Source organism: Rhinolophus sinicus, chromosome 15 (genome assembly GCF_057876585.1).
Source record: "Rhinolophus sinicus isolate RSI-liver-muscle chromosome 15, RSI-T2T, whole genome shotgun sequence".
Classification (NCBI taxonomy): domain Eukaryota; kingdom Metazoa; phylum Chordata; class Mammalia; order Chiroptera; family Rhinolophidae; genus Rhinolophus; species Rhinolophus sinicus.
Genome location: NC_142515.1, coordinates 97,891,615 through 98,385,380, shown reverse-complemented (window position 1 = coordinate 98,385,380; position 493,766 = coordinate 97,891,615). Strand labels below are relative to the sequence as shown.

At 38.8% G+C, this 493,766-nt stretch overlaps 2 protein-coding genes, 1 long non-coding RNA gene and 1 pseudogene across 9 annotated transcripts; 2 read left to right on the top strand and 2 right to left on the bottom strand.

Annotated features, from left to right (window-relative positions):
• The first annotated feature begins 64,496 nt into the window (after positions 1-64,496).
• CBR4 (carbonyl reductase 4) lies at positions 64,497-81,075 on the top strand. The gene is made up of 5 exons (XM_019731475.3): positions 64,497-64,800; positions 66,873-66,993; positions 67,696-67,832; positions 69,172-69,306; positions 78,687-81,075. The coding sequence occupies exons 1-5, from the start codon at positions 64,659-64,661 to the stop codon at positions 78,863-78,865; spliced, it is 714 nt and encodes a 237-aa protein (XP_019587034.2). The 5' UTR covers positions 64,497-64,658; the 3' UTR covers positions 78,866-81,075.
• A 30,032-nt stretch (positions 81,076-111,107) lies between these two features.
• PALLD (palladin, cytoskeletal associated protein) lies at positions 111,108-483,131 on the bottom strand. Of its 7 annotated transcripts, none has more exons than XM_074338296.2 (23): positions 482,980-483,098; positions 468,756-468,874; positions 466,592-467,560; positions 327,280-327,458; positions 316,951-317,017; positions 315,629-315,734; positions 313,847-313,921; positions 309,520-309,661; positions 308,981-309,004; positions 296,884-297,003; positions 294,523-294,865; positions 152,849-153,514; positions 142,011-142,146; positions 138,784-138,882; positions 137,979-138,029; positions 136,598-136,819; positions 132,214-132,363; positions 122,385-122,479; positions 120,548-120,680; positions 118,199-118,406; positions 115,070-115,235; positions 114,403-114,536; positions 111,108-113,261 (listed from the first exon to the last, which is right to left on the bottom strand). In XM_074338296.2, exons 3-23 carry the CDS (start codon positions 467,482-467,484, stop codon positions 113,089-113,091), a joined length of 4,182 nt encoding a protein of 1,393 aa, XP_074194397.1. In that variant the 5' UTR covers positions 467,485-467,560; positions 468,756-468,874; positions 482,980-483,098; the 3' UTR covers positions 111,108-113,088. The 7 variants fall into 7 exon arrangements, with proteins under 7 accessions (XP_074194397.1, XP_019587006.2, XP_019587007.2 ...); XM_019731450.3 differs by lacking the exon at positions 468,756-468,874 and adding an exon at positions 114,196-114,244 and having other exon boundaries at positions 113,123-113,261; positions 482,980-483,131; XM_019731447.3 differs by lacking the exon at positions 468,756-468,874 and having other exon boundaries at positions 482,980-483,130.
• On the top strand, positions 112,993-117,553 carry LOC109447271 (uncharacterized). The gene is made up of 3 exons (XR_002137340.3): positions 112,993-113,130; positions 115,441-115,623; positions 117,273-117,553. It is a non-coding gene; the product is annotated as an uncharacterized LOC109447271 (long non-coding RNA).
• LOC109447241 (iron-sulfur cluster assembly 1 homolog, mitochondrial pseudogene) lies at positions 472,909-473,292 on the bottom strand (annotated as a pseudogene).
• Positions 483,132-493,766: the final 10,635 nt, after the last annotated feature.

The window sequence follows — 493,766 nt, the reverse complement described above, 5'->3', positions numbered from 1 at the left end:
GGGAGCATAATCTTTAGACTCACTAGGATTTTAATCACCCATGGAATGCCAAAAAGTTTTAAGTTTAAAAGGACTATGTATGTCGTTAAAAAATTTTTCTTTCCTACTTTAACGTTTAGCTACTGTGAAATTACTTATCAGAATGAAAATTCAGGACTTCTAGGTTGTATCATAGTTTTGCCAAGAAACTCTCTTTGTAACCACCTGGACGAGTCCATTATTACTTAGTTTCCTCCTCTTGCTGCTCTGTTGCCTCCCTGGTGAGGGTGAGGAGCAAAGGGACACAATGTCACTGTTTTGAAAAGTGTTCTTTTGATACGTGGTATTGTTTTCCTCTCTGGCTTCAAATATGTCGTCTCACTCCTTTGGAATATATACATAGAATGCCTTTATTGGTTTTAATTGGATTTAGAAGGAACAAATTATGGTGATGTTTCCAATGGCAGTGCATTCAGTTTTCTCGTCATAATGATAATAAGGCAATGTTTTTCATCCCTCCACAAGTTCAGATGAATATTTCAATCCAGAACTCTAATCATGAGAATTCAAGTTTGGAACATGCTTTGAATAGACATTAGACGACATTGTACAGCTCCTTGTGTGTGTGTGTGTGTGTGTGTGTGTGTGTGTGTGTGTGTATGTGTCCACGTGAAATTTTTAGAAGTGTGTTACGAACCAATTAAGCTGAGTCCTTATGAAGGTAGCATCCTATTGAAATTACTCCTTTACTAGAAAAAGACTTTGCCAAGATACCACAGGAACCGAGAAGATAGTTACAGAAAAGATCAGCCAGGACCAGGCTTAGCAAGCGCTTACCCCTCCCTCACCCCTGTGACCTCCAAGCTGGAATGGGGTGTGCTGGGAGACTGGTCCTGGTTGTAACCATCACCAGAGACAGGGCAGAGTTATTGGAGTGGGCACCAGCCAGTGCGAACCATGACAGTTTTAAAACCCCCTCTCTCTGGCTTACAAATGAATGCTGCTTTTGCGTTTCCTATTGATAATTTTCTGACTTGGCTATTTCCATTTCAGAAACATCACCTTGCTCTCACTCTGTGCAAATTCTTATTGTACTGCAATGACCCAGATTCCCAGGAGCCAGGCTGAAGGGACCTGCAGTTGGCATGAATCTTTGAGCCACCATTCAATACTATTAATCCTTTCTAGAGCAGAAAGCGTGTGAGCAAGTAAGACATAAAATTCACAGAGTCTTGGCTGGCACCATGGCTACAGGCTTTCTCCAGTTCTTTCTTCAGATTCTTGAGTTTACCTTTCAAGGAATTCAGTTATTTTGAAGGTGGAGTCTCTGAAAGTCCCACTGTTGGAAATCAGTCTGCTATACTCAGCTGGCCATTAAGTCAGATCTTTTTTTTTTTTTTTTTTTTTTTTTAAATTTTATTAAATTTATTGGGGTGACAATTGTTAGTAAAATTACATAGATTTCAGGTGTACAATTCTGTATTACATCATCTATAAATCCCATTGTGTGTTCATCACCCAGAGTCAGTTCTCCTTCCATCACCATATATTTGATCCCCCTTACCCTCATCTCCCACCCCCCACCCCCTTACTCTCTGGTAACCACTAAACTATTGTCTGTGTCTATGAGTTTCTGTTTCTCATTTGTTTGTCTTGTTCTTTTGTTGTTTTTGGTTTATATACCACATATCAGTAAAATCACATGGTTCTCTGCTTTTTCTGTCTGACTTATTTCGCTCAGCATTACACTCAAGATCCATCCATGTTGTCACAAATGTTCCAATAAGAAAAGTCAGAAGATTTAATTGATAGTTCATATAGTCTAACAGGTGTGAAATTACATTTGAATTGCTATTTAAATGTTTGGGCATTCTGAATATATACTGGGGGTGCCAAAAAAATGTATACACATTTTGAGAGATGTTAACACTTTGGTTGACGTTGCTCAAGCAATAGTTTGCTGTAATCAGAAGTGTCTATACATAGATGTATAATATCCATGTATATATAAAAATGTACATATTTACATTGCACTAATTTATTATATGCAACCTCATCATTTATTACTGTGAATTTTCAGGAGTTTAAAAAACAATGTTATAATTTATGAATGCACGATTTGGGATATTTAAGATGCCATTGGATCTATCTCAAGTTGGCATTTGCTTTATACTTATTATAATTATATACAGTTGTTATAATGTGAGAGAGAAAAAAGAAGTGTCTGGACCCTGGTGGTAACCACTTTGAGCACCTCTTTTAATTGCAGAAGTCACACGTGACTTGTATTCATCTTTTTTTGTTGGTACATATTGAGTATTACATTGAATACAGTTTTTTCCTTTCTTAAAATGTGTGTACATTTTTGTGGCACCCTCTGTATATGTGCGAGCAAAGGAGAGACATCGGCTTAGCAGCACCTGTTTTCTAGAACAGCGCTGTCCAATAGAACTCCTGCTGTAGAAAGTGATGGAAATGTTTATATGTGCTGTCCATTACGGTAGCCACCGGCCACAGGTCGCTTCTGACCTCCTGGAATGTGGCTACTGTGACTGAGGAACTGAATCTCTAATTTGATTTAACTAATTAAAATTGAACTATAAATAGCTCTGTGCGGCTAGTGGCTACAGTATTCCTGCAGTTTTAGAGAATAAAAATATCTTTTTCAATGATCATCCAAAAAAGGGAGAAACAACAAGGTGGCATCGCTCTACTGTATCCAGCCTCTCTTTTGGAGGCAACAACTTACACGTTCCTGATCACAGAACTTGATTGTGTTAGAAACCCTCCCAAGATAGGTGGAAACATCTTAATGGTGAGCAGTTAGAGAGTATTTAATTTTGAACAGTTTCTTCCTTTAGGGCAGGTCTCTAAAAAAAATAGGTGAAGCAAGCGATTAGATTCAAGCAGAGAGTCGGGGGATTCTGCCGAAGCCTTTTGGTGTGGCTGAGTGGACCAGTGCCTCCTGTGCAAGCGGAGATCCTGTAATTCCCTCAAAGGTCAGGTCTTATCTCTTCTACGTGTGTCTTGGTTGTAACAGTCGCCATGATCTTGAGTCCACTAAGGATCACCACATGAAACACATGACTCCCAAAGCTGTTAAGATAATGGTCTGCCTACTGCAAACTGAAGGAACATTTTCTGAGCAGATTGAGGAGAGGAAAGAAAAAAGGAATCCTAGCCCTCTAATTAAACATGAAATGACACCTCTAGCACAAAGGCCATGCTTCTTATTCGCCACCCCGGGAGCAAGGTCAGTTCAAGGGAAGGCCGGCACCTTATCTTTCCACTCACATCTAGTTCATTTCTTTTGCCAGCGAAAATGGAAAGCTTAATGGAATTACCTTTCCCTCCTTTTTAAGCACTTAAGGGTGCTACAAGACATAAAGCAAAAAAGTCCTTTTGAGTAAAACCAATTTCCTTATAAATTATATCACAAAAGCACATTCAATAAACTCCCTAAAGGCAGAAACAAAGTAAAGACTGATGCTTGGCTGCCAGCTCACTCTTTAATACAAGCTAATTCAATCATTGCCTAAGCTCTCAATTCGTAGCCCCCCCACCCCTTTCGTTTTTCCTTTTCGACTGAGGTTTAGTAAGAAGGTCTGTTAAGAACAGATTCTGACTGAGAATCCTGATTTTGCAGGAGGGAGGATTCTGTGGGTAAAAATCCTTTTTGTGCTTTAGAAGATACCGGATGACAGCACTATCAAATCTTGGTCCTTTGTGGGAAACAACTGATGGCTTTAAACCGCTCCGTATCAAATGAGACCGCCTTGGTTGTTGAAATCCTCTGTGTGCAGATAAATAAAGATGGACACAGGCAATGATTTAAGAGACATAGTGCTTCCAAGTGGCTTATATATTATATTGCCCCATGATGCTCAAGCAGCCAAGTCCATGCAAAATAACCACCAGCGAGGACACAAGTTTCAGGTAAGAAGTGAGGAATTGTTCCTCCATCCCTGTCTGGAAAGAAGAGAAATCTGGGCTCTCCCAGATGTGAGGACATACGGTACGCTGCCTGCTCCCTCTCTTCCTCCAGCCACTATGGCAGTAGGACAGTCTCCGTGTATATATATATATATAGCCCACATGGCTTGTCTGGGGTAGCAATTGTGGATTCCTATGATGTGGTGATGGTTGCAGAAATCAAAGCTGGGCTGGGATTTCTACCCTTTAAGCTGAACTGTTCTTTCCTGTGATTTATTTACCCACTGAGACAGACGTGTGGGATTGGCATATTATCAGTCAGCCCCTATAATAAAACTGAAGTGACTGACGCTTTCAAGAAGAGGCTATCACAAAAAAAATGCTTCACAAAAGGAAAGCTGTAATAATCTCTCCCACCATCTAAATTCACCCAGTGGCTTAGGCATGAAGAAAGCAGACTCCGAACTTGTAAAATCAGAGTCTTAGCCTTGATGCTGAACTATTCCTTATGCTAGAGAATGTGTTTTTTTTCCTTTGCTTAAAAAAATACAAAAAACTGTGTTTTGGACTATTTCTCTCTTATCTCACTGTCTCTCTGTCTCCATCTCTGCCTGCTCTACGCTTCCCCCAACTCCCAGCCCCTCCAGTGTAGGTGTTGAGCAATGGAGCTTGGTGTCTGGTGGAATATTTCATGAACAAGTTTCCTCATCTAGAAATGGTCTACCAACTTCCCTTTAACTGCCATCTGAAGAGCCATTGGGGTGTTTTGTTATTGTTTGTTCTTATCCTTTTTCTCTCATTTTAATTGTATCACATCATTATCAGGGTACTGGGATATAAAAACAGATAGCACAGCTGAGTCACAGGAGAAAATGACTTCAGTGATTCCCTTTAGATTCAGATTCTTAAAGAGCTGAACTATATTTTTTAGTTGTCTGAAATTAATACACATATACCTACTATATTTCAAAACCAAGTATATATTTATTGGGGGTCTTTCACAAACCACTGTGTGTTTAGCTAGCAAGGTAAATGATTGGTATTGTGAAAGATACAGAAGAAATGCTTTTTTATCCTGCAAATGTGTGCAGATAGCTTACAAGAACATATACAGTAAAAATGGTAGAATTAAACACAGATAAAATGTTGGGTCATAGAAAACAAACAGGATACCAAGAGGAGAGGATAATTAGAAGAAAGGAATAAAAGACATTGCTCTGTCCTCAGGGAGATTACAGCCTGGTTGGGGAGAAAATACCAACTGAAAATTTAAAGAAATATGAGAGGACAATGCATCATTATAATAACTTTGAGGGAGAGCTTACAAATACAATACGATCTCAGAGGCGAGGGAAAGGCAGGAGTAAGTTTTAGATAAAAGTGATAAGAACTGGACAAGGAAGAATGGAGAAATTTGGAGTGGGTATCAGAGAAAGCGAGGCACATGCTGGGGACAGAACCACAAGCACAATGGCTTAGCAGCAGACAGCAGGCACATGTGGGGACATGGAAAACCCATGGCTCATGCAGAAAATGTGTTTATTATTATTATTATTTTGTAGCTGGCTTAGGGCCAGATACTAGCGAGTCATGAAAGCCACACTAGTATTGACCTTGATGCTGCTGGTGGTTTCCTAATGCAGAAGTGAAGTGGAGAAAAGGGTAGACTGGCAATGGTGTCTAAGATTAGGGTTATGGAGAAGAATGGGTGTCAGAGTCAGGAACAGCGGGATGCGCTGTACTATGTGGTGGCGGGGGGGGGTTGGAGTGCAGAGGGAATGATGAGGAAAATAAAGCTAGAAGGGACATCTCTGAAAAAACAGAGCCAATAGGGACTGATGGCTGCATGAATATAGGAAATGGAGGAGATCAAACAAGTATACACCTGAGATCTATATCCGGACGACTGTGACAATGGTGGAAACTTTGGAAGGGATGCAGAAGTCGGATGGCAAGAGTATTTCCAGATAAAAATACGTTCTATTTTGGAAATGTGGAGTTTGAAATGATGGCAGGAGTTTAAAACTGTACATGTCTATAGGTAGCTGAAAATAGGAAATTTAACGTCAAGTGGGTGGCAGTGAGAAAAACCTCAGTGGGATGACTTTACACTCCTAGGAAAAGGGGCTTGTGGAGATGGACGAGCCCAGAGCCAGAGGCTGCAGTTGGTACAGCTTCCCAGTCAGGGGGCTGCATGAAGAGGAACATCGTACAGCATTTCCTTCTGATAAGAAGGGCAGGACAAGAGGGTTGGGACAAGTCACACAACCGAAAAGCCAGGAGAGCAGTTCCAGAAGTAGAGGTCAACAGGCTCTATCGCAGCAGAGAGAGGAACCCAGAAAGAAGGTGATATTTCCCAGTCTCTTTTCACATCGCCTACAATCCAACTGAATCCCCAAATGGGATATTACATTTGACATTCTGAGAGATTCTACTCAGAATGCTTTGGAACCAAACCAAGAAGTTCTTGGCGGCCATCCTAACCCTCCCTTTTCCCTCCTCTGTTGAAGAAAGAAGGGGTGGGGGTGGGGGGAGGTGGGGGGGGGAGAGAGAGAGAGAGAGAGTGAGAGAGAGAGAGAGAGAGAAGAAAAGAAAAGAGAAAAGGAAAAGAAAAAGAAAAGAAAAAAAAAGCTTTTCCTCTTCTGGAAAAGAATTAAAAGATCTTGTAGACCCAATCAGAGTTGAAATAAAATTTCTGTGTTCTTGCTGTAATGTAATTGTGCGATGACATGTAAATCCTGCTGGCATAGTACATGGAGACTGACGTATAAAAAGGATGTCTTTAAAATCATACAAAAATTTCATTGAACACAGCACGGTATTTGCTATATAAATATGACAATGTTCTTGCATTGATTTTTTTCTTGTGCGAAACAAGAACAAATCGTTTATGAGAACAGTCACATATCCGCCTCGCCTCCTGTGCAGAGAACCCACGTCCCTGGTGTGAAGCTGCTGTGGACACTTATGAGCATTCCCCTTTGCTATGTGGATTCATATCTTGGCCAGTCATTCCCTTTATACAATTCCCCCTGCCCCCCATCTCTAATCATTTTCTCTGCTTCTCATATTACATCGCTCACTCTGGGCATGTGGCCACAAAAAGGGAGGAAACACACATTGGTGTTGATTCTGCAGGGCTTGTGATGTCTATTAACTCTGCTGGTGATTTCTCAAGATCAAGAACATAGGGTGACTTTAAAAAAATGTTTCCTTCCTGACAGGACAAAATGAGAAGTACCCAGAATTGTTTGTGTTTCTCCCATGCAGAAAGGAAACATCCTGGGAGCCAGACAATTCTTTGCCAGTCCTCCAAAGACAGAATCCCCGATTGCCAAGCCTGTTCCCTTTGCACAGGCTGGGGCACCAAAGCTGTCCTCTCGGAGCTGGCTTAGCACAGGCTGGGAGACCTGGGGGAGGTGTCATCTGATGTGACTAATGATGATCCTGACCTGGGTTGATAGGATATCACACACAACTGTGAAATATAAAGGGCTATCAGGTGTCCCAGGTTACCAATCTACACAGTGCTAGGTAGTATGGAGGATCTTGTTGCAAACTCAAGCCCTCCCAGGCTCAGCTCTGCACCTGTTTGCTGCAGGTAACTGCCAGACGTCTGCAGAAAGCTTCTGAGGGAAGCTGTGGTGTTGTGATTTATAATAAGGAATACTAATTGGGTCTTCGTCCTCATAGCTGGCACAGAGCTCCTGTGGGGACAGAGCCCCAGAAAGCAGTTTCCAGGCTCTCGGCCTCACATAGAAAGGTGCTGGCTAGGTAGTAAATGACCATCAACTGTGGCTAGTTGGCCGTCAGCTGTAACCAGTGAGCCATTGGCCACTAATATAACTGCTGTGGCTATGCTAGCAAGAAAAATGGGGGGCTAGCAAGAAGATGGCGGCTGAGCTGACAAGAGCGGATTGCAGAGAGGCGGATGCGGCCAGCGAGAATATAGTGATATGACTCCCCTACTTATGGCTCCGTGGGTGTTCCTTCTTGGCCTCACCATATCCTGCGTTCTTTTGTGCGGGGAGTGGGACTAGAGACCCCGCCTGTCACCCTGCACGACAGCTCCTAAAACTTATGAAATTTCCTGATACGAGCAACAAAGATGTCTCTTGTTATGCTAATGAGGTGACTTTTGAAGGCATTTAAGGATGGGGCTGGCTGCCCATACCTGTGATTAGAGGGTTGGAACTTGCACTTCCCAGAGGGGAGAGGGGTAGAGCCAGACTCAAATCACCGGTGGCCAATGATTTAATCAACCGTGCCTAGGTAATGAGGCCTCCATAAAAACCCTAAAGGCGGGGGTTTGTAACGCTTTGGGTTGGCTGACAGGTGGGCCTGCGGGGAGAGTGACGTACCTGGAGAGGACGTGGACGCTCGTGCCCTTTCCCCATATCTCGCCCTATGAATGTCTTCCACTTGGCTGTTCCTTTTATACGAAACCAGTGATCTAGTAAGTAAAATGTTTCTCTGAGCCACTTTTGCAAATGAATGGAACCCAAGGAGGAGGGTGTGGGAACCTCCAGTTTGTAGCCTGTGGGTCAGGAAGCACCCCTGGGCTTGCACTGGGGCCTGAGGTGGGGAGGACACAGTCTTGTAGGACAGAGCCCTTAACCTGTGCACTCTGACACGGCCTCCCCGCACATAGTGTCAGAATTGAGTTGAATTCTGGGACACCCTGTTGCTCTCAGAATTGCTTGCTGTTGTGTGGGAATTGCCTCCCCTCACCCCCCACACACACATTGGAATTGCCTCCGGGAACCTAGTTTAGAAGCCCACCTGGAAATTCTCTTTTGTAGTTATTCATTAAGAATAGACTTAAACATTCTCTAAGCTTTTCTCCTGTTTCTTGCAGTATTCTTTGCAAGGGGCCAGTTACTCTGCTATCTCGGGGTGGTCTCCTCTGCACTGTTCAATCTTTTCATAGGTACGATGATTTTTTGTCTGTTGTGATTTTGCTTATCCTTAAAGAGGGGAATCTGTGTATCCTGTAATGGGAATTGAGATGTTGTGGGAACAGTCCCAGAGAGCAGTTTCCAGGCTCTCGGCCTCACGTGGAAAGGTGCTGGCTCGGTTATTAGTTGGCCATCAGCTGTAACCAGTTAGCCATTAGCCACTAGTATAACTGCCGTAGCTACACTAGGATTGCAGCTAGCAAGTGGGGTGGGTTGGTTGGCAGAGAAGCAGACAGTGGATTGCAGATTGTGTGGAGCCTGCTTCCTGTGTCTCCAACCCAGCCGCCAGCAAGACTATAGTGGTATGAACCCCCATCCGTGGCTCCGTTGGTGTTCCATTTTGGGCTCGCCTTATCCTGTGTTCTTGTGCGGGGAACAGGAGCTGAGACTCTGCATGACAGATGTGTTCTTTTAGAATAGTGTACATACTCCCAAACCTTGCGGAGTAGGAAATGTTTAGATTTGCTGTAGCTTTTTTTGACATCTTACAGATAAGGATGAGAATAGGTGGAGGGTGGTTGGTACCAAAGTCCATATCTTTTAGGCCTGACGATTTCTTGGAGAAGAACATGACTCATTCCATCCCCAGAGAGCAAGTGCTTGAGAGCTCCCTTCCCGTAATGGTAGGGAATCCAGACGTCAGTCTTCCTGAAATGCTCCATCCCTTCCTTTGTATCTGTCCATGAGTTTCCTAGTAGAAACATTTGGAGGTGTGTCCAGGTGGGGTCCTTGATCCCATGTCAGTAAGTGATTAAGGTGGACAGGAGCTGCTGACTGAACAGGGCCTGGTGTTGGCAAGTTACGTCCAGAGCCCAGAGCTGGACAAAGCCCTGAACTCACCTTGTGGCCACGGGTATTTAGGACAGAGGCAGCATGTCCTGCAGAAATTGACCTCAGAGTTTGTCCTCCATCTATTTTAGTTGTGGGGACAGAGCCAGGAAAGCAGTTTCCAGGCTCTCGGCTTCACATGGAGGGATGCTGGCTCGGGTAGTAAATGGACATCAGCTGTAACCAGTTAGCCATTAGCCGCTGATATAACTGCCATGGCTTAGCTAGCAAGCTCGGATTGCAGAGAGGCAGGGATTGCAATTAGAAAGTGGGATTAGTTGACAGAGAAGTGGACAGCAGGTTAAGGATCGTGTGGCTCCTGCTTCCTGTGTCTCCAACCCAGCCGCCAGCGAGAATATAGTGGTATGACTCCCCTATCTATGGCTCCATGGATGTTCCTTTTTGGCCTCACCATATCCTGCATCCTTTTGTGGGGAGCGGGAGCTGAGACCCCGCCTGACATCCTGCATGACACCAGTCTTACTGGCCAGGGACCATCAGGTTAAAGATGTTGCACTTTACCTCCATCTCAGTGAAGGAGGCTCCAAGCCAAACTGGCCCAGGGACTTTAAGTCGAACCCCTTCAATTCCTTGTCACCTCGCGGGTACAGGGTGGCAGAGGGTAGTGGTGAGCATGGGCAGCTAAGGAGTTGGGAGAGGCTGGGTCTTCTCAGTAGAAGAGGATGAAGTTGGGATTGAAGATGTCCCTGCATTTTGCGTCTCTGCTCCTGCTGCTCCATCTAGGTTAGAGCAAAGCCCTTTTCTGGGAGCTCTGGAAGCAGTGACTCCCTGGAACCAGGCTTGGTTTTGGGGACCTCCCTCCCTATTAGGCCCAAGCAGAGTGTTGCAGCTCTTAGTGACCAAGTCTTTCATCATAAGCACATTAGCCCCAGCGCCATACACCTGCCCCAGCTTTGCACAATCGCAGAGCGCCATCCCTTCCATCCCTTTGTCTGTGTGAGTGTCGACTCGCGTATCAGTGCTGCCAGGAGCTCACCACTGTGTGGACCAAGACCACCACCTACTCTCCTGCTCTTTGGGGACCTCCTTACCAAGGGCCTGGGCAGGTGTCCTTTGAAACCCTCAAAGCACATAGTGTCTTGTGAGTTTACCCCTTTCTCCAGGCAATATGGGTTCGGACCCATCAATCCCTCCTCTAACAGAGGGTCTTCTCTTTCACTCACCGAATTGGAGAAATAACTCAGCTAATTTCTTGCAGGACACCACCTTAAAAACACACCCCACCCCACATACGTCTCACAGCCATCTGAAGTTATCCAGGGTGGTGGCCTTGCTCTAACTACACAGCTGTCCTTATAGGAGCCAGAGTGGAAAGGGACCTCACTCATCACCCCATCTGTGCTAAATAATAAGCTCCAAGCACCACAGCCAGGTGTTCCCAGCGTGAGATCCAGCATCGGGTAACTTCTAAGAAGCGTCAGTGGGGCAAGGTGGCCAGGTTCCAACTGCCCAGTGGCCTCATCTCAAGCCTCAGCCTGCCCCCACCCACACCAGAAGGTTGGCGGGTTCCCATTGGCAGTAGCTTCTCTTCTCTCAGAAAGGACTTGCCCTCTGAGGCAATGGATGTGGCCTGGTTTATACTCCTTTTTCTCTGGTCTTGACCACAATCCACGTTAAAGAACTTCCTGTAAGTTTTTGGCTATGGGGATGGCGCTATCCCCTACCTACTAGGAGGTGAATAGATGTTAAAGGCATTGTTTGCTTCAGGTCATTTCAATAAGACTTGAGAAGAAAAAGGGGCATTCTGGGCATGATGTATTGAGAGTTCTTTTGGAGTGCTTTATGCAACCTACTTCAACTGTAGAAGAAACATCTCAGTTCTGTCAAGGAGCCCTGGTCCCTCCCTAGTGTCTTGAATTCCTTAAAATAGCCTAATTGCCCACATCTCTGAATCACTTACCCCTTCTACAACACTAGGCACAGTTTAATGATTTAACTCATAGAAACCTCTTAAGTGAGGGTTCTGCTGGTTTGAACTGAAAAGGAGGCAGATTCAGAAAAAGTGCCTCAGAGAAGCTGGTTTGAGTAAATAGAAAAATGAAACATTCAGTTCAAGCCATTGAGTGAGTTATGAATTGTTTACATGTTTTAAAACTAAAATAGAACAATGTCTTCTTTAGGGTGATTTTGTATAATCTCTGAAGAATCATAAAAAATAACGGTGCCAGTGGGAGGTCAGCAGATGAGTAGGGAATGGTGTGCTTCTGTCTCCTCTCTGTTCTCTTTCTTCTCTTCCTTCCTCTCTCTTTCCCTCCCCCCAACCCTCTACTAATACTCTCTCTACTTCCTTTCTTCCTCCCCTCTGTGCGCTTTGTTCTTTAGGAATTAAATAAAAGTTGGGAAATTTTGAGTTCAAATTGCTAGTTTGCATTGTAAACAGTTTTGCAGGCATTATGGAGGATACAAAAAAATCAGAGGCATATGGAGTATTTAATGATTACTCTGAATATAATCATTCTCCCTGGAAAATTACCCCCCTCTCTCCTCTTGTTTTCTCACCTTCCTCATTCTCCTCTCCCTTTCTTGGACATTTTCTTTCTCTCTCACCTCCAACCCCATTTCTAATGGTCTTGAATATTTTATTAACTGCATGGTGGATATTTGTGTACAAATTAATTGCACTTAATATAATGACTTGAAGATCAATGACTCTAAGAAACAATTTGAAATCTTGTAGTGCTTTTGTTGGCCAAAGATATGTCAGCTATATTAAGTGAGACTGAAAGGTGATGTTTAATGAAGTTAAATAAGGCCTGGATGATATAAACTACCCTTTGCAAGGTTGTTCATATTTTTCCATGGTAGAATCTAAGTACTCAGTGAAGTTCAAATAGTCAGGAAGGATGCATGGGAAAGGTTGTAGTTGTTAGCTTTATTCCACCCACATTAATAAGGCACTTACTATGTAAAAGAGTGCTGTGTTTAAGCTTGAGGGCATGAGGTTTTGTTCAGACATTTCACATTAAAGACAGATGGGCTATGCCTTGCCTTGGTCTTCGGGGCTGTGGACAGGCTTTGAGGAGCTTGTGTAATGTAAACTGATGGTGTGGTGTTCAAAAGTAGCAGAGGGCATGGAATTCCTCAATTCTTGCTTTACGTCGGTCTTCTCAAAGAAGAATGCTCCTCAAGCTAAACACTACAAATCAAACATATGAGAGGATTGGATGAGTATTTTCCTAGTAAGGAAAATTAGATCTCAGGATATTGAGAGAATTTGCAGAAGTGATTGAGAAATCTTTTGGATTCTTTGAGGAATCATGAAAAATAATAGAGCCACAAGAAATGGGGACGTTTTCATTGTCATTTTCAAAAGGAGAAAGAAGGCTGATTCTATAAACTATAGATGAGTGAGCTTAATTATTGATCCTCAGGAAGAGTCTTGAAGAGAATACTAGAAGGTGGTTTCTGAGCTCTTAGAAAGGGAAGCCGTGATTATGAAGAGTCAGCACAAAGTCACTAAAAAGAAATTGTGTCAGACTGTTTTCATCTCCTTTTCTGACAGGATTATTGGACTGACAAACTTGTAAATGAGATTGATAGGATGTGTCTACATCCCAGGAAGAAATCTGACATAGTCACTCTAGTACCATGGGGATAAGGTAGAGAAGCAAGGTATTACTCCGTTTAGGTCACAAACAATAGAAATACATGACAGGTAATTTAAGCAGAAAAGGGATTTTATTCAAGGATATAGGGCAGGTTACAGACTCTCCAGAAGGCTTGGACATCACAAATCAGGACCATGTCCCCAAATCAGAACTGTTCTTGTAAGGACATGACAGCTTTTCAACACTGGCATGAACACCGTTTGCACTGCTGACACCACTGAAACATGTGTCCCAGAAAAGATACAAAGCTGTCCCTTCCCTTGGCCAGCATGGAATCCTTAAAGTCCCAACTTCTTTGCATCTCTCGCTCCTGGGTCAGTCCAGCATGATGCCTCTTATTGGTGGAGCCAAGATCACATAGGAATACCCTAGCTGCAAAGGAAGCTGGGAAAGCCAGTAGCTGACATTTTTCACTTTTCATACTAGGAAGTGGTCTCTGCCTTCTAAACGACTCCTAAGATATGTAATTGCCCCAGATAGAAAAGGAGTTCAAATGATGGCTGCCATAAAGAATGGCTCATGTTCTCCTCATAGGGGTAATTGGGTAGGTTTATAAATGGTTAAAGGATTATAGCTAAGGCTGTTCATTAATCAAACCTTTCTAATCTAAACGATTTTTATTGGCATAGCACAGGACTCTGCATTTTTGCGCTACACACTTTTTTTTTTTTTTTTTTTAAATCGGTGCTTGGCTACAGAGAGAAAATACGCTGCTTTTTTTTTTTTTTTTTCCTCCAGGTAAAAATTCCAGCTAGAGTGGAATGCTAGTACATCCAAGGGCAAAATCAGAATTGCAAAAGATCTGTAAAAGTCTGAACCAATCAGCCCATATTATAAGATCAAGTCTATCAGTAGTAAATGGCTCTGTTTTGGGGGTTTTAAAAATCCAGCTACTCAAATATGTAGTTGCTGCTAAGAAACAAGCCATAGTTTAATGTGGTTGCCAAGAAATCGAATAAAACCTTAGGTTGTGTGAATAGACAGATGCATGGTATTTAGAACGCGACCTGCGTCATTCTGAACTAAACAGACCACACCGAGCACCACATTTTGCAAGGGACCTGACAAGTTAGAAGGTGTTGAGAGAGGAGCACCGAGATGGTAAGCCGTCTCAGAACCCCCTATAGGAAGAATGGTGACAGAAGCTGAAGGAGCTTGGCCTGGGAAGAGAGGCCTTGCAGGGAAGGATAAGATACAGGCATATCTCAGTCCATTGTGCCTCACAGATGTGTATTTTACAAATTGAAAGCAAACCCTCCACCATCAAAATGATTACAACTTGATTTATTAAGATTCTGACGTGATTGTGACGGTTTGGAACCAAACGCGCGATATCTCCCAAGTATGTCAGTAGTGGTCACCAATTACCCAAAGAATTACACATAGAAGAAGGGTAAGATTTATCCCACAGGGCGATAAGGGGTGAACCCGAGGCCAATGGTGCAAATTAGAGGGAGTCTTCAATGCAAGGAAGACTTTATCTAGCAATGCAAAGCTGGAAGAGCCTTGCAGAGAGGTGGTAAGTTACCTGTCCTGAAGAGGTTCAGATAAGAGATTGGCAGCCAGCATTTAGAGATGCTGTGGAGGGGCCTCGAGCTATGCTTAGATTAGATGAACTTTTAACTTCTTGCTTCAGTTTTAATATTTTTATTATAAACATTTTATTGAGATCTAAAGAGTCGTTTCTGGTGTGCAATATACTGATACGGTATTTGTATATATTGGGAAATGATCACCACAATAAGTTTACTTACCATTGGTCACCATACATTGTCACAAACATTTTTTTCTTGCGAGGAAAACTTTTAAGATCAACTCTCTTCGCAGTTTTCCAATATACACTACAGTATTGTTAACTACAGTCATCATAATGTACATCCCCATGACTTACTTATTTTGTAAGTAGAAGTTCATAACTTTTGATCCCTTTTGCTCATTTTGTCTACCTCACCCCCACCTCTGGAAACCGGTGATCTGTTCGCTGTATCTATAAGCTCGTTTTTTTAAATTAAGACCCCACATATAAGTGGGACCATTAGTATTTGTCTTTCTCTGTCAGGCTTATTTCCCTTAGCATAATGCCCTCAAGGTCTGTCAATGTTGTCACAAATGGTAGGATTTCCTATTTTATTCCATTGAATACATGTACGAGAATGCTACATCTTTATCCATTCATCTGTCAGTGGACACTTGTGTTGTTTCCAAGTCTTGGCTATTGCAGATAATGCTGCAGTGAACATGGGGTGCAGATATCTTTTTGAGTTAGTGTTTTGTTTTCTTCTGATAAATACCCAAAGGTGGAATTGCTGCATTATATGGTAGTTCAATTTTTGAGTTTGTGAGGAACCTCCCTACTGTTTTTCATAGTGGCTACATCATTGATATTCCCACCAGTAGCGCACGAGGATTCCCTTTTCTCCACATCCTCACCAACACTTGTTATTTTCTCTCTTTTTGGTAATAACCATTGGAACAAGTTTGAGGTGCTATCTCATTGTGGTTTTAATTTGAATTTCACTAATGGTTAGCGATGTTGAGCATCTTCTCATGTACCTGTTGGCCATCGGTGTGTCCTCTTTGGAAAAATATCTATTCAGATCTGCCCATTTTATATTGAATTATTTAGATTTTGCTATTCAGTTGTATGAGTTCTTTACATATTTTGGATAGAACCCCTTAATCAGATATGAGTTGCAAGTATTTTCTCCCATTCATTACGCTGCCTTTTCATTTTGTTGATAGTTTCCTTTGCTGTTCATAAGCTTTCTAGATTGATGTAGTCCCACTTGTTTCTTTTTGCTTAGACCTTTCAACTTTAACATTCTCTTTTTTATGAAAATATAAGGCATTATAAAGGTAATATAACTAGCTCTAATATAAGTGTGAGCATTTTAACAGATAGTTTAATATAAAAAATACATAAAAGTATTTTGTGGATGACCTGAGGCTTACAAAGATTGCTTAGGACTGTATATCGGAAGCTCCAAAGGCAGAATAGAAATGCTGTGGGGTGGGGTGCATGACCAAGGCAATGACCTTCCTGGGCCTGTTTGGTTTCGGTTCCATGTGGTCCCATAATAATGAAAAATAGATGGGCAAGAATTCAGTTCCTCTCTTAAAGAAGGACTCAGAACTGAGCTAAGGCTGCAGGTCTGGGGAGCTCCATGTTTTCTGCCCCCACCCCTACAAGCCGACAAGCTATTCCCCCGAGGGCAACCAAAGCAGACAACCAGTAATCTCTAATTTAGTCTCCACTGAATACCTGGGCTACACCCAATTTATAATGGAACTTAAAGAACATCCTCATTTTACCTACATGATTTGTAATGCTTTTATCTCAGTTACTCATGAATCATTACAGTCACGTAGGTCTCTGAGCTGTAGCCTGTCTGTATGGAGGGGAGACGTAACAAAAGAAATTACTCCAGAGAAAGCCAACCAGGACGTTTAGCTCCCGGGCACTTGGTGAACCACAGTCTGATTCTCTCACCCACATACCAGCAGAAAAATAATTGAGAGGCCTAACCAAGGGAAGCACGGTGGTCATACTGGTTAAACACCTGGCAGACGGCACCTGGCTAGACAGGGCTACCGCCTGGGAGGAATTCCGAATCATTGTGGGCGTCATTCAGAGAGGATACTGGAGCAAATGCTTACATTATAATTTGCTGCTTCCAAGATATCAGTCAGATTAAAGCGGGAACAAATGAGGAAAAAGGTAGACACTGTAGTATGTATCATATGGTCTTAGATGAGGACATCGTGATGGTTATTAGGATAATTATTAGGATGACATTGAGGCTATCGAGTTCCATATCGGTGTTCAATGTTCGTGTCACCTCTATCAGAAACTAATTGTTCCTCCCGCCTGAATACGTCCCCAAATTGGATTTCTCTGGAAGTTCGAAGTAGTACTTTGATAGTGGTAGATGTCTAAAGGTCAAAGTGTTTCTGTATGACTCGTCCAGGTCCTGTTAATCTTACCCTGAAAATGTAGGCACATTCTCAGCATACAAGGCTGCCTTTGTGACTGGAAAGGTTGGGAGCATAGAGAGGGAGGGCAGGGCTGTCAAATGTGTATAGTGGGTTTTAAATTCATAGTGACATCTCAGATGTGCAAAGTAGAGCTTTATTTCTGTAGAACTGCACTCAGTTTGCTTATGAGGTAGTGGAAAACTCAATCTCGGCACTTTAGGATAATTGACTCCCTTCTGACTTTAAGCCTTCAGAATTTTAACTCCATCAGGGCTGTTTTCTCCCATCTTCGCCTCCAGGATGAGTCCTGGGTCTCAGTCACATGCTTTCTGTTCTCTGGCCCAAATGGCCTCTTTGGAGATGTCACCTTGGTCATAGGTGTGTCAGACTGGGTCCCTCTTGCCTTCATCACTGACCCACCTTGTCATCTCTCAGGTAGCATGGAAGGGCTGCTGGCTGCTGCCCAGGCCCCACCTCCACAGTAGCTGGTGCTGCTCTCACCAACTCTTCATTCGCTGATGGCTTCCTCCCAAGGAGCTGGGGGCTCTTTTCTTCATTTCCCCACAAAGAAAGGAAGTGAGGGAGACTCAAGGCAGAGTGGTCTCTTGAAATCCTCTATCAATCCAGGTCTGCACTGCTGAACTTTCTACTCAGCTTTCCTCCCCATGTTCTTGCAGGGCAGGTGGTAAGAGTTTTAGAGGGAAACAAGGCCTGAGTCTCTCGGCCCTCATTCCCTTACCCTCCACCCGCAGCCAGCAGAATTTCCGCTCAGCAGGCAGGCAGGGCACAGCCTCCCGCCCCCTGCCCAATATGCGATCCTATGTAACCGGTTCTCTCCTCTCCCTATCTGTCTAGACTCCACCCCCACCCGTGTCCTGTGTCAGGAAATATTTTTATTGCTTTCATTTTTTTGTGGAGAAATTACCTTGTACCATGACCTATATCCTTTAGAGGTTAATACCTATACACTCTATGCTCTGGTTCTCCAAGCTTTTATTATCATCTTAAAGCTAAGCTTTTCTGGAATTCAAAATAGATCTCTCTCTCTCTCTCTCTCTCTCTCTCTCTCTCTGTCTCTGTCTCTGTCTCTATCTCTCCCCCTACCTCTCTCCCTTTCTTCCTTTTCTCTTTCTCTCTCCCAGTCCCCCTCCTCCCTCCCTCCCTCCCTCCCTTCTCTCTCTCTCTCTCTCTCTCTCTCTCTCTCTCTCTCTCTCTCTCTCTCTCTCTGTCTCTGTCTCTGTCTCTGTCTCATGACTAGCTCTTTCAAGTCTCTTCAACCTCAGAGGTTGTGAATTATGAGTCCATTCAGCATCTCCATTTGATTGCTTTCTTCTGGCTAGTTCTACTTAAATAATGAATGCCATTGAACCAATGGGTGGAGAGTCAATAACTTTGAGAAGGAAAAGAAACTCCATTTACAATGTTTAAATATTATTTTAATTTTTATAACCCATATGCCTCCACTTGAAATAAATGAAGAGCAAACTATGTGAATAAAAGACAAGATGACATCAATCCAGTTTTTGCCAGTCCTGGTGTAGCTTGAATAAGGAAAAGCAGGTGTCCCTGGTAATAGCTCAAAGCAACTCACCACATTTGTGAATATTTCTCTGATTTAAACTATGCCACAAAGAAAACCACATGTAGGCTGTACTGTCTCCACCCATAACTAGTGGATGCGTATACCACCTGCATTCCTGTTTTCAGCTACAAAGATCTGGGTGATTTTCAAGTGAGTACAGTGGTCATGAGGTGTTCTGTAGCTTATTGTCATAAAGGCTTTATCTTTTAGAGGGAAGCTAGGTTTTTGTTCTTCAGATCGGCCTTGGACCAGTTTTACATTGTCTCTGATGCATTTTTTTGTAAATTTCTGTTGTAGAAATGATGGTGCAGTTCACAGTCAACACCACTGGTTACTGGGATGGCTGTTATACCCCGTCCGGGCCTTCCATTGAAGTGTTGCTGCCCGTCCCGGCATCACCAGAGATCTCCTCACTCCTAGAGACCATCTCCTCCTCTTCTTCCTCTACCTCCTCCTCCTCCTCTTCCTCCTCCTCTGAGAGCTCAATCCATCCCAACTCCTGGATCACGTAAGTGTTGGCAGGCATCTCAGCCGGCATCTCAGCTCATCATCTCAGCTGATGAGCTTTGGGTGGCTCATCCTGATGGTTGGTGGAAAAAGTGTCCAAAGGCAGACAACTATAAGGGACCCGGAGAAATGGGTGAGCTTGACACGGTGGACGCTGGGCTTGTGTGTGTGTGTGTGTGTGTGTGTGTGTGTGTGTGAGTGTGTGTGAGAGAGACAGAGAGAGAGAGAATCAGAGGAGAGGATTTTCAGTGCGGAAGAGGGAGCAGCGTTTAATTCGGTGACCATTTCAGTATTTTACCCAGCACTGTTCTACATGCTGGGGGCGGGGTGGGGGGCAGAGGCAGATCTTGGTTTTATGGAGCCTGACATTTACATAATTTGGGGGGGTAGGGGGCTCTTGAAAAACAAGAATACAAAATTATGTGTACAAAATTTGTCATGACATAATGAGAAAAGAAATCAGCAACAAATTACATATTTTAAAAAGCTAATAATACAAAATCCCAAAATCCCAAAAGAGAAAACAATACTGTTATTAATTAACCGCCTGCTATACTTTGCACTACTTTTCCTTCTTATATTCTTTGGCTGTATATACATTGGTCATCCTTTAAAAAACACACAATTTTATAGTTTTATTTTCTCTAGAGAATAGAATGAGTCTTTCCTCTGGCATGGGTGACTGAAATGTGTTTATGGAGAGTTTGAAAGGATTGCTATTGGTAATGTCATTTACCATTCGCGTTGTTAAATTTGGGATAACCTTTATCAAGTTCTCTTTGTATATAAGCCGTAAAATCGGGAAGAATGTTTTCCCCAGATTGGCTTCTGGCTCCATGTGTTTCAAACTATGTTTTAAGTTGACAGTCCACACACTTGTGGGTGCCAGAAGCTACAGTACAATCGATACTATGATGTAAACCCTGGCCCTGCACCCCTTGTCAGGATGCCGGGTGAGTTGGCACAACGGGTGGCAGGTTTCCTGGAATCCATTCTGACATCGAATGACTAGCAGTAACTGAAACGGTACACAGCTGTGTCTGCGAACCAGATGAATATATTCCCCCAAGGCCAACTGCATGTGTCCTTAACTCAACTTTCCCTTAGCTGGGTCCCCAAAATGCTCTTGACCACGTACTTCTATGCCATCCTATTCAAGGGGGCATAGAGTGGAATGCAAACGGTCTTAACCATCTCAAGTTAAAATATCTTCTGTATGTATATTGAATTAAAAAACAACAACAGACGGATGCATTGCTAGGGGTCGTCCTAGGGCCTTGAGGGGAGCCTATGCAGATGAGGGGTTCTGAAGGTTCAATTCCATTGGCTTCACTGTGGAGAATACTGAGCAAGGGCAGAAATCAGGTTCTTGCCGAGACCAGCACAAGGACCACAATATCGAAGGTCCAGTTCAGTGACTTGCTGACTATGTCCTTTTGAAGGAGAGGTGAAATGTGAGGGCCCATAAGGCATCAAGTGGCAACTCAGAGACGGGGGGCTTTTCTGCAGGCTCTTGAGCATTTGCTTACCCCAGTGCCCACCAGCACAGTCAAACCAACCTCCTGACCTGGCATAGCCTCCTCATGATGAGTTTCAGGAGAGACTTAAGCAAGGTCTCTGCTACCTTAACTTTCAGGACGTTCCAGTGAAGTGATTTTTGTTATCACTATTTTTCTTCTGTGCTGTGTCACTCCTGCCAATGGCTGGTAATATTGGTGTTCGTTCGGTGACACATACCTGCTAACAAAGGGCGTGCGCCTTGATACTTGGAAACTGCGGTGCCTCTGCCATGCTGGTGAGCTGGAGTTTGGTGGGGGAGTGCATTGAGTTAGAGGCCACAAAGGCAGCATTTAGCTGAGGAATTACAGTTGTTACTCATTAGGGTATATTTTCTTCTGCCTAGAAAAGTTAATGTGTTTCACGGTTGCTACCAGGGAAGGACACGGGCCCTGGGAGATCTTGGCTCAACAATGGCTGTCTTATGTAACAGTCATTTGCTTTATGACCACCTTAGGAGCCACTAAGGAACATAATAAGAAATACCCAGAATTGGTTGTGGGGCTGCCCTTTCTCCCTTCAATTCAGATGGGAAAAGATAAAGCCACATGCCTCCGGGGACCTCTTGCTTAAGAAATGTCTGTGTTTAATCATTAGGGCTTGAATGATGACCAAAAAAAAAAAGTCAGTATGGAACAGTGACTACGTGTGGTTCTTAACCAATGCTCGTCCTAGCACCGCCTGGCTATCTGGTGTGATCAGCTATTTTCTAAACTCCCTTCCTATTCAGTGCCGTCAGAATTTTAGTAGTGATGCTTCAGTAATTATCTTTTTTTCTCCCCTCTCCCTGTTTTCTCTTTCCTCTGAATCACTGCCAAAGCAACTAGAGCCATATAATTTTAGGGCTGGGAGCTCAGGGGGGAAGAGGTTTTGGCTCTTGATGAGCCAGGCACAAGAGAAACTTGAAAAAACTTGAACAGCCCTCACTTGTTGATCCTCCACATTTACTTAATATTAGCTGGTGTTGGCAGAGGTTTATATTGGAAAGACTGGGACTTTCTGTGCCCCACATAAGCAAGCTAAAACGCGGGGAAAGGAGTATTGGTTTAATTTAGAAAGGTTCTGGTTTTTATTTGATACTAAACAAATCATGCAGTTTACAAGTCCTGTGACACTCAAAGATTTAACCAGCATTTTTTAATATGCTGTAGAGGGTCTATGAAAGACAGATGCCAAGAAGGGGAACTTTGAAAACATGAAACGTCTGTAAGTAATAACCTTTGGGTATGTCACCTGTGGTTGCTTCTTTTCTTTGTATTATTTTGTTCTAATATTAATTTTGCTCTGGCATCCTTTCTGGCCCTCCAATGCTATTTGCCAAAACATATACCGGGAGGTTCCAAAAAAATGTATACAAATGGACACTTTGGACAACGTTGCTCAAGCCGTAGTTCACCATCACCAGAAGTGTCTGGATGCTGATGGTAACCACTTTGAGCACCTCTTGTAACTGCAGAAGTCAAATGTAACTTGTATTCATCTTTTGTTATCGGTATATATTGAGTAGTAGACTTTTAATAGCTTTCCTTCCTTAAAATGTGTACACATTTTTTTGGCACCCTCTGTATTTTTGGAACAAGAGGCAAATTGGATGGTCAAGCTAAATGATGTTATTCCCCAATCTGTCACTTTTTGCTTTTAGCTCTAACATTTGTATATATGGATTTATAAACCTCATCCAGTACAAGTAATGAATGTACGTGATGAATTCAGTATTTTTCAAACGAAGGCCCAGGATTTCAAATGCTTTGGTTTAGCAAGTAGAACGCATCTCTCGAATTTTCTCTGTGCTCTGCAAACTGGGTGCTGTAGGAGGTACATTCACGCTCCCTTTACCCAGGAAAACTATTTGGAGTTTCTCAGAGGAAACTCATTTCCTCTTCTGCTAAGTGTATAGCCACGCCTGACTTGAGCTCTGTTCCTAAACCCTGACCTCCAAAATAGGAAACAACAACCCCTCTGAGAAGATGATTTCTGTTATTGTAACAATCAGGATAGATGTGTAGAGTTGATTGTGTTCCAACACGCTCCAATCACAACAGTGATGAGCGTGCAGGCCACTATGCTTGCTACGTTGTGCACAATCTCGGCTACAGGGAAGAAGAGAAGCCATGCTTTCCTGAAGTTGTCTATGAAGTCTGACAATTAAGTTCACAAACTTGTTGCAATGATGTTACTAATCTTTTTTGATATCAGAGGGATTATTTGTTATGAATTTATACCAATTTGAGACACAGTTAACGAAGTTTACTATTTAGAAGTGTGGGAAATGTTGCATGAAAAAGTTAGATGATCTGAACTTTTCGCCAACAATTCATGGCTCTTGCATCACAACAATGGACCAGCTCACAGGGCACTGTGTGTGAGGGAGTTTTTAGCCAGTAAACAAATAACTGTATTGGAACACCCTCCCTACTCATCTGATCTGGCCCCCAATGACTTCTTTCTTTACTCTAAGATAAAGGAAATATTAAAAGGAAGGCATTTTGATGACATTCAGGACATCAAGGGTAATACAATGACAGCTCTGATGGCCATTCCAGAAAACGAGTTTCAAAATTGGTTTGAAGGGTAGACTAGGTGCTGCTGTCGGTGCATAGCTTCCCAAGGGGAGTACTTCAAATGTGACCGCAGTGATATTCAGCAATGAGGTATGTAGCGCTTTATCTAAGGTGAGTTCACAAACGTTATTGTCAGACTTCGTATGAAGAAAAATACAGGGAAAGACTGGTTGGTATATGTGCCACTAGAAGAATGGAGGTGTGTTGGTGACTAGGGTTCCTCAGTTGGACACAGAACTCAGTGGTGTTAACCTTCGAAACCTGAGACCCCAGGAGGCATTGTGACTCCAGTGGTCTCGTGAGCTGGAAATGAGGGAGACAGTATGACTTTAAAATCTCTCAACTCATCTCCCGCGGTGAAATTTGGGACGCATCATATTTTGCTGGAAAGGAAGCAGACTTCAGAAGGTCTGGTTTCGGGGGTGCTCCAAGAGCTAAATGTTAAATTTTATTTGTTCCAGAAAGTCCTGGCCACTAGGTACAGCAAATTTGATAAGCGCCATACGCCCAACCTGTGTCAGAAACGGCGCTTTGCGTGTGATGAGGACGGCAAAGCAGCATGTGTTGCTGGGGGAAGTGACAGGCACAGGAAGGAGAGGCTGGGAACACTGAAACCGTTCCTAATTGTGCGGTGAGAAAGGGGGGGCTGCTGCTGGCAGAAGGGCATGTTGGCTGGAAGAGGGGAGTGATCAGCCGGGCTGGCAGGAAGAGCGTAGACTTGTGCGAGCTGACACAAGAGGCAGCAAGCTGGAGGAACCTCAGGTCACAAAACCCGGAGAGACTGGGATTTCATTGCTCCCCACCAGGAACCTGGGTAGGAGGCCCACAGGGGCCTTTCATGGGAACTACGGAAAGGGCTCCTCTGTTCCAGAGGGATGAGCTGTGAACGAGGTGCTGTTTTCAAAGACTCAAAAGTCAGAGGCAGGTTTGCTTCAGTTTGGTGAAAGACACTTTATTGGTAGGATTTCCACTTAGGTTCTGGCTTGACAGAAATATCCGCCCTTTCTCTGCTATCAAGATACCTTCTTCGTAGCGAAGCCTAAAGTTCCCAGGTTGTCCCTTGGGACATATTTCTCTTGAGTGGGGTTACCGGTGTGTTTGGCCTGAAAAGCTGATTTACTAGAACATTGCTGTCACCACATTGGGCCTACCATGTGGTCGGTGTGGCTGATGTTTATCAGACAGTGGTGTTTCTCATAGGCCGGATTGAAAGGAGAGAGACACTAAGGTCAAAGGGAATATTTGTCAGCTTTGGGAAATGCTGAATTTTCCAAAGCCTAAGCCTTAGCCTGTTGTAAGCCTTCCGAAAGAGGCTTTCACTGTCTTGTCCAAAGGAAGGTAATCCTTTGGAGGTCTTGGAGGAATTGTCACCAGGGAGCTCTTTTCCGACCTTCCCCAGGTCACATAGGCCCACATACAGCCCTGGACGGAGAATAATGGTCCCTAAGACTCACAGCATGCTTGGGGGTGTTTGCTCAGAAAGGTACCACAGCATTAAGGTGACATAGTGACCCTGTCCTTGGAACCAAGCCTGAGCTCAGCGGCACAGTATGGGGGTGGCCTTACAGGAAGTTCCTGTCGCTGTGCTTGGATGACAAGTACTTGTCCACATGGGAGCATGTTGACCTCTGACCGTCAGTTGTAGATCTGTGAACTTCCAAGCTGGTGGCTGACCCAAGAGGACTATTGTAGACGTGGGACCCATAGCCTGAGAAAAGAATCACTACCTCCCTTTCTATCCCATGATCCCTGACAGTCTGGTCAACATGATGGCCTTTTGTTCTTGGAGACGAGAGGGACTCTGGAAAATGCGGTCACTCCCTTGCTTCTGTAGGTCATCTTCCCAGACTTGCCTAAGCCTCAGAATCTGTCTTCAGCTCTGTTTTGCATATATGTGTTTTTGAAAGCTTTTTTATTTTAAATTATGAACTACTGCATTTCAACCATACGGAGAGTGCAGAAAATAATATAATGGCTATCTAAGTGTTGACCATCCAGATTTAACAATACTAACATATTACCCCCTGTGTATCAGATACGTTAAAAAATTGCAGATAGACTTAAAACCCATGCATATCTATTTTTAGTAGCTAGAAAAGCATAAACAAGTTGAATTCCTAGTAAGTTGTTGGCTATACACAGCAGCTGCCTTTGAGTCTTCAAATAATGGAAACTTTGTGGATTTGTGCACAGCACTGATGATCCAGCAATTTGTCGCAACCAGAAAGATGGCCAATAGTGTTTGTCTCAATACTGGAACAAATTTTCTTAGATATATATTATGTATCTGTCTCCACCACTTTTCCAACTGTCTACAGGGTTAATACCCATCCTACGAAATGCCAAAAACCCCTCTGACTCTAAAAGTTTATAGGTATGAAAAAGTACACTCTACCTACTCAGAGTCTTGCCTCATTGAATAAACTAGAATTACTAGGTTTGGAAAATTAACCCTGTAAATGACGTTCAAAACTTTTCAATGTCCACATCAGCAAAACTCTTGGAAAGCTAAGTGTTAATTCACCTACTGGGATAGAGGCTAGAGTATTTAAGGCTTTAGAGAGAAACACCTCTCTTGAATTTTAGTCCTAAATTTCCAATTCAATTCATTTCTACCAGAATGCCCTGCGAATGGTTCAAACTTGAAATGCCTGAAGCTAAACTCATTCTCTTTCTATCTGATTATGTCCTCTTTCCAATTTCTTTATTTTTCCATTAAAGGGAACGCTCGTCTTCCATACTGATTCAAAGCCTTGGCGTCAGCTTCAATTGTCTTGTCTCCTTTGTCTTCAACACCCAGGGACTGACTAAGTCCTGTGGAATCTTTCCTCAAAATGTTTCTCACATCTGTTTACTCCGTTTCTATCCCACTGCTGCCATTCAAGTTGTTATTTCTCACCTTTGTTTGGCTATTGCAGCCGATTCTGCCTTTCCCCGGTCTCCTTTCAATCTGTTATCAATATCAGGTTGATATCAATATCACTCTGATAGCATATCAGTATCTGAAAACATTTTATGCCATTCTGTTCAAAGTAATTCAGTGGTTCCTATAGCTTACCAAAGACTTATTTCCCCCAGAACCTTCGTCGTTTTTCATAATATTTTCTATCCCCTATTTTTCTACATGTCCCCACATTATTACCCCACTGAAGCCTCTGCCCTAGGCACACAGCACTACTTGCCTTTTGTGATTCTCTGAGTCCTGTTCAGTGATTTCCTCTGCCTGAATCTTCCTTCCCCTCCACTAAACTAACCAACCTTCCTTGGGAACCTAATATGAATCAGATCATGTGGTAGGTTCAAAGTACAACAGTGAACAAGATAGAAACAACCCCTGCTTATATTGACCTTACAACCTAGTGGAGAAAACAGAATAAATAGGTGACTGGCATTCTGGGCTGTGCAGGAAGTACTGTGACAAGGAAAGACAAGAACCCCAGACCCAGGAGTGGAGATTCAGAGCCAACTTTCCAGAGGAAGGAATACCTAAATTAGGATTCATTCTTTATGATGGTTAGCTAGGAGAAGGGAAAGACCTGTGCAGCAGAGGGAATCATCCTGCTCAACTCCTACACAAGCTTTAATACCCAGCTCAAATGCTGTCTTGACTAGACCAGTGCTATACTGTGAGAGCACAGGTTGAAAGTTGCATCGACCCAAATTATAACCCTGCCTTTGCTACACACTAGTAGTATAAGTGACCATGATTAATTTGCATATTTTATTAAAAGTCAATCTCTTAATCTGTAAAAATACAAACGCTTATATCGAGTTTGTATTTTCACTAAATAGTAAGTGTAAGAGCCAGATACAGTTCTTGGTGATAAAGATACAACTGTGAACACGATAGAAAGAAAGTGATGAGGAAAACCATGGGAACAAATGAATGGAGAAGATACCAAGAGCAGCAAGTGGGAAAGCGCCAAAGTAGGACCGTGCTGGTGTGGGTGGGAGAAATGATTGAGGTGGAGAGAGAGGTAAGGAGCATGAGACAGGTCAGGCTCTCGTGGGTGATTGTGAGGACTCTGGCCTTCATTTGGAGTGACGTGGATAGCCAGTTTTGTAGCAGACAAGGGATTGATCAGACTCACATTTTAACAGGCTCACTCTGGCAGCTATGTCCACCATAGTGTGAAGGGGGATAGGGCAGACCTGGGAGAGCAGTTGGGAAATTACCGCAATAACTGAGGCAAGGTATAATGGTGCCTTGGAGCGGGGGGGGGGGGGGGGGGACGGAGCAATGCAGATGAGGAGAATCGGTGGGATTCTGAATACATTTTAAAGGCAGGACCAACAGGACTTGTGATGGAACAAGTATGGGGTACAGTATAAATAATGAGGCTCCAGGTTTGGCTTGAGCAACTGGAAGAACGGAATTATTCTTTACTGAAATGGGGGGAGACGCTGGAAGGTGCAGGTTGGGGCAAATATTAGGAGTTTGGCTTTTGACAGGTTGAGTTTGATTTACAGTGATCCAGTAAGGTTTCACTGAAAAGGAGACAGATCAATAAAAACTTGAAGAGAATGAGGAGGCAAAACTTGGGAAGACTAAGAGGATGTACGAGAGAGCACCTACACGGTGCAGTGCCAGACAAGCTCAGGCCCAGTGAATTCCATGCCGTTCTTCCATAAAGATCTGCTTATGCTCCGGGGTCAGCAGGTGAAGCTTGTTCACCATCACATCCACTCTTTAGTGGGAGACCCTACCTTGTCCTCTGTAGTTGCTAAGCAATATCCTCTGAATGCATGAGAGAAAGGGATAAGCTGGCATCAGTAAAGGAGACTGTCCCCACTGCCTTCCTTCCAAGGACAAGATTCTGGCCAAGATGCTTTGCATTTGGAGGAGGGGAACGGGGGGCGGGGGGCCTATATCCTCTATCTTCTGGGTAACACAGTGTGGGGGGTTCTCCAAGTATGGTACCACCTACCGCAGAATCAGCTGGGACTGGGCTCAAATACAAATTCCTGGACTCTTTCCCAGACCTTCTCAATCTGAATTGCTAGGGGGAAAAGGTGAGATCCCTGTTACAGACCCATCAAGCGATTTTTTTCAGAAACTAAAATTTAAGAACTACTGACACTAAAGAAGATGACCGCTCACTGACATTTTTCCTTGGGGGGAGATATTTTCTAGCTGTGATGTGGTAAATTACAGCTGCTCTGCAATTTTATGATAATGTGTGCTCATCACCTAATCAAACCCCTCCAGTTGAGTTCAAACCTGGCTGGCTCAGTCCCCACTCACGTTGTCAGGTGATTGCTTTAGCAAAGGAGGCCTTCTGCCAAGTACTTCTCAGTTGAACTTTGCAGCTTGAGGAGCGAAGTATGAGGGAACCCATAAATGCCAAATCTCTTATTATTCTAGGAGTTTTCAAAGAATCGATATGATTCTCAAGAACTAAGGCAGCACACCTATTTCATTTACTCTTCACTATAATATGAGCAAGCAACAAAGTCAGTTTCTTCCCATTGTCAGTGAGTCCATGCCACAGGCAGAACTGAAACTTCCATGGTGACCTTTGGCACCATGTATAGAAAGGGACAAATTAAAGGACAAACCAAAGATTAAGCTGCTCAAGGAGCAACTAAAAGGAGGTGGAAAAGAGGTGGACGAAAGAGACAAGGCCGATTGGACAAAGAGACCCTGCATGTTGAAAGCACCACGGGCAAAGTTGTACGTGGCCCCAGAGTTCTGAAGGCGAACGTACAGATGGAAAGCCTCAGAGCCCTGAAGATGACAGTGGCAAGGATGACAGGGAGAGGGGATGGGATGGTGAACAAGATCAACAGCACTACAGGAAGGAGAGAGACTGCAGCCGCAGGAAGTATGCCAGAAGCAGGAGTGCCAGGAGAAAGAGAAGGCTTTTAAAAGAAACGAAGAAAAAATGGAAAAAGAGCAGCACTTTGGGATAAAGGAAAGAAGACTGAAAGTACAGAATCACTAGTCAGCTCAGAAAAAAACCTGAAGAGAAGGAGGAAGTGGCTAAGAGAAATCGCATAAGAAACAAGAATCGCCCAACAATGCAGCTTTACCAGCCGTAAGCTCGGAGCCCATACGGACTCTGTCCACCTGATGACAGCACCAAGTCCAGAGATTCAGCCACAGAAAAACAGCAGGTCACATGACGTGAGTGCATCCCCTCTGCAGGGCATGTGAGTGTTTTCATTGCTCTCTACCCAGTGCCTGGCACACAGTAGTCACTCAATAAATACCTGTGGATGGATGAATAAATCCAATTCACTTCCTGAAGTGAAGAGCCAAACTGACACACGTGTCCATCTGTGGAATATCACTGTTTCCTGTAGTTTACTTCCACATACCTCGCCCCACCGGTTAACTAGCCCCTATATAAATCTCTGCAGTTTTCACTTAAGATATAACTTTCTGGTGACCCCATAAAAAATTGGCAGAAATTCTCGGAAAGGATGAGATTGTAATTGGTCTTGTGGGGGATCCACGCAGGGATAAATTTCACATTATTCATGTTTCCAGATGGGCTTTAGTCCCCTGGGCAGTCATTCCAGAACTTTTTCTCAGTCTTAAGTTTACTCCAAGAAATATAAATAGTGATTTAGGACTTGATTGCTCCCACAAAAGGCTCCCCTGTTTTTGGTGCAGAGTGGGAAGTGGGGCAGAGGAGAAGGCAGCGGGGAGGTTACTCTGACATTCTGGTCTGCAGTGTCTCTCTGGAGGATATAGAACTTGGAAGGCAGAGGCGATGGGCTAGTGGTAGAATCGTCTGCCTGGTCAGGCAGTTCAGGGAGCTTTGAGCAGCCTAAGCCTGGGCTGCTGGCCCGCCAAGTCTGGAGTAGCTGTGGGTCCTTTGCACCCTGCCACAGCAACAGTCTGAATGCCAAATCTGGTGCCCAAGGCTACTTAGCTCACTTGGTAGGAGTAGGGTATAACTAAGGTTTGACTCTAGGCTTTCTTGAGCTTTTACAAGGTGAATGGACGAACTCCAGCCAATATTTGTGTGTCAGCCTCTGTGCCGTGTGCTAGGGATACAGCCACGGATAAGGAGAGGAGGAACGTTTGCTGGCTCTCGTCAGATGTTTCTCACATGTCTGTTGTTTCCAGAGGGATATATGCAGAGGAGGTAGATCAGAGTAAATTCTTCAGGAATTCTAAACTGCGGGTCAGGGGAACCCCATGTTCGAAGGACATAATGTAATGAATTGAAAATAATCCAGTCGGACATACACTAAACATTCAATTCATGTGAGGCTCAACCAGAATTCCAGTGTGAGCCTGAAAAGACCGACTGTTCATTTGTGAAGAAGGGTATTACAGCGTGCCTCGACTGCTGCCAAGACTCCTAAGTGGGTATCCTTGCTTTCACCCTGGCTGTGCAGCCTATTTTCCACCCAGTGGCCAAAGTATTTTATCAGGATTTGGCTGAAAACCCTCCAATGGCTCCTTGTTGCAATTAGAATAAAATGCCATCTCCTTACCAGGATCTACACAGCCTTAAGATCTGGCTCCTGCTTACGTCGCTGACTTCTCTAGAAGCTTATTCTGGCCTCAGAGTTGACCTGAAACTTCCCCACCTTATTTTTGCTTGTGCTCCTCATCGTTCAGGGCTCAGTTCAAATACCTTCTCAGAGAGGCTCTCCCTAACCACCCGTCTTAAATAGCTCCATCCTTTCCCCCACCGTTTCTTTATCCATTAGTCTATTTCCTATTCTTTGTAGCGGGAACTGCAAGAGGTTCCTCTTATTTATTTGTCTGAGTGCATGTCATTACCCATCTCCCCCTACTAGAATGTAAGTTCTTTGAGAGCAGGAGAGTAGGTGGCACTCAATAAATATTTGTTAAGTGAATTATTAGCTCTCACATTTCCTAAACACGCAAAGGGTTTCTGGGGATGTCTGCGACTGAAACCAGATTGCCAGTGGTTTGATAGCACGTTAGAAATCATATTGGAAAACTTGGTACATGACACAGCCCCAGCACCTGATGTTATTAACCTAATGCTTAATATTTTCTGTTAAATTGGCTTGAACTAAATTAGCACCAGACCAGTGACTGGAAATATCACGTGACCCAAGAATCCCATTTACTTCTTTAGTGACTCAGTAGCCCGGGAAGATGAATTCATAATTGTTACTTGTTAAAAACTGACGTCATGTTGCATTTCCTTTACTGGAAATGCAGGGCTATGACAGAGCCCAGGGATCATGACGCTAGCCCCTGCCCCCCCCCCCCCCCCCCCCCGCTTAAAATAACCCATAACTGGGCCAGGGCAGGTTGAAACGTGATGGAAGGGTAACGGTGCAGTGTTGTGGCACTTGATGTCATATTGAAACTGGATGTTGGTAGGATGGTGCCTTCTGTAATATATTTAGTAGTTGCACTTGGTGAATTGATGATCTCTGTGTTTAAAACTGACAAGGGGAAAATTAAGGTTTCCCTTGTTTTTTTTTGTGTGTATGATACATAAATAACCAGTTGCTTGGCAGCTAGTTAAAATTCATATTTCCTTGTCAGCGTTTTAGCAACTGTGAAGATCAGGTTAATATAAGTCTCCCCTACCTTTGCCCTCTTGGCTAACTAGTTAGCTATGTTTGCATTTCTTTGTATATAAATCTTTTTTTCTTCTGTCCCTTTGACAGCATAGTGTCAGAAATGGCATATTATCTTCACAGATGTTCCATGTTAGTAAGTGTTTGCTTTTATAATAAACATAGAGACATAAAGAGACACAGTACATGTATGTATTCAATCCTTTTAATGACTTAAGGTCAAAGATTGCTTTTTTCCTCAGTGGAATGACCATCAACAAAAAGGATATGTCAACTAGTAGGAATTTGAAAGTTTTCTAATCCTGCTGGAACAGGAAGTTCTAAACATTTGCAAAATTGACTTTCCCATCCATATAGGTTCATTTACAGACCCTAAACCATACAATTGTGTCACTGACTCATGGAAAAGAAGACTCATTTCAACTTTAGGATGTTTTTCACAACTGTGAAACACCTGGGATAGTATCCTTCTATTCCTTTCTATTCTCAGTAAAATGATCAAATCTCAGAACTGCAGAAAACAGACAAGCTTTGCTCTAACCCTCTCTCCATGTCTCTTCTTGACCCACAACTTACATAGAATTGCAGCTGAGAATCACTCACTGGCAGCTGTGGCCACAGATCTTCTCTCCATCTCGGAGAAATAACTGAGTAGGGAATTAAGAGTTGTCTCGAGGTTTCACAAACAATGCCTCAGGAACATGGCTGATCATGACCCGGTACAAGGGACAAGAACCAGAGAGCAGGATATGAATTTTTCTCACCCCAAAGAAACCCAGGAGAGATACTCTCCTAAGGCTGATAGGAAATTTGTTTCTGACCCAAGGGTCACAGAATAGCTCACTATGAATTTTAACTGGCTGCCAAGTCATTGCTAATTCATCTCTGACTTTGGCAGAAAAAATTAAGTGTTACAGAAAGGAATTTAGCGGGAAGAATTTTTTTTTTTTTTTTTTTTTTTTTTTTTTTTTTTTAACATGAGCATGATCTTACAGCTGCTGAAAGTCTAACAGAGGGGATGGTAAATAAACATATGGAGTGAGGGTGCATTCACTTTCAGAACTTTCTGCTTGAAGAGGAGTCTGGAAAACTGGAGGATTTCTTTTGGATTATAAATCTTTTATTCTGACAAGAGAGTTCTGCTACTGCCCAAAGCAGGCCAAACCAATTTTATGATGCTGTGAGAGAAGACTCAGGGACAGGGCAGACGAGGTCTTGTTACACTGTACGTGTTAAATGAAACCAACACCAACTTAACCTTGGTTTCAGAAACGGAATTCCCAGGTCTCTGACATCGCTTACTGCCCTTGAAGTCTTCAGAGGCTCCGTCTTTGACCCCACCTCTTCCTCTCAGTTCTTCCTTCCCCATTTTTTTCCTGACCTTTCTCTCCTTGAACTCACATTTTCTTTTTCATACTTGTATCTGTTACATATACGAAGGGTGCCAAAAAAAGTATGCACAGTTTAAGAAAGGAAAAAATTATTAAAATTGTAACACTCAATATATACCAATAACAAAAGGTGAATACAAGTCACGTTTGACTTCTGCAGTTACAAGAGGTGCTCAAAGTGGTTACCATCAGTGTCCATAATCAGTGTACTTCTGATTATGGTGAATTACTGCTTGAGCAACGTTGACAAAAGTGTCCACTTGTATATATATATTTTTGGCACCACCCCGTATTTATTACAATATGTTTTAAAAATTCACAGTTGAATCATCAAACATCCTAGTATCTGTGATGAAATTGATCAGCCTTTCCTGGAATTTACGCTGCTTGACAGATAATGTCAATCTGTTCATTCAACATGCATTCCTGGCCACCTTATTGTAGAAGCTAGAAAGAAAAATTCTCAACTTCCCAGCTTCTCTTGCAGCTAGATGGTGCCTGAGTCATCTGGTTCCTGGTTAGAAACCTATGCGGGATTTTTCAGGCCTGACCACAGGCAATTCCAAATGCTTTACGTGGCACAACTCCAGGGAGAAAGCTGCCTGCCTGACACAAGACTCGTGCACAAAGACTTGCATTGAAGTCTTTAAGGGATGTTGCAGTCAAGGACTCAGGGACCCCTGACCTGCCATGCTCTTATGTGTAGTTGCGTTCCTAGCCCAGGTGCCTCTGTTTGGAGATCTCCTCATTGGGGAAACTGTGAAGACATTTTTCCCCCCACTCTGGCTCAGTACTTTTCCACTCCTAGCCCCTCTAATTCATACTCCCCCCACGTCCATAAAACTGTAGTTATCTTTTGCTTGGGGCTCCCTCAAGTGCCAGACAACCCAGGTCTGTCCTGGTCCATCCCTACCCTCCAGTGGTGTGGCTGTGCCTGTCCATGGGGGAAAGTGAAGCTGGGGAAGTAGGTGCTGTCTCCATTTAGCTTCTTGCTTATACTGATGCACTAAGTGATTTAAGACTCCACTGTTGCTTTCATTTTGGTCCGTTTTTGTTTTAATTGGCTGCTCTAACACCTGACAGCTCAGCTGTCTCTCCCAGCTCACCTGAGCTCCAAACAGAGCTATATGACACAACTTTGGGCAATAAATCAAAGAGGAAGTCAGCTGGATGGTTTATAAGAAAGCTTTTACTTTCCTGCTCAGGCAAGTAAGGGAGTGGAGGTTGGGAAACAAATGGCGTTCTGCCTTCATCCTGTCTCCAACACAGATTTGATGCCTGGAGATGCAGTGGCCACTATATGAACATAACATAAGCCAAGTTCTCACAGATTGAAAGAAAGGTTGAAAGAGCCTGGGTTCTTGATAACACTGTTGAGCCATTGCAATAGCCTTGGGTTGTATGTCTTTGTACTTCTTCTTGTGCAGGAAATATAAACTTCTTATAGTAATTGTGAACTATATCCACAAATTCTTTAACCCTCTTCCCATCAAAAGGAAAAGTTTATTTCCCTTCCCCTCTCCTCAGTTATGGGGTCAGTTTTGCTTCTAACAAACAGAATACACCAAACAGGATGCTGAGGCCAGGTCATAAAAGGTGACATGGCTTTGTTCATTCTCTCTCTCTCTCTCTCTCTCAACACGTGCCTTGGGAGCCTTTAGTTGACAGATAATATGTCCAGCTCTACTCAAGCTGCCATGCTAGAGCAACCACATTTTATTTTATGTTTTTACTTGAGTATGATCCTGCAGCTGCTGAAAGTCTAACAGAGCGGGTGGTAAATAAACATACACGCCAGGGATAGTTAACTGGAATGTTGAGCCCTGGGATTTGGATTACTTAGGATTTAGCAAGAATCATTCTTGGGGGACCAAGGGAGAGTAATTAATGCTACTAATTAGCATGTAAGTATTCTCTGTAACTAGAGGATATTTAGTTGCAGCTAGAAAGCTGAGGTAATTATCTCTTTATTATGTATGAATCTATTTACGTAATCCACATGGGCATTTATGACTGGTTAGCTCAGATAAATGGATGACCAGGAAAATGACAACATCATGGATTCATGCCCTGTAGCTTCCTTCTGTTCTAGGGTTGTAGGCTCCATCCCTTGTAGTACAAGGTGGCCACTGAGTCTGGATTCAGAAATAATATTATTTTACCAGTATCATGTAATATTAATATTTTCGTGGCTACCCTGAAGACACTTTGGGGGGACGTATCTTTACATTCCAGCTCTCAACCCATTCCACCTTCTCTAAGAAATGCCCCTGGTCCACACAAGTGGGCTCCTAGGGACTCTGCCTATGTTATATGACTCACCTTGCTGGCCTCAGATGATTGGACAAGAGGTGAACATTTGAATCAAGCCAGACCAATCAAATTCTCTCCCAGGAGTAGGACTGGAGAGCCAGCCAGTCAGGCCCTGCTAATGACTGGAACAGTCGCAGATAAATTCATTAGCTATGGTTCAGCCATGTTCGGCCTTATGGAAAGGGAAGCAGAAAAAGCTGGACCGTAGTGTTAGAGAATGAAGCAGAGATGCAGGGAAAAACAGGATCAGTGGTCCAGGAGTATCTCCTGAGAATGTGGCTGCTTCTCATTTCTTAATGCCAGCCCTTCCTGGGTCTGGCTGCACTCACGCCCTGAGTTCCTTGGCACACTTCTGTGTCCTTCGGCCAAAGTCACCCTTTGTGCCTAAGGCAAGTTCACGTGGTTTTTGTGACTTGCCACCAGTCTAGCTAATAGAACTTCAGACAGTAGGAGAGGAAAGGTAATTTTCCCTCTCCTCTTCTGAGTTCCTGGCTGAGACTCTTGGAATAAAAGACAGATTAACACGAGAAAAACAAACAGAAGTTCATGAACATGTATACAGGGAAGATGCCCAGGGAAAGATGAGTCACTCCCAGAGATGGCTTAGAAATTCAGGTTTAAATGCCATCTGACTAGGGAAAGGGGAGGAGGGAAGGAGGGAGGCCTCTTAAGGGAGAGGAAATCATTTTTAGGAAAGAAGCGTGTGATCTTCGAAGAGTAGATGGGAGATCTGATAGTTTGTGACAAAGTTTGTCTGGGTATGGTGTCAACGTTTACTCTCCTCTCCTGTGACAAGCGTGAAATCTACCCTGGCTAACGAAACTCCCGGGAGAGGATTTATGACAAAAGAGTTTCTTTTGGAGGATCTGTCTGTAAGTAGGTAAGGGGAGTTCAGAGGCAACCTTTCCCGGCGTCTTCAAATGCCTGCAGCCCAAAATAATCACTACCGCGGCATATTTGGGGTGGCATATTCTTCTACCCTTCAAAACTTTGCGCACTATCTCCCCAGGGAATCCCATTGGCCAGGAGGGTCAGGAAGGAATGTGTAGATAAGTATGAATCCATTGTCACCAAAGTGGAAACAATTTAAGCGCATCCGCTTGTAGACTGGCCTGAACAGCATCTGTTTAAACACAAGGGGCGGCTGCACCTGTCTTGCAGAGCATGGAGAGCGCCTCTTTCTATTTCCAAATTGATTTCTTTTTTTCCCCCCTCATACAAGAGAGTGACCCTGAGGTACTAACAGAGAATCTGCTCTTTGCAAAGCAATTCCAAATCCTCACACTCCAGCAGGTTGTCCGTAAAATGAAAACTTGTCCTCAGACAGCCACGGCTGAAGAGTCCTCATGAGTCACTTGCACTGTCCTTCACTAAAACTATCTCCAGAGGGTGTCACCAAGCAGAACTGCTTTCCCAAGCTTGGTTCTATGTACAATGCCGCCACAGTTCTCTTAATTTGGTGTTGTTTCTGGTGCTTTTAATGGTTAGCAAAAAGAGGCAAAAAAACGAGGCTTCTTATTTCAGTATAATGTCCCTTCTAGTTTAGAGTTGGTAACTTTATAAGGCTGGGCAAAACCTAGGGGGAACGTGACAAAAGACTAAATGTGAATGTGAAAGGCAAGAATGAAGGGAAGAGAAGGGCTAACAACCAAAATAGCATAAAGAAGCAGTGGGTGGGGAGCAGGTCAGTGAGTGAGTTCCTTAAGGGAACCACTTTGTCCCAGAGCCAAGCACTTCTCCTGGAATAGAACAGGAAATGAATCAATGTTTGTTGGGTTAACTGATTCAATGAACAAATGATTGAAAGGATTGATAAAATGAAGGCCAGAAAACTAGATTTCCCACTGCTAAGAGGACACGCATTTGTTTCTGTCGAATTGCAACTATTAAATCTTCCTGAATTTGTCCACTCCAATTAGAATCTGATGTAGCCTCTGGCTATAAAAAATGAAATTCCAAAAGCTTGTCAGACTCCCACAATTAATGCTGTTTTGAATGTAGGTATCAGTCAGAACACTGAACTCCCCACTGTTAGCTGGGGGTTCCTTCAGTAAATCCTCCCTGCGTGACCACCTCAATATTCTAATGTCTGCTCTGTTTGGGCCACCAACTCCACAAAGGACAAGCGGTGTCTCCAGTCTGATGCCAGCCCTGTCATGGAGCCCAGGGAACCAGTGCCACCCATTTTAATTACAGTCTCTGGAAGAAAAGGCCAGACCCCCTCTGATTTGTAGCAAGACTGGTGTGTTCATATTACTAACAATAACATATCCCGGCGCTCCAATAATTACAGACCTATTCCTGAAGCAATCAAATTGCTTATTTGCAACAAAGACTGTTCGCTTTCCCTAATGAATGTGAACAGATCCCCAGAGCCCAAAGGTGATGTGTATGAATACCCCACTGCAACAATGAAAAGCAATTATAAATAAATGACAGAGAGCTGCTCTGTTCTTAAAAATCGCTGCATGATCGATGTGAGAGACATACATAGAAATGGGACTCAGGAGGTTTTGTTTTAATTATTCTGCACAAAGGAAAATGATACTTAGTTCTTTGCTGGCACCATTTGCACATTGACGCTTAAAGAGACTTTGAAAATACGATTCTTTTCATCCTTGTCAAACCACTGGCAGATAAGAGTTGCCCTCATTTTGGAAGGGGGAAACTGAGCTCCAGATAGATAAGTGTTTCTGTTCTTAGGAGGATCTTGAAAAGTTCATATCCAACAGATTTTTAGGTCTCTCCCCTACTCAGCTGCTCTGATAATTGTATGTATTTGAAAATTCACTAAAAAGGGGAGAAGTTAACAGAAGGCAAGGAAGAGGAAGGTGCCAACTTCTTAAAAATAATTTAAAATGAGAGGCGTGTGTGTGTGTGTGTGTGTGTGTGTGTGTGTGTGTGTACACACACATGTATGAATGCAGCTTGGTTTTGGGGTCAGGAAATAGTAAGGACAGAAAGATGGGAGGAGGTGAGGACCTTCAATTTCAGCCATTGACACTGGAGCAACTGCTGTTACCTGAAAGTTGTAACCTGTGAGGTAAAGGGCGTGCGACAGCCAGAGATTGGAGTTAGAGGGGGATTGATGAAAAAGCATCTAAATTACAGTTCTTTTGGAATAAAGAATAATACCCTTGGAATAAAATATTTTAGAATATAAAGAAGAAACCTTGTTACTTGTTGGTACAGGACCCCCACCTGAGTCCAACTGCTGCCCAAAATGGCACTTTATACATAAATTTTCCTTTGGGGTCATCTTCAGACCATCAAGAAAGCTCTCAGAGGCCGTATTGAGAAACCAACTTGGTACCCTTCGCCGTTTCTAAAATATGAAAATTGAATCCATTTGAAATTCATAGATGTGAGTCTATAGAATTCTCAACAAGAGAAACTAAAACTTGATTCCTCAGAATCCCAGATATTTGTGTTTCCAGAGATTCTTTCCTGTAGTATTAAGTTATCAGTGCTTCTCTCATGAGTTTCTTGGTTCTGGATGACATGTGCCACTGCTTTGCATTTCTGCACAACTTCTAGCCATCTGACATTCATCAGGAGTTGGCAGAATCCCTCCCCCAACCACCAGATTCAAAGGAGCCTTATTTCTGCTAACTTTTAAAGGATGAGAACACAGAAATTAGAATTGTTTGTGAAATTTGGCTATAGATATGGTTTGATAGTTTTAAGGGAATCAACTCATCACTTGACCAAATCACTAGGTAGTTCAGTAAATCAATCAGCTTAACTCAGTGGTTAACAATCAAATCAATTAATTGCTTTTGTTTGAGTTTTTTTGGGTTTTTTTTTATTTGTTTGTTTTTGTATAGTGTAGGCACAGCTCAAGTTAAGCAAACCAGTCTTGTCAATGCTTATGAAGTAGATGTGGACAAGATGTTTATAAATATGAGAGTTCACATGGAAAACAAAGCCTCATTAAAGAATTAGATGGCATTAAGTGAGTTAAGCTCACCATAAAAAGAAAATTAAAGGAAAAGGCTATTCTTGCCAGGGAATGAAGTCTCTGCAGAAATTGATTATACGGAGGGTCCCTGTGGACCTTGGAACAATTAGCTCTCCGAGAATTAGAGGACAGCCCTTGTGCTTCTGGGGATTCAAATGTAACAGGTGTCCCCTGCCCCTGAGGAAACTGTTCACTCCTTCCAGCCTCTCCTTTTTTGGACGCTTGCCCCTGCAGGGTAAACCCAAACCCTTGAGAGTTAGATTTAGAATCAGAGAAAGTCTGAATAATTGGATTCTTGGAAGACATTGCTTTCGCAAGATTCTGCCACAGATGTACTTCCTGGGGTGTTTTCTGTCCAAAAAAAAAAGTCCCTTCTCCCACTGAGAAAGGGCAAGAACGAAGATGCTGTATTTCCTGAAGTAGGTGATGGAGAAGAGACTTTTTTTTCCTGTTGCTTCATTAACGTTATGCTTTGGACAAAGTGAGGGGAGAAGGTGACTCGGCCTTTCTCTTCTTGATGCCTGAGAAGGATGACAATGTGGATTCAGAGTGAGTGGAGGCAGTGTCATTAGGGACTTAGGGAAAGCATGGGAAGCACAGAGGATGTGGGAAAAGAGAGCAAGTTTCTCATTTTACCTGCTGAGAACGTTTAGCTGTATTTATGCCAGGGTGGGTGAGATTAAGCTGAGCAAGGACAATCTGACAGGGAATTCGTGAAGGATCTTGTGTGTAAGGAGCCAGAGAAATGGACATCTCCTCTCCCGTGTGGAGGAGGGAAGTGTGGGAAAGGTGAATCAGAACAGGAGGGTGAATACTTTTCCTGCAAGGAGGAGTCAGCACATTCTTTCTTCAGGGTAAAAGACTTGACGCATTTTGGAACGAGGTTGAGCATCCTGTCTCTTTTCAGCCGCTGATGTGAAACTGCCTCCTAGGTGAGACGCGTCTTAGGGGAAATTGCCTCTACCAGCCCTGGGAGGAGCTGTGGCTCCCGGGTTGGACTAGGCGAAGGCCCAGCTTGCAACAGCCAGAGTCAGGTAGCTTTTGTCTAATAGAGGATGGGGCCTGAGAGCCAGAGGAAGAGGAGATAGAGAAGGTCCTCAGACGGGCTTCAGAACAGACTGAAAGTGACGAAATGTTTAGTGGGAATGCATTGTGTTTGTTTGTTTGGAAAGCAATGAACGTGATCACCTAGGAGTAGAACAAAGATAGAACGTGTGGATGTAGGATCTGGAAGCAGAGGGGCCTTTGAAACTGTACGTCCATTCGTTGTAGGGGCAGAGGAACCACAGCAGGCCCGACCTGATGTCTGAGTTGCAGAATAAAGCAAAGTCGGAATTTGAGAGGGGGTGTTGTATTTTAATATGTGGCTGTGGAGATCAACACACACCACATGCAGCTTCCACCCAAAGAAGAGAGACCTACTTTGCAATATAGGATCTACTTCCAGTGGTGATCTTATTTCAGTAGATACATTGACACATTTTTTTTTTGGGGGGGGGGAGTTTGGCAGTATCTAGCAAAACTTAAAACGAGCACACCTTCCAATTCAATAATTACACTAAAAGGAATCTGCCCTATAGAAAAACATGTGTACAAATATGTAAGTTCCAGGAGGTTTTATTGAAGTATGAGTTGTAATGGCAAAAACTTGGGAACAACCGATTGTCCATACATAAGGGAATGGTTACATTGGTTAATATATAATTATATAGGAAGATGTCCAAGATACTGAGAATTGATGTATTTTAATTGATGTAAAGTGCACATAACATAAGATTAACCATAAATCATTTTAAAGTGTACAATTCCGTGGCATTTAGGACAGTTGTGGTGTCGTGCAGCCATCACCTCTGTCTAGCTCTAGGACATTTTCATCACTCCAAAAGGAAACCCATACCTATTAAGCAGTCACTCCCCATTCCTCCCTAGAAATGAGTTTTAAATGTCAGAATAGTGTGTACAGTATAATCCCATTTATGTTTTCAAAAATCTCTGCACTCTGTCCTGACTACCCACATACCTTTAGAGGCAGTGTAGAGGTGTGGTTATACTTGGGAGCCTGCCTGTTTCGAATCCTGGCTCTAACAGAGAGCAGCCTAGCCTCTTAGGGCCTCCATGTCCACAGGTGTAAGTTGGGGATAATAATAGTACCTATAGAGCGTCATGAAGAATAAATTAGTGAGGACAAATCTGACACAGTCACTGCTTCGTCTGTCTACTCCTATGTTTGCATTTTTTTTTTTTAGCCCAATCACGAGTGAACAAACCTATTTTCAGCTTGGGGAGCAGGTGTGCAGAGCACATATCCCCAAAGTAAATCCCTTTCTGCAGAGGGTAGCTTCACCACCGTGAATGTCTCTCGCTTAAAGCAAAGGCTGCAGGGACATGTATATATTAGTGCAGGCAACAGAGCCGCCAGTCCTTTAAACTGTTAACAGCACAGCAGAAATGCGGACTTTAAATATTCAATATAATTCTCACTCAAAAATCCATGTGAAGTTCCTATTTTTGAATATCTCTAAATCAAGGGCCAGCAAGCAATTTGGACAGGAAGGGGAAGGGTCTAGATGAAGCTGAGATACCTAAAGGGAAGGAAGGAGAACAAGGGACGGAGGGAGGGAGAGAAGAAAGGGGAAGGAAAGAAGGGAGGGAGGAAGGGAGGGAAAAAAGGAAAGGAAGGAAGAAGAAAGGGAGGAAGGGTGGAAATAAGAAAAGGAAAAAAGAGGACAAGAATAGGTTAGGATAAAAGGAAAGAAGAAAAGGAAATGGTGAGAAAGTGCAGAGAAACAGGCATGCATGAGAGACCTACCTGGCCCTGGGGTGATTGCAGCCTCAACTATAAATGGTTCAATTTAAAACAGAGCACATGTAAAGCACTTCACTGAAAACTTAAAAGAGAGAGAGAACTAAGAGAAGCATTTGCGGTTTTCATTAAAAAAAAAAAAAGTCCTAACCCACATTGGAGTCAACAATACAGAAATAAAAAGCTGCTATGCCACACCACCATACTATTGCATTATATGGTTCTTTCTATGTTTCCGCTCCAGGGTGCATACGATCACCCCATGCCCCAGAGCCTACAGAAACCGCTGTACTGACAATCCCCTGAGAAGCCTTTAACTTTGTTTCTGAATCTGAATACATCTCCACACAGATTCTGGGATGCTGGGCCATCAAGGGCTTAGGAATATAATATTAATGATGTTTGGAGATAGCAAACAGAAAACTCAGATTGAGTCAATTTTCTTAGCAGAAGACTGTGGAAATGCAAGCATGGGATGTGCCAAGTCTTGCAGAATGAAAAAAGCGGCTTCCAACTACTGTCTTTTCAAAGAGAATATTTTAAATCTCAAATGCTACAGAACTAATCTCAAATGCTACAGAAATGAAGTACATAGACAGCATTTTCCTAGCATGCACTTAAACAATTTTAAAAGAATGTTTTGTCTGCTTCTGTTGATTTCGTGAAGTGGGTCGAAAGGGTTAGGCAGGGTTTGGCATCTTCAAAATGGCGATTTTGCTTCTGATAGCTTTCCAGAAAAATTAAATGGGTTGTGAAGGATAAATTACAGTTTGATTCGAGTTGTCTTGTTGAAATGACATTCCTCTTCCCCAGCAACCCACTTCCCGTCTCATTAAGCCAGTTGACTGGATATATCTAGACAATTATGGAGGTGATTTACTACCTTACTGCTCAGTTGCTGCTGGGAGCTGAAGGGGGTGGGGGAAGGGAAGTAACGTTCCCATCTTCTGTGTCTCATGGAGGGATGATCAGGTCCTCAGCTGCAGCATTAAACACAGCACTAGAAAGCAGAGACACAGTAAAGCATTTTCACTGCTGTTGGGAGCTGAGATATAAAATGAGATTTATTTGCAACAATCTGATAGAGAAAATTGAGTCCTGGGGAATTGATGTCCCAGAAAGCCTTTCAAGTCAGCCAGGAGTTACTACAGGATGTGAGTCACAGCAAAATGTGAGTCAGAAGAGGGGGGGGCCAAAAAATTGAGCTTTGACATTTTCTGCAGCCACTGTTCCAGATAAAGGAATTGACCAGTTTGTACAATATGAATTATGGCCACAATTACAGTCTTTCCCTGATCCAGTCTGTCCTAACAGTTGGATACCTTAGGCTCTTAAATTGGTGCCATAATTCAGCGTTTTGCTTTTTTAAAATGCTGCTCTTCTGCAGATGGCATGCCAAATAAACAAAACCCACAAATGGCACTCCCCCTTCCCCAAAAGGTTTAATCCTAATAAATACTTTCAAATAATGATGATGGTTCGTCTAGCGTTTCACATTTAATTTCTTAAATTTTCTGAAAATTGCCAGTGAAATGTAAATGTGATGATATAGCAATCCCCAGCTGATATTTGAAAATGAGAGTGGAATTACAAGTTTATTTTAAATTTCATTTACTTGGGTATTCATTCAGCAGCCAATATTTGTCACGATTTTAATGGGTGTCTGACGTTGCTGGGCTCTGTTCAGAGAGAAGAATATATGACTTTTCAGTTGGTGTAATTTACTTTCAGAAGATTTTCCAAATCTATACAAGTTTGCAAACACCAGAGGTCACAGGTAAAACTAGGAAAATAGCAAGGGTTCATAAATACGTGAAATCTTGCCCTAATCAGGGATGGCCTCCTTCCCTGTAAGGTTAACGTCAGTTCTTCTTAATAAGCAAGGGTTCTGAAACTCAGGACCCCAGGCGACTGAAACCAGTGCTTCTGCTAGATCTTCTATGTTCTACCCTAAATAATGCTACACAACGTTCATATACTACCCACACCCTCTTCGCATGCCTGGGAGAGTAATTTTTCCAAAAGTTACAGCAATATGGACTCCCCCTTTTGTTTGATTTGGGGATTTTTGTCCCTAATCCACAGCTGTATCTATGAATGACCAGACGACCACTTCCAAAAGGGAGGTCTGTCTGACACCTTTATTATCCCCTCTAAACAGAAATGAGAAGCGTGGTAACATTTAAGGGTGACTGGCACATTCCATCATAACTCACTACCTCACTTGAGGCAGGCAGGGTCGGCCCTATGGATGCTTCTCTCTTATTCTTCTCAAAGAGAGTGTATGTAAGAACTTTGCAAGCATTTCTGTTCTGCTTGTGGTGAATATGTGCAATTTCTCTTTCTGGGGAAAACGTGCATCCAGCTTTTGTGGAACCTATTTAATAGTCACAATTTGTTCATCTTTTCTTTTCCAAGAGAGATGGGGAAAAAAAAAAAAGATGAATTGTGTGGTGGGTGACAGTCTTTCTTTCGCTCATAAACGGTAATTGAATCAAGAGTATCCCAAAACAATGTCATTGACTTAAAAATTCCCATCTGCATTGTATTGATATTTACCCTATTTTTTGATCCATTGTTCGTGTTTGAATAAGACTCTTAATTTCAGTTCTCTAAGAATTTGAAAATATTCTCACTGTTTCATTCCCCTTCATCTCTAAGTCTAAAGGACAAGTATTACTCCCGGCTTTATTCCTCCTTACCCCAAACTTTTTTTTCTCTCTTCCTATAATTATGTCATATTAACTTTAGTAAGGCAAAATATCTGTCAAGCTTAAAACTAGATGATAAATTTTAAAGAAAATGATTACAGATTCCATTCAGAAAAGGTGCTCTGGATAGCAGTGATCTCTTGTATGATTATTAAGACTGACTTCGAAAAACTTTTTATTTTGAAATAGTTACAGACTCACAGAAAGTTGCAAAAATGAAAACAAACAGTTCCATGGACTCTTCATCATCTTCTCCCGATGGTGGCATCTCACATAACTGTAGTACAATACCAAAACCAGCAACCTGTTAACTAGACTCTAAACCTTACTCAGTTTGCTGCCAATTTGTGTGTGTGTGTGTGTGTGTGTGTGTGTGTGTGTGTGTTTATAGTTCTATGCAATTTCATCTTATATAACCACCACCACAATTAAGATAGAGAATTATTGTCACAACAAAGGAACTCACTAATTTTACTCATTTGTATTCCCATCGTCCCTCCCTCTCTTTCTCCTCCCCCTGTCCCTAACCCCTGGCAATGACTCATTTGTTTTCTATCTCTATACCTTTGTCATTTCCTGGGCATTCTATAATGGGAATCACATAGTATGTAACCTTTTGAGATTGACTTTTCTCACTATACTAATGCCCTTGAGGTGCATCCAAGGTTGCATGTATCAATAGTTCATTCTTTTTTATTGCTGAGTAGGTTTCCGTTGTATGGCTATCCTAGGTAAAATCCCTGTATATGCACATCAGAACATTTTTAGAAGTCACACAAAGACTGTATACAAATGGAGCATGGTGTATGGAAAGAGGTGCTTGGCTTATATATGAGCCTTAGGCAACTTGTTCAGGAGGGCTGACAACAACATTTGTTGTGATATAAAATTCCCCAGGCCTTATCAACCTGTAGCCACATATCAAGTAGCAATGGCTGCAAAGTGAGAGGAAGTCCATCTGTAGTCGGTTAAGCACACAGCGCTGTTCTCACATAACAAGAAGTCTAGAAATCACAAGTTGCAGAGGCTCAAAGATGATGGCAGCTGCTACTGCAGGAATCATGGTGACATTCCTTTGGGGAAAAGAGAGTAGGAGAAAGGGCAGTGTTTGTGCCAGGAAGGAAAATGTTTTCCCAGGAACATCACTATCGTCTTCTGTTTTTGTCACATTACACTGTCCTGAGTCCCGTGTGGCTGGAATATTGTAGGGAGCAGGGCCTGGGGATGCTGGTTGGGTCAGGCATTCACCCTTGTGGGGACTGTCACTGTTAATGGTCACCTCGGCCTCATCTTGTCACAGTATCCCTCATTCTCATGCATTTCTGAGTGTCACCGTGGGGGTACCTCATTTGTGCTTCTAAGCAAAGTGTGTTCCGCTCAGCATTCTGGCAGGTCTGTGAGCTACAACGATATTCCCCGAGGCCCTGCCCTCCTGAGCCTCTGCTGGGGTCCTCTTGCTGTCACTATTGAACTAGGACTCTCACAGCAGTTGTGGCTGCATTTCCTGCCCAAGTGGGGAGAGTGCTCCTCCTCCCTGCTCTGTGCACCCCTTAGCCATGCTCAGTGCCTTGTGTTTCATGACGCCCCTCCTGAACCCAGGGCTTCATGTGGGCCTGCCACCAACTTGCACTCTCCTTTGGTTCTGACCTGGTCCATGAGTCTGGGCAGGTGACCAGACGCTGGCTGTCCTGTCCACTGATATGTCTGTGTCATTCTTGACGCTCATGCATCTCATAGGACATCTTAGCACGCCCTTTCAATGGCAAAACGTCTCATGCAGAGAGACAACTTTCAAGGGGATTCTGCCAGCCTCACCTGCCCAGACACGAATCTCAGTTTGAGCCTGAAAGGACCACCCATATAGGCCATCTTCTTGTTGAATCACTTGTGTTAATTCATCTGGTCTAACTGGCTAGATCACTCGCCTCATCTTCCCTCACTACTCAAGGTTTGTTTCCCTGGTAGTCCTGTCGGAGCCAAAGGGAACTATTTTCTAATCAAGAATGGAGACCCAGTTAGAGCCTGCCTTAAATTCCAGTGGGGCAAAGAAAGCTCCTGCTCTCTGAACTGCTGCCTTCTTAACTTAGTATGTGCAACAGTAGTTGGGATTGGCATTAGTTAAGATGCAAATGCTTATTGCTGTAACAAAGACTCCAATGTAACTGGCTTAAGGAAGAAAGACGTTTATTTTTCTCTCTGGGCTCAGAGCTGATACGGCACCTGTGCTGTATCAAACATCCAGTTGTCTTTTATCCTATTGCTTTGCCACCCTCAACAGGCAGCTTCAATCCCTGTGCCTTACCTGACTAGCTGTCACCATCATGCTCACGCTTACCTGACAAGAAGGGGGAAAGTAAAAGGGGGGAGGGAGGAATACTCCTCTCCTTTTGTGGGCATGACAAGAAAGTTACCTACATAATTTTTGCTTAAAGCCTATTAACCTAACCTTTGTGTAATTGCCCGATTTAGCTGCTAGGGAGGTGGGAGAGTATGGTCTTTATTCTAGACCTCCATGAGATTAGCTAGAGCTTCTATTATTAGAACAGGGCTACAGATATTGGGGAGTGACTAACGGAGTCGGGTGTAATGCCCTCTAGATTTGGATCCAGGGAAGAATGCTATAATTTAGTGTAGTGGTTCTCAACCAGGGACAGTTTTGCCCCCCAGGAGACATTTGGCAATATCCGGAGATGTCATTGATTGTCTTAACTGTGGGTGTGTGTGCTGCAGACATCTAGAATAAATGCTGCTAAACATTGTACAATGTACAGGACAGCGCCTCACAGCAACAACAAAAAATTATCCAGCCTAAAATGTCAGTAGAGCCGAGGTTGAGCAAACCTACCTTAGGGATGTAGCTTTACAAAGCCTCAGCCTACCACATGTTAATCCCCCGAGCTTTCATTTTATACTTTTCTAAGAAAATTTTAAGAGCACTGTCCTCTTAGGTGAACTATGGGTGATGTTAGTATGCTTCCAATAAATTAGAATTGGAATTTGGTACGATCTGAATGTTTGTTTCCCTTCCCCCAAATCTTATACGTATTGCAATCCTAACGCTTGATATGATGGTGTGAGGAGGTGGTGCCTTTGGGTGCTGCTTAGGTGCTGGGGATGGAGCCCTCAGGAATAGGATTAATGCTCTTATAAAAGAGACCCCCCCCCCCCCCGCAGAGTTCTCTTGCCCCTCTTTCCCTGTGAGGACACAGTGAAAAGTTGCCGGCTGTGAATCTGTAAGAGGGTCCTCACCCAACCTTGCTGGCACCTTGATCTTGAACTTCTAGCCTCCAGAACTGTGAGAAATAAATTTGTTTTGTTTATAAGATACCCAGCCTGAACAGACTGGGTATCTTATAAACAAAACTGTGAGACAGCTTGCCATAGGTCATTATAATGAAGGAATGAAACATGTTGACTCTCGTCTATAGTTTCATAGTAGCCATTACCAGGCCCGTTTTCGTCCAAGAGGAAGATTGCCTTTTTTGGGTTTCCCCCAGTATTTAATAATATATAATACACCACTAATCCAAAGGAAAGAAGGAAATCTATTTAATTAAAGACAAGTGTAATTTTCTACAATTGATCATAATCTTCTTAAAGGAAATAAAAATAATTTGTTTTTAGTAAGAAGGAACATATCATTATGTGTGAGAGAGGAAAACCCACTCATTAATATATCATGTTTACTTTGAATGCGGTGACATAGACTGCAGTTTTTACTGTTAGTCTTCATCACGAAAACCTAGGTGTTAAATCTTGTCGTTTCTGGTTCTGATAATCGGCTTTGATGACAGATTAAAAATGCAGTTTGGCATTTCAGAACAGAAATCTCAAATAATCAACCTGAGTGAATGGCACCAAACCCTCCAGAGAGAGACAGATCGCTAACATGAGATAGTGGCACCTTTTAATAAACTCAGGATCAGTGATGTGACTTGTCACTGGTTTAGCCAGCAGAAGCAGGAAAATGTCACCGTTGCTACAGTGACCACTCAGAAGTTGTGTTTTATAAATCTGGAAAATCCACTTTCGGAAATTCGCCCCTGGGATGAAGATATACTGTGTGCCAGCCATGCATTACGAAAACCTTTATTATTTTGGATTCTTATTGAGGTATCATACCCTTTTCTTGTGGACAGAAACAAGTATAGTTGTCCTCATTTCCTATTTCCTTGGATCTGAGAGACCTTCCAGGTCCTTCATAAAACTTTAGAGTCACCTCTTTTAAAACAGCCATTTCACAGTGAATCACATACGGATTTTGCATTTTGCTTCCATTTCTCTTATTTTACTTTTCATATCTTTATTTTTGTTTTTTTCCAATTAGACAGTAAATATCTTAAGGAAAAACTTCACTTCTTGTGTTTTGTTGTCCCCAGGACGTCTGGTACAGTTTCTTCCAGACACAACACATCTTTGTTGATTTTTGTGTTTTAGCTTTGCCTAATGCCATGGCCAGTAAGCATACTCTTGGAGTCAAAATTATACTTATTGCCATTATGAGACAGGATGAAATGAAATTGTTCTTAATTATGGAATACAAAAGAGTTTGGAACATAACAGAACAGAAAATACAATATCTGGATTTTATGTGATTATGAGATATTTTAAATAGGGAAATAAATACACATCCCGGGGGTGGCAAAAAAAATGTATACATGTGACTTGTATTCATCTTTTGTTATTGGTATATGTTGAGTATTACAATTTTCATACAGTTTTTTCCTTTCTTAAAATGTGTATACATTTTTTGACACCCTCTGTATGTACATTAAAATAATATACTCTACTTTGTGGTCTCTGCTGGTATCAGTAAAGACCATTGAAAGCAGAATGTGTCTGAAATGTTAAGCTTATGTGGCAACAAAGGAAAACCTTTTAATATCCCTTGTTCATTTGCCAGCGGGAAGGAGCATAGCCTTTGGCATCCAAGACAGAAACAAAGACCTGAGCCCTTTGTCACGCTTCACCAGTTCAAACTAGCTGTGTGTCTATGGGCAAGTTACATTAACCTCCATGAGTCTCCTTGAGCATAAAACAGGGATTCTGATACCTTCCTTTCAAGGCAGTTGGGAGTATAAAATGAAAAGAATTCACATACAAAGCACCTAGCATTCTGTCTGGCAGTGTCAGCGTTCTTGGATCACAAGCAGCTGAAACCAACACTGTCAAACGTAAGTGAGAAAAGCACTTATATTAGAATGGTACTGGACACTCACTGAATTAAGGAAGGGGTAAATGAACAAGGTTTGGAACGGGGGGATTCTGGATTTCCATGAATGCGTGGATTCATCCCCAACCACTGCCAGTTCTTCTCAAGATTTAAATTCGTAGGAGACAGATGCTTGTTACTCTAGATGATGTCGCCTGATTTTACAAAGGCTGGGGAATTGGGTTAAGTCATTGGCGGCTTCACTAGAACCATCGGAAAATGGGAATGACATCCTCTGTAGGAAATGGGAGATATTGTTATCAAAAGAAGAAAGAGAAGGTATGCTTCGCTGACAAAACATAGATATTCACTACACTAGTACATAGTAAGTGCTTGGTAAATGTTAATTTCCTTTTGGTCACCCATTTTAACTCTGTTTGTTTTATACCTTAGTGTAAAACTTGCAGTGTGTGTGTGTGTGTGTGTGTGTGTGTGTGTGTGTGTTTAAAATTAGGTTTCTATGCAATTTTTAACATTTGGTACACTAAGTCTCTTATCCCTCTTTTTCCCTCCCCATGATTGTCTTCTGTGTCTTTGATACTTTCCATCGTTCAGTGGTGACTTTAGTATCTTGCTCATTGTGTCTCTTTCCACTCTAAACCCTGTCATCAGCTTGGTTGACTCAATATCCATATGGTCGCCCCACTTCTCCAATACTAGCTTCTCACTCCTTTAACTCTTCATTGCTAATGACCTTATCCTCCATCTATACATAAGTCATCTGTTTCCATAATTATCTAGAAAATCACCAATACATACCTCATTTCTCTGATTACAACTGACTTCCAAGCCTTCAAGCTTGCTTTCTCAACTCCTTCCAGGACACATTTTACCTCATATTATCTCTTCCCACTTTATCACCTGACTTACACAGTTTGGATTCCATGGTCCATCATTCCAGTCACTCTCTTGCCCATCACTGAATTTCCTAAGTTGTCCATTTTCCACACTTGCCTGGAAAAATCCATATCTTTGGGTGAACCCAGTAATACCTGGACTGCAGAGTACTTTTGGGGAAAATGACACTCATTAGTCTCAAAGGGACCTTCAATATTGTCTGGCAATCCCGCATGTTTCTCTGATCAGTTCCTACTCCCATTTTCTGTATTGACATATTTCATTAACATAAATTTTTAAAATTCTACGTTCTGTTGATTTTGCTGTGAAGTATCTCTTAAATCCATTGACTTTTCTCCATCCTCACTGTGGCCTCCCCAGTCTAACCTACCATCATAATTTCAGGGTTGCTGCAATAGCCTCTATCTGGTTTCCATACATCATCCCTTATTCCCTCCCAATTCATTTTCTTTAGTGTATCCAAGATCATCATTTAAACCTCCTCTATGACTTTTTACCTCCTTCAGACAAATGTTGAAACCTGCGTTGGATCCCATGAGAGCAAGCATGAGCTGGCCCATGTTTATCCTTTTTTCTCGTCTTGTTTTGCCATCCACCCCTCTCTCTCAAGCTTCAGGGACATTGGCCCACTGTTCAGTTTCTAGAACAGTTTTTATCTCAGATCATTACAGAGCCAGACGCCTACGACTCTATTCTCCACACTTAATTCCCAGTCCACTGCCTTCTTCACCTGATTAACTCTTTCACACTCATCAAAATGCAATTGGAATGTTACTTCCTTAGGGATTCTCTCTTGATTGCCCAGGCTAGGTTAGTTACCCCAATTTACACGTTCCTCTGGCCCCTCCACCTGAACTTTTCTTTCATAACATTTGTCACAATAGAAATACTTGTTCAATGTCTACTCCACTAGACTATAAGCTTTATGAGAGGGGTAGCTATTGTTCACTACTATTTTCTCCAGGTCCTCACATAGTGAAGGGAACATATAAATGAATATCTTCTTACTGTGTGTCTGTGGGCCTCTAATGAACCCCACTAAGGAATTCCACTGCTGTCCCGGAAAAATGGAGGTCTTTTCCTAATGCTCAGAAAATAGTATGTAAATCAATACATTTTTCTCAATTAAAAATTTTTTTTCTCCAATTATTATTTTGAAATTCTGCTTTGGGTCCTCACAAATACCTAGATGATTCCCTAAATTAACAAAGAAGTATCAATCAAATATTAATAGAAAACTTGAAAATTGCCGATTGTATAGCTTTAGAGTTAGCCTTCCCCTCATTGATGGTATTTGTGATATATGTTTTAAAATATTAAATAGGTATAACATGCATGTTTTCTGCTACTCAGGTTATACTTAGATCATATAATGAAATTAAATAGATCACTATTTTGTGGTATTACACACACCCACACACACACGCACACACGCACACAATCCATGTCTTTCAGGTGCTATTAATATTTATGCTATTGCTGTGAAGCTGGTTTGTATGAACATTTCTTCTTTACAGACAAGATGAGGATGAAACATTCCTGCAGTGATTCCGTGTCCCGTGCACACTGCTTTAAGTATTTATCTAGTTCTGTTTGATTCACCACTTTATCGATAGCTTTGAAACAGCTCCCAGAGTTTCATATAAGTCCAGACTTAATGTTAAAAAGGAAAAGGAGGATGTGATAGATGCTAATAGAGAAATACAGTTTTTCAAGTATTTCAGTATCATTCTGAGGACTGGAACTTTAGAAATATGTTTGTGGATAATTCTTTCCAGATAAAGAAATTTGTCTGAGTTGAGCCCTCAGGTAACAAATACATATTTTTTAATTCACTGATTTCAAAGGAATGAAAGGGGTGCAAGTTGGAAACCAGAAATTTTATTAATGTATTTTGTCTGACATACAAGAACTAGCAGACAGGAAAAGGAAAAAAAAGAAAAAAGAAAAAGAAAAAGAAGCACAAACTGAGGAAAAGAATGCTTTTTAAATAAGAAACCAGAAGAATGATGTAAGACTAAGTTCTCAATAGTGATTACTAAACCCTACTTCTCAGAGCATATGCCCACAGTTCCCATTAAAAAACAGTGCTACTAATTATTAATAATTATGAAGTGAGAACATTGTGGTAAGTGCTTTATGTAGGATCAACTCATGCTTCTGAATAACCTGATAGGAATGTTATTTTTCCCATTTTTCTGATGAAGAAATTTTAACCCAGAGAGTTTAATAACTTATTCAAGATCTCATAGTTTATCGTACAGCCAGGATCAAACTCAGTTTAGCTCTAGTTAAACACCATACTCTATTGCCAATCTCATATTTATTTATAGAATCTTGCCTAAAATAGCAGACTAAATCTTTGTTTTGACTGAAAAGTATTCATGTTTTACTTTGTCACCTTCTAAGCAAATTGTTTTCAACTGATTTATTCTCTCTCTATTCAGCAGGGGGGAAAAAGGATACTTTCCATAATTTTGGTTAAGGATTATCCACTTTATACTCATTTATTTTAAATTACTATGCTCTGGAGGTTAGCCTAATAAATTAGCCGAATAAACTAATATGTCATTTGTTTTAAAAATAAGAAGATGAATTCCCCATGTTTTTCTACTCATAGCTTACGTAGGAACCCATAAATATTTGCTCCTTAACTCCCTAACTTTAGCTAATTATGATACCACTTCCCAGAAGGGACCAATTCTTACTCCTCATAGTATTGGCGCCTGTTTCACTTTTAAAAAAAATCATACACCTCTCAGGTATCATCACCTCCTTTCCCACTTCTCTACATGTTATATGTTACATGCTCTACTGGGTCCCATTACTTCTTACTTGGAACAAAACATTTACTGGTATGTAGGGGCCATGACCTCAGCTACTTTTAAAAGAAAATAATGCAGTACAGTAGTCTGTTACGGAGACTAAATGATGTACATTTTGCACTTAAAACAAATGCTTATTTTTAGCAATGATCACCTAGGAGGAGGGTGCTTATCTGGGTTGGTGTGACCTGTTGTGGAGAACCTGCCCAGCCCATGTCTCTCCCATTAATGGGGCCTCCCTCTCTGAGCCCCTGCAGCAGGGGTGTTTCACTGTGGTTGCACCTTAGCCTTTGAGCTCCCAACTCACACAGCGTCCTTCCCCCAGCACCACTGTTAATCCATCAAATTCTCTGTTTTGTACCGAGAGACAGAGTTGAGCCACTTGAACTATAAAGGCCTATGGGGCCTGAGTGGCCATTTTGAACTATGTGCATGTTGATGAGCAAATAGAGAAAGTGTCTCTTGGCTGGAAGAAGGAGGAATTTAGAACAGAGGAGAGCAGAGAAGGGGGATCTGGTAGCCTCAGAGCAAGGAGGAAGCAGAGAGATGTGCTACTGCGGATCCTGAGGCTTCCCAATGACCTCTTCCGGTTCCCATGGGGCCCAGCTTGCTTCCTGTTGGTTGCCATCCTATTCAGTGATCCCTGGATATTTGAATTGCTTTTGTGGGCTTCTTTTCCTAGCAACCAGAAAGATCTCGCCTACAATTACAACTCCCTAAGGACTGTCTCCAGACCTGGCTTTGTGTGCTTGGGGTACACTTGCAGGTCGCCTGCAGGATTAGAGAGAGACTCTAATATAGTGGCTAGGAGGGCAGGCTCTGTAGTTAGATTGCTCGGGTGGAAATCCAAGTTCTGCCACTTACTGGTTGCATGATCTCGGATAGTTTAATTTTTCTGTGCTTTGGTTTCCTTGTTTGCAAATGCGAGGATAATAATACTTTTCTACATCATAGTTTGTTGTGAGAATTAAATGCATGGAAGTAGTAGACTTGGCATGTAGTATTTAGGCATCCAATGAGCATTAGCTGTTGTCTCAGTAAAGCCTTGCTTTTACCCCCCCACCACACACATGCATATATACGTACATATGCAGAGGGTGCCCCCAAAAATGTATGCACATTTTAAGAAAGGAAAAAACTGTATTAAAATTGTAATACTCAATATATACCGATAGCAAAAGATGAATACAAGTCATGTGTATACATTTTTTTGGCATCCCCAGTATACATACTTATAATGTACACATGCCTATAATATAATAAACATACCTATAGTACAAGACTACATATTTTGTGTGTGTGTGTGTGTATTCACATATATGGATGCGCACACACACACACACTCACACACTCACATGCAGTCATTACCTGACCCGAGTCTCAAGCCCTGTGCTCCTATAGCACTTTGTTCACATTTATATTATAGTCTTCATCACACTGCATTATAAGCTACTTATGTGTTGCTTCTCTCACTACATGTGAGCCCCGGAATTCAGGTCATTGTTTTCTTTGTTCTCTAATCCCCAGAGCTTTGTGTCTGGTACCAGTGATATTCCCGAGCTCACAATAGATTTATGTTTTTGGATGGGTAGATGCTAGGTGATACTTCACTATCAGATTGGCGTCCCCTTAACTTAATACTTGGCTGCTTTGGCAAGAGGATGGGAGAGAGGCCTTAGGAGTCTGGATGTCTGTGAGTGACGGCCAAGTGAAGGGGGTGAGATTCATGATCTTCATACTTCTGTTCAGGAACAGTTCTCATGTAACGTTTCTCTTCCCAACTCAGGTCACATGATCAGCAGTGGTACATGACATTGTCTAGCAGTGCTTTGCAGCTTGGTTGTAGTAGAGAAGAAAGCAGAGGGTCACATTGTGTTAGTCTGCTGGGGCTGCCACAATAAAACCCCACAGACTGGGTGGCTTAAATAGCAGACATTTATTTTCTCATAGTTCCAGAGGCTGGAAAGTCCAAGATCAGGATGCCATCATGGTTTGTTTCTGGGGAGTTCTCTCCTTCTGGCTTGCAGATGGCTGCTTTCTCACTGTGTCCTCACATGGCCTTTTCCTCTGTGTGCACATAGAGGGAGAGAGGAGGGAGGGAGCGAGAAGGGAGGAAGGTGGGGGGGGGGAGAGAGAGAGAGAGAGAGAGAGAGAGAGAGAAAGAGAGAGAAAGAGAGAGAGCGCGCTCTGGTGTCTCTTCCTCTTCTTATAAGCACACCAGTCCTACGGGATCAGGACCTCACCCTTACTATAAACTGAATGTGTCTCCCCACCATTCACATGTTGAAATCCTGTCTTAATGTGATGCTATTAGGAGGTGAGGCCTTTAGGAGGTGATTAGGGCATGATGATAGAGCCCTTATGAATGGGATTTGTGCTCTTATCAAAGACACCTCAGAGAGCTCCTTTGCCCCTTCTGCTGTGAGAGGTTACAGTGAGAAGATGGCTGTTTATGAACCAGGAAGAGCGTGCTCACCACACACTGAATCTGCCAATAACTTGATCTTGAACTTCCCAGCTTTCAGAACTGTGAGAAATAAATGTATTTGTTAATACGCCATTCAGTCTATGGTATTTTGTCATAGAAGCCCAAATGGACTACGACAGCTCTTATGACCTCATGTAACTTAATTACTTTCTGAAAGGCCCTATTCCAAATACAGTCACTTTGGGGGTTACAGCTTCAACAGGTGAATCTCGGGGGGACACAGTTCAGTCCATAATACACATTAAGCCCAACTGGAGACCTAGCTTAAGGAAAAGTTTGTGTGTGTGCCTGTTAGGCCCAAGTTTTCTACTCTGCATAACTTTGTAACCAAGATGCAGGATGAAGGATAGGTCTCTGGAGCCTACAGAGAAGGAACAAAAAGCAGCGACCCTGAGGATGAGACCCTCACGGCCGCGTAGGTGTGATCTAGACATGCAGAAGCCCTTACACTTCAGGTCAGTCTCACCTGGCTTTCCCAGGTGAACTTGGAAGAGCCAGAATGTGCAGAGTCCCGGTGCAGTGGGGGCTGCCAGCCGGAGTGTGTGGAGGAGGTGGGATACCCCAGAGCCGTTCCAGGGCCTGTGATACACTTGTCAGTCTGCGGAGTGGTGGGCCCAGGATGAGAAAGGCTCAAGTCTGGGAGGTGAGCTGAGAGCCAAGTTAGACTCTCCAGCCAGAAGGGCAGAACAAGGAAGGTGCTGAAGAAACCAAGAGGTGGAGATGGAATGATAGGAGGGTGGGGTGAGAGGCCAGCTTCAGAACTAATTCTGGGAACATTGAGTTCTCTTGCATGTGGCTTGGCAGACATAGTGCACTGGGGGCTTCATGCTAAGTATCCAGAGCTGGACTTATACCATTAGAGAAATGTTGGCAGGTCACAAAAAGGAGTCTCATGAAATTTCAGGCATAATGTTTTTCCCCAGTACTTTCTGATGAAACGTCCAAGCTATGACCTCCTCTAGGAGTAATACTAACCCTACTTTGACTAATGATCTCCTTCATCATTAAAGGGGAATTTTTAAATTAGCATTTTTTCTTTAGGTCTAAATTATGCTATCTCCTAGTTAACTTGTAGTCTATGCATGGGTAGTAACTGTAGTTATTCTTTGTAATATTTCATAGTTATTCTTCATTTTCTTGATGAATGTTAACAGCCTCAAAGAAGGCTTCTCTGACTTCAGACCACATTGGATCAAAGCCCCCAGTTATCCCCTCTCCTAGCAGCCTATACTTCTCTTTTATAGGCTTTCTCACTATCGCAATTAAATAGTAATTGCATGATTAATTGTTTAATGTCTGTCTTCCTTGCCAGATTATTTCCCGAGTGAAAACAGGAACCAGGTCTATTTTAATAATAGCTGTATCCAGCACTGGTTCTTGCCCATAGCAATAAATTCTTTTTAAATGAGTTATTTCATTCACTCATGTATTCATCCATTAGCTAACATATTTAGGGTTCACCAGTCCTGGGAAATGTGCTACAGACAGGGAAGCAAAAATTAATGTGTCTGCATTTGAAGAGTTCACCATTTAGTACAGAAAGTTCTCAACCATTGTGGGTGAAAGTTCCCCATGAGAACCCTATGAAAGAAGTGGTTCCTCTCCCCAGAAACGACTCATTTAAAATGGATGCAGGATTTTGTATTTAACTTGCTATGTTCACAGATCCCTGGAAGTCTATTCACTGTCTTCCTAAATTGCCATGAATTCTGAAGCCAGGATCCCTCCATGAGAGAGAGACTTAAAAACACGTACATGGTAAGGGGAGGGATACAGGAGGGCATCTGCAGGTCGTGCTATGGGTCAGGAAGGGCTTCCATTGGAAGAAATGTGGTTTCACCAGGAGAGAAAGTGAGAGCATTAGAGGTTGAGGAGATAGTGTGATCGTGTTGAGAAAACATGGAGGTGCAAAACAATGTGGTTCTTCAGGGACTTGCAACTACCTCGTATAGATGAGAATGTGTGACTGGGAAGAAGTTGGGTGGGGGAAGGGTTGGGAGAGGTTGTCAGGAAAGGATACTGGAAAGGTCACTAGATCAGGGAGGACTTTGCTCTATCCTGGGCCTGATGAGGAGTTACTGCAGGGTTTCATTCAGGGAGAGAGAAGAACAGATTAGAAGGAGCCCTCTGGTGGTGGTGTGGAAGGCCGATTGGAGTTCCCCATCCTGGAGGATGGCTGACCAGCTGCACTAGTCATTCAGGCCCCAGGGCCTGAACAAAGGATGGGCAATGGCGTCCAAGGACAGGAATAGGCTGGAGTGGTATTTAGGATGGAGAATCAGCAGATCTTTGTGGAGTGGATGTGGAGTGTGTGAGAGAAGGTCGAAATACCTGCCATGATTTTGCCTTACGTGATTGAGTGCAGGAGGGTGGTAGGTCTCCTTGGGCAGCCTCTTTAGCATGCATGCCAACTCAAAAGAAAAGTGCCCATGGGACACTTTTTATTCATTCAAAATGAAATGAGCTTTTGTAAATGGTAAAAAGTACATTCCTTACAAGTTAGATTACCCAGTAGATTGGAATAAAGAATGTAGCAAAAACCAACACTGCTTTTTAATCTCAGAAGTTGTATCTGTGTAGTCACACTGAGGCGGCATTCTAATCTTTTTTTTTATTGAAATGAGAGCGTGGGCTGTCCTGAGGTCGGCCACACACCGTCTGGGTACTGCGGGGTACTCATCACTGCCGAAGGAATCCTGGGAGGAGCAGTGACAGTCCTATCGTGGCCTGTTAAGTTGGAGGCACTTAGCATGATTTGTTGTGCAAAGAGGATTTCCAGTAAATATTAAATCACAAATTTGAATTCCTTGTACATAAATTTTCCTATAGATTAGGATTCTCGGATATTATAAATCTGAATTTATGATACAAAATATCCGTGAAAGGTACAACCCACTTACAATTAACTGTAGTTTCAAACTTTATATACTAGAGCAGTTGGCTTTCACTTAATTTTTTTTTTTAACTTTATTTTAAGTATGTTTTTCCAGGACCCATCAGCTCCAAGTCAAGCAGTTGTTTCAATCTAGTTGTGGAGGGTGCAGCTCACAGTGGCCCGTGTGGGGATCGAACCGGCAACTCTGGTGTTATGAGCATCATGCTCTAACCAACTGAGCTAACCGGCCACCCCTCACTTAATTTTTTAATAGCAGCTTTGTTGAGATATAATACACATTCCATGTAATCCACTCATTTAAAGTGTACAATGCTTTGAATTAATTTTTATTTATATTTAAAAACATTGTTTTCTCTAAAATTCTTTTTGCGATTAAATGGTATTCCTTTTTAACAGGAAAAAATAATACAAGTATGTATAGTTAAAAATTTGGCTAAAGAGTCATTATATATAAGGAATTTTCTCAGATGTCTCTGGTTATTGGAGTCAAGCGAATATACTCTCCTGTGGGTTTAAATTAAAGTGCAAAATGTGGTCAAAATATTATCCCAGAAGTGACATGTGCAGTGAGAAGAAAAGACTGAAAGTGGACTGTCCCAAGAGCTCTCCTCGGGACCTTGCTGGGGAGAGGAGACCCAGTTTAATTTACAGCCTCTCAGTTCACTATCCAGGGGTTACGGAGAAAGAACCGTCTCCTGCCGGTAACGCTCCTGTCTAGGGGTGGATATGTTGTGATGAGTGTATTCGCAAGCAGGATAGCAGTGGTATTGTATTAACAGGGAAAAAGAAAATAGCCTTGGGGTTTAAACTGAAGTATGGGTTGAAAAAAAAGCTCAACCTAACCATTAGTGTGGATACACAGAAAAACTGGAAGATTTTGAGGTTGGTTTTTTTTTTTTTTTTTAAGAGTAGTGTTTTGTTGACTTTGAGAATTTTGAATGTCACCTCACATCGTATGGTAATGATCTTTGTGGCCGATGGACTAGATCTGAAAACCATGCTTTTTGCTCAGGTGACAATTGTAGAAAAAATATAACACTTTTCCTATTGAAATCAACAGAACTGTGTACAAAGATTGAACCTCTCTGGTTTGTCCTGTGATACTGGACATCAGGATGTGATCCTGGCATTTAGGCCGACCCACGTATTGGTAATTTGTCAAAAACAGATTTTTCTTTCCAAGTTTACATGTGAGTGTATAGTAGGAGAGGGGCTTAGATAAATTTGGTCCAACCCATCCTGCTATCACTGCTGGACGATTTCTTCTTGAATGTAGCTTTTGTCTTGTGACTTCGGGGGTTAAAGTGCCTCCCTATTTAATGCTTGTGTCTGGCTTTAAAGCCTGCTGTAACCGCACTATCCCAACTTTCCTGTAATCAGTTATTTCCTTATTGTTTCAGATGCACAAAGACTCATTCTTGTGTCTGAATATTTGCTTATATTGTTTAACTTCCTGTTGTGTTCACTTTCAGTGAAGTCCGCTTGGGTGTGTTGTCCGTGGCTTACAACAAAAATAGCCTTATATTGTTTTTCATGATCCACAAATTCCACTGTAGAGCTTAGTGTGCCTCTTGTGAGGATCTTTGAGGAGGAAATTTCACTGAGACCGCTCTGCTGCACAGTGTATTTTTGATAGAAATCACTGCATATAACTAATCACGCTTCCTTAGTTGCCTTGGCCGCTAGGAGACTTAGAATCACATACGTATGCCTCTCTTCTTTAAGAGTGAATAGATTCCTATAGCATGACTTTATTTGTATAACTTTTCCACTGACCTCATGTTATTGCTCTGGCCTTTGGAAGTGAGGGTGGTCTTCTGCCTATTACAGTCATCACTCATGGTTTTTTTTTATTTTTGAAGACGACACACATTTATTAATCTAACACTTTCCATGGGTCAGGAGTCTGGGCACCACGTATGTAGCTAAATCCTCTGCTCATATCTCATAGACTTGAAGTCAAGGTGTTGCTGATGCTGCAATTCTCACCTGATGTTTGGGGTCCTCTTCCCAGCTCATTGATTATTGGCAGAATTCATTCTGTTGCACCTGTAGGACTGAGATCTTTATTTCCTTGCTGGTTTTCTGGTTTATAGCTAGGGCTTGCTCTCAGCCTCTAAGACACAGCGCTGTCCCTGTCAGTTAACAGTTCACAGCATAGTGGTTTGCTTTCTTACTGGAGGCCAACAGGAACACTTCCTATGCCCTAAGTCCCCCTTAGGCTTCAAATGTCTTTGGCTTTCTCCTTCTGCCACCAGCCAGAGAAAATGTTCTGCTTTTAAGGGTTTCACCTGATTAGACTAAGCCCACCCAGGTAATTTACATATTTTAAGTTTAATTAAATTGGGATTTAATTATATATTTAAATTCCTTTCACAGTTGTTGCTAGATTAATGTTTGAATAGCTGGGGTGTGAGAGGGAGGACCTTTGGGAGGGTCATCTTTAGGATTCTGCCAATCACAATCTCCATAATGTAGAACTGTACAGCTGTGAAAAGGAACAGAAGGATCTCAATACACTGAGATCGCGATGGAGCAGCCTCCAAGAATTATTATCCTAAAAAAAGCCAGGTGTAGAATATTTACAGTATACAACCTTTTCTATATGAAACCGGGTGAAACAGGTAAGACATACACATTTTCTAATATTTTCAAAAAGAAATAATGGAAGGGTAAATAAATTTAACAAAATTGGCTATTTATAGGGGTAGGAAGAAAACAGGACATGAGGGCAAGAGTGAAAGCTGTATTTTCTGAAGGTACCTGTTTTGTGCTTTATACTTAATAACCATCTAAATATTTTATGTAATTAAAAGACAAAATTAAATAAAAAGAAGGCAATTTCTAAAAATTGAAAACAACCTGGTATCAATTTTGTGGCATAACTTCTCAGAAAGTAAATATTGAAAGTGCTTTTAAATAACAGTGCTTTGACAGTATTGCTATATACTCGTATATACTTTAGAGACAAAAACATAACCCATTAAGTAACAAATTGTATTCAGTGTGTTGTTGAGGGTTCTCCCTCCAATTTTTAAAATTGTGGTAAAATATATATAACAGTAAATTTATTATCTTAGACGTTTTTAAGTGTACAGTTCAGTAGTGTCAAGTACATCCATGTTGGTGTGCAATCATCACCACCATCCCTGCCCAGAACTATTTTTATCTTGCAAAACTGAAATATACCCTTTAAACAATAACTCTCCATTCCTCTCCCCCCTCTCTCCCACCTCTGGTAATCACCATTCTCCTCTCTCTCTATGATTTTGACTACTCTAAGCACCTCCATACATGGAATCATATAGTATTCATCTTTTTTGTGACTGGCTTATTTTGTTTAGCCTAGTGTCCTCAAGGTTCATCCATATTGTATCATATTGCAGAATTCCATTACTTTTTAAGGCTGAATAATATTTGTGTGTGTGTGTGTGCGCGCGCGCGCGTGACATTTTGCTGTTACCCATCATCCCTTGATGGTTACTAGGGTTGCTTCCATGATTTAGCTATTATGAATAAGGCTGCTATGAACATGCGTGTACAAATATCACTTCAAGACCTTGCTTTTAATTGTTTTGACTGTATACCCGGAAATGGTATTGCTGGATTATGTGGTAGCTCTATTTTTAATTGTTTGAGGCACTACCATACTGTTTTCCAAAGTGACTGCACCAGTTTACATTCCCACCAACAGTACACAAGAGTTCCAATTGCTCCACATCCTCACCAACACTTATTTTATTTTTAATAGTAGCTGTCCAAATGGGCACGAGATTTTACTCATGTATTTTTGCAAGTCATTTCAAATCTCTTTTGGATCTAGGTGGAATAAAAACAGTGTTTAAGAAAGAATGCTTAATTTGCTTAACTTTTTGTTCTTCCCCTCCTCCTATTCTGTATCAAGCCCTCAAATCCAGCTTTTCCACACATTCCTTCATTCTTCTCACTTTTCTCGGATTTCTTGTGTTAATATAATTTTGTACTCTATGATTTAGTGTTTCATGTGTATTTAGTCCTGTTGTCCCACGTTGTGTATTTTTTAGTAGTAAGGGCTATGGTTTATACTTTTCTGAATCATCTAATGCAATGTTACTGTATCAAGAAATGCTTCCTTCTTACAGTATAATTGTAGCAAATGCTCAATTTTTAGTTTAACTATCAGAGCACTCAGCACATCTTTAGAATTGCAGGAACCTGTTTTTGTTTGCAGCAGCTGATGCTTGTGTTATCTATCCTGCAAGAGTATTCAGTCATTCAATTGACGTTTCTTGAACTATTATATGGTGTTTTTGACAGAGCATCCGCCTCTGCGACACCCTGAGATGAATGGTAACGTCCAGCTAGGGTGAAGCCCATTTCTATGGCAACTTGGGGAAGGGATAGGTAGGGTATGTTTTGGTATGAGTCTCATACCTGGGGACCGCTTCTGCAACAGGTAGGGCATCTAGTTTCTAGCCAAAGACAAACCCTGGGTGAAAGGCAGACACTGAAACTCTGATTAGTGCTTAGTTGACATCTGAACAACGCTGGGGTTAGGGATTCCGACAGTCATCCCCCACTCCCACTTCCACCCCCACCGCTGCCAGTTGAAAATCGGCGTATAACTGCGTATATTCTGCGTATAACTACGGTGATCGACTTGTCTGGGTTTGATGGGGACCGTCCTGATTTTTAACACGGAAAGTCCAGCGTCTTAACAACCCCCTTACTCCCAGGCACACTGCAATGGTTGGTCACTCGAGCTGTAATTCTGACTCCCACGTCCCAGGGGCTATGAAGATGCCCCTCATTGCCATGAGCACCTTTACCATTGAGCTACGCGCTCACGCTTCCGCCCCTCCTGCGTCAAGACTACAAGTCCCAGAGTGCAGCGCGGCCCCTGCTTGGCCAGTCCGTGAACAACCTGGCTCTTTCACAGCAGCGTCCTATTAGGGAGCGACTCCTGGAAGCCCGTGCGCGCTGACGTCAACACGCTAACACTATACTTTAGTGCCTCCCCCTCCTCCAGAGTCCGGTGGCCGGAGGCGTAGGGCTCTATCTTTGTTCGTGGCAGTTTGGCTTTTTTTTTTTTTTTTTTTTGGAGCCGCGGTGGTATAAAAGCCTGAATCTGGAAAGGGACTGCCACTCCTAGCCCTCTTTCCTCCAAGTTTGCGACTCCCCGGTCCAAGATGGACAAAGTCTGTGCTGTGTTTGGAGGCTCCCGGGGCATTGGCAGGGCAGTGGCCCAGTTAATGGCCCAGAAAGGCTACCGACTGGCCATCATCGCCAGAAATCTGGAAGTGGCCAAAGCCGCCGCCGGTGACCTCGGCGGTAGGTACCGAACTGGAGTCCAGTTGTGTGGTTGCAGCCCAAGAGACTTAAGCCTCCTCATTTGTAAAATCAGCGGGTTTGACCTTCACGACTCTGCGATCTGGCAGTTCAGCCGCCTGCAGGCGAGAGCACGCTGTCTCGAGTGTAGACTGCAGCTCGGGCCGACTTCCTACCGCCGTGTTTCCCCCAGAGTGCCTCCTGCCACGCTGCCCACCTCCCAACACGTGGGGATTTTCTTTGCGACTTAACAGTCTTGTGAGGATGTATTAACTAGCACCCACCTCCCCCGAGGCTAGTGCTAGCAGTGAGGAGCTGCTTTGTTTTGGCGTCTGGAAGGAGAGAACCACACAACAGTTAACTTTTTATGTAGGGCAAAGGGCTCACCCTTGAGGCGAGATCCCGGGCCCCCAGGAGGCAGGGCTGGGCAGAGAGGAGTTCAGGCAGGAAAGGTGGGCGTGTCACGCTTAAAAGCCTCGCTTCAGTTTTGCTGAGGGCTGTTCCGGCCCGAGTGTGGATCCACAAAACTGTTTCACAGAGGAACTTTTGAGTCCCAGCCAGTTTTAAGATGTACCTGGTTGGCTTTAATACCACCATAAGCACTTAATAAGTTACTAAATTGGTGACTTTTACAAATGGGCAATTGAGATTCGTTCTGCCAAATTATTTTTATGGCATGTACACCACAAACTTTTTTTTTTTTTTTTTAGTAATAGATTAGTAACTTTTGCATTGTTTTGCGAATTTAAGTCTCTTGATACTAGGGAGAAATCGGATGTTTGAAAGCTATTAAGATACTGCTATTTGTATAATTACTGGGATGGACAGACGCATCTCACTATCATGGAGTCATTGGGGGAAAATAGAGGCCTAGGGATGCATCTGGTGGCTGTAACCTTTAAAATAACATTACTTATTGGTTCACCGTAATTGGTTACGTGGGCTGAGAGGATATTAGACTTTCTAAAAGAAAAACAACAACACAAAAGTTATAGACCAGGGAGAATTTCAGTGAATGCTTCTTGCTGCTCCTATCTTCTGCCATTGTGTTACTTTGACAAAGGGGTGAAAACAGTGGTGGTCCTTACGGGGTTACCCCAAAGCTATCAGTGTTTGCTAGACTACATTAAAACTGTTGGTTGAGCTTTTGAGAGTTGACCCAACAACTCTAGAGATGAAAGCCAAGTGTGAGACACAGGATGTTATTGGGCCTTTGATTTCCTTGAATTGTGTCCCATGAGTGATTGGTTTTCACTCAAAAAGTGTGACTTCCCAAAGACTTATTGTTTCCAAAGAACAAAGGCTTGAGGGAGTAATTTTAGTGTTAAGTATTAGTCAAGGTCAGCTAGAAAATAAGCAGTTTTTATAAAAAAGCTGCATTTTAGAGTGTTAAAATGGCATATTATTAAATAATGCTTTCTTTGAAGTGTAATTTTTTTGGTGCTTCAATTTTTGAAAAAAATGAACATTAAAAAAGATAAGTAACAGTTGTTTTAGGAAAAAGTTGGTTTTTTTTCATGGTTTATAGTCCTAGCATTTTTTTACAGCTTCCTGCTTTGTCTCATCTCTCCTAATAATCAGGCTTGAATAATAGTCACCATCATCATCATAATAATATATGTGTCATAGTAAAAAATAAAAAGGAGCTGTAGAGTTTATGCCCAGGGCAGGGCCAGGAAACCAATCTGACAAAAACCTAACAGAATTAGACATAAATTTTAAAACAGGAATATAAAACCCAGAAAACTTGAGTAGGTGAAATCAGTGACAAAGCTATAAGTATTATTAGATGAATTTTACAAAGCATTATGAACACAAAAAGGCCCTCTCCCCCACTTTTTGTTGATTAAAAACAAGTTTTACGTTCTGTCATATTTATTTCTCCTTGTTCCCCACCTGCCCCATCCCATTTTTATTAGAACTGCATGAGAGCAGGAACCCACGGCATAATCACCTTTTCTCTCTAGGTTCAAGATTAGCACAGGCCTCGCTCATGGTAGATGCTTAACAAATGTGTATTGAATAATTTTTAAAACCATGGTACAATTTAAGTAATTCTAATCTTTGTTGTGTAGGTGGTCATTTGGCATTTAGTTGTGATGTTGCCAAAGAGCATGATGTTCAAAATACATTTGAAGAGATGGAGAAAAAATTAGGTCCCGTTAATTTCTTGGTAAATGCAGCTGGAATTAACAGGTTGGTCACAAATTTAAGTACATTTCTAATATGTCATTTTTTTCTCTAATATGTCTTTGATTAGTGTGTTAATATGTTAATTAACTTATTTTATTTCTAATTGGAATAAAAATCCTATTTTAAAATGTTATCAATCCATACATTCTTGTATATTGCGATATACAATAACGGTATAGTTTGATAAATTTTAGCATTATAATCAACACCCATATTGAGTGGTAGAACTTTTCCAGCACTCTAGAAGGCTCTTTCAGTTTCTTCCCAATTAATAGTTTCTTATAGGTAACCACTATTCTGACTTCTGTCACCATATATGAATTTTGTCAGTTCATGAACTTAACAATAATGGAATAAGAGTGGGTATTTTTTTTTTTTTTTGATGATGAATTTGGGACAGAATATTTAGAATAATCATTAATTTTCTTGCTAAACAAGGCTGACCATGGCAGTTGCTCATTTAATTCAAGCTATTATGACTATAAGGGCACTGCTTTTCACAGTTAGGAATACTTGTCACTCTACCTGAGACGGGGTGGGAATGTGGCTTCCAAGTGGATCCTTTCTGGCTTATCAGTTATTATTTTAGTGCCTCAAACCAAGTTTAAAACGGGACTTTCCAGGTATTCTAGCTCAAGTATGAAGCACTTCTTATACTCGCCTTTCAGTAAAAATGTTGTGTATTCCTTCATGTTTTTTTTTTAGGGATAGCCTTTTAGTAAGAACAAAACCTGAGGATATGATATCTCAGCTTCATACTAACCTTTTGGGTTCCATGCTGACCTGTAAAGCGGCCATGAAAACTATGATTCAACAACAAAGAGGGTCTATTGTTAATATAGGTAAGTCTTCACTTTTGTGAATTTATAATTATCTGATAGTACCATAAAAATATTTAATTGACTAAATTGGAATTTATTTTTGTTTGAAACTTGGGTGAAATGTATCATTTTATTAAATGTGGAAAAAGGATTTGATTAACTGATTAAAGGGTAAAACGGGAATAAAATTCATATCGTTAGAGTAGTCAAATAGGTGTTAAATGAGTTGAAACCGCCAGGTATTGAAAAATGACAGCATAAGCCACTCGATAAATGATAAAAGATGCCCAGCTTTGTTGTCCAGAGGCCATTTGGAATGGCAGGTGCAACCACTGTTCAGATCTAGCAGATTGTTGCTAGACACAAATGTAGTCCCAGTTTTGCCAGCTATTTTGATTTTTTAAGAGAAATTGGACACCCTGATGTATGTGAAACCCAGGGTGTAACATGAACCAAAGCTTCTAAAGCTTCCGTTTTGGCCTCTCTTCCATGCCTGTACTTTTCTCTGTCCTTCTGCATTGCCTCTGTTAGCTCTTCTCTCTCAGTGTGTTTCACAGTTCTCTTCCTTTGTCATTAATTGCATATAATACATTATAATGTAGATAAACGTTTTAATATTGGACTTGATTATAATATAAAAGGGGTTTAGAATGTTTTCTCAAATAAAATTACTTTTTCAAAAATTTTGTGAGGTTCTTGATTAATTTTTATAACTACAGGTCACTGGTGCAGAAAATTACTTCCCCATTTCTGTTTTGCATGAATTTATTTACATACAGTTGATATTTGAATTATATTTTTTCGTATTCATATAGATGAGGCCACTCAAGAATCTTTGGTAGGTGTTATAAGTTATAATACATCACTAAAATTTCAGTTTTACAAAAAAATTTGTAATTGAAACTTTGCTTATTTATATTCACAGTAGTTAAAATTTAGTGAGATTTATCTTCAGATGAAGTATTTTTTTAGGTGCAAATGAAATCATCTTTATGTCTGTTGTAGAATCATGGAATTAATCAGCCATTTTTTGACTTTTTTTGGTTTTAATCTTTTCCTACTGGAAACCTTTGTAGGTTCTTACTGGAACCTATAGAATTTTCATCATATCTGACCTACTTAGAAATGAGAGAGGATTCCTTTCACTTAATGGATCAATTCTCAAGCCCCACCTGGCATTCGAGGTTTTACATCAGCTTTCAGATCCTGTTTTCAAATGACAATGTTTAGAACTCCTAATTTTAGCAGAGGACAGTGTAAAATGGTTTGTACCTTGTTTGTTTGTTTACTATAAATTATCTGAATAGTTAAATAACTCCATTAATTGGTTTGAATTTGCTTTCATTTTTTTCCCCCCTAGGAAGTATTATTGGTTTAAAAGGCAATGCTGGCCAATCTGTGTATAGTGCTGGTAAAGGCGGATTAGTTGGATTTTCACGTGCTCTCGCTAAAGAGGTAGCAAGGAAGAAAATTAGAGTGAATGTGGTTGCACCAGGTCAGTGAAAACTTTTTTCTCTTTAAACATAATTAATGTATATTTCTGGCTTCATACAATAATAGCCAAAGTTGTTCTTGTGTCTGTAAGTACATTGGCACCATCAGGCACTTCCCGGAGAGGATCGGAACACAAACATGGCATCTGCACCGTTACTAAACTAGTGAGTAGTGAATTGTGGGAGGGCATGACTGTGTCCTGTCAGCACTTACGAGGCCACACCTGGTGTGACAGGCTGTGCGCCACCCTCAAAGAGGAGGGCAAGAGTAAGGCCCAGGCTGTTTGGTTGGCAATAAACCACAGGGCATTTTTACAGAAGGATTACTCCCAAACCAAAATCAGAAGGAAACATCTCACTTAAAAATCAGTTATAAATTAAAAACGTAAGAATTTCAAAGAGGTGTGTATGTGTGCGTATGTGTGTGGGATATTGGTAACACATACCCAGTAGTTGAACAAGAACAAATTGTATACCTTTGGAGAGCTGTTTCCATTTTACCTGTTCTTCTCTTGGCTGTTCCATAGATGTACTGCTCATAATATTTGCTAATTAATGTAGATTTTATCAGTTTGTCAAAGTAGAACTTTCCAAATAATGTGTCTATTACCTAAATATAGTCCATATTAGGGAAGCCATACATCTTTGTATTTAAAATATCTGAATAGCTTTATAATACGATATGCTTTTAATAGTACAAACCATAGGAAATAAACACGTCTGCCTAGGTGATGTCCTTTGCACATCTCACAAAGCGATCATGTCTGATAACTGATACACTAATTACTCCAGAAAGTCAGTATTTGTATAGAAAAAGAATGGCCAGAGGTCACATAATGCGTCTTTTCAATCTAAACAAGGTGCCTTTCACTGGACTGCACTGTACCCAGAGAGCGACCCTGGGTTCATGTTAGAATTTCAACACAAAGAGAAATTGGAAGGAAAAAATCGACAGAAACTCAGGAGGAAGTAACATCTTTTTATAAGTCACTCTATGAAGTTAATAAGAATTTAATAGTGGTTTTAAGGGTAGTTCCTCTTTAATGAACAGGCGGAGGGGGGGGGGGGCTCTGAGGGATCCCTATGTAACTGTATCAGAGGAGGAAAGTGGTAACAAATGAGAACACCAGTATTCTGGAACCAGCAATCCTTTGTATATGCAGGAGTCACCAGGTAGAGGAATGAAGGCTTCTAACACCAGATGTACTTGGGAGTGGCCAGCATTGAAGATGGTTAGAGAGGTGACTGTTTAATGAATGATCAAAATAGTGGACATCTCAGTGGGAAGCTTACAATAAAGCTGCCCTCCTCTAGGGAACCCATCAAGGGCACGTGTGTTCTTGTTAAACATGTAGGAAAAACTGAACCAGCAGAGATGCAGTTCACCTATAAGACAAAGCCAGTGTGATTTGGGCTAAGTACATAGAAATCGGAGCCTTTTCTAGAAGGCAAAGGGACAGTTTTGTGCACCTGTTCCTTTTATTATGCTGACTTTGGATATTCTACATTACTTGAAAATATTGATAGATTGAATGGGACACAAACCCAATTAACTTGGTCTGTTAGTAACCGGTAATTGGAAAATATTAAAACATAATTTATGATCAGAATTATAGTTTAGGTTGCTGAAGACTAAAGAAATTCTTCAGTTCTTTTTTTGATTTAGAGAGAAGGGAACCATTAATTGGCTTGTTAATTGGTACACATGGCTTGACACCTGGATAGAATAGTTCTAAAATGATTGTGAAAAGAATTAAGTAATGAACTGGTGACTAGAAAAAAATTCCTTGTTATGAAATCCTTAAATTTTGCACTAATTATGGAATAATGTGAGGTGGAAAGGATTTTAGATCATTTATTCCAGTGATTTTTACAGTTTAGAAACTGGGACCTAGGAGACAGAGTGAACTGACGAAGGTTAAACAGCTAATTATGGCAGGACTGTTACTAAAAGCTTTATCTTTTGATTTCCAGCTGAGGTAAGCTTAAAAATAATGGCCCCTTAGATTTCTTTTATATCATTACAAGCTTTTAGGTCTTTTTGCCCTTTTGCTAATAAGGTCTGTCTAAACTATCTGGAATCTTTCAGTTTTATAACTTTTACCTTTATTTGGCTTTTGCCAAGTTCCCACTTGATAAAATTGCCTGGAGTAGTTAAGAGGATAATAAAAAGGTGCTAAAACTTAAATCTACCATTATCACTCATTACTTGGCGTGATAGAACTTTTGGTTAGGTATTTACTTCACTTCTGAACAAAATGAGTGTTTTAATATACCTCTGCCAATTAGGCCTGGAATCTTTGTCCTAGCTTACTATAGGTATTTAAGAACTGATTACCTATATAAGAAAAGACTTTTTATTTTGGTTCATTGGTTGTTTGTAAGAAAGTGTGGGCTGAAGTAGACCTTTGTCTGCCACCTTGTCATTTCAAGTCTCTAATGGCTCCAGGTTGGACCCTAGAGTTGGCATTTTATTTGGCACTGACGTTGACCCAGCAGGGATCCGGGAATTGTCAAACTGTTCTGATAGCCATTTTGCTCTGTAATGTGCCTTCATCCCCATCCATTGTTCAGTCACTGAGAGTAGCTACATTCTCGCATAAGAAGCCATGGGCATTTAATAAATGACTGTGGTTTAGATATAGCACATCCATTTTAAAAGAAAGGTAATCCAAAAGCTTCACGATCACCTTGGCAATGCTTTCTGTAGGTGTATGCTTCATGCAACCTGATTGATTTTAGTGTTAGACTAGTTTATATGGAAAATAGATTATTTGTGGTTCGGGACTACATGTATTTGCTTCCTTCTCTTTTAGGGATTCCAATGGTGAGTAATGAAGAGTTAATTCTAGTTCATTTTGATATAAAAGCTGGATGGTGTAAGGGTAAAGCAGGTGTTCTTAACTCATAATAAATCATTCAGCAGACTTGCTGGAGTGCATCCTATATGCAAGGGCTGTGCTAGGTTCCAAAATTGCAAAAATGAGTAAGATACTTCTGCTACAAGTCACTACGTACAGTGGGAAAGACAGAGGTATAAACAGATAAGTACAATGCCATGTGCTGAATGTAGAGATGTTTATATGATCTATGGAAGCACTGAAGAATGAATTCTTAATTTTATCAGAGTGAATTAGTTGTCAAGGCAACAGGCTAAATAGTGGGAATCCAGTTTGTGTACAAAGGGAAGTTTTATGAGTGTTTTGGAAGTGTGTTTGTATGTATAACCTTTCCTAAGGTCTTTCCAGTGCAATTTATACTACAGAAATAAACCTGGTGCTAAAAACGTGGCCATTCAGTAGGGAGACCTTTATTATATTTTAGTGACTATTGTATTTAGCAGGTTTCGATATGTTTCATTGGTCAGAAGCAAAGTACAAGTTGATATAGTAGAATTAAATGGATTCTATGAATTACTTATTATCTTTATTTTAGATAGTAATTATAATCAGATTCCTCACCAGATCTTTTAATAAGCCTGACAAACGTCAGAATTAACAAATATGTTTCTCTTTATGTCAATTTTCCTGGTCACCTTCAAATGGAGTTTCCAGTTAATGAAAACAGTTTAAAAGCAACTCATAACAGGGAAAGCAAGGAACAAGGAAAATAACAAATTAGACTGTCATTTGCTGTCTAGTATTGATTTTTTTTTAAAGATCGGTTAGTTGCTAAGCTTTGGTATTACTTTAAATATAAAATACATTACTCATCATGGATAAATCTTACTGATTGGAAAATTTTGAATATAAGAAACAAAATATTTGATAAATTGAAACTATAATGGGTACACTGCTTTGAAAAATATATTTCAATAGAGAATACAAACATGGTATAAAATTCAAAAGTACGAAAAGGCATAGAGGGGACAGTGAGTCTTCTCTGCTCATTCACTTCCTTCCCTCTTTATGGGTGTACCGTGATTTGTTTAACCTGTTGTCTCTTGATGGACATTTAGGTTGTTTCTGATCTTCTGCTGTTACAACTAATAATGCAGTGACAATACTTGTATGTCATTTATTTTGACATGTGCGAGTATATGAGCTTAAGTCTGGGAATGAAACTGCCAAGGCTCACAAAGGTGTACACATTTTAAATTTTGACAAATAATATAGTATTGCATTTATTCCTATGGGGTACTTTAAGTGTTTTGCTCCTCCCCCCTTTTTTGAAGAGCTTTTATGTTTACTACTTGGAGAAAATCATGTTGACAAATCATGTTGCACAACCTTGGCAGCTACTCAAAACAGATATTACTCTAGGTGTTCTTATAGGTTGTTTGGTATGGAGTTGATTTTGGCACACTGCTTCCCTATACATTTTTACAAACATAATGTTAAGACACACAGATTTGTTCTGGTTAAAATCTTGGTCTAGTTTTTGTCAATAGCCATCTTTCTTCTGCCTTAAAAAAAAGTTTTGGGGATTATTTTAATTCTTTCTAGGTCCTAAAGATGTATACCAGAGGATGGAAATCTGAGCTGGTAGATATATCAAGTCGTACATATCCCACAATTGTTAATACTGGTGATAGGCTAATATCCTTGTGTCTTATTTAAACTTAAAGTCTCTGCTGTATACACAAGTGTTCAAAACTAAATTAGTGACCAAATAGTATGAGCAGGAATTACCCTGTTCCTAAAGAGTTCATATTTTAAAAATAGTAATACTGTTTGTATCGTCACATATACTGAACTAAAGTAGAAATATCCTTTATCTAAGTCAAGTGCCTGTCGTTTTATTTATCTATTTATTGGTTTAAGGAATGAGAGCTTTGTAGTCAGCTGGAAACCTCTACTTGTGCAACAAGTGATCAGTAACAATGTCATTTGTTGGATAGTGGCACCTACTGGAAGTTTGTAGTTTTTATATCCCAGCTTGGAAGGCATGATAAGTAATTGTGTAGTAAAATGAGGAGTACAGTCAGTTTTTAGAACGTTACAAGTAAAGCGAGAGAATGATACAGAAGAGAGTCCTGTGGAACTAAAGAGAGAATACAATACAAACAATACAAGCACAAAAATGGGTGTGTGGAATGTTTAAGAGCTACTGGTACCTCTGCTCAGGTCTTACGATATATGATATAGAATCCGGACTGTTTATATACAGTGCCCTGGGTTGTGAATATGTTTATGGATGAAGATTATGTGGCTCATGAACTAGAGCATAAAATGACATTGAAATTTGGTAGAGCTGAAGTAATTATCATTAGAGACTCGCTTCACAGTTTTTGATTTCTGATAAATTGGAGGAAAATATATATGAGTTTTAAAAAGCTGCAGGTACATTTTTAGGGCAGTAACACTATTCTGTATAAAACGGTAATGGCGGATGCATACCATTATGTATTTGCCAAAACTGTACAATCCAAAGACTGAGTTCTAATGTAAACTATGGAGCCGACTTGATAATAATGTACCAGTATTGGTTCATCAGATGTACCATACTTAGGCAAGATGTTGGGGAAAACGGGGACCTCGCGGCAGTGTGATAAGGGGGTATATGGGAATTCTTTCTACTTTCTGCCCAAGTTTAGTATAAAATGAAAGCAACTCTAAAAAACGTAGGTCTGTTTTTTAAAAAGTTGCAGTTAATGATGAGAGAGAGAAAGGTCTTGGGTCTTTGGACACATGCTTGTTCTCCGTATCAAACATCGTATCAAAGAGCAAAAACCGGTATTTGAATTTGTCCGTTTCCTTTCAACGTGGCCTCTGACGCCTACTTAATTTTATGCTTTTAGTGTAGAGTTCAGTGACGGCTCGCTGCTTGTCCCGTGAGGTTTGTCATTCCAACTACAGGTCTGGGGTGAGGTTGTGGCAGACTTGCCCTAGTGAGATAAGGCCATCTTCCCAGCTTGCGCAGTGGAGGGGGGATGTCCATGTGAGGCCGGTGCCTGAACATCGTAATCCTCGTTCTGGACTTCCTGTCATCATTGCTGGACTCAGAGGGCACCTCTCTCCCTCTGCAAATCCCAGACCATAGCCGAGCAGAATCCAGGCTGTACTGCTGAACAACACCTTGTTCAAAGCTGTGAGATGTTAGCCTTTATCTGGTGCATGTATCTGGCTTTCTTGGTGGTTTTTGGAGGACCACCGTCTGTCCTAACAGCCACATCATGTCTATGTGGTAGAGGCCTTTCCATCTCACTGAGATCGTCCTTGAACTTGTCTCACAGCCTTATCTCCCTCCCTGTGTAAGGTTTGCCTTCCAGTACCTCATACCCTGTTCCAGAGCTGCCTTTTTGTCAAGGTGAACACACCTTCCAGTGGCCTCTCATAGGTCACGTGGCCTTACTTGCCCTTTGTCTCCAAAAGGACCAACACATTAGAACTAACATCTCCTCAGAAGCAGAGCAAATCAGTTTCTTTCAACACAACATGGATAAAAACCCAGATTAGCATCTCCAATTGGAACATTCTAACCTCCACACAGCTACCATGTAAGAACTGAGGGTCCTTTTAGGGGAGCTCACTTTCCTGAACTTCAAGTACAGAAGTCATGAAGATGGCTTAACGAGGCACATTTTTTATCTTTGAATCATAATTTTGTACAGCTGAAAGAAATCTCAGAGACCTGTTATTATTTTTAATCTACTTCACTCATTTTATGATACAGAAACATACAGTTTTAGATAGTACATGACTTTCCCCCGGTCATAACTTCGATAAGTATTAGCAGACTAGGGGACAGAATTTAGTTTAATGTGTCCTGATCTAGCAGTCTTTTTTATCACCAGAGCCAGTTAGAAGTGGAACTTAGAATTTGCTAATCGTAGTTACAAAGTCTCTTTGCAAAAATATTTTTACCGTAGTTTATTGAGTTTTTTCCCCCTTAAGATTAAAACAGACAACTGATTTTTTTTTTTTTCCCCTGAGAGTTTGAGAGTTAGTGGGGAAACATGTTATGCCAGTTTTGGTAGAATTCAAAGTGACCTTAGAATAAAGGATAATTGTATCATGAACTGTTTGAGAAGAAACAAGCTTTTAGTGTTACATTCATAATTTTAATTCATTCAACTTTTTTAACATCTGAAGTGAATTTTCTTCCTAATACATGCTTTGAGGCATCTTAGAAAATAAGTGTGTCCAAAGACATAAAACTGCTTAAAATGATTGGGTTGCCTATTGATTCTAACTCATCACTGTACATTAAGTTTCATTTACAGGTCACTTGAAATTCTGCAGAGGCTGGTTATCCAGTTTTATCATTATATGATCAGCTACTGCTTTTATCCTTGCATTCCTTCTGGCCATCTCATTGTTCTTAAAGATAAGAGGAAATGAAGGAAATGTTGCTGACTCTTAAAATAAATGTAAAATTTTATAGTAGAGTAGACTGTATTTCATAATGTAATCTCACAATGAAACACACAAAGAATACAAAATTGTTTTGTTATTCCAGGCCCTCATTGCAGACAATCTGAAGTTAGTACTTTGCATCTTCTTTCAATAACTTTTAGTCTAAATACAAAAAATAATATATATCTGTTGAGAAGTTAGGAAAGTACAAATACAAAGAAGAGAATAATAATCAACTTTAATTTTAGTATCCAGTGATAATTACTGTTAATACTTGGTATGTATTTTTCAGTCAGTAGTATGTATTTCTTTTCTTTTAAAAAATTTCTTAAGTATTGAGGTATTATTGACATATAACATTATATTAGTTTCAGGTGTACAACATAATGATTCCATATTTGTAAATATTACGAAATGATCACTACAATAAGTCTAGTTAACATTCGTCCCCATACACAATTTTTTTCTTGTGATAAGAACTTTTAATATCTACTCTGTAGCTACTTTCAAATACACTGTGAAGTATTAACTGTAGTCACCATGCTGTACATTACATCCCATGACTATTTTATAACTGGAGGTTTGTACCTTTTGATAGTAGGATAACTACTTTTGTAACCTACTTTTTAACACGTTGTGTAAGGCGGGGTTTAAATCACTCGCGAAGATTCTCATGATCCGTACGCAACGTGTTAAATATACAAACAGTATTTTCTCTTATTTTAAATACCTTTCCATGGCATCATTTTGAGGCCTGAATGTTGTTCTGTTGTATGGATGTATCATAATTTATTTAACCAGTTCCTTTATTGACATTCAAGTTGTTTCCCATTTTTCTCTAATGAAGGTGCCATTATCATAGTCTTCATGATAAAAAATCTATGATTATTTCTCACAAGACTGTTAAGAAAATATTTAGATATTTCTAAGTGAAAACCTGAGGCAAAGACAAATAATTGTATAGTAGTGCATAATAAATTTGTGGATTAATGCTAATTCTTAATCCGGTGCTTAGTTCACATTTAACCTTATATTGTAAATGAAAGTATATTTAGCTTGGTTTATAGTTTGAGTTATAAATGATTTAATTTTAAAAAGCCCATTTAGAAATTATTTTTGAGAGAATTTTGCACATTAAACTTTCACATGTCATGTCTAACTTTTAATCCATCTATTTTTCATGACTGCAAAAACTTAAAAATTTTTCTAATTATTGTTCATTCCATGAGGAATAATTATTTGCTTTCTTTTTTAAAGCTTAAATGATTGACTCATGTATAGAATATTGATTATTATATAAGTATTTTATTGGTAATATGTGTTTGTATGTCTCCAGCTAATCACAAGATTATAAATCATTGAGGATTAATTGCTTAGTATATTATGTAGTACTTTATATTATAGAACTTTATACTTTACAACATGTTCTCTGCAAGCTTTATTGCATATACCAAGGTCATGTTACATTTTTCATTTTCTGTGTACGTTTGTATCAGATTTGGATATGACTATAAGATTTTTTTCTTATCTGAATATTGGAAATACTCATCTTTCTAATCATCAGCTGTCTTAGTTATAGCAAATAGGATTTTTGTCAGAACTTCCAAATCAGTTCATGTGACCATCTTTGTGATGTCTTCCCTCTACCCTACCTCCTACCCCTCTACCTGACTCAAGTGAAAATGGATCAATTCTGCTGTACTTTGTGTGCACTTCTATAAGGATATTCACTGTGCTTCTTTGTGTTATAATTTGTGGTGCAAGTGACTATGTCCACCATAAAGTATCAGCTCCCCAAGGAATAGAATTTTGATTCATGTTTGTGTCTGCCTAACTTACATTGTGCAACAAGTTGGGCCAAATATTTGGGGATCAGATATTTTATTGTTCAGTAAGTGTTCATTGAGTTAAATTGAATAAAAGTATAGACTTGGTTACTTGATTGCTAGCAAAACTGAGTATTTCCTAAAGAGGGTTTATTAATAACCTCAAAGTTTCAGGAGCAAATTTATTTTTATTTGAAATTCAGCCAATGTCTTAGTGTCTACCCTTTTCTACTAAGTAAACAAACATTTCTCTTTTAGGATTTGTTCATACAGATATGACGAAAGACTTGAAAGAAGAACATTTAAAGAAAAATATCCCTCTTGGGAGGTTTGGAGAACCTATTGATGTGGCACATGCGGTTGTGTTTCTTTTAGAATCACCGTATATCACGGGACATGTTCTAGTAGTCGATGGGGGATTACAACTCACAATATAATTGACAGATTATTTAGTTAGAATCAAGGGCGCACTTTGGCTGTTGATTAAACAATCATGCCTACATCGGTGACATTTGCTAATCAAACCTATTCATGCTATAAATGTGGATCTTTATATATCTGAAATGAACAATGTGACCAATTTGTGGTATGTACCTTCTAGACTGTAGCAATTTTATTTAGTATATAGACATTTTTCAAGTGATATCAGCAGGTATTATCTTAATTTATATATTTTGTCTCAAAAGTGGAAAAAATTATAGAGTTTAATTTTTATGAGTTGTTTCATTGTATCAGGCTGAATTCTCTAGAAGTTACCCTTGTGGGCCATTGCCCAAATAAGAATATTTATAGGGTATTGGTTAGTTGTCAGTAAGTACTTCAAGAATCCTGCTAATGTTAAACATTGTGTTACTTTTTCATATTCCTTGGATGATCAGCTTTTATACAGGTTGAAAAAAGCAGTAGCAGTTTGATACAGACGTGAATTTAGAGTCTGGTTTCTTTGAGAGGCATTAGTGATGATTGAGCAGCGGGGAAAATAGTCTACAAACATAAGTCTGGTACAGTTGATCCATTCTATGGAAATTCTCAGATGGGGCGGACCAAACCTTAAGGTTTTCCTATCTGTTAAGTTGATGTCATCAGTTTAGAAAGGGCAAGTGTTTCCCCCCTCCCCACACAAAACATTCAGTATAGCAAGCTACTTAAAAATACTATAAGAAATAATGACATTTTAAAAATTAAGAGTATTTTTGCATTGATGAATATAACAATTCTTACCCTAAAATTTTAGAAAGACAGTAAATACTTAATTACTTTTGAACAATCTAACTTAAATATGCAGTAACAGTAGATTAAATGTCTTTACGAGGAACAAAAGCTTTAGTCTTAAAATATTTGCCTGAGAATAAAGATACAAACTGAATGTAAAATATCAGTAAACATCTCTTTTGCACTGAACTCTTTTGTGAGAAATAGTGTGATGTTTTAAATATCACACTGGATTCATGTTGGTTTTTATTTTAAAATGTTTTAAATATTCACTGCATTTAAAAAAGTAATCTTTTTACAGTTTCATTGGAGCTGAACATTGTTTTATATAAACAGATTTAATTTTGGAAATCAGTGCAAAAATATGAATAGGATATACTAAATAAAAGCAAAATAATAAAAAAAGAAAAAGTAATAAAGTCAAATCTATGTTTTAAATTGAGATAGATGATTCCTTAAAAATTACTTTAGAATTTATCTTTGAAAGTCTTCTTTGCTTACAGAAGTCTATTTAGAATGTGAGAAAATCAGTTAAGAGTGAATAAAATTAGTATTAATCAAATTGTTTACTAAATGCAAGCATGGTAGTTTACAGAATTTATCAGGCATTAACAATTCCAGGCACACACATAGGAGATGTAGCAGCTTTCAAGATGGGGTCGAATGTGGTAGCTGATGCTTCTCAGCTAGGAGAGTTTATGCAGACAGAACAGGCCATTTTTCTAATCCCGCAGGCCTTTGGCTGCATGCACTTCTTCATCATGACATCCTCGCAGGCTCGAGTTCCCTTCTCTGCTCTGAAATCATCAGTGAGGCTGATTTGACTGGTGATTAGGAAGAAAGCAATGTATTTCATGGAACTTAAGATGTAGGTTACAGACAGGTGTAACCTTTAAGTATATATATTTACACATTAAGAAATAGAACCTTTTTAACTATTCCATTTTCTCCCCCGGCCCATATCAAACTGCTGGTAGAATATGGGGAGAGATCTTGAAATTGGTAAAATCTTCACTGTTCCACTCCTGGTGAATATTCCACCTGGTAGAATTTGTAGCAGTACTTGCATCCTATTGCTGAAATAACTTGCCTTCTGTTGCTTATGTTCAGAGGTTCAAGAACTTTAATGAATGCTTAACAAGAAGACTCATCTGTAGCTGTTACAGGACTCTTACCGAGCCCATAATCCAGCCTGTGTTTAGCACTTAAAAAAAAAGTTTGTTGTTAAAGACAGTGTATTAAAATTTTTGCATGAAGTATTTTAAAACGTGTCCTTCTTTTCATACTTTCATTCATATTCAGTTTATGGTAGGATTTTAAACTTTCTAGAGATAAAATTATGTTATAAATTACTTTGGGGGGCAATTATTTGTGCAGAGATTATGTAATTTATATGCTTTTGTTATGTACAATAAAGGGAGAGGACTGTTCTGGATATTCAAGAGTTTTGCTGTACGTTGCTGAAACATTTTCCAAGCTTTCAAAATGGAAATATGTGCACGTTGAGAAATCATACTACTACCTTAACTTGAAAAATAATAAAAGTATTTAATAATTTTTAAGTTTCTTTTATATTAATATCATCTTTTAACTACATTATAAGCTCTTCAGACTAAATACCTCTGCATTTATTAAGGTGATTTTTAAGCAAGTTTTTATAGTTTTCAGCATGCACATCTTTCACATATTTATTAATTCTATCCCTAATTATTTTGTGTTTTTTATAGAGATATAGTGACATATGTAACATATTGGTTTCAGGTGTTCAACATAATACTGGATATGTATATATGGGGAAAATGATCACAGTAAATCTATTTAACATCCATCACCACATGTAGTTACAAAACATGTTTTTTCTTGTGACAAGAATAGTTAAGAGCAACTCTTTTAGCAATTTTCAGATATAGAATATATTGTTGTTAACTCTAGTTACTGGGCTGTACATTGCATCCCCAGGAATTATTTATTTTCTAACTGGGAAGTTTGTACCATTGGACCCCTTTACCCATTTCTCCTACCACCCACTCCCTGCCTCTGGCAAATTCTAATCTGTTCTCTGTATCTGTAAGCCCAGGTTTTTTGGTTTTTTGTTCTTTACAGATTTCACATATGAGTGAGAGCTTACAGTATTTGTCATTCTATGTCTTACTTATTTCACTTGGGATAATGCCCTCAAGGTCCATCCATGTTGTGGCAAATGGCAACATTTCCTTATTTTTTATGGCTTAATAATAATCCTGTCTGTGTTTGTGTGTATACACACCATATTTTCTTTATCCATTCATTTGTCAATAGACACTTAAGTTGTTTCCATGTCTTGTCTATTGTAAATAATGCTTCAGTGATTGTGGAGGTGTATATATCTTGTTGAGTTACTGTTTTCGTTTTCTTTTAAATTCCCAGAAGTGGAATTTCTGAGTTATGTGGTAGTTCTATTTTTAATTTTTTGAGGACCATCGATACTGTTTTCCATAGTGGTTGCACCAATTTACATTCCCCCAACAATACACAAAGGAGAAAAAATACACACACACACACACACACTATATATATATATATATATATATATATATATATATATATATATATATATGGGCCCTGTGAGCAAGGCAAGAGTATAAATCACTTTTATTTTTGAAATTATTTTGTTTTTAGTACAGCAAGTAGAAATCTGGAGGGAAACAAAATTAGAATATACCAAAAAAATCTCCTAAAATTACATCTTTTGGGGAACTTAATATTAAATCTGGGATCACTGCATCTATGACACTTTAATTAATAAACTCAGCACATACACCCCTGGTGACGCTGTTGTCCAAGGGACCAAGGAGGCATTTGTCGGCCTCAAAAATATACTAGGGCTAGTGATTCAATTCTCCTTAAAGACGAATTTTTTTCTTCTTGACATTCTTATCAACACTCGTTATTTCTTGTCTTTTTGATAATAGTCATTCAGGTAGGTGTGAGATGATACCTCATTGTAGTTTTTAATTTGCATTTCCCTGATGGTTAGTAATGTTGAGCACCTTTTTCATGTACCTATTGGCCATATGTATATTTTCTTTGGAAAAATGTCTATTCAGATCCTGTGCTCATTTTAATTTGTATACACACACACACACACACATACACATACACACATACACCCACCCACCCACCCACCCCAGGTGTGCCAAAATAAAGAATACAAGTGAACACTTTGGTTAACATTGCTCAAGCAGTAGTTCGCTGTAATCAAAAATGTCTGGATGCTGATGGTAACCACTTTGAGCACCTCTTGTAATTGCAGAAGTCAAATGTGACTTGTATTCATCTTTTGTTATTGGTATATATTGAGTATTACAATATATACACAGGGTGCCAAAAAAATGTATACACATTTTAAGAAAGGAAAAGTGTCTCTGTGTATGTATAATTTATGTAAAACTATATATACGGTTATATGTACAGTATATATGCTGTATATAGTTATACACACACACACACACTGCCAAAAAACATGTATACATATTTTCAAAAAGAAAAAACTGTATTAAAATTGTAATACATACCAATAACAAAAGATGAATATAAGTCATGTGTATACATTTTTTGGCACCCCCAATATGTGTGTGTGTGTGTGTGTGTGTGTGTGTGTGTGTGTGTGTGTATATATATGTATATGTATATATTTGCTATTGAGTTATATGAGTTCTTAATTTTGGATATTGACCCCTTATCAGATACATGATTTACAGATGTTTTCTTCCATTTGGTAGATTGGCTTTTCATTTTGTTGATTGTTTCCTTTGCTGTGCAGAAACTTTTTACTTTGATGTAGTCCCACTTGTTTATTTTTGCTTTTGCTGCTTTTCCTTTGGTGTCAAATTCAAAAAAATCATCACCAAGACTGACTAAAGGAGCTTACTGTGTCTTTTCTTCTAGGAATTTTATGGTGTTAGGTCTTACATTCAAGTCTTTTACCCATTTTGAGTTAATTTTTGTGTATTGTGTAAGATAGTAGTCTAGTTTCATTCTGTTGGCTGTGACTGTCCAGTTTTCCCAGCACCATTTATTGAAGAGACTGTCCTTTGCCTGGTGTATGTTTTTGGCTCCTTTGCTCTAAAATTAATTGACTATATATACATGGGTTTATTTCTGGGCTCTTTATTCTGTTTCATTGATGTATATGTCTGTTTTTCTAACAATACCATACTGTTTTGATTACTGTAGCTCTGTTCTATAGTTTGAAATCAGGGAGTGTGATGCCTCCAGCTTTGGTATTCTTTCTCAAGTACAGTTTGGCTTTTTGGGGTCTTTTTTGGTTCCATACAAGTTGTAGGAGTTTTTGTTTTATTTCTGTGAAAAAAAACTGTTGGGTTTTTGATAGGGATTGCATTGAATCTGTAGATTGCTTTAGGTGATACAGACATTTTAAAAATGTTAATTCTTCCAATTTACGAGTATGAAGTATATTTCCATTTCTTTGTGTCTTCCTCAGTTTCTTTCAGTGATCTTATAGTTTTCATTGTACAGGTGTTTCACCTCCTTTCTAAAGTTTATTCATTCCTAGGTAGTTTATTCTTTTTTAATTGTAAACGGGATTGCTTCATTTTTTTGTTGTCAGTATATAGAAACAACAATTATGTGTATATTGATTTTTCTATCCTGCAACTTGACTGGATTTGTTTTTATTTCTAAAAGTGTTTTGGTCAGTCTCATAAATGTGTTTTGGTGGGGGCCATTAGGGTTTTCTATATATAAAATTTTATTATTGGCAAATAGTGACAGTTTTACTTCTTTCTTTTCAATATGGATTTTTAAATTTCTTTTTCTTGCCTAATTGTTCTGGCTAGGCCTTCCTGTACTATGTTGAATAAAAATGGTGAGATTGTGCGTCTTTGTCTTGTTCCTGATCTTAGAGGAAAAGCTTTTAATTTTTACCTGTTAAGTATGATGTTAACTTTGGTTTTCTCATGCCTGGCCTTTATTATGTTTAGGTACTTTTATACCCATTTTATCAATAGTTTTTATCATTCATTCATATTGTATCTTGTCAAATGCCTTTTCTACATCTGTTGAGATAATCATGGTAATCATGATTATCCTTCATTTTGCAGGTGTTACATTGATTTGCAGATGTTGGACTATCCTTGCATCCCTGGAATTAATCCCACTTGATCATGGTGTGGAATCCTTTTAATGTATTATTATATTTAAATCACTAATATTTTGTTGAGGATTTTTCATGTATGTTCTTCCGAGATATTGGCTTGCAATTTTTCTTTTGTATGTGTTGTCCTTGCCTGGTTTTGGTATCTGGGAAATTTGTCTTTGTAGTATTAGTTAGGAAGCATACCTTTCTCTGTACTTTTTTCGAGGAGTTTGTGAAGGATAGGTATTTAATCTTTGGATATTTGGTAGAATTCACCCTTGAAGCTATCTGGTGCTGGACTTTTGTTTTCTGCATGGTTACTGTTTCAGTTTCCTTACTAGTGATCTGTTTATTCAGATTTTCTGTTTCATGTTTCAGTCTAGGAGAGGTGTATGATTCTAAGAATTTATCTGTTTATTTGTTTCTTCTAGGTTGTCCAATTTGATGGTATAAAGCCTTTCATAGTATTCTTTTATGATCCTTTGTATTTCTGTTATATCAGTTATTGTAACTTCTTTTTTATTTCTGATTTTATTTGAGTTTCTCTCTCTCTCTCTCGTCACTCTAGCTATTTCATTTATTTCCTCTGATCTTTGTTACTTCCTCTTTCAACTAACTTTGTGCTTCCTTTGTCCTTTTTCTAGTTCCTTGAAGTGTAAAGTTAAGTTGTTTGAGTTTTTTTTGTTTTTTTTGATATAGGCATTTATCACTATTAACTTCTCTCTTAGAACTGCTTTTGCTGCATCCTGCAAGTTTTGGTGTATTGTATTTCCATTTTCATTTCTCTCTAGGTATTTTTTTATTTCTCTTTTGATTTCTTCTCTGACACATTCAATGTTCAGTACAATGTTGTTTAATATCCATATATTGTGAATTTTCCAGTTTTCTTGTAATTGGTTTCTACTTTCATATTATTGTCAGAAAAGATGCTTGATAAGATTTCAATCTTCTGAAATTTATGAAGACTTGTTTTGCTGTTTAACATATGATCTATGAAGGAAAATGTTCTATGTGTGCTTGAGAAAAACGTATACTTTGTTGCAGTTGGATGGAATGTTCTTTATATTTTTGTTAAATCCATCTGGTTTAACATGGAGTTTAAAGACAGTGTTTCCTTATTGATTTTCTGTGTGGATGATCTATCCATTGATGTAAGTAGGGTATCAAAGTTCACTGCTGTTATTTATACTATCAGTTCTTCTCTCTATGCCAGTTAATATTTGCCTTATATATGTAGGTGCTCCTATGTTGGGTGTGTAAGTATTTACAAATGTTACATCCTCTGGTTGGATTGATTCCTTTATCATTATATAGTGACCTTCTTTGTTTCTTTTTAGATTTTTTTGTCTTAAAGTCTATTTTGTCTGATATAAGTAGAGCTACACCAGCTAATTTTTGGTTTCTATTTGCATGGAATATTTTTCCATCCCTTCACTCTAAGTCTTTGTGTGTCCTTACATCTGAAGTGAGTAGGAAGCATATAGGTGAGTCTTGGTTTTTTGTTTTTTCTTTTGCTTTTTAAAAAAAATCCATTGAGCTAGTTTATGTCTTTTGGAGAATTTTGCCCACTGATATTTAAAGTAATTATTCATTGGTATGTACTTATTGCCATTTTGTTCATTGATCTGGCTGTTTTGTAATTTCTTTCTTCCTTTCTTCTTCTTGTGCTCTCTTCCATTATGATTTGATGATGTTCTGTAGTGCTGTCCTTAGGTTGCTTTATCTTTATCTTTTGTGTATCTGCTGTAGGTTTTTACTTCGTGGTTCCATGAAGCTACATAAAAAAATTTGTATTATAATAGTTTATTTTAACTTGATAACAACTTAAGTTTGATGTATTTTAAAGCTCTACATTCTTAATTGTCCACGACATATTTTATAATAAGTTTTTCATGTCACAGTTTACATCATTTTATCTTGTATATCCCTGAAAAAAATACTGTAGTTATTTTTACTTTTTCTATCTTTTAATCTTCATACTAGCTTTGTAAGTAATTGATTAATATAGTCTGTTTGATTATTCTGAGTTACATATTTTTACCAGTAAGATTTATTCTTTTGTATGTTTTCCTGTTATAATTAGCATCTTTTCCTTTCAATCAAAGAAGTTTCTTTACAATGTCTGGTAAGGTCTATTTAGTGGTGGTGAAGTCCTTTAGCTTTCGCTTGTCTGGAAAACAATCCTTTAATTTTTAAGGACAGCTTTGCCCAGGAGAGTATTCTTTGTTTGTTTGTTTTCTTTCAGCCCTTTGAATATATCATGTCACTCCCTTCTGGTCTCAAAATTTCTGTGGAAAAATCGGCTGATTGTCTTATGGGGGATTCTCTTACATGGAAAAATGTTATTTTCCTCTTGCTGCTTTTAAGATTCTCTCATTTTCTTTAAATTTTGGGACTTTAATTATAATATGTCTTGGTGTGATACTCTTTGGATTCATCTTCTTTGGAAATTTTTGGGCTCCTAGATCTGGATGTCTGTTTCCTCCCCCAGGTTAGGGAAGTTTACATCCATTATTCCTTCAAATAAATCTTCGGGTTTTTTTCTCTCTCCTCTCCCAGGACCCCTGATACACAAATACTGCTTTGATTGACATTGTCCCTCCAGCTATTTTCACTTTTTTTCATTCATTCTTTTATTTTTTTTGCTGCTCTGATTGGGTGATTTCCACTGTCCTGTTGTCCAGTTCACAGATAACCTCTTCTGCTTCATTTGGTCTGTCATTGAACCCCCTCTGCTGTATTATTCAGTTCAGTTATTGTAGTCTTCAGCTCCGTGACTTCTTTTTGGGGCTTCCTTATATTTTCTGTCTCTATTGAAATTATCAGTTTCTTCATGCAACCTCCCTCCCCTTCTCCCAAGCTCAGTGACCGTCTTTATGAGTGTTACTTTGAACTGTTTATCCGGTAAATCACTTATCTCCATCTCATTAAGGTAATTTTCTGAATTTTTATCTTGCTTTGACTGGAATGTATTCCTTTGTTTCTTTATTTTCCATGACACTGTGTGTTGCTTGCTGTGCACTAGATAAAACAGCCAACTCTCCCAGATTTAAAAGAATGGCCTCATATGGGAGATGAACCTTATCATTCAACCCTGCCATAGCTCTTGGTTGCCTCCCAAAGTGTGATTTTCTAAGCAGATGTTCTATTCTGAGTGGCCCCAGTAGTTGAGGGTGTGGCAAGACCTGGCAATGTCTCAAAGAGGAAGATCTCAGTCAGCACGGAGATTCAGGCTGATTGGAAGCCAGACCCTCAGGCAACAGCTTTTAAGATAAGCAAATAAGCCTCCTTCGTAGAAAGTCTGGTTGCTTTGCAGTCTGCTGCCTCTTTGCTGGACTCTGGGGTAGGTGAGCCTTTGTGTGTGAACCCTTTCAGAACTGTTTCAAAGTTTGCTGTAGCCTTGTGCATTCGTAGGCACTGAAAGCTAGGCGTTTCAGGGGCTCGTCTTTCAGGTGCAGGTTTTTAAGGTTGGAGTGCTTGATGTGGGGTTCAAACTCTTTGCTCCTCAGGGAGAAAGAAGATTGGCTTCCCTACTGATTGTGAGTTGCTGCACTGGGCTTGGGGTTTATAGCAAGATTGCGTCTCAGCCCCTCTTACCTGTTCGAAGTGGGGCTTTTTCTCGTTCGCCCAATATATAGGAGTTGCTCAGCTAGTTTTGAATTTTTTTTTTCTTTGAGGCAATTGTTCTATGTGTAGGTATAGATTTGGTATGTCTGTGGGGGGAGGTGAGTTAAGTATTGTCCTGTGTCACCATCGTCTGGTAAAACTTCTTAAATAAACCACTTATACATGAATTTTTAGCCAAGAAAGTCAAATGGAAGCTAAAACATTGAGTGACCTGGCTTAATATAGTTCATACAGGAGAGCAGATGCTAAGGTTGAGATTCTGGAGTTGGATCACTTGCTGGAGAGAACAGCAGCAGAGACTACACAAGTGGAGTGGTGGCAATTCCTGCTTGTTATAGCCCTGCATTGCTGAGAATTCACCTGTGGTGGATTAGAATGGCGGATAGGTAAAAGGGAATGTATTGGTTAGCACAGCATCTCAAAATTTCATGACCTATGGGGCAAATGATGATTATGGGGGCTGTGGAATGCTTGCTTGTTACTAAATACCACTGATATGCTTTAAAAAAAGAAACGACAAATTCAGGTCAGCCAGTTACCCACTTCGGACACAGTGTGACAGTCAGTGGACACTATTTAAAAACATCCTCATCTTTGTGCATTGAAACCGCAGACTAGACTGAAGCTCAGGACTTGATAGTGAGAGGATAAGAGCTACAATGAAAGCCGAAGTCTTAGCCTTGTCAGGTCTTCTATGCTAAAGGGCCCTGGTAGGGAAGGAGTGGGACCTGAGACCCGGGCTGGGGCACTTGGACAGATGCGCTCAAGAACACTGAGCCCTAGAGTTTTCCTGCATCCCCTGGGCCAGTGGGCATGGCCCATTTCCTTGTTGGAGGATAGGGATCTCTCCTTTCTTGGGGATCATGCAGAACCTTCAGCTGAGACAGATCCCTTGCAAGCTGGTACTTACCCACCTCAAGATCTACTTCCACCTTCTTTTCTGAGTGTAAGACCAAACCCTAGAGTCAAGTTTCATTATAATTGGAACCTGAGGAAGTAATGCTTCTTCTAAGGAAGGAGAGGCATCCATTGAAGGAGCAACAGAACCTGAAAATATGAACTAACAGGAATGTGGTCTAGGAAGACCTTGAAGATGCTGGATGTTGGAGAGAGAGTCGGAATAGAATGTAAGTTTGAATAAGGGAGAGTTTGTCAATATGTGGGCTCTCCTGTAATTCGGGATTTAACATCCCGATAAGGGTACCTGGAGCTACTACGATGGCTCCAGGAAGCTTGGAAAAAATGAAGGCCCCCATTAAATGAGGTGCATATGCCAGAACTGTCTTAGCAGAGTGTTAAAATGATCAAAAGTCAGAGAGAGACACGTAAAAACAGATCTCTATGTGGCTGTGTTGTGTAAGACCCAAGAATCCTCCAAATGAATATTTCCTTGGGAAGGAACAGAACTCTGTCTCCTTTGTGAGACAATAAAGGAATGCACGAGTGAGAGGGGCGCAGACATCACTGAGACGTTGGGTGGTGGCCGTCCTCTGAAGTTTAAGGTAGGGGATGTTTTTGTTTGTTTGTTTTTGATTTGTGTGTGTGTGTGGAAATAAGTTCCCAGGTATCAGTGGAGATGGTAAAGTTCTGGCCATTTCCTTAACTGTCTGTAGGAGGTTGGACAGATGGACCATAATGGGCAGCAAGTCCAGAAAGACAACAGGGGCCCTGACTTGAAAGGATCTATGTTGATGGTTAATAGGTTTTCCCAAAGTAAAATAGATGAGTAGAGAACAGGGGTATTACTTAATATATACAGCTGACCCTTGCACCCTGGGGGGGTTAGAGGCACTGACCCTTGCACAGTCGAAAATCTGCATATAACTTTTGACTCACAGAAAACTTGACTACAGTCCCTCGATATCCATGGGGGATTGGTTCCAGGGACTCAAAAAACCACAATGGCACCTGGAGGCTGGGTGATAAATGGTTTCCTGGCCCAAGTCGCTCACACATCTGGGACCACTGCATCCCCAGATCCACTTTGTGGTAATTTTCTAAGTTCCTGAATGCATAATCAGCATGGATATATTTAGTAATTGATAGAATCATCACATTGGGTCTTTGACCTATGGAGAAAGAGCCATCATGGTAGAGAAAGACAAGTGTAAATTACTGAAAGTTCTGCACAGATAATAAATCAGAAGCAATACCATATCCTGGTAGAATGATAGATTACCGTCAGTCTCAAAGACCTAATACGTAGTTGAGGGGTGGTGATTCCTCTGATATCCCCATTTAATGGAGATTGCCCTTGCAAAGGACTGATAGACTATTGTAGGTGATGGTGAACCGTTATACATTCAACCAAGCAATTTCCTGACCACGGCTGCTGTTTCAGATACATCTTTACTAGATCACATCAGCACAGTTTATGGCACTCACGTGCAGCTGTAGACATGGAGAATGCCTTCTGTCAGTACCTGTCGGGAAGGAGGGTCAGAAACAGTTCATATTTACTTGGACTGGACAAAAGTACACCTTTATGCTCATGCCCTAGGGCTGTTATAAACTCTCCCGCCCTCTGTCACAATATAGTTCAAAGGGATCTTGATTGTCTGGACCTTTGGCAAAACATAATCCACCATATTAATGATACCACGTTATTAGGTTGGTGCAAAAGTAATTGTGGTTTTTGCAATTTTTTTAACCTTTTAAACCGCAATTACTTTTGCACCAACCTAATAATACTCTTTGACAACATCCTACCCCTTTGTGTTTCACATCTGTCTGGCGCAAAACCATAAATCTACATGATCAAGTTTTTACTTTCTCTGTGTTTGCACCAGAAAAGGCAAAGGCTGTGTTAGACAGTCGTATAGAAGGGCAGATTGGTTTTATGCTAAATTCATGACTACCAGCCTCAAATGGTGACTTTTAGTTTTTCTCTGTAGAGTCTGAGGAATTATATTCTAGGGGAGGGGCGTTGGGATTTGAGAGTAGAGGAGGTTTGAATTTGTCTTTATGGAGAGCGAGTGAGTCACTGGAGGAAGGATAATCAGATACTGTTGAGGGCCATCTTTGAAAACTAGCTACAACGGTTGAGTCATGGTGTATTCAGTAATTATGTTTTCTCCCATTCTCATTTTTGGAGTTTTTTTTGGAGTTAATAATTGTTTTGTTTTCTATTTGTTTAGTTTAAAATATATCCATCAAGATTCTGCCCCTAACTCTCCAGCAGAACTGTAAAAGTCTCAATACCATGGTCTGTCAGTTTTTGTTTGTTTCAGATACCGTTCCTGGTGCCCCCCACCCCACCGACTTCAGTCTGCACTGAGTGCTTTTTAGTGTGCAGCACAGTTTTCAAAGTTGGGCTTTCTTTTACCACCATCCTAGAAATTTATTTGGGCTTATTTTTGTCCTGGATAATCTATTTCTGAGGTAGCAGAGATTGATGGTTGTTCTCCAAAGTGTAGTTCCTTCTTTCATAATAATAGAAACCTCTATTTTCAGTTTGACACATGGATTTACATAATAAAAACTACGTTTCCCAAACTGCCCTGCAGCTAGGTGAGGTCATGTGGCTAAGTTCTGACCAATGAAATATAAGTTTAAGTGTCTGGTTCACTGTCACTCTAGTGCTTAACACAGTGATTGGCCCAGATGCACAATAAATATTTATTGACTTACTAAACCAATGTGTTTACTCAGCTTTGGAGCTCCACCATCTCTTGACAAGAAAGTTTTTCCTGCTTCTTGAAATCTTTCTCTTCAAGGCTACTCGTCATATTCTACAATAAATTTTCCTTGTCCCCACCCCCCATTAGAATTATTTCTTATATTAATGTTTATACCTCAGTTTACTAGGAGCTATAGCTGATACCTACTTTCTTGATAATAGGGTCTCAATGTGATTGCTATGGTGGCTGGGTTATATGAAGAGTATTGGGTACTTTTCTATGACGTTTTTAGCACTGCTTACAACAGTGAGCTGACGTAAGAAAGAAGGTCCTCTGGTTTGCAGCAAGAAAAATACCTTGTGTTAGTTTAGTCTTTACCTATCTCCATTGAATTGTGTTTACATTAAGTGTCTTCTTTTTTATTTCCATTGCCTGGTCCTATGTCTGGCATCAAGACATAGGAAATTGATTGATTTTGACAAAACAGGATTCTATGAAAAAGGTCTCAAGTGAATGGTGCTGATGTACTGTTCAGAATATATCCTGAAGGGGCAATTTCTTCCTGAAAGTGATGGTAATCTGTGCCTGATCTTTGAATTATTTTAGCTGATTAACTTATTTATCTAAGTATATGTGAGTGTATTTGAAATTAATACCTATTGTACTTGCCAGGAATATGTGTATCTTACTGAAATTTTGACTGACCTCTTATACTAACTTCTCATCTACTGAACAATGATTATGTCACTAATTTTTAGTGCCCTTTCACAAACTTTCAAGCCCAGGTCCCAATAAAGGGTTTCATCACACCGTTTTTTACAGTGAGGTTAGTGGAAAGGTACGACTTTTGGAGCCAGAAAAATCCTGGTTTCAAGTTGCAACTCTGTAACTAATTGACTGTGATTTTGGCTTATTACATCCCTCCTTTGAGCCTGTTTTCTCACCTGTTAAAGAGACTAATACGTAATTCCTAGCATTGTAAGGAATAAATAAAATAGCTTTAGTGTACTACTGTAATGTCTGGCACATAGTAGGGGCTTAGAACAGAAATGTTATTTCTGTTCCTGATAAAAATGCTTCTGGTACATTGTATCTGGAGTCGTCCTAGTGCTGGAAGCATTATGGGTTGTACTCTAGTATTTCCCACTTTTATTGATGTACTTTCTGAGCCTTATTTTTCAAGTCCTATTTTCAAATTTATTCATCTCGATCTAAAACATGAGTTACGAGCAGTATGCTTTCTGGTATGATTTCAGAATTATTCACAAAATGTTAACCCTCATCTATCTCTGAGCATATTTGGGAGAGTGAAAGCTTGTTCTAAAAGCAGCACTACTGTATAGATTGCATTATTTACATCAGACACTTTACTCTCCTTAGTTAAGGGGTCAGTTAGAAGTAAATATTTGTGCCCTTAGGCAATTATGGAACTGGCAAGCCACCATTGCTACTTTCCCATGGCTTCGCGATCTGACTCATTTTAATCGTCCCTTTCCCTGTGTTCTGTTGCACTGAACTCAGTTTAATTCTTGTGGCCATTGCTGTTCCATAGCTGGCAGCTTTTATGCTCTTGGACCAGGCTCCGTGGCCTGCCTTGACCATTATCTTGACATATATACATGTCATTTCTAAGGCTGGTTGGCCCAGCCACTAACCTTTGATCCATAGTGAGGGTGGGCAGGACCTGGGGATATATTCCCACAGAATACTTTGGAGTGCTACCTTCCACAGTGGCTCTGCTGTGCTTTTTAATTTTCCACAACTGGGAAAGAGCGTATCAGTCTTGTGAGGGAGAAATGTGACCTACGCTGTAGCAGGAAAGCAATTGAAGAGAAAACCATAATAGCATAAAATATATTCTGCCATCTTTGAAAGAGTATCTGCCATTCACAGCTCTAGCCGTATCATTTTTATAGTTTAGTATTTAAATTTAGTTTGTGTATCACTTACACGTTAACATAATTTGGACAGTCATTTCCTGTCCCCGAGGGAATCACTTTAACTTCTGATTCATTTGGTATTAATCTCCTTATTTTTAATTAAAATATTTTATGATTTTTCAGAATTAGTCATTACATATCAACTTCCCACTAAGGAAAAGGAAGGTTTACTTTTCCTCGCCCAGCACCCCGACCACTGCTACTTGCAAGCACACTTCTCATTCTGTCATCCCCCAATGTAGCTATATCATGATCAGCGATTGTATTATTCTAATTATAAGCAGTCGTAGTTGAGTGGTGTAGTATTTGATGGTTACTTTTCTTTTTCTGCACAATATTTTGTTTTCCCTGGAATTGATAATCACATTATTTGTTCATTTTTTTAGTTTTCTGTGTTCTCAACATCCCTAATCCCAAACCCTTCCCAGTTGTGTAAATTTCCTGTTAGTATATGCAGAAATACTTGATAATTCATCAGTTTCATGTCTTCAGTAAATCTTTCCGGTTCCCTGATCTGTTGCAATCGTGACCGGTTGTGCTGGCGACCCACTGCATAGCTGGGATCGGACTCTTCCCTCAACATCGTCTTGTAGATTCACTTTGTCTCTCCTGTCAGTTGGCTCCCCTGCTGCATGGATCGCATGTCTTCCTTTTCTTTATTGATGACCTCAATTAGTAAAGCACATCTTCCAGTCACTTCCTGAGAAAAGGTACGCAGGAGGTAAAATTTTTGAGACCTTCATTGTTTGAAAATGTCTTTAATTCTTATTTCCTAAATTGACTGAGTATAGAATACTAGGTTAGAAATCATTTTCCATCAGAAATTTGGAGGAATTGCTCCATTGTGTGAAGTCTTGCCGTGTTGCTCTTAAGAAGTTAATAAAACCTGTTTTTCTGTGTGTGTATTTCCCTCTGGAAATGCTCAGGACATTCTCTTTGCCCTCAGTGTTACAGAATTTTATTATGCAGTACTTTTTGGTGGGTCTTTTTTCATCCATTGGTGGACCTACTAGATCTAAATCTCCCTGTTTCTCTCTCAATCCCCTCCCCGCTTCTCTCTCAGTCTTACTTTCTGGAAGAGTTCCACAATTTTACCTTCAAACTACATTTGAGTTTTTACTTTTACCTACTTATTTTTAATTTCCAAGAGTACCTTTTCATTTTCTGAGTAGTCCTTATTCATAGCATCCTGTACTTGTTTCCTGGATACAGTGTTTTCTTCTATTTCTCTGAGCTGATTAATGATAGAAGTTCCCTTCTCTATCTACTCTGTTTCTCCAGGTTGCTGTATTGTGAATCCTTATCATAGGGATGCTGTTCTCAAATCTTTCGTGATCCGTGGCTGTCTTTTTATACTTAAAAGTGGGGCGTTAAAAACCAGAGTGGATCGAATTCAAGCCTGATAAGTCTCTGGATTCACCTCTAGATCCAGTTGCTAATTTACAAGAAACACTGAGGCCAGAGGAACATGTTGAACTATGAGCAGGAATTAGCAGAATCCAGACTGTAAGACATTCTACAGGCTCAGCTGCGCGGTTTCCTCGACAAATAAATTGTACGAAAAAGAAAGGGATGGAGGGGGACCTGTAGATTGAAAGAAATTTTAAAAACATACTAAGGGGCAAACTGGTATTTTAGCCATCACTTAAAAAATGGCTAAAATAGTAAATGTTATGTTGCATATATTTTACCACAATAATTAAAATAAACAAAAATGGGGGCAACGCTAAACTACAGGACCCATGGGACATGTGGAGGGGCTTCCAGTTAATAGTAAGTGGCAAAGTTCTATTTCTTGACCTAGATGGCGCTGTCAGAAGTGATGGCCTCAATTCACTAAGCTATGCATTTGTTTTATGTGGGGGTATTTTGTATCTTTATTTTAAAGTAAAAATTTTAAGCAAATTGAAAACTCTGTGTACATAAGTGGGGATTGTTGGCTGTGGTCTGCACTGTGGGATGATGTGGACAGATGTTTTCACTGCAGAACCCCCAGTGTCAGTTTGTTTTTTAGCTCATTAGTTCTCAAATGTTTTGGTCTGAGGACCCTTTTATATGATAAAAGTGATTAAGGACCCCAAAGCGCTTTTGTTTATGTGGGTTACAGCTGTCTGTATTTACTGTGATAGAGTTTAAAACTGAATTTAAAAAACACTAATTTATTTAAAAAATAACAAAGGAAACACTACATTTTAATATAAATAATATATTTTTATGAAAAGTGTTAATTTTTCAAAACCAAAAAATGGGACGTGACATTATTTTTACATTTTTATAAATCTTTTAAATATCCAGCTTAATAGAATACAGCTGGACCCTCATTTGTTTCTGCTTTCAAAACCTTACAATATGTAAACTTCACTGGACACGTCTGAGAGAATGAGAGTGAAAACAGCAAATACTATTTGTTTGTATTATTTTAAAAACAAATTAGACCTTACTCACCCTCTGAGAGGTTCTAGGGAATCTGAGAGGTTCCTGGACCCCATTTTGAGAACCCACGTTTTAGTTGGTTTTTTCCTGAGCTGGTCACAGATTCTCCAGAGAAGAACCTCTTTTCTAGAATACTGGCTGTCAGCATCGTGGAACCCAGAGTGGGGAAGAAAGCCATAAACTGTCATTTTATTCCTCGTTAATTAGTATGGTATTCTGTCATCACCAGTGCCTGAAGCTCTGAGACCAATCCATGAACCTTGTAGTTTTCCATCCACTCTGTTGTGCAAAATGTAGGAGTTTTAAAACATTTTCAATCAGTCCTGCTGCTTTGAAAGTCCTGCTGTCACCTCGACTTCCAAAAGTTCCAAATATTCTTAATTCTAGAGTCTTTCTGGGGGTCTGCTGTGGAAATTGGTTGTTTTTCAGTTTTCTCCATTAGGGCCAAATTCAGCTTTTTTGGATCTGCTGTAAGTTAGTGCCCAACTTCCATCTGTTTTTTAGCTATCAAATCTTCTTGCATCTGTCTCCTCTCCTTTCTCTTTGTCCTTTTGGATTTATGCCTAAAAGAAGAAAAAACCTTGAAGGTTTTATTTTATGTTTTTATTGGTGTTTGGGGACATAGTGGAGCTAAGTAAAAATGTGTGTGTGTTCAAGGTACCGTCTTTTATTGGAAATGTCAGCAGTGCCATTTACATGGATGTTTCTCTATCACTGATTTACATTTTGTGATAGTACATTTTTTTTTTTTTAATATGGTGAATGCACTTTCTTGGAGAGGGCTTACCTCCCTGATCAGATAATCCACTTTCTTATGTTCTGGTGATATTATCCAGCATTCTAGAGAGCCTAACAGATTATGTGAGGTTGTCTCTGCTGAAGCAGTAACCACCAATTCAGTAAATTAAGACAGAGTCTCTGAGGCCTCTTGAAGACAGACTCACTGGCAGAGAACAGACTACATCAGGCTGTTGTTCTCATTAGGTTCTATAAAGAACCATGTGCAAATACCACTGTCTTCCGGTGAAAGAGTATGTATTTACTAACCTTACTAACAAATGTTTTGTATTTACTGACATATACTTTGTATTTACTAACAATATATATATAATACATAATATAAGACCGGGTCTTATATTAATTTTCACTCTAAAAGACACAGTAGAGCTGATTGTCTAGCTAGGTCTTATTTTTGGGGAAACACGGTAGGAATATGAATGAATACACAAATTTCCTTTAGAGATACAGTGACATTAAACATCATCTTGTCTAGTGTTTTTTTTTTTTATTTTGTAAACATCAAAACAATTATCTCTAACACTTTTTTTCCTATTAAATTCTTCAGTGTGCTTTTTTAATTTAATAATTACAACTTGTGAAAACGTGTATATAGTCCAGATTCATAATTAAATCCTCTCTTACGGTTGAGGAACTTAAAAATCGTGCAGGAAAAATAAAGTTGAGAGAGGAAGACTGAGAGTGAACCTTTGAAAATCCTAAAATATTTTTATATTTACTAAAGATTAAAATATTTTTCAGAGGGGAATATCAAAATTGTAATTTAGTGTTGCATTCAGAGGCTTTTATAGTTGTTTAGTCCTCTCTGCATATTCAGCTTCTCTCTGGTGTTATGACTCGATGTTCACTCTAAGCAGACTTTGACACTTATGATAAAAAAAAAAAAAAAAGTGATGCGTTTAAGGCTCTGTTCAACTTACCAATGGCCAAGCCGTGTTTTCTCAAGCCCCTCCCCCCCCACCCACCCAGCAGTGTACAGGATTGTGTGCAGCTTGAGCTCTACCTCAGGTAGCTGCATGCAAGAAAAGCCCGTCAGAAAGAGCACTGACACCTGGCAACCACTTCCCATCTTCTTCCCTCCTATGGATCCAAGGTTTAACCCCACTTCTCTCAAGTTTCCTTTATTTTTCACAAAGTTGCTTTGCCTAAGTGTCTGTTTCTACGCAGGCTTTCATTTTACACCCCATTTTCTAATTATCCTTTACAGGAGTGATTTAGCATCTCACATACTAAAGATCAAATTCTCATGGTTTAGGAAAGGATGATGGGTGTTAACTGAGTATAACATTTTCATGCAACAAAAACTCATGGGTGGGGAGGTCTTACTACATATATAGAACATTTTCCTCCAGTCAGTTTTTATTTACACATCAAAGGCAAGAATACATAGTCAGCCAAATACATAGTCAACTAATTTATTGACTTTGCAAAATTGTCCCTATTCCGTCAAGGAGGAGAGTTTGTTCTGAATTAGACTATAGTTAATTTACTTGTGTGACTGCTTTAGTGTTTTTATATATGCTATTACTCTTTCCCCGCAAATTCTGCTTTATTATATACAACCTGTGTGGAATTATGTTTTCATAATTGACTTACATGTGTAGCGAGCCACTTTTACTGCTATAGTCGGTAATCAAAGCATTATCTCACTTAAATTTTTATCTGAAGATCTCAAAAAGCTTTGGCCATGATTATACCTCCTTGTAAAAATAATTGTTAGCCTGCTTTTGATTAAGGTGGAGAGATCAAGAAATTATCCATAGACCTTCTCACTGGCTCAGGGATAGATCAATAGCTGTAACACTCCCTATCACCTAGGACCTTAAGCCTTGACATTCCTGTAACAAAAAAGCATTCCCCACGCTTTAGGCCCCAGATCTCTATTTCTTAAGTACTTTCAGTCTCAAAAGAGCTTACTTTTACAGTTTGGTTTGTCCCATTTAGTATATGATATCCTAATATTATAGCTTTTACACCCTTGAGGAAACAACTGTAAAGATACCTGGAAGCTTCCTCACATTCAGTGAATTGCGCTTTCGTTCGGCAAAGCACTAATTTGAATCATTAAATGTTCAAGGCAGGTGTGGTAGCCCCTTAAGTAATTGTGATTCCAGCAACCCAGCCATTGCCCATATAGCACTACAGCTTTTTTATTCCTGTCATGTATATAGTATCTTTCCTCAAGTTATAGAAACACTCTTGTGAAACATCAGTTGATGGAACTTGTGATGGAATGAAGAAATCTGAGAAAAATGATCATTCCTAGCCTGAAAATTAGAAGTTTTGTCAGGAAAATTGTTCTGTGTGATAGCTCTTCCACAAGCTTGTTGTCCCGGGTGTTACTGGTTTTATGGGGACTGAAAAAAGAAGGCTAAATGCCTTCTTGAAAAACACATCCTGTGGCTGGCCAAAAACGTAGGACACACTAGATCAATTTCTTTCTTGTTTGTTGTTTTTTGATCAACCAGTTTCTTTATTGCAAGATTTATAACAATGTTTACTGTATTGATCTGTATATTTGGTTTTTTAAATCTTATTTATTGAAATATAATTGACATTTTAGTTTAAGGTATATAACATAATGATTTGATATGTGTATATTTTGTAAAATGATCACCATAAGTCTAGTTAACACACATCACCACACGTAGTTACAACTTTTTCCTTGTGACAAGTACTTTTAAGATCTACTCTCTTGGCAATATTCAAATATGCAATAACTGTTAATTAAATCCCAGGACTTACTTGTTTTATAACTGGCAGTTTGTAACTTTTGACCACCTTCACCCATTTTTCCTACTGTGCCATTCCACGACTCTGGCAACCACCAATCTCTGTTTTCCGCATCTAATATGAGTTTTGCCCTTTTTTTTTTTAGATTCTGCATATAAGTGAGGTCATATGGTATTTGCCTTTCTCTGTCTTATTTCGTGTAGTGACTTCACGGTCCATCCATGTTACCACAAATGGCAGGATTTCCTTCTTTTTATAGCTAAATAAATATTCCATTGTGTGTGTACGTGTGTGTTTACACACGTACACACACACACACACACACATTTTCTTTATCCATTCATCCATCGGTGAACACTAAAGTTGCTTTCATGTCTTGGCTATTGTAAATAATGCGGCAATGAATATGGGCATGCATATGTCAAGTTAGTGTTTTCATTTTCTTTGGATAAATAACCAGAAGTGCAATTGCTGGATCATATGGTAGTTCTATTTTTAATTGTTTGAGGAACTTCTATACTATTTTCTGTAGTAACTGCACCAGTTTACATTCCTACTAACAGTGCGTAGGGTTTTTTTTCTTCATATCCTGGCCAACACTGGTTATCTCTTTTTGGTAAAAAGTCATTCTAACAGGTGTGAGACATCTCATTGTGGTTTGATTTGCATTTCTCTGATGATTAGTGATGCTGAATACACTTTCAGGTACTCATTGCTCATCTGTGTGTCTTCTTTGGAAGTCTATTCAGATCTTCAGCCCATGTTTCAATCAGATTTTTTTGTTTTGTTTTTTTGCTATTGAAGTAAATGAGATCTTTATATAGTTTGGATATTAACCTCTTATTGCGTTTTCATTTTGTGGATGGTTTCGTTTGTGCCAAAGCTTTTCAGTTTTATGGAGTCACACTTATTTATTTTTGTTTTTGTTGCTTTTGCTTTTAGTGTCAGATTCAAAAAAGTCATCGCCAAGACCTATGTCAAGGAGCTTACTGCATATATATTCTTGTAGGAATTTTATGGTTTCAGGTCTTATGTTTATGTCTTTAATCCAGTTTGAGTTAATGTTTCTGGATGGTGTAAACTAGTGGTTTAGTTTCATTCTTTTGCATTTAGCTGTCCAGTTTTCCCAGTACCATTAAAGAAACTGTCATTCCTTCAATGTATACTCTTAGCACTTTTTTATAAATCAATTACCCACATATGTGTGGGTTTTTCCTGGGTTCTCTATTCTGTTCCATTGACCTATGTGTCTATTTTTAATGCCAGTACCATACTGTTCTGATTTACTGTAGTTTTGTACTTAGTTTGAAACCAGGAAGCATACTTTCTGCTTTGTACTTCTTTTTCAAGATTGCTTTGGCTATCAAGGGTCTTGTGATTTTATTCAAATTTTATGATTATTCTGTTTCTGGTGAAAGTGCCATCCGAATTTTGAAAGGGATTGCACTGAATCTGTAGATTCCTCTGAGTAGTGGGGACATTTTAACAATGTTAATTCTTCCAATCAATGAACATGGAATGTCTTTTCATTTATTTGTGTCTTCTTCAGTTTCTTTCATCAGTGTCTTACAGTTCTCAGTGTTCAGGTCTTGCACCTCTTCAGTTAAATTTAGTTTTAGGTATTTTATTCTTTTTGATGCAATTGTAAATGGGATTGTTTTCTTAATTTCTCTTTCTGATTGTTATTAGTGTATAGAAACATAACTGCTTTTTGTATATTTATTTTGCATCTTGAAACTTCACTGAATTTATTAGTTCTGATAGTGCTGTGGTGGAGTCTTTATGATTTTGTATGTACAGTATCACATTATCTGCAAATAGTGAGTTTTACTTCTTTCTAATGTGGATGCGTTTTATTTCTTGTCCGATTGTTCTGACCAAGACTTCCAGTACTATGGTCAGAATAAAAGCGGTGGGGAGTAGGTATCTTTGTCTTGTTCTTGGTTGTAGAGGAAAAACTTTCAGCTTTTCACTTTTGAGTATGATGTTAGCTGTGGCTTGTCATATATGGTCTTTATTATGTTGAGGTAGTATGTTTCCTCTATGCCCCCATTGTTGAGAGTTTTCTTATCATAAATGGATGTTGAAGTTTGTCCAAAGCCTTTTCTGTATCTGTTGAGATGATTGTATGATTTTTATCCTTCATTTTGTTAACATAGTATATCCCATTGATTGATTTGCAGATGTTGAACCATCCTTTGAATTCCTGGAATAAATCCCCGTTTATCATAGTGTATGGTCCTTTAAATGTACTGTTGAATTTTGTTTGCTAATATTTTGTTGAGGATTTTTGCATCTGTGTTCATCAGGGATATTGGCTTGTGACTTTCTTTTCTTGTGCTGTCCTTGTCTGCTCTGCTCTGGGTATTAGGATAATGCTGGCTTGTGAAATGAGTTAGTGTTCCCTCCTGTCCTATTTTTTGAAAGTGTTTGAGAAAAATAGCTATTAATTCTTTTTTAAGCGTTTGGTAGAATTCACCTGTGAAGCCATCTGATCCTGGCCTTTGTTGAGAGGGTTTTGAGTGTTAGGTGAGGTTGTTTGAGATTTGTTTTGTTTCTCGATATAGTCATTTATCATTATCACCATCCCTCTTACAAGTGCTTTTGCTGCGTCCCATTCATTTTGGTGTGTTGTATTTCCATTTTCATTTGTCTCAAGGTATTTTAATTTATTATTTATTTATTTCTTCTTAGACACATTGCTCGTTTAGTAGCATGTTGTTTAATCTTTACATATTGTGAATTTTCCAGTTTTCTTATAATTGATTTCTACTTTCATTATTGTCAGAAAAGATGCTTGATAAGGTTTCCAACTTTTTAAATTTATGAAGACTTGTTTAACATATGATCTATGCAGGAGAGTGTTCTATGTGTGCTTGAGAAGAATGTATATTCTGTTGTTTTGGGATGGAAATTCTTTATATTTTTGTTTACTCCATCTGGTCTAACGTGTAGTTTGAGGACAATGTTTTCTTATAGATTTTCTGTCAGGATGATCTATTGCTGAAAGTGGAGTATTAAAGTTCCCTACTATTACTATATTTGCTGTGTATTTCTGCCTTTAGGTCTGTCATTGTTTGCTTTATATACAGAGGGTGCCAAAACAATGTACACACATTTTAAGAAAGGAAAAAACTATTAAAATTATAATACAATGAATGACGCTAGCGTTCATTTGATTAACGCCATCTTTTTAGTGAATGTTATACTACATACCGCTACCATAATTCAACTTCGAAAAGTAATACATAGATAACATCTCTTAAAATGTGTACATTTTTTGGCACCCCCAATATTTATAAGCATAAATATTTATAAATGTTATATTTTCTTGTTGGATTGACCCCTTTATCGGCTTATAATGACCTTCTTTTTCTCTTATTACAGTCTTTGTCTTAAAGTTTATTTTGTCTGACATAAGTATAGCTATCCTAGCCTTCATTTGGTTTCTATTTGCATGGAATATTTTTTCCATCCCTTCACTTTGTTTTGTCTTTGTGTGTCCTTACATCTGAAGTGAGTCACTTGTACACAGCATACAGATGGTCTTTTTAATTTTTTTCTTAAATTCCATTCAACCTTTTTGTGTCTTTTATTTGGAGAATTTAGTCCATTTACCTTTAAAGTAATTATTGATAGATTGATAGATATGTGCTTACTGCTATTTTGTTAATTGTTTTCTGCCTGTTTTATAATTCCTTTGTTTGTCTCTTGTTTTCTGCCTTTGTGATTTGATGGTTTTCTGTTGTGGTGGTGTGGTTTGCTTAGATTTCTTTCTTTTTTATCTTTTGTGTATCTACTATAGGTTTTTGTTTTTTTAATTCTTTTTTTTCAGTTATAGTTATTCAGTGTTATTTTATATTAGTGTCCAGTGTACAGCATCATGGTTAAACAATTATATACTTTATGCAGTGATTTCCCCTGATTAGTCTAGTACCCACCTGGCATTATACATAGTTATGGCAATATTAACTATATTCTCTATGCTGTACTTTTACATCTTCGTTACTATTTTATAACTAACAATTTCTATTTCTTAATCCCTTCACTTTTTTCACCCAGCTCCCCAACACTCCTCTTATCTGGCAACCATCAGTGTATTCTCTGTACCTATGAGTCTTATTTCTGTTTTGTTCATTTATTTTGTTCTTTAGATTCCACATATAAGTGAGATCATGTGGTGTTTGTCTTTGTTTATCTGACTTATTTCACTTACCGTAATATCCTCTGGGCCCAACCATGTTATCATAAATGGTGAGATTTCATTTTTTACGGCTGAGTAATATTCCATTGTATATTTGTACCACATCTTCTTTATCTAGTCATCCACTGATGGCCCTTACGTTGCTTCCATATCTTGGCTATTGTAAATAGTTCTGCAATGAATATAGGGGTGCATATATCTTTTTGAATTAGTGTTTTGCATTTCTTTGGATAAATTTCCAGAAGTGGAATTAGTGGGTCATATGGTAGATCTATTTTTAATTTTTTGAGGAACCTTCTATACTGTTTTCTATAGTGGCCACACCAGTTTGCAATCCCACCAACAGTGTATGATGGTTCTCTTTTTCTCTGCATCCTCACCAACACTTGTTTGTTGATTTATTGATGATAGCCATTCTGACAGGTGTGAGGTGGTATCTCATTGTGGTTTTAATTTGCATTTTTCTGATGATTAGTGACATCAAACATCTTTTCATATGTCTATTTTGGAGAAGTATCTGTATGTTTTCTTTGGAGAAGTCTGTTCGGGTACTCTGTCCATTTTTTAAATTGGATTGTTTGTTTTTTGGTGTTGAGTTTATGAGTTCTTCCTAAATTTTGGATGCCAACTTCTTATCAGATATATCATTGGCAAATGTCTTCTCCCATTCAGGAGGCTGCCTTTTCGTTTTGTTGGTGGTTTTCTTTGTTGTGCAAAAACCTTTTTTAGTTTGATGTAGTCCCAATTGTTTATTTTTTCTTAGTTGTGTCTCTTGCCCAGAAAAAAATATTACTAAGAGCAATGTCAGAGTTTACTTCTTACGTTTACTTCTGGGAGTTTCATGGTTTCGTGTCTTATATTTAAGTTTTAATACATTTTGAGTTTATTCTTGTATATGGTTTAAGAAGGTGGTCCAGTTTCATTTTTTTGCATGTATCTATCTAGTTTTCTGAACACAATTTATTGAAGAGACTGTCTTTACCCCATTGTGTATTCTTGCCCCCTTTGTCATAGGTTGAATGATCATATAGGTGTGGGTTTATTTCTGAGCTCTCTGTTTTGTTCCACTCATCTATGTGTCTGTTTTTATGCCAATACCATGCTGTTTTGATTACTATAGCCTTGCATTGTAGTTTGATATCAGGTAGCGTGATACCTCCAACTGGTTTTTGTCAAGATGGCTTTGCCTTTTCAGGGTCTTTTGTAATTCCATGTAAATTTTATTTTTTTTCATATAAATTTTAGGATTATTTGTTCTAATTTTGTGGACATGCCATTGGTATTTTGATCGGGATTGCATTGAATCTCTAGATTGCTTTGGATGGTATGGGCATTTTAATGATATTAATTCTTCCTATTGATGAGCATGGGGTATCCTTTCATTATTTTTGTCTTCAATTTCTTTCTTCAGTGTCTTACAGTTTTATGAGTACAGGTCTTTCACCTCCTGGGTTAAATTTATTCCTAGTATTTTATTCTTTTTTGTTTGTTTGTTTTTAAATTATAGTTTATTGGGGTGACAATTGTTAGTAAAGTTACATAGATTTCAGGTGTACAATTCTGTAATACATTATCTATATTTCACATTGTGTGTTCACCACCCAGAGTCAATGGTCTTGCCATCACCATATATTAGACCCCGTTTACCCTCTTCTAGAACCCCCCGCCCCCTTTACCCTCTGGTAACCCCTAAACTATTGTCTGTGTCTATGAGTTTTTGTCCCTTCATTTGTTTGTCTTGTTCTTTTGTTATTTTCAGTTTTATATACCACATATCAGTGAAATCATATGGTTCTCTACTTTTTCTGTCTGACATTTTGCTGAGCATTACAATCTCAAGATCCATCTATGTTGTCACAAATGGTATTATTTCATCTTTTCTTACCGCCAAGTAGTATTCCACTGTGTATACATACCACAACTTCTTTATCCATTCATCTATCGAGGGACATTTTGGTTATTTCCATGTCTTGGCTACTGTCAATAAAGCTGCAATGAACATTGGAGCACATGTGTCTTTATGGATAAATGTTTTCAGATTTTTTGGGTAGACACCCAGGAGAGGGATTGCTGGATCATGTAGTAATTCTATTCTTAATTTTTTGAGGAACCTCCACACTGCCTTCCATAGCGGCTGCACCAATCTGCATTCCCACCAACAGTGTATGAGGGTTCCCTTTTCTCCACAGCCTCTCCAACGCCTGTTACTCTTTGTCTTGTTGATGATAGCCATTTTAACTGGGTGAGGTGATATTGTGGTTTTTATTTGCATTTCTCTGATGATTAGTGATATTGAGCATTTTTGTGTACGTCTATTTGCCATTTGTATGTCCTCTTTGGAGAAATGTCTCTTCAGGTCCTCTGCCCATTTTTCACTTGGGTTTTTTTTTTGTTGTTGAGTTGTATGAGTTCCCTGTATATTTTGGATATTTGGATGTATCGGAGGCGCTGTTTGCAAAAATCTTCTCCCATTAAGTTGGTTGCCTCTTTATTTTGTCGATGGTTTCTTTTGCTTTGCAGAAGTCTTTAAGTTTGATATAGTCCCATTCATTTTTTTTTAGCTTTTACTTCCGTTGCCTTTGGAGTCAAATTCATAAAATGCTCTTTGAACCCAAGGTCCATAAGTTTATTATCTATGTTTTCTTCTATGCAGTTTATTGTTTCAGGTCTTAAGCTTAGGTCTTTGATTCATTCTGAATTAATTTTGGTACATGGTGACAGCAGTCCAGTTTCATTCTTTTGCACGTGGCTTTCCAATTCTCCCAGCACCATTTATTGAAGAGACTGTCTTTTCTCCATTGCATATTTTTTGCATCTTTGACAAAAATTAATCCATATTTATGTGGGTTTATTTCTGGGTTCTCAATTCTATTCCATTGGTCTACATGTCTGTTTTTCTGCCAATACCATGCTGTTTTGATTATTGTTGTCCTATAGTACAAGCTTAAGTCAGGGAGTGTGATACCTCCAGCATTTTCTTTTTTCGTAGGATTGCTTTGGCTATTCGGGGTCTTTTGTGGTTCCATAAAAATCTGATGATTTTTTTATTCTATTTCTTTAAAAAATGCCATTGCGATTTTGATGGGGATTGCATTAAATCTGTATATTGCTTAGGGTAATACGGCCATTTTAACTATGTTGATTCTTCCAATCCATGAGCATGGAATATCTTTCCATTTCTTCATGTCTTCTTTCTTTTAAAAATGTCTTATAATTTTCAGCATATAGGTCTTTCACATCCTTGGTTAAGTTTATTCCTAGGTACTTTATTGTTTTTCTTGCAATTGCAAAAGGAACCGTTTTTTCTTATTTCTTTTTTTTGAGATTTCATTGTTAGTATATAGGAATGCAATGGACTTTTGTGCAGTGATTTTGTAGCCGGCAACTTTACTGTATTTGTTGATTGTTTCTAACAGCTTTTTGGTGGAGTCTGTAGGGTTTTCTATATATAGCATCATGTCATCTGCAAAGAGTGACAATTTAACTACTTCATTCCCAATTTGGATGCCTTTTATTTCTTTCTCTGGCCTGATTGCTCTGGTGAGGACTTCCAACACTGTGTTGAAAAGCAGAGGTGATAGGGGACAGCCCTGCCGTGTTCCTGAACGTAGAGCAAAGGGCTTCAGTTTTTCACTGTTAATTATGATATGAGCTGAGGGTTTGTCATATATATGGGCTTTATTATGTTCAGGAATTTTCCTTCTATACCTGTTTTATTAAGTGTTTTAATCATAAATGAATGTTGTATCTTGTCAAATGCTTTGCTGTATCAATTGACATAATCATATGATTTTTGTCCTTTATTTTGTTTATGTGATGTATCACATTGATGGATTTGCGAATGTTGAACCATCCTTGTACCCCTGGGATGAGCCCCACTTGGTCGTGATGAATAATCTTTTTAATGTATTGTTGCATTCGATTTGCTAGAATTTTGTTTCGGATTTTTGCATCTGTGTATTTTATTCTTTTTGGTGCAATTGTAAATGGGATTGTTTTCTTAATATCTCTTTCTGATAATTTGTTATTGGTGTATAAACATGCAGCTGATTTCTGAACTTTGATTTTGTATCCTGCTACTTCACTGAATTATTTGATCATTTCTGACAGATTTTTGGTGGAATCTTTAGGGTTCTATGTGGGTGCTGTGTATTCTGCTTCATCACGCCACTGAAGCCTTCTGTTGTATTTTTCAGTTCACTTGCTGTATTCTTCAGCTCTGTGACTTCTGTTTGGTACTGTCTGTTGGAATTCTCACATTGTTTATGCATTTTCCCCGGAGCTCCATGAGCATCTTTATGATCATTATTTTGAACTCTTTATTGGGTAAATCACTTATCTCCATTTGATAAAGGTCTATTTTCTTAGTTTTTATTTTCTTTCATTTGGAATTGATGCCTTTGTTTCTCATTTCCCTTGACACTCTGTATTGGTTTCTATGCGTTAGGTAAAACAGTCACTTCTCCCAGTCTTGAAAGACTGGCCTTGTGTACCGTGTTTTCCCGAAAATAAGACCCAGCCGGACCATCAGCTCTAATGCATCTTTTGAAGCAAAAATTAATTTAAGACCTTGGTCTTATATTATATTATATAGGTCCCAGTCTTATACGTTAGTAAAATAAGACCGGGTCTTATATTAATTTTAGCTCCAAAAGACACATTAGAGCTGATGGTCCGGCTGGGTCTTATTTTAGGGGAAACATGGCAGGAGATGAATCTTACTGTTCAGGCTATTGTCTTTCAAACCTTTGTGATTGTCCACGTTACCTACTTTATTCTTAGTGGCTCCCCGTAGTTGAGGGTGTTTCAAAACCTGTTAATGTCCCAAAGGATAAAATCTCAGTCAGCACCTGGATTCAGGCTAATTGGAAGCCGGACTCTGAAGCAGCAGCTTTTAAAGCACGGGAATATTCTTTCAGGAAATACTGGGAGAAGGGCGTTTGTCTTCTCCCTTCAGACTGAGCCTTGGGGTTATAGCCAGTTAAGAGTGGTTTCTTTGTTTGGTGTCGTATAGTTGTACCTGAACATAAGCCCACTGGCCACCAGGCCAGTCTGTCAAGGGATTTGTCCTCTGGACAAGAGCCACAAAAACGAGGGTGCCAGATGTGTGCACAAGCTCCTTTCTTGGAGACACTGGTACCCCGGGGCTGGGCATCAAGAGTGCCTGCTGGCCTGTCTCTGGAGCGTACGGGAGTCAGCCCCTAGATGTGTGCAGAATTAGAAGCCTACCTGTTGGCCACAGCTGTGAAGAAAATCTCATTGTCTTCTTTCAGAGACACATTGCCTGTGTGTGTTTCAGTCTGCTGGCTGTATGCTGGTCCCTTGGTGGTACATGTGTGGTGGTAGTTGGTTAAGAACTGGTTCTTTTACAGTCCTGTGAGACCCACACATGTAAGCACCACTGGCCACCAAAACCAGGTGACCAAGGGTTTTCTTCTGGATGGCAGCTGCAAATGTGTCAGAAGCTCTTTTCTGGGAGATAGCAGCAACCTGGAGCGAGGCAGAGGGAGTGTGAAGATGGTAGCACTAGCCCTCAGGTCTCTGGAGAGGATTGCAGTCAGCTTTTAGATGTGTTTCATTAGAAGCCTGCCCCTCAGGCCGCACCTATAGCTAGGCCCCTGGATGTGTGTTAAATTAGATGCCTACCCTTCCGGCTGACCCTTTAAGATGAGCAAATAGGGGTCTTTCACAGAAAGATTGGGCACTTTTAGTCAGCTGTCTCTGGGCTGGGCCGTTGGGTAGGTGAGTCCGTGCCTGCCAGCCGTTTAAGAACTGTCCTCAGGTTGCTGTTGCCTTGTGGGTCTCATGGATGCAAGCCCCATTGGCTTGAGAAGTGAGATGTTTTGGGGACTCATCTTTCATTCGCAGGTCTTAAAAGTTAAGGTGACCCCTGTGGGTTTCAATCCCCTTCAGTCCTCAGTGAGAAGCTCAGGGTTGTGAGTTCCTTCCCAATTGTGGGTGGCTCTGCTGGGGGTGGGGTTTTTGGCAAGGTTGTGTCTCGACCTCTCCTACCCATTTCTCCTTTGCCCAATGTGTATGAGTCACTCTGCTAGTTTTTGGGTTTCTTTCAGAGGAAATTGTTCTGTAGGTAGTTGTGTATTTGGTGTGTCCATGGGAGGAAGTGAGTTCAGGATCCTCTTGTGTTGCCATTGTGAACCAGAATTCTCTATATTTAATTTCTTAGAGAGGGGATGTGGTGTGTGGTCACAGAATACTTTTTCCTGGGGCACACAAGCCAGGGCACACGTATTATTTGCGTGCATACAGAAAATAAACTGAAGGGGGTTGAACCCCACATGGGTCACCTTAACTTTTAAGACCTGTGAATGAAAGATGAGCCCCAAAACATCTGACTTCGCAAGCCAATGGGGCTTGCATCCATGAGACGCACAAGGCAACAGCAACCTGAGAATTCTAAGCTGACTCCCATTACCTCACCTCCTGGTGTACACGCACCTTCTCTCAGTTATGCAATCAAACACAAATTGCTGTGAAGCAATTTTGCAGATGTAATCAGGTCCTAAATCCAGTGATTTTAAGAGCGATTACCTGAGTGGGTTTGATCTGATCAGGTGATCCTTTAAAAGGGATCAGGCCACTCTACAACAGATCCAAAGCGTGAGAGGGGTTTGTCACAGGGAGCGTCTCATTGCTGGAATTGAAAATGGCAAAGAATGTGGGTGGCCCCTCGCGGACAGACCGAGACTTCTGTCTGACAACTGCGAGGAACTGAATTCTCTCATAAGAACTTAAGCTTGGAACAGGACCTTGAGCTCTACGTGAGAATACAACTCAGCAGACGCATTGATTTTTCGCCTTGTGAGGCCCTGCACAGAGAAGCAGCCCTATCATGCCTGAACTTCTGACCTACACAGCTAAGACGTGAGTACTGTTTTATGCCTCTACGTTTGTACTAGTTCATTACAGCAGCACTAGGAAACTAAAACAATGGAATACTTTGCTTCACAAAATTGCAACTATTTGTTAAATATTTATTGATGTTAAATCCACATTACACCAGCACAACAATCCAAAAAGTAGTATAATACTATTTTTTTTTTTTTTATAAATACAACATAAAAGGTGGCAAAATAATGCTACTTAATCCCAAACCCAGCAAATTAGCAAAAAAGTCACATTCAGAAAAATTTGGCAAGTAAGATATGACATAAGTCAATACTAGAACATAGGTAAGTCCATGAGGGACTTTGTATGGTATCTTAAATTCCATATTAGTAATGCATAGCAGTGTGATCAAAGAAACTTGTACCACTGCAGAGAATATCTGCCACCCAGTGCTCAAGCCCATTAACCATTTAAAACTTGGTTGGTGTTCTTACAAAGAAGTAGAAAGCTGTACATGTGAAGCAGTAATATGAAATATATAGGGTGGTACACAAATATAAAATTATTTTAAAAAATACTATGTATTGAATTGAGTAACTGAGCTAAGAGAGTTCAACATTTTTATTATAAATAATGAGAGATACGTGTTTTGCATAAGGAATACAGTGTTTTCTTTTCATAGCAAAGTACCATTAAAGCCTCATGTTACAATAGTAGGCCAAATTGTTTTTTTTCTCCTTTTTAAAGTTTATTGGTTCCGACTTAAAACGATCAAGTCTGGTCAGAATCAACTCAATTTAGCTGATGCAGAATTGTGTGCATTTAAAAATTAGTCTCTGCTGAGATGCCTTTACAAACTACTCAGAATTCAGCATTCTTAAGGCAAGGTTTCACAACAGCAGGGAAGTGAGCTACTATTTTCCATTCACCATATCTTGGTGCCATTGGAAAAAAACAAAACAAAAACACTATGGCACAAACCTGTTCTTGTCTCTATTAAGTCTCCATTTCCCTCAAGTAGACTAGATGCTACAGGCAATTTTTCATTTATGCCAATCTTGCAGTCTCAGTCCATTTTCAACTTGCTCTAAACATCTAAAATCTTCTACACAAACGTCAGACACGCTAAAATTCCCATAGCACATATGCTCCAAACTTGCAGCTGACCCTGGATTCCCTGACTGGTGAGTGGCAGTGTTTTTCACCTACATGTTAGATTAATTGTCAAGAAAACCAAAGAAAAGCCTGTCCTTTAACATGTTGCCTGCCCCTTCTTTTATCTGAATGAATATAATGTAGTAAGTACGCGTGTAGCATTTTCCTTCATTCTTCTCCCTACTCTTTCCAAACCCCTCTTTCCTCCAAATTCTATGAGCCTTGGTCATTTGGGTGGTTTGGATGCCTTTCTTGGAATGGACTGTAATATATTTCGGCTTTATTCAGAATACTTTATATTATTTATATTTAAATTAGCCTTTCAATACGGTTTGTAAATAAGCTTTCTACCAAGGTAGCATGAAAAGAAAATACAATACAAAGAAATAAAGGTTATGAAGTAAGGTATTAACCTTCTTAGAAAACTCTGGATATTATTAAAATTTAAGGCAAGTAATTCCTTATGGTTTAATATAAAACAGTTTGCAAAGACAAGGCATTTACTTGGATTTCTTTGCATTTCCTCTTTCATCCTCATATATTGCACTTGATTCACTGTAGCTGTCTGAATACACTGCCATTTTAGAATCATTTTAGTAGTAGTTGTGGTACAATTGCCTCATGTTAAAAGCATTCCACACTATCATGCTATGTAGCACCTAAAGCTAGTGTTTTAAAGGCACTTCTGATAATACAAATTGTGGTTACCTTTGAACAATTGGTTTCCCTTCAGCATTTCAGACCACTTTAAAGTTTTAAATTGGATGATGAATGTGAATTTTCTGTGCAATGTGTACATTTCTATTAGCATCGCTTACTTAAACTCTAAGAAAAATATTTTTTTTTAATTTCTTATAGTCAAAGGTATGTTTTTGCCTTTTACATACTGTGACAAAGGAATATGCTGGTCAAGGCAAGGCTGTTTCAGTGTTTCAGTTTCAACAAGAATGTTGGATTACAGGTCCTCACTTTCTACCAAGCCGGGATTCAGTGTCAGGTGAGATGGACTGGCTTCAGGCTGGAACGCTGCTTTGATGTCTAGTCCCTGGTCTGAAAGTGCTGCATAGCGGCTGGCTGAGGGGCGCACCTTTTTTGGCTTGGTGCTCTGTGGCTGCTGATGCCACTGGGCTACAAAAAAAGAAAATTAGGATGTTTTAATCAAGAAATAACTGGAAAGCCCTTAGATGTTTCAAATAAATACAGAATGTCTTTTGATATATACCAGGTACATGTTCTTTATGAAAAACTGAATGCATCTATGGTAGAAATCCTAAAGTTTAAGGATAGTTTTGCATTTTACCCATGTTGCAGATGTACTGTGTGTACAGGGTAGTGGGACTATAACAGATAATAAAGACAAAGTATAGTTTATTTTAAAGTAAGTACTTGCCGCGGCACAGGGAGTCCTTTGAGATAGTCTCTAAGTTTCCTAATTCACCTCTCCCCTCTTAAAAAAAATACAACTTCTGAGATCAAAATGAATAAATGCCACAATAATGAGTAGTTTGGTGTTGGGGATGGATGTTTAATCCATTGAAAGGAACTGGGCAGTAGGGAAGGCTGAGCTCATTCCTTTCCTGAAGAACCTCACAGAGCTTTTTCTTATTCAAGAAGAGGTAAGCGCTTCGTTTTTTCTAGTGCTTTTGTGTAACTAGATCCCATAATGCTATTGTACTAGTTTGTAAATTCAATAGCAGTGATTTTCGTTAAATTTAGGATGCATGTAGACAAATATACATACACAAACACTCACAAACCTATTATTGCTCAGCTGCTTAAGATAAATTAATGAGAAAAGCACTAAGCCACAAAAGTATGCATTCCAGGATCGATGTACCCCCGTTTAGAGTGCATTAAGACACTGTGCTAGGATTATAATACAGGAAGAAATGTTAAAAAGGCAGTCATTTGCAGAACACGGTAATAAGGTGAAAAACGTGTGGTTATGCTTTTGCCTACTGTTAATGCCTAAGGATGCTTGAGTAAGGAAGCCACAGTTGACTAGCCTACATAAGAGAAATCAGCATGCATATTTTGCTAATGCAAAGTTCCTGAAAGATACTTGGGTATTTGTTCTCCTGGTGTAGTTCACTATTAATGTTGTTGAGAAACTATAAACAGAAAGAGAAAGAGCAATATGAAATTTTTAGCCAAAAATACCACTACCATTGTAAGATTACATAAAAATAGTGTGAGTTGCTGTTCGGATGTCTATTTTTTTCAGCGTTTAATGACTAAATGCAAGGAGATGAGATGAGGCAGCACTCACTGTAAACATCCAGCCTGGCAGTACAGGACACAATCCCTGCTTCATTCTTGGCCGACACCGTATACCAGCCGGCATCTTCTTTCGTGGCTCCCTGAATGAGCAGGCAGATGTAGCCGTGGGTGTCCTGGTGCATGCTGGGGAAAAGGATACAGTCATCAGGGCTCTACATGTTAAGAAGTGGCTGTGGACAGGAAGCATCGTTTCTAATTAGCTCATTAGAAACAGAATTGCGCGAGTAGAGAATAATAGGGTCATACTTATTCTGGAGAGGCTGCTGGCCCCATTAAAAGGTAATGGGAGAAAAGAGCAGACGTCGCGAGCCTGAACACATCTCTTCACTTAATTTCTAGTTAAGGATCTGCCTTTACAAAACCACTGAATAGATTCTCTGTCACCACTGAAGCAAATGAATGCATCTGTTCTTTTAGATAGAAAGATAAACACACAAAAAACCCACCATTAGATTAAGTTAGAATGTGTTTCGTCGTCATATTCCATTCTCCGTCTTTCTGAAAGCTTAATCATACATTAGGGTAAAGAGTGTTTTTTGTCTTTGTGATCGTCAGTGGCGTGACTCTTACCCAGATTTACACGCCATATAAAGTATCTGTTTATATATCGTTAGGACCAAGAAGTTATGAATCAGGTTAAGTCACTGTGTCCTCACCTCACTCGGTCAGTACTGTGAGTGAGGGATTCATTTTCTTTCTTCCAAAATATCTGAGGTGGTGGCGCTCCCGAAACACGGCACTCCAGTCGCACTGGGTACCCGTCAGCAACTCCTGTGTTTTGTAGCTTCTCGATAAACACAGGGGGTTTGTGCGCTTCTTTAGCTGAGAAAACATGAGATGAATGATCTATCAGTGATAGACAAAAGGCGCAATACAAATAATTCAGATGTTCTTTGCAATATTGCTTACATAGATCTTTTCACTTCCGGTGGTACAATGCTGGTCCTCTCTCTAAATTATTCTTTTTTTTTAAAGATCCTGTGCTTCATCCACTCATTTATTTCCTTGATTCATTCACTTCTGACAGGACCACACAGTCTGCTGGCCATCTGCCCCACAGAATGACTGACAGGCTGCAGGAGACGATGGCTTCACTACTGATTGTTACGGTGCAGTCACAGCCGTTACCAACCACTGCCCCCTAGTGGTCCTGAGGACAAGTGTTGCTAAGAATCGGATCCACTTCGAGTCCTTCCCTGCTACCTGAAAGGTTTGCTATGAAAATTCTTAAGATTTGTAAGTCCTGGCTTAAGTGAAACATACCATGGGATTTAAAAGGGGGGGAAGTACAGGAGAAGCATCTTCATCTAAATTTGGTAGCTTTAAATAGTTACCTATAAACTAGGAATGTACATCCTATTAACTACAGATTCCAATTTGTATTCTTTGAGGGCTATAAAAAAAGAAAGCTTTATTTATGATTACCTTGAAGGAAGGACGCCATAAAAAAGGATAACTTCATTAGTCTGAAAAAATCAGAACTGATAGTTAATACTCTAAATATCCCCATCCAGTGGGAAGTGATTTTCTTGGATGTGAGTGAAAACAATTTCAGAGGAACAATAAGATTTAATTATTTTCTTCTGAGCTACCAGCAATGAATAGAAGGATGCATGTCTTTCTCCACCACTCCTCATCCTGTGGAATGACAGATGTATCGGGGCAGCCAGCGAGAGGCAGGTGAAGAGGATAAAAATTCTTCCTGAAATGTTCAAATACCCCAGACTATCTAAGACTTTGAACTATGTAGAGGTTGTATTTTTCTTCGACTTTACATGGTTACCTGACTGAGGCTATTTAGGGGGAAGTGGGAACAGACCTCAGTATATAAAATGAGGCTTAATGTCGTAGCAGCTCGCCAGTAAGAATAATCTCTGCCGTTGTGGAGCATGGCCGTGCAGGGTCCTGGTGCTGCAGAGTGTCCTAGATTTAATCCTTATAAAAACTCGCTGAGGCATTACATTCTGATTTTACATACGGGGAAACGGAGTTGCAGAGATGTTAGGTATTTGCCAAAGGACACAGCTAGTAAGCGACAGCTAGGACTGAGACTTGATGTCAGAGACCTTGTTTCAAGTCCCATGCACTGCCGTCTTCTAACGGAAGTGCTCCCTGGGGCAGATGGGGACGGCAGTCCTGCAAGACAGACAGCACATTGCGCAGGAGAAAAACAGTTGGTTTTTGTCTGATGAGGGGCAGTTAGTTACAGGGCTGACAGAGGTCAGTCCAAGTGTGTAGTACTACTGACGACATAAAGTGCGACAGCATGGCTACCAGCACCACAGTCTACACATTTATCGTGTTTTCTGTGTGGAAAAACGTCTTTGTGCTATTAGCAGAATCATTATCAAGGATTTTAGACAGGACCTCCTGGGCTTTATTCTCATTGCTACTCTATTTTTAGTAGTGTCGGGTATACAAAGCAACATAATAATTAGACATTTATACCCCTCACAAAGTGATAACCCCCTTCCCCCAATCTGCTACCTCCCTGATGATCGTATATAGCTGCTATGCTACCAATGACTCTATTCCCTATTCTGTACTTTATATCCCGTGACTATATATACAGAGGGTGCCAAAAAAAATTATACATATTTTAAGAAAGGAAAAAAAACGATTAAAATTGTAATACTCACTGTATACTGATTACAAACGTTGAATACAAGTGAGGTTTGACTTCTGCAATTACAAGAGGTGCTCAAAGTGGTTACCATCAGTGTCCAGACATTTCTGATTACGGCCAACTACTGCTTGAGCAACGCTGACCAAAGTGTCCACTTGTAGACATTTTTAGCACCCCCGGTACGTGTGTGTGTGTATGAAAATTAGTTGACATGCAATATTATTTAACTTCAGCTTCAGGTGTACAGCACAGTGATCAGGCATCTACACCGTCCATGAAGTGGACCCCTCCTGAAGGCCGCTACTCTATTTCTTGAACGAGCTCAGTGGCTCACAGTGCGTGGAAGAGGACCAGGAATCAACAGACTGAGTCTATCCCTCAGCTGACTGATGGGACTGTGCGCAACTCACTTAAGTCTAATTTCCACATCTGTCAAATGAGGAAGAAAATTTGCTCTGATTCCCTCTGAGGCTGTTATGAAGACCAACTGAGATAATTTATATGAGGCACTTTACAAACAGAGGTATGAAAAATAAACATGTTTTTTTTAAAAGAGAACAGATATCAGAATCTTTACTTATGCTCAACTCTTAAGGATGGTATAAACCTTTCCATAAATATATTGTCCTTACCTAAGGGTAAGACTTCACATAACAATACTTTAACGAAGTTTATCTCACAGTGTAATCAACTAAAAAGCAAATGTGTGGGGTAATGAAATGTTAAACATTTTTCACTTTTGACATCAGTGCGTGTTACATTGATTTAAAAACCAGGTATATATGTAGAACTTGATGCATAAATCAATTCTTATACATCAAGTTTGGTTCTCAGAGCCTGTGCTGCTGTTGAGCTTTCCTTATGTAACACCAAGCGCGACACACACACGAGACATAGAGTGATCCAGAGAAACCCAAATCCTTTTCTCTCTTGGCCAGGCTAGTGGGAGAAAGGAGGGATTGATAATAACTACAGTGAAGAAAAATTAATATTTCTGATTTGCTAAGCCTCATAACATGTCTCAATTGGCTACTTTGATGAAACAATCTGTCTGCAGAGGTCCGATTTCTTTTCCCTACTGGTTACTAATGCAGGATTAGCTTACATTTCTAAATCTCATGTTCATGCTGGGAGAGAAAGAATTCACAGACAAGCCTACCTGCAACCACAAGCTCCAGGCTGAACGCGTTCTGTCCCGCTCGGTTAGTGGCCGTACATGTGTAGATGCCGGCGTCCCGCGAGGTGACGGGCTCTATGATCAGTGAGTGCACCCCGTTCTCACGCACGAGCATCTTGTGGGCACTGTCAGGGCGGATTGGCTTCCCATCTAGTTGCCAGCTGAGGTCTGGGGTTGGTAACCCACTGACCTAAACCAGAAAGAAAATGCATGAACTTCTCTAATATGAAAACAATGAAATCAATAGCTGAGAAACCAGCATAAATTCTCCCTTTGGTAGTAAAAGAGATGGCTTTTAGCATCAGCTCATGTTACTGTTTTGATTAAACCCTTTCAGTGGCTTCCTAAGCACTCATGGGCTCACTTCTAAACATTTCTTACAGAGCAACCTAGAAATGAAATGGGGATCAAAACAAGGTCTGTCACCATCTTACCTCACCAAGGGTTATAAAGATTACTGGGATGATGGCAGCACAGGGCCCTGAGCTCTTTGGAAACAAGTCTAATCGTAATAACAACAACATACTCAGCTGGCACTTACACACAGTAAGGCTTCTCATCATAGAATTGCCACAGCTGTGGAGATATTAGTTAATGCATCCATCAGCAGCAGGGCTATTAGTTTATAATCCTTGAAACTAAGTAACAAGAACAATACAAAATTAGCCAGAAAGCCATATCAACAAATTAGCATCACAATGGAAACATAAAATCTTGAGACCGAGACAGTTGTTGACCAGACATCAGACAAAAGCGGATTTAATTGCTAATAAATAACAAGTTGTGCTGTGAAAGGGTAGGGATGGTTGCCATCTGTCAACTCTTTATGGCTTTGCCCTTGATTTTGAATGGGGAGAGAAGCACCACTAAGGAAGGCCTTTTTACCCCATCCCAAATTTACTAGTGGGAAATTGCATACAAAAAGATGTCCGCTGGACTGGAAAACAATTCTTTTGAAGGCCCAGCTCTGCCAAAATCAGCCAGGGAATTCATAAATTCCAGTCCTGCTACATGGTAATTCATTTATACTACTTAAACGATGCCCCATCCCCCAGATATCACAAAGGTCTAGAGATTTTTAAAGGAAAAAATTTAAATTATTGGTCAAAAGGATGAAGAGATTTTGGAAGCAATCGTTACGCAGCTTGGCTTCTGAGAGGCTCAGGCTCGTATGTTCTCTCATCTGTACACCTGCTATCCCCCAGCTCGCTACATACACTCATTTACCTGTCTGGAGGAACACGGAGTGGACACTTGGGGTCAGGTTCCAGGCCTTTCCCACGTTTAGAAAGAAAGCAGCACTACTTGTTCCCGCTTCACTAGGTGAGAACCTACACAAACAGGGCTGTATACTGACTGAAGCCACAGCCCGTTAGCAGGAGATGCATAAAGCACTGCAGTCTCAGCCTGCCCACTTCCCAGTGGACAGTTACTCACGTTAAGGCGAAGGGAAAATGCCTGATTCCTTTGCCCTTTGTCTAACCCCAGCCTTCTTGGTTGTGTAAGTAAACAAAGCTGGTATCACGAATTTAAGGTCATTATAATCAGGTCATACTTTGAACAGATCCTTTTATTCTTTTCATAGACAAGCCCAGATTTACTTTCGAAAAAACAAATGATGCCCAAATCCTCTGAACTCCCTTTGTGTTCTGCAATCCCAAAGAGAACCAGCAGAGGGAGCCCAAATTTTAAAAAACCTTACCTATCTTTTAAGAGCTAAATTTTGAACTTCAAGTCAGTAAATAATGGGGCAAAGAAAAAGAAAAAATGTCAGAGTAATAGTTCTTAAACATTTTTGGCCTCAAGTTCGTTTGAGAAATTGATAAAAGTTATATTACACACAATTTTGTATACAATTTCAGAGTTCACACATACAATGCGTACCCTGAATTAAGAGGCCCTGCTGTAAAATGGGTGAAAGAAGGATGTCGCTCTAACGTCTCTTAGAAATAGAAAATGGGAGGAGCAAAAGTCAGAGTAGACATATGGATACAAAATGTGTGTGAATAAAGAGTGAAGATCAACTAATTATTGATCAGGACATATGCCAGATTCAATACATGTATTCCTTTAACCAAATGGGAAACTTAAAGGGATAAAACCTCCCAGCGGCTTTCTGGAGTATGGTATAGGATTCTAAGTAACGAATATATTTAATAAACATTTAAGAGTAAAGGAAAAGGGTGATTTAAAGCAGTGTGTAAACATCCCGTATATTTCACTTAAGCTGGAAAACATTTTAAACGTGTATACTTTACATAATTTCCAAAAGAAACTGAAGAGAAATGGCAAAGGGGTAAGATAGATGTATAGGCAATAACAGACTCTTACTTTGCAGTCCATTCTGCAGAGTTTTCCTTCTTGAACAGTCAGATCTCCAGGAGCCTGCAAGAAGTGAGGCCTGAAGAACCGCTCTTGAATTGGTTCGTTTTCATCTCCGCTGTCCCTTGATCTAGAACGGGGCCTTAGAACAAGACAGATAATAGATATAAGGGGGATCAAATATATGGTGATGGAAGGAGAACTGACTCTGGGTGGTGAACACACAATGGGATTTATAGATGATGTAATACAGAATTGTACACCTGAAATCTATGTAATTTTACCAACAATTGTCACCCCAATAAATTTAATAAAATAAAATAAAATAAAATAGATGGAAGGATAGATACTACATAAATAGCGTTATGTTCAGGCTCTTAGTCATGGCTTTTTTGTAATATATGGGGTAATAATATAATAACCTTACCTGATTTCTACCCCTAAGATTTACACTTTAAAAAGTCAGCAAGGCAAAATCTTGTTTCATTTGGAAGTTTATTATACATAGTCTAATTGCAGATCTTAAACAGTTCTGCTCTCCTAATCCTTAAAGCCACTATAAATCATAAAAGGGGAAATAGGAAAAAGTGGGGTAATCGATACTAACCTATTTTTTTCCTAAATATTTTTAAAGCTGTATGAGAAATAGCAGCAGCTGTTGCTCATTTATTTATTACCAAACCTTTTTCAACAGAAACTACGAACTTTCTACTGTGAATTTAACCTTATAGGAAATCAAAAGTTCTTAGCATGTTATAAAAAACAAATTACATTTTTCGGCAGGTTTTCTTTTTTATCGGTTACCCATGTGCCTAAATACACTTTTTTTTTTCCTTTCTTGGTTTAAAATAAAACTGTGCACATCTCCCAGAGTTTGTGTCTTTCTTGCTTTTAAGGGTGTTTCCAGGGGCACCTTCAAGAGTGATACAACTTAAAATAATTGCAGGGAAGACGTAAGAGCAAGATGTTGAATACAAATGGTCAGTAATCACAAGATAAGTTTAAAAACACTTAACTAGAAAAAATAAGATGGACCAAAAAAGTGAAAGATTAGTAAAAGAGGCTAATAATTATCAGTTTTTATATAGGTTATTCTTTTCCAAGTACAGATCGGATTTTTGAACAGACTGCTTATCTGGGAGACACTGACACCTGGAGAAGCTTAGCTATATTGAAGACCACGGGAAAAGCAAAGGAACAGAATGTAAGGCGGTGGATATGCTACTAAATGTTACGTTCACAGCCACAGGCTTAGCATCCTGCTGCTTCCGCCAGCATCCCTGTGTAATAAGCTCAGGGACCCTAGGGATGCAAAGCACACTCTATTGTTAGCAGATACTTGCTGAGCATTTAAAATATCGTACCTACAAGATTAGGGTCTAAAATAAACGGTTGTGAACTAAGTAACTGTACAATGAACATTAGCAGACAAGTTGATTTTAAGAAATGTAGCAGCCATCGTTTATAACACAGCTCTTGGTTAGAGGAGTTTGGTTTTGAATGATTTGTGTACCACTGACTAGCATTTTCATTAAGACACCTGCCATTTAAAGTTGCTGAGTCTTGATGTCTTCCTATATAAATTGGGCCCTTTTTAACAAACTAGCGATGGCATTACCTGAGTTGGCTTAGCACACATTATTGTTTGCTCCCTTCCCCTTTCTGAATTGCAACGGACCATAGTGATCCAGGAGCCATACACTGGATACCGTTTAAGATCGAATTCACATTCTGTCTTCAGACTCATGTGTTCACTTTTACGGTCATCCTATGATTGTAATAGTGTTGAATTTACCGTAATAAACGAAATCATAGTAACACCTATGGGAAGGAACATCTGAAATACCTTCTGCCATGAGGATGGCCGGAGGGAGAGCGGGGACTGCGACCTCTTTGGTTGACAGCCTGTACCATTAGCCGTCCAGTACAACTGACGCGGCCCTGTCAGAGACAACAGGAAAAGACATCATTTGCTATGCAACACCGCTAACTGCTAAGCACTGTTTTTTCTGTGCTCCATAAGACATTATGAACAAATCAGTGTGCCATGTTAGTAATGACACCAACCCCTCACAGAAATGTACTTTCTTTGAGTTAAATAAGCTTTACTGTTTTATCTAGGATGGCGTTCACAGTGACAATCCTCATGGAATTCATTGTAATCTGCTAATAAGGACTCCCAAACATGTGAAGTTGAGTTGTGAAATACAGTGTCAGGACGCGACTGGCTTGTGATTCCATTGTCATGGTCACATAGCTACTGCATGTAGCTAAGTCTGAACTCAAACTAGACGACTTCAGTTTTCTGTCGGTTTACTTTTCAGTAAACGTATTTATGAAACGTTAGTGGTAGCTCTTCCAAACACCCCATATTAGAAGAGATGCAGCAGATAAAATGAGCATTAGAGAAGTACGTACAGGGACTATAAGGAGAGAATCACGAGTACAGGACACCATGTTCCCATCAACATATTGGAGATTTCAAAACCAGAAGCAGTTAAATACCTAAAATATGTTGATCATTTAAAGCAGGGGTGTCCAAACTGCGGCCCGCGGGCCAACTGCGGCTCGCAATCCATTGTTAATTGGCCCGCAGCAAATTCCAAAAATATATTTAGTCTACTTAAATAAACCAGGTGAGGCAATACATACTTCACCTCGAGTGAGTGGCCCGGCTGTTTGTGTATTTTACCGCATATGACGCTTGGTGAAAACCGTTGAAAAAAGTTTGGACACCCCTGATCTAAAGGCCTATCTAATAAAAAGCCTTATTTTCTCTCTTAAATTTGCCAATTGAAAATATGATACATGCTGTCGTATGGATAGACAAAAGTAATAGCCGGCCCCGATGACATGAATAAATCACTCATTGTTACTTTCTGTCTTCTCCCTTCCCCCTCATTTTCCCCCCTCACTATTATAAGCAGAGTAGCAAAAATAGATTTTCTCCTCCACTTTCTCCTCTCGTCTCCCAGGAGAACTCGCCGATGTATTTATAAATTCTGACAATGGCCAAAAGGGAACCACAGTAAGAAAGGAAAAATGAGAAGCAAATGTATTGATTAGACTCAGGGAAGTCTAGCTCAAGGTTGAAAAGCGGCCCGCACGTGCACTTAACAGCCAAAATGAAATTCACTCCCATTTTCATTCCAAGTTGCCCATCGAGACAGGTAACAGAAGCAAGAGGGGTTCTGTCGTTTTGATGCACTGCTTTCTGAGTTCCAAGTGAGAGGAGGCTGGGATGAGGAGAGGACACACTGTGGGGGGGACACGGAGGGGAAAACCCCACTGCAGGATTCAGTGAGGGGCTGGGATTCCCTCAGTGCGACTCTCCAGATCCTCTCCAAGCCTGCACTTCTGAGGGCCGGAACCACCCAGAAAAGGCAAAGACACACGGGGGTGTAATACAGACAGAAGAATTAGGAATTACCAGATAGAAAGATGTGGTCATCAGGAAACACCCTCAAGTCCTGTACCATTAGATCTGTAAATTCCCCTAGCATTCACAGTATTTGCTATTGAGGTCATCCTTAAAATACGGCCTTTCCTGAAAATTTCCAAGGAGATGTGAAGTATGACATTATGATGGGAAATTATTTCTGACTGAGATTAACTGTATGTGAAGTTCAGTCCGCCTGATACAAAGGCTGTTATGCTGAACGCTGCTTGGCAAACACTTGTGATTCCCTTAAGCTAACTTGAAATCTGAAAATTAATGTCATCTAACCCTTCCAAATCTGTACCTGCTTTAGAAAATCTAGATGTGATTTCCTTAGAAGACACCATTATAAATTACCCAACAGATGCATTCTAGCAGATACTTGAACACATCAACATGTAAGACTCGTGATTCTTTTTGAGCTTGAGGCCAAGACAGTGTGTTTTGTTTTACACAAATACCTTCAACTATACTGATATATGGGATATGGTTTCCTTACTATTTGCTTTGCTGCTTCAACTAATAATTTTAATTTGGATAGATTTTTCCTTGTGGTATAAAACCCAGAGGATCCACAAGGGAAATTAATATTAACTAACCACTTATGTGGTTAGAAAAAGACATGTTACATTAAACCTTTAACCTTGAATTTGGGGAAGCAGATACTGGTTGCTTAAAAAAAAACACAAAACTCCTCTAACCTGGATTTGAGTTTTGACTTTTCCTAAAACTTTGGGCAAATCACTGAATTTGTTCAATCCTTTGTTTTTAATTTGGTAAAAACTTTCTTCTCACGAGAAGCTTGTAAATATTAAATGATAAAACCTGATGATATAAATATCAAATTGTACAGCAGCCCCCCCCCCCCCATCTGCGAGAGAGAGGTTCCAAGACCCCCAGTGGATGTCTGAAACCTCGGATAGTACCAAACATACATAACTATGATAAAGTAAGAGATAAACAACAATAACTAATAACAAAAACAAACACTTATACTGTAATTACAGTTACATGAATGTGTTCTCTCAAAATACCTGACTGTACTGTGTGAATATACTGGACAAAGGGATGAGTCATGTCTCAGGCGGGACAAAGCAGGCAGCATGAGGTTTCAATCTTCTACCAGCGCACAACTTAAAACTTAGGAATTGTTTACTTCTAGAATTTTCCATTTAATATTTTTGGGCCACAGTTGACCACAGGTAACTAAAATTGCAGAAAGTGAAATTGCAGATACGGGGGACTTCTCTACTTGATGTCACAGATCATTATGAAATTCACCACTGCTGGTATCATGTTACGATACTATGGGTCTGAGATTTTATGGACGCATGGACATGCTTCGAGGTGATTTTTAGCGGCCCCAGCAGCTTGGCTGACGGCAATAAAATTTTCCAAGTGGATATATTTTGCTTGAGGGATGCTCTTACCTCCTTTTTAGACTCTTTCAAATACCTCTTAACCAACGCCCCCCTTGCCCTCTCAGTGCTCTCAATGCTGGGGGGAACCCCAGACACCTTTGTATGACACGCACTAGCTCTGGTGTCAGTCTGGGTTTGTAAACCAGTTCTGTCCTTTATAGGTGAGTGACTTCAGGCAGGTAACTTAAGCACCTCAGTGAGTTTCCTTATCAGTAAAATACAACCATATAGTTAATCCCGCATGGGTTCTTGGGAGGATTAAATGAGTTCATCGGTGTAAAATATTTGATAATTGTATTTTTTCTACACAGTAAATGCTCGAACTGCTAAATTATTATAGCACTTAGTAGGGGTAGAATTATAATAATTAGATGAATAAGAAGTATCCCTTAGAAGTGCTTCATTGAACAGTTTTTTCCCCACATGTAATGGAGTTTGTTTTCTTTCTTTTTCCCCACCTTCCCGTTTTTTTTTTTTTCTTCTTTTTTTTTGTATTAGGATGTAATTGACTCCGAAGGAAAACAAAATACTCTTAGCAAAGAAGGCAGAATACATGGAGAGTAAATCAACCTTTTAAACTCACGCTAGTGCTTGAAAGGTGCGGAGCACACAGGTATATTCGAGGTGCCAAGTGACGGCTGATTTGAGGTATCAGATGAAGGATACCCTACTATGCTTAGTGGCAGCCCGGTCTCCTCTTCTCTCTCCAAAAAAATAGGGTCAACAGGTTGGCATACTACTCGGCAAAGATTACACATTTCTACAGTGTTTGCAAGATATTCACTTCTACTGCTCAGCACCACATACACAGATATTGCCGCAGATATTTCCTTAACTTCCCAAATTTAAGAAAAAGGAATATGTTGCCATTCCTCACCTTTTACTCCTACATCATCCTTCACTTCTGAACATAAAGGGGAAAGGTATGGTCTTCGGGAGGCGGGATTATTAGTTTGATAATATAATGTTACTGGCTAAATATATTACTAATCAGTAAATGACCAGGAGCATTTAAAAAGCATCCAAACTAACGAGTTGTATAATTTTAATTAAAGTTGTAATTTTTAATTTAGTGGTATAATTTAATTTTCATTAAAAAAAAAATCCAGAAGTCATTGAAGCATTTTTGAAAAGATGCCTCAAATGTGTGCAATTGAAAGTTCAGGTTTTCAAGTCTGAATGTCTTATTTGTGAGGAAGATCATACAAAATTAAAATTAATTTTAATCATACTAATGTGCCAACTATCCCTAGTAATTTATCATAATTAGCAGGCTCTGGGACACATGAATGCGACCGTGTTTGCTGTTAACTTTCTCATTTCTTTCTGCTTTATTATTAACACATGAAGTAATAATGTTTAAAGTGAAGCTTGAAATGAGCCAGGCAACCTTACAATGCTAAGGCAAAACAATCAACAAACTAACTTTTTAAATCTAACTCAGCTGTGCGTAACTTTTCTATTCCAAACAAAGCCACAGTTTAAAGCTATAGTACAAGTAATAAGTTTGAATTCTCGAAGTGATTCTGTATTAAACATCCAGCTTGTAAAGATTATTTGATGCCTCATGCAAGGCCAATTATTTATATAGTATGGAAATAACATTTATGTTTCCCAGTTTATGAAATTTAACTTGTGGCACACAGATCTTTATAAAAGTTTGCCACTTGTATACATAATGCAATCTGAGGAAACATCAAACTGCAAAACAGCCATTCCAAAATCCAAGTGCACTACAGGGGAACTTAGCAACACACCAAAACAAAGTAAAACATTCGTGTTTAGATTTAGTCGTATCTTAAAGACTGGATTACAGTCTAAAATAAATTGTATTTGTGATCCTCATTTTGGCATCATGTTTGGCGTAACACTACACAATCACTCATTATTTCACTAAACTATGCAATTACTCTGGTCTCTTATGAATTGCCTGAGCTGCACACGGCGAGCACGATACAGTCTAGCATACGCTTAGAGCTGTGTGTTCTATCTCAAGTAGAATTTGGATGCAGTCAACAATAACTAACGTGTTTCTTATTCCCCAAAGGTTAAGCCAGGTGGAAAAATATTCTATAAAATATTCTGCTGAACTGTAGTATTTTCCTCTTCCTTTGGTTCTCAGCCTTTCTCTTGGCCGCTTTGTGTGATGATTTTCCACCGCTCAGGAAAGCTCTGCTGTGTTTCATTACTGAACCAATTTTTCCACTCCAACTTTTTCCTCTTTCCCTTGGTTATTTCACATCATGTAGGCTATAGTGTACCAGAAAAAAAAAGGGTGTAGTTGTCTCCCTTTCAAAACCAAATACTTTTAAAAATGTGAAAAAATTTTAAGGAAACCAAAGGGCATCAAGGCAGTAGGGCGTCACCTTCAGTTTACTGTTGACTACGTGTTATGCTTTGGGAATAATACATCTTGAGGAATTTAGCTTTCACTTTGGAAAATTTTTTTCAGTGCCTACTTATGTCATGCTTCTTCTAAATGATGTTTTAATTCAGAAATTACAAGAATGGGAAAATACTTTAGAGTATAATAACAGATGTTATAAAGTTGAGCTTATGACACTGTTAAACATTTCAATTACAGTATTCCCATGGCAACAAATGATAACTTATGCCAAAGGTTAGGTAGAAAAATGGTCTGCCACTTGTCTTGGTTTAAAATACCACTTTGTTGTTCTAATGGGTAGTGAAGTTCAATCCCATTTCTAGGGGACAACTCACAAAACCTACATCTGGTATACTTGGACATACCTGTTACTTACTGAAGACCCCAAGGTAGAAAAGGAGTTTTGCTCTTGAAATTAAAGTCAACCAGGCAACAGGCTCAGAAACTTGGAACAGCAACTACTACCAAGTGCCGTAAATACAAACATTCTCTCACAACAATTTCAATCCGAGGCCTAAATGCCTACTTTTAGGATTTCCTCCGATTCTTTTCCTGGGTTTTCCCGCCTCTGTGTGCCTTTGGCCATTTAGGTAGAAAAGGAGACTGTAGAATGAATATTGGGTGGATCAACTCACCTTGAGAGACAGTTGGAATTCTAGACAGCAGGCACTGCTCTGGTTACTGTGACCTCTGGGGTTCTTTGAATCTTTTGCTCCCTGAGGGCAATCATATTACTGTTTGCTCAATCACAGGTGGGAGATTCTCTTAGCAGTGTTGGGCTATGGCTACCTGACGTGAACTGGCCCACTTCTTATTTCTTTGTCTGTTCTTTAAAGGGCAGAGTCAAAGAACCAGACAGGCTTAGGCCTGGGGCTTATCCTGCGATTTGGTAAAGCGGCAGAATCCACTGGGACCTGGGGTGAGGGCAGTGACAGCTCTCCTCTGGGCCTTCCCTTGGCCCTGAGTGTGTTGGAGCCAAGAGCAGCTCCCAGCTGCATGTGTGGCAGCCGTCAGCTGTGCTGTGGGTGGGGCCAGTCCTCTCGCTCACAAGCCCGCAGCTGTGGCAGCCATGGCACAGCCACATCTGCTGCCTAACTCCTTTCCCAGGGGGGTGGGAAAAAGCAAAAGCCAGGAGGTCGCCAGACCACACACCAGCAACATGTTTGGTAGAAATCCCATCCTAACTGACGTGCTCACTCTCTAACAGCACGGTGGGGAGCGGAATATCTAGAAACGTAACTGATCTTTACATCCTGATCCCACAGGCTTCTGCCAACTCGTGGGGCTGCTTCTCTAAGACAGGGTTGTTAGTGTCTTTGATTTAAAATAATGATGATAACTAGCATTTGTTGAAAGTATGTTATGTCCCAGGTAAACTGAGTGCTTTACATGTATGATTTAAATTGATATTATTCTCTTTGCACAGAAGAGGAAACAGGAAGAGAACGGATAAGTGCCTGGCTAAAGGTCACATAGGTGGGGAGTGGCAGAGCTAGAATTCCAACTCAGAGCTGCCTGAAGCCCAAGTTCATGCTTTTAACCCCTGAACTACACCTTCTAGACTTTTCAGTATCAACATAGCTCTACAATTCTGGTCTTTGTTGTGCAATTTCTTTCTTTTGCTTTCTGCCCCTTCCTCCTTTTCTATGTTGACAAGGAGGCTCTTCAGCAGCCCTCCTTTATCTCGTGACTACATCATGGTTTGTAGGAAGTGAAATGCACCGTGGCCACTGACGCTGAGGCTGGCCTGCTGTCTTCACCCCTGCACCCCGCCCCTGGCCCTGAGCAGTCGGGCTTTGCCACACGCAAACACACATCAGTGTAATTTGAAGAAGGCTGCATGCAGACTCATAATCACCCTTTTACGTTTTTCTTCTTTTGTTCTATAAAATTGCTTACTCAGTAACAGTTTAAAACATTTGCCAGGGGAAAATGCTCCGAAATCCATAGCAGGATCCCAGTACTGGCAAGTGTTTAAGGAACACAGTTAGTTCTGTCCCAGCAAATACAGGGGAAAGAGGAATAAAGAACCCAATATGAAGGAACATTGTGGATTTTGTTGCATTCTCCACTGTTTTTTTTAATAGGCAGAAAACTGAAAATTGAAATTTGTGAATAATAGTCAAGGAAACATACTGAAGATACGGTAAGAAAAAAAAAAAGCAAATTCCACTTTTGTTCCCTCAAAAACACCAAACATGAGCACAAATCAGCGTTAAAATGTAACTTTTTAGTAAAGGTTGTGATTTTGACTATTTGTCAAGGTGATGGTCATGTATTCATTGCGTGAAAAATAGACTCTCAAGAAGGTGCATTAACATGAAAACTGTTCGCTGATGGTGATGGTTTGCTATGCTCTATCACGACCTGATTGGTGGATAATTTGAGTTTCATCCAAATCTTAATATCATTGCAGAGATATATCTTTATATAACAATGTAATATTAGGATAGGGATGAACATTGTACAAACTTTCAGAAGTTTGTAAGCGTTGCTAAAATTATTTGTATAATTTTCTAATACTTAATATTTCCTCCAAAAGAAATAATGAAATATGGAATTATATAAGTAGATCAGAGATTTTAAAAGATGACTTCAGGACAATCTTCACTAGTTATATAATAAAATCATTCGTTTTAGCTTCCTTAAAAAAAAAAGTTTTATTCATACGACTTTTGCAGACTTCGTAAAATTATCCTGCGACACACTGAGCTCTTAAGGTACAAAGTCACTTGTCATTTTTGTGTCCCCTGCAACCAGCATAGTACCTAAAAGATGCAAGATACTAATCTGTAGTCTTGCAATGGGAACATGATACCCAGGTAGCCGCCTATTAAATTCTAAGTAGTCAGTTGCTTTTTTTGACTCTACATCTAATGGGGAAAACAAGAGAAAACATTTGGATGGAAACAAACAAAAAATCCTGAATGCTATACAGAAGTCCCCCTCTACCTTATCTGCGGGGGACCCCCAGTGGATGCCTGAAACCGTGGATAATACCAAACATTATGTATACTATGTGTTTTCCTATACATGCATACCTATGAGAAAGTTTAATTTATAAATTAGGCAGAGTAAGAGATTAACAACACTAACTAATAATAACATAGAACAATTATAACTATACTGTAATAGAAGTTATGTGAATGTGGCCTCTCTCTCAAAGCATCTTATTGTGCTGTACGTACAGCTTGTATATGCCAGACAAAGAGAAGAGTCACATCCCGGGCAGGACAGCACAAGATTTCATCATGCTACTCATGGTGGCACGCAATTTGAAACAATTTAAAATTTATAAATTGCTTATTTCTGGACCACAGCTGACGACTGGTAACTGAAACCATGTAAAGCAAAGCTACAGATAAGAGGGGACTTCTACATATGGATGCTATCAAAATTATAATTTGTCTACACTTACACATACTTAAATTCCACTGAATTATGTATTTCTTTTAAATATTTTACTTTTTAGTATTTTCTACTACAGCATATGCACTTTCTCCCTTTTTTCTTTGTAGATTTACCCCTATCTGAAATGATACTTATTTTTATGTAGTTTGTTTATGGCCTTATTTTGTCTCAGGACTTGTCCTCTCCATCACTGCATCCCCATCACCTACATAATAGGTGTACATATTAAGTCCTCAATAATAAAAATTTTTGGAAAGAATCCACATCTGCACCAGAATTATTAATCTAGAAAAACACCTGATAGGGGCGGCTGGTTAGCTCAGTTGGTTAGAGCACAGGCTCTAAACAACAAGGTTGCCAGTTCGATCCCCCATGGGCCACTGTGAGCTACACCCTCCACAACTAGATTGAAACAACTACTTGATTTGGAGCTGATGGGTCCTGGAAAAACACACTTAAAATAAATAAAAGTTTAAAAACAAACAAACGAAAAAACACCTGATGGAATAAACACTCATGAAACAAATTTTTTCTATCCTTCAAAAACAAGATGGATGTAGAAATTGGGGAAATAGTTTCAAGTCAAAGAGGTCTGATTCCACCTTTTTTTAGTTTTAGGTGTGATTCCACCTTTTAATTAAACAGTTCCTTTGTCCAATTAAATGCCTGTAAGACTATACAGTTGACCCTTGAACAACACAAGTGTCAGGAATGCTGACCCTTTCCCACGCATCTGAAAATCTGTATATAACTTTTCACTCCCCCCAAACTACTACTAGTTCAGAAGCCTTACCGATAACATACACAGTCAGTTTACACATATTTCGTAGGTTATGTGTGCTATAAACTGTATTCTTACAATAAAGCAGGCTAGAGAGAAGAAAATGTTAAGAAAATCATTAGGATACAGTATTAATTGAAAAACAAACCATGGATAAGTGGACCCATGCAATTCAAATCTGTGCTGCTCAAGGGTCAACTGGACACAGAAATGAAGCAAGACCACACTGTTCTTTACCTGAGGGTTTGCTGCCATAATTGTGTAATTCCCATCATCATCTAGGGTGGAGGCCGAGGCATGGAGAGAGCAGGTCCCGTCAAGATCTCTCTGAATGGTATAATGATCATTCTTTGGAGAGATCTGCTTTCCATCTTTAAACCAATAGATCTGTGAAAGGAAACAAAGATTATAAATTAAGGATGTGTGTAGTACTACTCTGGGGGACGGATAAATAAGAATTGTGTGATCTGCAGAGCTCATCTGAGTTTTCATGTTAAAATGTTAAACAGAACACCTGAATAGGAAAAAAAAAGTAGGTAACAAACAAGTGTAATTCTATTTTAGTTTTTAAAAATTATATATCCTCTTTGTTACTTTTTAAAATCCATATGTAAGCAGGTATTTAAATTCATATATTATTTATATGGAGGATCTAAATCGACTGTTGACAGTGATTATTTCTGAGGTGGCATGGTAGGTATTTTTCTTTTTGCTTCTATTTTCAAATGTACTGAGTTAAATATACTGAATTAAAATGTGTTACTTGTAAAGTGAAGGTCAAAAGTTTATTTTAGAGAACAAAAACAGATCCCCAAACTCTAATCATTGCACTGAATTGTGTTAAAACTGGGTGTTGAGGAGGGAGGCAACAGTTATGGGTTGGTGGCAGGTAGGACTCTAGTGCTTTCGTTCTGGGTCAAGGAGCATATGATCAAAGGTTGAAAGTTTGTCAGCTCTTCCCGTTATGTTTAAGAAAACACAACAGTATTTAAATGTATAATAATTTTCAAATAATATTTTAACTTGGTTTGACAGAAAATTAAACGTGAAAAGTAATTAAAGTAAAAAGGAATCTTAACCAAATTAAAAAAAAAAATGATAAAACTACCACTTCTGTTTAAGTCTTCCATCCTCCCTCCCTTCACCTTTAAACAAAATCACTGGACCATGGATCTTTCATGATTTATTCTATTTGACTTAGTTTACAAACTACACAGTTGAAACATAGGGGCACCACGATGAATCAGTGCCAGCAGCCCTAATATGATTGAGATGTTGAATTAATGCCTGCATCCAACCACTTCCAGACTTAACGTTAGGGAAGAAAATTAATCACCCGTTTTTAAGCCACGATGATTTTTTTGTTGTCAGTTTTGTTCCTTGCAACCAGAAGCATTCCTAACTGACTCCCAGCAGAAGAAACCTACTTTAGAGCCTTCAGATTTTAAAATGAACTTTTTCCTTAATATAAATCAATATGCAAATCAAAACCCCAACTGACATTCAAATTCAACTCCCTGTCAAAGCCTCTGAATCTGAAAAGTCTTTCTGAAATGTCCATTTTTAAGGTAGGGAAAGGCCTGAAATATACAGCACTAAATCAGGAGCTGACTGCTGCAACTATGCCAACCCCTATTTCTCAATTAGCTCCAAATACAGAAACTGTATTATTAATCTCCATACACTAAAAATCAACTAGACTAATAACGTTTAGTTCTAAAAAATTGAATTATATAAAGCATATTTCATAATTATCACTCTTAGTTGTTGGATGATTTCTGATGGAATAAAGAAGCTCTGATTTGTATACAATTTGTTCCTTTTGCATTGTTACTATGCCAGTCTTCAGAATTGTTTCTTTCCTTTAATCATATGTTTTACCTCCATTATACTTGGAATAAAACTTTCAAGTGAGAATTAAACAGTTCCAAAATTTTACCAAGACTACTAATGAAGAGGGAAGGGGAGGGTGCAAGCAATGAAATTCATTACAATCTTCTCATGTTTCAATTAGAACATGTCAAGGGCAGAACAAATTAAAAAAAAAACACCTGAAAAGGGATGTATTTTAAAAAAACATAATGGCTATTCCATACATTAGTCATCTTAATATAATTTGTATAACATGCAGAGGAAACGATTCTTCAATAAACCAAGGAGGGAAGAAAAAGAATGGTAATGAGGAAAGGGGGGGAAGAAGGGGAAGAGGAAGGAAGGATGAAGAAGAAAATTTAACGATAAAAATTTCTAAAAAAAAAAGTTAATTCTCTGAAAGCTGTGAAACATTTAAATTTGTACTAGAAAAAACACAGGTACGTTAAGAACAACAGCCCATCTTCAAGTGAACATAATGTCCTTTAAGAACAGGAATCAGTAATCATAGAATTTCATCAGTGACCTTAAGCCTTGAGTAAGGTTTAAAAATAACATGGGATCCTTTTGTGAATATTTTGGAAGTTCAAGATGTACTTTCTTGTTGAGTTTTATGCATAAGTTGCTTGCTTGCTTATTTATTTATTTATTTACTTACTTATTTATTTACTTGTTTATTTATTTATTTATTATGCTTATTTAATGTCTCTCACTAGTTTTCTTGTAAGCCCAAAGAGAACAGGGACATTTCTTTCTTTCTTTCTTTTTTTTTTTTTTTTTAACTTTTTATTTATTTAAATATGTTTTTCCTGGACCCAAGTCGAGCAGTTTCAATCTAGTTGTGGAGGGCGCAGCTCATGGTGGCCCATGCGGGGATCAAACCAATAACCTTGTTAAGAGATCCGGGCTTTAAACAACTGAACTAACTGGCCACCCGCAGAGTTTTTGTTTGTTTGTTTGTTTGTTTTTTGTTAATTGGGGAAGGAGAACAGGACTTTATTGGGGAACAGTGTGTACTTCCAGGACTTTTTTCCAAGTCAAGCTGTTGTCCTTTCAGTCTTAGTTGTGTAGGGTGTAACTCAGCTCCAGGTCCAGATGCCGTTGTTAGTTGCAGGGGGCACAGCCCACCATCCCTTGTGGGAGTTGAACCAGCAGCCTTGTGGTTGAAAGCCCACTGGCGCATGTGGGAATTGAACCAGCAGCCTTCGGAGTCAGGAGCACAGAGCTCCAACTGCCTGAGCCACTGGGCCAACCCCGCAAATTTATTTTTAATACATGCATTTGGTATCATGTTTGTGACTACACAGCAATTATCCAAATTATGCCAAAAACACAATGAAGATTTTTCCAAACAGTTTAAGTCTCATTTTATTAGGAGGTAGATATGGGTTTGAAAATTTAAGGCTATTCTCTTTGCCCTATGTTTCTCTGACTATGGCGCTGCAATTGGTTTTAGGGAAAGAATGTGATGGTAAAACTTACCTTACTGAGAAAACAAAACAGCACATGGGCGTTGCAGGTACTGTCATACTCCTTTCCCTCCTTCCATTTCACTGATTCTCAAATTAAGCTTTTAATTTCAGTGAGTATATTTTTTATTTCTATATTCTTATTTTACAAGTTTGCCTCGTCTTTGGTACTGTTCTGTTCTTTCATTAAAGTTTCTATTCCTTTAAAAATTGTTTCAATCATTTTGAACATAGGTATTTTATTCTCAGGATTGTCCAATATTTGCAATACCTGGGCTTTGATTTTCCTGTCTTGTGCTATCGACTTTCCCCATTGTTTATTTCCTCATACGGTTTCTAACTTTTCACTGGGAACTCATTTTTCCTCCCTCTTACCCTGTTGAAGTCTGATATTCCTCAAATTGTGAAAGTGTCCTCTGGGCCAATTTTTGCTTGCGTCTACCAGAAACCTAAATATTTTAATCATCCTGGACTAAATTTCCTATTAATTTCTCAGTTTTTGGCTCCGTATCCTGTGATAGTGCAAATCTGAAGTTTCAACTTTCTCATGGGTGTTTTTTTTACTCTTTTTCCTCAAATTCTAGGGAAAAGTGTAATGCTGTTATTGCTTTGCTGCAATAGTGAGCAGTTATTCTAGTCTCCCTTTAAAGCTAGGGCCACTCTTTGTCAGCATTTCTGTATGTCTGCCGGGAGAGGGCTTCCAGCTTAGGTCAGCCTCCTCTGTCAGGTAGTCCTCTGATTACTCTTTCTGAACAATATTCCCACCCTTATCCCCCTTTGTAAATACTGATTTTGTAGATTAAAGATCTGAAGTTTTTCTAATCAGTGGTAAGCCTACTTTTCTGTATGGTACAGAGCACGGGATTCATGTTTAAGCTTTGGCCACTCACCAGCTCTCTGACCTTGGGAAAGTTAATTAACCTCACTGAGCTCAGTTTAGTCATTTGCAATTTGGGAGTAACAATGATGACATCACATGAGTAAATGATGTAGGTGTATGGAAAGGGCCTCGTCAGTTATTTAATTATCTATTCTATTCTATTCTATTCTATTCTATTCTATTCTATTCTATTCTATTCTACTCTACTCTTCAAACCCAAACTCTGCCCTTATTGGTTTCTGATGCCTCCTAAAGATGGCCCTGCACTTACAGTACTTCATTTTACATCATGAGTATTGAAAAAGATAGTCTGTATCTCTTCCTGCCATACACGCTGTATTTTAGAAGCTAAATCTTCCTCAGAAAACATGACTTCTAAAAAGCCATGTTTTCAGCTTACCTTTGGCTTTGGATTCCCAGTGACTCTGCAAGTGAAAGTTACAGGCATTCCTTCAAATATCTTGTAATGTTTCAGCTTCATCTCAAAGAACGGCGCCACTCCATTTTCCATAGGCATGTCCCCATACTGAGCTTCGTCCCCCGATTCATCCACCGGAGACCTTTCTAGCCTGTACTCGATTTCACTGATGAGTCTCTGTTCACAGCTGGAGACTCTGTATTCCTGCACCAAACAGCAAAGTGACATTAACAACCCCAGTCCCTGTGGCACATGTGTCATGAGTCCCCTTTCCAATCAGGCACTCAGAAGACAGTGATAGTTTTACCACAGAGCTCAAAAACAAGTCTGAGCCCAGTTCAATTCCATATGAAACAAAAAACACATCTGGAAGTGCGTATATATGATATATCAAATTGTCTTCATCCAAAAAACAAAACCCCCCCAAATCTAAGAAGATGAATTCCTTTCTCTTCTCTTGGTGGGGCATGGGAAGGAGGGTGGGGAGAAAAAAGCAACAGCTATCTCTTCCTAAACTTCATAAAAATGAAGCATGATAGAACCCTGATTTCCTCCTGTAGGGCAAAAGCTGGCACAGGGTGGTGCATTTCTCCAGAAGCGTAATAACAGTGCATGTGGCAAGCAGCTGCAATGTTACATAGCATTTTACCAAACAACGGGAAAAATGGCAGCGTGTTCTTTTTCACTCCAAACAATCCTCAGCCACATAACCTCTAGTGTCCTTCTCAGCTCTGCAGCTCTGAGGACCTCTTTTAAAAAAATGGGATTGGCAGTCCAGTCAAAATGTTAGTTAAAAAACAAAAGCAAAGACCCCATCGTCACCCGATGGTGAGTAAGGTGGGTCCTACAGGTACGACAAAGCAGCCAGTGATAAAGTATTTTCTACTTAATATTATATAAAAGATTGTTTTAACTAGGTTTTCACTTAAAGAAGTTACTCAACCTTTAAAAAAGTTTGTTGGCTTGAGGAAAAAAATACACTATGAATAAAACTGCAAAACAAAAATGCGCAAGTTGTTTTGTTTTGTCTAATTACTATGAAATTAATTAGTCTAAGAAGTGGCACTTTTTCCCTAGAAAGGTATACTGAGAAATTTTTCACAATTTAAAGTTCAGAGCATCTAATGACAAATTCAAGTTTGTAACTAATAACAAGAAAAATCACATTGCAGTAATTTTGTTCATCTGATACTAAATAAAAATAGACATTGTCACAGTATAAAATTCATTATGTTCATATAATATATTCATATTATAAAATCCATATATGGCAGTAAAGATAGATACACAGGTTAATAAGGAAGAACATAAGAAAATAGATACAGTGAAAGAGTGGAAGGAGAAGAAAGGTGAAAAGCTTGACCTTTTGACCATCCAGAGGACTCCCTACAGAAGCATGAGGAGACCCAATTTCCTGTAATGGCAGAAAAAAAGAAGTGAAGACTAATAATAGAAATAAAAATCTAGCAAGATTTCTCATTTTCTGTGAGATTTTTGTGGTAGCCATATTTAACACAGAAAAACTTTCAGGTATTGAAGGCAAACCCATTTCTCAATAAACACAAGAGTTTACTTGATCCTTTAAACTTGTTTTAAAAAGCTTACTTTAATATGGAGACTGTATCTGGCAACTCGAAACAGAAGCAATGGAAATTAAAAAACAGCTTACATGAAATCCATGAAGTGAGTTTTTTTGGTGGTCACAACAGAAACAGCATTTTAGGTTTTCTGCTAATTAGTGATTTATAACTATACAAGCAAAAGAAAATAAAGACCATCTTTTCTGTACATAGATATTTTATTCTGACTAGATGTTAAGAATATAACTGGAAATATTCACTAGGTATTTCAAACAATTTCAGGGAAAATATGTTTCTCCACTCAAAACTGCTTTTCATTAAAGCATAGGACAGGAAAAACAGAAAGATACTTGGAAGGGAATAAACTGAACAATAGGAAGATAAAAAGAATAGATGTTATCCCCAGCTGAAATAATTCTATCAATCACTTAATACAATGTCTGGCACAAAGTACGTGCTCAATAAATATAAATAAAATAATGCTTTTCTTTGACCTGCCCTCTACTTTCCACAGAATTGATCCCAAGAAGGGTGTCCATAAAGACCTCGTAATTGTCATTTTCTAAGAAGTCCAGAGGAACACAGTACCTGATTAGCTGTTTCCTCTTCTGGCTCCTGAATATTAAAGACAGTTGCACTGTCAGCACCTAGTAATCGACGAGCCATTCTTTCTTCATATGTTAGCCTCTAAATGAAGGAAGTCACAAAAAAAAAAAACAGAGGTAGAAAAATCACAATTATATACTGCCCCATGAAAAGGAATTTACAAAACCAATCAAGCAAGTTTTAATGTTATCTGTAAATATTCTTTCCCCACCTTGAGATACCTGTATGTAAAAGGAATCTGATTCTTTCTCTTGCTTCAGTTGTCCTGCCTTTTACCTCCCCTCCTGGTCCAATGGCCTAATCCAGTGTTGGGAGATGGAGTAACTAATTTTTGAGAGCCACCAACTGATATAGCACAAATTTAAGGGGAGTAAAATAAGCACCAAGGCAGAAACCACATACAAAATATATGTCATGTCCTTCATGACTAACATTTAGTCCGGATGGTCTCTGCTTTGAGGGTCTCACCTTGGAGGGCATTTTCCTAGGCTGCTGTGTAACATAAGCAAATCCACAAAACACAAGAATCCACAGAGAATGATTACATATGGCTGAGTTAGCAAAATGACTAGGAAAGATACTTGCCGATGCTAATAGCCACAATTCATGATTCTACTTAGAGGCAAACGGCTTGCCCATCAGGCAAAGGGGTAACGTTTTTCATCTAGCAACCAACAATTTGGATTTGGCCAAAACCATTATTTGCTAGGCCATTCTTACACAAAAGAAATGCCAACATTTTTGTTCTGTCTATTGGGCTGATTCCTGCTCTTGAGTGTTGGTTCCAAAATGCCGCAGAATTCTAGTCGGGGAGGAAATTTCAGGGACCATTAGGGGCACAACAAGTATTTGAAAAGAGAGAATACTTAGTAAGGCAGAATCTAAAAAAAAGAGTACAGAAGTTATTTCAGATACATTTCCAATAGAATACAAATTCTATTGGAAACTCTCTAATCAGAAAAATATGTTGGGTAAATTTACAATTTCCAGTAATTGCTGGTTCCAGTCCCAGCTGAGACCGGGAAGTGAAACAAGTCAAGTGCCAAATGACAAATAGTCCTGAAGTTCAAATTATTTCATTTCATAAAGAAGGAGCAGAGGACACGAAGAGGTGGAGGTAGGTGTTTGTTGCACGGAGTGTCTCACTCCACTATGTTATTATTTAAATTAATTTTACCACGTCTGTTTTAAAAAAAAAATGAGTTCAGTTTTCAAAGCGAGTTTTAAATACCTGCTCCCTTAAAAGCCTTCCAAATGTTTTCGTGGAGAACTGTATTAACATTAAAGGGAGGACTAGAGTAATTTCCACCCTGTTCTTCATAAGCAGAAGAATACAATTTGAAAGCCAGCCCTTCACCAGAATGCATCTGCTACCATTAGAAGCCAAATTTACTTCATAGTTCCGTTTCTAAGCACTATTCCATGTATACACAAGCTCTATACACAGAAGCCAAAAATAAGTAACAGGATAATATGTAACATTAGGAAAAAGTTGTTCCAAGGTCCCATTTTCTAAAAAAGGAAATCTTTCTGGTTCTTTTAAACTCTGAAAGGTAGAAATCTATGGAACTTATTGTGAATGTCATTCACTGCTAAACAAATAAACATACAAAAAATATATATTTATATATAACAGATGTATATATCACATAAATATATACACTGTATACATATAATATACATAGTATGTTGCCATAGCTGATAAAAGTCTTACTTTAGAGAATCTTACTCCATAGGAATAGGTATTTAAACAACAAAAAAGTAAAAAAAAAAAAAAATGGTGAGATGCCTTTCTTTACCTGGTTTGAAAAAGTTCCCATAAGTACTTGTTTTCATCTTTCAGAAGCTTTAGTTTATTTGACAGAACCAGGGAAAACTTCCAGAGTATGTACATGTACATATACAATGACTTATTTCAGGGAGAAAATGTTTTCGCTTTGTGAAAATCTTCTATTCTCAGTGAAATGAATAACTAACACAAAATCTCAGTAGAATTTTAATCTTCCTGAACTCAGATTAGGATGTCCTAATTATTAAAATCATCGTTCAACACCCCTCCTCTATTCCCCACTTTTCCAATCAAACAGGGTGTGTTCTCACTTTTTTATTTATCAACACTTGATAATTAAAATTCCTAGGAAACAATTAGCATAGAGAGCTTTGTACCCTGAAAAAGGTGTCTGAGAGGGAGACTTTATAGAAAGAGGCCTTTTTCCTCTGTACTTAAGAGCCAAGCAAATTTTTCTGGTACTAATTCTATAATAAAGCTACAAAAGGCTCCTTTCCTTTAGTTGGGAAATTTATTTGCAGACTTGCTTTTCCTGTCCCCTTAAAGTATTCTGATGTGATAAGAAAAGGTCAGTAAAAAGCAAAGAAAAACAACTGATTTCGAGGAAATGTTTAAATCTAATGGAGAAAACACCTTTTATTTATATATATATATATATATATATATATATATATATATATATATATATACATATATATATATATATATATATATATACACATATACATATATATATATATATATAAACACACACACACATTTTAAAAACCATATCTATATATCTATAATTCTGCAGCCTTAAAACATGATTTTTTTCTTGAGTTTAGCTGTCTTACCCTGACAAACAAGAACAAGATTAGACTGTGAAACAGGCCTTACTCTGTCAGATTACTGAGTCAGTATCTAGTAATCGTCTAGTAGAATAGAACTAGACGTCAGCAATAGTTTCTTTAGTAAAGATCTTTTTTGTGTCTAGGCAGTATGTCATCGAATCCCAGTTCGCTGCTTTGGGGTAGATACAAATCATTCCACTACACCTCCTCCCTCCCTCCCCACCCCGCCCCCTAACCCGTCCCTCCCAGGGATTTGTTCTTACTAAGTATTACATCACCCCTGCTCCTTTGTTCTACCCAGACCTTGACATCAGCCCTTCCCCCTTCCTTTATCTCCACTGTGTTATCTTCACTCCAAGAATGGCTGCGTGACTAGGAGGAAACAGTGAAGACCTAGCAGAAGTTATCTGGTTCACTTTTCCCCCTTTTCCCATATTCAAGCCGTAATACTAAGGGGAATGCTGATTCAGGGGTAATAAAATCAATTTTGCGGACAAATGTTTGGAGCCTAAACCTTAGTGAAGCGAGGGAAGCGCTCTCTGATGTGGGGTGCTAACATCCCCAGTTCGGGCCCCAAATCTCAGTACCGGCTGGCCGTTGTTCAGGAGGTCCTCCTTGAAGCGAAGTTTACGTTCCAGGTCTTGAATGACGGCATCTTTCGTGCCTTGAATCTCTTCATCAGAGGCGATTCTAGCAGTCCTGTTGGCTTTCTTTGGAAATCCCCTGCAGGACAAAAGAACAAGGCTGTGTAGTCACTCGTCAGGCATATAAATCCAAGTCAAACATTCAAGTCCAACAAAGAGCACCGTGTGTCAACCTGTCTGTCTCGTCCCACTTTTCTTTTCTTTTTTTTTTAATGCTACATCTATTCCAACTAATTATGGAAAGAACCATGAAAGCTGGTTTCAGTGTTCAGGCAACACTAATTTGAACCAGTTCTCAGAGGACATTCAAGAACAATAGGGGAGGGTGCCTCACTGGTTAGACAGATGCCAAGGAGAGGGAGGCAGCCATGTTGAGGGAAAACACAATGTGGTTTGTAATCAGACCTAGGCTTCAAATCCGGCTCTGCCTTGTGCTAGGTTTGTGACTTTGGGCAAGCTTAACATTTCTTCCAAACAGGTATGAAACCATATACCACGTAACTGTTGAGAGGATTTGAAAGAGAACATACTTCTCTCATACTTTCATAAATTCAATCCTTCTGATCCTTCGTAATCAGTGTATTCAACAACAGTGCTTAGCCCATTCTAAGCAGATATTAAGTGTGTTACCTTCCCTTCTCTCCTAACTTGATTAGGGCAGGCCGATATTATAGGATAAAGTCCGTTTTACACTGGAGGACTCTGGAGGGTCTGTGGGTCCTGCTATGCCGGGTCCACCCCAAGCCCCCTAAACCTGCTGCAGAGCCTAGGGCTCTTAGGATAGGGGACACGCCACGACCTTTCTTTCCAGGGGCAGCCACCATGCCCTGAGCCACCTGAGTAGGGGGCATTGGTGCTGGATGCTTGAGGGGTGCGGCGGAATCAACTTTTATCTGTGCCCCATGTAATTTGCTTCCTAGTTCTCCTCCTTTTCCCTCACAAGACTGTGGGTCAGGATTAGTAAGACATGGAACCACCAGACCATGGAGAACATGAACGCCCCCCACCTACCCATATCACCAAAGATGAATTTAAAAAACAATGTCAGGTTAAAAAAAAAAGCAAATCATGGAGAACACATACAGTGTGCTTCCATGTGCACACAGGCCCCATCTGAGCAGTGTGCCCGACGCCAGGGCAGTGGGGCTCAGAGGCTGGCGCTGCACCACCAGCAGCACCGCTGTCACCCGGGAGCTTAGAAATCCAGAGCTCTGGCCTCACTGCAGACTTACTGAATCTCTGTGTTAGGGCCCAGCTCTCTAGGTGCTTCACGTACATACGAAAGTTAGAGAAACACACTTAAGGAACCACACATATGTATGCAAACTATAAAGAGAAGTAAGAGAGTGACTGATTAACTGAGAAATTCAGGGCGGTGGTCACCCCCATGCCACGGGGGCGGGTCCCATCGGGAGTTTCAAGGGGATAGAAACAGGTAAGACTTTCATGTTATTACTCTTTCTACATACACATTGTACATACTTCCTTATTTTTTATCATATATTGTATCAGGAGGCATATTTGAGTTAAAAAAGCAGGCCTATTGTAAACGTGTCCCGGCTTCGTGTGCCTGCCTGATGTCACTTGGTTGATATGGGAGAAGGAGCAGGTGCAGCATTTCACCCAGCAGGGCCGGGAAGGGACCATCACTAAGGCAGCAGCAGCATCTGAGCATCCACTGACAGCTCCGACCCAACCCTCAGCAATGACACAGCTTCCCCCCTCATCCAGAAGTAGAGCTAGTGCGTTCCCGTGAAACCTTTCGAAAGCTGAAATGGCATAAAGCAAAGTAGCAGTTGCCCTTAATTTATATGGAAACATTTTTGTGCCTTCCCATACCCCCAAAATAACCTGTCGATGCATACCAAACACACTTAACTACATCCAGTCTGACACGAAAGTAACACCCTTACAAGCTCTCTTGGGCTTTTCTGATACCTAAGGACCAATCTTGCTCACAGATGCACAAAATAAACGGAGATAAAGCACAGATGCTCAGACACAGTTCGAAGCTACGTGGTTCCCGGGGAAGGAGCTTGGTGGGGCCACTCTCACTGCGGGGCTGCTGCTGCCTCTACAATGGCTCGTGCAAAACAATGCTGAACGCTGCTTTCACTTTTTGCATATTTTCGTAAGTGAAAATCCTCTTCAGATTTCTTTCAGTTAGCCAAAACAGGTACTGATGTAGGTCTTTTGGAAATGCGAAGTGACCTGATGTAGACTTTGGAAAAGCGGGGGATGCCTGTACCATGGACTCCGTGGTCCTGCTCCTGGCCTTCCCAACAGCCATTCTTTCCTCCTGTCCACTCCCCTTTGTTTCCTTGCTGAACTTCCCCTGCTTCTGTTGGGTGTTCACCCTTCAATGTACTTAGAAAAGGTGACCTCCACCGCTCACCGAACTCCGGGGCGATGGATCTAAGTCAGTCTGCGTGGTCCCAATCCCCTGGACAGTGATGAGCCTAGTGAGACACCTGCGGTGGAGCCCTGGTCGCTGAGACTGGGGGAATGGGGGTGGGAGTGAAAGTGTATGGTGTTCTAGTTAGAAATTTCCCACCTTTAAAAAGAAGCACAGAGGAAGAAGTGCCCCTCATCTTTCACTGGTTACCATTTTATCAAAAGTGTAATATCAAAAACTGCGGCATCCACTCTGTGATAATGAGGGGGGAACCCACAACCTGCCAATGACGACAGCTTAGAAAGAAGACCCTGGGTCCCTGATTGTTTTGGGGACACCGCATTAACACACCATGGAGCTGCCTGACCCCACACTTGTTATGTGAATCAATCAACCCCATGCATTTAATGTGCTCATGGTTGAGTCTTCTGTTACCTACAGTGGAAAAACTCCGATCGCTTTTCCAGGTCTTTCCTTTCTAGTCATTTGTCCCTGAAGTTCAAATAGGATGATGTTAAGACACTGGTTTTAAAGAAAGAACTGTTAAAGAAATAAAATATTGTGATATCCTATGTTTGTAATAGCAAAATGGCTAGTCAAACTTTAAGTTGTATCCTACTCCCTGGAAACTGATCTTGACTTTTAAGGAGCTGGAAAATAAGCCTGAGACATATCAATAGCAAGAGCCATAGGAATTACGATTTACAACCTTAATTTTCAGTACCATGCAATCCTTTAACAAAAATGCGCACAGTTTGCCAGTTTTCCTGAGCCTGCGAGCCTCTCCCCCTTCCTCCCTTTCTTCAGGCCGTATCATCAGCCTTCAGGCTTCAGTTTAACGTCTCCTCAGAATGGAGGACCCTCAGTCTACCCCATTACGTACTGGAACATGTTTGCTTTCTTCACAGCACTTCTCGCATGCTATCACTCTATGTTCTGTTAGGTTGTCTTTCCCTTACCACACCTCTTTCGTTCCTCACAGTGCTTGTCAAACAGCAGCCCCCCAAATAACATTCATGGAATGAGTGAATGAATGTACTCCACTTCTGTCTCCACTTCTGACCTCTCTCTGCCTTGCCTCCTCAGGCAAGAGAGTTTGTGCCAGAGCTATCTGAATCAAACCACATGTAAAAAGTCAGGCTCAGAACAGAAAAAATTACACAAGTTTGGAAATGAAGTTCTGCTTTGAGAACTTCATCTGAGAACTAGAAGTGCTGGGCCCCGAAGTCACCTGAAAAGGTAATAGTAACGACAGCTAGCTAGCTCTCGGCGACATCAGGTATTATTGGGAATGCACGGGTTCCTACTGCCATAAACCAGACAACACACACCAGTTGCACAACCATGGGAGGATGAGCAGCCTCTGACGACAGAAGGCTTCCCTGTGTTTCTCCGGGCAAACGACACTGAGGGCTATGTTCCCGGCACAAATGAGAAAGGAAGGGGGTGAAAGCGCAGAACAGATCACCTAAACGAGAGGCAGAGAACTGTGTTTTTAAAAGACAGCCTCAAGTGCTCTTGAACAAGTAAACACCTACTATCTATCTACCACCGAGTAAGTCCTGTTGCTTAAGAAGCATTTCTCAGCACACACGACTCTTAGGGGACCTCAGAACAACAGCTCTGGGACATTTCATACAGGAGACATTCACCTGGGTTTGGGTTTCTGCCATCCAGGTATTTTATCATTTCAGAGTACAAATAAAATTACTCTTTGTTCCAAAGGAAAACCCTGATCGCTCTGTATTTCTTTTAACAAGCCAATTCCCTAAGCGTGTGAAGACCACCACCAATAGAAGAACATGTACTTCAGCCAGCCCCATTTCCCCCTATTTTTAACACCGTATTTTCCTTTACTTACAGAATTTAAGGTACACATATTTTCTTGGTGCTGCGCCATTAACACTGAAATGAAAATCAATCAATTGAAAGATGTGTAAATGTCGAACAGTCGTCACCCAAATATTTACGGAGCATCTAACTTCATCACTTCAGTCTCAACACCATTCTGTGTGACACAGTGAAGACAGCCAACTCGTAAAGGGTGATCTTTGATCACAAGAGGTTAATAATCGGGTTGGAGGATAAGGGACGTACTATGATAGCAATTGCAGGGACAGTGGGAGTGAAAAAGGAGGAAACAATGCTGGCTGGAATGACTGCAGAAGATTCCACGAAAGAGGAAGCACCTGAGATCTTGACTGCAGACGACGATGTGGACAATTGGAGGGGGGAGCAGTCCCACCAGCACCACCACAGGCACCGGAGTCAGAATCTTTGGTTTTTTTACCTTAAATGCTGTGTGGCTGAGGCTAGTTACCTAACGGCTGTGTGCCTCAGTTTCCTTCTCTGTAAAATATAAGATGTGGGTATTAGTAGCATGGGTCTCATAAGGTTACTGGGGAAACGACATGAGCTAACATATTAGGTTGGGGCAAAAGTAATTGCGGTTTTTGCAATTATTTTTACCTAATTTTTACCGGTGTAAACCGCAACTACTTTTGCACCAACCTAATATAAACCACTTAGATCAGTGCCTGGCATGGCAAGAGGAGCTTCAGAGAGGCCAACAGAGACGACCCAGCACGGAAATGAATCCCGGAAACAAGACTGGCCGAGGACAACAGAATGAAAGAGGGAAAGGCATTTAAAAAGATGCCAAGAATTCTTGGCCAGCGTTTCCAAGAATGTGGAAATAAGCTTTAGCGATCAGCGTTTTAGTCCTCAACTCTCTTCTATGTGCTAGGGACACATGGGGAACAAAACTGAGTCACTGTACTCACAAAACTTATATCCCATGGTGGGGATGGCGGGGAGAGAGAGTAAAAAGGGAGGACATATCTGGAGGTGGGAAGTGCTATGAGGTGACAGGCGTGTGAGTAGATGGCTATATTATAGCCAATCACAGGTCTGAGGAGCCGACACTACAGCTGTGGCCCAAGTGACAGGAAGGTGCCAGCTGTGTCCTCACACAAGGAGAGCCAGGCAGTGCAGAGGTCCTACGGCCAGAATGAGCCTGGCAGGGTCAACGGGGCACTGCAAACCTTGAGGAAAGAGGTATAAGTTACAGTATTTCTCATACTTGTTTTAATGTGGAACTTTTAAGAGTCTCTCCTTTGAACTAACATAATTCAGCAAATACTTGTGTTAAAAATGGGGTTAGTATGTGACTCTGGGTGGTGAACACACAATGTGATATATAGAGGATGTATTACAGAATTGTACACCTGAAATCTATGTAACTTTACTAACAATTGTCACCCCAATAAACTTTAATTTTAAAAATAAATGCGGTGAGTACGTAAGGTTAGGGTTAGAAACCAAAATGGAGTATCTGGAAAGGGACTGTACCAGGAAAGAAACGTAGTTTTAAGTTTCTGAGGCAAAGTTTTGGCAACTGGGTTTGTTTCCCTAATTCTGCGATGGAGTTTAATGTAAAATGGCTGTGGTTTGCTCCCCCAAATGGCACCTAGTTTGGTAAATGAAGAGCAACAACGCATTAGGAAATAAGAAGAGTACCTGGTGATAAAGAGATGATTTGTACAATTGAAAAATAAAATGCTTATTCCAAGTAAACTGTTATCCAAACCAGCCGTCTTCACAAAAACCCATACTCAGAAACAAACCTCAGCCAGTAAACAATTCATACAAGCCTCCCACACGAGATACTTCAGTGTATACACACTCAGCTCAACTGTGCCGAAAACATTACCGATCTGTTTACTCTAGCTTCAACAGTAAGTCACTTACCATTTAAAAATAATACTCATGTGGTCGGGGGTGAAAACATCTCCAACATATACACAGCATCTGGAAGGTAAATCTTCCAGATTCAACCACCAAATCCCAGAAGGTTTTCTTTCTCTTGGCTACTGAATAATTTGGAAGCATCCATCCCTTGATATACTGTTGTAGGTCACTCCTGCCAGTGTATTTCAGAAAGTCAAATCTCTAGAGTACAACACTGATTTAAGAGGTCACGCTCCTGTCTAGCAACCGGAGACATTTTTTTTTTAACTACGAGAAGTCCTCTTATATTCTCCTCTTCTCATATTCAGTGATATCCAATGGCAACAAAATTCCAGAGGAAGCAAAAGCAACAACATGCTGGCATTCAGTTATCCCTCATATTGAAGAATGTAATATATAAATTAACACATAAAAGAATCCAAGATACGCAAGCTGGGTTTTTAATATAGCAAAAGCCAACGCTGTTCAGAGTACAAGTGGGTACCTTAAGCTGATACTTAAAGGAAAACAGGCAACTGTATACAAATACGAGTTCTCTTCACATCACCTTTTGAGGTCTGTAAAGAATAAACTCACACACGTGCATGTGCTACGCCTCCTCGTTCACCATCCAAGACTGAGCAGGTCTCATTCTGAGCTCCTCCTGGGGCAGACATCGCCACAGAATCGTCCCTGGTCACAACAGGCCCTGAGCCCTCTCCAGCTAATCTGCTGGGAAACACTTCTGCAGGATTGCATACAACTTTGTGCAGAATCCTCTAAGATACAGGACCCTCATGGAGCCCGATAACAAGACCCTGGGACAGCCCCCGACCCCTTCAGGCCTCTGACTCTAACGGGGAGTGACAAGGCCCCCACCTACCTGTTTCCTGCAGGACAGGAGAACGATGACATAATGTCTGCAAAGCCCAATGCAGCTTTTGTCTTTTCTATCTAACCACTGTCTTGACTTGAAAACTGTCTAACGCACATCTCAATCTGTTTACAGACTTTTCCTGAAGACTCAAGGATTTTTGTTTCGTTGCTCTGCAGCAGTTTTAATTAAGAAATATCAGACATCAGATTTATTTGCGATAAACCTGGGCAGGACACCTTAGGCTAAGTCATTAGATCTAATGAATACCCTCCCTGCTTAAGCTTATTCCAGAACCCTGGGAAATCCCTTCACCGCTTGGGGCCTCTCCCCTTGAATGTTGAATGATGACAGTGTCCCCACCTACCTGTTTCTTATAAATCAGGGAGAAAGAGTGGGACAATGAGATAATGTCTACAAAGAGCTGAGTGCCTGTGGAATAAAAGCTCTCATTGGTACATCTGTATAAAAGCTCTCATTGACACATGCTTTTACTTTTCACAAACAGGGGTAACACTTTAAACCAAAGCTCTACTTGTATAAGAGAGGCAATGGAGAGTATAAAACATTCTAGCCCTATGGCTATGCAGCACCCCCTTATGAGAACAGAATGTGAACGTGAGCAAAAACTACAGTGCCAGCCTGGCCCTCGAGGATAGATCTGATCTGATTCACCTTGAGCTTGGTACCACCGCTCAGAGACCAGCAGCGAGAACTGCTCCACTACCCCAGGTGGCATTCCCACAAGCCTCTGGATTCCCACCATCTCTCCGGGCTGATTTACTGTGTAGAAGGACAGGGATACAGCAGTGGATGCTGTAAAACTACCTACCAGCAATTGTGAGGTGAGTAGAATACATTAATTTTATGAGCGCAAACAGATTTCGTTCTAAGGCATGTTCTCGCTGCCTCCATCTGAAAGATTTCGTCAACTTAACATTTGTGTCTGTCAGCAGCTTTGAGGAGGGCGATCTTTTCTCTGCTAGTGACCCCAGTAACCTTGGGGAGGAATGTAGCAGTCTGAAGAAAGAAAGGCACTAGAGGAACTGGATGTGGAGAAGTTCCCCAAACCGCAGTGCGAGGCTGGGAGAGACCCAATCATTTGTCTGGACTTCGTGGTTTATCACTGGCATCCATGGCCTTTGTTCCCTACCTTGACCTCTGCTACCCAGAAACTTGAGAAACAGAATCTTATCTACACAGACTATTTAGAAACTTAGTGTATCTAACCAACCTATTCTTCAGTAAGGACAATGCTAAACACACAAACAGCCTAAAACAGCTAGTATGCAGTTGACAATTAAGAAAACTGAGATATCTGAAATTTATATTTCAGATTTTGGTAAAAAAAAGGCAGGCCCCCCCCCAAAAAAAAATCTCATGTATTTCTACTACACTGAGTCATGTGTAATCAATCTATTTACCGGAACTTGACCTATGGCAAAACCGTCTAATCAGAGAAATAATACATGTTAAGTAAAACTGAATTTGCTGTCATAATGACCACAAGTTACCAATGAAATATAAATGAAAGTAATTTAAAAGATTCATTTGACAAGAGTTTGGCAGTTCCTACAAGTTCAAGGATACCAATTAGTCATGGCAGCCCTGAAAGGGACACTCAGTCTCTGGCAAATTATGTGGATGATTATGATGGATAAATAGCTACCTTGTTGTTTTTGATTCAGAATGCAAGGGAGGGATCCCACAATAAGCCGGAGGGAAAAATGTTTCGAAAGCTCCATGTATCAAAACAACACAATGAATTCTTCAAGTGTGTGATTTAGCACAGGAAAATTCCTTGAAGACAAAGGGTAACCATATCACGATGTCTTCTTAGGCTGACACAGAGCTAAAAATCTACAGCCTTGTGTTGCCACTTATCTTTGGTGTCACAGCACCTCACCATCTTTAGGGGACAGTTTTCTATAGCCACAAAATAAGCATGACTTCATTAATTTTTAAGAAATGGCAGAAGCTACTGGATGGATTCTTTTATGGTAACAATGATAAAATATTTTCACTCTATAAAATGAGTAACTGACAGATGCTGATAAGAAGCAAGTGCTTCTATTATTTGAAATAAGCTCTTAAAACTGTTTATCTTAAGAGAATTTCACAGTCAAAGAATAAACCACTGTTTCTACGTAGGATGATACAAGGGAAGACCACCCAATGCCTCAATAAATTAATCTTTGATCAAATTCTATATGAGGAATATTAGACAGATTATTTATACAGGACTCATCTTCCTGCGAAGCAAGATTTGGTACCATTTCATAGTAAGAGAGGACAAAAAGTGTCACGAAACAAACCTCCACTCTTTGAATCTAACAGCTTCTTTGTAGCAAGATAATGCTTCATTTCCTAGCAGCCAAATAAAAGCTCAAACAGAAAAGTAGGGGAGAAAGAGAAAGGATTTCTCAGGCAATCTGACTGCCTCAACTTTCAGTAGAAGCCCATTATCACATCATTAATATAAAGACTCCCCCCTTTTGTGCAACTTATTTATGTATTCATTTGACTGAACTTTTTCCAAAGAAGATTGGAGAAGAAGCCAGATTTCAAACTCAGATTCATGCAATCAACATTTAGAAAGTGTCTAACGAAACAAGACATTGCTAACTGAATCTTCTTGACACACCTTATCAAACATAGCAAAACACGGTGGTTTTAGTGCATCCTAGAAAGGAAAACTTCTTCGTATGAATGAAATAACCTGAACTCTAAGGTCTTCTCATTTTTCTTCCTTTGTAGGGTTTCCTTCTTTTCTCTCTGAACAATATTGGGATTCTGGCAAACTCTGAAGTAGGATTTCAACAGGAAGAGTTGAGATATGGGAACTGGCTTGACCTCTGCTAGCACGTACTTACTTCTGAACTCTTTAGTAAAATGAGTGTGTACTAGCTTTCACTCACTTTACTCGTCAACAAGGTGTTCCAAACCCCTGCACCGAGGTTTCTTTTGCAGGCTTTACTGTACTTTTGTAGATGTCATCTTATTTATCCTTACAGATTTTCTATGTAAAGATTTCAGAGGGCTGCACAGCTTCATTGTGACAGAAGGAAAGACAGCTATTAGGTAATATGCAAATAGAGAAATAGAGGCTCCACTGTCATCTCCCTAGAGATCACAGTTGGCTGGGGACATAAATGGCACCATCATTTCTTCACTAGATTGCACACGTCCTCACTTATTTGCATCAACTACATAAATGTAAAGGCTTCTTAACCCTGTTAATATTTCAAAAACGTTAAGTGTATACTTCATAACCAAGCCCCTTCACGTCTATTGTAATACTGACCTGAAATACTAAGATACATAGTTTGGTGGTAGGAACATGGATTTGGAGTCGATATGGATTCAAATCTCAGTTTGGCGGCTCTGGGACAAATTTGTGTGAACACCGGAATCCTGAGATGCAGGCGAGGCAATCGTACCTCTTACAAATGTATCAAATGAGAGAACATACATGAATTGCTTAGCACGATGCTCATTAAACGGCAGCTAAGGCCACTATCATTAAAATTATTAAGGGCACTGCCTAGACTTTGGGTAGTTCCTAAGGAGACTTGTATTGTTTAACACGGAAGAAAAAGCGTTGACCTTGGTAATGGTAAGGCAGCTATGCAAGAACAGCTTAGTAAAATTGCTGTGATAAGAATTTAAAAATTGGATAGAGGGAAGTATGTGAAACAGAACAACGGTACCCCTGGGCTCCAGGTTAATGGGCGCATTTCGCGGGTGTGTGTGGAGGTGGGGGGGGGTGCTGCTGTCACTCACGCGGGGGTGACACCCTTGGGTAGGCCCAGGGCGTTGACAGCAACGGGCTGCGGCTGCGAGGGCAGCAGGGCGCTGAGGAAGGCGGCGGGCGTCTGGCTGTGGCCGAAGCGGGCGGCGGGCGAGGCCAGGGCCGCGCTGGGGAGCGGAGGCGGCGGTGGCGGCAGCGGGAACACGTCGGGCACCGGGAAGGCCGTGGTGGGGCTGAAGACCGGGGGCGGCGGGGGCGGGGGTGACGGCGAGGACGGGGACCACGGAGCCTCTGCCTCGGCGCCGAAGGGCTGCGCGAAGGACGGCGCGGACGTGCGGCCGAACTGCTTCATCGTCGGGGACATGGGCGACGGGAGGCTGGACGAGCTGGTGCTGGAGGCCGGCGTGCCGTGGCCGGACGCGGGGCCCAGGTTCTGCGCTGCGATGAACTGCTTGGGGCGCGCGTAGTTGAAGGAGCCGGAGGACTGCATGGCGGGGGCGGCGCGGGAGGCGAGCGCGCTCATGGGCTCCGGGGCGGCGGGCGACGCGCAGGCCGCGAGCTCGGGGAAGGCGGGCGGCGGCGGGAAGGGCGGCGAGGGGGGCGCGCTGCGCGGGGCGCCGGCCGGCGGGGCGAGCCGCGCGCTGGCCTCCTGCTCCAGGCGGATTTGGTGCTGCAGCTGCTGGATTTTCAGAGGGTCCCTGGGGGAGAGAGAGAAGAGCGACACCTTCAGAGAGGGAACCAGACAACGTTCGTCGGGGCAGTGAGGTTACGCTGTGAACATCCCTTCCCAGGTCTGCCAGCTGCACGCGACACCGGGCGATGGAGGCCCCGTTCCTACCCCCGAAGTGTGTCGCCTGTAAACTCCTCCTGGACAAAGCGCTAAGTCAGTTGAGTATGGCCTGGCAGCAACATGTCTCACTGAAGTTTTGCCTAAGATGATTCAAACCAGTTTACAAATTGTGATGGAAAGTTTGTCCGACTTCCAGGAGCCATATTTCATTTTCGTAGAACCAGAAGTATTAAAAGAAAAACTATTGACATAAGTCTCAGTCCTCTCACTTGTTGCCAATTTTTAGAAAAAGAATTCTAACGGAATGAGAAAGTTTAAAACACACACATACACATACACACACAAACTTGATGTAAGTTATTTTTGGCAGATTTAGGTTAGTCCAGTTTGGCAACTTCAAGGCTGTCAACTTTGCCTTCAGTAAATACCACAGGCTGATTTGGGGGGGAAGATCCACTTTAATTTCTGCGTTTGTTCCCTAAAAAATATGCAAAATTTACTATACTAGAAGCTTTAATAATAAACCCTGAAATACCAATTATTTATACAAACCTTAATAGATACTGATACCGATATTTGTGCCATATCTAAAACATGCAAATGGCATCCACCTTTAACATGTAGGTGTTTAATAAGCAATAACAAATTATTAATTTTATAATAATGCAGCTTTAATTCCCCAAATATTTTCCATCGAGAAGAGACTGAATTTAAATTTTTTGAAAAAAGTGTAAGCAGATGGCAATTAGCTAAAATCTTACTGTATTTTACTCATAAGCTTTCCTGCTTAACTGAATTTTACATCCTAGGTGTTTTCCTTTATTCCCGGCAGACAGTGACCAATGGCTGTCAAAACAAACCTCAACAGGAGATGGCCCTACAACAAGCAGATAAAAGAGGAACAATTCCATGAATAGGCAAAGCTATGCTCTTAACTTCAAATCTTTTAAACCTAAAAAACAAAACCCCCAAATCCTCCTTATCCGTAGGTATTTAATTTTCAAAATCAAGCTTTCATGAATTCAAAGCAATAAAAAGAATTGAAGCTGCTGATAAAAGATGAAAAAAAACAGAATTGAGATCTGTTATCAAGTATCATGAGCTGTTGAGAACATCCGCCATGAAGTTCTAAATTTTTTCCTCTTTTCTTTGCGCTTCTGTAATTATCCAGTAAAATGATTACACTTAAATCCGTGAAAAGACAGCAAGAAACACCTTTGGGGGGAACTGGAAAGTATGAAGAGATGGTTCTATATGCTTAACCTGTGCACAGCATCAAAGATTCCAACACCATAGAACGCTGTGGGGTCCTGCAGAACTCACTGAGCATTTTTACAAGCAGCCGCGCCACTGCTGGGATTCCACGCCACCAGGACACGGAAGTTCCAGATGTCTCTGTGGTTTGGGTAGACTGTCCAGCACATGTGCTCCTGAGCTCATGTATTTAGAACGAGCCTAGGAATAGAACTCATAAAAACCACCCAGCAGCTCTAAAACCCATCATCCTGCACGCACATTCTGAATCCCCAAACACTCCTTTCTGATGGCCCTGCCTTTACCATCTCCTACTTATTTCCTAACTACGACAAAATGCATCCTATTCCCGGAGGGGTTTACCATCAACATTCAACTGACCTGTACACCTGGATTGCTAGTGATCTATATGGCCATCCCCAAAGCAACGTGCCCCTACGCTGGGCCAGCCCGGGCTCCCAAAGGCTGTGCTTTAAGGTATTTTAAGCTTGACCTGGCATCAGCAAACAGCTGTGTAAGGGCTCTGGTGAGGCTGCTGCAAACATCATATCATGCCTTGGATGTGGTGTGAGGATTCTTCTGCCCAGGGTTAGGGAGTGGTTCCCGAGAAGCTAGTCTTCAAAGAAGCCAGGGCAGGAAAGCCCTGGCCACCACTATGCTGGTTCTAATGTTCTGCCTGGGGTCAAGCCTACCATGTGGGTATTAAAAAGAACCACTAGGTTTGCTAACCTAAGTGAGCTCAAAGCTGCTGAGATGCTGCATTTACTACTAAGTGACAGTTCAAGAAATTACCAACGTAGCATTTCACGAGACATGAACAGGCATTCTGCTGTTTTGGTTACTGGTATATACCGCAATGATAAACTCTGCTAGTGGTTCCCTCCATTTCCTTCTCCCCCATTTTGAACTGGGTGAGAAATACAACCTGCAGGGACCTGGAGGGTGGGGGGAGGGAGAGCAAAGCAGGTATTTTGAATCTTTAAGTGTCTGACTTGATTTCTGTGCAAATCATCATTTAAAATATACTGGAGTTAAATACTCTGACACCTGGATTCTGAGATGATGTGATACACAATTCCAAGTTGCTTCCTCAGTCCTCACTACGATTTTTTTTTTTTTTTTTTTTAAATTAAAGCTGATTTTCACTGAGATAAAAAGGCAAAGTGACTGAAAGGTACCAGAAGGGCAAGACTGCTTGGGGCCTTTGGAAATCACTTCCAAGTTATAAAAATTCATCACTTTTCTGGTTTCCCCATTTTTGTCTGCTGCTCTTCCTGTGAAAATGAAATAAAATGGAAACTGAACTGAACCTCTTGGAAGTACTGTGCAAAGGATGAAAAGTTGGGTTGAGAGTTCTAAACTGCCCTAGTCACAAGTACAACACTTTGAGAGTCATATTGTTAACGTCTTCAGTTTTGCACAACTCATCCCTCCCATCACTCCCAGCTTCCTTCCCCCCGCTCCATCACACCCCCAATTCAAAACAACTAAGCAATTCCCCACTCCTACCCCTCCTTCAATTCTAAAGGTTTCAATACTGAAAGAAATGAGACCTCTAGAGTTTTTCACCATGCACTTGTCACAGTCCATTTACAAATGGGAAAGGAGTTTTCAGTACCTTACTCAAATCACAGAGCAAGTTACCTGCAGAGTCAGGTTATACCTGTGTCTGTCCCTGGCTCTTTTTGCTACACCAGGCAGGTCAACAGAAAAGAACCCTGATCTCATACTAGACTTGGGTGTGGGTCGTTTTGTAAGGTATGTATGTCTAACCACTATGCTGTACACCTGAAACTAATATAATATTGAACGTCAACTGTAATTGAGCTGTTTTTAATTTTTAAAAAGTAGTGAAAAAAGAACACTGACCTTCAGTATGATTTAAGAAAAGAAAAAAAATCTGTGGTCATCTTTCCCTCCTAAGCATTTAACCCTTATGCCTCTTTGCAGCCACAGCATCCAAAGCCTTCAGAGTCTGAGGTTATCAGTCAAGATTTTCTTAATTATTTACATATTTAAGAATATATGGAAGAAAATCTGACTTCACACTGATTCTTTTTAGGGTGAAATGGTGCAAAGATGAGAAGATAGTGGCAACTCAGGAACAACTCGATGGATTGCCTTCCTTCATTACAGAAACCCAACAGCCTCCTAACCTACCAAAATGGTGTGGGCACAGCTTTTAACAAGAAATTGTACAGATAGTCGGATGGGGCAAAGATTCAGATTTGATAGATGTAGAACCCAACTTAGTTTCCAATTTAGTAATCTCTCCTACCACTAGATTAAAGCAGAAAGTAACCAGGTGAGCAGCAGTGTGGTACAGGAGGAAAAGGCGACACTCCCAGTTGGACGGCACTGGCTTGGAATGCAACTCCACGAGCTACTAACTGTGGGGTCACTGTGAGGGTGAAATGAGCACAGTGCCTGGTGCATAGTAGGAGCTCAAGAAAGGTTCCGCAGCAGAAGAAAACAACCCCATCGATCCCGGTTACTTTACAAAATGGGCCTTTGAAAAATGGAGATAATGTTCTACTTACTGCAGGGGATTTTCCTGTTCATCTGTCCCCCTGCAGGTAGCTGGCAAGGGGGAACAGCAGTGGCATGTGGGGTCATGGGGAACTGGAGATGGAGGCTGAGCCGCCAGACTGGCTAAGATAGCTGGGCTCCACAGCTGCTCCTCACCCTAGTAGGGGTGGAAGATGAGGGATAGCACTTATCGTGTATCTGGCACTGGACTGACTCATTTACAACAACCCTGGGGGGTTAGTGTTATTATCCCCATTTTTTAAATTCCCCATAGGTTAGTAAGGTCAGGAATCTGTCTAAGGGCAGAACCTGGCGGTGAAGGGCTGGTTGGCTCGAAAGCTTGGCTTTACCGTTCTCTCCCAAGTGCTCGGCTTTACCGTTCTCTCTCAAGTGCTCAGTAAACAAAAAAGATTAATTAAAATGTTAGTCATTGTTACTGAGTATCACTTTTTCTCTGGGGAACGGCAGCCCAAGCTCAAAATAAAGGATGTGAAAGTGAACTTCTGGAAAACAACTTTTATGTAAATTGGAAATTCCCAGTATACCTCTGGAGCAATGTCTGGATTGCAAGAAGGAATTTATCCCCTGTTCATTCTAATAAAGATGGAGTATTTATAACTGTCTGCAGAAACTCTTGGGATCATGAAGCTAGAAAACATTTGTGCTTTCAGAATAAATATGCTGTCGCTTTATATATTTTCTTTCATTTTTTTTTTTTTTTTTTTTACTGTGTGATACAGAAGCCATTGATTGGGTGATGAAGAGTTGCAATACTGCTCCCTCTGAACCGTGAGCCTTCTGGTCCTGCCATTTATAAGCACTTGGAAGGCAGGGACTGTGACGTTAGTGTCCCCACAGCACTGACCTAGCACCCTCACAATACCCAATCCAACACTCAGTATGGCAGACACATGACTGTCAGTGTCAACAACAGTGTTGATTTCTGGTGGCAATTTCTATACCCAGCTGGGTTAATCAGGCACCGTCAGAAGGGCCGTCCTACAACAGACAGCCCTGTATGAGCTGGGAAGTTCTAAGACTTTTCAAATGAAGGTAGTTAAGTTAGAATTAGGGGACAGAGTGCTGAGTATTCCCACAACATACTGAGATATGCCTCTCTGGCTGGGAGTAGCTCAGGATCCTATGTATGAGAGCGCTCAGTACATTAATTCTAGGAACTTACAGAACATGAAACTCCCACAGGGCTTCAGTTCAAGGAGTACTCAGTAAGTTCCATCTACGACTATTACATTCGTGCTTCAATTGTCCTGTTCTTACTCTATTACTCATGCTTCCATTCATGCCCTCATATCATAGAAACTGCGTCCACTTGCTGAGGGTTAGTATCAACAACTTTGTTTAGCACTAACTTACTATTGTCCCTCAGTAAAAGGTATATAAATCACATTCTTAAGAACAATAATTTATACAGTAAAAGTAAGATACTGTGTTTCCCCGAAAATAAGACCTAGCTGGACCATCAGCTCTAATGCGTCTTTTGGAGCAAAAATTAATATAAGACCTGGTCTTATTTTACTAAAATATAAGACTGGGTATAATATAATATAATATAATATAATATAATATAATATAATATAATATAATATAATATAATATAATACTGGGTCTTATATTAATTTTTGCTCCAAAAGATGCATGAGAGCTGACGGTCCGGCTAGATCTTATTTTCGGGGAAACACGGTACTATACGCCAAATGAGAATGTATTACATTGGGTTGAGGGGAGGTTCTATGTTAAGTACAAAAATAACAGAAGTTAAATACATTCCCTATACAATTGAGGGAGAGGGCAGTGATAGATGTGGATTTTCTACAAAGTACCATAAACATGAGAATATTAAAATCAAATTAAAATCGACCACTCCTTGAGAATGCATGTTTAACATGTATTGCAAAATGACGTGAGTTTCTCTACAAAAGCCCCATTCTTTGATCTGTAATTCATTCTGAGCCTTTTGCAAATCATGCTGACTCGAGACGAAGCCAGGACTGAGAGCAATTGATTACATAGGAGGGTTCAAGGAAGAAGTGACCTGAGTGAAGAAATCCGCACACGACTTGGGTGTCTTTTAGAAAGATTCGTCTTTTCCACTTAGAATAAGAACGGCATTTGGCTGTGCTACAGAAAAACAGTAGTGCTTTATGTCTGAATACATAAAGCTGATCTCTACTTGAAGTCATTCCATGTACCATGAGAAAGAGAGGGAGTGATTGCTGACCAATTCATAATCCTCCTGGGAACGTCTCCAGAGCATCAAAGGATGGCTGTGTCTCTCATACAGCACGAGGGATAAAGACTGGGAGGTGGGGCACCAGGGTACCAACAAGGGTCAATACCAACATGAGCTGAACCCTGCAGCCGACTTCCCAGATGCAGACGATTCTCCTTCCGGAGGTCTGTGGAGATCCAACTCTCCGTGGGGGTAAACAGTCATTTGCCCTTGTGAGGGCTACAGGATGTGGGCTAGAGCAGTTACAGTCCCACCAAAAGAAAACGATGTGTATCCCAACATAAATTGTATGTGCTAAGGGACAGGCTTTGATGGTGTTTACCATCGTGATAAGCCTGATAAAGCTGAATGACGTGGACCTCTGGCATTTCAGCCGTAGCCTTTTTTGGGGGAGGAATGTGAGGTCAGGTTTAAAGGCCTGAGCGCCACATCACACTGAAATGCCTTAAATGATTTTCAAGTCTATTGCTGCATAGGCCAGTGAAAACAACAGGAAGGTATTAGCTGTTGATTCTTCTAAAAACCATGCTCAAAGTACCTTTCTTTTAAAGAAAAATCTATTTTCTAACCTTTTCAGTCACGGCTTGAGGCAAAAATCAGTGATCTCATTTCTAACGGAAACCTCAAAGAAAAGCTGCCTGAGAGGTACATGTTGGGGAACTTTAAGGTCTGAAGCATAACTTTTCTCTGAGATTGTAAACAACTGGGGACAAAAAGATGGACAGACTTTAGGTCCTACAATGAAATAATTTGGCGTATTTTAAGGTTTCATATAGATCACGTTTCCTTAAATTTCCATCCCTTCTGTGTCATTTCTACTTTATGTTCGTTGACCTGAATATATCTAAAACAGTTGTGTAGTTTGTAAGAATGAATTATTCCTAAGGGCAAAAAAAGTGTCCTATCTTTCAAAAAATATAACCTTTACTTACTCACCAAATGCCTTTTTTCTGTATCTATCTAATCACCAAATGGCTTTATTCTACTGAAAAAAACCAAAGAACAATTGTCTCACTTCTCTACCCCTTCCAAACATTTTATCGTCAACATCTTCTCCAATCACATGTAAGAGGCTCAGTAAATATTTCTGGAGTTTAATGAAAATCTCCAGGTTTCTCTAGAATACAAAATTAACTGTTCCATCAAGCCACATGACATTCAGAAAGACAGTGATGCACTTTTCTCAGGGAATACAGGTATCGTGCAAATAAAGCCACACACACACAGGTTATTTACAAGTAAGAACACAGATGTTCAAACAGCTCAACTCTAGTTTGGCCATGAGCTATTGCTGACTTTGGATAATCCATTTATCCTCTCTGGGTCCACGTTTCCCAACTCTAAAATGGAAATGTACAATGTAATATATCTGTAGGGTCCTAATAAACTTTCAGATTTTATGATCCTTACGCTTTAGCCCCGTAACATTTAAACATTATAAAGAAACTTATGTTAAAGGAAATTGTAAAGAACTAACCAAATCCCAGTATGGTGTTTATTCCTATACATGCCTTATGCATATGCTGTTCTCACATTTGTTTCAACTGTTTTTGAAAAATGAATATATATCATTTTTAGTAAAAACAAATAGATTTTAAAGACTTAGGGAGGCAAACTAAAATAATTTCACAGTAAATCTTATAAAAAGGATACGTTTTTGAGGGGAGGATACTTTTTAAAAAATTTGTCATTAAATTTCTTGGGGTGACATCGGTTAGTAAAATTATATACTCTTCAAGTGTACAATTCTGTAATGCACCATCTGTGTATTGCATTGTGTTCACCACCCAGAGTCAGTTCTCCTTCCATCACCCTATATGTGACCTCCTTTTCCTCTTCTACACCCCCTCCCTCTTATCCTCTGGTAACCACTAAACTGTGTTTATGGGTTTTTGTTTGTTTGACTTGTTTGTTGCTTTCATTTTTAAACTATGACTAATCATCATCTAATTGGTTAACGTTAGTTGCTGTTTTTTCTTAAGATGGATAGATATACCTGTTGATAAATTCTGTCCAAAAATAAAGAAAAACAGCTTTTGGGTTTTGTGTGTCTCAAAACAGTTCCTGTGGGAATTGGGTTGGATGTGGTTCTGCTATGTTTTCCCTGCAAGAAACATGTGAACTATTTCAGTGGCTCAGTAGCCACTGTTCTGTGAATAAACCTTTCCTCTCTTTCCATCCTAAAACTTTTTTTGTCCTTGGGCCCGATTTTTATAAACCTTCTAAAAATTATATTAGGGCATTTTGTTCAACATAAAGATAGGGTTGTTTTGTGCTCACACCTGTAATCCAGCAGTCTCAGTCCTTTTTATTTGCTTTCTCTGCGGCCTCTGACAGGGTAAGCCCCCACCCGTTCTTGAAGCCCTCTTCTCTCTGACATCCCAAATACCTTGACATTGTGCCCCGTTTCCCTCACTGGTCTTTTTCCAGCTCTCTAACTATGGACGCCCATCAAGATCTAAATTTTCTCTCCCTTTCCTTGGTACAAGACATCAACAGCATCACCCTCACTCCCTAACCTCTCTCTGTAACCCACACCTCAGTCCTGAATTCTGTATTAACTCCAACATGCTACGACACTTCAAACTTAGCATGTGTAAGACAGCGTCCCTCTCACCCCAACCTAATTTCTCCCCTTAATAATATCTGATATCCAAAGAGTCCCAATATTTGGACCAAGAGAACCCTAACATTCTTATCTCCAGCCACCGCTCTACCTCCACTTTTTCATTCTTCCAAATTAGTCTAATTGTTCCCCAAACTCACCTTGGGGTTTCCTTCCTCTTGGTCTTTTCTCCCGTACTCTCTTTTGGCAAGCCCACCCCACCCATGTCTCTCCATCCCCTGAAGTTGTCTTGATCCTTTTGTGCCCCTTCCGATGTTTATCTCTTCTTGAAGGCCTTCCTAATAACATCTAGCAATTCTTTCTCCCTCCAAACGGCTCCAGTCTACGAGGCTGGTATGGCACTGCCAGGGTTCGGCAGGGACATTATCATCTCACACCCGCAGCCCGATCTCCCAGAGCCAGGCGTGTGTTCCTTGTGTTCTGTTGGTGATTACCACAATGCTTTGCACATAGATGCCACTAAATACTCGTGAAGAGATGGCCAGGCATCCTTTTATGCGAAATGTGGGAAAGGGAAACAAGCAGAGCTCTTGTAATAATGAGAGTACTTATATTTCTGGCTTTTTAGTATCCGAAATATGGAACTCCCATGCTCCAAGCGAGAATATTTGTGAACCTGGTAGCACAGTTCCTAATTTGGCATCTGGGAGGCACACCATCTTGTTCCCGGCAGCTGAACCCTGTACTAGTGCCCATTTTCCATTTTATTTGGTTATCAGTCAAAAAATGCCCCAGGTTTATGTTTACCTTGAGGGAAAGTGCCTCAGGGATATTTTCAGTGCTTGGTGAGAACTTTAGTCATCTCCAGGCAATTCTTTGCTTTCGTAGGGCCCATTCTTCCCATCTAGGCAATGTTCTACAGCCACGTTTTCAAAGCATAGACTGTATCCTGAGATAACATAGTTGGTCCCTGTACAGAAAGAGGAAATGGTTCCCTTGTGTGTCCATTGTGTAGCAAGTCATAAAAACCCAATAGAGTGTTGCTAACAAGGCAGCGTTGAATGTCTGTGTTGGGGCTGGAATCTGAAGCATTGATGTCTGCCTGGAACTTCACACTGATGTCTGGACTTGTTGTTCAAGGGTTGCGAAAATACTGCCACGAGTTCTTAATGGCTGATATGAAGTTAAAGAATGTGTAGGTGGAGGTCATGCTTTATTTCTGGAAGGAGAACGAGGCCACGGGTTGGTGATACGCAATAAGCATTCATAAAAGCAAGTAATGACTCAGTAGTAAGTGGAGAATTGAATGAGTTCCTTCTTAAAATTGCAGTTTCCTGAGACTCCAAGCAGAGTAGACATCTGTTTTTATTATCTACCATTCTTTCCCTCATCTGGTAAAAGCATTCCTCCCTTTCTTTCCAGATCTGCTTCTACCCTATTCCTTGTGGGTTTGCCAATCAAAATCCCCCAACCCTTCCTCACAGGGTGAGCACATGACCCAGGACTAGCCAATCATTGCATGGCTTCTGCAAATCATTCAAGGGTAAATATATGGTCTAGGTCAGTCCAGGCCAATCAGGATTTTTCCTACTCTCTTTGTCCTTTGACAGCTAAATACAAGGATAAATCCCCCCGAGTTGCTGGCTGCCTACAAAAAGGAAGCCAATACATAAAAACTGAATCCATGTGGAAAGATAAAACACAAGATGAGAGAGACAGTTAAACTTGAGATGCTGTCATAGCACCTGGATCCAGATAACCCTCAGACCAGTTTTATCTCTGAATTCCATGTACAAAATAGATAGTTATTCTCTCCCCTCCTCGCTCCTGCCTTTTTTGTTATTGTTCAAATGCTCTCCACCACTTTCAAGAAAGTGGCCATAGAGACCAGCCTGTCCAGTTTCCTTATTTTACAGGTATGGAAATGGAAACAAAGAGATTAAGTAACTGCACAAAATTATCAGCTTGTTAAGTGCCAAAGGCCTGATAAGAACATCTTGCTGGTAAGAATAATATTAAAAATTAATCTCATAGTACTATCTGAAGTTGATGAATCACTGAATGAATGAATACACGGCCTATTCATAAAGTTGTGAAAGAAATCATCAGAAGTACTAAACACAAATGATTCAAAGTGTTTTATCTCTGGAGAGTGAGACTAGAATGAGGTGGAGGGAGGAAGTCTTATCTCTTCGCATTTCAGTGTTCTATCCTAGTCCTTTGAATAGTTTTTAACCTTGTGCACATAAAAAAATTCATGGTGAAAGTACATAAAATTCTTAAAAACATGTAGATTATAAACATATAATTTTTAAAACATAAATTTCCAGAAGCTAATATTTTATATAAGTTCACATCATAAAGAAAGACATAGTACTGTTATCTTAGACAGCAATTATAACAGATATCCTGGAAGCCTGAAAACATCCATTTCCTGTTTTTGAACTCACCAGGACAGGCCCTCCTCCAAAGAATGTAATCAATCATGACTATTACTATTACCGTGTTTCCCTGAAAATAAGACCTGCCCTGAATATAAGCCCCAGTGAAGATCGTCAGCCAGACGGATACATTTAGTACATTATGATGATGTTCCAGAAGATGACATGACTGTTTTTGAATAAACGTAGATTGTTGGACATGAAAAAATAAGACAACCTCTGAAAATACGCCCTAATGGAGCAAAAATTAATATAAGATCCGGTCTTATGTTCAGGGAAACGCAGTACTACCAACACCAACAGCATCACTATTGCTACTCATGGTAACAGCTAAGTATCACTGAGCGCTCCCCTATGTACCAAACACCGTTATACATGCTTCATGTCTATGAACTCATTTAATTTTCACAAAAACCCTAGGAGATAGGCCTCTTTTATTACCTCCATTTTACAGAGGAGGACACAGAGGCTCAAAGATATATTAAGGAAGTTGCTCAAGGTTACAAGCTGGAAGCAGTGAGGATGGGATTTCAGTTGAGGAGGTCAGCGTCATGACTATTACGTTACGGTGTCTCTAATCCAGGCAGCAGGATGTATCTAGTCCTTCCATAAAACAGTGATTTCTTCAGCCACAGAGGACCTTTCTAATGCACGTCCCACCGAAGACTGGCTCCAACTCTGTCACTCCTATCCTCTGTATTTTGTTACTGGGATATAGACATTGCAGTAGAGCTCAAAACAGCTACATACAGAGACAACCTGGCCCTGAAGACATTCTATAGATATAATTGTAGCTAGGTAAACGTTTATGTCCCATATGCTAGGCTTTACAAACTTTCATTAATTGGAGAAACTACCGTGTTTCCCCCAAAATAAGACCTAACTGGAAAATAAGCGCTAGCATGTTTTTCAGGATGACATCTCCTGAACATAAGCTCTAATGCACCTTTTGGAGCAAACCTTAATATAAGACCCGGTCTTATTTTCGGGGAAACACGGTATAAATATATACAAAGCAACTGTTAGGAGTTGGTTTCAAAACTAAGAAAGCAAAATTTGCTCCCAGAATTTCTTATTTCAGTGTTGGCATTATCCACCAGCATACATGACACTGAGAGACTATTAAATGCTCGGTCTCTGTAACCAAACATCATGCACTTACAGCTATCTACAGTTAGTCTGAAAATGCAGTATAGGGACAGAAAGATGAGCTTGGTAGAGTCTCAGTGTATATTTTATAAGTTAAAAGTGAATACAAATTTCTGAGAAGATTCAAGAGACATGTCAAAGAATAGTAATAATAGTAATAAATGCTGCCATGCAGTTCCTTGGTACAGAATTCCTACATGCTCACAGCTCTGTCCTTCACGCTCCTCTTTGAAGAATATACTTGTAGAAAAAAATAAAGAAATAGGAGAAGAACATCATCCTAAACAACTGGAATTGAACTCTTAAAAACGGCTTTTTTTCCTGAAATCACAGACAGACCTTTTTAGCATCTCCTGCCACTGGGCTGCTTGGGGCTGTCCCTGGCCTTAGTGATTGTGCCACCAAATATTTGCATGGCCTGGACTAAGAGGTCCAAGTTTCTTCATATCTGTGAAACAGAAAGTTGGACTATTAAAATATGTTTTAAAGTTCCGCCAAGCTATAAAATCCACTCTCTAGTCTTTCAGTATTAGACATCTGAAAATTATTAATTTGCTATGTTACTCCATCTCTTGAGAGACTGCAGCACTTAAATATATTGGACTTAAAAAAAAAGTGTATCTTTCACATGCTGATGAGCAATACTAAATTTATAACGATGACTTTTTAGATTTCTATTAACATCAGCCTATCACTAAAGAACGAAACAATTCTGAATAAATACAAAGCTGCCAATAACATTTTCTACATATTTCAATCTCACAAGGGTAAATAATGAAAGGAATGCACACTTGGACCTGGGCACTCAGAGTAATTTATTTTCTCTTTAAAGTCGACCATTGCTAGTTTAATGTTAATGGCCAAGATATACAGCCCAGGGTTTCAGAGTGTGAATGCAGGCCTTGCCTGACCACCAGGCTCCAAATCTAACCTCTCATGTAAAGAGGGAAAAAGTTCTTGAAAAAAAACTTAAAAATGCATTTTGGCGAGTTCAAGAGATGTAGCTTCGCAGGATGAATTAAGACACGTGTGACCGTGGAAAAGAACTGTAAATTGTAAATGGCTTTGACTCTTCTTAGCTTTTGACCAACTGACCTCGACATTCCTTCAAAGCCAAAGGATGAGATGCAGTAATGACGGTGCTGAGTAACCTTTCCCCTCAGGAGGAAGATCCAACCCTTCCAGCAGTAAATGAAGTCTATCCAAATGTGTCTCGGGAAGAATGTAATACATGAGGTTCCCTCCCTGAGAAATGACTAAAACCACTAAAATAATTCTGAGATAAAACAACCCAATTATTTAACGTAATTACTCAGAAAAAAAAAAAAGAGAGAACTTTATCATAGCTCCATGAAGTTTCCAACATTATATATGACTGTATTGTCAAGAGTCATTTATCTGGCACGCTCTCAAATGGAGTTTTCTATACTATGGTATTCAGGACTGTCTCCAGGAGGACCAAAACCCTGTAACATCTTGAAACGCCTTTTGAAAGAAAAATACTTTCTAGTATGTAAAGATGTAGCATTGAACTTACGTTACTACACTCTATTAATTTTTTGAAATGTAAATAATAAAGTTTGTTGCACACCACGTGGGGTTTTAAATGATTATTCTGTAAGAGTTTGTACATTGAGTAGTCCTTCATTTAGGGAAGTAGTATATATACACCTGGATATGCTCTTTCAAAAAAACAATCATTTCTAACAAGAAGATAAATATTCCAAAGAACAAAGGCGAGTATGTTCCAAATCAGTCAGGTTCCAAGAAGGGCTACTTCTTCCTGCAGAGTGAGGAGTGAGCCTTTTCTTGGAGTAATATAGAGCTGACTGTCCAGCAGCTTTATATGCCAACAACACAGTCCCGTCGTGCGTTTGTGTGGCTGTGCGCACATATCCATCTGTACAGGTGACTCGATATAGTAATGTCAGTATAGTGCAATTTTCAAGGTTAAATATAAAATTATTCTCGAAGGACTATGGTCCTGAGTAAAAATAGTACAGAGTATATTTAATTGCAGGTGAATTCCTAACTTGACCTTTGAAGTATGATCTTCTATCTTAACTGTGGCCACGGGAAAGAAAAGCACATCTGTAGTCTCTGAAGCACAAGCAATTCATACCACGGAACTGAGATTAATAAGTATTTTGTTGTCAATGCCTTCTGAACAGGAAAGGACGAATGTAATAGTTACAAGTATAGACATATAAAAGTTATGAATTTACTACAGTAGTGGTTTGTTTTTGCTGTGGATGCTTGTTGATTTCTAAAATATATCATAAGAATAAAGTAAATATCCACAGAAAATACAAAAAATGTCAAAATGAGCCAGAAGACATTATGTCAAAATAATTATGTCAAAATAATGTCTTTTGGCTCATTTTGACATTTTTTGTATTTTCGGTGGATCTTTACTTTAAGAAGACATTAAAGACTTAATATACTAAACTTTTTTTTTTTTTAATTTCCTTTTAAGAGCATCATGCTACCATCTTTTAAAAATGACTACTGTGTAGTATCAGTAGGACATTAGCCACTGAAGGAGTGAGGCACTCCATTCTTCACTGCATTTCACATGGAGGGACTTCTGGAAGAACACTCCTGGCCTGTATCCTCCCCGTTTAGTGAGCTTGGGAGGTAGCTCTGGGCATGCTCAGATCAGCCCCTCCCTTCGTTTTCCTGCTTTGGATCTGCTGCTTGCAGGGAAAGGGCTTTCTCCTTCCCTCTGTGGAGGTAGGGTCTGCCCCGGTGGAGCTATACAGTACTGTCTGTGAATGGGTAGGTTAGCCACTTAACTCAGGGGCGACTTATCAGCAAGGACACTTTGTCCAGTGACACATCTTTCTTGTCCAGTTCTTCTCAGTACAAATCTGAGGCTTGATCTCTCTCTTTCTTTTGCTTTAGTTTATCAACCAAATGGTCCCACACATGAGTACAAAGAAGGGATAGCCCACCTCAAATATACATCATTCATGCATTGTAATGGTCTGAAAGAAATCTTAGATAGTAGTGCATCTTCAAGCCAAGCGTCATTTGTTCAGCACGTGTATGGAGAGGCTAGCCCCAACTCTAGTAAAGGGCAGAGGTGTGTGTTGCCTGAGGTTGACTCAATGCTACAAAACAAAAGCATATAAATAGATCCACTTCCCCTTGTAAGGCAATTTGAGGACCACCTATTGATGATAGCTGATATGTACCTTTGGTGGCAGGGATTCACTCTTTACTGAGGGATATGGGAGATTTCCTCTCCATCATGCTCCCCCTGAGGAATTCTGGTAAATGCAAATTTATCCATATCCCTTCAATTCCAGTATCCCCATCCTCTCCTGAAGATAAAAAAATTATCTTTACAATCCCTTTTAATTCAGCTGATCTAAATACTTAGTTCAAATTTACCCTGACAAACGGCTTATAACATTTTTAGTTTCTTAATCATAAGAAAATACTGCCGTCAAGTTTTGATTAGGAAACTGGTTGAAAAAACAAGATATCAACGTAATCTTTTTGACCAACAGAATTTTACTTTTTTGGCTTAGAGGATTAAAGCCTAGTAATAGTTCCTAAAAATCAGTATAGTAGTCATAACAAAACTTTTTTCTTTAACACTGAACTCATAATTATAACCAATAATTGCAGATATTTCTACACAATATTTTTATCTTTTCAAATTAAAATTTATTTCTTAAAGTACACATGATAAAAAATGCTAAATCAAAATCCTATTGGATTTTCATATGCCAAAAATTAATCCTTACCCACAACTCACACCTTATATAAAAATTCACTCATATAAATCTCCCACTTAAATATGGACCTGAAACTAAAATTCCAAGAAAAAAAAATAGGAAACTATTTGTGACCATAAGTGAGGCAAAGATTTCTTAGGTAAGAATGATCCATAAAAGAAAAATAACTTGATAAATTGGATTTCATTAAAATTAAAAACTTCTGCCCTTCAGAAATCATGAGATACAAAAAGGACACCTTGTAAAGTTTACATTCATCTCCTACTTTTTTCCTACTGATCCCTTTCCCCTCCCCAGCATCAACTGAACACTATTACCATTTCTTGTGTTTCCCCTAAGACAGCTCACACAGAATAAGCAAATAGATACATACTATATGGCAATTCTATTGAATATTTCATATTGAATACATTTTTTAGATTGTTCAGTATTGTACCACACTCTTGACAGCATTCCCTGGTCATGCACATAGTTGAGACCAAATTCTTTGGAAGTAATTAGTTTTGAAGTTTATTTAAGCAAATATGCAAAAAAAATACGGATTAAAAAAAATCTAATTTATTTGCCTCAGTTAAAACAAGCACACACACACACATAAAAGTCTTTCCAAAATGATCAGTCTCACAGTATATTATTTAGGCCATACTTCCTATTTTAGCTATGTTGGCTCTTGTATCCGGGGGAGAGAAGTTGTCATCTGGGGCCTGGTACCAAAATATTATTAGAAGTACATAGAAACCAGTTTTGTCAGTTGCTTCCATTTCTTTGGGTTTGGGTGTTTTTAAATAATGAAATTCTCTTTTAAAGAAAACTGAGGATCTCTTTAGTCACTTGGATCATTAGAAGTATTTGTCTAAGGCAGAACTGAAACCATTTTCGATCTACACAGCCCGATTCACTTCCTAAATAACTCATTTAATACCTAAGTGAGCAGGAAGAATGCTGCTCCTCCTACTCATTATCCCATTTTCTTTCTTCACAGCATTGGCCACTGAAACTATTGCATTTATGTATCTCTTTAGGTTCTGCCCCAATGCCCAGCCCTCCACCCCACCCAACCCCACGAGGGCTCTCGAAGGCCAGTGCCTTAAGGGAGGGTACATTTTCTGCCTAGTAGTGCGTGGCTATGGAACCCCATTTCTGCTACTGGATTTGGCTCTTATTCCTGTTATATGGTTTGTAAATCCAGCAGCAGTTTCCAGATGTCAAAAGATGGAGATGACCACTTAGAATATTTAACAGCATTTCTGCTACATTGGTTTGGTGCGCAACGGCTCAGGTGTACCTAATTTTATAACCTCTAGATCTGTCCAAATATGCTCGCCACCAGGGAAATGTGGCTACTGAGCCCTCAAAACGTGGCTTGTCCTAATTCAGATGTGCTGCAAGTGTAAAATACACACTGGGTTTTGAAGATTTAGCTAAAAAAGAGAATAAATTATCTCATTAATAATGTTTATATTACATGTTGAAACTATTTTTAAAATATTGGGTTAAATAAAATACATTATTAAAATCCATTTCACTTATTTTTTGTTTTGGTTTTAATATGACTACCCGTAAATTAAAACTGTATATGTGGCCGGTATTTTTGGTTCACATTATATTTCAACTAGACAATACTCCTAAAGGCCTGGCTGGTTCTAAAAGTTCCCTCACTTCTCCTCACAAGGTTTACTGTCTTTTTATCCTAATCTACTCGGGGCTCCACTGAATATGTAGGAATCATACCGCTGAGCCCTAGAATCGAAGGAGTTGGTCTCAGGGATCGTGGTGATGGATTTGCCCATGATAGGGGCAAAAAGCTGTCCTCCAAAATCTTACTCTTCTGACTTCATTGCTGACTTCCTGGTAAGTAATATCAGAGTAAGTATTATTCTATGATTTTGTTTCTCAAACTTACACTCTCCTAAGGTAGGCCTATTTGGGGACCCTCAGTGCTACACATTGTGATGGATCAGGGACCTTCACCATCTCTGCCAGAGCACTCTCCCCTGCGCAGTAAGAGGAGACCCCATTTCCTTAGAAAGCCTTAACTGGTTAATAGCACCCTATAAGGTCGTGGTTATATAGGAACGTTAACCCTGGCAGCTGCAGTGATCACGGTTATCAATCAATCATGGGGAAGAGGCTGTGAGGTAAAAGGCAAAAGAAACAGGCTCTGGGTGGAGATGAATTTGAATTTTCATTCATATGAAATACACTGTAAGCTCCAGACCATGTAATAGAGCAAAACAAAAATGATGTAACATATCAAGAAAAGAGGGAACAACCAAGTTACAAAGCCGAGGCTTTTACCTTTAAGGAAGGGTACCAATTTGATTTTTTTCCCCTCCAGTTTATAAAAGTGATTTTAAAAAGTCTTAATGAAAAAGCACAAAAATCAACAGCCTGTCTTTCTTAAGACCCAAAGACTATTACTATACGTAGCTTAAGTTGAGGGGGAGGGGAGAGAATCTAGATTGAATCGTGCCAGACAGACAGAACATGCATGGCTATTTAACATGTATTTTCTTATTTATAAAAGGCTACAGTCATTCACTACTGCCTCCTAGGTAAAGTCCTTCTGAAAAGTTAATACAATCTTCCCAACCATGGTAGTATCATTAAGTATCTTTTGACCCCAAAATCATTATCTCAGAGAAAACCTGTTAAAACAAGTTAAAGAGAGACTGCAACACTTTCTCCATCCTCAAAATAAAAGGTACAATGTTAATGAAAGTATTACTTACGCTTGCTCAAACTTCATAAAAACAAGATGCCTAGAAAAACATCTTACAGTACACTGGTGAGTGCATAACTTAAAAAAAAAAAAAAAAGCCTCCTGTATTACTAATTTAGTTTGGCTAAATATAGTTGGCAGCCCACATGCTTCGTAGCACATTTTCCCCTGGAATCCAGCTAATATAAATAAAACAAACGGAGGGAACCTGGCCCTCCTCCATGAACATTACATCATTCTTCCTTATTAGGAAAACTTCTTTAAACCTGACGTTTTGCTCTAAACAATCAGTTTAATTCTCAAAGAGCACCTCTAGATTGGGAGCTGCTCTAATCTGAAGGGTTGCTATATGTCAGGATAAATGTGGGTGACATATATAGTCTCCTTTTAACAATGATATTTTAATTCCCTAAACAGTAGCATCATTATGGAAAGCATTAAGAAGGTACATTTAACGTTTCCCACTAATGGTACATTTAAGAAAGCACACTTAATGTTCTTCAAATTTTTGCTTTCTATACATGTTTTGATATATGCATGTGTTATGGTAAACAGAGGAGCAATGAGGAATTCTTAGATTCCTGATTTATTACAATTGCAGTATTGGTTAAGGCCAAAGATTTTTGTATCTAATTGATCTTAAGATGATGTGGAAGTTAATAAGCTAAGAAAGACTCCCCTTTCTCTCCTCTGAAACAGTCCTCAATATGACATTTAATTTGTTAGACAACTTTGGGTTATGTTTTTTGCTCTGAGATATCACCATATTAATATATTAACCTGGCAACAAAAGAAAAAATAAACAAGTGGAACTACATCAAGCTAAAAGCTTCTCACAGCAAAGGAAACCATCAAAAAATGAAAAAGCAACTTACTGAATGGGAGAAGATATTTGCAAATCATACATCTGATAAGGAGTTAGTAACCAAAATATATAAAGAACTCATACAACTGAATTAGAAAAAAAAAGTGATTTTAGAAAATGGGCAGAGGATCTAAACAGATATTTTTTTCCAAAGAGGACATATAGATGGTTAATAAGCATATGCTTAATATCACTAATCATCAGGAAAATGCAAATCAAAACCAGAATGAGATACCATCTCATACCTATTAGAATGGCTATTATCAAAAAAAAGAAAGAAATAACAAGTGTTAATGAGGAGGTGGAGAAAAAGGAACCCTTGTGCACTGTTGGTAGGAATGTAAATTGGTGCAACCACTATGGAAAACAATATGAAGAGTCCCCCCAAAATTAAATAGAGAACTACCATGTGATCCATCAGTTCTACCTCTGGGTATTCATACAAAGAAAATGAAAACACTAACTGGGAAAGATATATGAACCTCCATGTTTGTTGCAGCGTTATTTAAAATAACCAAGACATGAAAACCTAAGTGTCCATCAAAGGATGAATAGAGAAAATGTATACATACATACACACACACACACACACACACACACACACACACACACACGATGGAATATTATTCAGCCACAAAAATGAAATGAATCCTGCCATTTGCAACAACATGGATGACCTCTGAGGACACAACGCTAAGTGAAATTAAGTCAAAAAGAGAAAGACAAATATACATGAAAAAACGAAAAACAGATTGGTGGTTGTCAGAGGTGGGGATGGGAGAGTAGGAGAAATGGGTGAAGGTGGTTAAAAGCTACAAGACGTCCTAGGGGTGTAATGTACAGCATGGTGACTATAGTTAACAATACTGTATTATATATTTGACAGTTGCTAAGATACTAAATCTGAAAACTTCTCACCATAAGAAAAAACAATTGTAACTATATAAGATGATGGATATTAACTAAACTTATTGTATATACATATATAATCATTATGTTATACATCTTAAACTAATACAATGTTATGTCAATTATAACTCGATGACACTGGGAAAAAAGTCATATTTTAAAATGTTGCACAATAAACTTGCTTGCAAAACAAACCCATCAGCTGATCTACACTTCTGAGTATGAAAGGTAAGATTTATGAAGATAAAATGTATGTGTAAAATAAAAATCAATCAAAGCAAACCTCTTCTTTAAACAATGACTTTTCCATGAATATAAATAGGGATAGTCACCAGTTTGCTGATTCTACCTAGTATTGTACCTTTCATTGTATTAGTAATGTATCTTGACATTAAGACTATTTTCATGAAAAACAAGAGTTGGAAAAAAATGATCTAAATCTAAAGTCCATTATAGTAAAATGGTATTGACAGAGCTACGACTACACTCGAAAATGATGAATTTATAAGTCAAGACTCCTAAGCTGCAGTGAGTTAGTTGTGAGGGTTACGTGCTAATACAAAGATGGAGCCTTCTTATAGAGTGTGCTTCTTTTGGCGGACAGTAAATGAGAAGCTGCTGACTTATTTCTCCTTTTCCACTTTGGTTCACTAACAAAATCAGATTAATTGCTTGTTCATGAAAATGTGGGGGGTGAGGAACAGCTATCAGAGAAGGACTGTGGAGAGAAGGATGACTGGCCTGGAAAATAAGGGAGAGTGGTTCTAACAGTTCTGAGTTTATACCTCACAATCTAGCCTATTAGTGAATTTTTTCTTCCAACTTTTGTTTTTTCAAAGGAAAGAAAAACAAATACACCTGGATCTCCTGTACTCAGGACAATTTACATTGTCCTCATTGTTTCCATAAAGGGCCCAGCGCTGGCAAATTGGAAAAGCAATTCCATTTACGAGCCCAAAGAGCTTTCCAGTCTAATAGGCCCTTCCGTCTTCTGGGAGTTTTTATCCACATGCTTGTTACTGATTTAGGAATGAAAGATCTTGGTGTACTTTACAGGACTGTAGACTCAAGTTAGATTGCCTGTGTTTAAATTACAGACTGAATGTCCTCGATCACTTAGCCTTTCTGAGCCTGTCTCCTCATCCTTAAATGGGGGTTATAATAGCACTTGCCTCCTTGGCTGTGAAGATGAAATGAGTTATTACCCATGAAGTATTTAGAGCAAGGCTTGAGTAAACCTTCAATAAGTGTTAGCAACTAATATTCAGGACAACCATAATTTAGTGTCCAAATGTTAACCATTTTGTTCAGGACATATGTTGAGCTGAATAGAACTCTCAGCCGACAGGTAAACCGACAGTCCTGGGAAAAATGGGACATATAGTCATCTCATGAGTATAATACAATGTCAAGGTCACATAATATAGAGAGAAACTGGTTTACAAAACTAACAAAATGTATACCTTATTGGGCACTAGAAAGTATGAGATTAGATGAAATAAGAAGGACCTAATTAAAAAAATCACTAACTATAATTTAAAGTGTTGATCTTAAAATAGATCTACAGTTATGTTAATCACCCATTTTGTTGAACTTAGAACATTCCTTTCCAACATTATCCCAAATATATTGCAAAGTTTAGTTTAAATCATTTTAGCAATGTTTTCATTCTTCCTCAGAGCCCCTTTTCCACAGATATCAGGGAACTGGGAGGAGAGTAACATTACATAAAAAGGTAGTTGTGCTCAGCACAGACGGACACACCTGCAGTTCTATACGTAACTAACTGGCCTGCTTCCCTCCTGACCTGGGGAACTGTCCCTACGTAACACTGTCATTATAGAAACAGAGAAAACACATCTGCTAAAAATGAGCTTTAGTGGAAAAAATTCAGCTGGCATTCTCTTTTCCTCTCCGTCGTCTTTTTTTTTTAAAAATAGCATTCTTATGTAAGTTCTTTACTATATATAGTATAGAACAGAGAGCTGATGCAACCTGATCAGAGGCCATCAGACTGGGGCCATTTCCTACCAGCTTGTGCCCCAGGGCCACTTGCTGTACCCGAGAGACAGCAGGAACAGCCAGCTCCCAGAAACCCAACCTCCCTCAGATTCTGACACCGCTGTGCTGCGGTCTCCTCTTTGTGGATCTTCAGCCCCCCCCCCCCCCCCCCCATAAACTTGGCACACCAACTGTTTCTGACCTAACTCATTGGGGGTGCCTGTGGAACCTCAGGGAACATCTGGGAAACATTTTTTTTGGCTTAGTCAACAATGTGTATTTTTCCCCCCTGCATGTCCATCCAATATTTATGCAAGAGTTAGAATGCTAACATTTCAGTCTAAGGGGTCCTTGACCATCCTCCCACCCCTGACCAGCCTGCCCAAGCAAGGTAACTGTTTGCTTATGATCTGTGTCTTCCACCAGGCTGCAATATCTAGACGGGCAGGGTCCACATCTGTTTTATTCCCCAACATATACTTAGCTTAGCACACAGCCCACGAACGAATTGATAAATCAGAAGAGGCAGTAGCAGCTATCATTTAGTGAATACTTAGTAAGTGCCAGACACTGTTCCTGCTTTATATATGCTTCCTCACTCTCTCGTACAGGTATGTATATATATAACTACTTACCAGCTGTGTGATCTCTGACAATCTTTGTGTACCTCAGTTTTGTTATCTGTGTAATGGAATCATAGAACCTACGTAACAGGTCTGTTACAAAGATTAAATGAGAAGAGTGCTTGGCACTGAGGGGTGCTCTGTTATTTGTCGTTATCATCTTCTCTTCCTCCTTAGTAAAAGGCACCTTCACCAATACAGTTTCACAGGTCAGAGCCTCAGGTGTCACCCGTGCCTGTTCCTCACCTGCCCTGTCTAAACTGCCACCAAGTCCCGTCTTTCTCTCTCCTAGATATCTCCCACAGTGTTCCGGCAGATTGTTTCAAATTGCACATCTCATCTCCGTGACTCTCCCCTTTACTGGCTCCCAAGAGCTTCTGCTTGCTCCTGGGATAAATTCCAAATTCCTTAACCTGGCCTACCAGGCCTGGTCGACTGGCCATAGTCTCACTGCCATCCTCCTACCCCTAACCCCCATTCTCAGCGTTTCAGCCCTACCTTTCCATGTGTGATCCCTCCTGACTTAACACCATCGCCGCCCCCCCATTCATCCTTCAGGTGTCAGTTCAAACATCACTTTCTGGAGAAAGGTCCCTTCCTCCTGCCTCCAAACGGGATGCGGTCCTTCAGTTACCTGCCCTCAGAAGTCTTGACACACTTTCTTTTTAAAAACACATTTGCTGCAACAGCACTCTCTGATGGTTCCAGCTACCCAGACCCTTAGGGGTCCCTTCTAGCTTTGGCAAAATAAGGAGGAGGCGGCAACGTGATAACAGCAAGAGAAACGATCACAGGCTGGTTGGCTACACATCTGGAACTTGGTGTGGGCTTCTCCCAGAGTGGCCCTTTCTGGATTTCATTCCAGTCCACATCATAAAATAACCTGTACCAGACTTTTAAGGCCAGAATTTCTATTGTGGAAAAAAAAAAATCTCTGCACGCGCTAGCAATTATGCTGCATAAAAGAAAAAATGACTACGCGAGCTACTCACACAGTTCTCTTAGATGCTGCTATCTCACCTCTCATTTTCCTGCCATTGGCTGGCTCTGACTTTTCTCCCTTCACATAGCAATGCAATCTTTTCTGTTTCTCCCCACAAGGCTAGAGTTATGAAAACTGATTTTATTAATCCTGAAAAGCAAACGAGATTTTTTCCCCTGCAAAGTTTAACAGTCAATGGACAATTATTATTACCCAAAACAACCTAGGCAGAAAAAAAGGCACGTCCAGCTCCAAGTCTTATTATTCACTCATGAGTCAAACATAAATATTCTAAATACAGTATGTAGATTTCCTGATATCTACACCTAGAAAGGATTGCAGGGAATTAGGAGAAATGGCAGCCACTTAATTCTTCTAAAAGTCCACAAAGCAGAATAAATCTAATCATCATGGCTCCAGGCAAAATGTAATGCCCTTGCAAAATAATGAAAAAAAAAAAAAAAATTCAACATAAAGAGCAACTAACAAACTCTTAACATTGGAGATGGTCTTTTTTTTTCTTTTTTTTTTTTCATTTTGTCTTCTTGCCCATAAGCAGGGTACTGGGCTTGGTGCTTGGAATCTAGGAATGAACAAAGAGGATATAGCACTTGCCTTCATCAAATCCCAGAAAGCCAGCAAGTAGTATGTGGCCTGAAACAGAAGTAGGAGTATTTAACTGCATTAAAGCAATGGAGTTCATATCAGTCTCTATTTCTCCACGATACAATTTAATGCATTTAGCTTTCAATTTGTACAGCTTTGTATGTCTGATGTAAAGACTTTTGGGATTCCTAGTCCGAGGGCATGAGGGAGAAACACCATGTCTCTGGGCCCTCCATTTCTTCAGGCTCGTTGGGCAGCTTCTATATATCTAAGTCATGTAGGAGAGCAGGTGATTTCCAAATCAATTCCATCGTCAGCAAGAGCTAAACTCTGGTGGCAAAGCCGGCATAAGTGTCACAGGCCCTCGCTTACAGGACTACCTTTCTCTGCCTTCACCAGCAAGCTGTTGCCTCCATGTTCCAGGAGACCTTAACCCATTTCTGGGATACATGAAATGTGGTGGATTGGCTTAACAGTGATTATTTTGCTAGAATCGGCGACTATTTAGGGTTTCCATTAATGTCACCTATGTGCTTATCCAGTGGGGATAAAGGAGTCACAGTTTTGTCTTGTTTTTAACTTCTATCATTCATGGTTTTTGATCAATTACTTACTAAAGGGCTAAGGTATACGTCTTTCAATAGAACCAGGTTTGAAATGAACTGGAAAAATCCAAGAGATTGGACAATTGTTCTATTAACCTGCCAAATAAACTTATATCCTGCCTCTTTTGTCCGTCTTACATATATAGGTCACTTCTAATGTATGGCGGTAGGAGGGAACGACATTCTGGTTATGCAGAAAGGTCAGCAGTCTCTAAAGAAGAGAATGAATGGTGGTGCAATTGGCAGGCTTGAGATACCCAGGGAGGAAGGGAAAAAGGGTATTAACAACTGAGACAAAGACGGAAAAAGACTATAGACACCGGGGCACATGCTCGCCTGGCAGACTGTGGTCCCATTGGCCTCTGCCTCTCAGTGATGCTGGGCCCAGATTCATTCATTGAGCAAGTTTTTCTTGCCTGATCACAGTATATACCCAGCACTGTGATGGGATCTGGGGACAGTCATACCAAGCAGGAGTCAGAAGAGTATATTTCGTACATCACTTGGCTACTTCTGAGCTCGACCCAGGAAAGCATATTACCAATGACAGAATAAGAGATTATATCATTAGAAATTACATAAGGGGCAAAAGGAGACTGACTTTCCCAACTGTGGATTAGGTTTCCCAGGCTTTTCAAGTAGGTTTGGAATGTGAAGAATTGTCATCTTTTAGAGGTCTTTTGTGAGGGAGTTTAATAGTGTACGCCTAGATACACCAAATGAAAAACAAACCATTTTATACTCAGGGAAATGTTTTCCTCTTTCTTTTGAATTCTTGGTGGTAGTGGGGGGAAGGGGAGACTGAAGGGAGAGCATTTGTTCCCTCCAGGAGCCAGGCTCTTCTCATTTAGGCCTCCCAAGTTACCCGTCCCCCTCAGGTTCTGGCAGATTGCTTATGTTTCAGGAACTAGGCGAATTAAGTTGCTGGGCTTGATTCTCAGAGCAAACTTTTTCTTTGTAGTCACATCCTTCATTTCTCAGTATTCTTTAAGTATGAGGGAGGAGTAATGGGGTTCATTGCATTTTTATGATTAAACAAACATATCGAACAACTGGTTAGGAGTTTATTCATTGTATTTTATGACACTAAATTTTACCTATCTCATTCATAAGTGTACATAATAAAAGAGAATAAATATACTTCAGGATCTATTTTCCCCACCCCCCAGTGGGGATGTGTGAGGTCAGAAAAGGGAGTGGGGCTGGGGTTCCTTTTGCATTCTTATCTTACTATGTGCAGTGTGATATGGTCAGCACATGTGGTCTGAATCTCAATACTGCCAGTTATTTAATCTCTCCAAGCTTCAGTGCTCACTTCTTTAAAAATGGGCAAAATAATCCCTACTAATGAGATTTCTAAAGTTTAAGTGAGGCCATGAATATAAAAGTATAATGTTGAGCTTGGCTTTCAAGAACTTTGTTTCCTTTCACTTTCCTTCAATCTTGATCAACTATGAGTGTTAAGTGTGGTTTGTGCAGAAATCCTTTCTAAAGTCTCAGAATCTTGCAGGGAATTCAATTCAGGCTTTTAAAAGCAGACATCAAGTTCCCTACAGGTTTCTCAATGAATTCATTGTTACTAGACAAATTGGGCCAACGCATACAGCCTCTTCCTTTCTCCTTTCCCTTACACAAGGAAGTCTGCCAGAACATTACAGAGATCACCTTAAAAATGTATACCTCTTCTCCCACCGGAGTTTATACAATGAAGAACGTCTGATCTGGCTTCCTGAACAGCAAACAACAACATGGCCTCCCAAGCACTTAACATAACCCTGAGTCTTCAAAAGAAAGACTTGCACAACGGGCATGTGGACGTCTGGAACCCATTACGGCTCAGTTCTCCAGGGGCAGCTTATCTCCTCCTCAGATGCTATCAGTTGCCAAGGAAAGATAAAGACAAAAGTCAACTGCTGTACCCAGTCGGAATGCAAACATGTTCAAGGACGGTGCAAAATGCGAGGGCTGATTTATGTCTAGATGTGAGTGGCTCTCATGGTGAGTATAGGATCAGTCTATTCTGCTTTCAGGAAAAATCCTCACGCTCTGCAGGAAGAGTTGCAAAATAACCTCCTCATCCCTACTGAGTGTAATTAGTACTCCTAAGGTTGCATTTTAGGGGAGAGTTCATTTGTGTCTGCAGTAAACTTAGAATTAATCACACGGCAAAACAGTGTGAAGAATGAAACGTCTTGAAATTTTTTTTCCCCTGAATTAAGAGCTCCAATTATAGCTTCTAACATTGGTAAAGTTCAAAAATGAAATATATTCATAAAGTCAAATCTTCTATGACTTAGCAAAAGACTATGATTTAGAATACTTATTCAGTGTGAGTGAACCTAAGCCTTTCCTTGAAACTCTATGGCATAGAATGAAAATATATCCTACACTGAAGGGTGAACGCTACCCATTTTCCATCTCGGAACTCAGAATACTTCTAAGTTTGACAACTATCCTGACTTGCTTTCAGTATCGTCACCTTTCTTATACTGAGTGTACTCACATTTTCTTCAAATTATTTTTATCATCAGTGATAATGTGAGAAAACTGAAAGAGAGAGAGAGAGAGAGAGAGAGAGAGAGAGAGAGAGAGAGAGAGAAATTTTCAAGTAGAACTGTGCCCAAATTTTATGGCCTACTTGCTGGGTTGAAACTTTGGTTTCCAGTCACAGACCACAAAGATTAGTACATTCAATCTCTTAAATTACACAAATTTACACTTTATTAGTCATAGAACCCATCAAGGACAGGCCCTAAGACAAAACAAAGTGGTGGCAGGCTCATATTTGCATAAGTGACCTTGGATTGAAAGCATGAAACCTCCTTTCAGCTTTATTCACTTTCAATTTGCCCAGGCTGAGGCGTCAAAAGGCTTCTACCTACTGTGTGCCCCCCAAAATAAGACCTAGCTGATAATCAGCTCTAATGCGTCTTTTGGAGCAAAAATTAATATAAGACCCAGTCTTATTTTGCTATAATATAAGACTGGGTCTTATCTAACATAATATAAGACAGGGTCTTATATTAATTTTTGCTCCAAAAGATGCATTAAATCTGAGTGTCCAGCTAGGTCTCAGGTAGGACTCCCTCTGTCACAATCTGAGGGGGCCACCTCAGTCACTTAGACCCTCTGGACTCAGTTTCCTCACAAGAGAAATAATTAGATGAGATTAAATTCTAGCTCTAAAATTCTGAGTAACTCTATTACAGGGAAGTGAAAAATAATCTTGAATAACACTGACTAGGAAATAGGAGATCAGGGAACCAGAGTTAGCTCTACTGCTAATTAGTTGTCTTGTAATATTCCTGGGACTGTTTCTTCCTAAGTTTCCCCCCCCCCCAAAAGGGATACATATTCATTAAGAAAATTCAATTATATGAAAAAGTACTAGGATAATAAAGTAAAACTGAAAATTCTTCCCTATTAATGACCCATCCTCATACAATCCCACTCCCCAAGAAAACCACTGTTAATATATCAGAGCTATCTTTCTAGAACCTTGAACTAAATGCATATAGCACACACGTTTACAGTTTGGGTTTTTGATCACAAAAATTGGATCAAACATATGCATTTTCCCTCTGTGATTTTTTTTTCCCAAATCTTCCAGCGCATATCATGGTAATCCTTCCACGTCAGTACAGCTCAACTTCATGCTTTTTAATGGCCTCAGAGCATTCCATAGTACAGATATACCGCTTTTTATTAATGATAGACATGTCCTCGTTAAGTATTCATTAGTGCAAATGGTACGGCAATGAGATCCTCGGTACAATTTTCATACTTGTTTTGAGTTTTCTGTGGGAAAAAGTTCTAGAAATTGTTGGGTCAAAGGGCATGTGACTTTTACATTTTAACGACAGCCTAATTGCCCTCAAAAAGATCTCATGACTTTATTTGAAAATGGAGGAAAGAACAGATGATCTATTTCCTATCATTTTCCAACTAAACTTTGAATTTAATTCACTTAGAAGCTTTTAAAAGTGGAATGGAAGATGGGGGTAGCTTTGAAATCCAGTTCCCTTTTGGCAAGTCCACTAATTTCAAGCCTTTTCTTCATTAGCAAGTATTAAAACTCTCTGTTTTGCTTTGGTCTTAGGTGTTGAATTAACTTTTTGTTTTTCTTGGTAATATTGCTAGCTATAAAGGGCAGTACAGTTGAGCCTTGAACAACACTTGAATTATGCGAGTCCACTTAGGTACAGGTTTTTTTCCTATCAATACAATGTATTTTCCTTATGATTTTCTTAATGACATTTTATTTTTTCTAGCTTACTTTATTGTAAGAATACAGTATATATTATATACAACATACAAACTCTGGGTTAATCAATTGTTTATGTTATCAGTAAGGCTTCTGGTCAACAGTGGGCTATTAGCAGTAGTTAAATTTTGGGGGAGTTGAAACTTATGTATGAAATTTTGACCACATAGGGGGTTGGTGCTCCTCACCCCCAGATTGTTCAAGGGTCAACTCTACTGCTTGTATCTAGAAGTGGGGAAGCAGTGGATGTTCTGGCATTGGTATACCACTACATTCAACTCTCACTTATTGAAGGGACAACATATTCCTTTACAGCAGTGGTTCTCATACCTTATTGGGCCTCAGAATTACCTAGAGAGCCCGAAAGAGCACAGATTGCTGAGTTCTACCCTCAGGATTTCTGATTCAATAGGTATGGGATAGAGCCCCAAAATTTTAATTTCTAACAATATCCCAGGGGATACTGACACTAACTGGTGTGGGGACCATGCTTTTAGAACCACTGCTTTTCAGAATGCTCTTTAATTATTGGGCATAAATTTGTAATTAGAGGACCATTATCTTACTCTGGGTAGACTGTGATTTACATGACTTTGAATGATAATCAGTAATCCTTAAGTACTGTAATATATCTTCTTTATTTTACACTTCCCTACCATAACATAAAGGCTCACATAATTGGTGTTTAAAATTCATATAAGACAATTTCAGAATAATTCCATCTCTCTCTCAACTTATAAAGGAAACTCTTTGTTGATCAGATGTTACTGGTATTGACACTGATAGCTTATACTTAAGGCGTTAAGTTTATGATAATCACCAGGTACCCATAGCTGCTTAAATTACACACATCGCACAGATAAATTTAGCTCTGTTATCCAACTTATAAAAGCAAACATGAGAAAATCAATGACGTAAACTTGAACTTTCACTATGACTGTATGTGGTGGACCTACAGAGTATTTCCAATATATTTTTTTATTCTAGATTTTATATCTAAGAATAGAAATAGGGAAGTGTGCAGTGGATATGAATTAAACAAACATACAAGTTAATATTTACATATACATGATAAGATAGTAAATTTTCTTGGCAAGGAAGAAAGTAGGTTACAGAACTGTTGTTTCAAGAGGAGATAGCCAAATTTGTCAGGATGCCCTTCTAGAGAATTCTTCACCAGTCCCTTGTGATATACGTAGTTCATGGTGTGTTTTAAGAGTTGAAGTCACAGCATTAGTAGTGAAAAGACAATTTAGTAATGAAATGGCCAAAAGCAGTAACTAAGGGAAAAAGTAAGATGAGCAAAAACAATGATCCTGGAACAACTATTTGCTCTCAAACTACAGGAACAGGAAAATTCATTCAGACCACATCAATCCGAAATTTGTGTTACCTCTGAGATTTTTTCTCTAACAATTAAGACGGGGTCTTGTTAAATAAAACAATGGTATAAAGATCAGCAGTACTGTTTAATACAGGCTACTCTCAAGTCCTTTGGAAGCATACATTACATTAATATTTAAAACTGGCTCTACTTCCCACCAACACTTTCTTTGTCTTGACTATTCAAGTTCTTGGTATGAATCAATCTTTCTTTTTAAAGAAGTTTTATGATTTGGGAGTCTTTTAAACAGCTAACAACCATCTAATAGGTAATCCAAATCAGATGATGTTATTGAAAAAAGAGCAAAGGTGTTAGTAAGAAGTGATCAATGGGTCCTAAAACTCCCTTTTAAAGCACCCAGAAAGATTTCGCACAATACAGATTGAACCTATGGATAAGGCATACGCTTTACCCATCAAACAGACTGATTTTAAAATAGAGAAATCAAAAGACTTTTTATGCAGATAGGAAATATTCTGATCAATTTATGAATGTATCCCTTCATTGAAAACGTTATTTGCGTGTTTTCCGTGACACTTAGGATGAGACAAGTGAGGCCTTTCACAGTCTGGTAACGCCCTCCTCACCTCCCTCCATGCGGGCTTCTCTCCAGTCACGCAAGCTGCCCACCATCCTCTAGACACACACATTCTCCACCTCTGGGCTTTGGACTCGCAGCTGAGCTGTCTTCCCCACCCAGCTTCAAATTCTATGAAGCTTCTCTCCTGTCCGGCCTCAGTTCTCTCCTGAAGCTTCCCTGCTCCCCACCCACCAAAAGAGCTGGTCATCCCCTCTTTGTGTCTACTTCCACTGCAGGCCTAATCAATCCTTTCTGCTGTGGGGCTCTCCCCTCCCCCAGACTGGACAGGGGCCTGGTCAACCTCTTCTTACTCAGGGGAATGCTGAGCAAAGAACACACTGCATGCGTGTTTGTCGGGTAAATGAATGAGACCGGATTTGTTAGCTTTTTAAAGCATATGGAAAGATTTTCAAGTATGTCATACTCCAACAGTAACTTTTTAATACTTGGAATTCATCCTTTATTTATGAGGAAGTTGGCAGGGAAGATATGCTGTGGGATGTTATAGTCCAATTTCCTGTTGCACAACTTTTTTTCACCTCATACATTCTAATAAATCTTCGATAAAATTAGAATTCCATGGATTAAAGAATACCACAGAAATCACAGTCTTGTACACTGAGGGCGTATGGTTTTCAGGGGCGACTGGAACTTAGAAAAGCTCAAAGTGAACTCTGGCCTCTCTGAGAAACACTTGAACCTCTCTGCCTCACTTTCCTTCTGTAAAACGGATACACATAATTTTTTAAAGGATAAACAATGATCTCATATGACCGCTGCAAGAATTACTATAGAATGTATATAAAAACACTCTGAAAATTAACAGTATCATTAAATATTTACTGAATAAATGAATAAAGCAATTCATTTGGATTGGGCATAGAGATTCATCAAGAGCCATCTTTACTTCCAGACATAGTCAATCATAATTGTTAATTTTTAAAGGTGAGCTAGGAATTGTTTTCTGGAGGAATTGTGGCCTAAAACAAAACAAAACCAGAGCTCTTTTGTCAAAGCTCTTTGACCTGCACAGCCAGATACACTCCTTTCCTCATGAATAATTCACAGCAAATGCACACTTATAAGCCCCATTTTTAATGGGTAGAGGAAGCACACAAATACAAGCATTACTGATTCCTTCTTCACTTTTGCTAAGTTCTTGGTACATGTGCAATAAAGCTATAATTATTCTTGAGGCAATATGAGAGGTACCTATATTTTGGCAAGGTGTGGTAAATTTGGCAGGTAAGTTTAATTTCCGTAACATTGTTTCCAGCTCAGGAAATGCCACAGGTGGCTTGGTATGGGTAAGCGGCTGCCAGTTTTTCGGGCATGGGCTTGCTACCCTTGGATGACATCATTTGACTGAATTCTTTAATCTGCTTGCCCCACAGAAGCCTCTGCATTCAATTAGTTTCCATTTTTCTCAAATACCTCATGTGGTCCCAGCATGGCTCTGTCTCCAAAACCTAATATGGAAGGTTTTGAATTCATGTGATGAAGTTCCTTGGCTATTAAAATAGCAAAAGCATTTACTAATGCACACTTTGAAACCACTATACAATGAGAAGGCTTTCTGGTTATAGCATCATTCTTACCTGGAATAATGGGCTATAACTGTGACAACAGCCTTATGTGAACAGAACTCGTACAGCACATAAGCACTATATCTACCGGTAAATGTGTTTATACCGAGGTCTAAGAACTAAGATCAATGAAAATCAAAAGCAAACTGAAAATGACCTTTTTACACTATGTAAACTTTTCTCTAACTTGAGCTAAACAGGGAAGATAAACTCCTGACCAGGTAGAACTTGTGATTTTTTGCAAGCTAAACTTTCCCGTTACCCTACCTTAAGGGTTACACCAACTCATTAATTATCCCATGTTTCCCAAATTACAGTATGTCCAAAAAATATTACCTCCTGAAATACAAATTAGCATAAAAAATTCCAAAAGATTTGCAGGGAAATCTTTTATTTATGCTACATAAATAAATGGTTTACTAATGGTAAACCTTACTGTATTTAGAATTCCTCTCTAGCAAAGCCATGGAAGTCACTCTTAGAAGCTAGAATTGGGTTAGATGACACTATATATTTCCCTGGTCTTTGTATACTGTGATATGTACACAACTACACAGTTGTTTAACCACCTCTATCATCCTTTTTGGGGTGTATTGGGCACTTGGGATTTTTGCGAAGCTTTTGTTTTGAATATAGTTTTACCAATTATGCATAGGCTTGTAATTTGAACTAGGATGTGGCACTTACTGATGTCTGAGATACATCTTTCTACTTCTTCAAGACTAGGGAATCATATCCCATAAAGTCATTAACTTCTTAAGTGTTTTAACCAAACATTCCATGAGAACATGAAAAGGAGATGAAGAGGAAGGAAGTACCATTTCCCCAAAAATAAGACCTAGCCGGACAATCAGCTCTAATACGTCTTTTGGAGCAAAAATTAATATAAGACCCAGTATTATATTATATTATATTATATTATATTATATTATATTATATTATATTATATTATATTAAAGACTGGGTCTTATATTATAGTAAAGTAAGACCGGGTCTTATATTAATTTTTGTTCTAAAAGACGCATTAGAGCTGATTGTCCACCTAGGTCTTATTTTCGGGGAAACATGGTCGATGGAATTGGATGGGAATGTCTTTTATTTCCCTTCTTACATGGCACTGGGATATTAACGTTGAAAAGGTTATTTAAGCTCATTTCATCTAGTCTCTTTCTTTTATGAGAAGCCAACAGAGATCCAGGGACAGTATGGGTTGCCTGGGAGAAGACAGTTGTCTGTGGAGAGCCTGAGCTAGAACTAGCAGCCCATCAGAAAACAGACTTGGGGTGAAAGCCCTTTCTTCAGCTAGTTCAGAAAGTAAAAGAAGGCAGCAGAAAGCATGGATGCCTTTCTAAACTTTACTACATCATTAACTTAAGGTATCTACACCAAGGAAAACACCAGGTCTATGTTAACCTTGCCAGAAGATGACCCATAGGTTTAGTCAGATCCTGTGGTTTCATAATACTTTACCCTTTAATCTGACTGCTAAGAGCTAGGATGCCGTCCGTATTTTCCTGATTCATAATTTTAGTTGAATGCCTACTGCCAATAAAAGTGATTTCTTAATAAATGGAAGTTGAAGAAGGGATATTGTATTTGAAACCAGACCTAAAGCACAGTGATGAAAAGATGAGCTGATTATCTCAAAGTCAGAAGAGAATCCAAAAGCCATTATGTGAAAGATCATACCCAAGATTTAGAGCAGAACCACCTATACAACCAAATTTTGTCTCAAGATATTCAGTCTTCATCATATTCTTTGCAAACTATTCAAATGACTGGATATTAATAACATAGGTGTATTACTCTGTGAATGCTACATAATTATTTTCTTTATTTAAACCAGTAACTGTGTGGTACATATATACAATGGAAGATTACTCAGCCATAAGATGAAGTACTGCTATTTGCAACAACATGGATGGATCTTGAAATTATGCTAAGCGAAATGAATCAGACAGAGAAAGTCGAGAACCATATGATTTCACTCATATGTGGGATATAAAACTGAAAGCAACAATCGAAGAAGATGAACAAAAACTCATAGAGGGTATGGCGGGGGACCGGGGTGGTAGAAGAAGATAAAGGGGGTCAAACATATGGTGATGGAAGAAGAACTGACTCTGGGTGGTGAGCACAAGTGAAACATAGATGATGTGTTATAGAATTGTACACTTGAAATCTTGGTAATTTGACTAACCAATGTGACCCCAATAAATTAATTAAAATGAAATAAACCAGTAATTGTTTTACTACATAGGCTATAAAATCATATATTCTAATTGAAATATATCCTAATTATAGATGTAAGTAGAACACGACAGTAAAATGAAACAACTGGAGCCACAATAATACTGAGCACACATTTCAGAGGCCTGTTTGATGATCCTCCTGTTTCATTTTCAGATTTGTATTTGGCTCAATAAGTAGACAAAAATCAAAATGACAGGATTGGAAGAAAATAAACATGTAGCAAGACTGAGCTCCTGCTAGAGCTGTAGAAGCCACCCTGGGCCTGCCTGGGACCTACGGACATTATCGATACACACACAGGTGGAACAGACACACAGCAGCCAGAGTGCCAGCAACAGTGACCGCCACTCAACTGAGTTGCCGACTCAACACCATTGCTGCATTTTCTCCTCAGCTGCTAACCCAGGGCACGTGGACACGTGGCAGAAAGTACCACTGTCTAGTTCCCTGAGTAACCCAACCTGATTGTTCCATGGGGATTACTTTCCCAAGTAAACTGGTCTTTAGGAGTTTAAATATTCAGCATTTACTCTTAAAAACCTTCCTCTTGAACTTATAATTGGGGTTCTCAATTTGTCTGACCTATCTGCCATCTGTACTTAAGCTTTCAGAACATTCTGCAGGTGCCCTTGGTGAACATTTTCAAGCCGTACTATCACCCTGCATCTCTGGGAAGATGCTTGGTTTGCTGAAAAGAAAAACACAGTTGGAGCCAGGAGATCCAAGTCCTATGATAACTGCACATTTGCAAAGTCACAACCACTCTACACTAGGTGTTTTTGAAAAACCTACCCAGCTCCCCTACTGGGATGTAGCAAAAGTCCTGGTATTTTTAACTGAATGAGAACTTGGCCTTCATCAATAGCATTGGATTTTACATGTCTCAGCCTTGATATGCTTCTGATGGGCCTAGACTCGAGCTTTTCTAAATCTCTAAATATAAAATAATTCCAAGTAACTTTTTCAAGGGAGTTGTCAGATTCTATCATTTATTTGTACCCAAAAACAAGGAAGTCAACCTGAGTAGAGAAAAACTCTGGCAGCTTCACACATCTGGTGGTTTCACTGAACATCTATCACCCTGTTGAATAGTTCTGGAAAAGTAGAAGATGAACTGATATTAAATGGAATAATTTTGTATGTTTGCAAACTGACAACTCGTGCTGGTTGTGTATGAAGAAGGGCCAAGGAATGCTTGGACTTGGACAACTGCCGTCTGATCCCTAGAGGATTTTTCCGCCTTTCAAAGAGATTTGCAAATTCTTCTGTACCACTCTCTCTGACAAAAACAAGCTTTCCTTAGCAGAGGCAGGGCCCAATTCCTTATCTACTGTCCCTTGGTATCGTGTAGTCACTTGCCTGGATGGATTTATAGTTGCTGGTGTGGATAGTATGCGCTGAAACAGTTGGTTACATAACAGAATGGTGTGATATGTGAGAAAGTATGGAGTACATTTGGATGTATTTTGCCTCTTAAGAAGCGCCCAAAATAGGTCTTTTTAAAAAACCCACATGTCACTTTTCATGTAAATACATCCATTTCAAGTTATGAAGACACACAGAAAATGAGGCTCTACCAAGAAAAACCACAAATCTTTCCAATTCTAGTCCTGAATTAGTTCATTTGTAGTCTTACTGGGATATGCTTTACTTCAGTATTCTGTCACTAGGCAGGCTTGGTGAGACTACAGCTTAGTCTAATGACAGGATCTTTACACCACCTTCAAATACTGAGCGTCACATTTTCTCATTTTCCGCTCTCTTCTGGTGCAAAGTCATCTTCTCCCAAAGCTTTAATTACCACCTGCAGGGATAATTCCCAAATCATTTGTCTCTCACTCTGGTATCTGCTACGTACATCTGACTTAGGTACCTAATGGTCTCCTGGACACCTCCACTTGGTACATGCAAACCCAACTTGCCTTTTCCTCAGGGCTCCTGTACCTCCTGACCCGACCTCTCTAAATGGCAGTCCTACCCACCCCGCCTGACAGGAGCCTGGGAGTAATTCTTGATGCGTCTCCCTCCCTATGCTCACATGCCATCAACACCAAGAGCAGACAGTTCCACTCCCCGATTCCAACCACTTCATTTAGTTCCTTGGCCACTCACTTGGTTAATACTGCTAATATCTACTTCCCACATTATTCTAACCACCCCGTTGGTTTTCCTGCTTCCCAGCTGACCTATGACAGTGCGCCCCAGGGCACACCAGTGTGATAACACACCAGGCATAATGAAGGAGAAGCAGAAGACGTTGTTGTTGCCTTCAACAAAGCCATAATCTGGTAGGAATGAGGTGGGATTCAGGTAGCCATTGGGGAATAACAGAAAGGAGCATAAAGTTAGAGTTCTTTCATCGTCTAAAACTCAATCTTAATACTGGAGAGATGAGATTAACTCAGTGAAATAACAAGCAACAGAATAAATTGGTATTCAAGGGCTGTTTCAGGGACTATAAGTGCTCGAGCACTTCAGAGTATGGAGGTGATACGTGATGATTAGGACTGAAAATTTTAAATGAAATTTCTGGACATATGTGTATGAGGTTGATTACAGTAGTCACTCGACGAACACTAACCACACAACTATTAAGTGCAGGGCTCTGCGCCATATAAGTGACAGATAAAGAAAGAATAGTAAGAAAGTCCCTCTCCTCAAGAAGTGAATGAGATTCTAGGATTCTAGAGTCCCATATACCGTGTTTCCCCAAAAATAAGACCTAGCTGGACAATCAGCTCTAATGCATCTTGTGGAGCAAAAATTAATATAAGACCCGGTTATATTATATTATATATTATTATTATATTATTATATTGCTCCAAAAGACGCATTAGAGCTTATTGTCTGGCTAGATCTTATTTTCAGGGAAACACAGTACTATGGATGTTGAGTTAGAATTGGACCATAGGCAGATCCGGAGTGAACATTTCTCTTGCTAAATTCAGCCTTCTCCTCTCCCAGGTGACGGTTTCACACCTTCTTCTCTCTCCTCAAACTTCCCTCAAACAGTCCCTTCCTGACCTTTACTCTCAACTGATGACCACACTTCCTATTTCACTGACAAAACAGAAGCAAGCAGTAGAGAATTTCCTCATGCTCCCACTGCCACTTCTATGTACTCCTTGCATCTTGGCCTCCAGACCCTGCCTTCTTTCCAGGACTACAGAAGAACTACCTCTGTTTCCTTGGCAATGGCCGGGCACTCTGCTTGTGCACCAGATCCCAGCCTTCGCAAGGACGTCCCTCCAGCAACTGTTCCCACCTTTCCTGACCTTGGGACAGATGAGGTCAAACCCTTCATCTGCTGTTCCTGGATAGCTCCCCACTCTCCTGTTGGTGTTTATTTACCGTGACTGATGACGATGGTACATACTTGAACATTTGGTGTTACAAAATAAAATGGTTTGCTGTGAGAAACGATAGTGTAAATACTCCTGGACTCATTCTGTCAACTCATGGCCACTCTTCAGCCTGCTTTTCTACTTCACTGAATTGCATCCCCAGCCTGACATTCCTTATCCTCCTCCCTAGTTTTATTTTCCCCCACAGCATATAACTCCATCTGAAGCATTGGATGTTGAGTGTATTTTGTTTACAGTTTGTTTACCACTAGAATATAAACTCCAGGAAGGCAAGGATTTTTGAATATTTGTCTATTTACATCACTACTTTATTGCGAGAGTCTAGCCAGTGCCCAGGGCACAGGACTTGCTCAACAATATTTGCTGAATTAATGAGGCCCCAACCCTGTCATTTCTGAACTGTGTGACTCTGGGCAAATTACTTCCCTTCTCAGAATCTCACTTTCCTCATTCCTCCAGCACCTCAATGGGGGTGCTGACAGTACTTATTAAGTGAGATTGTAGCGAGGAATAACTGACAAAGTGTGTTCAACATTTTGGTACATTTTCTGGTATGAAGGAAATGTTTAACAAGTGGTATTTATTTTCTGGTCTGAAGTAAATATTCAACAAATGGTATTTATTATATGGTTATTTAGAATATTATAATTATATATCAGCATCCAGGTTTACCTTAAGTCTCGCCAGTCCCAAATAGGTATTTGTTTGGGAATTTTGTGAACTGGCATCAAAAAAAATAAAATGCATGTAAATTTGCTTTCCTTCTATCATTAAAGATTCAATTTAAAACCTAACCCTGATTTAAACAAAAAAATAATAATGAACATACAACAAGTAGTGCTGATGACTAGGTCTGGGTTCCATAGTAAAGATTATGTTTAGTAAGGAAATAATATCAACCAACAGGCAGCTCACGTGGACTGGCCACCTAAAATAAGTCCCATAACTGACTGACAACTGGGCCTCACTTCTGCCCTATTTCCCACGTCCTTTCCCCTGCTTCTCTTTCCCTCTGTTGCTGCGAAGCCAGCTACTGCCAGGATCTCTCCTCCCTATAGCTGTGTAGTACCAGGGTGGGGTCTCTGTTAACATAAGGGGAGTATGAAGGAAATGTACCGCTATGTACCTTTATTTTCCCTTCAGGGTTTAAATGGAAAAAGAGAAGGCGGGGTCCTTTTTGCCATTGTTACTGGAATTAAAAACCTTAAAAAAAAAAGAAAGTCAAGTTGTAGCTTTCAGTGCATTTTCCCATGAAAAAAAAACACCACACAAAAAACATGTATATATATATAGTGGCTCAATTTTAAGCACTATTAATAAAGCAGAATACTTCAGCTATGATTTCTGGGCTGTGATGGGAACCTAACCACCGAAGTGTGCCATAGTTTCGATGAAAAAGTATGTTCAGATTTTCCAGCAACCAATTTACAAATCCACGTTCAGAATCCAACCCATCTGAAAGCTGAGGGCTGTTAATTCTCAGTAAGTTTGACAATTTCAAAAAGGCAACACAAATGGCATGGAGAGTGGGACCAAGCTTCAGAGTCCAGTGGTACTTCATTTCTATGTGGATGGGGTAGCTGATTCCAGGTCTATAATACCTGGAAATGTGATGGGCCTAACTCAGAGCATTTTGTAAGAACTCAATGTGGTAAAGAATGTGACTGGCAGTAGAGCCTGGTGAGTGATAGCCATTTTACAAAGTTTAGTTCTTCTCTCCCCTCCCATTGGTGAAACCTCAGTGTCAATTCTTTTTACTTGGTTGTGTGTGTCTTCCTATGTATCTATTTTTAACACTTCTATATGGAAAAAGAAAAATTGCAAAGTTTTACCAATAGAAACCAGAAAATGGTTATTTGCTCATTTCTTCTGGCTGACACACCTTGTCTGCAAATGGTAGCTTTTCCCTTAGGAGGAAATCTTTTCCATCAAATAAGCCTTTATGCCTTCCAAAAAGTCCATGCCAAACTGAAAAATCACTATCCTAGATTACCGTAGTGGTGGGGCTTTGGCAGCTGGGCCAACGCACATTCAGTGGGAGACTCAGAACTGACATTAACTAACCAATCCCACATTTTCAGTTTGTTTCTTTGCAGTCATTATCCAAAATAAATGAGTAAGAGAGGCTCACCTAACTGGAATGGCTTATGTTACCAATTACGGTTAACCCTAAAGCACATAACCAATAAGGCAGCTAAGGTTTCCTGCTCAGGAAGAGATCTGTGCCTTCAACAGTGGATGGGGTTGGGCAGAGAGCTACACATGCCACTAGTTTTAGAATGGTTTGTCTCCTTCCCTGCCACCTTGGGCTTTCCTTACTTCCATTTTATCTCCATGACTTTCCTACAAGAATGAGCTACTGCTTTCCATTCATAACATCTCCTTGGATGAAATCTTTCGCATCTACCATCTCTAATTCTTTATCCTTTGACTAAGTCTCATACAGAGCATCCCTGTAAAATAAATAAAACAAAAACCCTGAGTTAGTATAAACTCAGAGATTTTCTAGAGCCAAAAACGTGGGCTACAGAACTAGGCAGGACTGAAGGCCTCAGTTTTATCTCTGCATGATGCTGGACAAAATCCTTATGTTCTTTCTCTACACCTTTAAAATTCCATTTCTTGTTCTGTGTCTCAAAAGCATACTATTAGAATGAGCTAATACATATAATGAGCTAATACGTACTGGGAACACTTTCAAAGAAGAGTTTAGTGCTCTTTAAACATGCTTATTTTTTAAAGTGCATATTTAGCATCTACCCCCCTCCCCATTTACTTGAAGAATATAATTATTTTGCAAAATATTAAATAGTGGGCAATTTTAGAAGTATAGTGAACTTTGATAACCCAATGCTTATCTGGATCTTCTGAAATAAATGCTGAAAGAGCACAATACCTTTTGATACGAAATTTTTTATGTGGAAATATAAAAACAAAAGGAAAAACAATGTCTAATACATGTTTTTACAGTTCCCAGTGATTGTGAAAGTAATCTAGAAAGTGAGGCCAGGGGTGGGGGTGGAAATTAACAATTGTTTGGACAATTAATAATTGTTTGAACAAATGAATAACTTCCTCTTGAAATAATGACTTTAGCACCTTGAGCAGTGTGGACCCCTTGATAATTTCCAGGAAATGCGTTATAATTCAGTAATATATAGTTGTCTCAAATACAGTAGAATATAAGATTTACTATAGTCTAGGAAAAATATTTTTGGGGAAGAAAGCAACTATCCTCTAAAGTAGCACAAATACGTAACACTTCTACAGAGAAGACACTAAAGTTTTAAAAGTTCACCCACAATGCAATGTGGCAGCATTCAATTTTCAGTCTACCTTAAAAAGTTTTAAAAGTCAACTAAAAACTAGACCCCACAAGGATATACTGAAGCATACTAGGGCTACTATAACCAGGGCAGCTATCTATTTTCCACTGGATCTACCTGGGACAGACTGGGCATGAAGTTGTCACAGCATTTAAAGTGGGTGAGCTACTGTACCATACCAACCGTCAGACTTGTATGATTCATGGATTTCAACAGATATAAAAAATGAAGCTACGTAATTTTCAATCACCTACCCATGTTCTTCACTCAGAGCATTAAGTTTTCATGCAGCCAAAGAAATAGTTAGGGTGTCGGCATGTTTTGTTATTCACTGTACATGACTATTTTCCTATTAATGGATGTGGTGTGGGCATTGAGCAACCCATTTCACTCCTCATTCCAAAGTTAAAAGAAAAAGTAGGATAAATATCAAATAAATCTTATTTTATATAAAATCAATAAAGTATAGAAAATAATGGAAAAATCTGTTGATTATATAGTTCTTGCCTATTCATCAAACATTGCTCAAGAATGTACTAACCACTTAACTTCCTCCGTTTTAAGGTGTCACTCTTACCATTACTGTAAGGCACTGGGGTACAGATATTTTGTACTATTCCTAAATTAATCAATGCAAACATACTGGGGGGGGGGGGTTCCCTCAAACCTCTTATCACTACATCAAAGTTTGCTGGGTCTTGAGGAAAATAATATCTTCTTTCCTTACCAAGGATGATGCCTTGGTATTATGAGCTCCAGAAGCAACCAAACCAAATCGCTGGAAAATCAGCTGGCTAATGTTTCCTTAGAGGCAGTTATTAAGACAGTTCTAACAGGAACTTTATAACAAAAACCAAGAAAATGTCCTTAAAGGCAAAACTTAGCAGTTTCCAAGGGTGGTAAGATCTTTACTTAAACTGGAGAGTGGGGTTGGAGCAGGAATGGGGGTAGTGAGGGTTACTCAGGAACATACTAATCCATGCCTCAGAAACTTGGGCCTGTGTATGTCTGCCTTTCTCATGCTAGTTCTCTGTGACTGCAGATCAAAATGTAGATCCAGCTAACACAGGGCTCCTAAATGGGTCTAATGAATGCACACCGGTCCTGGGGTTTCCTCTGCAAACCAGCAACAAGGCTTGGCTAGTCCAGGCTTGCTACTAGCAAGACCTGGCTCACAGAGTCTGAAGATGCAAGCACCCAGGGAGATCCGCTGCCTCCCCACCATGCCTTCTTAAGTTCCCTGCAAATGCAAAAGTCTCAAGCCTCACTCTGGGCTCAAGCGACCAAACTCTCCATTCTGGGGTCTGGACCACTCACCATTTGGGACAGAGCCGCCCCCAAATGTTAAATAAGGCATATGTGCCAGAAGCTCCCAGCTTCGGGTCGGGGTCGGGTGGCTTCCTCCAGGGGCCAGCCCCCAGCTCAGCTCTGCACTCCAGGTTTGGGAACACACAGCATCCTACAGAGGGCCAGCCTGACTGTTCACAGAATCCTTTCCGTTGGTGCTAACGCAGCAGCCACGTCCCAGGCCCGCGGCTAACAAAGCAGCAGCCACAACGCGAGACTGCAGAGGCGGAGCTGCGGGAGCACCGCACCAACAAGCCTAGCACAGGAGCCTGCTGTGGGCCTGCCCCCGCGCCCAAGCCGGGACAATCTCCCAAGTTATGAGCAAACTTTCTTTCAATGGCCAAGGTGGGGTGAACTCTCCTAAAGAAAGGAGGATGGGGTTGGGAAGAGGCGAGGGTGAGGCGCCCAGGCTTGGCTTGGGATGGATGGACCCCTCTTCCCCCCGCCAGCCGCCAGGGAGTGAGATCATCCCCACCCCCACCCCCATCTCTGCAGCCTCTTTTTCTCTGCCCTCCCAGGCCAGGTTTGACCCCTCTACGAGAGGAGCCACGATTAAGTGAGAAATGGACTCAGAAGAGTGAGAAGAGAGGGAGGGATCAGTCGTGGCTGCAAAGCATCCCTAGTCTCGACCCTGTTACGATGCAAAATTCCCATCTGGAGCTCAGCTTTCAGTGGGGTGTGCTCAGTAAGGCAAGGAGAGGGAGGGGGCCATCAGCGGGGTGGAAACTCTGCCTTTACAAGTTGCTCTGCCTCCCCCGCATCCCCAGGTCCCCTTCTAAAACTCTCCCACCCTCTGCTCTTGGGCCACCTCGCACCCTCCACTCCCTTTAATTCATCCTTTTCTACCAGCCAAGGAGCTGACTCCCCAAGCCTACCTCTGGTCTCAGGGCCACGCCCTGCTGCTGTCTAATCCCCACGTCCTGTCTGGGTCCGGTGCAGGCTCCTAGGAGAGCAGCCGCGCCGGGCAGGTACCCGCTCTATATACCGCGCTGTGACTCAGTTGAGTCTCTCAAAAGCTTTTGCCGGCCGTCCTTCAAAATAAGAGTCCTGGCTGCCGGCCTATGAAGTCCGCGGGAGCCGGAGAAAAGGAGGCGTGGCTCGGCTGCGGGAAGCGGCCCCCAGGTTAGCGCAGACTTCCCGCCCTCTCCTCCGAAGCAAGCTCCTCCCTCTGCATCTTTCTGGTCGCAAACCCCTTCCTGGGCAACCAAATGATGAACTGGGCTTTCCCAGAACTTTCAAGAATTGGTAACAGTAAAGAATTAAAATTTTAACTCCCGCCTCCCCCAGGCCAATAGAGATGTTGGCTGCATGTTAGGGTGATTTGTGATTGTTTTTTGTTTTTCCTCTATAGGCTAAAAAAGCAGTGTCCAATAAATCTGACTCTAGGGCAAGAAATGAAAGCTTTCGGTGGAATGGAAGCAGCTCCGAAGGAATGACATTGCGTGTGGGCGGAGGGGAGGGGGAGTGGTGGGGGGAGGATGAGGTGGGGGAGGTGGGGCTCCTGTGGGCTGCTCACCTTTAACTTGGGCCCTGAGGATTTACAGGTATCATCCAGAACGACTGTGCAGCATTTAAATGGAAAAGCACAAATAATCACGTGGTACACTCCTTTCTTTTTTTAAGAAAGAGGATAATTTCTAGATTTCCATTAATTAATTTACTCTGATCTGTATACAAATGAGTAACTACATTCAAGAGCCCTTAGGGTAAGAAGGTGAATGCATTCTGATTTAGCAACCTCTTAGGAACGCGGTCCTTATCGCCTGTCTGTGTTGTTCTGTCCTTACTGGAGGCTGAGTCACTTGTTTTGATCTACTACATGGGGATTTCTGTAGAAGTATTTCAAGGAAGAAATGCACTCATTGATTATAAAATTAGTTTCCTATGTAAAAATTGTGAATTATGTGGCTTAATCCTAAATCCAGATTAGCAACTTTTTTCTTTCCCAACTCATTTAAGGACACTCCTTTCTCTGTGCGTAATCCTCTCATAGTTGGGTTAGCACAGTGTATCATAATTATTTTTGTCCTGTTTCTCTTAACAGAGTGTGTGCTTCTTGACCATTGGGGCCAAACCTGTTTTACACACAATAAACTGTTAATAAAATGAAAGACTGAATGCTAATACCTAGCATTTATTGAACACCTACTGTTTTGCCCATCCCTTTTTGTACAATGGTCACCAAGTAAATGCCAATAAATGTCAACTAGATTTGAATAGCCAGTTGACCACAGGTTTCAATGGTCTAGTACCGTGTTTCCCCCAAAATAAGACCTAGCTGGACAATCAGCTCTTATGCATCTTTTGGAGCAAAAATTAATAGAAGACCTGGTCTTATTTTGCTATAATACAAGACCAGGTCTTTATAATATAATATAACATAACATAACATAATATAATACCGGGTCTTATATTAATTTTTGCTCCAAAAGACACATTAGAGCTGATTGTCCAGCTAGGTCTTATTTTTGGGGAAACACAGTAGTTTTATCCTTACCTTCATCATTAATATCAAATAACTAGGATTTCTAGGTTCACAGCCTGAGCAGATACTCTACTTCCCTCTCTTTCTGAAATAGCTTTATTGATTTTTAGCTTAAAAATTGTCTGTAAATAGTCAAACAATAATCCCAAAGTCTCTCTGTAATTCTACCCTCAGAGACAAACCCTGTTAACAGCCTACAGTCCATTCTTCCAGACTTTTGTATGTGTATATAAACACATATTTAAAACATAGATTAGATCATTGTTTATATAAGATTCTGTAACCTATTTTTTTTTAACCTACAATGTACAGTAGCCATTTTCCCAGGCATAATACAAGGCATTATCATCTTTTCAACTTTTGAGCCGGTCATAGGTAAAAAGTTCAGTGCTTCACTGTTTAACTGCCTATCTTTGAATTGTCAGTTGGCTCATTTCCATGTCAAGTGACCCTTAGGGCAGCAGAAAGACATCACTTGGTGCATCACCGGGTTTGCTCCCAGGCTGCCAAGTCACACTGAAGAAAGCGTTCTAAAATGAAAGTTAGGACTTAGTGGTCTGTGCCACTCACTGTGGAACTTGGGAGTTTTCTTATTTCTACAACAATGGGATTAACTTGATGAATTTTAAAGTTACAGTTCTTGAATTTTGGGATTTTGGGATTTAGGAGTCCATTCTCAACATAAGTGCAGAAAGAATAAAATAGATCAACATAAGTTACTACTACCTAAAGCGTTTACACACCATGGGAGTATGTGGAGAATGGAATAGACTGGGAGAGTGGATTAACTGCCTGAAAACATACCCAGTTCCTTTCCTCTCAAGAGGCAGCAAAAAGAGGATAACCCATTAGATCCGACATCTCTGCCTTATTCCTAGTAAAGCAGCACAGAAAGCATTCTTGTGGACCAGTTTTCATTCCTCAGAGCTCACATCCAGGAGGACTTAAGGAACTGGCACAAAACACTAAATATTTTAATGCTTTCAACTCTTAAAGTTTTTATACATGAAGTATGGGAGGCATACACACATCTTAGCTATCACTTTAGCAAGTTCCAGAATTGTGAAAACTATTATCACTAGAAGCACTGACAGGAATTTCTGCCAAGCTTGAAAAAGAACACACCATCCTCTTGTGCACATGGCAGATCAACAACCTTCTCTTTAGATTGCCCTTTCTTCATTCGCTTCTAGCTAAAACTTAGAGTTCTGTAGTTTTAAGGTAAGATGAAAGGGGTAGCGAACAAATACGCAATCAACTTTTCCTTCACCAGGGGCTTCACACATGGGACTTCCTCTGGCCTCACTGCAAGTGGTTGGCAGAAGGTCTGCTTTAGGACTTCCGCCTCTAGCTTCACCTTTAGTATGCTTGCTCACGTCCCTATGGCTTCAAAAGTGCAAATTCAATTTGAGATGAAGTCATTTGTTCAATTTTCTAGTTGTTTGGGAAGGAGCGTGCAGTGGGTAAAAGTAATCCTTCAAATCATTCCTTTATTCTCCTTTTCATATTCTCTTTCACAAATGGAAAGAGTGAAACATGGGTGATTGAAAACTAAAACAACAACAAAGATAACTAAAAACAAATGGTATTCACTGAACAAATATAGATATAGATATACAGCTATATAGACATAACTGCTGGTAGGTACTACCCAGCACCTATTTCGAAGATACCATACATAATGCTATTTTATAAAGTGGACAGTATTAGCAAATCAAACACATGTCTTCTCACCAAGTGTCCGTCAGGAAGCTACCACCACAAGTATAGATGGCCCAACCATGCTTTTCTGACATATAAAGCCAAAGTCTATATTTTTACTTTTACTTACATGTAGCAGTAAAAGACATTTTGCTTAATATTTTAATAAAAATTACCAAAAATTTGAGATTTTTCTTAGGAGGTTTCTGCTAATAAAGAATGATCACCCTCAGAACAATCTCTGGAGTATACAATGTGTTTTGATATCAATTCAGCATATGGGTCTATTTCCATTCACTTCTGGTGCTTTGACATTATTTTTTAAAAACTTGTTGATTTAGCTCTTGCTGTATTTTTAAAAGGTACAAGAACCTTGGTTGAATGGCCTAGATATTAGTCCCAACCACACTCAGCAAATAAGAACAAGACTAGAAACATAGTAATTGCAGATTTTTCCTGATATGAGATCCAACTAATATTATTTGGGGGAAAATGTTTCTGAGAGTAGAATGCTTAAGATCCACTTTTATTCTATTCTTTTTTTTTTTTTTAATGAGCACCTTTAAAAAAATGTGGACCACTGTGAATTTGACTCTTAGTAATTAATTGCAGCATGTTATACGAACCATTTGTTTCTATAGCAACAACTACCAAATGATTATAACAAAAATGAGAAACCTTCAAAAGTAAAAATGTGGGTCTTCTCAAGAGGTCAAGCCCTGTGCATTATTTGATCATGAATACAGACTAATAAAGGAGGAAGGGCAGGGCAAACCTCCAAGGACAATTTATACGTTCAACATAAAAACAAATTAATATATTCCACTGGTCAAGACAACTCTCTGTCCCTTTAGTTTGTAGATAACTTTTAATAAGAGAAGGGAGAAAGAATAAGGGGGGGAAATGGGACTGTTTGTACTTTTGTAAATGTGACTAGAACCCAGAGGACGTAAAATACTATGGAGAGGGAATATGACAACCAGAAGGTCTGCAGTGGTGGAATGTAAAGAAAGGTCATAAAATTGTAAACAAAAGAACAGACTGAGTTTGTGAGAGCAAAGTCAGCCCTGCACCTCCAAAACAACTCCAGAGGACTCACAGAATCAGAGCTAGCAGAGGTCTGAAGAGATGATCTCGAGGAAGGGTGCCCTGTGAAGGGCCTGGGCTTTGGAGCCAGACAGACTGGGGTCAATCAAAAGCTGTTTCCATAACCTTAAACTAACAGAACTTTTGTTTTGTCATCTGTAAAACAGAGGTAAAGGTGTTTACCTTGGACTGCTGTTGAGAAGATAAAGCGAGAGGCTGCCGGTGCAGTGCCTAACAGTGTTTGGTATGTAGCAGGTAGGGGTTGTTTTCTGCCCCTTTTAATGTGTACATGTATATACTTACAGTATCTCAGGAATTTTTTTTAAACAAAATACAGTATTTAATTAGGAACAGATTAAAAAATAATCACCCGAACTTTACTCTGTACTGACACTATGCCAATCACTTCACATACATTCTCCCATTTTATCTGACTCTGCAATCCATGAGAAGAATGGTTGTTACCATCGGCACGTGCCCCCTTCATGGAAGAAGACAGTGAGCACAGGGAGGTTAGGTAAGTCCCTCAAGGATACAGAGCTGGTAAGTGGAGGGGCAGTAACATAAATTGTTAACTCCAGAACCCAAACTCCAGGGATTATAAATTTGGAGTGAAAAGTACATATTTATGGAAAGTCCATTAACAATTTCAGGATACTATGATCTCCCTGAGTAAATCAGTGATTAATTATTGCGAAGTTTTAGTGTGCCCAAAAATATCTGTTTGACCTGAAATAGTTAAGGCAGCTTCTAAACACAAAAGAATCTGACTCATTATTGAATATCCTTTTCCAAATCAAATGAGTTATGCTGGCTCTGATGGAATCATCCACAGATTCCACGTGGATTACTGAAAAGATGCAGTTACAAGCAGGAATTTGCCTTTTTATGTGACTCTCCTGAGTAAATGGTGAAATACTATTCTCAGCTAACTGGTTAGTTTACATTTATCCTGCATTTATCCTGAAACACGTTAAGCTGTATCTTATAAATATAGTGACCAATAAATATATTAAATATGACATAATTAGTTTAGGATTACACATCTTTACATTTTATATTAATCCCAATGGCAATTTACAGAGTTATGGGCACGATGACACATAACTTCCTCGGCTGATTGTCTTAATACTATTACCTCTGGTGAAACCATAACAAAGAATCTTGTGTTGTGCTTCAAAGAGATTCATTTGGATGCTTCAAAACAAACAGATCAGCCATCATTCTATTGTTGCTCCCATAACTATAGGAAGTAAAACTACCTCAGTAACATATCTGTTATGGGTGTTGCAGTGCCTTTCTCAGACTGACGATTTCAGTGCAAAGGAAACCCTGGACTCCAAGAAGATACAGAGAGGGTACGATGATGACAGGAAGGAGAAAATCAGGCCTGTTTTCCCTATCCCTCTACCAAACCTTCCCTTTACCAAATCCTTCACATTCTAAACTCAAGCATCCATTCCCATGAATTAATAAACAAATCCTCCAGTTCAAATGAATGAGGTTATGTTACCTGAAGTACTTAGTTTTTCTCATTAGGGAAACACACAGAGATTTGCCTGGGTGCTGCAATTAAAGGTTTTCTGGCAAAGATTCTGACGACTAAGTTTTCCAACTACTATGAGAACTGTTAAGGTTATTGTACAGTAGCTATCGCTCACATGATAAAATATGCAAATCTAGACTCTGGTATGGAAAGGGAATGAGAAGAGAGAGAAAATAAGGGGAAGTCAAATATTCCGATTACATTTTCCTTAAAAACAGATATTTAATGACTGCATTTTACATTGAAAAGTTCCCTGAATGTAGAGCCTAAGACCCATAAGAGAAAATATTTGGTAACAGTAGAGGAATTAATTTATCTGATATGTAGTTCATGTGATTGATAAGTAAAACAACTGACTTAGTAATATTGATACTACCTGTTATGGGCCCATTAAATGAGTTACACTATGTTGCCAATGGTCAATGAAGTACCAGATTTCAAGAGAAAAAAAATGGAGATGTTTACCTAAGATTCCATTAGATGTAAAAAATATTCCCTTTGTTCCAAAGACTTGAGAGTATTTTTAGATCAGTATATCATATTTGTCTCTTTGTTTGTAGTAAACTTAGAAAGAGTTTACTAAACTCTTTCACTTTATGGGATAGCAACAGACTCTTCAAATTAAACTTTGGTTTAATCTGTTATATTCAAAGAAACTAGCGGCCTATAAAGGTTTTCCAATGGCCATGTCTTTTATAATATGTAATGAATTTTAATGAACTGTGGCACGTGAATAGAGTTCAAAGAGAGACGACTCAATTGAGGGGAATTGGAGTTTCCAGCACCCGTTTTAAAAGCATAATTTCTGTGCAAAGTTGACAAAGAAAGATTCAGAAATGAAAGTTTTCAATGCAAGCAAAGAGAAAGACAGCAACCATGTAAAGACTAAATTCAGCTCTGCCTTCTGAAAACCAAGTCCTCTGCAAATCATTGTACCAATGTTTTTAGAAAGCCCCATTACAGATTAATTTATCAGTAATGGGTATATACACGTTTCAGCCCATCGTTGCACTGAATTCATTAGCTTATAGGCAGTAATATTATTGTTCCATCTTCATTTGTGGGCAGCATGAGTAGAAGCCGGACATAATTTTGATGTCATTGTTCCCTTGTTTGTTTGCCCACAGTATGACACTTAACAAAAACCTTGTGTCCCAGCAATGGATAAACTGGTCTGACAAAAATCATCCTCTCCAAAGGGCTCCATTGTAGAGAACAAAGGCATCATCTTTCGGTATGACCAAGGAATTAATTTTGGATTTGGTCCCCTTCCTTGTGGTCATCCTGCTATGGTCAAAAGACCCGACTACATGAGCAGTCCCACAGAGCACCAGTTTTTAAAATGTAGTTTCTGAGCAAAGTGGAAAAAGTAAGATTTGGAGAGTGAAGTTTTCAACCCGACAGAGCGTGCTGGCTTGGGACACCCACTGGCTTTTTAAAGCCAAGTAGTGTCACTTCAGGAAGAAATGGATTATCTATCTTTGAGCCACCTGTTGCCCAGAGAGGCATCAAGAAAAACAGAAGAAAGAAGTGAAAGGGGGCTAGCAATGTTCTTGATGACAATGAGGGTAAAAAGAGTTGAGGCCAGTTGTAGTTTATGAAGTGTCCTTGCCCATCATCTTAGGCTAATTTATCCATCAAGCACAGTGGTTACTGCCCCAAACACTTTGGGCGGCCCACAGAAAATTTTCATTTTAAATCTTTTTAAGCTCAGAGGTAGAAAAATGAATATAAATGAATATTACAATGATAACTGTATAAGAATGAAGCCAGCCTGGATTTTATTCATCTTTATATCAATGTAATTAGAAAATATAATTTAATTTTTTTTAATGGAGAAAGGGACCCACAAAGAAAGGGGCCCATGGAAGTCAGAACAGCCCTAATCTTGGATAGCTGATGTTTGCCTGCACCCTTGACACTTTTCTTTCATTAGATATAAAGACAAGCTCTACCATGTAATTTCTAGTCACAGTTGTTTTCCGTGTGAACTGAAATCTGTAGGTGTCACAAGTTTTAAAGGAAGAAAACACGGTCTTGTATTCTCAAGCTCTTTATAATCTAAGTGAGAAGACAAAGCCAGCTGTTCACAACAGGTGCTTTGCAGTTGTTCATTCATTTGGACAGTCCCTTTATGAGTTAATTACTCATGATTCCTTTGTGAACAAACTGCACATCTGGGACAATAAAACTGCCTACTGAAACTGAATTACTGAAGCGTAGGTGAAACACAATACTTCATTCATGCGGATGCCCTTAAAAGGCTTCACGAAAACCCCTGCAGCACTTAGAAGGTGGGCTTCTTCATATCTGAAGAATGAGTTAGCACCGGGTTGAAGGCTGCGATGTAGGAATATGCGATTCCAATTCAGCATGCAGCTCCTGACACGTCCCTGGGTCACCCACTCTCTCATTTAGACAGTCACCTCTCCCTGAGCTTCTCTTGATGCTGGTGTCAGTCAACTTTATCTGCAAAATGCTTATTTTTCCTGTTTAAATTCCTAAAGGGCTCTTTTTCAATTTCAACTTGTTCTCAGGGGGAAGAGAACACTTGTTACCAAATAAACAAAAAACCCACACCTCTATTTGGTAAAACAATTCCTGAGTTTTGTTCATTGTTATCACATACCTATTTTCATACTGAATTTTTCCAGATTTATTAAGTATGACTGACAAATAAAATTTGCATATATTTAAGGTGTTCAATGTGGTGTTTTGATGTAAGTATACCTTGTGTAATTATCACCACAATCAAGCTAATTAATATACTCATCACCTCATATAGTTACCATTTATATGTGTGTGTGTATGTGTGTGTGTGTTTGTGTGTGTGTGTGTGTGTGTGTGTGTGTGTATGGTGAGAACACTGAAGATATATTCTCTTAGCAAAGTTCAAGTACACCAGGCTTCAAATATGTATATAAAAAGATCTCATCAGATCCAGAGCCCTCTTGGAAATGGTCTTTAGGCAAAAGTCCCTTAACCTCATGATCTCCTCTGTTCAGTGGACGGGTTGGATGGCATGATCAGTAAGGTGCTCTGCAGCTGTATGGTTCTGGGATCAGACCGAAGGTCATCCCCCCAACCTGGGTGTAGGACTTTCATAGCAGCTCTTCAAATGGGTGTCGGGCTATTACACAGAGCAACGGTCTTCAGTGATAATCCACTGAGAAGTGAGAAAAAAATACTAAAACCTCTCTTTATATTTTATCTCATCCTTTACATTTTTCTATTTTTGTGTATATTCTATAATACATAATATATGTATGTATTTTATATATACATACATGTATACACACACACACACACACACACACACAGACGCACACACACAGTATTTTACCAAAGGAGATACATGACCAAAAAAACTTAGTATTCCACGGTTTTAAGGTACAAACAAATACATAATCAACTCAATTCACCAGATGAAGTTTGACCAAAGATCTACTTTAGGACTTCCGTCTCTAGCTTCCCTTTAGCACTATTTGGCTCATAGACATACAGCTTCAAATATGCAAATGGAATTTGAGATAAAGCAAGTGGTCCATTTTCCACTAGTTTGGGGAAGGGGGTGGAATGAAGGAAGGTAATTTCTTCGAATTATTCCTTTACATGGAGAGTCAACTTAATACTCCAGACAGTTGAAGACTTGAGAAAGTCACTGCACAGGCAGAGAGCTTGCCCCGCCTGGACGCCAACCCCCATCCTATAAGTTACAGAGGCGATTCCTATGGGTATAACTCTATATCTGCTATGTTTGCAACTCAGATGTTGTGGATAAGCAGAGCATGTGACCTGCCAAATCTTTTTTCCTACTGATACGGCAGAATCCATAATCAAAGAAAATACAGAGATATTCATTCCTCGACAATTTTAACTGAGACCCTCACAATCCATAAGAATAATATCATTAATTTCCTTCATCGTTATCGGATATAATATTTCAAAATGTATATGTTTGCCCCCAATTTTTATTTATTCAAATAATTTTTGGAGCTGTCTTTATAATTATTCTCATGTTCCAATTGACAAATGACTACATGGATACCTGGCTTGGATATCTTGAAGCCCATTAGTTTTGTTTTGTTTTTGTTTTTTTGCCCCCCTCAGTTAAAGTGGAAGTTCTCTCTTTTACCTTGGGACATTTTCAAGAGAATTGTCATCTACTTGTGATACTTTAAGGTATCCTCAATAGCTTTCACTGCACATCTATGAAGTAATTCAATTTCATATTTAAGAGGTCTTGTTTTGGGTCTGAATCCCAATTTTGTCATTTGCAGGGTGTATATCTTTGGGCAACTTATTTATCCTCTCTGTGCCTCACTTTTGTCCTGTATAAAATGGCAACCATAATACTGCACATCTCATAAGGCTGCTGTGAGGATTAAATGAGCTATAAATGATTTGGCAGTGTACTTGGTTTCTATTGTTATTACTGATAAACATGGCATGCGGTGCCATCAGGGAGTTTATATTCTAAATAAGTAACTAGATGAAGCAAACTATTAAGGTATCACCTGGACTATTATAAATTAATAATATGGATAAAGATCTTTAAACTCTTAGTCTATCAAAACAAGACAGACAGAAGTGCTATTTAAGTTCATCACAGGAGGAGAGTGAGCAGGGAAGGGTAATGAGTAGATACTTGATAGAAAAACATCCACTAGGGACTTAAATAGTACATTCAAAAACGGAGTTGGCTCCACGTTTAACTTACTGTTAGATCTTGCACAATTCACTGTGAGTCCTGTGTCTTAACTTTCAAATCTGAACAACAGGGTGTTGGATGAGATTACATCTAACATCTATAATTATTAAATAGTTATTATTAATCATTATTGACAATTCTATAAAGATATATTTATTTCTCTGCTTCTCTGCTTTTTGACACCGGGGTATGTAAATAATTTGTGCATTGCCCTAAGTCTCAATTAAATTTTCCCTGTAAATAGAATAATTCAAACCAGCAGATTGATGCCAAGTGTCTTCTAAGTATTTGGAAGTCTTTAGAATTAATTTCAGTAGCAAAGGGATCATCAAAACTGAAGCATTGAAAGGTGAAATGAACTGCTCTTGCTGAGGGGAGAGGTTGGAATTCTGAACTCTAGACAGCAAGGTCTGTGGCCAGGTGCTGTTTGGCACTTGCAGGAGAGCCTTGGCGAGTATGTTGTATCTTCTCTTTAAATCAGGGAACTGCTGGCGAGGCTTCTGAATCCTGGACGGACTGTGCTAACCTCTGCTTTCCTCACATTAATCAGAACTGTACTGGAGAGATCACACAGAACTAGGCCGGCAGCCTCTGCAGTTACATTCTGTTTTTCTCTCAGAGAACTACAGCTAGCTTGGCTATTATGCAAATAATTGACAAAGCAAATCATTAAAGCAATAAAGCAGCTCTCTAACTGACAAAGCCTACTACAATATCATTAACTAGGCAAACAGAACTTTGAACTCTAAAAGCCTCAGTTCTTTCTTATGCTAAAAACTGCCTCTGAGTGTTATCATGTCTTTTCAAAAAGGTGTTTATTATAAAAACACACAAATAACAATGGCAACAAAAATGTTTCCATATTCATAATACACTAACACTATTATTTGCACCGTGTTCTTCTCCAGTCTTCAAAACATAGCTATGCAAATAGTACATAATTGTATAAGCTAACTTTTCCGCATCGTTATATTATTTATAATTTATGCTTTTGCCTTCATCGTCTTAATCACTACTAGGATTAGTGATTGCATAATATTCCATTAATTGAGACAAGAGAATTAACATTTTTGTGTTCTTTGGCTCCCAGGTGTCTTCCTTTTGAAGGTGTACAAAATGCTACAGTGAACATTTTCAGGTTTATACATTTTTTCCTCTTTTGAATTATTCCCTTGGGCAAATACTGTCGGTATAACTCTCGACAGTTATTGCTTTCTTAAAAAAGTGCTACATTGCTTTCTTAAAAAAAAACACTTCAATTCTTTGTTAGTGATGACACACATTTTCTCATAAGGTTGACATCTTTATGAAGACGGTGATAAAGGTGGCTTATTAAAAAGGGTTTATATCTAATTTTATGTGGGTGGTTATTTTTGAAACCAGAATGTACTGCAGTGTTCAATCTTTGTGTGCAGGGGTATTCTGTCGTCCCCCCAACCCCAAGTCAGCTCTGTACTCAAACTCTTTTATTTACCATTAGGCAGTATTCTGGTAGTTTCTGATTCAAGTGTGGGCTGTCCAATTGTGTATTTGGGGTGGGAGCAGAAGGGTAGATCCATTGAATTGTCTACCTTAAAGTTGTCAACAATGTAAAGTAATTGAGGATTTAAAAAATTTTGATCCAGGATGAATGTCACATCTATTCCTAGCTTCAAACATAAATCAATCGATTTCCTGGTTAACAGCAATAATGTCTGTATGTTGGTTTTGTGGCACAAAAAGCTGTTTCGAACTATGTTTAGGAGTGTTCTGAAATTCTTCTTTTAAACCTCTGTTCTTCCCCACCTACACTACAAAAAATTGTCAAAATAAAATCTATTATTCATATTATTAGTAACAAATACTAGTTGCCACTTTGGAGAGTTTGGGAGATGAGACTGAGAAGATTAAAATAAGCACTGATTAGTTACTCTGCATAATTTGCCACGTTCGCCATCTTCAGTAACTATCAACATATTTAAATTAGACAATATATCTAAAGGACATTTAACTAATTTGTTAAGAGATAAGCTTTTCCTCAAAGGTTCCAATTATAACTGTGTTCAGGGCATGTCTGAAAATGGGATTCACAGTATTTTTGTGACTTCTTAGAAACTCTCATCAACTTTGCTAAAAGGTTCATAAATTATACATAAAAGGAAAGCTGCGGTGCTTCTAATGTACAACTTGCGTTTTTCCATGTTTAACAAGAGAATGCTTATTATTTCAGCTGCTCAAAGAGTTTCTAAACATCTCTTCAGACACGTCTACAAAAAGCCAACAGAAAGGGAGAGGGACAATTTGTATTTCTCACCCCTGCTTAAAGCCCCAAGATACTATTTTCCCTATATATTTTGTGTAAACAAGTGAAACAAAAATCCTTTGACATTTTTCTTTGCTTATTTTTACTCTCCCAGATGGCCTCGAATCTCTGACACACTTCTATTCTGAAATCCTTCAGCACTGACTTCCTTTTTTGGTTGCTGGAACTGCTCTTTGTCTTGTTCAAACATTCTGCTAAGCTTGCAGCCTCCCTTAACCCCCACCCCTTGCCCACTGCTCCTTGTTACACACACACACACACACACACACACACACACACACACACACACACACGCTGGCTCCAGCCGGTCACACTGACTCAGCCTTCTGTTGTTCACTCGCCAATCACCCATCAGTTATGCCCATTTAAGGAGTACCTTTTGGAAATCCTAAGGGAGCAGAGAGCTTTCAGCTGTTTGGAAAGACCGCTCTGTCGCATACATCCTCAGTCACCGCAGAGCAAGTATTTCACACAACTGCCTTCCTCATATGGCAGGGTATGTATTTAAAAAGAAAGAAACAAACAAAAACCCCAAAAAACTCCAGGCTGCCTCATTTGTGGTTACACTATTCCTTAGTGTTCTGGCACTTAAATTCGGCTAGCAGAATGGTTTGATTTTGTTTCCAACGTTCCCCAATCTATGGTACATGCCAAATATTCCAATCCAATATTTTAAGAAACACGTAACGCAGGCCCAAATGGATACGCTGATTACACAACAAAAAGTTCTGGGTTCGTGACGAACATAGTCCTTTCAATAATTGCTGTTCACTTTGCTCTCTGAAGTTGAAACCTGCTTCATGCATTTGGAGTGTAGAAGGGTTTTTTTCTGGTTTCTCTGCTCAGATGTGTGTGGAGAAAGCATAGCTCTCTGCATTCCCTATTTAAGAAAGAAACCGTGATGGTCCCATCCAATAAAACAAGCAGTGTTTCCTTACATATAAACAACTGAGAAATTCCTTGGGCAAGCACATAGCCTTTTGGTTCCTGGAACAAAGCAGATGGTGGTATTTATTATGTCCAATAAACACATCATCCACACTCCAAAGGGAAACCTGAAACAATAGGCTGAACAAAGCATTTTTCAAGGTTTTGCAATTAGCTCTTGTCTAACTTGACTGACAAATTAAGAATGAGCTGTTTTCCCAGAAGAACTACCCTTAATGACTAAATAGCCACAGTTTGTTCCCCAACACTTGCTCTGAAACAGAATCAGAGCTTGTTTCCAAAGGTAAGTAATATAAACATACAGGATATCCTGTCACTTAATATTATTTCTCATTATCCACTGAAAATAGTCTTTACATCCCTTTGTCAATTGTGCTAATGACTGAAGCATTGCTGTTTATCAGGCATTGTTGGACTTGATGCTGCAACCAACCTTGATAGCCACCACTCTGATAATTACACGGAACACATCAAATTCTGCAGAAAGCACATTTTCTCCCTTCCTTGTTACCATGTCAGTCAATTTTGCTTATTTGTGTTCACCATAGTGACCAGTGAGGAAATAGCATTCAGCTTACAGAATTCCCGAAGTGTACTGCCCGCTTTTATTTAGTACAGTTTCAGACTGGCTTAGATGAATTCTTGTTGGTAGAAGCCCTAAATCCTTCTTGGACATAGGCAGGCTATAAGTTATAAATATACTTTTAATCATTTCCATTGGTTGCCACCTCTAGAAATATGGATGTGCCTTCTAACACGGCTTGTGAGTTCAAACTTGTTCAGGTTTCAGAGCCCAAGAAGTCGTGACACTGTTGTATTTATATCCACCATAGGAACACCAAGCAATTCTGCTAAAAGAAAAGGAGAGGGGATGCCTGCAATACTGAAGCACAGTCGCAAGCATGGGCCCATGAAAAAGAAATCTGTGAAAGCCTGTTTCCGAGTGTTTCAAATTAATGTTTGCATTTGCACATGCATCTTGTAATTGAGAAGAAAAGTGGTAGTGGTCACTAAAAGATGAAAGAATTCATGTTTTACGGGAGAAAAATTTAGAAGTGAGAAAATTCTACCATGACTCGGGAAAGACATCCCTGTTAACTTGTAGCCCAGCGTTCTGGGAAGCATCATGAAGAGACATGGGCATCAAGAAACCAGCCAAAGAATGGCTTAGAGACCTCCGTTCTCTTGCCAGTTTTGCTGCAAAGCAGCTGTGTCACTTTTGAGTAAGCTATTCCATCCTTGTGAATCTTACTTTCCACATCTCTAAAATGCGGACATCATTTTAAATCAGAATTCCCAAAGTGGATAAGGTTCAACATTCCTAAAAAAGCCAAGCAGAAACAGTATATTGGCGGAAGAGGGACCATCTCTCCTATTGCCCTTGCTTTGCTGGTAGACAAATTTGGCACATAAGCTGAGGGATCTGAAATCTGAGTTCTTAGTGAAAAAAAAAAAAAGAAAAAGAAAAATCAGGAATGATTAAATTAAAATAATTGCAAATAATTTCCCTGAATCTAAACTCTTAAACTCTTACAAGGAGAAACATTATTGGTTCTTAGGTTTTTGGTTTGTGGTCTTCACACTGGTGATCCCCAAATTCAGCTAAAAATTTAGGCTGACAGACCCAACCTTTCTCTCAGTGTTCTTGGGATCATGTTCTTCCTGAGACTGGTTTGGAACGCCTCAGAAATGCTCGCGAAACCTTACTGACAGACTCTAAATACATTTTTTGTTGTTGCTTCATCCCACACTTTCCCTGTTGAAGTCCGAGTTGACTTTAGGTGGGTTTTTTCTAGGCCCCATCCCTGCGTTTCCCCAACCTCTCATCTCACCCCCAGGCTCAGGGATGCCAGGAGGGATGGAATTTGGGAGGTTCCACAATGAGGTCGGGCTCAGAGATGGGGGAGGAGGTTTCCGATACACACGTTATTTGATCACAACAGTAGCTTTTAAAAATTGCAAGAATTGCACTTTGTTTTGTTTTGCTTTTTTGTATAGGGAAACCCAAATATGATACATATCAAATTTACCATTTGAAATATGAGCAGATCTGATCATGCTAGTCATTTTTTAATTCTAAGTGCATTTAACTTCCTTGCTCTGAAGCAGGGAAGGATTCTCACAACAGTCCTCTTATCTCCCCTGTGTACCTAGCAAAGAGTTGGTAGCATGATGTAGTAAGGCTGGGCCTACCCTGGAAGGGAGAAGACCATCAAATTCTATAATTCTAGTAAAATCAAGAATATTTTCATCACATTATTCTCTCTGTAACGTCCACAGGCTTGAATCATTATTTGGAGTTATAATTATTTTGAGGAAAAAAAGGCATCATTCAGATCTTCAAACATGAGGCAGCAAAGAGATTCCATTCCCCCCCACCCCAAATGCTTCTTTTTTTCAAAAGAAAGGAAATCCACACTGAAAGGGCTCCAGGGACGATGAGTGTTTCTGTGCTAAGTAGTAGTCCAACCATCTATCTGCCTTTGAGGAGGTCCCTCACTGCGAGCCCAGCATCCCTTCACAGAGCCTGGCATTCATTCTGGCAAGTGTATGTGGGGGTTGGGAATCAGTGCAGTTTTCAGGCCTTGGTCTAATTTCCACACCCATATTTCTACTCCAGGTTTTGATGGGGAAAAAAGGAAAATGGTTGCCATATGCTTCCCCACATTTGTTTCAAATGCAAAAGAAAATCCATACATACTCTTCATTATACAACTTTAAGCAAATGAGTATAATTGAAAGCTGATTCCTCAGATTTGACTCTGAACCGAACTACTCATCAAGGAGGCCTAATTGTGAATATAACATGCTTATAACATAATGTCTTCATATTAAACTACTATTAGGAAGAGCTGCAGAAATCTCCCCTGAAATGGAAAATCTTTGCAAACTAACAGGCAGGAGTGAGACTGTAACATAAATTATTACCAGCAGTGTGGTGGAAATGTATTTTCCCTGACATCTGGCCATGACTCAGATTGCCATCCTGGATGCTTCCTTGCTGAAATTTCTGCCAAACTCTCAGTTCCACAGATGCTGACTTCCTTGTCTGTCCATACAGATCAGCTCTCTATTTGACAGATTCTGTGATTAACCATAAGAGGCCCAAGAGAGATATTTTTTATGTACACAGTGCACTGACAAACGAACTTAAGTGAACCACCTTCGTGAAATGGCAAACAGAGAGCAGGGATTTTTAGCAAGGCATGGGAACCCCTTACTAATGGTCTGTACTGACATATTTCTAGGGAGATGAGATTTGGATCAAGAGAGTCAGGAGAAATCCTTGCTGGGCTCTTAATTGGCTTCTGGCCATAGTTTGAGGTTAGTTTTCTCTGAACAGAAGTCTAGCCTTTGTCTTACCAATCTAATAGAACAAGAAGAGTTTTATATAAAGTAATTTATTGACATGTATCTCATTTGTCATCATAACCACTCTTCTCTCATGCTCTTCCTTTTCCTTTACTGAAAGACACTTTTACACTCTTTGATGCCCTACTTCCCACCTTTGGCCTTTTCCACATTGTTTAATCAACATCCTTAAACAGCTGTACTGCAACCAGCTTTCTTTTCACATTCAACAGATCTTCAGCAAGCAGATTAGGGTAGACTGTCACCTTCAGGCAATAGTTCTATTTGGTTTTCATACTTCCATTTCACACCCCCAACACTCAAAGCTGAATATAGCTTTGCCCCTTGAAGCCTTCTTAATATTCTAAATATCCTTTCCCCCTTCAATTCAATAAACATTTAAAAATACCTATTAAAAATACTTCCCTATCTACCGATGACAAAAGTGGATCAAGATATTTACCTTCCCTTCCAAGTACACACATATGTAATTCCACTCTACACCAGACAAGTGCTACTACTGAAGAGAAGGGAACGTGTTGAACCCAACATACGTACTACGGGAGTACTGGGAAAAGATCAAGCAAGAAGATATGAAAGGCATCTGGAGAATATGTTTGAGATGTCACATTACTTTTCATATTAGCTGAATCACAAATCCAGGCAATTCGGTCTCTTGGTTGCTCACAATCTTTCTTTCTTTCTTTCTTTCTTTCTTTCTTTCTTTCTTTCTTTCTTTCTTTCTTTCTTTCTTTCTTTCTTTCTTCCTTCCTTCCTTCCTTCCTTCCTTCCTTCCTTCCTTCCTCCTTCCTTCCTTTCTCCTTCCTTCCTTTCTCCTTCCTTCCTTCCTTCCTTCCTTCCTTCCTTCCTTCCTTCCTTCCTTCCTTTTGTACAAAGTTGCTTCCTTAAGAGATTCACTGTAATAAATGTTGCTCTCCTCTCCCATTCCTCTCAAGCCACCAAATCTCTTTCTATCTCTCAACACCTACTCTATCTAGGAGATCTCCATCATCTGACCTGTGATCACCTAAGTTTTCTGTCTTCAACCTTTAACTGTGGAGGGGAAGTGTCTTTATTCCCTTGAAATACTATCCAAGCCCCATACCTCCCAGTCTCCTCTGGGGCCTACATCCAATGGTCATACTTGAATTTTCTTGAATTTCCAATCTTTAAATCTCTTCCTCTGGTCCATGGGCTCCTTACAAATTTCTCTCACCCTAAGACCATCCTCCAATGAGCTTTCTTGATCATTGAGGCACCATTTTTCCCCCTCTTTCCTTTCATCACCAAATATTTTAAAAGCATAGGCTCTCTACTCACCATCTTCACATGTTCCTTTTCTGTTTTCTTCTCAACCTCTTACAATCTTGCTTCTTCCTTTGCATTGCACTCCAACTGGCCCGAAGAGGTCCTCAGTGGTCACTGGACACAAAATCCAACAGCCTCTTCCTAGCGCTGCCCTGTTTGCTCTTCAGCCACCTTAAGAACAGACCCTGCCTTTCTCAGAGGCTGACCTCTATTGTTTGCTACGACACTCTGCTCTTTCAGTCCTCTTTTTCTACTTCTTGACCACTGCTTATTAGTTTTGCTCACAGACTTCACTTTTTTCCATGTCTGAACCTTAAATGTAGGCATTTCTCATGTGCCTGCCTTTACCCCTCCTCTCTTCTGCTCTACAAACTCTCACAGGGGTATTCCTCCCACTCCAGGGCTTTAATAATACTATCTAGGTGCACAACTAAAATATGTCTTTAGTTTCAACCTCTCGTCTAAGTTTCAGAAACATCTTTCCAACCATATATTAGATACGTCCGCCACGATGCCCACAAGCACCTTGAACACAAGTCTAAACTGACCTTATCATTCCCTTGATTCTACTCTAAGTGCCTTGTCATTTGTACTGTTCTAATCACCTCCTAACTTTTCTCTTCAATACATCCTCTACATAGTTTCCTAAAATGCAATCTCTATTTTAGAACTTCTGTTTCACATTATAGGGCTGATTAGGTATCCTGACCCTTGACTAAAAACAATAAAAAAGCATGATCAACTATAATTTTCTTCAAGCACTGTCGAGAAGTTAAGACTTTATAAGGGGAAATTTAAATAAAGGTGGGAACAGAGTGGTAAGCAGAGTACTTAAAGCTGTTTTACCCTGAGGGAATTTTCCAGAAGTTCGAGGCCAGTTTCATGGCCTCATGACATCAAGAGATAGAAGAACAAACCCAAGGATGGCTGAAGGTGAGGAATCTAATAATCATAGAACTTTCCCCATAAAGTTGAGACGCCCTCATCAAAAGGCCCTCATGTAAGGGTGAATCAGAAGTTAAAACTGTTTAGCCACCCATCTTTGACCAGGGCCTTACGAAGGAAATTACCCTGGTATTCAGAAGAACAGAGAGAGCAAAACAGTCCGAAGAACCTGAAACTACAAGCGATCCTTTCTGCAGATTTACAACCCAGATTGCCATTATCAGGATGACTTTAAAAAAAGAAACAAGCCAACCCTCGGGCCTGCATTTAGTTTTAAACAGTTGCAGACCGGTGATTAGTTCAGATACCTGCCCGGCAGAACACATTCTCTCTGGAAGAAGGCACCTTCATCACAGGGCTCCAGGAACACTCACAGTTTGCCAAGGGACACCAGTAGCTTACAGTAATAAATAAATAAGTAAACACATAAAATTACTAACAACACATGGAAATAAGGTACCATGAGCAAGAACCAGCAGAAATAATAGAAGAAACAGACCTACAAACATGTCCAACATTGGATTTACTAGATATAGGGCATATTAAAATAATACTATGTTTAAAGAAATGAGACGCATCTTTTTTTTTTCCTTCTTTTTAAATTTCCTCATTCTAAAGTCCTTAGTTGCTCCCCATTGCAAACACTTAATCCTCAACCTGTTTAAACTTATCTGCATGTGCTTCCTCTCATGTATCTGCTCAACTTTCAACATATAGCTCAAAATCCCACCTCTTTCATGAAATCATCTCAGATCTTCTCCAAAGGAATTAATAAGTTTTCCCTTATTTTCCCATGTGCTTATTGTAGTATATAGTAGCCATATTGTACTCATATTACAACTATATTGTTTTTCTCACTGGACTGTAAGCTCTTAAAAATCTTAAGTTTTTCTTTAAAAAAAAAATCTCTGAATGTGTCACAATATCTTGCACAGTACTTTCGATACAATCGGAAATCAGTAAGTATTTTTTTGAATTAGATTCAATTAAATATCACTCACCTTGCTAAACAGTCTCTCATGGCTCTCAAGTCCTTGCAGCACAAAGTAAAATTTTGGTATTTACTGCTTTTAATCGGCCCCCAAATTTCTCTCTAAAACCTTCAGTCTTGTTAGTCTCTTCACTGTCCCTTATAAATTCCATGCTCATTTTTTAACTGCTAACGTTTATTTGCCTTATTTTCCCCTCTTGTTAAGTTCCTCCCCTCCCCTCTGCTTACTGAAGCGCTATCTTATTTATTTTGTTTCTGGATTACATCATGCATGGTATCCAGGTGTTGACGTTAAGCACCAAGGCGTATGCACCTTGATCTCCCGTGCGGGGCACAGCTCCAGGCACATGGTTAGCACTCAATATGCATTTACTGAAAGCACAAGCAAAGCTGTATTTATGCATGTATGTATGTATGTATATGTGTGTGTGTGCCTGCATGCACTTGCAGGCACACACGCGCGCGCACACACACACATACATACACACACATACACATCTTGTCAACTCACATAAGTTGTAAGCTCCAGGAAAATAAAAACAAACATCTTACCTTTTTTTTTTGTCAAATCTAACTGCTGCTTGATTAAAATCAGCCACATTAAATGACAAGTTCTCCCCGTTTGAGGGAGACCATCTACATTAAATTTTTACTCAACTAGGAACAAACAATAATAAGTAAGCCTGATTCTGTATGTAATAGGTGATTGGATCTCAAAGGACTACACTAACATTTATTATCTATTAGTTGGTTGGACACTGGGCCAGATGGGAGAGACACAAACATAACAAATGAAATAAAATCCCCGCATTCAAGGATGTCACAATCTAACAGAAAAACAGAGAAACTATGACCTAGAATTATAAGGTGCTAAATGCTATAGCTTACGAGGAGGGCAAACAGGTAAGGCCAAAGCAATGGCCCATGTAACAGAGGAAGCAGGGGAGGCCTCCTAGCGCACAAAGGTCTCTTTTGAGCTATCCCAAAAACATGAGTAAATTGAAGGTTAAGGGGGTGGGATGGGGGCAAGAGCAATCCAATTTCAGCAAAAACTATGTACAGAGGCATGTAGTTAAGCAAGAGCCTTGCATGCTTAGAACAGTGAAAATCAGTTGGAACATAACCCTAAAGGAAATCTAGACAAGTTTAAGCATTGGATTGGTCTGAGTAAAGGAGTGCTTCAGGCCTAAAATGGGAGAAAAGAAATTCCCTAAGTATTTTTCTTTTCCCTGCTCTCATTTTTGTGTTTCCTCCCAAATAGTATCCATGCTCAAGTCTCTTCCTCACTTAACACAAAGCTTTCCTCAAATCTCACCTGCCTTTCAAAGGAAGGCTCCTTACTACACACTCCATTAGAGACTCAGCCTACATACTGGGACAGGCTTGTTGACCTACAGAACACTAACCCTTGGAACGCACAGCGGAGGGAATGTAGGTTCCCACCTCAAACTGTTGTTGGCTCATTGTTCTCACTTTGGAAACTCTTAAGATCAAATGAACAACTCCTGGTCTTTTTCCTTCACAGGAAAAATACCAGGGGTGCCAAAAAAAATGTATACACATGACTTGTATTCATTTTTTATTATCGGTATATATGGAGTGTTATAATTTTAATACAGTTTTTTTTTTCCTTTCTTAAAATGTGTATACATTCTTTTGGCACCCGCTGTACACATCTATCTACCCATACTTATCCTGAATATGTAAATCGTGCGACGAAAAGAACAATGCCTTTTAGGACAAGGACAAAGATTTGATGTTGTGGACCCCACATATAATATTTGTCTAATTACAACCAATAGCAAAACTAGTTTATATGCTTATTTAATAATAGGGCAGGTGTGGGTACATGTCTCTGAAAACAGGTATTTGTGACAGTTTAACCATTGCTGCCCACGACTGCTGTCTCGATAAAGTGGGGGCATTTGGGTACATGGCTCTGCATCCACATTTGTCATCACCATAAACCAGAAGTATCGCATGTGACCAGAATCATAAAATTTTACAATGAGAAGGGACTTTAATTACTACTGCAGAATTTGTTTAAGCTACTACATACTAAAAGATAAAGGTCTTGAAACTCTGAAGATTGTCCTGAAAAACACCTACGTATAGATCCTCAGGCTAGAATATGGATATTACCAAGTACGTGATAAGCCAACTGGTTTCTGGTTTATACCAACTCTCAGACAAATATCTGGAGAAATATCCGAGGGGCTTTATTACTGAGTTGTAAAGGATCATATGTTAGTTTTGAGTTAATCTGTTTCCAGTTTGCTTTACAAAGAAGGGGCATACTTGCTTTCTCACTTTTATCAGAAAAATAAAATCTGCAAGGATAAGTTTACTCCCCGGTACTGTTACAGGCAACACTCTCAAGAGAACTATGTATGTGATTAACATATATTGTTCCCACACCCAGTGAGTAATAATCTGAAAAGCCGAGCCTGTTTACAACTGTAAAAGCTACCTACTGTAAATGGAAAAAAGATGACAGCACATCACCAACAGAGACATGCCTGAACAGCATTCCCAGAATCCTTTAGCCACAGGAAAAACAACTCTAAACAAGCAGTCCTCAGTCCCGCGCAGGGTGTAAATTAGCTTGCACTGACACCACAGGCTGTACGCCTTTCCGCGCCAAGAGTCCTCTCACGAAGCCAAGGTCAATGAATTGCTCTCTAACAACACGGGGATCTGAAGCTGTTCTTTAAACCCTCACAGTGATGGCCACAGTGAGAGATCCAAAAAGAAAAACTTAAAAATTCCTTGAATAGTTTTCAACTGGTGTAAAATTTGTATTTCTGGGTGAGCCAGAAAGCAGTTTCACAGGGCAGGTAAATTATTTTTATGGACCCTTCCTGTTAAGTAGTTTTGGTTGGTGTGTGTTGCTTGAACCATTAACTCTGGCTATATGAGATTCTAGAAATTAGACCATGTGATGACACAGATAAGTGAAGCAGTTTTCCCATTATTAGAGAATCCCTAACAGGTAACTCCCCACTTTTGTAGGCTATCAAACACTTTCTAAATGGTGAATAGACAGAGGGAATAAAGGTACTGTGCTGAGGGTGCTAGCTTGTAGTGAAAAAAAATCCACATTTTCTTCTTCATGGGCACAGAGCTAGATTACGTTCCCTAGCTTCTGTTATAATACAGTCAGAAGTGCTACAGATCAGTAAGAAAAAGGCAGTGTCAAGCATTACTTAGATATTACCCACGCTGCTCTTACCCTCACTTGATGGAGAGACTCTTCATTAGCTCAAATGGACCTGGTTCACAGCTGGTGTTATTCAAGGGGGGTGTCAGCAAAGGGTTCACCAGAGAGCCAGGGGTACCTCTGCAAGTACAACTGGGTGCTAATCATAACAAAAGCAGAGGTATTCTAACCCCTTTTGTTACTTTCCTTGGGGTGCAAATTCTTAGTGGAGCCTACTTTATCTGGGATATTCGGGGGCAGCTTTCTTTCCGTCTTTTAAATAATTCTTAAATTTTGTGTGTTTTTTTCTATCTGCATGTCTCTTTAAAAACCATTTACAGCTTAACCAAGAGTTATAAAAGCGAATGTTCGTGTAACCACTGCCCAGGTCACAAAGTAGTATAGGAGAGGCACTGCAGTGTGTGTCCCCTCGCCCCCATCAGACCCTCTGCCCCCCAATCCTGACCACAATCTTGACTTGTACGACTGTCCTCATACTTAATTTTCTTTATAGCTTTACCATTCCACATATGCATCTGTGAACAATATACTTTGCCCCTCCCTGCTTGTTAGCTTTAAGTGGAATATACTGTGTGGATTCTTTGTCTTGCCTCTTTTGTTCTTATGTTTGTAAGCTCGAAACATGTTGTTTTGTCTAGCTATAGTTCACTTATCTTAATTGCTGAACAATATTTAATTGAATGACTCGACCACAATTTCCTTACGTGTTCTATTGTTGATGGACTTTTTGGGCTGTTGCCAGTGTGCATTCTGGTACATGTCCCTGGGTGCACACGTGTGAGGATTTCTTTGAGGAATATACTGAAGAATGGAATTGCTAGGTCATAGGGTTTGTATAACATTGGGTTTATCAAATGATGCCAAAGTCTTTTCCAATGTGGTTTTTAGCAATTTATACTCCCACTGGCAGTGTATGAAACATCCTGTTACTTCACATCCTTGCCAGAACTTGGTATTGTCAGTCTTTTTAATTTTTTGCCAATCAGGTGGGAGTACAGTGATATCTCTTTGCTGTTTTAATTCATAGTTTGGTTATTACTAATGAAGTTGAACATCTTTTCATGTTTATTGGCAATTTCCTGTTTGGTGAAGTGACTGTTCAAATATTTCACCTATTTTTTTAATATTGTCTGACTGCTGTTTTTTTTTTTTTTTTTTTTTTTTACTGGTTTGTAGTTCTTTATTTGTAAGAATTCTTTATTTTGTAATCTATATAGTCTGGTAGTTGTCCAGTGTTGTCTATACAAGTTGAAAATATTTTCTGCTCTGAGGCTTGTCTTTTTACTCTTTTTGTGTGTGTGTTTTTTTTTTTTTGATGATCAGTAGTTTTTTTATTTTATTTTAATGTATTTGTATTTATTAAACTTTTCCTTTTATGTCCCATTTAATCCATCTGGAATTAATTTTTGTATATAGTACAATAAATTCATTTTAAAAATAGAAGCACATAGCATTATTTATAAAAAGAGGAATGTCTAAGGCAAATGTTTTATATTTTTCTCCTTTATAGCAGATATGGAGCCTGCCTCTGATAAGAGGCAAATTGATCATGTGCCTTGCTTGGGGACTACACAGTGTTAGTCTGTTAATTTCCTTGAGAAGCAAGAATATGTTTCTGCGTCATAGGCCCCATGTAGGGGACATCCCTGAGGGTACTCGATGCGTATATAAGTGCATGAACGCACACTCATGTATATACTACACAAATTCTTCTAAGTGCATGAAAAGTTTTGGAAAGATGCACAGAAACCATTAATAGTATCTACCTGTGGGGAACGTATTTTTAAAATTTTGTGCCTTGGAGAAAAATAATATAATGTTTACGATAAATTACTAGAGTAGTTTAATAGGAAAATAGCATCAGATATTCCAAAATGTATTTTTATATGTTCGTTCAGGAATCTATCAGACAGACATGCAGCTTTTCAATGATTTCACATGTGTTTTTTTCAGACACAAAATATTGATTACTTAAGAAGTACAGGACTACAATGAACTACAATGTGCTCAGTCTTCCTTTAAGTGATAGGACTTGCATTCCAAACACTATTCCCAAATTCATTATCTAAATAAAAGATAGGATAGCACAAGTGATAAGGAATGTACCTTTAAGTTCAAGGTGAGTAGGAATAGTACGATTTAAAGCACATGTGCTAGAAACATTTTTTAATGTTAGGAGGCTTTGGTTACCTTTCAATCAACTGACTACCCTGGATTAAGCAAAGAACAAGGGTTTCCTCTTTCTTCCTTCTATATTTTCTATTGAACAATTTTGCTATACAAGGAACTATGATTTCTCTCACCCTTTAACAAATGAGTCAGTTTATTTTAACTTTCATGAACAACGGACAGCATTGAGTTACCTTAATTATTATAGTTGTAGTAAATAAGTCAGAATATATATACTTTTAAAAGTTTAAATGTGAGATCCCCGAACCATAAAACTCCTAGAAGAAAACATAGGGAGTAAACTCTCTGACATTTTTCTTAGTGATATTTTTCCTGATGTATTTCCTTGGGCAAGGGGAACAAAAGGGACTACATCAAACTGAAAAGTTTCGCACAACAAAGGACACCACCACAAAACGAAAAGATATGCTACTGAATGAGAGAAGATATCTGCTAATGATACATCTGATAAGAGATTAATAACCAAATTTATAAATACAACTCAACACCAAAAAAACAAACAACCCAATTAAAAAATGGGCGGAGGACCTGAACTGACATTTCTCCAAAGAGGACATACAGATGGCAAATGAAAAGATGCTCAGCATCACTAATCATCAGAGAAATGCAAATTAAAACCACTATGAGATACCACCTCACACCTCTCAGAATGGCTATCACCAATAAACCAAAAAGCATTGGCGCGGATGTGAGAAAAGGAAACCCTAGTGCCCTGTTGGTGGGACTGCAAATTACTGGAGATTCCTCAAAAAAATTAAAACTAGAACTACCTTATGACCCAGCAATTCCACTACTGGATATTTACCCAAAGAAATCAGAGAGCCTAATTCTAAAAGATACATGCACTCGTATGTTCACTGCAGCACTATTTACAATAGCCAAGATATGGAAGCAACTGAAATGCCCATCAATAGATGAATGGATAAAGAAGAGGTGGTACATATATACAATAGAATATTACTCAGCCATAAAAAAATGAAATCTTACCATTTGCAACTACAGGGATGGACCTAGAGGGTATTATGCTAAGTGAAGTAAGTCAGACAGAGAGAGACAAATACTATATGATCTCACTTATATGTGGAAGCTAAAGAACAAAATAAACAAATAAGCAAAATCAAAACAGAAACAGACTCTTAGATACAGAGAACAAACTGATGGTTGCCAGATGGGAGATGGGATGGGTGAAAAAGGTGAGGGGATTAAGAAGTACAAAATAGTCATGGGATGTAAAGTGCAGTATAGCAAATATAGGCAATAATACTATAATAAGTATGTATAGTGCTAGGTAGGTACTAGACTTATCTGGGGGATCACTTCATAAATTACATAACTGCCCAACCACTATGCTGTACACTTGAAACTAATATAAAATACTGAATATCAACTATAATTGAAAAAAAGCAGTATATATGTATATGTGTGTATATATATATATGTATATATATATACATATATATGTGTGTATGTATATATATATATATATATATATATATATATATATATATACACACACACATATATATATATATATAGAGAGAGAGAGAGTAAGGTCCCATTAAAAATATGCATATTTATGCATTTAAAAAGTTAACAGTGAATACCTCTATAGAGGTAGGTTTCAGGAAATTCATAATTCCCTCTTTGTGGTTTTCAGTTTCTGCAAATCTGTATCTACAGACTATCTAATATTAGAGCATAAGCAATACGAAAATGTTAACAAATGCCTTAGAGTTCTACACATAAGAAGCTTTTGTTTCCGATATTCTTATAAGAAATGAATGGATTTTACTGTATATTGGCAATCCAGAAAATGAAATCTGTTAAGTTCTAAAACAAACTTAAAACAAAACAAAAAACACCTTGATTTTTATTCCTTTAAATATAACTTAAATTTCTTCTACTGGCATTTTTATTTACAGGAGTTTACCACACAATAGCCCTACCTTTTACATGGAGAGACTTTTTAAATAAGTAAAAGGTTCCCTGCATAGGAAAGAACACACTTAGAAGTCTACTATCGAAAATCTATTAATAAGAGAGTATTCTGATACCCCACACTACCTAAATGACAAATGCCTGACCTTTGACTTTGTTAGGGTAGTGACTGAGTAGGTCACGGGGCACCTTTTCCATAAAAATAAGGTGGACTTGCTTGTGTACAATTCTGATTTTGACCACCCTTAACAAAAGTGTCATCGGTTCTGATTTTATGACATTGACCTCAAGAAAAATAGGCAGATTGGGATCAAAGAGAAAGTTCCCTGTCTAACTCACTATGTTGCAAAATTCCAATAGAGATTTAATGAATGTGTGATTAATATATAAGGGAAATGTGCTCTGTAATTATGAGAGGGTGTGGGGGTAGGAGGAGAAGGGAGTTAAATATATTAATAGTTACCAGTAAAATAATCTGATTGCATCTCAATCTGGAATTTGGCTGTGTGTTCAACTGTTAATTTGGTCTCTGATTTTTTTTTTTTTTAATTAACATTTTTTCTTGTGGGCTAACATGAGTAGTCTCACACTGCTATGGAAAGCGGCAATTCTATGTGTATTACTGCCACTTCCCTCAAACCTTCTCTCTTCAAAGTAAAGCTGAAAATATAAATTTGAAATACCAATCCAATTTGCACAAATCTAGTTTCTTTTCCTTAAGGCATCTGCTTTTTCCAAGATGAAAATGCCTAAAAGTTCTTTGGTTATGAAGTTACCTCACAGTAATGTAATTGGGGGTGATCTGATAAACTCCTTCATTAGGAATTAAACAATTTCCTGGAAAGGATGATGATGAACAGACAGATGAGCAGCTCCGTTTATCCTGTTCGATTGTCTGGGTGGTCTAAATATGCTAAATTTTTATATGAGTCACAAAAATATTGCCACATATTATTTGGTAAAGAAGAAGTCAAAAGACAGGATCAGTTGCGGTATAGATACAGGGATTTCAAAACAAGTATACACTCATTCAGAAATACCCGAAAGTCATTTGATTATTTATTTTCATTACTCATCCAACTCTGTCTTCTTCAAGACAAGTGATTTTTTTCAGAGAGAGAGACATGTTTAAAATCTTCACAGATGTGAACAGCTCAAAATCACAAGCTAACTGACATCACCATGATACTTAGTTACATTTTTTTGTAGGGAAAGTGAGGATAACCCAAATTTATTTTAGTGAGTTTCTTGGGAAGTAAAGTTTTTTTCTTGAAGCACTAGCTCTTGATTTTGCAGAACAGGCCTGGTATTTATAATTAAGTGCAAGTTAACTGTAGTTACTAGAGCAGAGCCAATGTACTTTACTCATTGGAGTTCAGCTTTACTTGACCTCAAATTACAAGACAGGGAAATAAAATGTGCTTTCTGTAACAAATTTACTACTACTATCAAAAGGTTCGTGGGTGTCACCTCTCCTCAACTTGGTCAAGCTATATTTTTTAGGAGAAATTCTGTGATCTCATTCACAGAATATGAATATTTTGAAATGTCTCTTCAAGAACCAAACTGCATTCAATTAAAAAAAAGAAGATATAGGAGATTGCCATTCGAAAACTTATTAGCCACCAGTGGGTTTCATCTTGCAGACGGAATCCCTATTCATTCCACAAGTATTTATTGAGCCTACAGTTTAGGCCCTGGGCCCGATGGAGTCCCTTCGAGACTGGGATATCTGATAACTATTAATAATGCAAATTGTGTACATAAAAGCGGCAAAATCAGTTAACACTTTCAAAAACTATCACAGGACAAGTAAAACAGCCACACTGAATATCAGACATTAGTCAACAGGGACTTTGATGTTCTTCTTTGCTGGGCCCTGTGAAGAATCTGTTAGAAATGTAAAATGTGTTCTCTGCGCCTCCTGTGTCTGGGGATACAATCCTTATTCTTAGGAAACAATTTAGGGAAAATATAAAACAGTTCAATATCATCTACAGATTAACTGTATTCACTGCAAAGATCTGTGGGGAACAAAATGCTCTATCATCCTTGCATTTCATCAACACACAAACTTGTTTTAGTAAGACCACATTGATTCTCACACATTAATTATCGTGGAAGACAACCTCAGATGCTACCCTACAGCTTGGTGGCTTTCCAATTTTCTGGATTGCAACCAATAGTAAATACATTTTTAATCACAACACAACACCTATGCATGTGCATGGATGTGTGTATACTATGTATAAAACATGTATTTATTTAAAAACAACAATGTCACAAAACAATACCTATTTTGAGAAATGCATTCTCGATTTTTCTATTCTCTTTTCTACTCTTGATTTCTTTGAAAAATTGCCACTTGAGAATATTTAAATTGACGTCACAACAGTGGTTATGAAAACAATGCCACAGACTATACTTCTCAAATGATGGTGAATCTACAGAGACTCTATACGAGACCATAAGAAAAACATATTACTACTGCTAATAATAATGACAGCTGACATTTGTTGAGCTTATACTATATGCCAAACACTGGGTTAATTAAGTATCTTCATATTTATTACAGGATGTTAAATAGTCAATCTTTCAGCCTTAGTTTTGACTGAGGCCTCACAGGCTCTGAACAATAAAACAGATGACAAAGAGATGCCCCACACCCTGAAGAAAAAGTGCTAAACTACTACTACCCCAAGAGACCAAAAGAAGGACACGTAGGATATGGCCAGAGACTCAAAAACCAGTTCGGTCTCCAGCTAATAAAAGACTGGGATTCAGACTATCAATGACTGGTGTAGGCGTGTCCTGTGTCTTTGGGCTTCCGCCGCAGGGGAAGGAAGGGTCTGAATTCCACTCACCTCCATGGAATTTCAGGCTGCGATGGGACAGGGACAAGCATCTCTGAGTTCCACCTTGGACTACGTAGGCCTTGGAGGGAGCCTGCCTGGGTCACTATAAAAGGAACGCTCCTCAAGGGGACTGAGTAAGGAAACCTAACTGAGAAGTCTGCTGGGTGGAGTGGGCCTCTAGAAGCCCAGAGGCTGAGGCCTGGAGAAGAGGGGCCACCCACATCTAGAGGAGCAACAGCAGCTAGAAAGTTGGGGCGGGGGTCGGGGGGGGAGGTGAGGGAGGAGAGTCAGAGAGAGGAGGACAAACCTGCACCTGCGGCCTGCAGGAGCCCCAGGCAGATCCGGGCCTCACTTGGGGTGGTGTAAGGTTGGGGCGGGGAGAGGTTTATGCAGGACTGGACCTGAGATGGGATTATTGAACTGGGCAGGATTTTAATTACTACAATGAGAATGCTCTAGTTTTTGATGAGACAATTTCTATCTGAAAGCTGCTGAAAAGCTATGGGATTTTCTGGGATTTCATCCCGTGCAGGGGAAGAAAAGAACAACAGAGCCAGAGTTTACTGATGAGGGAGGGCAAGATTAGCGATGGTCCTTGTTGCACGGAAACTCATTGTGTTTTACCGTGTTAAACTTTTCTTGAACATGTTACACTTTCAATCCTCCCAACTCCATGACATAAGTACTTTGCTACCCAGTTTTTAATGAATGGGGAAATTGATGCTCAGAGAGAGGTTAAGTAATCTCTAACCATGCTAATGAGTGGCAGAGCCAGGATTCAAACCCAGGCTGACTCACTTAAATAGTCCAGACTCTTCTTTCTGTCACTATGATTGGGGTAGAGTGGGAAGGAACAGGAAGGGAAAAGTAAATAATTTTACTAGCATATAGTTATAAAGCGCTGGTCCACCATTCTACATATTTATCTTTATTTGCCTATAAATCACACACACACACACACACACACACACACACGGGGGTGCCAACAAAGTGTATACGCATTTTAAGCAAGGAAAAAACTATATTAAAATTACACTGACGGTAACCACTTTGAGCACCTCTTGTAATTACAGAAGTCAAACATGACTTGTATTCATCGTTTGTTATCAGTATATATTGCATATTACAATTTTAATGCAGTTTGTTTCTTTCTTAAAATGTGTATACATTTTTTGGCACCCTCTGTGTGTGTGTGTGTGTGTGTGTGTGTGTGTGTGTGTGTGTGTGTCTGCACTCACATATACATTTAAAAGTATGCCTCCCAGTATAAATTTTAGAATAAGATTAAATACATATTTTTTTCTGCTGGATGCACACACACAACATACTCAAACACAGATATAATTTAGAGTAGAATTCCTTGATTGTGGCAGACCACTTTAAACTCTGCCCCTAGAGTTCCTGGGTATAAGGAGTCAGTCTCGCTTCTGTTTGGCTTACCTTTGTGGGACAGTTTGATAACTGGGAGGTTTCAGTTGAAGGACAAAAAAAAGCTTCTTGGAGTGAAGAGGACTTAGGTGGACCTTCAGATATCAACATTCTGAGTGAGTGAGGGGAAGCCGAAGGACCATGAGGGACTGAAACTCAGAAATCACTTAGCAGTATTCCTTGGTTAGTTCTAATAGTTTTCCTCAGCTCATTAAGTATCATGTAAAATTACTCTTATGATTTTTTTTTTTTTAAAACAATCCTGCTCTGAAGAAACTTTTATTCTAAAGTGAGGATGTGGTAACTGAGGAGTCAGGTCCTAAACAACAGTCTCTGTTCTGGGATGTGATATGAGGTGTGACAAGGAAGCTAGGACCACAAAAAACCTTCACAGATATCTTAATTCAATTGTATTTACCTTACTAGACGCGAATTATGTTAAAACCCTAATCTCTGTGGGAGTGCAGTGGTCTCGTATTCTCTGAAAACGTACACAAAATTGCATCTATGTGCATATATGGATTTTCAGGTGAAAATGTCCACACTTTCATCAAATTTACTTGAAGAGTTCCTTGATCCCAAAAGACAAGAATTATTATATTGGATATTCATTTGAATAGTTCCTCCTTTAAAACAGAACTCATCTGGCGAGGGAGAAGTCAAATTCTGTTTTTACCCGTAGCCAGGAGCTACCCATCAATAAGATATTTAAATATCATTTAAATTTACATATTTCATAAATCATGCCTCCTCAAGGACAGACCAGTGTTTACTTCACAAGGAGGTTGTGCATTTTACATCATAATTAAAAAACATACAGGATAATTTTTAAAATCCTCAAAAGGAAAATAAAAACCACCAGCACTGAAAGAAAGTTCCCACTGCCTCACATCCTGGTCAGCATTTGGTGGTGTCAGTGTTTTGGATTTTGGCCATTCTAATAGGTATGTAGTGGTACTTCATTGCTTAATTTTTGCAAACAATCACCTATGACATTGAGCACCTTTTCATATGCGTCTCTGCCATCTGTATATTTTCTTTGGTGAGGTAATCATGCTTCTTATTTTCTACATTTCTGATAGTTTGACATCTGGGGCCTTGCTGACTCTGGAGTGACTGCCCCTCCCCAGGCTAGGCAATTCCTAGAGATAGTAAATGACTTGTCAGCATGCCTTTCATGTGAAAATCACCAGCCCAGAGCCCACATCCCCACAACCTCCTCTATGGGGCTCTCATGCCCAGGGCCACTTTTTCCATGTTCCAATCATCTCAGGGCCAGATAACAGACACCTGGAACAGCCCCTGTACCCCAAAGCCTTCTGGGATTATTCAGACTAGCCAATAGTAAGCCTGCTGACCTTGCCTTGCCTGGTACGTCTCATTAAAACCACAGTAAAGACCCTTGCCCACATTTTTCCCTCATCCCCTCTGCCTTCTGACCCACCCATTAGCTTCCCCTGTGATGCTGTCTGGTATGGCAGGTCCCTCCTCTTGGAATCTGTGTGTAACAAACTATCTTTTCAATGGCAGTCACCTCTTGATCTCTTGGCTTCACCACACCTGAATAATAACACCTACATTACAAAAAAGAATATGGGTCTTCACTTTGTAATTACTACTTCAACTGAGCATTTATATTTCCTGCATTTTTGTGGACATGATGTTTTACAGATTAAAAAAAGTAGATACATTTTCTACTTGATAAAGTAATGCTGCATTTAAGCACAAAGAAGGTAGAATAATAACTAATCGTTATATGTTCTGCTTTTTTAGACATTTTCAAGATTCAGTTCAATGTAATTGTTAAGAAACTTTGGAAAATTCCTGGGTTGTGATTTACTCTTTGGGTTGTTACTCATATGAAAAGTAGGCATTAAGTTACTCCACCTCCTAGCTATGGGAGTGAGCAATTTTGCTGTTGAAAGTCACTGAAATTTGGGGGATTGTTTGCTACATAGTAAAACCCAAGGAAAGCTAATACCTAACAAAAATGCCAGTTTAACATTACTGAACATGGTTTATATAAAGTTATAGACTTTTCTGTTGTTCTTGCAAATCGCAAATCTCATTTATGATCATTTCAAATTAATAATCAAATGTATATACATATACATAAGTGTGTAAATAGATTGATTTGGCCCTCTGATGCCTGCTATTTGGAGCAACTGCTAAGAAATATTGAAATTCTCAAAAACGTTTGCTAAGAAAGCTTAGAGCAATAAAAAAAAGTAGTTAACTACCAACTAACATCTGGATTCTTAAGAAACGAAGAGTAAGATTGGGAAAAATGCCTCATACATAAGCATTCTTGTCAACTGTTTAGACCAGCTCTGTCCATGAGAACTTTCTGTGATGATATAATGTTCTATATCTGCACCGTCTAATATTGTAACCCTTAGCCACGTGCCGACTCAGTACTTGAAATGTAGCTACAGCAACTGAGGAATTGAACTTTTAATTTAATTAAACAGTCACATGTGGTAAGTGGCTCCTGTATTGGACAGCATAAGTTTAGACAGTTTCACCAATTTAGTAGCATTATCTTTCCCCGTCTCGAAAAAAAAGCACACAAAAAAGTAAATTTTAAGGTAACTTCTGTAGTACTTCTGGAGAAACTATTATAAATCAAGACTGTAGATGGTTTCTCTTGACCTCTTGTACTCAAGAGGAACACATAAAAGACCCAAAATAGAAAATGTGGACAGTGAAAAATAGTCTACCATTTAGGATTCCTACAGTGTAATATTTAGCTCACAGTGGGTTCTTAATAAATATTTGTGAAAAATGAATAAATAAGCTACTAAGTGAATGAATCGGCAGATAAATTATTTCACTCCTTGACTAGAGAAAAGAAAACCATATGGCAAAAGGTAAACATTTCTTTGAAATTTAGAGCCATTATCTTTTTTAAAAATGAGTTTAATGGGATATATGTCACAGATAGAGATTTGGATGGATGGATGGAAATAAAGTTAGCCAGACAGACAGGCTGATAGATAACTTGATATGGACTTTAGTAAAAGATTTTCAAATGATCACCTTCCATTGGGACACCTCCATTAAATGGTACAAGACAAACCTTTTCATGTTCTCTTATTCCCTAAATTGTTTTTTTTCCTGCTTCAGGGGAAGGTAGTGGATTTTAAACAGTTTAAAAATTATACAAGTTAATTTTTAAAGCCCTCAAAAGGAAAGTAAAAACTACGTGCAATATCATTACCCAGAGATAACAATGCTTATAATTTTGTTGTCTGTCCATCCAGGCTTTTGCTGATTATACATGTGTGTGCATAAAATAGTCTACTAAAATATTCTAAAAGTAAAATTGGAGTATACTAAATAGTATATTTAATCTGTTTTCCAAATGTTCCAATATTGGTGAATATATTTCTGTGCCAATCCGAATGTCTCTACCATACTATTGAAATTGCTGTTATTGGCTACATAGTATTCAAAATCCTACCTCTCCCTCTTTGTGTATTTTTCTATGTGGCTTTCTGATCCTACCTCAACAATTCTCTCTGTTCATACTGGTTTTAAAACTCGACATAAAGCTCTAGTTTATTAGAATTGACCTTACCCTCTCCCCCTAGATCTCTGTTATCTCACTCCCTTACTTTGAGATGAAATAACTTTGGCTTTGAGACTGAAATTGTTAAGGGGGTATCCTCCCTACCAGTAGGGGGGCGGTATGTAAGACCTAGACCTACACATGTCAGATCTCCCAACCTAGAGGTGATATCTGGGAATGAGGAAACAGTTTCATCCATGAAGCAAATATGGGTACTTTTAGATGACTCCTTCCTGCAGAATTTCAAAGGAATGACTGCTCCCCAGAATATGGGGAACCTCCAGATCAAAGAGTCAATGGTGAAATTCCTCACTGTAGCTCAGGGATCATTGTTTTGGTCTAATTCTGAAAGTCTTTGAGTTCCTCAGCATGAAAAATAAATTTCCACTGGGTTTATTCAGTACGTAATACAAATATATTTGAGGAGAGGAGATAAGGGTCCGATGATGCAGTCTGTTCTAGCCGAGTCACCAACTTGGAACCAGAGGCAGGAGAAAGGACAGTGATTCACTTCTATCTTTTGGACAAACAGCAAAGTTCCTTATGCTGCACATTCGCACGCATGGCTAGCATTTGAAAGCATACAGTACTCCCCTTGTTAAAATGGAGTCCCACTGGCTAGCTAATTGATTTACAAGTCTGCTAACTAATTCCATACTAACAACTTAAATGAAACGTTAATGAAACACAGCCAGGGCCCCATTATGTGTCGCTTGTAACAACCTTTCTTTGAAAAAAAAAAAAGAGCCAATGGAGGGGGTGAGGGGGAGAGAAAAGCATCGGGCTTCATGAAAAGGAAAATGTCTGGGCCATCATCCTGGGCTGGAATGCACCCACAGCCAAAAGCATTCCTCAAACTGGCCTCTCTGCCAAGTCTCTGGGAAGTCGCTTCTCCTTCTCCGAGGCAGGAAAGAAATCCCCCAGGTATCCCGTGACCAGACTGACCAGAGCTCAGAAAGCAGCACTGTGTGTAGCTCTGCAGGGTCTGTTCAAGATGGGAAAAATCTGTTCACATACATTACTGTGCATTTTACAGCTTCACACTCAGTCCTGCTGTGGAACTCACACTTGACTCTCCTTTACAAGTAAGGGGTAAGCAGGGAGTTCCTGTATCCTCTCCCCACCCCCAAATGTGGGCTGACAGCAGCAGTTTATTTCTTCCAAATAAATGAAGGGGTGTGTAAAGTTCAAGACTCCATGCCTTGATCTTTCTCTTGACCCAGTTCACTTGTCTCCACACTTAGGGGGTTGCCTCCGTGATGACCGTTCCCAAATCTCCATCTTCAGCTCCAACTCAAGCTACCTTCTGCCTCCAGGCTGTCATCACTGTGTGTTTCACCAGTACCTCTAACATGTGCAAAATCATTCCTCAGTTTGTCCCATGAAATAACTTTTCCGCTTGGCTTCCCAACACCTTTAGTGTCGCCGAATGCCGGAAACTATGAGTTACCTTTTACATTTATTCCTCACTTACTCATCACTCATTTAGGATCAGGGTACAACCACAGATGCCACGTGGAGGAATTTGGCCACTGTCCTGATAGTAGTGGACACTGCAGATTCTTGACTATGTAACTACATGATGAAGTGTTTTTGGAAAATCATTCTGGTCTCAATCTTACCCCATCTTATCACATCTGCTCAAGTAATCATTACCTCTACTTCCATCATTTATTTATTTTACAATTACTTACATAATGTTTACTATGTGCCAGGAACTATTCTAGGTATTTTACAGATATTAACTTTTTAAGTCTTCATGATAGCCCTATAAGGAACCACTATTACCTTCATCTTATGGATGAAGGATCAGAGATGCTGTCAACACGATCGCCTTACCCTGGCTAGCCTGGCGACCTTAAACATTAGTTATTTTTTTCCTGAACATATAGTCTTTGTTCATATACCTCCTGTCTCACCATCTCTTGCTCAAAATGCTCTTCTCTCTCTCAGTGCTTTACAAATGTGTGCTGGCCTCCATGATTCATCAGAGCCACACCTCCCCATGAAGACCCATTAGTTCCAGGTTCCAGTTTACATTCGTCCTTTCCTTCTTTGAAAGTCTCCTCCACTTAGTCTCTGTATGATGTCTATGCTGTTGTTTTGCAAAATTACGTAGCTATTTTATTTCCCAACTATATTAGACATTCTTAGAGGTCAGAGGTCATCTAGATATTCTTTTATCGCCCTCTAGTACTGAGTAAAAATATAGTTTATACTCAGTAATTATTATTTAAGTAAATCAGAATAATAAATATTGCCATTATCCAAGAAAAGAGAACAAAAATTATCTAAAGGTGTCTTTTGCTTCTTGCAGCGAGCACGAACATACATTTTTTTCTGTTCAGTGAGAACAGCATACCTATTACTACATGTATGATAAAAATGCTATTTTCTTGTTTTCATTAGACCAGGGGGTCAACAAACTATGGCTCATGATCCATATTTGTCCCAGTGCCAGTATTTATAGATACAGTTTCACTGGCACAAAGTCATGCTCATTTATTTATGTATTGTGTGTTGCTGCTTTCACACCACAAGGACAGAGTTTAGTATTTGCCAAAGAGACCACGTGGCCTGCAAAATCCCAAATATTCACTATTTGGTCCTTTATATAAAGTAGATGAGGGTAAAGGGGATCAAATATATGGTGATGGAAAGAGAAATGACTACGGGTAGTGAACACACAATGTGATATACAGATGATGTATTACAGAATTGTACACCTGAAATCTATGTAACTTTACTAACAATTGTCACCCCGATAAACTTAAAAAAAAAAAAAAAAAAAGTCTGCTGATCTATGTTTCAGACAGAAACCAGACAGCATCTGAAATACTTCTGCTCATTATTTTTATTTTTAATTTGAATTTAGTTTTCTCTATTGATTTTCTTGACACTATCTATATACTTTTCAAGTTAAGCATCTACCTATGGTTTGGGATCAAAATCAGAGTAAACATAATTTGCTCAGCATCACAACACAGTTGCAAGTACACTCTGAAAGAGTTGGCAACGTAGTATGCATTGAAAAGTTTCTTCGCTTTTTATAAAGTTTCTCTTGAACCTCAGTGTTCCACTGTAATCCACATCTTTGAATGTTTCTCACAGTTGTATGGAAACATTAAGTCTCAATAACTGTTAGCAGTCTGAAAGTTAAGTTTGCTTGTTGTTACCTAGATTTTCCATGCCAGTGGAGACGAGAAGAGACATAGGTAATAAAATCAGATAATCCCCAAGCATTTATACCTGGATTTGGAAGGCAGGTAGAGAAAGCATTTAGCGCTACTGGGTGCCAGGGTGTTTTTTTGTTTTTTTTTCATCAAAGCAAAGTCAGGGAGAGTGGGCCTTCTCATTATTCATAAACAAGAATGCAAAGCAGTCAGTTGACAATTGTCAGTATATTGACATATTGTCAATATAGTGATGAAATGACTTTAAACTTTTACTTGAACGCTTTTGGTCCAGCCTAATTCTTGGCTTCTGAGAACCACAACCGTAGGGCTGAATTGTCTGTGTTGCCCCTCATTTCTGAATCTCTCTCCTAGTAACCTGCCTAGTAACCAGTCCTCCCAATGGTCCTCAGGAATTCTAACTCTGATAACAGCCCAGTGTCTGGGTCTCTACTGCCTGCTGACAGGTTTCCTCCATGTTGACAGCCAGCTCAACTCCCTCAAAGCTCCAAACAGCATTTGCTCCCAGACTTCCTGTCATCATGTCACCACAGTGTGTTGTGCTGGGCCTCACAGGCTTTGCCTTTGGCCCTAAACCATGTTGGGATTATCCTGACTACTTCACCTGCTGTGCTAAGCGCCTGCAATTGTATCTGCTCAGAGCGTAGCGTGGCTCTCTATCTGGCCAGGCCTCTTCTGCCTGGCCCCACTGTACTGAACTGGGCTCCACCCAGAGTTGACTGGAGACTGGATAAAGGAAGGGAAGGAAGATAGTTCCAAATACTCACTAAGCCTTCTCCAGTATTATACTGGTCAACAGGCAAAAACCTGCTGTGTTTATAACCAGAGTCCAGTCATTTGCCTAGTTTATATTTCATATTGAAGTTATTACATTCAACATGTTTGTCATGACAAAGGCCAAAACAAGTCAACAAGTAGCTGTGGCTCTTTTTTCTGGTTATGTATCAGCATACAGGCATTTTAAAAATGTTCATTTTTAAATGTTTTCAAATGCAGACTCTTGTCTATGGCTCTTTCTAAAATATACATATATATGTGTACACACACATGCATGTGTATGTGTGCACATTACATATGTAATCCCTGGCACTTGCCTGTGGATAGTCTCACAGTTAACCACTGGGTTTGTCCATGGCCAATACTTTCACGACAAGTGGCTACAGAAAAGTAAAAGGATGAAGTACGGTAAAAGAGAACTGGACAATTTTATGTGAAGGGAAAACAGGATTATTATGAGTATTATAAATCCTGAGAAATAGCAAAATATTCACCCAGACTCTAATATTCCATAAAGGTAAGTGAGGACTAGGAAAATTGGATTAAAATCTTTAGAGAGCAAAATGACACTCGTCGGGAATTGTAGCTTTTTCAGTGACAACTTGGTGTGCCGGGGGACAGGGTTAGTGGGGAAAGTTTCTCCTCCATGCAAAGGGAGGAGGAAGAGGATACTTAGACTAACAAAAACATATTAAGAATTTACAGTACAGAAGTGAAGAAAAGGAGGCATGGCAAAATTTATACCAAAACAAGGAATTGTAGAAGAAATTTGAAGAAAAGTGATAAAGGTATTAAGAGAGGAAAATAAATCTACTCACAATCACGTCATTACATTTAGAATATTCTGGGGAACTATGTGGAGTCAAGCACTTGATTAAGAATGTTATAGCAGCTTTTACACAATTGTAGGCTCTATTAAGTGGGCAGAAAATAGAAAAATATGACAGAGTAGCAAGAGTTTTCATGTGTAGTGCATTAAAAGCCAAATAAATAACAAAAATAAAAATTAAAACAACTAAAAAATCTAATAGTATGTGTTCATGGCTATCCCAGAATCCATAAGTTAGATAAAAGAAAGTGTGTATATCAGATATGCAAATTAAGTTTATACGGTGAAACTTTAAAAGTTAGACAATATTCCTCTATCAATATAATAGAACATTTTCTCCCCAACATTTTTTATATTGGAGAGTTTGAAATTAACAGTTCCTGAAGAAGAGATTTCAAATTTGTAATGTAGGATACAAAAAGTGAAAAACAAAATAGCTATAGGATTCTTTTATCTCCATACAGTAAGAAAAGCAATGATGCTCAAAAGGTAATTTGTGGAGGAGGGGGGGTTATCATTTTGTGAGGGGTATAAATGATAAATGTCTAACTATTACAGTGTTTTGTACACATGGAACTAATAAAAGTAAAAATAAATAAATAAAAAACAAATTACAAAGGTAAAAAAAAAAAAGGTAATTTGGCATGAGGGTTATGCTGCAATAAACATATGGATCAACCAAAATGGAATCATTAATCAGTAGGTAATTTAGGAAGAGAAGATATATTCTGACGCCTGGTGCTTAACTCTTTAGATCAATGAAAACTTCATATGTTCCTCATTTTTCATGATGAATCATATCCCAATCTTATAAGCATTGATAACATTAGTGATTAAAAATTCAATATCAACATATTCTTAGAAAGTGTTAAGAGCCAGTCAGCTGGGGTTCAAATGCTGGCTCCACCCTTTCTAGTTGTGTGACCATCGACAAGTTGTTCAATCTCTCCGGACTCTGTTTTCTCATCTGTAAGGTGAAGATAATAATGGCATCTTCCTTACAGTGAGTGAGAAATGAGTGAGGAACAAAATGAGCTTATATTTTTGAGGTATTTAGCACAGTGTCTGGTACATAATTGGGTACTATGTAAAGTTGATTATGTAAATATGTATGGAGTATCTACTGCTCTAAAAGGATTTTACAACAGCTAAATCATAGCGATGAGCCACATAAGCAAGGATATAACTTTGCTAAGCCTCAACTGAGTACTTTGATTTTTTTAAAATTTATATTTTAGGTGCCACAAATGGGCCAAACACATTGAATGTAGTGATTATATAATGTACTTCAACTGTCTTAAACCAAAAGCATATGAATCATTTGGATCACTTCCTTAGAGATTTGGGTGTTCCTTTGGAGATGGCTGGGTGATGGATGTTTGCCTCCCACTGCCTTCCAGTACTAAGATTCTGTGAGTTAGAAACAAAAAGATACTACTCATCATTTTTTGAAAAAGCAGAGATGGGAACATTTGAAGACTTCTCTACGGGGGGAAAAAAACCCACAGGAAAGATAAGAGGAAGGAAGAGTTCTCTTGACTTTGGCTTTCATACTCATTTCCTTTTCCTTGCTGATCTCTCGCCGTGCCCTCCCCCAAACACATGAAGTTTATCCATGATGGACAATAGTGGATGCAAAAGGACAGGCGGAGGTGGTGGTGAGTCTGGTATGCCCTCCTCTGGGTTCTTTAGGTCTGACTATAAAATAAGCTGAGACCATCATAAACCACTGGCAGAGGTACTTCTTCCCAAGCCAGCCAGCTCCCTGAATTTCAATGGAGGACTGATGTTTCAAAGAGCACATAAGGCCCCTGGAAGTGAGTGCTAATTAGACAGTGTTGAACGAGCAAGGTGGGGAGAGCCCCAAGCAGGGCAAAGGGCCCCTGTGGATACTAACCGAAGGCGTTAGCATCCTGATACTGATTAGGCGTTGTTCTCCAAGGAAGTAAATTACTACTAAACCTGGGTAGGAAGGTTTTCTGTTATATCAAAAGGAGAAAAAAAAAAGGAAAGTACATTCTTGGATTAACAACCTCAACTGTCTAGTCCTAGTTTCCTTACATGTGATCTGGGGGTGGGCAGTCTTGAGGGTCTCCACAGTCCCCGTTACCACTGATATTCTCTGAATCTATGCATAAAACTCACTGGAAACCACTGGGTCGGTCTCCTTCTTTTCCGCCTTCCAATGTCTATTGTCATGCAGGTGTCTTGTCAGCACTTCCCCTTTTCTACTTAAATCTACAAGCCTTGAGTCCAGTTTTCCTACAGTCAGAATCTGAGTGGTGCAGAAATATACTGATCTTTGTTGATATGTTGATGAATAAGGCCAGAGGTTATCCCTCAAGTCCAAGGTAGCATTTGTGTATTTTTCCTGAATCCTGAGTCCTCCTATCACATTTATTTTAGGGCAGCAACTATTTCAGCCCAAGGCAGCAGGGAGACTTGTGTCAAGGCTAGTATATGGGGCAATAAATGGCACAGAGCTGTATTCACAGTGCTCCCCACATATGCTGTGGCAGCACTTATTGCTTCTCCTCCACACCCATCCCCCAGGCCCACCGCGACTTCCTGAGTAGTCTTCATCCTACATCAACTCTACTAAAAAGCCCCTTCACCCATCTGCTCCCTCTTCCACTATTTTCCTGATAAACCACAACTAGGCCCTCTATGTGAGATGGGGGAGGAAGGGAGGAGAAGGGAAGGGTGGGAAGTGGATGGGAAGGGAGAGAGGGAGGGCAGGGGGAGGGGGAGGGAGGGAGAGAGAGAGAAGGGAAGGGAGGGAAGAGGATGGAGGGGAGAGAGGGAGGGGAAGCGGGGGAGGGAGAAGGAGGGAGGAGAAGGGGAAGGAGGGGAAGGGAAGGAGAGAGAGGGAGAGGGAGGGAGAGGAAGGGAGAAGACCTCCTTGATGTTCTATGATCTTTGGCCACAGTCATAAATATTTAAAATGGAGACAAAAGTTGTTGCATATGGTCATTAAGTGGGCTGTGGCTGGTTTAGCTGAAGTTTAGTGCACAGAGAGTAATCTCAGTTGTCAGATTGAGAGCCCAAATTATCAGTGTACCTGGGAATATTTAAAGCATAAAAAAACTAAGCAACATTTTAGCAAATCAAATACACACACACACACACACGAATATAAAGGATAATACATCATGAGGAAGTGGATGGTTCAACATCTGAAAATCAATGCAATTCACCATATTTTAGAAAACTATATGACCATCTCAACAGAAAAAGCATTTTACAAAATCCAATATCCTGATAAAAATTCTCAGTAAACTAGGAATAAGAGGAAACTTCCTCAACCTGGTAAACCATGGCTAAAATCATACATAATAGTGAAAGACTGAATGCTTTCTCTTTTAGTATCACAAACAAAGCAAGGATATCTGCTCTCATCATTTCTATTTAACATTTAGTGAAGGCTCTGCCACTGCAACATGGCAATAAAAAGCAATAGCATGTATCTAGTTCAGAAAGAAGTAAAACTGTTGTTTATTTGCAAAGAACACTGTAGTCTATGCAGAAAACCTGATTGAATTTGCAAAAAAAAAAAAAAAAATACTAGAATTCATAAGTAAATGTAGCAAGGTTGCAGATTACAGGCTCAATACATAGAAATCAACTGTATTTCCATACACCAGGAATGAACAATCAGAAGTCAAAATTTAAAAACGCATTTACAATAGCATAGAAATATAAACCACTTAGGAATGAACCTAATAAAAGTTGTGCAAGACCCATACACTGAAAACTACAAGCAAAGCTCAGAGATATTAAAGAAGACCTAGTCAATGGAGAGATACTTCGTTCACAAGTCAGAAGACTTGGTGTTTGAAAGAGGTCAATTCTCCTCAAATTCATCTACAGATTCAACACAATCTCAATTCAAATCCCAGCATCCTTTTTGATAAAAAAAAATTGACAAGCTGATTCTAAAATTCACATGGAAATGCCCTAGAAGAGCCAAAACAACTGTGAAACAGAACAAAAGTGAAGGGCTAATATGAGCTGATTTCAGAGCTACAGCAGTCAAAATAGTGTGGTATTGGCATACAAATAGACTAATGAACAGAATAGAGTCCAAAAACAGACCCACACACATACGGACAACCAATTTTTGACAAAGTTACAAAGGCAAATTAGTGGAGAAAGGACAATCTTTTCAACAAATGATGCTGGAAAACCTGGATATCTATACGCAAAAAACAAAACAAAACACAAAACAGCACCCCCCCAACACACTTCAATTTATATCTCATGCGATATATACAAATATTAACTCAAAATAGATCATTAGTCTAAACCCGTAACATAAAACTATAATATTAGGCATGCCTGCATGAAAATATAGGGAAAAAAATCTTTGTGAGTTTAGATTAGGCAATAATTTCTCAGTTATAACATCAAAAGGTGATCCCTCAAAGACTAAGTTGATACATTTGTCTTCATCAAAATTAAAAACTTCAGCTGTTGAGAGAACAAAGAAAACAATCTAGAGGCAAGGATAAAATATTTGCAAAGCTCGTATCTGATAAAGGATTTGTATTTATAATAAGAAACTCGGTAATAAAATAGGAAGAAAACAATCCAATTAAAAAAATGGGCCAAAGATCTGAACAGATACTTCACTAAGGAAGACGAACAGATGGCAAATAAGCACATGAAAAGATGCTCTAGTCATTAGTCATCAGGGAAATGCAAAAAGTTTTAAAAATGCAAATTAAAACCACAAGGAAATACCAGTGCATACCTTTTAAAATGAAGAAAAACTGGTAATATCAAATACTGGCTAGGATGTGGGAGAACTGAAACTCTCAAAACTGATGGTGGGAAAGTAAAATGATATGAGTATACCGTTTTGAAAAACAATTTTGTAGTTTTTAAAAAGTTAAACATTCACCTAGCATCTAACCTCGCTGTTCCACCCCCAGGTTTTTATCCAAGAAAAAAGCATAAGTCCATTGAAATACTTGTACAGAAGCAGCTTTGTTAACAGTAATAAAAAAAAATTGGGAACAATTTACAGATCTGTCAACAACTGAATGCATAAACAAATTGTGATATACAGAGTACATGCATAGGTAAATATATCATATCCGTGTGTATACATATGTGTGTGCATTAGAATCCTATTAATAAATACAGAGAAATAAACTGCATTCAAGGCAACATGGATGAATTTTAAAATAATTGTTCTGAGTGAAAGAAGACAGACACACACAAAAAAAGAGTACATACTGCATGATTCCCTTTATATAAATCTCCAGAAAATGCAAACAAATGCAGTGACAGAAATCAGCTCAGTGGCTACCTGGAAGGAGCGAGTGGTTGGAAGAGCAGATTACCTAAGGGTAGGAAGAAACCTTTTGAGGATGGAGATATTCTCTAACTTGGTGGTGGTGATCATTCCAAGGATATATACGTGTGTCAAAACTAACCAAATTTTACCTGTTAAATATGTGCTACGTACTGTATGTCAATGAAACCTAAAAAATATTAAATATTGTCCAAAATGAAAAAAAACAAATTCTGTTCTTTCATTCAGGATGTGAATACTGTAAGTTAGAATAATGCGATCACTTTGGAGGATGGCAGGGAATTGGGGAGATCACATAGAAGGAGCTTCCTGGGCAAATGTCGAAGTTCTAGTTCTTGACCTGGGTGGTGATACCAGGGTGCTTGCTTTATATTCCTTCATTATATAAACCAATTATATAAGGAACTATATTTTTATAATTATTAAGCCATATATTTGTTTTGGGTAGGTTTCTATATCTGTGTTTTATTTTACAACAAAAAATGTATTAATCTTAAAAAAAAAATAGTGGCTTGAGAGGAAGAGACACATAAAATGTGACTCAGCTTACGATAGGCACGTTTCCAACTCTTATTCTCAGGGCTATACAATACTGAGGAAAAGGAAATTGAAATGATACGTGGTTAAATTGAAAATGAAGTTCAGTAGACTTGTTAAATGGCCGGAGCATTTAATGAACGTTTCCTAAATGTTAAAGGGGAAGCCAACTAAATGCTATCTGAAGTTGGGTGTGTACCCGTGACCTTTCAGACTTGAGTGGGAGACAGGCAGTGGGGTGGGTGGGGAGGCAGGGTGGGGCTCAGCAGATGCCATTGAAACTAAGGAACAGACATTAATAAGAAAGAAAAGGAAGGGGCAAAAGATCAGCAGGGCTTGACTTCTCCTAGATGAAATGCATCATGGGGCAGTGTATGATGATGGTGTGTAGTACAGGGTCTAGCGTCAGATGATTTGGGTTGATTTTTTATTCTTCAGACACGTACACAAGTACTTGTCTGCTGTCTACCTCCCTTTCCTCACTTGTAATGTAGTGACTGACAACGATGGGAAATGTTGTGAGAATTAAATGAGACAATGCCCAACAACAGTCAGCATGTCACTGATAACTATAACTAAAATTTTAAATTTATAAACTTCAAATCTTAGTAGTTACATAAAAGAACATGGTTTTAAAGGGCCCTATTGTATCCCAGCCTGTGTCTAGGGCGCGCCATGATAAAAACCTGCTAGAAAGGCCTGCCAGGAAATCCATTTAGAATCTGTTTTCATTTGGGGCTTCTTCAGACACTAGGGCTTCGATAGTGGACAGGCTAAGGTTTTCAAATCACATATGGCTTTATAAACAGTTACTCACTTCAAGGCAATAATTTCTGGTACTTGGATCCTAAACAATGCAAACTTCATTTGTTACTGTTACTTTCAAACGATCCTCTTATACTTGAAATTCTTAGGAGAATGTCACAGACAGAAAGAGAAGCCAGCATGGAGCCCTCAGAGACGGGATGCTTCACTTTGAAACAATGACTATTAAGGAATAACGTAAGCCCATTAAACATCCAGCCAGTGACAGAATCCGTACACAAGAGCACACACTCCAAATAGCAAGGCTTACCCACCATCTAGTCTTCTCTCCCTCCCTCCCGTCCTCCTTCCTCCCTCCCTCTTTCTTTCTTTCTTCCCCCCGCCCCACATTTTCATTTTGGTATAGTACTTACTGGTCTTTTGTTCATTCATGCAGTACATTTATTGAGATCTTCTAGTGCCAAGTCCTGGACATAGAAAGGAAGGGGATGCATGTTTCCTGCTTTTAAGATGTCTGCCTCCATTGGGGTGTCAGGGATGCTTATACAACCAAGACATATACAGGCTACAGAGATGTACAGGCTACAGAGATGTACAGGCTACAGAGATGGGGTGTATCAGCTACAGAAATGGGGTGCCAGGGATGCTTATACAACCAGGACATATACAGGCAACAGAGAATCTATCTTGCACGCTGTACATGTGTCATCCACAGATATAGGAATGCTCTATTGATAGGCTTTCAATTTAAACGCTTCTATAGACAAGACCAAATCTCGGCCCCAGAACTGTGTGACCCTGGTTGAGCAGTCATTTCAGTCTTGGGTGTCATCAGTCTATGGCTGTTTGCATTTTGAGGATGTTTAGCAATTGTCAACCCCATTTTGTAAAGTGAGAGACTTGACAAATACATATGAAAAGAGAAGTACAATTAAAATAAGAATAAGAGCAGGGATAATATGAAAACTGGAAGAGGGAGCAAATGGCATGTGTAATCTGTGTGGAGTCCCTTTTGGCGTTAACCCAACAGTACTGCAGGATGTCAGAAGCCTAGATGTGGAGTCCGGCAGCCTGGGATCAAATCCCAGCCTGTCACTGGCTCACTCTGTAAGCTATCACCCCTCAGTGTCTCTGTTTCCTTTATCTGTAAAGTGGGAATAAAAACAGGGCTGACTCATAGGGCTTTTGTGAGGGTTGAATTCTCTGCACATAGAAGTACTATTAATAATACTATTCAGAAGAGATTCTATGTCAACCAACTCCAAACTGACAGATATGACTGCGCTGATCTTTTTGCTATCAGCAAAATGGTTTGATTATTAAGGGGAAATATGTATCTATTTACAAAAACATATACTGTCTCCCTCCACCCCCAATATATCCTAAATACCACTTCATGGGGTCTCTCTCGATTAGCAAGTTGAGTGTGAATGGCATGCTGCTGCTGTCTTCTCCAGTTTCCAGGGGACACGGAGTGGACACGGGAGACTGGTTGACAAAGGAAATGTCACAACATGCAAAGACACCTTTCTCTATGGGTAGAGGTCACCAAAGCTACACTCAAAGGGAGTTGACAGAGGAGAGGCCCTGATGGAACCAGATGGTCAAGAAACCCAGTGGGTGTGTTTGTGGTGTGATGGCTGAGAACATGTGTAGACAGGGCCTCATGGGTGTGCACGCCCAGAGTTAGGAACAATCCGCTGGCAAGAACTGGACTGCACTATACTGATTCCCTGTTCAGAGGGGTGCCAATGCGGGGCCTGGCGATCTGTGCAAAATGAGGTGGTATTTCTTGTGTGTGAGTGTACAGGTGCATGCCTTCTACTTCTCCTGGGAATAGACAGTACTTAGCATACTGGGTAAGCCAGGCCACACAGAGGCAAGGCCTGCTGTCTCTTTCAAGCTCTGAGCAAATATGTTTTTGAAGTTTAGCCAAAGAGAGCCTACTATGTTCTAAGTTTTGCAGCCTCTAATCAAATATGTCCTAATACACCATGCTTTGAATATTAGGCTTGGATACCTCTGCAATAGGGAGTATTCAGAAAGTTTTGTTTCTATAGTATTTTACATCCTTATGTCCAGGGATTCATGCACATGCATGCCAAAGGGATATGCTTACGACGTATTTCAAATGCAATAAAATATGTAATTTTGAGGCTAAGACTTCTGAGACTTTTGCAGGCAGAAAAGTATAGGAAAAAAAGTAGTGCTCTATGAAAACCAGAGATGCTTCTTTCTCACCGGAAGGTTAAAAGCCAAGCTGAGCTCTCTGCTTTTACTGGATCAGCTCTGAGGATCCATCTCAGGCCCATGTTGGTACGAATCCATCGAATCAGCAGACAGTGCCGGAGAGCTGCTGGGGTGTGCAGCTCAGTGATGGCTGACTGCAAACCTTGTGTAGCCCAGCGCTGCTCTTGGAGATGAGGAAGGCACCCAGAAGTAAAGGGCATGGCCCCCGCCGGCAGGGGTACACACTTCTCTGTGCTAACTGGCAATTAAACATTTGAAATTGTACCAAATCTTTGAACTAAGACTGTGGGCAATTCACATCTGAATATTACCGGAAAGGCAGAGTTTTAAACAGCTGGTTCAGGAATATATGCTGCTGGTGATAGAAAACCATTGTGATTGGTTTGCCAATTTGTTAGTTTCTCTCTTTCCCAGGTCATCTTTGATCTTCACCTATGACCCCTTTTCCCTGACCCCTACCTCTCTCTCTCACAGAGATAGTACCGTTTAACTTCAAATAAAACAAGAGTAGAGTTTGGATGCCTGCCTGTGCTTCGTACAGGCGTTGCTGAAAGCTCTACACGTAGAAGGAAATTTGTGCAGGGTATCATTTGGGAGAGATGAAATATTTTAACAGCAGTGTTTATGTTCTCAGTCTGTAGATAACTAAAAAACTAGCAAGATTTTACACCAGGCTTTGAAATGAAACATATCACCCACTCAATGGAAACACAAATTTCATCCCTTTTGCCCTCCAGCCCTCTCCAACGCTATTAGTGTTCCTCTAGATTTTCCTGCTCTCCTTGAGATTTCTGAGTCACCACAGAGGGAGACCCAACGCAATGTCTGGCCAAGTTTTGCAGGTTTAGCATTCTCAAGAAAAGCAGACTTAAAAGGTTTCCTTTCCGAGTTCCCAAGACTCTTCAGACAGTCTGGAGCAGAAACTGTCCTGGGACCCATGATAGAGTAGACACCAGCACTGTAGCAAACAGGGCAAGTTCAAAAGGGGAACGCCAGCCCACAGCTGAGTTCTGACAGCAGCTTTGAGACCAGCGGGGCCCTGCCTCTCGTGGGCTGAGGCAGAGTCCCTAGACTCCACGCTCACTCTTAACTTTCCATGTTTTGCTCTTTCAGGGATTTAAGCCTGCAAATCCCAAATCCTTTTCCTCTCCAGAAAGATGGGAGCTTACACAGACAAAGCAAATTTTTCAATGTCAGTGTCAGGACAGTTTTAACGGATGTCTCTGGATTCATGCTCGTGGGCAGACATGTGCACATGCTTCCAAGATTAAGTGTGCTTGAAAATCTGATTTATATAAGCAAACAGAACAGCTCATTTTTAATAATTGACTGGGTTAAAATAGATGTTCTTCACTAGAGAAGTCACCAATACACACTGAAACAAAACACATACCATTCAAATTAGCTGTCTTGGCTGGACTTACTTTTATATTAATTTAGTCTGTGCTCTCCAAAAATTGAGCCTATGTTACACTTTCCTAATAGAAACAATTTTAATAAATAGACCTATGTATGTGACTCATAAACATACAAGAGAATAAGTGTTTGTAAGAAATACTTTTGAAACCTATTGCCTTAAGTCTATTAAATAGAATATGTCTTTCTTTCTTCCTTCTACTCTTAGCCTTGACCTGTATTTATTCCAATATCCAATCTGTCACGGCTTAGAGCAAAGTGTCCCGGGTACAGAATAATTAATGTAAACGTCAAAAGAGAAACCCTCCAGAAGAGCTGTTTCAGCTCTTCCTTTTTGAACACAGTTTTCAGATGCTACAGTTTGGACAAACTAAAGTTTTTCTATTGATATGTGGTTCCCAAGGTAGGACTCAATCATTGTCAGGCACATACAACCACACTGGTCCCCTGTTGTCCATGTGGGATACATTAGTGAATGCTTGAATCTGCAGACAGTACCGAACCCTAAATACCAGGGGTGCCAAAAAAATGGATACAAGTGGACACTTTGGTCAACATTGCTCAAGCAGTAGTTCACCATAATCAGAAGTGTCTGGATGCTAATGGTAACCACTTTGAGCACCTCCTGTAGTTGCAAAAGTCAAAAGTGTATTCATCTTTTGTTATGGGTATATATTGAGTATTACAATTTTAATACAGTTTTCTTTCTTAAAATGTGTATATATTTAATTTTACAATTTTATTACCAAATATTAATGTAGAACACAGGATAAAGGATAAACCAAGTACATAAATATTTAGAAATAAACTACAGACATTGTCAGTCATTTACCCAGAAAATTATAAAATATTATTGAGAGACATTAACAAAGATCTAAATAAATGGACACATATACCCTTTTTTGGCACCCTCTGTATATATGTATACATTATATATAGGTATACATATATAATGTTTTTTTCTATATATACTATGATAAAGTTTAATGATAAAGTTTTATTTATAAATTAGGCAAAGTAAGAGATGAACAATAATAACCAGTAACTAAGAGAAATTATAATAATATATAGTAATAAAAGTCATGTGAATGTGGTCTTTCTCTGTTCATGTCTTCCACCCACACATTTAATACCTTTTCCATCTTAACTAAGCACTTATCACACACTGCGGCCATAGCTTTTGCAGTTTGAGAGGCAACAGCAAAATCAGCACAAATTTCTTTTTCCTTCTTCACAATTTCAAGGATAGATTTGTCCTTAACCCAGATTTTAGCAACCTCAGGATATGATTTTTTTCCTTCCTTAAGTCAAGAACTTTCACCTTTTCACTTAAAGGAAACATTGTATGGTTTCTCTTGGGCATATCCGAATTGCCAGCATCACAACCCTTGCGCTTTGGGGCCATTATTAAATACAATAAGGGTGACTTGAACAAAAGCACTGTGATACCACCACAGTTGATCTGATAACTGAGATGGCTACTAAGTGACTAATAGGCGGGGAGCGTCTACAGCGTAGAAATGTTAGACAAAGGGATGATTCACATCCCGAGTGGGACACAGAAGGACAGTGTGAGATTTCATTACTTTGCTCAGAATGGCATGCAATTTAAAACCTGTGAATTGTGTATTTCTGGAATTTTCCATTTAGTTTTTTTTTGGACCATAGTTGACCATGGGTAACTGAAACCCCAGAAGGTGGAACCATGGGTAAGAGGTGGTGGTGGGGGGATACTGTATATAGTCTCATGTGTCAAAGATCAATACAGATATGTATAAGGGAAAGGTGAATTCTGATGGAATAGGGTTGGGAGGTCAGGCAAATTTCATGGAGGAGGTGGTATTTCAGCTGTGTCTTCAAGAATGAATAGGAGTTTTCCAAAATGAAAAATGGGGAAGGTTCTAGGAGAATACAGCAGTATGGAAGGAAGTCTGAACCATGGCGGGTATGGGTAACAGCTGGGCAATGGTTGGCGATAAACCTGGAAAGATGGGCTGTTGTAGGGAGAAACCAGTCTTTGACTGAGGTCTTCGACTGAGGTTTTCTGCGGTGGGTCTGGGGATATTCAGAAGTAGAGTGATATAATAATATCAGAGACAAGGAGTGATGTTAACATGAACATGTAAGGAAACCCATAAATGCAATATTTTTGTAAAAAATAATTTATATGTATTAATATAAGAAAAGTTAAGAATGTTATGTCTGGGTATCGCAATCTTCAGTTTTTGTTTGTTTGTTTTTTAGTTTTTTACATTACTGGGAGTATATATTACTTGCATAATAAAAAGGGGAAACTCATTGAATGTGTCTGTACAGAACTGGGGAGAATTCACTGAAGAGTAGTTTCTGTGGAAAGAACCCAGTTACTTTAGCTGACCACAACGCAGTCTGTGCCAGGGATGGCTATGGTGGCTGAAACACCGAAAGTAAATGCCAACTGAACTAAAAGAAGCACCGAGTCTAGATGAAGCACAGGTGAGATGGTTACTATTGTCCCAATACTTCCCCAAGCTCATTAGATCAGTTCTGAAGTGCAACATCCAGTTCTGGACGTTACACAATTTAAAGAGCTGAAATTAAGTTTGTCTGGAAGAGGACTATCAGAATGAGGAGGATGGCTGAAACCCAAGTCATAAAAGGAAAATTTATGACATCTTGAGAAGTTCACCGTGAAGAAGGGGTAACTCATGGGAGTCATTGTAGCCATCTTCAAACATCTGATGATCTGTCACGCCAATGAGAGATAAGACATATTCTCTGTAATTCTCAAAGGCAGAACTTATACCAATAGCTGGAAGTTACAGGAAGGGCAGTTCTGGCCGGACATATGAAAAACAACTTGAAATCAGTGTTGTGGTTAGAAATGCCTGAGATCATATCCAATGGCCTCACAGTGGACTAAAGTGACTCATTTTAAGGCACAATGACTTATACCCAAGACCCTTCAGCTGGTCAGTAGAAGAACAGGGCAAAAACCAATTCTCATGCCTCTCAGGCCAATGCCCCTGCCCCCTTCCCCACACACTACGCTGCCTCCCAGCCACTGCAGATGCCTGCCCACCAATGGCTTGGCTTTCTCAAGAACTGGGCTCCATGTCTCTGGATGTGTCCAAGCATAGGCTGGACGACCACCTGTCAAGGGGGCTCCCGAGGAATGTATGTGGTGGGCCGGATGTTGGAACAGATAATCTCTAGGACTGCTTTCAAGTCTAGGCTGCGACAATTCAAATCTTGGAAATAACCTGAGGATTAGGTTTGTGTTAGTAGAGCTCTAATATTCAGTAAAGAGAAGACCAGAAGCTGAGGAATAGTGGCTGGTAGAGGAAGAAAGTGGAGGAAACTTCTTAGTTGTTTCCTAGTTTCTTAACAGGACCCATCGTGTTTATTATCAGTATTATTACAGTGGTACATCACTCCCACACCTCACATTTGGCAGGAGCCAAGGGTGTGTTGGGTGGGGCGAAAACTATTTTTTTTTCCTTTGGTCCCGACTTTGCCAACTAGAAACTGTGATATTCCTACAGAAATGGATTGAGTCCATATGGGTGTGCCCTGAGTGATGGCAGAATGCCACCTGGAAATCGTCACAGAACAGATTATAAAACCACTCAAAGCATTTTCATTCAGTTTGGCCTATGCCAAGAAAAGACTCACCCTCCTCTCTCCTCCTTACCCTCACCCATCACACTTTAAAAAAAAAACCCACATGCCCATTAGTAATTCAGCCATTTATTTGGCTCACAATCATAGGAAAAGGGCTTGAATCGCTTACCTCACTAGTTGCATATCCAGATCCTGAATCTACACTTAAAAGAATGTACGGTACAGGATTTCCCTCATTACCAGTGAACTGTAGACGACAAATTCATTAATTAAAAGCTATTTTCTGGCTCCTGGTATGTCTGTTCTTTGGGAAAGAGATTAAGATCTGTGGTACGCAGTAAGCTGACCTACAAAACCGGAACCTACTTCTGCAATGAAAGCTGGCTCCAAACTGAATGTCCACAGACATGTGACTAAAGTAATCTAAGACAAAATTGTTAAATAGATGTTACTGCGATATAATGTCTTCATGTGGAGCTCAGCCAGTTCCCCCAAGTAGCCACACTTACTTGACTTACCTGAAGCTCTCTTTGGATAACATTTCCAGTACATTCTTATCCTTGCACTCCTTTTCCTACTAAAATGTTGCCATTCCTAACCTCATGTCCTCAGGGCTATGCTCTAATACCTGTCAGATGGCTACCGGCTCCTTAAATCAACTGTCTCCCCTACCCTCATCATCATTATCATCACCACTTCCATTTACTGAAACTTCCTATTTGTCAAATACTGTTCTGTGTGCTTTACACACCGTATCTCATTTGTTCATCACTCTTTTCATCCGTATTTTCCAGATAATTAAAATAATTCACCTAAGTCAGAGCTATGAAGTGCTAGAGATGGGATTCAGACAAGCTTTTTCTGACTCCCAAGCCCGTGAACCAGCACATTATTAACGGAGGACCTGGAGGGGAGACTGCCGACTGTGAAGAATAGTCTTCTTTCTAGTTTACACTGGAAATTGTATATCGGAGAGCGTATAAACCCCTGTTCCAAATGAGGAAAAGCTATCAGATGCAAAAGGGAGCCTTGATACAAAGGAAACTCTGAGCCTGCTCTGACCAAGAGTAGCACACAGAGCAGACATGATAGAAGGTGATGTCTATTGATGCTGGAAGACAGGAGAGAAGTGCAAACCCAAAGAGCATGTTGGAGAGAAAGGGCAGTTTGGTTAGAGATGGTATGGCTTGATTCAGGCTACCATGGGATGGTCTGAGAAGCCTGGAAGGACTCTTTTTTGCCTGACAGACAGAGGCCAGTTAGAAAGGGCTTGGAGTAAACATTATGGGGCAGGGGGCATTTTGATTCAGGGAAACAAAATTACAACATATTCCTAAGGGCTAAGGTATACAGAGAGGTTTCTAGCCAAGAGATGATATATTTGTGTAGTATATTTTAAATTATATATCATGTGGAATATAGAAATAAGTTACCTGTAGGAAAATGATAGAATCATGTTGTTCTAGATTAGTATCCAGAATCTGTCACTCATTCCTCTATGAATTCATTCACAATTATTTATTGAGCACTTCCTACATACAAAGCTCTGTATTTATAAGAAGATATACCGTAAATATACTTCTTAAAGAGAAAATTTGCAGAATTTCCTTTCCCTCAATAGGACTGCTGTCACCAGCATCTCAGAATATCAAAGAATGTCATGGATGTGAATTTGGGACAGAGCTCTGAGGGAGTCAGAGAGGCAAAAGCCCATGAGAGGCCTGATCAATCTGGACCTGAAGGAAACTGAGCTGAGTTAATTTCTCTTTGGTTCTGGATTTCTGTACCTGGCACTGGCCAGGGGATAGTGCCTCCACGCACCTGTGTTCTCTGTGTACTAGGCACCAATCTCTACCTCAGAGCAGTCCTGAAGGTCTTGACTCAGAGGACATGGCCTGTCCCAACTCCTACCTGTGTGGTACCCACAGAGTACCTCACTTCTCTCCAGGGAAACACACCTGCAGCTCATCTCCTAGTATCTTCTCTGTAGACATGTGACTGGATTTTTAAAAAGTTTCTCATCTACTTCATATGTATTCAAACATTTTGGATGCAGTGTGGCCTGAAAGAGCCAGATGCAACTTCAAATTTTACTCCACCCCTTGTTCCATGTATGACTGGGGGCTCTGTAATAGCTCTCAAGCTCAGTTTCCTCCTAGATGAAAAGGAGAGAATGTTGTCTACTTTGCAGGGTTCTTGAGAGAATCAAATGACAACAAAATAGAGGATACCAATTAGAGTATCTGGCATGTAATGGGTACTCTATAGAGTCTGGATACTGGATAGAGGGCAGGGATAGAGGGCAGACATTGAAATAATTAATTTTACCTACTAAAAAAATGTAATAATGGATTTCAAGCTCTGAGATGAAATATGTATCAAAATCTTTTTGTAAAGAATGACATTTTTATGTTTTAAGTTCAACAATGTGTAAATGCTCAATAAATATTAGTGATAATATGAAGCGATTTTAAATAATCAATTTGTAAGTATAAGTATTTGTGTCTCAAGTTATCTCACAATGTATATGATTATTATGACATCAATTTTAGATGAATCTTTAAAATTAAACTTGTCTTTCTTTTCTTTCCCTATAGAAAAAAATCCTAGGGAAATGAGACTTTTAGAGAATGGAATAAAAGAGCATCACAAAGTTATAAATCCTAAACGTGGTTCATTAGGAAAGAATACCTAGAACTCTAATGCTTTGCGGGTCCAGGCTGATGGGAGAAACAAAAAGAATACCACAGCCCTCTGCTGATGCTAGGGCAGGGTATTTCCTTAGGCCATTTTCTAGGCATTTTACAAAGAAAGGTGCCACATATGATATTGCAATTAATGTAAATCAAGTGAATATGAGTTTAACTGGAGACAAAGAACCTCAAAGTTTTATGTGAGAATAAAGCAGAGACTCAAGAGTGTCCCTATAGAGGAGCCCAGGAGCCTGGGGGACTCATTGGTAAAACGTCCAGTTGGAGAAATGCTGTGGCTTGAGAGCCAAAGTCTTTGGAAAACGTTGTGGGAAAAACATACTCCATGGAAATGTGTGTCCTAAAAGTTTTCCATATGAAAAAGTAAAAATATTTCTTCCTACCCAGCAGTGTTTTAATATATAAGTAGCTGAAGAATGAGAGGAAAGAACTACTGAGATATTTCAGGTTTAGGTTCAAGCTTAATCTTTGTGAACGCTTGAACTTCCAGTTTGTTCTTTGGTTAAAAGAATGATTGAGAACAAAAAAAAAAAGTGCATCAGATAATATTCTAAACATTATACAGCACATTTTCTTCCTTGGTAATTCCTACTGAGCTTGGGCCATTCACACTTCGCAGGAAGGGTGAAACTCAATGGGTAACAAGAAAATCATTACTCAATTCTGATTTTCAAAATAGATTTTTTAAAGTTACAAGAAAAACAACAGGCATGAGTGTTCTGGATTTTAATGTTAAGAACCAAGGCACCTGAGGGAGAAAACAGGTCTTTCCTTGGTTCCCCATAGGATGGACAATGAATATTCAGATGCAATCTTGGGACATTGAGGTCAGAGTATTTTTCAACACGCTCACGAGTGAAGAAGAGCAGACATTAGACCTGATGTAGGGGGCAGCATCTCTCTTCAGAGGGCGGTAGTCAAAAATCCCTCGTGGCGGGGAATATCTTTCAGAAGAAATTTCAAGGGGATGAGACTATGGTTAATTTGCTGCTTCGGTCACTTTTCAGGTACCCAGTACTCCCTACTCCCCTGCGTCTCATGAGGGAGGGGAGAAGGAGCATGAGAAATATCTAGAAATCTCAGATAGTTTGAGGGGGGGATCCAAAATCAGAAAGGCCTAAACAAAGCAATTTGGTATTTGGAAATAGGTCACTAAACCTCAAGCCAAAAGGAGGAGGTCATAGCAGAGCTGCAAAAGGGAGGGATGTGTATAAGCCCTCCACTGGCTCCCCCAGTGCCAGTAGCCAGAGTAGGGCACCAGAGAGAGTCAGAAGTTTCCAGATGTCCAGCGGGTACGAGAAGGCCAAAGATTGTGAAGATCCTGGAGTCATGATGAGGAGGTCAAAGGATGTGCAGAGTTTGGGGCTGGAAGCCAGAGGAGGTTTGCAACAGGGACAGAGGCTGACATCCAGAGAGCAAACACAGAGTGAAAAGCCATGCCAGTGGAGGCCAGGTTGGACCAGAAGCCTCTTTCGCTGCATCTATGATGTTACATGGTTTTCCTCTTGTTATAGGTTCCTCCTGACTCACAGGAAGAAGGACGGGTGGGTGTGGTCCTTTGGGACTGAGTATTTACACTCAGAGAGATTGAGTTAACCTGGTAGAGCTTACGTTTGAAACAGGAAGTGACTCAATACTCTGCATAGGTGAATTGAGGTCTACGTCCCTTTCCACCAAGTACAGCAAGTTGAGTTCATATGTTATAAATAAAGGTGCTTTTCTGCATATGAATGGTTGTGGATTTTAAAAACCGACTACAAATGAGTACTTAGTGAATTACTGAACTGGAGAACTGGAAGAAAGGTAAGATTGGTGGGGTCAGTATAATGAAGCATACATTGTTTTTATACTTCTAATCTAAGAAATACATTTGCACAGGCCTAACCAACTGATCTGCAGTCTAGCATTTATTTTTTGGTGAGAGAAACTAGGGATTTAAACTATGCACAAGTAGGGGATGTGGGAGGAACAAAAAAACATTTTAAAACCTTTTAAATTTACTGTTCGTGGTTACAAGTTTCCTTAGGAGACATAATATTTTTTTTTTCTCTCGTCTAAAAAAATAATTTGGACTAACCTCAAAAAAGCTGGGTTTAATGTTTCTCAGACTGTTTCCAAGCAGACTAAAATACCAACAACTTCATATCCACAGGGAGAGATTTATGGTTCACCAAGTTTGCATGATTCATGCTGAAGAGCTTACACGCCTGAGATGCATGATGTGCCTTCTGAATGCAATGTATGGAACACACATACCTAAGCAGGGGTTCTTTACGAAGGCTGCGTGACCCAGGGGTCACTGTTGAGAAAGTAGAGTCACTGAAAGGAAGACAAGACTGAGAGAACAGGCAATATTTCACATGCGTTTTTGATCTGCATGGGAAAAGCATCCTGGTAGCAGCTTCAGAAATTTGAGTTAGATTCATCTCTGAGCCAACAGTTTCAGATGCTTATTCAAGCTTGCTCTGAAGCAATAGTTCTGGAGCCTGAAAATGTGAGTTGTGGATATTTTTTTAATAAGGTGAAGTCATGAAAAAGTCATCAGGATAGCTGAGCCACGGTCAAAACTGTCCGAGTTAGATAACTAATTTAATATGTACAAAAAGAGCATTTTAAATGGTCTATATGGTTAAATAAATAAAGTTTTGAAAAAGGCTTTATAAATTCTCACGTGGTATGATAAGCTCAGTTACTACTGCTATTGTTCTTATTTTCACTTTCAATCATCACTGCCATCAGCAGCTACAACAGGCCAGAGGTAACTGGTCACACACCCAAATATCACCGTGGTCCATCTGGCCGTGGGAGAATGAGGAGGCTCAGAGGTCTAATTACAGACAGACGCAGATCTGTTCTGCCACTTACTTGCTTCTGTCAGCAAAGGATCATAAGACTTATTTGAATCGCAAAAATGGTTGTAAGTAAAATAATGAATGTAAGGTGTTCTCATAATAAAATATTCAAAGAATTTCTTCAAGTTGTTATTGTTATTCCAAATCATTAAATGGGCGTTCAATGCAAATGATGCTAATATGACCCCTAGGCTATGATGACGCCATCATATTGAGGCCATTGGCAATATAGTCAGTGATACTTTTGGTAGGTTGGCCTTTCGGCTTTTACCCCAATATATTTTTTTGACTTGGAAACTGTATGTTGGAGTTTAGAAGTCATCTAAAACCTCTCACCTTGCAGATAAGAAATCTGAGGAAATCGACATTTCAGCTAGGTATGATATTATTTTTCTGTTTGTCTTCACCAGGTCTACTTCCATACCTTCCATTTCCTTTCCTTAACACACCTCACTCAAGTTTTTGTCTCCGCCATTCCATGCAAGGTTCTCTTGCTAAAGTCAACCAGGACCTCCAACTTGCCAAATCTAAGAGACAGTTTTCAGTCCTTAATTTTTAAAGACCACTCAGCAGCACTGAGAGAACTGATCACTCATTTTTCCTTGAAACGCTTTCCTCATTTGACACCTCACTCTCTTGGGTTTCCTCTATCTTACTGGTATTTCTTCTCACCCGCTTCCAGACCTCTCCATGTTGGAGTGCTTCAAGATCCAATTCTTAGGCCTCCTTTCCATTTACATTCACTCTCTAAAGAGACAACAGAGTCTCATGGCCTTAATATTATCTCTTTGGTGGTGTCTCTGACATGTACAGCTCTAGTTCAACACCTTTGGTATTTGTATTTCCAACTGCCTACTTGAGATTTCCATGTAGAAATCTATAATAACACCTCAAACTTAATGCAGCCAAAACAGAACTCTTGATTCCCTTCTATCTCCCAAACTGTTCCTCCCTCACTCTTCACCATATCCATAAATACTGTCTTTCACCCAGTTCTTAGACCCAAACCCAGGAGTCTTCCTTGATTTTTTTTCCCCTTACATTTCAAATGTTATCCATCACAAAATCCTATCATATTTATCTTGAAACCCCATCACTTCTTGTGCCCTCCACTAACTACCATTATCTTCACAAGCTACCATAATTTTTTGCACAAACTACAATAATCTATCAAGTGGTCTTGCTTTTTTTCTTGCTACAGCCAGCCTATTATTCTCCATGCAGGTGCCAAAGAGATATTTTAAAAATTAAATAAGATTATATACCTTCCTTGCTTGAAGTTTTCCTGTAGCTTCCCATGATACTTTGAATAAACACCAACCTCCTTATCCTGGCCTATAAGTTTTCTGTTTATTTCTCCAATTTCATCTTCCATCTCTCTCTCTCTTTTTCATCATGCTGTACCCACTTTAATCACCTTCCTCTAAGCTCACTTACTCTAAACTCCCACATATTATTTCCACACCAGGGCTTTAAAACTTGATCTTTCTCTGCTGGGAATGGTTCCCCCGCCAGACCTTTACATGGTTTGCTCTTTTAATATCATCTCAATTCCTTGCTTGACTTTCACTTCCCAGACCTACTATCAAAAATAAATTTTTCTTTCTCAGTGTCATCCTCTCTCCATACCTTTATCCTGTTTTCTTTTTTCTTCATGGTATTCATCAATACTCAAAATTGTATTGTTTGGTATTTGTTTATCCACTTACTGTCTCAGACTAAAATGTAAGCTTCATGAGGGCAGAGCTTTTGCCTTGTTAATTCTTCTACCTTCTCTAAAATAGTGCTTAGCACATTGGAGCAATAAGTCATGCACAATAGGCACTCATTGAACATTTGTACAGTGTTTGTTGAATGAAGGCCGCATGACTGACACCAGACATTAAATGGAATGATGGGAGTAAAATAGGGAGATGAGAATAACACAGTTCACTCTGAGATACTCCATGATATTTTGGTTCAATCCTGATTCTTTATTCCACCTAAAGTCACACAATTGTTTTTCTTCAGACTGTTCCCATATAAAAATCATCACCATGTAATAAGCTTAAGAAGCACCAGAATGGAAAATAATAGTCAGCATAATTTAACAGTCTTTGGAAAGCAATCTTTGGAAACCACAATTATGATCTTATCTCAGATTTCTTCTGGAAGACATTAATAGTAATTTTACTGCACAGCACTGAGGAATTTGCATTCATATCAACCCATTTGAATGAACATAAATCCAATCATTCATTACTTTAGGCTTATGAAATAAACCTTAGGACCAAAAAAGGTAAATTAAAAGGCATACTCATATGTAATAATTTTAACTAAATAAGGATGACTAAAACTTTAAAAACAGAATGAAACAGCATTGATAATTTGCCAAAAAAAAGTTAGTAGTGGATGAGGTTTTTCAAATATAGATTAGTGGTGACTTTTTATAGGTTTTGGCATACATCTCAGTTTCCTCTAAACAACAAAGAAGAAAAACATTGGTGCATCCTTCCTTCTTAATTTAATTTTATACAAGGACAATTGTATAAAATTTTAATTTTATACAAGGACAATTACTTTCGGCTCTAAATATTCAAGGGGGAAAAATTCTTATTAAACAATAACAAAAAGCTTTGGACTTTTTAATCCTTAAGTTTCTGAGCTTTTCCTTCTTTTAAAGTATTTGTATTATTGTTTATTAGCATATGTATATACATACATACATATACATATATATATACACACATACATATGTGTGTGTGTCTGTATATATTATATATATACATGATACTACATGTTTGTTGCATAACATATTGCTCCAAAACTCATTGGCTTAAAACAACAATAGTAGTTGCTATATGTCCTCCATGGATAAATGATGACAATATTCTTAATTTCAACTGAGATTTGTCAAAACTCTCTCTTGCTTGCTTACTTTGCTCACATAAATACACTATTAATATGGTTTAGGGTTTTTATTCCACCAGTGAAAGTTTTGATCACCACTCCAGGCTGCTTCCTCTTTCTCCTTCTCCACTTGCTTCTTTTCTCACTTAAATTTCTTTTCTCACTTAAATTTTCTCTCTCTCCCTAAATTTCTCCTCTAAATTATTTTGTAACTATTTACACTTTAAATTTTAAAAAGATCTTACATACCAGAAGCAATAACTCCCAATACACACTGTGTATTTAAGTAAATTGGATGGCCACTAAAAACTAGTGATAGATGTCAGCAGTAGATATAAATGGCAAAAAAAAATATTATTCCTATATTTTCAAAGTATATAGAGGCGGACGCTAACCGATTCATTGAATAGTTATCAGGGACCATTTAAAAATGTCTAAATAAGTGTATCATGTGAAAACAGAAAATAAAGAAATAGGGAAGCACAACCCACCTATCTCACAGCACTGACTGCGTAACAGAATTTTCAAAGGCACACATTAGAACATCTTAGTACCTATACCCTCACATATGGCCAAGAAAACAGTCCTCCATTCTAGGGAAAAGCACAGCAACATTGCCTTTTTATTAAGAAAGTTATGAGAACTGATTACTGCAAGGAACGAAAATAACTCTAGCATGGTCCCCCAGCAATCGACTTTTAAGTTGGAGCCTGACTTTGTGAAATCTTACATTTGGCAAGGCTGTAGGGATAACACAGTGGGACTCAGCATTCAACAGAGCACTGATCCGTCGAACATTCCAGCCCTGACTCACTGGAAGTGGCTCGTAATGTTCTGTGTAATCCTCAGAGTCCTGGTTAGGAAAATTTGCTTATTTCATCTCCCTCAGTTCTGCGACCATGCCCAGTTTTCCCATGCTACTGATTAAAACAGAGTTCCTTATGTTCTGTCACTCCACCCACTCTTTCCTCTATTATTTGAACCATTAAAATCACCACCAAAGATGGAGAATATTTATAAATAACTGTAGGGATAGTACAGTGTCTATTTAGTCTATGTTTGCCAGCAGATTACTATCCTTTGACATAAACATGATACATGTGCCTGCTATCCTTCCAGAGCTGAGCTGGAATTCTAGAGTTCTTGCCCTTGTGTGAACTGTGTTGATATTGTCAAGAAATTTTAATGCTTCCAACTTGACATTAATAATGTCTTGATATTTATGGAGCAATGACTATATTAAGAAAAGTGAGGTTGAGAGACATTAAGTACCATGCCCCAAGCCACACACAGCCATTAACAGGAGCAACAAGGAATTGGAGCTCAGGGGTGTGTGATTTCAAAGCCAGTAGTACATGGTATTACTCCCCTAATGTGATAATTTACACTGAGTAGATATTAGTAAGTCATAACACCTAATGTTAATTAACTGCTTTTATAATTCAACAAACCTTAATATTAACATATATGCTGCTTGAGTAGCTCCAAAGATATAAAATATGATCTCACTAATGTAACATCTATTGGTTGAGTTGCCCTTACCTCCAGCAACTGACTGAAGCTTTAATAACATAGAAAAGAATGGCACAGGCCTGTATGCGAGAGAGAGAAATCATCTACCTAAATAACTGGAAACTACACCAGGAAAGTACAATAATACTGTGGGGATTAAGAGGAAAAAGTTCCAGTTAGAAGCATCAAGAAAGGCTTTGTGAAGACAAGATACTTGGGTGGGGCCCTGAAGAACGACTAGGAGATGGGTATAGGAGGCCAGGAAAAAAGAATGTTTATGTCAAAGCCAGCTAAGTAGGATACTTTTTTAACTTCATTGAATGTTGTTGGAGATAAATCAATCTTTGACCTCAACTTACTAAGATTATAGTGAATTACTAGATTACTTTGGAAAAAGATACACGTTTCAAATGTGTTTCATTTTAAAATAAAAAGTACACTAAGTAAGTTGTAGTCAATTCTGTTAAAAAAAAAAAAATTATAATTTCTGCATGTGGAGAACATACCCTAAGGTGAACTGCAAGTCACACATCCCTGCCCTTGAGTGCAGGCAGAACCTATAACTTGTTTTTGATCAACAGAGTATGGGAAAGGAGATAGGAAGTGACTCACTTGATCAGATCACAGTTTATGGCAAAGGTGATGGGATGTCACTGTCATGATCATGTATGATCATATATGATCATAAATGACTCCATTTTAGCAGACTAGAGAGAGACGTTCCTACTGGCTTTGAGAGCTTTGAAAATGCAGACTGCCCATACTGTGAGCTGTTTGGGGAATGGCCACGTGACAGAAATTTCAGGAACTTAGGGCAGCCTCCACCCATGACGAGTAAGAAACTGGGGCCCTCAGTTCTGCTGCTAAAAGGAAATGAACTGTGGAAACACCCTGAAACAGCTTGGAAGCAAATTCTTCCCCACTGAGCCTTCAGATGAGAATGCAGCCCAGCTTTCACCTTGATTGTAGCCTTATGGGGCCCTAAGCAGATGACCCAGATGACCTATGCTCGGACATATGACCTAAAGAAACTGAGATAATAAACACATGCTGCTTTAAGTCACTAAATATGGGGTAATCTGTTGCACAGCATCAGAAAACTAACAGTGCAGAAATCAACAGCTTTTTTTTTTAAATTTGATGTATTCACTCCCTTATTGCTCTGAACTATCTTCTAAATCAAAGGTGCTTGTCTGAATGATTTAACCACTGAATGATTTACCAGTGGTTAGAATCATCTGGCAAGACTGTTAAACTACAGACTGCTGGTTCCTACCCCCAGTTTTTAGTAGATTTGGGGTGAGCCTGAGAAGTTACATTTCCCACAAGTTCCTAGCTGACGCTGATGCTGCTGGTTTGGGGGAGCACATTTTGAAAATCGCTGATCTATACCAATTTATTTTCCAAACATTTTTGTGTCGATTCACAATCTCTAAACCAAAAGGATTTAACTTAAATTATCCAATATACTACAGCCTTTGTGTCACCACTATGCAAACATTTTCTCCTGTCCCTCCATCCATTATCATGTTTTTCTTTTCTGAAGAAACAATTACAAATAAAGTCAGAAAATGGAACACAATGGGAATTGATAAGCACAGGTATCAGACTTTTCCCCAATATTTGAGTTGTGACTTGGTAGTCAAGACGCTGGAATACTAGTAAAACTGGGGCAAAATAGGAGTGGTAAATATTATTCGCATTCTAGCAGTTATAATCTTTCAAAATGTTGGAATTCCTTTGATGTTATTTAAAATATCTCAACCAAAAGATATTACTGTTATCCAAAAAGCCTCGAATAAAAAGGTAAAATTTCGCTTGGAAAAGTTGTGTGGCCTCAACGACACTAGGGGAACAGATAAGGTGACCTGTAGGCCCTTGCAGCTCTTTATCCCATGGCCTTATAGAATGGAAACTGGCCTCTTTTTCTACTACAATTAAATTTCCCTGTCTTCTCTACATGTGGTGACCATGGAGCCTGAATTTTCTCAGACAGCTGCAGTTTCACATATGCTGTCTTATTGTCCCGCTGTCATAGCGTGTGTCTGAATTTTTTACTTGAAAATATGGCCATCATATTTCCATTTTTCGCCCTTAAGAATGATGCAGTTGGAACTAGGCTATACATCCTCTGCCTGTACTGTCCTTTCTCAGTGTTTATGGCTTTGCTGAGAGCTAGGCATGTTTTTTTTCCACACAGGAGTAAAAACTGACCCTCAAACTGAAAGTAAAACTTCCTTACCCAAAGCTTCAACTATGGACTAGTGTGCTGACATGTTGTCCTCTCCCCTATGCCTCTGTAGTGACAATTTATCTGCCCATTTGACTGGCTGGTTAGAGTGGCACACCAACCCTACTACTATATAGTAAAATAGGAAAAACCTCAGGACATACAAATAAATACTACTAATAATAAGCTCTTCATTATTAAGTACCTATTGTCTGTCTTTCTCCATCTACACATTGAAGCAATTAGTAGTAAATGGAGTCCAATTTGATCTAAAATCTGTTTCATTTTCATTCTTAGCTCCAAAGTCTCTATTTTGGAGAACTCTACTTCACTTTGGAGAACTCTAAAGTGCCAGAACACTACTTCAGCCCTGGCACTTCATGGCTGCCTTGCAGCGGTGAATCGCTTTCTCTAGAGACGTTCCAACCTGCATGTCATTATTTGATCACGCAGATTTCTCAGATAAATGTCAAGGACCTTTTCTTAGACCCTCGGCCAATGCCATTTTCATTAATGGCCTCTCAGTCCTTCACCTATTGTCTCAACCTCTTTTGATTGCTTCCCTCTTCTAGGCAGGATCTCTAAAACTCTAACATTTTCCAATTGTTATCAGTCACATTTTTTGGCCTCTTGATACACTGACTTACTTCTTCCATATTTTTAAACTATTTTTAGAGCAGTTTCAGGTTCACAGCAAAACTGAGCAGAAGGTACAGAAACGTCCCATATAGTCCCGGCCCCAACACATGCAAAACCTCCCCATTAACAACATCCCCCGCCAAAGTGGTGCATTATTACAACTGATAAACCTACACGAACATATTACGATTACCCAGACTCCATTCTTTACATTAATACAGTCTGTGGGTGTGGACAAAAGTATAAAACCATGCATCCACCATTCCAGTATCATGCAGAGTAGTTTCACTGCCCTAAAAAATCCTGTGTTGTGCCTATTTATCTCTCTCCCTCCCCCAATCCCTATGAACCACTGATCTTTTCTAGTGTCTCTATAGTTTGGCCTTTTTCAGAATGTTATATAGTTGGAATCATACAATAGGCAGCCTTTCCAGACTGGATTCTCTCACTTAGTAATACACATTTAAGGTCTCTCCATGTTGTTTCATAGCTTGATATTTCTTTTCTTTTTAGCCCTGAAATTATCTGGATGGACCACAATTTATTAATTCTGGGAGTTGAAGTTCTAAGCCACTAAAAATAATAACTTTCACAAGACCCATACGGTCATAAGATTTTTCTGCCCTGGAAAGAGAGTTGCTCCCATACTCATAAATTGACTAGAAATGGAGAAAGGTTTGTTATTATTTCAAATATTTATTGAAACATACTATGTACTAAGCACTGTGCTAATGCTAGAAAAACGTGAATGAATGAAACACTGTCTTTGCCCTTAAGGCTTCGTATTTTGTGTCAAAGGGGTTTTCTTTCTCTGGTTTAACTGCCAATTCTAGAATCCCAAATCTTCATGAAGGGAATCGTTTGATTAGGGTAATCTGATAATCCAACAGCGTTTTTAGAATTCACATATGCATATTTTATGCTTAAATGGAGAAGAAAGAAAAAAATGGAAATGGTGATATACTAGGGGACTTGCTCTAAGCTGGTGAAAGAGCACAGAAAAGCGATAAAAACAGGGACATTTTATGGGTGGGGGCACAAATCTGATTTTCTTTTGGACCCATGATTTCCTGACCTGATAGCATAGTTATGATCAGGCAAAACTTAATGAACGAATCTGAGGGGTCAGACCCAATGTTCCTGAATACATATAGCAGTAAAAAAAATTTAATTTGGAAATGTTTCATTCAACTCTCCTCTTCTCTCCTGCACACAGTCCTTAGCATTTCCCCAAAGGTAACCAGTTTCGTGGGATTGTTTAGATCACATGAAAAATGGCATGAGTAGTTCTTACATGGATAATGCTTTCACTACCAAAACAATCACTTGGAATTCTGTAGCACAATGTATTCAATTATAAAAATCTACTGTGACAATATTGGAATGAGAAAGGAATGAAAAATAACAAGTAGGAGAGAACTCTAATACACACTTCTTAATACATTAGAACCTGTGTTTTTAAAAGGTAGCGCTATTAATACTATTAATATAAATTTGGGAATGCAACTATATGGAAACATAATTAAAATAAAATCCAGATTATTACATTACTCTGAATCTTTTTAAGTGTTTTATACACACACACACACACACACACACATATACATATATATACATATATATGTATATATATATTTTAAAGAATACATCATTATTTCTCCAGTGTCTCATAGTCTCTAAACTAATGATATCACCACTGTTTATGCTTTAACTAATATACAGTGAGGTAACCAATATACTACTAACAATATATGAAGATGATTCAAAGGAACATAGTAAAAGAAATACTGAACCAAGAAACTTGGGTCCTGGCTTTGATGGTGATGAAGATGATGATGATTATAATAATAATGAAAATAAATAGCCACTATCAATTTGCAGTCACTTATTGAATGCCAGACACTACCCTCAGTGCTTTCCATGAATTTTCTGTAATGTAATCATCTTGATGGTCCTATAAGTGCTATTATTATATCATTTTATAGATGGTGAAACTGAAGTTTAAAGAGGGTGAATGACTTATTCAAGGACATTGACAGAAATAATGAGGTAGAAGCAGGATTCATGCTGATGCCTGACCCCTAAGCCTGTATTGTCCTCTTTACCATCACAAGATCACATCTGCCAACTCACTTAAATTCTGTAGTCTCATTGTATTTCCTAGAAAAATGGAGGGGTTGGAATAAGTGACCCCTGAGGGTCTCTTTGGCTTTAAAATTTTATGAATCCTTGATCCACTGTGGGAAGACCATGAGATTAGAGTCCTATTGTTTTTGTTTTCTTTTTAAATTTTATTAAATGTATTGGGGTGACATTAGTTAATAAAATTATATAGGTTTCAAATATACAATTCTATAATTTTCCAAGGCCTTCTCTTGGGAAATCAGGGAATATGCCTGTAACCTTAAGAGTGTGGAGGATAGTTGTGCAGGTGCCCTGTAGACTGACCATGGCACAGAGAAAAGAGAACCGACTATAATAGAGATAATTTCGTCTCACTGGTCCAGATTCCCAAAGAAGCTAACCCAATGTAATCAACGGAAGCAGAAAGGAAATGGGGCCTCCAAGAGTCATTCCTTAGTGTCACCCCCTTCCTGGATATTCTGGATTCTGGAACTTTAATTAGATACTGCTCTCATATGTGAGGTTAGTCTTTCTCAGTTATCTGGAAAGGGAACTGCTGAGTGTAAGGAAATAGTCTGACTTAGATGACTGCCATGGCATGTGGTCCTTTGAGTTGAGAGCTTTCACAGGGTAGAGGCCTTGCCTGGCTCTGACATCTGGTTACTCTCCCCTCTCCCACCTCCCCCCTTTGCCAGGGAGAGCAAAGGCAGAGAACCCCAGGAAGCTTTCAGACTTATGTTTTTCTCTGGGATTCCCCTCTATCTGGAGCAAAAATTTCTCAAAGGAAGCAAGTCCCCATCTGCTACAATTTGGAAATTTCCAAAATCTCCCTATTTATGTTGTGTTTGTTTTGGAAGATAGAGGAGATGTCCACAGATAAATGAAAGTCTCCTGAAGGATGTTTTGAAAATATTGCAAAACTGAATCACAATGAAAGTCAAACTGCAAGCAAGCTTTTATTTTTAGGCACCATGCCAGACCTGAACAAACAAAAAAAGCAGAAAATAAACAAGAACAGCAAGTTAAAAGGTCCAGTCAGCGACCTCATTCAAATGCTATCTACAACATTGGAGTGACCAGCTCGAATCGAAGTTGTAAGTTTAACTTTAAGCTGCTTCTAGACCTAAAATCATGGTACTGCTCACTTACTAGGAACTGAATAAAAGCATAGAATCTACCATTACAAGTTGGGTGAAATTTAGAGTGACTTTTCACAGGAGTGATTATTCACAGGACGGCCTAATGATAAGACAAGGAACTTCATCATTAAAGCCTTTAGTCAAAATCTATAATGTCTTCATTAAAAAAAAAAATCTCAAATGCATGTAAACTAAATTAAATGTCTGTCCTAGAACTGTGCTAGTTGCTGGGGATTAAAAAATGATTGCCACCTGGGGGGAGGGGGGTTCACACAGTGTGAGGGATATAAATGATAAACGTCTAAGTTTTGCTTTGTCTTGTGCACCTGAAACTAGTAAAATTATAAAAAAAAAGAAAAATAATAAATGTCAGTAACAAAAGTCGTTTAAAAAAAAAAAAGATTGGCACCTCCCATGCTACCTGATGTCAAACTATACCACAAGGCTATAGTAATCAAAACAGCCTGGTCCTTGCATAAAAACAGACAAATCAATCAAGGAAGAGAATAGAGCACCTAGAAATAAACCCATACCTATATGGTCAATTAATCTATGACAGAGGCAGCAAGAATATGCAATGGAGTAAAGATAGTCTCCTCAATAAATGGTGTTGGGAAAACTGGATACATGAAAAAAAAAAAAAAAAGAAAAGAAAAAAGAAACTAGACCACTTTCTTACACCATATACAAAAATAAACTCAAAATGTATTAAAGACTTAAATGTAAGACCCTAAAAAGTAAAAGTCCCAGTGGTAGTTTTTTTTGTTTGTTTGTTTTGTTTTGTTTTCGGATATAGCTCCTTGGGCAAGGTAAACAAAAGAAAAAAACAAATAAATGGGGTTACATCACACTAAAAAGTTTTTGCACAGCAAAGAAAACCACCAAGATGAAAAGATAGTCTACTGAATGGAAGAAGATATTCAGCAATGATACATCTGATAAGGGGTTGATATCCAAAGTTTATAAAGAGCTCATACAACTCAACACACAGACACACACACACACACACACACAAATCACAACAATCCAATTAAAAAATGGGCAGAGGACCTGAACTGACATTTCTCCAAAGAGGACATACAGATGGACAATAGACATATGAAAAGATGCTCAACACCACTAATCATCAGAGAAATGCAAATTAAAACCACAATGAGATACCACTTCACACCTGTCAGAATGGCTATCATCAACAAATGAACAAATAACAGTTGGTGAGGATGTGGAGAAAAAGGAACCCTCATATATTGTTGGTGGGGTTGCAAATTGTTGCAGCCACTATGAAAAACAGTTTGGAGGTTCCTCAAAAAATTAAAAATAGATCTAGCATATGACCTGGCAATTCCACTTCTGGGTATTTATCTGAAGAAATCCAAAACACTAATTCAAAAAATATGTGCACCAGTATGTTCACTGAAGCACTATTTACAATAGCAAAGATATGGAAGCAACCAAAGTACCCACTGATAGATGATTGGATAAAAAAGATGTGGTACACAGATAGAAAGGAGTATTACTCAGCCATCAGAAAAGGTGAAATACTGCCATTTGTGACAACACGGATGGAATCTTGAGATTATGGTGCTATGTGAAAAAAGCAGACAGAAAAAGTTGAGAATCATGATTTCACTCATATGTGGGATATAAAACTGAACGCAACAAATGGATAAGACAAACAAATAAACAAACAGACACAGACGACAGTTTAGTGGTTACCAGAAGGAAAGGGAGATGTAGAAAAGAGTAAAGGGGGTCAAATATATGGTGACAGAAGGAGATTTGACTCTGGGTGGTAAACACACAATGAAATATACAGATGATGTTATTATAAAACTGTGCACTTGAAACCAATATAATTTTATTAACCAATGTCACCCCAACAAAGTTAATTACAAAAAAAAAAAAAAAAGAATGGGCCTAGAGTGTATTACACTAAGTGAAATAAATCAGATGAAGAGAAACACCATGATTTCACTTGGATGTGGAATTGAAAAACAAACAAACAAACAAAACAGAAACAAATTCAGATACAGAGAACAAACTGATGGTTGCGCGATGGGAGGGGGGTTGGGGAGCTAGGTGAAAGAGGTAAAGGGATTAAGAAGTACAAATTGACGGTAACAAAATAGTCATGGGGATATAAAGTACAGATTAGGGAAATAGTCTATATAATATTATAATAACTATGTATGGTGTCAATGGGTACTAGACTTATTCAGGGGGATCACTTCATAAGTTACATAAATGTCTCACCGCCATGCTGTACACCTAAAACTAATATAATATTGAATGTCCACTGTAATTGAAAAATTTAAAAAATTCAAATTAAATAATAAAAAACGAAACAAAAATAAAAACACTATTTGCAAGGGAAAAAATGATCGCTATCTCCACAGATATGGTATTCCTCCAGAATACAACAGTCTAGTGGTGTAATAAAGCATTCAAATGGATAAATGCCACTCAGTCGGATAATAAATATAATCCACCTATTAAACCTACAAATATTTACTGAGTGTTTATATGTGCCCGATACTTGGGGTGGGGGTCAGGGAAAGGTGAAGAACAAGACAGACACAAGCCTGATGTCAAAGAACCTATAATCTTGTGGGGAAACAATCCTTACAGAGTCATTAAATGAGGGTTATCATGGGGTAAGTCCTCAGTGCCAGGGGAGGACACCGAGGGTGACCTCATCTGGTCTGTGCGTCCTGGAAGGCAGAGCACGGTGTTTACATGGAAGGAGTTGGTCAAGCAAGTGGAAAAGAGCCAGTGGGAAGGTCGGGAGTCCAGAGAGAGAACCTGAATCACTGTGCATAGAAAGGAGTGCAAGACTTGCCAAGACATTCTTTATAGTTTAAAGGAAATCTAGCCACATTCAATAAATTACTTAAATTGTTTTCTCATTTAGTGCTAAACAGCGATGATATAACTATAAATCACATCTTATGATCAGCATATGCTGGGTTACTGTAATGAATTAGTATGACTGCAGAGCAGAGCAAATAAACCAATATTTTCAACCAATTACACGTTGACCTGTGTAACCTACTAGATCTTTTGAAATAATGAAAAATATTAAAAAACTTCTATTGTTGATTTTCTTAAACTATAGTTGGGAAATACTGTCCTAGTAAGTTAGTGTTTGGAGCATCAGAACGACTAACTGAAAAAAACCCCCACAAACTCCTGGGTCAGGTATGTTCATCAAGCAGAAACTGTTCTTGTTCTCAAAACATCATGCGTTTGGCCTTCTAGCCAAATGAATTATTTACGAGATATTAAGAGAACATCGTAATACTACCATGATACTTTAAACAAATCTGGTTTTAAAATACACAATCTTCTCCTCCAAGTGACTTCGTGTGTGTGTGTGTGTGTGTGTGTGTGTGTAATTTTTATCAAATGTATTGGGGTGACATTGGTTAGTAAAATTATATGTGTTTCAAGTGTACAATTCTATAATACATAATCTGTATATTGCATTGTGTGTTCACCACCAAGAGTCAGTTCTCCTTCCATCACTATATATTTGACCCCCTTTATCCTCTTCTACAATTCTTCCCTTACCGACTGGTAGCCACTAAACTGTCATCTGTGTCTACAAGTGTTTGTTTGTTTGTCTTGTTTTATTGTGGTTTTCAGTTTTATATCCCACATATGAGTGAAATCATATGGTTCTCAACTTTTTTCTGTCTCATTTATTTCACTTAGCATGATAATCTCAAGAGCCACCCACGTTGTCATTAGTGACAGTATTTTATCTTTTCTTATGGCTGAGTAATACTCCATTATATAGGTATATGTACATCTTTATCCAAATTCCCAATGGCATTTTTCAAAGAAATAGAACAAAAAACCCATCATATTTGTATGGAATCACAAGAGACCCAGAATAGCCAAAGAAATCCTAAGAAAACAGAACTAGGATGGAGGTGTCACACTCCCTGACTTATACTACAAAGTGACAATAATCAAAACAGTATGATATTGGCAGAAAAATGGACATACAGACCAATGGAATAGAATTGAAAACGCAGAAATAAACCCATATAAATATGGACAGATAATTTTCAACAAAGGAGCCAAAAACAAACAATGGAGAAAAGAAAGCCTCTTCAATAAATGATGCTGGGAGAATTGGAAAACCACATGCAATAGAATTAAAGTAGGCTTTCTAGTGCAATTCTGTCATCATACACAAAAATTAACTCAAAATGGATCAAAGACCTAAACATAAGACTTGAAACAATAAATTGCATAGAAGAAAACATAGATACTAAACATGGACCTTGGGTTCAAAGAGCATTTTATAAATTTGACCTCAAAGACAAGAGAAGTAAAGGTAAAAATAAATGAATGGGACTATATCAAACTAAAAAGCTTCTGCACAGCAAAAGAAACCATCAACAAAACAAAGAGGCATCCAAATGACTTCTTTCGGATACATTTTTTTGCTTCTCCAGGACAAATCTGGCCTTGACGTTGAGCCAGAGGTCAGGTAGCTAAGGTCACTTCCTTTAAGGGTTAAGCAAAAGCAGGGGCTAGAAAAGTGGAACGAGCCTAGGTCAGATAAAGAAGACAGATGTGTTCAAGAGAAACTGGGTATGGAACTCAAGGAGAATGGAGGAACCAGCAATAATTGCCAGACTGAAGCAGAGAAGCCATGCTGTCGATGTTAATTAAAACACATTATTTAATTCCTCTGAATACAAAAATCAGGTCTAGCACAATCCACATTGTTTTCTCAGAAACCACTCAAAATAGCTAAGCATGTTAGACTGCTGGCAATAAAAGCGAAGGCAGAGGATTTGCCAGAGTATGTCCACTTCACAAAGCTGGAAAGCCAGAAAGCTGGATAGTCAGTAGGCTTTGTCTAGTGAAGCCAGGACATGTTAAAATGCGACCATTTCCCTTTGAGTCCTGATCTTGGAGCAGTGGGATTGAGTGTGCTCTGGCAAATAAAAATAAAGTCAGCTGTTGATTAAGTCTGGTTCTCTCCACTCTTCCTCTGCTCCATAATATTCCCGTTTGCCCTCCAAGATTTGTCCACTGTGAGCTTTCTAGGACCACTGAACCTCAGCAAAAGAGGCACTCATGTTCCAGGTTTTCATAGGCTGTATTGCCCTTTTTTTTTCTCCCTTTCATTCGAGACAATTATTCTTATCAAAAAGATCACACACATACCACAAATATAAGGAAGGACTCTTTCTCAGAACATGACTTCCTCACTAGCTTAAAAACTAGCGACCTCAAATAATAGAAATGAAGAAAAATAAGAATAGTTTTCTGGGCTGTCACTATTCTCTTTAAAATTTCTTCCATTTTTGGTATCTTAGAAATATGACAGTGCACCAGTTAGATCAGAGCTATCCAGCACTCGGAGTCTGATTTGGTTGTACAGAAATGAGCTGTACAGAGGAATAGATCTTGAAGCCAATGGGAAAAATGTTGAACTTGGGATAAAGTTAATCAAGCCCATATTATACTTAACATTCTTCTCTATTAAATAAAGGTCACTTCCTTCAAGATACTATTTTGAGCAAATAAGATTTCTGCAATTCTGCAAGACTGTAGTTAATTAAACAGAATAACAAAATGGAAAACAGATGTCGCAGAACGTTTTAAAAAGATTTTAATGACATTCTGCCTGTTTTTTTAAACTCATTTGCAGTTGCTATCATTCGCTGTGCTTAAGTTCAAGAGTCGTTGGAATGGGAGGATTTATATCAATTTCATATAACTGGCAGTCAAAAAGCTATTCAAAGAGAAGTACAGTTGGGGGAGTCTTGCAGGGTTTCTTTTTTTCCTATACAACCTGACCAGCTCTTCTGGCTTAAACTCTTGAACTCTTTTAAATTAACATTTCCCATCTTTCAAAAGAACTTTCCCTATCACCAACTCTGACTCTAGCTTTTAATGGTTCTTTCCGGTAGTCTCATGTTCAATTATCCTGAAAGCACCTATTAGGTTGACTAAGAAACTTAATATCTGCCAATTCCAGCTCAGAAAAAAAACCATAGCATGACAAAATTTTTGGAGATGAAAGTTATCGTTAACTCAAATATAGATATCCAACTTAAGACTTTTGATGTATTTCTTCAATATGATATCCAAAAGTCAAAATTATGAGATGAGACTAAAGAGATTAAGCAGGTTTACTCTCTTAAAAAGCACATTCACAAAAGGAAAATGTAGAATTGTACGAGTGACCAAATACAGGCTATAGTCTTGTCATTATTTCTCTTCTTTTACAATTCTTTTAAAACATCTTTTAGGATGTTTCCTAGGGCTTGAGACCATCTGATGATTATTGAGATACGTCCTCAGTGACATTACAAAAGTTAAAAATGCTGTGATACAGTAAGCTCAAGCATCTTTTGGCAATGTCATGCAACATTTTTTCAAGTTCCTATGGACATGGTAATTAAGAGGAAGCAATGAATTATTGCTGTTTATATAAGCACCCCCATGTAAGCTACAAATCAGGAGTTGTTTGAAACTGAAACAATAATCTCTGCTAAATCAGGGAAGAGATGACATAAATAAATGCCACAAGCCTGAAGCAAAGGGACACGGGAAGAACTCTATTTACAGTAGTAGCAAAGGAGATCTGAAACAGAAATTCACACAGTAAAGGTGCACCCTTCTGGGGCGATGGCTTGTTTCTGGTGATGCCTTTAATGGGTGTGACGGGGAGACCTGAAGCTTCTGTATTAATTATCATCACAACAGGCCATTTTCCCTGCCTGGACTTTATGCTTGAAAGCCTTATACTTGTTTTCTAAGAAAGCTTCATAATGGAAACATTTTGCTCAATAACTGTTGTAGTGATTAATGTGATATGCAACTTGTAATACTCTAAGTTTCATACATAAAAATATAAAAGTAAAATAATAAAAACTAAAGGAATTGATTTGCTATAAATTGAAGCAGATGTGAACATGTGGGGTTAAGAAAGATTAACGTGTGGGGAGACTGCAGGCAGAAAATCAATTTGGATGTCGTGAGACCACTTGGAAATGAGCTGTTCAGGTCTACAACAGAGTGGGGACAGCAGGAATGGAATGGTAGGGAGAACACACAGTAAAGAAGCAAAATGAAAATGACCAAACATGTGGACTGCTCCGATACTTGTCACATACCAGTCTCATGCATGTCCTCTGTCCCCCACTGGGGCTCCTCAGTCATCTCGCATTCTTGAGGTCATTGTTCTAAATATGTCTTTTGAAAATGCGATCTTAGTTATAGAAAATGACTCGAAGCATAATTGATTCCAAACTCCGACTACTAACGAGCTTTAAGTTCTCCTTTTCCAAATCAGTTTCTGGCCACAAATCAAGGAAAAATGCAAAGGGAAAGGGCCTTGATAGTTGAGGAATAGGACAAAGGTAATGTGGTTTAAAAATGAAAAAGAGAGTTCGGATTCTTTCCATGCTTGGAATTCACTGACGCTACCCCTCCAAGCAGACTTCACAGTCCAGGAAATGCATTGGGTAACAGATGAGCCCCACAGCTGCTGCTTGCTCTGGCTGGCGTGCTGTGCATGTTTTACTCAGCCTGAAACCACTGTCACAGCATCTCAGAAAATCAGGCTGTCCTTGGACTTGGAAGCAAGACCACTCAACTTCCAATAAGCTATGCTCTTTTGAAGGCTTGGGAGTATGCACTGAGTTATTCCTTTCTCTAACATGGTCTTGGTCTGTTTCACGACTAAGAGAGAGCCGCTGTGGATACAGGGAACGAAGAGGTCCACCAAACAGGTTCTTTGGAAAGCTGGGCATATATCTAGGGATTGACCGAACTGCCTCGCGGCAATAACCAAAATCTTACTAAAGCATGCAGAAAAGAGGTCAGGGAAAACAGAGGTAGCGTGCTTTCATTTTACCACTGAGCCCCTTGTTAATAAAGAAAATTGTCTTAGGAAAAAAAGTGGCGTCTGCCATTTGTATGATCCATTAAGTAAAGTGAACACGCTATACATAGAGAAAGTCTTTTCCAAACTCCTCATTACTAACATAGCCAACAATTTTGTCCTAATATGCCTTAATCTTGCAAGTGTGTTTTCTTTAGTTTCTCACTCTGCAGATGTCATCTCCATCTGGCACTCAAAAATATTGGTGACTTGCATACAATTTTGTTTAAAAAAATGAAGGCTCCAAATATGTTTTACATCGACAATCTTTGAGTCATCTTAGAGACAGGAGCACTTGCTCGCCAGGCTCCATTCCACTATGTGGAGGACTGTTGATAAGCCCACCCAGTGTTTTCGCTCCATTCATTGTATAGGTCACATTAAGTCTGGGTGTTTAAAAGAGAAGGAAACAAAAACAGGTATTCTATGTTGCACACGTAGAATTTTATAGCCAATACAGCAAACGTGATTATCACTTTGCATAATACACGTGTGCTCCAAAAGGCACCTAAATGTTGCCTTTTGAAAGCATGCAATTTCAGATAAACACAGACAATTCCTCTTTACTCTGTCATACGCACTCAGATCAGGCCCCTTCTTTTCTATCTTTGAACATTTCACACTTCGTGTTAGTAACCATTCCTCTCCCCCCACTGCGATTTCTTCTCAAGGGCTGCTTTTCTCTCCATGTCTCTTCATCACAACTGTCAGCACATTTTTGACACTGAGGTCACGATTAATTAGAAGTATGAACTTGAGGGCCAATCTTTGTGAATGTTTTTAAACGTCGTGGCAAATGATATTCCACTGTTTGTTAGCTCCCTCACAGCTACCCTGTTCCGCCCACGCTGAATTCTGATTTTTTTTTTTTTTTTTTTTTTTCTTTTCAGATAACGGATGGAGATCTTTAAAATACTGGGCTCTCTGAAAGCCCCAAGTATGTCACAACTGGTCTCAGCCAGGCATGTGATTCCACACCCCTGTGCCAGATACTCACTTTCCCATCCTTTCTTGAAACTAAAACTAGACCCAAGATACAGTTGTGGTCACTGACACTTAAGGGAAAGTCTTCTGGAAAGCATTTTCTTCAGAATAAAATAAACAGAGCCTCACAAAACACCGCCTCTGCCCATCCTTCCTGCTCTGGAGACTGGTGTAAAGAATTGGTATTTGAGTGGCTGGGGTCATCTTTCAACCAAGAAGGAAAGGCCAAACGTACCCTGACATCTCTGAGCTCCTGAAATAGCCCTGGGCTGCCAATACATACATATATACACATACACATATACATGTACAGAGAGAGAGCGAGAGTGAGTTAGTTTTGCCTAAGTATGCATATACAGCAAAATTAAGAGGTATAATTATTAAGGTAAATACTTTGTACTCACAAAACGATGCCATTTTTGAGAAAGGAAAAATGAAAGCAACATTGAAGCAATAAATGGAGTCAAATTAAAATGTGATTAGATTAAAGGCAGACTTTCCATAGCAGAGCTCATTCCACTATGACCATATCATTAGAGAGTATCTGGGTCTTTCTCTGCTATCTCCCTTTGGTAAAGTTTGGGTTAACTTGTGGGATGTTAATCAAATGTCCAGCTATGATTAGTAAGAGTAACTCTACTTTTCACATGGTGGTAGTTAAAGTAATTTGTGAATATGGGAGGTAAAGGAACAGGGAAAGACAAAGTCAGAATAAAAAATGATAAAATTAATCTCCACTCTGCCAGAAGAGACACTCCCAGCAACACAGTCTCGGGGACATAGACTCAAAGCTAAAACCCACTTCTCCCAGCCAAAACCAAAAAACAAAACAAAAATGCACCCGTGATGGGGGTTCACCAATATGACTGTTGATTGTATATACAACAGTCTACTGCAAGCACTCAGAACAGCACTACCCAAGTAAAATTCAAGGAAGAGACAGAAAAAAAAATTAATTAGAGAAAAGGAGTTTTAAAGTATGAATGGGTTTTTGGTCCCCTACACCCACTCTGTTTCTGACACCCTGATTCTGGTCACAATCTAATAGAAAAGGAAAGGTTAGTCGAAGAAAAGAGACAGACAGGGTTAACGTAATAATGCATTTTAATTTTACTGTGATAGGTGGTTAATACCATGTTTACCTGAAAATAAGACCTAGCCGGACCATCAGCTCTAATGCGTCTTTCGGAGCAAAAATTAATATAAGACCCGGTATCATATCATATGATATCATATCATATAATATCAGACCTGGTCTTATATTATAGTAATATAATTTTAATTATATTAAGTTTTGCTCTGAAAGACGCATTAGAGCTGATGGGCCGGCTAGGTCTTATTTTCGGGGAAACACGGTGTGAGTAAGAGTGAGGTCTTCTTTTGTTACAGCTGTTTGCATGGGAAAGTGAATGACCTCTTCTAAATACCCTCCTTCCTTCTCACTGGCAGTCTTGGGGGAAATACTGTCTGGGGGAAACACTAAATAGAACTGACAGAGTGATGGCCAGGACCTTGCAGAGAAGGGCAGGGAAGCATGGACTTCCTGATGGCCTTTTGGGAAAGGATGGTTTTTCTGTTAATGAGGAGAGTACTTAACTGTTTTGACCCATCTTTTGAACTCAGTGGGTATGCTGATTGTGTAGGAGTAAGATACTGTTTAAGGACAATATTTTTCTGAATGTTTTGGTCATGTTTCTTGGCCTTAAATAACATTTCCAATAATCCCTGCACTGTTCTGAACTTTCAATGATGTTTTCTTGCCTAGGAACAAACAAGAGTGGGGGAGTGATTGGTTTTCTCCAAGGAAAGGCTACTGGATTTTTTTGTCAATTCGGGTTGTTCTAGGCATATCCCATACAATGCATATTAAATTTCTTCTACATACAAGAATTCAAGCCCTTTCTAGATCAACTCCAGATTTGTTTTTCAAGTTATTCACAGCTTAGCACTGACTATAAGTCAATCAATTATATGATAAATAGGAGAGGAAAAGGAAAGTGGGAGTTTCAAGAAAGTTGACCAGAAAAGTGTCAGTAGTTCTTTGGAAACTCTTCGTACACAGGATATTGTGGAACAGGGAATTCTCCATTGCCAGAGACGGGTAGAAGTTCTACGTGTATTTTACTTTGTATCATTCTTTGTCACAGAAAGAGATGTAGATAGACTCCAAGAGAATTTAAAAACATCTCCCTAATGACATCTTAGTTGGTTATTAAAACAAAATGTTTTATTTTTTTTTTAAAGCAGAAAGTGTGACAAGAATGAATTTTCAGTCTTTTATCCAATGGTGTGTAACATGTCTTAAACAAAATCCTTCTTTCAGTCTCTTAACAGTTTTCTTCATGACAATATAGCTAAGCTTGTACAAACGAACAAACTGTCCATCAGCATGTTGTAGCCTAACATCTTAGCCTACCATCAGCACTACCCCTATTTCTGATAGTCAACTCACTAGAGTTCCTATGTGTAATTTCCAGGAGCAACAGGGTAGTTTGAATGAAAACAAAGACTCCAAATTGGTCAGTGATTTTCTATATATTTTTTTTCCTCACCACCTTTTTAAGGTAGAGGAAGAAACAATGAAAATAACATGGGAAGAATTCACTTGTAGGTTTTTGCAAGTTTTGCAGGTTGCTTATTTCAGAAACTTTCTGTATGGGTTAATCAAGTATCTAAGGATGCATTGTTGACATTCTCTTATTAATAACAAGAACAATGACAGGCATATCAGTTGAGTACCTGTCCTGTAACATGTCTGTGCTAGCACATTATTTCATATGACCACAATCCTGTGAAGTAGGTACTGTCATGATTCCCTTTTACTGAAGAAGAAACTGAGACTTAGGGGCACTGAGAAGCTTATCCAAGGTTATCTAGCTTGGGGGCAGTGGAGAGTCTATCTCTGTCCTCCACTGCTTCCTTAGGCTAGAAAGAATCTTCCTTTAAAAACAATCTCCAAAGTCAAAAATTGGCATTTCCTTAAATATGGTAGATTGAATGGATACATTTATTTTTGTTGCTTCCTTAAATCCAAAAAAAAAAAAAAAAAGAATCAAGAGTAAATGAGTGAAACACTGTAAATTCATAAGAATAAAAAGTGATAGGATGAGTTGTCATCAATAGCACGAGAGGAAAGTGAAAACCCAAATGCCTACAGAAAGTAAAGGAAACTAATTTGAGCAACTGAAAATGTGACCATTAGATTTCTCTGAACTTGGGGAAGAGGGATAAGGGTGAATACAAGAAGACTGGTTGAAAGTTTGTAGATCAGCCAGCTCTACTCGCCCACCCTTGTATTAGTCAACCACCCCTCCTCCACCATTTTACGAGACAGGAGGCTTCCATTATGGAGACAAAGAGCCATGTGTTCAGACCCAGAAACACATGGTACAGCAGAATGAAGGGGCCAGAGAAGAGGCTGAAAATGGGGATAAGGAATTAAATGAATGTATCTACTAAATGATGAAAGCCAGCCCCCTCGCCCTGCTCAGCTCCCAAATGCTATCTGCCAAGCATGTACCTGCCCCATCCACCCTTGCCCAGGAAAGGAGACTGAATATCTTTCCTTCTGGAGAAAATGATCAACCTGAAAAAAGACTTGTAGATACTGGCACTTGGGGCCCTTGCTCAATCATAGGTTGACTCCTACTAGCTGACAAACCCCAATCAATCATACAGTTTTCAGTCAACTTGCTGGTGCCAGAGGTGATGAGACTCTTAAAGGAAGCTTCAAACCTGAAATTTAGCTGAAATAGATACAAAGGAGAAAAGGAACATGAAAAAATGGAGGAAATGCAGGAAAAGGGGGGGGGGGAAGCTAAATTACAACAGTGACAACCAACCGTCCCCCCAAAAAAACCCCTCTCCAATGATTAATATCTATAGAGAGACAAAGGACATTACTACATCCACAAAACAGAATAGGATACCATAAAAATTTAGAGAATGAGAAAGAAGTCTTGGGAAACAAAAATATAATAGCACAAATAAATTCAGCAGAAGGTTTGGAAGACAAAGAAGAGGTCTACAGAAAGCACAACACAGACAGTCAAGAAAAGAAAAATATCAGAAATTCAGGAAGGAGTTCTGACATTGCAACAATGCAAGTTTTAGAAAGAAAGAGCAGGGAAAATGGAGAGGAAATAAAAAAATAATGTAAGGAATTTTCCAGGATGTATACCCATGAGTTTTTAGATTGAAAGAGTCCACTAACTATCCTGCACAATGTCTAAAAATATTACATATCATAATGGAATTTTGGAGCACTGGGGATAAAGAAAAGAGTCTACATATTTCATAATTGGGGGTAAAAGGTCATATGCAAAGGACCAGAAACCAGATGGGCATTGGATTCCTCTACAATAACATTAGAAACCGAAGCATCTGAAGCAATTCTTTTGAAATTCTTAGGAAAAACCTGTAATTCCAAACCTAGCCAAACTGTCAACTCAGTGTGAGGATAAAGATATTTTTTTCAGACAAGTAGGGTCTAGAAACAATCTGTCCTGCACTCTTTCTTTTAAAGCTACTGGAGGGCACGCTTCTGGCAAAGAGAGAATAAAACCAAAAAGTAAATGCATGGCATTTGCAGTCAGGAGAACCAGGATAGGAGAAGGTGAAAAGTCCTTCCAGAATGATGATGACGGGAAGTCCTAGGGAAACAGCTGTGCCTTACGCAGAGAGAGCAGCTAGCTGGAGAATGGATCAGAGGATGGGGGGACACCAGGATGGAGGTCTCCAGCATTTCAGGGGCACTATTTTCACAGCAGGAAACTGTCATGAGAAAAAACGAGGTTTAAGAAGATGCTGAAGATGCTGGCTAGCTGCACTGGTGCCCCAGTGAGACCCGACAAGGATGTAGATAGTTTAGAGTAAAAAGAAAAAATCAGGACTGGAAAAATAAGACTCAGTGTGCCATAGCATCATTTCCTAAATAGTTCAATAATACTGGATTATTTATATTTGTCCAGTCTCTGAAATACTTTTTGTGTGTGACTTAAGTAATTCCTTATTTTACAATGTCACATGAATGCGAAACACGTCCAGGTTATAGAAATAGTAGCAATAAAACTTTCTGGAGGAAAAAATGCCCATGTCTCATTACTCTAAGTGCAGGATGACAATAACTGCTTCTATTAGAATAAATACCCAGCCTATCACTTGCCATGGTCAAATGTGGAGTGTCTGGTGCAAGGTAGAGGCTCTTGGCTTATGACTATGAAGAGTGGTTTTTCAATTTCTGTAAATTCCATGATAATCTTGTTTCACCTTTAAATCGTACACTGTAGTACGTGCTAAATTCAACATGAACCAGCAATCAACAGTTTCTTTCCTACAGTAAGAATTGTTAATGTTTATAAATTTCCTGTGAAAATAAGTCATGGGGGAAATCTGACACTCGGAGGAAAAATGACCTATGGGTCTAGGATTTATATCTGACAGATTGCTCATAACCAAGTGGAATGCAGTTAGCAAGAAAAGTATGGTTATTTTCTTGTATCATCTGAAATGCATTTATTCTAGACTATTCAAATTGTACAATTCTGACTGATAAGGATCTGGGAAAAAGAGATGAATTCAAAACTTTAATTTATCCATCTAAAGACATCCACAATGTTGTGATAACTTTTGGTTACTTTTCAGAGGTCAAGCTCTTTAAATGGCAATCTAACTTAGGCCAGCCTCTCTCCCAGCCCCATGACACAGACTTAGCCTTGTTGGATGGCCTCCCAAGAACACACCACTTTGGCAGATTTGATCCCTTCTGGCTGGCAGGGACTCCTTGCTTCCTCTTCTTTCTACCCCAATACAGATTTATATGTTTCGGGCCTGAGCTGGATCCAGACCAAAGTCTGCCCTGCATTTCATCTACTCTAAAGATACTCCCGTATGAGAAGACAGCAGATTAGATGAAGCATTAGATCCGAGCACGACCTTGGTGGAGCACAGGACAGAACTCTGGAATCCTTTTCAGCTGGGGTCCTCCTCTGTTCTGACTAAAAGCACCAGGGCACAGACACAATTTAAAGCATGCACCTCCCTCATTCCGTTTCACTTCCAATTTTAGTAAGAATTCCAGTTCATTAGGATGGCTTATTTCTAACACCAAGAATATAAAATAGAACTTCATCTTATAAAAGCAGCTTTTGGTCCTTTGTTATAATGCAAAATAACAAAATGCAAATTTCTCCTTATACCGCAGTGAAAATGGGGGATAATGATCCTCTGCGTAAATCAAGTTTTCAAGAAACAGGACGTTCCTGAGCCATCTAATTACTTTTAGAAACCTCTCTGCCAATTTTTTGGTAAAACTAAAAAAAAAAAAAATCTTTATTACAGTTCTTTCCAGTAAGGCAGCTGTTTAGTATCAGAAAGTTTTAATAATGACAAGACGAAACATAATTCTGCTTTTATAGGTAGAATCATTAGAGCAAACATGAAGTGAAATTTGCTGTGATTCTAGAATGCTTCTTCATGAATAACTCCTGTCCTGTATGTGTAAGATTGCTTTGTGATAGAATAAACACAAATGTGAACATTTCACATTGGATTTCGAGGATATCCTTTGAAGAAAGCAATGGTTATGAAGGAAGGGAGGGCACCAGACATGAAAACAATCATCTGGGGCAAGAATTTGCCCCTGTGGCTAAACCTCTTTGGAAGTCCAAGCTACAAACTCTAGTTTAGAAACTACAGAGAACAAAAGACATTTTTACTTTGCACTGTATTGTACTTAGGTCACCTTTTATGGTTCTCTCCCCCGCCCCCCAGACATTATTGCACATAATGATACATCCCTGAAACCAGATGGCATATAAACTATTTCAACAAAGAAACGAGGACAAGAAAATAGTTGTGGTCTTTCCAGAAATCTTTCACAACCTTCACATTTAATGACAATTACTAGGAAAACAGCAAGTTTGAAATTATAGCTGAGGCATATAATTATCTATATTTGACCTACTTATAAACTGCTCTGAGGAAAAAGAATACCAGATAGCTATACCTACTCTTTCTGGTTCCTGACATACAGAGTGAAGTAAAAATATTTGGATAGGATGTTAGTGATTCAATGGTTTCACTTACCAGCTTCATATCAGAAGGCTCGCAGCTGGAGTTCCTCAAATGCTGCCTACTGCGGACACATGCATCCTTACAGTTACATAAAAAAACAGACCTAAAGAACATTGTGAAATGAAGCAGGGCATAGAGCAAATGCATTTTCAAGGTTTCTGAGTTGAGAAGGGGTAGAGTAGCGAGCTCTAGCAAACACAGGGGGAATGCAGATAGGGAAATTAAATACATATACATATTCACTAACGTGTCTCCTCTGAGCAATATCCTAAAACCTTAACAATTAATGTGTATTTTCAAATATCCTTGATAAACAGAGAAGCCGGTATTATCCTAGGGTGAGCTTCCACATCCAGAGGTCAGAAGACATGAAACTGATAGAGCAAAATCTGAGGTTCTGATTGCAATTAATTAATTTATAATTTCTTTTTGAATAATGAAGCAAATTTGTGTGCTCAAATTTATATGCGCCTTATCCTGCCATGGAAATGGAAATTGTAGAGTTTCATGAAATTCTAACATATTTTACTGAATTAGCATAATATGCACGTTATTCTTAAAACCAAATGAAAGAATATCTAATTCCTTGCCACATATGGAAAAGGTTTGCAAAAAACTACATCAACTCCATGTTATCCACAAGGTTTGTGTAATCATAACTTTAGTCAAGTAAGGAAACAGTCATTCTTAGGTTTGTTGAGAAAATGAACAGTCTGCTTTTACACATGTAATAGAAACCAACTAAAATAAACCTCCCTGTTTCAAATGTTCTCACCATTAGGTGATGTATTAGTTTGAATGAAAAACTTACACATTCACAGAAAAAATAAATCAATGGTAAAAAAAAAAAAAAATTGGCAACCTAATATATTTTAGCCTTGTAGTAGACAGAAATAAATTCTCTAGTCATAAAAGATGTAGACATGAAGTGAAAGTCAATATATAAGGATTAGAGACTCATTAGTTGAGAAGAGTTGTTTTAAAACATACAAATATAGGAAATAGGCTTGTTCAATAAAAACACAACTCAAGGTCTTACTTTGATAGAAGAAGGTTAGTACGTACAACGTGGGTCATGGTGCTGAAATATAACTGAAATAAATAGGGGGGCTAAAAAAGAAGTATGAGTTATACTGGAAACGGCTCTATCAATCTCTGACTATGAATAATCTTAGTGGTTCCTCAGGAAATAACAGCAAGTGATCCCCAGGATGATATTCTTGTTCTCTCACCTTATCTCCTCAGATGTAAACCTCTTTCACCAGAGCTCACTTCTTTTTCTTTCACCAGCTTTTAGACTCCCTTTTCTAGATCCCTTTCATTGTCTGTGGATTTCTTAACTGTTTACAACCAATATTCCCACTTCCTCAAACTTCTTCATTGGAAATGCTTTTGTCCCTTACTGAAATCTGCTTTTCCTTTTACTAACCCCATCACAATCTTCCCTGAACAAGGAGGAGCCCTTGTTTCCCAAAGCTACTCTTAGAACAGTTTTGCCATTATCAGTTAACATCTGCATCTTTCTTGAAGTCTGTGTCCTCCACCTAAAATCACTCTCTCTTCCCTCCTATCACCGCAACCTTGGTTATTTCCTCATTTTTCTCAATGACTTTAGTACCTAGTGTTTAGTTTCCTGACATCAACTTTGGCCAACATCCATGTTAATGTTCTTTCTAACACCTTGACTTCATGGTTCCTTGATCACTTCCTCTACTCTTGTGATCTTAACTTCCAAACATTTAGCTCTTAAATTCCTTTATCACTTGGAAGGCGTTCTTTCTTTAGCTCTTGAACTTCCAGAGTCCTCACTTTGATCACAACTACTGTACCCTTTTCATATTTTCCTATCTCACACACCATTTGAGTAATTTACACTGTTGGTGTAACTTCCGATTTATTGACCCCTTTTCTTGAGCCCTATCTCTTTTCCCCTTAAGCCCTGACCTGGCTTAATTTGTTTCCCTTTCTGACTCTACACACTGATTGGATGCTGATTTCAGTGCTACTTCTCAAGGATCAACAAATTACATACTATAGCATCCTCATCTGGCCAGTACCGCCAACTACGTGTACCCTTTGTTTTTCTCTCTGGAGTGCTGATTATGTCTAGAAGTCATGAAACCATGCTCAGTGAATCTGAGTTTTCACTAATTTCAAATGGGTTCTCATTATTGTTATGGAACACATGATTCCTTTCTTGGTATTCCTTAACATTTCTCATAGTTCTCTTCAGCCCTTTTCACTCTCCTTAATCTGAAAGTTACCACCAACTATCCTTCCTCTTAAGGCAGATGCCCTCATCACATAATTTACTAACAATACTGTTATTTGAAACAGAACTTCTATTTTCTTTCACTGTATCTTTTCTCCTTCACACTGTGTCCATTGTCATCCTACTTTCTGTGGAAGGCCTTGTATAGGTTAGACATTAAATATTGGTCTTTAAGACATTTGGTTTATTTTTGGCTTCAAAATGAAAAATTAACTTATCCATATCACTTTTATCCTAAATCTGAGATGTGCAATTGAAGAAATTAGAGTTTTGTTTGTTGGTGGGGTCCGGTGAGGGAGCTGTTAGAAGAGAGTATTTGTTGAGGAACAAAGTCATTTTGGAATAGAGGGCATTTTCTGGAGCTTTCTAGGATGGGCTCTAAAAACCCAGCTGAAACCCCAGTCACAGCTTCCAGGAAAAGAGAGGAGCTCCAAGTGAGGAGGTGAGAGCATTTAATGCCTGAACATTTTGCTTCCCACTGTGCTTGAAATTGAGCTTGGTTACTATTATTTTTATCAGGGACAATCTATAATGAGCAAAATGAGATGAGGTTGAATGGAGGGAGGATGAAAGAGACAATCAAAAGTACTTATTTCTTTTAAAATACTTTGTAGCTATCAAAGTGATTAACATTGTTGAAAAGTTGAAAAATTGGGACTACTTAACAAGAAAATATCTGCTCGAAATTCTACCACTCAGAAACCCACAAGTAACATTTTGGTGTATTTCCTTCTAATATACAAAACTCATTTTAGTTGGCTTAAGTGTTGTATTGATTTTTTTCATAAAATTAGTATAAAGCTACATATACCATTTTGTCTCTAGTATGTTTTGCTTAACACTATACTGTTAATATCTTGACATTATATTTATAGCATTATCTCTGAGCATATTATTCAAATGTGGCTTCATCGTATCTCTGAGCTGAGTCCCTACGTCCTTAAAAATAAAAAGTCCTTACTTGGTAGTGATTACGTTTTCCAACTAACTTTGCAATCAACAAAGGAGCTCTCATACATACATAGGCAAAATGAGATGGAAATGTTGAAGAAATATTGAATCATCATGTATTTTCATGGAAAGCACCAAATGTTCGAGAAGTACCTATGGCATCTCTTATGGGTGATTGAATACCACTTTGAATGTACATAGGATATCTGCAACTATTTCCAACTGTATTCAGACACCAAATACTAACCATAAAAATAAGGAGTCAACCTTCTTCTGGAAATATAATTAAAACATTATATTCACCAAGAGACTAGCATAGCAAAGCACTATTATCCTAATAGCTAAGAATGTGACACTGTGTCAGACCCAATATTTACATGAAAAAATCATGAGGAAGAATACATCAAAATGTTATTCCTTAGTTAAAAGTTTCATACTTCAGGAAGTTCCTTGATTGCACTTTCCATTTCAGGGAGGGGTTGTTTTCAAAGTCAGCCAATACCAACACTGTTAATGCAAAGTCATCATCATACTGTATTATGAAGAGACCATATGCGCATAGACACGTGCTTCAGAATTAGGACTATGATTGAGCCTACATTCCTTATTTATCATTCTCCAATGGGTTTGGTGAGTGTGTGTCTGTGTGATTTTCTAATAACAAATTTGAAAAGCTACTTTCTGCCCTATTTTTTTTGCCCTAATATTTTGAAGGCCCCTCTGGTTCTATAGTTTGTACTTTCATGGCTACTAAATTGCTTTGTTATTTGACTAGACTCAGCAGATAATGACAATCATTTAAACAGAAATGGGAGCTGGTGCCTAAGTTTTCTGAAATAAAAGCAGAATCGCTTATCTTCCAAACATTAAATTGGGGAGAAGGCAATTAGATTGCAGTGAGTCTAACTGAGGAATCAGTCATTCTTTGACAACACTTGTGTAATGTTAAAAGATGTGTAGAATTTTGGGTGTATATTCTTGCCAATATGATTGTAGAGATCACCGGATTATAAATTATTCACAGACAATGCTTTTATCTTCTTCATCTTTGTGTTCTCAGCATCCAGCATTAACCAACATTTTGCAGATGCTCAATGAATGAGGGAATGAAAAGCGTACTAGATTTTTAAATACACTTATGTACATTTAAATGCACTTATGTACAAGGACCTGTTCACAACTGCTTGATGATTACTACATCTCTTGAAAATTTGTTACTTATTTTGTCCTAAATTGCTTTGTCATCTCTTTGTCCATTTGTGTGTGTGTGTGTGTGTGTGTGTGTGTGTGTGTGTGTTTAAATCTACCAGGTAAGGTTTATACTAGAATGGAACCCAGGAAACCATTTGTATTCTGATGTCAAACAGTAATTTAGTGAGATCTTGAACCTTAACTAGTAGAGGCTAAAGGATGGAAAAATGTTCCACTTTCTAAGTTACACGACCAAGCCACACACTGGAGTTCGAGCAGCAGTCCAACATAAACAGGACAGAAAGGGAGTAGCACAGAAGCTTTCAGCCCTTCATCAAAAGTCTGGCATCTGATAGGGGTGTTAACATGTCAAGTACACACACCTTGAAATAGCAGCTTGATTGTACTGTGGCCAATTGACATTGCAAGTAAGTACTAGAGAGTGCAAATGTCCTCCTAGACCTTCCACATATCTCATTTTCTCCATAATGTTTTAAAGTGAGATGTTAATCAAATGAGAACACAGGAGAAAGGAGGAAGGAGTTGAACGGGTTCCAAAATTAAGTAACTTGGTTGGACAAACTTTTCCACTGTAATTCTATCCCATGGGATTCTTATTTAATTCTTTCATATTCATTTCATTTATAAGATAAATGATGTCAATTTTAAAAGTATTGTAAAGTGGGAAAACTCTGGGATCAGTGGGGTTTGAAACTGGTATATTGAGGTACGACGTTAAGCAGAACAAATGGGGTAGCTCTTCCTCTTTGTCAATTTACTCTTGCTTCATTCATTCAAAACCATTTTTGAGCATTTACAATTTGTCAGGCCCTGATCTAAGTCCTGGTGAAAGGGCAGTGAATAGAACAGTCAAGGGCCCTACTCTCAAAAAGCTTATATGATAATAGTGGGGAAAACAATACACAAACCAACAAGCAACTAGGAGAAATTATTACCTACTATGCGGTAATTAAAGGGGATGATTTATTGGAGAATGAGGCTGGGTGGCTGCTTTAGAATGGGTGCTCAGGGAAGGTGGTGACATTAAGCTGAGAGTTGAAAGCAAGGAGGCAGCCATTAGTAGCAGAACATTCCAGGGAATAGAACATTCCAAGCAAGGGAACAACTTGTGCTTAAATTTGTATCTAGGAGTGTGGAGAAAACCCTAAGGAACTTCCAAATATAGCAAGCCTGGCACACTTAAATCACTGATAAAGAGAGAGATAACACGCTGCTATTTTCTTCTCTTCTAACCCTCAAACACATCATCTCTCACTCCCACACGTGCAGTACAAGAACGTTTCTTTGATTGTACACAGTGCTTACTATTGTTTATTATTATGAAGATGTAGCTTCACTTTGTCAGTTCAGAACTGGACTGAGGTGACATACAGAATCCCTAACACCTTAGCATGAGTGAGTTTACAGGGTGGGAGTGAGACAGGAGACCGAGAGAAGCTAGGGTAGTGAAATGCAATTATTTTGAGATGCCTACCTCAGCCTGAAATCATTTTACGCTTTACAGATGGGAATTAATAATACTGAGTTTTTCTTTAAAGATTGGAGAAAGAGAAAGTAGTAAGAATAGGAGCAAAGAGAGTTCAATTCATATCTAGTTTAGCCGTTGATTACATATGTAACATTTTTAAACATCTCATTATCATTCTCCCAGGCAAAGGTCATGGACTTTTATGGTAACGTGTATATTACTGGCACTAGAGTGACAAATATGCATAACTTTATCTGTCCTGTCCTGTTTTGGAGTGCAAGGACTCACCCATTGGTTAACTCTTCAGTAACTTCTCTTTTGATTTCTCATTTTGTGACTTCCACAGGTTTATATTCTATCTCCCTCCCACAAGACAGGGGAAGAATATTTAAAGAAAAAAAAGAAATGGGGTTTGAATACAGAATATTGCTATTTATATCTTGTCTGGTCTAATTTCAGAGATAAGCTCAGTGGAGAATGCTTTTCCATGTGCTTTGCAAACCACCTACTAAATTTGGTATTCACAAGTTTCCCCCCAGGGTTTATTCCTAGGAATCCCATGCATATCTACTCAGTGAAGAACTGTGTTTTGGCAGGAATCAAGAGAAGCATTGATTTTGTGCCCTGTATTTATTTTGAACCTTCAGGCATAATTTGTAGAGAGTAGGAGGCAGCCAGACTTATTTGGTACACTCCAAACAAGGAAAATAATAATAATAATGATAATAATAATAATTTACAAAAAAAAACAAAAAACAGTTCACAAGTTAGGTTTATGTTTACTCCTTGCTCTTTTTCTGTGTTAAGAAATATGACTTGGGCACCATGTTGCTTCTTTTCTTTGTCCTGTGTCAAAACATTGAGGGTCGGACACCGAGTCACATAAAGGACTCTCATTTATGAATGCTTCTCTGTGCAGTGTCTAAGTGTGCTTTGGGTCCCACAGAAAGTGGTCCCACAAATCCAGTGTACATGGCACCTGGCACTTATCGAATGGCCTACATTTCATCGAGTTTAACTTACACCCTGTTTCCCTAAAATAAGACCTAGCCAGACCATCAGCTCTAATGCATCTTTTGGAGAAAAAATTAATATAAGACCCAGTATAGTATTATATTATATTATTATATTATATTATATTATATTATATTATATTATATTATATTATATTATATTATTATACCTGGTCTTATATTATATGAGACCCAGTCTTACATTAAAATAAGACTGGGTCTTATATTAATTTTTGTTCCAAAAGATGCAGTAGAGCTGATGGTCCAGGCTAGGTCTTATTTTCGGGAAGACGTGGTACTTGAGGGTTAGCATCCCAGACAAAAGACACTGGGTGAGCGGAAACTGAAGTGGATGCCTCCAGCACACTGAGCGCCCAGTCTTCCAGGACAGGCCTGACAGACTCAGCTGGAGGTCTGCGAGGGTTGTGAGGCTACTTGAGAGGATTTCTGTTGGATAATAGAGGATCAGGGATGGACCTTAAAGAAAAGAATTCATGATATTTCTGTCTTTTTATTGTAGTCTTTGGCTTCGCCCCCTCCATGATCTATTGGAGCTATTTGAGAGACAAAAATGCAAAGAGATTTTCTTTCTGAAAATGATCATTTTTCAGGAATCTGACAAATCAAATAACGATTTTCAGGTTAATGTATTGTGAGAGAAAATATTTTAATTCTTATTTTTTGCCCCCTAATTGTTTCCTATTTGATTAGTTACAAATGATTTGGATAAATGAAATGCCACAAAGCCCCAAAATATAAATCTCTCCTTTTATGAAGAGGAATAAAATCACGTGCCAATGAGAAAACATTGGAGTGATCTAAAGTTTTTCACTGCCAAGAGTAAGAAGCAAATCTCACTTTCCCCCCAACGTATGAAAAGAAATAAAAAGATGTGTGAAAGAATTTTACCTGGTAGTTACCTGTAGTCATTAATTATTAATAACTCAGATGCCATTCTACATTATTTGCAGATATCATTCAACAACGTTCTTTTATCAATACACACAACTTTTAAAACAATGAGCAAACCCTTTCAGAAAATACTACAACAGAGAAAGGAGACCTCAGACCAAACCAAAAACATTGGTTACTTCAAGAGGGTGCCTTGGAAGAGAGAGAATTAACTTTTTCTTTAATTACTTCTGTATAGTTTGAGTTATTACATCAAATACGCATTTACTTTCTAATTAAAACAAAATCCAATAAAGTATTATAATTCGTAAGAAAATTGAAAAATTAATAAATTTTATAAAGTGTCATCGCATATGATTTTCTATCTAGTAAATGGCAGGTAATTATACAATATAAAACTCATTTTAGTGATGCTCTAAGGATATACTTAAATACTTAATGATCTGAAAAAAGAAAACAGTGATAAAATGTGATACAAGTGAAATTTTATCTCTAAGCTGCCAGGCTTCGTGATTAGGTGCTCTGCCTTTCCCTTAATTTCCTCAGGAAGGGAAGAGTAGCCCCTATATAAGGATCTTCAACACTAAAGTCCATTTTTCCTGCATTTTATTTTATATTGAAAATCTGACTAATAAGAAAATCATGATGCCACTCTTCCAACCTGTGCTTAAGCTACTCATCCTCTTAAAACCCACAAAACCGATTTGTCTGTCTTCTGTAGACATGGCCCCTACTCCATCACACACAGTAACAGTACCGTAAAGCAGAACTAAAAGCTGAAGAGCTGTTGAAACTCCTGAGATAAGAAGGGCTTCAATGCCTGTTAACAGCTCCTCATGTTTGCTCTCCTGTGATTTATATCCAATTTATGACAGCCATTCTGGTGGATACACATCACCGAATCAAGAGCACGTCAAGTTCTAGCCATTAAACACATTCGCCCTTTCTTCCCCTTGTTTCATTAAAAGCACTGTAAATACATATGTAACAGGTAAAGGCGAAAGGGTTAGCAGTGGCAATTCATTTTATGGGTTGGAGCTACAAAAGTATAAATCTCTTTTAAGGCTGCCACTTTGACCTCATTTTACCTGCTCAGTGTGTCAATGGAGCTGGAACATAGATATTACATGTTTACCTGGCATCTTTCACACTACTGTATACAAACCTAGTAGTACCATTGCCTGCAAAATGAGCCTGGACGGCATACAGAATTAAGTGTAGGGCAGTAATAGATTTTTGAAACGGCAACAGATAATTGTCCAGAAGTTTACTTTTAGAAAATCGTCTGCCCATTTTTAACTTAAGGTGTTCATTGGGCTGATTTATTTGATTAGTCTAATAATGTTCATGCAATCACTTAGTAAACAATAAAGTTGTAAGATATTCTAGTGACTATCTTATAGATTCTAACATGTCTAACAAATGAGCTGATGACAGAGAGAAGAACAGACTGTTCAGTACCAGAGAAATAAAGAATAACTCTTATCCTAAAGTCATCTTTCCTGCCCCAAATCAAAAACATCAGACATCACAGGAAAATGTAAGGGAATTTCCGAGATTCTGGCGCATTCATTCGCAAGGAAATGTGACCTTGGAGAGTATGTATACATTTTATACAACTCTTCTGACATTTCCACTGACCTCTATCAGGGCAGTAATTCAAGGTCTGTTATGCTATGATAGAAACTTTTGAGTTAATTGATTTCTGCCTCTCTCTAACGCTGTAATGGCTCCATTCATAACAACTCTCTGCTGTGTGGTGCCAATGGAAACAGCTCATGCAAGGTTTATCATCCTAAGAAAATAATGGAAGTCAAATATGAAGCTGGTATTCATGGAAATATGCAGTTCCATGGAATTCCAAAGCCAAGGAGGTCATGTTGTGAAGGGCGCTCTTCTTCCTGACAAGCCTGTTTATCTCTGGTTTCATTCGCCCTCCCCAGGTTCTATACAATGAATTTCCATCCTCAGCTTTTAATCTTCCCATGCTTATCTATATCAGATTTCCTTACTGATTTTTAAATGTAAAGCATTTGGAAATGCTTTTAATAGAGAGCTCAAAGTAGGTCCCCTTGCCCATCACCTCTGGGGAGTGGCCACATCCTTGCTATACACTGGAAGGCCACACCAAGCACAGATATTTTCACAGCTGAAACCAGTTACAGCTTTTAGCAAAGGGCAGATTTAACCAAGCTTGTCATTTACCTTCTTTATTTTTAAGTATCACATATTTTTGAATGACGCCACTTGGTAGCAAAGTCATATCAGCCAGGGACAACTTGCTTGCAGAAGAGGCAATGTACCACATAGCTAAGTCCAGGCAAAGCATTTTCACTGACCAGAGAAGCAATTGAACAGGGGCATGGAAAGTATGCTAAAACCATGCAGAAATACTCACAGTTTCGGTTTGGCAAGCAGAGGTGGTGGCTCTTTTGTGGGTGAAAGCAGGACAGCTGGTGTTGGAGGAGATTTATTACCGTTAGATTTGCCGTTAATCAGTCCGTTTACTCCATGGTTGGGATGGACTCCGTTAGTTTCCCTCTCAGCAGAACTGAACTGCATTTGAAGGGCTGCCATTCCAAGCCCCAACTCCGGGCTGTTCACCTGCTGGATCTCAGCCGGTTTCTTTGAAGCCAACTCAAAGGGACTTGTCTCCAAGATTGGAGGGGGCGGTGGAAAGTGTTGAAAGTGATCATTGTTGGATTCTCCCATGGAGTCATAGCTACAGTTTTCAGTGTTGGCTAAGGAAGAGGAAAGAGAGGAAAAAAAATAATAAGATGCTACTAATGCAAGTTATTGTCACGCAGTCATAGATCATCTGAGAATCCCCTAAGCCCTGTCGAGTTGTTACAGAAGAGGTAGCTGTGTTGCTCTCATCTGAGGCAGAAGCCAAGCCAGCTGGAGGGCTTGTTTCTTCCAAGCTTGTTTTGGGTGACTGTTACTTGTTTCATTTCCTGAATGGGCCCACACGTGGCAGAAACCAGCTACCAATTCATCAACAAATTTCAAACAAGAGCTCAAGGCAGAACTTGGTAAAAAAAAAAAAAAAAAAAAAAGAGGGCAACACAAATAGTATCAATATAATGCTTTGTCCTCTCACATTTCAGCCCACAGATCCGACTGAACATCCTACCTGAGCTTCCTGACATTAGCTCAAGCTCTAAAGGTTTTACGTGGGAAGCAATGGGTATTCATTCTAGTACAAGCTAAGTAAAGCTTTGTGTCTACAAGAAATATGATCTCATGGACAATTTTTTTTTCCAATTCAGATGACTGCCACAGCTGTAATTCAGCACAAAAGAATTTTTTACTTCTTACTCTCAATAAACTGAAAGCATCTTGATATAAGATGTCTTTTTGGGATTCCTCACCTTGCCCAGAACCCAGCAGAGCTCCTGGACTATACTTAAAAATGTCTACTGATATATATATATATATATATATATATATATATACACACACACACACACACACACACACACACACACGTGTGTATATATATAATATTTGTTGATTATGTTGGGCCTATAGCTTTACCGCGGATAAAAATGGGAAATATTGCATGCCCATTTTGCCACACAGACCCTGAGAGTTTTGTCGATACTGTTGGAGCACTGCACTCCTGCTATGGCCATGTGATGGGACAGTCTTCAAGCCAACTCAGAATCAAAATACTGGGATTGTCCCCGCTCTGTTTCTCCAGTCACGATACAGGAAATTCCTTTTCACATTTAAAGTACTCATTCATATCAACTTTCCCCATTTAGCGAACCTCATAGTTCTATTCTTAATTAAGATGAAGAAGCAGTAACCATTCCCACTCGAAGGTCCCTAACCCAGCCTTGGTCGTGCCTCTGCTGCCACCTAGCACCAAGTTCCCATTCTTCCAAAGAAATCAAAGCGCGATTTCGATTGTTCTCTCCAAGTCTGTCTCATCAAGTCAACAATCCAAAGACTGATTCCTTACTATGCGCACTACGTGCCAGGTTTGGTCAAAGAGATATTTTTTAAATTGCAGTAAAATGAAGAACAGAGATGAGGGAATAACAACAGCTAAGGTAACACCAATCAGTAAAAGCAGAAAATAGCAAACTAAAGTTAAAAGACAATAAAAGAAAAAGCTGTTTCATGTTGCCTTCTCTAAGGGTAATTTCTGAGTTTAAAAAAATATCCAGATATTTCTGAATATTGGTTGCACTGATATATCGCTTTAGTTTTTCTTATCAAGAGTTATATTTCACTAGCCACGAACCTTGATTTCTAAGATCTTCACACCTTCTTCAAATTACATTAGGTTTATCTTGCATTAGTATTTCGGAACTTTCAATCATGGATTAAACACTGATTTATTCGTACAAATATCTCCAGATCTGCTGTGTTGGCACTGCTGAGAACAGTGGCAGCACCTCCCATTCAGAAGTGGCCTTCTGATGTGAACATGATTCTGGGTTAACATGAGGATGTCAGGAAACCAGCTCCATTGTTTCCAAGACCAAGATCGCATGATTCAAAAAAAAATAGCCCCACATGGGTTCATTTGCTACATTGTCATTATCTTTTTGTTTTTCATCTCCACTTTCACTCTCCTCCCTCAAAGCCTTTTGTTTCCTGATGAAACACTGACTGTTATGAGAACTCCTGGAGAGGCAGCCAGCATTCCAAATGGCTGAGCACTCCTCCTGGGATAGTTCGTTCCTCTGTGGGGAACCACACTAAATGCCGGGGAACAGAACCTCACCATTTTTTAGTCCTTGCATACCTGAGGTGACAACCAGCTGGGCGGTGCTGGTTACTGATCCATAATCATTTCTTGCCGAGCACGTAAAGATCCCCGCATCTTCAGGGAAAGTCTCAGCGATAACGAGGGTACAGATCTCCTCTGAAAAGGAAGAAAACAGAATGCCTCATCAGAGTGACCCCACGAAGCCACTTGGAAGAAGATAGACCATCTGTCTTTCTATTATAAAACAAGCAAGTTAGATACTGATTATTAAAGAATCACTTTAACAAAGTATTCACAATAGAACCTCTTTATACTTAATTTAGCAGTTTAGCCTGGGGGCCAAAGCTTTGGCGTCAGACCTATTCTTGGTGATTTTGGACAAGATCAGCTTTGGATTCCTCATCTATAAAGTGGGGATCATATACACCGAATGGGATCTCTGTGAGGATGAAACGAGATGTTTGCAGTGTGTACCTCTGCACTTGGCATGTGGAAGATGCTCAGGAGATGTCCGCGCTATTCTCCTCCTGCCTAGTTGTTTGAATGCGGAAGTTCTTTCTACTATAGTGTAGCTGCCTACTTCTGCTGAACTGAAAAGCAACTGGGGCGGGGGGGGGGGGGGAATCAAGCTTCTCTGAAATGCTGACAATGGGAAAAAGAACATAATGTGCAAATATTTGACCTGCACACAATTATTCTGGAAGCCACTGTTACACAGTGTGGCAGTGTTACATAGCATGAAAAGCCCAGACTCGAGAACCAGCTGCCAGAGCTTAAATAAGCCTCCTGCCACATTTTGCTTTGGTGACTTTGGTCAACCTCCCCAAACTTCAATATTCTTATCTGTAAAATGTAGGTAATAGCAGAACCTCCATTACAGGGTTTGTATTAATTGTGACGCATGGACTTAACCATCCCAGGGTTACTGTGAGGTCTGATGATGGCCCACGACAATAGCTCACAGTGTGTAGCTCTGACTAGGTACGAGGTACAGTCACCAGCACTGGATATTAACGTAGCTTTAATTCTCAGGTCAACATTGTGAGGTTTGTTTATTATTATTAGCCTATTTTATAGATTGGAAACTGAACCACAATAAAACCACTGATTTGCCCAACATCACACAGCTAATAAATGGTAAAATCAGAATTTGAACCAAGTCATCTATTCTTGTGATATGATATACATTATGCTTATGACACTGCCTAGCACACAGTAAGCACTTTGTAGCCAGTACATGTTAGACCGTACCATTGAAAAGCTAGATCTAGTGTGTATTAACTATTTTTAAATTGACTGTCTATACTCTACCAGTAAAATAAAGATGATTATGTTGGTAAATGTTAAGAAAAGTGATATACAGTAAGTCCTCACTTAACATCATGTATAGGTTCTTGGAAAGTCTAACTGTAAGTGAAACAACATATAATGAAACTGATTTTACCACAGGCTAATTGATATAAACTAGAGTTAAGTTCCTAGGGCATCTTTCTAGTCGTAAAAACATCACCAAGCTGTAAATAAAGACCCAAAACACTTCTAATATTAAACATTGAAATAAATGTGAGCTATACACACATTTAAGAAAGAGGAATAAAAACAAGTAAGATCATTATTTTCCAACCCACTTATTCCAGTTCAGGGTCATGGGTGCTGGGAGCTCCTAGCAATCCAGGGTATCAGATGGGAACCACCCTGGACAGGACGCCCTTCATCACAGAGTCTCTCTCTCTCTCTCTCTCTCTCTCTCTCTCTCTCTCTCTCTCTCTCAAACTGCGACAATACAGACACACCATTTCACCACACATGCACATCTTTGGGTTGTGGGAGGAAACCAGCGTTCCCAGAGTAAATTGACAAAACAATAAACTTATTATATAAAGTGTACTCCACTATTTTGCATTTTACTTTATTTTAAAACAACGGTGGTTACCATCCACTTTCATGGGTCATGATCAGCAGTTTAAAAACACTACCCCATACAACAAGCACAGTCCCTGGCTCAATAAATATCAATGAATCCTGACTAGAGGTATTTGGCCTATTAAGAAGTTTCTCGGAAAACATGAAACTAGTAATTTGTAAAGAAATCTGCAACCCCGTGTTCACTGTAGCATTATTTACAATAAGGAAGACCTGGAAACAACCTAAGTGTTCACTGACAGACGTATGGATAAAGCAGATGTGGTGCACATGTACAATGGGATACTACACAGCCGTAAAAAAGATGACGCATTGCCATTCGTGGCAACATGGATAGATCCTGAGGGTATTATGCTAAGTGAAATAAGCCAGACACAAAAAGGCAAAAACATATGATTTCACTCATAAGTGGAATATAAAACAAAACAAAAAACAAATGAACAAACAAAAACAAACGCATAGATACAGACAACAGAATGGTGGTTACCAGAGGAGAAGGAAGGTAGGGGGAAGGCAAATTGGCTGAAGGGTTGAAACATGTAGTAAGAGAAGGAATCTAGACTGTGGGTGGTAAGTATGCAACAGAGAACAGAATTATACAGATATAGAATTATAATGTTGTACACCTGAAATTTATATAATGTTATCAACCAATGTTACCTCAATAAATTTAATTCAAGAAAAAAGAAAGGGGTTTTCAAGTAAAAATTTGACAACTACTGATACATTCAAAACACACAATTATTATTTGATTAAAAGGTCACTGAGTAGAAGGAAAACAATAGGATAACAGAGAGGGCATAAGATAATCTTGTTTTTTTGACTGTACTGTACACAGTTCTTGGCTTTGCAATTGAAGAAGATAAAAAGTGTGGAAATGATTCAAGTTGGAGCTTCACATAAGATTAAGCCTTTGGAAAGTGGGCTGTTATCTGGAAAGGTACAAGGATTGGGAATTTTTTAATTGAATACATAGGGTTCCAGAATGAGTTAAAAGTGTACGTAACCAGAGAGGGGTGAATAAAACTTAGAAAACTAATGCGCTAAAGGACTTTAGAAATCAACTAGCCCAAATCCCTCATTTCTTCAGGTGAGATCCAAAGTGACTCTCTCAAGGTCTTGGCCAAAATACTGAAGTATGCATCCTGCCTCCCACAGCATGCTCCTTTCTTAGAGAGCACAAAGCCTCTCTAATTCATTGTTCTTTCCTAGTTCAGGACACAAGGAACCCAGTGTAAGATGAGGTGACGAAAGATTTAAGATGGGAAACAAGGAGTTTCCTGAATCTCAACATTTTAATTACTCTCACTACCCAAATAATTCACTAGAAATTCATCTGTACAAGGAGCTGGGCTCTGTGTCCTCTAAGCTACAAGTATCGAAATAGGATATAAACCATCAAAAGTATATTGAAAAATGGAATCTTGATATTAGAAATAGCCCCATTTAATTAGATTTGGTGGTGGGGCGGGCAACCTCACATTCTGGCTGCCCTCCGAAAAATGGGCTTCAGGCAGAGGTAGGTCACCTTTGTTTCCTCTTAGCAGATACTGCTGGGAGCCATGAAGCCTTCCTAGCTTTAAGCAGCACCTCCGTGAGTCCTGCCCAGGCAGCCACTGCCTTCATCTCCGCACTGCTGCCCAGGGCTTGGTGCCCTCAGGAAAGGTCTTCTCTCAGCCTTGGACTATTTACACCTCCAAAGGTGGCAGAGTTTCTGGAGACACTTAGAAGAATGCCTACTGCCAGTTTAATACCTGAGAATGCTTTAGCTGTAAACACATAGTTCTGCATCTTGAAACCTACATTTAAAAACAGGATAAAATCTTATCTAACAGGGATGACATAAAGGGGTTTTGGAGCGATGACCTTGACAACTTTAGAGTTCCTTCTTATGTCATCTATAATTGTGTGATTTTTTTTTTATTTAAGTTATGTCATTTTAAGAAAACCTGCCCCTTCTAATCCAGAGGGCCCTTTTGAGCATAAAATGTTACCAACACCCTCCACCCTTCCCCGCCCAATTCACCCATGACTTTGAGGATAAATTAAAAACCCTTAATGTGACCATAAAGCCTTAAATGATGAGGCCTGTTTCTTGCTAGGTTACTTTTGTGCCTCTCACCTTCTTTCGGTCTGAGCTCTGGACTCCCTGGCTCTTGGGCGGCTCCTAGAGAAGCCACATTCCTTTTAGCCTCTAAGCCCTCCTCCCAAAGTACTTAGTTAGCACTGTCCTACTCAGCTTCACATTTCCTCCCACCTAAACATCACTTTCTCAGAGAATCCTTTTTTGGTTACTTTGTCAGATCTACCACCTAGGATGGCAAACTTCCCTGGGAGACATCTACCACAACTATAACGAAATAATTTATTGTGTAATAGTGCCTGTCCCTTGACTAGAATAGCAGAAAGCAGAAAGCATTTGCTTTGCTCACGGCTGTACTCTCAGCATCTCTTAGCAGGATCTCCATAGATACTTTTGAATAAATGTATGGATGAAACTTAAATTGAGGAGAAAAAGTGAACATGTGCTTTACAAAAAGACTGTTTTCTAAAGGAATTCTCAGTGAGACTGATTTTTCTATAAGCGTCCTTGCGTGTTTCAATTGTGATTGATCAACATTCATTTTATATGAATTTTCAGGATTACTTCAATTGCATAAAATAAACTACATGCAAGCATAAAGTTAATGACCAACTGAACACCTAGAGGTTACAGATTCACAGAACAAAGACAAAATAAAAAAGCTTTGAGATATTCTTTTTTGTGCTCTTCAAGCATTGCTATGTCTCTGATATTTACCAGGAAAAATTTTAATCCAATGCCCTAAAGGTGTTCAGCTTTTCTTCTCTTGGAAAATGTCTTCCAAAAATGACAGTAGGCTCACATTTCATTGAGAGAAAGGAGCATTATAGCCTGGATGGTTCTGACATTATGAATGTGAAGAAAGCCATGAGGAAATGAGATGAGCTAGGTTGTAATATTGAATTTTCATCTGGTAGCATCTTACTTAAACAAAGACCTTCAACACATCTGTAAAATACATTTCGGTGAGGAATGGAAATCAGGAAATGACTGCTTATGTCAAATAAAGGGAGTCAAAGGGTTACGTATTTGTTCTAAAAAAAAAAAAAGTCTCCAGTATAAATGGAAAAATCATGATGATAATTATGATCCATTTTAATTCAATTTTACTAAGTGAAAGGTTTTTATCTGGGAGCATAAAATAAATTACTAAATTGGAAACTGTTTTTGCTGGTGATAAATCTGTTGCTTTTTTTTTTTTTTTTTTTTAATAACGATTACCTAAAAAGTACTTAATCACATCAATAGCTCCCAAAAGTCAACCCTGTTTCATTCAAGTTCTTGGACATACTAAACACTTGGTTAAATACAAACAAAACCATTTTTTTTTTTTTGCAGAAACTCATAAAAAGATGAGGCCGCAAGGATACTAAGTCCCTTGGGTAATAAAGGGACATTTTCATAAATACTTTCCTTCACAGTTTTTTATTGTTGTTGTTGTTGGGGGTGTTGGGGGAAGAGTCCAGTCTAACTAAACAGAAATCCAGCTTTTACCTTCTACATCACGTGGTTTGGCTCACACAACTGATAGCAAAGAACTCTGGGCTCAATCAAGAAGATTAGATTCAGAGTAATTAAATGTAAAGCTTGTATACATTTTTATAATGGATTTTTAAAAATTGTGAACTGTATCATATATAGAGAACTATACTTAAAATGTATAGTTTGAGTAATCATGAAATGAACCCGTGTACTCATTAAGTCTAAGAAATAAAATCTTACCAATATTTTAGAAATGTCCTGTATGCCTCCCCAACTGAATCTTCCTACTTCTGAGGTAATCATTCCTTTGTTTCTCGTTGTGTGCTTACCACAGATTTATGTATCCTTCAAAAATTTGTTCGTTAGTTTTTAGAAAATTGAGTGACAAGCACACATCTTGTTGTGCAAAGAAAAGACAAACTTGTCTCTGTTAGACAAAAAGCTCCGAGGAACTATCTGGGGGCATAAAGTGGCTTCAATATCCCTGTAATTTTACAAAAGCCCCCACAGAGGTAATCAATGGGCAAGGTCATGAATGAGTCCTGGGAAATATTAGGCTCAGCTTAGTGGGGAAATCTGGAGGGGCTAAGTGTGGACAGACAGCAGGAACAGTTGGTAGAGTCTGTGTCTCCATACTTTTTCTCTAGTTCAACATGGCCAACTTCCATATCTCAGCACGGATCAAATCAGAACACTTCCATGGGGTGGAGGATGGAGGGTGAAATGAGTGTTCTCAGCTGATCCAAGAGGCAATGTTTGGAGAGGAAAGCAGGACAGGCAAAGCAGAGGTAAGAATTTGGATGAGACCCTAGCATTCTGTCATCAAGGCAAAAGACGGAGCAGTGGCAATGAGCTTAGTGATGAAAGCACATGGTTCCAACATGGACTTTTCTCCGATTCCTGACACACGGCTGTTACCTTCCTGGGGGTTCCCTTTGCCTCTCACTTGTATTTGATATCCTTTTTCTGGCACCCCACATCTTGTTCTTTCTGGATGAATTCTCTTGCTGTGGTGGAGCACATCCTGCATAAAGGGTGTGGAGGAAAATCTTTGAGTCCTTGAAATTTGAAAAATCCTGACAAATCATCATATTGAATTGAAGGACTGGCTGGGTGTAGAATGCTTAGCTAGGGGTAATTTTACTTCAGAATTTTGAAGGACTTGCTTCATTGTCTCTTTGTGTCTAGTATGACTGCTGAGAAGTCTTAAGTCATTCTGATCTTGTTAATTTGTATGTGACTTCATGTTTTCTCCCTGGACACTGGCAGAATCCTCTCCTTGTCGTGGATATTCTGAATTTCACAACAATGCAAATTTCTGTAGATTTATGTTCATACATCTTGCTCTCAGTGGGTCTTTTCAATCTGGAAATCAATATTCTTCAGTTTGGGGAACTTAAAAACTTTATTTCATCGATAATCTGTCCGCCTTCTTTGTTCTCTTCTACGGAATCCCAATTATACATGTGTAGTCTATCTGGCAGGTTCTCTCAAGTCTCTGATTTTCTTTTCTCATATCGCTTCTCTCGGTCTTTTTTGGCTTACTCTGTCGAACATTTTCAACTTTTATTTCTGCTACCAACTTTTTCATTCCAAGAACTTTTTGTTTTCCAAGCATTCCTCCCCTCTTCCTCCCTTCTGATAGCTTTTTATTTTTACTTCTTGGATGCACTGATTTTCTTGTCTCTCAGAGGAGAGTGTTTTTTGTTTGTTTTTTACATTTTCTTTTCTTTGCAAGTCTGTTTTGTCCGAGTTGCTTTTGGGGGGAGTTGCTTGTCTTCTTACGTATCATTGAAATAGAGATTTCTTTAGATGTCTTTCATCTCTTCTGATCTGAGATGGTTGTGAGTTGATTAGAGTTCTGAGCATGAGAGAGGAGCATGTCAACTTTGGCCTTCCCATTACTGTAATCTAGATGGCCTCTTTGTTGGAGAAACTTCTATACTATCATGTACAGATTTTTTTTTTTTTTTTCGTTTTTTTCTCTTGAGATGTTCAGGTTGCCCAGAAAAGAGTCCTTCAGTCTCTGCCAGGAGGAAGAGTTCACAGGCCAGCATTCTGGAAAGCTGTGCAGGAAGATGACTGGGAGTAGGAGCATTCATTATGTATAATTCTTAGAGTCCTTTGGTTTTCTTTTTGGTACACACTTAAATGGGCCTTTCCCTTCTCTCTCCAGAGACTGAACCAAACTGTTTTGGTTCATGGAATGCTAACTGTCTCTGTATTTTATTTATTTATTTATTTTTGTGGTGCTCCAAATCAAAAGATATACCTAACAGCTTTATTTGTTAAGCAGTTATTTCGGTCTTAACAAGTTAGCAACTGTATGAAAAAAGTACATATAAATGGAATGAAGGGAATTACTATTTGATTCCTAAATCACCACAATTACTTACTAATGGATGCGTGCCTCTGCTGGGTTCTGCATAACCCTTTTTGGAATCAGATGGGACACAGCCAATCTAATTTCAAGTTCCACATTGATTTTCATGTGGTACCTGCTTTTCATCACACACTCATTGAAAATTCAGTTTCACAAAATATGATGTCATAGAAAAGAAAGTTGAAACTCTGAACTACTTCAAGCTAGTGGTTATGTCTATCAGATGTTGAGCATCATGTGTTCTCAAATAGAAATTACAAACATTACAGTGCCTCAGTTAGTTTGGCGTGGCACCCCAGGGCACCCCTTTGTCACACAGTTTGGGAACCACAGGTCTTATATAGTCCTCTTTTGTTTAACCCACAATCTTATCCAGGACTTGCATTAAGTTTTTAACTATGTACAATCTACTGGGATCTTAACAAACATCCTCACCACTGCCCTCCTGCAACCTAGCACTTTGTTACATTTAACAAAGTATAATTTACTTCACATTCTGAATCATAGAATCAAAACATGGACTCGACTGTATAAGATCTAGGATAGTGGGTGGCATAGGTTAGCAGAGACTCATATTAAAAGTAGGAGGCACCAGACTTTTATACGTATAATTCCCCAACCAGTAAGACACTTTTTATATTTTCAATTTTGCATGCCATTAGCTATAAAAGCAACTCCGTACAATTTGTGGCTGTCTTCAGATGGCTAAGGGCCTGAGTATTAACAGCTGTCAAATGAATATTCTGCACCCACTGCCCACCCTATTCTGCTAGACTAGTCTTTCAAGGATCCAATCAGTGAGAAGTCAGAATGTCAAAGAAGAGAGCCAGGGCAGGTAATATGACAAATGGATGTTGTTCTTAAGTAAGCGGACTAGCTATTAATTCACAAAACAGTCTGAAAAGATTTGTGATGCAAGCTGACTTCTGTCTAGACAGAGAAGGGAGTGTAAAACATATTAGACAGATGCAACACAGTAGTGACAAGAAAAACCTGTTTCAGTTGCACAAATGCATTGGGAGGGAATCTGCTAGTTCCTTCTTTATCTAAATATCTAATCCCTAACGGAGCTACATCTAGGTAGCAGTGAATTTCAATTTTATTTCTAGAGCTTTAATATATGTTACACATGAATGAGAAAAGGAAGGAGAGTGAAGAGAGAGAAGAGATAAAAAGAATGAGGGAGAGAAATGTAGAAACAGAGGAAGAGAGGGAGGGAAGAAGGAAGGGGGGGTAGAGATGGAGAGATAGAGACACACAGAGAGAGAGAGAGAGAGAAAAAAGAGAGAGAGGGATAGAGAGAGAGAAAGAGAGATTGACTGAGCGCCAGAGAGTACAGAGCAACAGTGAATATGTCAGAGGAAGGGAAGAGAGTAATAAAATCCAAATGCTTAAATATGTTCCTGAATTTCAAAGGCTATTTATGTTTTAGCATTTGGAAAACATCACTGGCCTAGTCCTATAAAATTTATCTCTTGCCTCAGATGTATTGTAGTCATGTCTATTTTTCTCCTTCCCATGTAACAGTGGCTAAACATCAACTATCAGGAAAGCTGGTTCCTATATATATTTTACATAGTTGAATAGTTCAGTGGTCTACTGGATCTAATAGTCAATCAGATCACTAAAGAAAACAGTTCAAAACATATTTTGCTTTTATCCCTTACAATGTCAGTGGTCAAATTCAAGGTTAATATGAGGAAAACACTGGCTACAAGTAAAAGAATCATAATCATACCTAGTTTTGTCAGGCATGTCAAAACATTGTTTAAATACAAATAGGTTTCAACATTTGCTTGTTCTGAAGTTCTTACGCATAACAACTCACATAGGCAGTCACTTGAATAGTCATTCAGGTGTTTAAAGTTTTTGTTTAAAAGTTATGATCATGGATTTAATGCCACATGCCAGTGGTAGGTTTCCTGAAGCATAGCACTTTAATGCTCCACTACAAAAGTGAAAGGAGCCATTCTAATAATGTTGTGGTAAATATAATAGTGTCATGGAGAAGTCATCAAAGGTCAGGGAAAACTAGTTGTATTTTGTTTTGAATAGCTCCTGAATATAGTATATGTTTTTTGTTTTTTATTGACAGATTTGCTTAAAATATTACTCTTCCAAGAAATATTTGTTTTCAGCAAATGCTATTTTTGTGGTTGGAATAAAGGAGTCTGTTTTCTTAAATGCTTTCAGATCTAACGAAAGGGAAAAGAAAATTCCATAGACATAAAAGAGGGGAAACTTTCTTATACAATGCTAGGATATGTGGTTTCAAAGGAAGATTTTCCGTATCTTTTCTTCATGATTTTGCCACATTACACCAAAAGGCAATTAAGTAAGTTCTAGAGGTCACATTATTTAATGAAGTGGCTGAGGGTTAATTATATTAAATACTTCATAATCAAAACTATACTCTAGCAGCAAAACAGCAAACCATAACTGAAACAGGAGTAGATGTGGTGTGAGGTAAGGGGACATGCAGGAGATGTCTGTATTCTCCCTCCTTACCCAAATTTATTTCTTCTTTGCCAGTATATTGAGTGTTTACAACTTTCAAAGATGTACACACTCAAAAACTAAGCTATGCAGTTTCTAATCAGTGTTTTGAATTTTGCGGTGATCAGTTTATGATTTTCCAACATACCATAGATCACGGGAGACATTTCATGAATCATCATCACCTCTGTAGGTGAGGACAATGAATAATAAGATGATGAAAAAAAAGTTGCATGAATTCACACAGAATCCAAAACTGCAACATCAAAAACAGTCATAATCCATTCCAGTAGTACTGCTTTTAGAATTTTTGGCCCAAGGTTTTAATTTTATTTTTATATACAGCATCAGAAGACATAAATTGCTCTATAGATTTGCTCATATAAACTTTCTAGCAGATAAAAGGGTATTTGGTTCCTATTTTTCTTTTTCTTTCCTCCTTTATGTATGTAATTATGTGTATCTGTATGTATGTATAGAAAATAGTAAATGCAAAAGATATGCCCTAATTCCCTACAGGATTTCCATATTAGCTCTTGCAGCAGATGGAGTCTCAGAAGTTTCAAGTATCAGGGAACTAGCATTATGCAATTTTATACAAAGACATATCACAGACAAAATATGAAGTTGTATATTTCCATGGTTTGGAAAATGATTACAGTATTTGATGTGGTGACTGACACATTAAGTAGGGTGACATGCTCTAGTTGTAACTCATGACAAGAAGGCAGTAGATTAATTCCAGCTGTTCCCTAAGGATGCAACTCAGCATCCCTTAAGCTTTGGATGCTAACAGGACCGCCCTCTGCTTTTAATGACCCAATACTTAGATGTGAAAGATTCAGGACTGACTGCAATAAGGTGACCTGCAGTATCCCACAGAGAACCCTCAAGTTCCAAAGAAGGGAGAGAGCAAGGTCATGGCTCTGAGGGGACACATATGGCAGGATCTGCTTGATGCTGAAGCAGAGACACACATCTGTCTGTCTACACTTTGGCACCAAGTGAAACGGGTGACTTTGATGATGAGAAAAATACAAAAGACAGTGGTCCCAAGGAGGACGTACTATGAAATAGACAAAAAAAATCCTGTTTCCTTTATATACGTCATTTCAGTCCCTGAGTAGTCATAAACATACAAGAAGTCTGAAGCAGGAAAACAGTTGGACCCAATGCTTCTGGATAACACAGCACTCTGATGAGGTCAAAAAACCTGGTAATTAAGTGAGATCCTAGGGCAAGATGACTTTCTTCATGCTTGTGGGATAGTAAAATTTTATGGCTTAGGGCACATAAATGAGAAATGCCTGGTGGTCAATGTTGCTTATATTTCTGAGCTGCTTTCACGTGAGACACATTTCTACGCTGGGGAGTCTAGCTGTTAGTGGGTTTTGGTCAGTAAAAGTATGCAGCAGATTGTTCTTTTCTACTGGAATTTTAGGAGGATGTTTTTTCATCATTAGCTTGGTTTGCTTTCTGAGTATAAAAGACTATATTTTAAAAAGCCGTAAGTCACTGAGGTTGACCTCCTTGTCTGAATGGAACTTAATGTTTTACTAATAAAGAAGTTGATGTAAAATGCAGTGTACAGACCCCGTGATAAAGAAGATATTGTCTTTAAGGAGGTTTCACATTTCCAGGGAACTGCAAAAACATTGTTCTGCTTATGGCTTTGAAACAGAAACAAAGAACTATTGAATTAAAACCCCAAAGATACATTACCAAAAAAAAAAAAAAAAAAAAAAGAAAAGGAAAAAGCTTCTTACCAGGTTCAGTTGTAGATCTAGGTTCTGTTTGCCATATGAGAAAAAAGTAAATAAAAACAGAGTATTAGAATCGGTTCCATTAATAATAAACCTACCTAACTTTTTCTATTATCTTATCTAGAACATGTCTGCAGAAATGTTGTAGACAAACTCCACAATACCAAAAAGATAAAGTGATAGATCAATTTATATTCCTATAAATATAGAAACTCAAGTTCCAGTAACAACCTAAACCGCCAATCATAGGTCTTATAGGTGGCTCGCGAGCCTCCTAAAATCATTTGCCCAACTTTGAGTTCAAACGTATATGTGCATTTCTTTTTCTGAAGAAAGAATATATAATTTTCATTAGAGTTTCAAAGGGCTCCACAGGGGAGCAGCCCAGCTTTAATTTACTCAACCCCACATATGTGCAGGTTATCTCGTCTCACTTCTCTTTGCAGATAGAAATAAATTCATTTGAATGACTAAACCCTTCTTGGATTTTCTAAAGCTTGAGAGAAGACATGGTTGGATTGGGAGAATGGGCCTCTCCTTACTTTTCTGTAGAATTCTGAAGTCTGGAGAGTCCTGGATTTCACTGCCTTGCCGGAACCACTTGACTTGCAATGGGGGCGCTCCCCGGACCCTGCACTCCAGAACCACCACTTGGCCTTCTGATGCTGCTAAGTTTTGCAGTTCCTGAAATTCAAGGAAAACACTGTCCATCAGACTTTGGTGTGTTCTTACACCATTTCACAACAGAGAATAAAACTTCCAAGTTTTAGAGAAAAAAAAAGATGCCAAACCTGCATCATAAAAAAATTACCACTACCTCAGGTCAGGATAAACACTTTTAAATCCATTGATCATCAGCTTTTCATAATCTCCATGCAATGAAATTAGTAAGGTTTACCAAGGGCCTGTAGAAATTTTGGGCCTGTCTGTAAATGTATTGATTCTTGTACTTATGGAATTTTATGGTAACAACTGTTCCCTTTCTTTATCTACATTTAAGAGTAAGCTGGTGGACCGCAAACTTCTTAAAACAATTACACACCATACGAATGTTGATTCCAATGAAAACCAGACAGGGAAAGAGAGCAAAAAGATGTACATTTGTTTTCACTTGCACCAACATTTTCATGTACTCCCCCACCACCTATGTCAAGTTTATTAAGATAAGGGGTTTTAGTATTTTCTCGTTTTAAGGTTCTGAGTAAAATAACAAAACATGCAGCATGTCTCCCTTCTTGAACTTCATTTCCTCTTCCCTTGCTATTAGTACCCTTGTTGCCCCCCACCCGCTCCAACACCAGACCAATAAATTTTTACAATCCAACCAATTAGAAATTAATTTGACTTCATAGATGCAAAGGGGTACAGCTTTTATAGTTGTCTTTAAACATCAAAAGATTAATAGTTCCCTTACATATCCATCCTTCCTTTCCTTCCTCCTCCTGGATTATTTAGCAAGAAGGCCTACTTATTACACTTTTTGACTGTTTAAACTTCTGAGCTTGAGTATTGGATCTGATATAGGTTATGCAGAACTCTTAAAAATGCAGAACTCTTAAAACAATTCAACTATGGTAAAGTAATTCGTCTCTAGCTAGATCAAAAGCAAACAAATTCACATTAGGAAGTATGTGTTTCTTTGTTTTCTTGGTTTGTTTGTGTTGTTGTGTTTTCATTATCTGAAAAGATAACAAGGCTGTGCTGGGAAAAACAAATCCTGCAGCAAATGGCCTTTGGTGCTAAAGCTCTGTGGAAATTCTGAAAGTTGATGATGTTGGCAGAACTCTAAAATTCTAACGTGATGTGTGAAGTCTGCGAAGGCATTTGGTAGGACTCTGGTGGTTAAGAATGTCATCAAGTAAAAATGTTAAGGTAATTAGCTACTTCTGACCACCTTCTTTCTCCTTCCTTATTCTTAAATATAGAAAGCGTCTGGTTTTAAATTGACTTTTACTTTATGATTGGGTCCAGAAAGCCAAATTAATGGGTCAGAGCAGGAAAAGCGTCGCTCATGGGGCCTGGCTTGTGTGGATTAATTATTAAACGCCTCCAGGCTTGTCCAGGAAGCCATTCACGGTAGATTACAAGCGGTACACAAATATTTTCATGTGTGAGCTTACAGGCACCAAAGGAGTCTCTGATTTATTCCTAGAATTACATGTTTTGTTCAAATGTTAGAAAGTCAGCAATGCAGGAAACAGGTACATGCCAAAGATTTTAGGCACTCAAAACTTCATAGTTATTCCAAGATTACAATTTGGCTCCTCGAGCGGCAAATTTTTTTATCTTGGCAAAAGCCATAGCTAAACACAGTTAGCCATTAGGAGAACCTGCAGGAACATAAAGTGCTGCAGGAGACAGCCAACCATTAGAGGTGGCATTTGGCAATCTGGATCATCCATTCAGGGTAGGATTTGGCATCCCTGGGTGTTTTAGTGTCCATCTAAGGGTATCTCTTGGCATACATCAAATCCACGTGATATTGCAATCCCTTAGTGGGGTCAAACTGTTAGGGAAGGAATGCCACATTAGCTAGTTGTTCTCCTGGCCTGTGTGTCCAACCCCCTACAGTCCACACCAGCTCTGCTGCCCCAGCTAAGTCCGCAGGTAGAAGCACTGGTCTGTCTCTGACCAGCTGTGAAACTTGGGATTCTTTCCCAGAATAGCACGAGAAAATAGATGGAAACGCCCCTCGGACTGGCAGAGCCCACCTACCATCCACTGTCAACCATCATGCCCAAGAGAAAGGCCAAGGAAGATGCTAAAGCTGAGAAAGCAAAGGCTCGCCTGAGTTACAGAGATGGGCAGATTTATTTTCTAAACCTGCCCCTCCGATAACCATAGCTCAGGCCCACAAAGGACCCTGTGAAGCACGGAGAGAAGCTGCCCAAAAGGGAAAAGGGGAACGGGAAAGAAAAGCAGATGCAAGCAAAGAAGGACACAACCCTGCAGAAAACAGATGTTCCACAGTTCAGACACAGAAAGCGGAGGGGCTGGTGACGCCCAGTGAGGCATGCTCTGGGCTTCCTGTCATTCAACAGTTGAGATTTTTAAAAATCAACTTCAGTAAAAATGTAGAATTTTGTTTTACATTACTTTTTATTAAGCTACATAGAATGCGGCATAGTTTTCTTTTGGAGAAGGGGGAATCACCACTAATAGAATGTCTTCATTTTAGGAGCTGGATTGCAGTGGATGAAACACGGTTTTGTGTCTCGTGTTTGAGAATTTCTCCTGGTGCCCAGGAGGAATTCTGTAACATTTCTACATGCCAGGCCACTGTGCTGAAGCCCTGTGGGGAGGGAAAGCAAAATCTTACATCCTCTTTTCCTCCCCTGATGTCACCAGGAAGGACTTTATTTGCTTAAACCAAGAGACGCATTGGGCACCCCCAAAATCAACTGCGTCCTGGACAATACTACATCCAGTAACACAGACTTTCTGGCCATGGTCTCGAGAAACTGCTTGTGAAAATCTTTCAAACTACATGTAAACATGTTTACTGCAAACGTTTACTGTTTTAAGCATCAAAGGACAACTTCATTGGCCATTACAGTGACACTGATTAGGGGAGGCTTTCACATGACTTTTTTTTTTTTGGGGGGGTGGTTTATCCAGGATGGGACTTTCAAAGGGGTTGTCAGCTGTTATAATTTGTTCCCTGAGTCCTCTGTTTATGAAAAGATCTTTACTAAAGCTGGATACAGGCTGGCTTAGGAAAAAATTAATTCCTACATGAACACAATTAAGATGCCCTCTTTCTACTGCCTCGCAGAAGTTTTATAGATTTGCTTATCATATTTGTCTTTAGTTTACTTGGAATTAATTTTTGTGAAAACACGTGAGTTAGGAGTCTGATATTTTTCATCTCTGCTGAAAACCTCATTCTTCTACCCAGTGGTCTGTAGGTTTCAGTGGGAACTGGAGAATCTGTAGACTCTATGCTGATTACTTGTCAATTGGTCTAGCCTTGTGCCAGCTCGATACTATCCTAATGCTACACCTTCAGAAAGTCTTGGTATCTCAGAGGACACATCCCACCCCTTCCCTAAAACCACCTTATTTTTTTTCTTCCGGAGTCTCCCCGCTGTTCTTAGCCATGTTTTTCTTCCACTAGACTTTTAAAGTCAAATTGCAAAGTTCAATATCAAAGAAATTAATAAAAACAAGAAAACTGTTGGAATTTTAGCTATACTTGCATTCAATTTATAGATTAATCTAGGAGTCACGACTTCTTTACAGTCCATAATCATGGTACACATCTTGATTTATTTTTGACTTTTTTTTAAATTTTGGTTTCAGGTTTACAAAACAATGTAATAGACATTTACACCCCTCACAAAGTGGTAACCCCTCCCCAATTTGTGATTTTAAATGTCTTTCAATAAGTTTTATAATTCTCTCCAAAGAAAGGGAGGTGGGTAGAAGAAGTGCCAAATGGAACCATTCCTAATTTCAGCAGTTGACCAATGAAATGAATTTCATTTAGCATGGCCATGCAAAATACCAACTTAGAACAAATTGAAAATCAGTCATTTAAAACAAAAAAAAATTTTTTTCTATAAAACCTGCCAGTTCTCCCAAGCAATTACCTACTCAGAATTTTGTCACTTTTTTCCCTACCTATCTTGGCTTTCCCACTCTATTTAGAGCTCTAGCAGGTCACTGACCACGCCCACATTTCTCAGACCCGACACAAGATTATAGTCACATAGCAACTGTTCAATAAATATCTACTTAGTCCCAAAGGTAATCATGATAGTCAGCCTACCGATCTGTTTGTTTTAATTTTTAAAGACTACTACACGAAGCCAAATGGAATTTAAGCACCAAAGCAAATACAGAAAATGAGACCAGCAGATGTCAGACCTTTGTAAAAACAGGAGGAAAGTAGGCAGAAGTGGTTCCATCAGGTCTGCAGAGATACGAGGTTGGACTGTGAACCTGGAAAAGCAGAGACACATGGATCAAATTCCAAATATATACATTGCTGAAAAGATGGGCGAAAGAAACCTTTCATTATTAAGATCACTCCACATGGATGAAACGAGTGAATGAAAGTATCTCCATATATCATTTTGCTGATCTATTCTTACAGCACAGACGTTGTCTGCTTCCTTATTTCACATCTGTTACTCGTCTCTGTTCAAAAGCACATACAAGGTAAAAGTCCCCTGGTTCCTTAGGGATTCATGAGCTTTTAAATGTTATCACCAAATGGATTTGTGTGGGAGGGACTTCCACAGGGGTATTTTTAAAAGCTCTCCCAGACATCATATTTTATCTTTAAAATATAGTTTGGATTCCCTGAATAAAATGCACAAGTTATGAGCAGTGGAAGGTAAATTACCAAACATCTACCTACCTTATTTTTAATTTGTATTCTTTTTTGACATAGGCATATAGGAAATGAAGAAAAAAAGGAATATATTATTTTTTTCTTGATGTGCAAAAAATGAAGAGGCTGTAACGTTTACTGAAAGGCATTCATCTCTGGAGAAAGATAAGGATTTCAGAGTAGTGAATGGACAATATTTCTCTGTGTACAGTCTTTTATTTTCAAACAGTCTGGATTTATTATTCACTTCTATATCAGCGATTACTAGTTTTTTAACCTAAGATGACGATAATCTGATACAATGTGTCTAAATTTTCCACATGACATCATCGAAGATGTTGGCAGAGTTATAGAGATGGACGGATGGTAATGGGACTTATTCATCATCCTTGTAAGACTTGTTCTAGGCTTGTTATTCAGGAGACCTGGGTCTTACTTTTCACTGTCTTTTTATGTCCAAAGAACGTATGAACACTTATATAGTATTTAGTCTGTGCCAGGCACTATTCTAAGTGTTACATGGAGATTAACTCACTGAATCCTCATGACAATCCTGTGAGACAGATGGTATTATTATTTTCATTTCACAGATAAAGAAAAGTAGGCACCGAGAAGTTATATCACTTGCTCAAGGTCTCTTAGTTCGTAGGTGGTGGAGCTGGGATTCAAACCGAGGCAGGATGAATCCAGAGCCTTACCCTTCATGTCACCTTGCCAACATACAGTAAAGCAATGGAATTTCTCTGAGCACTTCATTCTCCCAACGATACAAGTGGGGTATATTACTTTCCATTCAGTGTTCCAATCACATTTAAACCATTTTAAAATGTACTGTTTACATCATTATAGCATTTACATATTTAGATGCATGTGTGTCTTTCTTGAACTGTTTTTTTCTTTTTATCTGTTTAGCGGATGAGAAAACTTTTGTTGGTATGTGTACTTCTCTTGTCTTCTCATTTGTTGCAATGAGCTAATATATGTGGCTAAACGGAAGGAAGCACATATGGGGGAGAATAGTCAAACAGTCAATAGCTAAAACAGACAGCTTTTTATCAGATCGTTGGCTATTAGCGAAGTTCCAAAGGGAAATACAGATTTTGACTAACTCGTGGTGTGGCTTCCATTAAAGATTCTTTTTAGTGGATTAAAATGAAGAACTTCACTGACCATTTTCTTTTCTCCCAGTAGTGTTTCCACCTGGAAACGATTCCAAGGCTGTGGACTAGTTGAACTGAAAGCTATATTCTTTAAACCAAGAAGTTTGCTAATGAGCTTGACTCGTTATGGGTGCTGGTCCAAGACACACTTACCTGTTGAACAGGAACAGATAATGGCTGAATCACAGCTGTGGTCACTCCGGTCTTTGGAGATGATGATCCTATTGTCAGGGAAACAGAAGTTGTTTTCTTTTGAGCTCTGGAAAATAGAGAGGCACGTGTTCAGTCAGAATTTTTTTTTTTTAAAGCAGGAATTATTCTTTAAAACATTTCCACAGAACAGCCCCATTTCTTTTTGTGTACTTAATCCACTTCAACTATAAGTGCTCCAGAAACAGGAACAGTCAGAATAGCTCTAGTCAGTACATGCATAGAATGGACCGTATAGATATTAGCGAAGTAAACACATAGGTAGAATAAAAGTCACTGTGTGTAACGCAGCTATTATCAGAGAACCTCAAGTACTGAACTTAAAAATCCTAAAAGAAAATACTTAGAAAAAGTCCAATCTTTAGCGGTAAGCAGATATTTGAAATCTTTAGGGTTGGGGTTCTATATTTAATTGAAAGTTCGGGCTGTCTATTTTAAGTCTAGCAGCTGTTCTTTATTCTGGTTTCTTATTTTGTTGAGAGTGTCTTGGAATTTTTGTCTTTTCTTAGTGCATAAAAGTAAGGTGTAGAGAAAGGTTAAGAAGAGTTGGTTTCTAGGCCCAGTTTTGCTAAGTTGCTGGCTGTGTAATCTCAAGCAATTCATGCAACTTCACTAAAATGAAAGGCAGGAGAGTACATATGTGATTTTATTATGGTCCCTATAGCATTAATATTTGGTGATTAATTGATACTGAATGGATATAATTGTTACGTATATACTATGTAGCATATCAAAGAAATTTATTATCACAGTCTCAATATTTATAGAGTTTTCCATAAAATCTATCAGGTTTTATTTGACTTTTGCAAAATATTAAGATATTAACATTTTACTAATCACCCATGTCTTTGTAGGAAGAACTACACTTTGATGGATTTTCATGACAACATCTAACTGGAAGTAGACTTTATCCAAATAGAAACCTCTTTCTGGCCTAATAAGATATTTCCCAATTTGTATAAACAAATTGATCCTCATTTACATTTTCACATGAATTTTCTCTCAACGTGACCATTCTTTTTATATATTTATAAATGGTTGTCTTTGAAATTAACATTTATATGGTTAGATTTTGGCATATCAATAATGAAATGCAGACTTCAAGTTCAAATTCATAAGTTAAAAATTGTGGTTCAGGTATTTATATTTGATTAACATCAGTTGACCTCTTCCTTCAGAGCAAAACACATGTATCTTCATACCCCAACAATTCTGCTAACATTCTTTGCTATATAACTTATATTAAAAGAATCATAGGTACTTACTGTGGCATAGCTCCAGGTTTTGATTTGAAAGCTAAATTTTCACTGTCAGAATCTGATGAACTGGCACCTGAGTCAAAAATAATAATAAAGTTAAGATGTAAGTAGTATCTATAAACTGCTTCAAAGAGTCATGTTCTTCCTTCTTAAACAATAACATATAAAGTCTTATTTTGAAATAGAAAACTTGGACTCTGTCTTTCAAAAATCATTTCTTAAAAAGGAACTATGAAAACCTTCTTCAAAGCAACATGGTTTTAACACCAGATTATTAGTTTCATTTCTATCAATGGCTGTTATCACAACCATATTTTTCAATGGCTTATAAACTATGAAATGAATTTGTGTGTGTCTGTGTGCAAAACATCCATCATTTTAAACTTTAAAACTTTCCTAGGAGACTACTTTTCCAGGTGTGGATTATTAATATCTTCATTACTCATTAATTAGGAAATGGTTTCTGACTCTTTGATAAACTAGAACACGACAGTGGCTTCATTCTTGAATGAGAGGGTCTCTGGTTTTGGATCATGTCTCTCCAAATTCATTTGCCTCATTACTGTTCTTGAATTAAGGGTCAGATTATTAGTTAAAATGCAAACTGGTCTCACATTTTAGGTCTATGGCCTTACCACTCTGAATGCACCCGATCTCGTCTGTTCTCACATTTTAATGCTTACGTATTTTGTGAAAAGACATTTTAAATGACATTTAAAATAATGGTGATGGTTAGAAGTATATTCTTGATATTTCTTTTATGAAACATTGAACTTGATGTAAATTATCTATTTAAAAATATTTTAATATAAAATAATACATGCTTACAGAAAAGGAACCACATAGCACAGAATTGTGTGATAGAATAGTATAAACCAGTGGATTCCTTCCCTAATGCCATTCAGCACATGTTAACAGTCTGGTATGTATATTTCAGATAAATTTCATGTATCAACATACATATATTTATGTACATATTTACACAAATGGAATCACACTATATGTACTCTTTGCAATTAGTTATTTTTGCCTATCAGTACATTTAAAAAACATGCATTTACTTCATTCTCTTGGATGGCTGCCTAGCGTTCCTGCCTGTGACTATAATATGTTTCTCCAGCCTTTATTGATGTTGAAATAATCATGTTTAGGTAACTCGGCTGGAATGTTGGCTGTCCCTTCCTATTTATTTCTATAACTACCACCTAGTGTAGGCTTTCTTCACCTGGTTCCTGGACTACCACAATAGAGTCTTATCTTGTCTTCCCATCTCTCAAATTTGTCTTCAACCTATGTCAGATTAATTCTCCTATCTTCTAGAACCTCCTGCACTTCCACATCACATAACCCCGATCCAGAGAGTTGAACATACTCCCTGGTGTATCTACTCCGTTAGGTAATGGGAACACAGCAGTAAACACACACACACACACACACACACACACACACACACACACACACACAGCCCTGTCTTTGTGGAGATTACATTCTTTGGAGAACACAGACAATAGACAAGGTGAATAAATATGTGATATGGTGGGGAATTAAATGGAAAAATATAAAGTGGGATAGGGGCATTGGAGTGATGGGAATGCAGAGGGATGCAATTTTAAGTAAGGTGGCAAGGAAGGCTCCACCAAGATAGAGACTTTAAATAAAGATCCAAAGATGGTAAGAGCTTTCCCTTCTTGGTCTTTTCTATGATTGTACCTTTAGTTGTATTATTTGGATTTGTAGGAAGCTCTTACCCAGTCTTTTCTTGATAGTCTATCTTTTAAGATCAGCCCACTTATTTTTCTGTGCTCTGTCTTTTCTGAACTCCTAGTCTTCTTGTTTACGCTATTCACATCACTTATAATGTCACATCTGCTAGAAAATTATAAGTTCTTTGAGAATTGAAGTGGTGTTAAGAAGGGAACTGCCAATTTTTGAGTACTTACTATTTTCCTGGCAGTCTGCTCGGTGTTTTACAGCATTTAATTATTATAATAATGAACCTCACTCAGAAGTGAGTTACACCCAATTACAGATAAGAAAATTGAGGAACCAAGAGGTTAAGCAATTTGCATAAGTCACATAACCAGAAAGCATTGGCGACAGGATTTGCACTCGTGTCTTTTGAACTCATGGCCCATGACCTCCCCCATACACTAAAACCTTCATGTGCTGCGCATGTCTGCACTCCTCCTTAGCTTCATGCCTTGCTCACGGCAGGCCTTTTACTTCTCACCAGGATGAATGAATGGAACTAGCGAATTCCAAAGCTTGTTTGGGGACAGGGAGTGAGTGGACTGTGCAACTACAGAAGAGCAGCATTGTTGGGGGTAACAGCGGTGGGAGGCAAGTCTAGAAACTCAGGGTAGAACCTGGAATAACAGGGCCAGAGTGTTGGGACTTTATATGTAGGCACTGAGGGTGGTGACTGGGGAATTAACTATGCAGGATGAACTGAGGGAGTAGGAGAAAATTAAAAAACAAAACAAAAAACAGAGCTAAACAAACAGCAAACCATCTAAAACAGGTGACAGATAAGGAGAAACTTAACCGTGATGAGGAGGTGGGGGAAGCCGAGCAGGGGAAACAGAAAAAGCAGGAGACTTAGTTATCAGAAAGTCATGGGAACCTGAGAGAGATCGATTTTACTAGAATCATGAGCATGCTAAGGAGAGGGCTGGCAAAGTGTCTCTCAAAGTGGCCAGAAATTGGGGGAGAGAAATAGCTATTTTCATCCGATTCCACACAATTAATTCATTAAAAAAAAATCCCCTCAGATTACCTCTATTTAGAAAGCCATTCTTTTTTTCCCCACTCCTTTTTGCTCCTTTTTTCTAGCTGATTTGAACAGAAAGGTAAGGGATGAAGAACGTTGTGTCCCTGAATACGAATATACTGACTAGTGTTCGCACACCTGTCCAACCCTTGTGAAATCTCAATGTCACCTTCTGTCTCAGGTGTCAGCACAGCTCTTGCAGACAGTACCAGATCAAATCTCCCCATCTGTGCCAGCAAGATCCCTTCCCTCCCCTCAGGGCGACCCTTCCCTCCCTCTTCTTTTCTGCCTCCTCCCTTCAGTCATCTGCTTTGCACCTGCTGCTCAGGAATCAACACTCCTGTCTCAGGTTAACATTTTTCTCTGTATTTCTCCAACCATCACTTTCAGTGTTTTATGTAGGCACCAATCTGAAAGAGGCACACATTCCAGTGCTTGCAATTACTATCTATCTGCTCATCAAATACGTACCTGCCTAAATGCTAATTGTATCTGTACTGTCTCCCACAAAGAATGAAGGAATCAAATGCTGATGATCTTCTCTTTATTGTAGTGATGAAATGCAAGAGGAAGTGTCATAAACACGAGCCTGCTGTTTTGACTTTAGAAGGTGTTACCTTTTCAGTTTTAAAACGTACCCAATTTAATACTTCCTGGTGGGAAAAGGCCCACAAAAGGCACAGTAGCAAAAACTAAAGAAAAAAAAATCATTTTGAATACCACTACCCAGATACTTTGGAGTATATCCTTCTATAGTTTATCCTCATGTACAAATATAAATAATAAATATATTTTTAAAAGATGACAATTCTGTAATAGTGTTTAATTTTTGCCCCCTCCACTTAATACATTGGGTAATGCCTTTCCATGTCAATAACCAAACATGTACTTTATAATTTTCTAGTAGCTGCTTCAAATTCATTTGTGTGGATTTGCCTTCATTTTATCACTCCACTGTTAATGGATATAGTTATTTCCATTTTTTAACATCTCTCCAGAAAGGTGTGTAAAACAGCAATATATCAAAATGTTCATTTCCCACACATTCATGAAATCACTGTTTTAATTATTTTTATTTTTGTCAATCTGATATCTTCCCTGATTAAAAAAAGCTGTAATTTCTGAATGAAAGCAAATTAGATGTAAATCATAAATAGCTTCCACCTCAGGAAACAGGAAGTCTTCATGAAAGTAGATATAAACCATTAAAAAATTGTATATACACATATATGCGCGTATATGTATATTTAAACCCCTGAACGACTTTAATGAATCTAGTCATGGAGTTCATCCTTTGTACATGTTTTGCTTTTCAAAATTTAAGGACTAAATACACTCCACCCCCACATTTGTATTATTCATTTCTCTCCCTCCCTTCTTTCTCAGTTGCTATAATTACCAGCACAGCAATAATCATTCAACAAGTTCAAAACACACCAGTGCAAATCCTGTTGCCATTGCTTTCTGGTTATAGAACCTTAGGCAAATTACTTAACCTCTTGGTTCCTCAACAATCTTTTAACCAAAAATAGATTACATTTTAAAAAACAAGGCAGAAAAGAATATACAGAGTGAAATATACACACAGGAAAAAGATGGGAAAGATCAAAATACTAAAAGTGATTGACACAGGGTAATAGAATTACACATGATTATTATATTTTCTTGTTATCTATATGTTTTTGATTTTTGAAAATGAAAATATGTTTTTATGTTAGCAATGACAGCTCACAATATGGATAGGCCCAACTCTAGGGGATTAACTCATTCAATCCTTACAACAATCTAATTTTCTCCATGAAGAGATGGAGAAACTGAATTATAGAGCCAGGGAATAACTGTTCAAAGTCATGGAGCTTGCCAGAAAATATTATGCAAGAATGGCCAAAGCTGTCCATAGATTCCTTTAGCTTCTCGTAGCACCTTTTCAAAATCCAGCAGAAGACACCGAATGCTTAGAGAGCCTTTATCCTGCTGGGATCGACAGGAGCAATTACTCATATAACATTACAGCATGCTTCCATGTGTCACTTAAAAGGGGCTCAACGTTTTATCTGATTATTTGAAACACTGAGAATCTATAAATAAATATCAAACAGAATCTGCTAATGTGCATCATGTTTGAATATCCCTGCCCCTTCCCTACCTTTAAATGCCGCCCTGCCCTCCTCTCCATCAGACCCAACTCTTTATCCACAAGGTCCACTTTAACCTGCCTCCCTTTATCCCACATTTCAGAACTACCATCCTGCTCTCTTTGGAGCTCCTAACGCTATAATGATCTGTGCAATCTGCTTTGCAATCAGGAGGGGTGACAGTCGTGGAAACCTGAGACGTCTATATTTATTTCGTATGTTTATGTTTACCTTTCCTATTTACATCATGGAATTCTTGAGAGTATCTCTTCACCACCTAGTTCTGGAGGGTAATCCCCCTCACCGTCTAGCACCCATGTGAGCCTGAATCTGTTTCCTTTATCCTTTCCAAAGACTTTGCTCTCTATTTTATTCTCTCTCCCTTCTGCACGATGTATGTTTTCTCTCCTGGGGTATTTTCATTAGCATATAAATATGCTCCATTAATTCTGGTATGAAAACAAACAAACTGCAAAAAAAAAAAAAAAATCATCTTTCTTATACAACAATTCCACTTCTGGGTATTTATCCAAAGGGAACGGAAATACTAACTTGAAAACATATCTGCACCTCCACATTCATCACAGCCTTATTTACAATAGCAAAGACATGGACACACCCTAAGTGTCCACAGATGGATGAATGGATAAAGAAAATGTGATATATATGTGTACACACACACAAATGAAATATCATTCAGCCATAAAAATAAGAAAATCCTGCCATTTGCAATCACATAGATGGACTTTGAGGGCATTATGCTAAGTGAAATGAGTCAGAGAAAGACAGACACCACAAGATCTCACTTATATGTGGAATCTTAAAAAAAAACACACACAAAAAAACCACCCAAACTCGTAGATACAGAGAACAGATGGGTGGTTGCCAGAGGTGGGAGGGGGGAAGGTTTGGAGGGGTGGTGAAATGGATAAAGGGGGTCAAAAGGTACAAACTTCCAGTTATAAAATAAGTCCTGGATATGTAATGTGCAGCATAGCAACTATTAATACAGTTAATAATACGGTATTACATATTTGAAAGAGTAGATCTTAAAAGTTCTCATCACACGTTGAAAAAATATTAATAACTATGCATATATATGGCAATGGATGTTAACTAGACTCACTGTGGTGATCACTTCGTAATATATTCATATAATGAATCATTATATTGTATACCTGAAATTAATATAATGTTATCTGTCAAATATTCCAATTAAAAAAATATATTTCTTGACCCTACACGTTTTCTGTTTTTGCAAACACAGGGCCTCTACCTCTGCTGGAGTTTGAACAAAACTTTCCTGACACGATCTATTAGTTGTTGCTTCCCTTTTCATATTTTGCTAACTGTTCTCAACTCATTCCATTTGATTGTTGGTCCTCTCCACGTCCCCCAAACCCTTCTGGTTAAACATGCACAGTTACTAAACCCAGGGGTTTTCTCCGAACCTCATCTGACTGAACTCTCAGCAGGAGTGGACAGAGTTGGCATCACCCTCCTTCCTGAAACACCGTCTCTTGCCTCACCTCACTCACTACCTGGTTTCTCTCCCATCCCAGCAGCTCTCCTTCATTGGCATCTCCTCCTTTGGAAACACCCACAGATAGGAGGGATTATCCAGGCTCAGACCTGATCCCCTTACTCTGCCCCATCTCCCTTTCTCCCTCAGGTCTGCCTAGTAACATGTCCAGTCCCATAGATTTACTTGCCATCTGCATCCTGATGCTCCCAGATGTTTTTCTCACCCCGTGTGTTAGACTATACTCACATGTCCAATTACTACCTTGACATAGCCACTTGGCTATCTAAATAGGAATTTCAAACTTAGCAGGTTCAAAACAGAACACTTGTTTCCCTCTGTCCCCTAATTCTGTTCCTCCCCAGACTTCCCCATTTCAGAGATTGGCACTATTGTCCACACGGATGGTAAAGCTGAAATCCATGGAGAGTATCTGATTCCTTTCTTGCCCTCACCCCCTCATGTAATCCACCCCACGACTTCCGGACACTACCTCTGAACTCTTAAGTCGGACTCCCCTCGCATCCCGCCACTTACACCCTCCCCTCCTAAAGTACCATCATTTCCCCTCTGTACCTCGGCAACAGGCTTCTAACTGATCTCCCATTATAAGCCAAAGCAACGGTTTAAAAATACAAATCAGATAATGTAACTTTTCAGTTTAAACCCCACATGCTTCGTGATGTTATTTAGAATAAAGGCCAGACTACTAACAGAGACCACAAGCTCCGTGGCTCACAGGAGCTGGCCGCTGCCCAACCCTCCAAACTGCCTCTTCTATGTTATGCTCCAGCTACTCGGGACTGCCTTCCGCTCCAGGAACACATCTAGTCTTCCCCACCCCATGCCTGTATTCATGTCCTCTGCCTGAAACACTCGTTTCCCAGTCTTCCTATTGGCTTCTTCTCAGGGTTCTGGTCTGAGATCCCCTGTCATCTCTTCAGAGAGGCCTTCCTGATCACCCTATCCCGTCAGCCACCTTTATTTGCTTCCCAACACTTGCTGGTGCTGGAATTATTTATGAGTTTTCTCCCTCCTGTCCTGGAATGTCAGTGCAGTGAACACACAGGCCTGTCCCGTTCACCAATGTGTCCCCAGCATCTAGACCATGGCTTGCCCTCAGTGACTACTTCATGAATGACTGAAGAGTGCTCAGTTATGTGCCTTGAAAAATGCTGTGCTCAGATCCTAAATCTTGATACTAGATTGAAGTAAGGATTACAGCTACCCCAATAATGAGTGTATCTGCATTTTATTCTTAGTAGTTAAGAGGGCAGATTCAGGAGTCACACCCGCTGGTTTTGAATTCTTGAATCCCATGTATGCGTGTGTGTGTGTGTGTGTGTGTGTGTGTGTGTGTGTGTGTGTACGTATGGATGTGTGTGCACGTGTGTGTTGTGCTATTGGGCACTACTTAGCCTCTATAAGCTTCAGTTTCCTCAGCCATAAAATGGGGATAATTTTTGTCAGGATTAAATGAGATAATCCATGTAAAAACAAAGTGCTTGGTTCCTCATTAACACTAAACAGTAGCTACTGTTCTTAAACTCATTTCTTTTGTATCATTTTAAAATGTGATGCCTAAGACAGTGAAATTTAGATAGTTTCCCACGAGTATTTGTTAAACTTAAATTTCTCCTCTCTAATAGACCCCCAGTGACTGCATACTAATAACAGCATCTTTTAGGAAACAATTCAATAGTGATATGACTAAGTTGAATTTAGTGCTAGACAAGCAAAATATAAAAATTTCTTACTTAGTCATAATAGCCTAAGAATTGATCTGAAGTTCTTGTTCACAGGGATAAAAAGACACTGAAATCTAAGGCTTTTTTAAAAAAGGGATTATCCATATTTCACGAGGCTGATGGGCTAGTTTTCCAGAGCATTTTATATTAGGCACAGGAGACTGACTCTTACTGGCTCTTTCTTCTTGCTCTTTCCAGCTTCCTTATCTTCCCTTCATACACAATCTATCTGAAGTCACAGATACCCAATGGCTGGTTGGCTATCTCAGTAAATTCAGTGTTACCATATGGAAAACTGTGCAGTGGAAAAAATCTACTATCTTTGTTAAAGTCCAGCGCATAAAATATACGTGGCATGGAGAACGAGAGGTGTACTTTTCGGACATTGAACAGCTCACCCAGATGATGTCAAAGGCAGAAGAAGAGGACTGGTGGGTCAGAAGATCCAAATGTAATCAAATAAAATTAGAGACTACATTGGGAATGTTTTGGGTCTACCGGAGTTAGATACTAAAACTGGTTTCAGAGGTAGAGAAATTTTTCCTTTTTTTATATGAAAACTGAATATATCTTATATATCTTGCAGTTAATCTTTTAAATTCATCTGTATCCTTATAACACTATATTTTTATATTATACTATCACTTATCATTACATATATATGTATGTATGTATATATAATATCTATATGTGTGTGTATATATATGTGTATGTATGTGTGTGTGTGTGTGTGTGTGTATATATATATATATATATATATATATATATATATATATATATATTAATGTGCCCATCTCTGCTTTTAGATTGGGAATTCCTTGATATCAGGGGCTGTGTCTTAGTCATATTTGTACCTGCACTACCTGGCACATAGCAGGGTCTTAAAATGCTGGCTGATTTGAGTTGATAGGCTATTACTTAAACTGATGTGATTTCATTTAACATATCTAGTATTCAAGCAATATACACTAAAATTCACATTTCTAGCAATGCTGAAAGCAAATAAAGCATTTAATTTTAAGATGCTCTATCTGAACTCGGATTCGGGAGACAAATCCGATCATTGTTAACAAACAAGTTTTTCATTGGAAGTTTAAGTTCCTTTCTTGTATTCTAAACTACTTGGAGAAGTTTGCTGCACAGCCCGTCCATGACGAATACTTACTAACTTATTGAATGTTAAAAATATTTGTCATTCTTTTTCTATTAATTTAACACTTTGATATATGCGTGACACAGTAAAGAATGTGGGCCCTGGAGCGAGACTGCCTGGGTTTAAATCCTTGTGTAACTTTGAACAAGTCCCTTAACCTCTCTGGGTCTCAATTGACACATTTATAAAAAGAGAATACTAACAATAGCTGATAGGCTTATAGTGACATTTAAATGGTTATGTAAGTATATGTGTGCATTTATAAGTCCCATGTAGGCATTAGTTATTGCTAGCTACAGAATGTTTGCTTTTATTAACAGGACAAGGTCCTTTGAAAAGCACACAGATGTTTGCCTTCTAAGACAATGCACAGAAACGTTTTATTAGAAGTAAAGGTATACGAGCTTCGTGGTCACAGTTACTTCTAACACTCAGTTTTTGGTGTAAATTCTTAAAGGAGCTATAAATGATGGTTCACATCCTGCTTTCTTCTTCTTTAAATAATGAAATGATTTGGTGGTATGAAACAGTAAAACAAATAGTAAAAAGTGGAAAGCTCAAACATTAATTTTCTTTCTGTATTTCAACTACTATTTTGAAAAGCAACAAATAGGATACTCATGGATGTAGGAAAAAATATGAACACTGTGATGCTTAAAACACTTCCAACTTAAATTACTGGTATTGATCAAAATGCAATAACAATGTAAAACTATATATACTTTCATAGCAAGTTTTCTAATTACCTATAGGTTGAGTCTTGTCAAAAATGAGTTGATAGAATATATATAATCTATTCTCTGTCTACCCCACTTTCAAACAACATTAATTCTTGAAAATTTTTTACCTAGTGATTATAAGTTCCCAGGACATTGAGCAGGAGAAATGAGGTTTGAATCACAACACCATTATGCTGTTTGCATTGGAAAAACACATTCACCACGATGCCTTACTGATACTCAAGCTGTTAGACCATTCACACTCCTTTACCACACATCTCTCCTTACCTTCAATGAATATCTCAGCAGACGTTGTCTCTGAGCCGCTGGGGTTCGTGGCCAGACAGGTATAGCGACCTGTGTCGTCCTCAAAGGCTTCTGCTATGACCAGGGTATGGAGGTCCTCACCCTCACAGTGGATCTGAATATCAGGAGTGTTGTGCAGCTCCTTTCCCTCACAGAACCATCTGCAGGCCAAATGGAGGTCAAAGGGTCAAAGGAGAGAAAGGAAATGGTGATATTTAAAATAATAAAGCAGAAGTGAAAGGCTAGATGCTATGTGGTAAGATGCTTGTTGGACCAGTAAAGATCTGTGTACCTGTTCCTGAGGGAAACTGTACATTGTAGACTACGAAATTAATGACTAGACAATTCCCATAGGTTTTCTTTGTAAAGCATCTTACAAATTTTATCAACCTAGAAATAAGCAACACTGTCAAATGTGGAAAGATAAGTTCAGTTACAAAAGAAAAGGAACAGAGATTCAAAGCATCTTATAAAATGTTTTATAGTAAATGACGCACACTGATTACAATTTTATCTATTATTCTTATCTTTAAAACATGAAAGTAATAGAAACGTTATGCTCAAAATATCTAACGTTATCAAGGGAAAGTAATCATTCATGTTAAAAAAAAAAATCATAGGCAGCAATATTTTTGTTGACCCTAAGATTTCTGATCAGCTGAGCAGTAACAGATGTCATGCCTTCCACATTTCTGATATTTACCGAACTTTCTAGCAGACCGCTTGGCCTCCACAACTAGAGATGGAGCAGTTGTGCTGTAATTCGTTCTTGCTGGTCAGCGCTTTTCCTTTCCCAAACAACCAGGACCTTGGTGTGGGAGGCTGCAAGCTGCCAGACGGTTTAAACACAGGTTCTCTCTCACACTCTTTCCTTTAGTCCCCCAGTACCTCAAACTCTCAACAGGAGATTTAAAAAAAAAAATGAAGCCTCCCCCTCCCCACCCCTGCCACCCCTCTCATAATGGGATTTATTTTAAAAGAAATATGTAGGAATGTGCCACTTACAAGTAAAAGGATGGAAGTCTCTGGGACTGTATTGTCCCTTTAGCTCTTAATTAGCACTTGGAGATTTTCTTTGAGTCTAACCTAGAAAATTCTTTGGACTTGGCACCCTTTGGTGAAAATATGGCAGTGAAAGATGACTTTTTCTATATTTAGATAGTATATTGGTATTTGTCGATATTGAATCTGAAAATAATGTTCATAAAACAAACCTGTTTGCTAATACTCAGAGTATTAATTCCAGGAACCATATTAAGAAGTAAATATGGGACATTAAAAAACAAATATGGGGCACTCACAAAAGAACAGATATGACTTTGGGGTAAAAACACATTTAAAAAACAGCCAACTGAGCATCCTACACAATGTGATACATCGTACTTTTGAGGCACTTCAGAAGGGCTATATTTCTTGATTCTGGGGCACTTTGTGGTTTCCTTTGTTTTCATAAAGTCGTGGAAAGCATTTTAGCCTTCAGCCATCTTCCAGTTCCTTCTTTTCTGTTCTTTTTCCACATAGTCCAGACCCCGACCATGAGAACTAACCGTGGCTTAACTTTTAATTGTTCTTAAGTTTTTCAACTGATCTCTTCACAGATATGAAGTTTAAGGGAATAGCGCATGTAGGGAAGAGTATGTAGGGAAGAGTATGTAAGCTCTTCCCTACATACATCATTCCCTTAAACTTTGTATCTGTACTAAGGCATTTCATAAACTCGGCTCTGATTTTATTTTCTGTTGTTTTCCTATAGGAATCCTCTGTTTCTGTCAACTATTTGCATAGATCTCTTATTCTCAGCACAGTCCTCATGTACTACCTGCCTACTTTCCCCTCCTGGCATTCTCTCTTTAGTCTCCTCCATAGGAGCTACTCTTCCTGATAGCCGGGAGAGGCTCCTTCTACAGATTCAATTCAAGTAAATACACGCTCGCTGGGCATCTTCTATGTGAAAGGCACTGTATTCCATACCATGGGGAGAATGCCTGGTAAACTGAAACTACCATGTTTCCCTAAAAACAAGACCTCACTGGACAACCAGCTCTAATGCATCTTTTGGAACAAAAATTAACATCACACCCAGTCTTATTTTACTATAATATAAGACCTGGTCTTATATAATATAATATAATATGACATAATATGATATAATATATTATGATATAATATAATATAATATAGTATAGTATAATACCGGGTCTTATATTAATTTTTGTTCCAAAAGATGCGTTAGAGCTGATTGTCCGGCTAGGTCTTATTTTCAGGGAAACAGGGTAGTTGAGGAGTTTGTCTCTATTGCTAGAATTTTATCTTCCATAAACAAAGATACAAACCAACTATTAGCAGAAAAACGAAGCATGAAAACATGCAGTGAAGGTTTAAAAGAGAGAAAAATTCATTGGTTAGACGTGCTCCACAGGGAAGCCTCTGCCAACTCCCCACCGGAGCGTGTAGTATCTTGACCTCTAACTCAGCTCAGCAAACTTACAGCTTGCAGGGCCCGCTGCCTATTTATAAATGGTCCATAATCTTATTTTTTTTTAATGTTTGGAAAAAATGTTTAAAAAGCAATATTTTGTGACATACAAAATTATGTAAAGTTCAATTTTCATCATCGATAAAGGCTTTTTGCAACACAATCATGCTCATTTGTTGATGTGTTGTCTAAGGCTGCCTTTGCATCACAATGACCAAGTTGAGTAATTGCAATAGACTATATGGCCCACAAATCCTAAAATATTTACTATCTGGACTTGACTGAAAAAGTTTGCCACCTCCTGCTCTAGTATTTCACTCCTCAGAGTGTGATCCTTGGACCAGGAGCATCAGCATCATTTGGGAGCATGTTAGAAATGCAGACTCTTGACCCTCATCCCAAATCTACTGAATCAGTTTAGATCCCCCTGGTGATTCATGTGTACGTAAAAGTTAAGAAGTTCTGGCCTATTATGTTTGGATCACACTAACTTGCGTCACAGAATCCTGGCTCTCCAGCTAGATTATTGACTTCTTTAACATAGCAACCACATTTTATGTGTTTTGTATCTCTGGTCCCTTGCACATAAGTACACATGAAATTGTTCTGTTTTTCCCACCACTCTACTCAAAAAGTTCTAGCATTACTCATTTGACAGCTGACAATATACCACTTCATGAGATCTTCTGTGTTGTTTCCTTACACCATTCCTTGAGGCCTAATGCATTTATGCCTTATTTCCCCATCTAGAAAATCGACTTCTTGATTACAGAAAAAGACAGATTTTTAAAACTTTTTAAAATTGATCCATACTGTATTGCACGTAGTCAGTGCTTTATAAATACTTACTATCTGCCACTCATTCTTTTAAAATAGGCTTCCCACGAAAAAACAAATAGCGAAAAGTTCGTGGTCTACTAGATTTTAAAGATGCTACATATTGTATGTCACTCCTTGATGTTTGCAATTCACCTTTTTTTATCAAAGACCCCAAGAAGTCCTGCAGAAATTTGTGTAACACTATCTAAGCTAGCATTTACTGACCTATTGGACCATGACATTCTTTTTCATTTAGCATCTACTAACATCCTATGTGTAGTTACAGAATGCTTTTCTAGTATATTTATCTCATAGAACCTGTAGTTTTTAAAAAGTGAATTAAGACCAATTATAATCTAAGCAATGATAGTAAGTATAAGGCTTAATCAGTAAGCACAACAAAATACTTGAAATGTATATTAGTTCCGCCCAGAAAGATAAAGGCAACAAATGCATTTCCTGCAACAACCTAACCCATCTATTTGGCCTTCTGAAATCCTTCAGCATGTCTTCAACAATTGCCTGCGGTGAAATGGTTAGTCCTTTCAAACCACTAGGCTGACCCATTTTTAAATTTTTAATACTCATACTTTTTGTTTTCCAGTTCTGTGAGTAAAATTTTAAAAGCTTCTCCAATTGTAACACATAGAAGAAATAGTGCAGAGAAAAGACTAAATGTGTCCAAGTAAGATGGTAGGTATACTAATTAACATGAGTCATTACCCTGTGTTGACACTGTCAGGGAAAGTCAGATTGTTACTGACGTAAGTACCTGTGAAGTGACCAGTTCTAAACTGTGATAGTATGATTCAAGTGGAGGGGGGAAAAAACTCTGCAAATATTTAGATGGCAGACACCCTTTAGCAACAAAAAGGGCAGCATGGTACCCAGCCAATATTTAGAGTAACGTGTGCTTAATTTGTGATTGGAACCATTTGCACCATTGCAACTAGTAATGCTCAATTGCAACTTTAGGAAAGTCGTTAAGCCTTCCCTGGTTCAGGTTCCTCATCTGAGGAGATGAGACTTTCTAGCTATAAAGTCTCACGAGTCTAAGTTTTTTGGTGAAATGAAAGGGTTGTATATTTAGTGATTTGGGTTAAAAACATCTCAAGACGTAACTTAGAGAATTATTTGATAAAACATACCATAATTAATGATGTTTCTTTTTTGGGATATACTAGGATATAGTAGTGTTTCTAAGATTATACACCCAGTTGGGTCCTGAAAAGCATCCATAGATGTACCCCATTGTTTTTATCACTACCCCAGTACTGAACTTTCCACATTCTACTAAAATTTGCTCTTACTCTGCTTTTCTACCCTACTAGAATACACATTTTTTCCACGGTAGACGCCAGATCTTATTAACTGATTTACTAAGTTAATAAGTGTCCTGTATATTCCAGCACAATGTCTGGCAGATGAAATGTGTTAACCATGTCTTTTTTACTTTTCTGTATTTCTGATGCTTTGGCATCTGGATCCTTGCTGACTCTGGAGAGACGGCCCCTCCCAGGAAAGACCAATTCTTAGCTACAGTAACTGACTCTCCTTCAAGCACTCCCTTCATATGAAAACTAACCAGTCCAGAGCCACTTCCTCTATGGGGACCTCACACCCAGGCCACTATTTCCATGTTCTAATCACCCCAGAGCCAGGTAGCAACAACTAGGAATAGCTTCTATGCCCCAGAACTCGCTGAAATTATTCAGACGAGCCAATCTTACATCTATTTCCCCTGCTTCACGCATTCCTTCCCATGGAAACCACAATAAAGGACCATACCCATGTTTCACTTTGCACCCTCTGCCTCCTGACCAACTCTGATGCTTGTGTGTGCCCCCACCCGCACTCCCACCCCCACCACTGTAGCAGGCTCCCTACTTTTGGAAACTGTGAGGAATAACCCTTCTTTCAATGGCAGTCATCTCCTGATCTGCTGGCCTCACCATACCTGAATAACAACACCTACTTTTTAAAACACTGAACTGTAATAAGCTTACAAAGAAAGAAAGACTTGGACTGATAAACAGTTTAAACAATAACTATCTTAGTTTCTGCATTAAGATGTACATGGAGAGAAGTTTATCTACTCGCACCTACTCAAACTGAAGTGCACTTAAAAAGCATAAAATGAAACTCAACATAATCTATTTAATACATGTATCACAAGAGGAATTAGCCTTGTCCACTCTTATGTATCAGATCAAAAACAAATCACCTTCTTATTTACTCTAAGAGAATCTTAGAGTTTTGAAGTTTTGACACTACAGGTAGATGAATGAGATGTGCTCCAGTCATGTTTGTTTTATTAAGTTACTTAAAGGTCATCATTCCATCAGCTTCCTGGCAAAAGACTCAAAATAGTATTTAATATTCTTGAAATAAAAATTAAGAGTGAGGTCTGCTGATTAAATTCTGACCTCCTGAAAATTTTCCTAAATTCTTGTTGTTACTGCAACTTAGGAAAAGCAATACTGGTGTGACAAGCTAAAATGCAAAGCATACAATATAGGACGAAGTACAGTTCCGATAAATGCATGGCACAGGTAATGACACTATGTTCCCTTTACTCTGTGGCAGACATCACTAATTGATCAGAATGTTTTTGCTAGTGAAGCTGAATTTCAGCATCCTCAGGGCTATTTAAGCAGGCTACAAAGCAACTGAAGCTGAAGTCTGCAGTGAAACAGTCACTCCTCAACTTGGTCTCTTTCAAGAAAATACCTTTTCTCTTTCCTCCATATCCTGTAAGCTGTTTCTATTTATTTTGAAGAGTGGAAGAGAGGGTTTAGTTGAGAGGGAGCATGCAAAAGCATGTAATGTGGCTAAGAAAGAGTCTACTTAGGTAAAATTCCACTTGAAGACACAGCTCAACCTTTTTTTTTTTTTTTCATTCCATTTCTAATACCGGCAAGACATTTATCTAGTGGATAGGGCAATGGACAGCATATTGGAAAATCAAAATCCAATTTTGTACATTCCTATTCTGCACCTCTAATAAATATCAACTTCAATCATACTTCTAATTTGCTACTATAATATAGTTAAAATATACAAATATAATCTCATAGAATGAGGAGATGCTACAAAATTTGGGAACAATGATAGTTCTTAAAGACTTAGAAATTCAAATTAAGGGAAACAATTAATGTTTACAAATGCCTATCATATGCTACATGCTTTGTAAATATAGCCTATTTTATTTCTCAATAGCCCTGTAAATTACTTGTCATTATATTTTTAGATATAGGCTACTCTCATTTATCTATAGAAATGAAAAAGAATATGGACAAGTAAATTCAGATAATCTTCAAAATTTCATTTTCCTCTATACCTGTAGCTTCATCTTTCATCTTTTTTTTTTTTTTTACTATGAATATAAACAAGTTTTAACAAAGTTTACTGATTCTTCCTCTCTAATCTCTGGTGGGGCTGCTAAGCAGCTGTATAATTGCCATGCAATGGGGAGCTAGGAAGGAAATCTTAACATATTAGGGTGTGGCAGCTAACATCATACTCAATGGGGAAAAGCTGAAACCATTCCCCTTAAGATGAGGAACAAGACAAGGAAGCCCACTTTCTCCACTTTTATTCAACATAGTTCTGGAAGTTCTAGCCACATCAACCAGACTAGAAAAAGATATACAAGGCATCCAAATCAGTAAGGAGGAAGTGAAACTGTCATTATATGCAGATGACATGATACTATATATAGAGAAACCCAAAGCCTCCACCAAATAAACAATTAGAGCTGATAGATGAATTTAGTATAGTAGCAGGATACAAAATTAATATTCAGAAATCAGTTGCAGTTGTATACACCAATAATACTCTATCAGAAGGAGAAATTAAGAAAACAGTCCCATTTACAATTGCTTCAAAAACTACAAAATAGTTGGGAATAAATTTAACCAAAGAAGTAAAAGATTTATACTCAGAAAATTAAGACACTGAAAAGAGAAATTAAAGAAAATACTAATAAATGGAAACACATACCACGCTCATGGATAGGAAGAATTAATACAGTCAAAATGTCCATACTGCCTAAGGCAATATACAGATTCAATGCAATTCCTACCAAACTACCAAGGACATTTTTCACAGAAAAAGAAGATATAATCCTAAAATTTATATGGTATCATAAAAGACCCTGAGTATCCACAGCAATCTTGAAAAATAAGAACAAAGTGGGAGGTATCACGATACCTGACATCAAATCATACTACAAGGCTACAGTAATCAAAACAGTATGGTACTGGCATAAAAACAGACACATAGATCAATAGAACAGAATAGAGAGCCCAGAAATAAATCCATGCCTATATGGTCGTTTAATCTACAACAATGGAAGCAAAAATTTACATTTGGGTAAAGACAGTCTGTTCAATAAATGGTGCTGGGAAACCTGGAAAGACACATGCAAAAAAATGAAGCTGGACCACATCCTTACACCATATACAAGAATAAATTCAAAATGGATTAAATACTTAAATGTAAGATCTGAAACGATAAACTCCTAAAAGAAAATATAGACAGTAAATTTGCAGACATTACCCTGAATAATATTTTTACTGATATTTCCCCTCAGGCAAGGGAAGTAAGAGAAAAAATAAACATATGAGATTACATCAAACTAAAAAGTTTTTTCACAGCAAAGGAAACCATCAATAAAACAAAAAGGCATCCTACTGAATGGGAGAAGCTATGTGTCAATGATACATCTGACAATGGGGTTAATGTTCAAAATTTATAAAAAACTCAATCAACTCAACACCGAAACAATAAACAACCTATTAAAAAATGGGCAGAGGACATGAAGAGATATTTTTCTAAAGAGGACCCTCAGATGGCAAACAGACATATGAAAAAATGTTCAGCCTCACTCATCATTAGAGAAATGCAAATAAAAACCACAATGAGATACCACCTCACTCCAGTCAGAATGGCTATCATCAATAAATCAACAAACAAGTGCTAGTGAGGATGTGGAGAAAAGGGATCCCTTGTGCACTGCTGGTGGGATTGCAGATTGGTGCATCCACTATGGAAAATAGCAAGGAGGTATCTCAAAAAACTGGAAATGGAACTACCTTATGACCCAGCAATTCCACGCCTAGGTATCTATCTGGAGAAATCCAAAACTCTAAGTCAAAAAAATTTATGCATCCCTATGTTTATTGCAGTGCTATTCACAATACCCAGACATGGAAACAACTGCAATACCCATCGGTAGACGACTGGATTAAGAAACTGTGGTGCAGTTATACATTGGCGTATTACTCGGCCATAAAGAAGAACGAAATCTTACCAGTTGCAATGACATAGATGGACCTAGAGAATATTATGTAAGTGAGATAAGTCAGATGGAGAAAGACAAATACCACATGCTCTCATATGTGGAATCGAAAGAATAGAATGAGCAAACTAAACAGAAATAATCTCTCCACTGGTTTTTCAAAGCAATTCCTTTAAAATGTTAATCTGATCATGTCACTCACGTGGTTTGAACATTTCAATGGCATCTCACTTATATGTGGAATCTAAATAACTGAATAAATAAACAAACGAATCAGTAACAGTCTCAGAGATGTAGAAGAAAAACTGAGGGTTGCTAGATGGGAGGTGGGTGGTAATGAGGGAGAAGGTGAGGAGATTAGAAAGCACAATTGGTAACCACAAGATTGCCACGGGGATACGAAAGACAGTTTAGGGAATATAATCAATAACGTTGTAAAGATTTTGAAGGGTATCCGATGGACACTTGTCTTATTAGGGAGACCATTTCATGGATGGTGTAGGTACCTGACCACTGCACTGTACATCTGAAGCTGAATAATAATGTCAGCTATAATTTTATATATATATACATATATATATACACATATGTATGTATATACATATATATATACATATATATGTATATACATATATATAGATATATATATAGATATATATATATAGTGTCAGAGGACGTGGAGTACAGCATAAGGAATAGAGTCAGTGGAACTATAACAGCTATATACGACGTGAGAGGGGTAGTAGATTGGGGGAGGGGAGTTATCACTGTGTGAGGGGTATAAATGTCTAACTATTACATTGTTTGTACACCTGAAACTACAAAAAAAAAAAAATGTGTGTGTGGTAAATCCTCATTCAAAAGAATTAAGAGTTGCTCATATAAGAGCAAGCCAGTTAGACTGGTTGTCAAGACTTCAAGGCCATAAACAGGCTATAAAATAACCTTGAATTAATTGGAAATAAAACGTAAAAGGTTTAGATGTACTCATATTTATTCATTCATTCATCAAACATTCATCAAACTGCACTTCATCTGCAACCCAGGAAACTGGAGGTACAGATGTCAACTAAACCGGGTTTCTTTTTTCATGAGGCTACTAGTAGGGGAAAACAGAGAAGAAAACACAATTCTAGACATAATGAAATACTGAATACACTTCATTTAATGAACTTAGATTCTTCCATCTAATGGAAACATGTATTGTTTCAAAAAAATCTTTAAAAATTGGTTATTGCTTCATATGTATAGGTTTGGTTTACTTTGGATAAAATGATATGGTTGAAATCAATTTATTAGAAAGGGAATAATGCAAATGGACTCCATTATTCTGTGCCAGGATGTTGAAATCAACATTGTTTAAATATATGTATACATATTTTTTCTTCTTACTATGTAATGTCTTTTTTCCCCTGAGGATTTTTCAAAGATTCCAGCCTAAAAGTGAGATGGTGCCAAACATTCAAAGATTATATTGTGGCACCAGCAGGATGTGGTAGGATTGAAATTCAAGAAGGTGTTTTACATAGAAAAGTTCAATATTTAATTGTTCACATTCTACATTTCAAGGTGAGGTTAAATGTAACCTCTGACTTGGTCTGAGGCTGATTGTTGGAGGACAGTGGCTGTATGACTGCAGTCCCAGGAGCTGTATGGTTAGAGAGCTAAAGGGGTCAGAAGGATAACTGAAATCAGGGGATCATAGATGCTTCTGAGCAAGTGACCATCTTTGAAAATCACCGATCATTTCCATTCCTGGGTAGTCTGAGAAAAATTTTAAATTTACCCCCCTCATGGAGTCTTCCTTTGTCCTTCTCTTGTGACTCTGGCAACTGGCAGTGGGGCTCAGAGCTGTGTACTGGAGTTGGGATACACATCTGGGAAAGCTCAGAACACTCTGGTTCTCCAAGATAGGGCAATATTGTTGATTTTTATGAGAATAAACTTAACTGCTAAATGAGGAGGGACTAAAAAATCCACTGGTGAAGTATAATATATACTACCCAGTATACTAATAACTATACTAATAGTTTATCTCAAAAAAAATCACATATGGCATTGCTTGGCTTACAAGTTGACTAGTAATATCTATTCTAATTCTACCACTTAAAAGGAAGTACAGATTTTTATGACTGGCAGTTTCTTTTGGTACCTTTATTTTTTTAGAACCACAACTATGTATCATGAAAATTTTCTGTGCCCTGTATTTTTAAACATGTGGCTTTTAAAATGAACCAATCTGACTCACAAAAGTTATAAAGCTTCATCAATGGATCTTGGCTAATATTCTCCAACTCTGCTAAGGAAACAGTAAATCTTAGAAGTCACTTAATAGAAACGATGAGGTGCTTTAAAATAAAAACCTTTAAAAACAGTTTTTACTTTTTCCTGTAAGTCAGTTTTCTTATGCTCATGGGGAAACAAAGTTAAGTTGAAAGATGTCTGTCTATTTTTGCTTTGCAACGTCACTGATTTGTGCTTCCTAGAAAAATTTATCTTCCAAGGGATGTCAGTGATGATTGCAGGATGTCAAATTTAGCCCACAGCTGCCCCCTTCTCCCAAAGTGCAAGTAGCCATATGGCTTCATAAAAATGCATGCTTGAAGAAAACTAAGGGAACCAGTTTCTTTAATGTTATTATAATGAAAATAAAGGGTAGAAAAAAACCCCAGAGATATCAACGGTTCTACAATGGTTATATTTTCCAGGTGTTCCTTTCTCCTAAAGAAATGGTAGTGCTCTGCCATGAACTGGAGAACCACCAAAACAAAATTGGCAACTTAAGCCCAAGATGAATTTTGTTTATGCTTAACTCGAAGCCAGGCCATCTGTAAATGTCGAATATCATACATCCTCAATTAAACACCGATTCATTTTTATGGAGTACCTTTTGTCTTGTCACTAAAGATCTCTTAATTTTTTACATGTGTTCATATTAACCACAAGACACACCATGTTTATTCTGTCATGTGGATTAATAGGCAGACCAAAGTGAAATTAGTCCTTGTCTAAATTTACTATGGCTATAATTTAATGACTGCTTAGCTTGAAGGCCAATAGTTAAATTTGTGTGGACAACAGATGTACTTTAACCTTATGGTCCAAAAGAGACCAATAAATAGATGTACTTTTTGAAATTCAAAGCCCAGGAAATGATAAACTAGATTTTGATCCCAAACCAGACTCATGTATAGCAATTCTTTCCTCAAATAATCACATTGTCTCCTAAGAGAAAAAAGATAAAATAGAAGCGCGGGGTGAGTAGCACAGATAAAACTAAACTTCAAATATGATTTTATCTTGTTTTATATCAACCATGAGAAGTAGCTTCATGTCTGCGCACTATGAACATGCAGATAGTTAATCACCAGCACTAGAAAACAACTATAAAAATAAGCAACTGGAATCTATGCTATGTATTTGTGCTGCCAGAAGCTGTTAAACTCTTAGGTTGCTGCTAATACTTTCCACATTGCTGATGTAATGAAAAGGAGCTATGACTGGGAGTCAGGAGTCTGGGGTTCAAGTTCTGCCTGGTCCACAGACCAGCTAAGCTGAATGTGACCCAGTCGTTCTCTCTGAGGCTTGAGTTCCCTTATTTGTGAAATGTGAGGAATCAGCTAGGCCAGCATTATTTCAAATGCATCCCAAGAAACCAGTTCTGCAGCAAGTTGACAGATACCATTGAGAAAGGGTTATCTGGCCAATTAGGTTTATGGAACACTGGGTTAAACAAAATTAAACATCTATCGTTACTACAGAACTTTTTAGAACTTCGACTGTGCCAATATAGAGTGAATTTCCAGGAGAGAACAATGGTAGGTATCATCCTCAATCTTACTTGACCACAGAACGCATGTTTTGAGAATCACGTGGAAGGATTAGAATTATGTGGAACACATTTTGGGAAACATTGGGTTGAGTTATCATTAACATCCCATCTGACTCTGCAGTAGTAACATTTAATACCTGGCTTACATTTTACAACTACCTTTTTTCAGTGAGTGACAGACATCAGTACTAGGGCAAAGCCCTGTTTCCCACTGGCCTCAGATGTGATTTCAGAGTCATTCTCAAATGGTGCTGTGGGCAGCCAGTACCAAATGGTTAGAGCTGGCACCTGAGCTGAAACATATTTGCCATGCCTATGCTTAAACATTATTTTCTTAGACAGAAATCAATGTGATATGCTGACTGCTAAGCTCTCATCCTTTTTGGTCAAGCTTCCGTTTTGCCATGGCACATGGAATTACGGGTATCCCCCCCCCCCCCAACCCCCACTCTTTGGAAAATGCTCTGTGTGACTATATAATGTCCAAGTCAGGACATTTCTAATAGTGAAATCGGCTGCCATTAAGAATTACAGGAATAAATGGTGATTGTTCCAGGCACACCAGAATGTGAAGTCGCTTTACTTATACTTCATCTCAAGAGCAACTTGAAACTGATTTTGGCTTTAGTGGATCTTTGGACTCTGCAATTGTGATTCATTCCTGAGTAGACAAGAGTTAATTTCACAGTGTATGAGGAAAAACAAAGATTGCCAACCCTCCCGTCACTCATTCACAAATTCTCTAGTTACACCTGTTAGTTAAAAAAAAAAAAAAGATTCATTCTCACCAATCTTCTATGCAAGCACAAAAATAAGTCAGCAGGACCTGACAAGTCACACTTCAAAGCTACCTGTATTGTGAAAATTTGTACTGAATGTTTCCAAATCTTCAAAGCGTTGGGGGAAAGAAAGGATTATACAGAGAGCCGGAGAGTGAGAAACCTCATACGTAAAACAGCCAGAGGTGCACATTCAGCAATTTTGTTGCTACAGTTAGGGCAGGTAATTATTAGCCATTGTTGTAACTTGGATTACATTCTCCACAGGATAAAATGAGAGCTGTTTTATGAGACAATGCTGTCAGTCTTCTATCCTTTTGGAACTTGTCCACTGAAATACAACGATTACCTCAGAATTATGAAACCCAAAATGACTAAAACCAAAGTAGGGCGTGGGGATCTGCTCCTCTTGGTCTCTTCAACCCTACAGAATTACAGAAATCCACCTAAAACAGTTCACATATAGACTCCTAGAAACCTGGTCCTTATTTCTTTGCATTTGAGGAACAATTACATTGAAAACAACTTTTTTCTCAGCAGCGGAATGTCTTTCTCCAAAGTCAATGAACAAAAGATTTCATCTACAATTTTTCCTAGTTTATTATTAGTCAGTCCCTCAATTTCTTGCCTTACTCGTGCTGCCAGCTAATTGTGATTAGGGGTAAGGGAGGAAGAAATGGAGAAAAGTGGGATAGAGAATAATTGGAAAATCCCCCTCTTTCTGAAAAAATTGAAACTTTATTAATTCAACTTTTAGAATGAAACTTTGCTTCTCTATCTTCTATCTCATCTCCAAGAGAGCGCCAGCTGACGCTGTGCTGGTTGCAACCCCATGACCTGAGTCAAGCTCAACTGTTCCAGGCAAGGAGGGCAGCTTCAAGCACTTGAATTTGATGGATATTAGAGCTCAGATTTAGGGCGGGCTCAGGCCCCCTTGCAGTGTTCCGGCTCTAGTCTAATGAGGAACGTCATTAGGTCACACGTGGCTGGTATGATCTCTGGGGAACCATGAGACAGTCGCCGAAAACAGAGCATGAGTGTGAGCAAAATTAAACAGTACATTGGACCCATCAGGTAGTAACTGTATACTGATAAATTTATTTTCTTTTTTTCAAGTTAAGGTTTTCCCAGCTAACACATCTTCAAGCCACCCCCTTTCCTGCATGCATGCCTCTTATTCTTATTTTCTGCTCCTTCTAGAAGTTCACATTAAGAGGTCAGCTTTCCAAGGAGAGCTATAATAAATAAAGTATCCACTTGGGGGTGGGGGAATCTCTTTTATTTAGATCATGAAAAGTGAGGTGCAGAAGGAATTATATTGCTAGCAGGTAGCACTCAGGGGCCCTGCACCAACTATCCTATCAACTAAGTAGTGAATGCCTTCATCAAAAATGTTGAGCAACATTTTATACACATACACTCACACATATCACCACACCACGTATCTATTTACACACATACCTGGACTTAACATCTGACATGTTCCTTGAATCAAGTTCCTGAAAGAGTCTCAAACATCCTGCAAATGTTGCACTGTAACTACCTTTCTGATTCTTGCCACACAGGTAATTCTCTAAATCATATCTGTCCTCTTCCTCCCAACAATTTGGATCAAATACATACTTTTGAATTTGTAGAAAAGTGAGCCATTTCCCAAGAAAGCTGCCTCCACTGCTGCCCCTCAGATCCTGGGTGTGTGGAGCTGTGGCCGGATCAGGGAGGGGCCTCAGGTGTATGAGCAAGAGCAGGAAGTCAGGACTAATTATACCTTGTTTTATTTGGCTATCTGCATAGCAGATAAAATGGCATGATTTCAGCTGGTTTTTTCAGAGCAAAATTACCTCAGGCTGATATTTCATTCCAATGGACTAGAATTTTTTTTTTAAGTGTTAAGATTAAACTTATGATCAGATACAGACTTAAATCTTTTTCTTTGAAAACGGTGGATTTTCAGCATGAAAAAGCTCTCCCTTCTGATGACAATTAGAGCACCTACTACCTGGCTACATGCCATTATTTAGTGCTTATATCCTGCAGGCCCCAAAGCTCCTGTGATCACAGAATACACGACTTTTAAAAATTGGCTTCACAGGCACAGAAAGACTTTGCAAAAGACAAAAGAAAAACGAACTGTAAAACTATTACCAGGGGCAAAGGCTTTAGTGTATGCAATTCACTCGTTACAGGAAGTTGTAATAGTTCCTTTGCGTGCATAAATGAAAATGTGTTTTTCATATTTAAAAATGTCACTGATGAGCATGGCTACACGTGTTTGACGTGCAAGAAAAAGGACAATATACTCAAAACTTGTCTAAAGCAGGGTTCTGATTCTGAGCCCGATATGTATAGATCAGGATATCTAGAACATAAGATCTCTGCTTCAGCCACACCTCTCTTTGGAGCTCCTAAGACAGGCTTGTGACAAGGAAGCATGCCAACAGCTTACTTTATCCTTTCAAGTCTGTGTACATTGTGAGAAAAGAAAGCCTTTCATCACTACCTTATCGTTCTGGCAGTTTGTAGACAGTGGGGAAATAAAAAATGACTGTGTGCTAGAAAAAGGTAAGAGAATCCATACTCTATGTAAATGCTGTTTCACACTCATGTATTCTTTCACTTTTTTTTTTGGGGGGGGGGGGCAAGAATTACCACAGTCTCCCTCTGATTTTAATGTTCCATTGGTCGACAGTTTTTCCAGGTTATTTGAAGGTGGGCTTAAAATATTTATCTGAATACAATGTTAGGTTAATTATAATGAATCTGAAAACATTCCCTGAGGTTTCTTATGGCTAAAATTATCCCATATGCCCCCAAATGGAAGAAGCTGGAATGAGTTAGTGAGTTCCTTATTACTAGATGTAATAAAGGTAGAAGAACAATTGGCAGGGATCTTGTAGAGAGAATTCAAGAAGTAGATGGATAATTAAGAGACTATGATGACGAGTGCTATCATCTTTCTTTTAGCAAACATTTGACAGCTGATACGTGAAGGTGGAACAAAACACCTAATATCTGGTGCACTGAATACGAAATGGCATAATCCTCTTAATTATGATGCATTTATTAATACTAGATTAGCCTAATTTAATCAACATAACTTGAGATTTCCTGGGGCTTTTTAATTAGGATGGTTTATTAGAGATGCTCAGCTGTTAAATGAAGCTTCCATTCAGCCCACAAAATGCTATAATGTTTCTATGTTGGCAAATGGTTTGCATTACAAAATACATTTTAAAAAATATTTCATGCTTCATACAAAAACCAGGGTCAATATGTGACAGAGTATTTCCTCTAAAATAAAGACTCTCTAAATTTAACCTTATTCATTATTAGCTCGCTTTGTACTAGTTTCCATTTTTTTCTTTGCCGAGGTTCATGTTTTAGTCTTATTTCACTGCGGTAGAACCTCTGACTTGAAAAATGTTTGGGTTAGGAAATCACATGCTAAAATTCAAATCCAATAAGGCATAATTTAATTTTTCACAAGCACATTCAGGGCTTTAAGGAGATTAAAATTGTTCTATCATTTAGCTAAAGAATAATTTTTATGAAATTTATGTCATACATGTACATCATGCCCTTTCCCTCAATTTTGGTTTGCCTTCTGATTTTTCAACATTCTTCTTGGAAAAGAATCACATGCCATTTAAGGAGTGAAGGAAAATCATGATTCCTGGTAGGGACTGGCTCACCCATGAAAGTATCTATTGGGTTAAAACAGCGCTTTTCTCTCCAGAAGGAATTCCCTGCCATGGTCACGATCTCTGTGAGTCTATCATATAAGCTATATCTGCTTCCTCAACATTGCAACCCTCTGACTCAAGCCTCTGGAGAAGGTGCTAGCCTTCCACCTCCGTGCAGAGCGTTTTATCTGCCTCTGGCCCATCAGATACTGTCTCATCCAGCATTGGGGTGGGGAGAGGGAAACCGAAGGAAAACCAGCCCTTGAGCTAGTTGTTCAGAATCACTATTTTTAACTATTTACTTTTGGTCAAAAGCACTTCTCCTAAATAAGATGCAAAATGGATATCTTTTGCTCAATCTATATAATATGCAGATATTCACAATCAAGACCTCCCATTTTTTAAATTTATCCTCCTGTCACTGGGCAGAAGAGTACAAATTCCTCCCTCTTCTTCCACTTCTTCTTTCTGTACATTATTATGATTTCTAAGTGACGAAGAATTGAAGTACGTAATAGCTCTAAAATTCTGGTAGGATTAGACAGAGATTTTCTGGCCAGTGGCTAAAGAGTTAACCACAGACATTACAAAGAAAATGTTAAATCTGTTGCCAGGTCATTTACTGCAATGTTAAAAGCTAACAGAGTGAGTTTGCCCAACACTCTGGAGCCTAATAATGTAATTGTAACTAGGAGATGGAACAGTCTTCTAACACTGTTTTTAGAAGTGATTTATTGATCCCCACACAATAATTTTTCAGCGATTCCTATAACCAGAATTTATAGATTTATTCCTAACTGCAGGAAAAATTGACTTCACTCTTGTACCCTTTGCCTTCTCGCATTAATCTTTGAATTGCAATTAGCTAAGTTAAATCATGATCTTGAAAAGGCATTCCCCCGCACCCTCTTCGGGGACAGGATCTGATGTGCTAAAGTTTGGACTGTATCACTTCATCTTTAAAAGCCATCTGTTTAAGCACATTTATATGTTTAAACAAATAGTATCATCAGAATGTTCATACTTTACAGGAAGGAGGAAAGAAGGAGATTCAGAAGGCATTGTATACTCTGCAATATTGTTACACACGTATGGTATGTGTAGGGTATAGAGGCTACTTAGTAGAGGTGGAGGCCTCTACTTAGGAGAGGATGGGACTTTTCCAAGTGGGAGCTACGTGAACACCAAAAGGAAAATGAAAACATTTAAAATATAAACTAACACTCCCATATATGGACACTGGTTGTAGCTAATGTGGGAATATGAATTGGTGTAACCTTGTAAGAAGAGAATTTGGGAACACTAACATATGCATTTGACCCAGCAGTTTCATTTTTAGGAAGTTAGGCTCTGATATGCTCCCACAAGGGCGCAACGACATATGAAACACATATATACAAGGACTGTCACTGTAGCACTTTTTTTAAAGTAACAGGAAAATAGTCATCTTGTCCTAAATGACTATCACAGAAGAAACAGCAATTTAATTATGGGTATCGCACTCAAGGAAATATTATGCAGCCTTTAAAAATAATGTTACATACAGTGGTCAAAAATATATTATCCAGTAAAACCACAACAGTATAGAACGGGACAGTAGACTTCTGGAGGATTATACAAGAAACTTATCACTTTTAATTTATGTTAAGAGGAGGGATTGAAACTGAGGGAAGAGAGAACTTTCACTTTTCATTTTGGAGCTTTCTGTATTTTTTTTTTTTTTTAGCCACAAGCAAATATTACTTCGTTCGTTAAACTTATTAAAATGTTCAAAAAGGAAACCTAGAGAAAAACGTGACAATATTAGAATACCCAATCTATGCTTCATTTTAATAGTTGAAAAGAAATATATACGTTTTGGGGCAATTATGTTCTATTAGAAGAGACATGAATTATCAATTCATCATTCATTAACTCCTGGGGCTTGTTAACTTATATTTTATTTGTACCTTCATAAGATTGCTGCAAGGATTAAACAAGGTAATGCATGTCTAACTTTTGGTTTGGGGCTTGATGCATTTTACTCAAAAAGCTTAGCCAGCTGTTATAATTTCTTACAAAAGCCAAGGGAAAAGTCCATTGCAGGGGCACACAAAGCGATTCAGAAAAGTCTGACTTCTGATGTATGCAACTAAATGTTAGTATTCTACTTTCGCTCCTATTTGTGAGTCCCTCCATTAGACCTGGGTTATCAATTAATGGATTTATCATTTCATCTGTCTATGAAGCTTCCCACTGCTAGGAGGGCCATTGCATGCTTCCTAAAATCATGGTCACAATTAGAATGAAATGGATTCAGTTAAAGAAAACAAATATTAGCATATTGTCTGACACGCTTAAGTCTTTAGTCCTAAAACTAGATCTACTGATACGAAGAGATGCTTAAAAAAATTCACACCAGCCAGGCTTTATCTCATCTTGTGTCAAGGTAGTGGGTGAAAAATAGCACAGTGTATGAGAATTGGTAGAATGTAACATGTTAGGGCTGTATTCTGTTGTGTTTCCTTAACAACCAAGCAAAAGCTTATAGGAAAGTTCTTGGTTGTGCTGAGTCAGTGTCCCAACGACGGAGTGCCTTTTAACCATGAAATGATTCTTACACAGGTCAAAGGAATCTGAACTCCATCCTCCAAGCACTCCTTGGGTTGAATTTTGAAAATCTTGCTGGGAGGTGAGAGAAGCTAATTAGGAAGCAAAATGAAATCCTGGCTGTGTAGAAGACAATGTGCTCACTCTCCTGTGGCTTTGATTCCAGTGCGGGTGCAAGTAGGGAGAGAGACAGTAAGCACCTAACCTACCACATAAATAAAATATCAGACAGGGCAGTGCCATGGGGGGAGGGAAACAGCAAGAGTGAGCAGAGCTCCATTAGGTAGGATAGTCGTGGAAGAGAATGAGGTCATTTCATGCTATACCAGTACAGTGTTTATCATCAATAAAGATACCAGCACATAAAAAAGAACATGCATGAAGAGACCCTGAATGCAGATGCCTGATGCAAAAGTATGCATGCCTAGAGATTCTCTAATAATGAGCATCATATCACCTATCTCCAAAAGGCTCCTTTCCCTCCCTGGATTTCTTAGGACCAACTAGCACATCTCTCACCTTCTAGGCAAATAGAATTTACATTTTATTTCCTGAGAGCATGCTCTCATATTAATTTATACCCATAAGGACCAAAACAAATTTTTCACTTATGACTTAATACAGAATTCATGTCTATCTCTAAAGCGAAATGGCCCACTTTCTCCCATTATGTCATTGAGTTCTAATTTTTCTCTCAAGCTGTAAAACAGCTGTTGCTAATGCATATGGACAGATTTCAAAACTGAGCCTATTTCTCTAGTACCTATTGCAAGCTGTTCAGTGTTCTCCTTTGGCTGAAATGTCGGGAGGGCTCTGGTGAATAGGGAAAGCAGAAGAAAAGTAGCTTGTGGGGTTCCTGGGTAAGAACTGCCTGTGATACTCTCTGCAGCATGTCAGTTCTTGGTCAGAAGCAGACAAACCAAAAAACAGGCGAGTCCATGTCCAGTCACCTTCAGAAGCTGTCAATGACCCCAAGGGAATGACCTTAGAGAATGGAAAGAGGGAAGGGGGGGGAGGAGAAATAATGCAGCCTTGTTCTAAGTATACAATTTGGATAAATAAGGAAAATAAGCAATTCCTTTTTAAAAAAATAAGTGTTGAATACATGAGTTCTTTAGCTTGAGCGGTGCACTGTAATGGCGGGGTTACACAGAGGGGTTCTGAAAACCTGTCTGGGCTTCTTTTCCCCACTACTTCTGAGGACATGTGCCACCACCCTTGTTCAAGAGGTTGTTTCACACATAAGCTTATTCCTTTTGGGATCTACTGTTATGATTTGTCTTCCTAGCAAGCCTTAGAAACATCTTTTTCTGTAAATATTTTAATAGCTAATCCTGAACTCTGAAGAAAAAAAAAAAAGCATGAATAAGAAAAATATATTCCATTGTAATAAGTGAGCCAGCGAATCTATTTTGCATTGCAGTCAAAACAGTCAGCCAAAACTTTCTGAAGAACTTAGCTAACCAGACCCTTCTAAAATTTTAAATGTCAGAGAAAATATTGTAATTCAAATGTTTACCCTTTTCCAGGACTTCTAAGCTTAAAAGGCTACTAAAATGTTCAATTCTTTTCATATTTGATGATTAGTGCAGCACTTTTGAAGCTGGTTGAAGAAAGGAGGGGAAGCTAGAGAGAGACAATACTATTTTTTTTTTTTTAATTTTGAGTGGTGAACTTTTCAATTTTTTTGTTTTGTTTTTCCTTCTCAAACTATTTTTGCTATGCAAATTGAGAGAGCAGATTATATTTTCACAATATTTTATTCATAAGTATGGTTTTATGGGCTATTAACATGAATACCTTATTTTTTTCACATTTTGAGGACTGAGGTCCTATCATATTTATACCATTATATGGAGAAATTATCTGTATTTTTAAATTGTATTGTATACAGAAAAGTATAAATAAAGGTGTCCTGCATGGAGTGCTATATTCTTAAATGATGAGACTTACATAGATATCCTCTTTACTTTCTGCGACTTTATAATGTAAGACATCACAGCTAAGATACTATTTTGTGGCAAAAAGAAATAGACTATTTCTATAACCATTGCTTGGAACCATGGAAATTAATCTTATGCCACTGATATCGAGGGGAAAACAGAGGCCTTAAGCTATGTAGTGGCCAAGAGCCAGACCTTGATTCATTCCTGGAAGCCTCATACACACCATTTCACAAGTGATACCTGGAGACTGCTTTAAGTACATTTCATTTTGGTGTTAGGATTGTTCTGGAGAGAAGAATGTTTTAGGGGGTGGGTGGTAAAGTTGTAAATAGGAACTGATGGACTGCTATCTCCAAAATTATGGAATTGCGTGCTCTCCACACACTTGTCAAAGCTTGGCAGCAAGGCCTTGGCTGGGACCAGGACTGGAGTCCCGCTGTGAAAGCAGATGGATGGTGGCCCCGGAGTCATCTGCACTGGGACCAAACGGAGTTCACCATCGGCATTCTGCTCAGAGGGTTCTGACTAACACTACCAGCTTCCCGCTTTCCTGAGGGGAGCCCATTGGTGATGTGATACAGGAGGGGTGGGCAAGCATAGCATCTGGCTTGGGACCCTGGTCCTTCTCCCAACATCTGTGTGGGGAAAGGAGAGCCTCCTGCAGTCAGGAAGAGGTGGTGGCTGGCCTGGGATCTGCTTCGGTGAAGCTATACACTGCAGTCCCTTGAACAGTGGCCAGGAGACCACTTTGTCACCTGGTGATGAAGTTGGCTTCCTGCCCCAGTTTCTTCTTAGAATAGCAAATAGCATCCAAGGCTCAGCATCCCTGTGAGGTCGTCTCCTAGTTTTTAATAATTCCTTGTATTTATTTAGTGCCTTTTTCCTCTCCCAAGAGCTCACTGTAAGAGTTTTCCATATGTTACTTCAATAATCCTCATTACAGCCCCGTGCCTGGCCTGGTTAGAAAACGGTGCTAATGGGGCCGAGGTCAGCACTCAGCCTCTCACAAGCCCCCTGTGAGCAGCCTCATTTGCACTGAGAAAATCTGTCTCATGGCCTCACTCTGCACAGCTCACCATAACCAATTACTTCAAAACGCTTGTAAGAGGCCACAAAGGTAACAAGTGGTGGGAATACTAATAATAATAACAACAGCTAAAATTTAATAAGTGCTCACTCTCTGTCAGGTATCTTCTAAGGGCTTATCATCTATTAACTAATTTAGCTCTCCCAAAAACTCCATGAGGGAGATACTGTTGTTAGGCCCATTCTAAAGAAGAGGAAACTGAGGCCCAGGGAGGTTAAGGTCACACAGGAAATGGCAGAGCAGGGATTTTGACTCCATCAGTCTGCTTCAAGGGATCAAACTCTTCACCACTACTCAATACTGTGCCGCCCCTGCCCCCTGCCCCCTGCCCCCTGCCCCGCCAATAAGCAACATTGTGAACGGCACACCTCAGTACACAAATTCCTTATCATATCTGGATTTTTAAGCAGTTTGCTAATACAGAGTACAAGGTGGAAAACTGAGAAGAGGGAGGCAGTTAACATTTAAAGGGCACTACTAAAAATACACATTAGGTGCTGTGCTGGACACACTACAGGCCTCGTCTCATTGAATCCTTATAGCAGCATTTAGAGGTGCGTCCCATGTCATAGATCAGGAGCGTGAGTGTCAGACAGGCTAAGTCCTCTGAATACTGATACTTAGTGCAAGGGCCAAAATTAGACAGCTGTCTGCTTCTAACGCATATGCTGTTTGGATGAAACGTCAGATGACATTCCCAATGTAGTTAAAGGAAATACTATGTATGTGGAAAAGATAGAGAGGTGTGGAGGAGATGAAGAGACTTATCACAAGCGATGGTGTCCATGATCAGAAGTGCCCTTTGGGACTTCCACCACTGTGCCCTCCTTCCTACAACTACCAAATGGCTATTTCATTTAGCCCTAATCACACATCATAGTCACATCGAAAATAAATCAACCCCTATGGCCACAGGGACAATGCTGGGTGAGGAGAGAGCACAGGAGGTTACTCACCAGGAAAATAGGGAGACCAGCACCTATCGCATGTGTTTCTTGGGCAGATTGAGTGCTACGGCCTATCTACATCATTGGGGCAAAGTCAATGCTCAACAAATGTTTTAAAGATATCAACATCCAAAGAGCTCTTGTATGTCTTTGAAAATGAATGAGAGTAATTCCTTAACAATTTCTGTTTCTGGAAGCACCAAGTGACTTTGCAAAAAGAATGGCCTCCAGAAAGGGTGGGCTCGGGTATCAGACACATTTCAGTTACAACCCCGGCTCTAGAATTTCCTCCATGAACTTGGGTGAGTTACTTAGCTGTTCTGAGCATTCGTTTCCTAATCTGGAAAATGGGGAGAATATGGTACTTATGTCGTGGGATTATTAAAGTAGAACATGAATATAAAGCGCTTCTCAGAGCTCAGGAAAGGCTAACGACTATGAGGAAAGATCTTCATGGGAAACTCAGTTACAGAACTCCGCTTCTATCTTTCCAATTTTTGTGAGATCGCCCATGATCTATAAATGGGAGTTCACGTGTGTTGTCACTCTGCAGCTGCAGACACGCTTAACAGATCTGCTTTCCTAAAAGTGTTCATTTGTGAAAGGGAACTTTGCTTTTTCAGCAGATCGAGTTTCAAAGTCCATTGGCAGGACATGCTGGGTGCCTCGATTAATGGCTCAGCAGATAGTCCTATCAGTAGTAGAAACTAGCACATGTGTGTTGGAAATCATAAACAGCATATTATGCACTCACATTATTATCAACAGCAGCAAGATCGTAAATAGGGACGGTTTGGCTAGCTAGCTGTGATAACTGTTAACACAAATGCCAGCTTCTGGATTGCACGTTCCATGCAGCTTAAATATCAAAACCCAAAGGAAGAAAAACAAACCCAAATTGTTTCCTGTGTATTATCCTCAAGTCAGACAATGTGATCTGTACATGAATTCCACCCAAAAGCAATACTTCCACTGTGGTTAGCAAACCAGACTGCTTTCCCTTTTCAATTTAACTTGACCTCATCAAGGACAGGGTGTGGAATCTTGACATAATGCTCCGAGATCCTTTAACGAGTCATCTAACATTAATATTATTCAAGCACTTGCCAAGTTATAACATAAAAGGTAAGTGCTTATTTCAGCAAAACCTAAGCTTTCGTGTATGGACAATATTTTAAGGCTTTCGTGTATGGACAATTTAAGGCTGGCACCAACAGGGCTCCAAACATCCCTTTCCCTCCAGCCCTAAATTCTTTGATGTCTTCTCAAAAATCTCTCACATCTGCTAAAGATAAGGCAAAGTATACATCTGACAATCACTCAGGAAGCTTATGTTTGAACATTTCTCTTCAAGGTGTCACAAGATAGCAGAGAGCAAGGTAGGGGGAAAAGCATGGTTTGTTCACACTGTTCTGTGCTGTCAAAGTATGTTCTTGTTTCCTCTCCCACTAGCATAATATGGGTATGTTTCTTAAGAAGTGCAGAAGAGTTGAGCCTATTGTGTAGAAGATGCCTGCACTTGAAACAAGAATATAAAAGAGGCAGTGAGTGGAACAGGCTATCAAGACTGGGAGTCCAACTGGGTTTCACGTAAATGATCAACCACTCTATTAGTCTGCTTTGACCCCAGAAATGATTTTCTTCAGGACTTCCTCCTCAATAAAACATGCACAAAGAATCTAGCCAGAAACCTCTCACATATTTGATGAGCCAGAAAGCCTTAAGTGAATTATATGTAGTAGGGCTCAATATTTGTAATTCGGTGAACACATAATCTCTAAGTGGCCTGAGACTGGGAAATGGGCACCATGTGTAACCATCCTGGATGAGCTTTCTTATTAGTGAAAGGGTAATAGACCCAGCTCATGGAAAGAAGGCAGCATGGTACCTGTGCGTTGTGGGTACCCAATTAATGTTACCTGCATGCCCATTCTCTAGTAATCTATTGGTCTACTGGGGTATCCAGGTTTTCAGATTTCAGTTATGAACTTTGTTGAGTAGTAGGACTGCAAGAACCACAATATCTCTCTTTGAGGGAGTTGGCTGTGAAGCTCTCCCTCGGAGAAGTTTGTAAATGATACCCAGCCAGACGCATGTGATTAGAAGGTTCCTCAGATAAAGACCACCTGGAGCGCCACCAGATTCCCTCTCATGATTCATGGTTCAGGTCCCTCATATGGTTGCATCTGGAAAGGCCCCAGGGAGGCAAGCTTTAAATCTGGAGCTATAGAGATTGACAAAATCAGGGGCCAGATCTTATCCAAGAGTTGAATGGAGAGCCAAGACAGAGTACTCAAAAGGGGTGAGTCAAATAGGTGGGCAAAATAAAGGGTACCAAAGCAAGACTGAAACAGGGCTGGGTGGCAGGTTCTGAGAGCCACGGTCATGTTTCCAAGGTAAGTGGGGAGCCTTCTTGCACAACTACCTGGATTCGATGTCTGGTTTTTATGTGCCAGCTTTGCCACAGGGCAAAGGCAGGTGTGATGCATTTAAAATGTCTATTCTGGAAGGGATGCTGTAAGAGAGGGTTTCTTTGAATATGATCTACTGACACCTCAAAACCCTCTTAGCTACTTATTAAAATGCAGGTTCCAAGACTCCATGAATCAACATGACTTGGAGCAGGGTTTCAGAATTGTAATTGTGACAAGCACTCCCTACCCCCCCCCCCACCATACACACACCCTCATGAGATTTTTAGGAATTCTAAGGTTTTAAAGCCACTGAAATATAATAAAGTATGAGGAATTTAAAGACAGGAAACTTGGGTTCTATTATTGACTGTGTGATTTGGGGAGACCTCATTGAGCCTTAGTTTCTTCATCTTTAAAATGGGGATAATGTATTTCTTCACCATGGTTGCTTAAGCTAAACGGAGATCAAAGCGGTCTGTACATGCAAATGTTTGGAATTATCACGTTTCTGAGCCACAGTGAAATCTTGAGGACTCCCATCATTGTACCTAGGACAGGTCTGGACTTTGTTATCCCAGAATTGAACAGTGGTATAGCCATTAGCTATGTCTCCTGGAAAGCTCTCCAATGGTCTCTTACTTTATCTAGCACTTACAACTCTGTCTGCTGGTCAGTTTGAGTGTCGGCATTGGGAAATGGACTGTGGGCTTTTCAAGTTCTGGAATCATGACGGAGAAGTGCTCTGAGGGGCCAGATGTCTCAGGGGTCTGCTCCTCTATGGGTGTATTCCAGGGACTTTTCATGTGCTAAGCTACTTGGGACAGTAGCTGGGGTTAAGAATTAAGAAATGGTAGAATAGGATTAGAGTCCCAAGTGAGTTGATGAATCGGAGAAGTAGTTAGGAACAAAGGAAACAAAGTGCTCAATAGGAAAAGTTCTGGATGATACATGGAGGAAATGATTATTATCACAAACACAGGCTAAGCAATGTCCAGCCAAATGAGGATAATAAGCTGAAAATGATCCAATGAGGTCTGGCGGTCACTTAAAACATGAGCGTGAAAGTTGGCTGCATTAACTGACGCACAGTTTGAAGGAACTGTGAGGTAATCGTCACTTTATCATACCTTTATGAGACTTCTTTGTCCAGTTCTGGACTTCACAGTTTGAGAGGCATGGAGTCCTTGGACACAGTTCAACAGATAGAAATAAAGATGATGAAATTGTTGGAGAACAACGAGGAAAAGCAAAAGGATCTGGTATTATTTAACCTAGAGAAAGAGAGCTAAGGGGAGACTTAACTCTTCCAGTCCATGAATTAGAGTTGAGAGTGACCGATTTTTGCTGTATTCTGTTGAAGAGTGAACAGACTTAAGTTCAGTCAAAGGGATGTAGGTTAAGGAAAAGAAAACATTTTTTTGCGATGAATGTTAAGAGTCTGAACAGGCTCTTGTGGCAAGAAAAAGACCCCTTTCTAAAACATCGACCCTGAGACCACACCAGCCTGGGGGATGTGGATGTGACAAAACGCCGATTTTAAACTATTTTGAAAATTGGAAGGAAAGACAATACTGACTGGATTTGGAATCAGCCCCAGCTCTGGCCCAGAGCTGTGATTTGGGGCAGCCAATGAACTGCTCTGGTCCTTAGTTTCTGCATCTGTAAAATAACGGTAACAGCCCAGATGACCTCCAAGGTATTTTTTTCTCAGCTCTAAAAAGTCACGTTATGTAATGTGCAAGAGTAATATGGTGGCTGTTAACATGTGCAAGTTTTCCTTCCAATAAAGTGAAAATAGTAAACATCCTGGGTGGGGGAAAGGGGAGCATTTGCTCTGGGCTGGGTGGACTGATGCCATGGGCTGGGGTGGTCTTTGTGGGGGTTTATCTGGTTCTGAGAGAAAAGGTACAGAGGAGAATGCAGGGCATTCCTGAGAAGGGGTATGCCCGGAACAGAAGGGGCATATAAGAGGTGCCAATAAGCCACGTAGGAATGAGGGCAAGAAAGAGAGAGAGTTCTATGGGGTGTGAACAGCACAAGCTAACAAAGATGAAGCCTTAGCTAAGAGACCCAGCTACACCCTAGGACCTGGGCTAGACTGAAAAGCCGATAAGGCCACTCAACGGATTGCCAGGAGATCAACTGCAACCCAAAACCAAGAGGACCAGGTCTATATTCAGGTAGGAGAGGTCTCGATTCTTCAGAGACCTAAAGGTCTAAAAGCTCACAGGCTTTTGGAGCGAGACAGACTTGGTTTCCATCTTGCCTCTGCTACTTATTACCCATGTGATCTTGGGCAAGATGCTTATTCTTGTTAGAGCATAACTTCCAGATAATAAAACGGGGATAACAGATCTACCTCATAATAATTTTATGAGGATTAACCATGATTATGTGCCTGACACATAGCAAGTACGGAAAAACTGCTGTAATTCTGAGTTGGTCCTGGGAATGGAATTAAGGCAACAGAAGAAGAAACTCCTGTGACCTCATGGTTTATTGGGCCTGAAACTGGACTACGACTACTAACTAATGATCCAAACTAAATTCTTCATAGCATGTTCACCTATGTTCCTCTATCTGAGCCTCAGGAATATTTAACTTTGAAGGAGGTATCCTGACTACTCCATTTCAAAGAGGAGACACTGTGGCTTCGAGGACATAATGCCTTGTCCAAAGGCAGTCATTAAGTTGTAGTTATGCTAGTTATTCAAGTCTTCTGACTTCAAAATCATTATTCTTTTCCTAACATCTAATTTCATGGGAGAGAAACAAGAACACTGGAGAGCGATTGGTGCTTTAAAAGTATAACCAAGTGAGCCGAATAGTGTGAGACTGAACTTGTACTTTGGTCTGATTGCTGGAAGTTGTTCCCTACAAGTCCCTTGTCCTTGAAAGGTTGCTAGATCCTAAGCCTCTCCTCCCATCCCCCGTCTGCCGCCAAGCCCGCCAATACAAGCAAAGCAAGAACTAGATAAGCACAGCTTTCTGTTTGTCACGCTTACTGAATGAAGAGAATTCTTCTGTTTGTGTCTTTAAATAGAATCATTACCAATGATCTGTAGTCATCACTCTCTCCAGGAGCCCTTAACAAACCTTAAGACCATTACTGAGTCACTTAGCTCTTTTTTCCTCATAGCTGAGTAACCATCTCTCTGATCTCTCCTCACAGGATTCCTTTCCAACCAGCAAAGCATGCCTGTGACTCTCCTCTCCTACTTTAGATATTGATCCCAGGACCAGACATTCACTTCTAGTGAGGCAAGACTCACTGCTTCTGAGCCGAGAGGATGGATCTCACTGCCAAGCATTGACAGTGTAGCTCCTCTTTTCTTTCTCACCCTAGAATGCACTCAGATACTCTCTGGGACCCTCTCCTGCTTTGGGATTATTAAAAAAATTACAAGGGCTGATATTTTAAAAATAGTTTAGAGTCCTGCTGGACGTAAGGACTATGACTAAGTGATTTCTTCAAGTCCCTTCCAGCCAGTGATTCATCAGACATAGACTTTTAAGCTGGAATGGACTGTTATATTTTGGGCCAAATGTCTCATTTTTGCAAATAAGGAGTGTGAGGACCATGGAGGTTAAGAGTTGTGGAAGCTGCTTGCTACAGTGGAGAGAATATGGGATTTGAAGTTAGAAGTTCTGGACCTGAGGCCAAACTCAACCAGCCACATGCTGTGTGACCCTGAGCAAGTCATTAACCTCTAGAGCTTCAGTTTCCATACTTGTGAAGTGAAATAATACTACGTGCTCTACCTGATTCCTAGTGTAGTTCTGAGAATAATATATCATATTTATGAAGGACAAGGCAAAATGCAATAAACTACTTGATCAATACATTGCACCATTAAGTAGCTTAAGTTCAAGGTCACCCTGTGGCAAAACCAGGATTCTCAATTCCGGTTAATTCAATTTTCCTCACACAATGCTGCCTTCTTGACATTTTTCCAATTCTATAGTTGTAAGATTTTTTTTTTCATAAGCCACAGCACTAATTTGATCTCCACATGCTTTCCTTTAAACCCTTAGATATACATAGATTCAAACTGCGGGAATCCAGACTGGCTCAAATGGATTATAGACCAGCAACTTTTAAAGACTTGGAGGAGCTCTCTCAAGCAGCCTTCCATTACATCATGGTTATGGCCCTCAGACCTTGGATTGATAGCTTCCGAGGAACTGGGTATATTCATCAGCTAGCTTTCCCTGTAGCTTCGCTAACTAGTTTCATAACATCAAACCAGACATTGGAGATGGCTATTTGATAGCTTGTAATGGACTATTAGGCTACAGCATGTACCTTGAAGATTGAAATAGCAAAGTAAAGTGATAATAGACAGTCGCAGTTCGTGCTGGACAGAGATTTGGGAACATGTTCAGTGGTAATAGGTGGTTTACTGTGCCAATTTGTGGTAGTCCACATAGGAGAGGCAAGGGATGGCAGCTTGGTCTCACAAATGAAAGGTGGGCCCAAGGGTCATGTGTTTTCATGGACCACTAATGGAAGGGGCTACTGGGCTCTGAGCCCCACCATCAGTATTAATGCACTGGAAAAGGTCCACTATGTTTCATTTGGCCTCATTCTTTATCACAGGGTATAATGAGTCCCCCGGAGGTTAACCAAATTCATCTCTCCCACGCATCAAGAGACATACGTATGCTGCCATGCTGACTTATATGGCTCTCTGGTACAATGAGGTACCTCTTTCATAACTGATGTCTCCCCCAAGTTGGGCGTGGAAACTCATTCTTTCCATTATTGGAGAGAGTCACATCTCTTCTTTGACAATGGTTTTTGGCCCCCAGAGAGCACAACAGAGATATCCTAGTTTTCCCTGTTTTCTTAAGCATAAAAAATGTTTCAAATTTCAGAAATAATGGTGAGGTCAAGCCGACCATACATAGAGAATATAGCTGTTTTCTCTAGGCTTTAATAAAAAAGAAAGAGGGGGGGGGGGATATAGTGAGCCAGTTCAGCCAACAATTTCCATGTTTAAAAAAAAAAAAGTTCAAGTTGGAGCCATGTGGTCTCAATAAAGTAGTAAAATATATTTTCTTTACCCTACACTTCATGTGCCCATAACCTTCCTTTTAAATCATCTCTAACCAGCCCCAAATCACTGACCACAAATCATTTGGTGGCTTTGGTCTCTAGGCAATGGAATGTGCTGGAGTAGACGGGGAGTCGCTACCACGAGTGCTGAGAGGGAGCTTCCAGTCCCTTTGCGCAGGCACACAGACCCCAGCAAAGCCCTGCAAGGGTTCCGCACTGAGATAGCACATGACATCATAGCTCAATCATGCAGGAAAAAAACTGCAACGGCTGCAGAATAGCACAACATGCCACAAACCACAGTGGGCAGATAAAGCCGAAGAACAGCTTTTCTTATGAAAACATTCACGAATACCACAGGCAGCTGGCAGAGACACGTTTAATTACATTTACAGAAACCCATTGTATCCATCAACCCCACCATCTTTGGAGGTGACCAACAAATGGGAAGGTCACTGAAGCCCATCTTCGAAATGGGAAAGCCAGGAGAGCTCGAAGTTTATGTCACTGCTTTTCATAATGTGTGTTATGACGAGATCTGACCCAGCTGTAAAATCACTTGATAGGCTTTGAAAGGATTTCCAAGTGAACTAGGCCTTAATAAGAAACCAATCTTTAAATGTACAGCTGGAAATTAAGTGCAGCTGAAGGTGTGAGAAATCAATTATTCAATTCATGATTAATTTAAGAGACACCAAACTTGTCCTGGGCCTAAACAAAGCTCACGCAACTGCCATCTGCTATCACATCCGAGGACCCAGTCTTGTATTTTCCAAGTGCCACTGGAATTTTTTTTTAAAAGGAACTGTTCAAAGATTTGAGTATAGACACTTTGAAGGGATGGTAAATGTACTGAGGGTGACTTTAGGCTCTTCAGAGAAACAAAATTCAACACAAGACTATATTAGTAAAGTATGATAAAAGCTCAAGGGGAAAAAAAACTGTCCAAATAAAAATGCTCTTTTAAAGAGTACTTAAACATCAGCTTACAATAATTGCTAGAGTGGGAGTTTGAAAGCAGACTGTGCAGAATCTTCTATGAGACAAGAAGGATATGCCTGAAAAGACCCATGGACTTTTCTAATTTTAGCCCCAGAGAACCATCCTTGCTGCTAATTCTAGTCTGTGATTTCACCTGAGTGAAGGGAGCTTTTCTATAGAGGAAAAAATAAAACAGCAAACCCACACAACAAACAGTAAATGAAAACATTGTAGTAATTTCAAGTAGGTCTCCTCCCTAAAGGAACAATGAGAACTTACATAGTAGCTAGAGACACTAATGTCTAGTAGCTATAATCTTCTCAGAAACATGTTATTTTATAGCCTGGTAATGTATCTGGCAATAACCTTTTTCATCAGACACCCAAGGATAACTTTCCATTTCAGTTGGGGGATGAGGGGAAAGCTCAAATGCAGGCTCATAATGTCTTCATGTAACCTCTAAAGCAACGGTCAGAGAAAAGGCAAGACTCTTGGATTACTGGAAATAACCTGTTTGCCATTATGTGTGCAATTATAAGATAGGACTTGCCTGAAATTGCTGGGTTCAGTAGAGATTTCCCATGGATTTATCAGCAACAGAAATAAACAAGCATTCCACTGAGCTCCACTTGGAAGTGTGAGAAGGGCTATGGAGTCTTTTCCATCATGTGGACAGGAATTCAACTTAACCTACCGGGGTTTGAAAGTGCATTCCAGTATCCTGATGATTTTCATCATCAGAAAGTTGAAAACAAAGTTCAGCCCCCCTTCTCAGGTGGTCCTCCCCCTTTGCCCTAGCCACACACCCCATCTCCCCTCTCCTTCACCAACAGCCTATCTGCTGTCAAGTGAGAGGTGACTTAATCACCTGTGCGGAGCTCAGGTGTCAGGGTTTTTATGCTTGGAGTGCAGGTAGATTGGGGGAAATCTCTCTTTAAAAGGCATGCTGGTTACCTCTGCATTAGTTCATTTCAAGAATTCACCAAAATGGATCTTTATAAAAAATAGTGGCAGCGTGCTTTCCATAAAAACGAATGCAGAATGTCAATTTTTCAGTGTAGTCTTTCCATGGTAGACGAGTCATCAGGAATGCATTCTTCCCTATTGTATTCTGCCTGCCACTTGTTCCCTGAGAAACACAGCCAACTGAATTCTAACGACGGCAGGGACCCCATCCAAAGGGCTTCGAGAACAAGAGAAGGAGAATGGAACATTTGAATTTGTTAGACAAAGGACTGCAATCAAGTGAAACCCAACAAAACACAAACAAACAACTTTCAGGCCACTGAAGAGCAACAGGTGTGAAAACGCCCAGATTTGTCATGGGAAAAAATCACCAAAACCTGCCGTTAAAGGGTTTCCAGCTAAAGTTCATTCGGCAACTAAGCAGCAATTAGGCTGTCAGAGACTGCTTGCTTTGAGAAAGCTTCCTCCTAATTCAACCCGGAACGGAGCAGATCACAAAAGAATTAGAAAGGGTACAAACCAACCTGGTGCAAACCGCTCCAGGCATATAAACGCTTGAAAGAGAAACTTCTATCAAAATATCCATTAAAAAAAAAATGTGGAAAAAAAAGGGGGAGAAATTCAACCTCACGCTTCTCTCCCCTCCCCCACCCAACTCTAACAACAGAAGAGTCGCGCGGAGCGGGACCCACCACCCCGCCCCCTAAAAGCGGTCAGAGGAAAACCGTGGCGGCAGACGGTCCTCTGAGCCCGCCACCAGTAAACACCCAGGACACATGAGGACCTGCATACTACTGCCCCGAAACGCTGCAAAGCATTATTTCCTGCACCGCTACATGCATGTAATGCTCTCACTTACCAGCTGAGCAGGAAACACCCTCTGCCCCTAAAGAAGTTCCTCTCGGGGGTCTTTCAGATCTCAGCTAGTCCCAGCTTGCAGCTTCAGGGCTCAGAATTCAGTCTGGTTGGCAGAATACAACGCAGAAAAGGAACGGGCAGCCGAGCGGCCAAAAGCCTGGCCCCTTGCAGGCTGCGATGAAGACGTCTTCGCGTCCTCGGGCTCCCGGGAAGCCTCCTGGCGGCGAGGCAGCCGCGAGCAGGCTCGGTGGAGGCGGCCCGACTGCAGCCGCGCCGAGTGCGCCGCGTCTCGCCGAGGGGCCGCGTGTGCACGGGGGTGTCAGAGAGGGGGCTGCTGGGGAGGGGGAGAGGGTGTGTCCAGGGGAGGAATGCTGCTAACTTCCAGAAATAACACTGAGAGGGGACTGAGGGCGATCCATCTCCCCTTACTCCAAGCCCTTATAACACTTACAAAGACTTTTGCTTTGGGGGATTGCAATCACCCGTGGAGAAGGTAATAAGCGAGCTCCACCCACGCTTTCTAAACCTAGTTCAGCTGTGGTCTGAAGCGTTTCTTAAAGACCTCTGATCATTTACTCGACCAAGACACCTTGGAGGGAAATCCAGGTGGTGACTAGTAGTGAATTTGTTTCACTTATAAAATAAATCAATTTCTATCTTGAACTTCTTTATATGCCCATCCACGCAGGGGGGATCTTTCAGTTACACTCTCCATCTACATTATTTCTCGTGAATTAAATTGCTTCTCTGATGCTGCCTTACTGCAAAGCTATAAATTAATTACTACATTACACATGAAGCCCCTAGGAAAAGAAATGCCAAGAATAAATCTGTTTTTTGTTCTTTTTTATGTTGAACAAGTCTGTCATTAATCAAGTCTTTCCACCAATATCTAGGAACAGACCCAAGATTGCAACTCATTGAGAGCTGAACATGTGCGTACGTCTGCTTGTCCTACGGTCTTTCTCTGCCGCATTATGTCATCGTGACTTAGTCACTGCACAGATATTATGGAGACAATGTGAGAAATAAAAACCAACCCCGTTTAATAAAGACTTACCTATTGCCAACTGTAACCAATTGGCAGATAGGGCCTAATTTTTAAGCATTTAAAAAGATTATTTCACTCTTTCCATTGTTTTCTGTCTTCGAATCACAGAATTGCCTGTCATGGGAAACAGAAACCCAGGATTGTATTTGGAAATTTAAGAAAGAGACTCATAAGGGACCCATGAAGCTATTAATTTTAGTGTAGCATATAAAATGTCAAAGGAATGACAAATTCTTGAAGTGAATTAGAAAACGTATCAGAAAGTGTGTTCCCGAAATAGAATTACGTAGGGAGATCCAAAATAGAGATAATGTAAAAAAAAATCTTTTTTTTTTTAAATGAAAATAAAATGATGAGAGTTTACTATATATCTTTAGCCCACTTTTATTATCCTGAGGAAGTGACAAGTAATGAAATATTGAAGTTATTTTTCTCCATTATTAAATTCTCCCCTTCCTTTGAGAATCAATGTAAAGTTAGTAAGGATGAGTTTGTTTTTCAAACTGAGAATATTCTGGGTTTGGCAGGTTCAGTCTCTACTTGTATGTCATTAGGTCCTTTTATTTTGTAACTCTACACTTCATTTGTAGGGTTTTACTAGAGTCACTGAATAACTGAGTTAAGTGCTTTTGTTCATCTGAAAGGCATCACTGTAAAGCAAGGTGGCCTTGTCAGGTGGGTCTCGCTAAGATACATTTCAGATTCTAACCACCTTTCTCATCTCCAGGAAGGGGTGTTAGAACAATCTTTCCTCTGTGAATTAGAGAAGCGTTTTATAGATTAAAATGCCCAGGCAAAAGCAGGACAAAACATTGGGGTTAGGGGTTCAGTATGTGGTCACCACCAGCACAGAAACCTGAGTAGCCCCTTCAGCTGCCTTTGCTAAAACTGTGAATATTTTTCAAGTGTGCAATGTACTGAAGACATCCAACATATTAAATGTGTTTGTCAAAGATGACGCCCCCTTCAGTGGTCCTGCCTGTTTGCTTGTGCAGATGAGACTGAAGGGGTGGATAAAGTTTCTGCAGTCCCTGCACACCATCTACACAAGGAGCCTGTGGGGGCAGAGCCCCAGAAAGTAGTTTCCAGGCGCTCGGCCTCACATAGACAGGTGCTGGCTCAGGTAGTAAATGGCCATCAACTGTGATTGCATGGCCATCAGCTGTGGCTAGTTGGCCGTCAGCTGTAACCAGTGAGCCATTGGCCACTAATATAACTGCTACGCTAGCAGAGGGAGAGAGAGAAGAAATGGGGGCTAGCAATAAGATGGTGGCTAGGCTGGCAAGTGTGGATGGCAGTTTGCGGACAGTGTGGATCCAGCCTCCAGTGAGAGTATAGTGCCGCCAGAGAGAATTTAGTGGTATGACTCCCCTACCTATGGCTCCGTGGGTGTTCCTTTTTGGCCTCACCATATCCTGTGTTCTTGTATGGGGGGTGGGAGCAGAGACTCCGCATGACTCCCCGCACGACAGAGCCTCTCTTTTGGGTGGCAGCTATTAGTGGTGTGAAATGTTTCTGGAAACTCTGCCTTTTGTTTCTGTGCCTGGCCCATTTGCTTGCACTCCAAATGAGAACTATGCCGATGCTGACGGTTCTATAGAGCTTCCTGGGTCAGGAGAGGGAATGGTGACAGTGTTCTCAAAGTGTGTGATCTGTGGAGCAGGAGTTTCAGAGGGGGATGGGGGGACTTATGGAAAATGCAGATTCCCTGGGTCCTACTCAGAACTACTGAATTAGGGTCTGTCTGAGGACCAGCAGATCAGCCTGTGTGTGTGTGTGTGTGTGTGTGTGTGTGTAACTGAATGTTCTGACTAAGTGACACATTGATCTAATTTAAATAAAGGAATATACACTGCAGTCTCCTTCCCACCACTGTTTCCCATAGGTCTAGTCCATACATCTCATAGGTAAACTCCTGATATTCGTGTTTTCTGTAGACTTCCAGGTTTCTTTATGCACTTACCTGCAAATATAAATCCTTACTCTTCCTTCTTTTTTTCTCAAAAATACTATGTGCAGAACTATATATATTTCCTTAGATAAATGCACCACAATTTATTATATCAGGCCCCGATGATAGACGTTTGAGTTCTTTCCAATATTTTGTTGTTAAACAATATTACAAACTCCCACATATAACGTTTTACACTTGTGCAAGTACACCTATGGTATTAATTTCACAGTGGGGTTCCTGGATTCTGCATTTCTAACTTCGCTAGATACAGCCAAACTGCCCTTCAAAGGGCTACGCCAGTCGATACTCCCACAAACAATGTTGACTAATGCTTACTTCCCTGCGGCCTTGCCAACAGAATGTGTAATCAAACTTCTGGGCGTTTGCCAATCTGATAGGTGGAAATTGATGTCTCAAGATAGTTTGACTTGCATTGCTCTGATTTTGAGTGAGATTGAGCAACGTCTTCATAAGTTTAAGAACCAATTCTATTTCCTTTGTTGTGCCCTCTGTTTATATACTTTCCCCATATTCTATTAAGTTCAGGGTCTATTTCTTTCTAGATTTCTTGAAACTCCATATGTATTAAGAAAAGTATCCCATTGTATTATGAGTTACAGATTGCTTTCTCATTTTGTTATTTGGCTTTTGATTTGGCTTGTGGTATTTTGTGGACATGCAAAAGTTTCTAATTTTTATGTAGTCACAGAAAGTATGTACAAAGGACTTTCCTCTACCACATGCGCTAGTGATTTTATTTTTTTACATTTGAACATTTGGTCCCTTAGTATTTTATCCTGTTCAGTTTATAAGGTATGGATCACGCTTTATTTTGTTCCAATTAATGATCTTGCTGTTCCACTACCACTTCAAAAAAAATAACTTAAAAAATTTAAAACTGTTTTTAAAAGCACATACACATAACATAAACTTTACCATCAAGATTCATCCATGTAGTGGCACCTGACAGGATTTCCTTCTTTTTAAAGGCTGAATAATATTCCATTGTATGGATAGACCACATTTTGTTTATCCATTCATCTATGGATGGACATTTAAATTCCTATAACCTCTGGGCTATTGTGAATAATGCTACTATGAACATAGGTGAGCAAATATCTATTTGAGATCCTACTTTCAAGTCTTTTGGATACATACCCAGAATTGGGATTGATGCATTATATGATGTCTATTTTTTTATTTTTTGAGGAACCTCTATACTGTTTTCCATAGCAGCTGTACCATTTTACATTCCTACCAACAATACAGATGGGTTTCGATTGCTCTACATCGTTGCGAACGCTGTTATTTTCTGTTCTCTCTCTCTCTCTCTCTCTCTCTCTCTCTCTCTCTCTCTCTCTCTCTCTCTCTCTCTGTGCTTTGATAGTGACTAGTCTAATGGGTATGAGCTGATGTCCCATTGTGGTCTTGATTTGAATTTCTCTAATCATTAATGATGTTGAACATCTTTTCATATGCTTTTTGTCCATTTGAATATCATCTTTGGAGAAATGTCTATTCAAGTCCTTTGCCCAATTTTTAATCAGGTTATTTTCTGTTGCTGCTGAATTGTAAGAATTATTTATATACTATGATATTAATCCCTTATCAGATATATAATTTGCAGATATTTTCTCCTATTCCTTAGGCTGGCTTTTCACTCTGTAGATTGTGTCCTTTGATGCACAGAAGTTTTTCAAGTTGGCTGTAATCCCACTTGCCCATTTTAGCCTCTGTTGCCTGCACTTTGTCCTACTACCACTTTACAATAGTAATCTTTTACTTACTGTTCTGAGGTGCCATTTTTAACATATATTAAATTCCTGTATAGAGTTGGGTCTATTGTGGACATTTTATTCTGTTTCCTTGGTTGATCTCTTAGCTCCAAGTGCCACTTCCACACTGTTTGAATTATCGAGGCTTTTAATTTTAATATCTCGTGGGCCTCATTCTCTCATTGCTCTTCTCTCTCAGAGTTTCCTGTTTTTCCTTATGAACTTCAAAGTGAACAAATAACAATAGAAACCCCTATTGTTATTTTTTAAGTTAGAATTAAAGTTAGGTAATTAAAGAGAATCAACATATTTACATTGTCAAGTTTTCCTAGCCAAGAAAAAGGTAGATCTTTTCATTTGTTCAAACCTTATTTTTTTTGGCCTTCCGGAATGTTTTACAGTTTTCTTCATATGTGCCTCGGACATTTATTGTTACATTTCTTCCTAGCTATTTTATCTTTTTATTACTACTGTAAATGGAGTCTTTTCTCTCATTACATCTTCCAACTGGATGTAATCATCTAATTATAGGGTGTTCATTTTGTACCTTCTATCTTACTAAATTATCTTATTGTTTATAGGTATTTCTCAGTTCTCTTATATTCCTAACCATGTAATAATATCATGTGAAAAGAAAGATTAACTTTCTGCTTTCTAATTTTTATATTTTTAATTTCTTTTCTAATGTCATTGTTTATTAGGTCTAGTACTATGTTAAATAGCAGTAATGATAGTGGTCATTGTCTTATGTTTGATTTTTGTGGGAATGCCTCCAGTTTTCCCCAATAGGCATGACGTGGATTTTGGACTGGGAATGATGTATTTTATTATGTTAAGGAAATATTAATTTATCATTATTTTATTGAAGGCTTTTTTTTTCAAGTATGACTATTATCTTTAGTCCAAATGCTTCTTTTTAATATCTTTAGAAATGATCATATAATTTTCTCCTTAGAACTATGAATTTGATAGAACATAATAAATTCTTTACCAATGAACTATCCTTGCATTCCTGAAATAAATTCCACTTAATCGCAGTATTTTTTTCAATATGCTGGTAGATGCTATTTGTTAATATTTTATATGGAATTTTTGCACTTACATTCATAATTGAGATTTTGTAACAATTTTTTTGTTTTATTGTATTGTGATCAACGAATGTTGTCTGTAATGTTTCTATCTTTTGGAATTGATTGACATTCTGTGGCCCAATTTAGGGCCAATTTTCATGTATATTTCTTGGTCACTTGAAAAAATGGGGGTGTCTATATTTTCAGAGAACAGAATTGAATAACATATATGTTATTATTATGTTATTTATGTCTTCTTTATACTCTAGATGTTTTATCTTGATTTATCATGGATTGTGAGAGTTTTCATTTCTGTATATTTTTCCTTGCATCTTCTGTAATTTCTGCTTTATAAGGTGGCTGTATGTTATCTGGTGACTATGTATTCATAATTGTTACACTTTCATTTTAAATTTTATCACTTAGCATTACAAAGTGCCCTTTTAAAAATGTATTGGTTGGCTTGAATTCCTCCTTATCTGATACTAAATTCATAACCTTACTTTATTTTTAATTCCCTTTGCCTAATTAAGTATGCCTTATCTGACACTAAATTCATAACGTTATTTTTAATTTCCCTATTAATTTAAAAGAAATTAAATTCCCTTAATTTCTTTTCGTACTCTTTCCCCACTCATACTTTCTGAATCACTTTTATCTACATGTGCCTCTCTGTCCAGGGTTTTATTCTGTGGTGTAGTCCACTGCCTCCAATCATGCTCACTGGGTTCCTGCACCAGGTGTTACAAAATAATGGATGCAGGTCTCTGATATTGCTCTTCAAGTGAGTCCTTCATATTGGGAGAGAGAATTTCTTTCCTTGTGCTCTGTGAGATCCTAACACCTAGTTTGCTTACATGCTATTTCATGAACAAAATGTTTGCATCTGTCATTTAGGCTTACATTTACAGTATTTTTTCTGGAGTTCCTGTTTTTTGTTTTGTTTTGTTTTGTTTTTTATAATCAAGTACATTTAAATAACTACTTCCAGACTCAGCTTTAGAATGATTATTTTGGTAGTGATACAAAGGATACCTTACTGAGGCAGCCTGACACATGATCTCTTTTGATGCTCCCAATAATACTGAGTTTGGCAGAGCAGTATCCCCATTCAACAGATGGGAAAGACTGAGGTATGGTTTTATGTCCTCATCATTTCTTACACAAATGGACGGATGATGCAGCTTTCAGGTACAGTACAGAAAGGCCTTGATGCTGGGACAGATGTTTTCTAGAGCCCAGAAGACAGAGTTTCAAATGAATTCTAAGTAAAGTGATAGTAGGTTTAACTCTCTTCTGAAAATGCTAACTTTGTTGAAACAGTGAAGAGCTTACTTAGGGAGGTCATGGAATATGCTTTTCTGGGGACATGTTTAAAGTAAAAGAGATCCTCATCTCTTTCAGACAGCTTGAGTGTGGTCGTGCCCCAAGGTGTGAGTGACCAGATAAGCCTCCAGTGTCTCCTTCCTGGGAATGCTCGAAAGGACCATCTCAGGAATCCGGATGATCAAACACAGGCCCCAGGAGTGTGACCTGTCAGGAGATGGTTATCAATGACATTCAGATTTAAAAGCATAAAGTGGTTATGTAACAAGATGCTACCTCATGGAGAAATTTAAGTAAAGACCCAATTACAGCATAATAATGCTACTTCTCTTTTGGGGTTAGGGACCGGGAGATTCCAATCAACTTCAAATTGCCTTATGGTAAAGGAAACATAAGAATTTCCACATTTCTTTTTCTGGGCTGAGAGAAAGAAAGCAAAAGGGGGGACTACATGGAAATCCTTCCTATCAAGACACCTCAAGACTATGTTTTCTTCTAACCAGAAAGTCCCGAGTTGTCCCAACATTCGACATCTGAATCATGCCAATGCACGAGACATTGTTTGAGCAAGATGGAATTGTGAACATTCTTAGAGGTTTCGTAAAAATCCCAGAATGATGGACAAATGCTTATGTTGTGGTCATGCAAAGAAAAGCCCCCTCGTGATTTGGGACTGAGTTTGTTCATTTTATATTTATAGTATCTATACCAAAGGAATGTCAAATGTGGCCTGGGGAGAGGATGGAGAAGTCGGGAGAAAGGAAGAAATGAAGACCAGATTTTGTCTTTTGTGAAGGTGTGTGTGTGTGTGTGTGTGTGTGTGTTAACCTAGAGCCTATGGAGTAGGGAAGAGGGAGTGTTCGATAATTTTGTTTGTTTTTAAAGCAGAACTTTCTTCAGGTCTCTAGTGTGGGAGAATGACTGGAAGAATTTTTTACTTTCCTTGTTAGCAGCACCATCTGTTTACAATGAAAGCTTGGCTTCCACGTTTTGGCCCAAATAAAAGCCCTAGGGTGCCCATATAAGTCAAATGGATGAAGCATGTGTTCACAGACCTGAAGAATCGCCCCCTCTTTTGCCTGCACAGGGCTTTCATGGTAGATTTACACGGCATGTTATTCCTACATAAATTCAGAATGATAAGCTTCTGAGAAGCAAAGGTGGGTCACAGGTCACTGGAATTCACAGCCCCGGCAGCTCATCTGCCACCTAACGAAATGATGACCCCATAGGGTCACACTTGCCAAGAGAAAAGTTAGCCAGGGGCAAGAGAGTCATACCTTTCACCACTTGTCATGGGATCCTTACACATTTGGGAGAGGGATTTACACACTCAAACAAAGAAATATGGAAGTAAAGTCCTCTAGTAATTGCTGAAAATGGACCCGAGTTCCAGATAAAAAGGCTGTTTCCATAAACAGAAAAGCATAAAGCGAGCAAACAAGAGAAATATTTCTAGTACCAAAATTTCAAGCCTGGGGTGGAAGGTAGAATGCTAAGGAGCTGGAAACAGGAGCCAGGCGTCCGGCCTTTCTCATTCCGGTCGGTGTTGTGTCATGGCTCCCAGGTGAGGTTCCACAGCTCTCTACCTAGAGGCTGTGATTTTCTCCCTTTCCCCAGAAATCAACTTCAGAGAAGGATTTATAAACCAATGACAATAGTGAATGAGTGGTAAGTCTTGAAAATATTCAGTAGTCAAGAGAGGAGCTTCACATAACAATGTTATTTGCATGCCATTAGGTCAATCAAGTATTTATTTATTGTTTATTGAACCCAACCTTTACTGCATTATGTGAGGGAAGGCCCAGGCTGAAACTTTCAGAGGTTTATCAAGGGCTGGGGAAGAGAAAAAGACAAAACAAAACAAAAGCATATGCATTTGAAACAGCTGCAGAATAATTAAGTAGGTATCTGCTAGTCTGCAGTGTGATTCTCAGGTTCTGTGGGTCAGAATCAAATGGTTCTTGATAAAATGCAGATTCCCGGGTTCCACCACTTGGAGTGAGAGGGTCAGGGGAGGGACCAGGGATTTGTGTTTTAAAGCAGTACCCTCAGTGGCTTGATGGAAATGAACCTCAAAACCTACTTTGAGTAGTGCTAGTCTAGAATAGCATATTTATTAAAAATGGGAGGGAAATAACATTTGTTGAGTTCTGTCTACTTGTAGTTTTGTACACGCCATGTTGCGCAATTCTGACAAAAATTCTGTATCCACAATTTATTCAGAGTCTGAATCTGAAGTCTAGACTCCTGTCTTGACAAGCGTGCTGCTTTCTCAGATGGGAGAAAGTCCGGGTGTGCAGGGCAGTTTGCACAGCCTGGGTGTGGTGTGTGCTTGTGCCAGGCTGTATTCCCGCTTCCACATGGCCCCCAGACTTATCTAGAAAATGCAAATCTATCGTGGCATAACATTATACTCTCTGTATTACTGTGACTTACTTTTCTTCATCAAGCAGTATAATTTAGACATCTTTTGGTTGGGTTCCCTGGTTTTTTGCCCACTGGAGGACAAGTTTTTTGGAACTGCCATTAATGCCAAAAAGAAATTAAGTATCATTAATCAAGCCTGTTGACTACATTGCTAACTTGGAGCTAGGGTGGCTTGAGGCTTGGATTCAGTTAAATTTGCTCCATTGCATGGCTTCAGGTTGTGTGTTTTATCCACTAGTCTTGAACATTTATGTTATGAGTCACGAAAATGTGTGGATGGATTTGCACAAACTCATCGCTATCGCTGAAAAAGCTTAAAGTGCACATTCTACTATCGTTGGTCAGGAGAACTATATTTTTCATTATGAATCAACATGTTTTTGTTTAAGACTAAATTTGGTTACAGTTATAGCTGATGTTTCTGAATGCTTACAGAAGACGAGGCCTGGGATGAACCCAGCTGCCTAGATTCTGTTCTTTTAAGGAATCCATCAGCAATAAGATTCAGAAGTGTCAGTTCAATCCTCATCAGACTTCTCAAATATGGTGTATGTAAGATAACCCCGAAGCTTGTTATAAATTATAAACACAGATTCCTCAGTCATTCTCAACCCCACTGCTAAGGCTCCATAGATCTGAAGTCTGAGATGGTTTTATTGAAAGATTCCCCATCGCAGTGTGAGAAATAGCAGATGCCCAAACTTTTCCAATTCTGTTGTTGCCAGCCTAGTCTAGACCACCATTCTTTCCAGCCCAGACAACTGAAGAGCCTTCTGGCCGGTTCCCCCCCCCAACAGCAGGTGTCATCATCTTAACATGCAGATGGAGTTAGGTCATTCCCTTGTTTAAAACAACTAAGTGGCTGCCCATTGAGATTAGATTAAAAACAAAAGTCATTTAAATGCTCCACAGGACGTGCCTGATGTGGCTGCTGCTTATTTCTCCAACTCCTCCATCTTCTTTCTACATTCCATTCTGCTCTTTTCCTTTCAGTTCACGGTCCATATCGACTCCTTTCACACCTAGGGCCTTGGCAGCAGTTTCTACCCATTCTTCAAGTCTTAGCTCTTACATCATCTATTGCCTCAGAAAGTCTTCTTCCCTCATTAGACTCTGCTTTCCCACCACCTATCAAAGATATTTTGGGTCTTTGTATTACATGACTCTCTTGCAGAAGGGTGGGCTCCATGAGTCTGTTCATATCTGTAGGTCAGCACCCAATGTAGACCTGGCATATAGCGGCTGCTCAAAAAGAAAGGAGCACTCAGGGCCTGGTCATGATTGGGAATTCACCCCATTAAAAAACTGTGTATAGTGTACTAAGTACAGATAAGTTGTGTTGTATTAAGAGCATGATGAAAATTATTGTCACCTCCAGAAACCTAAAAATGAATCTAAGACAGCATGTTCATGTGAAAGAAATGGGTACAAGGATTTATAAAGACCTAATAGATGATACCACTGAGGAATTAAGCAGGAGTGAAGCTTGTGAATAAACACAGACCTATTTCATAGTACCCAATGTCTACCTTGGAGGAAAGAACTCATTCTCATGGCTGGGAAGAAGCGACAGGTAGCATTTTTGATACTATCTAAGAGCTTCAAACCATGAAGAAGTTAGTACAGCTCCCTCCCCTTACTCCTGGCCGACCATGTATATCCACCATATTTAGAAAAGATGTCTGCTCATAATATGTGAATACAGCTGGCCTTTCAAAAATTCGTTTTGTGCAATAAAAGGGGAAAAATAGTGATTAAAATGGGTGTGTCAGTGAAAGATTTTTGAGATGCATTGACATATTATTCTTGCAGATTACCTGTATCATTATGGCCTGTACAGTTTTTGTAACAATTATAATAGTTATCCTTTACTGAGAGACATTATTATGGATATGCAAGATTTTATATACATCATTTAATTCTCGTTATAACCTTATAAGGCTGGTTTTATAAATACCCTCATTTTATAGTGCAGGACACTACTGTTTGAAGGAGTTGGGCAATTTGCAGAAAAGCACATGAAAAATAAGTGAGAGGCCAGTATTTGGCCCCAGGGAGTCTGAGTCTTCCTGTAGTCTTTGCTCTTAATCACCTCATTACATTCTTTCTTGAACTCTCATCGCTTGTACAAGGTTGCAGAGACCCTCACACCTCAGTCAGCTCTGATTCCGGCTCTGGTGACTCAGGAGCTGCTGCAGCTCTGAATCCAAAAGTGAGGGAACCCATCTCCAAACCCCCACAGTGGGACTGCTTGCTTTTAAGAAATCAGCTTATCTACTGATAGATAATAAACAGGTCCTAGGATGATGTAAGGGAAAGCAGACTGTTTTTCTTGGTGTCTATGTCATTTAGGATCCTGTTCAGCTGTGTATCACATCTACCCTACCCAAGTCCCAACTGTAAACAAAAGACAAAAATGAGTGAATTGCAAATTAAACAGACAGACATTTATTTCTCTATCATGTAAAAGAGATTTAACATAGGAAGTTTGGTTCTGTTTATGGCATCATCATGAATGTCAGGGATTCAATGTTCCATCCATCTTGTTATTCTGCCCTTAATCATATGTGGCCTCATTTCTAAGGTCTGTTTGAGTGCCAGCCAGGAGGAAGGAAGAAGCAGGTAAGAAAGACAAAGGGCATGGATCAGCTATCTTTTACGGTACCCACAGCACTTCTGCTTGCATCTCCATGGTGCTCTGGACTTGGTAGTCAAATGGCCACACCTAGTGTTAGGGAGCCAGGCACCTGGCTGAACTCGGTTCTACTTGAGGAATGAGGGAAAACTGGCCTTGGGCTAAGCAATCAGCAATCCTGCCACAGTCCATTGTGGAATCTCTTAGGAGTCCCACTGCTGTTATTACCAAGACTTTAGGGTCTTATGAATCACCTGGGAAGCTTGCTAAAAATTCAGATTCTTGGAGCCACTGTTAAAGATTCTGGTTTAGTAGATTTGAGGTGGAGCCCAGTAATGTTCCTTTTGTTCAAGCAGCCTACCTCTTCACTCAGGTGATTTTGATGCAAATGATTAGGGACTTACTAACCTTTTGAGAAATACTATATGAGGTTCCAGTTACAAACCAGGAATAAAGAAAAGCTGGTATGATGAAATCTGTAAAACTACATCCGTTATCTAACCTGCTCGTCTAGTAGCTTGTGGTGGAGTTTTCCATCTAAAAGAAATGCAAGTAAATTATCTTTTGTATAAAAGAGGATGAAATCAGCAAAATAATCTTTTAATTCTGTGAACCTCCCTATGCTGAATTAATTTGGACTATTTTTCAAGTTTAGGATTCATTCTTTAAATATTATCTAATGTAGATTTTGATTTTGTTTTTATCTTTAAGGTCTGAAATGAGAAAAGTCTTGACCATCCTAAAGATGCATGCTGTCATTAGAATCCCTTCCCCATATGGTTTACAATAAAACAAGCTAGAAGACAGGATGGAGGCGTATACAAAATGAAGGCATGATCTTCATGGTTACAGATATATTGGTCACAGAATTAAAGTTGACTCCTTAATACAACCCAGTTTAAACTTATAGCCAAAAGGAGGCAGAAAAAAAAAATTCTGTAGCATCATCAAAACCCAAGGACTGTTGGAGAGAGAGAAAGAGAGAGAGAGAAATGCTATCATTCCTTCTTTAATAATCGCATCATAAATAACCTTTCTCAGCTGGCAACAAACTCTTTTCATCCATAAATTGAAGGCAGAGGCCTCATAAATTGACTGGGATATCCTTCCCCTGTTTGACCACAAGGCAGTTATTATTTAAAAGTGAAGGCTCCTGTTGATATGTTTTTCAGAGCGAGTCACTGGTGGGATTCAGAACAACTGACATTCATTGCTTTGGTGACTGACACCTCAAAGACAATGCGAGAGGAATCACAAGCACCCCCTTTAGCTGGGGTGCAGCTACTTGGTCTTTCAGATGTCATCTCAGACATCACTGAGTTTCGCCCTGAGGATCACTGCTATTGCTACATGTCCAATCTACCATTGGTGGAGCTGCTTTTGATTATCTAAAGAGAATGAATATCAAAAACAAAACCTAATCCAAGAAGGAATGTAAATCCCATCTCTTCGTGCCCTGTTGAAATGTAATGTCAGTACTTTAGAATTCCTTTTGCCACTCAATGCACTCGGGCCAGATACTAACACTCAGACCCCAAGTTCTGTTATTTTCCTTGTGGAACTGTAAGGAGAATGTCTTCATGATTACCCGAAGTATGTGTGGATAGACGGTAATGAAGATAAATGATTTTTTCCTTGCCTGATACCTGAGCCCTTTGTGGTACAGGCCACAATGGAGCTTTGAAAAATAAAATAAAAAATCACATATTTATTTTCATGATGTTTGGACAGAAAGTGTGTGAAACTGAAGCATGAATATGATTTCTATTCTTAATGTCTTTTATACGAATTTTTAAAAGGGATGTTTTATAATCTTTTTTAACTTATCATCTTCCCTAGGAATTAGGACAATAGTACTCAAAAGATGCAAGAAATAAGAGCCAAACTTTATAAAGAGAAGTTTATTTCATTCTCTTAGCCTATCCCTTTAATCATGTAACACTAATCAATCACTTTATATCCATGTACTAATGATTACTGGCTCCAGCTACCCCTCACATTTGAAGACTCTTGCTGCCATCACGTTTTAAATACCTCCGGCCTTTTGACAATATCACTGCTGCTGCTTTTAAGGCCTGTATTCAGTTTTGGACAATGCAAATAGCTCATTGAAATGGCACTGTCCCACACGGCTCTGATTTACCCTTCAGGACTGTGGAGAAACACATGCTTTTGGAAAGAAGAAAGACCTTTGCCATTAGAATTGATTTCATTTCATTGTATTTTGGGCTCCTTTTTCAGCATTAAGTTCTTTTCTTATGATCTTAACAAATAATAATAATAATAATAATAATAATAATAATAATGGTGAAAAATATACCCAAGTTAGTTGACAGACAGGGACCCAAGCACATCTGGAAATGTAGATGAGCACTGAAAATTCACTATACAAAAGCAAAAGCAAAGGAGATCATTTAACAAACACTTGTAAAAGCATGCACGGTACTTGTAAAGGGGGTTTCGCCAGAGTTCCGTTTGTTTATTGCTGCTTTATGGTTTTCCAAATTGGAGAAAGCTATTTCAAACATGTATGATACACATATGAGCAATTTCCAGAGAAGAAGAAATCTTTGGCAAAAGCCATCTAGCAGCCAGCCAGAGGAGCTGCTCCCTCCCTCTCTAGGTCTGGGGGCTGTTGTTTTGGGCTTCAGGCCTCTCCCTAGTGCAGGACTGTCACTGTCATGGGTCTCCCATTAGTTTTTTGTGACTATTACTTTTTAAATATGAGTAACATAGTCTATAGTGTCTTTTTTAATAATATTAAAGTCCAGCACTTTTGCTTATATGATAGAAAAAAAACAACAACAAGAGGCAGAAACCAAGCCAAGAGGTAAAGGGACTCTTCATTTTCTTTGTGAGACTGGAGGTTCTCTGCTCAAGTAAAGGCGCCATCCACACAGACAGATTTACATCTGATGGACATTACTTATGACATTACTTAAGCAGAGCAAGAACAGCCGAAACCAAATTCTCCAGCCTTTAAATAAATCCCCCACTACAAACCAGAAGAATAACACTATTAGGTCTTCAGGGCAACTGGATCAGAGCTGTACGACTCAAGTTTATTTTCACAATGTTGGCATGCCATTTTGGGATCCATGCATTATTTATGTGGCACCACTACCATGTTTTTAAATAATCTTTGGACATATGCCCATGAATTAGTTTAATCTAATTTTCCCACTTTTATCCATAATGAGTTCTAGTCTTTGTAGCCAGCATGACTCGGGGCACACTCTGTATCTCCTGGAAGACTTGGGGTAATCCCAGCGGCTCATTCCTTCTCATTCCTTTCTATCTGAATGTGTAGCACTGAGCTCACTTCACAAATCAGCCAAAGGAGGTAGGATTCTTCTCTCTACCACTTTCCTCTCAAATACAAATATGTATGTTTCACAACCAGAGCCTTGCAGCCAAACCTAAAACCTGCATTGATTTCTGGCAATGTTATCTGGAATACAGGATGTAGTACAATTAACTGTAGAGAGTGTTGACACACATCCAAAAGATGAGCAAAAGATGACGTGGATAGGTAAAGATTAGGGCTGGGGAGCAGGATATAGAGCTGGGGGAGTTCTGAAAAGCATTACAGCCTATGCTCTTTGATGCAGCTCAGCCATCAAAACCATATGGTCCCTCAGTCCAGACATTTCCTTAGTGATACTACACACCCTCAGTATCTTTATTCATATTGGGCATAGAACTAGGGCGTCCAGCTCATATGGGTTTGTCCCGCACTTGCCTGTTTTCAGCACTGACCATCCCATTACCCAAGAAATCCCTCTGTCCTAATGAAACCCAGGATGATTGGTCACCTTACAAGGACACAGACATAGGCATTTGAAAGGTGTAAATACATGTAATGCATTTCACAGAGCGATGTTAGAAACTAGTCTTTCTGTCATACCATCTCCCAGAGTATTTTCATTGTTTTCTACTTGTTAGCAAAGGAAGCTGGCGAGGAAAAGACATTTAAGAAGCAGGACTTTCAGCCATTACATGAACAAGATGAATTTCTTTGTGACATAAGCCTGGCAGTTCTGAATACTATATGGGGATAGTGTAGAGAGCTTTTTGAAATCCATGGTTTCAGAGACACCGATCCTAAAGTATAAGCATTCATTTTTCTTCTACACCCCCTTCTTCGAAAGGAAACTCGGTGCTGTGCTATTTGGCTCTGGAGCCCTTACGAGAAGACTTACAGAAAGTTCAGCTCTATGAAGCACTGTGTGAATCACTCCACTCTATCCCTTAAGAGCCGCTAATAAAACAGGAAAATATTTTTTTCATTAAGATATTTTTGGTGACACATCTCTGTTTCTCTTGGATGGGCCACCATGTTGAGAGAGACTTTGAAGCAGGTGCTAGGCAATCTGGTTTAATTCACCTTACATTTGGGGGCAAATGCCTTGGATATTGGACCCAGAGAATAATGCACAGCTGCACCTTGAATAAAATCATGACACGAGAATGCAGCCAAGAAATACTTTCCCCATTGTTCAGCTGTTGAAAATACGGAGCAAAGGAGTGGGGGTCAACGTGACACAGGCTATAATGGTTCTTGGAGTGTCATCCTGCAATCAGACAAAATTATGGAGATTTCTCTGGGATCAGAGTTATCACTGTGGGAGAAATTGTGTTCTGAGGCTGGATGGATCATGGGAACCGCCACATGTAGATGGTGGCATATGAGTTCCCTTAATAGAGGAAGTTGAAGAGATGATTTTAGACATTATAGGCTGAGCATTTTTTTAAGCCAGATTTCAAAAACACTGCTATGGACTGAGTGTTTGTGTCCCTCCAAAATTCATATTTTGAACCCCTAATCCTCCATGTGATGGTATCTGGAGATGGGGCCTTTGGGAAGATTTCACCTTGGAATTAGTGCCCTTATAAGAAGAGACAGGAGAGAGCTCGCCTTCTCTCTATGCTCTTTGCACCATGTGAGGACACAGCAAAAAGGCAGCTGTTTGCAAACCAAGAAGGGGCGTCGCACCAGGAATTCACCATGCTGGAAGCCTGATCTTGTACATCTGGCCTTTAAAAGTGTGAGAAATAAATGTCTGATGTTTAAGCTACACAGTCGATGGTTATTTGTTACAGCAGCTTGCACCGACTAAGACAGACACCTTATTTTTTATTTTTTTTTCAAATTGAGTTATTTTAGGAAGTGGAGAAGAAGCCAGTGATAAGACATATTTGGACGAGTATATCTGATTTCATTAATGGGACCTCATCCTTTGAGCTCTTTTGGTAGGACAAAGAATGAAGCAGCCTTTGTAACCACTAGTGAAGGTTACGTACTACCAGAAACTAGAAAAATCTGTGAAGAGTGTTAGATCAGATTCCAGGTAATTGTGCATTAAAGTGGTGCTGGAAAGACAAAACCTCAACATATATCAAAGCTAGACATGAAATGTAGCCTGCAGAATTTGTCCTTTGGACTTGGTCATAGAATGAGACTTCACAGGCCTCACTTTGGGTTATAATCAGATAGTCCTGCAAACTATACATGTGAAGTTGAGCATTGATGGGATTTCGATGTCGAGGGTTTTTTGTTTGCTTGCTTCAATATTTTGTCACACCTCCACAGGAAGGAAAGGGAAAGGTCCTACTCTGTGTTTGGGCTTCAGGGACTCTGTCAGGTGGACCCCCGGCAAGGGGTGATGGAACACAGTTTTTAAAGTCAGAGGCAACCAATTCAGATCAGTGGGAAGTGATTTATAGCCAAGAGTTCCCGAATAAACTTAGACTTCACCACAAACTGATGGAATGACCTGAATTTCCACTGTTGGTGGAGCTCATTAGCAGGAAGAAAGCAGAAGAAGCAACTGTGGCAGCCGCCAGGAAACAAGCTCAAATGGCAGAGTTTGGCTAAGGCTTTTGAGTAAACCTGAGAGATAGAAAATAACTCAGTTTGCTGTTATCAGATACAGACCAGCAAGGGCCTGGTCACTGATGACCAAGCGTCCAGCCAGAGTCATCTGGCACTTCAGAGATAGTTTCCAGGATTGGTCACAAACTGGTCAAGGATTAACAAAACGTTCAGGCCACCTGGCCAGCTCTAGGCATTGTCTCCTCTCCCTTCGTCTGTACAGAAGCTTTGGCGGTCCAGGAAGAGTTCCCCAAGGGGCAGGGTCACCTGTTTGGGAAAGGAGGGCTAAGCACAAAGTCATACAGCCTAGAGAGTAATACCTGGAATTCCCAGCCCTGTGGTGGCTCTCTGGGAAGGGCACAGACAGAATCCCTGACTTCCACTTCTTTTCCCAGAGACACTTTATCCACCAAGAAAATTTATGCTCTCAAGAAAATAGGTACTCTCAGGGAAAAACACAGCACTGCTGAGGAGAATAAAAAGAAAGATCCCAAGTGGAACAACTATCCCAGATGAAGCTACTTGATAGGCCAAGAGGGATTAAAGAGTTTAAAAAAGCATCTTGAATATGCTCAAATATGTGAGGCAAGGTATTGGAGATATGAGGCAGCAATAAGCAGTTACAGGGAACCAATGGAGATATTAAGTAGAAAATACACTGGTAGTTGAAATAAACTAATAAGTTGAAATGAAGTAGCCAATGAATTTAATAATGGATTGGATAGAGACAAAAAAAAATGAATTCGCAAGCAGGAAGATGAGGGTTAATAACTTATTCCAAAGGATTTGGAAAGGGCAAAGGAAGTAGAACCTATAAAAGAAAACTAAGCATTATGGAGGACAATATTATCCACATTGATATAGAAAAAAATCTCAGAAGAAGAGAGAGAATCAACGGAGAGGTGACACTTTTGAAGAAATAGTAACAGAGAATTTTCCAGAATTCAGGAAGTGTGTAAAAACTTCAGATTCAGAAGGTTTTTGAGCTGCATGAGACAGGTCTCGGGTGCCTCATCCCATCGTGGCAGCCCCCCTTTTACTCCAGCCATTGCTCGCAGCTCCCTGCAAGTATCACTTGACAGCATGTTCCTGAACTGCCCCAAGTACCTCTTGTGTTCTGCTCGCAGGCTTCTCTGATGCCACGTCACGAGCGCACACAGAATCCCACACAGCGCTCATGCACTTGCTGCCTGGAGGTGCTGACCACACTCATGGGAAAGCATGTGTCTGATGGGGGTGGAGAATGATGGATAAATGTGCCTTTCATCTGTTGGTTGGACTATTCTGAAGTACAGTGTTCAGATATCATCAATTGGAACAGGCCCTAGTCATGCAACTGGAGAACCTTTTCTTGTACCAACATTCATTCCTTCTTTATTATGCCCCCTCCTCCCGCCAAGTCTTTATTCCTGTTTCCTGGGATCATGTTATGAGTTGAGCTACTGAACCAACGTCAGGAGCTCCCTAAGGCCAGACATCTTGTTATACGGAAAAACAAATCTTTATTGATTTAAACCCTGCTAAATTTGGTTTTGTTATTCACAGGTGAACATAATTCTGGCTAATACACATTTTGACATGAGACACAGTGCCGGAATGAAGGAAAGTTGAATCCTGCCGCTGAATATTTAACGTCAGGATTATTCTAGATTGCCCAGCTTCATGGAGAGGCAATACCCTCAAGTGCCTTGGAAAGTATTCTACTCAGCTCAGCAGGAGACAGGAAGGGAATGCGTGCTGAGACATGAACCGGAAGGAACCCTGGATGCTTCATGGGGATGGCTCCTTCTTTGTGGAAAACTGCAATGATTTCAGTAAGACACAACTTGGCGAGGCAAGAAGTGTGTCCAGCCTTCCTCCTCCCTCATCTTCTACTGTCCTATGCCTATTATACTGATTGGAGTAGTAGTTGGAGAAAAACAAAAGATACCAAAAAATGCCAGTGATTCATACCAGCTGGGGCACAGAAAAAACCCAAACAAATAAAAAACCAAAACACCACCACCACCAAACGGCTCTGGATATGAGAGAAAGGCTAAGAGAATAGATACTTCATGAACGTTATAGCATTTGAGAGGAGAAGATGAAACCATGTTGAGATGTGCATGTGGGCTCATTAGGCGAGTGATGGGGCTTGCTCCAGATTCATGCCTCTCAAAAATTGTGCAATTTTAGTTATATTAGGGACAAAGCATGTAGTTAGTCACAATAATTGGACCCCTAGTTGTCTGCTCAAGGATCTCTCCTTCCAGACCCCATATTGATAGATGCAATAGGGATGTGCTCTACAGCCAAGCTATTAATTTAGGAATGGACACGAGGCAAATGGACCAACGAGTGTCCTCACTGGAACTGTGGGAAGGAGACCCATAGAGAAGGAGCTTTAAGTGGTGGGTCCTGTAACGTGCAAAGTTGGGAGCAGCGGGTGGCCATATTTTCAACTCCATGAACTGGGAGACAGAGGGACATGTCAGCAAAGCAAGGGAGACAGAGCAGTGGGATTCTGAGGGTATAGAGTCCCTTGCTGTCATCTGTTTTGGAGTCCCAGTTACATGCTTGTCCTTGGTTCACTTACACTAATAATAATCTTTTATTTTTGCTTATGCTAACATAAGATGTTTCTCTGTCTCTTGCAACCAAAATTGTTCTTTTGTAACACTCACAAATAATTAGCATTATAGAAGGATGTGTGACAGCTTAACCCTGCCTCTGGACTACTTGGCTACTGGAGTACGTTAGCTCTGTCACCTTGTACAAGTTACTTAAATTTTCTGTTTTCTCAGCTGTAACATGGAGATAATTTTTATTAGACTTATAGATTTGTCATAATTAAATGTGCCAGTAATACATGTAAAACACTCAGAACAGTGCCTCGTCCTCAATAAATATCTCTTATTAGTTTTACTGATACTTTAATTATTAAATCATTGGAATATAAGGATGTGCCATAGTTGAGCATTTAATTTTTTACAGGAAAAAAAGCTCACGTTGAGTGTGAGTAAACTTTCAAAAATGTATAAAAACCTATATTTACACTTGCATTGCAAAAGTCTGAAAACCAAAATATGAACAGTCAATGCATCTGGTGGCAGGAATTCCTTTTTAATATCTTTATGCTATCTAAATGTTTTTTATGAGAAAAAAACAATTTATTTTATTATTTTGGGTAATGGTGGTGCTGAGAGTGTAGGTGGTAGCAGCTACAGAGACCTGGTGGAGCAAAAATGCTCAGACATACCAAGCCCAGCCTCCAGAAAGTTCTGCATTGCTCATTCTTGGTCCAGGCTCCCTTGCCCAGCCTGTGGGTCATTTTCTTGGCTTCTCCTGACTAACATTTATCAACATTGGCCTATTTTCTTGTGTCTTATGTGCTGGTTCACAAGCAACTAACCATATGCTGACCACTGGCTGGGAGCATTTTCTTCACGCTTCATTCTTTGAATTTTTGAATCACTCATTGGAGACTAGACAGTTTACTCAGTCATTGATCATGAATGTAACAACAGTGTTTGGAGGCTTTGGTCTTTATTGTGAATCACCTAGAATCCTTTAAACAAATCTAGATTCCATTCCCAGAGAATCTGTCTGACTGGTCCAGGATGGGGGCTAGGCATGGGGATTTTTTTCAGTCTCCCCAATGAATCTAATGGGCAGCCAGGCTTAAGCATCTCTCTCTGTTACGTGTGGCTGGGAGCACAGGGCCCAAGTCAGAGAACAGGTGAGACTGAATGATTTGGCGTGATCACCAGAAACATCCCATTTAAGATGGCTGATTGCCTAGTGGATCACGCTCCTGAACTGGAGGAGTAGTTTTCAATAAAAAGGAATTCCATTTCAGAAGGTATCCAAGTGCAAGGATTTTAATTAAAAACAAAACAAAACAAAACCCCTCACTTCGTGGTTTTTTTTTTTTTCTTCCAATGACCAAAGTGGAAGATGGCAGTCAAATAATCATTTGGCCAATGTGATGCTGTTTCTTTACGCGCAGACACAATGGAACTTCACAGAAAACTGTATCAGTTGGTAACTGTGTTTTATCTTCTATTCGCCTCACTGAATAGGACTGAACCTGCCAGACATTCTCTCCGAGACTGATTAGGCCTGTGTCTGAATTCTGGCTGAATCATCCCCAGTGACATTGTTAGGTAGCGCGCCTTTCCCCAGTAAAGTCCTTTCCAGTTATTCACAACAGGAGTTCTCAGAGACACGCATTTTATCCAAACTTTTTGCTATTAAATCACAGGCACTTTTAATATTCATACTGCAACATAATAAACTTTATAGAAATGTGCTCTTTGTTCTTCCTGTTTCTCTGTGCCTTAATCAAGCATTGTTAGTCTGCTAATGTAACTAGTTTTTATTTGTTATGTCTAGAGGTGTTCAAATTCAGACACTATTATATCATATTTTTTTCAGATTGTTGGGCTTATCGTTAAACTGGCCATGTTAAGTTTTCCATTTATAAGACTTAATGAGATTTCTCTAGTTGTTTGTTGCTTCTTACGGTAAATTGAGACACCTTTGATTGGCTTCCTGTCTTGTTTAAACTAAATTAGAACTCAAATAAATAAATAAACAAACAAATAAATAAAGATGATGGATGAATGATTTGTTCTTGGTCTCTATGACTGTCCTTGATCTAGAGAGAAATTTGGCTTGTGATTTTCAAGTGTCTTTTTGTCCCTGTTGGTTTATGTAATGCTTATGAAGTTATTGTCTAACCCTCAGCTTCTAAGAATTAGTCAGGCTTGTTTACTTTTTTCTCTTCTTGTTTCTCATCACAGTTCTTATAAACTAGTTTCTAAAGGGAGAGTTTTCAGAGTTATTTTCTTCCATTACTATAAGATAAGAAGTCTAGTGTAGGGTAGCATTTACTGGATTATGTTCCATAGTTAATCCCATAAAATACTCCTGGATATAAAAGATTTCATGCTCAAGTATGTTTGGGAAATGCTGCAGACTCTATTTCTCTTCTTGGAGATTTACAAAGCACATTAGCATATATCCATCCTCTGAAATATCTGCAATTAAAAAAAAAGAAAGAAAACTCAAACTATTTAGCTTTGTTTGTTCCAACATTTTCCAAACTACTCTGACTATAGAACCCTTTTTGCATTCTGTGGACATTTTGACCAGTTTAACTTTTACAAGCTGCAGAACATTGGCCAAGTTATTTAACTTTTCAAAACTTATTTGACACATTTGTAAAAAAGGGAATAACACCTGTCAGTATATCTAGTGAAAATCCTTTGAAACCTGAGGCATATTATAAAAATAATAAGAAACATCCTGAGCAAAGCATAATGAACAAACTTAGAGCTAAAATGTAGATCATTTTTGTATCTTGAAAAATAGCTATTTCTTATAGTTGTTGATAGGGTGTAATAAAATGCTAGTGATAAAATTATGCATTCATAATTAACTGGGCACATTTTCATCTGAAGGATATTTAAATATTCTTCTGCAAGTCTGCTCAGGAGCAAATCAATAGCCTTAAAAATACTTCAGGATATAAAGTTTGTTACATAAAAATGCTCAGATGAAGAAAAAACTGCTGTATTTTTCCCCCAGCAGGAAAATAACTCCTGAGACATTTTGAATTGTAACTTAGCCAGGTCAAGATGTTTAATGGGGCTATTAAAATGTTGACAAACACTGCATGTTTCCAGATGGCACTGGGTTGTACAGGCTCTTTCAAAGTTCCTCCACAGTCAGTCCAAAATTAGAAATAAATGTGGACTTGATAGGAATAGAATGTCTATTTAGAGTGCATCCATGAATGGGATATCACTGCATAGTTTTAATGCATTCAGCTGGGTACATTTTCCCCCAAAGCTGCCCTCCGGGACCACATTTTTCTGCAGTTCCATGGATCATAATAGCCCCTTACTTTTCCAAGTAATTTGTAGTTGTATTTTTCTGAAATGGCTGAGAAGTAATCTAGGCACAGAGTACACAGAGACAAGTGAGGATAGGCGGAGATACATCACTGGAATGCAGCCAACACAGGGCCAAATCTATTTTGGCCTGCACACCTAGTAGTACATCTATGTGGGCACCCTTCCCATTTTACTTCATCTAATTCAAGGAATGGAGCTCAAAGTTCACATCCTACAGAAAGTCTTCTGGATTCCCTGCGCCACTGGGTTCCCATGGATCTGAACACATTTCTCTTAGAGAGGTGTCACACTGGGTGATACTTGTTGATTTATCTGTTCATCATCCTCACTAGACTCTGAGCTCCTTGAGGTCAGATGCTGTGAGTTAACCAGTGTTTATTTCTAGTATGTAGCCTGGTGTTAGTAACGATTCAACAAATGTTAGAATGGCTGAATGAATGAATGGGCTACAGCGTGCTCACCAGGCAAGTACATTGCCCTCTTTTGACAGATACTCGCCCTTTCCAAATCTCATTTCAAAGGGTCTTCAATGCTTTGTCATGCTTTGTACCTTATGACTCTGTCACTCTAGCCCTAACTGCCCAGACCAACTGCTACCCAGACATTGACATCTACGGGCTCCATTCTGGATTATGGTTGTCCTACCTGATTATCCCCTCCTGTCTTGGTTTGATTCAGTGGGAGGCACAGGGTTACAAAGTAGAGAGGGCAGAGTGGCACAGAAGTAGAAGGACTCTGAAAGATGGTCAATAGGAGGCAGACATTACATCATGAAACACAAAGCAGAGAGCTATTACTGGACCCTGGAGCCCCTGCCTGAGGTAATCTTTTCCAGCAAGGAATGGATTCCCAATTCTCCAACCAGGCTGTGCAACTGCTGGGCTTTGCTTTTTTTTTTTTTTTAATCCCCTTGTGTCCTTGTATTAAACTTCTATTATTTAAGCTAACCTAAACATTAGCTTACCAGACAATGCATTTTTATTTCTATCTTTACATTTACAGGAAGCAGATGATTGGACCTATTCAGGGAGAAGAACAGGAGATAAGGCTTTGTGCGTGTGGCCTGTCTTCAGAGTAGACCTGCAGCTCTAAGGTGGGTTTCTCAGTGTGGTCCTGAATCGCATGGTGGTGGTGGTGGTGGTGGTGGTGGTGGGTTCTTTCTCACAAGTTGTTCGCGGTGAGGTCATGCATGTGACTTTTAAGAATCATTGCTCTCTAATGACATGGATTGAGCTAATGCCCTGGAGGATTTCTGGAGCAAAGTGACCAACAATAAGTCTTGTTCACCTGGGGATCATTCGTGCCCAAAGCAAATACCATATGATTTCACTTTTATGTGGAATCTGAAGACAAAATAAATGAACAAACCAAACAAAATAGAAATAAACTCATAGATACAGAGAACAAACTGATGGTTGCTAGAGGGGAGGGATGTGGAGGTATGAGTGACAAAGGTGAAGGGGAATGAGAGGTACAAACCTTCAGTTATAAAATAAATACGTCACAGGGATGTAATATGTAGCACAGGGAATATAGTCAAGAGTATCATAATAACTTTGTACGGCGACAGACGATTACTAGATTTATTGCAGGGATCACTTCATAAGGTATATAAATGTTGAATAACTATGTTGTACACCTGAAACTCATATAATATTGCATGTCAACTCTACTTTAATAATAATTAAGAAAAAAACCAGTTCTGCTCTGAAACAAGCCATTCAGTCTCTCATTCTGTCAGGCTATAGACACATTATGAATTGGATGTTTTTCAATAAATAATTTGTCACCTAGATATGTTTGTACCTATGTTGTAACTAGCTAAGATTACTTTTAAACAGTCTATGGCAAATCCAAACTTGCAGGAGAGAAAACTTTGAGACACAAGGAAATAGTAATAAATCATTGATTTCTTAATATCTTTGCATCATTCAATAAAGTATGCTATGGACAGCTCACAGGCAAGCTTGCACATTCCCTTCTCTCCCCAGGCAAAGTTGACATTGCATCACAGATATTACATTCTTCTTTATGAGTTACCTTTTTCTTTTTAAGGCAGTCACTCTTGCAAATGTTCTAGAATATACCCATCATTCTCTTCCAAGACTACTAGAAGTCTTCTAGTCTCTTGTACCCTGTTAGTAACCACTTATAGGCTGGGGACTATGTCCTCTTCATGATCACCATGACCACTCCTCAGAATAACTATTCTGTTTCAGAACAAAATACCTTAAGTAGTTCTCATCACCTAATCATCATGATATTTTATTCTACTACGGCATTATTCAAGAAATCCTGACAGACTCTGGGTTGACTTTTCTCCTAAAGTTCTGGTCACAAGTTTGAAATTAATAAAGAGCAATCTGAAACAAAACCCAAAATAAAAGAGAATAATTGAAAATGGCGTAAGCCATTTGCAAGCAGGGCTTTTCTAGGAAATACCCTTTAATGTTTTAAAAAGATGAGTCTAAAGAGAAAAAGTAGTAATTTATACATGAGATGTTACAAAAATAGCTTTGGGGAAGTGATTTTAAATATTTTATTATAAAAATAAAACATTTTGTTAAAAAAGGGAGGGAACAGTATTAAATATATAAATACTTGTAAGTTCTCTGCCCTCTAAGATCAATCCCTAGAATTGCTACTATAAATAATACGATCTGTGACTGTCCAGAAATTTTCTACATAAGTATAACTATATATAAACTCAGCTGTGGCTGATCTATATCTATGGTTTCACAATTTATTTTTTTTCATTTAAAATATAATTTGTATATATTTATATATGTAAATATATATGTATGTAACTTATTATTAACATTCTTTTAAGTGACCACATAGCATATTATAATATAGATATCCATAACTAATTTTACTATCCTCTATTAATACTTAGTGTTTCCATTTTTTCCTCTGCTGCAAACCATGCTTCAAGGAACATTCTTGAATGTTTTACTCATTGTAAGAGTCTATCTGTAGAGTAAATTACTAGAAGTGGAAGTATGCGAACAAAGGACTACCTAATTCTAAATTTTGGTAGAAACTGCCAAATCGTCCTCCAAAATACATGATTAGAATTTTACTTTCACCAGAAGGGTGTGCTGAGTGGTGTTTATAGTGAGCTAATGAATCTTCAGCTTCAGATCTTCTCCCTTCCATTGGCTTCTTCTAAGGCCTGATACCCTGAGATGTGTAGATGTTCTAGTATTTTTGTAAAATTTGCAAAGGTAAACTATTTTAACTACAATCAGTGATGACTACCTACCACCTCTTCACACTGACTTGTTTGCTGTCATACTCTTCACATGCCAGGTGGAGTGACAGTAATTATTGGGTATTTTGAGGATCAGGCTTAGGGGGAATGGAATTGGGAATATGCCATTGTAACTGAAATTTGTGAAGAACTTGCAGAAGTTTTTAACACAGTAAGTGAGAATTTACAGACTCCAGATATAGACACATAGGCAAAGTCCGTTTTTTTGTTCATCTTTAAAGTTATTTAGTAAAGAAATTAAACTAAATTCATATTAAACATGAGTGGAATATGCAACCCAAGCAATAAAGATGAGTGCTGAAATCAACAGAAGTTATTTTAACATAAAGAAGCACATTGATTAAAAACACCATTCAAATCACTCCGAAAGCAGTAATTCATTCAAAAAACAATAAAATTTTAAGTAGAAGTAGTGAATAGACTCTTGGCTTCTTTGATAATCAAGTTTATGAAGAAGAGTGAATCATATAAATCTGTTGAAAATGATTCAGTTTCTTGTGGATCTGACCGAAAATGCTGGCATGGACAGCAATCATATAAAGCTGACAGAACACCTCCAGTGCCATCGATTCAAAGATTGCTTAGTCACTATATAGCAACATTGAAATTACTTGAAATATTACAGATCATATGTAAAAGAACCTTTATAGAAGTTTTCCAAATTTTATAGCTATCCTCAAAATATACATGTCATTTCCAATAAGTCGTGGATCTGAAACTTCTGAACTATTAAATTTTTTTGATCAATGGTGACATATATTTCTATTCTCTTTTTATAAAATATTATAAAATTGTCGCATGAAATGACAATCAGAAGTATGCAATAAAAAGTTCAGGTAAAGAGGTATTATAGAGGTATGCCAGGCACTAAATTAACATAAATGCCATACTATTTTTCAGGATTTTGCAAGGTTTGTGCTTTTGACATCTTTTAAAAACTTATAATTCATTGGAATTTTTCTCATACTTAATAGAATATTATTTTTCTTCCAGAGGCCTGCAGTATTGTATGAGCGTCAGGCACAAATGTTGGATCCACCCCTGGGTTTATGAGAGAGCCTGTTTCCCCATGCTCTTACCAATACTAAGTAGTATTAGTATTTTTTATAGTTGCCATTTTTTTCCCCAAAATTTGTCTGTGAGAACTCTGTGTATAACACAGTTCTCCACTCTGTTAATCATGCTGCAAATTCTTTTCCCAGTTAGTTTTGGTCCTTTAACTTTGCTTATGGTACGATTTTTTTCACCCTCTCATTCAAAAACGTTTCATTTTTATTAGGCTCACCCATTGACACCAGCATTTTGAAAACAGTAAAAGTGACACATTTAATAAACTGAGGCTCAGATATGAGTTGACTCAAATTAAATACCGTTAATGTTAAATAAATATAATTTAAGAAGCATCAAAAACTTGGATACTTTGGCTTACTTTCTCCAGGCGGAGATAAACATTTAACCAAATGTTTTCTCTTAGAAATCAAGGATTCTAGGTATTTTCTCGCCTTTCCTTTCTCTACATGGTCAAGTTACTCTGCACTTGTAATTGGTGAGAGAACAGGCCCAACCTATGCAACTTGCATTTTCGTTGCCAAGAGGTGACTCTGAATGTACACATCTAAGCTACCTGTGCTGCTGTCCTCCAGAGGAAGTGCTCCTGCCTTTATTCTCCCTGAACTGAAATATCCAAAGGTTACTTCCCCAGGCTTTTAGCTTTGCATAGATTTTAATAAGTGAATGCCAACCTCACAATAAAAGACAGATTGGTGCAGCTGCTATGGAAGTCAGTGCAGCGGTTCCTCAAAAAATTATGAATAGAATTACCATATGACCCAGCAATCCTTCTCCTGGATTCTGAAAACATTTATTCATATAGACATATGTGCTCCAATGTTCATTGCAGCTTTATTGACAGTGGCCAAGACATGGAAACAACCAAAGTATCCTTTGATGGATGATTGGATAAAGAATTTGTGGTATATATACACAATGGAATCCTATTCGGTGGTAAGAAAAGATGAAATAGTACCATTTGTGACAACATGGATGGATCTTGAGATTATAATGCTAAGCGAAATAAGTCAGATAGAAAAAGTAGAGAACCATATGATTTCACTGATATGTGGTATATAAAACTGAAAACAACAAAAGAACAAGACAAACACCTGAAGAAACAAAATCTCATAGACGCAGACAATCGTTTAGTGGTTACCAATAGTTTAGAGGGTAAGGGGGCAGGGGGGTGGTAGATGAGGGTAAAAGGGATCACATATGTGGTGATGGAAAGAGAACTGACCCTGGGTGAACACACAATGTGATATATAGAGGATGTATTACAGAATTGTATACCTGAAATCCATGTAACTTTACTAACAACTGTCACCCCAATAAACTTTAAGGAAAAATAAAAGACTAGAGTGCCCACATGAAAACACATTCTGTTCATTCAAAAGCCTCCCCCAGGATGACAAACCTGAGTTGCTTGTCTGATTGACAAGCTACTTCCCACCTTTAACGTCCACTTCAAATACCATCTCAATACAATTTTTCTGTATCCCCAAGGAGTAATTAATCACTCTCTCATTGATATTTCCATAGCATATGGTTCACAGTATCCCCATAGTGATTAAGATGTATTACAATGTAATGTATAGTAGGCATATTTCTTCTCCATGAGACCATGAGCTTTTTGTATGTAGGCGTGTGCCTCATTCATCTTTAAATCCACAAAACCCAGCATAGGATTTGGCACATAATAAGTATGCAAGACATTTTTGCGGAATGTGCTTAAAAATCTATAAATATTATGTAAATGGAGGATGAAATAGCATGCCCAAACCACCAAAAATCTTTCCATAGGTACATTTATAACAACAGAAATGCAGTATGGGTTGTTTTGGTGATAATGGAAAGCAGAATATTCTGTTGAGTAGGCAAAAACTACACACTGCCAGGCAGATTTTATTCTTAGGTTTCTCAGATTCTCCACCCTCATGACTGAATGCACATCCATACTCATTCTCACGCCCCAAAGATATTTCCATGGGAACATGGAGACACTGTCTTGCTTCACTATAAGTGGGTTAACACATTTACTGCAATACAACTGTACTTCACATTAAGTGAAAACTGCTAACATCTATAGAGAGGCATGGTTTTGTCATTAAAACGACAATACACTTACTTTAAAAAATACTCATTTATATAATTATATATAATAAATGTCTTGTAGAAAGACTCCAAAGCCTTTTAAACATTTATAGTAAATGATGTGATCTGGTAGAGGAAAGAAGATCCCCAAGGGACCGCAATACCATGTGCTTCTGGCGTTATCCCATCTGTTTATTATGCTTTACAGATCTCAATAAATCATTGCGCTTTGGAAGTTCAAGTTTCTCATTTATTCTTCCATCCTTGCCAAAGTACAGCAGAGTTGGGGAAGTTAAATTAGCCTGGTGTTTAATTGGCTCTAGACAGGCATACTGACAGGCATTGTTAAAGAAACCAAATTATTGATTCAATAAAGAGAGAGAATAACCTCAGGCCCCACCCACCACCTTTCATCCTTGTGGAGGTCAGGGACAGATAAAGACTCATTTGGGGTCTTTATTGACATCTAATGGATTTTTCTAATCCACAGCCTTTTGATGAAACAGGTCCCACAATGACTAGTTTAAATGCATTGGTCCTTTAAAATAATTAAATGGACCGTTGGTTTGTGTGTTGATTCTTCTGTTAGCTAACCATTGTGTCTACTTACAGGACCTCTGATTGGCTTTTAGCACATTCATAACATTTCCTGGGAAAATTGAGCTAAATTTGACAAGAGGAAGAAAAGGAAGAGAAAGAGGAAGAAAAGAGGTAATAACAACAACAAAAAAGTTGTAAAAGAGATAATTCATGCACTTAGAATAGAAAACTCTAAGAAGATTCCATTAATTGGGATTTGTGTTTTTTTTTAAAGTCATAAGCCCAGCAAAGTTTCTATAGCTTTCTCCCACATAGACGTGTTTATCGTGTTCTTGATCTCCTATCCATTGGCATATACTACAGGATAAAAATATCTATTTTTGTTACAGGTTGAAACACCATGGGTATATCACTAGACACATAACCTGTAAGGCATTACTGGCAGATTTCAGAAGTCTAATAAGTATTAGTTACCAAATGTCTAGTCAACACCAACTTTACATAAAATCCTCACAACAACACACAATATGCGTATCTGTAATACATGTGAACTGAGGACCAGGAAGGTTAGACCGTTTGTCCAAGATCACATAACAGAGCCCAAATTCAAATCCAAGTTGGTTTGACTACAAATGCACACCCCTTCCGTTATGCTGGTTTCATTAAGTTCTATACAAACTTGTCAAAACATTATTCACATCCCGTGTTACAAATATCTAATGTGTGAATATTTTATAGAATACTGCCTCTCCTTACACAGCTCTGCTTTTAGTAACTAAACAGCCAAGAATGATATGTCACCTGGGACCAGGGTTTCTTGTTCTTTTCTTAAGTTTTCAAAGGCCTTGCCTATCTATACCCATGTGCCTTTTCTCAGCCTTTCACTTGTAACTGGTGGGCAAATTCCATCTCAGAGTCTTTTTTATTCCTACTTACATCATCATTTAACATCTCCTTAACCTTCCCTCTCTTTTCAAAGCTCTTTAAAAACAAACTACCCCTTTCCCAATAATGTCTACTTATTATTTAATTCGTTACTCCATGGGTTTCCTAATCGTCACTGACAAATGTAAGAGAGCCAATGATACACCTAAAACCAAGAGGCTATTAACGTCCGATGCTCCGAGTCTACCCTGATGGCGCCTTCTTACAAGCCTCCAAAATACTCATCTAACTCAATATCTTTTCACAAGCACAATGTTTCTGAAAAATTAATAATAATAAAAAAAACACTTTTATATTTAAAAAGTTTTAATGACTATAATTGTAACAGCATTGTTTTCTTCTATTTTTTCAAGCAAAATGCAATAAGATGAGATGAAATGAGATGTACCCACACAAAAAATTAAATAGGATTTGGTGGTGTGCCTACTTTGTAACATTATTTCTAATGGAAAATATATTCTGTTTTCAAACAACTGACAAGCAAACTGTAATATAGTACTTTTAAAAATCACTCCTTCTATTCCATTTCAGTAGAGATGCATATTGCCATGTTGATCATCTTTGGATGACCGATGTGCTTTTGGGATCCTCCTGTGTTCTGGCTTCCTCCTCCAGTTCCTAGGTAGATGGTAACTTGCCAGAAGAGACTCAGCTGGGAAAGGTGGAGACTGCACACGGAGGAGGCCTTTTCCTTTGGTGTAAATTGCAAATCTAAACTTTTGATTATCCATGGTTTTATCTGTATCACTTCCCTGTCCTTTTGCCAGGTGACGGGTAATCTCTATTAAGCAAAATACTTTTCTTGGTTGAATAGACAGACATATACTGAGTAGGAAGAGCAACCTGAGGGATTTCTCTTACTCCCTTTAATTAGAACAGACCCAACAGAGGGAAGCTGGTGTGAATAGCCTACTATGTTTGAAAGCATCCAAGAATCTTTCACTGTAGTTGAAGAAAAAGTTTAATAAAAGAGATGAGAATTTGTAAGAATGAAGAGGTAAAACCTTATGAGTGTATTTAATTAAATTAACCATAACAGTTAAAGAATATATATCATGATTTTAAAAAATGCAACATAGTCTATAAAAGAAAATTTATAGACACGATTATTTGGGAATCAGTAATTTCACTGTGTGTTATACTCGTATACTTCATTAAGTCTCCTGTGGTAATTTTTGCATAGTTGACTATTCTTTTAAAGGAAGGGGTCAGTTATATTGCATTTTATTCAACTGCAAATCTCAGGCGTAAAACCTTAACGCATGTGACTATTTGGCATAGTTCTAGACATGTAGGTGTCTTGTAAATTTTAAAGCTCAGATCTGTCAGGACAATGACCTAGATTCCTCTTCAAGTTTTGTCCTGTTGGGCTTGTTGCCTCACCCAGTACAACAGCACTATTCTTTATCCTTTGGCATCTAGACAGATCAGACTAAGTTAGAAAAGACACACAACATAGATAAAGATGAGCTTTTCTAAAAAAAAAAAAAAAAAAAAAAAAACCTCAAATTGCTATCTCTACAATAGTGATTTAATATCTAAATCAAGTAAAATATTTTTACTTTTTTTTTTTTTTTTTTTTGCTGAAGCTGGTGATGATCTTCATGCAGTAGAGTTCCTGAACGTTTAGGAAAAGATCAATTTGTTAAATTGTATACTGCCATTCTAATTGTTTTGTTTTGTTTTGTTTTGGAGGCACATTTTAGCATGACTTAAACAGTTTTTGAGATAAACCAATATTGTATGGAAATAGAAGTTATTGGACATAAATGTAGAGTTGATATTATTGAGTGAGTTTTGCAGATTATACTGAGGGTTGGAGATGAGGTTTTCATGAAAGATTGTTTGTACTGGTGATGAGAAAGAATCTATAGTAGTAAAAATTGTTACTACCTTTTCTTGAATGTCTGCTATGCCCCAGGCTATTCTATATACCTACGTCTCTAATTCTCCAGTTCTTCCTACACCATCTCTAATCGTCCAATTGTTCCTGCACCATCTCTAATTCTCCCTACACCAATTTTGTAGGGAGCTATTACGATCTCTTCTTCATAAACTGGGAAATCCAGGTTCTGTGAGAGGATGAGGCCCCACTTAGAATGATAATAAATGATGAGCGTCTGGCTGGCTGGGATTTGAACCCATCACCTGACTTGAAAACCTCATGCTTTTGCTATCTTGATGCAGACTCAGAAGATTACTGAAATCTCTCTAATGCCTTTGTGTGGATGCAGACATTGCAGTGACTCTGCTGGCAAGATGCTGGAAGGTGCTTAGATGAAAATACATGCTTTCTAGATGCCCTTCTGAGTAAAGAGAAAATGCTTTTCGTCACCTATTACATCCCACTCTTCGCTCCCTGATGTCTGTTCTTCTGCTTAGGTATCAGTTAGACTGCAATGTGCTACAAACATCTCCTAAAGCTGGGCCGGTCCCTTGCACATCCTTCTACGAGTGCTTTAGAGTAGTCCCCAGGAATCATTCCTTACTCCTACCAGAAAAATAAAATTCAAAACCATATGCTCTGATACTTAGAAGGCACTTAATATTTGATTGTTAAATAGATGACATGAATTATTGTTGCACCATTAGTGTATAGAAACCCAGTGTTATCCTTGTGAATCCCTAATGATATTGTAAGAACTGACTGATGTCCGAATTTCTCTGGGGAAGAGAACTATTTGTTGGAAAAATTCAAGATATACATTGGAGGTCAGGTGACATTAAAATTTGTGTTGGAGGGGCTAAGACTTCCGGTCAACCTGGGGAAAGAACTTTGAGCTAAGTGTGCCAGTCTCAGAGGCGTCAGCAAATTCTAGCACCATGTGACATTTGGTGCAAATGGACTTCCTTGTAAAAATTGCTGAAGGGCTGGGTTTGACACTCAGGTTGACATGGGGACAAACAGAGGCATCACATACGTGTGAAGAACAAAAGCAAAAGGGGAGCATGAGAACAATAGCAGTTCGAAATTCTAAGACATCTTCAAGGGTTTAAGTCTTTCCCAGGCATGGCATGATGCAAAAGAGCCCATTAGGCTTGATTTTCTCAGTTACAAGACAGCGCAGTGAATATTTGGATTACAATATAATTTAGCAACAAAGCTTCTCATCCCTAAACTTCTTTTTCCTATCTTTGATATGGAATGTGAGTTCTAAAAAGAAATTTCAACTTGTAATCCTCACTCTTGCACTTTTAAATATGAAGAGACTGGCTCAGCTATATTTTTGATGATGGGGGTAAGAACAACAATGGACTGGGTTACCCCAGAAGAGGAGATCTAGTGGCTGCAGAACACTAGACTGTCAAACACGGGCACGGGTAAGCACAGGAGGAAATGAGTAAGAAATTGCCTTTAAAACGCATGACTCAGAATTTTGACTGAGAGGGATTTGGGCCAATTTTTTATCTCATCCTGTGGCTTCCTAAAGCACCTGGGCTGTCTCTGGAGGTCTCCTACCTAGACTGGGGCTTGGGCCACACCTGTTTGGCCCTGAGGGAATAAGCTGTCAAGAACCCTGCTTGCAGTGGGATGATGCAGCTGTTCCCATTAGATCAGACATGGATCAGAGCGGTGACTTTTTTAGAAGCATAATTTATCATATATTTCAATCATGAATGACAAATTATGGCACGGTCAAGAGCATCAAAAAAGATGCAAACTTTCCCTGAGCGCAGAGCCAGTTCTGAGAACCAGTAAATTTGTATTTGACAATAGCTGGCTTTATTCTAGAAATCTTGCCCTATTATCTGGAGTTTTACAGAAACCCTGACTTCAAGTCCAAGTTTTGACCCAAATATGAAAACTCACTGTCAACTTGAGAACTGAATTTCATGTAAGGTTGTAAATTGAGTGTTTCATCGAAAGGAATACTTGAAACAAGAAAATGGCTGAAGGAAAATAATTTACTTGAAGGGGTTTTTGATAGAGATTGAACAAGACTGTTCCTTAGAATAACTTGTTCACCTTACATTAAAAAATTTAACTTAGTGAAATAATGTGAGAAGGATTATTAACCAGAATCTGCTAAAACAAACAAACAAAAACAAAAAGAGGTATCTGAAACCATTTCATTTTTTCTATAAAAGTCTGCAGACAACCCATCTGGCGTTGGCTAGGTGGGTAAATAGGATTTCAGAAGCTCCCGTCTTTCCTCATCCGATATTTCTTTGACCTTTGAAGATTTTCAGAATAATGGGCCAATTTCGTAGCTTAAGGGGTTTGGTTACAGGGATTTTTCATAAATCCAAACTCCCAGGGCCACCAATGGTTCTGCTAGGAAACTGGGACAGGGATCATGGAGAAGAAAGCAAACTAGTGACTCAGAATTGCACAAACTTATGAGATCACCGTTAAGAGGAATGGACATTCAGACCACGCTGGGGACTGACCCAAATCCAACAGGGCCAGTTAGTACCAGACTCATCTTAAAAATGACTCAACCAAGTTTCTGACTAAATAAATTTCGATCTGGAGAAAGACAGGTGGACACTAACTTCCTGTGACAATCTCAGTCTTCTGTCCTTCTCTCTTTTCCCTTCCTTTGTAGTCTCACCTCGCCATTTGACTCTCCCTTCACACTCTCGCCTTTATATTGCTTTCCACCACTTTTTCATGAGTCATCTGAGCACCACCAGGCCAACGGAGCCAAGTGGTGACTGAGTTTGGCTACCGAGACTGGCACGAGATTTCCCCCAACTCCGTATACATAGTAGATTCCTGTATGGTGGGAAATAGGGGTAGGGAGTGGAATTCTCACTCCCCAGTGGTGCTGGTTGGAGAATTGGTACCAGGGAAGAAGTAGAATAAGGAACAAAGTAGTGGGAGAATGTTACTGTTAGCCATGCACAAGGCAGTCTGAGGTTTGAAGAAAAAATGGAAAAGTTGGGAGGAATTGGTGAAAACGTCCCTGGTCATCGAGTCATGTCCACTGTCCCTATCTCCTCTCTGTACTTAAGAGTCCCTGGCAGAGCCTGTGTTGGGCAGTCTTTCCTGGGAAATCTGGTGAGCTGTCTGCTGCTTCAGTCAAAAAGGGCTGCTACTGAATGATGTAAGCAGTTCCTGTTCTTCAAGGGCAAAAGGGTGGGTTCTAGCAAACTAAGTAAAAGGTAAAAACTATTTCAATTTTGATGCAATGATTTGACCAGATGCCCCTACATGGCCTTCAAAAAATGTCTCCTTTCACGATTCACTACCATGACTCCAGAATTTTCCAAATTCCTAGACTCTTGAAGACCTTTGCAGCTGCCATCATTTGAAAGGTTAGAAGATCATATCTACACACCAGAGTTTTCCAACTCAGCACTATTGACATTTTGGGCAGAATGACTCTTTGCAGTGGGGGCTTTCCAGTGCATCATGGAAGTATATTAGCATCTCTGGCCTCTACCATCTAGATGACAGTAGCTGCCCTCTCCCAGCGGTGACAACAAAACATGTCTCCAGACATTAACGAATGTCTCCTGGGGGGCATCATCCCCTTCCCATTGGGAAACACAGTGAATATCTAGGATGCTGCATTTTTTCATTTCATTTACCTTCCTGTCACAAGGTGTTTCTGGTCAGATCTCCTTGCCCTGAGGGAACATTTGATTTTTTAAAAGGAAATTCAGGAGGAAATATCCTTAAAGTCTGCAAAAAGAATTAATGGAGAATTGAGAGCCTGAACTGATGATTTGTTATATTAGAGTTTTAAAGATCCCTAGTGTTTAAATTAGGCCTGTTCCACAGATGCCCAAATTGCCCTCAAAAGCATGACCCCTTTGAACCCAGGAAGCAATAAACTCTGCTGCTAGGAGCACTGGGCTGGCTGATGATCAAAAACTGTGTTTATAATTAGAACCCAATGCTGGGTTCTAATCCCTACTTGGAAATTGATTCAACTAACATTTTAGTTTGACAAGTCTATAAATGTCTTGTCATGGCTAGCTCCATTTTGCCAGGTCTAAAGTCAAGGTAGACACTGCCCCCACCTCCCCCCGCAATTCCTAAAATAATGATCAACTGGGGCAAAGGGGATTGGGACCAGCTTCTAGGCCATGGTCAATTCTGGGCTGTGCTGGGTGATGGAATCTCGAGTTGAGGCTCAATTGTGAGGTCTAATGAGGTGTGTTAAAAATGTGCTCTGTATTCTTAAAAAGAGAGTAGCTACATTAATTTGGGACATTTCGAGTCCCCAGTGGTTTGCCATGAGTTTGGGGTATCCTGGAATAAAGGGGGGCAGAAGTTCAGCTTTCTTTTTGATAGGGCTGGAACCAGAACCTTGACAGTTGTTGCTTGGCTAGAAAGCCATTCTTTTTTTCCCCTCAAGTGATTGAGGACCAGGAGAGATGTGGTATACTGTTACTATCTTAAAGTGTTCATCGACTGGGCGAAGTCAAAAATCTTCAAAGACATTTCTTCCCAGTTTCAAACAAAATGACCAGAATAGAAGCCAATTAGTAACATCTAAACACAACTTTAATGAGGGTAGACCTACAACAGTTAACAGTGTTACTCTGTTGGGTTTCAGGGGAAGGAGTGTATCTAGCCAATGCTATTTTCTGACATTCTGCCATGTAAAGGACCTTAGAGCCAATATTTTAAAATAGTATGTCAAGTTTATGAAAAATCACAAATCTATTCTCCTAATGTGCTAAAAGGATTCCGCAAGTCAACTCTTACATTGTTCTGAAAACTTGGCTCATGCAAACAGTGGGTAGGTCGCTTGGTTCCACCCTCTGCTGGGACAATGTTCATCGGTTATTGTGTCCCCAGGCTCCCTCAGCTGGTGTCTCAGAAAACAACAGGCTGCTTATCACACTGGCCCTGAGCTCTCAGAATTAAAAGGTCCAGGCTAGGGGCACACAAGATGTCTGCACTGGAGACTGGATTCCTGGGCCCTCTCCCTTTTCTCTTCTATTGAAGAACGCGTTCACATGTAGTTATCACTGTATTGGTGACCTATGAGATAGATGGCTCTAATCCTTACTTCATAAAGCATCTTAGAGGTTATTGGGTTACTGGAGAGAAGTAGAAGTGGAAGCACAAGGCTGTTTTCAACTCTTTTTCTGGGACCTGTCAACACAACTGAAGTTCCATTGCTAGTCACACTTCTAATGTCTCATCCATAAAATGGGTTAATAATTCTTGTTCCCCCTTCTCTATCTTACACACACACACACACACACACACACACAAATTCTCACACATTCACATACACTCACATATTCTACTTATACTCACACACAAACCACTCACAAGGTTGTTGTAAGAACTGAACAAGGTAATACAGAGGGTGCCAAAAAAGTGTATATATATTTTAAGAAAGGAAAACTGTGTTAAAATTGAAATACTCAATATATACCAATAACAAAAGATGAATACAAGACACATTTGACTTCTGCAATGACAAGAGGTGCTCAAAGTGGTTACCATCAGCGTCCAGACACTTCTGATTATGGCAAACTACTGCTTGAGCAATGTTGACCAAAGTGTCCACTTGTATACATTTTGTTGGCATCCCCAGTACTTGTAAAACTACTTGTAAAAGTGCAATGTGCTATATGCTCAAAACTATTATGCATCATGGACAGTTCGTCCTGCAGGTCTTACGTCTTTAAGACTTACATTGTTCTTACTTCTGTTATCAAATATACATTTTTCCAAAACAAACATGTCTTATTGTCAATTAGAATTTCTATTATATTAGCTAATTTGCGTTTTCATCATAAAAAAACTGTTCATAGTTATTTGGAACTGGTATAAAATTGCTAATATATTGGGAAAAACCCCAGTAGACATTCCAAATAAATATGTACTATGTGTTTCCTTGTTGAGGGAATATTTTGCTCACCATCACACTCCTAGAACCTAGTTGAGAATGTTTGTTAAATGAATGAATGAAACTATACCATAACTTGTCATTAAATAGTCTCCCTTAAGTCTATCCATATTCTTAGCCATCAGAGAATTTTCCATCACACATGGTCCACATTTGAACATTCATATTCAGAAGCACGGCTGGGTGTTCCTAAAGTTTACTCATTTTTGGATGGCAGAAACAAACCACAGATTAAAATAGGAGACATTTAAACAATGTCTCTGACATGCTTGGTGATTAAGATAGAAAACAATTCCTTAGATGCTTTAAAAGTGACATTTATTTTATATATCCCACTTTTCATTAAGCAAATCATTCAAATTAAGAGTGTTAACACATATTCTAACGAAGGATTAAATTGAAATCTAAATGAAAAGATTAAAATTTACAAAATTAGTTTTGGTTGGCATCCAAGAAAGATTATTCATAAACATGTCTTTTTAAAATTATATGTGTTTGATGTGAGAGACCCAGTAAAGGTATCACCTTTTTATTTGTCACTTGTGCCACGTCTGCTGATGCTCCAAATCAACCTAGATTATACCAGTATAGTATTTCAGCAGAGAGATGCATGGTGTGGAAATCAGAATTTATTAATGTTAACTGTTATAAATAAAATGTGAAAAAAAGAGGTGAAAAAAACTTGAGGCTCTTAAGGCACTACATAATCTAGGCTAATTTTTCCATGACATCCACATGTAATGGTTTCAGATTATGCAAAACCACGTTGGAGTGGGACAAGATAAGTAGGGTAGAAATGGAATCTGATCTTTACTTGGTAGCAACTCTTTGCCGGACACTTGTAGGCACTAATACAATTTCTCCTTAACTTCATATGCCCTCCCACGTACCTTATTTCAGTCGTGAGAAATACGAGGCTCAGAAAATTGAAGTATATTGACCATGATTGATGGAGGTAAGAGGGGAATTATTCCTTTCTTGGGGTTGGGAACCCCACAACAGTTTGGATTTAGAAGACTAGATGGAAGAAGAGAGATTGAAAAAGAGTAGACAGAGAAAATAGACTTAGTAAGCAGGTGAGGTCCCAGTGGCCACTGAGCAGAAGCAGAAGTACAGTAAGATCACATTAGTGGAAAAAGAATAATAATATTGCAGATATCCCAACAACTGTGGTATGCTAAATTCAGTCCAATTAGACATTTAAACTTATATGGAGAAATGCACATTTCCTTGAAGTGAATTCAATCTAGACTCTCCTTCCTATCTAACTCATTCAAACTGATCTGTGGATTACAGATCTTCCTAGATAAACCCAGACTAGGAAATAAAAGATGGCAGCCTGTATAATCTAGGGTCTCACTACACAAAGTGTGGTTCACAGACTAACAGCATCAATATCATCTGATGTTAGAAATGCAGAATCTCAATCCCCTTCCCAGTCCTATCAGGGAGGAAAAAATGAGAAAGCTTCCTAACAAGTGTGCTATTTACTCTTTTATTATCAACTATAGTAATTTTATTATATTTATTATTATTTTATTATTGGCTCTAGTTATTTGCCCCAGTGCTTCATGGCTTTCAATGATGGTGGACATACTGGAAACAGGTCACATGAAATCATTCAAGTAAGAGTGGAAAGTCTTCTGTGCATAGGCACTGGCTTACGTTGGAGGCAACAATGAGGATAACATAAGACTGCGTTTTAAATATCAGGTAAGAAAGTATTTCAAAAAAATTTTCAATGTAATAAAAAAATGCCTCCTTAAGCAACCAAAGTTCATCTTTGCAATCGGGGTATCAACATGCTGCTGTTTTTTTCTTTATTTGTTATTTTTCCTCTAAATAATTATTTTAAGAACGATGACCTACACCATTCCCATCTTAACCACCTAGTATTACATGCATGTTTACCTACCTTGATATATGTTGATTTATATGTACTTGTGCACATATATATTACCTACTTTGAAAGGGATTGCTACAATATCTGAGTATCCCCGTTTTCGAGTTCAATTTCTGAAATATTCATAAATTGAACCGTAGCCATGGGTTGCATTTGATAATAATGGTAGCTGACAGCCATTGATTACTTACTGTGTGCATACAGCATTTCATTTAATCTTCACAATGTCCCTCTGGGAGAGACATCATTCTTACTCACATTATATGAAGGTACAAACTTCTGCTTAGGGAGAGGAAGTAACTTTTAAACAGTTGGACTAAAGCTGATACCATTAAACGCTGTGGTCGATTACCTTGACCTCCCATTGTGAGACACTTAATGGGACTTCCTAAGGATTGAAAGCAAGGTAGGCCTCAGGGGAAAGTATAGAGCAGAAGTCTATTTTTAAGGTTTCTTTTTTTTTTTTTTCCCTTTATCCCTTCCTCTGGTCTCCATATGCTCTTGTTTCCCAATGAAAACCCTTTCTCTAGTTGAAAAACAGAAAACTGCTAGGAATTAGTTAAAACTTGAAATTGAAATATACAGAGAGCATCAGCTGGAATTCTACAGAATCGTGTTTCACCAAATGTTAATGGGTGTGCCTCAAATAGTTTTCTCTGTTCAAATGAGTTTGGGAAATCCTGAATTCAAAAACACAAACAACTTTCTTTACCAAATTTTTCCCCTTAACTCTAGGAGTCTATCTATTGTCTATCTATCTATCTATCTATCTATCTATCTATCTATCTATCTATCTATCTATCTATCTAATCATCTATCATCGAGGTTTGTGACTTTTTTCCTCCACACCCATGAACATTTCCACACTCATTATCTAGAACACTGATTTTGGAAATGCTTTTGTGAAGGCGATTTGATTCGGAATTCCATTTTTGAAGCCCTAAATCAATGGAGTATATATATATATATATATATATATATATATATATATATATCCAGGGAAACTGCCTACCCTAGAAGATAATGTAGAGCAAACAAATCTTATTTTCAAATTTCAAATTAACAAGTTGTTCGTGAATACTCTAGACCACTTTGTCTCAGTATGTGTTGCATCCAAAGAAAGCACACATTAAGTTCAAAGTACTTTAGAAAGTACTGTGGGTCTTCATAAAAATTCCTCTAGGAAGTGATAGGGATTCACCCTGCGTTTCATACACTCCTAAACTTAGTCATTCTTGTCTCCCCTCTTCCCAGAGCTCCACTTCTGGGCACCTGCTTAGTTCTTTTCTTTTGTCTTCTCCTGCCCATTGCCTCATGCTGGCTTTCTCCTTTTTCTTCCTTCCTCTTCCTTTCTGTCCAACATCCTTCATGAGTCTCTGGAACTGAGTGTCTTTCTTTTATAAAGATCAACTTCACCTCTCTTTCTTTTTTCAAATTGCTTCTCTAATCTCCACTCCTGTCCCTAGCACAAAAAAACACCCTCTTCTTCAGAAAGAGAAGGAAACTTGTGAATACTTTTGATATATTTTAAAAACCTTCTCATATAAGGAAAATCTGAATTAAACCTTACTGAAAAGTGTTGATGTATTGTGAATAAGGCCTGTTTGTGTTTCTTCAAGTCATTTAAAATTAATATACTGAATTTCACAGAAAGTGAGAACCTCCGCATTTTATAAACTGACCATTTTAGACACCACAGAGAAACAGAACGCTGCCAGTTATAGTTGTAAGCACATCTCCTCCAATTATGGACCACAGATAATGCGTAATAGAGTCATCTGGGTCTGCTCATTAAAAATACCAATTTTTGGGTCCTAGTTCCGGTCGACTGGAATGGAATCTTGTGGCAGGATCTGGTCATAGATATTTTTTAAGATTTTCAGATGATTCTCATGAGCAGCCAGGGAAGAGAACTTCTCAAAAGTTCTCTCAAAAGTTCCCAGGCCAATAGCAATGGCGTCACTGGGGTGCTTTGTAGAAATGCAGACTGTCAAACCCCACCCCAAACACACGGAAACAAAATCTGCATATTAACCAGACACCCAGGTGATTCACAGGCACGTTATCAGTTAGAGAAGCATTGCACGTCAGGGTTTCTCAGTCTGTGAACCATCAGCATCAGCATATATTAGGAACTTGTTAGAAGTGCAAACTGTGAAGCTTCAGCCCAAACCTAGTCAGTCGGAAACTTGGGGTATGAGGTAGGGCAGAGCCCTAGTTATCTGTGTTTTAAGGAGCCTCCAAGTGATTCTGATGCTAAAGTAAGGGAACCACTGTTGTAACCTACCCTTTTCTTAAACACACCCAAGGACAAGTGCTCAGCAGGTTAACCCAAGGCAGAGATTCTGTGGGGGGCCAGAGACCTGTTTTGTAATCATGGTAATTAAGAGGCATTAGCTAGCTTCTCAAGGGCTAAGTAAGCCTTTAATCCCAGATATTAAAATAATAGCAGATATAACAATCGGGAAAAGACAGGTAATAAAATACTGGTGAATGTTGATCTTTCATTTTTAAGTGAGTCAGAGAGTGAGAAATACATTCTAAGCTGAGGAATTTTTCTAGCTTTAGTCTTTTACTTTAGTTTTTTTTCTTTTTCTTCTGACTTTTCAGAATGACCGTTGACAAAGCTATAATATTATGAGTTCTCTGCAGTACCGAAGAAGTTCTACTTTGAAACACTGCCAACTTCCAACTCAAATTCAGGACAAAAGAGTGGGCACTTCACATAAAAACGGGAGCTGATGATGTGAAGGTTTTGGGGAATGCGTCATCATTTGACTGACTACTGAGTGCCTACCATGAGTCAGATGACATTGGATACTAAGAATTCGAAGATAAAAGGGCAGTCCTTTCCCACAGGAGCACACAGTCTATTAGGGAGACAGACACAGGAACTAAATAACTTCACTACAATATGATGTATTCTATCATGGAAGCATAACACGATTATTTATTATAATCACTAGCCTAAAAGCAGTTTAAAGATGGATTTGAGGAAGGTGAGAGTAACAAGCAGAAAGACCAGTAAGAAGGTACGATTAAGCGTTGAAACCGGAGGCTGAGCAGTGACAAAATGTAGAAGGGACATCCATATAAGAGTCTTCTAAAACAGATTTGTTTACAATCAGCGATTGACCCATTGCCCTCCCTAGGGATAAAAAGTGACTCAGGTGATTCAAAATTATTTTTAAAAAATCTCTGTCTTTGGAAGGCTTTATACAAATCATATTTTAAAGTATCCAATAAATGCCTGATGCTTCTCAACATACCCTTTTTATTATCTCCAGCATTCCGTGACTGTATTGTTTATGCCAGTACTATGCTTAATTAAGCAGCATGACAATATCAATAAGAGTGAGAAAGCAAGATGTGGCACAGAACATCCAAAAATGCAGCTCTCCTGGCAAGCTAAGGATAAACCTTGCAAAAAAGAGAGATGTTTCCCAGAAATTGTTTTTCCTTTCAGAAAAAGATCCAAAAGTGAGAGGTTCTATTCCAAGGATAAATGAGCATAGTGATCCTGGTTACATTCGTAGTCTCCAGCATTTAGATACATAGTATCAGGATTTATATTCCACACCAATGATGTTACGCTGCTTCATGCATTTTAAGGGTACCCTTATGCTTTCTTATTACAAAATGAATGGACCTTAGGAAAGAGGGCCTCCTGTGAGCATGACTTTCTCTACGGAGTCCTGTCTGGCATTGCAGCCTAAGATGGTTCCTCCCCAACTTCCTATGTTCTCTTGAGACTCTGCATCCTTCCATCATAGCACTCATCCTTGTGAACTGTAGTTACTAACCTGTTGTCCTTTGACCGACTTATAAAAGCCAGACGGGCATTTGGGTTATATTGACTTTCAAGATCATCAGTCTTCTTAGCCATTCATCCGTTCATACTGTACTTTTGCTGCTGTTTCAGGTACTGCAGGGTGTGTGTGTGTGTGTGTGGGGGTGGTAGTGGTGTATAGCATTGGAAAAGACAGATAGACTCCCAGTTATTAAGGAGCTAAAGGTCTAGTGGAGGGAGATGGGTAATAAAACACAGACACAGGAAAATGAATAAATAATTGCAGATAGCAACGAGTGATATACAGTTAACAAAACAAGGCAATGGGATGGGAAGAAATGGGGTGGGAATCTTCAGAGCTGGACTTCCTGAGACAGGGACTTTTGAGCTGAGACCTGTGACCATGAGAAGATACAGGTTTAAAGATCATTCTAGAAGGAACTGTAAATGCACAGTCCCGGAGGTCTTCTGTGTCTTGGAAATCTTAAGAAATAGAAAGTCAATTTACTCAGATCATAGCTGTAAGAGTCAGATGAGGGAAAGAATTTTAGATGAGATTGGAGAGGTGGTTTAGGCTGTAGCGGGACTTTACTTGTAGACCATATTAAGGAAAGTGGATTTTGTTCTAAATGCAATAAAAAGCCTCCGGTAGGTTACAAACAAGCTAATGTCATGATCATATTTATACTTTTAAAAGACCCCTCTGACCACTATATGAAGACAACAGGAAGGCTATTATTCAGAAGGTAATTGCTGTTATCCACGGAAGAAAGCATGACGACTTGGGCCAGCATGAGCAGTGGAGTACTCAGATTCGGAGGTTTTGCCAGTGGGCCTTGCTGATGAAGTGGGCTGTAAAGGAATGAGAGCGGGCTTGTGTGAAGCATCTGCGTAGATGATGGTGTCACCGACTGAGATTATAAGAGGAGGAGATTCGGCAGTGGGATGGCAAATCAAGTGTTCATTTTTGAACACATTGAGTTGAAGAGGACTATTAGACATCCATGTGTTCTGAAAAGGTTTAAGAACTCGGGACAAATCAAATGGTGGAGAGGCCTCTTGATATGTTTCTATCTCTGTAGGAAAAAACAGTTAAATCCTGGCCTTTGGATGGGGAGGGATCAGAGTCTGTACCTCAGTATGCCTATTTAATCATTAAATATGCCATCTTGGATAATTATCCTCTTTGCGTCTTAGTTTTTCTATCTACCTCATGAGATTGCTATGAAGATTAAATTAGATCGCACATGTGATATTCTTCATGGAACACTGGGGTCAGAGGAAGTGTTCAACAGTGATGCCCAAAACTAATGATTATAACGGTAGTGATGAACGAACGGGTTAAAGGGACAGTGGGGCGTCACTGGCAAGTAGAGAGAGAGTTATGTCCACTGCACTGAGAATTACATCCGGAAGGACAAGAAGTCTGTTTTTTAGTGAGTGTCTTTCTCCTCATGCTTTAAGTTTCTCCTATTTCAGGTCTTAGGAGGGCCAAGCCAATTCCCCAACTTACCATACTGTATGTAATATTTGTTCTCCTGATCAGGAACAATATTTCTTTTTGATATAAGGTTTTGAACAGATTTACTAAAATATATCCTTAAACAACGTGGGTTTGAGCTGCACAGGTCCACCTATCCGGATTTTTTTTTCTTCAGTAAATACTGTAAATGTATTTCCTCTTCCTTATGATTTTCTTAACATTTGCTTTTCTCTAGCTTACTTTATTGTAAGAATACAGTATGTAATACATGTTATAACATACAAAGTAGGTATTGATTGACCATTTGTGGTGTCAGCAAGGCTTCTGGTCAACGGTAGACTATTATTAATAGTTAAGTTTTTGGGGGAATCAAAAGTTATATGTGGATTTTCGACTGTGTGGGGTGGGAGTGGGGGCATCAGTACGCTTAACCCCCATGTGGTTCAAGGGTCAATTATACATAAGAAAAACATTATAATTTTAACTATATATAAGTGTAAAATTCAGCGGCATTAAATATATTCACATTGTTGTGCAACTGTCAACACTATCTCCAGAACTCACATTTCATCTTCCAAACTGAAACTCTGTAGCCATATAAAAATAACTCCCCATTCTCCTCTTCCCCAGTTCCAGTTCTACTGTACGTTTCTATGAATTGAGTACTCTAGGTACTTCATATAAGTGGAAAAATACAGTATTTTCATTTTGTGACCAGCTTATTTCACTTAGCGTAATATCTTTACGGCTCATCCATGTTGTAGCGTGTGTCAGGATTTCCTTGTTTTCCTTGTTTTTTATGGCTGAAAAGCATTCCACTGTGTGTTACCACATTTGTTTATCCATTTGTTTGTCAATGGACACTTAGACTGGGTCCGCCATTTGGCTATTGTTGAGTAAAGCTCTTACGAACATGAGTGTACTGTAGGAGGTTTTATGAGGCAGTATAAATATTGAGTTGCTTATTAGTTCATTTACTCATTTTCTCCCTCAACAAATATTTCTCCGAGGGCTTATTCAGGCTGGCACTGATGATACTTATATGCCAACGTGCTGTAACTCAGTGAGTTGTTTGCAATATTCTCAAGAGGTAACAGAATCATTCAGAACATTAAATGTGCAGAGGACAACTTAAGGCCCTTTGTTTTAGCAATCCGCTCAGCAAGTAATTTTTTGAAGGTTGATATTGTGTGGCATGAAATTTGTCTCAAAGAATCTTGCATTCTGCCTCACAAGGCCAGACTTCTAAAGAATGCTAAAAATTGTCAATAGATAATAGATAATAAGGAGAATGAAGAAAACCAAATGGCATGTCTTACACAGTTTTCACAATTCTGGGTCTGTGAAAAGTAACTTGCATTTCAGGTGTCAACTGGAATTTAGATGAAGTCAAGAATTGTCATTAAATTTATTCCTTAGATATACCTTAAAGCTACAAATTGGTTGGTAAAGTTATGTAACTATTAACCTTATGTTTATTGTAGCAAGTCAACTATTGAAGTGGATGAATTTGATTAACTTGGAGATTGTGCTTAAATTTAGGGGGAAAAGAGTTTTCTTAGTTATACAATGAATCCAGTTAGACCCTTCAACTTTGAGAGTTCACAGATTCACACATTGAATAAACAGGCAAATTGGCTGGTAAGTGTTTAGAGCATGAGCTACAGAGTGAATGAAGTAGAAGGAAAAGAGGCAGCAGTGGTAATAAATGGAAGAAAGGAGAATTGAGAAACGAATGGTAGAGAAGGCAAAGGTGGATAGGATGAAGTGCCAAGTAAAGTCATGGCCCAAAAGATTTTAAGATGTCTATGCTTCTTTCTTCTGATGAGAACCCTGCCATCATTTTAAAAGAATAGAGCCAAAGAAATAAGATCCAAAGAGTAGAAACTAAGATTACAAAACTGAGTCAGGCATAAATTCTAAATAAATGTTTCACAAGGCATACATTTATATTCACCTCTTTGTTAACTCTAAAATGTGATTTGAGAAGCAGTGCAGATAGGAGAAAACTGTTTCAATTTTAGGTATGTTGGAGAGTAAGAACTGATCAATATTCAGAAATTTGCCAAGAGTGTCAATCCAGGACAAAAATGAATGTGAACAGCTGTGTTCTACAATCTGACCTCAGGACATTGGATCTTTAGTATTTCCATAATATCACTGTAAAAAATATGTCCCTCTAGCCTTATTTGCTTCCCTTAATGGATAATGCTTCTGGCTTGGATCTTTGTGTGGAAAAAAAGATCTTTTGTCTCATAAAAATGTTACAGATGCTGCTATGGTAACACACTTTAATTTTATTCCTATCTCAGAAGATAAACATGGAAAAATGCAATTGGCAATTTAATCTAATATTTAGCATTAGCTTTAGGTCCGCAGAACATTTTGGTTTTTGTTTTTAAGGAACATTGGCACTTTTGTTAACCTGCTGTACTCAATTAAGTAGAATCCTAAAACCCTGTCTAAAAGGTATCACTTTGCCAATTTAAAAATATCATGTGGCCAAGTTTCAAAACCCACAGGGGAAAGAAAGCATGCTGCCTCTATGACAAAATTCTTAGGTAGCCAGAATGAATTTGCATTTGTGGGAATTTTCTTTGGGGCTAAAAATAAAAACGACACATCTCAGCATTTATAAAGACTCTATCAATTTGGTTTGAAATAAAACCCATCAGTTGAATAGAAGGACAGTTATTGAACATTTTTTTTCTATTGGTAAACCCTGTGACATATTGTTTTGACATTAAAGCAAGTTGTTTACTTTGCACTCAGTAGTAACAACCAAGGTTATTGTACCTGCAGGAGGCAATCTGAAGCCCCAATGTCCTGCAGAGTTATAACAATATACATTTATATCAGAGGTAGAGGCTTCCATGGCTGCCAGCCTCATAAAACAAGACGAAAAGCACAAGCAGAAGGAAAGACACAGGAAACATGGTCAATATTACCCTACATGAATCTAAATCTTATGTGACATTTTCTTTAGAATTGCAAAGAGAAACCAGCCTCCAACCGTGTTTTTAAAAAGTTCATCTCTGCAGTTACTCTTACTTCCCAATTTTTATTAATTTTTCTCTTCTGTTATATAAAAAGCTTGGCAGCAGCTGAGTTAATGAAGGGTGTGGTCTATTTTCATAAAGTTTCAATGACAAAGCCATGGGGGTCACGTCTGATTCTGATTCACCATATGCCCCACTAACTGGTTCCAGAGTACATTTTGTCCGGGTCTCAGAAGCAGGTGCCTGCTTCATTCATTAAGTGATTAGAAAACATGCAGTCTGCTTAATTTTACTTCTCGATGTTTCTGGAAGAATGAAAACCATCGTCATGACTGAGTTATACACTGCCATTTAGAAATATCCATAAAGAATGTACTAACACTACAGCACTTTTTAAATACCACAACATATACAAATTGCTAGTAATTAAACTGAAGTGCCTGCCTAAGTTGTTCTTGAAGCAAACTTCAGCACTTTGTAACATTTTCCCTTCATAAAAGTCCCCAAGTATTTACAGTCGGTAGATGAGATCATACTCTCGAAACGGTCAAGATTAAATAAGAAGGGGAACGAGAGTGAAAGAGAGGTTGTTCACACTAACACTGCTTGTATTGAAAAGATTCGACAGGCCGCACAATCTTGGTTCTCATTGGTCACTCAGCGGGCTGAAACAATATTTGCCCAGTTGCTATGTAGAGAGGGATGGCTGCCAATTCACTTCACTAATAAGCCTGACCTGGCCTTTGCAGATAAGAGTGGTTATTGTTTGAGTTAATGTGTTTGCTGATAAGGTGCTCATCAATGAAGGTAAAAGAGAGATTTTTCTTTGGTGACAAACTGTATAGCTGCTATGGACATTTCTCTGCCACTCTCCAAATTCTAACAACTGTTACAAAAACTAAACTGAGAGATGAGTTCTGTTTTTTTGTTTTGTTTTGTTTTGTTTTTAAATTAGACTTTCCCTTTCAGGAATGTACATCTAAAAAGATTACACTTAAATGTGTTCTTAAAAAGAACACTACACTTGAAATATAAAAGAGTAAATCATCCACCCCAACTCTGAGAACCCATTAAAATATAATTAAAGCGTTCCATGGTGCCTTTTATATACATACATACACGCGCACACACACACACACACACACAATCTCTCTCTCTCTCTCTATATATATATATGTAAATATATATATATATATATATATATATATATATATATATATTATTTTTTTCCCCAAAAATTTTTCTTAGTGGAGGTTTACATTAGGAAAATTCCCCCAAATTTCAAATGGAGCAGTTTGGATGTGTGTACATATACACATACCCCATCACCAAATTGTGTGAGCATACATAATGGACACATATGTATGCAAGTTTGAACAATACAGGACTAATGCAAAGCACATGCCAATTTCGGCAGGATTTAAAAGAAATTCAAAAGCAGATGTTTCTCTTTTTGTATTTAGAGAAACACCCTACTATTTTTTCAGCTTATACTGAGTGTGAGTGCATTTTTGTGGAATTGTGTGAAGTGAAGACTGTTTAGACCCTGAATTTAACTTTATGTAATGAACAGAGGCACATGAAAACAAGCATATTAGATATGCCTTTAACAAATAATTTTTAGCAATGGTCATAGTGTGCCAACTACTAAGAGAAAATGGAGTAAATTATTTATCTTAATAAGTAGGATGCTTTTTAGTGCTCTGCTGTAGAATTTCTCAAGAAGATTATTAACTATGATGGAAATTATCTGTGTACTTCTGATTTGATCTTTATTACTAGTTGAGTAATAAAACACAATAGTTTTTGTTTTGCTACATATTTGCTTATTGGTTGTTAATAGAAATAAAGACTAATAAAATACTAGATTCATAATAATAGATTAACAAAATTTCTCATAGAACCAGACATAGACAACCCAACAGGTGAAGTGTCTGGTATTGAAAAGAAATGATTTCTTGAACTCGAACATATGAAAACCACATGATGTTACCAAAATGTGGCTATTTCTATCATGGACAACTCACAGGGCCTGTGAGGGAATAATGTTCGTAGCTAGAAACAGTGCTTCAGAATGTGGCTCCAGTTGTTTCTGTGTTGCCCTCCCAATTAAGACAAGATGTTTCATGGAAAAATCTGGTGACTCTCCAGCCTCAGTGCATTTGCTGATCTCTGCTGAGCCTGGCAATCCAAGCTATGTGCAGCCTTCTCATTTTGTGCCCATGAAAAACACATGCATAAATGGTCCCAATGTTTATATCGATATACAGATTTCTTTTGCTTAGCACTTTACTGGAATATCTGGTTAAGACTAAGGCTAGAAGAAAAGAATAAGACTAGTATGCGTCAGGTCACTGTGGGAAGAAACATGCTAGGAAGCAATATGTTTATTAAACAAAACACATATATTTTCATGGACTCATGAATCAATATACTTTCTAAAATATAAGTAATTAGACTTGGTAATTATAGGGAAAAATTACCAATTATTTTTACTCCCCATAAAAAAACTGGAAGTATTGTATTCTTTATAACAAGGTCTAAATCTAGAAAAGAGTGTGAGCTAAAGGGATATCTCTAAAAATATTACTTTTTAGTAACTGATACTCCAGCACTCCCATAAAAAATTTTCTGTTGGATGATGGCCAAAGAGATTAGCTAAATGGTAAGAGACCATATCCTTTCTCTTACGTTATCTCTGATTTATTTCACACTATTACAATCAAAATTGTCCCTCGGTGTCCTGAATTTGGTCACAGAACAGGTAAAAAATTCTATGGGTATTTTAAGGAAGAAAAAAACAAAACACAAAAACCCACTACATAACACAAAACACACTAATTCTGCAACAGACACTAGCATTATTTGGTGAGATTTAGAAGACAAATTTTTCTCAAGGCTATAACATTTCATGGAGCATAAAAAATATGAAAGGAATCAGCTTTTTATTTTCCAATTCAAAACAGACTGTCTACTATGAGCTTTTCTTTTCTCCCATGAAGTGAGGTGACAGTGACAAGGTAAAACACATTATTCAACAACAAACTAGATGTGCTGTGAAACAACAAACTCATGCATCTAGGAATGGTCTTTCCAGTGCATAAATCTGACCATGTGCTGTCTTCCTGCTTGAAGCCCTTGTGGCTTTCCCTGGTTGTCCAGATGGTGATAGAACTGGCCATGCCACCTCTCCACTCTCATTCTGTCTCTCTCTCTGGAGCTTCCCCTGCTTCAGTCAAGTTGGATTGGTTTTGGATGAATGAATACATAGCATTCTCTCTCACCCCCAGCTTTCACACATATGGTCCTCATGGTTCTTCCTTGCTTCTTTTCCTGACTTATCCCTAAGACTCCACCAAGTCTCAGCTTGGGTGATGCATTGTCCCCTTGCTCTATATTGCCATAGCACTCATGTTTTCCTTTCCATAACACTCATCGCGTGTGTAATTACTTGTGTGCAAAGGACAGGAACTGGCTCTAAATGTCCCCTGCCATATCCTCAGAGCCTACTGCAATGTCTAGCTAGCATATAATAAACACTCAATAAATATGTGGTTAATGAACATGAGTCTAAACTGGAATAGACGCTTATATTGGTAACACTAGTCAGAAAAAAAGTAAAGGAACAAAGTTTTCTCAAGGGTAATATGAGTATAATATTGACTTCAGGAAAATGTGACTTCTTTTTTGGGAGCAAAGATAATGAGGGTGGTTTTGCTTTTGAACAATCTAGAGATCCAGGACTTAATTTTAATTTTCAGTGATTTTTTCCCTCCAAACACGAAGATGTGCACCTAAAGTTAATAATCACATAAATCACCTTGGAATCTTGGAGAGCTTAATTTTGTACATGTAGTGCATATCATTATCTAGGCTGTTTTTATTTATTTCCATTTCTGGTTTCAGCCCCAAAACTTGGATTTCCTCCATGGATTTCTGTCATTAGTCTCAGCGAAGAATTTTAACAGGTATTATATATTCTCTCCCTGACCATCTATAGCTAATATTTTATTGCCTCTGTCCACAATTTTAGATGATTTCATCTTTTCTAATAAGCCCCTGAAGAGCAGTTTATTTCATTTGCATTTCTATCTGTTCCGAATAGTTTTATGCTATAGAAACTCCTCAGATCTTTGCTAAGCAAATAGATAAATGAATAGGATGATGAGCAGTTATATTTTTGAAGAAAGAATTATAAAGAGATTAAATGTAAAAAGACACAGTAGACTGAGGGGATAGGTCACCTCACTTGTAACACTGGTTATGTCGGAATCTACATGGCCCTATCTAATCTCACCTTAGTAAGAAATACTGGCTTTATTAACACTTGAACCTGGAAATTTGAGACCTGGAAATGCTAATTCAGGTATCTCAGTAAATGTTGAGTGAATTCCCTGTGAGTCACATTTGAATAGTGTGAACTACGATAATGTCATAGTAAAGGACAGCTAGGCTCAGAATGAAGCTTTCACCTCCCCACCCTAGTGAAACCCAGACAAGTTTTCTTTCACAGCACTTCTAGAATTGCTTCACAATTCTTTTGCTTCCACAGAACACAGACTGAAAAATCAGCACCTTGGGAAAAAGATGCTATAAGGGAAAGCTGCCCTGTTCCTGGAAGATCTTAGTTTATATGATAATTCACATCACATTAGGCAAAACTTTATAATGTATTATACGTATAAATAGGGAACCCCACCACTTCCTCACATGGGCTTTAACTGAGCATGAACAGTTTTTTCTTGCTAAAAGTTCACATTTCAAAATTCACATTCATTTAAAAGATACATATATTAAAATTACTAACAAATAAAAGCTTAGGGGGGAAATAATACTTTTACATGTTTTATTTTTGGAGTTTCTCACTCACTTGTATTGAGGTGTGGTTTAATCATTGAGAAGGGTGGTGAAAGATTTCTGACTGATATCATGATGCCTCAGGTTATGATCTACGAGGTCTGACAAGTAAATTCTTGAAGTCATCCTAGAAAAAGTGCTATATACCTCATTGCTGAATATCACTATGGTTACCTTCAAAATACTCCCCTTGGGAAGCGATGCACTGACACCAGCGCCTACCATGTTTCCCTGAAAATGAGACCCAGTTGGACCATCAGCTCTAATGCGTCTTTTGGAGCAAAAATTAATATAAAACTCGGTATTATATTATATTGTATTGTATTGTATTATATTATATTATATTATATTATATTATATTATATTATATTATAGGACCTGGTCTTATAGTAAAATAAGCCCAGGTCTTATATTAATTTTTGCCCCAAAAGACGCATTTGAGCTGATGATCCATCTAGGTCTTATTTTCGGGGAAACATGGTAGTTCACCCTTCAAAGCAATTTTGGAACTCTTTTTTCTGGAATTGCCATCAGAGCTGTCGTCATATTACCCTTGATGTCCTGAATGTCATCAAAATGTCTTCCTTTCAATAGTTCCTTTATCTTCAGGTAAAGAAAGAAGTCATTGGGGGCCAGATCAGGTGAGTAGGGAGGGTGTTCCAATACAGTTATTTGTTTACTGGCTTAAAAACTCCCTCACAGACAGTGCTGTGTGAGCTGGTGCATTGTCATGATGCAAGAGCCATGAATTATTAGTGAAAAGTTCAGGTCATCCAACTTTTTCACGCAGGCTTTTCAGCACTTCCAAAGAGTAAACCCGGTTAATTGTTTGTCCTGTTGGTACAAATTCATAATGAATAATCCCTCTGATATCAAAGAAGGTTAGCAATATTGTTGCAACAAGTTCGTGAACTTAATTGTCAGACCTCATATGGGTTCTTTAAGAGATCTACAAGGCTCTGTCTAACTTCATTTGCTAGCAGATCAGATTCATGTGGCTCCATGTCTTTAAATGTCTTTATATGCCACCTTCTAACCTTTTATCTCAAGCTCCATCTTTTCCACTGAGCTTCAGATTCTTACCTCCAACTGCTCTGAGATCACTAATCAGATAAGTAATATTGCCAACTTAACCTGTCTACAACAGAAATCTTGATTCCAACTCTCTTCTCAGTCACCTACCTGTGAAACCTACCCATCCACCAGTTGTTCCCATTTCAGTTAATAGGTTCATATTCCACTCAGTTGAGCAGGTCTCAAATTGTCTTTTATCCTTCCATCTCTCAGTTCCCACGCCCACCAATCAGAAAGCTAGTCCAGCTCTACCTCCAAAAATACATTGCACATTTTACTTCTTCTTTTCAGCATCTCCATGACTACAATAACCCACTCCTATTTTCCTGTTGGAATCATCTCTCTCCTTTTACATACTCTCCTATAATACATTCTCCACAAGAGTATGAAGCCACAGACATCTTTTGAAAACAAAACTCAGATCAGTTTTTCCCCTTACAAATTATCCAATGGCTTCCCACTGCAATTAAAATAAGATCCAATTTGCTTCCATGGCTTACAGCCTCCACACAGTTTGGTTCTCTCCGTGCTCCAGCCATACAGGCCTTTTTGCTCTTCACACATGCCTCTTTGATTCCCATCTGAGGACCTTTCATTACTGCTTTCCTCTTGTGGTTAAACTTTCCTCTGTGCCTACCAGTTGTTCTCAAGGAGCTCTTCCCTGACCATACGATAGTCATCCTGCATCCCTGGTTACTCACCAGCCTACATCCTTCATCTTCCTTAAGCACTTAACACCATGTGAAGCTATATTACTTAATTATGTGTTTATTTATTTGATATCTTGTTCCTCTTGCCAGAACATAAACCTTGTGAAGGCAGGAACTTACCTATCTTCGTGTATCCCCAGTGCCGAGAACATTGTTTTATCCCTCAGCTCCCTTTAATGATGAATGGATTTAAATAACTGAATCTAAAGCATTACTTAAACTCCTCGGGGCCTCTGCTTCCTATGTGAAGTATTGTGAGCTTTAGACATTATGTATGTAAATCACCTCGCACAGTGTCAGAAACATAAAAGACAATGAACAAATATTTAGTGACGGCAGGAAGGATGTCCTTCCTCTAACACTTAGTACAAACTGGGAGCTAATTTGCTAGAGTAAAAAAGATCCTTGGAGTTAGAAATACTGGGTTTGAGTTCCTGTTTATGTTATTATCTATGTGACTCGAGCCAATCTTTTCTCTAAGTCTTAGTTTCTTCATCTATAAAATACTATAATAAATCAGTTGTTAGAAGGGTAAGTGCTTAGGCAGTGCCTATAAAAGTGGTTTGTGAAGTTTTAAGTGCTGAGCAAAGACTTGCAATTTAAATATTATTATTATGTGGAAATGTCTGCTGATTAATGGAGGAAAGGAGTTGCCTTAGGTCTAATTCTTTCCACTGACATTTCTCCTGAAATGGTTAAGTGTATATATGTTGAATCTCTACACTGATCTCATTTTAGATGGACTAGTCCATCCAAAACCAGTGGATAGGTTCTCCTCGAATTCAAACGAAAGTAAGCTTTGGTAATTTCCTTTAAGGGGTTGGAAAAATAACAAAAGTTTGCATAATCTGTGAGTTATAAGAATGAATGGAACATTTTAATAAGTAAGAAGTTTATAAATGGTTTGAACTTCCTTTTTCGGATTAAAAGGGTTTTGATAATTGATCGTTTGCTTATCAACACTTACCAGGTGGTCTGCTCATTTGTAAGTAGCTTTTTTCAGGATGTCTTTGGCAACGTTGGGGAGAACTGTCCCAGAGGTGATCTGGCTTCACTGGCTCATCCTTGCTACATCCAGGGAGGCCTAGGGAGCCCAGGACACTACAGGACTGGGTCCACAGCAGGGCCTGCATGAGTCTTACTCTCATCTTCCTGACTCCTGAGCAGAATAATGGGCACCTGAAATGCCTCCTTCTAGACTGCAGATGTGTTTTCTCACTTCCCACTAACAGTGCTTCCTCTGTGATTGCAGGTAACTTTCCTTTGCAAAAGCAAATTAATCATAACTATCTTAGTTCAGGCTGCTGTTCCAAAATACTACAGACAGGGTGGCTGTGGGGGCAGAGCCCCAGAAAGTAGTTTCCAGGCTCTCAGCCTCACATAGACAGGTGCTGGCTCAGGTAGTAAATGGACATCAACTGTGATTGGATGGCCATCAGCTGTGGCTAGTTGGCTGTCAGCTGTAACCAGTGAGCCATTGGCCACTAATATAACCGCTGTGGCTACGCTAGCAAAAAGAGAAAAATGGGGGCTAGCAAGAAGATGGTGGCTGAGCTAACAAGAGCGGATTGCAGAGAGGCGGATGCTGCCAGCGAGAATATAGTGGTATGACCGCCCCCCCCCATCTATGGCTCTGTGGGTGTTCCTTTTTGGCCTCACCATATCCTGTGTTCTTATGTGGGGAGCGGGAGCAGAGACCCCGCAGGACGACCTCCACGACAGTGGCTTATAGACAACAACATTTCTCACAGTTCTGGAAGCTGGAAAGCCAAGATCAAGGTACCAGCATGGTCTTGTTCTAGTGAGAGTCCTCTCTCCTCTAGGTTGCAGATTACAGATTTCTTGCTGTGCCTTTACATGGTGGAAGGGCAAGGGAACTCTCTGGGATCTTTTATAAAGACACTAATCCCATTTATGGGGCCTTTGCCCTCATGACCTAATCAAGCCCCAAAGACCCCATCTCCTAATACCATTATCATAGCCATTAGGTTTCAACATATGAATTTTAGACATACGACCATAGCATTCTGTAGGTATTTGTCAGGGTTCTCCAGGAAAGAAAAGTACTAAAGAACTAATAGGATATCTCTCTCTCTCTCTCTCTCTCTCCATATAAATATCTATCTCTCTATATAAATATAGATATAAATATATGAAATTAACTTTATTATGGGAATTGACTCATGCAATTATTGATGTTGAGATACGCCATGATATGCTGATATGCTGTCTGCAATCTGGAGTACAAGGAGAGTTGGTGGTATAATTCAGTCCAAGTTTGAAGGTCTGAGAACTAGGGGAGCCTATGGTATAACTCCCTATCTGAGGCTGAAGGCCTGAGAATGGGTCCTGAAGTCCTACAGATCAATAACCAAGAGCATCCATGTCCTAGGGCAGGAGACGATGAATGTCCCAGATGAGAGAGAGAGAGAGAGAGAAGAGAGAGAATTCACCTTTCCTCAGTGGATTGGATGATACCCACCCACACTGGGGAGGGCAGATCTTCTTACTCAGTCTACTGATTCAAATGCTAATCTCTCTTGGAAACACCCACAGGAGACACACCCAAAAATAATGTTTTACCAGTTATCTGGGCCTCCCTTTGCCCAATCAAGTTGACACAAAAAATTAACCCTCACAATAATGAACAGCCTAGTTATACTAGAATATTGTTTTGTGTTAGTATTTTTTAATAGAATAAAATCTTTGTTCGTTTTTAGCATGGATAGCCAAATGACAAATCAGCTTTCTGTGATAATGTATTTAAGAGTTAAAGTTTCATGAGGATAGAATTAGGTAATGCTAATATGCCTGGTGCTTAATGTGGTACCTGGCACTTGTTAGATACTCAATAAATGGTGGTTAAATGAGTGTCTGAATATTTTAATAAGATTATTTTCTGAAGCTCTGATGGCTTGATCACAGAAAAAGGTACTATGGGAACAAATACTACTTGGGAAGGTACTAGGAATCACTTAAATCATTTTACTATAATTTAATTAATTTTTGTTACTAAGAACAATTTCTTTCCTGAAAATTGTACTCTTTGTCTTCCAGTTCAAGTAAAGTCTTTTAGAGAAAGTCTCAAAAGAAATGTCTGTTTCAAATTATGCGTGAACCTGATACTAGACATTGTTGAGTAGTTTCAGATTACACTGTCAACATTGTGTACAGATCTAGTACTTTCTACCGTCTGCCTCTTTTCCAGCTGCAGTTTTACTGGATGAGAAGGACTTCATTCTTAAAGGATTGTGTAAGGTGTCACTGTGGAGAGAAGTGAATGGGTTTATAGAAGGAAAGGGCTTTTTTTGTTTTTGTTTTTTTTTCAGAGGTCATATATTTCATTTAGGATACCTTAACGATTTTGTTTCAGAGCAAGCTACAAATCTAGTTATTGCTCCTTAAAGAGAATATTCTTGAATATAACCTGTTTCAGTTCATGCCTGTCAGGAAGTTACTGCATTGATAATCACATTCCTTTACATTCCATCTGAAACTATATTTTGAGAGTACGTTTTATATATGAAATATATGTTGAAATTTGTAAAAGTTGTAAACTTTGTAAAAAAATTATAAAAATATGTTGCCATTTAAATTTAATATAGACTTGAATATTTTTTTTGAAGTGTCAGGTAACACGCACTGGTTTACATATGGCTTTTTTTTTTTTTTTTTTACATATGGCTTTCCTTAAGAGACTCAAGGTTCTCTAAAAGTGACTGTGATACTATAATGATGTTCCTTCATTAGAAACATGCATATTTAAACATGTTATCTTAGAATATTTCAACGATGTTTGAATTTGGATATAATTCTATTTTCTAGTTATCAAAATCCAGTTTCAAGGTGACGCCATACTTTACCCTGTTCAAAAGCAAATAGTTTTTGCATCATTTATCAGAAAGGTTGAATCAATACCTCATGGTCATACTGTTAATGATCCCTTTTTTCAGCAAAATTGTTCTGAACTTCTCCATTCTTTTGTAGTCTTGCTATGGCATTGGCTGACTATCTTGGTAAACTAACTTGAATTTTTAGAGGTTAAAGCCTCCATATGAAAAGAATCTTAAGGCAGATATTTTATGAGCAAATATAAAGTGTTGTGAAAAATTTGTTATGGCTAAAAATCCAGTTTCCTTTTGTACTATACTATGTTCTTCCGGAGACAATATTGCTGCTTTTGTTGCCAAAGGCATTTGTGATTCAGGGTGAGTTAAAGGGGGGAATTTCTAGCATCATGTCAGAACTATAAGGAGCTATTTTAGAGCACATCGTATCATATGGATAGTCCATCCATTCTAACCTAGCCCTGTAGTAACCTCTCTGTGATTTCAATTGCTATGTGGAAAATTACATTACAATGTGAACCTTGTCATTTTGTAAACACAGAAAGTAGACACACCTAGGTCATGCCTTACAATAAATGGCAGATCATTATTGCTTCCTTTGGTATTTCCTTTGTAATGCTGATTATGATGAACTCCTGGCATCATGACAATAAATGCCATTCCAAAGAAATTCCATTTTCACTTATGTAATAGGATGTTAGAATGGGGCTCTTCCGGTTGGCCTCTGCTTCAACTGAAGCCCAAGTGTGGAAGATATCAGGGACCCATGTGTGTAGGAGATAAACCTCCACATATGGGTTTTCAAAGACAATGATTAAGAATCAGTTTCAAGACGCTTGGGCCCTTCAGGTAATGAAGGATATAAACAGTGGTCAGAGTTAGGAGAGAGAGGAAAAACTGGTGAGGAGATTCATTTGGAGATAGCTGTTGCCAGGAATGGCTCCCTTTGTGTAAGGATGCTACCTCCAAACCAGAAGCCTGGCGATGGAGGAAGGACCACCTGTACAACTCTGATAGTGACTCTCTCAGAATAGAGTCAGATCTATTGGAACACCCGCAACGCGTGGAACTCTACAGGGCAACGTATACTGAACAGATAGCCGGTGGAAATGCAAGTTGAGGACCCACTGAATATTGACATTTGCAGGGGAGGCTATGGAAGAAACACCTGCTCTGCTGCCTTCGAATCTGTGCCTGGACGTTGCCTTCCAAATAAAATGGGGCTGCACGATAGACAGAAGTGCCTCTCTCCTTTTAGACTTTACACCTTGGTCCCCAAAAAGTATGGAGTACCCTATATTTCAGCGGCAAGAGAGCATCAAGGAAGTGCTAGAACTTTGAAACTTTTCCTCACACCTTTCTCTCTGGCACAATTTTCTTTACTTTCCTGAGTCTTTCTTGGTAAGCTACTTTCAATTAGGATGTGAAGTCTGATATTAACAATGACGTTTCTCTTAGATATGATTTACATGACTTAAAGAATAACAGAGAGTAAGGGCTTCATGCTTGTGTGTGGGATGGATTTTTTTGGCTTTTGTAAATTCATGCTACCAAGAGATTCATTTGCACTCATTGTGAAAGCATCCTGCTGTGTTCTGCTTCTCTCATCCAGAAATTCTACATCCAGAAAGCCCATTTCTAACAAATGGGAAATATATGTGAACATAAGATGGAAAATACTTCACCCTCTTGGAAGTTCCCTACTTCAAGACGTGCTACTGTGTTTCCCCTAAAATAAGACCGGGTCTTAGATTAATTTTTGCTCCAAACGATGCAGTAGGGCTTATGTTCAGGGGATGCCATCCTGAAAAATCATGCTAGGCCTTATTTTCTGGTTAGGTTTTATTTTGGGGGAAACATGGTAAGAATATGAATCACCTTCTAAATAGCACATAACATGTCTTAGGAACTGTGATAAGAGTTTGTTAAAGCATTTTCTCTGGAATCTGTAGCACTGACCTTCAAGGCTGTTCTGTATACAAAAGAGGAAATGGAGGTTTAAGAAGGTTAAATGATGTGTCTTAAGTCACACAACCAGTTTGCATCTAAACCTGAAACTGATTCTGTGTTTCTCACCGGATTCCTAGCTCTTAACAACTAAGAGCTAAGCTTTTGAATACATTATTAATAAGGTGTCAAGACAGGCCATGATGCTGAATACAGAGTAGGATAATGAGGGATTAAATCAACTGCCTTGGCAAGACCTGCATTTGTTTCCAAATCTGTTATACTTGGCAGGTCCCTTCAGAAGTGGAACAGCTGGCCTACTGACTGTGGGCTGATACTCCTCACCCCCTGGTTTAACTGTATAACAGAAAGCAGAGAAAGGGATGATTGATCTGCTAGTATGGAATCCTTCCTTTGGACACTCAGATCCAGAATTCTAAAAACATTTGAACAGAGCCTCGTGGATGCCCTGAAAGAAACCCAGGGAGAAGCCAATTTTCCCAGCAAGCAGAAGTCACCAGAGGGTTGGCTGCAATGCACGCGTCTAAACAAAGTGGCTCCATCCCCAGCAGGACATGCCCTCCCCACTAAGCGGATCCAGGTATCTCCTTCCTTCTCAGGCAGAGAAAGGCTGCAAAAACCTGCCCGGGTTTTTCTCAGGCTTCAGCCCTCTGGGGCAGCTTTAGTGGTCTTTAGTTTCTGCGGTTCTTTCTCTATACTCTGTTCCTAACCGGAATTAATGTCCATTAACTTAGCAATTATTGCAGGCATTTAGAATTCATTTCTTTCAGTTGAACTCATCCAAAAGAAATGGGGAAACCCTTAATAATGATAGATCTTTATTTTTTCCCTTATTTTTCACAACTCACTAGAAGAAGACTGGACTCCACAAAAATAAACTATTTTCATTGTTTATGTTTTTCTCATGATAAATGTATCTCATTGCATACAATTAAACATTACAGAAAAAATCACTTAAATTCGTGCTACCTAGAGGCAAATACTGTTTTCATTTTGATGTATTATTTTGCAGTTTTCATCATTTGTATTTTACTCGATAGAAATCACAATGCATAAACACTAGGAGACGCACATGGTATAGATTTATCCTTTAAATACCACTGAAGCTCTTGTGATACCCTGAACGCTGGTGATCTATTTTGAGAGCTCAAGGATTAAATTCCGGTGCTTTCTGAAACCTGGATTATTATTAGAAATATATAAAAGTAAAATACGAAAACATTTTCTTTATGTATGGAATACTGAGGACTCTCAAACGGCTTCCTAATACAAATCTTTTTTAAAAAATTAACAGCTTCCTTAACTTTAAATATTTCTATCTACTTATACCCCCTCCTTCATAAATGTAGACTAAGTGTTGCATCAGAGATGTAATAACGTATCATTAGGTCAGCGTTTGTTCAATAATAATGGTTACTTTTATTTTAAACATTTTAAAAGACATGGGTAAGACTTACTACTGTGAAACTTTGAATGTCTGTGGTAACGGTGGGATGGGGGACACAGAAGTCTGTAAGTCTTTTGCTGTGGTTTTATGATTCTACAAAGTTCTCCATATTGAGATGGGAATAATATTTCTGTTGCAGTGTTGGTGGATTTCCCACTCATTGTTAGTGATCTGAAAAGCAAGAGTGATACTGAATAAAGGCCCTGGAGAAAGTGAAAAGTGAGCCAGTTTTCCTTGACAATCAGGAGTTACAAGAAGCAACACTTTCTTAATATAGAGAAGAAAGTTACAAAAATAAAGTGAGAGACAAGGAATACTCTCCTAAGGGTTTTTCAAGTATCAGATATTTCATAAAGGACTGTGACCAAATCCCCATGAAGTGGAGCCAATCGGCTTCATCGGCAAGCTGAACGTTTCTTGCATTTAACAAGGATTTAGTCATAATCCACTGTGTGCCAGGTGCTGTGCTGGGCTCAGTGGTCTCTGCTCTCATGGGGACTCATGGGATGACAGATTAAATGAATAGTTTGCAAAATTACGATTGTCATAAATACCAGAAAGAAAAATACACTCAACAGAGTTTCTTCTCAGAATTTTGGGTTGCCTGATTTAGCAAATACTAATATAGGATGTCCTACCTTACTCAGAAGGCCTCTCCATTGAATGGTAGTCGCTGGGGGAGGAAGGAGGAAAATGCAGATGCCGTCATTCAGCTGGGGAAGCAGCTTCATGAATATAGGAATCTTAGTTTAGATAAGCCAGGCCAACTGCAAAAAGTTGGGTAAACATACCTAGTGATATATATTTTTTTAATTATAAAGAATCATCCCATAGAAACGAAGTTTTATTCACCTCAGTCCAATAGCAAGGGGTCTGTTGTGGGCAGTTCTTTAGTGCTAACCCCAACATACAAATATTCTCTCAAGTAATCTGGTTTTCCTTAATTCACGGATTGCAAATATGTCATTTATTGGTTTATTTCAACGTTTTACATTTGAAATATTTTGTGTTGTTGTATCACTTACATGAGTGACTCTCATAAAGGAATTACCTTGTTTTAGAGTTAGCATACTCTATTTGCCTTAACTGTATCCATCTCTACCTTGTGTAGATTTTTACACGAGCCTTTATAAAACTTTCTCTTTCCAGACTAACCTGCCCTCTTCATAGTCCCTTCGAGTCCCTTTATGGAAGTGGTCCTTCCTTTTATCACATATGGGGGCAGTGGAGGACAGGCTTTTAGTCTGGTTCCAATTCCAAACTCTTCATTTGCTGCCTGGGTAAGCTGGGGTGCCTTATATAATATCTCTGAGACTCAGTTTTCACAATTTTAAAATGGACCAATGATACTAGAGACTGACCTCATAAGGATGTTGTATGGCTTTAAAACTCCACACAACATGCAAGTATTAGCAGATTCCTAACACACATTAAATATATAATGGTTATTACCTTGAAAAATTTCCCTTAAGATTTCCACAGCTTTCTTACTATCCATGTGTTGTGATTTTTGTACTGGCAAGGATAATGTTTGCCATTGAGTTTCCAAACAGGAAAACTTAGCTAATGAACTGGATGGATTTTTGCTGGCCAGTTAGTATTCAGAACTCATGTACCTAATGGGTGGTGTAAGATAGCTCATGGGTACCTGGGATTCATTATTTTGCGGTATTAAACTTCCTTAAACATATAATCTCGCAATTGTCTACATTTAAATCTACCTGCCTCATTTCTGCCAAGTCAAAAACCCAACAAACCAAATTGTTCATCTCCTCCCCATTCAAAAAGAAAACTCATGGGAGCTTAATGTTATCTGCAAATTGGAAATGTCACTGCATACTTCCTCTTCCAAATCATTATTACAACATGAAAATCATACATTTCCAGCACTGGTCATAAGAGATCACTACTGTTTAAATATATTTCCTTTAATGTAGATTTGTCCTTGGTTTCCTCTCTCCAAATCAGTTCACTGTCTGTGGAAAGGTTGCTCTAAATCCATGATTCAGATCGCCTGTTTTTCAGCAAGTTACAAAATGTGGCTAACAGCTTCTTGATCCAATTAAAAGAAAACAAAACAAAGCAATGCAAAACAAAACAAAACAATTTTTATTCTGAACTATTATCAAAGGCCTTTGAAAATCTTAATAAATTCAGTTTTACATTTGTCTCCACATGCATATCTCTTCCCTCCAAGCGTAGATAAGTTAGTCAATCATAATTACTAATTTTGAAAATTGACTGTATTTCTCTTAATGAATGTACAAAGTACTCAAAAATTCTACTACTTGCACACAAGAAATTGACTCCCAAGTTTGTAGTTACAAGGCATACTTATGGAATCCTTCTTATGAATGAGGTCACGTTGCCAGTTCTTAAGCAAATTAAAAAACTGTAACTAATAGCTTCCTAATTTTAGCCTTGAGCTTCTTTAAATTACTGAAATTATGGGCAAAGGAACTAAGCAAACAATTTACAAAAGAAAGATAAATAAAAAGATTGATAAACATTTTAAAATGTAATTAACATCCAGAGAATGCAAATAAAAATAGATTTTTTTATCATTAAATTAATAGAGATTGAAAAAAAATAGATTATCCAATTCAGGCAAGATTGCAATGATTGGACTTTCTCCTATATAGGCGTAAGAATATACTTGAGAAACTTTTGGAAATCAATGTTTGCAATAAGTCTATAAGAGGTATAACAATGTATAATATGTAACAAAGATACAAATTATAGTGCATAGATAACTCTAAACTTTTGTCACTGGACTTATAAAATGTAAGTCCATTATAAAATCATTTGAGAACTTTGTAGCTACATACCAGTTCTGGCAAATTCTCCATTAATTTAAAATTTGTACATTCGAACTAGTAACAAGATATACTGTTAGAAACCATTTATTCCACAAAATAGTGGTGGTATGTAGGTAAAACAATGCAGTTCAATGAAAGAACATGTATTTGAAAAACAAAATCAAATTAATACGTGAAAAATTCATGACACATGCCTTTAAGCAGACAATAAATACTGACCTCCTGTGAGAATAATTTGCTTGCATGATCAAAATTTGATTTAGAGAGCCCAGTGTGATTAGTCAAGTTATAAAAGAGTGTACCCACATAGTGAGTGATGAATGCAAACTCAGAAGTCCAGGTGAGTCTGAAATGGGGGACTCTTCTATTGGCTTTTTAGAAGCTCATAAATAGCTCTAGCTTGAAGTCTAGATTGGTTCTTTAGGGACTTACTGTGTTTTGTCATTTTGCCAAAGAAGCCATTTTTGCTTCAGTTCCGTATTTGTCTTTCTCCAGGAGTTTTACAGGATTTTACCCCAGAAGAACATAGAACGACAATAATTAAAATATTTGTATGTTTGGGGGAGTTCAGATGGCTTGGGTATGGTAATTCGCTCCATTGAATGGTGACTGAAGTATGTATTTTATAAGTTGCTCTGTTTTTGTTTTCTATTTTGATAACGATTTGGTAGTTTCATACTGACTGAGGCAAAGGAAAACCATTCCTTTCAAGTTAGGATTATCCCTGTGGACCTCCTGTTTCCCTTTTATGCATTATCTGTGGCCTTTCCTCCATCCCTCTTGAATCCTAGGCTCACATTTATCCTAAGCATTTAATAATATATCTTGATACCAGGGAAATGGCTTTGAGAAAAATGAACTTGGGTTTTTAACCTCAATGTTTTGTATTCTCTGAGGCTAATGGATAAGTTAGTTGATTTCTCAGATTTACTTTCTCTATCTATGAAATGACAACACAAGGATGTGGGGAGGGGAACATGTATGCAAGTGTTTTGTAAATAATGTAATTCTACATAAATGGATTATGATCAGCAGCAGCATCAACTTCATTTTGGGGACAGAATTTCATTGTCTTTGCCAAGTGCTACTAAAAAATGAAATATTTAAAAAATCTCTTGGTTTTCAGAGGGCTACAGAGTTGTTTATTTTACATTCCAACTCCCAATTTTTCCCTTGAGTGAATGGCCACAAACGTCTAATAGTTACCTTCTCTAAAACTGACTAACCATTTGATGGATATCCTTGGTTTTGCATCTCTCACTAAAATATTGAAATAAATTGTGGGATATATTTTCCCTAGGAATGGGCCCCTGGCCCCACTTTTTGAAATAGTTGGGTGAGTCTTAATAAGAAGGAGAGTTTGGACTGGGTTAAAAATGTCAAGGTCTTGTGGTACTCGCTGTTTGAAAAATCCATAGGAATGAAGGGTGGGAAAAATCAATTAATCAAGTCATTGATTTTAACAATATGTTGTTTACCTAAGTGACATTATCATATTTAAAAGTGAGTATTTGAATATATAAACTGTTAGCTTGCATCTGTGTTTTAAGACTGTACAAACACATATACAGAGACATCTGAATTTTTTTTTTAAATTGTCTTGAGCACCCACCAGGATAAACATCTGTTTTCCATTGACTGGTCTTATGCTTTTGGTTTCGAGGCTGTAACACTGACCTTTTCTTTTAGAGGTGTGACATCACAATCACTTGACAATTTTAATTATTACAATAAAACCTTTGTAAAAGAAGGAAATTCATTGCTCAAAATGGATTCTACATGGCAGTGTAATTAAACACACAGAAGGCGACATGCACGTGGTTCAAATCATCAGGTGGGTGTTTTTTCTGAGATAGTTATTTTCTCCTCAAGCTTTAATAGCAACTTTCATTTTATTTATCCCCTCCCCAAATTGAATTTAAATAGTTGACTACAAGAAGAAAACATTTAAGGTAGTAATTTGAAAATGCTGTTAAAAGAAACTAACATGTAAGATAGTTTTATGAGAATTTTGTTGTATTTTTATTATCCTTTATTATATCATAGGACCTTCCTCCATAGAGCTTTTGCTAGGACTTTATGTCTCAAATCATGATTCCAGATGGGACTACACAGTATATTTCCCTGACGATGCCCGTACCCCACCCCAGGCCATTTCAATCAGAATCTCTGGGGGTTGGAATTTCCCATCAGTATTTTATTTGCCTCTTCTGAGACTCAACCTCGGGGGGAGTCTCTTTAGATCAAACTAATCACTGGAAAGAACTCAGTCTTCAAAAGTCATCTCAAATGATTGTTTCTTTTCTCTGGGTACACCAGAAAGCAAAGAAGTGTAAAGATAGTTTAGAAGTGATAAGATCGGCCGAAAGCATCATTATCCCCTGGTTTTTAAATTTTTTTCCTAAGTCAAAAGGAAACGATCTCTTTTCTCTTTTTTTATCTGATAAGAGCAGAGAAACAGCCCTTTCCCTCTTTAAAGCAGAGCAATAATAGTAAATATTAGCTCTTAGTGGCTGAATTTTCCCCTCCTCTTTCATCTTTTGGAATTTCTTATCAGTGGCTTGAGATGAGTTACTCATGTCTCATTAGTTTTTGTATGTTATGCATCCATGGTACATAGTAGGTACTCAAGAAGCAAATGCTGGGTAATTGTATGTATCAAGTGCTCACCTGAAAGGAGATATTCTGGTTACCCCAGAGGACTCTATACTTTTCATGGCCTTATTGACAGTGCTACTATCTGTCCTCTCGGAATACAGGGATACTAAGCATTTACCATGTTTCCCGGAAAATAAGACCAAGCTGGACAATCAGCTATAATGCGTCTTTTGGAGCAAAAATTAATATAAGACCTGGTATTATATTATATTATATTATATTATATTATATTATATTATATTATATTATATTATATTATAAATATAGACCAGGTCTTATAGTAAAATTATACCGGGTCTTATATTAATTTTTGCTCCAAAAGATGCATTAGAGCTGATTGTTGAGCTAGGTCTTATTTTTGGGGAAACACAGCAATAACACATATACTCACATAACAATTATTTTAGTTTAAAAAGCTGATTTTGCAAGTGTGTATGTATACACATACACACAAACTTCATTTTCATAATAATCTGTGGCAAATTTACCATAGATTATTTTTTTTCTATTTTACAATCAGGGAAACTGAGGTTCAGAAAGATTCAGTAACTGGCCCAGTACATGCGACACCCAGGTAGTGGTAAGTATGGGTGGACAATCCAGGGCTTTACGATTCATATTCCTTTTATTTTTCCATAACACCTTACAACCTGCTGCAGGGTGAAGCCATGTGGACCCAATCTGTAGCTGACGCATTAGATGGGATGACAGCATTAGAACTCTAAAACATTTCAACAGGTGGGAATGCTGGCCAAGAAAACCCAAAAGAGGAAATTTAATAGGGAAAAATATAAGGTCTTAAGTTTACATTATAAAATAAAATTTTGAAGTGCAGATTTGGGAGAGGAGGAAGGGATCTAGCTTGTTTATGTGGGGGGAAAAAAAACTATGACTATGAGATAAAAATCTATGACTATAGGACTGAAATACATAATGCAAATGAAAGTTGCTTTTATAGCATTGATAGAAGTATAATATGTTCCCGCAAATGAGTAGGGTCCTACATTCTTCTCTGTGCGGGAAGTAAACCATTTGGAATTTTGTGGGTTTTTTTTTTTGTCCACCCCATCTTAAATGGGACAGTGACAAACTGTTTGGAGGAGGGTGACCACTGCCATTCATATATCAGGTGGCATCCTTAAAACCCAGGTGATACCAGAACACCTCTGCCCATTCTAGGACCTAGCGAAAGTTTAACGTCCTTAAGAAGCCTCTGTGAATCGACAGGGGCTTAAATTCTCCAGGTCACTTCCAACTGTAAGCTCCTGCTTCTTTAAATTGAAATTACAGTATCCAGCCTGGGTTACATGTACCTATTGTACTCTTTATGGACGCAGCTAACTAGACTTGTTCCGATTTCCATAGAATTCCACTCACACAAGACCTTTCAGTGCTAAGAGATTTTACTGATAATTTGGGGGAGACAAGGAAGATTTATGGAACAGGAACAATAACATTTTAAATTGAAAAGCAGACATCCCCCTTATTAGAACTTTTTTTGTGTTTTTTTTTGGTTGGCCATCCCGCCTCTGGGAATTTCATATTGTCTGCTGGTATGTTCTGAGCACTCTGATCTTACCAGCTAGTCTTCCCTGTCATTTTTATTCTTCATTCACTTCTTCTCAGATTTCCTGCAGGAATTCCATATGTTTCTCAGATTACTACCTACAGCAATTCACCTTCCTCCATTCCTTACTGTCAAACTCAGTTCCGGCCAACCTGTGCATATACAAAAACTGCTAAGATGCTCAGTTAAATAAAGGGGTCTCTTCAAGTTTTCTTCCCTAGCAGAAGCCATTCCTCCTAGAATGGAATCGTGCATTTAAGTAGCATTTTATTCCTCTGCTAAACCAGGAAAATTATGGGTTTAAAAACAGCATCTTCCCAGCATTTAATGTTCAGTGATTTAAAATTGTTGTGTGAAGGATCATTCCATCTTCTCCATCATAATCATCATATACGGTATAATCGTATAAATGGAAACTCTTCTTTTGACTGCAGAAAATGCATATTATGTAGACTCAGTTGTTTTGTAATTATACACGGATGAGGGCCATTATAACAATGTCATCCTTGAGATAGGGAAAGAATAGTGCTGTATTGTAGCATGGAATGGGTCTAGGACAGACATGGGAAACACGCTTAACAAAAGGCTCAGATTAAAACCGTGAGGCAGGTAAGCATTCGTTTGTATACAATTTGATACGTATTAGCTGGAAGAAGCAAAAGAGAAAGAGAAATTGAGATAATCTTGAGTTTAATTAAAAGAAAGTAAAGGAAATAGTCATTGATAGCTGGGACTCAGGCTTTAGAGAGAGTCTAGGTAAGGAATGTGAGTGTTAGAAAATAGGATTGAGAAAAAAAAAAAAAAGAAAGCTCATGGGGAAAACCAGTTTCATCATGAACTTGGACTGTTTCTGGAAACTACCATTTGCTTTTTTCTCATGGACTGAGAGAATTAGTCTAATTGTCCAAGGACTGGAGTAGCTGGATCTGAGAAATCAGACTGTGCATGTATCCAGATAATGCTGGCCTCTACCCAAGCTGAATGATCGTCATTTATAGGCACATGTGTGGTGTTTTTGTCCTAAGAGCCCCTAAAATGTGAAGTAGCTCTGGCCCTGCAGCCCCTGGGTCTGACTCAGGGAATAAGGTTTGCTGAGAGTAACAATGTCCTAGTATACTAGCATAACAATGAAAATCTCTTTTCTATGAGGGTGGGCTGGCTAATAAAATTACCTGCAAAATCAGTGAGATTTTCCAGTGAAGGCCCTTGGAATTTTCCAAATGAAGTAGGAAATAATAAAGCATATGACATTTTCTACAAATGCTGATAATAGAAATAAGTATAAAACCTAATCACTCACTTGATTTCACAATTCATTTAGAAAGTTTACTACTTCTAGATGATTTTGAAAAGTCATAGAATCCTAAATTTATTGTTTAGATTAGAATAAAAAAATACTAAGTAGATATTTCTCTGTCTTAATTAACATATAAAAACAAGCCCACTCTCCCATCCTCAAATGTCCTGTAAGTAGACCCTGGGCAGTTTCCCACTAAAGGAGGCACCTATGGATGTATCATTAACATTCGCAGTAACCTCAACACTCATCAGTAACGTGAGCTATTGTGCATATTACACTACTCAAGGCAGGGACTGCATGTACGTCTCTTGATATCCACAGGGCCTCATGTGATGCTGGGCATACAGCAGAACTGAAAATGTGTGTTAAGATGCAGGTACAAAACATGTTCACATCTTGACAACAGTGCAGGATACACAATAACGAAGACACAGAACTAAATTTCAAATAATCTTATAATCAGCTTATATTAATGAGAAAAAAGTGTGATAAAAAATGTACTATAGCTTCTGACTTATAAAATTAAAACACATATACATGGTGAAGCAATGAGATGAGTAGTTAGAATAGCATATTGGGTGATATTTGCCTTGTTATAGAAATAAATCAAGGAATTTGTTTTTAGTATTTAGGCAGTAAAAATAGAAAGGCCATATATACACACACACACACACACACACACACACACACACACACACACATATAACAATTATTGTTGCTATACAGTAGCCCTATTACCTGTGGGGATACGTTCCCAGACCCCCAGTGGATGCCTGAAACCACAGATAGTACCAAACCCTATATATACTGTTTTCCCCTACACCTACATACATACATCTGATAAAGTTTAATTTATAAATTAGGCACAGTAAGAGATTGGCAGCAATAACTAATAATAAAGTAGAACAATTATAACAATATACTTTAATAAAAGTTATTCACACAATAACGTGAAGAATCATAGTGTGGTCTATCGCCTTCAAAATATGTTACTGTACAGGTACTTACTCACCCTTCTTCTTGTGATGATGTGAGATGATAAACTGCCAACCTGATTCCTGAGTCTGTATCACGATCCCTGGCTTGCAGTAAATGGCTTGGTGTCACTCATTTCAGGGCATTCCTTGGTGATGTCTTCCTATAAACTCAGTGCTTTTTGGCACACTATGTTGCCACCATTTGAAACATGTTTTCGGTTCATGTCTCCTCTATCCACAAATTTAATGCTTTTTTTCCATCTTAACTAAGCATTTATCATGCACTGTGACTGTAACTTTTGCAGTTGGAGGTTCCACAGCAGAACTAGCACAATATTTTTTTCCCTTCTTCACAATTTCATGGACAGACGATTTGTTTTTATAGATCTTAGAAACCTCAGCACACAATGTTTTTAAGTTGAGAACTTTCACCTTTTCACTTAAAGGAAGCATTTTATGGCTTGTCTTTTTGGCATACATGAATTGCCAGCATCACTACTCTTGTGCTTTGGGGCCGTTATTAAGTAAAATAAGGGTGATTTGAACACAAACACTGTGATACTGTGACAGTCGGTTTGATAACCGAGATGGCTACTAAGTGACTAAAAGCGCAAGTGTCGACAGCGCGGGTATGCTGGACGAAGGGACGATTTACGTTCTGGGCTGGAGGGAGGAGGACTCGTGGGAGATTTTATCATGCTACTCAGAATGACGTGCAATTTTAAATTTATGAATTCTTTATCTCTGGAATTCTCCATTTAATATTTTCAGACTGCAGTTGACAATGTGTAACTGAAACCATGAAAAGTGAAACTATGGATAAGGGGGCACTGCTGTGAACATATATATGTATGTGTGTGTATATATATACACACACATACATATATATATACACACACACACATACATATATATGTATATATATATACACATATATATATTCCAAATATATACCAAATTCATTTATTTATTCAATTAATTTTTAATAAGTAAACAAAATGAGAATAATCCCTTCCTTCATGGAACTTACGTTCTCTCTAAAGAGGGTGGATTTTTTCCAAAGACACTACCATGCCTGACTAGAAGTAAGTTTGTGAGATTTTAGCAATAAAATACAATCTGTAAATTTAGTATTTGTTAAGACTGCTTGAGAAGTTGGAGGGAGCCAATGACGTCTGTAAGGCAGGGTACGTTTTTCCAGCTTGGCTGGGTGTGGGAAGGCACCTTTCTTGGGACAGGGTGTAATAGGTACCATATGCAATGATTAATAAAATGAATGCTTTAGTTCACCTCACCAACCTCAGTATGGTTGGGGAAATGTGTGTATCTTGTAATAGCAGCAGAGGCAGAGTAAGAAAACTTCCTGAAATCATGCTTTTTACATTAAAGTAGATGCTCTATTTAGTAGCACATCTTGCCTACTGAGTTCAGTTAAACTCAACTACAACTCCTGGACAATGGAAACAAGACTATGTGAAGAGAGAAGACATTAGCTTAAAAAAAGATGACTTACATAGCACATACTGGGAATCAGTTGTCATCTTCATCACGTTTTCAATTTATTCACTCATTTACTCCTTTTAATGATATTATCTCTATTTTACAAATGAGGAAAATGAGGCACAGGCAGGACCAGTAACTTTCTCTGTGTTACATGGCTAGTAAGTGGTGGAGCTAGGAACTGAGTCCTAGCTCACAGAGTCAGAGGCTGTGCTCGAAATACTAGTCTGTACTTTCTCTTAAAAGTAATCGAGGCAGTGCCAGTTCACAAGGATATAAGGTCTATTTCAGTAGAAGTGGCACCAAGTCTCAGTATCACAAAAGACAAGCTATATTTATGTGATAAGGAAATAGTAGATGTAAGAGGTCTGAGGACACAGGTGAATCAAGGGGGGCTGGTGACACAGCTTCCTGGAAACGGCCCTCGTCCTGAAGAAGGGAGGAAGAATGCAGCTACATTTTGGCAGTCTGAATTGGTGAATGTGTTCAAGATGTATTGAAGGCATTCACCTCCCCTTATGCAGATTACACAGTCCTTTTGCTGTACTATTTTATTAAAACCTATGAAAGCTTATTTGATATGCAAAAGACCCTCAGAGGTATTATTATCTTTGTATTTTCCAGATGAGAAAAAAAAACAAATGACTGCCCCATGTTGCTGATAAATTCCAAGGCTGTAGCCAGAGTCTAGGGGCAATGAGGCAAGTTGGGAAGTTGTTATATAGGTCCCGACTTATCTGTGACTGTGACAGTTTCTTACCCAATGTTGGTTTCTGCTCAAGTTTCCCATATATAAAATAAACAAAAAAGAATTAGCTTTACATAGTCATGGGTTTAATTCCTTTATTGATAAAACTGCTGGATTATGTTTGCTGTGAAGAGTCAAGTTAGATAAAAGCCTAGTTTCTCAGGGGAGAGCATGTACAGACTGCATCAGAATTCTGTGCCACTAAAACCCTGCCACAGTAGTGATGAACTTGAAAACGGCAGTTTTATTTAGTGTAAAAGCACAGACTCCAGAGCCAAACTGGTTGGGCTGGAATCCTGGGCTTGTTGCTCACAACTTGTGTGATGCTGGACCTAATATTTACCCTCTCTGTGCCTCAGTTTTCTGATTTGTAAAAGGTGTGTGTGTGTGTGTGTGTGTGTGTGTATGCATACATGTTGATGGTTCTATGAGCTTAAGAATTTGAGTTTATAGTAATGTTATAGATGTATCAGGTGTTACATCCACTGCCATTTCTCCCTCACCCCTGTAACTAACACGTCAGCTGCAGAGGGCAGAAATTTTTGTCTGTTTTTTTCACTGCTGTTTTCCAGGCACCCTGAGCAGTGTCTACACATAGCAGTTGCTCAATAAATATCTGCTGATTAGAAGGGTCACTTTTTAACATTTTTGCAGCAAATGCTGTAGGTAATCAAACAGCTTATAGTTCTTTAAAGACAATAACTACTATAAAATGTGTGTGAGAGAGAATGGAATAAATAAAAAATTATTCCCAGATATTTTTAGTTTACAACAAAATGTGTATCACAATAAATAAGACAATGAAGAGAGGACATTTTTCTAAGACAGGAGTCTGGATTTTATTGTTGGAAATGCTGTCCTCCGAACATTCACATATGAGAGAAGAACAAAAATAAATAAAAAAGAAAACGAAATAGCAGACAAATGGATGAAGACGAATGCAGTTTCCTCTCTGAATATTTGTCTCCATCTTAAGTCCTACTGAATTAAGGAATAAACTGCTCAGTTTATTGAATCCTAAGTAACAATGAGTCAACATTCTGCAGCTTTTGTACCACATATTCCATTGTTTTCTTATAAGTATAAATTTCACTGAAATGAACTGTACTTATTAATGGGGAGACTGTGCAATCAACTTTGCCCTTAGGGAATTCTGAGACAAACTACAGTTTCCAAGATAAGTGAACAATTTAGAGTGCATCTACAGTCCTTTCACAAAAATGTAATGGGAGATGAAGGTGGGGGATGGGGGGTGAGAAGCAATGTCAAATAAAAACTTCAGCTCCTTGCAGTTAATTCAATAACATCATAGTGCAAAATGGACCTTTATCATTCCAACAGGAAGTAATTTTATTTTCCCATCTGCTGGAAACTCTTTCTGTTCAGAGAGGGGCTCAGAGACTCATTGGAGATATAGTTGAATGTGCAACACTGTGAATCCAGAAGAAATATATCTGTCAAAGTGGATTTCTCAAGGTTAACTGAGCCCAAACTTAACCTGAGTCTAGTGGCTATTGCTGACTAAGGCCTCTCATGTATTCTGCATATTGGGAAAAGCCACAGACTGAGCTTTCAAACTCTTATACTATGCTTCTGCCATCAAAGTCAACCATTAAAAGAAAGTTCCTGGTTTCGCCTTTCCACCAATGGACTGTCACCTGCCCCATCCTACCAGAACTGCACAGTTATATCCTGATTTGCATCTATATGGACCAATCAGAACTGCATAATTTGCAAACCTCATCTGCATAAAATGGACCATTGGGAACCAGGGCTGCAAATTTTTCTATGAAAGATGGCCTCCACTCAGAAATAAACCCAGGCCTTTATGACCAATTAATTGATGACAAAGGAGGCAACAATATAGAATGGAGTAAAGCCACTCAATCAGTAAATGGTGTTGGGAAAACTGGACAGATACATGCAAAAAAATGAAACTAGATCACTTTCTTACATCATATACAAGAATAAATACAAAATGAATTAAAGACTTAAATGTAAGATCTGAAGCCATAAAACTTCTAGAAGAAAACACAGCCAATAAACTCTCTGACATTGCACTTAGTAATATTTTTTTGACATATCTCCTTGGGCAAGGGGAAAAAAACAAAAGAAAAATAAACAAATTGGACTACATCAAACTAAAAAGTTTTTGTATAGCAAAGGAAACTATCAACAAATCGAAAAGACAACTTACCGATTGGGAGAAGATATTAGCCAATGATACATCTGATGAGGGATTAATATCAAAAATTCATGAAGAACTCATACAACTCAACACCAAAAAACCCCAAACAATCCAATTAAAAAATGGACAGAGGATCTGAACTGACATTTCTCTAAAAGAGGGCATACACATAAGCCAATAGATGAAAAGATGCTTAACATCACTAATCATCAGAGAAGTGCAAACTAAAACCACAGTGAGATAGCACCTCATACCTGTCAGAATGGCTATCATCAATAAATCAACACACAAGTGTTGGCGAGGTTGTGGAGAAAAGGGAACCCTTGTGCATTGTTGGTGGGATTGAAGATTGGTGCAGCCACTATGGAAAACAGTATGGAGGTACTTCAAAAAATTAAAAATAGAACTACCTTATTACCCAAAAATTTCCCTTCTGGGTGTTTATCTGAAGAAATCCAAAACACTAATTCGGAAAGATATATGCATCCCTATATTCATTGCAGCATTATTTACAATAGCCAAGATGTAAGAGCAATGTAAGTGTCCACTGATAGATGACTGGATAAAGAACATGTGGTACATATATACAATGGACTATTACTCAGTCATAAAAAAATGAAATCTTACCATTGTGACAACATAGATAAACCTAGAAGGTATTATGCTAAGTGAAATAAGTCAGACAGAGAGAGAGACAAATAAATACCATATTATTTCACTTATATGTGGAATCTAAAGAATAACATAAATAAACAAATAAAACAGAAACAGACTCGTAGACACAGAACAACCTGATGGTTACTAGTGAGACTGTGGGGGGTGGGTGCGTGGGTGAGAAAGGTAAAAGGATTGAGCACAGAGTGGTAGTTACAAACCAGCCATGGGATTCAAAACACAGCATAGGGAATATAGTCAATAATACTGTAATAACTATGAAAGGTGCCACGTGGGCACTAGACTTACCAGGAGGATCACTTAGTAAATTATATAATGCCTAACTGATTGGGTAGGTAGGTAGATAGAAATGAGCAGGAGAAGGAGACATTTAGCTCCAGTTTAGAAAGCCCCTTACTGCAGCTCCCACTGGGTCAAGACCCCTGGCAGCTGCCCAGGAGGATTCCAGGCTTTCACTACCTCTAAATCAAAGAGATATGTTGCTAGAAGTCAGAGAAGGGAGGAAGACATCCTGTTTGCCAGGACCACCAATAGCTTACTGTCCCAATAGAATTCCAGGTTTTCACATACCCCAAAGGGATGTGCTTACATATGCCCCTAAATCAAAGAAATGTACTGCTAAATGCCAGAGGACTAGGCACCTCAGGAGGAGAAGAGAGATAAGAGAAGGGAGGCAATTCTATCCATCGAAATAAAAGCAATGTAAGGCCAGGCTGCTTCTCTCTCTTGGGTCAGCCTGCTCCTTGTCTCAGAGTGTACTTTCTTTTACTAATAAATTTCTGGCTGTTTTATTGCTGCACGAAATTCTGTCTCTTGATTGAATTCATTCCTTCAAGAAGACGAAGAGCTGAAGGTCATCGTCATTTCCTGGTAACATAACCACTATGCTGTACAACTGAAACTAACATAACATGATATTGAATGTCAATTGTAATTTTAAAATTTTTGAAAAAAAATGTATCTTATAAAAGAAAGGAAGGAAGGAAGGAAGGAAGGAAGGAAGGAAGGAAGGAAGGAAGGAAGGAAGGAAGGAAGGAATTCTTATTTGATAACCAGCTCCTACTAATCCTGAGTTGAAGTCATTGTTCTTTGTAGTGACTCATAGAGGGTCAGGGATGACAAGGCAGCCTGGGCAATGTATTTGGGAACTAACCATTTGTTAGGAATGTTCCAAGAAGCCAAGTAAAACCATGTTAACAAAACTGTTGTATGTAGAATTTTTACTCTTTCCTCCCAATAAAGTATTATTTGTTTAAAAAAAAAAAAAAAGACATTTCCTCTTTCTCTCAGTGGAGCGCACTCTCTCTGGTTTTCAAACTGTTCATCTGAATAAAGTTTCTGCTTTTCGAACCTTCATGGGAATTTTTTGTTTACAATACCCACAATGTTTCTTGGGCAGGGAGGAATTTATGATCACTCAATGCTCCTGAGTCATTAAAAGGTAAAATAGAAGACAAACAGAGAAGGAAGAATGTAAAAACAAACACAAACATACCCTCTGCTCTTTTGTCAAAAATGCACAAACTAAGTAAGGACTGAAACTCATTTTCAGTAGTTCTTGTCACTTTAGCCAGAACTCAAACTGTCTACAATTGAAATAGAATTGTCACAATTTGACATGGCCCTTTACTCCTAAAGCCTGTTTCAGGAGGAAAACATCATTAGGGCAACCTCTAAGAACATGAAGAGTATGAGGTGCTTTCTGCAGTTTTGTGTATCAGAACCAGAGAAGGAAGCCGGTAGAAAGGCAAAATTACTGTAACAGACCCAAATCAAACTTAATTACCCACTCACATAAAGTGAAAGCCTTTCTGATCTGTTAAGCTTGCCTGTAATTTATCTTTGGAGACTCTGTGAAAGTGAAAAGTTGAGAAGGAATCTGATAGTAGCAGCCTATTACTGTCAGTCACTGTGCAAAGTCTTCATGGAAACCAGCTAAAGCATCTGCTAAAGAGAAAATCATAAGGGTTCATGTTCCAGCACAAAGAATGGAATGACCTGGTCATAACACAGTGTCACAATGAATGTTCTTTTGTAGCTTCAGGTGTGTGGGGGCAGAGCCCTAGAAAGTAGTTTCCAGGCTCTTGGCCTCACATAGACAGGTGCTAGCTCAGGTAGTAAATGGCCATCAACTGTGATGGGATGGCCATCAGCTGTGGCTAGTTGGCCGTCAGCTGTAACCAGTGAGCCATTGGCCACTAATATAACTGCTGTGGCTACGCTAGCAGAGAGAAAAAAAATGGGGGCTAGCAAGAAGATGGTGGCTGAGCCTGCAAGCGGAGCAATGAGGGTTGAGAATTGTATGGCTCCTGTTTCCTGTTTCTCCAACCCAGCCACCAGCGAGAATATAGCAGTATGACTCCCCTATCTATGGCTCCATGGGTGTTCCTTTTTGGCCTCACCATATCCTGAGTTCTTATGTGGGGAGCGGGAGCAGAGACCACGCAGGCCTCCCGGCACGACAAATGGCGCAGCGAGCAGGGTCTCCCCCACGACAAGGTGCCATTAAGGTTCTTGGGGTACAATATGGTTTCCTTCATTAAAAAAGTATGACAAATATGAGTATTGCAGTTGTGCTTTAGTTCAGAAGAATCAACGGAATCAGCAAGGATGACAAAGGTAATAAAAGCCATTTGGTGATGAGTGTGAGTGCTACATTTCGTGTAAATTAACTATGGAAAGAAATTGTGAGGGACCTTTGCAAACCTTTAGGTTTTCCAATGACTCCTAATTTAAACTGGACTAGCGAAACAACTTGACTTGGGGTCTGAAAATTTAGATTTGAACTCAGATTTTATCATTTTCTAGCTGATAAACAGTGGAAAACTACTTAATTTCTCCGAGCCTCAGCGTTTCTCATGGGATAGCACAGCTGTTGTGAGGATTAAATGAAATAAGGAATGCCATTAAAATGCATCCCCCATGCAGTAGGTCCTCAAATGTTCAAACAAAGAAATCCCAAATTATAATTCTGGAAGCTAGCTCTATTACACATTGTACATTTATCTAGATCTATGGAATATGTCTGTTTTTTTATAGCCCATAAGATTCATCTTTTTTGTGGGGGTGCGGGTAGTGCCAAATTCTGAACAATGTGAACATGAAATCATAGTACCCTAAACTTGGGAGATTGTTGTGAAGATAGAGACTTTAGACTTAGGAAGATTTTCCCCCAAAAGCCTGGAATTATTCCAAAATTATCCCCAATGTAATTTGAAATTTAATCTGAAACTTGGTTTATTTTGTGTGCTACTTTGTTTGATCACATCTGTTCTGGAGAGTGAGAAAAAGCTATACAGAATGAATACAGGTAGAACTGTAACATAAGTTAATTTGAAAAACATTAGTTTCTAGGGCAAGAAATAATTTAATTTCGTAATTTTATTTAAACTTAAATTTGGCCTAAACTTGGAATGTCATAACTTTAGGAATTTCTCATTCTATTAAATTTTTAGATTCTCTTTTTATGTTTACCTTTTCATTGTAAAGGCAGAGGATTTAAAATATTTTACTGTATACAAGATAGAAAAAAAGGGAGTGGATTGTTAATTTACTTGGAATAATTGACTGGTTTTAGAGTTCCAACCATAAGGTGCATTTTATAATTATATACATTATCTATAATCACTTCCATTTTGTTTCAACTGGTATTTTTTTCTTTATCTTAATACTCTACTTGCTTAAGTAAATATCTCTCCAAGTATTTACTTATAATGTCTATACATTAGGACAATTCAAATAAAAACACAGCTTGTTTTGGTATTGCCACTCTTGTGTATTAAGAGAGGGAAAGGATCCAAGAATATAAAATATCTCACAGAAAGTTTCTTGAATGGTTATTCTCACTTTAAGTGGGAGAGAGTCCAATTTATGACCATAGTAGCAGGTTAAACATGAACGCAGCAATAGGTATAAATTATGTTGAACTGGTTTTAAAGAAAACAAACTTTTCCTTCCCGAGAATCTTTACCCATTTTGAAGCTTTGAAATATTTAGATAAAAATTTCTCATTTTCATCTGCTTTTGTAGTCTGACTTTGAGCCAGCAATTGAAGCAGACATTCTGGGCTCTTGGAAAAAAAGCTTGTTCCCACAAGATTGCCAGCCAAATTTTGCAGACTCAAGATGTTTGGAGAGTTTGGATAATCACAATTTTTGGACGCCTATCTGAGGTAAACATAAATGCCAAACCTTGAGGGTCTCATTATTAGTGTAAGTATGATTCAATATGAGGTATTTCTGTTCTTGGTCACTTGATATAATTATAAGGTTTCTTAATAGAAATTTAATTGGAAATACAAAGTAATGCATGGTAGTTTATAAAGCATCACAGATAAACAATTTGCTCCAGTGTATCAGATGAACAGAAAATACATTAATACACTCTTAGAATTGCTAAGTGACAATTATGCTAATAATTGCTTCAATATTTGAAAAGATTTTATTATTAATTGATTAAAACACTTGTCATAGTTAACACTTTAAAGGGCTGTAGGTGAGGACTGTTTTTGTGTGTCTGAAATATTTCCTCATTTCTACATTCCCCACCTAAATAACATAACAAAATCCCAAAGGCATATAATTTTAAGAAATGTGTCTGTAGTAAAGACCATTTGTAAATGTGAAAGTCTAGGAAACGTTTTTCAATGCTGAACATTTTCATAGATAATATGAAGGAGGTAATGGAAGGAGGTAATATGAAGGAGGCAATAAGTGGCTCATTAATGCTTTAAATACCAAGAAAGCTTTAGTTTTATTGCAGTTTAGGGATACACGTGGTACAGAGTTTGTCACAGTCTGAGAAAAAGAGCCGTCTATAGTATGTCCTTTCCTTTCATTTTGTTTTGCTGAAAGAGCAAAACATTTGGGCTAAAGACAGACTGAAGAGCATCAGAATCAGGGGTCTTTTGTGAAAGCCCTGAGTAGCAGGGACGAATCATAGCTTCGGGGTCATTCGATGAAAGCTGATACTTGAAGAAAGAGGAGTAGAAAAGGTTCAGGACAGTTACACTTAACTCTCCTTTTTCATTAAGACAAGTAAAGAGTGACTGACAATTACAATTTATTAAGTGAAGTCTTTAATTGGCACATAGGGGCTTACAGTTCTTTAAATCGTGTTGTATATTACACACCACATTGCTTGTGTGATTATTTATGCAATGATGTAATAGTTGTATTTTTATGTAGAAAGAATATGAGCCTGGATTTCTGCTTTTGCTCAGTTACCTCCTAAGACTAATTTTTGGACACTTGCCATTCATATGTTTTCCTTCATTCGTTTTAAGAATAACAGCTAAAAGTTTTGAATTATTATTTTGTAGATTTTTGATGTAGTTATCATAAAGGGGAAGTTATTTACCAATTATTTGAAGAGGTGACTATAATACCCTTTGTTTGACTAAATTTGCTGAGTTTTTTAATAGGAGGTCAATTGGTATTCAGATGAGTTAATTCTCTTTGTGCCATCTCCAGTATTACAGGATGATTAACACTACATGACACAAACATATTCTATCCATGGTGATACCCACAATGTGATAACCCTGCACATTTGCAATCACTCCTTGGAGAAGGGTGTAGACATACACACTCTAATAGCGCTCTTCCCACCCATCTCTCTGCCACCACCCCATGAGAACCACTGGCCTGCGATGTGTAGGTTTAGTTCTCTGAATCTCCATTACTACAGAAAATAAATAGCCATTCTGATAGTAAAAGAACCCTATACAAAATCGAGAAATCTGAATTCTAGTTTTAATACTGAAACTTTTGGAAAAATCACTGACTTCCTTGAGTCTCAGTTTACCCATCTATTAAATGGTAATAAACTTTCCTATGAAAGAAAAACTTACCAAATCAAGAGAATTTATGTGCATTAAAATGCTGTTAAAAGTATAAAAATCTATATAAGGAAATAATATTGTGACTAATCCGCAGCAATCATTCTCTTTGGGTGATATAATATATGACAGTTAGTTAACATTAAAGAACTTATTAATGTTTTAGACACTGCTCTAGCAGATATAGAGAATTAAAAGGATAATAAGGTAGAAATCGTGTGTATAGATTTCACACTACAGAAGGGAAAATAAAATGGATATGGTCGAAAACATGACAATACAAAGGTAGTAAATGATTATAACGAGACATGTGAAATTCGCAGTACGTACTAGAGAAGCTTAGAAGAGAAAACGTGTTCAATGGAAGATACAAAAATTGTGAAAGGACCACCTCCCCTATGACACCATTTGAGATGCTGGTTGTATTTCATCATAATGCATATTAGAAAAGTATCAGTTTTCTCTATATGGATTTTTTTATAGGTCATAGATGTTGGGAATATAGAATGAGTAAATTTTTTGTTTTTATGGGAAACACTATCAGATGACGACCCATTGGCCTGTCAAGTTTAATGAGACAGACAAGGAGAGGTTAAAGAGAGGGAATTAGTTTCAAGCACATAGGGCAGCAGCTGAAATGGCCTCTGACTGACTCTCAGACTATCGCTTTTGCTCCGGGTGTCCTTGCAGTCTGTCCTTTCTCTGGCTCTGTTTTACTCCTGTTGCCTTTGGCAGCTGTGCCCTGGCAGCAGTCTCAGGCGTCTCTGTGGACAGGGCACCCCTGAAAATATTATTTGACCTCAGCTTGGAACCCTGGAAACTCATCCATAAGCGGCTGACTCTTTGACTTCAGGTTTCCTCCAGAAATCTGATTATGTGCTACCTGAAAAAAATTTTCAAACCCTGTCTTTCTTAAGATATTAAAAGACCTCAGTACTGAAGAGATGCCTGTATGAGCACAAACTCATGAGCCGTTTAATATGTTATATAAGAGTATTTGATTGTTCGTATATCTATGACCTCAAATTTCTCAAAGAGAAATGACATTGTCAGTTGGCAAAACTTGTATTTCTACTCTTTCTTGTATCCTTTGATGTGGCAAACCTTGTCTCTGTTGAAAATGTATTTATTTAGCTGTACATCGAACCCTCCAGATTCTTCTTCCTCTCTGAACAGCCCTTCTCAGGTGGCACTGGCTTCTTTTCTCTCAGCTGCCATAAGCGCAAGGCTTCCCCCAAGAATCTGTCATCAGTCTTCGTCTCGCTTGCCCACTCATCTGTAGTCCAGCTATTATCTCTACACCTGACATCCCTCCCACGCTCCAGCCTCCATTTCAACCACAGGCAAGCTCTTTCACACGCATTCTCTACCTGTAGCTCAAAATCAAAATAAACACATTATCACCTTTTCCCTAACATTCAAAATAAATCTATTCCTCCTTTTGTTTTTCCTATCTGAATGGCATAATCATTCATCTAGTCATTCAGACTAGGAGTTTTAGCAATTAACTTATTATTTCTTTCTCTTATATTGTTAATTTCAATAACTCACCAAATCATCCAAAATATCTTCAAAATATTTCCTGAATCTGGCCTCTCATTTCTAATGCTGTAGCTTTTTCCTCCCTTAGTTTCTTGCTGGAAACTATTGTAATAACCTTCTAATTGAATACACAGCCTCTAGTCTCTTTCCCTGACGATTCTACTCACTACAGCCAAAGTTAATGTTTTCTTTTAAAGTAATTTAATCATAGAAGTAATAAAAGTTCATTTTAAAAATTAAAACAACACCCAGGTAGAAAGGAAAAAGTGAGTCTTCCTTTCTACCTCACTGAACTCCCAAAGGTTTGACGTAGATGAGTCTTCTCCCAGACATTACTCTAAAATATATACATACAAATATGATTTGCACTATTGTCCTCAAGGGTTCAGTACATCTGTTGAAATGTCAGGTGTTAATCTGATTCTTCATTTGGTAACCTATTTTGATTCTCTGGAAGCTTTTTGAATTTTATCTTCATCTTGAGATTTAATCAAGAGCTCTATAAGACCTTTAACATTTATCCTGCCCAAATTCTGTCTGTCTGAAGATGCCTGTATTTCTTAATCAAAGACTAATTTTCTTCTATTATTTCTTTTAATGATTTCCTTCCCCTCCATTATCTCTGTTTTCTCTTTCTGGAATTCTGCTGGATGAACTTGGCCTCACGAATCTCCCTCAAATCTCTATCCTTTTTCTCTATTATGTATCATCATCTCTTTTTCTTTGTGATCTACAATCTAAGAAACTTCATAACCTTTCCTCCCATAGGACATAATTAGCCTTCTCTGTGATTATTCAGACTATCCACTGAAGTTTTCAGTTTTTGTAATTCAATTTTATCAGTGCTGTATTTTCCTATTGTTAATTAGGAGTAAAAAGAACTCTTCTCTTTTAAACTTTTTCTTAATGTTCTTTGGCTTCCTCTTGGGATGGGTTCTATTTGTTTATCCTGATGAAGAGAGAGAAGCAGAGTTCTTTCATTGCTATTTATTTTCCTGTAACACCTGGTGATTCTTGCTGATTAGATCATTTTATAAATTAAGACCTAGGATGACTGGTATAAGTAATGTACTATGTTTCCTCTGCTATAGTATAGATCTTATTTCCCTGTGGATTATTTGTAATAGGAGTAGGACCTATGGATGGGAAGAGTCCCCTGTAAGACACCCTACCCCCACTCGCAATTGTGAGGGAAGTAAAGGATTTACCCCAGAGTGCTTCTCTGTTTAACATGCCCTCAGTAGGGCAGCTGTTTCTGTTGACCTGACGGCCAACACTTTTATGAAATCATCACTGGTATCTGCCTCGTGTCTGCATTGTATTCACATCAATCTGAGGGAGGATTTTCCACCAGCATTCCTAATGTTTTGGTGAGTATTCCTTAAGTGTGGCCTGGCTCTTTTGGTTCATTTATAAACTTTATAACTGAGTTTCTTTGGTCAAGTACTTTAGAATTGAGACAGAAGATATGTGACTGGTATCGCCCAGTGTCCCACCCAGTCATTCACTCCTTCTGACTTTGCAGCTTTGCTCCAGATTAAAGCACTGGTACTTTATCATTCCTCTGCTTTGTAGTCATACCTGGGACATTCTCTCCAGAGATTTGGTGGCCGCCTTTAATCCCTGTAATTTTTTTAAGTAAAATAATCATAAGGTTCTGGGCCTAACCATTGATTTGAGATTCATCATCATCAGTTTAAAAATTATATCTTTTTAAACAATGCTGTTTGTTACTCTAAAATAGCCTATCACCAAATAGCATTTAAAAATCACATATCCCACAATCATATATAATCACATATATTCATATACATTCATACATACATATTTAATCAATAAATCTCATTACTATAATAAATCACTAATATATTTTTCTTTTTATTCATGCCTTGAATTAGGGGTATGTAATAAGAGGGAGAATATTTTTTAAGTATGATTTATAGTTTGCATAAAAATTTCTTCCTGGGAGCAAATTCTCTGTTGGAAATATCGAGGTGTCAGACAAACCAAGATATCAGAGGAAAGGCATGTTGTCCTGTCTATCAGAGGAAAAATAATTTGGAGCTTCTATTGCTATACAGGTTTGGAGAAGTGGAAGTGGGCTTGGGACTTAGGTGAGAGCAAGATGGGGAAGAGGCAAGGACTTGGCAAATGTGGTGAAATCCCACAGTAGCATGGCGGTCATGATGGTCATTGGTGAACACGAATGTCTCCTCAGATTATCTGCCCTCTTAGCTAACATATATTGTGGACATTTCTGTGATCTCTCACCTCTCATCTGTTCCTTTGCATACCATTTTCTGTGACGTTTATTAGGCTCATGAATGTGAATTTAAAAGATTGAATGCGGAACCTAAAGCAATGCTGAATTTACACATCTGAGGCCGTTCAGTGCAGCATGTACAGGAACAGGACCTCAGTAGGTGCGGAAGGAATAGAAGAAATCCTAGGGTATGTTTTGAACTTTCACAGGCCATAAAACTGGCAAGAGTAGGAGACAATTTATATCTTGAGAGGCAGGAACTTCTAATTAACTTGTTGTCTGTCTCCCTCCAATGCTTGGTTTATTGAAGTGATGGACCAAATTGTTGTACCCTCTGACACCTGACAGAGCTTTACTCTCAGGGAGTATTCTATAAATGTTCATTATATACTTAACATATTCCTTATTCATGCAACAGACATTCAATAACGTGAGAGTAAAAGGGAAAAGGACCCACTTACAACGAAATATTCAGTTTAGTAAGAAGGTTGAGATTATCGGGTAAAATACTAGACTTCCAGCCTTTGAGATCTTAATGAACTATCTTCCTCCACTGCCAGTTGCAGTGGATAAATTAGAGTTAGCTATTATTATTCCATTTCTGTCACTTATATGCACTCACTACTCTGGTAAGTAAATCATCCTGAAGGATTTATTCCAACTATTTCAATATGTAATTATTCCTACACAGAACCTGAGGACCACAGCAGGTTGATGAAATAAAATATTTTAAAAATATGTACCATCTAGAGTGCTGGGAAACTTGGTTGAGAAACACGAAACTACTTTGAAATTTACAAATACTACACAGAGGCCAGGTTTCACTAAAATGAAAATAAATGTTTGAACCAATATTTTAGGTGAAGAAGGTATATGTTTTGCCTTGACGTCTTTAAACATTTATTTCCATTTATTTAATCTGTTTTCATTTTGAAAAACAAAAATATCAATACTTAATAATTTTGTATGTAATATTTGATTTAAAATCGCACCTGCTTTATTTGATTTTTTGAAAGTCTTCTACTGTTCCTCAAGACTTCCCACTAGAGAAGCTGTGGTTGAATTGGATCTAAGGTAGTTTTTGAAAATGAAATGTCTAAAAAAATTTTTTTATATTAAATGATTATTCTCTGGTTTTAATGAATAAGACACAAGTTGAACGTAGCAATTTACCAGTTTAAGTTTTGGGAGGGGAGAAACAGTTACGGCTTTTGCATCTGCATCTTGGAAATGAAGTTTAAGGAGGGTCTGAGGAGGCCATGCCCTTCTCAACTGTGTGATGTTCTGCTCACCTCCTTTTTCTGGCCCCCAACTTGTGCGCATGCTATGCTGAAGTCTACATGACTGAAGAAGGGAGTCAGGCTTTGAAGGGCAGAGCACAATTCTTAATGGTACTCCTGATTCTTATGCTGGGCACTTCCTCCTTACCATTAATCAGTACTCCTCTGCCTATCTCCCATTTGACTCCGCATTCAAACTATGACCCTATTGTACCACCCTCGTCACCCTCACCCCATGGTATCCTGTGTCCTGGATTCTCATTAGAGTTTACTCAGTCCTGCTTAAGAGACATTAAAAAAATAAAATAAAATCCTGAGAGTACACCTATGGTAGCTTGTCTTCAAATAGACAAGTAAGCGGAAAAAGATAATAAATTATTGTTTTAAGTCACTAAGCTTTAGACTGTTTTTTATGTACCATTAAATATGCAAAATGCCACTTCAGATTTATAAAGCACCAATGATTAGGAAGTCTGCCAAATAGTCAACTTTTAGCATTAGTCGTCCCAGATACACCACTAACCAGGGGTGTGTCTTTGGGTAATTTACTCACATCTTTGAACCCTGGTTTCCTCCTGTGTAAAATGGTAATACTGTGTAATAATAATAGAGCCTGCCTTATAGAACTCTTGTGAGGACTGGATGAGAGAATGCATATAAATTCCTTAGAGAAAATGTGAGGTACTTATAATGCTCAGTTAAGTGTCTGTCATTATTTTGCTCATTGACAGAGAATGTATAAATAAGGAAATTCCACTAATGACGTACAATGTGTTTTCTACCTTCACATCCATGTGATTATTTTACCAAACATCATAATTGGAATTGAAGTTTACTTAAAAAGCTTAAAAACAAATAATGAGAAGTAACAAAGAGCATGGAGCTGGAAAAATAACGTCCAAACTGAGTATGAGTAATCCAGAATACACCTTAGCAATTTCAGGGTAAGGCATTTCAGGAATTGGTCATACTGCCGTATGTAGATTATAAGGATTTGGGGTCATCTTCCTACATAGGTATGAACAATCAGAAGAAGGATGTTATGGTCTCAGCTAGGAAGAGAGGATGCACTAAATTCAGATAACACAGGAGGGTTCCATGAAAGGATTAGATCCAAGGGTTGTGTCAGGGTATAAAGAAACCACAGGGATAATGCGTTATCTGGGGCTATAAAGCAGATTGTTACCACCCCTCAACCTGCAGGATCAAGGGAAGAAGCAGCTTCTGAACAGAGAAGAGAGCATCGTGTTGAGTGGAGACCTTCATTTGTTGGAGAAAGACAGGGCAAACCTATAGGAAGGAAGCTGGGGGACTAAATACCTTGAATTCCCGTAGTTCTTTCCTCTGACCTACCAGGGCTCCCTAGGGCTGAACCCAATCAGAGCCTGAAGAAATCGGTTGTAGTCCACCCAGGTCAGCTTCCATGGGCAGGAGAGGGGGGCAGAGAAGAATGGAGAGAGGACCACTAAGGGCCTGTGAAAGATAACCAACCAGTCAAAGGATACAGGGGGCAAAAGTGGTAAGAGCAGACCAAAGAGCAGATTCATATTTAAATACTTGTATTTTCATAACCTTAATATAATGTTGTGGTCACTTGATCCAAAGGAATATTTGCAAGTTTATTTTCTGATCCATTAAGAATGACTTTGGGAAGGCAAATGTCTTCATTTCCTTTTACCGTGTTTCCCCGAAAATAAGACCTAACTAGAAAATAAGCCCTAGCATGATTTTTCATCATGACATCCTCTGAACATAAGCCCTAATGTGTCTTTTGGAGCAAAAATTAATATAAGGCCCGGTCTTATTTTCGGGGAAACATGGTATGCGTATGCTTAAGTCATAAGGAAGTAATCCTTGAACATTACTCTTGTTGTCACATAAGTGTGGTGAGCAAATAACTATTTCTTCACAAAGAGCTGAGATAAATGCCACAACTGGTCAGCAAAGCAGGAGACTCTTGCATATTAACTTACTTCCCCTGGAGGTTTGATCTGGAAATATTTGGTATATGGCTGTCATGATGGTCTCCAGCACTCAACTATCTCCAGCTCTGCCTTTTTTCATTTCTTTTTGGAACAGTTTTGAGGCCATCTGCTTTTAATACTTCACCTGGCCTCTTTCTGATTCTCTGTTTTGAGACTTCATTTGCCTCTCTGTAATTTTTTAACCCCTGACTTCAAGCTTGCTTACGGCTTTGATAATCTAAGATCTGTTGACTGTATTTAGTTGACTAAACACAGCCATACAGGTGAGGTTTGAGAACATACTCTACATGCCAAGAGCTTTGATTATTTCTAATACTCGGCACCCCTCATCCTGTGTGCATTAAGCAGAGGTAATGATCACGGAGGAGACCATGGCGTTATGCTTGAACATTGAAAGGCAAACTAAGTTGTGTTTCTATATCCACCTGAGGAGTAAGCAGGCCTTCTATATGAAAGTGAGGCAAGAAGGCAACAGACAGCATTTAGAATGGTGTGTAAAAGAGAACTGATCTGCAGTGTGGAAATGAGTGAGAGATGAATCCAACTTGTCTTTCAGTTTGGATCATAATTTACTCTAAATCCATGGATGTGAGAAAGTTTAACATTTCAACCAGAGCAAACTGTAATGAAAGACAGGTTTTGGCTGGGTTTGATCTTTTTTCTGATTTGTCAAAATCTGAAAGCCAGACAACCATCAAAAGGAGAAGAGAAGAAACACATGTGTGACAGTTGAGAACTTGAGGAAGACCTCATGGAGTCCAGAAACTGCTGAGACCACAGAGTGCATTCTGAACTGCAGGTAGCTAAGAGTTAGTCTTGTGTTCTGAGAAAAACATGGCTTTTGTGAGCTCATGCAGTGTGTGTGGGAAGCTGCATCCAGTGCTGTAGGCAATGGGTGTTTCCTAGTTTTTGTTAGAAGACATACATTTAAATTCCAAAGAGCTAAAGCCATTGTACATAGCATACTAGATGAATAAATAGATGTTAAGATTTTAAGGTTTACAGATGAAAGGGACTAGGTAAATATGAAATTTAAAAATTGGAAGTGTAAGTATCACAGGTATGTATTATATTATATACAGTGGTGGTAAAGCTACTTTGATATGGGGTAGGATAGACATACCCTATAAATGGATTCATCATTCCAACTGCATTGGCCTGTTAGAAACTGGATTAAAAAAATGTTACATTCCAAACACACAACAGTTTTCACACTAAAGTGATTCTACTGGCTGTTTTACTGGCTGTTTTTCTATTGACTATCAATTGTCTAAACTTAAAGGGATGGCATCTCTAATTTGAGGTTGCACACAGGCATGTTCCATTAACAAATAGTAAGACAAATGGGGTACATATGCTCCAATCCTCTCCTATTATTTTTTTCCCTCAAATATTAAAACCTAGGCTAGAAATGAATTGGTCAATATATTTGTGGAACTGAGCATGTACAACTGGGCAGTGCATATTTCCGGTAAATGGAACTGACCCAAACCTGAGGTAAGATGGCATTTTCCTAGAGAACACCCCTAACCACACACGTAACACCCCACCCACCCCCATCTTCATCACACCACACGGCCCCTGATTGAATGTTATACTGGGCTGAGGAGCTTCTGTCATTTTGATGTGAACAGGGACTTTTAATGCTATAATGACACTCATCCTATGCGTTGTCCAAAAGCCCATTTGATTTCTTCCACATTGATACTTCCCTCTGAATAGCTGCCTGTTCAAAGTTAAAATTCTTTATTCTGTAAAACATGACCTTATAGTACTGTATTTTATAATGGTTTTTTGTAGAATATGTCTATCAGAAATCAATTGAACTAAGCTATGGTTGGTTTGCTGGGGCCTGCTCTTTCTTCATTTCAGGCAGTGATGATTTGTCCTTGTTCCTGGAGTGTGGAATGATTCCATGGATCAGGATTCTGGCCAACATATGACAACACATTCTTAATTAAAATGCTGGCCATTAAACACAGGAATTAAATGGTACCATACTGAATTACAAGTCCTATCTACTATGTTCTGCTTGGGATTACTGCTCTGTTTACGAGAGAAAGAGAGAGACCTGGCTCACTGGCTCTGATAGTGGAAGTTATAGCCCATGCCCTCACAAGCTGCATCAGTGGAAGTTGCTTCTGCTAATAAAGATGCTGAGTCTCCCTCACGTCAACACTACAGAGTGGGCTGGGTGTGTACACAGTATAAGGTTTTCTCATGAGGACCAATAAATCATTGATCATGGCTCTTTTCTTTTCCAAGTTTTCTTCACATGGTGTGGGGCAATGCAAGGAAGCCACTCACAGACATTGTGCTTTTAGAGAAATACGACTACTGTGTTAGGTGTTTCTAGGAGTAAGCTGGGGATCACTCCAATTCTGTTGGGGCACCGTTTTGTAAGAAGGGCTGTGCACTCCATTCTACTTTGTTAGGGAGTAGAGTATAGTGGACAATTTGACAATTTTCCTTAACTATTCATGTCTTAGTTCCTTTAAAAAATGAAACAGAGATAACAATATTGCGTTCATTGACTCTAACGAGCCACTCACTATAAGAACCATTATGAAAGGGAAACCAGCATGTAGTATCAACAATGCAAATAAGTCCACTAAGATGACAAGATAAACAGTTCTGACCAAGTTTGTATGTGCATAGGCAATGACACCCTCATCACATCTGTGGTCTGACGGTGCTTGTGAAACGCTTTTCACGGCAAAATGCATTCTGATGATAAAGATATACAAAACATATGTCTTAGAATCCAAGAACTATGCTAGTATCTACCTTGTTTTATAAGTGAATTTATAAATGGAAAGATCTTAGAAGACTGTCTGGGACATGCTAAGTGCTCAAGAAAGGTTGGCTATTAATATTGTTATATCTATTTATTACTAGGAGAAGGAGAGCAACTTTCCCGAAGTTTTAGCTCTGTAAGAAAAATAAAGAGGGATTATTTTAACTTGTGACTTTAGAATGATTGGCAAGGGTTGAGGAGAATGAATGTGACATTTTAGCATACACTTCCTACAGTTTAGTGGTATGCATAATTCTATACAACGACTGCACAGACATAATGCTATAGTTAACTTTCTGGTGTTAACTGTCAAGGTCTGCTTATTATGGTATGACGAAGCCCCTAGGCAGGATTGACCAGACCTAGCTGAGCGCTTGCTCTTGACCAAAACCTTTTATTTGTGAATAATAGCTTCTCAGTAGGAACATTATTCTAGAAAGCTTGCTGGTCCACATTGGCTCCTTCATTAAAACAAAATTCATAGCGTGATGTGGAGAAGTCTTTACGGCTGTCTGCAGTGGTTCAAAATGCAAAACTGAAACAGAAAAATTTCTACGTCATGTCCCTAGATTTCTTCAACTACACAGCTATAGCCCTCTCTATTCACAAGCATTACTAGAACATCCTCTGCTAATGCGATTAGGCCGTGATGCCTTCTATGATGGTAGAAGATCTCTCTGGCTTTCAAAGGAATAACCAGTTCAAATGGGAATATTCTCCTTATTCTCTTCCCTTCTTTTCTCCCTCCCTCCCTTCCCTCCCCTTCCTCTCTTTCCTCTTCTTCCCTTTCTCTTCCTACTCCTCCCCCTCCTCCTCCCCCACCACCCCATCTTCTTTAAGGATTCTTTTCCATTAACTGGAAATCCTCTCCTGCTTGTTTTGTATTTTTCCATTAGAAAATACTTCTCCAATGCCAACGACCAAGGCTAAAAGCTGTCACCTTATGGGGAATAAAAAAAAATCCTTATTCCTTAGGGTATTTTAATTTTAAGTTTCCTGGCCCACATGTGGATTATATAACCAGTGCTTGGAAACTTGTTTCTGTGGCCTCATTTACTATATGCTTTTATACAGAACCAGACCTCACTGTTAGAACTCATAACCGAGAGAACAAAGCTTCCATTTGCAACTAGTAATCTTTCTTCTGGGAAAGGTGTTTGATTGGGTGTCTCTATCAGTGCTCAGGTGACACAACTTACTCCTATTTCAGCAGATATTAAATATGACACTATTTCTTGGCTCAAATTAAAATTAAATTGGAAAAAAATAATTTATATTGCTGCATATCATTTGAATATACCAACTGGTAGGAAATTTTTGCATCGTGGTCAGCACAGTAAGCTATATCAAGTTTCAGACTTATAATTGTATTTGCTACAGTTGTATTTATAAAGCATCTCCTTATAAGTGGAGTTCTTGAATTGCTGTAATTATGCCTAAACAGATTCAGTGATCCGTGATGCAGTACTGCCCTAAAGCAAATGAAGAAACATGTCAAGTATACTTAATGTAACTCTACAGAAAAGATTTGAGGCATTGAGTAGTTTTGACTATGAAACCTCGGAGTCAAATTCTTTCAAAACAACTGTTTCACAGTAGTTTGCATAATAATAAATTAAACTTCCAAAAAGCACATTCTTTTCCTTCTGAGAGCTTTGCTGTATGGTATAATACTTAGTAGGAAGAAAATGTAAAACCAAAGCCAGTTAATCTAGCTGGGGGAAAAGCCTGGATTGGTTACGCAAATTATTTTTAGCTTTCTTCCTCCTAAAATTATTGGAACACAAAAACAGGGAGTGGTTAAAGTATCAGGGAACCACTTTCAATTGGCTTTGGCAAATATTTAACAAGGAACCATGAAGTAAACTCAGGAAAATTGCTAAACCATTTGAAAAGAATCAAGCAAACAATAGTCAAAGAGATTTGATTTTTGGAAGGCTTTCCGAGTTGACTGTAATCCACAATAAGAATGACCTTCACACCTCTCAGGTTTAGAAACAGAGGATGAGGAGATCATTAGTTGTAGGAGGAAAGGGTAGAGATGGAAACAAAAGACTTTTCTTTGGCTTTGATCCCATCCCCTGTAGCAGTGAAGGAACAGAGAGCCAAGTGAGGTAAAAGTTTCTAGAAAATGACAATAGACAGTGACCAGGGGAAAATATGTCACTATACTCCATGACAGCCATCATTCTGACCTCGAGATATAAATCCAGGACTCACAGGATCAAGAACACTTGTGGACATATTTTGTATTCCTTATAAATGATTTGTTTATGTTGAAGTATGCCCTCTCCATAAGATCTACCATTGTGAACACTTAGCAATACAAAAGAGAATTGTTGGATGAAGATTTTAAAGAAAAGAAACTAACTCAAAAGTTTTTGAGAAGGTAAATGGGTTGGCAGTTTATAGCAAATTGATGGCAATAAACAATAAGGTGAACATTTTATAATAATAAGTAACTTAATAATAATATTTTAATGTTTATTAAGATATTATGATGCGTCTGTCACAGTTTCAAACTCTTTCTCTGTGTTAACTGACTTAACATTCACAATAACACTAGAGGTAGGTACTCTTATTATTCCCATTTTACCAACAGGGAAACTGAGGCACAGAAAGGTTAAATAACTTGCCAAGGGTACCCTTCTGATACAAGATAGAGCCAAGATTCGCACTCTTACTCCAGAACCTGTATTGTAAGTTACTAAGCTCTTCTGCTGCTTGTTCTATAAGCATATATATATATATATATATATATATATATATATATATATATATATATATATATATAATGCACAAGCATATTTTTAATTCTAAAGGGAGTCTCTGTGACTACCTTGATTTCTTAGGAAAATTTACGTTGGTGTTTGTTTTTTGATTGGTTTTCTTGTTAAATCCAGAAATTTGGTCATTGAAATGTAAAGTAAAAGAATGGAATTGATTCCTCTTCCTCAGAACAGATGCTACCGTAGTTTGCTACTGCTACGTCACAGCCAGATGTCATGACTGTGTTACAATCAATTCAAATTTAGACTATAGCAATACTCCACATTTGCTTTGAATGTCAAAGTTGCATCTTGGTTCATCAAGCTATGGGCCTGTCACTGCATCCTGGTGTCATAGGTTGACCAAGAAGAGGTGATAACGCAGCTGTTATCACTCTCTAAAGTTCAACTCATTAAACAGTAACTCAGGGACAATATTTCCTGTGTTCAGTAATATTGAGTTATCCCATTTCACTCACTGGTCTACAGAAGCGGATTCAATATCCTCATTAATGATGGTCTTTTGTCAGTTAAAGTATTGCAGAAGTATAGCTAATTTTTCAAATGAGAATTACACTTGAATAGATATTGGATGGAAACAGGTTGAAAAAGAATAGGAAAGATAGTACAGAGGACAAAACAGCATGAGATGTCATTTCCCTTTATTAATTCAGAAATCACCTGTGTGGAGGAATCAGAGATAAGGCTGTAGCTCCAATTCATTGAAAATAAAGGTATCACTCTTCTGCTTAATATCTTTTGATTTCTAGTTCAATGGCAATTTAATGTTCCAGGGAACATTTACTGTCCTCTGTAAAATATGAAAGACTTAGTTTTTTTTTAAATCCAATGCAAATGTGCAGGGGAAAAAAAAGATTTTTAAATGAGTTAAAAGAAATGATAAAAGAATGAAAAAAATAGGAAATTATACAATTAGATGATGCCATTTCCTTTGGATTCTGCCACATTTTGCTTCCTCCTACCACTCAAATATAGTGACGGAGGGGAGGCAATTGTGTTGGTGAAATGGTGATATACAACTCTTGTTAATTTTCAGACTTTTGCTAGTTCTAGAAAGGTAAGAAACGTGTGTGTCTAAATGCAGATACGTTTTCTTAACAATGAGAGACTCATATACAAATTTTTGCACCCTCGACAGCTAATAAACTGGGGAGACCACACCATAAAAGATCTTTGGCACACTACTGAAAATATGTATAATAGGTAAGGGGGGTAGGGAGTGGGGGGTGGGAGATGAGGGTAAGGGGGATTGAATATATGGTGATGGAAGGAGAACTGACTCTGGGTGATGAACACACAATGGGATTTATAGATGATGTAATACAGAATTGTACACCTGAAATCTATGTAATTTTACTAACAATTGTCACCTCAATAAATTTAATAATAATAAAAAAATAATAGTCTATTAAGGTCATCATGAATTCAAAAGAAGAATATTTTGAAAAATTCTAAAATATAACTAAAACAACACAGAAAATTAATTAACTTATAATTCATGAGAGCAAATGGCTAAGAGCCAACCTACCCAATTTACATTTTTAAAAACCAAGACTTTTTCTGGATGGTGTTTAAGGATTATACCATGTCATTTATTAGAAATAATGCTGTGGAACATACTAAATACATAATTAGGTTACTAGAGTAAAGTAAAAAGTCAATATTTTTCAATAAATATAAGAATAGCAATTTCAACCTGTGTGTCTATGCACCATCTTAAGATACAAAATGTTGCAAACACAGTTGAAGTCTTCCGTGTACCCCTTACCAATCATGTTCTTCTCTATCTCTATGGCTACTGCTATATGAAATTTAGTATTTGTCATTCCTGTGTATTTTTCTATACAATACTCTTACTCTATGCCTAACCCTGAAATAGTCCTGTTTTGCAATTTTAACTTCATATGGATAAATTTATTTATGCAATCAATATTCATGTTTGTTTTTTTGCAACTTTTTTCTTGGATTGTTATTACGTTTGTGAGTTTCAGGCATCCCAATTCATGAAGATCTAGTTCATTTCTTGAATGAATATATAGCACAATTTGTTCATTTTATTTTTCTTTCTAGCTTTATTGAGATATAATTGACTTGCAATGTTGTAAATGTAAGGTGTACAATGTGATGATTTGATACATGTATATATTGTGAAATGATTACCACAATAATCATTTATTAACATGATTAGTTAACATCCATCACCTCATATAATTATAAGTGTGTGTGTGGTGAGAACACTTAAGATCTACTCTCTTAGCAATTTTTAAGAACATAATGCAGTATTATTAACTATAGTTGTTACCATGCTGTACATTAGATCTCCAGAACTTACTAATTTTATAACTGGAAGTTTGTACCCTTTGACCAGCTTCTCCTTATTTCCTCCATTCCCCATCCCCCCGCAGCCACCATTCTACTCTTTTGCTTATGAGTTTGGCTTTTTAAAGATTCCACATATAAATGAGATCATACAGTATTTGTCCTTCTCTGTCTGGCTTATTTCACTAAGGATAATGCCCTGAACATCCACCTATGTTGTCGCATGGCAGGATTTCCTTCTTTTATACGACTGAATATTATTCCACTGTGTGTGTGCGTGTGTGTGTGTGTACACATTTTCTCTATCTGTATGTCACCTTTTCTTTATTTATGCATCTGACAATAAACACTTAGGTTGTTTCACAATGGATATTATAAAAAAGACAAGAGGTAACAAGTGCTAGCAAGAATGTGGAAAAAAGGGATCCCTTGTGCACTGTGCTCTGTTGGTGCAAATGTAAATTGATACAACCACTGTGTTAAACAGTTTGGAGGTTCCTAAAAATATTAAAAATAGAACTACCATATAACCCAGCAATCCCACATCTGGGTATGTATCCAAAAGAAATGAAATCACTATCTCAAAGAGAATCAGGAATCAGAATATTTTTCATATTTTTTCATATTTTTTTCATCTTTTCATTTTCTTTTTGATGAACATTTAGGTTCTTTCCAGTTTCTTTGAAACAATGCTATGCACAGTCTTATACATGTATCCTTGTACACATGAGCTAAAATTGCTTTTAGGTATGTACCTAGACATCGAATTTATTCATTCATTTATTCAATATATATTGAGCACCTAATATATGCCAGGCCCTATTTTAGGCCCAGGGGACACACAGGAAGGATCAGATGGAAGTCCCTATCCTCAAGGGTTTTGTATTCTACTGAGGGAGAGAGACAATTAAAAAAAAAAAATTAAACAAGTGAAATGTAGACTGTATCGATAAGTTCCATGGAGAAAAACAAAATAAGAGAGTGGAGTACCAAGTACAGTGGGCAGGACCTGTTCCTTTGCAGTGTTGGAAGGCCATACTCTGAAGGTGACATGTGAGGAGACATATAAAGGAGATGAAGGAGCCAATCCTACATATATCTGGAGGAAGAGCATTCCAAGTAGAGGGAACAGCAAGTGTGCAGGCCCTGAGGCTGGAACATGCCTGGCACGCCACCACTGTGGCTGGAGTGGACAAAGCAGGGGTGAGTAGGAGGGGATGAAGTCAGGGAGATGGGGCCTTATTCCTCTTTATAAGGACTATAGATTTTACTCTGAGTGAGATGAGAAGGCCGTGGATAGCTCTGCATTGTGTTGTGATCACAATTTCATTTAAAAAAATTATGCCATGTGCTGCATAGAGTGTGGTGAACAAGGATGGAAACCAGGTGACAGATTAGGAAGGGATGTAAATATCTCAGAGAAAGATGATGGTGGCCGGGACCAAAGCCTCATGAGTGGAGGTGGTATGAGATGGTCAGATTCTGGATATATTAAAGCTCGAGCCACCTGGATTTACTGGATGGATTGGATGATGTTATTTGCTAGGAAAAGAGGAGTCGATAATAACGCCAAGATTTTTTTCCTTGTACAGCTGGAAGGAGGATTGTCATTTGTTCACATGGAGAAGATTCAGAAAGAGAAGGTTTTGGGAGCAGAGGAGAATCAGAAGTTCAGTTTTAGATCAGAAATCAGTTTTAGATACATTAAATGTGACATAACTTTTAGATATCCAAGTACAGATGTCAAGTAGAAAATTGGGTTTAAATAAAAGTTTAGGATATATACATCTTTAACTTTATTGTATATCACAAATTGTTCCCAAAATTGTTTGCACCTATTTACATTTCATGTTAAAGAAATAACACTTGTGAATTTTTCATATTGATAACCTGATAGTACTATCTGGTGTCTCATTATTGACAATATTCTTTAACAAAAACAATACTCCTAAGCCACCTGACTTTTCACTTTACAAGCACTGCATATTCATAACCTACTGGCTGTTGCCACATTTTCCTGAGCCAAAGTGGTCCATAAATGGGATACACCATATACCATTAGTAAGAAAAGTGATCGGTGGCTTGTTTTTACATCTATTTTCTTTTAATTCATACATTAATTGAAACTTTCCAAGGCTAATAATGATGACCTAATAGACATCTTATGGTTAGATATGAGTAATTGTACTTAGAATATTAAACATGCTTGGACTATTACTGGATTTCATTTTTACTGAAATAAATAGGTGTTTAAAACTGTTTTGTTTTTCTTATGAGGCCGTTCATATTTCCCTTACAATATAATTTGAATATGAGGATCGTTCGGACTACTGTTCATGAATTGGGAATTGTTTGTTTTGTTTGTACTTATTTGATGGAGAATAGTGCCTTCCCACCCCCATTAAAATTTTTTTTTTAGGGTTTGTGTTAACTGTTTTTACAGTATTAACTTTACTAGGGGACAGAGAGAGAGAGAGAGAGAGAGAGAGAGAGAGAGAGAGAGAGAGAGAGAGAAGGAGGGACAAAGGGAGGGAGGGAGGGAGGGAGGGAGGGAAGGAGAGAATAACTATAAATGGCTATGTTTTTTTAAATATAGAAAAATGTTGTGGAAATTATAAGGATGCCATTATCTTTAAAGATATTTGGAATATAAATTGCCATCCTAGAAGATTTTTAAATATGTCAATTCTACTGATCTCCACTTCCGGAGCTTGTTAGTAAGCCTTGCACAATTAGCAAAATAGCAGTGACTGTGGCTAAATTTTCTCTTGAATCACTGTAATGCATGATCAGGAATCAGAAAACCTGAGTTATTTTTCAGTCTCCATGACTAATTATTTTGTTTCTAGGCAAATAATTTCATAGTTTTCTATCTTAGTTTCCTTATATTTAAACACTTTAGAACACGATTGCCATAATAAAGTATTTTTAAAAGTATAAAATGAAAAATATAGGACTTATTTTTATAATACTAGGGTAATTTTGAACTAATATCCTTCATGATTTTTTTTGGCAACTCACAAAAGTTGAGAACGGAGAGAACGGGGAAAGGGATATGTCTTTATATAGTTGTGAAGGAGTGCGTGAGAATATGGAACAACAGATCATAATCAGAAAAAATATGAATTCTGACTTGATGTTATTTAATGTAATAATTCAAACTGTAAGATAATTTGCATATAATTAAAGTAGTATCTAAATTGTATATAATTTCAATTATTACACACAAGCTTTTCTTCCATCAGTTTTCTCTGTTTCGTTGAGTTTTTGTTGGAACTATGCAAGAGTCGAGGAGGAAAATAGAATTTCTTAAGTTCTATTTGTGGTTATAACTGGTATTTGTGCCAGTTGTACTGATGGGAGGGTGAAGTGATTGTATATAAAGTAGAAATGTCTTGGAATGACTGGCCTGGCTTTGATCCCACTGTTTCCATCAATCCTTCCTTTCACTGGGCCTACTTTATCTCTAAGTTTCACTATGTCCAGGTTCCCAGACCAAATGGTTTCTACTTAGGCCAAACTTAAGAAGCTCCAGGCCAGCAGCTCAGTAGCCCAGCCATGTCAGTCTAGCAATTTGTTTCCCTATTCTGGACCCAGCACAAGTTTAGTGACTGAAGTTCTGCCTCATTTAATCATGTCTGAGTCTCTATTCCTGCTCTGCCCTTTTGTCCTTTTGGAGCTTTGCCTTTTTCTTAACTAAACGGCTTTGACTTTTTCCTGACTAAACTCTTGAAGGGTAGCATTTTTTTCCCTGTTATCCAGTCCCTGGATCTGGAATCCTGATACCTGTTGCCATATTTTCCTGTGGTGCATTCATTTTAAATAACCCTGGATGTTACCATTGTACACTGTGTCACACCTCACTCACCTCCCATATAGTTGCCAACTTTTCAACACTGGGTGCCCCTATGCTTACCAGCCAGTGTCTATTGGGCCTTTGCTTGTTGCTTGTTACAGGTTCACTTCCCATGAGTTCTGTCACCTGCTTCTGGGACCTTAGGAGGTGGCCTACCACATAATAGGTCTGTCTAATCACTAAGTTCTGAGTCCTCTGGACTGACTCAGTATGAGTCAGGCTCTTAAATGCCCCAGTGCAGGAAACTCTTTATTAAAGGTTTTCTTCCTTGTGAAAAATTTCCTTCAAAGAAAATGTTCTCTTTAGGCTGTCATAAGTCTCATGTAGAAAAGGAGTTCAAGGAATGTTCTTAGTCATTGGATGCACTTAAAAGTGCACGGTGGAGAGAACCGGAATCTTTAGAACAGAAATTAAGAAACTCCAATGCACATTTCCTTTGCCCCTCAAAAACAAAACAAATCAAAACAAAACAAAACAAAAACCCTCAAAAGAATACAAAAATGACTAGCTAACTTTAAACAACAGAGCATTCTCAACAAATGCCTAACTACTATAGAAGGGCGTAACTTGAATGACTAATGAACGAACATTGGTCATGAACATTGGTAGACTGGGAAATGACAAGAGAATACTAGTTAATAATTGTGTAGCTGCTAACTAAATTAATGCCTCTCTCCTCCTATAAGAAGAAAAGAGGCAGAAGCATGAATTTGATGGCCCTCCAAATGACCAAAAGGTTAAGTGAACACTGGTATACCATAGTACTTGTGGTCTGCTCACCTGAATTAATCCTTTGATGTTAAGTGGATTGATATTTGTTATTTTTGAAAGGTATGGTATGCTTACTTGCCATGGTAATACATTTGGGAGGGGACTATTTTGGAGGTAAATGTAAGTGGAGCCTTATGTATTTATTATAGTTCGAAAACCTGTGGAACTGTTTGAGAGACATGTAAATGTATTTCTAATGAAGAATGATTTGTTTCTGAGATTAGTGGGTTTTCAAAAAGTTAAATGGATTCCAAAAGAAATATTCAGTTCCATCTCTAGCATAGGCAAAACTGAAAGAAAGAGAAATTCTTCACTGGAAAGGTATATATGCAGAATTTAGGATGACATATTTAATTAAATGAACACATTAAGAAGTTTTCTACTGCCCCCTGCTGTCAGTTTCTAAAAAAAAATGTTGTAACATTATTGTGAAAGCTGACTTGGGTGAATTAGTTGAACAAATTGGTTAGAAAAAAAATTCACTGCATCTAATTACACCACTGATGCTAATACTTGCTCCACGTTTGTGAGCAATGACTTGTCAAACTGATAAACGAACTCTAACAAAGTGTGTATTAGTGGACGTAGGGTGAGAGGTAAAGTTTTTGATTTGTGAAATGCTATATCAATAAAAAGTACCAGTGCTTTTTAACTAATGGTGTCTACCATTGCTCCAAATTTTTATAATTTTGAATTTTCTTTTTAATATTTACATAATTTAGGCAAAACACTCTTGATTAATAAAAGCAAAACTTTCAAAATAAATGAACGGTTTATTTTTGTATAGTTGAATCCTAATTTGAAATGTTATTTTCATTTGGTATATGAAATCAAGAAACAAATAATAAAAATCATATGTGATACTAATGCAGGAGTCACTAGGTGCTAGATACTATTTTATGTTTGTCACATATTGTTTCATTTACTCATCATAAAATTGAATGAGGTAGGTATTGTTATGATTGTTATGATGAAGAAATTGGGTCACAAAGTGACTTGCCTAGGTGTCACAGTTGGGAAAAGGTAGAGCCACGATTGGAAACCCTACTGTCTGATGCCAGGCTCACTCCTCTTAACCTTCTGCACAGAAAGTATAAACTCTGCAATTAAGGAGGAGGAATCTCTAGAAATAGTAATGGACATGGTAGTGCAAGTGTTTACTGACTCCAATTAACTACACACTCACCTGATTTTTAATAGTTTTTGCTGTACGCATGCTCTAGTGGCCGGAGACTGCATGAAGAACAGAACTGTGGCACTCTGGGTTTGGTTTCTCTTTCTTTGTTAGACCAGTTCTTCCCTCCTTGGTTGCATCACACCAAAGACGTGTGGGTGGGATTACCTTACGTGACCGTGCACCGATTTGGCCCACGCCTCAGACCAGAGTATATATTGGGCGGCTATTCTTGTGGTTGGCATCTTCCCACCTGTGGCCTTTCATCTCTGTGCTGCCAGACAACTTATAGTTTTAGCCACACTTTCAGCCATCTCCAGCGACTCACATTCAAATTACACACACAATTTTCACAGTACTTTGAATAAATCAGATGCACATTTTAAGTTTCCCTGGCTGTTATTGATGTTGGAATCCGATAGGACAGCCTGTTTGTGCTCCTTTATGCCTGTCCAGTCCTTTGCCTTCCCACTCAGTCAGTATCATGTGGTTCATTACAACAGATACATCCCACCAGGGACAACTAGTATTTACAATTCTGGGAGGCTTTGGCCTTGCAGGGATTTGAGAACGCTACCTCAGTCTCCAAAGGGCTAACTATATAGGAAATCTCTTCTCTCCCCACATTAAAGCAAAACCAACACTCAACAGAAATCATTTGATATTCATGATAAAAAATTCTTACCTGACTCGAGGAGTTGGGTTGCCAGTGACTCTACACTCCAAATAAACTCTGCTTCCTTCTGCCACTTCTTGGCTCCTCAGCTTCTGGATGAATCGAGGGGCTGATGGGAAGTGGAGTGCATTCTGGGGCTGTGGGCGAGAGATGCTATTGCATGGCAGTGCCTCATCCCGGTCTGCTCCGTAGCAATGCCTGGCCTCAGGTAACTTGACCTCGGCTTCTATCTCCTGTTGGTCTCCGGTGGGGCTCTGGCTGGCTGAGGCACTCATCAGGGCAGAGGGCTGATTTTTAGGAGACAGGTACCCACTGTCTGGTGAGGAAGACTCCCCATTTGGGCTTCTGTTTCTTGGCTTTGCTGCTTCTCTAAATATGGATGTCAGCTCCTCGATGAAATTAGCTGCCTTGTCGCACAGCTGGCTCTGGGAGTCAGCCTTACCTTGATATGCTGGTTTGGACTTGACGGTTGTGTTGGGAGTTTTTGTACCACGTTTTTCAGCCTTTCGGAGGCTCTGGATATAGCTGGGTCTGGCAAGCAGGGGTGAGATGGCAGGTTTCCTCTTTGAACCAGGTGAGGAGATACTCTCAGTTTGTTCTCCTGGCCTGTTATCTGGAGGTCTTCCCGAGGAAGTTGGCTCACACAATTTGGTCTCCTTTCGGGAAGGATTTTCACAGAGGCTTACAGGAGAGTTGTTGAAAATCTGTGAAATCTCCTTTTCTGAGTCAAAATCTTCTGTCTCAGAGTTGGCTATAGCTCTCCGGGCCAGGTCAAGGCTCTTGTTTATCTCTTCCTGGCTGAGAAAAGCAGATAGTTCAGGGAAGAAGTCAGCATTCTTGCTGTCTTCCTGCATGTCTGACAGGGAATCATAGAAGGAATCATGGGAGGAAGTCTCTGACATATTTGAATAGTCTTCATACACTCTGTCTGCTTTCAACGGGAAGGCCAGAGGCACTGGAAATCAGTTTACTTCTGTTCTGAAAGACAACATAGAAAGAATTGCCATTAGTAGTAATTTGTGTGTGTGTGTGTATTATCATAATACTACTAATTTATAAGTCAGGAGAAACATTACAGTGAACAATATATACAGTGACCCTTGAACAACACAGATTTGAACTGAAGGTTTTTTTCAATACTACAGCCGGCCCTACCAATCCTTGGGTTTCGCATCTGCCTATTGAACAAACCATGGTAGAAAACCATTTTTGCATTCCCAACTGCAGATTCCCAATTGCTAATTTGCAATCGTAGATTGAAAATACTGTTTTCCATCCGTGTTTGGTTGAATCCCCAGATGCAAAGGTCCACCTGTAGTTATGTTGTGGTGGAATCAAAAATTATGTGTGGATTTTTGACTTCAAATGGGGAAGAGGGGTTGGCTCCCATAACACTTGCGTTTTTCAAGGGTCAACTGTACTTTTAAAAAAATCAGTTTTCTCTGTTCCGTATGTTGAAAGAAACATTAAGAATACTTGTATTTATCATTAATCATCTTAATTTAATATTTGCCCTGTAAGTGAATATTAAGTATCTCACTAACCAGCACTGGATAATTTAAGATGGTTATCTCAGTAGGCACTATGAGTGCAGCAGGGTATTCTGCACTTCTCAGAGTCTCTTTCCTTTCTGCCCCCATTACACACCTCATAAAAGCTCTAATTTCATTAATTATGAGATTAGTAGCTCTTTATTAAATCTGACCCTGCTTATAAAAATAACCACAAAATATATTTTGATTCCAATCTTCATTTGTTTTCAATAAAATATTTGAAAACTTATTGTCTCATCCTTTTTTTGTGTCCAGTCATGTGCATTCATATTCAGTCATTTAATAGTTAACTCAACACATAGTTAATAATCACTTATAAAGTGCTAGAGGTACAGTCATGCTATAGACCAGGAATTGACAAACTTTTCCATAAAAGGCCAGGTAGTAAATATTTTTGACTTTGTGGGCTGTTTGGTCTCTGGTGTAATTACTCCAATTTGCCACTGGAACATAAAACCTGCCACAGAAATGCATAAATAAATAAGTATGGCTGTGTGACAATAGCATTTATTTATGGACACTGATATTTGAATTTTATATGTCAAAATATTACTCTTTTTTATTTTTATTTTTTACAATGGTTTAAAAATGTAAAACAAAAACAAAAAACACACTCTTACTTTGCAGGCCATACAAAAACAGGCAGTGGGATGACTTTGGCACAGAGACGGAAGTTTGCTGACCCTTGATCCAGACTGATGACATAATCCTTAATGTTCAAGGAGTTAAAAGTCATGTGCTGTAGTAAAGAGGGTGGAGTGCAGAAGACATTAAACAAATAATATACACATAATATAAAATTTGGATAAGGTGTCAAAGGAAAGTGCAAAGAGCTTGGTTGCTATGAGAGCCTTATCTAACCTTCAAGGACATGTGAGAGAACTATGTGCTTGACATTTATATAGGGAAATTACCAGCGTTAAATTAAAAAGTGTTTCATTATCTGGTAAATAATTGGGCAGCAATTTAAATTCCAGTGCATTTTGAAGTAAATATTGCGAGGCAATGACTCTCCTGTTACTCTAAGTGCGCTTTTTATTTTCTTCTATATGTCGTTCATAGACTGATAAAAGGAAGGTCTAGAAAACCTCCTAAGTGAACTTTGCCTTAAGATTGAGTCGGGAAGTCAACAAAGGAAATTGCTGAATGTAAGTAAGCTCAACTTTCTAAGTTGGGTCAGGAGTAAACTTGGTGAGACATTTATTCTCTGGAAGGTAAATATGCCTCATGAGGATAGAATTGAGTTGCTTTTCTAGAAGCAGGTTCCCATCTCGGGATTCTGGTTAGTGATGAGATTTTGTTTTATTAAGTGAAACGTTATTTTCTCTCATATGACCCAAAAGAGCCAGCTTGCATTTTTTTGACCCCTGGAAGTCTCTAGTCTGAAAAAGCATTATGTAGAGGGGTTCCAGAAATCTGCTTCAAGGATCTGCTACCACAAAGGACGCAGTGATTCATAGAAGCTGCTAACTCGACAGAAGATTTGTAATCAGAGATCCTAAGGCTCATCATGAACCTCTGGATCAAGAGTCAGCAAATTTCAGTCCTTGTGACAAAGCTGTCCCACTGCCTATTTTTGTATGGCCTACAAACTAAGAATTTTTCTTTTTTTTTTTATGTTTCTTTAGTTGAATGTTATGCTTGTGTCTTAGATGTCCTTTTAGAAAGATTACTCACTTTGTTGAGCCTGAATTATGAGATTCTCCACATTCTAGTCCTTTTCTACCTACTAAACTATATTTCCCACTGTTCTCCAAGTAAAGCTTACAAATCCGTTAGCATGGTCTCATCAGTGTTCCCTTCTTCATCAACCCAAACATTACTCTGATTCTTTTGTCCTGTCTGTGCTCCAGGATGGAACCATTCCGATCCCTTAATAATTCTATAAATACAGCCCATAAATGGAGAAAAGTTGCATTCGGTGTATTTTGAATATGTTTAGTTCTAATTCACTTTTTGTATTGAACTCAGTGCTGAGAGAGATTGGAGAACATTTTGTCAACCACACCTGGAGAAGGCTAAGCTGAAAATCCGTGTAGATGTTGGAAACCAAACCTTTGATTCTTGAAATGACTAAGTTTTGAAACAGACTCTGGAATAGATGTACTGCATAGAAGAGAATTCCCCATTCAAAGTGTATTTATAGAATATGACATGCGAAGCAGCGTGCTAGGCACTAAAATATGATTTTGAATAAGACAAGGGTTCTACCCTCATTGAATTTAATAGTCTAGAAAGGATACAAATAAGTAATAAGCATGTATAATTTAGTGTGTCAAGTGCTATAATGAGAGAAGAATAAAGTGCTATGTTAGCATCTAGAAGGGACAACAGGTTAGGCTCAGGTAGTTTTATGGCAGAGATGAAGCCTAAAGGCTGATATGTGAAGGATGAGGAAGAGTCAGGTAGGTAAAGAGGATATTGGCAACAATGTAGACCAGGGGTGTCCAAACTTTTTTCAACGTTTTTCACCAAGGGCCATATGCGGTAAAATACACAAACAGCCGGGCCACTCACTCGAGGTGAAGTACGTATTGCCTCACCTGGTTTATTTAAGTAAACTAAATATATTTTTGGAATTTGCTGCGGACCAATTAACAATGGACCATGGGCCGCAGTTGGCCCGCGGGCTGCAGTTTGGACACCCCTGATGTAGACAGTCACACGCTGCTGAACAACAGGAATACGTTCTGAGACATGTACTGGGCGATTTTGTTGTCGTGAGCACATCATGGAATGCACTGACAGAAACCTAGTTGCTAGAGTCTGCTCATGTCCATGTATGTGCTGTGCTTTTATATAGCACAGTGGCTTTTTGGACACCAGTAGCACCACTAACACATGAGTAACTATAGTATAAGCCCTGACAGTTGGTTTTTCTTTTTGTAATCCAAGTGCCTGAATCAAAGTTTGATTGCCGAGGTGTCTACTTCAAAGAGGCATCCTTTACAAAGAGGCATCTGCTTCAACAAGGGTTATCTGAAATAAACACATTACCAGCCACAAGACTAATAAAGAGCCAGGGACCTTCCCCCACTGAGGCTCCTTTGTTTTAGATGTTGGCTGACATGTGGGCTGCTTCTATTTTTCTCTTCCTTGTGCTTTAAATTCTTTCTTTCTTTCTTTCTCTCTCTCTCTCTTCTCTCTCTCTCTCTCTCTCTCTCTCTCTCTCTCTCTCTCTCTCTCTCTCTTCATGATCACAAAGAAGCCACATTTTTTGACAACTTAGTCTCTACACACATTCAGTTTTGCACAGATTATAAGTGGTTTGGCAACTATATTAATAACACCTGATCAGCATAAAGCTACTGCTCTAGGTTTTGGTGCATTTTGTGTCAGGTATTTTAGTAAGCATGACAAACATCAAGGAACTCATCTGCTTCATAAAAATCACCTTTCAAAAAAAAGCGTATATGTCCTCTCACAAAACACTTAATATGTCAAAGCCAGGAAAATCAGTAATTAAATGACAAAAGGAACACTATTAAAGAAAAGTTGGTGACAAAAATATTAAGTTAAAGTATTAAGTTTAAAATTTTTAGCAACTGGACTTTGGATCCAAAAAGCATATACAGATTGGGAATTTTAGGAAAAGCCCCGTATGTTCTGCTTCACAATTACTACTACTTTCCAAAGTGGTATTTCTGGGTTGCTACAATGTCTTCTCTACTAGTATAAGCCATTATTTCACAGTTCCAAAGAAACATCATGGTAAGTCATATAAATGGGTTTTAAAACAAGATTCTTTCTCACTCAAAATAAAATAAAAATATGATCTCCATCAAATTACACAGAAATCTTATTGAAATGTCAACCAGATATAGAAGCCAGACCTACAATTTACCTTTACTGCCTGCCTCAGAGCCCCAGGCTGGCGTGTCACCTGCACAGAGGGGGAGACATGAGTAGCCCCCACTCTTCAGTGTAGGGGTGGACACAAGGCCTTCGACTTCGCCAGGGTTTCGCTTCCTCAGGTATAGAATTGAGGGGGTGGCTAAATAAGTGGCTTGTAAGAGGCCTTTCAAATAAAAGGATCTAAGTCAGCTTGAGACTCCACCTTGAGCAGACGTTTAGGGTGGCAAAAGAAGTGGATGGAAAATGGTGGGTTAAGAATTCTTACCTTTTGATGCCATCATTCAAAACCACTCTGCATAGCAGTTCAAGGAAATCTTTGTTTGACACTTTCATCTAATGGCTGGTGCTAATAAAGGATAAGCAAATGAGGTGTCTGACGATGACGTTTTGGATAAAAATGTAGAAAAGCATACTAAGTTTGGTTAGAAAAACAATGCACCACCACGTCACATCAGCCGTCAGGACTTTCTGCCTTTGAATTTTAAGAACCATCAATGTGGTCTGGAGATACACACTGAAGCCATTCAACAGAGATCCACAGAGAGCAGCACACCTACTAAGAATGTGTTTGCCGAAATCCTCTCAGGCAGGCAGCTTCCATGAAACTTGTTCTAACAGAAAGGATGTAAGATAATTTAGTGCAGGCTAGGACTTCTTTGGTTTTTTTCTTTACAGTTCAGAAAAATAAACCAAAGAGAATGAAGGCTTCTCATTTTCTGTCCCCTGAAAAGAATGCAAATATCACTTCTTCTGGAATATAACACACTGGCTTCATTTTCAAAACGCATCGCTTTATTTTCCTTATACAGCAGCCATGCGTTAAAAACCTTAAGCACGTGACAGTTACATGGTTTCATCAGTAAGCCCAGGGCTTCCACAGGCTTTCCTGGCAGTTTCAGTCAGAGTAGTCCTGAGGGGTCAAATAGTAAAGCTTTCTCCACAGCCACACATTCCTTTGATGTTTGGATTACTGGACACAAACTCACTGGATAATTTGTCTTTAACACAGTCTATTTCTGTTAAAAGTGTTATCTGTGCTTTCTTTCCGATGGATACTCTGACTCCATCTTGAACAACTTCTTCACCAGAATCTGCTTTTGTCTTTGCATATTCTAGAGTATAAGAAAGGCCATTACAACCTCTGGTTCAGTCGCCAACTTTCACACCTACATGTTCAAGCTTATCTTTAAGAAGTTTTATCTTGTTTACTGCTGAAGGTGTCAGGGTGAAGGTGGCCCAGATGGGTGGCCGCTTCCTCTTGTTCACAGCCAGGACAGTCGCCGGAAATAACGAAGGCGACATCCTCATTATCCAGGGGCCTGGGTGCCTCCAGCCAGAGTTCAGTCACCTCAGCCTCTCTCCCTGGACACGGTGGACACATTGATGCCACGAGCACTGGCACAGGACATCCTTTAAATTCTTGTTTATGTTTTAAACTCACCGATAAAGAGGGAGCCCTCAAAACTCTAGACGCCTGTCAGTAATGCCTTATGCCACAGCACTCTGACTTTACGACAGCTACGTCATCACTAGGTGATAGGAATTTTTCAGCTCTGTTATAAACTTATGGGACCACCGTGGCATATGCTGTCTGTCCTTCATTTAAATACTATTATGTGGTGCTTGTACAAATTCTTGGGTACCTGAGGTAGTATGACAAACTCAAGTAACTCAGAGAGGGTCAGTTAAACAGAAATCTATCTGGAGATGGGGAAGATAGCCAGAGAGAAGGTTAGAAAACAGGAGTGGGCTGAGAGAGCTCCTGAAGTCATGTGAAGAGCTTGAGTTTTATCTTACGGGCAGTTGGGAGACAAAAGAAGACTGTCAAGTAAGTATGTGAGAAACACACCAGAGTTTCAATTTAGAAATATGACTGATTGCAGCCTGGGTTTAGGACAGAGTCAGGGGAAGATGAAGCAAGATGAAAGAAAGAAGCCAGTGAGAGGACCTTTGTAGTATTCTAGAGGTTGTGTGTATTTATCATTGTTTTATTTTTGGTTGCCCATTATCTGAACCTCCTTCTTAGTTTTGAGTAATTCCTCTTGTTATGAGCCTCAGAACTGTGTTTCCTTGTGATAATGTGATGTGAAATCTCCAAATATTTGCTTTCCCAGTGCTTTGGAGCCTGGGCACAAGTCTTGGCATATAGCCTAGACTTGCAATTAGATGCATCCATCTTGGACTTTGAAGCACGTCCATGGCAAAACCATTCTGATCGCTAGACACTGATAGTGGCTTTAGAGGCAGCAGCGTGGAATGTTCTGTGGTGGTTGTGCAGAGGGATATCCAGGGTTGGAGATGGAAGCTGTGTTGTAGACTGTTCAACTGTGGCAGCAGGGATACCGCACATGAGCCTTTTTCTGGCACAGTTCTGACTGTTGACTTATCTCCAGCATAGACTCTGGGCTTCATTCTGTGAGTTGCCACTACTCTTATCAGTAAAGCAATTTGTGCTCAAGTTGAACAAAGAATATTTCTGTTACTTGCTACTAAGAAACCCAATCGATAGTAGATAAAAAGAGATGATAGAGATGTGAACAAGTGAATTGAGATGCAAAACAGTGGACTGAACCAATAGAAGATAGAAATGACAGAAATTGACGATTGATTAAATGAAGACATCATGCAGAGGCAGGATCATAGACTTAGTAATCACACAGTGGGATTGACGGCGCCTTTAACTCACATGACACAACTAGGGAAATAAGTTTTGAGGGGGAAAAAAAGAGTTTCATTTTGATTTGCACTTTTTGCATCTGAGGGGACTCTGGGACTTCTGGTGCTGATGTCTAAAAGGCAATTTGAGATAGTAGTCCAGAGCCCGGAGAAAGAAAAGCAGAGCTGGATCGGGAATTATTAGCCCATGGGTGGCAACATAAACTGTGGGAGTGGATAAGGTCATCAAGAAACAAAGAGAGAAAAGAAAGATTCCTTTAGGGAGTTGGAGGGAAACCAGGAGAGTGGGTGTCATAAAAGCAGGGTAAGAAATGTCCCATGAAAGAGGGGGTACACTTTTGACTCAACAACTGGAAATGCAGCATAATGGGCAACAGCAATTTCAGTGTATGTGACAGAGATGTAAATCAGATTCCAGACACGTTGAGAAATTACGAAGAAAAGGAAGTGTAGATTCCAAGTACAGTTGACTCTGGAGAAGTTTATAGAAAGGAGGAGAGGGAGTGTAGCTGGACAAAAGGATGGAATCTAGTGAGGTTTTTTATTTATTAGGATGGGACACAGGAACACGTTTTGATGCCAATGGAATTAGTCAGTGGAGAAGAAGCAGAAGATCCATGTTAGAAAGTGGGGATTATATATACACCAGGTCTCCCAGGATGTGAGGTGAAATGGGTTATTATACTTTAAATAGCTTCAGGTTGGAAGGGGACAGTTCTTCCATTGTCAAAAGAAAGAAGTAATAAAGTGTGTGTGTGTGTGTGTGTGTGTGTGTGTAGGAGAGAGAAAAAATGAGAATCTGGATAAACTTCCTACTGAAAGGAGAGCTCTTGTCTTGCGACTTCTGCACATTTGGAATTTTGTGAAGACAGGAGTAGATTTCAAATAGCTGTTGTAGAGAGGGAGAAATTTCCTTAAGAAGGATTTATGGGCAAAGGTAAGGGCTTAGTTGAAGTGAGAGGTGATGTATGTATGGTGTCATTCATCTGTGTGATGGCACAATTCTCTCCACCAGAGCTCAGCTGTCCAGATGAAGATGTGGAGTTACACGATCCAGGTTTTGACACACAGGTAAGATGGAAGGGAAATGGGCAAGGTTGTTGAGAATATTGGCAAGACAGAAATGGATTCTAAATCTACACTGGATTGGAGTTCATGGGTAGGAGTTTGAACATAAAAAGATTAAGGAACTAAAGACCCAGGGAAAACAAAAGAATAGTATAAGGATGAGTAGAGATCTGGAAGGATGCATTAAGATAGTGACGTGGCTGAATGGATCATTTTAGAGGCAGAGCTTTTTGACTGCTGATTTCATTTACAGTGTGGCCGTGTGACTATCTTTGATTGTTTTTGTAGAATACTGTCAGAGTTTAGCTGCAACAGAGACAATATGATTGACAAAGCCTAAAATATTTATCCAGATTTTTACCGAAAACGTTTGCCAACCCCTGCTATAGGACATCAGCTTCCTAATGAACTCATACAACACACATAAGCACTAATACTGATGATCATGACAAACATACTGGCTAACAATGGACAGATTACCATGAGGTAGGCATTGTACCAAGAGCCATTATGTAGATTATTCCGTTTAAAATTCTCATAACACACCCAGTTTAGAAAGAAGGAAACTAAGGCACAAAATGTAAAAGAGCCAAGAATTAAAGCCAGACAACGACACCAGAGATCCTGATCTTAACCATACACTTTACTACCATGATTTTATAGTGTCTTAAGCAATATATCAGACTAATAAAACTGCATCCACAATCAGAGTTCTGCTACTAATTTCATTATATTTAGCGCAAAGTGAACACCAAATAATAAGTTTTAAGATTTCACACAAAAATATGAGGAAGCTTAAAGCAAAGTTCTGAATGATGAAATGATTTGCAGTTCTTTTTAAGTAGGGAGTGTTTGCCGGAGACAGATTAAATCACCTGCTTATTAACTTATATTTTGGTTTTAAAGAGGCGCCATCTGACGGGATCCAGTTGTCAGGATTAGGTGTAGCTTAAAAACTGCTTGCACGGTGAAAAAATAAAATAATAGCTCTATGGCATATATGGTTTGGGTTTAATTTGCAAACCCAGTTATTGCTGCTAGAACATGCCTATCATCTAGGGAAAATGCTCATTCACTGTGGATGAACAAGGGAAATTTCCCCGGTGGCCCAAACTCACTGGACAATTATGCTTCAGAGATTTACATGTCAGTCAACACCCTAAAATGAAAAGGTCATAATCAAAAGAAATACAACTGCAAATATTTCCATTATTTCCTTGAGATTTCATGTTTTATTTTAAACAGTGCTTTTGGTAATTCTATGCTGGTGTGATAGACACAGAAATGAAATATACTTAAAAGAACTAATTATGCAGCTTGTAAAGAGGAAGTTAGGTAAATGCCAAAAACATTAAAATATTCCAGTTTAGCAAGTAGAATTGAAAGATTTTGAAATTTTGAGGAATAAACTTTTCTCCTACACCTTTAAATCTTTTCTGCCCACCCCCTCCCACCCCCCCACCCCCCGCCTCTATCCTCTTCTCTTAAGGAATTTGAATTGCCTGGAAATGCCTTTCTTGGTCTTTTTCTCCTTTGTGTCTTCTTCATCATCTCCATCATTAATAATTTAGTTTAGTTTTTACTTCCCCTGAAACCCCCATAAGCCACAACTATTTTCTAATTTCTTGGACTTCGTGTATAGTTCTAGTTCCTTCACCGTAGGAGAAATGGCTCTTATTTGGCCCTGCTCATTTTATGGTCACTCTTTCTTTTATCCACTTCCCTTTCCTGAAATGGCAAGTGGAACTCTAAATCAATTAAACAACAGTTTTATCACTGTGCACAAGGAAGCTCCAAGGAGGGTAAAGATGAGCCAGGCATAGTTTGTCTCCTTTAATTGTTTTACAATCCAGTAGAAGGGATTTAGAGGTATTATATTAGCCAAGGGTAAAAATGACGGAAACACAAAGAGGAACATGATAATTGATATAAAATAGTTTAAACAAATTGCTATAGGAGATCAAAGATGGTAGGAAGAATCATATTTACAAATTTGGTCATATCATTCCTTTGGTACTTTTTTTCCCCATTGGTACCCCTGGCTGATAAGAGAAGGTCCAAAGTATGATATACAGGTTATCTGTGTGCCTCTGGACAGTTTGCACTGATGCTCTCCAGCCTTATGCTCCATTGTCACTCTGAAACATGTTGCAGTCATGCCTAACTGGCTTACTCACCATTCCTTCAATAGTCCGTGTTCTTTCATGACTCCATGCCTTTGCACATGCTGTTCCTTTGGCCCTTCCCTTTTGTTTCTGTGTTTCAAATCCCAGTTCATCCTTGAAAACTTTACTTAATTTCACTTCTTTTTGGTGCTTTCCATGATTCCCTAAGTCAGTATAATCAGCTCCTTCTTCCAAACATGACACTTTGCATGTTATTTTATTATATTAGGTTGGTGCAAAATAATTGTGGTTTAAAATTTTTTAAATAATTGCAAAAACTGCAATTACTTTTGCACCAACCTAATAGCATTCATCTTGTTGAATTATAAATATGAGTTTAGAGAACCCTTTCTTCGTTAGACTGTGAACACCTTGAAAGCAGGACCTGCAACCAACAGTCTTTGTATGGGTAGTGCTTGGCACGGTGTCTGGATCATGGCAGGTGATGGAGAGAAATACACCTGGTATTTGATATTAAGAATTCTATGCTGCTTTAGGTTCTCTCAAATTGTATCAGGGAGGCAGCTGCAAGTGTCCTCTTGATGTTCTGAAGGCAAATTCTTCCGTGTGAAGTTTGACATTTATACATAATGCCAGACTCAATCTTTTTAAAATACTTAACTTATAGTTGACACAAAATATTATATTAATTTTAGGTATAAAATTAATTGATATGATATTTATATACCTTATAATGTATTCACCCTGGTAAGTCTAGTAACCATCTGTCACCGTACAAAGTTATTACATTATTGACTACATTCCCTGCAAACTCTTAATCCTAAGCAAACATTTGGTGAAGCAAAGGTTTGGGAGGGTCAGCAAATAATATGAAACATTACAGATTCCTTTCCACCTTGAACTTCAATAGGCAGCTGTCAGCATCTTTGCTTATCCCAAGCAAATATTGCTTTCAAATGTAAACTTTCATCGTCAACTATTTTGTTAAAACACTGTGCATACTTCATTGGTTTTTAAAGAATTCTATGCCACTTAATTTATAGATTATTTCTAATTGTAATTTTATGGCTTGCAACTTCTCCGTAAGTTAATATCATCCAAATTTTGCTGGACTCATGGTCTGCTATGAAATATAGAACATGTAAGTTTTCGTAGTTTATATTTGGATGTATATATTACCCATTCTGACATAAGCATTTTTATCCTAAACTGTCTTGGCATTACTATCCTAGTATTCAGGAAAACGTTTATTTTTGAGTTCCTGAATATGTAATATACATGAAATGTATAAAATTCACATACATGTGTGAACATATAAATAATAGAAAAGATAGACACATTTAGAAATTATGACTAACATTTGTTTTGAGAGTTGCTGACTTCAGATGGATAATGATCTGAAAACCAGATCTATGATATCCAGGGTAATCCTCTATTTTGTCCATCAAAAAATACTCTGGGACATTCCTGGATCCCTAGGAAGCAAGGCACGATAAGCTGTTGAAAGGTAAAATATTTCCCTGACTTTGGAGGAACTTGGGGAAGACAAGGCATGTGCATGAGAAATAGCAGAGTCTAATACAAAAGGAAATTCAGTTATAAACAATGAAAGCTCGCCTCCCTGAGGATTTGCCATACAGAAGCTTCTGAACTGTGAATTGCCTGCTGTCATATAGTGAACCAGTTGGTCCTCAGTATAATTGATGGGGTAGGTATAATTTTTCATTATTTCTATTACTGAAACTACAACATAAAAATGTTCAATTATTTGGCCAAAGTTGAACCATCGGAATCGTAGACATAGAGTTGCCACCTGCATTTAACCACAAAGTTTTCTTTTCCCATTAGGAATATTAAGATTATTTACCTTAAGAATTTAGATAAGGGGAGAACATTTGCAATCTGTTTATGGACTACTTTGGCAGAGATCTTGGCAAGCTACTACAGTTTTGAAAGACAAAGTGTTTGATATTGGAAAAATACTTTCGACAGGCACCAAGAATCCCACAATATGCCATATTATATGGGCCAGGCAATTTAGGGAGTCCAGACAGTAATGTTCCAATAGGCATTTAAAATGTATATATGGTTAGATAGAAATACATGAAAAAGGTTGGAAGAACATGCACCAAACAATTAATGTTTATTTCCTTTGTGGTAGGGCTTAGGTAAGGATACGGTTGAAGGGTGGGACATTTAGGAGAATCTTGTGTTCCTTATTGCACATTCTTGGAAAAAAGTTAAAATTGTGAGTGATTTTAACATTTAAATTTAGTCCTTTTATTTATTTTTTATTTTCATATTTAAGCAATAACTAAAAAAGTAATTTAAAAAAACTGTGGGTACAAAGATTCAATGCTAAAAATATTTGAAAATAAAGCCTGAACTATGAAAGCCAAAGTTGAAAAGCTTTGAAACTCTTTTTCCTCTTATTTGTGAATCACAGGCAGGCAGTCCCCAGACTAAATTTCTTCTGCTGAAGTAATTTTGTAGGCACAATATAAAGCTCCTGTTGCCCAGGGTGCCACATCAGCAAACTGAAGCTTAGATAGTTCTGTGTCCCTGGAAATGCTCTGCTTGACCAGCAACTGGATAGCAACTGGATAGACCAGCAAGTCTATCCAGTCAGCCAATCCCCAAATGCCAAGCCATCTAGGCTCTATTCGTATTTTCTGGTTCCTTCTCACCCCAAACAAGGTGGACACTGTGACCCAAGCCAATCATATATTTTCTAATTTTCTCTCCCTTGCTCTTTATTTTTAATCCAATAAAAGCTTCCTGCCTTTCACCCTATTTTGACAGTTCTCCCAAAAGAAACTGCTTCATGAAGTGTTAAAGTTGGTTTGTATCTCCTAAATTGCCTTTCTTCCTTCCTTCTCCCAACCTTTATTTATTTATTTTTTTGGGGGTGGGTAATGTTCGCTTTCATCAAGGGTGCTATAGAACAAAAGTCAAATATGAAAAAACATAAAATCTTATTTGATGCAAAAAATTGCACAACAATTTTATAATCTATATCTTAATAATACATGTGGATTTCTACTTTCTTTGTCTTGAAGTGAATTGTCATTGCAGGAAGATATGTCATATTTATTCTACAGTTAAAAATAGCCCCAAATAGTATATTAATCTCAATTTCAGGGGCACAATATAATAGTTCACTGAATGCTCATAATAGCCATATAAATTATTTTACAGAGAGTGTTTTCAGTTATCCCTGGTGTCTTCTTCGTATTATCATCTTTTTCTACCATATTGAATCAGTTGTAAATATCTAGAATTTACTTCTAAATCATCCATTTCCACTGCCATTATATTTATTCAGGACTTCATTCCTCTCATCTAAATTCCAAACACATTTACCAAATATGTTTCTATATTTTCTAATATAATTTAATAGTTACAAGTTATAGTCAGAGCTGTTTTTCTCAATCTTTGTTTTTTTTGCTGGAATTGTAACTGAGACACAACCATGAACTCTAGATGGCCTAAATTCCTGACTGGAATTCAGTTATTACAATACCCTTTGATATCCTCCACACACATATTCTTTTTTTTTTTATTAAATTTATTGGGGTGACAATTATTAGTAAAATTACATAGATTTCAGGTGTACACTTCTGTATTACATCATCTATAAATCCCATTGTATGTTCATCACCCAGAGTCAGTTCTCCTTCCATCACCATATATTTGATCCCCCTTACCTTCATCTCCCACCCCCCACCCCCGACCCCCCACCCCTCTTACCCTCTGGTAACCACTAAACTATTGTCTGTGTCTATGAGTTTCTGTTTCTCATTCACACACATATTCTTAATGAAGTGGAGGCCCTTGTTTAGCCTGGAAGTTTTCAGTTGGTATCTCTTTAAGAATGGGTCAGATTTATTTTGAAACTTGACTAATGTTTCCCCTCTACATTTTCAGAAAATGAGGTAAATAAATCTAAGTGATTGTAATTGTCCAGTGTAATCTAGATACTTATTCTGTTGTGAAGTATGCTATAGGACCACTACAATATTTAGTTTTAGCAACAAAACAGAGAAGCTCAGACAGAGAACTGAGATAGAATCCCCAGGATACAGACTCTGATCCATATCAGACACTAGAATACGAGAGGACTAATTTGTATTCTAGGAATATGTAATCATATATTTATAGAGCAATTATTGGCTTGATAAATCTCTTAAGCCTTGTCTACTGTTAGCAATAATTTGTCAAATAGACTGATTTTTAAAATCTGAATAATTGAGGTGAGCATTCGAGTCCTTTCTTTGAGGAAAAACTATTGGAAAGTACATTTATCATGTAATAAGGATTTAACTTCTGCACATACATGATTGAGTAGTATAATGTTGTCAGGCAGTGGTCTTTATATGTGGTCACTTTATTCATAATAAAAGGCAATTAGTACTTTTAGCAATTCTTAAAAAGTAATTAGAGCCTGAAATAATTTTGTGTTAACCTCATATATTGGATCCAATACAATTTCATGTGTAACTTAAAAAAACATGTTATAAAATTATTCTGTGATGTTTAAATTTGATTGGACTGTAGTTTCCCTTAGTAAACTTTGCCTTTAAAAAAAATATATATATATACATTTTATGCATACACATAATTTAAGACGTCTGCTTTTACTATCTCAACAGATTTTTTAAATCCTTCGGAAGTATAATAATAACTTAAAATGTTACTAAAACCTAAAGTATATCATTTAGGCCATCAGTATTTAGCATAAGTATGGATGAATTAACTACCTTATTTTCTGTAAAACAAAGCACATACACAATCTTGACAAAAGTTGGTTCAATAACTATATCTAATCCTTTTGAAATTGATAGCACCAATTTAGCATGCTTAAGATTATAATAGAAAATGGAGTTATCTGACAGCACAGGTAGAAATAAGGCCTGCAGATAAATCTTACATATTCTCTGTTTTTGGAAAGATGACAAAATTCCCATTACTTTTCTTCTCCAAATAAAAGAAAAATCAAGGCATCTTCTAAATAGTATAATATCTTCAGGCAAACTACTATTATGTTTTTAACTTTAAAAAAAAATTAACAAATGTTGCCTTGTTAGTTCGTTAGTATATTAAGGTACATCTTACAGACCTTTTTAATCCGTGCTTACTTTGAAGACTCCACAGAGGTGATGGATTTCAGATGAGCATTTCTTTTCTGGGGGAGCAAAGGTTGGCCTCGTCTATTCATTAAAGGCTGCTTGGTCTGTGGTCACTTTGAGGCAACTGTGGCCTCAGAATCCTATCTGTCCTCTTACTCCACTCAACTATATTTGGTAACTGAACTCATGTTTCCTCAGACTGCCACCATCAGGAATTCCAGCAGTGAACTGGGAGGCAACCCCAGGTCTGAGGGCTGGGTTCTTAGAAATTAAAGGCACTTAGTGTAGAAAGAATTTTTTTTTTAGAGCTAATAAACATGGAATTTACACATGTTTGCCTACATCCTGACCTTGTAACTGAAAATCATTACCTTTCTTTTTAACGTATTCTTTATCAATTAGAAGGAGAAAAAGTGAGACTCATAAGGAATACTCTTCTTACTATAATCTTCTGCTCAGTACATTTAACTTTTAGTCGTATGGTAGATTATCCTAAAGTAATAAATCCAGTAACTATTTAAAAATTTAACCACCAAATTGAATGGAGAGTCCACTGTTCTCTTCAAGTTGTTCATTAAAAATGATTTTATGACTATGGTCAGTATTAAAGACATAGTTTACAGTAGGATTAAATAGACATAAACATACAGGGAATGAATTTTATACACATTGCAACATTGAGTTCTTAGCCCAATGCGTAGCACATCATGAGCATCCAAAAAAATATCTGTTGAAGAAATAAATGTTGAATGAAATTGTTCAGGACAAGTATGAACCGTCTAACAATCGTAAAAAAGAAATGTTTCCAAGCCATTTTCTTACTTATTCTGTAGACGCTCACTGTAACATACCCTTAACATTACAAATTTCCGAATAACAAGTAGCAGTAACAAGAGCAGAAAGCTTTTCTGTTCCATGGTCAGGTGGCAGAGCCAAATCTAAGGGGCAGAAAATAATCACACAAAACTTCCTAGTTAAGTTCATTTGGAAATGAAATGCTGAGTCTTCCTTTGTCTGGATAATACTATTATAGTTGATCCAGTTTCTTATTTGAAGAAGTTTTTTTTGATGATGGAACACTTACGAAAGTCTGCTCTTGTACTTTACAGGCAAAACTGATCATTTAGAAATGTTGCTTCTTGGAGCTAGGTACTTTTTGGGCTGTTTCAGCCATTATGCTCATTAATACATGTTTTATTTATTTATTTTTAATTTTTATTAAATTTATGGGGGTGACATTGGTTAGCAAAATTATATAGGTTTCAAGTGTACATTTCTATAATACATCATCTACATGTGACATTGGGTGTTCACCACCCAAAGTCAATTCTCCTTCTATCATCATATATTTGACCCTCTTTATCCTCTTCTACCACTCCCCACCCCATTACCTTTTTTCAAAAAATTTTATTAGTTTCAGGTGCACAAGACAAAGCAATACTTAGATGTTTATCATTCCCCATTACGTTTTGATAACCACTAAACTGTTGTCTTTGTCTGTGAGTCTTTGTTTCTTTGTCTTGTTCTTTTGTTGCTTTCAGTTTTATATCCCACATATGAGTGAAATCATATGGTTGTCTACTTTTTCTGTCTGACTTATTTTATATAGCATGATAATCTCAAGATTTATCCATGCTGTCAGACATGGCAGTATTTCATATTTTCTTATGGCCAAATATTATTCCATTGTATATATGTACCACATCTTTTTTATGCAATCATCTACTGGATAAAGATGATTAGATAAATCATCAAATGAAGGACACTTCGGTTTCCATATCTTGGCCACTGTGAATAATGCTGCAGTGAACATAGAGATGCATATAACTTTACGGATAAATGTTTTCAGATTTTTGGGGTAGATACCCAGAAGAGGGATTGCTGGGTCATATGGTAATTCTATTCTTAATTTTTTGAGGACTCTCCATACTGTTTCCATAGTGGCTGTACCAATTTACATTCCCAACAGCAGTGTATGAGGGTTTCTTTTTCTCCACAGCCTCTCCAAAAGTTGTTATTATTTGTCTTGTTGACAATAGCCATTCTAACAGCCATGAAGTGGTATTTATCTCACTAGAGTTTTGATTTGCATTTCCCTAAGAGCTAGTGAAGTTGAGCATCTTGCCATATATCTGTTGATTGTTTGTATGTCTTCTTGGGAGAAGTGTCTGTAGAGGTCCTCTGTCCATTTTTTAATTTGATTATTTGTTTTCTGGTTGTTCAGTTGTGTGAGTTCTTTATATATTTTGGATATTAGACACTTTTCAGAGGTATTGTTTGAAATGGTCTTTTCCCATTTGGATGGTTGTCTCTTTGTTTTGTTGATGGTTTCCTTTGCTGTGCAGAAGCATTTTACTTGATATAGTCCCATTCATTTATTTTGCCTTTACTTCTCTTGCCTTTGAGGTCAAACTCATAATATTCTCACTTAAACTCAAGGTCCATAAGTTTAGTAGCTCTCCTTTCTTCTACGCAATTTATTGTTTCAGGCCTTACATTTAGGTCTGATCCATTTTGAGTTAATTTTGGTATATGGTGACAGATGGCAGTCTAATTTCATTCTTCTGCACATGGCTTTCCAATTTTCCCAGCACCATTTACTGAAGGGGCTTTCTTTTCTCCATTGGATGTGTTTGGTTTCTTTGTAGAAAATTACCTTCCCATATATATATATATATATATATATATATATATATATATATATATATATATATATGTTTATTTCTGGGTTCTCAATTCTATTCCATTGGTCTGTGTGTCTGTTTTTCTGCCAATACCTTTAAGTTTTGATTATTGTCACTTTGGAGTATAAATTGAAGTCAGAGAATGTGATACTTCTGGTCTTGCTCTTTTTTCTCAGTATCTCTTTGGCTATTTAGGAATCTTTTATGATTCCACATAATTCTGAAAAATATGTTTTAAAATTTATACTAATAGGGGAAAAAAACCCTATGGTTGATAAAACACGTGTTTTATGTCTTCTTCCTAAACAAATAAACAAAAACCCTAAGATAAGAGTAAAAAAACAAAAGTTTAGAAGTTGGGGAAGAAGACAGTAGAAGAGTGGTCTAACTAAATTAGAAAACTTAAACACCTGCAGAAGGAGAAACCAATGAGAAGTAAATGATTCTCCTTACAGTATCACAGAGGAGCTCAGGAATTGAAGGCATGCAGCCCCTCCTTGAAAATAATTTTAATTCACTACACTGGATATTGCTGGGAGTGAGGCAGGAGGTGAAATAGGGAATTGGTTGAAAGAATCCCTAAGAAGCAGTTGAACCCTATACTGCCCCGTTTCCATTTTAGATAGCCAGGGGACTATCCCTGCTCATGCCTAAAGAAGATGGGAAGTTTATTCTCTGGAAAACAGATAGTCTCCAGTGTCAGGGACACAGGACATTTCTTTCATCTTCTGATGGAAAGGATGAGGCACTGGAGGAAATTTCTGGGAGCTGGATCAGAGAAGGGAATAGGGGCTTCAACTATCTAGTGCTGTATTTCTAAAAACTAATAATGATGAGAATATGGAAACATAGTAATGTTTGACACATCTTGTATTGTTGTGGGTGTCTGTTACACTAATATCTGTACTTTTTGTGTTTGAAAATGTCATAATCAAAAATAATCAAAAACCTCTGTGTGTCCTAAGGCAAACTGTGGAAGATGTTATAGGAATGAAAGTGTTGTACTCTCTCCCTGATATTACCTTAGTTATGGAACGAACTGCTGAGATTAAGTAGGCAAGTGGTTAAAAATGCCACACATATGATGAATATATTAATGACAATGTTATTATTATTCATTTTAAGATAGATGGATGCTAACCATATAACCCAATGATCATCTCAATGTTTTAACAGATTTTATTGTTGTATTAATGGTAAATTACATGGAAGCCATCAAGATCCCCCCTCCTCCACCAGACCAGACTGCAGCCAGGCAATAATTTGTGTAAATCCCAGGTTCATTTAAAACCCCATCTAAATTGTGTGTTGAGGACATGCACACTCATGCTGATATTTTTCTCTTATGAAAACATTACCAGGAAGACACATATTCTTGCAGTTTCTAGAAAGAAAAAAGATGGCTATGCAAGCCAATAAATTTTCTCTGTACAGAATAACAAAATTAATTCTAATGAGTTATTGATAAACTAGTGACTCATTTTTTCTTGTTGTTGAGTCACTCACAAATGAATGAAAACCCATTTTCCCTTCCTCTTTCCAGGACGTATATTCAAGTTTTAGTGTGTTTAGTGTTCCCTTGTTATAAGAAAAAAAAAAAAAATCACACCTTGATTTATATGAGTGATTGAAATAATATTGTTAGATTATCTCAGGGAGATGAGGGCTGGTGTTTCTGGGGAAAGATGCTGGTTCTAGCCTGGGAGAGAGTAGAGTCGGATTCTCGGGACCAGGAAGGACAGAGGGGTGCTGAGTTCTGTGACGGGCCATGACACTGAGCAGGGACTGGGCATATATGTCTAGGCACTGAACGTTAAGTATCATGATCTTGGGAGCTGCACTGAAAGAAGTGGATGACTCTACTTTCTAACGGGCCATTGGGCCCGTTAACACGGGCAATAAACCCCACAATCTCAGTGGCGATCATGTTGGACTGACCAGAGGGAGGCCTCTGCCACATTTCTCTGGGATGCCAGGTTCTCAAATTGTGCTGTAACACCAGGGAGTGATAAAGCTGTAAGAAGAAAAAAAAAGGAAAAAGAAAAAAAGATAGCTTGTGATCCCAAGAGAGGCCTGAAAGCTAGATATCATTTTATTCAAAAAGATAAAGAAATGTGACTTTTCTTGTATATTGTGAGCAGTGCAGCAAATCATGCTTGTTTCTAAAAATATAAGAATCTGGAAAACAGAAGTTCTTTTCCTTTGGAAAGATTCTTGGCCAAGGTTCTTAAGTTATTATAACAAAGTTTAATTGATATTTAAGGTGAGATTAGTACACAGACAGTAACACAGTTTGCATTTTGATATTTACCCCCAGAGCCCATTTCTGTGCATCCAAATTGGGAAATGAGATCAGTGACCCCTTCTCTGGATTTCAGTTCATCTTCCAAATGATTACTTCCACTTATAAAAATTTCTGCCCTTTTACATGCTTACATATTTTTTTAAAGATTTTATTGGGGAAGGGGAACATTACTTTATTGGGGAACAGTGTGTACTTCCAGGCTTCCAGGCCTTTTTTTTTTTTTTCCAAGTCCAGTTGTTGTCCTTTCAATCTTAGTTGTGGAGGGTGCTGTTCAGCTTCAAGTAATGTTGTCCTTTCAGTCTTAGTTGTGGAGGGCGCAGCTCAGCTCCAGGTCCAGTTGCCGTTTTCTAGTTGCAGGGGGCACAACCCACCACTGCTTGCGGGAGTCGAATTGGCAACCTTGTGGTTAAGAGGATGCACTCCAACCAACTGAGCCATCTGGGAGCTCAGCAGCAGCTCAGCTCAAGGTGCGTGTTAAATCTTAGTTGCAGAGGGCGGAGCACACCATCCCTTGCGGGATTCAGAGGAATTGAACTGGCAACCTTGTGGTTGAGTGCACACTGGCCCATGTGGGAATTGAACCGGCAGCCTTCAGAGTTAGGAGCATGGAGCTCTAACCGCCTGAGCCACCAGGCCGGCCCTACGTGCTTACATTTGAGCCACGCATCCTCCATTCACTCTTTCAATGCATTCTCCATCCACAATTTTCAATTGAGGCTTTGATCTAATTGGGCTCTTGATTCTCTTTACTCCAAGTGCTCCCAGTATCTTGTATCTTGGGTGGTGTCAGCATCTATTTGTCTATTTATTCCACTCTAGCATATTGGTTCTTTGACCTGCTTATTTTTAGTGATCTTCATCTCCCTTTCCCTTCTTACAGATGACATAAGTGGACCTGCTCCACCTCTCAAATCATTTATTAGTTACCTACTGTTTCATAAAAAAAAATATTTAAAAAATTAGTGTCTTAAAACATAAATATTATTTCACACATTTTCCCATCTGAGAATAAGTGTACTTCAAACCATAGCCAGTCTGCCTGCTTCTTCCTCTTTGTATCTGACTTGAAGACGTCACAGAATAAGCTATGCCCCAAAGATGTGTTTGATTAAACTGGTATGTCCACCTGTATATAGCAGTAAACTTCAGATTTGTCCCTCATGAGTTATATTTTAGGAACTGTGGTTGAATCTCTTGCATATTTGTAGCCCAAGCCTCTGGGTGGTCTTTGGATCACATGCTTTTGCTGCTTGAGATGTTGGCCAATTTGTGTATGTGCACAACAATTAATAGCAAAAAATAATTTTATCACAAAAGCAATAAAAGTAGAGTTGAGGTTGTCTGTGAATAGATTCCATAATCCATTTTTACATATATCGGTATTTGGGCACAGTTAGGTATTATGATCCTTAATCAGAAATTGTCGCATTTTCAATTTGGCTTATAGGGCCCCAATGTAGAGAACTTTTGTTCTTCTGGGCTTAAAAGCCAGTAACATTAATTTCAAAAGCAGATTTTATTGAGTTTAAGCAAAATTAACAGTTCTTTACAAAGACAGAATAACACGGATATCAGATTTAATAAAGAGAGAAAAGTGCAGATTGCTACTTTGAATAGTAATATAAAATCTGGAACAAATTTTAGTAAATAAGAGTCAAGAGTATATTAAAAGAAGAATACGTGTATGATGCTAAGGTAGAACCATTCTCTTCCCATCCCACAATGGTAGAAATTCAGAGCGGATGTTAAATTTTGTCCAAATACTCATTAATAATCTATGGAAATAGACATATAGCTTTACTCTTTTGACTTATTAATACGGCAAATTAAGTATTAGATTTTTGGATGTTAATTAATCCAACCTTTATAACTTTGATACAACCCAATTGTCCACGGTGTACAAGTGTGTATGTATAATTATATCTATATGTCATAATCTGTGTCTCTAATTTCTCTTTTTCCTGACATATGGATAAAAAAACGTAGTTTCCCCGGATGATAACAGTAGTTAATCTGGGAGAGCAAATGCACTCTGACAGGGGTTGTGAATAGGGTTGAATGGGAGAATTTACTCCAATGTACTTGTTTTATTGCTACATTAAAAAATGGTATTAGAGGGTAAAAATGGCATCAGAGATTATCTTGATTATCACTCTTTTTACTCCTTCTACTTGTCCTTATTAATAATGATAATTTAAAAAATGTACTTTCTAATACAGTATAACAAGAAGTAATGTGGAAAAGATATCCCAAGTACACTGCTAAGTAAAACGAGCACACTGTATACTAATTATTATATCTGGAAGGTAAGAGTAAAAGAAACTTTCAATTTTTCTTTTCCTTTTTGTATTTGAAATTTGTTGTGCTTGCATTGTACTTGCCATCAAAAAAATGCAGCAAAATAAATAAATTAATTAATTAATAATCACACAATCAGCCTAAAGTCATTTGAACCTTTTTAAAATCTTTTCTTAATTGAGAAAGAAAGTTACTCTCTACCTACTTTTTTTTGAAGTTCTTTGGTTATAAAATAGAGAATAAAGAAAGGAATTTTGATTTCAGTATGTCTCAGGCCAGAGAACTGAAAATAAACTTCATTGATTTTTAAATATATTAAACAGAGTTTCTGTTGCTGTGGGTCAGCTCTCTTGCCTGCTAATTTGCAAATCACCAGATCCATTTACAAGTGGACATCTCGTGCATATGAGCCTTCATCTTCATCTGGCTAACTTTAAAATGTCATATCCTTTGACCCACTCTATCCTAGATCTGTTCTGAGGACACGATACTTACTACAGGAAAAGCTTTATGAAAAACATGTTCAAATTCACATTGTTTATAACAACAAAAAATTGACGCAACTTAAATACAAGTCATGGAACAGCTTAGTAAATGCATGGAATTTTGAATTGGTCGTTAAAAGAGATTGTTCCAGTGCTTACATTAGCAGAGAAAAGAGCTCATTATATTATCCTAAGGGAAATAGGAAGAAAACCAATAATTTTTACAGTTTGAAAAGTAACTTTAAAAAACTTAAGAATCTTTTCATAGCTGAAAGTGTTAATGGACTTCGTATACTATTAAAAAAATATATGAGGATGTCACTAAACTGTGTGAGGCCATTTTTTTTTCCATTAGAAGGTAAAGGCAAATCTACCAAAATAGTTAGATATTTAAAAACGGCTTCGAGACTTATTTGACCTAAATCAAAACTCACAGCCTTTTCTTTTTCTGAAAGTTCGCGTTTTACAGGCCTCATAGAGATACTTGTGAGGGAATATCAAACTTGAAAGTGAAGTGGTTGCTGCCAAACAACTAGGAACAGCTGTAAAATAATTTCAGAAGCTGCTGACCAAAGGAAGTCTAATGTGGAAGGATGTGCTGTCACTCCCTGGGAAAACAGAAATGAAGGAAGAATATGATAAAGGAGGAAATCAGCTGTTGGACCAAAGAAGGGTTTATACATTGAAAAAATGCCAACCATTGAAGACAGTTGCTGTGCCACACAAAATCCCAAGGTCTGTCCATCATCTACTTCTGTTGGCCTAGCAATTTGCTCAGCTATTGCTATTTTGGGAAGGAATTTTCACAGAGCTGGCATATCTTCAGCCCCCGAGGTTTCCTCTGATTGACTGATCAACAGGTGTTGAAAAAGCCTGTGACAGAAATATTGCAGACACGGTCAGTGCTCTCATCTGACTTCTGTAACTGTGACTGTAGTTTCACCGGAGTGTATCGTTTCTTAAGAAAGCCTTTCTGCAGGAGAAAAGCTGAACAGATTATTTACAACATTTATAGGGAATTTTCGATAGATAAACAGCATATGCATCTCTTAATACCATGCGTATTTATAATTTAAAAATGGAATGTTGTGCTAGTGATTACACAACTGAAACCTAAATGAATATGAATGGAATACGCTTTTCAAAGAAATGTTGTTGACATTAGAATCCTACAAATTATTAAACTATCTCGACTTAATTTTGTTTCACAGGCAAATTGTCACAAAAGCTATTTGAACAGTGGTCATAGGAGTATTAGAGAAAAAGACAAAAAGAAAAAAACATACGTAAAATATTAGATTTTCAGATACTTAAGGAATATAATTTATTATACTATTTTTATACTAAATTTTATTTCTTGATTTTTAAAAAAATCATCCATAGCAAAAGAAACACATGTATATAAATTATTCAAATTTTTGTTAAAAAGAAAGAAAGTTTAAATAAGGCCAAACTTTTCAAAGTGTTTACCATGCCCTGTTTTCCTATAGTATTCAGAATAAAAGCCAAAGTCCTTATTTTGTTCTCTGGGGTCATGTGTAAACGGCCTCTTCACTCTATTTTTGTGACTTGATATTCTCCCACTCTTACCCTAGTCTTTCAGCTTCAGCCACACAGATCTTTCTGCTGTTCCTTGAACCAGTGGGGCTCACTCTACCTTAGGGCTTTGCTGTCCCTCCACTGGGCATGGTATCTCTCAGAGAACAGCATGGTGGGAGCTCACTTCCTTCAGATCATTAGTCGAAAGTCACCTTCTTGGTGGGAATTCCCCTGTTTATCCTATCTAAAATTTAACCATCTTTTTCCATCAATATTTTATATTCCTCTTCCATGTGTATTTTTTCTCTTATGGCTTATCTTTACCAAACTCAATGTTCTTTTTACTTCTCTTATTATTGCCTACATTCTCCACTAGAATGTAAGCTCTGAAGGAAGGTTTTTTTTCTTTGTTGTTGTTTGTTTGTTTACTTTTCCATCATCAGTGCCTGGGACATAATAGAGTCTCAATAAGTACGTGTTTAGTGAATGCCTGGAAAGGAATGACTAGAAAGTATGATGCTTGAATATAATTGGTTTGATACTCCTGTTGTCACTCAACACAAGGCTTTTAATACTTGTATCTGCCTCGTAACTCAGGGAAGGACATGTTATCTAGTGCTTTTTCAGGATTCCTAGTATTTTCTGACGAGAATACCCCTACCATTACTGCTACTACTACTGCTACTGCTACTACTATTTTCATCCTATTGCTTTGTGCTTAGCCTCTTTACAAAAATGAAATAATTTAATCCTTTAACAAAACTGAGTTAGGTCATATTATCCCCATCTCAGTGATGAAAAATTGAGCCTAGTTAACTAACTTATCCATTGTTGAAGCTAATATGTGATGGGGTTGGTACTAGATAGATCATCTGAATAAAAACATACGTATTTGTCACCATGAAGCTATGGTGTTTTGGAAATCTAAAAAGAGATGAAATATAAATAGGCAGCTCTAATCTGAAAGCAATGAAGAAATGTTAATGGATTTGAAACCAGTGAGTGACATAATTAGGTTTACATGTTAGAGAAATTACTCTGGCAGTAGAGTGGAAAAGGGAACAGAGTGAATGGGCTGGAGCCAGGAAGTAAATAGGTTGTCGCAATAAACCAGATAACAAAACACGAAGCTCATTCTAGTCAGTGGAATAGTTAAAAGAAACAAAATTTAGATATGTCATGAGCTAGAATTTACTAAGGGTTGAGAGAAGTGAGGAACCAACAATAGCTTCTCTGTTTTTTACTTGGACAGTTAGAAATATTTGATGGTGTCATTAACCCTGATTAGAAATGTAAGAAGAAAAATAGATTTAGAAGAGAACAGTATAGCTGAAATCAGGGATTAAGAGACCCTTTCACAGAAAAGACTGGTATAAAATCGCAAATATTGCCGAGAGGTCAATAAGTCAAGGACTAAAGAGCATTGTTTGGATTTGGCAGTCAATACATAATCATTGGTGATATTT

Excerpts from the sequence above, each read along its gene's own strand:
- PALLD (XM_019731447.3), bottom strand. The coding sequence starts at position 467,484 with ATGTCAGAGACTTCCTCCCATGATTCCTTCTATGATTCCCTGTCAGAC. Across the intron at positions 132,364-136,597 it reads CTGGGAATCCAAAGCCAAAG|ATCTATTGGTTTAAAGATGG; the intron begins GTAAGCTGAAAA and ends TTCCTTTCACAG. Across the intron at positions 114,537-115,069 it reads CACAGTACTGACCGAGTGAG|CATGCACCAGGACACCCACG; the intron begins GTGAGGACACAG and ends CCTTTTCCCCAG.
- CBR4 (XM_019731475.3), top strand. The coding sequence starts at position 64,659 with ATGGACAAAGTCTGTGCTGTGTTTGGAGGCTCCCGGGGCATTGGCAGG. Across the intron at positions 64,801-66,872 it reads CGCCGCCGGTGACCTCGGCG|GTGGTCATTTGGCATTTAGT; the intron begins GTAGGTACCGAA and ends TTTGTTGTGTAG. Across the intron at positions 67,833-69,171 it reads AGGGTCTATTGTTAATATAG|GAAGTATTATTGGTTTAAAA; the intron begins GTAAGTCTTCAC and ends TTTCCCCCCTAG.